At 43.8% G+C, this 576716-nt stretch overlaps 1 protein-coding gene across 5 annotated transcripts; it reads right to left on the bottom strand.

The window, feature by feature from the left end:
* Window positions 1-124482: 124482 nt before the first annotated feature.
* Window positions 124483-532824, bottom strand: FYB2 (FYN binding protein 2). Of its 5 annotated transcripts, none has more exons than XM_069232598.1 (16): window positions 532576-532824; window positions 441033-441573; window positions 419253-419414; window positions 377388-377418; window positions 329444-329538; window positions 288108-288198; window positions 287977-288014; window positions 278832-278904; window positions 255371-255463; window positions 245551-245579; window positions 205928-206003; window positions 194659-194751; window positions 170634-170700; window positions 149223-149385; window positions 149073-149106; window positions 124483-128054 (listed from the first exon to the last, which is right to left on the bottom strand). In XM_069232598.1, the coding sequence occupies exons 1-16, from the start codon at window positions 532582-532584 to the stop codon at window positions 128045-128047; spliced, it is 1605 nt and encodes a 534-aa protein (XP_069088699.1). In that variant the 5' UTR covers window positions 532585-532824; the 3' UTR covers window positions 124483-128044. The 5 variants fall into 5 exon arrangements, with proteins under 5 accessions (XP_069088699.1, XP_069088698.1, XP_069088697.1 ...); XM_069232597.1 differs by having other exon boundaries at window positions 124484-128054; window positions 149063-149106; window positions 288108-288222; window positions 532576-532822; XM_069232596.1 differs by having other exon boundaries at window positions 124484-128051; window positions 149063-149106; window positions 288108-288222; window positions 532576-532822.
* Between the last annotated feature and the right edge of the window lie 43892 nt (window positions 532825-576716).

The following is a 576716-nucleotide window of genomic DNA, read 5'->3' as shown; positions in this document are numbered from 1 at the left end:
GTCAGCCAACACTGAGGTTCGAAAACACAACTTTATTGCACACATTTTTCAATCCGCTATGTCTCTGTCTTAATGTGTATGCAATGCCTAGATATGTGTGACGCATTTAAAAATAATGCCATGTGGCCCCCGGAAATGGCGGCTGCCTGACCTGTAATGTGGGACAAGGGGATATGAGGTAACTGCGCTGGCGTTGTACACCGTCGCGGTAGGTGGTCGAACACTGCGGCGCTATCCTGCATTGGTTAACATTGGACCCCCTGGGTCCCAGGAGCCAATGACTATTTACGCCGGCGGTGACGGTACGCACCGCTGCAGATGTGACCGCCATTTTCTATCTGTTCACTCACTTGATACCTGATCTTCGACAGGAGAGGACCTACACTGCAAGTGCTGCTGTGACCTCAGTCTGGAAGAGACAATGGCTCATGTGTCTGGGGAAAGGGCCCCTGCCTTCACCACAGAAGAGTTGGAGAAACTAGTGGATGGGGTCCTCCCCCAGTACACACTACTCTACGGCCCTCCAGACAAACAGGTAAGTACACTGTGAGCATGCTGTATGGGCAATGACTGTGTGGAGTGGTGTGGATGGAAGATAGGGGGGAGAATGAGGCATGCATGAAACAACAGTGAGTGCATGTGCGTCATGGCAAGGGTAGGAACGCGAGCCAATGAGTGTGACGGTCCGGACGGTTATATCTTCTCCTTTTCCCCTGAACTATTCCCGTAGGTCAGCGCCCACCAGAAGAAGGATATTTGGTGTGCCATCGCCAAGGAAGTCCGGACCCTGGGGGTCCACCACAGACAGATCACCCACTGCCGGAAAAGATGGGAGGACATTCACCGCTGGAGCAAGAAGACGGCGGAGGCCCAGCTGGGGATGGCCTCCCAACATGGGAGGGGTGCCTGACCCCCCTGATTTTCCGGATCCTGGCGGTGGTGTATCCGGAGTTGGATGGGCGCTTGAGAGCATCACAGCAGTCACAAGGGGGTGAGTAAACTCTCATTCAGCTGAATCAGCGCGCATTACGAGGTGTCTGGGTGGGGGAGTTGGGCTGTAGGTTCCCCTAGGCCAGGGCGAGTTTAGTAGGCAAGGTCCCTTTGTAAGGCAAGCCATGTGGCACCCCACCCCACCAGTTTTCAGAACCAACTACACCTAGTCAGGCTCGTGTGACTTCCATGTGTACAGCAATCGGGCATAGGCCTTGTACCCCATGTCCCTGTGATTAATTAGGGAACACTAAGTGCACAGCGTAGTGCAGAGGTCTTCTGTGTCTGTAGTGTCTGCCAACGGTAGCGGTATTGCATGCACTCAACATGTCTTTCTTCTGTCTTTCCCCCCCTTTTTTTGGTCTCCCTGTTCTTGTGTGCAATAGCATCATCAGGCGGAGGAGCAGTGGCACCGGAGCAGGAGGGAGCTGCATCCCACATGGCCTTGGAGGGCGAGACAACGGAGTCTGAAGGCACCAGTGGGACGGAGGGCGAGGGGAGCTCCACGGCAGGGACAGGAGCTGAGACTAGCAACACAGACTCCTCCTCTGATGGGAGCTCCCTTGTTGTGGCAGGACCCTCTGTGCCCCCGCATCTACAGGTACAGCCACCACCCCCCCCCTACCAGCACCGCCCTCCCAGCAGCCCCTCAGCGTGTGCCCTGTCGCCGCTCACCCAGGAGGGTGGGCATCTCCTTCGCCCCAGGCACCTCAGCCCCTGCCAACCCTGCTGCCCTCAGTGAGGAGGCCATTGACCTCCTCAGATCCCTCACTGTTGGGCAGTCTCCCATTCTGAATGCCATCCAGGGTGTAGAGAGGCAGTTGCAACTGACCAATGCATACCTGGAGGGCATTCATTCTGGTCAGGCAGCCCAACAGCGAGCTTTTCAGACTCTGGCCTCAGCACTGATGGCAGCCATTGTCCCTGTGTCCAGCCTCCCCCCTCCAACTTCCTCCACCCAGACCCAAACCCCTGTACCTCAGCCTATCCCAAGCACACTATCAGACCAGCATGCACACACCTCTACACACAAGGGAAGCTCAGGCAAACATAAGCACCACACATCCCACAGGCACTCACATAAGTATCATACTCATGCAGACATACAAACAGCCACTGCCTCCACTGTGTCCCCCCTCCTCCTCCTCATCTCCCTCCTCCCTCCCTGTCACGTTTCCACTCACACCTGCATGCACTACATCTTCATCCACTACGTCCATCACCAGCACACCCATCACCACACACCGCTCACGTGCACTCACCACCCCCACTACCATTCACAAAATTCCTTGTGTCCTCTCCCAGTGTGTCTGTGAGCCCACCTCCCAAGGTACACAAACGCAGTCACACACCCACCCAACAGCCATCCACCTCACGACAGCCTCCAGCTCATGCACCTTCACCCAAAGTCAGCAAACGTACACCTCCTACAACCACTACCTCTTCCTCCACTCCCAAACCCCCTCCATCTACCCGTCCCAGTGTGTCTAAAAAAACTTTTCCTGTCCAAACTTCACCTCTTCCTCTCACCTCCCCACCCCTTCAGTCCTCTAGGGCACGCCTTTCCAGGTCCTAACCCAGCACCTCAGCCACAACATCAGCAGGAACAGTGGTGCCAGCAGTAACCGGCTTCTGGAGTGCGCCAAGCAGCAGGGCAGCCAGTGTGCCAAGGAGCCAGACCACGGACAGTCCCTCACCTCAGAAGCATAAGAAGTTGGCCACTGCCCAGAGGGAGAATGGCAAAACACCTGCCACCAAGGGCTCTCCCAGGACTACAGTTGGGAGTGAGAAGACAGCTGCGCCACCATCCAAGGTGGGGAAGGGGCACAGAAAGAAAGGGAAGTCGCCGCCAACCTGCACGGCGGACAAGACCGCCAACAGCACCGCTGCCAAGGTCACCCCCGCCACCATCACCGCTGCCCAGGACACCGCCGCCAGCAGCACTGCTGCCAAGGACACCACCGGCAGCAGCACGCTCACTGAGCCACCCACCTGCACCGCAGGCCAATGAGCGCCGCAAGCACTGCCGCTACTGAGGCCGCCACGAGCAGGATGAAGCCCTCTGGGCACAAAGCCCCCTCCGGAACCAGTGAAGAAAGTCATCCACTACCTCTGTCCTTGGCAGGATGAAGCACTCTGGGCAGAAAGCACCCCCCCAGAACCCATGGAGAACGGCGTCCACTACCTCTCTCCTTGGCAGGATGAAGCACTCTGGGCACAAAGCCCCCTCCAGAACCAGTGGAGAAAGGCGTCCACTACCTCTGTCCTTGGCAGGATGAAGCACTCTGGCCACAAAGCCCCCTCCAGAATCAGAGGAGAAAGGCATCCACTACCTCAGTCCTTAGCAGGATGAAGCACTCTGGGCACAAAGCCCACCTCCAGAACCAGTGGAGACTGTTATCCACTTGAGAGACTGTGGCTTTGTACACCCCAGAATAAAGCAGTGGGCAAACCACCCACTGGAGAGACTTGAGAGACTGTGGCTTTGCACTCCCCAGGATACAGCAGTGGGCATAGAGCCCCCTCATGGATCTGGCGTCCTGCACTCATCCGGCTGAGGTGCCCCCCCTTTCCTTCCCCCTGAGGTGCCTGTTGTATTTCTATCTGATGGCCCAGCAGTGTTCTCTCCGTTTTGATCGGGTATCTTGTGTGGGCTTCGCCCATGCATTTTGGGCCCAGTGGTCCACGGACTATAAATGGTGCAGTACCTGGAATTGTATTCTTGGTGTATATATTTGTTAATAGTGTATATATATTTTTGAGTACTGGATTTTTATTGATTACAATCGTTACAATAATTTCCTTTTGTCTTTGCATTCTTCCAGGGGGGTTGGGGCTGTAACTGTAATGTATCAACATGTATTTGTGTGTGTTGTATTGGGTGAGGGTGGGGGTGTTGTGTGTGTCACTCTCTTTTCCCTCCCCCCTCCCCTGTGTCGTAGGTGCAGTACTCACCATGGTCTTCGCCGCAGGAAGACAAAGGCAGGTAGAATATGGAGTTCTGGCTCCATGGCGTCCTCGTTCCTCGTGTGGTGTGTAGAGGTGAGCGTTTTCCCTTCCAAGTCCTGTTTCTGCCGTGTTTTTGTTCACGGTGAATCCACCCCGGAAAAAGTGGCGGATTGGCCTGTTGTAATACTGTGCCCGGTAAATTGTCTTCCGCCTGTTGGCGGTTACCGCTGCAGTGTTTGTTTGTACCGCCATGGCGGTCGGAGTGTTAAAGTGGCTGTCGATGTTGGCGGTTTCCGCCATGGTCATGATTCCTTTTTTTTTTTCGCCGGCCTGTTGACAGTTTTACCGCCGCTTTAACACCGACCGCCAGGGTTGTAATGAGGGCCTAAATCTAAAAAACAACTTTACCAAAAGATGTATTTTTAAATTGTGAGTGACACCAAACCCCAAAAGGAAACCACACTTTAAGGGTATTTAAAGGCAGCCCCCATGTTAACCTATGAGAGAGATAGGCATTGCAACAGTGAAAATTGAATTTGGCAGTATTTCACTGTTAGGACATGTAAAACACATCAGTACATGTCCAACCTTTAACATACACTGCACCGTGCCCACGGGGCTTCTTAGGTCCTACCTTAGGGGTGCCTTACATGTACAAAATGGGAAGGTTTGGGCCTGGCAAGTGGGAGCACTTGCCAGGTCGAATTGGCAGTTTAAAAAAAACTGCATACACAGACACTGCAGTGGCAGGTCTGAGCCATGCTTACAGGGCTACTAATGTGGGTGGCACAACCAGTGCTGCAGGCCCACTAATAGTATTTGATTTACAGGCCTTGGGCACCTCTAGGGCACTTTACGAGGGACTTAGTAGTAAATCAAATATGCCAATTATGGAAAAAGCCAATTACACATACACTTTACACAGGAGCACTTGCACTTGCACTTTAGCACTGGTCAGCAGTGGAAAAGTGCCCAGAGTACCAAAAACAGAGTCCAGCATATAGTCATAACATGGGAAGCAGAGGCAAAAAGGACAGGGGAGACCACACCAAGGATGTCAGGTCTAACACCTATTAATAATGGTATTTTAGAGTATGTAAGAAACAAATGTACTCCTCTATTACTCTTTTACATACTGTTACGTGTCTTTACATAATAGTCTCCAAAACCCAGAATCTGGGAATAAAATGGGAAAACTAAAGGAATATTCTTATGCAATTGGGGGCGTGGCCTGACCGCCGGGCAAGATGGCCGTCACTACGTGAGGCTCTGCCTGGCCCGGGGCCGTTTATCCGACTATTGCCTCATCCAACGGTGCTGGCGGGCGTGAGCCTGGCGCGCTCTGTTAAGAGGAGCCCCTGGGCTGCCTCCGGCGGCTCGGGAGCGGTGGAGCGACCGGAGCAGCCGTGAAGAGACGCGGGCGGGCCTGCTGACGGCCGCGCCCGTGCGTGTAGAGCGCAGAGCGGGCGGGCGAACGTGGAGGCCCGCTGCAGCTTCTGGAAGTGTGTGGCCGAGTGTGGAGCTACACAAGGTGCAGAGCGGGCGGGCGGACGTGAGGCCCGCGGCCGCTCACGGAGGTGTGTGACCGGGTACGGGGCTGCGCCTGGGGGCCACTCGGCGACGTGGTCGTGTCGCGGCCTTACAACACGCTTGGCTATGGTGGCGCTGACGCGGAGGAGGCACTGATAGGCTCCGTGGCTCTCTCTGGGTCCGGCGGCTTAAACGGGCGAGGAGGAGGCCCGTACGGAGACAAGCCGTTGAGGTGAAGCCTCGCAGGGGGCCTTTGAGGTTCGTAGCTGCTCTTGCTTGGCTTCTTGGGAGGAACCGACCGAAATATTTAGACGGGCCCTCCGGGCCGCTAATTCAAGGATACGAAGTGAGGCCCGGTGGAGGGCGGAGAAGGCTGTGATTGCGGTGGCCTGAGGAGGGTGTACGAGGGGCGACTATCCGGCTGGGCAGTGCAGGCCGATTGGACCTGTGAGGATAGGCTGATGTTCTGGGATCCCGCTCTTTGATGATCTCTTCTGCTGGAGTGGGGGCCCACGGTGAGTTCTGCGTTAATTGGGGGAGTCCCTGGAGTCTGGGCCCCCCTTTGCTTGGCTCTACTTACCTGGGCCTGGTCGGAGGTGTTGACGCAGAGTGAAACGATGGGTAAGGCTGATCAACGCCAGGCCAAACTTACCTTCGAGGGGGGGAAAAAAAAGAACGCTGCTGCCAGCTCCCAGCCCTGTGAGGAGCCGAATGGAGAGGATAGCCCTGAGGCATCGGTGAAGTCCATGTTTTTGGAACTTAAGGCCAGCCTGGCTGGCATTGACGCCAAGCTGGACCATGTCACTGAACAGCTTGATCGCATTAGGGCGCGTGTAGACGATCACGACACCAGGCTTGAGGCCCTGGAGTCACGCACATCTGAGATAGAGGACGCACGCCAGGGTGACAGAGATCAGATTGCACGTATGGACCGAATTCTTGAGGTCATACGTAACAAGAACGAGGACTTGGAACCAAGATCCCGCCACAATAACATTCGAATTGTGGGGCTGCCGGAGGCGACCGATATGGGTCGAATGGAAGACTTTATAGAGCAGATGTTATCTGATTTGTTCGCCGGTGAGCTCTCTCGGATGTTGGTGGTTGAGAGAGCTCACAGATCTTTGGGGCCCGACCCCCTCCGGGGACTCCCCCACGTCCAATTATTGCGCGTCTATTGAATTACCGTGATCGTGACGCTGTACTCCGTCTGGCAAGGGAGAGACGTCCGTTACTTTATAAGAACTCCAAAATAATTTTTTTCCCAGACTATACACTTGGTGTGCAGTCCCAGAGACGTGCCTTTCTGCCGGTTAAGCGACTGCTGTCTCAGGCGGGAGTGAGCTTTGCCCTGCTATACCCTGCTAGGCTGAGGGTGCGCCATGAGGGTAAGATGCACTACTTTACGGATCTGAAACAAGCAACCAAATTTGCTCGGCAGCTGCCTAAGAAGCGGGAGGCCGCAGAGTGCCGGGGCCGTGGCAGTGATGACGTTGCCCTGAGTGACAATGACTAATATGCTCCGATTGACCTGATACTCATTGTTGGAACTGCTTGGGCGCGCTGGCTGCTCCTTGCCTGGTCCCGTCTGCCTAGTGAATTGTAGTTGGCCCACGAGCTCCTCTCTCCCGATGTCAGCTGGGCGGAGAGATACTAGGCCGGTCATCGCCCCTGGGATGAGTCCTGTCATTTACTGTTCTTGTTCTCGAGGAGGGTTTTGGGGCCAAGATGGGTGGGTCATTGGTTGGGTCCGATTGGGGGGCCTGAGTGGGTGGGGGGTGGGGGGTTTCTCACATGTTTGTGGGGTATTGTCCCTTCTTTTATGTATGGATGTTTTATTTATTCCTTTGCTAAATTTAAGGCAGGTGGTGGCTGTCCTTTGCGTGCAATACTGGCTGATTGTGGATGGGGTCGAGGGGTGAGGAAGTGTCTGGGATCAGATGTTTGACTTGGAACGTGCGAGGGCTTAATGATAGTAGGAAAGCTCGACTTGTGGCTGCATATGTTAAGAGACATGCAATTGATGTCTGTATGCTTCAAGAGACGCACTTAGTGAGGTCCACAATACACAGACTAAAATCTGGGTGGGTGGGTGAGATGCATTGCTCCACATACTCGGGTTACTCCCGTGGAGTCGCAGTCCTTATTCGCAAGGGTCTGCAGTGGCGAACGAAAAAAGTTCTGGTTGATCCAAACGGCAGATACGTACTGATGAGTGGTGTGCTACTGGACAAGGCGTGCCTCCTAGTCGCTGTGTATGGGCCGAATGTTGATGATCCAGATTTCTTCCAGGAGCTGTGGCGCCTGGTGGAGTCGCTGGGGCCGGGTGCAGTGCTCTGGGGGGGTGATTTTAATGTCGTACTTGACGCCAAGATGGACAGGGAGAGCAAGGCCAGGATGCAGCATGTTGCGGCGGCTAAAGCCTTGGAGGCCGTGATTCGGGATGGTGCGCTGGTTGACCTGTGGCGGCAGCGGCACGGAGTGGCGAGAGAGGGTAAATGTTTGAATTATGTGCATGGTAGCTGGTCTCAAATTGACCGCTGGCTGGGCTCCAGGGATGTGCTAGCCTGGACTAGAGCGGTTGACCATCTCCCTCGTACGCTGTCAGATCACTCGCCGGTGTGTCTGGAATTGGAGATACCGACTGAACTTGGTAGATCTGTTATGTGGCGGCTGCCTAGGGGGGCGCTTCGGGATGCGGCCTTCCGTGAGGAATTGCGGGAGGCGATTAGACTGTACTTTGCAGAGAATCAGGGGTCGGTGAGGTCCCCAGGAACCCTTTGGGAGGCATTTAAAGTTGTTATCAGAGGGGTTTGTCTTTCAAAACAATACGGTATAGTTAAAACTTTAAGGCGAGAGATGGCTGAAATTGAGTCACGGCTTGCTGAGTTGGAAAGGCGACTGGAATCTAACTGGTCCAGTGAAGTTCTTGCGGAGATCCGACGAGTGGTATCGCTGTATGAGGAGGTCTCTCTTAGGGAAATTTGCTTCCTCGGGAGGGAGGCCCGCACGCGCCAGTATGGGGAGGGTGAAAGGGCTGGACGTACGTTAGCAGCTTTGCTTCGCAAACCTTGGGCCAGTGACTATGTCTCTGAGGTCGTGGATGGTGGGGGGGGGGGGAGTGTGTCGGGATCGGGTGGAATTATGCAGGTGTTCACTGAGTTCTACGCGGGGCTTTATGCGGCTCCGGCGGGAGCTGGTACGACTGATGCGCAGGTGCCCTTCGAGGATATTGCGCTAGTATGGTTTGATGAGGTGCACAGGAAATACTTAGACGAACCATTTTCAGTAGAGGAGGTGGCTGTGGCCATACGTGGCTTGCCCGGAGAGAAGTCTCCCGGTGTGGATGGCCTGACCTCTGCGTTCTATAAAGAGTATGTGGAGATATTAGCCCCTCGGCTGTTGGAGGTCTATGCAGAGGCCCTGGAGACTGGGTCGCTCCCGGCCTCGCTCCGGGAGGCACTGATAGTGACGATCCTGAAGCCTGGAAAGGATCCGACTCTGTGCGACTCGTACCGCCCGCTTTCCATGATAAATATTGACAACAAAATCCTAGCAAAGATGATTGCGGCGAGGCTGCAGCCTCTTCTCCCCAGTTTGGTGCTTCCGGATTAGTCGGGTTTTGTCCCGGGAAGGTCTACGGGCCACAATTTGCGCACCTTCTTCGCGGTGGCGGGAACACTAGTAGAGGATGACAATGCAGCAGCTGTTTTCCTGGACGCAGCTAAAGCGTTTGATTCCTTGACATGGGACTATATGTTCGCTCTGTTGGGTCGGGTGGGACTTAGCGCGCGCTTCCTCCGCTGGATTAAATTGCTGTATACATTGCCCACTGCTAGATTGCGCCTCAATGGGAACGTGTCTGCCCCGTTCCCTGTAGTGCGCGGCACGCGCCAGGGATGCCCGTTGTCCTCTCTCCTTTTTGCTGCGGCAATGGAGCCCCTGGCGGCCCGGCTCCGACAGAATTATAACAACAGAGGATTGCAATTCCGGCAGCGACCAATTTTGATATCTCTGTACGCAGATGATATTGCATTATATGTACAGAATCCTGGCCAGAATCTGGATATACTGCTAGATGAGATCGTGCGTTTTGGTACCTGTTCGGGTATTACTATTAATTGGTCTAAATCTGTGGTGCTGCCTTTGACCCCCATGGTGCAGCGGTATGACTCTCGATACCCTCTGGTGTGGGCGGATGGGCCGGTGCGGTATTTGGGTATACAGCTGAGTTGTGATGTGGAGGAGTTGTGGCTAGCTAACTATGGCGCTGCTCTGACGTGGCTGGAGGGGAAGGTAGAGACCTGGCGTGCCCTCCCGTTGTCATTGATAGGACGTATTGCTATTGCAAAGATGGTGGTTCTACTGAAGTTTTTGTACTTATTTGTGAATCTCCCTCTCCCGCTTCTGAGAAGCTACCTGCGCTGATCTGCCTGGTGTGGGCGGGCCGACGCGCGCGCATTTCATGGGAGAGGTTGACGTTCAAACTAGGTGGGCTCGCTGCGCCGGATATGGAGCTGTACTATCTATGCGCTCAGGCGCACTTTGCGTATTACTGGCTGAATCCCATCCGTTATCTGCCGCACTTGGCGCCTGAGAGCGACTCTGTGTGGCCAGACAACCTGGTGAGGGCATTTGGTGGACGTGTTCCGTCCCGGATGCGGGGGATTGATACGGTGGCATGTACGATGCGGGCGTGGGGTATGTTGATGCAGTGGTCCGGGGTTGCAGTCCCATGCGCTCCTTCTTTGCCGGTAATGGCGATAGCCGACGGACAGTTGTACCGTGACGGCGGAGTACGTGGGTTTCTCCGGGATGCTGGCCTAACCGAGATGAGAGATTGGATGGTGGATGGTCGCTTGCTTGATGTATCTGAGATACTGGCTGGTCGCGAGTGCATGGCGCTTCAGCGTATGTATGTGATCCGAGTTCGTTCTTTTTTGCGGAACCGCTTGTGGAGTTCTGATGAGGCCCGGTGGAGTTCCGCGCGCTGGAGGTCCTCTGCTGTGCGTGGTCGCCTAATAGGCTGGTCACCAAATTATATAACTGTAGACGAGTGAGTGATATAACCAAAGCAGCCCGGACTGAGTTACTGACCCCTCTGTATGTTGGCATCTACGCCAGGAAAGGTGAACGGTTGTTGATGTCTGGCTGTATTCCCCACCTGCCTCTTCCGTTTGTATCTGTTGATGTCCCTTATTCTGCTGTATGTTATCACTACTGTATTTCTGCCAGAAAGCTGCCCCGTGGTAATTTGGTACGGATCTCGTCCCCAATTAATGGATGGGAAATTTAGAAGGACAAATGGATTGTAATCATCAATGTGTACCTGTCTGATTTCTCCTGCACCAAATGTATGTTAATATTGCAGTGGGTGGCTATTGCTCTTTAGATGTGCTGCTTTGAAGGGACTGTTTTACTTTTATATGTTTGATATGCTAAAATCAATAAAATAAATAAATAAAAATATATATATATATAAAAATATATATATATTCTTATGCAATTAGAAGAAATACAAAGGATAGTGACCTCTTTTAATTTTTAGTATCCAGGACGCTTCACAAATGTATGTAAGAGTATTTACTAGGGGATTACAGCAGTACGTGTGTACACAAAATGCCTTTATGAATAAGCCCCAAAATCTCTAAAAGTACCATCTGTCACCAGTTACAGAACATATAAAATAGTTAATCACAGCTTTAAAAATGTCTAGTTAAATAATGGATCCATAGCTACAAATACCAGTGAAGTATCTAATCTTTCTGAGTGTTTGTGAGAAATGCCCTCTTTTTGACATGGCTAGCTCCCACTTTTTGCCTGATGTATGATGTAGCTTAAAAGTTGTAGTGCCCAGGGCCCCTACTAACCAGCTTCCCTGAGCCTGAGCTCTTTCCCTAAAATTGTTGTGATGCATTGGCACAATCCGATACACCCCTAGCTACCATTATAGGTCCTTAGTAAAAGGGTACTTAAGTACCCAGGGCATGGGGTACAATGGGTAGGCCTCTGAGGGCAGCAGCACTGATTGTGCCACCTTCTAGGGCCATGCATCCAGATGCCCCCAGCACTGCCATTGCAGGCTGGGTGTATTGGTGCAAACCTGCCTGTGTGCCCTGTCCACCATACACTACATATACTATTGGCAAGACACCCCTCTATCAGGCCCTACAGCCCTAAGGCAGGGTGCACCATATCATATTTGATAGCATAGCTGCATGAGCAATATGTCCCACTGTATACTTGCTAAACCTGGGACAGTGAGTGAACAGAGCAGCCATTTTAATACATGTATTGGACACTGGTCAACACAAGTTTGCCAGCTACATGATGGCCACTCGGAACCCTGGGCTTTATCAAACAACTCAGAATGATAAATCCAAATTGGTACCAGTATTAGATGTATCCCAAAATGTACCCAGGGGTCACCTTAGAGGTGCCTCCTGCAAATGCTAACTAGCCTGGCATGGTTGCTGACTGGTTCTGTCCAGCCTACCACCTCCAGACACTCAATCTACAAACCTTGGGGGAGAGCCCTATCTCTCTGGTCTGTAGAACAATGCCTTTCCTGGGTGGCAGTGCTAACACCCACCCCCACCGATCAGGAATGTGCACCGCCCTGGTGGCGAGCGTCAAAGGGCTTACCGCCTTTGAAACTTGACCCCCAGGCCTGCTGTTAGCAGCAGATGGTCAACCCCTTTGCAAACCCACACTTTTGGTGGGAACAGAGGTGGGAAACCACACAAAGAGTAGGTAGAGTGGGCTCATCTGGCATGCATCACCCCTAAGGTGTTGCCTACGAGGTGGGCACTCCATTTCATTTTCCTCCATCTTAGAAGGAAGGAAAATAGAAAATCAGGGATAGTGAGGTGACCCTTCCCACAGGAAGTTGTCACTGTATTGGGTGCAGCCGCCCAAAGGTACGTGCCCCATCGGACACTACCAGGTTCCCCCTAAAACACCCACTAAATCATTATTTAGTGGGCACCCCTAGACAAAATAATCAGATTTAAACGACACAAAGAAGACCAGCACCAAGAAAAGGCACCAAAACCTGCCTACTGCACCCAGGACCCGACAATGGCCATGGAGGTGAAGCTGGACACTGGACTGAACTCAAAAACAAAGACAAAACCATCAACCCAGTGAGGGTCACTTCATTGACTGGCCACTAACTCCTGAACCAGAAGTTGCAGCCAGACCTGATGGAACACCAACAACCACAAGGTCAAACCCTGCAAGTGTGCCAAGTTTGATGGCACTGTGCCTTCCAGTGGCCGAACCGTACCAATTTCCTGGGTACTGGTCAGCTGACATCGGACACCAGGAAAACCAGCTGCCCGGGCTGAAAAAGGACTAGGAGGAAGCCTCAGTCAAGGGACTTCAGGAACACCCTGGACCTCCCACTAGATTACCCCTGTTGTCCTGCAAACGATCCTTGAAGAGACTTACCTCCAGATCCAAAGGGCATATTTTATGCACGGCTCCTGGCTCACTGATTCACTCTGCACTCTACTGCCCTGTGCCCTGCAATAAAAGAACCTGCTGTTCCAGGGTCCCTTACCCCTTGCAACCTTGTCACTCCAAGGGGACCTCAAGGAACCACCTCTAAACTTACCTGCACAGACCTTTTCCAAGTGGTCCCCTGCAGTGGCCCTGCACCACCTTCAGAGACCTTTCACCGCTACTCTCGCCGGAACCAGGAGTTGCCTGAACGTCTTTAACTGGCACAGTGTGCACACCGCTGGCCTTGACCAGCTGGCTAAAGGAGAACCTGGTAAAGCAACTGAGTGATTTTATATGTATTTTTAAAAGTGACTTTACATTGATTCCTAAGGTGAGTAATTATGCACAAAGACTGTTTTTATAAAACTTAAAAAATCCATATCTAAAAAAGTAATTAACCAATTTTGATGATCTTGGTCTTAAAAATTATATAAAAATCGGAAGTATTTTTTATAAATTGTTTTCGCGTTATTCCTTCGAATGTGTGAGTTGCATGATTGATACTGTAAGTACAACAAATGCTTGGCACTTCTCCAAGATTGGCCTAACTGCTCGACAAAGCTACCTTAAAAATTAGAGCACTAAGCCTGGACCCCATGCACAGTGTGCCTAGTTTTTGACACTAGATAGAGAACCAGTCTCCTATAGTGGTCTTTTGAAAGGATAGTTGATTTGAAGGAACCTTAATACATTGTACACCCAGCAGAGCAGAGTTTCAATATGTCATCTGCGGTTCAAAGTTATAATTTAAGGTCAAAGATTTTAAATAGTACTTACCTTCAAGCAGTATGTCAGGACAAATACAGAACTAATAAGTGAGATTTTCTTTTTAGTAATTGCACAACCTGCAATATCCCATATTTCCTTGATTAATTTTCCAAGGTCAGTAAATTCTGTGCTAGCTAGAAATAAAAAATAAAAGTGTAACCATAGATAATAGACTAAACACATATGGTTGCAACACTGGTGCAGTAGAAGAAAAACTTAAATATTTAGACACTTACATTTCTTAACTTAAAAGCTGTGTAAGAATGAATACCCCATTGTTTGGTTTGTAATAATGCCCTTCAACCTCAATTAGATGAAACTGTTTAAGAGTATCCTTATTCAAGCTGTAATTTCAGATAAGGTTTAGTTCCAACAAGGAACATATTTCCCTTAAGACTAGATTTTTGGGAAGTGCCAAAAACACAAAAAACATCCTTTAACATCAAGGGTCCTAAATCCTATAATGCCATATTTCAAAACATATTTGTGACTTGTTCACTGTTTTGGGTAAAGACAAAGGGCCTGACTTAGACTTTGACAGAGGAGTTACTCTTCACAAATGTGACGGATATACCGTCCACCATATTACAAGTTCCATAGGCTATAATGGAATTGTAATACAGCGGACTGGATATCCATCGCGTTTGTGATGGAGAAACATCTTCCACCAAACTCTGAATAAGGCCCAAAACCTTTTGACAAGTACTGTAAAATAGGGTTTCAAAATTAAGATGCATTTGTCCTCGCATTCCCATAAAACTTTGCAAAAATCTGTGCCTCACCATCATGGAAAGTAATAAATCTATAACTTTTGGTTCTTGCTAACCCCTTTTTTCTTCAAGAGCAAGAATAATTCTGGATGAGAAAATAGTTTTGTACAATGTGAACAGTAAATCAAACCAAAATTCTCGTCTAATTTTAAATATATTCATCAGGAGTCCTTTTGGGCCACAAAGCTGAATTGGCTTAGTTGTTATCCAGCAACAATTTGTTTTTAGGGAGACTTGGAAATGCACAATTCACATTCTCATGGGCCGATGGAATCCCCTCAAATATTATTTTCAGATACTCATTCTATGAAGCTGAAGGCATTTAAAGCTATCACAAAGTTTTGGGTACCTCTTTTAAAATTAACAATTTCCCAGAACTCAATCATTTTTATCTTCATAGCTGTGTAGATATTTACCTATTTATTATCTTCATATCACAGTTTTGTTTGCCACATTGCTCATTTGTTACACTTCTTTATCTTCTTCAATTTTGAACTAGCAAGTGCACCTAATGGACCTTCGTAGAGAACTCTTAGTTACCTATGTGAATCTCTTTTCATTTCAGATCAATAATGTTCAAAACATTATTTCTTGTTTATTGCCTTTTTTTATTTATTTCTACAAAAGAACAATTATCCTTGGGTAGATGATTAAATTTTAATATAAACATAGGGGGTCATTCTGACCCTGGCGGCCGGTGACCGCCAGGGTCACCGACCACGGGAGCATCGCCAACAGGCTGGCGGTGCTCCCAAGGGCATTCTGACCGCGGCGGTTCAGCCGCGGTCAGAAAGGGTAAACCGGCGGTCTCCCGCCGGTTTACCGCTGCCCCATTGAATCCTCCATGGCGGCGGAGCGCGCTCCGCCGCCATGGGGATTCAGACACCCCCTACCGCCATCCTGTTCATGGCGGGAAACCCGCCATGAACAGGATGGCGGTAGGGGGTGCCGCGGGGCCCCTGGGGGCCCCTGCAGTGCCCATGCCAATGGCATGGGCACTGCAGGGGCCCCCGTAAGAGGGCCCCACAAAGTATTTCAGTGTCTGCTTTGCAGACACTGAAATACGCGACGGGTGCAACTGCACCCGTCACACCCCTGCAACTACGCCGGCTCAATTCTGAGCCGGCGTCCACGTTGCAGGGGCATTTCCGCTGGGCCGGCGGGCGCTCTTTTGGAGAGCGCCCGCCGGCACAGCGGAAATGTTTGAATGGCCGCCGAGTATTTTTATGAGATTTAGATCTCAAGGAAATAAAAGCTTTTATGAGTAATGATCAATTACAATCTATTTAAAATTTGGTAAAACATGAAAAATGAGCTTCTGGCACAGACGTATAATCTAAAGTAGCTGGTTCACACTGAGAGTGGTGAGTATATTGTTCCAGGAGTCCGTTTTCTGTCTTGCATTTAATTAATATAAGTTACTTTCATTGCATTGTTTATAAGAATACGGTATCTTTTTGTCAGTTGTTTGTAAATTATTGTTAGCTGGCAGCATATCTAAATATAGAAAAGCAGGAGAGGTCTCTTATTCTGTTTCACACATGTCTAAGAGATTAAGATTGAAGTCATTGTAACAAGTAGTATGCTCCCTCTAGCAATAAAGCAGTTCTGACAACTCATTTAAAAATCCTACAAATCATAGTTGTGATTTAAGAAATTCCTAGAACAAATGTTATGCAAATGTTATGGATTAAAAGTCCATGTTTACCATTATTGATATCACAATTCTCTTTGTATACTAGGACAATAGCTTTAGATAGATATATTGTCAACTAAAGTGACATTTATTTTCAGTGATGTAATTATTAATGTGACTATCACAGCACTGACTCCACCTTTTATGTTAGCCTGAACCTTTCTGTAATAGCATTTGAAATATGGTCATATATTAAAATAACCTATGTACCATGTTTCCTTGAAACAGTAAATCTGATGTGGCCTAATAAAAACTCTAAATCAAGGATTTTCTCCATGCTTCCTGTGTTCCATGATGTACAATGTATCATGGGTGAGACATGTAAGGTAGTGATATCATCTACTGAAAAATAGATAGATACTTAGTACAGGTGTTCTCTCTATCCACTTGTAGTCTGATCTTTCCAGGATAGTGGGCTCCCTATCATTATTACTTTTTAATAAGATAAACTTTTTTCTTCTCTAATCTATCATTTCAAAGTTATTTGTTCAGTTGTTTGAAGTCTTCTGTTGTTTTTTAAAAGGTGCACATAATTAAAAGCCTATTTTCTTTGAAATCACATTATAGATTCTAACTGAAAGGGAGCTGGATAGGCTATAGACTTTGGGCATTCAATCTCTATACCTCACTCTCTGAATATAGCTGCGATGTCTGAAAATAACAAAGGATCTGTTTCTCAAGACAAGTTACTCTTGTAAATGTCATTTAACAAAAGACAATTGATATAATATCCTCAGACTAAATGTGTTCCAAACTATTTGGTGTGCAAATGCACACATCCCAAACCTCTCCTTGCTACTATGATCTCCCAATTAACACTTCTGGATTCTTCCCTCCTCTATCCCTCCATTATTCTATTCAAACTAACTAAAAGACTCACATGTCCTCCGCTCAAAATAACCCATACCTCCCTAAACTAATACTAATACTGTACTCATATTTTGCTATACTAATCCACCTTCTGGGTTCCGGAGTAGCGTACTACTCTCCAAAAAGCACTTTGGAGAATCTTCCGTCGTATAAATACAATTACAATGATATTTCTCCTATTTAACCTATTTAATATAGCTTACCAAGTATATCAAGGAATACGATTAGTTACATAGTCGCGATCCTACCAAGCACTAGACTGGTCTCCCATCACTGTACAAATTGAATAAGATAGACGGATTGTGTTGTTGAGAATGTTAGTAGCAATATTTGCCAAAGGTAATCACAAAGCATAAGTGGTGTAACTTCTATATACTCATGACATTATTATGCCTCTTAGTATGGAGCCACGGGTAGACTACACTCATACAAAAGTCGCTTGAAATCATCTGTGTACTGCACTGTCCGTTTCCTGGGTTGTCTCTTTCTGTAAAAAGGTGACCAAGTACATCAAAGTATTACGAGGCAACAAACTGCAAGGCTTTTCACGGCTGTCACCCCGCCATGAAAACCAGGGTGGTAACTCACCTGGCAACAGGAATCCCCATTCCTGTCACCAGCACATGCACCCACACACTTCCACACACTTGCAGACACCCCCCCACCCAACCGCATGCATACATACAAACACCCCCACTCGCTCACACAAACACGCACCCCCACTCACTCGCACACGCACCCTCTCCGCATTCAAATACACACCCCTCACCACTTACATACACTTCCCCACTTCCACCCTCCGCATACATGCATACACACCCCCCTCCATGTATGTATACAATCACACATGCACACCCATTTCGACACACACACACACGCCCGCCCGCACACATACACGCACATACCATACACATGCATCTACCACTCACACACATACCCCCTTTCAGTCGGTCCACCTAACTGTCTGGGCCGCACATCAGCCCACGTCAAGTTGGTCGTCCAGGAGGGGGTGGATGACGGCGGTTCCACCGTCTATGGCGCAATGCCGTGCAAGGACCACCACACCATCTTACTTCTCGTAGTATGGCGGCGGAGTCCTTGCAGCATGGCGGTGCTGGAACTGCCTCTCACCCGTGAGAGAAGGCATCCAGAGAGGAGGGAAGGGAAGGAAGGGGAAAAAAAAGGAGAGTTGACCAATATAAGAAAAATATATGGGTAACACATATTATATATATATGTATATGGGTTACCCATATATTTTTCTTATATTGGTCAACTCTCCTCATATATATATATATATACACACATACCAGTGGCAGTCACCACTGGGTAGTTATAGCTAGGTTAGCTTTTTCATAGGCAAGGCGTTTTTTGTTTTGTTAACTTTTATGCAGTTTGACAAATCTTGACAAAACTTTCCAAAAACAAAAAAAGTGAATCCACTTACTAGAATGTTTTGGGTGATCCATTAAGCCAGAGCAGAGAAACCAGGATGGAGTCAAAAAAGGCAAATTTCCCCATGCACTTTCCATTGACTTCTTTAGGCCGGGCTAGGCAAATTTGAAAGGAAGGTAGATCATGGTCCGCAAATTGTGCTTTTGTGATTTGGTGTAAATCTGTTCAGTAGTTTTTGAAAAATGCAGGTATAAAAATATTTGTATATCTGGACCATTGGGTCTGAGGGACTCCTGTGAGAGTCTTGCAGGGTTGCCAGTTTAAAAATTGAGCTTTCTGATTGGCCCTGGGAGCTTTTTTCTCTGGGGCCATCTCAGAGTCAGACTCCTGCAGGTGCAAATGCTCTGATTGGCTGCTGGCAAAGTGAGAATAATTTAGCTGGCATTCATTACATGACTTGGGGACTTAGGGGCTGATTTAGATCTTGGCAGACAGGTTACTCTGTCACAAACGTGACGGTTATTCCGTCCGCTGTATTACAATTTCCATAGGATATAATGGAATCGTAATATGGAGGATGGGTTATCCATCACATTTGTGACAGAGTAACTCTGTCCTCCAAGATCTAAATCAGGCCTTTAGCCCCCTCCCTGAGGTAAAAGAAATGATGTAAGGGGGCAGGGTAGGGATGTATGCTCCTCTAAGACCCATGGAGAGACCCAGAAGGACGCTCTGTGGAGGCAAAAAAAATAGTGGTTTTCACCATGATATCATGCGAGTCCTGCTGGATCATGGCACAAAAAAAAAGAACAACCATTTTAATATCTATCTATCTATCTATCTAATCTACCTAATCACTAAAAAAAAAATGTTATAGGGACATTATAGTTAGGATGAGAATTTGCATGCACAAAACCATTGAAAGTCAGCAGTGAGAGTTATTTCAAGTAACTATAACTTGTCCCTGAAGGTAAGTAGAACTAGTGCCCCCTCACCATGCACAATTATCAGATCAATAATTTTACTGCAAATGGGGCAATGGTATTATAAATGATGTAAAAAAAGTTGCAATTACTGATATAATATGTGGGGATAATTAGCAGTGCATTGCGAGAATGCAAGCTATAGTTACCTTAGAGCGTGAGTTATAGTTACTTGAAATACTATAACAGATGAATTTCTATAGCTTTTCTCATGCACATTCTGATCTTAACTCTAATGTCCCAGTAACCTTTGTTTTTTTTTCAGTCAATTTCTATTTTTGTTTTTTACCTGCAGCCATGACCTGTGACCAACCCCTCCATGTACATCCAACCCCACGCCATGAGAAAAAAGCAAGGAGAAGGCACTCAACAATGTGGGGAAAATCTGTGAAAATTAGGAAAACAAACAGAGGGCAAAAAAAGTGGGGAAAAGCAAATCGAAAGCAGTGCATATATAGAAAAGCAAGGAGAAGGCACACAAAATACAGGGGGAAGAGCAAAGAGAAAGCAGTGAAAATGAGGGAAAAGCAATGAGAAGGCACACAAGAAACAGGGAGAAAAGAAAGGAGAAAACAGTGAAAAGTAGGGAAAGGCAAGGGCACACAAATCAGGCGGAAAAAAGCAAGGTAAAAGCACTGAGATTGTGGGAAAACAAGGAGAAAGTACACAAAAATCAGGGAAAAAGTGAGGAGAGAGAGCAGTGAAAATGAGGGAAAAGCAAGGAGAAGGCACACAGAAAATGGGGGAAAAGCAAGGACAAAGCAGAGTGAACCAGGGAAAAGCAAGGAGTAGGCACAAAAAATGGGGGGAAAGCAAGGAGGAAGCAGTGAGAATGAGGGAAAAGATGTATATATGTATATATCATATATATAATGTGTGTAAAAATAACTAATTCCTAGGTTTAGGTGGAGAGCAGCTCAGGTAAGGAGCACCCTGCAACAGCAGCGGCACTCTAGATTTATTTAAGCGTAGCTTTAGCACAGTGCTATCCATTCAAAGCTGGACAGGGACAAAGTCCTTTGTCATTTATACAGCAACATCTTTAAGCATAGGATTGACACAGTATTACAACTTTGGACTGGTAAAATACCATCCGAGCCAACCTGGAATGAGTGAAAGCAACCTCTGGCACGTGTTGGCAACTACCCAGAATTCTCTTTTCTTTTTTGTATAATGTATATGTCACGCTAACCCTGAAAGGGTTTTGTTTGGCCTTATACTGGGTGCTCCATTGTGTCTGGCCAAAGCTAAGCCCCTCTGAAGAGCTATAATGATAGCAAAACAAGTGTCAGGGTTTGCTTTTACTCCTTCCAGATTGGCTTGGATATTATTTTACCATTCCAAAGCTGTAATACTGTGCCAGGAGTGGTGAATAGCTGTTGTCATTTTACAGCACAGCTAGGATGGTACTGTGACAATCCTATGCTTAAAGATTTTGCTGTATAAATGGCAAAAGAATGGTAAAGCCACCCTTTACCAGCCCTAACACAAAAACAAAAAGGTGATTGAAGGAATGCATGAATTAATCTGAGGCACTGGTGAGCGTTTGGGCTGCATTCCACACCATACCTTTTCATCCACTGTGCCATTCTAGTCAGAGACCCTCCTTATGCAAATCAGTCTTGGTCCTTCTTCAATAGGAACAGTCCAGCCTGGGATTCCAGACTAGGGTCCCTCAAGATGAGAACACAAGCAATTCCACACTAGTTTTGACCTACTTAGGTCTCATCAATGAGGTATAGCTTGAGTCCTAAAGCACAATGAGCCCAGAGAAACTGCCAGTGGTTGATATTAATTAAAGTATTCCATCCATCACCTTGCTGTTGATGCAATTTATGTCCTAAGTGTGACTGGAATGCCGAGACGTGGGCTTCCTGCTCACTGTGCCATAGTACTCGAGTTATAACTCCCTGAGGAGATTCAAGTAGATTGAAACCAGTTTGGAATTGATCATGGTCCCATCTGGAAGGACCTCGCTTGGCAGTTTGGGATGGACTGTTCCCATGAGGAGAAGGGTCAGTACTGATTTGCATGCCTAAGGCAGGCTTTTTTCTAGAGTGGCATGATGGGCGAAAAACAATGGACTGGAACAAGGCCTGATCAATTGCCAGTGGCTGAAATAAATTTAAGAATTCCATCCATCAACCTATTGTTGCACTTTACTAACCCTAAAGCAAGGCACATAGGGGGTTATTCTAACTTTGGAGGAGGTGTTAATCCGTCCCAAAAGTGACGGAAAAGTGACGGATTTACCACCAGCCGTATTACGAGGCCATTATATCCTATGGAACTCGTAATACGGCTGGTGGTATATCCGTCACTTTACCGTCACTTTTGGGACGGATTAACACTCCTCCAAAGTTAGAATAACCCCCAAAGTACTTAAAAGGGACAAATGTAGAAATGTAACGTTGCACATTTCGTTATAGTTAAAGTTCCTCAAAACCTATTTTCCCTGTAGCAAGGCTGGCTGTGCAGTAGGAAAGCACTAGTTTACTTTATTCCATATAATGAAGCTACTTTTGATTAGGTAACAGCAAGGAAAATACTTCCAGGACTTCTTTCAATAGGCAAACAAAATTCAACTTGATGGTTGAGTCAAATTTCATTTAGCAATTTAAAAAAAAGATACAGTTATAATGTCACGTCTTATTCTATCTAGAGCCTCTAGAGGTCTTTCTGTTAAGTATTCAACTGTCATCTGACTGTTGATGGCAACCCTATAGTGAGGTGTGAATTGCTCCCAGGACAGGAACAATGGGACTTCGGTGTGGGGAAATGTTGTCCTTCTCTTGACAGGATCACATGAGGGCTGTGCCCAACACCTTGTATATCTTCAAACAATGCCTGCCCTGCCACTGGCAGATTCAGCTTACACCTAGGCTTGCCTCCCTTTTGTCTTACTTGTCAGTCTGGTTCCAAACCTAGTGGGGAGGAGGACCTGCCACAGAAATGGTTTAGAGTGACCTAAGGGAGGGTTTGACCATTTCCATAGCTGGACCTCTGGACGGGCACAGGGTGCTCTGCACAGGGGAAGAAAGATCCTGCCATGTTGGTCTTGGGTAAAGTGCTGCAGTATGGGATTGATTACTATCAGGCAAAAAAAACTGCTACAAAAGTGAGTAGGAATGCCCCTGAGAACTTTTACCCTAATGTTTAGGTGGAGGGTAGGAGTCACCCACAAGCTAGTGCAAGGCATAAATGTGGCACCCCGATGTGGCACCCTGAGTACTTTCTTCAGACTATCACTGGACCAACGGAAGACAGATGGACTGCAGCTTCTGTTGAAACCAGTAAGGAGACCTAAAAGTCTGGACCTGATCCCACTTGTTCATAGGGCTAAAAAGTTGAATCTAAGGGTCAGTTGGCTGACCAACCTTTAAGCTACAGGGACACAACCAACTACTAGAAACCCTTTTCCTGAAAGGCCCAGCTGACCAGCTCCAAGTGGACCTACCCTGGACCGTGCTGGTGGTTTCCGCTGGAGTGAGTCCTGACCCTCAAGTGCTTTTACTGAGCGCATCAAAACATACTCCTCCTAACATCCTGAATAACCTGGGACTTGAAAACATTTTGACTCCAAAGACTGCTAGAGAACCCAGACAACCCTGCCAAGTTAATCTGATGAATGTGCAATGCCGCTAAACCAAGGACTCAGGCTGTTCTCACTTAACCTTTTTTGCAGCACTGCATCCACTTCAGTGGTATTTCACTGAGGAGGTATCCAGTTATCCAGCCTTGTGGAGCCCTGTTTGGGTGCAGCTCTCAGCCTTGCCCTGCTGGAGGAATCTGACCTCCCAAAAAGTGACTATGTATGAAGGTAGAGATCGTCAACGGTCAAAGGTGCCAAATGTATCCGGCTGGCGCTGGGACCCTCACTGTGTGTGAATTTTGAATTTTCCTGCTTGGAGCTGTCCCGCAAAAGTTAACAGCTTCAGTGGGGTATTTGTCCGATGGCAATCTGGCTCACAGTCTGCTTCCTTGCCTCACTGAAGATTGTTTAATTTCATTTCAGAGAGTGAGTAAAATGGTAAAACTTCTAACCTGAATGAACCTAGTTTCAGTACCCGACCCGTGCAGCGCTTCATCACAATAGGCCTTAAATCATGCCTAGGTATGGGTGAAGTGCAACCAGGTGACCAAGGTTGGTGCTTAACACTTTTTGGCACTATTTTCATTTAAATATTTTTAAAAATCAGATTTCCAGATCCCTTAAAGAGTTAGCATTATTTCTGTGGAAATTTGCTACATAAAGTATAATTTTTTTTAAAATAGCATCTGGATTTTCATTGTGTTGTGTTTAAACTTTTTTGGTACTCCTAAAAACTTTACACATTTTCTTAAGCTGATCTGCTCTGTGTCATAGCTTATTTGAGGGAATAGGAATAACCAAGGACAGTTTAAAAAAAGAAGTATATATATATAGATATATATATATACATATATATATATACACATACATATACACACACACACACACTAACACTTAAGATGTGGAAATCAATTTTCACAAGTGTGCAAGTATATTTATTCAGTAAACAGAAACCAATGTGTGTTGGTAAAAAGACTGTTAATTAAAGTCCATTTACAGAATAAATTACCTACTCGATCAAGGGAGCACGCAGACACTCAGTCAAAAATCTTTTGTTGGAATATATATGTGTTTATATCTTTAGTTTCGACAAACTTGTCATACATTTGGGATTTGTTCCATGCCCAGGCATATCAAGTGAATGATACCTACCTACTTGTTCTTTTAATTTTTTGTCTCAATTTTACATTGTTTATAACCCCATCCACGTTCTTGACACCGTCAGGTGATTATACCTAGAAGGTGGAATAGCCCAAAAAACACTTTGCACCAAATAGTATGCATACATGCACAACCTGTGTTGGATCTCAGTCTTCAATGCGACTAAACTTGATTAGTGTGAGAAAACAAATCTGAGACCAAGTACTGCACCAAAAGTACATTCTTGGAGATCAAATATATTTGATCACTGAAAAGGACTGGCAAAATAGTTTTGATAGAGTTGTGCAGCTGATTAAAACTTCCCATAATGAACAAAGAGTCATCCTTTAATATCATGTGCATACAACTAATATTATTCAAATCTGTGAGAAGGCAGCTCTGTTGGAGGAACTCCCTGTGCAGTTCTTTGATTTGTATATTCCTGACCACTATCTCTAAGGTTATCAAAGATGCCCCTTCTAAATTCTTCCAGGGGTGAACTGCACATATTTCTAACAAAAGGCTATTAATGTAGCTCATAACTATATCTAACTATTCTGAATGTCAGTACCAAAGCATACGAGAAATTCCAAGTTGAAATATTACAGCACGGCATTAGGTCTATTGTGCCCCCATTGTAGCATGGATGATTTCAAGCAGAGGTGGAGAAAGAATATGACCAAACTTTGTAGAAGTTCGTATGGACTGTCATAGCCAGACATGTATTGGTCATACACTTATTTCGTGGGTCCAGGCTTTATACAAAGCCCCAGTGTTATGGGTGGGACTCCTCCTTGGTCCCTTGTTATGAACCTTCTTTAATAACCACAGTTTCATTAAATTATGAAACAAGAACATAACACACCAACTGATCGCCTAGAATCCTTGGGGAATTCCACAGCAGATGATGTTGAAATTAACTGTATAAAAGATACTATTTATGCCATAGTGAGCTCAGTTAACCAAACAGTTATACACATAAACATCAGTGGACCTTACCACTTTATAATGATGCCATTTGGCTTAGCCTCGCAGGCTCAGTATTTCAAAGAGCTGTGTGTCACATATTCAAGGATACTGAGATATATAAGATATTTTCAAAATTACATACTTATTTGCACTCTACCTGAAGAAGAACAGATGCAGCATTTGAGGGAGGGGCTTGAACATCTGTAAAGGTCATGGTTTGACATTGAAGAGTCAAAACTGTACATTGTTTCAAAATGAGGTCAAACATTTAGGACACAAATTGTCAGGAGAGGGAGTGGTACTTAAAGCCTTTTCACCTGAATCCATATGTAATGTGCCACCTCCTAACAATAACGAAAAACTCCTTTTGTTCATAGGACTTTGTGAGTACTATAGCAACTTTGTCAGTAACTTTGCAGAAAAAATGAAGCCAATAGGACTGTTATTGAGAAAGAATGCTGCTTTTGTTTAGCCAAAGAAACAACAAAAGGCATTTGAACAGATAAGAAAAAAACGTTGTTGAAGCACCACCCCTAAGGCCTTTTGGTGTTAAAATAGTGTACAATTACTTTGCATGCTAGCTTATATAGTGCAGGTGCAGTTCTGTTACAAAACGTAGAAGAAGTAGATTGTAGCATTCACCTCCACAACACTAAATAACAAATGGGGAAGGTTTGAAATTACCAAAAGATAGTTATTAGTGTGAATTTGGGCTTTAAAGTATTTTCAGGACTACATGTGAGGCAACCGTTTCCTTTTATGCACTGGCCATAAACCACTTGTGGGAGTCCAGTCTCTGTGTGGTAGGTGGAATGGCACTGCCCGAACAGCAAGACTGCTATCAAAATTACAAGAGTATTGCTTTAGTGTAGAATATGTACTAGGGAATAGTTACATGACAGCAGATTGTCTTACAAGATTACCCTTGGATGATACTAATGTGAGAAGGGAGCAGGTTAATAACAAGGATATGGAAATTGAACCAAGTTTGAGTGAGATTATATTTTGAGTAATCTACAGTGGTATCTGAAGAAAAGTGGAAGGGTGCTGAAAAGGAAGGTTCTGTGTGTTAAAAGGTCAAGAGATGGGAGTTAGTAGATTGCCCTGGAAAGAAAAAATGTTCTGGAAGAGGCATTAGCATGTTTCTATGTAGGTGATGAGTTAGAAGTGGAAGGGATGCTTTTGTTCAAGAATGTTGTGTTCCTTCGTGGGAAATCCATCATCAGAGTTTTAGAGTGGCCTAAAGATGTTCTATGCAAAGGAGTCTAAGGAAAACATTTTTGGTGGCCTGGATTGAGTAAGGTGTATAATATGTTTGAACGAGTGTGTCAGAAGTTTAATAAAAAAGATTGTATATTGAAGGTTAAACCGCACCTCTCACTCCTGTGTCCTAGCCAGGTCATTCATGTGAAAAAGTAGCATTTGACATATCAGGTCCTTCTCACTGTTTTCCAATAAATTCTTGTTGTGCACTTGCTTTAGTAGATTAGCATTCCATATGGCCAGAGGTAAAATTCATGGAGAAGGTTACTACTAACTCGTAATTTAATTTTTTTTTTTTGTGTTTTATTTTTTTATTATTAATTGCACCATATTACACAGTGTACAGAAAATATTCTATTATTCTATTCCAGTCCTATTTCTAATCGTATCTTCTCTTAGCGTAGGTGACAATCACAAATAGACATTCTGTGATTCAGTATTAATATACACGTTTGCTTTCTTTAAACATTGCGTATGGGTATTTACATTTTTAAATCTCACTTATCTTCATCCATGTCATTTGCCATAGCCGTGACAGTTTTCGTATAACAATGCAAATACAAACAAAAGTTCATTTGGCGATCCGTTAGAACAATCTTGTAAAAGAAAAAGAAAAAAAACAAAAGGACAAGAACCCATTCACTCCATGATGTTCTTGTTATATAGCTCTGTTATAGTAGCAGTCGAACTCAATACTAATCAGATGACCTAATTATCTTCTCCTCGAGTCTCTCAAAGATGTACTGCTAGTCATTGAGGAATATAAGTCGCAATGTTTCGCAATAAGAATGGGATACGGTCAGGGGTGGTAAGAGACCAATAGGAATTCACTGAGAAATATAAGGAAAGGCCATGGTTAGGATGGGGTGTAAGAATGAAAGGAGGAAGAGGGGGTGGGGGAGGTCTAAAGTATAAATCAGGAAAGGTATAAGAGAGAGAGTAATAAAATAAGACAGGGGAGGAAGAAAGAAAAACAAGAGAAGAAAAAAAATACATATGAATTGTATTAATATCTATGATAACAAATAGATAAAAGAACAATAATAAAATAGCAATAATAATAATAATAATAATAATAATAATAATAGTAATAATATTACTAATAATAGTAATAGTGACCGAGGGGGGGGTCATGCAGATTCAAAAGGAAAAATTATTATAATGGCTGTGTCAGCATGAGGAAAATAGGGCCAAGTTACAGGGCATTGTGGGGTAAGAGGGTGCGGGGGAGCGGTGCAGCGAAATAGACGATGGTAATATGTCGCTAAGGATCGGGATGTGAATGGGGTATGGGTTATAACGAAAGGCCAGTGGGTAATGGGTAATGGGTTTACAGTGAGTTATGTGGTAGCTTCCTATCGGGGAGCTCCTCTGAGTTCTGGAAGAAAGGTGTGGTAAATATGGGAGGGTGTGATTGCGTAGGCATGGAATCGGGAATGACATATTCCCACTGTGTGGTATGGTGTAAAGTTCTTTGAGGGGGATCTAATCCTAGTGTCCTGAGATGAAGGGTGACCAGGTCTGGATAAACACCTCTGTTCTGTCCTGTAAACTATAAATAAGTCGTTCATGTGTGGCTGCTTGGTACATTGCTACCAACCATTCATCATGGGAGGGAACGGTCGATGCACGCCAATGTCTAAGAATGCATAGTTTGGCGCGGTGTGTAGAAGTCTACTTTGTGTTCGTGTAACCTTATAGAGTTCTCCAGTATTGTGTAACAATAGGAGAGATGGGGTGAGAAGTGGTGGAAGAGGTAGAACTTCCCGGAGGGTATTTCCTACTGACTGCCAAAAAGGTTGTATGGCTGTGCAATTGTGTAGGATGTGGAGTAAGTCACAGTGCGTGTACGGGCATCTCCAGCAGTTTGCATGGGGGAGAAGTCTTGCCGTGTGTAATTTCTGTGGGATCCAGTACCAGTCATGTAGGGTCTTAAAGAGACAGAATTTTAGGCGAGCCTTGCGTGTTCCGCGGTCTCTGGCTTCGATCAGATCAGCCCAGTCCTCTAGGTCATATTTGGTCTGTAGGCGCGTCTGCCATTTATTCTTGAGGGAGGTCAGGAGTGGGAAAAGATGACGATTCAGCAATGCCTGAAGTCCCGATACCGCTCCTTTCAGTTGCCCCCAAGTTTCCAGATAATTTAATACAGGAGAACATGGGAGCTGTCAGGGATGGGCACCTAGTCTTTGTATAAGACTATGTCGGAGTTGAAGGTAGCGCCATGAGTGACATTCCGGGAGATTTAATTCCGCCTGGAGATCCCTGAATGTTTTCCAGGTATCACCTGATATAAGTTGGTCTACGCGCATGACACCTTGTTGGCACCAGTCCTTCCAGATAATAGTTTTCCCCCCAATCTGGAACCCTTTGTTGCCCCATAGTGGGGCTCTGTCATGTAGGTGAGGGTCTATTTTAAGGAGCCCCTGTACCCGTTGGCAGGTTTTCCTCATGGCTCCTATCATGGGGTTAGTGGTTCGGGGGGGCTTTTGGCCTGTGTCGTATAGTATCTGGAGGCCATAGGGGGCTCCTGTAAGAGCTCGTTCTACATCCACCCACAACGGTGGATGTCTTGCATTCGAAAGTAGGAGGACCATTTGTGAGAGGTGTAGTGCGTAAGCATAATGTTCGACCGAGTGGAGGTTTAGTCCGCCGCACTCACGTCAGGCTAATAGGGTGGTTCTGGGTAGTCGTGGGCGCAAGGATCCCCAGGCAAAGGCGTGGATACAGCGGTCTATCTCTCGTAACACAGGTAAAGGGACCTGCAGAGGGATCATACCTAGGACATATAGAAACCTTGGCAAGGTCACCATCTGCACCGCTTGTACCCTGCCCCACATGGAAAGGCCTAGCTGACCCCACTTTCTCAAAATCCTGTTTCATAGCACTGAGCAGTGGGTCTATATTGTCTGTTACTACATTAACCAGCCCTGTGTTTATATCAATACCTAGGTATCTTAGTCAGAGTGTTTCCATTTGATCAGTAGTCCTTGTATGGATGTGCTATCTGTGACAGGGGAAAGTGGTAGGGCTTCACTTTTATCCCAATTGATTTGGTATCCTGATATGTGTTCAAATTCCATTAGAATCTCTCTCAAAGCAGTAATGGAGTTGGGTAAGTCGGTGATGGTAAGTAGGATGTCGTCCGCGTATAGGTATATGTCAGAGTTTCCATCTGGTAGCGGAATCCCTGATATTAGGTTGGAACTACGGAAGACCGCTGCTAAGGGTTCCACCGCAAGCAGAAATAGGAGCGGGGACAAAGGACATCCCTGACGTGTCCCTCTACGAATCAGAAAAGTGTCCGATAGGAACCCTCCACAGTTTACCTGGGCCGTCGGGGAATCATATAAGAGACGCACTTTATTAATGAAACCGTCTCCTATCCCGAAACGTTTTAAGATTTCAAAGAGGTACCACCATTCTATTTGGTCGAATGCTTTCTCGGCATCCAACGAAAGGGCCAAGGCTTCCTCTCGTGTATCACGGGCTGTCCAGATAGCATGAAATAGTGTGCGGAGGTGATTCGTAGAGGAGCGGCCCAGTACAAAGCCTACTTGGGGGTGGTGGATTAGAGAGGGGATAACTTTTTTTGAGACTGGTAGCCAATATTCCACCTAGTATTTTAATATCTCCATTCAAGAGGGAGATAGGACGATAGCTTCTGCTGAGAAGTGGGTCTTTTCTGGGTTTTAGCAAGACTGTGATGGTAGCTTTATTAGATAAAGGGTGTAGGGAACCCTCTTCTCTGCCCCTTGGAACGCCTCGTATAAGGCATCCACTGTGTCGGTTCCCGTCCATTTATAGAATTCAGATGTGAGCCCATCTTCACCTGGTGCTTTGTGATATGATAGGTTGGCTATTGCCTGTTGTATCTCTACCTTACTAATGCCACCTTTTAAAAGTGCTCTGCCCTCATCTGCGAGGGGGGGTATGTGTGTCCTCTGCAGGAATGCGTCTAGGCGGGTAGTATCCTCAGATGTTTGATGAGTACAGGGTTTGGTAGTACCGACCAAATTCCTCCGCGATCGCCTGGGGGTGCATGATGAGCGTATTATCTTCGGTGTGCAGTGCCGGTATGGCTAGTGCTGTTTCTCGTTGACATAGTTGGGCAGCCAACAAGCGGCCTGCTTTCTCTCTGTGCTCATAGTGTCGTCCCTTCAACCTTTGTAGGGCATATTCTTCCTGCAAGGTATAAAGGGAATTAAACTCGATTTTGGCTTGTTCCAAGTAACGGCGGTTGGGGGGTTAGGTTGTCTTGTATATTTCTTTGTGGCCTGGGTTATTTTATCTTCTAGCATGCGCTGTTGAGCCCTTCTATGAACGTTGGAGATGGCTGCATCTCTCATTAGTTGCCCTCTGATAGTTGCTTTCGCCGCGGCCCAGAGAAGTTGCGGTGAGGTTACTGAGCCCCTGTTATCATTCAGGTATGTGGCAATAAGAGTCTTGAGTTGTTCCTTCCCTTTTGGGGATCGGTACCTGGGGTTAGGGAGGCGCCAGGGTTTGCAGCCGGGTGTAATCATCCCGAGGTCAAGGGTTATTAATACCGGGGAATGGTCTGATAGTGCGGCCACCAGTATTTCTGCTGACCTAATCGATTGTATCATTCTGTGATTAAATAAGATATAGTCTACCCGTGATTGAGTCCCGTGGGCCGAGGAGACAAAGGTATATTCCCTGTTGGAGGGATGAGAGAGGCGCCAGCAGTCTATTAGGCCATGATCTGAGAGGATGTCTTTTAGTACGGCTGTATCTGCGTTGTTGCCCGCATCAAGACCGCTTGATTGGTCTAGGATAGCATCTTGGACTATGTCCCAATCCCCCCCAAGAATATATTGTGAGGCGCCTATCTGTGTTAGTAGGTGATTAAGAGAGAGGAAGGAGCAGCGCTTGGAGCCGGTCGGGCGTATATTGAGCCTACACAAATTGTGGAGGATCCTACCACTAGCTTGGCTCGGATGCAGCGTCCCTCTGGGTCATGCCATGTCTTAATTAATCGGAATTGCAGTGAGTGACGCAGAGGTATTGCCACTCCACATCTCCTTCCTGTTCCCTGTGTACCTTCCAGTGTAAGTGGTGTTCCGCTGTACAATGCTTTTCCCACCCAGTCCTTGCGTAGCTTCTCTGATTCCGTCAGGGAGAGATGTGTTTCCTGTAGCAGGGCAATGTCGGCATGTTTGAAGTGGAGATAAGACAGTATCTTTTGTCGTTTAATATAGTGGGTCATACCGTGCACATTCCAGGACAGGACTGTGAGTGGGGTCGTTGCTCCCATGGATGCCGGGTGTGTCATGGTTTATGGTCTATTGGATGTGTTAAGGTCTGTGAGATAGGTCCAAGAAGTGGGTGATGGCAAGCCTGAGAAGTGAGCAACAAAGGTTTCTGTTTAAATAGGTCTTGGAAGGGGGTCGGAGAAGGGAGGTGGTGCAGAAATAATACTGAAAAGGGTCCCCTCGGTCACAAAGAGAGGAGTATTAAAGAAAAAAAGAGAAGGAGGATAGAAGGAAGTAGAGTAAGGTGTTTAGAAAAGCTAACAGTGATTACTACGCGGATGTAGGCGGATATAGGGATTGGAAGAAAGCGGGTCTAGGAACCTCACTAAAACAAGGGAGTAAATAATAATAATAATGAAAAAATTAATAAAGGAAATAGGAAAAGGGAATTGGTTGAGGTAAGTAAACACTCACTACTACTTAAAGCCTTCTAACCTGCGGGTCTTAACCTGTAAGGCCTGCGCGCCGGTAAGGTATTATATCATTGGGACGTAATGATGAGGCACATGCTTTGTTCATAGTTTTGTGAGACCTCCTAGGGGACCCCCAATCGTGTGGGCGTGTAGGTGGGTGTATAGAATGCTGAGGGGTCCGGGTATGGGCCCGGAGTAAACATTAGGGCCTAAAATTGGGGGGGGGGGGTGAGCCCGGGGCGGCGAGTCATGGGACATCTTGTAATACATATTCTGTGCTTGCTAATTGTTAAGTTATTGTAGAGTGTAGAAATTTGCAGTATATTATGATCTATTGTGCTGCGTTATGTGTGATCGTCCGTGAATACGTTCCGCTGGGCAGTCCCGGAGCCGCCGCAAACAGGGGTGCACGGGTGCGGGTCTGTGGGACTGTGTTAATCTCATTACTCCCTTCAAGATTGTTAATATGTGAGGGGGAATTAGCTGTGATGTCCAACGGGTGCGCCTTCAGTGGTTCGCCTTCAGTAGAGTTAGGGGCGTGATGCTATCTGTTAAAATCGTCTGCAGGCTCTCCTAGTGGGTGGGGGTGTTGGGGCTCGCCTGGAAGGTGCTATTAGCACTGATGTGCTTGGACTGCTTGGGCTGAGAGTACTGAATGTTCTGCCAGTCCTCTCTTGGCATGGGGAGGGGGGGGGCTGGGGGGGGGGGGCAGGAGACAGTAGCTGGCAGTAGAGTGACTTCCCCTATGAGTTGCCTGTCTGATAAATATATAGTATTCGAGACAATACGGTGTGGGGGGCGCAATGTATGTCTTCATGCTTGTGGGCACCCGCCTTAGGGGGGGCTCACAGATGGTTTGGTTATGGCTATGTTGGGAACCCCCCTGCCAGGGAGGTTGAGAATCATGTTGTGTGTTACCCAATGAGCCTGTTTCTATCTTTTCCTTGTTTTTGTTTCTATGAGAAATCTCCCCTCTGCTCTCCCCATCCTCTCCCTCCCCCCCCAGCCCTGCATCGGGATCCGAATTGACCTGACTACTGTGGTGGAGATGGCAGTCAGTGAGTGTGACTTTTCCTATACGTTACATTGCATTAAGCAGCATTTAGTGGGCGTGTTTCTGGCAGTTCCCCTCCCTCCTCCAAGCAATCAGCAGATAGAGTAGGTGAGCACGTCACTTAGCTGTCCAAAGGTAGAGGATAACTGGTCTAGGAGCAGGTTCGGATCCCCGTTTCATCTTTTCCACTGTGGTATTAGTGTTCAGCATGGTGGTCTTCTGGTGAGGGTTTCAAGGGGGAGCGGGATTTGTCTCTGCCCGCATCTTGGGTGTGATCAATTACTGCTTGGAGAATGTGTTCACGGGCATCTTGTGACTTTGGGGGTCGGTCATACATTCGGCCTCTCATTTGTGAGGAGGGGCGCTGAGGCTGAGGCCATGGAGATGGCGGGCAGAGAGCAGTCTCTGTATGTGGCGATGTAGATTCCAGATGTCCGGGGGTGGTGTCCATAGATTGCGAGGTCACGTTGTTCAAGTAAGCGCTGAGGTCCTCGGGGTCAGTGAAGTCTCTGGATGTGCCGTGGTGTGTGATCCACATACGTGCCGGCTCAAAAAGGCCGTACTTGATGTCCAAGGATCTTAGTTGTGGGCGGAAAGCAAGAAAAGCCCTCCTTCTATCATTCGTTAACCTCGAGAAGTCTGCCGCCACTCTGATTTCATGTCCATCCAGTGATACCGGTCTTTGCGTTTTGGCTGTAGAGATAACCTGGTGGGCTTGTTCATGGCGCAGGAAACATGCAATGATAGGGTGTGGTTTATTTGCAGACACTTTGTGCGGGGGACCAATTCTGTGCACCCTCTGGAATTCTGGAGGCCGCGTAAACTCTATGCCGAAGTGGTCAGTCAGAAGGAGCTAAGGAAGGCTTTGATATCGGATCCTTCTTTTTGTTCCGGAATACCGAAAAAGCGTACATTGTCTCTACGACTTCGGTACTCTAGGTCAGTGAGTTTCGCTCTGAGTGACCTTAGTTCCTCTTCCTGATCTGGGATTGCCGCTACATGGTCTTCCTCTGCCGATAGACGTTGGTCCAGGTTGGTTACTGTCTCTCTGAAGCCAGCTATGTCAGCGCGGATTGAGGAAGAGGCCAGAGTGAGATCTGTTATTTTTAGGTCCATTACCTCCAAGCGCCGTCTAACCGAGGCAATCTCTTGCAGTATGCGATCTGTGGCTTCAATCGAGGCTTGGTCTACCAGGGGTGATACGTGTCCCTGTGGAGCCGTTTGTGCCGCCATGGTTTTGGGTTGTGCAATGGCTTCCGAGAATAGCAATTGGTGAGAATGTTTGCCTACGGTCTTGTCGTTGGGCATTGCTCTCGTTGAGTGGAGGTTAGATAGAGACACTTTTAAGAAGCACACGCAAGCTTGTATGAGTCTGTTCAGACCCACGGGCGGTTTCCTTGTCTGCCAAGGATGGATTAATCGTTGGGTTGTAGGGTCCGTGGGTAAGGTTCCCACTCGGTTCTTTATCCTGTTGGGACCCACGAGGCCTCAGAGCGTGGGCTATTGAAGACAACCTATAATACGCTCAGCTTCCGAAAGTGGTGGGGGTTAAAGGGTTAAAGAGGGATCAGCGGGTTCGGGTAAGTTGCGGCGTGCACCATTGGGGAGCTTCTCATCTATGCTTTGTCTTGGATGAGTCCCCTGTATCATTGCCCAGTACGGTGATCTCTTTAGGGGCAACTGAGGTAGGTGCTGGGTTGGTTAGCGGAGAGAGTTCTGTTCGGGGTCCTGCTCCCCTCTTTTCTTGTTCTCTCCTACTCCCTCCTTCTTATTCCGACCTTCCTCCCCCCTCTTTTCTTCTTTGCCGTTTCTCATGTGTTTATCCCTCTTTTCTTCTTTTTCTCCCTCCATTTCTCTCCGTTGCCATTTTGCTGTCCCCCCCCTTTCTTCCTTTCCCTTCTCCCCCGCTCTCCCTCTGGGTGTCACTGATGTGTTGAGGGTCTTTTTCTTGGCTCCTTCCTCCGTGTGATAGATCAAGGAATCGGGGATCCTGGTGGATGCTCGCTCATAGCGGTGTTCTCTGGGCTAGTACTAAGGTAGGCCCCGGACCCTCAGTCTTCCGCGTTTTATAAAAACAAACTGTAATTTGAGGCTGAGTGTGTGGTCATTGTAACAAGTAGAGCTGGGGGGGCCGTTTAGGGGAGCAGGGGTGGGAGGGTGTGCCCCTTATATGTCACTGGAGGGTCTTCTTGCCGGGTATTACTGATTGGGAAATCTCACTTGTTTGGCTCTCCGCTTCTGTGTGCCGTTACCAGGCCCCAGTAGACGTGATTCAGTCTCCCACCGCAGGTCGCATCCTTGTCTTAGCAGTGTTGTAGAGGCCGCTTCAAGCTTTGACGCCTCGTCGCTTCTCAGGTTTGTTGTTTGTTTTAGTTTTTTTTTAACCTTTTTTTCTTTTCCCCCCCGGGGGACGAGGGGGTTCTGTGGTCCTTGTGGTATGGCGCCTCCTTGCCAATGCACCGGTTCTGTCGCTCCACCGAAGTCGTTTCGGGCCTCAGCGTCTTAGCGTCTCACCGGTCCCGGGGCCCGCCCCCCCTCCATATCTGAGGGGGCAGCGCAGGGTCTCAACACCCGGAGAACCGAGGTGGGAGAGGGCCGGCCCGAGCACTATACCGCGGCGCCCCCTCCACTCTCCAGGCGTGCTCCCGCTTCCGGGCGGCCCCGCACCTTAGTCCGCGGCTCCGAGGAGATCGGAAGGCCGCATCCACTCCGGCGCCCCCGGTCACAGCCGCTGCCGCTCGTGTCCCGCAAATCCGCCACCCCACAGGCCCATCCCCTTCACCATCCGGGAGGCCGTACTGGAGGTCAGGAACGCAGGGGAAGACCCTCTGTTTACCAGCGTGGCCTGTCCGGTGCTCGGAGCTCTCCTCTCAGGCGGCCATTTCCTTCGGCGGCCAGACCACACCCCCCGTAATTGAGATTTTTAAAGAGGTGTCTGGTGGAGAAGGCCAGCCCAAGTTTTTGATCACTGATGATGTTGTTCAACTTAAGTGACAAGAAATTTAAGAATACTTATTTAAGTGCAATATTAAGCACATCAGCACTGCATTATATGACCCTCATTGCAATGGTCAAGTTAAGAGGTTTAATCAGGTGCTCAAGGTTAGTGTGGTTTGGGCACACTTTTGGGGATGAGTGGAAAGAATTTATTTGCGATATATTGCGGTTTTACAGAGTTATGGCTCATACTCTCACTGAAATATGTCCATTCCGGTAACTGCAAGGTAGAGAACTAGTCACTAAATTGAGGCCCTGGTGATAAATTAATTGGTTCCATGAGTTATGATCCATAAGCAATGGTTAAAAGAATTGCAGAGAAACAAGAGCATGTTAAGGAGAAACATGATGTGGAAAAGCATTCAAGTATGCCACAGTTTTGTGTGGGAAATTGGATTAGAGCGTTAAATTAAAACCAGGTTGTTTTGATAGGGGAAATCCGAATATGGGAGACCAATCAAGATAGTGAAAGTTAACTCTCACATAGAGGTGACTCCACATGATCAGTTTTGGAATGTAAAATGTGTAGTGAAATGTGTGGGGGAAAAGGAACCTTTTTGACATTGAAGGAGGAACCTCCTTATTAAAGACTGAATCTCAAATAATTTTCAATAGAAGGGAGGAGAGGGCCTCACCTGTTGACACTTACCTGTTGAATTCAGGTTCCAGGTGTGATTTTGGCTTCGTTTCTGGTTCTTGCTCATTAGTAGTGGGTGCCAATGTTGAAGATTTGGATACTACAACGAACAGTGTCAGGAACCATGGGTGAATCAGGACCCCTTCTGTAAAACTGAGCTATTGTTAACCAAATTTAGAATATGGATACATTTATCTATTTATAACAAGATTTATAATATTCTTTGTTTTGTGCTCTTCCCTTTAGAGGTAAGCAATATAGAAGATATACTTCCTAGAAAACATCATATAACTTATCTCTCTTTCTCTTTAAAAGGAAGTATGACGGGACACAAAAAACAGAAACAGCACAAGGCTAAAGTTGTTAATTTTGTGTCTGGGTATTTTGTACTCGTCTGCTTACCATATGCTAGGCTTAGCACATGATATGTTTCGAATTTAAATAACACTGTTAGTGGATTTAAGCACTTGCTGAATAAAAATAAGATTCACCATATTTAGTCTCTGCATCTTACTTTTAACAATAGCACACAGGGTGTTTACTTTCACTGGGAGTGCCTGCTAGATTGTGTTTTCCCTCCTACAAGAGCGGGGCCTATGTAATATTAATCTAAGCCTTCATTTTCCAGAATTCTTACTTTGTATATTTTTTATTATTGGGTATTGGCCCTGTATCATGGCCTGGACATCATCCTCCAATTTCCTCGAATCCCAAACATGCTTGAAATCCTTCTTACCCTACTAATGAAAGTGAAGCAGTTCTTACCCTTTGGAGACTTTCGGATCAGTCTTCAGAAAGAACTGCTCCATCTAAAATTAATTGTGTTAAATGCTTCTCAGTGCACCCCCAGGTAACAGCAAACTGGACTGTTATTGAGCCTGGTCAGTTTGCTTTCAATAACAGGTGTTAACAACTAGCACAGCATAAATGCCAGCTATTTCTGTTTTACATTATGGGGCTGTGGAGTGGGATTATTTTTTCTGCAATTTGAAATGTCTACATTGGCATGCTGTCGGCCACATAGAGTTGACAGAACTGATCAGGATTAGGGAATATTTAGTTATTTTGCAGGAGCTGAAACCTGTTTAATCACCTGAGAATAGGCTGTTAGACTCAGGCAGTGGAGCAGCCTTAGTTGGAATACTGAAACCTTGTTCTCAGGTGAATAGCATTATTTCTTCCTTCAGATGTACTTTCAGTGGTTCCTCCATTTTCCCTCATTGTTTAGTGCTTCACTAGTCCCTGCTGCTCTTTTTGATACGCCCTTTCTCATTCATCTTCATTTATCAGATGATGTATTCTGGTTTTCCCCTTGTTATCATGCCTTGCTGCTTTGGCAAACATACCAAAGGTCAACAAAGTTCAAAGTCACTGAAAACGGTTTGGGTTTATGGAATAGATTGTCCAATGGCATCTCCATTGGGACAATTTCCCACGGTGACTCAGAAAAACTCTTCAGGAACACCAAAAATAGGGCCTGTTACAATGATTAAGAACTATTTAGCACAGAGAGTAAACAATTGGAACGGCAACTAATGTGAATCCTGATTGTATATCCTGTTGCTAAAATCTAAAATACATTGCTAGAAAATTTCTTCTGTTGAAAGCTTCTGCCTTAAACATAGGAAACATTGTCGCTATGAAGAAACAGATAGCAGTCATGTATGAAAATCTAACAGAAGGCCGCACATATTCAGCACAAACTTGCATCATATTATCACTCCACCTCATACAATAGAAGTCTAACTCGGAGTCCTCGTTCAGGCGTACCATAAGGCTTACAGAGGCTACAGGGCTCTAAACATGTAAAAAAATGGTGGGTGAGGTCATTTGGCACAGGTGCCCTGGGGGCCGTCCTACTTTGGCTCTGTAAACTGGGCCAAGTACACCCTTTCTGCACTTGACTGTCAAGGTGAAAAGAGTGAATAGCCAAAAGGTTCTCAGGAAGGCTTTGCAGGGGTCAAGTGCTCCGAACTCAAAAGTCAAGCAACAGGCACAATAGATGCATTGTCCAGCCTAGCGTTTATCTTAATAAGTAGAAAATACTTTATCACAGCAAAGCATAATATGACACTTCAGTGGGATTCTGCTGTAAATCCAACTATAATGCTTTGTTAAGCAACCTATTCACTATGGCGCCCTGCTTCCATTATAGGAGTTTTAATCTTCTACTCTGATCTAGCCATTGACATAGGTGCAATTTACTTGCACTCTACTCACTTACAGCTCCTCCTCTGAACTTACACAAGGGGGTCAGCAGCAGTGGCACCAAGCCCTAGTATTTCAGGATGATATACAGCACAGGATCACATCTTGGCTAGATTTCTATATATGATCCACTTGGGCGATACAATGGAAGGGTAGGAGACCTTTCATAACATACGTCAGCTCCACCCTTCACTGCCAAGGACAGCAAGCAACTCTGGGGTGCTCCTCGTGCTGAAAACACTGGTTGCTTTGTCTCCTGGACAGTAGCTTCTCTCGGCCACTCTCCTTACCTCTCTGAGCAGATAGGCTACTAGATGCAAGACAGCCCTCCATCCAGCAAGTTGTACAGACTTCAGTTGATGTCTCCTTTCTTCTGGGAGGCTGGTTGTCATGCAAATACAAGCAATGGTTACAGAGCAGCCCTTTGAATAATCTGCGGCACTGTCCCTTCTTTGGTCAAGAAGAACTTGGAACTGGAACTAAGTGGGTGGTCTGGATCCCAATTTTATACACATTTTCCAGACAGGGCAAGCAGCGCTGCTTCTAGGGATTTTGACTTCATTCTCTGCCAGCCTTTTCACGGTGGTAACATCGCCATGAAAAGGTCAGCAGAGAACAGGTGCAGGGGGGGCACTGCACTGCCCATGCATGGGCAGTGTAGGGGCCTCCCTGCGCAGCACGACTGCAGTGTTCACTGTCTGCTTTGCAGACAGTGAGCATTACGAGGGTGCTGGTGCACCCTGCGGCTACAGCATTGCCACTGGCTCGATTACATGCCAGAGACAATACTGTAGCCTGTTTACCGCTGGGCTGGCGGCGGAAACTGAGGTTTCTGCCCACTTGCCTAGTGAGAAACTCCTATGGGGGCCGGTGGGGAGGTAGCTTGTGTAGGGGCACCCTCCCTGTTGCAAGTTCGGCAGATGGTGAAAACCGTCCACCGAACTCATATTGACCGCCATAGTCTGAGTGGTTGACTCAAGTTACTAGGCCTTGGAACTTTAAAGTTTTGAACTCAAGTGCATGGTAGAGCCTGAAGTACAGTGGTTCCACTTTTTTTTTTTATAAACCAAGCTAAATACTAAACTATTATTATGACTTTTATGAAATTAATAAATAGGAATTAGTTTTAAAATCTCCTCGTTCTTAAAATTGTACAAAAAGCTCAATTGCAGGTTGATGAAGATCGGTTAATAGTGATGCTTTGGTCAGTTTGCCACACATTATACCTTTATCCCAAAAAATGAAAGGAGGAACATTGGCTCCAAGCCCATTAGAGTTACATGATGCAACTAAGAATATTCTGATGCAAATTTCACCAACAACAATTACTGAGACTGCACCTGTTGCACTTTTATCCCTAATGGCACAGAACTAGTGTGGATTAGAGGAAGATAATGGAATTGATTAGGTAAATTCATTACTACACCTGATGCCTATGGACTTCACTTTACCAGATATTGACCCAAACCTCCAATTCATCGCTCGTGGGGCAAAAAGAAAAATGGACTAAACTTCCCCACCATGTGAGACACTAACTCAATTTGAAAGTACCCATTTTCCATGGAGGACCTCTCTAATGACCCTGACTCTCCCCTAAAATTCATTGCTCATCCTCCGGGTATTTATGTTCACAGTTCTGAGGCTCTTCATGGCTAAAAGCCCGTTTTGGATTCTATATTAAAATTGCTAGAAAAGCAACACTTAACTCTGACCATATCTTGGATGCAATGTCCACAATCCTTCTCTCACTTACTTCAAAGGATATAGGTCTGAGCCATTCAAAAGACTCTCTGTCTGAAACTCCCCCTGACACAGACGCAGCAAATCATGTAATGCATTAAGAGATTTCAAGAGGATGAAACATATAGCCATCCAATTGGGAGAACCTTTAGTGCCAAAAATAGTGGAGAGAAAAAAAGAAGCCAAAAGAAAAAATATATTGTCTCCGCGACCTTCTCTTAAAAGAGCATAGTCTCTCAATTGATAAAACATAGGTATTTTGACTCTTTATCTGGTCTCTCAGATGCCATGCATCCACTATGTAACAGAAAACCAAAAATGACTATATTCATGGCCTTGCCCCAACCTGTTATCTATGATGATTTGGAGACACCTGTAGAGGAGAACTCACATCTTCAACCTGAAAATAAGAACACCATTATCTGGGAGCCCAACTTAGTAGTCATTTGAATCATTGCATTTTTTCCCTCCTACATATGATCAAATTCTCATGATCAAGTTTCATCTGCGATGGGACCTGATGAAATCCTGATTATAATGCTGAGAAGGATTACCAAACTATGGCCAAAAACTTTGAGGCATTTATTTGTAAATACTACAATACAGTCTCTGTCGCTGAATCAAGGAAAGAGTATTATTGTGCCACTCCACAAAAAGGGAAGTAAAAATATTACCAGTTGAATTGCTTTATTTAATGCAGTAGAAAATATTTACACAAAGATTGTCTTGGACCACATGGGCCTTTGAGGCAAGCTTTTTCCTCTTGGAGAGTTCAGGCATCAGACCCTATCACTCAGTGATGGACAGTATTAAAACTTTACAGACTATTTGATATAAATATATTATAAATATGTACATGCACCTTTTATTGATTTTTCAATTGCAGTTGATTGTTAAATGAGCTTACTTCATAATGGAAATTGGTGTAATTTGTTATTCTGACTAATTTATTATGTACTAATTATCTCTCTTCACTCAATGGCATGGTGTAAGGTTTTGATATGGGCACTAAACATCTCCCTCCTTGTGTTGACACGTACAATAGTCTTGAACAAGGTTTCTTGCTTGATCGACTCTTATTTTCTTTCTATTTGTGTGATTTTCCACAGCAATTTTGCATTTGATTTTCCACAAAAATTGGGATCTAAAACTTTGCACACTTTAATGTACGCTGATGATGCTATTTTATTTGATTTAACCCCTTTAGATCTTCAAAGAAATTTGAGGGAGTTGTGTATTAAGGGATCGATTTACCATATATTTTCTAAAATTTGCGCTTGAGAGATTTAGCTGTAATATGGAACACCTTCGGTCATGGTCCCCTAGGCTCCATCCATTAATTTTATAAACTCAGATTTCCCAGGTAAATATTTTTCAGGACATGGAGCATTGAAAGAAACTAAAAATGCATAACAGTTCTATATCTGATATGGCGTTTGGTCAGGATGAAAATATCTCTTCTATCAAATAGCCCATAAAGTAAGAAAATTAATAATGATTTGCTATAGCATATTCCTTCTCAGGATTATGCTTTGGAAGAGGTTGATAGATCTTTTCACCCAGCATAAGGGTGTGGAGAGAAGAGCATCACAACTTCACAGCAGTCAATTTAAAATTACAGTATGACCGTTGTGGCTACACAAAGAACTCTCTAGGTTAATGATCATAGTAACATAGATAATTCTCAAGAAAAGACTGTAAATGTACAAAATCATGATAGGTTGTCCAAAACTACTAACAAACAAACAGCAGAAAGATAAGACACTCAATCAATGCTACACCTAACAGCAATAAGAAAATGTGAAAAGGAGAAAACAAACGCTGTCTAATTCGGTTAATCATTTAGCAATTTAAATTCTCCAATTTAGTAACCTAAGCAGTGGCTAACCCTATGAATTAGCAAGTCCATGTTAACTTGTGTTGGGTTAAACACATGTGGGCAAAAGGGAAAAAAGCACAAAGAATTTCGAGAAAGGAAATCTGGGGAAATAGGTGGCTAACTAAGGTTGGCAAAAAGTAAGTAAAAAAGGAAGGCATCAGCATTTCAGAAGCTTGATCGAGAGTCTTCTTCGGAGGTCAGGGGAAAAATCTCTTAGTTTCAGCAAAGCATTTCAAAGGGACAACGCTAGAGAGGACTGTATCTCTGAGTCAAGGGGTTCAGCAAGCAGTGAAGAATGGGAAAGACTCCTCAAAGAAGGAGGATGCTGCTAATCTAGCTGGGGAATGGTACATTTAAGTTCATAGTGCATGAAGATTCGGCCATCCATCATTCCACATGACGTAAAGGGTGTAATTGTCTAATGGAAGGCAGGCATGCAATGGACTGCAACATCAGTGAAGATTCCACCATCGACATATGAGAAGCATCCATCTTAGCTCCTCCATGTGGGTTGAAATCAATATATACATAATACATTCCACAGTTCCTGAATTTACTGTGCTCAAGGTTAGCTTTACAGGCTCACTATGTGTAAAACAATAGAGCATCTATTTTCAAGCTAGCATTTTTATAAGAGCAAAGCCTGAAAGACCAGTACACGTCAGCAAGAATGACTAAACATTTTCTGCACAATCAGGAAACAGAGCCCACTTAGGCTAAGCAAAGTGAAGTAACATGGCACATTTATTAATGCAATTAGTACACATATAACATTCAAAATGACAAATTCAACCTCAAAAAGCTTTGCCAATATTCATGGTACAGTAGATCTAAAATAAAATAATTATGTTAACCCACTCATGTAACTATGGCACTAAACTACTTTATCTACATTTGCACGTTGGTTTTAAAATATTTCTTCCATGAAAATCATTATCATTTTAATGTAGACTGTTAATTAACATCATGAATTATAACAAAGAAATGAATTAATTATTCAAACGTGAAGTTTAAAGGATATACCACAACACGTTTGATTAATGACCTGCTGTGAAAGCACATTCATATGGCGCTCAGTGTGCCACTTTACAGAAATTCCTGCTACATCAGTCTCCCCTCTGATGACAAATCAAGCTATCACACCAAACCTCAATATCTCATTTTCAATGAAACAGCTCAAAATTTCCGATGTTGCTCCAGGAAAGATCTTCTGGACTCCTCTCTCTGCTTGATATCACTGTAACACAGGCATCATCAAGTCTCCATCTCAATTTCTTCTTCTCTTTCTCCTTGCTCTGATTTCTTTCAACTTCTTGTACAATATGTATAGACGAAAGGCACCTAAGATACTCAAAGCAACTATCAGTATCTGTCTCAGGATATTGACAACAAATCCTGCTTCGCCACTATCTACTGCGTCCCAGGCACCTGTCGCGTCTAACTCCTACAGGTCCTTTTTTCAAGTATGCCATATTCAAAATACACTTCCTCAGCTCCTTATTACTGTCAGTAATATAGGTGCAGCACTGTTGAACTTGTAACATTTTGCAAACTCCACCCAGCTTTGCAAGAAGGATGGCTAACTCAAAACGATTTCATAAATCCATTGATCTTAGGGCAACCATTCCTGTGTCTACTAACAAGAAGGCACCATCAGTATCTGTATAAAGCTTATCTACAATAATTGACAGCTTTTTTACCTTGTAATCATTCAGGATAACACCCACTGATGTACTTATGGCACCAAAAATATCACCTACTATCTCTGAAGCACTAACACCTCTTTTACTTCTGTTTGACTTCTCATCCCAAACAGGAACATTCAAATGCTCATCATGATAAATCTTTGGAAAGACTACTCCTAGATAACATGTACTATTCCAGCTTTTCAGCAGTTTTAAGAGGCGGTTTCCACAAATGAAACACCATGTATGGCTGGGTCTTGTCCTTTCAACATAAAAGACCAAACCATTTTAAACTAAACACAAGTCTGCATTCACTAGTCCCTACAAAAATTGTGTCAGTCTTTGATTTGGGTTTATATACAAATAATTTCCCTACATAAACAATCCTTGATGTCCAGCAAATGAGTGGGCTTTTTCTTTTTCCCAATTTGGTAGCCCTATTCCCTACTCTACTTTATACTTCATTGCTTTTATTCTGTCTTCAACTTGTCCAATAAACTCCTTTCCTACTGGGGTAAACATACAGTTCAGGTTCTTTCTGTGGGCAAAACCTGCTCCAAATGCCAATGTAGGTTCAAAGAAACCTCCCACTGGGTCAATGTTTTTCGCTTTAGCAATGCTGCTCAAATGTTACATGATAGGGACAATTGAGAAAACAAGGTCATAGGTTGTATAATAATATTGATAGTATTCCTGCTGATATAAAAGTGTCAGCAACAAGCTATAGGAAATTCTATAGGTTAAGGAGATTCAATGATAAGTGATTCCTTCGCTCGCTGATGAACACAACTTGGTGCACGCACAACTATCTCAAAATTCCATGGTTTCTACATATTCGTATAGTAACCTGTAATACACATTTGCAGACAGATCACCTCTGGATCCATCTGTATGTCATTCTTTTTCATTGCATAAGTGTTTTTTGTCATCCATGAGGCTTACAGAACTCAGGGAAATTGTGGATCTGACCAATGTTAGACCAAGAGTAAAACATCAAAAATGCAAATGTGGCTGCAAAATATCAGTTGTCCTTTTTATTTTTGAGCAAAGCAAATATCAAAAATAGCCTCATACAAAACGTTCCATGGTCTTCTAGAAAGTTCATCAAATGTTTTCTCAAGCAAATGTTCAAAAAGCCTCTAATAAAAGATCAAATGTCTCTAATAAAAGCACAGCTCATAGCCACTTATTATCATTTCCAAAATAGAATGTCTTTGTTCGTCAGGAAGTAAAGTTCAGCCCTACCGCAATCACAAACTCAAAAATGTTGAACTGAAGGTGTATTGTTAAAGAATGAGGTTGCAAATTCCTTCTCACATTCATTTGCTGCAAAGTATGTTAATTCAGGTGCTGAGTATTTTCAACTGGTACTCATCTTCTCAAAGATACTCAAACCTCAGCATCACTGTCACTTTGACCTGACTCCTCAGTTTCTTAAGCAATTGTTGGAGGCACTTGTACAGCTGGTGCAACTTGCTCACTTAGCAAATGTTCTCCTGGTGCAACATTTTCTTGTAGCAACATCCGGTCCTTCTTCAGCATCTGAGCTTCTAGGAACCAACTAATTCTGTCTCACCCCTTCTGTGCCAACCACTGTGTTGACTCGCTCAGACCCCCTTCAGACCACAATTGTGCTGTGTCTGCCACTTATCGATCCCCAACAGCATGACTAAACTGATCCCTCTGACTCACTGCAACCAACCCTTCAGGGACAGGTGCTGTATTGTCTAGGGGACCTGGAACTTTGTGAGTGTGGCTTGTGTGTCCTCAGTTAGCGAGACCAGCACACTTCACAGCTGTAGCTACGAATACTACCTGGTGAGGCCCCTTCCAACGTGGCTCCCAGCAGGATTTCCTTACATGCTCATTTACCATGAACCGGTCGCCTGGACACAGGTTATGTCAGAGCTCCTGCTGCAGTTGTACTGTAGGTTCTCCAACCTGATGAGACACAAAACAAACCACATCAGCTAGACCTTTGCAATAATCCAGAACCAGATCATCTGTAATATTTACAAGTGCATTTGCGGGCTCAGTTGGCAATCACATGGCTTTCCCCATGATGATTACATGAGGCGACAAACCAGACATCTTGTCAGGACTACTGTGCATGCTCATCAAAACAAGAGGCAAAGCGCCTGGCCATTTCAAAGTGGCAGATGCACATACTTTCGCCGGGCTGGACCTTAGAGTTCTGTTAATTTACTCCAACAATCCAGAAGCCTCATGTCTGTAACTGCAATGTAGTCTTTGCTTAACTTGTAATGCTGCACATAATAATTTTAGGACCTCACTGTTGAAGTGTGTCCCTCACTCTAACTCTAGAGAAGTCAGGAATCCAAAATGTGGAATCAACTCTCTAAGCAACAGCTTTGCTACTGTGAGATTATCATTCCTCCTTGTTGGGTAAGCTTCAACCCAGGGAGAGAAAACTCACACAACAGCCAAGATATATCTTAGTACATCGCATACGAGTAGCTCAATAAACTCCAATGGCATTCTGTTGAATGGTCCTCCTGATATACCTATGTGACTCAGTGTGACCACTGTATGTTTCCCTACATTCATCTGCTGACACGTGACACACAGCTACTGCTATCAATATGAATCTGGAATTAAACCATGTCTGCCTAAAAGTTATAATCATTTCATCATGATCTATGTGAGCCTGCCCTCGATAATTTCTTGCTATGGGTGGTAGCAGACTGTTCGGTAGCACAGTTCTTCCATCACTCGAAACTCAAATATCATCTTCATCTCTTTTGGAACACCCTGCTGTAATCCAATTCTGCTGTTCCTCCTCTGCCACTTATTCCTGCAATCGTTTAACTTCCTCCCATATATTGACAGTAGTTAAAGGAAAGTTTGACTTGTCTCATCACTTTATTCATTACACCACTCTCTAAAAAAGGAAGTGCAGCTTAGGGCACAGCATCTCGCCACTTCGTCTGCATACATATTTTCCAATATTACATAATCAGCAGCGATATGTAGCACACTTCACAAGTGCAACTCAAGCAGGCAGCTGTAATGCATTCAACAAATTGCTTTTCCCCATTCCTGATGGGTGATCCAGAAGAGGCCATAATACCCCTCTGGGACCACAACTGTCCAAAATTGTGAATAACACCAAAGCCATATTGACTATCAGTGAAAGTTGTCACTTTCAGCTGTTCGGAAACACAGCATTCGTTGTGACAGCAACTAATTCAGCTACTTGGGCAGAAAGGACGTCTTGAAACCAGGAGGATTTGATCACACCTGAGACTGTACAAACTGCATAATCAGCTCTCAGGGCACCGTTTGTCTTTTAAACAGGAGCCATCAACAAACATGACAATCATTTTCAGTAAGGGGAATGTCTTGAATGTCAGGTCTCGGCTTGGTGCATAGTTCAGCAACATAGAGACAGTCTTCCTCAGCCTCAACAATACAATCATTTACATTTTCAAGAGGAGCAGGTAATAGATTGTCTGGATTCAACACAGTGCAACACTTTAAATTAATTTTGGGGCGATGAGATGACCTGTTCATAAAGGGTCAAACGTGCACTTGTAAGATGTTGGGCTTTAGTGCGGGTTAACAAAATTTCCACTGAATGAGGCACCAAAACATTTAGGGGATGATCCATAACAATATCTTCACACTGATCTGTGCTGAAACCCACTGCAGAAATTGGCTTTAAACAGCCAGGCAATGCTGAAGCCACAGAATCAAGAGAGGCAGAAAAATAAGCCAAAGGAATTTTTGCATTTTCCATCCAACTGGGTCAAAACTGAGGGAGCACATGCCTCCCTCACTGCAGTACAAAAGAAAACATTTTTTTATAATCAGGCATTTCCAGAAAAGGGGCACTACAGAGATTTTCTCTCTGCTTTGTGAAGGCAGGTTTGCGGAGGTCATCCAGAGGTACTGGATCAGACACATCTTTGTGTGTCAGCCCCTGTAAAGGCTTGGCCAAAAGGGAAAAGTTAGGAATCCACTGACAACAGTAGCCAAACATTCCCAGGAACATTCTGACTTCTTTCTGAGTGGTAGGGAGATTCATTTTCAGAATTTCTAAGATTCTCTCTTGGGACACCTTCCTTGGATCTTTTTCAATGTGAGTAGCTAAGTACAAGACTTCTTTCTTACAATACTGCAATTATGTCATGGAAACTTTGTTAAGTCCCTCCTAAATGATTCAAAAGGGCAACTGTATCACTCTTACAGGTTTCTTGAGTGTCTGTTGCCGCTAACAGGTTATCCAGGTACCAGCCCAAGACTGAATGGTAGGGCATTTTAAGTGATTCCAGATTCTTGTTTGAGATCTGTTTGAAAATTGATGGACTCTCTGTATACCCCTGGGGAACTCAACAACATGGCAAAATGCGACTGCCAAACTGAACCCCGAAGAGAAACGGACTCTCCTCATGCAACAGTAGTACAAAGAATGCTTGGCACAGGTCAATCACAGTGATCATTCTTATTTACATGGAATTTGGAATAAAATGACTACTGGATTCGGTACCACAGGTCAACAATTTTGTTCACTTTTCTAAGGTCCTGGACTATGCAGGATTTTACATTGGGCTTCTGTAGTCCCATAATGTGAGAGTTATATGGACTTCCCATTATCTCTTACAGGATACCCTGCTCAATTAAACAATTTATCAGGGGAGTAATACCTAAAATTATCTTGGGTATCATGTTATACTGGGGAATTTGCATCTACACTGCATTTGGTTTCACTATTATTTTTACAGGTTCAACTCCTTTATTGAGTCCTGCCTCCTTTCCTGAAAAATTACAAACTTCAGGTGACACAGTGTTCATCAGGTCCTCAGGCAAATCATTAAATGTCAGCATTGAGTACAATGTGACTCCAGGACATTGATCTACAACTTTACATGGTACATCATCATCATTTGTTTGGATTTCTATTCAACGGGGTGTGCAGCTAATAACACAATTTCATTTACACAATAGGTCACACCCAAGCATCACAGGACATGAATCGCACATCACAAATTGATGCTCATCTTCAAATAAATCTATTTTTACGGGGACATAATCTGTTTCTGGGCTGGACAATTGTTTATTTGTGACTCCTACAACCTGACTTTTTCTTCCTGAAAGGGGTAAATTTGGTACTACTGCTGTCTTGAGAGTGAAGTGTGTAGCCCCAGTGTCAACCAGAAATGACACATGGTGAGCCATAGCATAAGTATCTATGTAGGGACCACGCTGAACATCTTCTAAGGAAGCATCTAATAAACAATCCTCACCATCTGAACAATCCAAATGAATGATTTCTGAAAAATCCTCCTAACCCAAAATGATCAGGGGATAAGGTGTGGTCAACAAATTTGTATCTACATTTTCAACCTGATTTAAATTCTGCCAGGACACATTTGTCTGCTGCAGAGCCATTGGAGCTTTTGGTACCTGCATCTGCTGTCCTTGGGGAACATTTGCATTTTGCAATCAGGGATTTTTAACTCTCTGAATTGGAACTTGATTGTTACCTTGTACCTGCATGACACTTTCATTCTGCATCTCATTATTATTCACATTAACAGGACACTCTCGCTTCCAATGTCCCAAATTTCTGCAAATGTAACACAGATTCGTTCTTTTCAAAGTATGGACATCAACAACTCGATTCTGGTCTGCCGGAACACCACATCATCTACCGCTGGCTGGAAAACCTTCTCTCCTTACTGTTGCACTCCTTGCTTACCACCAGTATTCACCACCAACTGCCGACTCGGACTAGCTTTCTGTGCAGCTTTTAATTGCAATACCATCACCACCTCTTTCAACTTTTTTCTGTTTCAATTCAAATTCATTGCTGCAGTGTTTTGCGTACTGCAGGATTTCATCCACTGGTTTATTCTTCCAACAATCAAATGCTTCTGAATTATGTTACTTATGTCTGGCTTTCAATTCTTGCATGATCCTGAACACAAAATGACCCGTATCTAGCTCCTGTGGTTTCAGTACAACAATATGGTAAGGATCTTTGAGGAAACCTCGCATCAGGAGTAAATCCAGTCTGGCTTGTCACTGAAGTTGGATCTGAAATCCGGGTAAGGGCCAGTGGTCTCAGAAGAGAATTAATTCTCTCCATCTCCGAGTTGTTGAACTTGCTGTGCACTATATGGTAACATCCCATTTGATATAACTGGAGTATTGAGAACAGTTGGGAAGTTTAATGAGTGAGCATCACTTCCAGACATACCTGGAGCGTACAAAGGTATAACTGGACCTATAGTTACAGGAACTGTTAATGCATCTAGACCAATATAATTAATCTGGTTCTGGGGAACTGTCATTCCTATACTTTGCACTGACAATGTAGTATTGAAACTTTTTCATGTTTGAGTTTGAGAAACATTTGGTATGGGCTGTTTTGGGCTGAACATTTCCACAGGTTGACTCAAATTAAAACTCTGTTCTGGCTGATTCACATAGGATATGGTTCATTTTAGAATTTGATACAATCTGAATCATATTCGTGCTCGGTACAGGCTGAATTGTGCTAAAGCTTTGAACTGGTTGATTCACACTAGGAGGTTGTCCTACTTAATTTGCAGGTGTACCTGGCTCTATCTGATTTGGGGTTTGTGCAACTGGAACAGTAGGCACACATTAGAGGTTACATCTCATCCAGCTTCACATGTTGCTCCTAAATCTACAGAATGGTATGGAGGCAAATGATTTAGCAATATCGGATTAATAAATTTGTCATCCAAATCACTAGCATAAGTCACTGTCTTTTTCTCTGCATCTGTTGTCTGTTCTGCTTTCTCTGTCCTGTTCTTATACTTTGGTTTAATGCTTTCTCCTTCTTCACTAAGAGCTGGATACGCTCTAGTTCTCTTAATAATGTCTCCTCTCTAAGCTTTACGCTGATCATCTCATCTTGCCTCTGCAAAAAATGTAATTCTCTCTGCATTCTAGCCTCATACTTGTCTTTCAGTTTCATTTTTTTTATTTATTCAAAGTTTAATGAAACATTCTTGACACAGTCAGCAGTACAATAGTGCAGCATATGGCATGACATTTGAAAATGGTGATATAGCGAGAATAGTCTTACAGTACACACAGATCTCAGGAAGATTCAAGGAGAAAAGTAGAAATTCAGCAAAGGGCACAATAATGCTCAGTATCGCAGCACATCGCTTAGGAACCATAGACAATCAAATACATGCAGCCAAAATAAGCAGATCAATACATTGCGTCATACCCAATGATACAGTAACAGTACAGAAACAACACTGCTAATAATCAGAATTGACTTTGACAAATGGGAGTATCGAGGGTCCAGAAATCACAGGGGTGAACAGGCAGCGGTAATGTTGCAGCACATGTCCCTGTCCAGTATTCACATACCGACATATCAATGAGCCAGTCCTGAAATTTGGGAGCATGCCTGCTACCCCACAACATTGCCACTCTACATTTACTGAAAAGCGGCATGTAACTGTGAATTCCTGGAACTGTTTAGGCACCTCCTTGACATAACCCAGCAGAACCATCAAAGGATCAGTTTGAAAAAAAACGTCTGTCATGTCAATTTTTGAGAGTATTAAAACCTTTGGGTTCACTGATGATGATTTCTCCCGAATTGTAGGCACCAGTGTAAATGCTGGATCAGAATCTCTTTTTTCTAGCAGTTTAAGTAATGACTGGTTAAAACTTCTCAATTTAAAGAAAAAAGCGCGTAGGATAGAGGCACACGCGGAGTTCCTTCTTGAATACCTAAGAGCAGGTACCATCCCCAATGGCCTGAGAGTAAGAAACATTCCAGGACTTTTTGTTGAGATCAAACAGTTCCTAGAGAAATGGTCCCTTATCTCGAATCGCTGTTCTCAAGATCATTTGTTGCTAATTATTGAGACAGCAAGGGAAATTCTGTGTACCCTCTGTAAAGAAATAGAGGAGCTCGAAATCAAACTTAAACAATCAGTAGCAGTGGAAGAAGCGAAGAAGAAACTGGAAGATATCAGTTACGAGCTTGAGTCATTCAATCAATATCTAATTAAGAGGAAAACTGACAAACTAAAAAAAGATATTAGATATTTAACTCGTGAAAAGACATACCCCTATTTAGCGGATCAATATTATAAGCAACCATCTGGCTATGAGGTAGAGAGACAAAATTGGACCTCCAATAAAGTGGTTAACTTCTCAGATACTTTGGAATCAGGGGGTGAGGATAGCTCTCATAGCTTTGACTCATTTGGCAATAGACAGGGCCAAGTTGATCAATTTCAAACAGGTTCCCGTTTTTTAGGCAACCGCAGACAGAATTTCAGAATCAGGTTTCGGCAGGGTCGAGGCAACAGATCGACAAATTCAGATCAATCTCCATTTCTCCTCCAAACAAGACGCAACCAATATTGGAGGGACTAAATGGTATTCCAGTATTTATCTTAGTTCTGTCCTTTTAGACAAGAACACTGAACGCCTGCTATCTAGAGGACTGTCTTTTGTTCCTTATTCTAAAATCAACAAATTCCAACTTATGAGAGATCTGCAGGCCTTTTTCAGGAGTATTAGGTTAAAAAAATATTTTCTTTCCACAGACACACTGGTGACACAACTTAATAGATCTGGGCTAAAACCCCCATCATCGTTTATTCCCAGTTTGGAAATATTATGACCCAAGGTGACTATTTTTCAAAAAACAGTGTTGGAAAAAATTGACAGAATGCTGAAACATATTCCGAAATCTAAATTTAATTTAGATGTCGATGAAATGTCTGCATTAGATAAACTGAAAAATAATGAAACTGTGACGATTAAACCGTGCGATAAGGGATGAGGGATTGCATTGTTAAACACTGCAGGTTACAAAGAAAAAATGTACACCATGCTACAATGTACTGAATTCTATAGACCTATATTAGGAAATCCGGAAGGAAAGATCAAGAAACACATCATAACCATGAGTACCAATGCCCTGGAAGGAGGTTTTATTTGCCAAAAAGAATTTGAATTTTTGACACCAGAATATACCAGATTTCCCATTGTATATGGTGTACAGAAGATACATAAAGAAGTGAATGATCCTCCCCTACGACCTATTGTATCCATGTGTGGGTCAGCTCTAGAGCCTCTATCAAAATACGTTGACACCTATCTGAAACCTTTAGTTACTCAATTGCCATTGCATATCCGAGACACAGGAGATTTTATTAAAAAGCTGGAAGGCTTACAATTCAACCCTGAACAGGAATTCCTAGTGACAATGGATATTGAGTCACTTTATACTAACATCCCGCAGATAGAGGCTTTAAACTGTGTTGAGAGATCGTTACAGAAAATGGGAGATGCCCCTCTCCACAGCTTAATTATGGACTATCTAGAGTTGATCATGTTTAACAACTTTTTTGAGTTTGATGGTAATATTTACCAACAGATCAAAGGTGTGAGTATGGGAGCAGCCTGCGCTCCCAGTGTAGCCAACTTATATGTTGGAACCTTTGAAGAAACTCATATATACAATGAGATTGCACCATTTTTCGAGAATATACACCTTTGGTGTAGGTATATCAATGATGTCTTTTTCATTTGGAAAGGAAATGAGATAGAACTCAACGAGTTCTTTGCTTGGGTAAATCTGTGTGATTGTAATTTAACATTTACTATCAAATATAATAACGAAATGGTAGAGTTCCTGGATGTATATGTGAAACATCTCAATGGGAATTTGGGGATGACTCTCTTCACGAAACCAACGGCAAGAAATACCCTCTTACATTTTAATAGTTTCCATCCTAGTAGCCAGAAAAAGGCTATTCCCTTTTCACAATTTCTGAGACTGAGAAGAAATTGCACAGAAACAAGTGAGTTTCTTAAACACGCAGATGTGCTATCAGTAAAATTGTGTCAGAGGGGCTATCCTAAAATAGTTATCAAGGACGCACTTAAAAGAGCGAGATACTACAACCGTGACGCTTTGTTTCAAACAAAAGAAGGTAAAAATATGAATAAGCTTGTCTTTGTGGTCCAACAATATCATCAACAACGAATGGCATATCCTTAATGAAGGTCTTGAAGACACACGTTTAGATAGACCTGTATTTGCCTTCAAAAGGAACAGGAACCTACGCAATATGTTGGTGAGAGCATCGGTTGTGTCGTCCCCTATTCAGATTCAAAGCTCCCTTTTTGGGGCAGATAAGATCAAAGGCAACTTTAAATGCGGTAGTTGCCATGCATGTGAGACTGCTCTGGTGACCAAAGAGTTTATGTATAATGGAAAGAACGTGTTAGTCACTGAAATGACTAACTGTAGATCTAAGAATTTGATCTATTTGATTTTGTGTCCATGCGGACTAGGCTATGTAGGAGAGACTGCGAGAGAGCTCAGAATTCACCTTTCAGAACAGAAATCATCCATTAGAACCCGTAAACCGAATGCAGCCCTAGTAATACATTGGGCACCCAAAAACCATCGGGAGAACGAAATGAGATGGGTGATTCTGGAAAGAATTAATACCAAGAATATACAGGATGCAGAAAAATTTAGAAAGAAAAATTAAGTCTTTTGGATTTTCTTGCTAGACACATATAAAAAGGGACTCAACGAAAAAATTCCGTGGCACAATGCCATATGAAATAATAGTCATCTGCAACAGGACCACTTTGAGGATTTCTCTGTTATAGGGTGTATTCCTATTTTTGTGGTATTAGTTGTATAGTTGTTTTTCAATTTTTTCCTTTATTTCTTGTATATTATTCTTGTTAAGACTTCTTTTATATTTTTTAGTTTTTGACATATTCTCTGTAAAGTTGTAGTTCTATGACCATGCAGACCACATGCCTTCTGCCATGTCTTTGATCCCTTCACATGCGATCTATCACTTCAAGATGGCCACCCTTTATCTGGACAATATCTTTTGTCCTCTTTTTCTTTCTATTAAACATTGGGCTCTCTGAATTCACTTGGCTGGATTCAATAAATCATCCACAGGATTTTCTTGGTGGATTTAAACATCTCAGAGGGCTGTCGCGGTATTTGGGAAATATTGTGGGCTTTTTTCTATTTCTGATTCATTACTGAGTCCGCAGGGCAAGATTTAATAAACTTCCTAACGCGATGCTCGCGTTCGGCCTTGACTAACCTAAGATGGCTGCCGTTTTAGGTTTAAATAGTTCCAATTTATTTCCGGTCCTTTTTTCTTGTCTATCCATGTTTCAAGCTGATCGCGTTTTTCTATCAGCTGAATATTATTACTAATGTGGGCAACGATTGTCTGGGAGTCGGCATTTTGGTAAACCCGGCAGCATCTTAGGAGAAATCTTGTATTCTGGTAAGTAGAATACTTAGGTGCCGCAGTACAAGTTTGAATTTATATTTATATGTAGGGAAGAGAGTCTAATGTTGCTTTATGTCTGCAGAACTCAGGTATCAAATTTATGACAGAGCAACAAGAAGCTACTCTAGTCATTGGGGCATGGTAGAGCCTTCAAGGAAAGCCTTGGCTGACATGTGCGTGGTCGGTAGTTAAGAATACGTTTTATTTTTATCCCTTTTCTGTGGATTCACGTGGTGATATTTTGGCCTTAGTCATTTTTGGGTTACTTTTTTGCACAGGTGCACTATTTGGGATGAGTGTGGAATAACTTTTGAACTTGTATTATTTGAGACTACATCCTCTTGATGTTTGTTACTTATATATATATATACATATATATATATTCTTTAATATTAGATTCTACTTGTATGAAGGAGACCCCATGAGTTTTGGAATTTCAAACGCCCTGAAGAAGGTGGAGTTAATCTAATTAAACACATTGTCGGTGTATTTCCACCGAAACGCGCGTCGGCGAACCTTTTTTCGTACACCTGACTGGATGAAATAATTTGGAGAATCTGTTTTGGGCATACCAGTCTGGATAAAAGGATGTCGGACTAGCAAAAACACAGGAAAACCTTGAATCATATTGTTGATTTTATGGACACTTAAGTTAGTAAGCAGATTGCTCCCTCACTCAGGAGTTATTAAAATAACTATTTATATATAGCTTAAAACCGTATGTACTTATTTTGATAGCATTTGTAAACATTTAATTTATTGTTAATAACGTGTCACTTTGTAGTTGTTTATTTGTTTCTTGGATCTTTCTGTCTTGACTTAAGTCATGTTGGATGTTTGTCTGTGTTGATGTTTGTTATCTATGTGGTCTTTCTCAGTGTGGTGTGTTCTTCTTATTTATTATGATTGTGTTACTTTCTATCTAGGGAGGTTTATTCTGTGAATTTTGAATTGACTGCTATGTTGTTTTTTTGATCAGAAGTGTGATATCATTTGTTGTAGTTTAAATAAATTAAATTGATGTTTTTGACAGTATTATCTCTAGTTTATCTGTTTGTGCATTTACTATTATGAAAGAGAGGGATGTCCTCATACCTCTGGTATACTACCCTTGATCTCTCTCTATTTTGACTTGGGGGCTCTGTTTTCTACTTGGTTATGTCAATTAAGGCTGCAAGCAGCTGAGACCAAAACCTGGCCACAGCCAGGCACGCTCATTCTAGGTGAAGTAATTCCGCCCCCAAACACCACATCTCCTGCATTTGGTATCATAATTGTGGTAGTAGCGGGCTAGATCTACAGGAGAAAGGTATGCACTTAACAGGAATTTGTAGTGGATTAGCTGATATCTACCATTAGGAGACACCTCCCGAGTTTGTTGACAACAAAATTGCCATTGTACATCTCAGATGCTATGTCCCAAATTACCCTCCCATACCGTGCGAGCTCTAGGGGCCTCTATGAGAACACCATCCATCACTGCAGCATACAATCATGTGATTAGTTGAAATGGTCGCTGGTTAGCGAGCAAGATCTCCAAAACTGGCCACACTGGGAGTTCCTCTGGAACAACTCACACTAATCTTGCTTGAGGAGTGTGGTTATAATGGACTTCCACATTGTCAAAGGCAATCGATCCATCTGGAAAACCTCTTCGTAGACAGCCAATAGTATGGCTGTCAGTTCCACGGCATATGTCTTATAGAATTTGGCAGAGAGACCGTCACTTCCTGGCGCCTTTCTGTTGTTCAAGTGTTCAATAACATTTTAGCTCAGCTTCAGTAAGGGGTTGACTGAGGAGTTATTTTTCCGCCAGATCCAACCACGCCAAATCACTATAGCTGAATAGGCTCAAAAAGCTGCAGGATCCACCTCCGACTGTGAGGTGTACAAACCTTGGTATAAAGGGACGAATTCTTGCATAATATCCACCGGCTCATACATCAGTTGGCCCCAGTAGTGTCTAGGTTATTAACATGGTTAGCCACCCATTTAGGTTTAAGCAGCATATCAAGGGTGCACCCCGGCCTGTCCCCTTCCCCATATTTACAAGCCTGAGAATGTTTCCCCAGGAACTTCACTTCTCTATTGGCCTCCTCTTGAAACTCTAGTAGGAGTGAACGCATGGGATCCAAGAGGCTATTGTCCCTAGTTTCCTCATATCGGGGCACAAAGGTCTTGCTGTAGCTTAAAAAGTATGCCTCTGATGGATTTTAGAATACTGTGTCCTTTGGCTATACATTCACCTATGATGACAACTTTCCGAGCTTCCCAGAAAGTACCAACTGAGTCTGGATAGCCTTTATTTAGTGCAACATAATCCCCAATAGAGGAACAAATCTCTTCCTTAAAGGCAAAATCTAGGAAGTTTTAGGGCTGGAGGCACCATAGTCGTGTGTGAGACCAGTCACTTGGCAGGTCAATTTGTAATAAAACAGGAGAGTGATCAAATAGAGTTCTTGGTAAGTGTTGGATTTCTTTCATCCATCCATTTACATCCCGCAATCCCACCCAAAAGTCAAGCAGTGAAGAGGTGTCATGGACAGTTGAATGGAAGGTGTTCGCACAAGTCGCACCATGGTGCGATGGCCAAAGGTCTATTAATTTGAGGTGAGCCATAAAAGTGAGAAAGGCTGCACAAGCCTTTGTGAGGCGACGCTTGTGGCAGTCTGAGCAATCTAATTCAATATCCAAAAAAAGACTGTGGTTTCCCCTCAAATAAAAGAATATGGGTCAGCTGCTGGGGAATGCTTGAAGATGAACTGAAAGAAAGTTGGGGTTGTCCACATTGGAACCATATGTATTTACTAAGATGACATGTGTATAGCCAATTAAGCCCTGCACTAATAAATATCGACCATCAGGGTCCATAAGAGTTGTGAGGTCATGAAAGGGTACCTATTTCCTAATCATGATGGCAACTTCTCTGGAATAGGAGGAGTGAGAGGCAAAGTATTTATAAGCCCCCCATTTAGTCAGTGACCTTGGTTCTCTTCCAGGTCATAAATGTGTCGCCTGTAAAAAAGAAAATGATATCCGCCTTGTGGCGATTGAGGTAAGCAAGAACCTGTCAGCATTTGTGAGGATTATTAATTCCTCGAACAATCTAAGTTATAAATTGTATGGAGAGATCACTGTGATTACGTGTGTGTGTGTGCAATAAAGCTTAGTGACAATAGGACTGCTATAGTAATGCAGAGTCATGACTAAATTTGTGCCAAAATGCTGTGTAGGCTTGGCACTATAACCAAACACCCTTACTCCGATACTAGGACCCAATCTCCCAGTGACAATCCCAAACATTGGATACAGCTAGATCTGAAAGAAACAGAATATAGCAGGTATCCTACACCACAAGGTAGAAAAAGTCCAAAGGCAGGGGGCGGCCACAGCACTGATGAGAGAATGGCAGACAGCCAATAAATCAAATAAGCACATAATCATTAATGATTAGCGGTAACGTGCATGAAGCTGCCAGAACGAGCTAGCTCAAGAAGGCATTCAACAAGAGACAAACAATGCCATTATAACCTTTGCCATGGTAGAGATCTCAAATGTATATAGTGAACATTAAAGAGAGAAACAATGCAGGCAATTACATCATGTATAGAAACAAGTGTGGACAGTCATTCCACCTCATCAAAAGGCGAGCCATTTTCAACATCATCATGGGGAGGTGATGTTCCCTGTGATGCCAGTGTTGCGGTGGGGTCCGTGAAAGCTTTGGCTTACCCTTCCAGTGCAACGTAGCTGGATATAGCATGGCATACATTGTGGCACACTCCTGCAGCTTCTTTTTAACCGGGAGGAGTTTACAATGAGCACCCTGCTCAGACTAAAGTCTGGAAAAAAGGTAAGGCGCATACCTTCATGATGCATCTCCTTTGCCTCGCAAGCCAAATGAAGCCCTAGTTAGGAACTTAACAATAAAGGGCCTAGGAGGTGTCCCAGGATAGGCCGAGGGGCTAATGAGTGATGTGCCCTCTCAACCACAAAAGATTGAGAGAAACAGTCTGTGCCAAACATAGTAAGGAGCTGCTTTTCTATTAAGTCTTCTGTGCACCCCATTGCAGTGGAATCGCTACTACCAAGAATGCATATTTTATTCCTCCTGGATCTTGCTTCCAAATTTTCATTCTTTAGCTGCACCTTATGTAGCTCTACCTTCATCTCCTCCAAGGTTTTGGCCTGCTGTGTGTGTACAACCTCAACATTAGAGCTGCACTTCTCAGAGTTAGTCAAGCATGTGTGTTTTTTGTTCATACAATCCTTCATATGATCCTCAGCTAGAGGGGAGTTGCTCCACATGCGTCCCCCACCACCCAGTGATTGTCATTGGGTGGTGCAGGTACTTTCAACTGCCACAGAGTCTCAAAAGTAAGGTGCTGTTGTTTTGCATCGGTTTTACCCATGATCTGACAGCAAATTGCCAGGCAGTTTACATGACTAGAGCAGAGGGGGGCGACAGGAGCAACCCAACAGGGTGGGCCCAGTAGCAGGTAAGCAGTGAGCAGAAGCAGGAGAATCAAGCCTCACCACTCAGGCCAGCACACAATACAAGCCAGGAGAGGGACAGGGCAGCAGGCATGCAGCTTGACTCAATAACAGCATTTATATGGCATGCACACACAGCTGCATACAGGTGTCACCAGCCATCCCAGGCAGACCCAGTCCTGGCAGTCTCCATCCATTAATACACTGCACATCATCTCTGCAAGCAAAGGCATAGAGAAGTGTCTCACCACAGGGCTGAGAACTGGAGATGGCACACCAGCAGCGCAGTCCCGGAACAAGTGCTCTTCCTCTGGTGTTCTCCTATTAGGCACTGCATCGGGCACCGGCCACATCAGTTGAATGCAGGGTTGCTGACAGGCTGTTCATATCCCGATGCTGCCAGTTATCAAGCAGCAGAGCGGGATTTACAGCAGGATGACTGCTCCGACCACCAGAGTTAAATTAGTTCCCTGCCATCTTGGTGCAGTGCTAAGCTATACCCCTGTCTTTCAGTTTCTGGCATGCTATGTGTTCCCAAAAATTAAGCATTTTGAACTGAGTGGTTTGTAGAGGGTTTTTTACCCACGTCAGGTTCTCAAGAATTCTTGTATTTGAAAGTTTCATAAAGGGGAAACGCTAATGCACCCTCTTTATTTGTAATTTTGTTCAAACTCCACTTGTTCCACTGTTCAAGCCACAAACATTTAAGAAGACCTTTTTGGACATAACATAATTGAGCTGGTGTACCTTCGGGTGGGGTTTCTATAACCTTTCTCAATGCACTTTTTGATGCTTTTAAGAGCTTCATTTTCAATTATAAAAATTAAAAAATTTAAAATAAACTTTTCGTTCAAATCAGAAATTAATTTCAAGCCCACAATCCTCCTCTAAGTTCTCAACCAATAGCAATGCAGCACTGTCCACCAATACCAGCACAGCTTCACACCAACCGACCTATACCAGCGCGACACACAATGACGTCAATTTTACTCCTCACAACAATCACCCTCTCTTAAAATTTCTCTAACTCAGTCACCTTTCATGTAAACCAAATGCAAATAATGTGGGCAAAAGCCAACAACCTCTAGGCTCACTACAGGATAGGGTAACCAAACACTTCAAAGCGAGATACGCTTTCCGACTATGACTTTCACAATTACACATTAATGAGGCTTGACCAGCAAGCTTCAATCCACTTGATACAGATCCTCCATGTGCACTCCTGATTCAGTTAATACCAACCACACCCAAACTCAAGGAAAAACTATTGGCATTGTCAATGACATCTCACAACAAGCACTTCACTGCAGGCAATAAATTATCCAAGTGTCTTCTACACTCGTGTATTATCCTGGGATGTATGATGACGACAAACCCATCAACAACAACAATTGACTCTTAGCATTAAGCGCCACATCTACAAAGTGCAAAAACTCTGCACAAAACACTTTACATCATCACACTTTACTGCAATCTCAGGACAAAATCAATGCAAACGCAAACACTATTAACACTCACATATCCATCTTTCACATTGGATGTTGCTGGAACTTCATCAAACCTCGGAATGAACCAGGGGACAGAATCTGGGCTGGGAGAATTTGGTGTGGGCAGGTCACATGGCAATAATCCTACCTCCCTAACACTTTGCCTAACTATGTCTCATCTTGGCCCTTGTGGGAGGAACCGTACTCTGTTCCCAGATTTGCTGAAGCATATTCCTTCTCAGGATTATGCTTTGGATAAGGTTGATAGGTCTTTTCCCCCAACCTAAGTGGGTGGAGACAAGAACATCACAACTTCTCCAGAGTCAATTTAAAATGACAGTGTGACAAATGTGGCCACACAAACAATACTCCAAGCTGAAATAAAGTCTGAGGGGTCTTATTACAGATTAAGGCTCAGAGTAACAGACAATCCTCAAGGCAAGACTGCAAAGATACAAAATGATGATAAGCTGTCCAAACCTCAAAGTTCAAATTAACTAACATCAGAAATACTAGACACACAACCAATGCTACACATAACAGCAATAAGAAAATTTGAAAAGGAGGAAACAAACGCTGTCTAAATCGGTTAATCATTTAGAAATGTAAATTCTTTAATTTAGTAACCTAAGCAAGGGATAACCCTACAAATTAGCAAGCCCATGTTAACATGTGTTGGGGTAAACACATGGACAAAAGGACAAAAAGGACAACAAGAATTTGGAGAAAATAAATCTCGAAAAACAAACGGCTAACTAAGGTTGGCAAAAATTAAGTAAAAAGGGAAGGTATCAGCATTTCAGAAGCTGGATCAAGAGTCTTCTTCTCTGAGTCAGGGGAAAAATCTCTTGGTCTCAGAAAAGCATTTCTAAGGTACAAGGGTAAAGAGGACAATACCGTTCAGAGTCCAATGGGTTCAACAAGCAGTGAAGAGTGGGAAAGTCTCATCAAGGACGAAGAATGTTGCTAATTCAGCTGGGGAACGGCATAGTAAAGTTCATATTGCAGGATTATTCATCCATTCATCACACCACATGACATAAAGGGTGTAATTGTCCAATGGAAGGCAGTAATGTGACATTGACTGCAACATCAGTGAAGATTCTCACCATCAACATATGAAAAGCATCCATCTTAGCTCATCCATGTGGGTTAAAACAAATATATACATAATACATTCTACAGTTCCTGAATGTACTGTGCTCAAGGTTAGTTTCTCTGGCTCATTATGTGTAGAACAATAGAGTATCTATTATCAAGAAAGCGAACAAATCCAGAAAGAACAGTAAACATTAGCAAGAATGACTTAACATTTTCTGCACAGTCAGGAAACAGGACCTAGCAGGCCTCACTTAGGCTAAGCAAATTGAAGTAAAACAGCACATTCATTAATGCAATAAATAAACATTTAACATTCATAATTACGAATTCAACATTAATAAGCTTTACAAAAATGTATGCTGTAGTAGATCTAAAATGAAATAAGTGCTAACCCATTCATGTAACTATGGCACAGAACTACTTTTTCTACATTTGCATGTTAGTTTTTAAATACTTCTTCCATGAAAATCATGATAGTTTTAGTGCAGACTGTTAATTAACATCATGAAATATAACATAGAAATGAATTAATTAATCAAACATGATGTTTAAAGCCTATCCCACAACACTTTCGACTAATGAGCTACAGTGAATGCACATTAATATGGTTCTCAGTGTGCCACCTCACAACAAAACTATTAGTACTTTGATTTAAATAAATTGCATAAATTGTCATGTGTAGGACATCACTGTGACATCAGGGGCAGTACTAAAAGGTCTGCTACATCAGAATCGTCAATGGAAACTCTTGCCCCTTAGTTTTTGACTGGGAGATGGAGGAGTTTCTCCTTGGAATCCTCTATCTGTAATCTTTGTAAGGCAGGAACTCAAGGTATGTTCCATGTGTAACATATTTGCCTAGCCTTCAAGTATTCCAAAATACAATATATAAATCCACCAATTGTTAAGTTTGAAAAAAAAAAAACTCACCATTAACTTATCTAATCATGCATCCTCCAAATGAAAAAGTCTGTTTTAAGGTGTTTCCATTTTTTAGATGCTTTTGCATGCAATGTACATCCATTGTCTAGGGAAGCCGTTCTCATCCTCCATCATGTGCCATGCCCCCTCATGGACATCCAAAATCAATCCTACTAGTCTCACTTCTCAGACACATACCACAAAGAGTCTTACTAACATACATGAGGTACACACTCACAGCACACACTTGCATCCCACACAGACAATGAATGTCAATGCAATGCCCTAGGCTTCACATACAAGCAGAAATTCCCAACATAGTGGTCAGCAGGCCACATTCTCTCCTGCCCAGAGAAAAAAGTCTGGTCACACTATCATTCACAAGACACAATATACTGCCACCACTGTGTTTTGTGATACACCCAGGGCAGAGACTGTAGTCTAGTGCCTACTATGAGGGCTCTTTTGGTGCACCCCTCTAGGTCAGAGAACCTTTTTGGGACCTTGCATTAGCAGGGAAGGGCCAATGCACTTGCACATATGCCAGATTAGTATGACACCATGACCAAAGTAAAAATCAAGATACCAGTTTCACAAGCAGTTGGCACTCAGCGCAGGGCTACGTGGCTGTTTACCCAGTAGTGGTCAACACCGCCAATAAAATGGGAAGTTGGATTTTATGGCAAGACCGGAGGCTAACATTATTGCAATCTTCTTTATTGCCACTACTCACAGCAACTCCTGTAAGGAATATAGAAACTTCAACAAATTCCACACTTCAACAAAAGCAAAAACATCCAGCCATCATTCTTCTTTTCTGCTGCTGCTCACAGAGATAAGTACTCTTCCATTACATACTTTATGTAAGATCAGAAAGTGATAAAGAGAGAAAATGTATTTCAATTAGGTGTCTGAAATGTTACTTTGTTATATATGTTTAAAACCTTATGGTCAATACCTTTGAATGAATATTCTTAATGTATACTGTTTTCTAAAATTCAATAGTTCAATTTGTTAAAATTCATCTCAGAATGTTCTATTTTGGGTACACATTTTCATCCACATAATTAGTGGAATTAAAGTTGTTTTCTTTAGGTGTTCAGGTTAATTTGCTTGTTCTTGTGGCCCATAGTTTATTTTTTAATTGGGGTTTATGTGCTGCATGGAGGCTGGTAGCGCCGAGTGCTGCATTCTTTGGCACAATTGGAGTTATTTAACGACATGCGTCATGCTCGCTCTCGATTTCAAAGCGAGCCGTGTTTAGATTCAGGCGTTAACCTTAATGTATTAGGACCATTAGGATGTATTCGAAGCCTTTTTTTCAGTTGTTAACTTAAACTGATTTTTCTCTCAGAGAAGGCTGCTGGAGGTCTGTGATGCAGTGTTTTTTCAGAAGGTGGTGATTTTTGAAATAATTTATTGAGTTTGTCTATTGAGAATAGATATTTTAGTCAAGATAAATTCCTAATATTACTATTTGAGGAATTTAAGTTTTGAAAATAAGGATTTTAACATGATGTTAGAATCCCAAAGTTTGGGAGAGATGGAGACTTCTTTGGAAGAGAAAATTTGTAATTTGCTACATATATTTTACTGCAGAGGTAGAAAATAAGTTGGAAAAAAAAGATTGATGATTTGCTTAAAGAAAAAGGCATGACGAGACAAGATGAGAGATTTTGATCTGCTGTTGAGGGTCCACTTGCAGTGGCGGTTCGTAGCACATTAAATTAGAGGGCCGCAAAACACACACACAAAAAACTACACACTTAACATACGCACCAATATAAATATATAAAAAAAAACTTACCTTACTCGATGTTCTGCGGCACATCCCCGGACCTCTGCAGCACGACCTTCGAGCTCGAAGTACACAGCCAACTCCCTCATCCAATCAAGGTGCTGTTTTCATGCTGCTAAAGCGGGATGGTTCCACGCTCGAAAAGGCACTGTATGCCTGGGCCTGCTCTACAGCCCAGATTTCCAAGACAGACAGGTTTGAGAGGTTTGAATTGCGCAAGTTGGATTGGCCGAAGAAAGATAGCCACCAAAACCTACATGTGCACTTCAAACTGAAGTGGCCACTCCTCACTGCTGCAGTAGTGCATTGGCCCCACCCTGCTTTCACACTCTGTTTGCTGGCAGAAAGCATCAAAATTAAATGGTAATATTTAATTTAATTTTTTATGCTTTCTGCACAGCGGTGTGGGGGGCGATGCTCCTGTACTCCCACAGAGAAACTGTCACTATCCCCTTGCAAATGACGGTAAGATGAGTAGAACATTTAGAGATGGATCAGAGTGTTACTAAGACACTTAAATCATCTGGGACAGATGTAGGATTGTGTTGCCGCACAAAACGTGGTTGTGTAGAGGACACACAAGGGGATTAGAGAAAGGGTCAAGAAAAAACAAAAAAAAAAGTTAAAGTGTACGTGAACATTCATCTGCCTTTGTGATGATTCATCAGGCAGTGCAGAAGTGGAATTAAGTTGTTCTTCAGCTTTTGACTCTGATGAGGGAGAGGTTGGTGGCTCTGTTCAACGTTCAAAGCAGGTTGAAGAGGTTTAAGGCACTGAGATGGGATCACTTATAGATCCTCTAGGAGGTTACATGTTTGATCCTATGCTGGTAAAGCATCCACTTTCCCCTGAGTGGACCCCAGCCCCGCATGTAGCGAACTATGTTGAAACATGGCTGCCAAAACCGATTCCTAAAGATGTTAGGATGAGATTGTGTTCAAAGTGTACTAGACCTTATTTGACAGTTCCAATATGAGAACCACATCAAAATGTCTGCAGTTCAGGAGGGCCAGCAAAATGTAGAAGTTCGTCTGTCTTCCTTTCGGGCTATCTTCCACCCCATGGTGTTTTACAAAGGTGCTTCGTCCTGTGGTGGGGTACTTCAGGAAACAAGGTGTGCATCTGATCATTTACTTGGACAACATTTTGATAATAGATCAGGACAGGTTAAGGGTGGAATATTATGTGAGAATGGCTGTGCGGTTGTTGGAGGATCTAGGTTTTGTAGTTAACAGACAGAAGCCATGTCTTACTCTGAATCAGGAAACACAGTTTATGGGATTTCTAGTAGAGTAGAAGGTCAGTTGAAAATACCCATGGAGAAGTTGAAAACAATAAGAAAAGAGATACAAAGAATTTTGAGTTTGGAGCTTATTTCATTGAGAATGTTAGTGAGAGTGGCAGGTCTGTTGTCATCCATGATTCAGACTATATTTCCAGGACCTTTAAACAATCGGACACTTAAGAGGTTGAAAGACAAATATTCGAGAAGTGGTCTGAGGTTTTTGGAACATATTGTGCTTTCAGAGGAACCAAAAGGGGAGCTGGTGTGGTGGATAAGGAATATTGGGACTTTGAACGGAACAACTATCTCTGAAGAGAGTCCAGAGATGATTACAGTCAGATGTGAGTTTGGCAGGTTGGAGAGCATGTTGTGGTACGATTTCAACTGGCTGTATCTGGACGGAGGAGGAAAAGAAGCTTCATATAAATTGTCTAGAACTCTTGGCGGGATCTTTTGTTATAAGGAGTTTCATGAATAGCAAGGTGCAGTGCTCGGTAATCATGAGGATTGACAATGTATCAGCAGCGTGGTATGTGAGCAAGATGGGGGGGTCTGCAATTGAAAGATTTGGCAGATTTAGCAAAGATCTTCTGGCATTATTGTTTGAGACAGAATGGTCAAGTACAGGCGGAATATTTTCAGGGATTAAGGAATGTGGAAGCTGATTAGTAGTCCCGAAATTACAGATACCCCAGTGACTGGACACTGAACAGGTTGGTTTTTCTGAGGCTGATGGAAATCTGGGGTCCTTGTCAGGTGGATCTGTTTGTGAACAGGTTGAATGCCCAGTTAAAGAAATTCTTCAGCTGGCTTCTAGATCAGGAATCAGCAGGAATAAATGCATTCAGACAGGACTGGAGGGGCCTCAAGCCATATACGTTTCCATTGTTCTCAATGATTACTCGTTTGAGTGTGGTAGTGCACAGGTTGAAGGAAATGCTGGTGTTGGTGACGACTCTTTGGAAGTCACAAGTGTGGTACGCAATTCTTTTAGAGATATCATTGAAATTTAAATTCTTTTGCCAGCACTCCAGGAGATTGAGTTAGGTCCATTAGGAGAAATTCACATCCTGGTAATCTCAGATCAGTTGAGGTTGGTAGTATGAACATTTTCAGGCATTTTTGGGAAGGGCCAGGACTTTCACAAGAAGTTTCAGACCTTAGAGAATCCTGGGCACCAGGCACATATACAGATTGGCATGGCATAAGTGGGTATGCTGGTGTGTGGAGAGGCATTCTGGTCCCGTTTAAGTGGATGCTGTAGAGGTAGTGAATTATTTGTCTAAGTTGTTTCAGTCGAATCGGTCTGTTGGACCATTATTGTTCATAGATCTGCAATTGCTGCAGGACATGCTTTATTAGATGATATTACTGCTGGACAGAATGTGTTGGTGAAACATGTGATGCGAAGTATAAGAGTATTGAGACCATCAGTCTCGAGATACAATTCTGTGTGGGACATTACTAAGGTGCCTAGTTATCTGGAGAGTTTGGGGGCCAATGCAGATTTGAGTTTGAGAGACCCGTCACAAAAGTTTACTATTTTACTTTATTTGCTCTCTTTCAGAAAGGTTTCTGATGTGAGCACATTGGAAATTAGTTATAGGGTTTTCAGTCCAGAAGAGGTATGTTTTTATTTGAATAAAAGTACTAAGACACATTCAGAAACCATTTTCACACTTATTTTGATGAATATGAGCGAATGTGTGTGGCTTGTTGCGATAAGGAGTTTGAAAGAAGAACATCTCAACTAAGATTGTCTGAGAAGCAGCTATTAACATCTTTTGGGCATCCGTATAAAGCGGTGTCTGCTTCTACTCTTGCTCGTTGGGTGAAAGAGATGATGAAGAACGTCAGTTTGTTTGGTGCACATTCAGTGAGAAGTGCTTCTGCATCAAGAGCGTTTATGTAGGGAGGTACATTGCAGGTTATTTTGAGATGTGCTGATTAGCCAAATAATGGAATTTTCAGGAGGTTTTATTTTAAGCCTGAGGTGAATGCTGCTTCTTGTTTATTAGAGAAGCTTTTAATTTTAACTTGTAATAATTTTAGCCTCTGGTCTTGCCATAAAATTTAGATTTTCCCAAGTTTAATGGTCATAAAAATTGAGATTTTATTAAAGACACGAAGGCTAATATTATACCTCCCTTTAACCTATCCCCTATAGTTAATTTTGTTGTGCTTTTTCCTTAGCCTGTGCCTAACATTGGAGGCGGAAAGAAGAATGAAGGAACAAAATGGGAAATAGTTCTGATGGATTCCAGAAGAAATTTTATTTGGATTTTAGTTTACTATTTTATGAAGTAATTTAAAAAATGTTTTTATAATGTGTCTGGCAGTACGCAAAAAAGGATGATGGCTGGGTGTTCTGGCCTTTTATTGAAGTTTGGAAATTGTTGAAGATTCTATATTCCTTAAAAGAGCAGCTGTGAGTAGTGGCAATAAAGTAGATTGCAGTAATATTAGCCTCTGTGTCTTCAATAAAATCCAGATATTCTGACCATCAAACTGGGGAAAATCTACATTGTTGCTGCACCACCATTGTGACACAAATCCATCAGAGTCTTCAGGGAGGTGAGAAAGCTCACCAAATGCAGTATGAATTTTTTTATTTATGCAAGTATCTGTCCCAGAAGAAGTTATTGATAGGAGGGATAAACTGTCTTAAGTCAGGTTTGCCACCAAACTTGGATAGTGGTGAAATTGGTAATACATATATTATTAGATTGTTACAGAACATACAATTTACCATATGTGCCCTGGTGTTACGAAAGACACATCCAGTACTGTAAACTAAAGCTGCAAGTCTGAAAAGGAAGAACTAGCATTGTACTGCATGAATATCCAAGTCGTTTATTGCTTCCTAAATATCAGCAAGTTGGTTTGAGACCATATACAAAAAGAGCACTTATTCTAGGCTTTGGTTGTCAGATCCATAAATCAGCCCTTCTGTCCCAGATCACACTTAAACTCAAGGAATTTATAGGAAGGAAGTTGAAGAAGAGAGTAAAATTTTTGATGGATCACAGAAATAAACTAGTTGGTAAATGAAGGCAGGTCCGGGATTATGAAGAGTCTTAAACCTGCTACAAAGACTCTAGAAAAGTACTTGTTTCTTGAAAAGCATCATTGTAATTAAAGTGATGTATACCCTGAGCACATCGAGTAAGCCTGAGATGAAGATGAGCTGCACAGTTTTGTATTGTTTGAAGATGCTGAATAGCATAGGCAGGAAAACCTAAATATGATGCTCAATAATAGTCCAATCATGCACCAGTCAACGCTGGTATGACCAGAAAGTGTAATGATTGTGGAACAAAATGTGGGGCTTTTTTGGAGCATGTGCTGTTTACTAATCTGAATTTGAAAGAGAGGTTCAATTTGAATACAGTTCTGAGATTTTTCACAACCTTAACTGGGATGGGCGAAGGACCCATAGATTCCAATCACTCTGCTCAGGATCAAAGAGAGGTATTCCCAAGAAACAGTACCTCCATCTTATGGGAATTTAATTTTAGGCAGCAGAGAGATATATACAGTCAGCCACCACTTTAAATTCAGAGTAGAAATCCGATATGGTCAGAGATCCTGCACCATCCAACTTTAGGATTATTTTGGTGTCATCAGTGTATTATAGACATTAATTAGTGCAACTAAGGAATGAGCTCTGTGGAAGTGCACAATGAATGTAGCTGGTGTGGGGATGAATGAAAAGTGGCCTTGAAAATAGATTGTCTTCTATTCTTCATAAATGCTTGAACCAAGACAGCGCTCAATTAAGGATTCCCAGTTCAGCACTCCCAGTAAATAGTATCATATGATATAGGGTATACAAGATGGCCAAAAGATATAAAGGGATCAAACCTGCCATGCTGCCTTGATCCAGAATCATACAGATTTCATTTAGAGCTGCAACCATTGCCACTTCAGAGCCAATATAAGGGTCAAAGCCTGCTTGGGTATATCAAAAATTAATTTGCAGCAATGTATTATGATAATTGACTGCTAACAAGACTTTCACTGAGCTTTGTGCAAAAGGCAACAGAAAAATAGGATGATAGCTACTCAACATGGCAAGGTGCAGAATAGCATTTTTCAACAAAGGGACCACACATGCCTATTGTCAATCTCCTGACATAATTCCTAAGTAGATTGATGTGTTTATATGCAACACTGCATTAGCAATTACAGAGATGTGAGTTCAAAATGTCAGTATCAGTAGCCAAGAAATAATGCGAAATAGTCTGAATTGTAATGACAAAATATTGTGCTTAGAAGTCACAAAATGTAACAAATAAAGGTATCTTAGTTTGCTAGTCACTGGATTGTGTAGGTCTTTTTCAAATTTTACAGGTTTCAATAGGAGTTGCTCTTTTGTGAGAATGTAAGTAAAATTTTGAGAATACTTGACTCAGTTTGAGATTACAGGCTTTAACCTTTACAGTGCGGCAGTCGGCCACTGCCCACATTACTTCCCTGGTGCGGGTCACAACCAGTGGCCGACACCAGGGAGGGGATTAAAAAATCCTCCGGTGCTTTGCACCGGAGAATTTCTTTTTTTTTTAAAACACCCTGGGAGACATGGAAGATCTTCTGTGTCTCCCCCCACCCTCTCACCTGCCCCTTTGTAAACGTCAGCACACCGCGAGGCGCACTGATGTCACTGTTTTGTTTTCCCCATTGGAGTTCCGATGGGGAAAATGGCCCCAAATGGCCTTCACAATGTTCGGGAAGGCCTTGTTTGAAAAGGGAGACTCTCCCCTTTCAAAGGAGGCCTTCCTGAACAATTTTCTACAGCTGCAATCGAGGGCCAGGAAACCCCAATAGACACCAGGGATTTCACTTGGGGGGTCGGCCCCCTCGGCAAACGGGCCTGACCCCCTGGGGGCATTATTTTTTTATAAAAAGGTAGGTGTCCCCTATGGGGGGGGGGCCTTTTGTGCCCCCCAAGGGGCAATTTTTGTTTTTAAGAAATTGACAGGGGATCGTCCGTGGGCAGAGCGACCCCCTGTGGGGCAACATTTTTTTTTTTAGTAGTTCTATGGTTTCCCTGGGGATGGCGAGATCCATAGCAAATCACTTGATATTGAGGGTGTCATTTGGAGCTGCTGTTAATGTTCAACAGAGGAAGAATGACATGGAAGAACCTTCTACCAGCCAGGGCGCTGATAGTTTTTTACAGATTTATGGACTGGAGGAAAAGGCTTTAGATTATGATGAATGGGAAGAAGCGGAGGAGGGTGAGATCGTGCAGGAGGTTGGCAGGAATGAGGACAAGGCTGGGGAGAGGTCAGGGCTTAATGGAGGCAAGAGAGTTGGTGTTTTTATGAAGGAGACGGCAAAGACGGTCCAGCGCGATCGCAGAGGTGGAGGAGAAGACACAGAATATTGTTCAAGTACCTAGAGGTGAGAGGAGAGGCAGGTTGGTTGAGCAGAAGGAGGTTAATTGTAGTGTTTCCGTTGCAGTTGGAAATAGCCCAGTGGTGAAGGCAAAGTTGGGTTGAAATCTTTGGGAAAGTTGGGTTGAAATCTCTCGGAAAAGACATGGGTATTCAGGCTGATGTGGAGGGAGACAGAATGGTTGGGGGGGTGGTTACGAAGATGGCTGAAGCAGGCATGGATGAAACTACAGGTAAGTCAGTCTCTGAACCTGGTAGGCACAGGACACGCCAGGTAAGTCAAAATGTGAGGCAGCTGGGGGTAGTGTTAAGAACAAGAAGCTACCATACATGGGAGTGTCAATGCCTTTGGGGGCGCATCTCACTCCGCATATGAAGGACAAGATTTACAAAAGAAAATTTGTGGATGTATTTAAATTACTTCACAGGGAGGCTGAAGCCAAGTAAGGATCAAAGGAAGAAGAATGGGATTTAGCGCATAGGCCTAAAGTACCAACGAGTATAGAAAATTCGACTTCAGCTTTTTTAATTTACGTAAGTGTTTATTGCGAACGTTATCCAGAGTGGTGTGTGGTTTAAATATATGGACATTGTCCGTAGAGCCCAAATGGATTATGCGGGATTATGTTGGTTTCAGTATGATAAGGAGTTCAGGGCTAGGATGGCTATTTATCCAGAAAAGGAGTGGGATGAGATTGACAATGCATTATGGATGCAATGGCTCCAGACAGCTAAGAATGCCCTGGTAGTGCATATGGCTAATGGTTTGCCTTTGCAATACAAGCCCTTTGAGGGCTGTCCCACACAATATGTGGTGGGGAATTCTACAAGGGGACAATTGCCTCAGAATGAAACATGTTGGTTGTTTAACAGCAGGTCATGTATAAGGCGGCAAAGCAAGTTCAGGCATGACTGTTCAAGATGCGGGGGAAGGCATTAGTTTTTCATTGTTTCGGGGGTATGCAGTGGGGATGGCAAGGCAATCCAGGAAAAGGCAGGGATAGGGGCAGGGGCCACATACAAGTGGTGGGTAAACAACCGTACTCCAATTAAATTTGAGATTCTGAACTATTGGTTTCAAATTTTCTCTATGGTAGTCCAATGCCAAATGTTTGTTCTGGGGTTTTTCTGAAGGTTTTTGTTTGTGTTACCAGGGCCCTAGGGTTCAGAGATGGGCAAGGAATTTAAGGTCTGTGATAGAGCAACCACAGGTGGTTTGGGCTAGGCTTAAAAAAAGAGCCGGAGTTACGTGGAATTGTGGGTCCTTTCGATGGCCATTTCCAAATTTGACCTTTTCACCATTGGGTGTGGTGCCTAAGAAGCAAGAAGGTGAAATTAGGCTTATACATCACCTTTCTTGACCTTTATGGGCATCCATCAATGATTTCATTGCCCAGGAGGATTCAATGGTTCATTATGCGTCAGTGGACGAGGCTATTCCATTGGAAAGAGATTGTGGTTTTGAGGCAGAGATGGCAAAGTCTGACATCCAGTCATCCTTTAGACTCCTTCCGGTTCATCCAGAAGATTTTTCTTTGTTGGGTTTACAGTGCAGGACTTCAATGGTGTGACTATGCTTTCTGATGATGATGAATGGTTTTGGCAGGTTAGCATTTTTTCTGATGCTTCTGGTGCGCAGCCTGGCACTGTATTGCCTTTTTGGATTTTTTTCTTTTGGTAGTTGCATTGTCACTATGGGGAAGGACACTGGCTAACGGGAAGGTAGTGTTTAATGTGGGTAACCAGACAGTGGTCAACTTGGTGAATCTCCAAAAGGCAAAGGATGAGAAGGTGTTGAAGTTGTTGTGAGTGTTTTTATTGAGTTGCTTGAAATGTATCATATTATTTAAAGCCAGGCATGTCCCGGGTGTGAAAAATGATATCGCCGATGCGCTCTCTCGTTCCCAGTGGCTGAAATTCCGTGGGCTGGCACCAGGAGCAGATGTGCAGAAGACTGCAGTTTCACAGGCCCTTTGGGAGCTAGGAATATGAGGATTTTGCAGTTAGGTCTGCTTTTCCATAAAACAGTTTTGTTTGCTAATAACTTTGACCCTGTTTGACCAATCTTCAGAAACAAAAAAGTTTGTCCGCCTCCCCTCCTTCCTGGAATGTTTTGGGCTGATCTATCAAGCGGGGCTAAGGCAAAGAAGGGGTCTCAAAATGCAACATCCCAATGCATTTTTGGAAAAAAACTAATGCAAAGAATTACACTGAATGTGTAGGGAGCTAGCTCTTAGTCCACAGATTATGCTTTTTGGGGATTTGGTGTAAATCCATTCAGTAGTTTTTGAGAAACATAGGGTAAAAAATAATTTTATATTTTGGCAGTTGGGTCTACATGAGAGTGCCAAATAATAGAGCATTCTGAATAGCCAAAAGAACTTTATTTCTCGTGGGCCACCTCGCTCCCTCAGGTGTCAGACTCCTGCAAGAGCGAACACTGCGATTTGTTACCATGATACAAATGTTACTGGCAGTCATTACAGGATGTGGGGACTTAGTCCCCTGTCCTGACTTTATAAAAAATAAAGATATATGGCAGCAGGGTAGGGATATCCTGACCTCCCAGGCCCCATGGGGAACCCAGAGGGACACCTCTGGGGGTCAAAAAAGAAAAATTCACAGCAAACTATGTGTCGCGGTTCTCAACGGTCTTACCCTCGCAGCGGAGAGGCGTAGGGGAACGGTCCTTGTTCCGACAGGTTCTGCTCTGGCCGAGGTAGGGGCGACCCCTTCCGGTAGCCACGGTGCTGTTTGGTATGAGCGAACCACTACAGTCCGTGCCCTCCAGAAGGAGTCCCAGAGGAAAAACCCCAGTAGGGTAAAAAACCTCCACAGGAACTCCCTGAAACGAAAAGGAGGACACCAGGGTATTAGGACCGCAGTTCAGGAAGGCAGGAAAATAAAGCAAATCAGGAACAGACAGGATTCGCAGAAGGATATCAAATAGGAGCGTGACTATCACCAAGGAGTGTTGCAACGCAATGAACAGGCAGTTGGAATCCCCTTAAATACCCCTGGACAGGAAACAGGAAGTAGAACACCGCCATCTTGGATTGGGGAAAAGAAAACAGTAATGAATTAGGTATGTGTGTTAAACAATGCATGCTGGGTAGAGAGGAAGTGGTAAGCATGCTGGGAAGAGGAAAAAAGGCAAGTATAAAGAACCCCCAGTGTAAGGGTTCGGTTTGTCCTAGGAACATCGGTAAGTGGTGGTGGGCAGGTGAATACATGCAAGAAAAATAAATGTTAAGCGCATAATGCGCTGTGTGCGGCCACGCCTGAAACCCCCTTGGGGTTTCAGGCTCTGCCGCGTCTGCCTTTAAGGCAGAACTTGAAAAAAGGGGAGCGGCGAGCGCCGTGACCCCCAGACCGGCTCCCTGGAGCCTTCATGGCTCTCGCCGGAGCCGCGGCGACCCCCGCGACCTGGGTGTCTGCCTCGGCGTCTACCGCGGCCCGGGCGTCGGCCGCGGCAAAATTAACGTGCCGCGCCGCAGCAACCTGAGCCCGCGGCCGCGGCGAGCGCCGCGGTGTAACAGTATGCCCCCTCCCCGAGGCCCCGGGTTTGTGAGGGAAGAGCCGAAAAAAGCGGCGGATTAAAAGAGGAGCATGGACTGAAGAGGCATCCTCCCAGGAACACTCACTCAAAGGGTATCCCTTCCAATGAATAAGGTATTGGAGGCGCCCATGGAAAAATCGAGAGTCACAGACCTCCTGCACTTCGTATTCAGGCACATTGTCAACCAACAAAGGAGGGGGACAGGGCAACTGCCTATGAAAGAGATCAGGACGGTAAGGTTTCAGTTGCGAGACATGGAATACTGGGTGGATCTTCCATGTCCGAGGTAGGCGAAGACGCATGGACACTGGGTTGATCTTCTTGAGAATGAGAAAGGGACCATAAAAGCGGGGTTTGAATTTGTTTTGGGTGAGTCGGAGAGGTAGGAATCTAGAGGAGAGCCAGACCTTATCATGGACTTGATATAGAGGAGCCGCACAGCGTCTCCTATCTGCTATTGTCTTCATGCAGGACTTGGTGGACACAAGGTTAGAATGGATAATTCGCTGTATACCCCGTAGCTGTCGAACGAAAGAGGAGATGGCGGGAAGGTTGGAGTTGTCTCTCAGGGGAGTTGGGAAGGCCCTGGGATGGAAACCATAGGAGCCATAGAAAGGAGAGACTTTAGAGGCACTGTGTAGAGAGTTATTATAGGAGAATTCTGCAAGCGGTAAGTAGGGAGACCAATTACTTTGTGTAGCGTTACAGAAGCTACGTAAGTACTGCTCGAGACCCTGATTGAGTCGTTCTGTTTGTCCATTGGTTTGAGGGTGGAACCCGGATGACAAGGCCACCTGGATCCCCAAGATCTTGCAGAATTGGTTCCAGAAACGGGAGATATATTGGGGACCTCTGTCTGATATAATAACTTGGGGTAGCCCATGTAGCCTGAAAATTTCTTGAGTAAAGACCTGACTTAACTCCTTTGCCGTGGGTAACTTTCTCAAGGCCGTGAAGTGGGCCATCTTGGTGAAGGAGTCCACAGTTACCATTATGACGTGGTTTCCCATTGAGGAAGGTAAGGCGCACATAAAATCGGTGGATATGGTAAGCCATGGGCCTGGGGGAACAGGTAATGGGCGGAGTAAGCCCACAGGTCTGGTTCGGGGTGTCTTGGCTTGAGCACATGTAGGACAGGATAACACATATGCCTCAGTGTCAGCCTTGAGAGTTGGCCACCAGAAAGAGCGAAGCAAAAGATCATGAGTCGCTTTCACTCCTCGATGACCCGCAATAGGAGAATCATGGCACATGTGTAAGGCTTCGATTTGCACTGTTTTAGTGGGTAAAAACAGGGCCTTATCATGATAATAGTAGTCATGATCTATGTGCAGCTGTGGACGTAACCTCTTTAGTTCTGTTTCGTGTAGACAGGCATATTCAGACTTAACTTGATCTAAAAAGGTCTGTGCTACCCCTATGATTTTATTGTTGTCGAATAAGTTTTGAACCGCGGAATCACCGCACCCAGGATAACGTCGGGACAGGGCATCCGCCAGGATGTTCTGAGAACCAGGGATGTAGGTGATATAGAAATCATACTGGCTGAAGAAGAAGGCCCATCGAGCTTGCCGGCTATTTTGGCACTGGAAATTTCTTAAACACTGTAGATTTCTATTATCGGTCCGGGCTTCGAAGGGCTCCTTTGATCCCATCAAAAAGTGTCTCCATTCAGTGCACGTGACCTTTAAGGCGAGTAATTCGCGTTCTAGCACGGAATAGTTTCGCTCAGAATCAGATAGAATGTGGGATAGATAGAATACAGGGTGTTCTATGTCATCATCGTCTTGTCTTTGTAACAAGGCAGCCCCAATGGCTCTTTCTGAGGCGTCTGTGACAACAATGAATTGTTTGCTAGTGTCTGGGTGTCGAAGAATAGGGGCTTGACTAAAGGCTTTCTTTAAGTCCTGAAAAGCTGACTCAGCGCCTGGTGTCCAACAAAAACCTTTCTTTAGGTGTTCCTTTTTGAGGGTTTGAGTAATGAAGCTGGTTCTCTGGGCAAAGTCTGCTATGAACTGCCGGTAGAAGTTGGCTAGTCCCAGAAAACATTGAGTCTCCTTGATGGAAGAAGGAGATGGCCAGTTCAATATAGCCTGTACTTTGTCTGAGTCCATGGCAATTCCGGTTTGGTCTATACAGTATCCCAAATATTTCACTTCTATCTGATCAAATTCGCATTTTTCAGGCTTACAGAACAAATGATGTTGTCGGAGTCTTTCTAAGACTTGGCGGACGTGTTTGGAATGTTCCTCTGGATGAACCGAATAAATTAGGATATCGTCAAGATACACTACCACTGTTTGTTGCAAAAGATCAGAAAAGATAGAATCCATGAATCTTTGAAAGATGGACGGGGCATTAGTGAGTCCGAAGGGCATTACTCTATATTCGTAGTGACCAAAAGGTGTTCTAAAGGCGGTCTTCCACTCATCACCTTCTCTGACTCTTAGCAGATGATAGGCTCCTCGGAGATCCAGCTTAGTGAACCTCTTGGCTCCTCTGACTGCTTCTAAGATGTCTTTGATGAGGGGTAGCGGATACCGGTCTTTGATAGTGATCCTGTTTAACCCTCTGAAGTCGATACAGGGACGCAGGTCTTTGGTTTTCTTTGGTACAAAGAAAAGAGGAGCCCCGGCGGGTGAAGAGGAGGGAGTTATTAACCCACTTTGTAGATTCTCATCTAGGTACTCCTTCAGAATTTGTTTCTCTGGTTCGGTGAGGGAGTACATCCGCCCAAAAGGAACTACAGTGTCTGGCTCTAAAGAAATGGCACAGTCGTATTCCCTGTGGGGTGGCAATTCAGGTCTTTCTGGCTTCTGGAATACATCGATATAGTCCTGATACTGTCTGGGAACTCCCTGTAGAACATTAATGGATCCTCCCACCTGGGCAGGTGCTGTTGAGAGACTTTTTGGGGACCAATAATCCCCGGCCGGATAGCAATGGTGTTGACAAAAATGGGAGGATAACGAAATGGTTTTTGTTTCCCAGTTGATGTAAGGATTGTGCTGTGTAAGCCATGGAATTCCCAGGATCATGACATGGTGTGGTGATGAGATTAAGTCAAACGAGAGAATTTCCTGATGTTTACCGAACTGTAAACAGAAAGTAGGGGTGGTGTATTGTACAGGTCCAGAGGCCAAGAGTGACCCATCAACAGTATGTACCTGTTCTGGTATTTCTTTGGGTATTTGTGTTATTTGTTGTTCTTTGGCCCAGGTTTCATCTAAATATAGGCCACTGGCTCCGCAATCCAATAAAGCCAAAGTTCTTGCTTCACGGCCATCAGTTAAATGGAGGGTAACTGGTAAGAGAAAAAGAGCAGTTCCTTCCTCCCTGGAAGAGCAAATAGAAGGTATATCACGATATCCCGTCCTCACCCTTCTTACTGGGGACGGGAGTTGGCGTTTCCCAAGGGCTTGGTTGGACGAATGGGGCAGGCGCGAATTAGGTGACCAGCTGCACCACAATATAGGCAAAGCCCCTTCCTTCGTCTATGTTCCCTTTCGCTGGCGGATAGAGGTCCGCGAGCTGTGTCAATCTGCATGGGCTCTTCCTCGGTATTCCCTTTGGATTCAGGGCGGGCTTCCTCGGAACGATGGGCGAAGGGACGAGATGGTACTGAGTGAAAAGGCAAACGACTCTTCTTTTTCTCCATTCGTCGTTCATTTAACCGATACTCTATAGTTAGTGCTTGGTCCATCAACCCTTTGAGGTTTTCTATCCTGGCAGAATGTACTAGTTCATCTTTGATGTCCTCTCTTAGACCTCTACGGAAGAGTGTCACCAAGGTACGTTCCACCCAGGTTGTTTCTGCAGCTAATTGTCTGAAACGGGTGATGTATTGTAATACATCCTGACTCCCTTGTTGGACTTCGCAAAGAGCCTCTTCTGCTGACGCCTCGAGTCCAGGGCGTTCAAACATCTGTTTAAAAGTAGTGATAAAGGTGGAATAATTAGATAGACAGGGATCGTTTCTGGTTACTAGAGGTGTGGCCCAGGCCAAGGCTGGTCCTGATAAGGCACTAATCAAATACCCCACCTTGGTCTTATCTTGTACAAATTGCGAGGGGCGAAAGGCAAAGTACACCGTTAAGGCATCCAGGAATTCTTTTAATGTGGTGGGATCCCCGGAAAATCGAGGTGTAGAGGCGGCTACTGCAGGGACATCTGTGGTCCTGGAGGCAAAGGCTTGTCGATAAACAGTATTCTCAGTACGTAATTGCTGGAGTTCTTGAGCCTGTTGTTGTATCGTCGCCAGTAGGTCCTGGTTAGTAGGTTCCGTGTTTACCACTGGGTTATCGATAGTTCCGGACTGCAACTGGAATTGTGGGCGTTGCAATCTGTCGCGGTTCTCAACGGTCTTACCCTCGCAGCGGAGAGGCGTAGGGGAACGGTCCTTGTTCCGACGGGTTCTGCTCTGGCCGAGGTAGGGGCGACCCCTTCCGGTAGCCACGGTGCTGTTTGGTATGAGCGAACCACTACAGTCCGTGCCCTCCAGAAGGAGTCCCAGAGGAAAAACCCCAGTAGGGTAAAAAACCTCCACAGGAACTCCCTGAAACGAAAAGGAGGACACCAGGGTATTAGGACCGCAGTTCAGGAAGGCAGGAAAACAAAGCAAATCAGGAACAGACAGGATTCGCAGAAGGATATCAAATAGGAGCGTGACTATCACCAAGGAGTGTTGCAACGCAATGAACAGGCAGTTGGAATCCCCTTAAATACCCCTGGACAGGAAACAGGAAACAGGAAGTAGAACACCGCCATCTTGGATTGGGGAAAAGAAAACAGTAATGAATTAGGTATGTGTGTTAAACAATGCATGCTGGGTAGAGAGGAAGTGGTAAGCATGCTGGGAAGAGGAAAAAAGGCAAGTATAAAGAACCCCCAGTGTAAGGGTTCGGTTTGTCCTAGGAACATCGGTAAGTGGTGGTGGGCAGGTGAATACATGCAAGAAAAATAAATGTTAAGCGCATAATGCGCTGTGTGCGGCCATGCCTGAAACCCCCTCGGGGTTTCAGGCTCTGCCGCGTCTGCCTTTAAGGCAGAACTTGAAAAAAGGGGAGCGGCGAGCACCGTGACCCCCAGACCGGCTCCCTGGAGCCTTCATGGCTCTCGCCGGAGCCGCGGCGACCCCCGCGACCTGGGTGTCTGCCTCGGCGTCTACCGCGGCCCGGGCGTCGGCCGCGGCAAAATTAACGTGCCGCGCCGCAGCAACCTGAGCCCGCGGCCGCGGCGAGCGCCGCGGTGTAACACTATGCAGTGATGCCACAAGACTCCCTCTGGATCAGAAATAAAAACCCAAAATGCCGGCTGGGCTGCATTTATTTACTATAAGCCCCAGGTAGCCCACCCCTGAGGCTGCGTTCATAAAGCTGAGGGTGACACCCCTCCCTGAGTCATCAGAGGTCCTGGGGACCCACCCCCTGGGATGAACATGTTATGTATGGGGAGGGTGGATGCATGGCCCCCCTCACTGAGCCATTAGAGGCCCCGGGCTGCCCAGCCCTGGGACTGAAATTATTAAAGAAGGGGTCTCTTCTCTCGGGGCTGGCTCAGATGCTGTGTCCCAGGGAGCCCATCCCTGGAACATAGCAGATTATCTGCCCACAGTAGCATGGGCAGGTAAACCTGTATTCCCTTTTACTTGGTGGGAGCACTTTCTAAACTCCCGCCAAGCAGGAAGAAACACCAAGTCTTCTCCCAGCGTTAGAAATGCTCCCTCCAGCTTGGAGCAGACATTTTTTCATCTGTTTCTCCACCCACAGTGATGTGGGCAGGGAAAGAGATGAAAATATTGCTCTCGGCTGCAGGAAGCTGCTCCCTGCGGGCAGGAGCAATGCCGGCTTCCGCTGTATGCAGGCAGGCGACCCGGACTGTGGGAACCTTGGGGCTCCCCTTTCAGCCCCCAGTGGCACTATGGTGGGTTCCCTGAGCGGACACGACAACACCCACCTTTTCGTCTAAGGTCCCAATGGTTAAAATCCAGGCAGTGAGGGGGAGGATGCATGATCTCCTTACCCTGCAAATATCACCTGGCTCTGGGGGATGAGGTCCCTGGGGCCAAAGGGGCTGCAGGCCACACTTTCCATAAAAATTATGTCAGATCCAGGGGGACTGGGTCCTTAGGGCTGAAACCGGCCCAAGGAGTGGGTGTCTTCCCTCTTCCCCTAAAACTTATGTCAGACCCCAAGTGATGGCTTCCTTTGGCTGAAATTAGCCCAGGTAGGACGGCCACACACTCCCCCATCCCCAAAAGAACATCAAGCCACAACAGATAGGGTCTCCGGGGTCGAAGTCAGCCTTGGGAGGGAGGCCTTATGTCTCCTTTCCCTCAAAAGAATGTCAGGCCCTGGGTGTTGGGGTCCCAAGGTCTGAAATTGACCCCGGTTTGCCACACGTACCACCCTCTCCTTTATACTTAGAAATAGCCCAGGGCCCAAAAATGCTCGGGGAGGGGGGCTGCACACCAATCTCCTGCAAACAGGCTAGGCCTTTGCAGCCAACCCCCGTCACGCACGGCCATAGGCCATGCACAGTGGGGATTATATTTACATTTGGTAATTTGGAATTACTTTGTTTTTAAAAAAACAAAATAAGCTGAAAAAACAAAGATTAAACTAATGTTGTAGTTAGGTGTGATAAAAAGATCTGCTTTCATTGAAGAAAAAAAAAAATAGAAAATCACTGAAAAAAACAAAGGTTAAAGTAACACTATAGTTAGGTGAATTTGTCAATGCCAACATTAGCTTTTTGAACTAAAAAAAAAAACACAGACATGCACCAGTTATAGTTAGCAGTAACCATATGATGATAAGCGACATATCAGAGTGAGGAAGAGAGCGGATGTCGGCTCTGATCACCATCTGGTGACTGCTCTTGTGAAGCTGAAGCTCAGTTAAACAGAACACATCACGACAACAGCTCTTCAATGTGGCAAAATTACAGGACCCCAAGACTGTTTAGGCATTCTTCTTGCCAACCAAAAATAGGTTCCAACTCCTGGCAGACACAGAAGATCACTCTGAGCCAGCTGAAGATGCAGTCAGCAAGAAATGGGTACAGTTCTCTTTAATATAAGCAGTGAAACATGTCTGGGGACTAAGACAAGCAAATGGAACGAATGGAGTAGACAAGGCACATGTCAGGCTAGGAGGGCAGCAAAAAAGAAAAGTATTGAGGCCAAACCTGAGAGGCTGTAGGAAAAGTACAAGCAATAGTAAATAGAAGCAAGCAGAGGCAGTCAAAAAATGTGAAGGCCCTGTAAAGAGATGTAGATGGGCAACCAAGGCGAGGAGGCAGCCTGTAGAGGAGAATATGGAAAGTCTTCACAAAAATAAAGATAGTCATTGGAAAATCTCATGTCACATACAACACTCCGACCATGGACAAGCTAGGCAGACTACTCAACAGAGAAAGAGCAGGAAGCACGCTGGGCAGAACACTTCAAAGAGGTCTTGAGCAGACCAGTGACAACAAGTGACGTGGACATTCATGTAGTAGAGACAGACTTGGATCTGAACACCACCGCACCAAATAAAAAACAAATCATCACTGCCATCCTATCTGACAAGAAAGGAAAAGCTCCTGGCCAAGACAATTTGTGTGCAGAAATATTCAAGGCAGACCCTAAAACATCAGTGAGAATCCTCTAACCAATGCCTTATCAATTCAGGAGGGAAAGAAAATACCAAATGGACTGGAACCAAGGCATTCATTGTCAAGATTCAAGAAGAATGTATTAACCAATTGTAACTGGTGTGAAATCACCCATCTTTCAATTGAAAGTAAAATCCTTGTACAATTATTTATACAGCACATTTCTGATGCAGTGGGCAAAGATAAGAAAAGAACAGGCTGGATTTCACAAGGGCAGAGGGTGAGTTGATCACATCATTACTCTACACAACATAGAGCAGTGCAAGGAGTGACGAAGACAACTATACATCAACTTCATTGAATGAGAGAAAGACTTTGACAGTATCCACTGTGACAGCTTATGGTGTAAACTGAGAGAAGAGCCTAGGGCATACCACAACAGATATTTCTCCTCATCAGAAGCTTCTATGATCATTTTACCTACAAGGTGGAAGACAGTGAGAATAGCTTCAAAGTCAATATAAGTGTGAGACAGAGATGCATGAGGATAGCATAGCTTTTCAACCTAGTCATTGACTGAGGAATGCAACGCACAACCGAAGACCAAGCCAAATGCATCAGATGGGCTTTAGTCTCTACACTGCAGGGCCTTGACTATGCAGATGACCTCGCCTTGCTCTCTCACAGACTAGCATATGCAGAAAAGATATCTTACCTCAACACCTTTGCATACCAATAGGGCCTGAAGATCATTTCATGCCAGTCTATATCCAAAATCCATCACCAATCAAGGTGTATGGACAGGACATAGCTATGACTGAAGAGTTCACCTACTTAGGAAGTACTATCATACATGATTGAGGGGCAGACAGTGATATCAACAGCAGACAGAACAAGAACAGGAATGCCTTTGGGTTGCTGACCAATGTGCGGAGGTCATCTCAGTACAGCACCAACATCAAACTCTGGCTTTACCAGTGCTGTGTTCTGTCAACACTCTTGTAATGGTTCAGAATGCTGGTCTATAATGAAAAGTGACATCACCAAACATTCAGCCTTCCACACCAGTAACCTCAGATGGTTACTGGTGTGGAAGGCTGTGAGTTATCTCCAACCAGGTACTGCTAACCACAAACAAGCAAGAGAGCATGGGCACCAATATTATGAGATGGATAGGACATACCATCAGGAGAGAACAGTTCTCCATTGGACTCAATAAGGCAAACGGAAGAGAGGCAGGCCAAAATACACCTGGAGGCAAACTGTGGAAACAGAAATGAAATGAAAACAAGACAACAATGAATTTAGAATGACCGCACATCCTTTTGTATCATCATTGAGGGTGCTCGTTACACTATGGTACATCTGTTGCCACCATGTGCAATCTGGTGGAACCGGTTAGAATAAATGGACAATACTACTGGAGCACTCAATATGTATGTATCAAAAAAAGAAACATTCCAAAACATTTACCCATAGAAACATTTGGGGAAGTGTGTTTTCAAAAGTCATAGTAAATATGCAAAAAAGATATAGGTAAATAGATGGAAGGCATATGGGTGTATAAATTCTAGTCCATCAAACAATAATGACTTTAATATTATTAAAACAACAAAAACATTTCCTGCTTTCACTGTGGAGAGTTTGACTTGTGATGGATTTATAATGGCTCTGGGGTTGGAAGCCCTTTCCCATTAGATGCCCTGAAGGTTTTTCTTCATCTGGACCGGTTCTTTTTCGGGCAGTGGTTGCTGAGGCCTTGATAGGAAAACAACTACGGTATGGTGGAATTAGAATCCTGAACTAATACAACCAAAGTTTCACAAGATTTTAAAAGATGACAATAGGTCACAAATATTGGCCTCCTTCCTAATAGTTCAGGCCCGTTGATATACCCCTGTAAAAAAATGGTTTCTAGAGATTTTCATTTTTGAGTTTTGTTTTTGTATCATTAGAAAAGCAATTTAGATTGGGTAGACATTGCTAATCTGGGCTGTTTTTTTCTGGACGACATTTTTAAAAATGGTGGATGTGTTGCAGTGATGATGTAATATTTCAGGAACCATGAGACTCATATACTTCATTTTGGTGTCAAAACATAGGTTTTGGGGGTCAAATAGTCTTATAGAGACAGAAAATAATTCCTCAGAGCAACCCTTCCCCCATTTTCCAAAATGGTGGCTATAATAGAGGAACAAGAGTCATATATAGAAATGAACAAATAATCCTGTTTTTCTGATCCTTTTATGTATACACCAAACAATGTTTATGATCTGAATATGAAAAAAAATAATGTGATCACTCCTGTTTTAGACTCATTTTCATAGTTCACTTTATTTGTTTTGGAAATGGCTTGTGGTACATTTGCAGAATGTTTAACATTTGATAAGAGCATATCAACAGGGATATCTTTTTGTAGCACAGGTTTTGCAAGTACATGTATGTGTAAGTTCTATGGGTAGACTTTATAAATGTTCTAGGTTTTAGCATACCATGAATATCTTCTCAACCAAATTCCCCCTGGATCTTTCTCTACATATGCAGGATCCAAAACATTGACACATTTTCTGATCAAGTCTATGCTTAGAATATGACATCACTGGAAGGTCACTTAGTGGGACTAATCTCTTGAACTCACTGTATCAAAGATCATCAAATGTGTGACAGAACTCCACACACACAAGGTATTTTTCTACGTTTTTAAAGTCACGTTTTTCTTCTGTCTCAGCAATTCGTTTTAGATACTTCACAGGTTCAGCAGTTAAAGCTCTAAGCTTTGCTCCAGTTTTGCCCATAGTGTCCTTCCCCGTAAGAGTATGTGCCTTGAAAAGAACACTGGGCAACTCTGGGTCAAGTTTCATGAAAAGATGTGGTGCATGTGGCAAACCGCTTCAAACAGGATTCTTCTATGAATAGGAAACCTGTGTTGTTGTTTCAATTGAGCAAATACTATTTATGCTGAAGTTTGGTCTAACTAGCTTAGTTTGCATGTGGGATCAGCAAACAAAAACTTGAGGGGGGTGGCCCAAATATTTTAGATTGCAGCTCTCAATGTGACCTTGAATAAATGCACTGATCACTATGAGAAAATGCCCTTTTTGGCTTGATCATACCCATGTTTGTTGATTCCTTGTTTTTTGACTCTGCTAATCAGGCCCCAGTGCGTGTGCTCTGACCCCTTAAATGTGCAGGGTAAAATATCACTTCAGGCATACCAGCATTGCCTGACTGTTGGATTTATAATAAATGTTTAAGGAAGGTATATTTTTTAAAGTTATGTTTTCCCTTGCTGAAGCTCCTGGAGGCTACTTTGCATTAATCTGACAGCAGCTGCCCAGCCAGGAGGCAGACTGTTCATCCACTGTTTGTGACCTATTAGGAGACCAAAAAGGCTGGACCTGCTCTCACTTATACCCAGGGCAATGAAGTAGTCTCCAAGGGTCAAGCTAGCTGACCTCCTGTGTGGCTTCAGGTATATGACAAGCTGCAAGAGGCCTTTTCATTGCAGTGTCCACATTACCAGTTAAAACTGGGCCAGGACTGGATCCTGCTTGTGGCCTCTGCTGGAGTCTTGTGCCCTAAGTGCTGCCTCAGAATCCATGGTGTAACTGGACTTCTCATACATTCACTGAAAATTTGGCACTTTGGTAACTTTTTTGGCATCCAGCTGCCAAATGACCAGAACGAGTCACCTGAGCTAACCTGACTAAGGTACAAATTTGTTGAAACAAAACCTGTTCCTCCTGCGAAGAGCTTCTCTGCAGCAGCAAATCTATTTCAGTGGGCCCTCCGAAAAGAAAATATCTGGCCTCTTTGAACTCATTGTTAGATATAGCCTGCAACCCTTCCCCGCTGTAGGATTCTGAACTCCAAAAGAGAGACTGAGCCCGAACACAGAAATCTAGACTGGACAAAAGTGCAAAAAGTATCTGGCTGAGAAGCAGACTTCCACTTTGAAAACTAAATCCTAAGGTAAAGTCTATGGCCAGGAAGAACTTGCTTCCTGTCATCCATGAATAGTGATAATAGCTTTGGGCTCTTTCATTTTTCTTGGGGCTTTTTCCTCCTTAATTTTTTTAAAATGTATGCAACTGGTTACTGGGTGTTTGCCGTTCATCTGTAATTTAGTTTATTACATTTTAGTCTAGTTTTTCTAAATTGGAAAGGTGATTTTTTTATTAAGTTGTGTTATTGATTATTTAACTGTTTTGCATCTTCTAAATGCTTTACACGTTTTGCCACATTAAGCCTGTCTGCTCTGTTCCATAGCTACCGGGGGTAAGGTCAGGTTTAAATTACTGAGACCTTTGACTGGACCTAACAGGTTTGTGACTTCATTACTTGGGGTGGAGTACCATCATACCCAAACAACAATTCACTTTCTTACATTCATTATATTCTTTTGGTAAAAGGTAAAAATTTGCTAACAGCTAGTAGTGGCTTCTAATAGGACAACTGTGTTTCTCACAGTCCTGGAAGGAGGTTTGTGTACCAATAGTGCTAGAAGTCGAGTCTCTGGTTGGCAGAGGTTTGCACTCTGTCCAAGTAGGGACCATAATTCCAGTGAGAGCAAGTAAGATACACACTAAACTTTCATCTGTGCTCATCATCTGGTAGCTTACCACAAAGCAGCCAGGCTAAACTAAAGAGGCAATGTGTAAAGTATTTGTGCACACACACACAGAAACACAGAGTAGACACCACAAAAGGACTCCACGCCAGTTTAGAATAATACCCAATATGTATCTGAGTCAAACAAGACCAAAACAACAAAAATCCAACAAACAAAAGTCAAGTTATGAATTTTTAAAGATTCCATCACAATGCAGTTTTTAGAAGACAATAGCTCCAACTGGAACTATCTGGTCGCAATGCACCGGGGCAAATTTAAAAGCGCAGTCTGAGCGTGATACAGTGTGGCTGAGTACAGGGGCTGCTGACAGTACTTTTGTTGCGTCGATTCTCGGTGACGATGCATTGATCCAGAGGAGAGGATGCGTAGCACTTGCAGGTGATGCGTTGTTTCCTGTTTGGGCAACATCGGTGATGCGCTGATGTCCAAAAACAATAAGTACTAGTTCCGATGAGTCAGTCAAGCCAGAGCTGTGCTGTAAGTTGGGATCATTGCGTTGCGCAGTCAGTGAGCGGTGTCCATGGCTTTGGTGCAAGCAGTGTCAAAGCAGCGCTTCTGCAGTGGGATGCGTTGGTTTCATGTGATGCGCTGGTGTCATTGCATCAGTTCTTGTGTTGCAGCACCACACTAGCCTCCAAGAGCAGGAATGGATTTGGCACCTCTTGGCAGAGTGAGACTCTCAGAAGAGGACTCCAGGTGCTGGTAGCAAGATACAGGTGAAGTCTTTGATGTCCCTGAGACTTCAGAAACAGGAGGCAAGCTCAGTCAGGCCCTTGAAGAAACTTTAAATTGGATGTAGAGGGTTTAGCCCAGTCCTCCTACTCCCAGGCAAGAAGTAGAAGGCAGCAGGCCAACACAGCAGAGCAAACAGCAAAGTGGCAGTTCCTCCTGACAATACCACGGTCCTTCTTCCTGGTAGAATGTCCTCTGTCCAGAAGTGTTCTAGTATATGGTGTCTGTGGCCCAGTACTTATACCCAAATGTGCCTTTGAAGTGGGGGAGACTTCAAAGAGTGGTTTTGAAGTGCCCTAGTTTTAATTCAGCCCAGTCCTGTCTACCAGAAGGTCTGTGGGGGGTTATCAGTCTGTTGTGTTGGGTCAGGCAACTACACTTTGGAGACCCATAAGTATGCAGATGGTATGCAGGGTCAGTTGAGTGTCCTATATTTATGACTGTCTGGATGGAATGCACAGGGGTAGCTCTCACCTAACCTTACACAGAACAGATGTAAATTGGAGGCAGTCAAAGGCACAGGGTGGGTAAAGCAAGAAAATGCCACCTTTCTAAAAGTGGCACTTTCAGACTTGCAATTTAAAAACCACCTTTACCAAAAGATGCTTTTAAATTGTGAGCTCATGGACACCAAACTCCATTTTTATGTCCTGTCTCAATTAGAATTTACCCTTAAAAGATGTTTTAAAGCAATACCTATCCTAGCCTCTGGGAGAGATAGTCTTTGCAACAGTAAAAAAACAAATTTAAGAGTTTTTCACTACCTGGACTTGTTAAACTTCAAAGTTCATGTCCAACTTTAGAATACACTATTTAGAATATTCCTTGGGGATAACCATGGCCTATCTTAGGGGAGTCTTACATTTCATAAAAAGGAAGGTTTGGGCCTGGAAAGTGGGTACACTTGCCAGGTCGAAATGGCAGTCTACACTGCACACATTGGTTCTACAATGGAAGGCCTAAGGCATGTTTGAAAGGTTACTGTAGTGGGTGGCACAACCAGTGCTGCAGGCCCACTAGTAGCATTTGACTTACAGACCCTGGGCACACGATGCACTTTACTAAGGACTTACATAGTAAATCAAAAATGCCAATCATGGAAAAGCGAATGTTACCATGTTTTTGGATACAGAGCACTTGCACTTTAGCACTGGATAGCAGTGTTAACGTGTGCACAGCCATAAAGATAGCAAAAACTAAGTTCAGCACACACTTCATACTGGAGGTCCGAAAGCTAAAAAAAAGTCAGGGGAAACCCTGCCAAATTATGTCAAGTCTAAGAAATAGTTTAAGCTCACAAGCTAAAATGTGACCTAGTTATCATCAAAGAGCTTTATTTCTAATAATTTCCCTTCATTCATAGCATATTGAATCTAAGAGATTCAACTCTCAAGCAAAACCTGCTTCCTTGGAAGGATCATAGGTAGCCGTTTACTCCCCCCTGTTTTTCAGCCTCTACATTTCAACTTTGCCAGACCTTCTGCATGATCTGGGGATATCCATTATCATGTATGCAGTTGATAAGCAGGTATTGGAAAACAGCATAGAGTGGATAGTGGGTGGCGAGTATCTTTCAGCAGTTATCATGGGTGTAAGAATACCTTATCTGTTAAGTTTAACTTTCTCAGAAGGATTACTGTGCATTTCTATAATACAAGAGTCAGGTTTGTAATGAAGCTCATAGTTGCATAGTGTGCAGAATAGCAAACATATTTGTGTACTCCACAATTTAAGCTATTCAGGGATTTTGATGTAATCTTCTTATGTGGACCATTCAATATTGTTATGTTGTCCAAGGTGGAGCATTTATGTCTACATCCAGGATGTGCAAATATATATATTTTCTCTCACTTGCCCAGGAATACATCTTGTCTAGAAGGATTTAGCATCTAATAATGTATTTAGACAACAACGGTTCGCTAAATCATATGAAGCACACTTATAAGTGTGTGTGTGTGTGTGTGTGTGGGTGGAGGAGGGTGTTGAGAAATTGATCCCTCCCAAGAATGGGAGATTATACAACATTAAATAGAGAGGTAAGCAGTGAGGCCCAGTGGACTGGAAGTTGTTTCATGATAAGGATAGGAATACAATTAGACCAAGAGATACAAGAAAGAAGGCTTCACAATACTGAATGTATTTTTATTAAAGGTTCATAAGTCATCATGGATGTAATGACTAAGTGCTTTCTTATCCTACGTTAAGTGTGAATACAAGAGATCCAAGAAAAGAACACACTATTATAATACAGCTCTTTTGGTAGCATAACTTGTGCCACACGAGGCCAAAACTGCCAGGAATCCTTCCAGTTTGAAGGAAGTTGAACCCATCTTGGATCAAAAACTAGATTTAGTTTTGTATTATTTTTCAACAATATAACATTTTCTCTCTAGATTCAGATGGTTTTTTTTTAGCTCCTAAACAGTCTTCAGTAGTGTTTTTTTAAGCTGGCAACTCCCCGCTTCATGAGACGGTAAGCTGTCTAATAAGACTTCACACAAACTACCTATAGAATCACTGTGTACCAAAGAAGCATGCCCTCAGCTTGTCAGCGTCTTTATCATAAAAAGGTCTAGAGGTGTATGCAAGATTGCCTAAAGAAGACAGTAAGGTTCAGTTCCTGAGTAGAGTACAAAAATGTCTTGGAGAATCCAAGGCTCTCGCAATGTGTTGCCTAAACTAGTAATGCATCATATACATTTGTTTCAAATTATTCCAAGTTAGTGCAAATTTGAGGCAAATAATGGTACAGTTTGTGATAAACAAATTTGTTGTGATTATTGATCACTGTCAGCCTGTACAGTAAAATGAAGTCTAAACGTAAAGAAAAGTTGCTTCTTCTGTGACAGGCGAGATATGAGCTGAAGTATCAGAGTTAAATCACCCATTGAGTGATTTTAACTGTAATTCATTTAGGAGGGTATATAAATGGAGTTTGTTGACATTTTCCCATTGAGACATGCCAAACTGCTCCGGTATCAAATAGCTCTGATCTTTGTCTGTGTCTAATCCTTGTTCAGTATTAATCAATAAAAAGTTTGAGGTAAATTCTTCTTTTACGAATATCAACTCAGTAACATCCTTCACAATATTAGATGACATCTTTGGTCTAAGAGGTCAGTGTGTTAGCTTTTTGTTGGCTGGCTGGGGGTCCTTTATATGGTCTGATAAAGGGTTTCTTCTGTTGATTTCTCAGATATTGTAAGAAACAATGCCTACAACAAACAAATCAATTCAGTCCTCAATACCTTTCAAAACATGTATACAGTGTGTTAGACTTTTCATCCTTGGCGTGGTCTCCCTTAACTTTTTGCCTCTGTTTCCCAGGTTGCTGATGTGTGCTGGACTCTGTTTTTGTTACTCTGGGCACTTTACCACTGCTAACCAGTGCTAAAGTGCAAGTGCTCCTTTACAAAATGTGTATGTAATTGGCTTATCCATGATTGGCATATTTGATTTACTAGTATGTCCCTAGTAAAATGCACTAGAGGTGCCAGGGCCTGTAAATCAAATGATACTAGCGGGCCTGCAGCACTGGTTGTGCCACCCACATAGTTAGCTCTGTAATCATGTCTCAGACCTGCCATTGCAGTGTCTGTGTGTGCAGTTTTAACTGTAAATAGGACTTGGCAAGTGTACCCACTTGCCAAGCCTAAACCTTCCCTTTTCTTACATGTAAGATACCCCTAAGGTAGGCCCTGGGTAGCCCCAAGGTTAGGGTGCAGTCTATGGTTAAGGTAGGACATATAGTTATGTTCTTTAAATGTCTTGACAGTGAAATATTGCTAAATGCGTTTTAAATTGTTGCACGGCCTGTCCCTCTCATAGGTTAACATGGGGCCTACCTTTAAATCTGATTAAAGTGTAGATTCCCTTTGGGAGTGGATAGACATGTGGAGTTTGGGGTCTCTGAGCTCACAATTTAAAAATACATCTTTTAGTAAAGTTGATTTTAAGATTGTGTGTTTGAAAATGCCACTTTTAGAAAGTGAGCATTTTTTTGCTTAATCCATTTCTGTGACTCTGCCTGTTTGTGGATTCCCTTTCAGGGTCAGTTTGACAGTTGGGCTGGTTCCACCTCTCACTAGACGGTGACACAAAGGGAGCTGGGGTGTAGTCTGCATTTCCTGATGAGCCATCTGTGCTAGGAGGGAGGGGAGGAGCGGTCACTCACACCTGAAAGGGCCGTGCCTGCCCTCACACAATGCAGTCTCCAACCCCCTGGCGTGTGTCTGGGGACTGGCCTGGTCAAGGCAGGATTTCACAATCAAGAGAGACTTTCCTTTGAAGTAGGCCTACTTCAACGGCCAAAATGGGTATAAGAAGGGCACCCAAAACCACAGACTTTAGAACACTTATGGAAACCAAGAGGAACCTCTGCCTGGAGAAGAGCTGAAGAGCTGAGGAAGAAGAGCTGCCCTGCCTATGACTGTGCTTTGTGGAGCCCTCCTGCAGTTACTGCTTCTGCTGGTGCTAGAGGACAAAGACTGGACTTTGTGTTGCCTTCCTTCTTGTGAAGAACTCTCCAAAGGCTTGATTTAGAGCTTTCCTCCTGTTGTTTGAAGTCTCAGGGACAGCAAAGACTTCTCTCTGCCTGCTTCTGGAGAGACTCCTACTCTGCCAAGTGGTGCCCATCCAGTTCCTGGAACCCTGAAAGGAGAGGCTGGCAGCCCAAGAGTGAGAAATCCTCACACCGACCGCCGTGCGGGGAAAAGATCGATGAGACTCAGATCTGCAGCTGAAAAATCGACGTGCCGTCGGCTTTGCGGCTGAAAATTGATTCTCGCCTGCAACGGGACTGGAAGATTGACACCCTTAGCTGGGGAAATGACACGCAACATCGCTGACGGAGGCCAATGAGATCCCAACCCGCGCTGCATGGTTTTCGGATCATTGTGCGGCTGGAAATCTGACTCAAACACCGTTGGGCATGTAAAAACTATGCAAGGCCGGCCCGAGAGTGCTGACCGGATTGACGCATCGCTCTCCTGCGGAGAGAAGAAACGAGGCACGCCGACCCGACCGAAGGAAAAACGATGCAAGGTCTCGTTCATGAGTGAAATCAACGCAAGCCCTTTTTGACACACCCTCACACGTGCAGGGTTATTTTTGACGCACCCAAGGTACATTTTCACGCTAACAGCATTAGCATTGTGTTTGAAATTACATGAAGACTCTTTTTATAACTTGACTTGTGTATTGTGGATTCTTGTCGTTTTGGTCTTGTTTTGTTTAGATAAATATTCTCTATTGTTCTTAACCTGTGTTGTTCATTTTGTAGTGTTTTCATTAAGTTACTGTGTGTGTTGGTACAAATACTTTACACCTAGCACTCTGAAGTTAAGCCTACTGCTCATGCCAAGCTACCAAGGGGGTAAGCAGAGGTTAGCTGATGGTTAATTTCTTTTACCCTGATTAGAGTGAGGGTCCTTACTTGGACAGGGGGTAACCTGACTGCCAACTAAAGACCCCATTTCTAACACAGTGTGTCCTTACAAGTTCAAAATTGACCAATTTGCACCCAATGGCCACTTTTTTAGCTATTTGATTCACTAATTAGGGACACTTTTGTTCTGGTGCCTCTGCTTATTTTCTTTCCCAGTCCAACCTAGCATATATGATGTTCACAAAGAAAGCTTTCCACATCTTAATGTTGCACAATCTGAATGAATTGGAGTGGGGTACATTGGAGTGGAGTAGGGAGGAGTGGATTGGAGTTGGGTAGATGAGGGTGGAGTAGGATAGAGTAGACTGAAGTGGGGTGGATTGAATTGGAGTGGGTTGGGGTGGAGTTGGGTAGATTGGGATGGAGGAGGGCAAAGTGGGGTGGAGTGGAGTGGGATAGATTGGAGTGAAGAGGAGTAGATTGGAGTGGAGTGGGGTAGATTGGAGTGGAGTGTTGTAGAGTGAGCTAGGGTAGATTGAGTGGGGTAGTTTAGAGTGGAGTAGATTGCAATCGAGTGGGGTAGACTGGAGTGCAGTGGATTTGGATAGAGTGGTGCCGGGTGGGCAGATTGGAATGGGGTGGAGTTGGAGTGAAGTGGGGTACCTCAGAGTGGAGTGGGGTAAGTGGTGTGACGGGGCATGTTGTGCAGTGAGTGGCATAGACTTGAGTGGCATGGAGTTGAGTGGCGTGTCATAGGGAGGGGTTTAGAGTGGAGTGGCGTAGAAAGGAGTGGCATAGTGTGGAGTGACGTAGGGTGTAGGAAGCATTGTTTGATTGTGCACTACCACTGCAGACAACACATTTTCAATCACAATGACCATGTTATGTGCCCCTAAATATTGTTTTACTGCACACAAGCAATAATGTTTTCAAATTACACCATTGAGGTTTTGATCATATTCAAATATCTGTTTCCACCACACTTCAAAATTACAAAAAAAAGTGGTTCATTTGTACTAATACTGATATATTCTGAAATAACAGCACATTTCATTTTTTTGTTGTGTGCTAGAATTCAAACATCCTACATCCTTTCCTCTCAGATGGGTAGTCAGCAGGATTGTCACAAGTTCTGTCACTTTGGAGCCAGAGAAAGAAAAGTAAACACCAAGCTCCCTCAAAAGACACAGTCTGACATTTGACCGCTGTCTTTGAATGCATAGCAAATGTGACAAGATAACAAGAAGATTTAAATGCCTGTTTACAAAATACAAGTGTGTGGATGAATACAGTAAACAAGGTTTGGGCAAAGGGAGGGACGAACACGAGCTGGACAGTGTAGAACAAATAAAGCCAGCAAATATAAAGACACAAAATGTGACTTACAAACCACAAAGCCATATGGCCAGCATTGTGCGGAATGCATTCCAAGAAAAAAACTTTCAGAATGTCCCCAAGATGTTGTTAGCAAACCAGACAGCTGTCCTTTCTGAGAGGCTTAGACCTAAGGGACTTTTAGCCTGCCCATTACATAGCATTTGTTGGCAGCATTTCAAGTCTTCTTTGCTGCCTTCTATTTCAGCAGTGTGTCCCAGGATTCTGATTCAGTGTCACTTCTGTTTCTTCGTGGGCGCATGGAGGAAGTACAAATTGATCTATCTTAATTAGTGTCACTCCATGCCTGTGCTGTGATTGAGATACTATTTATCTTTTTATGCATTTTATATAGTGCAGCATTGCCCTGTAGTGGTCGAATATGATTATTATAAACCAGACCTCAACTGCTGTCCACTGGACAACCACTAACTAACCCCCACAATTCACGTTCCTGCTTTCCGCAATGTTGCATATGTCCCCTCTTCCATTGTATCTTTATAGCCTCCTCCTTTGTCCCCTTGCTTGTTTAACAAAGTGATAAGGAGTGACAAGCTCCTGTATAAGTAATTGGGAAAATATCAAGTAAAGAGGATGTTGCATTACAGCCAGAGGTGCCGACTTGGGAGCTGGGGAACCAGGTTCGAGTCTCAGTGTCGCTCAACATCCTGTGATTTGGGGCAATTTACTTAATCTCCCTGCGCCAACCATAAATGAATGTTTCCTTGTGTAACATAACTGGAGCTCATGTAAAGCACTCCACTACCTTCAGGTCACGTTTGTGCTATATAAAACCGCAAAAAAAAGAAAATGTGTGACAGACACATGGCAAAGTTATGTAGTGTTCAAAATTTATTTTTTATAAAATAGTGCTTTAATACATATTTTACCCCAGGTAAAATACCGTAGCCTCACATTACCTTTTCAATGCAGTGTACCTTATTGAAAGACCTTCCCAGTCTATTTTCATTGCATTATTGCACTGCATTATGTTCAGCCAGCAGTACAGGGAAGAACAGAGCAACGGGGGGAGGGTGGGGGAGGAGAGAGTGTGCAACTAAGTGTGCATGTGTGTTTGGCCTTGCCATCTCAGGCTGGCCAAACATAAATACACACTGAGGTTTCTCCAGCCTGCCTGTGTTTAACAGCTGAGCTGGAGAAACTGCACAGACCCCTGGGCACTGAGTGGCAGTGACTGCAGCTCAAACCAATCCTGACGCTGCTTTCCTGCTATGTTTAGCATGAAAGAGGTGCCAGGATTGCTGGGGAACCTGTGCTGGTGTCCCAGCGAATGGTGGAACACCACATGGGGGAAGAGGAGTGTGAGGCAGCAAGCGACGGAGATGGTGGTAAGGTAAATTTACTTTATTTTTATATTTTTCCCCCTCCGTCTCCATCCCATCCACCCCACCCCGCCCCGCCCCTCCCCTTGAGATTTGTGGCAGCCACCATTGGGTTTTATATGCACATGCAGGGGCATAGCCTCAGGGGGAATGTTTGGGGTTACTCCCTCCTAGAAAATCAATTTTCTGATAAATAGTTAGATACAAGATGTTTCAGTCAAGTATGGTGAGGCGTCTGTCGGATATCAGCAAAACCTTTTACAGAAATGCAGACATATACGCACTCTCTCTCCCTCTGTTTTAAAGTCTTAAAAAATGTTGGTTATTTTTACAAAATTGTGTGTTTTCTCTGATATAGTAATGCTGCCAATCTGCATTCCTCTCCCTTTCCACTGACACTTAAGCCCTTAGCATGTGCCTTCCTTGTTGTATAATAAGGGCCAATGGAATTATGCAACAGGAGAGGGCCAAATTATGTGCCAATGTTCAGTAAATTATAAAAGCCAAATTATGTGGCACAATGCAGCACATTTTGTGATATTACTTTGCTATTTTGTCATTTTTACACGTGAAAACATCGACTGGGCATTGATTTCACCTCATTACTATTTTAATACCCAAATATAGCAATAAGCAACAAAAAGGTGACAAGTCCAGATTTTCAGATGGCCTTTAACCACGCGTTTTGTTTTTGTTAAAATCTGCAGATTATGGACAGATGCAGAAAATCTATAATTTGGTAAACTAATGTATGTTAACATTAAACACTAGCATGATTTTTGGAAAATGTGAAGTCCCCTGAACCCCCCCAACCTAACTGACCAAGCTACGCCTCCGCTCACATGGTAACAGGTTGGTTTAAGTTTATTTTTGTATGAAAATATTGCAGTCCTTTTTCCATTCAAACTATTAATTGGAGGTAATTTCTCAAAAGTAGATGACCCGAAAAAAACTAGGCTGGCATTCTAATGGGAAACAGCGCAGACGCAGGCCTTCTATAAGAAGTATATTGGTGCTACCTTTTGCAGCGGCAGTTGATTTATGTTGGTCAGAATATATGTAGAGAGGAAAAGCAGTTGTGAAAAGTTGACATGCCTAAATTTAGTAGCATTTGGCTTTAGTGGAGCCACCGTCCTCTTAAAACAATGGCATTACTTCTGCATTCCACAAAGACGCTCACTTTACTCAGTTGTGGCTCGCGGGTGTTACAAGGGGCCGAGCGGCGTGCGGGCAGGAGCGGAGGGGGGAGGGGTGGAAAATTTGAAAAAAATAACCTACCTGCACACTGTGCTCCTCTGCTGCTCCTCAGTCTTCTGCTGCAGACGCGGGCCCCCAGACTGTCCTGCGGCCAATCCTGACGCTGCTCAAAGCAGCATCAGGATTGGCTGGGAGCAGGCAGACTTGGGAGCCTGTGCAGGCTCTCTCCAGCCCAGCAACTGTGTCAAAGGAATTTTATGTCTAATCAATGGACATACTTTGTCTTGCATTAGTCTCTTCTCTGCCTTTGGTCATGGTTTAGCACAGATAAAATGTTTTTTCATGTATCATGAGGGTACCAGATTGTAGTTAACTGGCCACTCCAAGACACTTGGGGAAGCACAAAATACTAGCTGGAAACGTTATATGTATTAATAGTTTCCGTTTTTTTCCTTTTTGGTCATAAGTCGCTATACCCAGCAAGGGTACTGATGGTGATACTATTCTGAAACATGTGCTTGAAGTGTATGTTATGGTGAAGCATAAGCCAATGACCCGCCACAAAATGTCACAAGCCACGAGAGCGATTTTGTACACTTTATGATACTTCTGCAGAATATCACCTTTAGGCCCCGAATAAGCATTTGAATAAAGTGTTATATGATCATATTGACTTGGGTATACCCTTCCTGAGTCATGTAAACAAATCTTTTTGCATTAGGACTTCTGGTTTGCATGAAATTAAGATGAATCTGTTGGTCCTATAACTTTGAGTCTCTTTTGCAGCATAATTTAAGATGTTCGAATTATTCTATGTTTTGGACCACACAAATCACCATGCATCTTCTTCTAAAATGTTTAAGGAACACCCTCAAAATACTTGTACGAAATGTTCAACTTTTTTTTTTCGATAAGCCAGAGAATCCTACAGTAAACAAAAGGTAATGGACAGAATGCTTGAGTTACTCTCAGCCACTGGTAATTAGGCCGCATCCCAGACCATCGTTATTTTACACACCATGCCACCTTAGTTTTGAAATAGTTATATCCAAATCAGTCTTCACCCTGCTCCGTTTGTTTTTTGATGCCCAGAAAATACTCCTATACAAAGAAAACAAATCACTGCCCCTCACAGTCAGTGCTGACTGTGTCATAGCATTTTTCTTCCTAACCTTTACCTATGCTACACAGCAGCCGCGCTGTTAGACAATGTGGATAAAATAAATTGACAGCCAGTAGCTCTCTCCTACGCGAGACCTATTGGCTTTGCCATTGCTTGTTTGGAGAGGGTGAGTTACTTCCCTGTAGCAGTAACTCAGTCGAAGGACAGCGTTAGATTAATTAGATCAGAAAGTCTACTAGCATTGGCTGGGGTAAAAGACTGGACACACCATCTGTCAAGCATGGGTGTCAACTCACCAAAATGCCAGGGAGAGAGGACGTGACATCACATGCTGTGCCATTTAACCTTTACTTTGCCTCACACACACGCTTACACTTAGACACATATTCACACACTCACTTTCACATAAATACACTCTCACCAGTGAACATGCACACAACATACATTTAAAAGCACTTTTTTTTTTAATTACCTTAGGTACCAGATATGGTGATATCCCAGCTAATTATGCCACTATATGGGTCGTAAAAATAATTGACAGAGAACAAGGAAATTGGGGCCCCGACCGACGTCCATTGGGAGAGCTGCCCCTGTGTTCCAGGCACTCATTTGCCACATCAGCGGCCAAGGGTCGCAAAGGCAATGCCAGGGGTCGCAACCCCTAAATGACGTTCATGTGGCAAGCTAAGCACCTCTTCACGGGCATGAGAAAAGGAGGCTCAAGCGTTCTTCAAACGGTGAAGCAGTATGAAATAGGGAGTGGTTGAATTAAGTATGTTTTAATGCCTAATAAAACTTTTCTGTAGTTTTCAGATTAAAAACGTATAAAGGTCGAAACAGCCAGAATTTATTTAGTCGAACAAATCAGTTCCAAAAGAGATTTGTTCGTTTAAAACAGCTGATGGGAGGACTACACTTGGTGAACAACAGTTTTAAATAATCCCACCCAGTATGACGACACTATTAGCCAGAGTACAATTCTGACTAAATAAAGAGTCTTGAAACTCCAAACCACGAGCGAGGGGCTTTCAAGCAGGGCTTAGCTTCAAAGTGTTTCTTTCGCACGACATTAAATCACTCGGAATGTTACAACTCGATGTAGAATTTTTTTTAACAAGAGTCTAATACGTCACTAACAGACAACAGAGTGGCATGTACCTTTGGGAGTTTGTTAACCCATAACACACTATGCAATAAACCGAACGCTTCCCATTGAACAAAGAGAAAAGTGTTCTGACTGCGCAACTCACAGCACCACAAACTACAATGTTGGGTAAATCAGATATCTTTCCTTTCTAAAACATTTCAAAACCAGCTGTTGCTGGAAACATTTGATACCACAGTGTCCTCAAATGCTGCAACTGTAAACAATAAGAGGCCCTCTGCCATAGAAGACATTTTAAAAGCCACTGTACCTTTTCATACGCTGTCGGGGGATGGGATTTCACATGGGATGGTCAGAGCAGCATGATTAGCTGCGTGGCATCGAATCAAGGGTGATGGGCAGCCAGCAATCGACGAGATGTGCACCAAATGAGGCCTGGTTCTTGCGCATTTGGTGTTAAGGGAGAAACTGTGAGCATTTCTTCCATGTCACGCATGGGCAGCTCACCTAGCAGTGATTTATTCTTTGTATTCCTGCCATGACAAAGGGTCCACCGAAATATCTTCTGTCGTTTTTTAGCATGTGCCACGAGCAACTGATTTATTGTATAAAACAAAATATATTCTCCTGAAAGAAAGAAAAAAAAAACAGCCGCTATGTCGTTTCACGTCATTTAGTGGCTCTGCCATACAAACGGATTGTTTATTAATCAAGACAGGCAAGCGCTTTATAAATACATTTTACTACACGAACGCGGGTTCTCGGTCATAACCCCCCGTCGGCCCCTCTGTCCAACTGTATGGTTCTTACCTGCGATAATTTTGTCATCATGAATGCAGGCTACGCGTAGCAGATTAGAAAGAAAAAAAACCTATGTCACGCTAGACTCGGAGCAATTAAGCTGATTTTTTTTAGATACCAAACATTTTCAACCTTTCTCTGCAAAGCAACCAAGAGTTTTTTCTTCTCAAGGAACAAGAGGCTATTTGCGGGTTGGTACATTTTTACAATTTAATATTAGGAGAAGTGAAGATTGCGGGAATTGAACTATAGCGTATCTAGGTTTATCAATAAATTCAGAGTGTTACAGGGTACAACCACATACATACCAATAGTGAATAAACCTGTATGTGTGCGTTTTGCCTGAACATAGAAATGGCATTCGTTTACTGGTTTTAGGATTTACAATTGGCAGGTCCTCCGCGCGCCCCCACCCCCCCTAATGTGGCTTTATGACAGCCAAGAGCACGCAGCACTGCTTCAGCCAACACCGCGTTGCTCTGGCTCATCCTCCCCGTTTAAAATCGGTTCGCATTGATTTCTAGAAGACTTTTGACACCAGATTGGGCCTACTTCTTGACTGCTGCTCAGAGATGGCCTGGCCCCGTTTTCATGGTTTCATCCATATGGCCTATTCCAACCCCACTGCATGGGCCCAGATCAACGGTGTGATCTCCGATGTCTTTTTTATCAGGTGGGGAACTCAAGTTTATCCCCTATCTCCCCTCCTTTTCGCATTAGCAATTAAACCACGTGCACGCCCTTCTCCACTGTGATGCTCAGGTGCAAAGTTGGCAATGGGATGAGGGACGCGCTCTATGCAGATGATGTCCTTCTCTTCTTAGCGGATCTCAAATTAGGTAGCCTCTGAAGCCTTCGGATTATCCAGCTCTTTGGGAAAGCCTCAGGCCTCCATGTTAATCCAGCTAAAAAAAATTTTGTACCCCTGGCCCAAACTAGAGACTGTCCTGGTAAACTGGCATCCCCTTGCAACACCTTAGCTTTCGATATTTGGGTATATAGGTGGCACTCCACTTGGTCTCTTAACCTCAGACCCTTGACACGGAGAACCAGAGGATCTCAAGAAATGGCAATCCCTTTAGCTGAACATGATTGGTAGGATTTCCCTTTATTAATTGATGGTGCTGTCGAGGTTCCTTTATGCTTTTCAGAATCTCTTGATATTCCTGCCTCTTCAATGATTTAGGGACATGATATGTCAGCATCTTCGTTTTTCTGGCACAACTCCAGGCCCTGCTTGGCCTATAACCACAGCCAATGCACCCCTTACAATGGAGATGGCTAACCTTTACCTATAGTACCTAGCCTCACAACTTCTGGTGGTCAATGACAGGTTTAGTAGATAATGGTCTGACCCTGATTACCATGTGGAACTGGCATCCCTGGTGTTTCTTTGGATTATAGCGGTCTTATATGGCTCCCTAGTCTCCATCACTATCCCTGTGGTGACCTAGTGGTTTTCCTCTCCTAGAAAGTCACGCTCCGCCATGCTAAATAGGACACCAAACCCACTCCCCACACGGCACAGCACATGGCTGCGTGAGTTGGCGACACTGGAAAGCATTGGGGAATGGATCCTCATCAGTATAGCGCAACTGGGCGACGTATGGTCTGAGGCCCACATGTGCCCCTTCTAAGAGCTCCAAGACACCGACACACCCATCTCTTCACAATTTTATTAATACCTGCAAATACAACATGCTCCACATACCATGTGACACCTCTCTCCCTGAATTCAGCCCTCTGGAGTCTAAACTCCCCATGGGAACATTGGGTATGGAGAAGCATCTCCCAGATTTACCATATCCTAAACATCAATAAACCTGGCACACTAGACCATCTTAGAGCACGTTAGGAGGGATGGTTGGGCCCCCTTGACGATGACAACTGGCCCGATGCTATGATGGCATCCTGAGTCATAACAGTTTCCTCCAGGCTGTGCCTGGCTACTATCTCTATTATACCTACCTTCTTCTGGCCAGGCAACACCAAGCAGGCCTTCTTCCTGACCCTACCTGTCCCCATGCCCCTGCCATCTTCTACCATGTAGTATAGCTGTGCCCGGTGATTCAGGAATACTGTGCTGCCGTGGTGAGTGAACTGATGGATGTGCTGGGAGGTATAACTCATTTTTGCTGCTGCTGCTGGGGGGTCCTGGAAGGTTCCGGGTGTTCAAAAGCAGACGGGGTGACTACCATAACGGCGAAGCACAAGCCTGATGTAGAACCTTGCTAACCCCCTATGATGTCGCAGCGGTGGCTGGTAGTGGACAGCTGTGCACAGAAGGAGAGACGCCGTGTTTGAAGCCAGGGGGTGTCCCTCAAAGAATGAATGATTATGGGGGAAATGTCTGGGTCAGTTGCAATGAGCTTCCTATCTTTATTGTATTTTGTGATCATGTCTCCTATCTGGGTATTCGCCCTGCGGTACAACACAAATCTGCACGGTGCTCTACTTTATTTGCACCCCCTTCTGTCATCATTGTGCTAAAACTCAATAAAACTGTTTAATAAATAAATAAAAACAGAAAAAAATTACGTTTGGTGATCAGAGGTTGTTAACTTATGTTCAAAATGTCTGATGTTCAGTATTCGACAATTTCACTTATTTTCATTCTCCTGCTTTAAAATAAAGTGAAATACTTTACTGTGTCCAGCTTTTAAAAGCTTTCAGTAGCTTGTGTTCTTTGTAGCAGGCATCAGGATTCCCATGCAACAGACCCAAATGCCACAGAGGATAAGCAGAGCTGAGGAAAACAAATTAAATTTAATTGGACTACGCAGTGATACACGAAAAGGCTGGTAAATGAAATGCCTGGCTCCAAAATGTTTTCTGTGATGACAGACCAATTAGAGCGCCACCAATAAAAACATCAGATGATACATTATCATGCTACTTTGTGAGAGTCAATGGAAAATTTCCTGATAAAAATTAAAGAAAAGGTAGGACTTCAGCTTGGCCAACGCCTCAACTTTGGCATTAAGTAACGTTTTTGTGGCTGGATCGAAGGTAGAACGTGCAGCAATCAACGCTATTACGTATGGACGTAGAATTACTGTAGAGATAAACGCAAGTTCCCAGAACCTTTTGTAAACACCACTGTAAACAAGATACTCCTACTAGCCATGGAGCAATTTTAAGTCTATCTTGCTTTGCAGTGAGAGAGCGTAGATTATATAATCTATATTAACATGAAATTTTTATGAATTAATGTGTGATCATGCCACATAGAAACCGAAATAAGTGATTTTGCTTAAACATGCGCTTGAAATGTGCCCACGGGGAGTGGCCGCCAATATATACGTGGACTAATAATGATGACTAAAATGTTTATAAATGTTATACTGAATACGTTTTATACTAATTATTAATGATTACGCTATTGAATTTGTGCTGAAATCCTCGTAGGCCTTAAATTAGCATGAGCTGAAGCTTAGCTGCTTGGCTCTCCTATTAAATATATTTTTCCTATTTTACAGTGTGCTGACTCGCAAAAGGACATGAACTCTTGTTTTCTTCAAACTAGAAGCTGAACTGTAACCATGCTAGATCCGTTCTCATGAATTCTTCATTGCTTGTAGGGTGATATTAACAAAATGCAACAGTGTAGATTAATGTAATGTACAAGGTCATTCAAACCGGTGAAGACAATGGAGCTACTGACTAAAAGATGTGCAAAGAATTACAGAAAGATGAAATCATACCGGACGTGCCACCTCTGAAGACATCGAACAGGAGAACCAATGAGAGACTTTTAAAATAATATGGGGTGAAAGAATAATGACCTAATGTATTTAGGTTAAAGATAGTGGGGTATAACCACGGACCAATCAAATATTAGGGGAATGTACAACGAAAAAGGGATTTAAAAAAAAAAAAACACATGACACGGGGAGCCATTTAGAATTAGGTAGGGAATGCTATTGATTTTATCCAGAAACTTTGTCACTGTTTGGTGACTTGTTGGTTTACTTAAAACCATCCTCACCCTTAGATTTGCCCATATTATACTTTACCTCCTTATGAGGGAAGTGCCCCATTCTGCCCGGAGCTGAGTACTGACTGATGGCGAGTTGACTGATGCCCTGAAGACGAAGACTGAACCTGTGCGCTGACCTAAACTTTGGAAGGTAATTGTGACAATGCAATTGAAATTTGTCTGTTTGCTTTTCCTTTCTAGGTACCAACTGCTTACTTTTGACAGAGACCATAGTTAGATGTTTTCCAAATTGGTGTTCTGAACTGTTTTGCATGAAGCACAACATGTCAATGCCAATTAGCGGTTAGAACAGGTGTTCACTAGACTGATGCAAATAGACAAACGACAGAGTCTAAGCTTTATTGAGCTGACGCGTTATTGACACTCTGCTAAATTGATCTATGTTCACGCCGTGTTATGTTTTGATGTTTGTGATTCTCACCTTAATGAAATCTTATCAAAGTTGCCATATCGTGACTATGCAATTATGTTTCTTGGTTTTGAGATTAACGCATCTGCTTTTAGAATTGTGACCTATAGGGAATAAAACTTATAAAATTCTACTAAACTGGTGTGGTTATTCATGACTGCAAGGTCATGGTAGTAGTTTTGAATTGATTAATGACTTTGACTAAGGTGAAATATATTGTTGTGATAAATATTGATGACATTATAGACGTATTGACTGACATATTGATTAGCTATCTCGTCCTAAGGTGTCTCTCAACTGGGTCAAAAGATTCATTGACCTAAAACGAATCCTGATGTGTAATAAATTATCATAAAGGGACTCGTTTACAGCAGCAACAAGCTGTTAGTCAAGCAAAGACTTGGCCAAAAGCCAGAAAAGCTTTCCCTGCATTTTGTTAGCAGATGAATCAGAACATCTTCTGCACGTGTCTAGCATTACATTTCAAAATGACTAAGATTTGAATACAGGGTATCCCTGAAACAATCCCTAACTGTCCCACACGTGAAATGGCCTTTACAACATGGCTGGAGCCACGCAGGCCGTAAGCATGCAAGCGTTACTACGCTTGCCCTCAACCACGCATGTGCCTGAACTACACAAATGCGTGGTTAAGGCACCATACATTTGCATGGTTCAGGCACACAGGAGGAACAGCTGGAAGAGGAACACCTCCGGATAAGTGGGGCTGGGGCAGGTGGGTAGATTTTTAAGGACAGGGTGGGGAAGGATTTAGAGTCCAGGATGGGGGTGTCGGGGTAGTTTTTAGGACAGGGTGGGGTAGGTTTAAGGGTTCAGGGCAGGGGATCGAGGTAGTTTTTAGAACAGGGTGGAGTAGGGTGTAGGGTAGTCTTTAGGACAGGGTGGGGTAGTTTTTAGGAGAGGGTAGGTGTTAGGTAAGGTTGGGGTAGTTTTAAGGACAGGGCGGGGTAGATTTTAGAGTTTAAGGCGGGGCTGAGGTAGTTTTAAGGACAGGGTAGGTTTTAGGGCAGATTGGGGGGTTTGGGGTTGTTTTTAGGACAGGTCAGGGTAGGTTTTAGGGTGGGGGCAGGAGGTTGGGGTAGTTTTTAGAGCCGGGTGAGGGAGTTTTTAGGACCGGGTAGGTTTCAGGGTGAGGGTGTCAGGGTAGTTTTTAGGATAGGGTGGGGTAGTTTTTAGGAGAGGGTAGGTGTTAGGGTAAGGGTGGGGTGTTTTTTAGGACTGGGTGGGGGAGTTTTTAGGACAGGGTAGGTTTTAGGGTGGGGCAGGGAGGCCGAGGTAGTTTTTAGGACAGGGTAGGTTTTAGAGTTTAGGGCGGGTGGGGGTCAGGGTAGTTTGTAGGACAGGGCGGGGTAGATTTTAGGATTCAGGGCGGGGTGTTGGGGTTGTTTTTAGGACAGGACAAGGTATCGTTTAGGGCAGGGTGGGTTAGGTTTTAGGACAGGGTGGGGTAGTTTTTAGGACAGGGCATGGTAGCTTTTAGGGTTTAGTATGGGGTGGGGTTTGAGGGTAGTTTTTAGGACAGTGTAGGGTTTAGGGTGAGGAGGTCGGAGGGGGGGTTGTATCACACAACCATGCATGGCGTTAACAAAAATACCTTTACTAAGCATGCTTTCATAATGAAATTCGTTGTAAAGGGATGCATGGTAAAGGCATACATGGTTAAGACACTGTCGTGGTTTCGACTGCGTTGTTAAGCCTGGTGTGGTTCTGCCATGTGTGGTTCTGTCATACAACCGTCCCACACTATCCTTTACTCTAATGAAATATAATTGAAAACTCTGAGGTTTAACCTGCATGAATGAATACATTAGGATCAAGAGTGCTACATCACAGAATCAACAGCAACTTGCTGTAAAAACAACAGATCGCTAGATCTGGAGTCTACTAAGAGAAGTTGTAAAAAAAACTATGTTTTGAACTTTGTATAAACCCTGAATAACTGGATTCCCTTGTGAGTCTCAATTGTAGTAGATTTGAGGCTTTAGCTGCATGGCACAAAAATTATGGTCCTCCTCGTCTATTCCTAGGTACATGCACGTGTGGGGTATAAGTTCAATCAAGAGGTCTTCTTGGGACATTTTTCTGAAACCAGTTTCTCAGAAAAACTGTGTCTATGGTACATATTTGAAAAATACCCCCTACGTTCAGCTCCAATAGGAATCATCCAGCCAGAACGTCCAGGCGCCACACGAAGCATGGATAAAAATGCTTTTCATGCAACTGGTTTTTGTTTGAGGTTGCATGACGGGCAAAAAAACAATGGAATGGGGTATTTACCAGCTGCTAACTTCAATTGGAGCATTTCCCTCTATTGTTTTTTGCTATTTTCAGCTTTAATAGGAACATTTTAAAAATATTATTACTAGGCACTAAGTCTGATGAGACGGCTCATGAAAATTTCTTTTATATAGTGCTTGATAGACCTGGCCTCCATGGCGTGGCTTTCCCTTTAAATTTTTGCTGGTAACCCTCTTGTTTTCCAACATCGTTTTTACTGGCTTTAGGACTCTGCACACTTTACCACTGCTAAAGTGCTAGTTTCCCCCTTGAAACATGGTAAAGTTGGCTTACACCCAATTAGCATATTTAATTTACTTGTAGGGCCCTAGTAAAGTAGCACTACCGGTGTCCGGGGTAGGGTGACCACCCTTTGGGAATTAACACAGACTCTTAGTACATTAGCCTTAATGTCAGTTGTCCATGATTTATCTTTCACAGCACAGCAGTGTCCATAATTTTAACCTTTCAGCTAACTGACAAATGTAAATTCTGACAATTAAGACTCACCAGCTGATGTGAAGCGAGGAAGTCCCCGCATTGTGTTCCAGAGAGAGGGGCAGGCAGATAAACAAGAAAAAAGCCAAGGTGTCTGCTGCCAGAAAGAAAGGCTGATGTGTGCAATTGGTTAATCTGCAAATGTAAAGGGTTCTTTGGAGCCAGTATAGGCATTAATTGATGGAGTCACTGGACACCTTCTAATTACAAAGGTACTGTAAGGGTATTCCAAGATGAGCTGTAGATTATGTAAGGGTGTTCCAAAATGGGCTGTATATTACGTGCTTTTAATATTTCAACTAGGTACAGTCTGCATAGTACTAAAATCTATAATATGGAAGCACTTCTTATCTTTAACGGAAAGGTTGTGGTAGTCCACTCTAATCTGCACCAAAATACTGTATGGCTCTGCACCACTCTACTGCACTGAATGCCACTCTACTCCCCTGCACTCTACTCCAGTGCACTATTTGCCACTCTACCCCACTTGATGCCCCTATGCTCTAAAGCAGAGTTCTTCAAACATTTTGATGCCAAGACCCCCCCCCCCCACCCATTCAAAATGTTTTTAGCTGTAAGGACCTCCTCCTGACAAAAACTTCTAGAACCTAGTACCTCTCATCATCGACAACCATTAATGCCCTCAATTCCTACAGCAAATCATTTTTACGGAGAAGAAATAATATTAAAGAGTGTTTATCAAACCAAAGGTTTGTGGGTGACTCCTAGTCATGTTAGTTTGCTGCTGTTGTTGGCTTCAGTCATGTTTGGGTGGGGGGGCAGGCTGGAGGTCCTTGAGAGTCTGAGCATGGAGAACCATGTAATATCGCTTCCCAACCCGGTGGTATAATATCCTGTGTCCCCTTGCACCATAGGGCTTAATTAATGGGTGCACCTGCAACACACTGCTTTCTTTTTCTGATGCTGCCTGGGAATGAGAGCTGACCTGGGCGCAGGAGTGCACCATATGCTGAGGCAGGCACTCTCTGGGCGGGAGAGAATTTGTGGCAGTATCTAGCACAGTACTGTAGGACAGGGCATGTCTGCACCCTTAAATGTGAGGTGCCCTCACATTAAAAACAAAAAAAAAAAAAAACATATACAGGGTACAATTTAGCCCAAAATTAAGTCCGTGGTTGCACCTTGAGACCCTCACAGGTGAGTAGTCACACATTATAAGAACCCCAATTGATTGGGGTCATGCTCTTATAGCTGAATGAAGAGGGTCTGGATCAGCCTGTAGCCTACATCAGTAGGACATTGCTTCCCTGGGAAGAGAAGTGCAGTGCAACAGAAAGGGGTGCATTTGCAGTGGTCTGGGCAATACCTATTTGGTGCTCACTTCCATGTTCAGACAGACCACAGACCCCTTAGATGGCTAATGTAGATGAGAGCTGAGAATCCCAAAACTGATGAGAAGGTCCATCTTCCTACAGGGAATGGACTTTACTGTGAACTTTTAATGTGTTTTGTGGTAGTATATTTTATACTGTGTGTAATGCAAGTTTAAAATAATGACTTACATATTCACAGTGCTTTCTGTCGCAGGTTGTGACCTCGTAGCACTAAAAATACACAAGTCACTATTTTCCACGGCACCACCCAAGATTTAATTGTGTAGCTCTCCGGTTACACACAGACCAATGCGTTGCATTAACTAATAGAGGCTTCATAACCTACTATTGTGCATTTACCAACAACTTTTTGTATTTAATTTTCTTTTAAGCTGTGTGTTTTTCTATATTGCTACCAGATGATGAGACCTAAAAAAAACTTAAAGAATATTTTGTTTTTGGCCATACCTTTGATCCCACACCTAAACTCACTGACACTACTCCTATTGCATGCAGGATCTCAGTTCCCCTTTTATTTAATGTGTTTAACACACTTTGACAGCTGGCTAGCCTGGCTTGCCCATTCCTTTGCAGATGGTGGGAGGTTGACAAGAACTGGAGCACTGTATTGCTCACAGCACTGACGTGTCAGTGAGTATAATTCACTCATTACAATATAGCTTTCACTGGTAGCACTGGCCAGGGGGCTCAACTGCGCTGGCTGCAGCAGTCAGACCACAGCTGAGACTCACTCAGGCTGGGCGGCAAGTGGCAGTTATGTTTCTTTTTCACACTGCTGCCTGTGCCTCATTCAACCAACCAATTGGGGTTCTTATAATGTGTGACTACTCACCTGTGAGGGTCTCAAGGTGCAACCACTGACTTAATTTTGGGCTAAATTGTACCCTGTATGTGTTTTTTTGTTTTTAATGTGAGGGCACCTCACATTTAAGGGTGCAGACATGCCCTGTCCTACAGTACTGTGCTAGATACTGCCACAAATTCTCTCCCACCCAGAGAGTGCCTGCCTCAGCATATGGTGCACTCCTGCACTTAGGTCAGCTCTCATTCCCAGGCAGCATCAGAAAAAGAAAGCAGTGTGTTGCAGGTGCACCCATTAATTAAGCCCAATGGTGCAAGGGGACACAGGATATTATACCACCGGACCAAACTTCCGTTTTAATACAGTACATACAAATCACCTCTAGGGTAGGCCCTGGCAGCCCAGTGGGCCGAGTGTGGTGTATTTAAAAAGCTGAACATGCACTTTTTTATTATTACATGTCCTGGTAGTGAAAACTTTCTAAACATTTTTTTAACCGTTTTTTAAACAGCAGTGTTTTTCACTACTGCAAGACCTACCCCTCTCGTAGGCTAACATCGGAGTTACCTTGTCACATCTAATAAGTAATTATTTCCAAATGGGAACAGATAACTAGTTCATGTCTTTGGAACTACAAGAAACATTCCCTCTCATGGTGAAGTCTGAGTTTAAATTACAATTTTTGAAAATGCTACTTGGAGAAAGTTGGCATTTGCCTGCATTAACCATTTACTGCCTGCAGCCTGTTGCTGGGTCATATGACTGGGTGCAGTTAGGCTTTGTGTATTCCTCCCAGACAGCCACAAACAATAGAGAGCTCCAATGTGCCTAAATGGGCCATCACTGGCAGGATGGGAGGGCGGAGCTCAGTACAGACATACTTACTCTTGATTAGGCTGTTTACTACCTCCCAACAAAGAGCTGCATACCCCTTGCGAGTTAGTCCGGAGCCAGAACAGGTAAGATAGTATGTCTGTAGACTTCAAAGAGAAAACTCAAGAAGCGTATGCCACTTCAAAGGCCCAGGTATAAATATTGCACCCCAGATGCCAGCTCTTCCATACAATTCTGGATTTGTGGATACTCTGCAGGAAGAAAGACTGCTGTGCTGCTGTACCACTCTACTAGACTGAAGCTCTGAAGGAATTGTTGTCCTGCTGCCCTCTTTCCTTGGGAATACGTGAGGGACCTGCATCTGTTCAAACCCAGGACCACAGAGTAACTCCAAGCGTTAGCTGGCTGGCCTCCTGACTAGTCCCTCTGGAACAGAAGGCTTCAACATCCTTGGACCCACCACCTAGACTCTACCACCTGTAAGTTCTATCCTGCCAAGTGGTGCCACCTCAGTCCTGGATGCTTGGAAGTGGGCCTGAATGTGCTCTGCCAGCCCATCTGAGGACCCAGCAGGACCAACACATCTCCTCTGCTGTGCGGCACAACCGCGCAATCCCAATCAGAACCAACTTATTGCCTCTGCTGTGAGGGCTGCCCTGAAGCAAGGACCCCTCCATCTCCCAAAACAAGTAACAATTTCTTCGGTGCTCTCTATCACACTTCTGCTAAACTAAGCACACTAAAGGAAAATTGGGAAATGATCTGATAGCTGGTGGTGTACTTAAGGGACCAGTAATTATGTGCAGTCACATCATGCACCAGTGGTTCTGAATTGAGCTGACTATGAGGAAGAGCCAGTGGCTGATATGGTGGAGAGGATGTTAGGCTGGGGCTGTCTCAGTATGGAGGTTGGTAGGGCTGGGGACTGTGTCAGAAGTCAGACAGGGTCACCACTGGGCCTTCTGGCAGGGTTCATCAATGTTTTTTACATAATTAACAATGTGTAAGATGGGGGATTTAATTTTGATTATTATATGTACACACTAATATAATACTATTGCCTTTTGTTAGACATGGGGTCTATAGTTGGCAGTCGGTTTGCACCCTGTCTAAATAGGTACCCTCACTCTAGTCAGGGCAAGGGAGATTCCCAGCTCAGATAACACTTGTTCACCCCCTTGGTAGCTTGGCACAAGCAGTCAGGCTCATCTCAGAGGCAATGTGTAAAGCATTTGCACACTACACACAGTAATACAGTGAAAACAACACACTACAAAAGGTCAACACACCAGTTTTAGAAAAATAGCCAATATTAATCGGTGTAAAACAATACCAAAATGAGAAAAATCCAACATAAAATAATAAATATATGAATTTTGCAAGAATTAACTTAAAATACAGTTCCTTGAAGATGATAGCGCCATCTGGGACCACCACGGCATTGTGAACAACAAATCAAAATGTTCAGGCCAGCCGAGGCGTCACAGGCCAGCAAATGTGTCAGGAAGGCCCACAAACAGTACCTTGGAAATGCAGGGCATTGTGATCCTCAAAATGGGGTTAGCAGTGCGGCCGCACTTGTGTCACAGGCGTCATCGGGCCCTTGATGTCACACGGGTTGCAGATTGAACTCCAGGGTGATGATTAAGTCAGGAAAGCTAGTGTTGATGGCATTGGGGCTGCGGCGCAAAGCGGGACGGTGCGACATGCGTTTCTCACAGGTCATGGTGCAGGCAGTGGCATCGGTGAGATGAGGGCTGCAGTGTGAAGCGGGGCAGTGCACTGTGCAGTGTCTCCTGGTCATGGGGCATGCAGTGCCTTCATCGTTGCTGAAGCGGTGTCGTTGGTAGGCTCAAGGCAGCCCTGTGGTGTAGGGTGGGCTCTGTGAGCCGCCCACGAGTCGTGGTGCAGACCGGGGTGTCAGTTGACTATGCTGGAGTCGATGGCACTGGTGTCGGTGGACCTGGGCTGTGGTGCAGGATGAGACGGTGCGTCATGTACCTCATGAGCGGTATCCTCAGGCCACAGTGCAGGCGTTGGTGTCAGCGAGGAGCGTCGACATCTGGGATGCCAAGGCTGCGGTGAGAGCAAAGGGATGTAGAGTGCGGGGCCCACAGGTCACGGTGCAAGCAGCGGCTCAGTGACGGCATCAGGCAGCAGCATTGGTGAGACCAGGGTTGCGGTGTGATGTGGGGCACGGCTCAATGCGGTGGCAGCAGGTCACGGTGCAGTAAGCTGCGTCGCTGACGGCGTCACAGTGGTTTTACTTCTGTAGCAGCACAAAACACACAGTTCCAGTGCTCTCGGCAGATGAAGTTGATGTATTTGATATTTCTGAGACTTCCAACAGGAGGCAAGCTCTACTCCAAGCCCTTTGAGAAACTTCACAAGCAGGATACACAGCAAAGTCCAGTCTTTGCCCTCTAAGGCAGAAGCAGCAACTGCAGGCCAACCAAGCAAAACACACACAGCAAAGGGGCAGTACTCCTCCTCCAGCTCTTCTCCTTGGCAAAGGTTGCTCTTGATCCAGAAATTTTCTAAAAGACTAGCGATTTGGGTCCACTAGTTATACCAGTTCTGACCTTTGAAGTAAGCAAACTTCAAGGGAAAGTCTCTGTTGTTCACAAGATCCTGCCTTGCCCAGGCCTGGCTCCAGACACTCCACAGGGATGCAGACTGCATTGTGTGAGGCTAGGCACAGCCCTTTCAGGTGCAGTTGTCAGCTCCATCCTCCCCACTCTAGCCAAGGAGACTCATCAGGATATGCAGGTTACACCCCAGCTCCCTTTGTCTCACTGTCTAGAGGGAATTCTCAAACAGCCCAACTGTCAGTCTGACCCAGACGTGGATTCTACAGGCAGGCAGAGGCACAGAATGGTTAAGCAAGAAAATGTCTACTTTCTAAAAGTGGCATTTTCAAACAGACAATTAAAAAGACAACTCTACCAAAAGATGTATTTTTAAATTGAGAGTATCTGCTACATGCAATCCCTACGTTAACCTATGGGAGAGATAGGCCTTGCAATAGTGAAACCTGAATTTGGCAGTATTTCTCTATCAGGATATGTAACACACACCAGTACGTGTCCTACCTTTTAAATACACAGTACCCTGCCAATAGGGCTTCCCAGGTCTTACCTTAGGGGTGACCTACATGTAGTAAAAGGGAAGAATTGGTCGAATTGCTAGTGCAAGACTGCACATACAGACACTGCAGTGGCAGGTCTGAGACATGTTTACATGGCTACTCATGTGGGTGGCACAATCAGTGCTGCAGGCCCATTAGAAGCCTTTGATTTACAGGCCCTGGGCACAGATAGTGCACTTTACTGGGGACTTACCAGTAAATCAAACAAGCCTGTCATGGAAAACCAATTACCAATGCAATTTAGACAGAGAGCATATGCACTTAAGCACTGGTTAGCAGCGAGCCAGATGAGGTGAGCCAGATTCTTTCCATTGATACTAGGGATGCTGTCTGTTTCGCTATTGATTTTGCTGCTCACTTAGGGCTTAGAATAACCGATTTTGTGCTACCCTGTAATACCCTATTTGCTGATAGCCTTAATGGCAAAGAGTTTATGCGGACACTGTACCGGCAAAAAAATGCAAGGTGGGATGACAGAAGGAAGGCCTGTAGACAAGTACACATTTACAGAATGCTGCAAGTAAAAAAGAAAAAAATATCTAAGAAAAAGAGTGAGCAGCGTGGAAGGACACTGCATTGAACAAGCACTGGTCATGCACAAAGTATGAGTTCCATGCTCCAGGGCAGGGACAACCACCAAGAGGAAGTGAAGCCAAAATAATCTTACCAAAGAGAAGCAAGGAAAGAGTGATGATGAAGCCAACCAACAATTAACAATGGGCAGGTTCAAAGCCCCTTTAGTTAAAAAAAAAAAAAAAAGTCCTGCAACAGTGCATGCGCTGTCCCAGGAGAGACCTAGAAAAGAGTTCCAACACTGGAAATTACATAGGTTTCATACTAAAAGAAAATTAGCCACATTCAGTGGCTACTGCTCTAAATGGAATGGAATTCACTACCGATTAATGATGCTGTCTTGCATAATAGCACATGAATGCTATTTTATTAAGAGGTGCTTTAGACCTCACTGAATAAAATAGTTTGCATAACACATGTAATAATAAACTCGACAGAAAACAGATCTTGCAATACAAAGTGTCTTAGTGAGGGCATCCAAGACAGGTTTTAATATTTGTTTCCAGCTTCGGGCTTCTAGACATGTCAAGTCATATCAACCAATCCCACCAGAACCATACTCTACATGATGTATGTTTCAGATATTTTCCATATGGGAACTTACACTGTTCAGACTCAACTCCTGCTCTGAGAGCAGTGTCTGATCAAGGGCGCAGGGGACATTTCTTGGGGAGAAAAAGACAGCCAAGCTAAGAGGCAGGTTGGTTCTAGGAGCCAAAGCACCAGCTGAGACTTCAAAGTAAGTAAAACAGGCAACAAATGTCATGAAAAAATATAATAAACACAAAAAAAAGAAATAAAAAAAAAAAAAATCAACATTTTCCAGTGTCTCAGGTACATGTAATATAGGTCACTGAATTGAGTGACATTTATTGAAAGCAGCTTTTAAACCTGAAACATTCAATAATACAGTCATGCTTTGATGAGGCTGCCACAAGTCTCATGTTTTCTATTTATGTAGACTATATTGTTATTAACTGTGAAGCAATAGATAGTTCATATTAACCATATACAATTGAGGTCTTTGTAGAGAGCAGATCCTGTACTAAATTACTCCAATGTGTTCTCAAACGGTATGCTTAAGGAAATTGATACATAGTTATGTAAAGCAATAAGCTGTGGATCACACAATTTGGTTAAGTTGGGAAGCCGGAATTTGAGTCCTGGACTGCATATTGTGCAGATCAGAGACTCTAGGTTTATAACATTCTCTCTTATACTGAACACCAAAGGTCAGTGCTTTGTGTTTAGTTACTGATTTATTGTTACTCAATTAGTGTTAGTATGAGTAGTTCATTACATACACTCATCATACCAAACATCCTTTCCTGCATTCCCTTACTCTACTGGCTCATCTGTCTTGACAAACTGACTGATTTTAGGACTCAGTTCAACACCTGAAGGACAGCAATTAAATAGTTAACATGGCATGGCATACGTGAGCAAGAAAAATCAGTGTTGGCCCTCCTTTTTTATGGTAACCCTGGGAAACAAGAGTCATCAGCGGCTTGTTTCAAATAATGAAGTCAGCTAAGGCTCTACTGTCAAAAACAAAGGACCTCCCCCAACTCTAAATGTGAATGGGAATCACAAGAGTAGTGAAGCAGTACATCCAGAGGTTTATGGCTTTTATCCTAAATCCACCACACTCTAAATCAAGAATTAAGTCCAATACATCCACCTACCATGGGCTTTGCTTGGAGAACAAACCTGATACAGAAACAGTCCCCTTCCCAGAGATTAAGAATTGAAGGTTGATATGTTGCTGGCCTTTTCCCGGCCTACATTTAACTATGGGTTGAATCTGGTGCCACCAATGGTCATGGATACCTAACATAAAACTCCTGCCTGCTGTTGGTAACTTGATATTTCAGTAAGGATAAAATTTCAAAGTTAAAAAAAAAATGTGAAAAATACTGTTAACTTGCCATTTAGGTTTGAGTTGCGTACATGACTAGAAGAAAAGTCGATCAGAAAAGTAATTTCACTGCAAAGTCTGAGCAAGATACATAGATGACATGCATGCATTTTGAAGTACACCTACATTGTGGAGTATAAATTTGGGAATGTCTTGCATCATGTTTCTCATCTCCCTATTATTAACACACCTGTGTGCCCAGGAGGGTATGTTGCACTGCTAATTTGTCTCAATAGGAATAGATGTACGCTGCCTGAAGATGTTAATGTGCTCAAACAAAAAGCAGCTCTTTCTGCAATCCTCGGATAGAGAGGCACAATTACCTATAGTTAGGGATTCCTCAGTATGGTGGATACTTAATCCACCGCCAGATAGATCTGGTCTCTTATTAATCATCTTTTTTCTAGAATACCTAGTCTGCTAGTATTCACAAATTGGAAAATATTACAACAGAGTCTAAGTCCTGATGGAAGCCTGTTGATCTGTCTAGGGACATATTTTAGGGAAGAGATGTGTTGCCCTTATAACAGTGTCAAAGTGTTCCTCTGTTATTTTGAATCCTACACACTAGTCAGGAATAAAGATGTATGTCTATACGAAAGTATTGTAATCACTTTCTTTTCTCCTCTGTTCTCTTCAACAGGACACTACAATACAGTCATTCATAGAAACATTATAAGCTGCCCTGTGACCAAGGTAGTAGCTCACATTGGTACACACCCTGACCAATAAGAGAAGAAGCTCTATGATGACCATGGCACCCCAATGGATGAGTGAGTGCTATTATCTTATTAAAGATTTTCTTCATACTAAAACTCATTAAGGACAGAACAGACAGACACGTTGCTACATAATATCACACCAACAGTGTCTTTTTCATGTATGACACTGGCAATTTAGATGTTCTGGGGGCATACCAGTCAAACGATGAATGGACGAAGTGAGTGACTTCACATACACTATTTAGTTATGAACACTCTGGATCTTCACTGAACACTAGGAGTTAAACGGCTCATAAATGCAAACACTGACTATCTTTTAATACAGCTCCCTGAACATCTTGAGACCAATGTGAATTTGTCCTTTTTAGATTTACATTGTGCAGAGGTAATAATCTCTACGTTTATGTTGTCAAGGAGAGTGGGTGTGGAGGTCAAACTTCAGTAAAATATACTTCAGACTTTGTACATTTAAACTACTAGGTTGGATATTCTCCGAGGATCTTTTTACCAATAACCAAAAAGCGCAATTCCTTCTAAATTACTTTTAAAATGGTTTGTCTTAACTGAAAAGACATTATTGAAACACCCTCGGTAGCTTGCTTGATAAGTCATTGGTTTCATACCTATGATTCCTTTGTAGTTTCAGTCATCATTGAATAATATAGCAGTGGTGGCCTCAAAGGAAGAAGTCTTATTTACAAGGTTTGTGAAGATAAAATTACATCAGAAACTCCAAAAAAATGCACGCACCCTTACTTCTGTGATAAATCATACTATTATTGAAACGTGATTTATTATTCTAGTTTATCTGCCCGGAATCATCTTCCATATTGGAAGAGAATGATTAACAAATTATAATCAGACCTTTATTGATGAAATTCATGATGATTAAGATCGGTCAGCATTTTTATAACCTTTCTTCACTTGTTCCACAATACCCTACATCTGCTCAAGATCTTTATTTAAAAAAAAACACTTACCTTACAAATAAGGAGTTTTGTGGTCTATGAGTTTGTATACACATTTTCCACAGTTTTCCGGAATGTAATTACTCTGTTATATGTTTGATGTGTTTGCGATGACAGAGCAAAATAACTTATTTCAAAGGTACAGTGCTTAAGGAGGAAGGAAAGTAACATTTCTGATATAGTGAAGCGAGGTTCTCATAGTTTGAACAATCATGAGGCTAATGGCCAACACTATGATAGTGATGGAAACTTCAACTTAATATTCTTTTGGGACATGAACAACTGTTAAGGTTAACAAGTATTTTAGAAGCGTTAAAAATGCCAGTTAGTGCCGTAAAAGTGAAGAGACACAATTTAAGTACAACTTTATAAAATGCTGATATCGTAATAATAGAGATGTGGCTCAACACAAGCGCGCAAGCAGTCGATGAATAGTTTCACTGAACTGCAATGAGGTACAGTGACAGCAGTAACACTGTAGTCTGCCAAAACTAAACTGCATGTATGGGCTTGAAATATGTCTGTTTCTTTTCTGGGGACGCGCGCAGCAGGAGGAAGCGGCGGCAGGAATCTACATCAAAGGGCAGGAGCCCTTTAAATCCCGGGTAGCGCTCCCGCCTCGCGGGTCGCGCGCAGCAGGAGGCGGCGGCGGCAGGAATCTACATCAAAGGGCAGGAGCCCTTTAAATCCCGGGTAGCGCTCCCGCTTCGCGGGACGGGCGCAGCAAGAGGAGGCGGCGGCAGGAATCTAAATCAAAGGGCAGGAGCCCTTTAAATCCCGGGTAGCGCTCCCGCCTCGCCGGACGCACACAGCAGCAGGAGGAGGCGGCAGCAGGAATCTACATCAAAGGGCAGGAGCCCTTTAAATGCCGGGTAGCGCTCCCACCTCGTGGGACACGCGCAGGCGGCGCCCGGGCAAAGCCCAGGCCAAGGGTGGGCCCGTCAGCGACTGGCAGAGGCTGGGCTGGGCCACCCCCCTGAGAACTTCCTTGCGATCTCAGGACTTGGTTCTTAGGACTCCAAGCAGGTACTGCATCTTTCTCTCTTGATCCCCTGTGATTGTCCCTTCACAGCCTGTACCCCTCCCTCTCAGTTAAAAATCCTCAATTACTGTGAGGAATCCATTTACCCTTCCCTGTTTCCCTCTTCTCTATAAATAATCGCCTGCTACTATATCTCTTAAAAGAACTTTTGCCTCGCAGGCAATCACTAAAGAATTCTTTTTGGTCAAAGCAGTCAGTAAGAATGGGAAAAAGGAAGCAATCTAGTGCAAATGATATATCCTCTCGGAAAAATCATACGTCAATATTGAAATTTATCTCAGGAGCTATGGGGTAAATTGACAAACAGATTATTAATGTTGAAGGAAAAATACTTACCCAGAATGGGTTACTAGTCTCCCCCAACCCCCCTTCATTAGCAGTAACGCCTGATAATTTGGTAAAGCCTGTGGCTAGTGGAACCCAGCCTAGAGGTATAAATGGTTGCATTCAAGACACAACTGATTCCATCTCAGATGCTGACAAGCATCCACCCACACCAAAACGCAAAAGGAAACCCCAATTAGCAAAGAAGGATAAAGTATCTAGGCAACAGCCACTTGCTAACATTAGGCTTGGCTCCTTGGAAGTCCTATCTAATGTACCTACGCAAAACGTACAAACTGGTTCCCAAAATGTAAAACCTAACCACAAGAATAAATTTCACACGGCGAAAGGGAAAACTAGTCCAGCAGAATCTACGACTGCTTTAGAAAAATCAGTTAGCTCATGCTTTGATCAAGTAATAAAACGCCTAATCCAATTGGAGGGAAAAATGGATTATCTGCTTAAATCATTGAAGGCACAATCTACAAATCCATTGGCCTCAACTACCCAATATCCTGGCGACACTGACCCTAACGCTAGTTCCCCTCTAACACATCAGATTCTACCACCTATTTCCCAGGCCACCCAAAGACAAGTTGAACCTCGTGCCTTACCCGACAGAATTAATAACTCCCAATTTCATAAAATGGCGCTAAATAGGGAGGAACATGTAAATACTGCTAAACCTTACCGGGGCATTTCAGTAATAGGGAGAGGCACACTTGATCTCCCGCCTGCGGCAACCCCTTATGTGGCAATTCTTGCAAACGACCCCACCCTATCTGGAGTACAGGGGGAATCATGGGCAGCCTTGAGGAACAAATCCCTGAATTGGATTGCAACCTGTTTGAAACCTGGCTTGACAAATAAACTTTTTGAAGACATTAAGATGGTTAGAAGGGTGGATTGGGTGGGCAAAAATCATAAAACAATAAGGGGTGATTGTGTAGTTCTCTCATTCAAAACCACTACACTGGTCAAAGACATACTAAGAAATTTAACTCCACAACAGATTACTGATCATGGTATTGTCCTGCTTCCCTTGGGTTTCTTTTACACGACTACCATGGGCCATGATGGTCCTGGCCTCCATTTTGGGGAACAGATAAGCAGGCCTGAGACCCAATACACTATCCCCACTGCAAATAGATTCCGGGGGCTCAGCCTGGAAGACATAGATTGACTATCACCTGACAAGGAACTCCTTAGGTCCATGCATCCTATAGAAGCATTAGTCCCCATTCAACTGGGTGTTGACAGCCTGGTAGCAGATCCCGGAGAGGAACGGCTGGACATGGAACCCTTCCTTAGACAATTTGTCGAAGATGAATTGCTTCCAAGTGCCCCGTCAGAAATATCGCCTACCTGCGTATTGACTTCTCTTGCACGTAAAGAAAGCAACATCATTTCAGGGAAAATTGAGTCAACCGACAAGCTCCCCGTGGGGAAGGCCACAAAAACGCAGAGAGAGAATTTTTCACTTTTATTCTGGAACGTGGCAGGCCTTCGATCTAAAGTGGAGAATGAGATTTGGTCAGAATATATTCAGCATTTTCCCTGGGTGTGTCTTCAAGAGACCTGGTCTGTGAATCCGATTCACATAAATGGCTACAGGACATTACATACCCCTGCTATTCCTTCTGCACGGGGCAGGGCTAAGGGCGGCCTATGCACCTTTATTTCAAATAAGTGCGATATAATCAAGGACATTGTTTTAATTTCTAATACGTTTTATCAAGTGATTACATGTGATTTAAAAAATACTGCACAGTTGGTGATCATTAATTTCTATAATAACGTACCTCACCAGGACCTTCGATCAGTACTTAACCTCCTACAGGACGATCTAGATCGAGCTTGCAACTCTTCAAATAAACAGTCCTACATTGTGTGAGGTGGCAATTTTAATATACATTTGTGCCCTCGAACGATTAAGGGTCTCTGCCCTTACGACCCTGGCGGAGACGATGATCTACTACACTTTACACATAATAACTCAGGCAACTTGTTGAATGAAGCCTTATTTAGTTTTGACCTTATCCTGTACAATAGTCTGACCTATGGTAGACTACAAATGAAACCCACTTTCAATGGTAGACTTGCCAATACGACAATCGATTTTATTCTACTTTCTAATAATTTTCTTCCTTACGTATCCAATTATAATATTCAAGATACTATTCTCAGTGACCACAATCCTCAAATCTTAGGCCTCATACTTCCTCAACATACTCCCAAATATAGGGAACTGGAAGAGGTAGTAGAAAACATCGAATTGGGAGCAAGAAACTGCTATACAATCCGGTGATTAGAGATCGAACCCATAGGCTTTATGAAACGACTAATGAGTAATTATTCTAAAGAATTCAATATCTGTCTTTCAGACAACACAAGCCCATGAGATTGTATTGAAGCCTTTACCGTTATTACTGCTGGAATAAAACAGTCCCTTAAAGTAAGCTTTAGCAAACCGAGACCGCAGGTCAATAAAGGTTGGTTTGACACTGAATGCACACAAGCCTGCAAGAACTTAATATGTTATTTACATCTACAAAACCCTGATAAATGCGAATTAAGCCTAAGGAGGAAGGAGTACAAAAACGCCATAAAGAAAAGAAAACAGAACTTAAAAAATGAGGCATGGCAATCCCTTTACGACGCAAGCCTCCAGAATGATAATGTTAAGTTCTGGAAAATTGTGAATTCCCCCCTCCTATGTGATGGGAAGTCACCAAAAATTGAAATTGCCATCACGGAAGAGGATTGGGTTGCTTTCTTCTCTGCCATATATTCCTTAGAAAATCCGGCACGGGAATTAAATCTCCCTAGCTTAGACTCTCATTCTACCATCTCACCATTTAGTTTAAATGAGGTTATTAACACCATTAATGCAAGTAAAAGTGGAAAAGCTCCAGGCCCAGATGGAGTCCCAGCTGATATTTATAAAACCAACGTGTCACTCTGGGGCCCGTTATTGACGCAGGTGCTATGCGCCTGCTGTTCCACAGTTTTCATTTCGACCTGGGCCGAGTCTATAAGTATCCCAATCTACAAAAAGGGAGATCGCCAAAACCCCGCATGCTATCGCCCAATTTCTTTGCTCGATACACTTGCAAAGATTGCGGGACGAATCGTTTTAAATAGACTGCAAGACTGGGCAGAGGAAAACCATATCCTCTCAGATTTATAATATGGGTTTAGGGCTGGGATAGGGACGACAGAACATGCTCTCAACCTAGAGATTATACTTGGTAAATACACAAGGGCCAAGGCCGGAGCCCTATATCTCGTCTTTGTTGACCTGACCTCCGCATTTGACTGCGTGGTGCATTAAAAATTGTGGTCTATTTTATTGGACATGGGGGTTGACACTACCATAGTTCACTTTATTAGGGAACTGTATGCCGGAGCAAACACCAGGGTTCGCTACGGGCTCCAGGGGGAATGAACCTCATCTTTCCCTATCGTTTGAGGGGTGCGTCAAGGCTGTGTGCTAGCTCCCTTATTGTTCGCCTTATACATTAACAGGTTAGAGGGGGCCCTATCTGATGCCTGCAGCAATCTCCCACAAGTAGGCCCTCGAAAGATCCCGGCACTTCTGTATGCGGATGACGCTGCATTGATAGCCCATACCCCAGTGGCCTTGCAACGATTAACAACAACCTTTGATAATTGTATGGGTGCCCTGGGTCTTAGAATCAATCACACTAAAACCTTTTCAATGAGTATACTGCAGAAGTCGTACAAAGAATTGTCACATTGTGTTAAAAGGCACAAAATTAGCCGATACAGGGACATTCTCGTATTTGGGTATCATGTTCGATAACAAAGGCGCATGGACACAAGCTATAAAAGCAAGGAAGCTGCTACTTACAGAAACTATTATGGCCATAAAAAACTTTTCTAAAAAGGTTGGGAGAGTAACTCCTAAAGATATGATGACTCTCTATAACGTGAAATGCGTCCCAGTTGCAATGTATGGGGCAGGACTCTGGGGTTATCGGGACTGCAGTATCTTACAGCTAGCTGAAAATGCTCTTCTGAAGACGGTTTTAAGCGTCCCGAAATCAACCTCAACGTTAGTATGCCATTCAGAAATGGGAGTAACATACCTTACAGACCTTATTCGTGTCCAACCAATTTTACTTTGGAATAAAGTATGGACCTCTGATCCCGCGAGGTTGAACAGGGCCATTCTAGCAGATGCTCTAGCACTAACTCACTCGCTTAAAATCCCATGGTTAAACTACATAAAGAATTTTCTTGCCGACCTAGGCTATCCTGAGCTGTATTCTACCCCAGGCAAAATGAAAATCTCCAGGAAAGACTTGAAAAATATTTGCCTCACCCATCTGGCCGAATTGAGATGGGATATAGAGGCAAATAAATATAGTGTTAGGAGAAATCGTATGATACTGCAAACGAACGGCATGGAACCATACTTATGGAACGTTCTGAACCCAAGACACCGGTTTGTCCTTACGCGCTTAAGACTAGAGTCTTTTCATCGTCTTGTTAGTTTCCCTCTGATTAATGATTGGTCTCCACAATTGGAAAAATGTCCTTGTGACACAGTTTCTGACCAAAACACAATGCATACACTTCTTTTCTGTAAATTTTATTCAACCTCGAGGAAAACGTTTGTGATACCATTTTTAAAATCAATGCATTTTAAACAATGTCGGCCAGCTTTCCTGTATCTTTTGTCCCTTCCATCTATCATGGTTTGTAACGGATTAGCTTTATACCTGTGCGCAGTGATTAAGGCCAGATCACACCTTCAGGCAAAAGAGTGAGATCTTTTAAGCATTATACCTGAGAGTATCCTTCCTGTTTTAACTAAACCGTTTATTGATTCTTCTTGACATTTTTTATTCTTTTACTTGGTCATAGTTATATATATATATTTATAACTATTTTGTATTTGCCTTTTCCGAATATTGGTTTTATGTACAATGGCTTTTATGATTGTTAAATTCAATCAAATAAAGTATTTATGATGATGAACATATTTTTATTTTAGTTGTGCAAGTTTTATTAACATGTATGTAATATGCAAAGAAAAAATATACATTTCTAAAAGTCTTGATACATATAAATCTATTTGACAAAATGCTTTAGTGCTTAAACATTACAACTGAGCGGACTATACACAATGCTACAGAAGCAGATGATTCAATAACATTACAAATATAAAGTGCTTATGTTGAACATATCTTTACAAATTGCACCAAACTAATGGCATTTAACATTGTATAAATCTCACTTGGTGCACCACAGAAAAATTGATGACTGTGGCACATACATACATATTCCAAACATTTTGCGAAGCATTCAGTGTTATTCTATAACGAGCATGAATATTGGTTGTCTTTTCGCAAAAATGTGTGCAAAGTATTTAACTGGTGTCACTTGTAATTAGACCCTTCAGACAAAATCTTAAATTATTTAAACTGTTTCAAGAAAACATGAACACAAAAGTTTCTGAATTAACTTGACAATAAGATCATGGTTTATACAGCATGGGTATTTATACTGTTCTAAAACAAGTCTCTGCTTACTGATGGATATAGGTAATGCCAACCGTGTTCTCTCAATCCCCTTTAAATAATGATTTCAATAATTTAACTTCCAAATGGACATATTAGCAAATCGCAAATTAATCTCAATTTACAAATTTGAAGATTGTAAAAATGAAATGTACATATTTCAGAATTCAAATATTACATCAGCTAGAAGACATATGTTAGCATTGTTCTCCAGAATATATTTAGGAATAACTATGCAAATATTTTTAAAAAAGGAAGAACAAGTTTATTTTTCAATCACAGCTTATTTTTTTACACTGATTTTCATCAGCCTTGACATATGACTTTTTAATTTTCATAAACTTAATATAAGCATTATTTCAAACCCCTAGTAGAGCACGAACATCCTTTTATGTACAAAGCAGTTTTGCCGATTTCACTTATTTTAACCTGTCAATTAATACTCCAGGCAGATATTAATTTCTTTGCTTGCCCAAACATCAAGGCTTACGTCATTTTAGGGATTTTTCCACAACAATGTTAGCATTTTTACATTTCAAGTTCCAGGTTGGTGCTTTGCCTAATGAATTACAGATAGGAGAGCTGCTTTGCATAACTATGTTGGTCCTGAACTGGTTGAGCAGAACATGGTGGAACAAAGCATTACCTAAACTTGACTATTTTTCATCTACTTTAAAGGGTCCACTTGTGTACTTTTTGAACCTAACTACATTACTGAAATACAAAACAAATTTGGAAAGCCTTTCAGAAAAGTAAATTATCTGGTGTCTGCCAGCATCAAAATATCGGCCTAAAGAGTAAAGAATTTAAAATTACACATGAAATTAGCTCTAGCAAACACCACAAAAAAAGAATATTGGACGTGAACAAAAAAAAACAAGAATATTGGGAGCAGGCATCAATACTGGATTTAAAAACGCGGTGCCTTTATCATCACTTGTAAGTGCAGAAATGGGGTTTGTATTCTCCCTCTAATGTTATTGCTTCCAATAGCTCGGTTGCACATTGAAATGAAAATTCTTCCTTACAAAGTTCCCTTCTGGCAATGCTATTTTCAGCTATGCATCACAATACACTAAGTAAATGTTTTGCAGGAAGCTCTTTGTTCAAAGGCATAGAAGAAAGATGAGCCCGTCTGATTTTCAAGCATGTTGGTTGAGCGATTATATTAAACTTTGACATAATTTACAAGAAAGTGCAAATTTTAAATGCTGCACACACCCTGCACCATGTAGACCTTTGCACCCGCCCTTCACTCACTTGTGAACCTAACTTTGCATAGACTGTTTACGTGACTCCAACCCATGGTTTCAGTATTAGCAAAGCCACAAAAAAAGATGCAGGCATCAGGCATTATTTTGGCTTGAGAACGGCCAGCAAGTACTCTAGCACCTGCTAGACATCACAATACTGGTTGCATTCTCTAACACTTAAACATTATGTAAACAATCCTTTCCTCAAAATGCATTTCATCTAACTTGGACATATTTGTGAAAAAGCCCCAGGGTCCAATGCAAAATGAGTTCTAACAAATTGTGAACGTCACCACATGAGTTCGCACATGCATTCTGCTCGGTTTGGCTTTAATGACAGATTTCACAGGACAATCAGTCTGTCAAGATCTTACTAAAATAGCACTTTTCTCAGTAGTAGCTTTCCGGGGCATCCAAGGCATTTGGCTTCTCGGTTCTGTACCTGTGGAGACTAGCAAGCATATTTTAAGTTTAAACAAAATGGCCTACGGAAACACAGCGTGGTGTCAGGTGACGTTTTAACAATAGACTACGTGCGTGAATTGACTCAAACTCGCGCCATGAGGCCCCGAGAAAAATGTCGCTCTTCTTGACATTAGACAAGGAAGTAACATTTGTAAGGTGCGCCCTAATAATTACCATTCCAAAGATACGACATTTTCTGTACATTTATGGCACACGTCGTAAACCAACCTCTGCTGATGCCCAATGCATAGAACCCTATTTTAACATTTATTAATGACTTTTCTGGTTTCTTTTTTAATTGCTACGAGTAAAAGTGCAGTGTACAATTGATTGCCCCTATTCAAATATTATTAGATATGCTGTCTGGACCTTCCTTCTAAATACATTTGCATCGTGTTTAAAACAGAGTAGGAAAAAGAGACTTGCTTGGCTGCATAGTGTTTTTCAGACTTTAAGGAAATGTGCATATGGGATTCGTCGTTTTTTTCTTGGGACGTTTTGTGGTTTTCTATGCTCGCTGACAACAGAAGGGTGCAACCAGGCTCTGGATCGGGGAACAGCGATGTTTTCGGAGCGATGAGGAGCAGATACAGAAACCTGGAAGTCAACATCGAGAGGACGCTAAAAGAACAAAGACGTGCGGCAGCCAGCAGACCTCATAGGAAAAACAACAAAGATACTTGAAGTGTCAAGGATTGCGATAAAGTAGCTTACATAATGCCCATCTCGAAGGTAGAAAAAAAGAAAAAAAGGCAATGTTATTAAGGAATCAGGCAGTTTAAAGTTACCGCTATCTTTCCTTTTAATGCGAAACCCAATTAACATGTACTATCCATTTGCATCCATCGTTGTTTATCAACAGTTAAGTGTATAGGCACCGTTTCTGCTTCTCAGAGTGGTGGCTTCTTGAACGGTGTCTTCATTAACAGATTTTTAACTTCTGCTGAAAAAAAAAAAATGTAAAAGTTAAGTAATTTGCCACATACTTTGTTTAAACCTTCTCCAAAATCACTATATTCAAGAGCTATGTAGTTGGTAAACATATAAATAACTGCCTAGTACCGAACCAATGGAGTATATGTCACCCTGAAACAACCATGGATAATTATTTTTCATACAGTTGCCTCTAATTCCCTACTCTGTTTTTCAGTAATACTCAACATTCAGACCCACACATAGCAGCCACTAATAGCAAAATAGTGATCCACCATTTAAAGTCTATTTCCCACTACCTCAAATCTACTCTTATCTCACTGTCTGCGAACAGCAATGCAGCCACACATGCCAAATGAGGGCATTAAAATATTAATCAACACGGACATTAAATATCCTATTATGCCTTTCTTGAAAGCAATTACTTGCAAAGCACTGAATCGCCTACTATTGATCAACCAAAAATCAATATAAAAGTATTCCTATTTCACACCAGTATCCAAAATCGTTTGTCCTGTGGTGCGACCCCGAGCCTCAATGCATTTTTACAGGAGCAGTTCGGTCACCGCATTGAAGTTCATTTAAATAAAATAAGGCAGCAAAATAAATGTGTACAACGTTTAATCTTGATTAACTTGGAAGCTAATAGGTCTTTTTTTTTTTTTTTATTTAACCTGTAAAATAATATTGTGTGGAAGCTTTTAGCCTTTTCACCAACCTAGTGTTTTTTTGCATAATCTTCTGGTGCGGTGTAACTCATTAAGGTCGGAAGAGAGACGGCTGAATTCAATCAGCAGGACTTGAACTTCTTCCTACCAGGAGAGGAAGGCTACCCCTAATCTCGCACCCTCTTTCCCCACAAAGACTTCAGATCCTCAATGGAATTCTCTTCAATTTCGAGCACACTCTTCAGCCTTCATAAAGTCATTGTAAAGTAATTTGAAGCAGAGCTCAGGTTTCTATTTTTAACTTGTTTTTGCATTTATTTATTCATTTTGGAAAGAAATACAAGAACACAGTTGTCCCCGCATAGCAATAGCCAAGAAACAAATCGATACAAACAATGGACATATGTCGCTGCACATGTTCATTAACCAAATGCTGAGTGACAAGAAATAAACAACAGGGAATACTCATCGAGGAAAAAGTGCCAAAAAAGATGGGGGTTCGTGGGGGATAGGAGAAAAAGAAGGAATGGCGGAAAGAGGGGTGGGAGACCTCCATGTGGTGCGCACCGAAGAGGGTGGTGAAGCCCCGGGTTGATCTGCTAGTCAACAGTTGGGGCTAAAGGGGAGATGCATACGACGCAAGTGAGACAGAGGGGAATGTAGGAGGGTCGGAAGGGTCGGGGAGGAATGTAGTCGAGGCCTCTGTTTTGCTAATCAACACTCATATGTCACTATACAAGAAGGGCGACCATATGAGGAGGAATGCTTCTGCCTTATCTTTCGGATGAGTTGTAGGAGGCTGCTTGGTGCATTTCTATGAGCCATTCCTCAAGGGGGGTTGGATGCGTGAGGGGAACGTCAGCGAAGGGGGATGCAATCTTTGTCACCATCAGTGCCATATGTAGCAGCCTGCTTCATAGTGGGAAAAGGAAGATGTGTCCGCCGTGTCATGGAACATTACTGGGTTGCGGCAGTGAGGAGGGGACTGCTATCATAGCACTTAATGTAAAACTGACTACATCTCAGAGAGTGCGGATATCAGGAGAGTCCTGCAGAATACGCATAATGCTGTAGTGCGTATGGCCACAGGGTCAGCAAATTAATTATATAGCATCCCTGCCACTCAAAGTTTTGTTGGCGTCCAATGCCATTTCTGTAGCATTTTGAAGAGGAAAAATGTCATCCTAGCCTTTCTTGCACCTTGGTTCAGATCATAAGGAAAAGCGTCCCAGTCTTCTGCTACATTTTTGACCTGGAGACGATCCTGCCATCTAAATCGCAATCTCTCCACCTGCAGCTGAGAGGGCAGATGCTGGATCAAGAGATTATAAAGATCCAAAAACACTGTTGAATCACCCCCAGGTATTGAGATATGAGATCACTGGTGAGGACGGGATGACCCAGGGTGCAGTGCCTAAGCACCATATGAGACAGTCATATACTTGTTTACATCCCCACTGCTGCAGAGAGTAGCTGGAATTCCTCTGGTAGAAATGAAAAGTGTGAGCTAGGAGTTTACCTACTGCCAGACGAGGTCTCAACTTTCCCCACACAAAAGTCTTAATCCCTTTGTCTACAAGCTGCAGTGTCTTGAGAAGTATTAACAGTGCGAGCAATCCCAACACACAGGTGAACCTCTGGAGTGTCACCATTTTTACCATCTGTGTACTGCCCCATGTTAGACCTGACAGCCTTAGGGTGGTCACCCCTAACTTTTTGGCCTGCCTCCCTCCACTTTTTAGATACTGTTTCTGCTGGTTTTAAGACTTTGCGCACTTTACCACTGCTAACCAGTGCTAAAGTGCATATGCTCGCTCCCTTTAAACATGGTAACATTGGATCAAACCCAATTGGACTATTTAATTTACTTATAAGTCCCTAGTAGAGTGCACTATATGTGCCCAGGGCATGTAGATTAAATGCTACCAGTGGGCCTGCAGCACTGATTGTGCCACCCACTTAAGTAGCCCCTTAACCTTGTCTCAGGTCTGCCTTTGCAAGGCCTGTGTGTGCAGTTTCACTGCCAATTCGACTTGGCATTTAAAAGTACTTGCCAAGCCTAAAACTCCCCTTATTCTACATATAAGACACCCCTAAGGTATGCCCTAGGTAACCCATAGGGCAGGGCGCTGTGTAGGCAAAAGGCAGGACATGTAACTGTGTAGTTTACCTGTCCTGGTAGTGTAAAACTCCTAAATTCATTTTTACACTGCTGTGAGGACTGCTCCCTTCATAGGCTAACATTGGGGCTGCCCTCATACATTGTTTGTGTGGTAGCTGCTGATCTGAAAGGAGTAGAGTAGGAAGGTCATATTTAGTATGGCCAGAATGGCGATACAAAATCCTGCTGACTGGTGAAGTTGGATTTAATATTACTTTTTATTTTAGAAATGCTACTTTTAGAAAGTGAGCATTTCTCTGCACTTAAATCTTTCTGTACCTTACAATCCACATCTGGCTGGGTTTAGTTGACAGCTCCTTGTGCATTCACTCTGACACACCCCAAACGCAGGATGCTCAGCCTCACTTGCATACATCTGCATTTTGAATGGGTCTTCCTGGGTTGGGAGGGTGGAGGGTCTGCCCTCACACAAAGGACTACAACCCCTCTCCCCCCCACCCCCACTGGACCCTGGCAGACAGGATTTAAAGGGGACCTGGTACACTTCTAAGCCACTCTTTGAAGTCTCCCCCACTTTAAAGGCACATTTGGGTATATAAACAGGGCCTCTGCCCCTACCAACTCAGACACTTCCTGGAGAAGAAACTGGAACCAGAACCTGCATCCTGCCAAGAAGAACTGCCTGGCTGCCCAAAGGACTCACCTGTCTGCTTCCTGTGAAGGACTGCTGCCTTGCTGTTGCGCCCTGCTGCCTTGCAGCTTTCTGGCTGTGGTGAAGAAGTGCTCTCCAAGGGCTTGGATAGAGCTTGTCCCCTGAAGTCTCAGGACCAAAAAGACTTCACCTCTAGAAGAAGGACTCCTTGTGCGGCGAAATCCGACGCACAGCCTGGCAGAAACGCCACACACCCTGCACCGCTGTGAAAATTTCACCGCACGGCGATCTGGAACGACGCAGCCCGACCTCACATCGAGAAGATCGATGCAGTGCCAGTTTAGTGACTGGAAATTTAACGCACGGCCCACTGGAACGACGCATAGCCGAACCGAAACACAGCCCGACTTCCAGAGAGGAATCAACGCAGCGCCAGCTGTGCGGTTGAAAATGAGATGCAACAGCCACCAAATTGACCCAGCTCCTGTGACTTCATCCTGCCAGTGTAGGAAATCCACGCATCGTCCTCGGGGCGTCTGAAAAACCTGCAACCCGTAGAGGATCCACGACTGAGCGCCGGAAATCGAGACAGCCATCCCTGCGTGAAAACCAAATGACGCATCGCCATGCACAGCCCGAGAAATCGACGTACACCCCTTTGTTTGCACGCATCTCCTCCTCTGTGGTTCTTTGCGGAGATTTTTCACACGAAATAGGTACTTTGTGCTTGAAAGAGAATTTGTTTGCTTTTAAAAGACTTAAGACACTTCATATCACTTTTCAGTGGTACCCCAACATTTACTTATTGCATCTTCAATTGTTTTGACCTGCAATTATACAGATAAATATTATATATTTTTATAAACACTGTGTGGTGTATTTTTGTGGTGCTATATGGTGTTTTTGTATGATTTATTGCACAAATACTTTACACATTGCCTTCTAAGTTAAGCCTGACTTCTCAGTGCCAAACTACCAGAGGGTGGGCACAGGATTATTTGGATTGTGTGTGTGACTTACCCCTGACTAGAGTGATGGTCCTTGCTTGGACAGGGGGTTACCTGACTGCCAACCAAAGACCCCACTTCTAACACTCCTTTAATAAGAGGTTGATTTGCAACCACTTATAGTAAACAAGCCTTGCCCTATACAAGAGCGGCTCCAAGTTAGCCTCCACCATAGGATTAAATCTCAGATTTTTGTAGATTCACAGGTACTAAATACAGGAGGGCTTTCATTGAAAGCAGTAGCCGGCTATATCTATCTTTGTTGTTATCCGTGATAGTGGCAGTGCCTCACTCTTTTCCCAGTTTAAGTTGTACCTGGATGGCATCATGAAAGCAGAAATGGTGTCCAGGACTGTCGGGACTGAAATCATAATGGGCAGAGAGCACATGAGCAGAATGTCGTTCGCATATAGAGTCTTGACAAGCCTTCCAGGGTGGGGATTCCCACCTGCTCTGATTGGCATAGAGCTGCTGCCAGTGGTTCCATGACCAGGAGAAGTGCAACTGTGACAGCCGGCATCCAGGTCGTGTCCGTCTCTGGACCAGAAAGGGGTCAGAAAGAAAACCTCCACAATTGACCTGTGCCGAGGGAGAATCGGAAAACCAGTGGGCCTTGGAAATGAGATCCTCACGAGGCCAAATTAGTGGAGTGTCCTGAAAAGATCACCCAATTAATTTCTGTTGAACTCCATCTCGGTGTCGAGCGAGTGGGCCAGGACTTCTTCCGGTAGAATTTTGGCCAGCCACAGGGCATGGGCCAATGTATGTAGGTGGTAGTGTGCCAATTACCCTGAAACAAACCCCACTTGGGTGTAATGGACCAGCGAGAGGATGATCTTTTTTAGGCGGTCTGCTAGAATCCTGGCTAGGAGCTTAAATGTCTCCATTGAGGAGGTAAATAGGTCTGTAACTGCTACTAAAGGAGGGGGAGGCCTGTGATTAGGGCCCTGATGGAGAGAGGTCTGGGTCCCTGTTTATTCCACCTATCTGAAAAGGTAGTAAAGAAAATCCGTCACCCCCACCTTCGTCCATTTGTAGAACTCAGCCGGAAAACCATTCTCCCCTGCGGCCTTGCGGTAAGGAAGGTTGGAGATAGCCTGTGCTATTTCTTCCTTGGTGATTTCTCCCTGAAGCAGTTACCTGCCTATTGTGTTCAGGCTGAGTAAGCCAACTGTGGCAAAGAAGGAGTCTAGCTGTGTAGAGTGCAGAACCACTTGGGGAGTGTAGAGGGCTCGGTAGTAATTAGCGAATGCGTTCAGAATGTCCTGTTGGTAGCTGACGATGTGGCAGAATCAGTTTTAACGGCTGGTATAGCCATCCCCACTGCTCTCTGCTGCAACTGCGCTGCCAGCAGCCTGCCTGCCTGCCTCCCCCCTGCTTGTAGTGGCAACTTTTCAATTTTTATAGCGCATATTCTGCCTTAGAAGTAAAAAGCGTATTGAAGTTCATGCACACTTTCTCCAATTGGCGCCAGATGGCCGTGGAGGAGCAGGCCGTGTATTGGCATGTTTGTTCCTCTATTGCCCTCTCCAAGAAACACTGCTGTTCCGCCTTCCGTTTGTTAGTTATGGGGGCATTTTTCATCAAATGCTCCCTATTATTCGCCTTAGCTGATGCCCACTGCTGTGCTGAGGCCACCAAGCCTTTGTTGTGCCCTAGGTATATGCTAACATGAGATTTAAGCCACTCTTTGCCTTCGGGCTGCTTATAATGGGGAAAGGTTGATGCACCAGGTTTTGTGGATTAACATTACAAGCTCCAGATCTGCCAGGTCGGTTAGTGATCCAAGAAGTGCACCCTGAAGTATGAGCGTATTGCTCATCATGGTGACCACTGGCTGGGAGGTGTGAAAGTAATGAAATTGTGATTGGGTGCCATACACTGACGAGGTATAAGTGAACTCCCTATCTGTGAGGTGGTGAAGCCACCAGGCGTCCAAAAGACAGTGGTTCATGACAATGTCAGCCAGAAGGGTCCAGTTCGCATTACTGACAGCATCTATCGGGTCTGTATGATCTAGAACTATGTCCTGCCCCAGGTTTTAGTCACCCCCCCATGAGCTGGTGGGCGCCCATCTATGTCAGCAAACACTTAAGCCATAGTAGAAATTGGCTTTTCGGTTTAGACAGTGCATAGAAAGTACCGACACAGGGCATTCTGTGACATATTTGGATCTTGACAAATGCGTAGTATCCCTCTGCGTTGGTCTGCTTCTTAAGTGAAAGATGTTATGGATAACCCTGCCCACCCAGTTGTCCGCCTCAGTTCATATAAGGTGGATTTCCTGAAGCAAAGCTATGTCTGTCTGTTTAGAGTTAAGGTATGCAAGCACCTTCTTGCATTTTATTAAGTTAGTGAGGCCATTCACATTCCACGATAAAATATTCAGAGTCCTCAGCAGTGACGTGTCAATGTAAAGTGTCAAGAAGCAGCGGAGGATGGGCTAGGAAAAAGGTGTGGCTGTCTTGCTGAGCACAATAAGTGGGGACAGAGATCAAGTGGAGGCGATGGGGAGGAGGGCGCCCCTTCAGAAAGGGGTGCATGGGGGCCCAGGGTCACCTGGGTCAGTACTCACAAGCTCACTCAAGAGTCAGGGCAGGGGACACTGATATGGAGGGTAGTGGAAAAATGTGTGTTTAAGTGTAGGAGGGGGTAAGGAGACAAGCTGAGTAGGGCAAAGGCAACCCAAATGACCAAGCACCTGGAGCCAGGCAGTAACTTAAGCTTGTGGGCCCGCAAAGCTCAAAAGGTCTGCTAAAAGGAGGATGGGGAAGACAACCAGCGTGTGTCTACAATATGTTGCCTATGGCAGGTGAAGTAATTTTAATGAGGGACCCTCACCAGCGAGAAAACAGATGTGTCGGGGGACTAGCAGCATCTGTCCATGGTAGTCCACGGTGTAGGAGGCTGGCCTGGCTTGTAGCGGGTACCAGAGGTACTTACACCTTGTGCCAGGTTCAGTTATCCCTTATTAGTGTAGAAGAGGTGTTTCTAGCAGATTAGACTGATAGAAGGTAGCTATGGCAAAGCAGCTTAGGCTGAACTAGGAGACATGTAAAGCTCCTACGATACCACTTATATCATATGCACAATATCATAAGAAAACACAATACGCAGAGTTACTAAAAATAAAGGTACTTTATTTTTATGACAATATGCCAAAAGTATCTCAGTGAGTACCCTCAGTAAGAGGGTAATATATATACACAAGTTATATGTACACAAACCAAAATTAGATAAGTAATAGCAAGAAAAGTAATGCAGACAGTGTAGAATCACAATAGGTTGCAATAGGAACACATAGGTATAGGGGCAACACAAACCATATACTCCAAAAGTGGAATGCGAACCACAAATGGACCCCAGACCTATGTGAGCTTGTAGAGGGTCGCTGGGACTGTAAGAAAACAGTGAGGGTTAGAAAAATACCCAACCCCAAGACCCTGAAAAGTAGGAGTAAAGTGCACCTACTACCCCCAGTGAGCACAGAAGTCGAGATTGGGGGATTCTGCAGGAAGAACACACACCAGCAGTGCACGGACAACGGATTTCCAGACCTGAGTACCTGTAAGACAAGGGGACCAAGTCCAATAGTCGCGACAGTGTCGAGAGGGGGCAGGAGCCCAGGAAATGCCAGCTGAAGGTGCAAGGAAGCTACCACCGGTTGGAAGAAGCTTGGAGTTCTGCAAGAAAAGAAAGAGGACTAGGAACTACTTCTTTGGAAGGTGGACGTCACACGTCGCGATGAAGCTTGCAGAGGTGTTACCACGCAGAAAGACTGCAAACAAGCCTTGCTAGCTGCAAGGGTTGCAGTAGAGGTTTTTGGGTGCTGCAGGGGCCCAGGAGGGACCAGGATGTCACCACTTGGAGGAGGAGACAGAGGGGGCGCTCAGCAACTCAGAGAGCCCTCACATAAGCAGGCAGCAGCTGCAGAAGTACCCCAACAGGCACTTGGAAGTAAAGTGAACCAGAGTCCACGCGAAGTCACAAAAGGGAGTCCCATGACGCCAGAAGACAACTCAGAAGGTTGTGCACTGTAGGACGGAGTGCTGGGGACCCAGGCTTGGCTGTGCATGAAGGAAATCCTGTGAGAAGTGCACAGGAGTCGGAGCAGCTGCAAATCACGAGGTACACAGCTTTGCTGTCTAGCGTGGGGAGGCAAGGACTTACCTCCACCAAACTTGGACTGAAGAGTCACTGGACTGTGGGAGTCACTTGGACAGAGTTGCTGTGTTCCAGGGACCACGCTCGTCAGGATGAGAGGGGACCCAGAGGACCAGTGATGCAGTCTTTTGGTGCCTGCGTTAGCAGGGGGAAGATTCCGTCGACCCACTGGAGAGTTCTTCGGAGCTTCTGGTGCAGGGTGAAAGCAGGCTACCACCAGAGCATGCACCACCTGGTTAACAGTTGAGAAAGCCGGCAGGATTAGAAGCTACAGTGTTGCTGGTAGTCGTCTTGCTACTTTGTTGCGGTTTTGCAGGCGTCCTGGAGCAGTCAGCGGTCGATCCTTTGGTAGAAGGTGAAGGGGGAGATGTACAGGAACTATGGTGAGCTCTTGCATTCGTTATCTGAAGAATTCCCCAAAGCAGAGACTCTAAATAGCCAGAAAAGGAGGTTTGGCTACCAAGTTAGGAGGATTGGCTACCAAGAGAGGTAAGAGCTTATCAGAAGGAGCCTCTGATGTCACCTGATGGCACTGGCCACTCAGAGCAGTCCAGTGTGCCCCCAACACCTCTGTTTCCAAGATGGCAGAGGTCTGGGACACACTGGAGAAGCTCTGGGCACCTCTCCTGGGAGGTACTGGTCAGGGGAGTGGTCACTCCCCTTTCCTTTGTCCAGTTTCGCGCCAGAGCAGGGGTGGGGGATCCCTGAACCGGTGTAGACTGGCTTATGCAGAGATGGGCACCATCTGTGCCCATCAAAGCATTTCCAGAGGCTGGGGGAGGCTACTCCTCCCCAGCCCTTCACAACTATTTCCAAGGGAGAGGGTGTAACACCCTCTTCTCAGAGGAAATCCTTTGTTCTGCCTTCCTGGGCCAGGGCTGCCTGGGCCCCAGGAGGGCAGAAACCTGTCTGAGGGGTTGGCAGCAGCAGCAGCTCCAGTGGAAACCCCAGAAAGGCAGTTTGGCAGTACCCGGGTTCTGTGCTAGAGACCCGGGGGATCATGGAATTGTCCCCCCAATACCAGAATGGCATTGGGGTGACAATTCCATGATCTTAGACATGTTACATGGCCATGTTCGGAGTTACCATTGTGACGCTATACATAGGTAGTGATCTATGTATATTGCACGCGTGTAATGGTGTCCCCGCACTCACAAAGTCCGGGGAATTTGCCCTGAACGATGTGGGGGCACATTGGCTAGTGCCAGGGTGCCCACACACTAAGTAACTTTGCACCCAACCTTCACCAGGTGAAGGTTAGACATATAGGTGACGTATAAGTTACTTATATGCAGTGGTAAATGGCTGTGAAATAACATGGACGTTATTTTACGCAGGCTGCAGTGGCAGGCCTATGTAAGAATTGTCAGAGCTCCCTATGGGTGGCAAAAGAAATGCTGCAGCCCATAGGGATCTCCTGGAACCCCAATACCCTGGGTACCTCTGTACCATATACAAGGGAATTATATGGGTGTACCAGTATGCCAATGTGAATTGGAAAATGTAGTCACTAGCCTGTTAGTGACAAATTTGGAAAGCAGAGAGAGCATAACCACTTAGGTTCTGGTTAGCAGAGCTTCAGTGAGACAGTTAGGCACCACACAGGGAACACATATAGGCCACAAACTTATGAGCACTGGGGTCCCGGCTAGCAGGATCCCAGTGACACATAACAAACACACTGACAACATAGGGTTTTCACTATGAGCACTGGGCCCTGGCTAGCAGGATCCCAGTGAGACAGTGAAAACACCCTGACATATACAGGGAGTGCAGAATTATTAGACAAATGAGTATTTTGACCACATCATCCTCTTTATGCATGTTGTCTTACTCCAAGCTGTATAGGCTCGAAAGCCTACTACCAATTAAGCATATTAGGTGATGTGCATCTCTGTAATGAGAAGGGGTGTGGTCTAATGACATCAACACCCTATATCAGGTGTGCATAATTATTAGGCAACTTCCTTTCCTTTGGCAAAATGGGTCAAAAGAAGGACTTGACAGGCTCCGAAAAGTCAAAAATAGTGAGATATCTTGCAGAGGGATGCAGCACTCTTAAAATTGCAAAGCTTCTGAAGCGTGATCATCGAACAATCAAGCGTTTCATTCAAAATAGTCCACAGGGTCGCAAGAAGCGTGTGGAAAAACCAAGGCGCAAAATAACTGCCCATGAACTGAGAAAAGTCAAGCGTGCAGCTGCCACAATGCCACTTGCCACCAGTTTGGCCATATTTCAGAGCTGCAACATCACTGGAGTGCCCAAAAGCACAAGGTGTGCAATACTCAGAGACATGGCCAAGGTAAGAAAGGCTGAAAGACGACCACCACTGAACAAGACACACAAGCTGAAACGTCAAGACTGGGCCAAGAAATATCTCAAGACTGATTTTTCTAAGGTTTTATGGACTGATGAAATGAGAGTGAGTCTTGATGGGCCAGATGGATGGGCCCGTGGCTGGATTGGTAAAGGGCAGAGAGCTCCAGTCCGACTCAGACGCCAGCAAGGTGGAGGTGGAGTACTGGTTTGGGCTGGTATCATCAAAGATGAGCTTGTGGGGCCTTTTCGGGTTGAGGATGGAGTCAAGCTCAACTCCCAGTCCTACTGCCAGTTCCTGGAAGACACCTTCTTCAAGCAGTGGTACAGGAAGAAGTCTGCATCCTTCAAGAAAAACATGATTTTCATGCAGGACAATGCTCCATCACACGCGTCCAAGTACTCCACAGCGTGGCTGGCAAGAAAGGGTATAAAAGAAGGAAATCTAATGACATGGCCTCCTTGTTCACCTGATCTGAACCCCATTGAGAACCTGTGGTCCATCATCAAATGTGAGATTTACAAGGAGGGAAAACAGTACACCTCTCTGAACAGTGTCTGGGAGGCTGTGGTTGCTGCTGCACGCAATGTTGATGGTGAACAGATCAAAACACTGACAGAATCCATGGATGGCAGGCTTTTGAGTGTCCTTGCAAAGAAAGGTGGCTATATTGGTCACTGATTTGTTTTTGTTTTGTTTTTGAATGTCAGAAATGTATATTTGTGAATGTTGAGATGTTATATTGGTTTCACTGGTAATAATAAATAATTGAAATGGGTATATATTTTTTTTTTGTTAAGTTGCCTAATAATTATGCACAGTAATAGTCACCTGCACACACAGATATCCCCCTAACATAGCTAAAACTAAAAACAAACTAAAAACTACTTCCAAAAATATTCAGCTTTGATATTAATGAGTTTTTTGGGTTCATTGAGAACATGGTTGTTGTTCGATAATAAAATTAATCCTCAAAAATACAACTTGCCTAATAATTCTGCACTCCCTGTACTCACAAACAGGCCAAAAGTGGGGGTAACAAGGCTGGAAAGAGGCTACCTTCCTACACACAGCAATAGGTGGAGTGGGCTAAGATGAAAGGGATACGTACAGCGAAGTGCTGCCTGCATGCAAAGGTGCAGGATGCTGGGTGTAGGCAATGAGCAGGGGGAGATAGATGGAGTGCATTGGCTGCAGCTGTAATTGGTGCTGTGGACATCAGTTGTCTGACAAGGGCACCACGCAGCCTAGGGGAGGACCGAGTGAGAGATTTTGACACTTTGCCAGGCAGCATCTGTCTCAAGCCGCACTGCGAAAAAGGGGAGGTGGTTCCCTCATCAAGCCGACGGCACAGAGGCCTGTGGGTGGGAGGCCCCAAGCAAGGAGCCTGGAGTGGGCTGATGAGGAGTGTCTGCTTGCGAAGGCAGCACAGCTGGCCACAGTTGTGGTGCCAGTGCCGAAGGACACAATATGGAAACAGTCGGACTGGCCAGAGTGCTACACCCAAAGTGGTCAACTTTGACAGCAATCATTAAACATTAAGCAGCAAACAGTCAAACATGAGACAGACCGGTGATACTCATCTACCTTTCATGGGGATAGAGAGAGACAACATTCAACAGGTCGATTGGTCCAACGTCGGTCCTGTCTTCAATGGTGAGTGGGATTTGACACAGCCTCTATCTGTGTGAGCACCACCACCTCTGATTACTTTATCTCTTCTGCTCTGCGATCGGGCTGACCTGTCCTCTGGTTGTGGTCTACCTCTCAAATGAAGCAGCCCTCTGTCCCAGGGGGTGGGGGGAGGGAATGGGGATATGTTTATGGTCAGCACGGGTGTGTTTGACACATACACTGTGTCCATGTTCTGGTCCTGTATGTCTTCCAGAAAAGACTGCAGGTCCTCCAAATCATGAAAGTCTTTAGATTTGCCATCCATTGCGATCCACATGTATGCTTTTTTAAAGAGACCATATTTAATAAACCATTTGTGGTATTGAGGTCTGAGCAACAAGAAGACCTTTCGCTTGTCATTCGTCTCTCTGAGGAGTCTGCAGAAGTATGGAATTTGTGGCCATCACAGTCATACGGCTTGTGGGTCGTGAGCATTTATCAAATCTGCTCATGATGGAGGAAACAAGCTATGATGGGTCATGCTCTGTCTGAAGCAGTCAGTTTGTGATCAGATTTTGTGTGCCCTCTGGATCTCCAGTGAGTGGAAGAAGGCATTTTCTAGAAGGTGGGAAGGAGATTTCAGAGGAAGCCATGGACGTCAGTACCTTCTGCCCTCTACAGGAGGTCAAAGAAGTATACTTTATACCTGTGGCTCCTATCGTCAAGGTCTAGGACGTTGTTGAACAGGTGCCAGATTTCAGAGTCTCTATCCAGCATATGGTTTAGTCTCATTTCCACTGCTGTTAGACATTGCTTCAATCCCTTCACCTTGTGGTGGAAGCTGGCACTGTCCACCGAGAAAGACTTAGGCCCTCATTACGAACTCGGTGGGAAAACCTGCAGAGTTTGGTGTGGACAGTCAACAGAAGACTGCGCAGAACCCCCTGCCGGCCACTTAAAGAACATTCAGCTGGACCGGTGGGCAGAAACAGTGTTTCTGCCTGCCGGCCCAGCTGAATGCAGGGCCTGAACATTGACGCCGACTCTAGATAGAGCTGGCGTCAATGTAGCCATGCGGCGGGTGCAGCAGCACCCGTCGCGCATTTCACTGCCAGTAAATCGGTGTAAACCGCCAGGGAAAGGCTGGTGGAACCTGACTCGTTATCAGATGGGCAGCGCTGCTTGCAACAAAGCCCTGTCAGCTATGAAACTCCGCCACCGCCAGGCATGCCTGGTGGCAGAAGCCTGGCAGTGGCGGAGTTTCAAAAGTGGCTGTTCTGCCACTTTTATTATATGGCGGTCTGGACCGTCATGCCGGTGGCGGTAATTACTGCCACCGCCGGCATGGCAGCCTAGACCGCAGAGTTCATAATGAGGGCCTCAGTCTCTGCCGCAAGGTCTGTTATTTTAGCGTCCATGACCTGAAGTCTGTACTCCATGTAGGAAGCTGGCTCTGAATATTCTATATTAAAGTGAGATTTTGTGCACAGAGTCCAGGGGTTCCCCAGAGGCTTAACAAAGGATAATGTAGATAATACTAATGCTCTCTTTTGTGGTAGGGTGGTCGAGCATTTAGGCTTACCAGAGGGTATTGCAAAGCATTTGTTGTACTCAGACAATAGAAGAAGCACACACTCAATGACTTAACTCCAGACCAATGGTTTTTATATAGCAAAAATATATTTTCTTAATTTATTTCTAGAACCACAAGATTCAAGTTGCAGGTATGTACTTCAATAGATTCGTATTTCACCACACAGGTATCAACAGTACTTTGTTTGAAATTGATAGGTTATACAGTTTTTTAAATATTGTCAATAATCTTTTAAATCTTGACCGTGCAATTTTCAGAAATAGTTCCTGGGGGGAAAAAGGTTTGCTTGATTTGCAGGTAAGTACAACACTTACAGTTCCAGTCTCTGGGGGTTAGGAAGTCCACAAGATGGGGTTCAAGTTAAACCCAAACACCCACCACCAGCTACACGGGCCGGCCGGGTGCAGAGGTCAAAGTGCAGGCAAAATTAACAGGGACTCCAATTGAGAACTGCAGACACTCGGTTTCAGATCTACAGGCAGGTAAGTACCTGCGTCTTCAGAGGCCAGACCTGGGGGTTTAGAGGAGCACTAGAGGGTGCCACAAGAAGGCACAAAACATGCACCCTCAGTGGCGCTTGGGCAGCCGGGTGCAAACAGGATGTCTGACCTCCAATGATTCTCTATGAGAGGACCCTGGGGGTCACTCAGAGGCTGGAGGCGAGGTTCAGGAGGTCGTCTCTGGCAAATCACAGCCTAGACAGGGAGGAGGGCTGTCTGCTGAATTTTGCTGCACTGGAGGTCAGATTCTCCAAGGCTTGGGTGCTGCAGGTGCATTTTGTCTTTATGAGTAGGATATCTCCGTCAGGAGCTTCGCGGTCAGAGGGTCCTCAGGCTTCCCTCCGAAGGCGTAGTCTTGGAGGGGTGGAGAGGTCAACCTAGGATGGGCACTTGCTCAGAAGTGCCGGGGGATCCTCTTTAACTGGTTGGGCCACCTGGACGCGGGCGTCTGCTGCAGAGTGGTCAGGACTCACGCATTCAGAGTGAGGTTGGAGTCCTTAGTTGTTGTTTGTTCTTGGGCAGGGCCACTGTCCATGGGTGTTCTTGGTTCTTTCGAGTGCAGGGCAGACTTCTAGAGCTTAGGAGAGGTTGCTGGTTCCACTGGATGCACTGCTGTTCTTTTGCAGGTTCTTTGAGGGAGGAGTCAGGCCAGTCAGCACCCAGGTCTGTGGCCAAGTCAGTTGTCTTCCTTTTTCTCTGCTGGGGGTTTCAGTTATGCGGTCCTCCTTGTCAGGTCGCCAGGAATCTGATGAGCTGGTTTCAGGGAGGCCCTTAAATCCTGGATTTAGGGGTGTTACAGGAGTCAGAGGGCAGTAGCAAATGGCTACTGTCCCTGAGGGTGTCCACACCCTCCTTGTGTCCACTCCCTTTGGGGAGGGGGGCACAACCTTAATCCTATTGGTCCCTGTCCTCCAAACCAAGATGGAGGATTCTGCAGGGAGGGAGTCACCTCAGCTCTGGACACCTTAGGGGTGGTCATGGGTGTGGTGGTCACTCCTCCCTGTTTTCCCTAATTTGCCCACCAGACTTGCCGCCAAAAGTGGGGCTTTGTCCGGGGGCGGGCAATTTCACTAGCTGGAGTGCCCTGGGGCGCTGTAATCCGAGGCTTGAGCCTTTGAGGCTCACCACCAGGTGTTACAACAGTTCCTGTCGGGGGAGGTGTGACGCACCTCTACTCAGGACAGGCTTTGTTTCTGACCATAGAGTGCACAAAGGCTCTCATCCCATGTGGTCAGAAACTTGTCGGAAAGTGGCAGGTTGGCATAGACCGGTGAGTCCTACATTAGCAGTTTGGTTAACATATAAGAGACATTTCTAAGATGCCCTCTGGGTGCATTTTTCAATAAATTCCACACTGGCATCAGTGGGGGTTTATTGTGCTGAGAAGTCTGATACCAAACTTCCCAGTATTCAGTGAGGCTATTATGGAACTATGGAGTTCGTAATGACAAACTCCCAGACCATATACTTAATATGGCTACACTGAACTTACAATGTCTGAGAATGGACTTAGACACTGTAGGGGCATATTGTTCATGAAGCTATGCCCTCATCTGTGGTATAGTGCACCCTGCCTTAGGGCTGTAAGGCCTGCTAGAGGGGTGACTTACCTGTGCCACAGGCAGTGTTTTATGAGAGGGATGTCAAGTCAACTTTGTCTTTTTCGCCGCCCCCAGCACACAGAAGCTGTATAGGCAGTGTACATGTGCTTGGTGAGGCGTCCCCCAGGGTGGCATAATACATGCTACAGCCCTTGGGGACTTTCCCTGGCCACAGGGCCCTTGGTGCCATGGGTACCTTTTACAAGGGACTTAACTGTGTGCCAGGGGTGTGCCCATTGTGGAAATAAAGGCACAGATTTTGGGAAGAACACAGGTGCTGGGGCCTGGTTAGCAAGATCCCTGCACACTCTCAATCAAAGCTGGCATCAATACTCGGCAAAAAGTGGAGGGGTAACCATGCCAACAGTGGACCTTTCCTACACTCCACTACTGTGATTTCCTCGAGGATCAGGTCCAACTTGGGTTCGAAAGATATGGGTTTGGCTTATGAGACTACCTCTGAAAATTAACTGCAGGGATGGTTTCCCAGAGGCCACTGCAGTCTGCATGGTGGGTTGGTGGCTGTACAGCTTCTCCTATGGCATCAGCAGGGCCCTGAAGACTGGCCCATGGGGGTAGGCATGGAAGCGCAAGATGGTACAAGACGAGGCTTGGTGAACCCTACGAACTCAGCATCACACCCAAAGTAGCAGTCTTTCTGCCCCTCCGAGATGGGTTGTACTACAAAAAAAATGAAAAAAGAGGGTATCAGGTAGGCCATAGAAGGTGGAGGAAAAGGTTGTCCCTTCACTGCTCTCTGGCATAGGCAATGACCACTGGATAGAGTACAGTCACCAGCAAAGCAAACCATGTAGGTCAACCACGGTGCTGGTGCATATAACCCCTCGCCTGACCAACTGCATGAGGCGGGCAATGTGTGGAGAGAAAGGAGGCTGAGTAACGTCCTGATGCAGACCTGAGCATCTACAGTGCACTCCCCACGAGGCCCCCTAGACAGGCAGAGTTTTTAAGAAGTCCAGTAGGTAAAGTGGTTGAGGGCAGTGTGGCCCACCCTATGTGCCTGGCCTGTTTATGCTGTAGAGACTACAGCAGGGTAAGGGGCCTGATCTGAGGATTGGGGAGGCGCTGAGGGCACCTGGTGCCGTTCAGCGGGCCGTTTTCCCCACACCATCCCACTTTGTGCAAGTTGGAACTGTACTCTCGATGTCCGCTCCGGGTCATGCTGGCTAAGAAAGAATATAAAAAGGTCCGCTGGTAGAGCAACAATGTTTCTTGGAACCCCTTCTGCCCTGGTAGCATCTGGAGGGCGCTGTTTGCTGCTGTTGGGTCCCCAGAAGCCTCCAAGCTCCTCAGAGCCTCCAAGTAAGGTGCCCATCTTGTTCGACGGCCAGAGTTTGCCGTCTCCAAACTTATTTTTATTGATTTTCCATAAGACATACAATCAAAACAGATGAGCATACAAGATATTTGCAATTGTGTGTGTGCACGGTTCTCAACAGCATTTCATGGCGCCGAGGCTTCTTGACCCACGAGGATAGAAGCTTGTTATTTATGTGACTGCACTACTACTAAAATCAATTTTAACCTTCCCTGCCTCAAAATTAGCTTGATAAATTTTAGGGACATGCCAGATTGGAAGATTTCCTCTCCTGGGACTGCTGTAGTCTGCGTACTGTGAACACAGAAAGTAGAATAAAATCTCCAGATATGGCTCCAGATAGTAGCGTATTTACGACATCCGTGGTACTATGAACCCAATAAAAAGTACATTTTCTGCTGCATGGGTATAGAGGATAATGATAGTTTGTCCACTATGCTCATGTTTAGGAAATCTACCTTTTGCATAAAACTTACCTTTCTTTTACGCCCTATGTATTTTTGACTATGTGGGAGCTGAGTAGCAGCTTACATCAATTCTGAGACCTCGCTTATGTACTATGAATATGGTAAAGACTATGAAATGCAGCTCTAGTTGCATAGCAAGAGAAAGAAGTCTTATTTCTATGTTCATATAAAATAGACTGCCAGGAGGCCTAGAAAAAAAAACCGCACAATAAATGCAATTTTCTCTGATAAAATAGGTGTTAAAAATTTATAATATGAACTGTTCATTAAGGCCGCAGTCAGAACATTGTCACTAAATACCATGTCCATAATAAACATGCTGTTTGAGGACTCTGCCCAGCTACTTAAAAGACACCAGTTGTTACCCTGGAAAGCCATTATTAAAAAGAAGTTTAGATGCTGTTTAAGCTTTCTAGAGCATATTGAAACGTTACTAGTTTACTCCCATTTACCAGTCAATTGGCTTTCACAAATTTAGGTCAAACGTAATTTATGTGATGTGGCTTAAAATAAATCTTGAAAAGTTTATATAATAGGTTCACTCGTTTATTTATTAGTATTTATCAATTATTTGAACATAGATCCCTTAGCAAAATACATAGCCGTTCTTTTCAGAATACAATTAGTAGAGTGACTACACTGTACACTATTCATGTGTATAGTTACGTTGTGAAGCTTAAATGTTCAGTAGCTACATGCCATACATTGTTTATATTTGATGTATTTTACCATTTTACAGCATGCAACATCTAGCTCAGGTAAAGGTTGCTAGGGTGAGCAAGTATCTACTGTGGTATGCTGAGTGGGCATGTGGTGATTTAAAATACCTCTATCACTAAAAGCTATACATACGACTTCACTGCATACATTTAATGCATAGTTGTGAGTTGGTAATGTAGAAAAAGAGACCCAGAAAGTGCTAAAATCATGGCCCACTTCCAGAGCTTTCGTTTCATGCTATCAAAGCCATACATAAGGCTCACTTTAAAGTCCTCTATTTAATTCCTCAGCCACATTGTAGGTATAGTTAATGTATTCCAATTATGGGGTTGGTGAAATTCCCAGAATTTTTAGCGGGAAGAAAAAAAGTGAGGAGGTCTCTAAAAGGGGAACGCATAGGAAGCACAAGTAGGAATTCTTTCCAAGAGATGTAGCCTTTGTAATTTAGGGTGTGGCTTTAAAGCATGAAAACTGAAGCTTTGTGCCATCTGACCAGTATTTTGGTGTCCCTATATGAGCTCTGTCATTGCATCCAGACATATCAGGCAATAATAAACATGGACCTAAATTAGTTTAGTCAATGCTTGTTAGCAGTATCACACAAAGGAGTAACTATAATTTAGTTGTAAATAATTAAAAATGTTTAAAATCTGAAAGTAACAGTGAACTAAATATTATTAAAGTCTTCAGAATGTTAAATTCACCCTTACTGTCCAGTTCACACCACTTTCCTCTGTAGACTCTAAGACACTTCCTTTTCTCCCCACTTTTCCGAAATCCTCCATCAGTGTTTTCACACGTCAACTCTTTCCTCTTTTGCAACCTCTTTTCACAGTCTTGCATGCACTTCCTTGCATCTCCTTCACTTATCCATCCCCTACACACACAAACTATGCACCAAGTCAACCATCAGCACTAGATTTTCATTAACATTACAAATAATTTGACTCATGCGCACCTCTTTCACATATTTTGCCTAGAATCACAATCACAACTGGCATTCGTGACCACTGTTCTGTACGATCTGCAGAGAGGCAAAGATCTGGATGAGCATATATTCTGAACAATTTAATGCTCCACTGTGAGAAACTCGAATTGCCTTTAGCCTCAAATCCAGAGCTCTCAAACCCGACCAGAAACATATCTCCTGTCACTTACCTATGTATGCAGCTATGGCAAAAAAATAGTTTCACTGGTTTCTGTGAAATTCACTACAATTGTGTTATTGAACAAAGAAAACTCTAACAGTTAATAGAAGAACGTACCTGTCAGGTGCATGGAGTAAAATCTTGATGTGAAATTGACATGAATTTAATGCACTATAATATCAGTAAAATGTACAAGTAATTAGTAACACACAACACAACCTGTTCACACAGACACCTACAGACGATCCAGTTCACAGTGCATGCTACTAAAAGGTAATGTGCTCCAGGAAAAGAAAACTAAAGAAAATCAACATTCTAGAAAAAAACAAATGCTCTTAGGAAGTAAAATTACGTTAAATGTGTGAAATGTAAACAGAAGCGACCTCGCTGGCATGGGCTGTCTTAACGGTTTGTGTGGCAAATGTTCAGAAATCAATTGTTTTTCTCTGTACAGAGACGGGAGGAATATAGAGCCTAATAGGGGCCCGTTTCAATGTCCGCTTTTAACAATTAACTGCAGGTCGCGGACCCAGAGAGAGAGGCGCCACTTGAAGGTCAGGCTATTGAGCCGGTGCAGCTCAACATCATGCAGGTGCACACACAGACCGACAGCCTTTCCTTTTGCGCAAGGATAGGGTATTTGCCACGACCACAGTGGATCGGATAGGGAGAGCCAAGCATTAACAACTTCACTCTGCCTTAGTTATACTATTACATGGCTACCTTTAGCTAAACTCACAATGTCCAATTGTCCATTGTGAAATGATGCATGCAGGATATTTAGATTTTTCAAAATATCAATAGTTCAAATTAAGCTAGTGCAATGTGTGTTCAAAACAATATCCTATTTTCCATCATCTTCTATAAAAATAGCTAACTTGGCTTTGCAAAACATTAGAACCAATAAATGTTGCACTAAATAAGAATCGAAGTATTCACAGTAGATGAATTACAGAATGTACTTCTTCTATTCTACTGATGACATAATATAAACTTTTAGCCATGTTTGTATTTGGTTCGTTAAGCACAACATATTTGTAAGTTCACTAGAAACAGATGTATTTGCAAATATTTGATGTGAAAAAAAGAGTATAGATATTGTACCTCAACTTACTTGAAGTTCAAATTTTCCACCAACACATAACCATCTAAAGAAAAGAACAGAATACAACAATTTAGGAGTACGTTTTTCCAGGTGTACATCTTTCCTTTAACTATCACTAATTAAATGCTTAGAAGTTTAGATATGCATCACGCCACTTACATTTGCCTTCAGAATTCCGACAAATGATTACGTTTTCATCTGTTATATCAATAATATCCAACTCTTCTCCACGTGTGATAGTCAAGTCACGCTTCCCTAGTTTCCCAATATTGGCAGATGAATCGACAACAGCGGTGTTGATGACTTCGATCTCTTTAGTATACTGAAATAAAACATTGTTGGTCACTGCCCACTGCTCTCTCGATTTAAAGATCCCCATCCATGCAATCATTACTGTGATCCAAATCGACTCTCACGAGTTTGAGGCATGCAATATTTCTGTGATGTAAAATGTACAAGCAAACTATTCTATGTAAGACCAAAAATCACGGTGACTGGTGTCTTCTTATTCAGAAGGCATGCACACACTACCAAGATCATTAGTAAACATTTATTACAGTTGAAAATAAAATGTAAATGTTTTGTTTCATAACATACATTAAGATCAATCCAGTATTTGCTTCTGCTGCGTTTTATTATTGTACATTAAACTTCCCAGCATTATATTCACTGAATCGGTGTTGAGAACAATCGTACTCTGATGTCAGTGCACAAACACTTGAAAAGAATTTAAACAAAATAGTTGAATTAATGCCCAACCGCAACAGGGGTAGAATATACAATGAAGGTAACCGAACAACCTTAGCTTTCCCACCATTCACTGCACATACAAAACCACTTGACATCATCATAGATGACGTAATACAAAACAACAACCATTCTCTAATGCTCCGCAGCAATGTCTCTCTTGTTGCAAGCAGTATCTTTGAGAGAAAAATAAGGAGTATTGCCTGGGGTAGGTATCTGAGCACAAATGAGAGCAAGAGTGTGTAATGCATGCAGTAGTGTAATCGAGTGGGCTGGCTCTGAAGGACAAAGAAATGGGTTCGTGAGTGAAAACCCCATAAGTGCTATATGTCTTGAAGAGCTGTCCACAGAGTCACCAATTCACAATCACAGGCCCCAAAAGTGAAATTTTATGACAAGACCGGAGGCTCCTATTATGCGTTTCTCTTCTTGCTTTAATAAAATAGCAGTCAAGAAAAAAACTACACATCCCATGTGGCTAACACAGACAGCCAATGGGATTGAAAACGTAGTACAGAACATGTTAACCAATAGCAGTTCCCCCCATGCTATTGTGACGTCACTTGACTGCAAGCAGCCCTCTTTTCTTGCTGCTGCAGTCAAGATAAGTCACCTTTTTCTTTCCTCATATCGTTTATTAATAATAGTTAGTTTCGTTTTCATATATATGAGTATATTATATCATACCATGTAGTCGGCATGTTGCCGCATTCTATTCTTTAAGCGCTTACACGCGCTCGCGTTCGTGTTTTCCTGTCCTCGGTAGCACAAAGCGTGTGCTCCCGAGGTAGGAATTTCAAATATTCTATCTGCGCACTACGCGCGGCACGCGCGACGTTCCATCAAGGATTTCCCTCGCGTTCAGGAACAACCGTCACTCGGTTGCCTGACGTGAGGAGAGGAATCCCTGCGAAGCGCTCCCTGCAAAGTGCTCGCTCACCTCAAAATCCTTGTTCCTTCATCGGGTGTTCCTCCGGTTTGACGGCACCACTTTCCCTTGGCCCCGCCCTGGTGTAGGAGGGTTCTTCCTTGCTTCTCTGTGTCATATTATCCAGTTAATCCCCGGCTGCCCAGCAGAGATAGGAATTTCTGCTAGAATTAATTCCTTTTAATTCGGAGTCATTTTCTACCCAATTTTTTTTCCCTTTTCTTTATTAATTTTAATAATTAACATGGAAACCAATTCCTCTTCTGTGGAACAGGGTGTTCCCAGTGAAATTGAGGACATAAGAAACGAATTACGCAATTTTATCAAGAACTCTGTTCAACAGGCAATGGCGTCATCAATGCAGAAATTATCAAAGAATTTGGAGTCAAATTTTTCTATCCTTTTATCCAAATCTTCGGCCCAGTCTGCGGGGGAATTCAGTCAGCGCCTGCCTGCCAACCCTATGGTTCCGGCACAAACAGAGTGAGTTTACCTCACATATGACAGAGGACGCAGTTCCTCATAAGGCTCCTGCCAAGGAGTATAACAATATGGTTTCTAAACCCTCTTTGAAACGCAAAGCCAAACAACGTCACATTCCTCTTCCCACTCCCTATATCTCTACCCCAAATTCGGATGATGATATCCCGGATGCGGATATCTATGTCTCTGACAAGGACGACACCGATTCCTTTTCACCTCCTCCTCCTAAGAAACCCAAGTGTCCTTCTGTTTCCCCCCCTCTGTTTGACGCAGAAGGTTTTCCCATGTTTGACCCCTCCAACATACTTCGCCCCAATTCCACTGAATGGCTCCCAGCTGACCATGTGGGTCGTTACGTGGCTCAGAAATTATTTTCACCCCTAGATAAGCAGACCAGAGCCAAGCTCAAGTCCGAATGTCCACGCCCCGTCCTCCCACACAAGGCTACTTCCACTCCCACCATTGATGAACAGATGCTAACCTTTTTCACTAAACAGGGCAAGGACCCTCGTAAAGGAGTAGATAAGGCATGGTCGTCCTGTCAGGACAAGCTATTGGACGTCATAGGTCCACTTACAAGAATCTTTGACATGATTGAATCGGCCAGGCTGGATGGCAGCTTTCTAGATCCAGAAGAGCTATCTTTATGGGTTCAACGTTGTTTCTGCCTTCTGGGGAATGCTAACTCCTCTCTCATACATGAGAGACGGAAAGGCCTCCTGATCAAACTGGAACCTAAACTGATTAATTTGGCAACGGTCCAACCCCAAATTCATACGGAAGGACTCATTCATTAAAAATCTCAGCAAGTACGTTGCCACATTCACCTCATTAGACAAAGCACAACAGTCTATGTGGAAAATGTTCAATCAACGGGTTTTTGCCAGGGCCGGTAGAGGCAGGGGCCGCTTTACCGGCCGAGGTTGTGTCAACCAAGGCTCCAGAGGATACTACGGTTCCTATCAGCATGAATTTAGACCACAGTTCTATCCCCAGCGCGGCAGAGGCTATCGTTCCAGATCCTTTAGACACACTAAGGCCTCCAACCCTACAGGTAAGCCCTCAGCTTGGTTCTTTTCCAACTGGGGGTCGCATCTTCCATTTTCTTTCAAATTGGTTAACAATTACCGCGGATGTATGGGTTCTAAATACTGTGCAAGGTTACATAATAGACCTTTATTCCACCCCAGTTCAAACATTTTACACTCCTCCTCCCCAATTCTCCACAGAAATGACCCAGTTAATATCCCTAGAGGTAGATTCCCTCTTACAAAAGCAAGCAATTTCAGTCACCCAACCCCACCCTTTAGGGTTTACCAGCCCAATCTTTCTAGTTCAGAAGAACAACAAAAAGATGCGTCCTGTCATCAATTTAAAACACTTCAATCGATTTGTGGTATACAGACATTTCAAAATGGAAACAATTCTTCACCTCGGGGATATACTTCTTCAAAACGACTGGATGGTCAGACTGGATCTGCAGGACGCCTATTTAGTCGTCCCGATACATCTAGACTCCAGGGAATTCCTTCAGTTCCATTGGTTCGACCAAACTTATCACTTTACCTCTCTGCCCTTCGGTCTATCATCCGCACCCTGGTGCTTCACCAAGCTCCTGAAGCCCTTGGTAGCTTTCCTAAGGTCCCAGGGCGTAAGGCTCTTAATTTATTTAGACGATATCCTAATTTTAAGTCAATCTCCTCAAATTCTTCTACTCCACTTACAAACAGCCTGTTCTTTTCTAGAGAATCTAGGCTTCATAATAAACAGAGAAAAGTCTCTCCTAACTCCATCCCAAACCATAGAATTCTTAGGATTTCAAATCAATTCCATCTCAGCTACCCTACTTCTGCCTACGTCAAAAATAAGATCCATAAAGTCAGAAATCCTGCAGATCCTTCGCAGCTCTCTCATTTCTCTCAGGACATTAGCTCGAATAGTAGGCCTGCTGTCCTCTTTTTCCAGGCCCCCTTCATTACCGCTCCCTTCAAAGATTGAAGATTCAACACTTAAGGAAAGGTCTATCATATTCCGACCTCATTCCCTTAGACGTAGAGTCCCGAACAGAGCTTCAATGGTGGAAAGACCATTTGGACGCTTGGAACGGGAAAAGTATATTTCCATCAGCCCCAGATCTTGTCTTAGAATCCGATGCAAGTCGTCTGGGCTGGGGGGCCAGATGTGGTCCCATATCGACTGGAGGTACATGGTCTTCCGAGGAGTCCAAATTGCATATCAATTGTTTAGAGATGCTTGCCGGCTCCTTTGCAATCAGAAGCCTAGCAAAGCACAAAGTTCATTGCGCAATACTTCTCAGGATGGACAACATCTCTGCAGTCAGGTACATAAATCATCTTGGAGGCACAAAATCAAAACCTCTGGCGGATTTGGCCAAGAGTTTGGGGGAATTTTGCCTTTCAAACCATCTCTCGGTTCATGCAGAGTACCTTCCAGGAGCTCTCAATTCAGTCGCAGATTGGCATTCTCGTCATCTCCGAGACTCCAGCGATTGGAGAATTCATCCTTCAGTTTTCCACAAGATTCATTCCTTATGGGGTCCGTGTTCCATAGACCTGTTTGCATCCCGACTGAACACACAACTTCCCCAATTTTACAGTTGGCGTCCAGATCCATTAGCCTTGGCATCAGATGCTTTCTTACAAAATTGGTCTCGCTCCCTCAATTACGCCTTTCCCCCCCTTTATCATGATCAACAGGGTCTTAGCTCATGCCAGACGACAGAATGCCTCCCTTCTTCTCATCGTCCCGTTCTGGCAATCCCAAGTATGGTTTCCTACCCTATTAGAACTCTCAGTAGACTTTCCCTTGTTAATCCCATCCTTCCCAAACTTACTGTTGGACCCTTTTCAGCGTCCCCATCCCCTCATTGTAGACATTATCCTCACTCTGTCCGCCTGGAAGATCTCAGGAATCCCCAATCTAGCCCTGTCATTTCGTCAGAAGCTTCCCAATACATCTCAAATTCCTGGGCCCCTGGTACTAAGAAAGCCTACAAAGCAGCCTGGTCTTTATGGGATGGCTGGTGTTTGGGAAGGCAGGTTGATCCCTTTTCAGCAGATGTAATTTTTGTAGTTAATTCTTTAGCCGCAGAAGCCAGTAAAGGTAAGGCTTTCCGTACTATCAACCTTTATAGTTCGGCTATTTCTTCTAATCATATCCAGGCCAATGGGAAACCCATAGGCTAGCATCCGCTAGTATGCAGATTATTAAAGGGAGTAAAATTTTCCAAACCTCCTCTACCAAAATATAATCAATTATGGGATGTTAACGTTGTTTTAAAGTTTTTGATTTCATTACCGGACAACCCGTTGTTATCTCTGAAAATGTTATCTGCTAAGTTAACAATGTTATTATGTCTAGTTTCTATCAAACGTTTATCAGATGTAAAGGCACTAGACGTCTCCAACCGTCAGTTTACCCCTTCGGGGGTATTATTTTCGGTTGTCCGACGTACCAAAACCAATTTATCGTCAGTTTTTTATCCTTATTTCCCACAGCAACCAAAATTATGTGTGGGCCAATGTCTTAAGGTTTATGAACAAAAGACTGTAGATTTGAGAACATCCTCCTCCCAACTTCTTATTTCATTTAGGAAACCTTACCACCCGGTTTCGTCTGCCACCTTAGCTCGTTGGGTGAAATGGATTATGTCCTTAGCTGGTATCGATATTTCCAGATTTTGAGCTCATTCTGCCAGAGGGGCAATGGCCTCCAAAGCTTTCTGGGCGGGATCCCGTTTAGAGGATATTCTAAAATCTGCAGACTGGTCTAATGACAATACCTTTAGAGTCTTTTATTGCAAACCTGTTGATAATGTTTCACTGAATGTAATTAATATGCTTTAAACTTGCATAATAGGAGCCTCCGGTCTTGTCATAAAATGTAGATTTTCCTAGTTCATGACGGAAAGTCTTAATTTTATTAAAGACACGGAGGCGAGTATTATCCCACCACTGGTAATAAATGCTATTTTTTCTCCCTCCCTTTCTTCCAGCGCCAATTTCGGCTAATCCAGCAGCGTCCTAGTAGGATTTCCTCATCATGGGAACCCTTCGTTCATTGCAAGTTCAGGATCGTTTCCTCCTGATTTGATGGAATACGCCTTCATATGTAGAATTTTGGACTTTTCTTCTGATGTGTTTGCTTTCCTAATGGCGTTGTTTATTCTTTGTACTCTGTTCCCACTTTTATTCAGCAATTGACTTTATTTGCAAGAAAAGAGGGCTGCTTGCAGTCAAGTGACGTTACAATAGCATGGGGGGGAACTGCTATTGGTTGACATGTTCTGTACTACGTTTTCAATCCCATTGGCTGTCTGTGTTAGCCACATGGGATTCGTAGTTTTTTTCTTGACTACTATTTTATTAAAGCAAGAAGAGAAACGCATATTACTCGCCTCCGTGTCTTTAATAAAATTAAGACTTTCCGTCATGAACTAGGAAAATCTACATTATGTCCTGTTCAGCATCGGACCCAAAATGTTAGGTGTCTTCCCAGGGAACCGTTTACGTCTGGCTAGAGACAACAGAGCTTTTGTAAACACATCACAATAAACATATTAAAACGATAACGTAGAATATGTGAAGAAACTGATTTTGTGTCAGTCCTCTTCAACCAATGACTGACTGGCAATGGCAATCGTGTTTTATCACTAGCCACAGCACAGCCATTTTGCGAAAGTGTGAGCCTATTACATGAACAGATTTGGCTGTGTAGTAGGTGAGATTTGTCTAAGTGTGCAGGTCAAAAGGGCCTCCGGGCAAACATTTTGTTTTTTCTCCATTTTAATGGACATTTTGGGTCAGTTCAAGTGCTAGCAAGCAAAGTGCATTTCAGAACCAGTTCTTGATGCACAACTGTGGCAGGCAGGCAAGTGCTTGGCTGGCTGGCTTGCAAGCAATGCGGTCTACTGACTGAAATAAGAAACGAAAGCCAACACCACCCAACTCTTGACCAGAAGTAGAAATTGTCTTTTTTCAGGGAGCACCCTGGGTGAAACTAACTTTGGAGCCCTCTCCCACTCGTCCTTTTTAATTGTCTACGTATTGAAAATTTAAGAGGAGTGTGAGGACGGGGAGGGGGCAAGAGTAACGAGTGCTATGACAAGAAAAAACAGACATCAAGTATCTTAAAAGTCAAAAGGTCTGACTGTTGCCTGGCTATACTTTAATATTAGTTTACCACTCAAAGAAAGTAGCACCTCAGCAAACTAATGATAATCTATAACAAGCATTTGCAATGCAATGGGTCTCGCATATTTTGAACAAGTGAAGTCATTTTTGACAACAGGGCCCATGAGCAAAAACAAAAAACCCTGAGTGGATAAAGAGAAAAGATGACTTAACTAAATAAAGTAAAATAAAGTTCAAAAATAAAACTTTGCAATTTTGTCTGTCTGCTGGGCATACTTTTACCAGTCACAAGTCTTCTATTTGCAGGGCATTGGAAGTTAGAACAAAATAGTACCTCAATCACATTGGGAGCAGCGGACGGGCACTAATTAAGTTTAAATCAGTTAGCGCTTGATCTCTGCTCCACACAGAGGAACTGAAATGATGCCAGACATGCCTTGATGAATTGCGAGGCTGTAGAGAAGAGTGCCACACAAACCAACAAATTGTGAGCAACAGGCAGGCTCAAAGCCTTTTAGTGAGCACAAGAGCGTCTCGCAAGCACATGCACTCGCAGGCTCGACCCTAAAAAAACCCATTCTAGGATGGACTTTGTATAAGTGCATGCATAGACATGCACAGACAGTCATTTTAAAATGCTTTTTGTCAAAGCATAAAAAGCATTCCAAAATGGCTTTTCATGAATATGTATGTGCAGACATAAGCAGCCATCACCAAGTGTTTTTTTAAAATACTTTTTAATACCATTCAAAGATGGCTGTTCACATAATTCCTAATGCGGGATACTGCTTACTGCTAGTGGCTATCAGTGGTCAGGCAGCAAGGTGGAAGGAGGTCCTGGGCCCATGCAAAATAAATAAAATATTAATTGTAAAGTAATATTCTCAAAAAGAAAAATCATTGGACCACCATGTCTTGCACTAAAGGGGACAGTTGTTGAAAGTAAGTGCATAGGTAAATTGTCATCAATCACAGTAAGAGGAGACACTGGCTGAAGTAGAATGAAACAATGCACTATTCTCTACATTGTGGTGGGTAGAAGCACAAAATGAATTACAATTTAGAAGTCCAATGAATGAAGAATGCTGAACATCAGGCCCCATAAGTATGTTTAGTATAAATATATATATATATATATATATATATATACATATATATACACACACTGAAAAAAAACAAAGGTTACAGGGATGTTATAGTATGGTTCATGTTTAACACACAAAATCACAGAAATGTAGCAGTTATAGTTATACTCCTGTTAAGAAACTATAACTTGTGGCCTAATGTTACTTTCCGGCATGACTTACAGTTTCATCAGATAAGTATAACTATAAGTACAAAAATATCTTCTGAATTTCTTAGTTTTGTGAGACTAAAACATGAGCCTAACTAGAACGTCCCTGTAACCTTTGATTTTTTTTCAGTGAATATCTATTCTCTTTATAATGTAAAGTAATATATGAATAGCATAAGTCCATTGCAAATATACACTGGGGGTTACACCGTGTACCGCAGTGGATCCGTGGATAGGCCAAAAAAAAAAAAGGGACGTTCCTTGGAGACTCCTCCGTGTCCTATTGGATCAGGATACCTCTATCCTGACCTTATATGTGTGTGTTTTTTTAATGTATTTTTCCTGGGGCCCAGCCAAGAAACAAAATGATGGCCGCAACTTTCCTTTCAGGGTGCAGCCAGCCAATCAGGGCCTTGGTTTTTGCTCAGATCCGTGGGTACCCAAAGAGGATCAGGGTCCCTTTGGATCTATATTTTTATTCTTTATTAACTCCCAAACAACTGAACAGTTTTACACAAAATTACAAAAAGGGCTCTTTCTACAGCAAGATCTACATTTCTGCAAAATTTGGTGTAAATCCGCTGAGCGGTTCAAGCTATAGTTGTGTATAAAAATTGCAAAATCCCCATAGACATAGAATGGGGAAAAAGCATTTTGAGTCCTCTCCTTTTTTCTTGGCCTCCGCTTGAAATTTTCCAGACATCAGCTAAACTAACCTGCGTACTAGTTTAAAGGTTTTTGTGAGGATTCGTCAAACAGCGCCAAAGTTATTAGCAAAACAAAAAAGCTATGTCTATTGGAAAAGCTAGTCATAACTACAATTACCTACTGGCTACCACCAGTAGATAATTTATATATATATAGGGCCGCCCTGGAAGCAACTCTGCTGCCTTGGGTGGGACTCCATCCCCAGGCTTCCCTGACTCCCGCGCTTTTAAAAGCGCTTGTTAATCACGTGGCGCGGGATGCGCCCGGGCAAAGACTGGCCGGGTGGGCACCCCATTTTTAGAAGTATGTTTACTGGAGGTCCTTTTAGCTTATGTTGCTATTTTATTTACTATTTGATGTTACGATGGGGAAACACAAAGTTGTAGACATTCCTGCTCCATCAAGTGGCATAAAAAAACTAAAAAAAATGGTCAAGTAACCAAGCGAGCTCTTCAATACACAAAAGGAATAATCGTCTAGATGACATTGACATTTTGATCGAGGAGGTGGAGGCTATTTTGAAAAGTAATTCTAACCCACTATTGTCTACTAAAAACAGCACATCTGAGATAAAAGTTCCGGAAATATTTAAAAAGAAGTTGCAATCGTTTAAACCCCGAGCTGAGACTGTGTTAAAACAGAGTCTTCACCCCTGATGACTCGAACATCTGACAGTGACTTGGGTACTGTTCCCTGTGTGAGCAGTCATTCTCCTACGGGGAATGAGGCCTCAATCCCCCGTTAAGTCCAGTAACTGTGGTGACTCCTAATATTTTGTGCACAAATCGGTTTGGCCCCCTGGCGGAGGAAGAGGGACCCTCTGCTTGTGTTCGAGTCAGAATCTGTGTTGATGCTTAAAGCTTTAACCAATCTCCCCAATGACATTGACATTGATAGATTGCCACCATTCCATGGGGGAATTGATCTGGTCACTGTTCTTAGGAGGGTGGATGAAGCTAAGGGTCTGCTGCTTTTACTGATGGCTACCCTAAAGGGGGGACAGGCACAGAAGCCCGAGTGTAAGTGCCAGAGGCCACATGGGGGGTTAAATGGGGACAAGAGTACTATTCTGTGATCCAAGGTTGAGAGCAGATACCCCCTCCTTGGGGTCCAATATTACCCTCCCTCAAAAAAAGTGTCTATTTCTTATGTAGAGGGACCCCAGCTTACGCCTGCAATTATAAGGCAGAAGCACAGTATAACTTTTAGAAATAGGAACCTTTTGGGGTCCCAAAGGCCTGCTAAAGTTCAGGTGATTGATCCTGTTAAGGGCTCTTGGGGGGATGACGGTAATCAGGTCCCTGTTGAAGTTGCAAGTTCTCTTACACACTTTACGAGGGCCCCTAGGCTCACTACTGATGTGGCAGTTCAAGATAGCACTAAACGGCCAGTTTATATGGAACGGGCCATGGACTGAGGAGCAAAGGTGGCACAATTTACATGGCTGAGGTGTCCAAACTACCCTCTGGCTCATTGGAAACCCATGATTCCTTGATAAACAAGGTTATTTACTGGTTACATGCTCAGCGCAATTGTCTCTCAGTCATCCGTGCTGACATCCCGAAGTGGGCAGACACAGTCAACATGGTTCAAACTTTGACTGTATCTCTATTTGCTTTGTAGATAGGCTCCTGGTGGATACACTTATGGATTTTGAATCATGTACCAGCTATTGTAGGGATTTGAGAGGGGTTGGCATTAGACTTGTACCACACGCACCAGCTGCCGGTTCATCTTTACCCCTATATGGCTTAGTTTCTACTCAAAAGTGTGTCCTAGCTCCAGTAGCAAAATCCTTCCCTTTACCATCAGCATCTGATTGACTACATACTGACCCACATATAACAACGTCCCCGGAGACCAAACAGGGAGTACTCGATAAGGACACACATTGTTGGGAGTCTCGGTGTCCTGGGTTAAGAGATGAGGTAATTTGCTCGGAATTATCTATTATGTCCTGGAATTTAGCAGGGCTTAACAGGAAGTTGGGTGACCCTGAATGGGTCAACTATATTAATAATGAGGATATTTGTCTTTTTCAGGAGACTTGGGCTGAGGACCAAGTACATATAGACAGGTTTTTATCATATTGTATGAGGCTCAACCAGCTTAGGTTGCGCTATCGGGGGCCTATTGGTACTGTTAAACAAGAGACTACAGTGTGTCCATTCTGTGTTAAAAACTGACTCACCCAATTTAATGGGAGTACAACTTACTCTTGATCGAGATTTTAAGACTACTCTAATTAATGTTTATGCTCGATCTGTCCCAGGGGGAATAGAGTCTCAGACTTTGGTGCAGTTGTCTGAATTTTTGCATACCTTACACCATCTGACAAATTTAGTGATTGCTGGAGTCATGAATTGTACCTTCAAACCTTCCTGTTTAAATAGTGGTTCAATGGATGAAGAAGACAAACTTTGGGGTATTCCACAATTAATGGATAAACTGTGTATTCGTTCCTGTGCGGTTTCCCAGTTGATATCCCTGTGTCTCAAGCACGGTCTTATGGCTTGCAACGGCCGAACTCCCTCTGATTTGGGCATAACACCAACCTTTAAACGTGGCCTGTCCACCAGTGTAATTGATTATATGTTAGTGGATGTCAGGTTATTGCCTTTCCTAAAAGTTATGAAGGTGGACCCACGCTATGAGAGTGATCACAATCACTTGGCTTCTCACTATGCATAGCAATGTATTCAGGAGATCCCAGAATGACCACCGCACTGTGGTTCCAACACCACTGCTGGACAATAGATCCTTTCAGGTTTGCGGGCCTAAAGTGCTGTCCAATCCCCTCTTGATAAAAGGGATCTATCAGTTGTGTATTGATGTAACGGCTGTATATGAGAAGTATCAAATCAATGATATTCCTATTCTTAGCATTCATGGAGATTTACTGAAGAAACTCCAGACTTTTTTTTTTAAATAAAAAGACCAGAACCAAATATCCTGACTGTAATTGTAAAACCAATGTGTGGTTCAATAAGGATTGTTCTGAGGCAAAATTAGCACCAAAAACAGTTATTGCGACACATTCAGGGGGCAATTCAATCAGCTAGACTTACCTATAACAAGACCGTAATGCAAGTAAAGAAAAGCTGGGAAGATTCAGTTTGCCATAACCTGCTTAATGCAATTAAAATTAATGACAGCGTGACGTTCTGGAAGTTACCGTCTAATAGACAAAGAGGGGGCAAGAGCAATACGAGTAATTATATTCAACCTGAGAGCTGGATGAGTCACTTCTCTAAACTCTATGCCCTACCTTGTAATTTCCCAACTCACGAACCCTTCTCCACGCCGATGGCTAGAATGAATTTTTCTCTGGATAACCCAGGACCAGAATGTTCACATATGAAGATCCAATTATCTTCACCATGGATGAAACTATAGCAGCAATCAACTCCCTAAAATCTGCCAAAGCACCTGGATCGGACAAGATTCCGGGGGATTTATATTAATCTGAACCAATAGTATGGTCCTGGTATATAAACATGACCTCAAACAAAATCGCAGCAGGGGGCCCAATTCCGAATGTGTGGAAAGGGGCCGAAATAATTCCGATTTATAAAAAGGGCAACGTGAGCTCCCCAGAAAATTACAAACCTATCAGCCTTACTGACAATCTTCAAAATATTTTTGCCAAACAGCTTTTGGGAAGGCTATTAAGTTGGGTTCAAGACCATCAGGTGCTATCCCCACTACAGGCAGGTTTTCGCCCAAAGATGGTACGGTAGACCAGGTTTTCAGGTTGATGCTTTTATATTGGAAATACATAGTTCTTGCCAAGCAAAATGTATATGTTGTTTTTGTGGCCTTTGATATGGTCCCTAGAGAAAAACTATGGTAAGTGTTATATAGAATGGGTACTCCTAATGCATGTTAGACTTTTCATCCTTGGCGTGGTCTCCTTAACTTTTTGCCTCTGTTCCCCAGGTTATTGATGTGTGCTGGACTCTGATTTTGCTGTTTTTATTACTCTGGGCACTTTACCACTGCTAACCAGTGCTAAAGTGCAAGTGCTCATGTTTAAAATATGTATGTAATTGGTTCTCCGTGATTGGCATATTTGTTTTACTGTTAAGTCCCTAGTAAAGTGCACTAGAGGTGCCCAGGGCCTGTAAATCAAATGTTACTAGTGGGCCTGCAGCACTGGTTGTGCCACCCACACAAGTAACCCTGTAATCATGTCTCAGGCCTGCCACTGCAGTGTCTGTGTGTGTAAATGTGCACTGTAAATTCGACTTGGCAAGTGTACCCACTTGCCAGGCCTAAGCCTTCCCTTTTCTTACATGTGAGGCACCCCTAGGTAGCCCCAAGGGCAGGGTGCAGTGTATGGTTAAGGTAGGACATATAGTAATGTGTTTTATATGTCCTGACAGTGAAATATTGCTAACATGGGGGCTACCTTTAAATCTGATTAAAGTGTAGATTCCCTTTGGGGAGCGGATGGACATGTGGAGTTTGGGGCCTCTGAGCTCACAATTTAAAAATACATCTTTTAGTAAAGTTGATTTTAAGATTGTGCGTTTGAAAATGCCACTTTTAGAAAGTGAGCATTTTCTTGCTTATACCATTTCTGTGACTCTGCCTGTTTGTGGATTCCCTGTCTGGGTCAGTTTGACAGTTGGGCTGGTTGCACCTCACACTAGACAGTCACACAAAAGGAGCTGGGGTGTAGTCTGCATTTCCCGACGAGCCATCTGTGCTAGGAGGGAGGGGAGGAGTGGTCACTTACACCTGAAAGGGCTGTGCCTGTCCTCACACAATGCAGTCTCCGACCCCCTGGTGAGTGTCTGGGGCCTGGCCTGGGCAAGGCAGGATTTCACATTCAGAAGAGACTTTACTTTGAAGTAGGCCTACTTCAAAGGAGAAATTGGGTATAAGAAGGACACCCAAAACCACAGACTTTAGAAACACTTCTGGAACCAAGAGGAACCTCTGCCTGGAGAAGAGCTGAATAGCTGAGGAAGAAGTGCTGCCCTGCCTGTGACTGTGCTTTGTGGAGATTTCCTGCAGTGCTGCTTCTGCCAGAGTAAGAGGGCAAAGACTGGACTTTGTGTGCCTTCCATCTTGTGAAGAAATCTCCAAGGGTTTGATTTAGAGCTTGCCTCCTGTTGTTTGAAGTCTCAGGGACAGCAAAGACTTCTCTCTGCCAGCACCTGGAGTCTCCGGAGAGACTCCTGCTCTGACAAGTGGTGCCCTATCCAGTTCCTGGGCCCTTGAAAGGAAAGCTGGTGGAAATCGACTTCGGACCGCTGCTGAATCCGGTGACACCGACTGCACCCGACGCCGTGACCTTCGCTGGAACGTGACGCTCTTCGCAGGCCCGATGCTGCTGCAGCCTCGCTGAAGTTTGCGGCTCCGTGTAAGTCGCTGCACTACGTCGTGACCGACGCCGCTCAAAGTGCGCGGATTCAACGTTTCGCACAGACGCCGCGATCCCCGACTTCGTGCATCGGCTTGTTTTCACTCTTCACCAAAGGTTCTGTACTTGGGGGTCTACGCGACTCCGTGTCCGGTGCCGCTGGTGTCGGCTTGTTGGGAATTACTCCGTCACGACGCCGTGTTAACACCTCATCGAAGCATTTTTGTTTCTAAGCGCTGTTTTTGAGTTTAATCTTTAAAAATTCATAACTTGACTTGTGTATGTTGGATTTTTGTCATTTTGGTCTTGTTTTGTTTAGATAAATATTTCCTATTTTTCTAATCTGGTGTTGTGTCATTTTGTAGTGTTTTCATTAAGTTACTGTGTGTGTTGGTACAAATATTTTACACCTAGCACTCCGAAGTTAAGCCTACTGCTCTGCCAAGCTACCAAGGGAGTAAGCAGGGGTTAGCTGAGGGTGATTCTCTTTTACCCTGACTAGAGTGAGGGTCCTTGCTTGGACAGGGGGTAACCTGACTGTCAACCAAAGACCCCATTTCCAACAATGCATTACAATGGTTACATGAGAATACATATGCTCAGGTGAGATGGGGCAATCAGGAAGAATTAACAGAACATATCCCTATTCAGAATGGGGTTCGCCAAGGATGTGTTCTGGCTCCAAACCTATTTACATTGTTTATAAATGAGGTGGTACAAGTATTGTCTACTTGTCAGAATGATGCCCCCTCCTTAAGCTCACAGAAAATTCCTATTTTACTGTTTGCAGATGACTCTCTACTTATCTCTAAGACCCCTATGGGTCTTCAAATTCTTGTTGATAGGTTCAAATCATATTGTGCAGACTTTGGCCTGGAATTGAATGTTAGCAAAACTAAACTAATGGTGCTTAGCCCAGGCCCAACTAGGAAATGCACTATTATTCAAGATGGGACCCCCTTAAGTAAGGTTAGTTCAATAGACTACCTGGGAGTGAGGATTTCAAATAATCAACAATGGGGTGACCAGATCAGCAAAAGTGCGGCACTTCTTCAGCATAGGGCGGGCGCTATCCTGCGGTTTTACCAACGCTCTGTAACAAAAGAAGCATCTCCTGGCCATCAAGATCTATTTGGCCAAGGCGCAGGGCGCGGCTGCCTATGGTTCCGAGGTGTGGGGGTTTTACAATGGAACTAGATTGTCTGAGGGCATAAATAATTTCACTAGGGCCTTACTTGTGTGCCCTCATAGCACACCCTTGATCCTGGTTTATTTGCATCTCGTGTTCAATCGTATTGCTGATTTGATAGCCCTGAGACCCTTGCTTTTCTGGGTAAGGATTTGGACCACCTCTGAGCTTATTGTATACAGGGACTCCCTTCTTGACCTTTTGAGAAGACTGAAGGTAGTATCCATTCCATGGTTCAGGCATGTGTCAAAATGGTTTCGTATTTTGGGGTTTGGAAGCTATTGGGAAAATCCACAGAATTTAGGGAGAAACCATAAATCCACTCTGAAAGCTGCTTACTGGTTTTATGTAAAAAAAACAATCTTCTCTCTTGTACATCACACGGTTGGTTGACTGATCAATTTCTTGTTTTCAAGTGGTACCCACAATTTGAACCATATGTAGATCTCATACCTGATACACTGGGAAAGAGTCTGTATGCTCGTTTCCGTTTTGGATGTCTACCATTGTTGTCCTTAACAGGCAGATGGGGATTGTCTTCAACATGTGACCAACGTCCTGCCTGTTGTAATTGTACTGAATCTGTTGAACATTTTATGTTCTTTTGCCCGGCATACTCCAATCCTCGGCCTAAGTGGACTTGTACAATTTTCCGGAATTTGGGCATAAGACAATGTCATACTGCTTTAAGGAATTTCAAAAGTGATACTTCAACTATTTTAATCTCTGCGGTTAGCAAGTTCCTTGTGGCTTCTTGGTATATACGTATTCGTTTTCTTAAGAATTCTAAATCTTTGTAAATAAGTATGCTATGTATATGAAGAGGGAGTGATTATATTTTTATTGTAATTGTCAGATGCTTTTTAAATTTTCCCTATGTTCTTAATTATTTATGCTTTTTAAATTGTGCTTTTTATGGTTGCTTTGATGGTTATGTTGACCGAATAAATCTTGTGTTTACATATACATATGTATATTTTTTCACTGAAAAAGACAAAGGTTTTAGGGACATTATAGTTAGTCACAGCAAACAGCTAAGTCCCGGTGGTGGGCACCCTGGGACATAGCAGAAGCCGGCCTTGGGAACGTGGGGGGGTTGGGGCGGTCCCCTGGGCCATCAGTGGCCCCCTCCAACATGGACATTGCCCTGGGGAGGTGGTGGTCGTCGGGGCAGCAGGGAGGCTACACGGGCCCCCGCATAAATAACAAAGATGGCCCCGGGGAGGTGGTGGTCCCAAGGACTGTGGGGTGCCCTGAGGCCCCCCACATTTAAATTTATCAATACCCCCGTGACCTGGACATCCCAGGCACCGGCACTTTAAAAAACAATCTGCAGCAAATTCTTGAATTTTGTGATTTTGCGGCAAAAGTTTAAAAAAATGCTTTTTTGCTCGGGGTTGGGGGTGTCCATCTGGGACCCCATCGCCAGAGCTAAAGGGGCAGAGTGTTTTTTTTTTTTTTTTACCTTTTACTGGGTGTCTGCTCTAGCCGAGTCCCAAGATGGCTGCCACTTCATGGTTTGAAGTGTTGGCAGCCAATCAAAGCTGTGCATTGCCCTGCACGAGCTCATCTTTTTTTGTGAATACTTTGCAGCCATAGATTTACAAATTTGAATTTCCCTAAAGTCCTCAAAAGCTACTGAACAGATTTACACCAATTAAGCAAAAGATCAATCTGCATTCCGAAAGCTAGCTTTCTGACAGATCTGGTGTAATTTGGGCTGTAGACGTGTCTAAAGGTCCTATGGGAATAAACATGGGAAACACAACTTTTTTGACCCCGCCTTCCTTTTTCTTGTCCCTGCTTGACAGATCACCCTGAAACTTTTAGTACACAACAAGAATCACAGCAACACTTTTTTCAAACTTTTGTGAGGATTCGTCAAATGGTGCCATAAATATAGGCAAGTCCAAAACGCTTTTTCTATGGAAACATGGCCCCAACTATAACTACCTAGTGGCGACCACCACTAGAGTGTCTGTATAAATATATATTTTTTTTTTTCTAAAAAGTCAGAGCTGAAAATATGAAAATATTCACAACCTGAAAATGTCCACAACCTTTTAGAGGGTGGTGAGAGCGCCAGAGTCAAATACATTAGAGGTTACTTTGTGCAGTGTAATTAAAAATCTGGTACAAATCCTGTAACCACAGACATTTCTGCTAAAAGACGTGCAAGCTCAGGTTGACTGTTATGTGTAAAAAAGGAATGCAATTGGCGTAAAGAAATTGCATAGCTGGTCATGAGTGCCACTTTAAAGCAACATATAGGGACTATGCTCCCAAAGCTGTGCAGATGGTGAAAATATGTGGGCGTTCACCGGTTTTATACATTAAGTGAATAAAAGAAACGAAGACTGAAGTTAGGGAAGTTTCAGTTAATGTTGCCGGTTTTCTAAAAATAAGCACCAGATATCTAAGTGCTTATAGAATACTTCAGAAGAAAATAAGAAACAGATATCTAAGTGCTTATAGACTACTTCAGAAGGCTACTGAAACTCCGCCTGCAAAGTATATGTACAACAGCAGGATTGAGGCGGTAATGTTCATACCCTCGCAGAATCACAGGACAGCTGTTTTGGGGGTTTGCGGCGCTGCTGCACAGGAAACCGTCCCCACTGATCTCATGTGGTAGCTTGTGCCGCATACATTAATTTTACATCCTAAAAGTCCACACAAATTGCCGAAACGTGTGTGTTAGCAGTCCGTCCGTGGGCGATCTTCATGACAAGCGAGCGAGCTAACTGCTAAACTTTATAGAGCTTATTCCAGAATGAAGGTATGATAAGCAGAAATCGAGCAATGTCACTATCATGTTGATTGCCTAGTATAATGGTGTGAAACAGCATACATATATATTTTTTTGCAAAATCAGCACAGGAAAGGATAATTTGAGGGGAGTACAGTTCTAGAGTAGGTGAAGTAATTGATGCTTCAGAATTTAAAGCGTGCACAGAGAGTAAAAAAAAAAGTAGAACAGATTTCCGAAGGCACGATGTAGCTGCAGAACAGCAACACGAAATAAAGCTTTTGCTTCTTGTACTTGGAAGAGCGGTATTACAGTAACACGAGCAGGTTTATAGAGAAGGCTGGGTGACGCTAGGTTGCACATGTGATATCGGCTAGAGCGGACAATCACCATTATTCCTTAAAAAAAAAAAAAGTTTAATTAGTAAGACTGTCTACTAAAATGCTATGTTTCCCGCCGGGCGAGCGTGCGCTACTCCAAAGCGCAAAAACACACTGATGACAGACCAGACAGACGGGTGCTTTTGTATTCCTAATGAGCGGTGCAACAAACACGCGAGTACAGATGGCACGTGTGACCTACATCTGATGGGCCCCTGGCTAAAAAAATAAACACTGTCAAAGGCAAAAAACCTAGCACATATATAAAAAAGATATTGTCCCAGTTATCCTGACACGTAATTCAGTACTTTTTAGAGGCAATTGAGTAATGTGCACAGGGAATGCAGTCCTCTCAGAGAGCAGAGCCAGTGCCTTAAATGGGCCAAGCTTGTATCTCATGATGTGGTTCGAAGCTAAAGGAGAATTACAATTGAATAGACCAAATATTGACAAAAAGCCCATTTATTTGATTCTATTAAACAATCGTCTGGCAAGACAGGTAAGCAGCCTCAAAGGCCAGACCTAAAAAAGCATAGAAGGCACCAATAACCTGCTGAAAGTGCTTAGACACACTTTTCTTGGACCCAGATGGTAGGAAGACTGATGCAGGGAGCTCCATCACCCATCTGGAGGTAGGTGCTGGGGGTGAGTGTTTGAAAAAGTTTCAACACTCCATCCATCCTTTTATTTTGTGATGTTGCTATTTGCACCCTAAGTGGCTAGGGTATGCCTAGACATGGGTCGCTTGCTCGCTGCACCACTGGATTCAAGCTAGCCTGGCTGATGAGGGATGATATCCTGAAACCGGTCCCAGAATGCTTGTTTCCGGTCCAGGCAGGACCTGGGGCTTGGAAGTTCGGGCTGGATTGTTCCCATGGGGAGCAGGGTCAAGACTGATTTGCATATGGCTGTGTCCAAACTGGCATGACGTTGTAAGCAAAATAACAATGGATTGAACCCAGATCTGTGACTGGGGGTGAGTGTTTGAAAAGTTTCAATACTCCGTCCATCATTTTATTTTCGATGTTTCCCAGCTCACACATGCTAAAGGCTGGACCTGCCTGCAGGTACCGGAAATAGTTGAGGAACTTAAGTAGCAGTACAAGTCATCAATATTTTGACAAAGACAATGTGCAAAGAAGGGTGCACCTTTTACTAATCAGAGGCCACCGATAGTTGCACCAATATTCTCTTTTTCAGCTCAAGGAAACAGGCTATTACTCTTTGGAAAGCACAGTTTAAGAAATAAAAATTGCCAAAAACAGAATGTATTGTTCCACCTATCAATGATAAATGTTTGTGTATTGTGGGAGTTATTTTCTTTTTATGATTATATGTGATTTGAGTCATTTGCAATTGAAATAAAAAAACTTTGATGTACAGAACTATGTTTTTATGGTTTACAGTAGCTAGGCCTCAACTCCATTTTGAAATAACATGGCTACCATCTGATCATATTCTTCATGTTCATATTACTCATTGACAACGCACACATCGTTCTTTGTTTTGTAATGATGTTCTCGAAGAACTCTAGAGGAAGCCCTTAGATACCTTTAGGCTCACACATTGTATTGCATTCATTTTTTAATCTTTCCATTGATCATGTAACTAGTTTTGTTCTGACATCTCCAATGACGTACGGTCAGAAAGGGCAAATTATTATTTGGGAAGTTGACTAGTGGTAGGATGGTGATGTAACATGACGCTTTAGTATGCTGAAATGTTATTTATTGTTAAATCAATACATTTGTTCACCTCCCGCTCACTGTGCAATTTCTATTGCTTTCTATGGTGAAACTAGCAATGAAAACCCTTGCATTTGGGTGTGAGCCGAATCTTTTTGGGCCTCTTGTAGGAATGCCAGCCGGTTTCTCTATTGATTTGCTGCACATTTTGGATTTTGACTGTTTTTCAAATTTTGCTTAAAGCCGATTCTATTGAAACTCTGGAAGCCTTAATGGCAATTCATTTCTGTGTCCTTTGGCTGATTTACTGAGACTGCTGTATTTTTTTATTTTTCTTCATTGCACTTTAAATATTTAATAAACCTTAATGGTTTTTCAAAATTTACTGATCCCAAACTCTTTTTTAGTTAATCTTATGTATTGATTGTATTTTTAAATGCTGATTTGAATCTGATCTTTAAGGACACATTGCCTCATCCATGCTTTAGGACAACACCATCCCTGAACCCAACGAGGTGTGCTACGAGTATCAAGCAGATTTTCGAAGAGTGCCAACAGTATCCCAATTGTTAAAAAAGGAAAAACAAAAAAAAAAACAGTAGATACATGGATCATGGTACATCGATAGTCAACCTGATTATAGAATTCTTAGATGAGTTGTCACCTTAAGTCTTGAAAAAAATATTGCAGTTACTAGCGAAATCTGAACACTAATACAAATAAAATCAATGGAAGGAAAAGCATAAAACGGTAAAAACAATGACCATGTAAAAGTATTAAAACAATGAAAATGATGGTATTAGGATTCCATGTGAACAAATATGGAATGCGTCTTCAGGGCAGTTGGGCCGACAAGGCAGAATCATTTGAAAAAGGTATGCACCTGGAACCTTTCACGGAACAGTTTTTCTTCTTTTTCCTTTTTCTTGGATTTGCATTTCAAGACAGTCCTAAAAAGCAAAACAAAAAGCCTTTAGTATGTTTACTTGACTCATTGTATATAATAAGAAACTGGCACAGCATGCGAGTCTGGAGACCCGCGTGGATTTGTATCATGCGTTTTTAATTAAAGGATATAGCTAATTTTTAAAGTTAATAAAGTGCTGCACTGTGCCAGGTTTGTGGGTCCGACTACAGACAGGTGTAGCGGTCTGGAAAAATGTACTGTCAGCAAACAACATGAAAATATAGGACATACTCATGTACAGACAGGGGCTTTTGGTCATCCCAGTTCAACTAATGGTTTATTTGGCCATGCCCTCTTCAGGAACTGTCTCTTTCAGTTCTCCAAGAAACTGTGGGAAGACCTGATGACATATCTCGTGTACTTTTTGTACGGAGGCCAGTGCTCTCACCAACAACCCCGTCCATCCCACTGCTTTTTCGCCCCCCCTCAGTTTTTGTGTGTGGTGTAGCACAGTGACGCCAGACACCGCACAGGGCTGGACTGGCCATAGCAGGTGTCAGACATGTTCCTGGGAGGCTGGAAGTGTTAAGGACGGTTTCGCAGTGGTGGAGGATGGTTTTGTGATGGTGGGGGGGAGAGTCAGTATTGCAGAGGTGTTGCAATATTGGCCCCCAGTAACAAAAGTAGCAGTGCTTCACACTTGTACCCCACTCTCCCTCCTGCCATCCAGGGGCTGGTCTGACAAAATTGCCAGAGCTGCTTTGGGTTCCCAGTCCGGCCCTTACACAGCAGTGCACTGTCAATTGCGTACAGGAACATTCGAGTAGCATTTCTGGTGCTGGAAGCCAGAGCATCATTTCATCAGCTCTCCGGCAGCATCTATAGTTCCATGACTGCTTCTTCAGAATAATACCTTGTTTTAGTCTCCCAGGGGCGCTGACCCTGTTCTTCTAGATGACTGGAGGGAGTACAGTTTGTATCGCTACAACTCAAAGGCTTCTACTAAACTCCCACTGGCATATTTAGGCAAGCTTAAATACTTAGCCTCTATTCTACAAAACCTGAGGCAGCCTGAATAATAATCTCTGCCTGTGCCTCTATATAGCCGAGCAGTGTCAGGGCCACATATATGGTGCCACGACAGATTCATCATGCCAATACTTCTTAGGAACAGTGTTGGTGGCCCCTCCCCTCTAGTTCATGTGCCATTGATTAATTTGTCAGTGTTTGCAGATGGTCAGCACCAACACATGTTGCTTCAGGCACTTATTATCAGCTGAGATTGATGCAGTAAGAATATTCGTGGTGCAGTTGCCATTGCTGTGATGTCCCTGACCCTTATCCTCTAGCTTTACAGAGAACTGCACCTTGGAAATGTTTAGTGCAGAGGCAAAAATTATGACTTGTTACACATAGGAGAAGGCTACCCCCTAAAAGCAACCATTGGCAATGACAACAGGTCTGGCATATAATTCCAACTACTTGTGACTGGTGTTTTGGTGTTTGGTATTCAATTCAATTATTTTCCAGTCATGCATGCATGCATCTGCCCACTGACAGCCACCCACACAAACTCAACAAGCATAATAAAAAAATTACCCAAAAACGTTTTTAAGAAATGCCACCAAAGCGTGGTGGGCACATGCATGCAACAAAAAATAAAATTAAATATAGCTTCCAGTGGCCACTTTGCAATGGTAGGTGTTAGAAATGGGGTCTCTAGTTGGCAGAGGTATACACCCTTGTCCAAGTAGGGGCCACAATCCTAGTCAGGGTAAGTCACACATAATCCAAGTTATCCTGTGCCCACCCTCTGGTAGCTTGGCCCTGAGCAGTCAGGCTTAACTTAGAAGGCAATGTGTAAAGTATTTGTGCAATAAAGCATGCAATAACAGTGAAAACACCACACAAATACACCACAGAGGATTAGAAAAATCTAAGATATTTATTTGAGTGAACTAAGGTCAAAACAATCAAGATTTGATAAGTACGAGTTGAAATATCCTTTTGTAATGATAAGAAGAGTCTTAAGTCTTTAAAAATCAACTATTGTCTCTTGTAAGCACAAAGTACCTGGTATGCGTCAAAATTACATGCACGGAGACCGCAGAGGAGGAGATTCATGGAACATGACAGGTGTATGTTGGACTTCCTGGAGCACATAGACGATGCATCGATTCTTTTCCACACGTCAAGGACTTTGAGTTGAATTCTGTCGTGCAGGCTTGAACCCTCTTTGCAATGCGGGGTCTTTTGACGCCCAGGGATGATGCGTGGAAATCCTGGGCGTGCAGGATGAACTCTCAGGAGCTGCATCGATCCAGTGGGCGCTGTGTTGGAGTTTCTGTTGCCCGGGAGGCGCTGAGTCGATTTTCCCCACAGGAAGTCAGGCTGCGTCGTTCCAGCTCAGCGATGCGTTGATCCAGCGGTCTGTGCATCAAAGTTCCGGTCGCAATGCTGGCACTGCATCTATCTCCTCTCGGGGAGCCAGGCTGCGTTGTTCCAGGTCGGCAATGTGGTGATTCCGTCACCACTAGGCAGGCTGTGCGTTGATTTGGGCAGGCTGTACATCGATTTTCGGCACACAAGGAGCTCCTTTACAGAGGTGAAGTCATTTTGGCCCTGCGACTTCAGGAAACAAGAGGCAAGCTCAATCCAAACCCTTGGAGAGCACTTCTCAGAAGAGCCAGAGGCCAGCGGGCCAACAGCAAGGCAGCAGTCTTTTACAGCAAAGCAGTCTAGGTGAGTCCTTTGGGTAGCCAGGCAGCCCCTTTTGACAGGTTGCAGGATCTGGTTCAGAGTGTCTGTCCCAGGAAGCATTTAAGTTGGTAGGGTCAGGGACCCAGTTTATAAACACAAAAGTGCCTTTGAAGTGGGGGAGACCTCAAAGAGTGGTTTCGAAGTGTACAAGGTCCCCTTTCATTACAACCCTGTCTGCCAGGGTCCCAGTAGGGGGTTTGGCAGTCCACTGTGTGAGGGCAGGCCAGTGTCTTTTGAAATGTGTCAGCCCCCCCACCATTCTAGCCCAGGAAGATCCATTCAGTATGCAGAAGTGTGCAGGTGTGACTGAGCATCCTGTTTTTGTGGTTGTCTGGGGAAAAATGCACAAGAGCAGTCAACCAGCCCAGACGTGGATTGGAGACTGGCTGTAAGGCACAGAAGGATTTTAAGTGCAGAGAAAGGCTCACTTTCTAAAAGTGGCATTTCTTAAATAGTAATATAAAATTCAACCTCACCGGTCAGCAGGATTTTGTATTACCATTCTGGCCATACTGTGACCGGTCTACCCCTTTCTGATCACAACCTACCACTCGAACAGTATATGAGGGTAGCCCTAATGTTAGACTATGAAAAGGAGCAGGCCTCACAGCAGTGGAAATCAAATATGTCCTTCCTTTCACCTACATGGCACCCTGCCCTGTGGGTTACCCAGGGCCTACCTTACGGGTGACTTATGTGTAGAAAACGCAGAGTTTCAGACTTGGCAAATACTTTTAAATGCCAAGTTGAAGTGGCAGTGAAACTGCACACACAGGCCTTGCAATGGCAGGCCTGAGACATGGTTAAGGGGCTACTAATGTGGATGGCACAATCAGTGCTGCAGGCCCACTAGAAGCATTTAATTTACATGCCCTGTGCACTTACTAGGGACGTACAAATGAATTAAATATGCCAATTGGGTATGAGCAAATGTCATCATGTTTTAAGGGCGAGAGCATATGCACTTCAGCACTGTTCATCAGTGGTAAAGTGCTCAGAGTCCTAAAACCAGCAAAAACAGTGTCAAAAAGTGGAGGGAGGCAGGCAAAAAGTTGGGGGTGACCACCCTAAGGCTGTCAGGTCTAACGTTTCCCTCACAGCAGAAAGTGGGGAGAGCTATCCAACCCCTTGGGAGCTCTCATTGCTAAGGCGGAAGTATCTGGAGAGACCACCAGCACTGGTGTAGTCAGTCCCCGGGCGATGCTCCACCGTAAAGCCCGTCCCATGTAGGGAAATGGACCACCTCAAGAGTTTAGGATTCTCTCCCCTCATCTGCATATCTGCATGAGCCATATGAGGGTCGTGTGGTCTGTCTGAACCCGTAAGTGAGTCCCAAACAGGTATGGTCTCAGCTTCTTCAGTGCCTAGATCACAGCAAATGCTTCTCTTTCAATAGCACTCCACCTCTGTTCCTGTGGTAATAGTGTTCTGCTAATAAAGACTACCGGTTGGTCTAGGCCCTCCTCATTCAGCTGTGCTAGCGTCTGTCTGCACGATTAATTCTTTAGAGTAGTCAGGTGGCTTGAGCACAGGTGCAGTGCACATGGCTTTCTTCAGTGAGTCAAAGGCTTACTGACAAGCCTCTGTCCAATTCACCAACCTAGATTGCTTTTTGGATGTGAGTTCTGTTAAGTGGGCCACTATGGTGCCATAACCCTTAACACATCTGCAGTGATATCTGGTGAGACCTAAGAAGGCTCTCATCTCTGTCTGGGTTCTAGGTGGTTGACAGGCATTGATTGTTTCAATCTTGGCCTGGAGGGGCTGCACCTTGCCACCACCTACTAGGAACCCGGCCCAATCTGGCACTTACTGGCCTTAATGGTCAGGCCTGCCTGTTGCAGGGCCTGAAGCACCTCCTTGAGGTTGAGCAGGTGTTCCTCCCAGCTGGAACTATATACAGCAATGTCACTAGGTAAGCTGCGCAGAAGGCATCCTTGCCAGCTAGGACCCCATTAACCAACTGTTTGGAAGGTAGTAGGGGCATTTTTCAGTACTTTGAACTGATAATGGCCCTCAGGAGTAGAAAAAGCAGATCTCTCTTTTTGCCCCGTCAGTCAAGACGATCTGCCAGTACCGTGTCGTCAAAGGTACTGAGGAACTTAGCAGCGCCTAGCCTGTCTACAAGCTCATCAGCTCGGGGGATGGGATGAGCATCTGTCTTTGTGACAGAGTTACGATCCAGGTGGTCCACGCAGAACCTAAGCTCTGGCTTGGCACCGGGAGTGGCAGCCTTGGGAACCAACACCACTGGGCTGGACCAGGGACTGCTCGACTTCTCAATCACCCCAAGAGCTAGCATCTTGGCAACTTTCTCCTTGATGCTGGATCTCACCTTATCTGACACACTGTAAATTTTATTCTTTACGGGGGACTGTCTCCTGTGTCAATACCATGGACACACAAGTGTGTGAGCCAGGGGCGAGGAAAAACAGGGAAGAGAACTGCTCCTATAACTCGTAGCAGTCTCCACTGGTCTAGGGTCAGGGAGTCCATGAGACTGACACCCTCCACTGACCCATCACCTTCTTTGGCAGAGAGGAGGTCAGGGAGAGGCTCACTCTCCTCTTCCATACCATCATCTGTCACCAGAAGCATGCTGAATTCAGCCCTCTCAACATGAGGCTTCAGTCTGTTCTGATGGAGCACCCTTAGGTGGTTTCTACGGGACATGAGTTCCACTAAGTAAGTGGCCTCCCCCTTCCACTCCTTGATCTCGAATGGGCGTCTCCAGGTAGAAATTCTATCAGGGTGGCCTTCTGGTCATACCACTGCTTCATCACCTCTTGACTGGCCTTGAGATTGCTCTTGGCCTGTTTCCAGAAGTGTTGCATCTGGTTGCGGAGGGCCAGCATGTAACTGACCACATCCTGAAGTGGGGTTCCTGGGAGCTTTCTCCCACCCTTCTTTCACTATGCTTAGGGGCCCCCTGACAGGGTACGCATAGAGAAGTTCAAACGGGCTGAACCCCACCCCTATCTTGGGCACCTCTCTATAAGCAAAGAGAAGGCATGGCAAGAGGACGTTCCACTTATGCCTCATGTACGCCTGTGATCATGCCTATTAGGGTCTTGTTGAACCTTTCCACAAGCTCATTGGATTGGCAATAGTAAGGGTTGGTGAACCAGTAGGTCACCCCACACGCATCCCACATGGACTTCATGTACACAGACATGAAGTTTGTGCCTCTGTCAGACACAACCTCTTTTGGGAATCCCACATGGGTAAATATCCCCATCAAAGGTGGATAGGTGGAGGTATCTATCAAATTCAGTCTCTAAAACACTGTTTTAATATTGAATGTGTGTGCGCGAGTTGCAGTGAATGCACAGGTGTAGCTTCAGGGGGTATTTTGGGTGTTACATCCCCCTAATAAATGTATTTTCTGACAAATAGTTGGGTACAGGTCCTTTTAGTCGGGTGGTGAGAGATGCTGGTCGAATTTCACCAGGAATATTTGCATACACACAGACAAATGTTTTGACAGTCCTACAAAATATTGGTTATTTTCCAAAATATGGCGTTCTCTCGAAATACTTGATATCCATCAGCATTCCACTCACCTTCCACTGCCCTGTAGGCCTCTCAGGCACCCTGCTTCTCGTATAATGTATTTAAATATTATATGCCAGCATGGTTGCCGGAAAATATGAAGGTCACCCCCCTTCCACAAAAAAAAAACATATCTTACTGACAAAGCTACACCCCTGGGGTTTGTAAAGGCCGCTTACATTTATTAAGTTGCTTATTTAGAACTCTTGTTTGCTCTGGAAATGATTGCCACTTGTGCCACAGTGTTGTAACACCCATGACCCCATGCAAGGTAGAGGAAGTGTCCTTTTACCATTGCTTAGATGGGTGGAGGATGCGGTATTCTTTATAATTATCTTTCCCCAGTCGATCCAGTGTTTCTTAACATTATCTCAATGGAGGAAGTTATTATTGCATGAGCGTATGGAGGATGTAGCCTTGTCCTGGATGGTGAAAGGGAAGGGATTTCGCTGGGTATCCTTTCCCAGAAGGAGGGGAATACGAGCGCTGAGTGAAATTACATAGGTAACTATGAACAGCTGGTATGTGCAGAACACAGAAATTGCAGAAATACATCATTAAGATCTAAATAAACAAATGCTATTACTTTGATTATTATTGATGGCTGTTGATGTTATTTCTGGAGTTGCTTGACTCACTTTCAGGTCTGGTTGTGACTGCCAATCTTCTTATTGTACATCATCGCCAAAAGACTCTGCAGAAGTAAATAGGTCCCAAAGGCAAGACCTACTAGCTTTTCCAATGCTTTTTTACTAGCATCTCGAGGTCAGGGGAGTAACAAAAGGTCCATGCGGTGCGGGGGCCGAGTTCGAGAGGGGCTCCTCAGCACAGCACCTGGCCTGAGTCTGGAAGTGCCCTCCCTCCTCCATGTTGTGTGTAGGGGGCCCGCATACAGTTTTGTTACGCCATTGCTTGGGGTAACACAAACTAAGGCAGAGAGAGTATATCTAGGGTGCTGAATAGTTGTCTCCAGCCTTGTGGGAGTAAAACAATTTTTGCCTATACACTCATCCTCGGGCCAACATTTCTTCTGCAACACTTCGTCTCGAGCATGCTAACTACATTGGCTATACCACCGAATTGCGCATTTGTGATACTACAACACCCTATCCCTTCCCTCATCATACCATCCTTTTTCCACTGTGGTAGCTTTTGGGAAATCTTGGACCAACAAGCCCCGAAAGTCACTAAGCCACGCCCCTCATTTTAGTCATCAGTGTATTTAACCACTTGAGTACGACACCAGGGAGGGGGTTAAAAAATCCTTTGGTGCGTTGCACCCGAGGCTTCTATTTTTGTGTAAAAATACCTCGGGAGACGTGGAAGATCCCCCTGCGAAGATCCCCCTGCTCCCCTACCCACCCCTTTGTGACATCAGCGAGCTGCGCCGACATCACTATCGGTTTTCTCCATCGGAGCGGGAAGCGGCTTCCGATGGGGAAAACAGCCCCAAACGGCCTTCCTGGCTTTGGGAAGGCCTTGTTTGAAAGGGGAGATTTTCCCCTTTCGAACAAGGCCTTCCTGAACTGGTTTCCTGCCACCCCCCGGGCATATTTTTTATTAAAAAAGGAAGGTATATCCCTGGGGGGGGGCACGATTGCGTCCCCCAGGGATTAAAAAATATTTTTAAAAAAAGGTAAATAAAAAAAAACAAAAAAGAAATGGACAGGGGGGGTCGCCTGTGAGCAGGGGACACCCTGTGGGGGCAATCATTTTATTTTAATTGTTGTATGGTTTCCCTGGGGGGCACTATAAAAAAATATATAGATCTATACATATCGATATCTCTCTCTATATATATGTATATATATATATATATATATATATATATATATATATAGCGATCACTTTTGTCAATATGTGGGTGTGGTTTACCTGGGGGCTAAAATCGGCCCCAGGAAAACCACACCCACATATTAAAGTGATATATATATATATATATATATATATATATTTCGCCAACAGTTGCAGTTGCAACTTGCATCTTCAAAGTAATGCACATACTTCAACGGATGTGTTTCAACTGTAGCTTTTAGGCAGCAATTAAAAAAATGTCAAATAAGACTTGTGATTATGTTTCTGCTACAAAAGGATCAGACTTTTGTCTAGTGGCAGTTTTGATACCATAAAGTAGCAGAAGGTTTATATGCCTACTGTTACAAATGGGGTCTTTGGTTGACAGTCAGGTTAGCCCCTTTTCAAGCAAGGACCCTCATTCTAGTCAGGGTAAAAGAGAATCACCCTCAGCTAACCCCTGCTTACCCCATTGGTAGCTTGGCAGAGCAGTAGGCTTAACTTTAGAGCGCTAGGTGTAAAGTATTTGTGCCAACACACACATCAACTTAATGAAAACACTACAAAATGACAACACAGGTTTAGAAAAATAGGAAATATTTATCTAAACAAAGCAAGACTAAAATGACAAAAATCCACAATACATGAGGTCCAGTCTTTGCCCTCTTATTCTGGCAGAAGCAGCAACTGCAGGAGGGCTCCCCAAAGCACAGTCACAGACAGGGCAGCTCTTCGCCCTCAGCTCTTCTCCAGGCAGAGGTTCCTTTTGGTTTCCAGAAGTGTTCTAAAGTCTGTGGTTTTGGGTGCCCTTCTTATACCCAATTTCTCCTTTGAAATAGGCCTACTTCAAAGCAAAGTCTCTCTTGATTGTGAAATCCTGCTTTGCCCAGACACTCACCAGGGGGTTGGAGACTGCATTGTGTGAGGGCAGGCACAGCCCTTTCAGGTGTGAGTGACCACTCCTCCCCTCCCTCCTAGCACAGATGGCTCATCAGGAAATGCAGACTACACCTCAGCTCCCTTTGTGTCACTGTCTAGTGTGAGGTGCAACCAGCTCAACTGTCAAACTGACCCAGACAGGGAATCCACAAACAGGCAGAGTCACAGAAATGGTATAAGCAGGAAAATGCTCACTTTCTAAAAGTGGCATTTTCAAAAACACAATCTTAAAATCAACTTTACTAAAAGATGTATTTTCAAATTGTGAGCTCAGAGACCCCAAACTCCACATGTCCATCCGCTCCTAAAGGGAATCTACACTTTAATCAGATTTAAAGGTAGCCCTCATGTTAACCTATGAGAGGGACAGGCCTTGCAACAGTGAAAAACGAATTTAGCAATATTTCACTGTCAGGACACATAAAACACATTACTATATGTCCTACCTTAACCATACACTGCACTCTGCCCTTGGGGCTACCTAGGGCCTACCTTAGGGGTGTCTGACATGTAAGAACAGGGAAGGGTTAGGCCTGGCAAGTGGGTTCACTTGCCAAGTCGAATTTACAGTTAAAACTGCACACACAGACACTGCAGTGGCAGGTCTGAGACATGATTACAGAGCTACTTGTGTGGGTGGCACAGCCAGTGCTGCAGGCCCACTAGTAGCATTTGATTTACAGGCCCTGGGCACCTCTAGTGCGCTGTACTAGGGACTTACTAATAAATCAAATATGCCAATCATGGCTAAGCCAATTACATACACATTTTGTAAAGGAGCACTCACACTTTAGCACTGGTTAGCAGTGGTAAAGTGCCCAGAGTAACAAAAACAGCAAAATCAGAGTCCAGCACACATCAACAACCTGGGGAACAGAGGCAAAAAGTTAAGGGAGACCACGCCAAGGATGAAAAGTCTAACACCTACTGCAAAGATCAAATCTGTATTTTATGTAAATAGCTGAGTACATTAGTCAAGTCAGCCATTGCCTGCGCTATAGAACAAATGAAATTTATGTGCGGGGGTTATGGAGATATGAAGGGTACTTTTGCTGGGTGGTAGTGAGGAAATCCGAGGAGGAGATCATGGGAGTGGGAGCACCAATAATGATTTTTGGACTGGGAGCTAGAGGTGCTGAATACTGTGACAATTGGTATGTGACAAGGTGAAGTAAAAGTGTGTCTTTTTTTGAGTGTCTTGAAAGAACGTACTGATTGAGGGAAGAAGCGGAGGTAAGGTATCCTCTACTGTTGCACATATCAAACACACATCCACCTGCAATTTTGTGACTGTCTACGTAGGCTACTGTTTTAGAGCAACAGTTTAGCCAGTAGCAGAGACGGCATCTTGTTGGATGACTGAGACAGCAGATACTGAGACAGCACCTGGGGGATAGGACAATGGCACAGACTCTGGGAGTGATTTTTCAGTCTGAGGAGTCCCATTCGATAACTCATCTTCTAGTGATTATGAGGGAGGTTGTTGGACTTTTGCTTATGCAGGGTCATCCCCAGTCTTTTTGCCTCCTGCCTCCTATTTTTTCTGACCTGTTGCTGTTGGCTTTTCAACTCTGAGCACTTTACCACTGCTAACCAGTGCTAAAGTGCATATGCTCTCCGTGTAAATTGTATGTAATTGGTTTATCCATGATTGGCCTATTTGATTTACTAGTAAGTCCCTAGTAAGGTGGACTAGAGGTGCCAGGGCCTGTAAATCAAATGCTACTAGTGGGCCTGTAGCACTGGTTGTGCCACCCACATAAGTAGCTCTGTAATCATGTCTCAGACCTGCCACTGCAGTGTCTGTAAGTGTATTTTTACACTGTAAATTCGACTTGGCAAGTGTACCCACTTGCCAGGCCTAAACCTTCCCTTTTCTTACATGTAAGGCACCCCTAAGGTAGGCCCTAGGTAGCCCCAAGGGCAGGGTGCAGTGTATGGATAAGGTAGGACGTATAGTAATGTGGTTTATATGTCCTGACAGTGAAATACTGCCAATTTCGTTTTTCACTGTTGCAAGGCCTGTCTCTCTCATAGGATAATATGGGGGCTACCTTTAAATATGATTAAAGTGTAGATTCCCCTAGAGAGTAGATGGACATGTGGAGTTTGGGGTCCCTGAACTCACAATTAAAAAATACATCTTTTAGTAAAGTTGATTTTAAGATGGTGAGTTTGAAAATGCCACTTTTAGAAAGTGAGCATTTTCTTGCTTAAATCATTCTGTGACTCTGCCTTGTTTGTGGATTCCCTGTCTGGGTCAGTTTGACAGTTGGGTTGTTTTTCACCACGCACTAGACAGTGACACAAAGGGGGCTGGGGTGTAACCTGCATTTCCTGATTAGCCATCTCTGCTAGGAGGGAGGGGTGGAGTGGTCACTCTCATCTGAAAGGACTGTGCCTGCCTCTGACAATGCCGGCTCCAACCCCCTGATGTGCGTCTGAGGCCTTGCCTGGGCAATGCAGGATTTTACAAGTAGGTGTGAGTCCCCTTTGAAGAAAGGTGACTTCAAAGACTAAAATGGGTATAAGAAGGGCACCCAAATCTACAGACTTTAGAAACACTTCTGGAACCAAGAGGAACCTCTGCCTGGAGAAGAGCTGATAGCTGAGGAAGAAGTGCTGCCCTGCCTGTGACTGTGCTTTGTGGAGCTTTCCTGCAGTGCTGCTTCTGCCAGAGAAAGAGGGCAAAGACTGGACTTTGTGTGCCTTCCATCTTGTGAAGAAATCTCCAAGGGCTTGATTTAGAGCTTGCCTCCTGTTGTTTGAAGTCTCAGGGACAGCAAAGACTTCTCTCTGCCAGCACCTGGAGTCTCTGGAGAGACTCCTACCCCGACAAGTGGTGCCCTATCCAGTCCCTGGGCCCTTGAAAGGAAAGCTGGTGGAAATCCAAAGAAATAGACTTCGGACGACTCCGGATGACGGCGCTGCTGAATCCGGTAACGCCGCCTGCGCCTGACGCCGTGACCTTCGCTGGAACGCGACGCTCTTCGCAGGCCCGACGCCGCAGCAGCCCCGCTGAAGTCCGCGACTCCGTGGAAGTCGCCACACCACGTTGTGACCGACGCCGCTCGAAGTGCACGGATTCAACGTTTCGCACAGACGCCGTGACTCCCGACTTCGCGCATCGGCTTGGTTTCACTCTTCACCAAAGGTACTGTACTTGGGGGTCTACACGACTCCGTGTCCGGCGCCGCTGGTGTCGGCTTGTTGGGAACGACTCCGTCACGACGCCGTGTTAACATCTCATCGAAGCATTTTTGTTTCTAAGCGCTATTTTTTAGTTTAATCTTTAAAAATTCATAACTTTACTTGTGTATGTCGGATTTTTGTTGTTTTGGTCTTGTTTTGTTTAGATAAATATTTCCTATTTTTCTAAACTGGTGTTGTGTCATTTTGTAGTGTTGTTCATTAAGTTACTGTGTGTGTTGGTACAAATACTTTACACCTAGCACTCTGAGGTTAAGCCTACTGCTCTGCCAAGCTACCAAGGGGGTAAGCAGGGGTTAGCCGAGGGTGATTCTCTTTTACCCTGACTAGAGTGAGGGTCCTTGCTTGAACAGGGGGTAACCTGACTGTCAACCAATGACCCCATTTCTAACATTGGTGATCAGCGGTTGGGATTTGTACTTGTATTTGTACTTGACATACAGTAATTAAGTGTACATTACTGTTTGAGTTCAGACTACTACGTGACCACATACTGCTTGTCTTGAGATTTTTGCTTTTTCTCTTTTTGTGGATTTTTCCCTACGTCCACTTTGTTTTTCTTTGCTGATCTTTGATTGACTTTGAACTTCATTTGGGAACTTGTTTCTGCATTTAGAACTTTGCACTCTTTTAACCTTTCATCATGTCTCAACTTGGAGATGCATCAGTTGAAGCTGTTTTTGACCGGAAGCAATTGGATAGTTATAACAAGGCTCAGCCAAAGCAGTTTTGTAAAAATTTTGGTTGTCTCATTAAGAGCTCTTCCAAGAAGGATGAGCTGAAAAAGGCGCTAAGGGCCTGGGTGACAACCAGAAGCACTGGAGGGCACACTGAGGATGAGTAGGAGGATGAGGAGGGAGGGCAATCAGTACATAATGGTATAGTGGGGGGACCTGTTATTCCCAGGGAAAGAGTCTCTAGGGCAGGAAGCAGTGTATCCTCCAAAGGTCTGACGCCTGAAGAATTGCAGGACAGAAAGGCAGAGAGGGCATACCAATTGGAGCTACAGAAGCTCAATCTGGAGAAAGGAAGAGATGAGAGAAGAGCAGTCCTTGAGGAAAGGAGGATGATTTATGCTTACAAGCTTAAATTGAAAGAGCTGGAAGTCATGAGGGCTGAGTCCAGCTGGAATGGTGGCAGCAACAATTTTATATCCAGTGCTGCTGAAGAAGTGCACATGCCCAGAGATGTGGTGCCCTACTTGAAGGAGGGAGTTAACACACGCCAGGAGGTTCAGGGGTATGAGGTAGCTCCAGTGATGCATAGGGTCCTTGAGGTGGATTGGGGAACTGGCATGGGGAGTCATATTCCTACTGGGGGAGGGACACTCTATTGACTCTAGGTGAGAGTGACAGTGAGAGGGGTTCCCCCCAGGTAGAAGTCCTGGTTATGGAGTGTGAAGACATCCCAGAAGAGTGTGGGTTGAGTGTCAGGGACAGTCAGGTACTGTCTCACCAGTCTCAGGAGGGTGATGTGGGGTGCTTTTTCAAAGCAGAGTCACTGGATGGTTGGGTGAAGGGTACTTTGGTTAATTCATATAAGGGGCCGAGTGATGTAATTGCTGGAGAGCATATGTCTAGTCCTTATTTTCCAGAGCTACGCCAACACCAGGTGGAGTGTGAGTTCTCTGACCCCAGGGAGCTTACAATGGAGGCAGACCTCTTGGTGAGTACCAGAGAGTCTGAAGAGGCATTTGGGGGGGCTCCTGAGAGGAGTGGTCTAGGTATTTCCCAACCAGGTGAGGTAGGGAAGGATTGTAGTGTCCCAGTGTAGTGGGATGGATGAGGGACCCCATGTCCAGTCTCTGAGGAGAGGGAATGGGGATGGGCTGAGGTCCAAGGTGCACGAGATCCGGTCCCAGGTCCTGGAGGGTTCCATGAGGGAACACCAGGAGGGGAGCCTAGCCTGAGCCATCTGTTGAGGGAGATCCCACAGTGTCAGGAGAACTTGGGGGGGTGGCTGTAGCCAGCGTCCCACCAGTTCAGGTGTCTGGCAGTACCACTCCTAGTGAGGGGGTGCAGAAGTCCAGACAGAGGGTTGAGAGGGGGTTGCGGACCCCAGTGGAGAACCTGGAGGGTCAGGGGTCAGCTCTGAGAGCAGAGCCCCCCAGGAATGACCTTGGTGAGACCATTTCTGAGTTGGGGGGAATCCAGACTCTGTCAGATGGGCAGAGGTCAGGGGACCTGCGCCAGCCAGACTCTTGTGTGGCCCTTGGGGACAGTGTGTCCCTTGAGGGGGGTAAGTGTGCCCCCCTGGAAGTCCTGGTGTGCCAGGCAAAGGTTCAACCGCAGGGTGGTGACTCTGGGTTGGATGACCAGGTTCAGAGGGTAAACTCTGACGTGGTGGGGGGTAGGTATGCCCCCCAGGAAGTCCTGGGTTGCCAGGCAGTGGTCCAGTCTGGAGGTAAACCCTGACCTGAAGGGGTGGGTGGTTTGCCCAATCACCCCCCCGGTGTGATTTCAAGGGGTACGTCGTGCCCGACGCCGCTCGAAGTGCACGGATTCAACGTTTCGCACATACGCCGCGACTCCCGACTTCGCGCATCGGCTTGGTTTCACTCTTCACCAAAGGTACTGTACTGGGGGTCTACGCGACTCCGTGTCCGGCGCCGCTGGTGTCGGCTTGTTGGGAACGACTCCGTCACGACGCCGTGTTAACATCTCATCGAAGCATTTTTGTTTCTAAGCGCTATTTTTGAGTTTAATCTTTAAAAATTCATAGCTTGACTTGTGTATGTCGGATTTTTGTCGTTTTGGTCTTGTTTTGTTTAGATAAATATTTCCTATTTTTCTAAACTGGTGTTGTGTCATTTTGTAGTGTTTTTCATTAAGTTACTGTGTGTATTGGTACAAATACTTTACGCCCAGCACTCTGAGGTTAAGCCTACTGCTCTGCCAAGCTACCAAGGGGGTAAGCAGGGGTTAGCTGAGGGTGATTCTCTTTTACCCTGACTAGAGTGAGGGTCCTTGCTTGAACAGGGGGTAACCTGACTGTCAACCAAAGACCCCATTTCTAACAGAGGTGATGAGGACAGTCCTGCTGTCCCTTCGCAAGTACAGTCTGTGCAGTTGGACAGTAGCGGGTTAGCCCAAACCAGAGAGCAGGTGCATGCGGCGGCAAGCACAGAGAGAATGCTCTCTTGGGAGCTCCCCAATTTAGTTCAGCCCCAAATTCCACCGCCCAAATCGTATTGTGGAGACATCAAAATTATCTATCACAAAACAAACTGGTTTTGTAAGGCAGGCACCTGCGTTTTTGGTCCAGGGCTCGGCGGCCATATAGGGAAACATACCAAGCCCAGACATTTCTGGAAACTAGACATCTGGGGGAGTCCACAGAGGTATGACTTGGGTGGATTCACCGAAGTTTTCTAACCCAGAATACCCTGCAAAGCCGAAATGTTGAATAAATATTTTTATTCTTGCATTTCTGTCACACAAACTGCAGGAATATGCTGGGATCCACAGAATTCCTACCCAGTGTTTCCCCCCTGTCCTGATAAAAATATTACTCCACTTGAGTGCCTGTACCTAGTGCCTGCGTCAGGAATGAATCACTCCAGGGTCAACAGTTGCCCTTATGTAAGGGCCAACATTGACAGCTGTGTGATCTATTCCTGTCGCGGGCACTAGGCCTACCCACACAAGTGAGGTACAATTTTTATCGGGAGACTTGGGGGAACGCTGGGTGGAAGGAAATTTGTGGCTCCTCTCAGATTCCAGAACTTTCCGTCACCCAACTGGGAGGAAAAAGTGTTTTTTTGGTCAAAATTTGAGGTTTGCAAAGGATTCGGGGAAACAATCTGGTGAAAGCCCCACAAGTCACCCCATCTTGGATTCCCCTAGGTGTCTAGTTTTAAAAAATGCACAGGTTTGGTAGCTTTCCTTAGGTGCTGGCAGAGCTAGAGGCCAAAATCCACAGCTAGGAACTTTCCAAAAAACACGTCAGTTTTCAATGTAAAAATGTGATGTGTCCATGTTGTGTTTCCTGTCGCGGGAGTTACCATTTTTATTGGGAAACTTGGGGAAACACAGCATAGCAGAACAAGTGTTATTGCCCCCTGTCTTTCTCTACATTTTTTCCTTCCAAATGTAAGCCAGTGTGTAAAAAAGACGTCCATTTAAGAAATGTCCTGTAATTCACATGCTAGAATGGGCACCCCGGAATTCAGAGATATGCAAATAACCACTGCTTCTCAACACCTTATCTTGTGTTCATTTTGGAAATACAAAGGTTTTCTTGAAACCTATTTTTTTACTCTATATTTCAGCAAATGAATTGCTGTATGCCCAGTATAGAATGAAAACCTATTGCAAGGTGCAGCTCATTTATCTGTTCTTGGTACCTAGGGATATTGATGAGCCTACAAACCCCATATATCCCCGCAACCAGAAGAGTCCAGCAGATGTAACAGTATATTGCTTTCAAAAATCTGACATCGAAGGAGAAAGTTACAGACAAAACATGGAGAAAAATTGCATTTTTACCACCTTAATTTCAATATTGTTTTTAATTCAGCTGTTCTTTTCTGTAGGAAAACCTTGTAGGATCTACACAAATTACCCTTTGCTAAATTCAGAATTGTGTCTACTTTTTAGAAATGTTTAGCTTTTGGGGATCCAGCACTGGTTTCACACCCATTCCTGTCACTAACTGGAAGGAGACTGAAAGCACAAAAATAGTAAAAATGGGGTATGTCCCAGTAAAATGCCAAAATTGTGTTAAAAAATTTGGTTTTCTGATTCAAGTCTGCCTGTTCCTGAAAGCTGGGAAGATGGTGATTTTGTTGATGCCGTTTTTAGGGAAAAAAACACAAGCGTTTTTTGGCAGCCCTTTTTTCCATTAAAAATAATAATAATAATAACTGTATGTTGGCTAATTTCCTGGTTTCCTCCAGGGGAACCCACAAACTCTGGGTACCTTTAGAATCCCTAGGATGTTGGAAAAAAGGACAGAAATTTGGCATAGATAGCTTATGTGGACAAAACGTTATGAAGGCCTAAGTGCGAACTACCCCAAATAGCCAAAAAAGGACTCAGCACTGTGTGGGGTGGGGTGGGGGGGGGGGGGGGGGAGAGAGGGGGAAGTCCCAGCAGCTAAGGGGTTAAACCAACACCCAACTCATCTATACATAGCACTATATACACACATTTGTAAGTAGAAAAACAATCCCAGCATTTGTTTCTAAAATCATCGCGCTCTAAAAAGCAGCATGCAGTTAGGTTGCAAAGCAAGATTCGCTAGTTGAGAATTTTGTTTACATTTTCCCGATTTTTCCCATTAGGATTTGATTTGTTATGGATAGGCACGAGAACAGTAATACCTGGGTTCCTGCGTTTGGACATCGTCATACATGCCCTCTAGTGAAAGAAATGAGCAGAGAGTCTTAAAATGTCCCGAAGTAAGTTTAGTATATTCAACATTTCAGCATGCATGAATGTATTTATCTTGTTAAAACTCACCTGCACTGTATCCATTGAAACATAAAAAAAACAAAAACAATTGAGATTAGGATTTGCAGTTATATATTTGAAGTTATTTTCCACCTAAAATGTGTATGTTTTTTCTATACAAGTTACATTTCAAGAGTCCCTTATTTTTCTCCATCAGTAAATTCTATTCTGGATCCCATCTTACTTTACTTGTGAGATGCAGTGCACCAACAAACCTTAAAAGGCAATGCGCCAACACACCTTAAAAGGCCTTACCGAACATTATGTGCAATAAACCGTTCAAACGTGTCACGTTCACATCTTGTCACCAAGTTGTATTGAAAAAAAGCGCAGTGCAGGTATATCTGGATCAGCCACGCGGGGGGAGGTACATATTGTGTTTTCTATAACGTGCAATGATGTCTTATGGTCACTTTCGTACATAGACACACCAAGAACAATGGGTTCATGTAGAACAGTAAGATTAAGGTTAAACCAATCAAACAATTAGAATGAATCATAAATAACATTGTAGAAAGAAAAAAGTTTGACCCATATTAAAATTATGGATAGACCATGTACTATAAAGATCCTAAAAAATGAAAACGTGCTCTGTGCTCAAGAGATCACACCATGAAAAATACCAGAATAGTGTCCAACAGTCTGCCCAAACATGACAATGAAACAACTGCAAGCGATTGTGGTCAGAGCAATTCTCTGGTCTCTAAGTGCACACAGATCTTCAGGTATTATGTTCACATTACACGGTTGTTGACAAAACTGATTGATTTAGCCTTAAGTAATCCTACTGTGCGACTTAGAACCGCTGTTATTTGTGTTTGTATGCCCCCGTGTCAGGTGGTGGTTTGCTCCCCCTGTTCCTAATAGCCACTTTCGTACATAGCACACACAAATGTGGTAAGACAACGATGCACAGATAACTGCACATATGTCTGTAGATGTCATTGCAATTTAGCTGCTGAGAAGGGAAAAGCAGTTAGCTGTTTGATAATAATTACCTAGTTGAATGTGCTTATCAATGAATGCAGGCCTTGTTTTGGAAGACGTAACCCCATAGCTGTCATTACTGTGGTGATTCAGGTTATGTAAACAGTCATCCATTATATACTGAACTTTTGGTCTATTTCCCACTCATTAACTGCACACTACCACCTTTGCTATTACTAGTCTCTTCTGAACTCCATCTTATCTATTTTGTCATAAACTTAAACCATTAGACCTCTCATTGTATCTTCACCACTTTCTCACCTCTTCTATCAGCTGTTAGCCACTGGTACTTCCTCTCCAAACTTCAAGCTGACCATGGTCCAATCACTCTTGAAGAAACCAATGGCCGACCCCTCTTCACATTCTAACTGCTTCCCTGACTCCCAAATACAATTTTTCTCCAAACACAAATTGTAGACTTACTGCAGTGTAACGGGACCATGCTCTGCCATACCTGGATCCTCTCTAGTCAACTTTTTCTGTCACATAAAAAGAAACTGCTCCTTGCCAGGTACCAAACGTCAGTACATCTGCTCATCACAGTCACCTACCTTCTATTCAAATCCCTCATGAATATTTAAGCTGCCTTCAGTGCAATAGGGCAAAAAAACAAGGTAATGAATGGAATGCTTGAATTCATCTCAGTCACTGGCGATCACATGGGCCACATTCCAAACCACCGTTTTTTGCCCACTGTGCCATTCTATATAGAGAGCCGCCTTATGCAAATCAGTCTTGGTCCTGCCTCCACTAGAACAGTGTAACCCGAACTGCCAGGCCATGTTCCCTCCAGATCAGAACACAAGCAACTCCAGAGTGGTTTCAATCACATTAGGTCTCATCAGTGAGGTATGGCTTGAGTCCTATAGCACAGTGAGCATGAACCAACGTCTGGGCATAGATGTCGCACTTAGGGAGTCTACTGCAAAAACGAAGGCGATAGTACGGTAACTGAATTAATTTCAACCACTGGTGATAACTCAGGGACAAATTCCAAACCATAATTTTTCACTCTCTGCCATTCTAAACAAAGACATGGCTTATGCAAATCAGTCTTGGTCCTATTCAAATAGGAACAGTCCAGCCTGAACTTCCAGGCCGTGTCCCTTCAGATGGGAACAACTGCAGCCCTAGACCGGTTTCGACCTGATGGTGGGTCCCGTGCTCACTGTGCCCCTGGGACCAATATAAACCTGACTAATGAGCCCCAGTCAGGTCGAAATCAGTCTTGGGTTGCTTGTTCTTAAGTTCAGCGGGGAACCCGACTTGGGCGTTCATGCTGGACTGTTACTATTGGAAGAGGGTCAAGACTGATTTGCATATGGCTGGGTCCAAACTGAGGTGGTGTGGTAGGTAAAGGAATGATGGGTTGAAAAGCTACCTGAGCAAGTACCAATAATTAGACAATGCAAGCTTCCACCCATCATCTTTTTTTGTGTTTGATGTACCATTGATATACTGCTGGAGTAGGGTCAAGAGTGATTTGCATATGGCTGGGTCCAAACTTTAGGTGGCATGATGGGCAAAAGAACGATGGATTAGAATGCTATCTGAGAAATTGCCAGTGGTTACATTTATTGCAACCAAGCTAGAACTGACGGACGAACCCCAGTAAGGGCAAAGCTGGTCTTGGGTTGCTTGTGCTCTAGTTTAGGAGGGAACTGACCTGGCAGTTTGTGCTGTATCATTCCTATTGGAGCACAGTCAAGACTGATTTGCATACGACTGCATCCAAACTGAGGTGGCATGATGGGCAGAGGAATGATGGGTTGGAATGCTACCCAGAGAATTTGCCAGTGGTTAGACAAAGCACAAGCATTCCTACCCCCCACTCTTTGAGTGTCCGATTATTAAATTGTGGTTACTTATCCTATCCAAGAACATTTACAAAAGAAGAACTGCTTTACTCCGTATTGGTACAACAATTTATTTTCAGGTCTAGTTCTCAAAAGCCAAGCATCAATATTATCAAAATTGGACCATACAAAATCAGCTTTTGTTTTACTTCACAAAGTAGATGGTTTTGATAATCCTATTTATCATAGTTCCTTCTTGTCTTAATTAATTGTGAATGGTCAGTGTATTTAGAATATGACATAACATATTGCTTGGGAAAACACTGAGATATACAATTATGTTACAAAAAGATCAAACAAATGTTGAGAAATCCAATGCTGTACTGGACTGTCCTGTCTGGGAGTTATAAGTGATTTCATGCACACAACAGATAAATTGCGTTCATGAAACTAGGGTGTTCCCTACTCATTACGTGAAAAAAAAAAAAACACAATGGATCCAGGTGTCAAAGAGTTTCCTTAACAATTTCAGACATAGAATACTGGAGCAAAAGAGTGGCATGACCTGGGTATGGCTCGATTGGGCCTGTGCCCCATCTGCAGTCGTTCTGCTCCCCCCCCCCTTTGCCTAATTACCTCCCTCAACTGAGAATATTAAATTGATGTAGCAACCAGTACTTAAAAAAAAAAAATCTTTCAAGCTGGTCAGTCGAGCCTGCAGAATGGGGCATGGGGCCGTCAATGCTTGGCATGGCTGTCCAATGGAATTTAACTAAGACTTTTGTGTGGTAGGAATCCACAGAAGCCACCTGCCAAAACAATGAATATTGGAACATGGACCTGCAACAGTGTTCAATCCAGTTTTATGCTGCTTTGTTTATGTGCCCCAAGACTTCTGACTTGAAGACTGGCGAACGGGGAAATTGAGAAGATGGCAGACTGTTCCTGGGCATGTAGCGTTCCTCAATCTTGAAGTTTCGTGTCCTTGAGGCCCCCAGTTGACCTTCCTTCCATTACGACCTTGGGACATCATGGTGACTTAAGAGTTTCTTTCCTTTAAAGGGACATATTTCAATCACAAAGAGCACAGAGCTCTTTACGTGAATTTGAAAGTTGTTAACCAGATCTCTTAAGTCTGTTCTGACAGTAACTGTGCTCTTTGGTGGCATTCACTTAATAATTGTAATACTCAATTAAGTCTCCTTCTGAATGGTCTGTAAACCTACTAATTACTAGATAATTTATTTTTGACATTATGCATTCACTATTTGGCCCCACCACTTTTTGAAAAACAGACTCTCACTGACTCAGAGTATGGGGTGGGATTTATACCCCACTTGCCTTCAAGAAAAACAGAATCATCTCTAAACACTTGTGATTTAGTCAGACGAGGAAACCATGACATACAAAGATACACTGACTAGCACAGGATAACACAGTTTGGTGAAGAAAGCGCTGGGATTTACAGCCCCTGGTTGGCTCCACACCACCTGTGAGATTATGAAATGAAAAGTGAAGTGCAGATACTGGAAGTGAGAATGAAGAAAATGATGGCCTGATACCCAAATAATTGTATAAATCTTCCCCCAAAGGTTTATACTTATGTTCGGGATGCATGTATGATTTTTTGTTTCTATTCACAAGACATATACAGATTACTCATAGGAAATTTTAATAGTGTCCCACAGTGCTTAATTTGTGTAAAAAAAAAAAAAAAAGTAAGTGACAGGGTCCTGGTGAGGAGGCCACAGAAATGTGCACCACCAATTGCCGTTGCCAATGATAGTACCTAAACAACTACCAACAACTACACTCCTACAAGATTGGCAGTTCAGACTGTTTGAGGCTCCCTAAGCTATAAGAATGGCTTGGGTAGCAGGTATTAGTTGGTATTAAACGTATTTTGAATCCCACGCTCTGCCTGCTCAAAGATTTTCAAATGTATCACCATCAAGTCAAGGAGAACAGTCACCCAGGCGCTCGTCGGCAGCAAGTTGGACTACGGCAACGCACTCTATTCCGGCATCACTCAAAAGCTCCAAAAGGAACTGCAGAGAATCCAGAGCGCCTTGGCAAGACTCATTCTGGACATCCCTAGCTGCAGCCACATCACCGCTCACCTGAGACACCTTCACTGGCTCCCGATCAACAAATGAATCACCTTCAAGCTCCTCACGCATGCCTATAAGGCCCTCCACACCATCCAACCATCATACATCAACCACCGTCTGTCTTCCTACATGCCCACCAGACACCTCCGCTCTGCCCAACCAGCCCTTGCCACAACCCCAAGGATCCACACGAACTCGGATGGAGGAAGATCCTGCTCTTACCTTACTGTGCAGACCTGGAACGCTCTTATGCTACACATCAGGCAATCACCCTCACTACCTCAGTTCAAGAAGAACCTCAAGACTTGGCTATTTGACTGAACTGCTACTACTCCCACTCCCCCTTAGTGCCTCGAGACCCTTACAGGTGATTAGCTGTGCTTTACAAGAACCTGACCGATTGATCTCTAAATTAGACAAACGGCACCACCATGTGGCAGCTGTCATAAGTGCCGGTGTTAATTAAGTGCTGGTGCCAAGCACCAGAAACCACTGACTCAAATTAAGTACTGGTTTCCCAGCCACATATCTGGATATATTTTTTTATTTTTATTTGGGCTGTACCCTCCCAAGTTCCACAACCTTTAAATCACCTATCTAGTAATGCCACTGGCGCAAAATCAAGAAAGTATTTTAAGACATTATCATTATTCAGTATTTTATGGATTCAAAAGGATTAGCAAAAGTAGATATTAATCATTCACCTATGTAATTGTTGTGATCAACTCATTCTCTCTTATTTATTTCTATGTTCATATGAGCATAGACTTGAGCCCTACGTTTAGTGACGACAACACTGTACTGTACTCCATGACAAGAATACATATGTTTATCATCGTTATGCCACATAAATGCTAACTTTTAATGTAATCCAAGGGTGGGCAGTTGCAAACCCTGTGCTTTAAATTGACCTGGATAAGTTTACTGGGCTTTTAAGAAGGAAGGATTGCATATGTGGCAGGTGTAGTTACAACTATATATGGCAGGTATAGTTACAACTATAAATTACTCTTTTTGTGCACTGTAAAAACCTCATGATTGTGGCTATATTATACCATTTAGAAGCAGATTATTTTCAACGTGACAATACCCCTTTTTTCTTTCAATGCCTATTAGTAAGACATATGTGACCCTAAAAAACAAAGTAATATGTATACATCTTTAAGTAGAAAGCAGGTCATTAGAGCCTTCAGGAAAGAAAAAGTTTGGTAAAACTATATTGCTGAAGAAATAAGGTTAGAATAGATACTGCGCATTCTCTTGCATATAATTTAAAACATGATACATCTTTCTCGTTTGCCACACATACAATCTAAAACAAGATACGTTTTAGCCATTAAACAAATGAATATTCAAAAGTATATAAAAAATTATACAAGTCATGAAATTCCTAAATTACCTTCCAATCCAGTCCAAGCTTTTCCTCTTTTCTTTTCCTTCTTTACTTAACAGAAATTTTGGCATTCGTGTTTTTTGTTTATCATCTCCCTTTCTGATAGAAATAAAGATTATGATACATGAAAAAACAGTAGATCTACAAAAATAGGTACTTCTGACCACACACGATAGCAACCAATTGGGAAAACTTGAGGAAGTGTACCGGATGTGGGCATTGCAACAGGCAGTTTAGTTAAATGTACGCATCACCTGGTCACGAAAATCAGGAACCACATTGGAGCTTGATTTGGGAATTTTACATAATTGAGTTTTCTACACACATTTGTTGAGCTCTCACAATTACAATTTATTTCTGGGACACAAGTGCTATTTACCGATATTTTATTGGCTAATTGAGGGATCTAAGCTCTTCAGAAAGAAGAATAAATAGGTGCATATGATCCTGGGATCCTCCCCCTCCTGGTACCTCTTCCACCTCAAGTTTACTTTGGCAAATACCTTAACCAGAGCACACACACGGGGCACTGCTTTTCTTTCAAAATTTCAACTTATACTCAGGCTTTTTGATATTACGCTTACCAATGGGAACTCAATTTGTCCCTATTAATTGTGCTCATCCCCTGCTGTTTGACAAAAATTGCAAATGCTGTACTTTTTTTTCCCCCGTCAACCTTTAATCTTTGCTTTCATTCTGAAGAGTTATTTCCCAAAACTAATCAGATTTAGAATTTTGCAGTTGTTTATTTCCCCCCCTTAAGCTTCAAATTAGATTCAGCTGCCCAATATGAAGCATATCACAAACCATAAACCCTCCTTACTATGCACACATTTTCTAGTACTTCGAACAGGCAGCATTGTCACAGCTGTAATATTACAAATGTATACAAAAATACATTTCAATGGATGGAGCCTTCATATCAGATGAAGAAAAGGGTCGCGATGCTGCCTCTCCCTTTTTTAAAAATCAAATTTTTTGCACCCAAACTTCTGGAACGCATTACATTCAGCGGACATGATAATTGAGCAGCGACAGCTAGGATGGGCAGGAGTAACTCACCTCAGCATGACTGGTCTTATATCATAAGACTTCTGCTGCAAACTTAGCCCTCCATTGCCAACTGCAGGGGCACTGCCACGCGGCAAACATCACACAACCACTATGGAACTAGTGCAAAAGATTCTGTGCAAGCGTGCTGGGTGTTCCCTCTCTTTCGAGATGATTGGAGATGTTCTGAGCAACATTTGTGGTGCTTGAATCAGATGACCTCAAACATTTCTCTTAATTGTTTTGGACTTAAATAACTCAATGTACTGTCCATCCTTGAACGGCAGGCACCAAATATTTGCTGCTTTCAAGAATTCAAATATACAAACTTTAAAAGTCTCATTTAATTGTGGCTCGCAATCAGATTGAGCTGAATACTATCCTCATGGCATGACATTTACGCAAATACTCTGTATTTCTGTTCTTGCCTTCTGGGTTTACGTTCTGTAGTTCGTCTGGACAACTGGCATTTCAAATTGTATTCCAGTCGCACCTTGTGCCTAGATAGGAAGCATTTTCACAATTCAAATGAAAGAACAGATTATATTAATGTCATGAATACTAAGGGATAGTATGTTAACCTTGTTTTGGCACCTACTACCCTCTGTTTTTCTAAATGCCTGGTGAATGCAAGTCACTCTGTTCCATATTCACCTCCCTACATTCTTATACAATTGTCACATATCCCTAGACAATACTCAGGAGGCAAGCTACATTTTCTTAAACTTACAGCTGAATATCTAGTTGCAGTTATTACGTTCAAGGTAATTATTGGCCGTCTAGATCTCCTTTCTGTAAGCACGTTTTTAGTGTGCTTTATAGATCTGCCTGTTTTTAAAGGTTTCTGCACTAATAACAATCAAGGAAACATGCTAAACAAATGTCAGGGCACCAGCACATGAAGAAAAGCCTTATTCATAAGTTTTAATTCATGCAAAATTAAATTCTACACTTCCAGCAGCACAGGAAATTAGGGGAATGTGGGACATTCTGATGAGAACAAAATCCATTTCTACTCCCACCACTCCTTGAGCAAGGGGTGAAGCAAGCCACCCTGAGGGGAAGATAGAATCATGAGACCAATACAAGTTCACCCCTCCATCCCCCAGGATGATGGGCACATCCACATGTATACTTTTGAGTCCCTTACCGCAACATCACCCACCTTATAAAAAGCAGGTGGTGTTTCTTCGGCAAAAACCTATTGAAAATCAATGAATGTGGACACCCTATACACAGGGAATTTGAGATAGATTAAATGTAATGTTGGCAGAGGGAGGAGACACTTCGTGGTGCAGCCCAGTGTACAGTTCTGGGCGGCCAAACCTTCAAAGGAACAGATATATTTAATCAACAATATAATGCAAAACAACGAACGTCGAGAAAGGCCTTGTCTGCTTTTAGTAAAAGGTTGATAGGCAGATTTATGGTTTCAATAAGAATAGGATGCTTCTGTGGGAGTGCTGAATCCAGTATCTTCTTAAAAACATTCTAAAAACGATAACCCGGGTACACATACTGAATAAAATATAACAACTATTTTTATTTTAGAGTTTGGAGAAAGTAATACGAATTCCGAGAAACAAAATGAAAATCAGGCAGGATTTCCAATTAGTGAAGAAACATAGTGGATGTGTAAGGGAGTTGGGCAAAGTTTATGGGAGCGAGGCTGAGCATTGCCATTGAGAAATGATGGGAAGCTGTAAAGAAAGAGGACACCAGTTATTCCCATATCTTTATTCCTTAGCCACAATCCAGAGGTGTATGTGCAGTAAACTCAACACACAAGCATACAATAGCAAGACCACACCAGCGCAGAGACACAGATAGTCCTATCAGGTTTAGTGCAGTACTTGCCCACCACCCCTTAGTTCTACCTTCCATGTCTGGGAACTGCCTGTGCATCGTCGTCAAGGATGGCCATCAGAGATGCTCTATACCAGTGATCAGATGCTATTTAATAATTAAGGCAGACCTTGATGCTCATTTCGCCAAACTCAAAGAGAGCAACTTCAATAATGGAGCTTTAAGACACTCCTGAAAATAATATAAGGCTTGAACCAGTCAAATTAGCGGGGTACGGCGATTTGCACTAAATCTAAGCTTTTCTTACTTTCTTCCAACCTGTGTGGGCACAGGCAGTGTAGCAACATGCATATACTCCGTTGGCAAACACTACAAAACAGAGTTTCCTTCTTCTATGGAGTACTATGGATGTAGACTAACTCAGACATGCATTGCTTCACTCTGCTCCTGTCGCGTGGGCTCTCATTATTCTAAATGAGACTACTGGATTTCTAGGCAGCAGGATCGATAACGGTGTGGGGGACTGAGTCTGACCCACGTGTAAAGAACTCTGTCACCCTAAATCCGTTTTTTGCTCCGGCTAACTAGCAGTGCCTCATTTCTCCCATGTGGAAGGAATGATTCGGCAGCCGAGCGCATGACATCTTTGGAACTTCTCAGGGAAGTCGTGGTTACTCAGATCCAAACCAACTCTCTTATTTACAATATGATCTCATATACAAATGACAAAGACAGTATAAGTTTTATATAATGTTTTAATAAAACGACTGTATTTTAGATATTAAGGCGTGAACCGCAATAACCAGAACCATACAACACAGTAGGATTGAGATAGTCACCAGGAGAGTAAAACATAAGAACAAAGCTATCATATTTCCTAACAGTTTCTACTCTCCCTCTGCTTGTTCTATTTAGAGCACAGCATGTTAAGCTTCTAGCTTGCCTATTAGAATCACTGTGGAGACATCAGCCCTCATACCTGAGCAAAGACCTGTGATCTTGGTTCAGCATCTGCAACGAAGCAATCAGAGTCTAGTTGTGGTTCCCTGGTCGGAATCTCCCTCTTGCGTGTATTGGGACAAGGAAGTGATTTTATAACTAACATGTCATCGTGATCACAAAATGTCCCTACGCAGGAATGTCAAGTCTAAACCCCTACCACGTCTATCGGCAATGTACCAGACTGTTTCCTTGACCGAAGCACAGAGTAAATATGTTATGGAGAACTCCAGTGCTGAAGTAGGCAAAACAGTGTGATATGAATAAAAAACAACACCGTAGAACTGGCTATTTGAAAAGTGCACAGAGGCTCTAAGCTGTCAGCAAATGAATAAAATATATTCAGGGCAAAGTGCACAAAGGCCTAAAGCCTGAAGCTAAAGCGCAATGAATACGTAAAACTAACCACACTACACTCCTTTCGATGTTTACTGCTCTCACTGCGGATACACAGTGACCTCGTTTCGTCTTCCTTTCATGTCATAAGATGCTTGGCTCAACTCTCTATTCTATTTAGTTCTTCCTTCTAATTCATTGTGAAATAAATTTCTATTTGCAGCGTTAGTATTTTTTGATTTCTACAGGGCTACTAAGAGGCGGTAGGTGCAAATCCCTGGGACTCCCTCCCCGGCGAACGTCCGATTGAAGGAAACTGGACGGAATGACCCCCATAGACCTCTTGTGTTTCATTAAAGAACGGATGGCCCCCCAGCTGATAGAATAAACGTCTGGGAAAACCGCTAGACACACAGTAATATTGCTACTAAGGGACCAAACACAACGTGTTGTAGCCATAGTAGGCTGTAGAAATTTGAGAGAGAGAGCGAGATTGATCAACATAAAAGGGGCAAGCAAAGAAAAATAGTACCTAGTAGATAGGCTGAAACAGAGCCGATTCCATAACGGCGCAGAAATTAGCGGAAATAGGAACAGCCATTCGCAGTGCCAACAGGCGAGTGCGTAGTGTGGGGAAAGGTGGAGGCCGCCTGTCGTTCGCAGACACTGTGCCGTGGTTTAACTCCTATGCATCGCAAGTGACACGCCGCCGACGCTACAGCACTTAGCCCCCCGTGACAAAACTAATATAACACAACGCTGAATTCGGAGTTTGGCAATAACTTCAAACGTGTACCGTCTGATGGGAAAACCAAAGACCCCACGTGCTCCCCCAGGAACCATGGGCCCAACTAACCCACCTCTAGCACCCGGAGCCACAGACGCATACCAAACCCTTCAGAAAATGGAAGAGACATTGCAAACGCACTCAACACAATTCGAAAAAGTGCTGCAAGCCATACTGGAAACTAAAACAACTCTGGAAGCGAAAATTGGCTCAATCATGGAAGATGTTAACTTGCTTCGTACGGACCAGCAGGCGCTAGCAGAAAAGGTCGTTGAACTTGAAAAAGATACGTCCCACCTTAAACCATCTATTTTAGAAGTTAAATCCCAATTAAGCGCCATAACAGCAGAAGTTGAGACACTTAAGCGACGAGCAGAAGAAGCCGAAGGCAGGTCGCGACGAAACAACATTCGGTTTGTGGGATTTCCAGAGCGCGTCGAAGGCCCAAATACAGAACTCTTTATCGAAAAATGGCTGATTGAAACGGTGTTGAAAAATAACGTTCCAAAGTTCTTTTCAATAGAACGCGCCCACAGGATTCCGGGCAGACCCCCTCCACCAGGTGCCTACCCGCGTCCCCTCATAGCGAAACTATTGAATTATCGTGACAGAGACCTTATATTACAATTATTCCGAAAATTAAACCCAATACACTTTGAAAACACGCAAATAACCGCCTACCCAGACTTCACAGTGGAGGTACAAAAAAAACGAAACTCATTTTACCGGGTCAAAGAGCGTCTCAGAGAACACAATATTAAATATTCCTTGTTGTTCCCCGCTAAACTCCGAGTACAAGACGTCACTCGTACCCTATTCTTTACTACTCCTGAGGACGCATGGACATGGCTTCACGCAAAAGGACTAGCTGATCCTCCACCACTTAACGACAAAAGCCTACCCCGAGAAACAAGCGTAAACCTCGCAGTAAACAAGTCAACAAACCTTCCCCTGAACAATCACGAGTAGAAAGATCGCTACTACTACAGTCTGCGCAGCGTTTTGCCAATGTATCACCGACATCTCTCTCCGAGCAATCAGAAGCTGAACCTGAACTAGAGGTAAACTCTGACTCAACGGAAACTGAGCAGGGCCCAAACCTCACTCCGAGAACAACAGACGACATCTGTTAAATACTTGTTTCCACGTACAGGATACCATTTCTTCTGCTGTTACTACTTAGTCTCTGTCGTTGTTTACAATTGCATAAATACTTTCCCTGGCTTGTGTGTCCGGTCTGCCGCCGCTCGGTCCTGGCAATGAGATCAACATCCACAAAATAGGCCGGTTCTAAAACCACTACAACACCCGTAACCATGGATCACCCTCCACACTATATGGACTGTTATCCCAAGCAGACTAGTTTTATTATACCTCTGTTTTTATTTCATCTGCTACTGTCGTTAAACATAGCAGATTTTGTAGCTGTAGTTGAATGGAAAGTTTTGTTATTATGTATATTGACATGTACTAATTATAGAGCGTCACACCATAATGTAAACTTTAAAAACAAGGCACACACTTCAGTAGCCAGAAAGCTAGTTGTTGTGTATAGATACCAAATAGCAAAGAAAATTTGGGCTTACACAACCCCGAGCGGTATCCCCTCAGAATATCTTACTCAAACCCTATGGCATCGCAAAATAAACAATATACTACACAATATAAAACCCTAACATGGAATGTAAAGGGCATGGCTTCCGCAAGTAAAAGGCATCGGATTTACACATATCTTAGGAGGCACCAGATACACATAGCCATGCTACAGGAGACCCATTTAGATAAATCCTTGTTGGCACTAACTAAAACAAAGTGGAAAGGACAATTATATGGGATCACCTTTTCGTCATATGCCAGAGGAACTGTAATCTGGATAGCCCCCGGGGTTCCATACACTGTGTCCCAAAAACAGTGCGACTCAGACGGGCGGTATGTAGTTCTAGAGGGCACTTTAGATGGCGTCCCATTAGCCTTGATAACCTTATATGCTCCTAATACAAATCAACGCGACTTTCTAGGGACAACGGGCAGTAGCATGCTCAGCAATCCCGCAATAGATGCCATATGGGGTGGAGACTTTAACTGCGTTCTGGATATTTTAAAAGACCGTTCTATTCCCCCACTAGAACGCGCACCGGCTAAACGAGCATCGCTTGATCTGATAGAATGGGCTGCTAATAACATGCTTACTGAAATATGGAGAACTTCCCACCCCACATTACGCGAGTACTCGTTTTATTCACCAGTACACAAACTTTATACTAGACTAGACATGTTCTTCGCTACACCTAACATAATCCCAAAGGTAACTACATCTGGCTACCTAGCCTGCACTATATCAGACCATAATCCACACTATTTCATGCTGCTGTGGGGATACATTCATGCCCGCATTCCAACATGGCGCCTACAGCCAGACGCCTTAACTGACCCCCCCTTTAACACTGAACTGACCACATGCCTATCAACCTATTTTTCTCTAAATAAAAATTCAACATCAACCCGAGCTACCGAATGGGATGCCCATAAAGTAGTAGTTAGAGGGCACTGCCTGGCAGCATCGGTGGGCATTAAGAAAATGCTGTCCTCAGAATTACTAAAATTGGAAGCCAAAATACATAGTGCAGAGATTGAAACCTCAACAAACAATACACCACCAGAAACACTTATTGTATAGCACTGAGGGCAAAATATAGAGAAACGGACGTCAGCCTCGGTAAACACAATTATAGACATTTTAAAATGAGACAACATGCTGAGGGGGATAGATCGGGCAAACTATTGGCGTGGCTAGTGCGCCAATCACCGCAATCATCGCCAATAGGAGCTATCAAATTACAAACAGGAACAGTGGTCAACACCCAAACTGACATTAACAAGGCCTTTTACACATATTATCACACGTTATACCAATCTTCTACACCTCCCACAGAACAGCAACTTGGCGAATTCCTAACTCAGATTCCCCAAAACTCGAGCATCGTCAACAACGCAGATATCCTAGACGGCCCCATCACTATCGAAGAACTCCGCTTGGCCCTCTCTCAGATGGCACGAGGCAAGACCCCTGGCACAGACGGTTTACCGCCAGAATATTATAACTCGCAAAGTACTCACCTGTTGCAACCCCTGTTAGAGGTGTTTAATGAAGCGCGCAACAGAAAACAACTACCAGACTCCATGAGGGAAGCACTAATAGTGGTCCTACCAAAACCTGGACGGGACCCGTTGGATGTCAGATCATACAGACCACTCTCTTTGCTGAACACCGATTGCAAACTTCTTGGGAAAATTCTAGCAAATAGATTACTCCCCTATCTACCTGACTTGATACATCCAGATCAGTCGGGATTTATCCCGGGTAGAAACACTTTCATTAATATAAGGCGCCTAATTCGTATCATGCACCACACTACTGACCCAGAAAGCGTGACTGTGTCACTAGACATCGAGAAGGCGTTTGATACGCTAGGCTGGGAATATCTATTTAACACTTTTAAGATGTTCGGATTCAAGAGCGGCTTCATTAATTGGATCACAACACTATATTCCAAACCAACAGCCCGAGTTAAAACCGGCCAGATGGTATCGGAAGCCTTTCCTGTGTGCAGAGGAACAAGACAGGGCTGCCCACTATCACCATTGCTATTCGCAATAGCTATGGAACCACTTGCAATTAAGATCAGGAGGTACGCACATAAATGGGGAATAAGGGAGTTTGAAGCATACCATATAATTTCTTTGTATGCAGATGATGCCCTGGTATATTTACGCAACCACTCTGACTCCCTGCCCCAGATAATGCATATATTGGATAGCTTCGCTCTGGTGTCTGGCTTACGTGTGAACTAGTCTAAATCCTGTATCTTTCCCCTCACTGGTTTGCCCTCTGAACAACAAACATCATCCTCCACACATCAATTAACATGGTCGTACCAAACCTTCAAATACCTGGGTGTCCAAGTGTACCATTCTATGGCAGATCTAAGAGAAGGTAACCTAGATAGGCTTCTCCGCTCCACCCGTGGCTCCTTGGCATTTTGGAGTTCCTTGCCCCTTTCGCCCATGGGCCGGATAGCAATAGTCAAGATGCTAATATTACCGAGATTTTTATATTATTTCTCGGCACTCCCGTTGGCCTTACCGCGCTCGTTTTTCCATAAAGCGCATTCACTACTAACTGACTTACTCTGGGGAAGAGACAGACGCAGAGTAGCTTTAAACACCACGCAATACCCGCAAGAGGAAGGTGGTTTAGGTATGCCGAACCTTGAGCTATATTATGCAGCAGCCCAACTTCAATGGGTCACCAAATGGCTCAATGAGCCGTCCAACACAGAGGTCGCAGCAATAATGGACTACATAACCCCTACACAGATATTGGCATGGTTATTAACAGGGCTCCCTCATCTACGACATAATACTCCCCTGCTTAGTTCGGCCAGGCATTGCTGGAAAAGATATGTACAAGGCAAAATGCCATCACTCCCCTATTCTCCCTTGATCCCAATACCACAGATCCCGGGCTTCCATGCCTTATCCTCCCATCATGACTTACGAACGGTTAATACCCTCTACACAGGTGACCTATATACCGAATCCAGAGCAGTCAAGTTTGTAGACTTGACGGCTGCGGGGGCAATGCAGCCACGAGCCTTTCTGACATTCAACGCCATCAATAATCTCCTACGCAATACATGGGGCTGTGGTCAAAGTGAACCAAACGAATCTCTCCTATTTACTGCAATACTCTCTATGGGAGAGGCAAAACACACTGTTACCAAATTATACAAAATACTCCTATCAAGAAGCTGTAAAGCTCTAACCCAGGTCAAACTTCGCTGGGACTCCGCTCTTCCTACACCAATAGCACAAAAATCCTGGGACACAGCCCTCACTTCGATTAAGTCCGTATCACGCAACTTTAGATTAAGATACACGCAATTCAATTATTTGCATCAGGCCTACCTCTCCCCAGCTCATATTCATAAAATATATCCAGGAGCTAACTCCATATGTCCAAGATGCGCTGCCCCAGCGGCGACCTTTTACCATATGGTCTGGGAATGTCGCACGATCAACACTGGCTGGAACCAAATCGTCAACACAACCATAGACCTATCAGGCCAACCGCTTATCCAGACTCCAGAATCCTGTCTACTTAATATACGACACTGGAAAAAAAAAGATAAGCACACCCACAAGTTTGTAGATTTAGCATTCGTGACATATAAACGTCTGATAGCCACACATTGGAAGGCCCCAAATGCCCCCCCCACATTCTATCTGGCTGCGTGACTTGCACAATTACACATTGGCGGAAGCTCAAACTCTGAGGCTCTCACAGAACAGAGGTCAGACACAAAGTGGGATTGAAAATTGGGATCTCTTTGTAGTTAGAATTGAATCTAGAGATGACAAATACCCCCCATAAACTACACCCTTTAATAAACTCAAAACACGCTATCCCTAGATCTACTCAAAATAACTGAAGCTTTCAAGAATAGATCCAAATTACTGCATCACTAGGCCTAGCCCGCATCACATTTACCCAACGACTGACCCAGGATACAACTATCCCCCTATACCATAGAACACACACAGCAGTGTAGCTCTCGGAGCCAGTACAACTTCACGCTCCCACTATCATAATGGACGCCAAAAGACATACTTAAGAATATTATTTATCATGTCAAATGTTATTGGTTATAGAATGTTCATGGAAAGCCAGTACATTGAAATGTATCAATACTGTGTAACGTATAAAAGTTAGAAGATAGGTGACTTTTCGCCTAAATATATGTAATGTACTGCTATGTCCAGACCTTGTTTAACTTTAAGTTTAATAAACAGATTAAAAAAAAAAAAAAAAAAGTATTTTTTGATTTCTTTATTTATAGTTAGAGTTTTGACCTTTGCTTTCTTGTGCCCGCCAGCAGGTCAAAGTGGCAGCGTATCAAAGAGTCAACACCAAGACCTTGACACAACCAAGGACGTAAGCAGACACCCACAATCAGGATTACCCTTTGTGTGTTATACTGAACGCCATAATTGACAGACCACAGAATGTAGAATACACTGTTATGCATTCTCTTCGAATTTAGAGTCGTTGGGGATTCAAAATAGTGGAATGAAAATAATCTTGTGATATTTGAATACACGTTCAATGTAAAGTCAGGTACAAGGCTGGTTAGGGCTAGAGATAATTAGATGCCAGGTAAATATGATCTCTAGCACAATGTGACATTGTTTTGTATGCATTTTTAGAAATGTTGTAAAGAATGAATGAATGCTTACTTTACAAAACTTGGTGGTGTTCCATTCTCAACATCGTTATACACCGCATCAAAGTCCAGATCTCCATCCACGGCTTCTACGAGAACACATCGGGGGAGCAGCAAACAACAGTTAGCGAACGGGCCACTCGTGATTGTACACATTAAAGACATCAACACTACCATAACAAGCAAAATATGTATATAGCAAAAAAGTCAATGTAGAAAGTCATTATCAGATGTTTGTAGGATTACAGGTATCCTAATCGACAACACAATGGTCAAAGGCTAAACCCTACATTGTACAGGAGTGAGCCAGATGAAGACTGGATGCTAAGCACGAGACCACTAGAATATCTGGGACCCATGAGGTGAAAACTGCATTTTGTCAAGCTAATCATGTAACGTTTAGCAGCCATTTTTTTCCAGGCCTCAGTAATGTATTAACTGGAAGCCCTCGCCGCCTCTCAGCAAGATGCAGGCTGCATTTGGCATGCAATGCACGGAATTTCAAACATTACTGGGCCTGCAGAACGATGGGAAGCTAGGCTTCATTTGCAGAGCTATACGTTTCACAGCTTCTCATGATCTCACTCACTGCTTCCTAGAATGACAATACATATAATTATGTGACACTACTGTGTATGCTTCTAGCGTTTGATTAAAAAACAGCGAGGAGCCTCGAGGAGCTCATCAACTTGGCAGTTGCCGGGAAAGCCCTGCCCAAGCTATCTATGATCAGTTTTTTTTAAGAGGAAAGCCCTGCCCAAGCTATCTATGATCAGTTTTTTAAAGAAATACATTTTTAACACTCATGGCAAATGGTACATACTGATTTTTTTTTTCAACAATAAGCACTGGCAATGTTGTTCTCACAGTGCTGGATGACCTCGGGATGAAGGCGCATATTAGCCCTCTGATTTCATTAGATCCTTCAGCATCATTTACCTCCATTACGTATACTCTAATAACAATAAGCAATAGGGTTTTCAATTTGGCAAGGGGGTTCTATTACCAACCAAATAAATCTACTCTTGGTAGGTCAAACCCAGTTGTGAGCGAATCTCAGCTCAGCCTCTGATGGCCATGGCACTATCAGTGGGCAGTCTCCAGAGACATGCATGCTAAGTTCAAGCAGTACCAACAATTTCAAAGTAAAGAAAAACAACATAATAAAATTATCAAATCAATAGAGAAAAATAAAGACACATTAAATGAGTGAAAAGACAGCAAGATCATCAAAATGGAATGAGAGTAACCAGAGAGATGACTTTTTAAAGTTTTACAGCAAAAAGCACCTAGAAAAAAATCAATCACTATGAAAAGATAACAACAGTTTGTGTCTAATGGGGACCTCTGTGCAATATCAGGCTGACAGCAATGAAGTGGGGGCTGGATACACCAAGTGGATTCTCCCGGTCAAAGATTTTACCTTCACACTTAGGCGGTCATTACGAGTCTGGCGGTCTCTTGACAGCCAGACTCGCAGTGATGTTCAGATTGCCACCAATGCAGCAGTCCGAATGCCACAATAGGACTACGGCGGTCATACTGCCAGAAGCGGCCGGATTAGTCATCCCAGTGGTCCTAATCCTCCAGGGCAGCACTGCAAGCAGCAGCAGCCTTTAAACTGTTAAGTCGATGTGGCAAAATAACCTTTTTCCAAGTTCAAACCTTCCTTTTTAATATTTGTAAGCTCCCCCCCAAGGTATGCCTTAAAAGCCCATAAGACAGGGTGCAAAATATTAACAAAAAAAGGATGTCTCTTTTATGCTGTACATGACCTGACAGTCAAACTCGTTTTCAGTACAGCAAGACTAGTAGTTTCATTGGCTAACAATGGGTTACACTGGTATTGGAGCGTAAAATTTAGTAATGTTTTTAGTGTACCAAACGTCACAATTTGGTGATATTGATATACATGTTTGAAGCCGAACTTAGAGAAAATATCACTGACACGTATTCTGAAAGTGTCCCCGTTTAGAAAGTGGGCATTGTGCCTACTAGAACTGACAATGTGCTAACATGAGTTAAATTCAAGTATAATCAACTAGAGTAACTGTTCCTAGAGAAATGATTCGATTTATAATGTTTAATGATTTATTACTATAGAATTGCGTGCGCAGAAGAATAAATTGCACAAGATTGCAGCTAATAATGAAATGTTTTACATGTTTTAGCAAGACATTTAATAATACAGAATTTATTGGTTTGCATAATGTATGTTTTATTAATGACGATATTCTAATCCAATGTTATTTCCCTTGATCTGTTTTCCTCAATAGAAGTTAGCATGCTGACACTTGCATATTTTTTCTTAGTTAATTTAGTTAGCCAAGGTAGATTATTTTCCAAATTATTTTTGTTTTATGTTATTGTTTTGTCCGCATGTGTTAGCCTATTCCCACATGTGCATGACCTAATGTGGTTAGCTGTATGGAGAACCTATGTCCTAAATCCTGATTCCCAAAACTTTGAAGTTCAATTTGATTAATGTATTCGCAATCTGTCTCAAAGTATGTTATCTATCAGTCAAGTGATTTCATATTTAATGTGCGTTATTCTTCTTGAATGTCTAATGGTATCCATGTTGAGTAGATTAAACTTGTTTCATAGATTTGGTCAGAGAGTGAACCTGTACAATTTGATCCTGCTCACTATTTATGTGACTTTGGCTTTGTGATTGTGAAAATGAAGCTTTGAAACTTTATTCAGATTAGAGTTTTCCTTCTGTGACCACATTGGTCATGGTGTCTAAATTGCTGATTACACCAACATGACAAATTGTGTTTATAGTTCATCACACTCTACTGGGTCAAAAGATCTTTTGATCTAAGTGAAGCAGTTTTAGTCCTGCGAAGGATGAAATCGCGTCAGCAGATTTGGCAGCATAAGAATGGTTACATTCAATAAGCAGGATAACCATGTAGTAGGTTGATGGTAGGGGATTAAGTTCCAGATTTGGTGTCAGAGGAACAGTTTAATCCCATAAATGAAGGACTGGGAGTTGGAATTAGAATCTGATGGCAGAGTTATTCTATGGCTAGTTGAGAGGCTGATGAAATTGTACAGTGTGTGTACAAGAAGGGCTTGCAATGCTTTTTGCTATGAATTGCGGTGAAGTGTGATGTTGTGAGATGTTTGTGGAGTCGTCGTACTCAAAGTGGCGGTGGCGCTTTTGGCTCAAAATTGTCCATATGGTTGTTGTTGATGGGTCAGTCATGGCCTAAGAATACTGAGTAAAGCTGAAGTGTCTGCGGCACACTTGCTTAATTTATTATCTGCAGTGGGATATTGGTCATTGGACATAGTGACAGTATCAGTAGTTTTTCCTTGAGTGTATGTAAGTTGCTGGTTGGTATTAAGTGAATTCTCAAGGGCCCCGAGTAGGATCTGTATCAACCGGGTGAGAACTGCTGGTCATGTCCTACTTGTGTAATTGCAAAAGCCACAGTCTGAAGTGTAGCCCATACAGCTTTCAAAATGTTTGAATCCTAACCGTAGATTGTGCAAAGGGTTTTGTGTTTTTGGTATTTGCTCACAATAATTTTGCATTTCATGTACATGTGAGTGATTGTGTGAGAGACAGTTGCAAAGTGACTTGAAGCTGTGGAGTGTAGTAAGTGTGACGTTGTTGTAACACGCTGGAATAGGTTGGTTAGTGAGAAGCTGTGCACGTATTAGTGGACAATACTGCGTAGCCATTGGTTGAGGACACCTCGCAAAAGGAATTGTGGGACTGAATTTACTTCCTACTCTCATCAAAATGTGTAGTGTCAATTGAAGCTAGTGCAAAAATGTCATTTTTCAAAGCTTTAAGAAGTGCACTGAGAGGAGATGTGTTTATTCCAGTTAGGGAGGGTGAACAGACAGCACCAACATTTAACACAGCATATGAAGTGGCAGATTTAAATGGAGTTTCTGCATGCATTTGGGTTGAACAGTGGAATAAGATCACTGAGAAAGAGGGTTCATTGTCTTTTCCATGTTACAGAACTTTTAATTTGAGAATGCTAGAAAATATGAGGAGAATATTGTGTGAATTAAAGCCTCCTCCTAGACCCACACAATTTGAAGCTCCTTCTGTTTGGGAACTTGTTGCTAGACTAATGGAAAAAGTTCAGAACAGAACGAGGAGAGCAGAAAAGACTAGCAGAGAATAGATGGCATGAGGAACAGAAAATGTGGATAAGAGCAGTGTTAGACGTGGTGAGAATATATCCAGTTAATACAGAGGAACATGATGGGAGTAGTAAGTCTAAAATAAAACAGAAGCAGACTGAAAGACAGAGCAGACAGCAGATGAGGTTAAAAAGGCAGTTACTGATGAGTGACTTAGAAGATGAATTTATAAATCAGCTTTTAATCCATTGTTCCCCAACTTATCATTCAGAGTGTAGTTCAGAATGTGGTCCAGAGTGTGCCCACAGCTCCTATTTCACAAAGCCCATTCAGGAAGCTCTAAGTACACATTAGTTCAGGAATACTGGTGTCCACAATTTATCCACCAGTTCCAGTTGTTAGTACAGCACAGGTCAATTTGAGTCCAGTTACGAACCAGAGTATGACGAGTCCCATTGAGAGTCAGACGGTACCCACATCTTACATGAATCAGTCAGTTCCAGTTTGTGTTGAGAACCAGACTATGCCCATGTATACTCCAGTACAGACAAATCAAATTATTACCCAAATCAATCAGGGCAGGCTTTCATACTGTTTTAACAGGTCAAGGTGCTGGGATATCAATTCCTCAGAGTCAGATGAATTTGACAGGACCAGACGCATGTTAGTTCCTGTAACCATAGGTCCGGTTGTTCCATGTATGTTTCAGGTAATCTTACTATACTGAAAAATAAGTGGTATGAAGTAGGAAAAGATACACAAATATTAGAAATCACAGTGAAGACCTTAATTGATCACCGGAAAAGATTTTTAATTCTGGCACTCACACTGTGTGCATAAATTTATACTTGTCTCACTTTCTCTTGCTCCTCCTAAGTAAACACATATAATATATAGTGTTGACACACTACACAGCACAGAAACACTCACACACACATATATATATATACATATATATATATATATATATACACACACACATTGCATCACAACAAAATAATATACATCACAATTTCCAGACAAAAGGTACTGAGTGCATTGACACTCCAAAACTTCCAACGCTATTTAGAAAGGTGGGCCGTCAAACACTTTTTCCAAGGACAGTCCTCTATACCAGATAGTGATGATCCTTACCGTCACTGTTAGAAAACTGTTCGTACTAAATATATGCAGTAGATGGAGGGCTGAAACGCGTCAACCAACATCCTGAGGAGTGCTATGAATTTATGAACTGAAAGATTAACATAGAATATTATACCGCACATATTTAGTATGAACAATTTTCTAACAGTGACGGTATAGATCATCACTATCTTGTATAGAGTTATATATTTGTGGATCTTTACCTACTCCATACCACTTATTTTTCAGTATTATTAGAAAGCCCAGTTATAGTGGGGTTACTAGGGCCTACCCCCATGGTTACAGATATTTTCAGGTTATTCTGGAAGCCATGCTCAGTCGATGAAAGGTTCAGTAGTTCCAGAAATCCCAGTTGCATCAGCAGAGATATCACCACTTGACATGCAGAAGTTGGCATTTTCAAGCAATTCAGAGATGAAGAGATTAGCGTCTTTGTTTCAACCTTTGACACATACAAGCATTGCAGATGCTAACCAGATGTTAAATCAAGCAGGACCAGTTCATGATGCAAGGTTTCAACAGGGAATCCCACTTCCTGACATTCTCATACCAGATCAGATTGCTAGTGTGCCTTGCAGTACTTCACAAAATATGACACAAAGGTGTAATATTAGTTTGCAAGGGTTTTCAAGAGTTAACTGAGTGGTTGGACAGTTTACGTCAGAAAGGAGTAACAGGTACAGTAAACAGTAGTGTCAGAACAGAAAAAATCTCAGAAAGAGACAAGACAGTGAATGTGCCAGATCAAAATTTGAATTAAATGGAGGAACACTCAAGTTGGAAAGATTGGATACATATAATGAAGAATTGTGCTTTATGTGCACTTTTCAGGGAAAGATATTGGACGAATAAAAAGAGTTGAGCCAGTTCAGATCACTGTGAAGCCAAATGCAGTGTATTCAAGGATACCACTTTATAATATGACCCAAGAAGTAATTGCAGGAATTTCTCCCATAATTGAGATTTTTGTTGAGCAAGGTGTCCTCAAGGAGGTTATGGGAAGTCCCTGTAATTCCCCTATTTTAGGACTGCGGAAGCCCAATGGAAAATACAGCATACTCCAGGATTTGAGAAAAGTGAACAAACTTGTTGTCCCATGTTACCGATTCCTGCAGTGATTTTGTTTCAGTTCCTGTGTGAAGCTGAAAGGTTTACAGTCATTGATTTGTGTCAGGCTTTCTTTTCTGTTGCCTTACATGAAGATAGTCAATTTTTATTTTCCTTCAAATTTGGAAGCCCTGTCTATTTCGTGGTGTCATACTCCACAGGGGTATATGAAGTCACCATCCATTTTTAATCAGATCCTGAAAAAGAATTTTGAATTCCTGAGCATGCCTTTTCATTCAGTTTTGGTTCAGTACATTGATGATTTAATGGTTGCATCAAACATGCGTGAAGCCTGTAGGAGAAAACCAATTGCTCTGTTTAATTACCTACGAGAGAATGGACATATATTGTGCCCAGAAAAATTACAGTATTGTCAGAAAGAAGCAAAGTACTTAGGTCATCACATTGAGAAAGGTGCAAGGAAAGTGTTCCAAGAAGGAATTTCAGTAATAACACAAATGAACCAATCAGTAACACAGAGGGATGTCAGAATGTTTTTGGGAATGGTTGCCTACTGCCATCAATCGATTCTGAATTCTTCCCTTTTGTCAAAGCCTTTACTGAGGCAGACACAGAAAGATGTGTCTGATCCGGTACCATTTGATGGCAAGTGCATGCGTGCTTTCACTGAGCTGAGAGTAAGTCTGTGCCGAGACCCAGCTCTGGGAATGCCTGATTACAGAAAAAAAAAATTCCTTGTTTTGTTGTGAAAGAGATGGCTGTGCACTTTGTTTCGACCCAGTTGAATGGAAATGCAAACAAGCCTGTGGCTTATTTTTCTGCCACATTGGATCCTGCAGCATCTCCTGGCTGTTTAAAAGCTGTAGCAGCAATGAGTGTCAGCATTTTGCAGTGCAAGAGCATTGTCATGGGTCACCCCCTGAATTTGTATGTTCTGCACTCAGTTGAGCTTCTTTTGACCCCTACCAAAACCCAACATCTGACCCAATGTGAGCAGTCTAGCCTTGGTTTGTCCAACGTTAACATCAAGAGTTGTAATGCTTGAATGTGACTACGCTCAGGCCAAATCCTGTTGAAAATGCATCAGACTGTGAAGAAGATGTAGAGCATGACTGTCTCTATGTGACTGAACTGCTTTTTTTTTTTTTTTTTTAAATCTGTTTATTCAACTTAATTCAAAACAAGGCACAAAAGTAGCAGTACATTACATATGACTTGGTGAGAGAATACCCAGCTTCCCTCCGTGTGCTTTTCTTAACGTTTTTACATTTCTCTGTACATCACAGCTGTATTTTAGTGTACTGGCATTCAATAAACTTTATATATAACTATTAACACTTGACATGATGGTTATTATTCTTAAATATATGTGTTGGCCTCAGATATAATAGTGGAAGCATTCGTCTATACAGGCACTAAGGGCTTTGTTTCTATGTGTGCGTTTTGGTGTGGAGGAATAACAGTATCAGGGAGGGGCTGGCGATTAGATAACTTATGGGCTTGGCATGGCAGTACGGTTGAGTGGATCTGCTTTTAACAAACTCTACTACTTTGGGTAATTTTAATAATAGCATGTCCCAAGAGTGCTAAAGGGCTATCTCATGGTGGGTACTTGTCTCTGGATTAAATTCTAACTACAAAAAGGTCCCAGCTTTCAGTCCCGCCTTGTATATGACCCTTATGTTGTAATTGCCTTAATGTTTGAGACTCTGCCAATGTGTAATCGTGTAGGTCTCGCAACCAGAGGGAGTGGGGAGGGGTGTTTGGGGCCTGCCAGTGTGTAGCTATCAGGCGTTTATATGTCACGAATGCCAAATCTACAAACTTGTGAGTGTGTTTATCGCCTTTTGTGCGGTGGCGTATATTAAGCAGGCAGGATTCTGGAGTAGGAGTCAACAATTGGTCTATCGCGTCTGCAGTTGTGTCAACGACGCGGTTCCAGCCAGTGTTAATTAAGTGACTGAACTGTGCACCAAACCAAGACCCGATATTCAAGATACCCCATTTGATGAAGACTGCCATATTTGTTGAAGGCTCCCATTTAAGAGATACTAATAGAAATCTGAGATTCGGTTCGAAGCTTCATGGCTTCAAGGAGTCTTTTCTGCCCAAGTAGCTAAACTGATTGCTCTTACTAGAGCATGCTGTGTTTTTGAACAACTTAAAGTGACCGTTTTTACTGATAGCCAGTATAGATTTGGTGTTGTTCATGACTTCAGACAGTTACGGTCCCAGAGAGGTTTCATGATCTCTTGTGGATCATCTATCTGAAATAGCAACCAAGTTTATCAATTGTTAAAAGCATTACAGTTACCTTTGAAAATTGCTTTTGTCAAATGTGCAGCACATCAAAAGTCAAATGATTGCACTGCATTAGGCAATGCCTATGTGACCAAGAGGCATGATGCAGTGCTCTTCATGGCACATCCTTTAATGAAGAATGGAGCTATGGAAATAGCACCAATGAAACAAATCAAGACTCCTTTATGACAGCATTTGACACCTGGGAGGAAGGGAAAAGGTTGCAAGATGAAGCGCCATAGGAAGAACGCAGAGGTTGGAGTAGAACATGTTGCGTTCAGAGAGGTGAGGATGAGGTATGAGTCTCAAACAAAGGAAAAGCAGTGTTGCCAAATAGTTTGTCATCTCTGATGGCAAGGTTTTTAGGGATGCAATGATTAGATTGTTCAGACAGACACGGTACAATCTTACATTTAGACTGGTTGCGGAACCAATGTGTCACAGATATGTAACATGTCAACAAATTAACATAGGGAAACACATTGCAGTTTACCTGAATCATACAGGTCGATTGGGAGGTCCTTTCAACAGAATGCAACTTGATTTCATTGAAATGTCTGTGTGTAATGGACTGAGATATGTTTTGGTCATACTATGTGTTTTTTCACATTGGATTGAGGCTAGTCCCACACGTAGGAATGATAGTCTCAGTTGCAAAGCTGCATTTGAAGGAACTGATACCTTGATTTGGCTTTCCGGGTTTTTGGAATCAGACTGAGGATCTCATTTTAATAATGAGATCATAGAATTGTGTGCTGCATTACAAATTGAGCAAAGATTGAACTGCAGATGCACACCACAAGCTTCTGGATTGGTTGAGCAGATTAATAGAATTTTGTAGTCCAAACTGGCGAAAGCATGTTCGTCCATAACGTTGAAATGGGTAGATACATTGCCTCTTGTCCTGATGAGCATGCGCAGCACACCAGACTGACTTGTCCCCACATAAAATCCTTATGGGGCGAGCTATGAGATTGCCTGTTGTGCCTGTAAATGCACTTGTGAACATTACAGATGACTTAGTGCTGGATTATTGCAAAGGACTAGCTGATGTGGTTTGTTCTTTATCTCACCAGGTTGAAGAAGCAACTGTTCAGCCAGCACAAGAGCAGGGTCACGACCTGTGTCGTGGACATTGGGTGTTAGTGAAAAATCATGTAAGAATGTCATGCTTAGAACCACATTAGAAAGGGACTTATCAAGTTGTTCTTGTGACTACAACAGCTGTGAAGTGTGCTGGTCTTCCGAGCTGGATACATACGAGCCACACGCACACACAAAGATTCAAGTCCTCTTGCAGATACCGTGCCTGTTCTTCCAGGGTTGAAATCGAGTGAGGGAGTCAAGGTTGGAAAAACTGTGAGGACTGGACAAGCGGCTGTCGCAGAACTTTCACAGACTGGTGAAAATCTGAGCATGTCAAAAGCAATCAAAGTTGCAGGAGGGTCAATTTACAGTCCGTCGATTCCTGTTATCTCAGAAAATGTTGAAAACCCAGTTGTGCATGAAACAAGAACTGTAAGAGGAGACCAATGACCCACGAAAAGTCTAAACCCAGTAACAGACGTGCTTCCAAGTATAGCAGAAGCGACTTAAGAATCTGATTAAAGTGACAACAAAGTTTGTGCAGTAAGGAGATCAAAGAGAAAAAGAGAGCCAAGCTGTAGGTACTCTGTCCTGAAAGGATGAATGGGAAAAGGAGTTTGCTGCCTTTTGTGTAAACTTTAGCTGAACCTTTTGGAGACTGAAATTGCTTTGGAATTGAAATTTGAAATTCACTTGCCGCTTGATGAACAGAGACATTATTTGGTGGAAGTACTCATAAATGGATCTCAGATGGTTTACTATTAAAGACACTTGAACTTTAGTAGGGACTTGAACATTTGCAATTTTAGAACAATCTTGGTGAACTTTATGAAAGATCAAGAACTGCGGAAATAAGTGCCAAAAATTTTACAAGACTGATTTTTGATTTTCGCTTTGCTCACTTAAAAAGAAAATAAAAAAAAGAGAAAGGAATAAAAAAAAGAAAGCCTGTAAATAATTGAAGGCAGTTTTCATTTAATATTTTTGAATTTTTATACTGTGGTTTGAGTCTAGACAAGTCATGAAATCCTATCAAGGTAAAGTGAGCTAATGGAAGTATGTGTGTGTGGAATTGCCAACAGTATGCATGCTTGGAAGTATTTTATTGATAGTTTGATTAAGTATGCCTGTGAAAGATAAGAGTGAGAACACAGTTTTATCAACATTAGGAGATTCAATTGCAGATCGAGATCCTGAACATGAGGATGAGATTGCTACACATTGTTAGAAATTAGTTCTCTGGTTGGCAGTCAGTTTGCACTCTGTCCACGCAGGGACCCTCACTCTAGTCAGGGCAAAGGATATACACACTTAAATAACCCCTTCTCACCGTCTTGCTAGTTTGGCACAAGCAGTCAGGTTTATCTCAATGGCAATGTGTAAAGTATTTGTACCAGCACACACAGTAATACAGTGAAAACACTATAAAATGGACGCCACGCTAGTTTAGAAAAATAGGCATTATTTATCTAAATCAAACACGACCAAAATGATAAAAATCCAACATACACAAGTAAAGTTATGAATCTTAAAATAATAAGAGTCTTACTCCATAGAAAACAATGGAAACGTTGTTACACAAAGTACCTGGTTTGCATCAAACAAAGCGGCAGGGGTGAGCGTGAGTCGGAAGAGTCAGTGATGCGTCAATTCCTTACTCGCAATTGAGGCCATGTGCCATTTCTTCTCCAGTCGGGGACAGCGATGAGTCGATTTCCGGACAGGGCAACTCTGATCCGTGCAGGTTCACGATGACTGACGCCCAGTGACAAAACATGAGAAATCCGGCCGTACAGTGATGGAAAACTGCACTTTGTGGGGTTTGCGTAGTTTTCAGCAGCGACAAGTGGGTGTTGCATCGTTTCTCCAGCCGCAATGCAGGTGATGCAACGATTTTCCAGCCACAATGCAGGTGGTGCATCGATTTCCGCTGCAAGGCAGGTGGTGCATCATTTTTACAGCTGTGTTGCAGATGATGCGTCAAAACTTTCCCAGCAAGGCTCTCTCTGCATGGATTTCAGTCCTTGTTGTACCAGCTTCATCTTTCAAGGGTCCCATACAATTTTCACAGGGAGCACTTGCACTTACTTTAGCACTGGTCAGCAGTGGTAAAGTGCCCAGAGTACCAAAAACAGCATCCAGCTCACAGTCAACACATGGAAAGCAGAGGCAAAAAAAGACAGGGGAGACCATGCCAAGGATGCCTGGTCTAACACACACTGACAGTTTGAAAGGAGATTTGACATTGAATGTGTATTATAAGTTGTTGTATGAGTTTAACACTATGGAGGTGCATGATAGTTATGTGTGCATAAAGATTCCTTTTTCAGTTCAAGAATGGAATACTAAGTAACATATGAAATTTCTAGCTGTCTATTACTAATCCTATTCTATCAGGATGAGCATTTTCAGTATTTTATTCAAACTTTGATGTAGTGTTTTCTTTTGTGCCTGTAAATCAGAGCTCAAGTAGTGTAGTTAAAGCTAAAAATATTGACATGGTCGGAGGTTTCTTTGAGCCGACCCTGACTTTTGGAACCTCATATGCACACAGAAATAATTTAACATGCATTCTTACACAAGTAGAAAAAGACTTAATTAGACAAGTGGATGACCAGAGAAGAGCAATGAAAACAAAATTAGAAAGGGAAACGTTTTACAAGATTGGCAGAAAGACACTGCACATGCTTCAAGCAGTGCTATTCATTTATGTTGAATGGAGAAGACCCAACCATGCCTGGTGATCACTTCATCTGTGGACCGAATGCCTATTTCAAGCTGCTGAAAGGTTGGTATGGTACATGCTACCTGGGAGCACTGCTTCTAAAGATTTAGCATGAGGAAAATTTTGACAATCCTGTCAAAAACCGAATTCCAGAGTTAAGCGAGAAGGTAGTGCCGCAGAGATTACAGGAGATATTCCTGGTGCCATTATTCCACTGGTAGGAGTGATCTTAAATGATATCAAGATTAGAAAGTTGTCAACAGTAGTAGATAAGCTATCTACAGACACAGCAGGTGCATTTTTATTAGTGGACACAGATGGTTGCTATGAGATCAATGGTTTTGCAAAATCATCTTGTGTTAGATATTCTGCTGGCAAAGAAATCTGGAGTCTGTAAAGCTTTACATGTGCAACAATGTTTCAAGTATGTACCAGATAATAGTAAGAAGCTAAGGAAATTTATCTCTACATCACTGATCTGAAAAATGACCTGAAAGAGCTAAAAGCCACCTCTCTGTGGGTATCAATCGGAAATGTTTTTTCAGCCAATGGAAAGTGGTTTGGAAGCCTAGGAAAAGGAATAGTGGAATGATAATAAGATCAGTGTTGATTGAGGCTTTGTGAACCTTAGTTGCACTTGGAGTTTACAAGTTATACCAGATATGGAAAGAAAAAAGAGATACGAATAAAGAGAGGAGGGAAGAGAGAGGGAAGAGACAAATGTAGAAAGTGAGGAATGCTTAATTCAAGAACCTGAGGACAGTTGAGAGTTTCAGTAGACCAAGGCCTACACGAGATAAGACATCGGACATTTGAGTAGTCTCATTGAAATGATATGTTTTTTGCTAAGGATGAAATCGGATTAGCACTGGCACAGCCACTAAGTGCTAATTTCCTTTTAGGACCACTAAAAACAGAACCTGAAGGTAACAAATTCATTGTTAAATTAAATTTGAAATATTGCTAAAGTCAGATTTAAGTAACTCTTAATATAAAGGTGACTTTAGAAAGTAATTGCTTCACAGCTTACAGCTCTAGTAGCTACTGCTGATTAACTTCAGCAATTGACACCTATGAAAGCCTGCTACCTTCCTGCAAGGAGGTGTGAATGGCTCCCAGGAATAAGGAACAAAAGGCCTGTTTTTGGGAGTAGGTGTAACCATCTCCTGACAGGATGGTCAGAGGGTTGTGGCTGCAGATGGCCAAGTCACATTTTAACCTGCCCTCTCTTTTGTCTAGGTAGATAGATGGATATCTCTTGCAGGGTGAGGGGAAACCAGTCTACAGACATTAATAGACCCCCCTCAGGACTCTGGGCCCAAGTGCACTGCACCTGTTGCACCAATTGCAGCTACGCCAATGGCCTAATCCAAGCTGCAGAGGACCCTGCTGACGGCCCGACGCTGAGTAAAAAGAGGCTGAAAATGTTCAAAGTGCCAAGGTAAAAGTCTGATCGGGGCCAACATGGCCCCTGCACCCTGAGTGGACCTTGCATGCAAACAAGGTACACCTGATAAGATGGCCCAGTCATCTACGACGGGTGGTGGCCTCATCTGAACAGGCAGCCTGTGGGTGTAGGGGCCACCACAGGGAGACTGCAGCCCTGTGAACCTTGTCCTGGAGACTGTCCTTTCCAAAAGGAGAATTAGGTCAGACGAGGAAGACAGAATGTTTCAGCTGGATGGGTCTTGCCCTCCCTAGCAGCAGGTGGGGTGGTTCACCAGGCAGATAAAGTGGAAATTGGCCACATTTCAGGCTCTGCCTCAGTGATGCTCGTAGGGCCCCTCATTGGATAGAGTGACATAATCAAACAATATGTGAGGGGATTACTAACTCAGCTAAAGACTCCTTGGCCTGCCCCACCTGGTTGTGATGGGAAAACCACAACTGGCAGCGACTGCCCAGCAAAACAAAAGAACAGATACACAAAGACCACAGCAAAAATGCAGGAAGAAGCTAAGACCTGGGGAAGCTGCAGAGACATGTTACACCAGAGTGGATCTTCTGTGCCGTATGTGATCTGCACACCTACATGGAACAACAGATTGAAGGGATTGGAGTGGAGGTTAGACTACTTTACCAAGACCTGACATCAATTGTAGAATGAGTTGCAGATACAGAACAACAAATCTCTGATGGGGAAGACCCCATACAGACGTTGTCTGCAGAAGTAATTTGCCAAAAGGAAAAAGTGGGCTACATAGAAAACAGGTTGGAGGACAAGTAGAGCAGAACCTGTAGAAACAACCACCTATTTTTAGGGGTCCCTGAAAAGGCAGAAGGATTGAACCTGGAGTCCTACCTAGCCACAAGGCTGAGTTTGTGGATGCCTGCAAAGGCCTTGTCCTCATGCTTTGTCATCGAAAGGGCCTACAGATTCTTGTTAGCATGCCCTCTCCCGGGGGGTGCCCCTGTGATCAATGATAGCCCACTTCATAAGTTATACACACGGAGATAGTGTCCTACGCCAGGCCTGACTTCATGCAGACATTTCCAGACTGAACACGAATCAGTATCTATCCTGACTACAGGTACAGCAGAGGTGGTGGAACTGACCTACATTCCCTGTGGAAATGAAAGTCATAATGAAGGTAGAACACACTTATTTTGAATCCCCCAATCGGTATGGGACTGGCTAGAAACATGGAGGCCTGGACAGCAGGGCCTGCTCCCAAAGGACTGAGGGGGAACACAGGAGGAACCTGCGCTCCACAGAGAGGACCAGAAGGAGAGGGGCTCTCCATGAAGTTTGCGGTTGCAGAAAAATGCAGAGGAAGCATGGACAAACCAGCAAACCAGCTCTAACAATGGGACTGTTAAGTACAAATTCTGGCCACAAAGGGGAAGTATAAACCTAGACTCCCACGGTAAACAAATTATGATTCTATTCAATATTGTATTTTAAGCTGCTATACATTTTATTTCTTTATAACATCCAATATGACCTTTTATTATAGAGGAACTTGAAAATAATTTCTAGGTGCTCTAAAAATAATAACACAGTGAAAGTGAATATTGTGATACATAAAGTGCTAGTGTTATGTACAATATATACAGAAATGTGGTTAAAAAGACAAACAGTGAACTTCAAAAGGATTCCTTCAATCCAGGAGTCTTGAAGTCACTATATTATTTATACAGTAATCCACTTTGATCATTTTTGTTGACGTTTTGACCCTTATTAAGACAAATCAGAAATTGGTCATCATCAGGACTGGGGATTCCTCTGAATTAGTAGCACCTATATTGTTCAAGGTCATCTAATGTAATAATTCCAGTATGTTTCTTATGTGAGGTTATCAGCAATATTTATCCTTTTCACCAATCCAAGATTTGAAAAACATTATTCTTTTCTTAGGGGTGCCCATGAAAGAACATGAGATGTTCTGATTAGCATCAAATTGTCTACCTTACACTTTGCTGCTGTGACAAAGTGTAACTTTAAGGCTTAGATTAATTCCTTTCCTATACGCTGCAGGACACTGATTAATGTTCAAACTAACAAACTAACTAACAGAGACTAGCAGCACTGGCAGAGGCCCCGCAACGGATATGATCTTCATAGTAAATGTTGGAAATGGCCATTTTCGCAGGGTTATCCCCAAACTTTTTGCCTCTGACCTCCTGTTGTTGACTTTCTGCTGCATTTCATTTTTGCTCATTTTAGGGCTCTGGGCACTTTAACAAAGCAGGCCAGTACTAAAGTGGAAGTGCTCCTCCTTGTTTAAATTGTATCAGTGATTGATTTATTCATTATTGGCATATGAGATTTACTGTTAAGTCCCTAGTAAAATGAACTATGTGTACCCAGGGCCTCTAAATCAAATGCTACTAGTGGGCCTGTGGCACTGGTTTTGCCACCCACATGAGTAGCCATGTAAACCTGTCTCAGACCTGCCACTACATTGCAGTGTGTGTGTGCAGTTTTAAGCTGCAATTTAGACCTGGCAAGTGCACCCACTTGCCAGACCCAAACCTTCTCTCTTACTACATATAAGGCACCTGTAAAGTAGGAGGCCTAAGGCAGCCCTTTGGGCAGGGTGCAGTGTATTTGAAAGGTAGGACATGAACGGGTGTGCTTTACATGTCCTGACAGTGAAATACTGCTAAACTCGTTTTTCACTATTTCAAAGCATATCTCTCCCATGGGGATTGTCTTGAGATGTCTTTTAAGTGAAATTTCCCATTGGGAGCAGATGGAGTTTGGGGTCTCTGGACTCACAATTAAAAAATTCATATTTTGGTGAACAGTGAGTTTGAAAATGCCACTTTTATAAAGTGTGTATTTTCTTGCTTAACCATTCTGTGCCTCTGCCTGTCTGCTGAATACACATATGGGTCACGATGACAGTTGGCCTGCTTGTGCATTCACTCTTGATAGTCACACAAAGGAAAGCTGAGGGGTGTCCTGCATATCCTGATGGACCATCACCAGGTTGATGGGTCTTCCTGAGCTCGAGTGGTGGGAGGAGCTGACACTTGCACCTGAATAGGGCTGTTCCTGGCCTCACACAGAGCAGTCTCCAAACACCTGGAATGTCTTGAGCCTGAGCAGGTAAAAGCAAGGTCTTGTGAACTGCAAAGACTTCTCTCTGAAGTTTGCCTACTTCATAGACCGAAATGGGTATAAGTACTGGACCTTTGACAACACACAGTTAGAATACTTCTGGACTGAGGAAATTCTGCCTGGAAGAAGAGCTAGATGCTATAGGAGGGACAGCCACTCTGCCTGTTGCTTTGTTGTGCTGGCCTGCTGCTTGCTTCTTCTGTCCTGGGGATGAAAGGACTGCACTTTGTTTTCTACAACCTGCTTCCAAAGGTTCATCTAAGGGCTTGGACTGAGCTTACCTCCTGTTAAGAAGTCCCAGGGACACCAAAGATTTAATCTGCCAGTGTCTGGGCTCTTCTGCTAAGAGTCCTAACTTGCCACGTGGTGACAACTCCAGTCCCTGGGCCCTCGCATGTGCAAGCTGGTGATCTGAAGGACAAAATCCACGCATCAATGTGTCACACCAGAAGAATCAATGCAGCATCTGTCTCATGGCTGAAGAATGGACGCAGCACCTGCCCTGTGGCCTGAGAATCGATTTAGTGCTTGTCTCACAGCTGCAGAATCGGGGAAACGCCTGTTTCACCACGGTTCCATCAACACAGAGCATCTGGATTTTCCACGCATCGTCCCTGGGTGCTAATGTGTCCATCGACCTCGTACTGCAGAAAGGAACAGACGCCCCATGTCTGGAAATCAAAACATCGCCTTTCCTCTGAGGAAAGCTCCCCTGCTAGTAAGGAATCGATGCACTGCTTTGCTTTTTTGACACCCCACCTCCCCTGCATCCCACATTGTCTTTGTTTTTGAGCATCCCAGGTGCTTTGTGCTAAAGAGATACATCCATTGATTCATATGGAGTAAGACTTGCTTAAACGTTTAAAAAGAGATATTTTGACTTGTGTATGTTGGATTTATGAAGTTTTGGGCTTGTTTTATTAAAATAAATAGTTTGTCCAAACTGGTATGGAGTCCTTCGGCAGTGTTTTCATTGTGTTATTGTGTGCGTACAAATACTTTACACACTGCCTCTGAGATCAGCTAGACTGCTCGTGCCAAGATACCAAGGGGGAGACAGCAGGGGTTATTTTGGCTTATCCTGACTAGAGTAAGGGTCCCTAATTGGATAGGGTGCAAACCACTGTCAACTAGAGCCCCCATTTTTAACAGTGAACTTCTGAATACTCAAAAACTGGGTGCTTACTGAACTCACTACCTTTCCCACAATGGTACCATTTATGGGTATGTTTTATTCTGAAGTGGGTGGGCAACTTTGTTGCATGCTCCGGATGTGCAAACAAAAATGGGCCAATAATGTCAGTTGGGTCAGCTGTGCAGAGACATATGTTAATACCTATGTAGAAGCTCAGAGAGATGCACTCCCCCATGACAAAGGTTTAGTTAGCTGAGAAGGGGCAATGGATGCTTCACGTTTATAGGTGTATGGGGGGAGGGGGATGTTGGTGTTTATTTTAGTTTAGTTAGTTGTAGTCTTTGTTTTCTTTCGAGCTTACCATACCATCATACAGGTGGTCTCCACAAAACTCACTGTGATCTACAAACCTCATGACTAACACACCAGATACCTTCATAATACTTTCATGGAATGTTAACAAAATGAACAATATGTAATTCTGAAGTATAATAGAAACAAAGATTTTAATAGGATCAAAAAAATCAGGACACTAGCTGGTGGTGCACAAGTGAAATATTCACTGACATTTTCACTGAAACTTGATTTCCACACATTATAATTTTTGGGCAAAATAGTTTTATAAGTAAAACTATATGTGTAAATGTAGTGGCCATTTCATTAGAAAATATGCTGTCTTGAAGTGATAATGCGCTACCACTTGATGCTTTAGTGGCATCCACACGATGCTTGAGTTGCATTAAAAAAATCTCTGGCCTCACGTCCATTAAAGCTAGGTGGGTCGCGAAAGTTTGTTGTTCTAAGAATTGGGTTGTGGTTATAAAAAGTTTAGGGAGAACTAATCTAGTTTACTGCACCAAGTTACCATGAAACAAACTAGATGATAGAAATGCAAGATTTCACTGTACTAGAAACTGTTCTTCAAGGACAGAAACACATCTGGTTTGTTTATTACACTAGTGCTTTTAAACCCCTTGGCAGCCAAGGACGTAACTGTTACGTCCTTGGCTGCGGCACTGAGGTGCCAAGGACTTAACAGTTACATCCTGGTACCGGCTCACGGAAATGCCCACTAGATACCAGGGATTTTTTTTTGTTGTGATTGACATGAGGGGAGCAGCCCCTTGGGCAAGGGCCGCTCCCCAGGGGGCCAAATTATTTTTAGGCCATTTCTGCCGACGCCTGGGGGCAGATCGGTCTGATACAATTAGGCTGTCCTGCCCCCCCCCCCAGAGGGGGCAGAAACACCCTAGACACCAGGTATATATATATATTTTTTTGTTTATTTTTTATATGTGACGAGCGACCCCTTAGGCAAGGGTCGCTCCTCGGGGGGCAAAATTTATTTTAGGCCATTTCTGCCCCCCTTGGGGGCAGAAACCACTAGACTCTGGGGATTTTTGTTTATTTTTTTGTTTTTGAAATGAGGGGGCAAATAATTTTTAGGTCAAATCTAACCCCCTTGGGGGCAGATCGGCCTATTTTTATTAGGCCGATCTGACCGGGGGAGGGGGGGTGGGGGGGAGGGGGCAAAAATCCCCTAGAAACCAGGGATAATTTTTTTTGTTTTTATTTATTTTTTATATGTGGGGAGCAACCCCCTAAGCAAGGGTCGCCCCCCCCCCCCCCAGAGGGGCAAAATTAATTTTAGGCCATTTCTGCCTAGGGGGGCAGAAACCAGTAGACACCAGGGAAACTTTTTTTTGTTTTTGTTATTGCCATGAGGGGAGCGACCCCTTGGGCTAGGGCCATGCCCCGCAGGGGGAGGGATATTTTTAGGCCTTTTCTGCCCCCCCCCCCACAACCACCACCCCCCACCACTCCCTCCCAGGGCATATCAGCCTATTATATGGTCAGAAACCCCTAGACTCCAGGAACATATATTTTTTTATGTTTACTTTTGTTTTTATATATAGGGAGCAACCCCTTAGGCAAGGGTCGCTCACCTGGGAGTAAATTGTATTTGGCCATTTCTGGCCCCCTTTGGGCCAGCTAGGCCTATTTTTGTTAGGCCAATCTGCCCCCAAGGGGAGCAGAAAACACTAGACACCAGGGATTTTTATTTTTTTGCGTCAATTTCAAGCAAAGGGAGCGACCCCTTAGGCAAGGGTTGTTCCCCTGGGGGGAAAATTTATCTTAGGCCATGGGGGGGGGGGGGGGGGGGTGGCGGAAACCACTTAGGCACCAGGGATTGGTGTGTGTGTATGTTTGTTTTGTTTGGGCAAGGGTCGCACCCCATGGAGGCACATTACTGTTGGCCATATATGCCCCCCCTTGGATGCAGATCGGCCTATTTTTGGAAAGCCCATCCGCCCCCAAGGGGGGCATAAAGCCCACTATAGACCAGGGATTTTTTTTTTTCCTAAATAAGAGGGTGGGGGTATAGCCATACCCCCACCCCACCCCAAATAAATGGGGCCAAGGTTCTTCTGCTCACCAGTGGGCAGATCGGACATTTACCCCCAACCCACACCCGGGGGGGGGGGGGGGAGGGGGGGTCAGAAAGTCTACTAGATGCCAGGGAATAAAAAATAAAAAAAATAATGGGGTGGTGGCTACCAACCAGTATGAGCCTGGTTATGCCCCAACCCCAACTGAAGGGGGTAACAGTCTTTCAGCTCTCCCCCCGCACACTAAAACATCTTATCCCACGGCAGGCAAGAGAACATTTGATTATTTTGGGTTTTGGTTTTACTTTTGGGCCTTGAGAGCTTGGCTATCTCTCAAAATCGTCCGACTTGGAATGGTGAGGGCTGCACTTTTTGGACTTTGGGACGCTGCTACGTAGAAAAATCCACAAGACCTAGACACATCTGAAAACTAAACATCTGGGTGAGTCCAGGGTGGTGTACGTCACATGCACCCAGCACCATTTTTTTTTTAACCACAATGCCCTGCAAACCTCCAACTTTGCTGGAAATCACACATTTTTCCCAAATTTTTGTGATGAAAATTCCTACCACCCAGCAATGTCTCCTCTATACCGATAGAAATTCTGCTGCACTTGTCAGCCTAAAAATGTTTTTTTTCAAACTGCCCTTTTGGACCCGCTTTGGTTCCCCTCAATTTTGACATGTTTTTGGCTTTTCCCTGTCACAGGTACTTGGGCCCACCTACACAAGTGAGGTATCATTTTTACCGGGAGACTAAGGGGAACGTTGGATGGTAGGAAATGTGTCCCAGTGCAGTGATCCGTCACAGAAATGTGGGAAAAATCAGATTTTTTAGCTAAATTTGAGGTTTCCTAAGGATTCTGGGTAAGAAAACACTGGGGGATCTACGCAAGTCACACCTCCCTGGACTCCCTCGTGTGTCTAGTTTACAGAAATGTCTGGGTTTGGTAGGTGTCCCTAGATGGCTGCTGAGCCCAGGACCAAAAACGCAGGTGCCTCCACCCCCTGCAAAAACAGGTAGTTTTGTATTTGATAATTTTGATGTGTCCAGATCGTGTTTTGGGGCATTTCCTTTTGCTGGCATTAGGCCTACCCTCACAAGTGAGGTACCATTTTTATCGGGAGACTTCGGAGAACGATGGGTGGAAGGAAATTTGTGGCTCCTCTCAGATTCCAGAACTTTCATAAAAATGTGAGTAAAGTGTTTTTTTGGCCAAACTTTGAGGTTTGCAAAGGATTCTGGGTAACAGAACCTGGTGACAGCCCCACAGGTCACCCCATATTGGATTCCCCTACGCGCAGGTTTGGTAGGTTTCCCTAGGTGCCGGCTGAGCTATAGGCCAAAATCTACAGCTAGGCACTTTGCAAAAAACACGTCAGATTTCAATGTAAAAATGGGATGTGTTCATGCTGCGTTTGCTGTTGTGAGCATTAGGCTTACCCATGCAAGTGAGGTACCATTTTTATCGGGAGCCTTGGGGGAACACAGAATAGCAAAACAAGTGTTATTAGCCCTTGTCGGTCTCTACATTTTTTCCTTCAAAATGTAAGACAGTGTGTAAAAAAGACGTCTATTTGAGAAATGCCCTGTAATTCACATGCTAGTATGGGCACCCCGGAATTCAGAGATGTACAAATAACCACTGCTTCTCAACACCTTATCTTGTGCCCATTTTGGAAATACAAAGGTTTTCTTGCTACCTATTTTAACTCTTTATATTTCAGCAAATGAATTGCTGCATACCCGTTATACAATGAAAACCCATTGCAAGGTGCAGCTCATTTATTGGCTCTGGGTACCTAGGGATCTTGATGAACCTACAAGCCCTATATATCCTTGCAACCAGAAGAGTCCAGCAGACTTAACGGTATATTGCTTTCAAAAATCTGACATTGCAGGAAAAAGTTACAGAGTAAAATGTGGAGAAAAATTGCTGTTTTTTTCACCTCAATTTCAATATTTATTTATTTCAGATGTTATTTTCTGTTGAAAATCCTTGTAGGATCTACACAAATTACCCCTTGCTGAATTCAGAATTTTGTTTACCTTTCAGAAATGTTTAGATGTCTGGGATCCAGCATTGGTTTCGCAACCATTTCTGTCACTAACTGGAAGGAGTCTGAAAGCGCAAAAAAGTAGTAAAAATGGGGTATGTCCCAGTAAAATGCCAAAATTGTGTTAAAAAATGTGGGTTTCTGATTCAAGTCTGCCTGTTCCTGAAAGCTGGGAAGATGGTAATTTTAGCACCGCAAAACCTTCGCTGATGCCATTTTCAGGGGAAAAAACACAAGCCTTCTTCTGCATCCCTTTTTTCCCCATTTTTTTTTTTTTAAACAAAATATTCGCTGTATTCTGGCTAATTTCTTGGTTTCCTTCTGTGAAACCTACAAAGTCTGGGTACTTCTAGAATCCCTAGGATGTTGAAAAAAAAGGACGCAAATTTAGCGTGGGTAGCTTAAGTGGACAAAATGTTATGAGGGCTAAGTACGAACTGCTCCAAATAGCCAAAAAAAGGCTTGGCACCTGAGGGGGGGGAAGACCTGGCATTGAAGGGGTTAAAGATAATGAGACTGCTAAAGTAAACACGATGCACTTCATATTGGGGCAGGGGGGCTGGAGAGCACTTGTTAAGGGAAGACTTTTTTCGCCACAGTTCTGGAGAATAAAAATGCAACAGAAGCTGTACAAGACAGCCTACACGTGTTACAATGAAGGGGGACATAAATGTCCGTAATATATGTATTTTTCTTGAGCAAACATTTTTTACAACTCTATTAAGGTATACAAGGGAATACGTTGGGTATTTATCACTTCGTAGCCCAAAAGTGATCTGAATTATGAAAATCAGCAGTTGTTGTACTAGTCTTGTTTAGAATAAACTCAGCCTTCAGAGTAATGTTGTGAAAACAGTTCACAAAGAGGTGAAACCAGTATGAGACAAAAAGGCTCTTGTCACAATACTTGTTTTGAGTACTGAAGGAGGTTTTGGCTCTGGTTTAGATGCAAGTTGACCAAACATCAGGACAAGCAGAACATTCTTTCGGCGTCACCCTTCTTTATCTAATGGGCTGGTCTGGTTAATGTCACACAAATTATAAACACCTAGCAAAAAAAAGATTCCTACACTAAATACATACCTTAAAGAGCTCAAGGATGGCCATGAATACTTCCCCAGAGGAAGCGAGCTTGCGAATGTTTTTTTGAAGTTAATTTAAAGGCTTAGATAGTTCCTCATTTGTAAAAATACGACTAAAAGGAACTTCAGTACCACTTTAAGTTTGTCTATTCAAAGCTCTAGATATCTGCCAGAACAATACAGGAGCCTGCAGAGGAGGATGTGATGTGTATATTTAAGCGATACTTATCACACCAGATAAAATCTGACACCTGCAGGGGTCGGAACTTATTTGGTTCCGCAAATCAACTCCATTACAAGTTTTCCTCTGAAAATGGGGCATACAATGGGCACTTTAGCGCTTACCGCACCAAAATCGTCATGTCCCACTAACTACTAGGCCTTTCTACTCTCAAAAGTTTGGGTGATTTTACCTGCTAAAAATGAATAAGTGCTGTGCACTTTATTATTCCGAGTTTGATAAACAACCACCACTCAAGTCTGACCTGGCAGGAACATGTGTTTGCTCGAAAGTATCCATTCCACATATGACAGCCACTGAGTAGCTTTAGTTCAGCATCCTAGAGCCAATGATTGCTTTGGCTAGACCCTTTAGTTGCTGCTTTGAGACTGTTTCCAGCAAATTTTGGACCATATTACAGGAGTTTTTCCTCTTTACGGTCATTCGACAATTATACTGGCCATTAAGTGGATCAATCCAACGAATGTGTGCTCCATATTATAGTGCGTGGAAAGTGTGAAGAGTCCATGCGTTTCAATGGAGGAACATTGTTTCCTGGAGGAGCCATTCAATGCCCACACATTTGGCAAGCACCGGATTTCCATTCTCTTCGTGACTCTAACAAGGCCTTTACCTGCTGTCTGGTGAGGAGGTTCTCAGGAGACCCCAGTGCAAGGAAAGGCACAACATGGGTTAGGGGGGTCACCCGCTCTGCACTATCTGGAGAGCGGTGTCAGTAAAAAATAGATACATTACAGCAGTAAGTCAGTTTCAAGTGACAATTTTCAGCTACCTCAGCAGACGGGGGAGTGTAAGAAATTGGGTTACTGGCTAAGGGAGGGTGAAATCCTACTCAAGCAGCAACCACAATCCCGGTCAGGATGAAATCGCAAACAAACTCCAAAATTAACCTGTGCCCACCTCTCAGGCAGCTTGGCAAACAGCAGTCAGGCTTAACTTAGCGGCGATGTGTAAAGTATTTTTGCAACACTTCCAACATTAATAATATGAAAGAACAGCAGAAGAATAATCCCCCATTCAAACAGAAAAAATAAAGTAAATTTTATAAATAAAACAAGAAGAAAATGATACCTCAATCAGTGGAACCGGAGATACGCAAGTTTAAAGATTTTAGTAAAAATAACACCAAAAAGCACAAAGCACCAACTGTGGTTATATGGTAGCGTAGGACCTACGCTCAGGGATGGCTACAGGGACCCACGTGGGCCTACTGAACACAATACCTTAATCCTAGTTGTGGAGAGATGTGGAGTCCAGTGTTGAAGATGTGTCACATAGCAGAGGCAATGTGAGGTCTGTACAAAGAGACGAGCTGCTCAGCGGCGGTTGTCGGAAATTGTGAAATGCAAAGTGATTTACTGGCATGGAGATGCAGCACGCAGCAGTGATTCCCATGGGCTGTGTTGGGTGAGGTGATGTACTTGGCGTGGAGATGAGTCACCACAGAAATGGTTCCAATTGAGTGCACTGGGTGAGGTGATTTCCTAGTGTGGAGATGTGCCGGGCAGCAGCAGTTCTGATGGGCTACAATGGAGATGTGATGTCCTTGTGCGAAGATGCTTCATAGAGAAGAGGTTCCGATGTGCTGTGATGTGCGATACAAGGTCTTTGTGATGGAAGAGGTATTGGTTCTGCTGAATCTACAGGTGAGTTGCCAGACTACCTTCAGGTCCACTTGCAAGAGTCCCAGACTGGGGTGGCATCACTTGGGAGGGCAGAACTCACAGATGGCAGAGTCCAGGTGCTGAGTTCAAGGTTGTTGGAAGCCTGCTCTATCCCTGAGGCTCCTAATCAGGTGGCCAGTCACACTGGGGTACTGGATCTAGAGTTGCAGGTACAGTTCTTCCTGCTTAGGCAAGCATAGTAAGGCAGCAGTTCAGCAAAATGGAGTCCACATGTCTAGAATTGTACTGAAGAGTTGCGGTCTAGGGGTCCAATATCTATACCTGGTGCTCACTTTGAAGTAAAGGAAGCTTCTAGATGTTTCTACCCCATGATACGTCAGGCGCCCCGCCCCCTTCCTGCTCAGAGATTTTGTGATGTGCAAGCATGTTAGGTGACAGCTCCTCCCCCTTATTAACTGAGACTGGCCCATCCTGCCAACATCCATCCTCCCCTTGTCTCCCTGCTTAGGAGCAATATACCAGAACAAACTGCTAGGGACATGCCAGTCATGTGGCCAAGGCTGCAGGCACCAAATGGTTAGGTCAAGAAAATGGCTACTTTCTGAAAGTGGCATTATCAGAATTTTGACTCCAAATCCGAATTTGACATTAAAGAGGGCTTTTAATTACAAACACGACCTGTATACTAGCTACCACTTGAACATTATCACTTATTAAATGTAAGAAGGTAACCCAATGTTATCTAATGTTACAGGTAGGCGTTAAAGCAGTGTAAAACAAATTCAGGAGTTTTTCACTACCAAGATATGTAAAACTTCAGAGGGCATGTCCTACATTTTAAATACACCGCACCTTGACCTCTAGACTGTTCAGGCGCTACCATAAGGGTGATTTATATGCATTAAAAAAAGAACGTTTGGGCCAGGCAAAAGGTTTGTATTGCAAGGTAAAAATGGCAGTTTAAAACTGCACAAACAGGTTGCAATGGCAGGCCTGAAAAAGGTTTAAAGGGCTACCCAATTGGGTGGCACAAGTGCTGCAGGACCACTAATAGCATTAAATTTAAAGGTCCTTTATACATGCAGTACCACTTCACTAGGGATTTACAAGTAAACTAAATGGGCCAATTGGGTTTAAGCCAATTTTACCATCATAAAAGGAGAGAGCACAAGCACTTTACCACTTTTTAGCAGTGGCAAAGGGCGTAGATTCTTAAAGCCAACACAAACTGGTTCAGAAAACAGGAGGAAGGGCAAAACGTTTGGGGATGACCCATCTGGCAGAGGAAATTCCCAGGTACCCTCGCTGTAAGGAAAAGCGTTCTATGCATGAGAGTGAACCACAACCATCACGGATTCTCTCCTCACACTGAGCATGATCAAGGAGCACATCTCATCAGGCAGGATAGTACCACTGCATTTTGCACTTCCATTGGTTCAACCTACATGTTAAGTTAAGCCTCAGAGACACCAAAAGCATAGTGGGATCTCTGCCCAATAAGCATAATGGAAGATTGGGGTTACCTCCATCACTTAACTCAAAATATACCCAAATCCCAAGTCTATTGAAGAGTGGGCCTCATTACACTTGTACTCCACAATGGCTGTGCAGGACAGTGGCTCAGCACCATTGCAATGGGTACAACTCCTCAAAAGTTGGATTTGGAAACATTTGCCACGCAACACTATGTTAATCTGCTTTTGCAGTGTGGATCTGCAGGGGAACTACCAAGAAAGCGAGGGCAAGAATACCTGAAACACAGCAGTCCTCAGTATACTGGTACTCCCAACAGGCTGGCAAGTAGAATATTCCCATAAAAGTTGTGGTTTACTGTTTAGGAACCAATGATGTAACTGAAGATAATTAAATGCATCAGTTAGTACTGCTCTGACAACTGCGGTCTTTGGGACCCATGGCCCCCTTCAGCTTGAAAGTATGCCCAGACTAGTATTTCATGCAACTGATTAAGCAATATAAATGTGTTAGAAAAGGTTTTTTTGGTTGGCAGCCAAGTTACCCATGTACAAGCAAGGACCCTCACTCTAGTCAGGGCAAGGGAGAAACACCTGGTTAACCCCTATTCACCCCCTTGGTAGCTTGGAACGAGCAGGCAGGCTTAACTTCAGAGTCTAGTTGTACAGTATTTGTACCAACACACACAGTAATACAGTGAAAACACTGCAAAATGGACACCACACCAGTTTAGAAAAATAGGCAATATTTATCTGAAGCAAACAAGACCAAAACAACAAACCACCAACATACACAAGTCAAGATATGAATTTTCAAAAGAATAAGAGTCTTACTCAATAGAAAACAATGGAAATGTTGATTTTGCACAAAGTACCTGGTTAGCATAAAAAATAAAGCTGCACGGGCGGGCGTGCGTTGAAAAAGGCAGCGATGCATCAATTCCTTCCTCGCAAGGGAGGCTGTGCATCCTTTCTTCTACGGTTGAGTCAGCGATGCATCATTTTTCTCCCTCGCAAAAGACTGATGTGTCCATTTACGGAGGGGGCACCTCAAATCCATGCAGTGTCAGGATGGCTGACACACATGAACGATGCGTGGAAAATTCGGTCGCATGGTGTTAGAAAACCACACTGTGTGGGGTTTGTGTCACTATCAGCAGCCGCAAGCGGATATTGCGTGTTGTTTCTTCAGCCCGATACACCGATCTCCCACCCACAATGCAGGTAGAGCATCTATCTCAGCCGCAAAGCCAGCGGCGCGTCGCTTATCAGCCTCCCTGCAGATGGTGCATTGAAAATGTCCCCACACAGCGTTCTGTGATTGGATTTTAAGCTCTTGTTCTGCCAACTTCAGCTTTCAAGGGCCCAGTGACTCAATAGGTCACCACTTGGAAGGGCAGGAGTGTCAGCAGAAAGTCCAGACACTGGCAGAGGAAGTCTTTGATGGCCCAGAGACTTCAAAACAGGAGGCAAGCTCAGTTCAAGCCCTTGAAGATTCTTCACAAGCAGGAATACTTTGTCCCCTTTCACAGGCAGAAGCAGCAACTGCAGGATAGCCCAATAAAGCACAGTCACAGGCAGAGATTCTTCTTGAATCCAGAAGTGATCTAATTTTCAGGGGTTTTGGGTCCAATACTTATACCCTTTTCTGCCTTTGAAGTAGGCATACTTCAAAGGAAAGTCTTTGTTGTTCCTGCCTTGCCCAGGCCAGGCCTCAGGCACGCACCAGGGAGTTGGAGACTACATTGTGAGAGGTCAGGCACAGCCCACTCAGGTGTAAGAGATCACTCCTCCCTCCACTCTAGCTCAGATGGCTCATCAGAATATGCAGGCTACACCCCAGCTCCCTTTGTCTCACTGTCTAGAGGGGATTCACAAACAGCACAACTGACAAACTGACCCAGACAGGGAATCCACTAACAGGCAGAGTCACGGAATGGTTGAAGAAGAGGCCCCAAAGCCCCTGAAATTCAGATTACTTCTGGAACCAAGAGTGATCTCTGCCCAGGAGAAGCTGGAGGAGGAGTACTACCCCTTTGCCCGTGACTGTGCTTTGCTGGGTTGGCCTGTAGAAGCTTCTTCTGCCTGAGAGAGGACAACGACTGACTTTTGGGTGACTTCTGACTGATGAATAATCTCCAAGGGCTTGAACTGAGCTTACCTCCTGTTATTTAAGTCTCAGGGACAACACAGACTTCTCTCTGCCAGCACTCGGGCTTTCTGCTGAGAGTCCTACCTGCCAAGTGGTGCCCTGACCTGTCTCTGGGCCCTTGAAAGGTGCAGCTGGTGGAAAAAGACAGAAATCGATGCAAAGACCGCCGTGCAGGGAAACTTTAGATGCACCACCCGCCCGCGGCTGATAAATGACGCGCCGCCGGCCTCATGGCTAAAATAGATGGCTCCACCTGCAGCGCAGCTGGGAGATCAACGCAACACGGCTGGAGAAATGACACGCAACACCCGCAGCCTGCTGTTAACTACGCAAGCCCCCACGCAGCGCGGTTTCTTGACACCATGCAACCGGATTTCAATGCAACATTACTGGGTGCAGAAAATCAATGCACGCCCTGCCCGGACTCAAGGTGCCTGTTCGGAATCGACGCATCATTCTCTTGCGGGAGAGAAGAAACTATGCCCGCCAACCTGACCGGAGGAGGAACGACACACTGTGTCTCTTGCCAGTGAGAAATCGATGCATCACTGGCCTTTTTCAACACACTCACCTGTGCTGCTTTATTTTGATACTACCCAGGTATTTTTGTGCCATAACAGCGTTCTCACTGCTTTCTAAGGATTAATACTCTTAAAATTCATATCTTGACCATTGCATGTTGGATTTTTTTTATTTTGTTCTTGTGTTGTTTAGATAAATATGACCTTTTTTTCTAAACCTGTGTTGGGTCACTTTGTAGTGTTTTCAATGGGTTACTGTGTGTGTTGATACAAATACTTCACACATTGCTTCAAAGTTAAGCCTGCCTGCTTGGGCCAAGCTACCAAGGGGTGAGCGGGGGGGGGGTTGTAACTGAGGGTAATTCTCCTTTACCCTGACTAGAGTCAGGGTCCTTGGACAGGGGGATAACATGACTGCCAACCAAAGACCCCATTTCTAACACTTGGGCTATATTCCTGTCAGTGGATCAATAAGGTATAGCGCAGAGAGACCCAGCCCTTAGGTATGGTCTGTGTCATGCTGGCGATAACAGGGTCTTTGCATCCAGGGTGGGTGGCAATTCCCAGTCTCTAATGTCAGCCTGGATAGAGCACATGTAGAGCATCTGTTGGGCATTTGACCGGCAATGCCAAAAAGTCTGATGCTCTCCTCCCAGTCTTCAGCTCTTCACTGGATGGACTTACCTACTCAAATGTTGCACTCACACACTCCAAATCAGAAACACCCCTAACCCCCAACTACCCCTTCCCCTGCAAATTAAGCAATTACCTCTCTGGCTCTTGTATCATTCATCCTTCCTTGAAGAGACACACTGACCGATTCTCCCAGTACTTCAAATATGTGGCTTGCCTGGTGCATAGCAAGCAAGATACCTGCTCACCCACACATACATGTGACTTGAATTCTCATTGGACTCTTATGTTAGTGAGGTGTCATTGACTCTAGCTGGACTACAGAGACAGAGGTCTATGTAAGCAAGAATGATGGGCCATGGATAAATCAGCATTCAATTTAAGTGATGTCAGTGTTTGGAAAATAAATCAAGGGGCATAACTAGTGGTAGACTGATCTTTTATGCATTAGCCCCTAAATCACAAGTATCAAATGTATGGAGAACTATTGAAAATAATAAAAAATCGCTCAGTGTGCTTTGGAGCATTGTGCAGTTGATACGAAGGATTTTCAGTTTAAGTGAACATTTGCCTACAGGTAAAAAGACACTGCTTGACAACTGGTATGTCAAGTTTGACCATAAACATGCCAGGCAGATCTATGTAGAAAGGGATGTTACATGTTTTGACAATGATGGATTATCTTCTGCTTGGTGCCACAACAGATATCGATGGGTTTTTAAGTAGTCCATCTTCACATTTTACAACATTCATAATGAACCTCAAGGGATGAACATGCTATGGATTATGGACAACTGTATTATTATGTCTTTCAGTGGAAGGCCTGAGGGAAATATTGCAGATGGGAATCTAACATCTGTTTATTTACTTCTCACAGGTGATGCATTACTGCCTTCAGGAAAGATCAGAGATGCTCAACACATTAGGGGCATCAAGTTTAATTTGACTAATGCACTGAATGGTCTTAAAAAATCTGTGGCCATGGAGAAAACATTATTAATTGGGATATGAATAGCCAGAGACTGTTTTGAACTCTTTAGACACATTTGTCATTCGGTTTGTGGATTTAAAGGCTGAGTCACTTTATGGTAAAAGGAAAAGGTGCATTGGTGAAGAGTTCATTAAGTGGAGAGAGAGGGGCAGTGTACCATTAACAAAGATCACATACTTGTAGCAGCTAACGATTGCTGGGTGCTTTCCAACTGGACATTAAAAGACCAAAATATTGTTTGATCTAACAGGAGTGTAAGAGCTTTCTGAAATGAAAAAATAGCCAAAAGCAAACATAGAACTGGAAAAACATGACCCAGAGATAAGCAAAGGAATATATAATTTGCATTTACATGTTGATAGGTGAAAAGCTGTGGGTTCACTTTCTATGGACGTGGAGAATTATGAGGGAGAATGGTGCAGAAGATTATATTACTGTACAATTCAAATACGGGCAATTTTTATTTTACCTAGAGCATCAGTTAGTTCCCCGCAATCATTTTTCCATTCTCTCTCCTTGTCCAATATTTAAAAAAGAAATAACCAGAAATCCCACCTAATTACTGCCTAATCGTATTACGTAAACAAGCATTTGCAATGTAATAGGTCTTGCATTTGTGAGAGTTAAAGCTATTGATGTTGTAAATAACAAAGGTGGTCAAGGTAAACGTGACTGTCCCACCACCAAAAGGCTGGCGGTGCAGACCGCAACATTATGAGTGTGGCGGGTTGGCCTCTGCCAACTCGCCACTTCCACACTCATACTGCCGACCCAGTGGTCCACAGCAGCCTGCCGGTAGTATTACGAGCTGGCCTTCCAACATGATTTCCACGGCCGTAGCACCACCACGAAAACCATGGCGGAAAGGCTACCGGTGACAGGGAAATTCTTCCCTGTCACTGGTAGACGGCTCCCCCACCAAGCACTAGACCCCTCCACACCCCTCCAACCAAAGCGCTGCGCTGCCCCCATACATGAACACAGACACCAACACACCACGCATACACCAATTCACCTACACTTACATACATGCATTCACTCACACGCATCCATACACACATTCACAACATTCATACACGTATTCAAGCATGCATCCATACAAGCATTCAAGAATACATCACACCCATTCAAGCACGCATCCTCACACCCATTCAAGCACGCAACCTCACACCCATTCAAGCACGCAACCTCACTCATCCAAACAGGCATACTCACACCCATCCAAACAGGCATACTCACACCCATCCAAACAGGCATACTCACACCCATCCAAACAGGCATACTCACACCCATCCAAACAGGCATACTCACACCCATCCAAACAGGCATACTCACACCCATCCAAACAGGCATACTCACACCCATCCAAACAGGCATACTCACACCCATCCAAACAGGCATACTCACACCCATCCAAACAGGCATACTCACACCCATCCAAACAGGCATACTCACACCCATCCAAACAGGCATACTCACACCCATCCAAACACGCATACTCACACCCACCCAAACAGGCATACTCACACCCACCCAAACAGGCATACTCACACCCATCCAAACAGGCATACTCACACCCATCCAAACAGGCATACTCACACCCATCCAAACAGGCATACTCACACCCATCCAAACAGGCATACTCACACCCATCCAAACAGGCATACTCACACCCATCCAAACAGGCATACTCACACCCATCCAAACAGGCATACTCACACCCACCCAAACACGCATACTCACACCCATCCAAACATGCATTTACACTTACATGCAGACACGCACTCCAACATTAATTCAGACAAGCATACAACTACACAGTCAAAAAATTCATGCACACACGCTGACACCACACATTCATACACACACACACACAACACCGCCCACACCCTCCGACCCCTCTCCCCTGTCGGACAATCACCTTAACTGTTACAGGAAGAAGGTCTTCTGCCAGGGAACAGGAAGGGGCGCTTCCACCGCCGGCAGCGCCCCCCCCAGCAGGACACCATCAGGCCATATTATGGCCCATAATATGGTGGGCAGTGTTCTACTGGCGGGCCGGTGGTGGAACAGCCAGAGCGCCTCTGCCCGCCAGCACGACTACTACTGGATTTCCACGCAGAGGGTGGTGGAAATCCGTCAATACCTGTGATATGGTGGGCGGGAGACCACCAGCACTCGTGGTCTCCTGGTGCCCCCGGCTTTGGTGGTCTTCACTGAAGACCACCATAGTCGTAATGAGGGCCAGTGTCTTTTACCTATGTGTTTTGGTTTGGAATGTAGTGGATGTATGCCAGGTGCCACAGCAACGTTCCCAGACCTGTCGCTGCAGGACAGAGGACACAGCAAGGCCACCATCTTCGGAGTGTTTTTGCCTCATTCCTACAGACTGGCTGTGTTACCCTAGAGATGCAACCCTTTGTAGTGTGTTTACCTAAACTTTTATAGCACCAAACAAGCCACAAAGAGGCACCTTTGAAGCATTTAACCCTGAAAATGAGGGGGTCAAAAGAGTTAGGGACAAATAAAAAGGGCATCCATATATTTCTGTGTGTTAAACTTTTAAGGAAATGATTGCTCTACAATGACAATACCAGCCTAACTTTTAAAAACACTGAATGTATACAAAGAGAATAGCAGAAGCAGAGCTTAAAGGAACAGGAGGCTTCAAATGTGTGAAGATTGGTGAAACAGAGCTTCAGTGGTAGATAGGTTCCAAGGGTGTGACATCTGTGACCTTGGGTCAGTGCTTTAAATGGAAATACAGAAGGGCTGGTACTCTGTATTTATTTAAAGCACTGCCTTTGGTTAATAGTCTTATGACAGCCTCAGCTCAAGACTGGATTCAGTAGAACAGATAAGTAGTGAACCTGAATCTCTTGGGCCTCGACGGTCCCTTTTCGGTGCATACATTTGTGCACTGGCTGATGGTTTTGAGTCAGAATTATCTCTGTTGGGGTGGCTACTCAAAATTTGAAGTTTTGGCCTGCCATCTGGGCCACTCAGAGTAGAGCGGGAAGTCTGGGTTTGGATGATAGAGTGTTTTTTCGCCTAGGCCAGTGGTGCCCAGTGAGGGTCCGACAGGGCTGGTTCATTGGCATTTTTTGGGCTATGAAAAGGATTCAAAGATATTTCTTTTGGGAATCCAAGGTAGGTCCAGAACCATGTCAGAGTTTCTCGATACCCACAAAAGTTAAATTACATAAAAATAATTAATATGGAACTTATTTACACAGTGGTTACCCTGCAAGATTGGCATGGATCCTGCCTATTTGTTACCTTATACAAAAAAGACTTCAGTTAAAATTACACATTTGGGTTACATAAATACAAGCAGTGGCTGGTCCTGGTTCACCATAGTTGCTGAAACAACAGTTCTCCTGTCTAAAACATCTCCAGCCCATGGAGTCTTTACTGTTACTCTCCAGGATTGACTTTGTGATGTAGCCTTGGAGTGTTTACCCATATAAACAAACACAAGTATATATCTATAGACATGGGAAGGCAACATGGAACACAGAGAGTAACACCAGTAGAAGCAGGAGTGAGAAAAGGGCCACTTGATGGAGTCAGAAAGATATTTTCTTGGCATGTTTTCCATGTACTTGGTAATCACAGCAATCAGAACTAATGCATAGAGTTTACATCAAATGATGCATGGGAACTTAGTGGAGTGGTATTTGAAGCCTGGGGTTGGAAGAGAGGAGAGCAGGTTAAACATTACTGGACTGTGACAGATGATGCGTTGATCATTATACACAGGCATCCAGAGGGTGATGGGGAAGTGCTCTGCGCCTGTGACAGCGGCTGTGGGGGGTATTCGAGGTGGTGCTTCTTCAAACAGGAAGCAGTGCTATTTGAGTGCTGTTTTAGACAGCGCTTCTGGAAGTGGCAGCTGCAAGGTCACAATAGCTGTGAGGGGACTGTCATCAAAGCCATGACACCAGTGAATTCTGAGAGAAGGAAGTGATGGAGTTCGTTCCACTTTTGTGCCCTATGATACGCTGCCCCGGTCACTGTGGCACCCTTGTGTTAGCTTCCTTGAGCTACAGGTTTAGAAAAATGGCTGCCTCTACTAACTGAACTCTACTTGAAGAGGCCCAATTTACATCCAAAGGCTAGATGTTTTTTGCTATCAAACTTGAGGCCATGAAGTGCTTGGTCTGGAGTCATGACTCATTTTCCACCATTTTGGAGACAACACCTTTTGTCATCTTCTTACCTAGAACTAACCTATGTGCTTGGTTGGTGACACTCCTGAGGTTATCAAGAGCATGTGCTATCACCTAGTGTTAAGCTCTAATCAAGTTTGTTTATGCACCCACTGCAGAGGTCCTGACAGAACAAGAAAGTAACAGATTACAATCCAGACACAGCTTCTTCACCTCCATTTCTGCTAAGTCAATGCAAATTAATTATAGCGATTTTGTTAAGAATGGCACCTGCTTTGAAGTGCTATGAAATGGCAGTATTACCAAGCACTATCTATTCCCAGACTGCCCAACACGCACCAGACAAAGACTCCAGGGGACAGGATGTGGCGTAAGGGCCAGAACTGCCAACTTTGGAGCTGGGTAACAAGGTTCAAGTCTTGCGGCCCGCTCAGCATCCTGTGATTCTAGGCAAATCACTTAATCTCCCCTTGCTACCAAAAATGAACGTGCTTTTGTGTAATGTAACTGGTGCTCACGTAAAGCGCTGTAATAGCTTTGGATCGTGTTTGCTCTATATAAAACAACAAAAATGAAAATAAAGCGCTCCAATATTTTAGTGTCGAGCTCGTGCTACATAAGACTGCAAAATTGTATATATATATATATATATATATATATATATATATATATATATATAAAAAGACCCTGCAGACATCGCAAAGAAACAGCAAGATTCCCCGAAACAACATACCACCATGAGCGTGAAGCGACAAGGCAAAAGAAAATAAAGTATGGAGCAAGCGGCCATGGTGGCAAACAAGCTAACAAGCAACAGCAGGAGGAGGTGGACTGAGTGGCAGGACAAGCAAGAATGTGGTGTGGGGCTACAAAGAGATATTACTATACATATCCTGTTTGAATGTGGTATGCACCTGTTGAAAAACAAAAAGGTTTATAAAAAAAAAATATATATATGGAGTGGGGGAGTGCGGCTTAAGTGCTATGGACGAAGCAGTAGGGGGCGTGTACAGTGCCTTTGAACTCAGCATTGTAAGCATATTGACTCTCAAGACCAGGAAACCAAGGAAAACAAAAGTCCCCTGCTTTCCCCCCCCCCCCCCAGACTTATCAAAGAGTCCTGTGATAAAGTGGCAGTGTAAACCAATTTTCAGAAACTATTTTGTAACGATAAACTCTGGCTTTCTCTTTAGAATATAAATGTGGCGTTTTAATATATGTATTTTTTTATTTCAAAGGATTGTTACATTGTGAAGATTGATGAGTATGCTGGTATTCCGATTACACACGTTTATATATATTTTGCAAAATCAAGTCTCGAAGCACAAAGGATTGAAACCGAAAGAAAGTGGGAATAAGTTAAAGATTGAGTAAAACAAAATATAATATGTGACAACTAAGAGAGAGAGGAAAGAAAAAATATACAAGCAGGAGAAAGCAAAAACTAGAAGAAAAAAAGACACAAAGACTGAATGAAATAAAGAGAAAAAGAAAAACTGTAGAGAATGAAAGGAAAAGAAATAAAGGATAAAATAATAGTGAAAGTAGAGCAGCCATAGAGAGATTAGGGCAGTCATGCAGAGAGATGTGATGCTTTAATACATTTTTAATGCACACTGATCGTTACATTGCAACGCTTACGAGTGCATGCTGGTATTCTGATTATACACATTTATCTGGCTTTTGCAAAGTCACCCCTCTAAGCATGAAGGATTGGAATCGAGATAAAAAGGGAATAAGTTTAAGACTGAGAAAAAGGAAAAAATTGACAACAACTGAAGGAGGTAGGAAAGCCAGGGGTAAGGCAGGAAGGATATTAGACCAAGCAGGATAACGAAAAACCTAGAAGAAAAGAGAGAAAGCTTGAATGAAATAAAGAGAATAACACGGAAAGAGAACCCATAGAGAATGAAAGATAAAGAGAAAGGATGAATTGACAGCAAAAGTATAGCACCCATAGAGAGATTAGGGCAGCCATGCAGAGGGAGGTGCAGCCACTCAAGGACAGCAGCGGTCGTGTATAAAAAGAGGAGTCATCGCAGAGAAAGAGAGATAGGGAGGGTGACCAGACGAAGAAGGCGGAGCGCCATACAGAGAAGTGTGGGTATTGTGGTCAGACAGAGAAAGTTGGCCCGGCAGAGAAGGTGGGGTAGGGTGTTTTGACAGAAAAAAGGGGTGATGGGGACCCAAGAGAGAGAGGGGTGAAGCGGTAGTGTTGGTGTAGTTTTTATAATCAAAATTAACATGAAAAGTTTGCGGATTAATGCATAATGATGCCGCACAGAAAACTGTATTGCTGTGTTTTACTAAACGTGTGTTTGAAATGTGCCCACGGGGAGTGGCCATCAATGTATACAGTGATTAATGAAACTGACTAGTAATGAATTATTAATGTACTAATGTATGATTTTGTATTAGTATTAAGAGTTATATGTTAAGGTTTTGCTAATTAATCACTAGGCCTTAGTTAGCATGAGTCGGGGCCTAGCTGCCCGTTTTCATATTAAATGTGTTTTTCTAACGTGCAATGTGGTGACTTGCTGAATGACATATAGATGTACTTTTCCAGAAGCTAGAAGATGCGTGTAACCGTAGCAAATTCTTTCTCGACTTGCTCAAGGAGACATTCTTGCTGAATGCAACAGTGTAGACTTGCAACAGGTACAAGGTTGCCTGAACTGGTATAGGCAATGGAACTACTGACTGGGACTGTGAGAGGACCGCAAGAACATGAAATTGTACCTGACATTCTACCCGTTGGAGACATCAATTACAGAAGCCAATAAACTACGTGAGAACTGTTCTAAGGTGATAATCTTAATGAGGTGACAAATAAATCACTGGATGGAGATAATGGTGCACCAAAACCTGCCCTATTGGAAATTAGGGGACTGTACAACAAGTTTGATATAATCATATGACACGAGGAGAAATCAGCCATTCCGAGCTTTTTTTTTGCTACAGCCATTACGTGCCTTTTGCCATTACTTAGACACTTTGTCACTCAGTCTTAAAGACTTTGCGGTTTATCTCTTCGAACCATCCTTATTTTGCCTTGCCTGATTCATACTTATCCTCCTTATGAGGGAAGTCTCCCTTACTACCTGTCTTGCTGAACTTTACCGTGTTTCCTGGCGGATGGCGAATCAATTGATGTCCTGAGGACGAAGACTGACTCTGTATGCTGACCCATTATGGAGGGTAACTATATGATAATGAAACTGTAATTGTCTGTTTGCCTTTTGTTTCTAGGTACCAACTGCAATCTTTTGATAGAGACCACAGTTAGATGTTTTCTAAATTTGTGTTGCTAAATTGTTTTGCATGAAGCCCAACATGCTCATTCGAAGCTAGTTAAGGAGTTCACTGAACGGACGCAAATAGACAAATGACTGAATCTATGCTTTGTTGAATAATGCGCTAGTGATACTCTGCTAAAATTAATCCATGTTGACATCGTGCTTTGTTCTAATGGTTATGATCTTTGCTTTGATGAAATCTTTTTTGAGTTGCCATATTACAACAGTGCAGATGTGTTTCATGGTTTTGAGACTAATAAATCTGCTAGTAGAGTGTAATCAATAGGGAATAAAATATCATAAATCTTACGAACTTTGTGTGGGTATTCATGACTGAAGGGTCCTGGTGTGTTTTGATTCTTACCTATGCCATTATCCAAGTTGAATCGATTTGTTATAGTGAATATTGAAGATGTTATCGATCTATTGATTGCTATGTTGATAAATTGCCTCGTTCTAAGGTGTCTTCAATCAGGGTCAAAAGATTCATTGGCCTAAAACGAGTCCCAGACTAATTAAATTACCTAAGACGGGACGCGTTATCAGTAGCAAGAGAGAGGAAGAGAAGTGAGGTGAGCCAAGACAGAGGGAGAGAAGGGTGTGTGCAGCAAAAAAGAGGGGATGGATTGTAAAACAGGGTGGGCAGCAATACCGAGAGGGGAAGGGTCGCGAGACAGAGAAGGGCGGGGCAACAGGACCGAGAATGGAAGGTTGGCAAGAGAGGAGAGGGCAGCAAAACATGAACTTGTCATCAAAAACACACATTAATTTGTCATCAAAAAATAAACCAGTTATTAGTTTTATAGATAACTCAGTGGATCAAGTACTGATTTTTGTATTCATAGTAAAGAAATGTACTTACTTAAGTTTGGGACAGAAATTGCCTTAAAACTGGTAATGGAGAAAAACAAAGAATGAGGATAAAGGCAGAATTAAAGACATTCGTAAGGCAACTGATAGCAGACAAGTCAGATGCACGAGAAAGAGGAAATTAAGTTTACTCAACAAGGCCTATACATACAAAAAAACAAATATAAATGTAGGTTTGTTGCACAAATTCTAGGGGCTATGCACCTTATTGATGCTCCAAGTTCCAGTGTGTATCAAAGTACATGGTACCAACAGGACCTTAATGTCTTTTCATACTATTTCTCTACCATTCAACCAATGAAAATTTCACCTTCAGACTGTCATCCATACAGCATACATTAAAAAATTGAAGCAAAGGTATTTTGCAGAGGGTGTGGGATGGCAATGGAGGCTGTGATGCTTACGTCTATGAACATTAATTTAATGGTAGACAGGTGGGAGGAACACGCATTGGATACCTTGTGGAGACCATAAATGATTAAACACACAAGCTTTGCTCTTGGAATTCATACTTTTATTTTCATGTGCCATAGGCAAAGTGTTGTCTTGAGCATGGTGAGTGATAGGAGCTTGGGTGCCTGTCATATCATAGCAGGTGAACTTAAAAGATTTATTAGTGTGTGTTCACTGAACGATACCTAACCAGTGCTTAATTTGTAAACAAAAACGTGCTGGTGCGCTAAGCCCTCCTCTTAAACCTGCGGCTTCTTTAATTAAATGAGCGAACACGGATTAGTGAGGCAGCATAATCCTGAAGCCACCTCTGGCCTCTTCAATCCATTGAAAGCCACTCCCTGCCCCTTCAGCTCACTCTTGCAGCTTTCTCCCATTGTGACGCTTTTTCGTTTTTCTCTTCCTCAGTCTTTCCCATATGTGTCTTTTGCTCGCAGTAAATGCTTGAGGCAGAAAAATAAGTGTCGGCCCTCAAAAATAAGTGCCAGTGCTCTGCACCGGAAACAATAAGCACACATTAAGCACTGTACGTAACATTTAACTACGCTCTTTCCAGTGAATTTCTGGAACTTTTTTCATGATGAATATGCACTGTGAACAACTTTTGGACATGCATAGCAGGGACTTGCTGCAGGGCCTTTCCACCGATCAATGGAGTGTTGGTTCTCCATAAATTGAAGGCACGGCCTTTTTTTTTTTTTTATAATGATTTGGTGGAAAAAAATTGCTTGTGGTTCCTAGGACTAGGTTCATGTAACTTAAAGCATTTCTAAGTTGCAAATAAGGTTACTTGGTATGCAAACAGTGTTTTTCTTAACTAAACCCTAGTGTAGGCCATTCAGGTCCTGCACCCAATCCCTGTTGCGCATACCCAAAGGCTAAAAGACCTGGCCTTTTGCCAGACCCTGCACATCGCCTGATGCAGATGAAAACCCATCACAGCACACAGCCTTTAGCAGGAGATTCTGGCCACACGCTAATGCTCATGGACCCTCAGATATGTATTAATCTACTTAATTCCATCAAATAAGGCTCACATTTCGACACTCTTCTGCCCTCGAATTTTGGCAAACTGCATCCTCAGATTTTGGCAACAACGACTACTTCTGAACTCCTCGCTTGTAGAAGGCAGAGTTCCTCAAGCGTGGAAACATGCAGCGGTACTGCCATTGTTAAATTAAAAAAATGAATATTGACTTTCTTAATTGGTCTAATTATAGGACAATTTCACTTTTGCCAAGATTTGCCAAACTTTTTGATAAACGTGAATCAGAAAATATTGGCTTATTGAATCTAGCACTCTTCTACACCTCTCTCAACTGGGTTTTAGAGCCGGTCACAGAACCAACTCTGCTTTACTTGGAATCACTGAACAGCTAAGGCCCCAGTCAGACAGAGGTGGAACCGCAGTCTTGACCCTACTTGGCATCAGTGCCCTTAGTTACGCACAGTAAATCATAACATACTTCTCCAAAGACTAGAGAATATGTTTAATCGAGGCAGGGCCTTGACTTGCCAAGTTCATTTCTTCAAGACCGTTCTTTTCAGGTCTACACCAAAACTCAGAGTTCCAATCCTCTCCCATCATCACTTCGTGTACCACAAGGTTCTGCTCTCAGTCTGACCCTTTTCAATATTTACGTACGTCCATTGGCGGATGTTATGGACAGCAGCAGCCTTTTTCTTTTTTCCTATGCCGATGCCACTTAGATCATTGTCTCTCTATCAATCGTGGTTTTGACGCTTTAAATATCTGCCTTCTGAAAGTGGCAGTCTGAATGAATAACAGTTCCCATAAACTGAATGGGAACAAGACTGAGGTTATATTGGTGGACAACCAACCTCATCACTGGGGACACATCTGTGGCCTGAAGTTCTTGGAACCTCTCCGACCCCAGTCTCCACAGTCAAGAATCTCCACTTTTAGCATGATGAAAGGCTCTCAATGAACCATCAGATCACTACAGTAGCTTCTACCAGCTTCAGTGTTCTGAGATGGTTAAAGAAAATCCTCTGGTGACTCCCTGTTTTCGCCCAAAGAACAATTATATGAACACTGATTATCTCCAGATTGGATTTCAGCAACATTCGTTACCTGGGGGTCCCTAAGATCCTATAAGGAGACTCTACATAGTCCAGAACGTGGCAGCAAGATTCTTATTTCATCTTCCTAAATATGTCTCCACTTCAACGCTCTTTCAAGATCTTCATTGACCCCAGGTCAAAAAGTAAATTCAATTTAAAGCTCTACGATATATGCATGCAATCTTGTTGAATACACACCCATGCTATTTGAGATCACTGCTGACGTCTTACCATCCTAAACACCTTTTTCCATCATGCAATACCAATGTCTCCAGTTCCACAGTGAGGAGAACCGGCAACGGGGGACAATCTTTCTCCTACCCAGGCCCTATGCTGATTAATGCTCTGCCTGTCTCCTTCAGATCCTGCCGATTTTTCTCGGTTTTCCAAAAGCTTTTGAAGACCTGGCTGCTCTGAGCTGCCTTGCTGCTTAGACCTGGATGAAATACTACTAAGAGCTCAGTGCTAGGAAACCATGATAGGGTAGCTATGCGCTTTACAAACCCAAATAATTTATCAGAAACTATTCAATGGATTGACAATAAACAAAAGTTCTTACTTGAGTAAAGTTCTACATTAATGGCAATTCTTTTTTTGCCGCTGCTTGAGGACGATTCTTCAGAAAACTTCGAGAATAGAAAGTGAATTAATTTTTACAGGAAATGTTAGTGTATTAATGTGGAGCCACGTCAAAGTTATTAGCAAAACAAGAGGCCTTGCATAGGAAAGTCTGACATAACCATTACTACGCAGGCGCTATTGTTGCATGTGGGATATAATTATATATATTTAGATATATATCTGTATAGCAAGAGAGGGATTCTAGTAGAGGTGAGTTTTTTTTTTTTGTTTAAATCAGAATTTCCAAAATGTCTGACTATCCTCCGCAATAATATACTTCATAGCAACCAAACATGAGAAAATGAAAAGGCTTTTGTGCACACCTCTAGAGCCAGCACTTGGTCAAAACATAGGGCTGATTTAATATGTCAATAAGTAGACCGACTAGAGCTTGGTATAAGCTCAGTAAGCCCCCAAATGGTCTGGGCCCTGCTTTGGCTAAGTCACTTGACCCTAAGAATTCCACTGAGGTCAATTATGATATTCTTGAGGAAGAAATAACTAAGAGGCTTGATGAAGTGATTCTGCTTACGCATCAGAGACCAAGGACTCACCCTTCTGCCCCTTGGGATAATGATGTTTTAAGAGCTACCAAGTTATCTTGTAGGCAGTAACAAAGGAAATGGTGCCGGTACTACGCATAAGAGGATAAACTAGAACTGAAGAAGGCTCTGAATAGTTATAAAAAGGAGATTAGAAAAGCTAAGGATAAATTCTATACCAATTCAATTTTTAGCTTTTTCACGCAGCGCAAACAAAATCTTTGAGATTTTTAATGACCTGTCTAACCCTCACTGTTTCAAACAAGAAATTCTCCCAGCACAGAAATTATGCGACGACTTGTAGGGATTCTTTGAAAACAAGATAATAAACAGTCTTGAGGACATTGATGGTTCTTCCGTGAAGGGATTGCCTTCCCTTTTTGAAGATACCCTTGCAGTGAAATCCATGCAATATGGTAAGACTGCTTTGGAGACAGAACATGACCTGTACAGGAAAACAAATTGTAGGATCGATTGTTTTGACCCTATACCAGAAGAATCCTTTAGTGGTATAGCACTGTCCACTATGTCGGGCTGACCAATAGATCCCCTCCTGGCGACTCAGTGGAAAAAAATTGGCTTTTGAGCTTTTGCATTGTATAAGGTTTCTTTGTAATCAAACAGGTGCCATGCAAGTGGAAGGTGGCCATAGTCTCAACCCTTCTAAAAAAAACAGAAGAAAAAACCTGCTGCTGATCCTGTAGTATTAGGTAACTACAGACCTTTCTCTCTTCTTCCTTTTCCTGTTAAGATATTGGAATGTTATGTTAGCAGTGCCATCTTCAATATCTAGAACGGTATTCACTGCTTGAGGAGGAAAAATGTGGGTTCAGGCCTGGTCACAGCACTGAGACAGCCCTCCTGAGTGCATTGGATGAGCTGGGCTGAATGGTTGATAACGACCGATGCATGGTATTGATTCGGCTGGATCTATCAGCAGATTTTGCCATGGCAAGCCGCAACACCCTACTCGATGCGATTAGGATTATTGGGTGTTGGTGGTACTGTGTTAAAATGGATAGGATCATACCTACAGGACCGTGCCAGGCGGTGGCTCTGCAGCCCTTTTGTTCAGACTTTGGATACATCCAACATGGAGAACCTCAAGAGTCTGCACTTAGACCGGTTTTATTTAATATCTATATGCATCCTCTGATCTCCATGATCGAAGTGCACAACATTTAGCTGATCAACTATGCAGATGATAAGCAGTTGATTTTATCCTGTAGTAAGAATCAGCAAGATGTGATATCCTCCTTCCAGGGGCGCATAACCAATATTGTAAAATGGATTAACGTAAACTCCCTTAAACCGAATGGAGATAAAATCTGTCTGGCCTCTTCCAACAGAAGTGGTGCGTAACCTGAGTGGCAGATTTGATGCTCGGCTCTCTCTTGAGTAGCACGTAGATAAAGCGACCGGTATATCCTTTGCCTTACTGCGTGGCCTCAGGAACTTTTTCCAGTGTTGTCATTACACGCCAAATCTCCAACTTCACGTGGCATGGTGCTTAGCCGGCTTGACTGCTGTAATGACATCCTTCTTAGAGCTCCCAATTTTCTAATGAAGAGATTTTAAAGGGTGCAGACAGTTGCTGCAAAATTAGTGCTGGATCGGTCTAGAAGATCTTCTGCCTTCCATGCTCTTAGGAAACTTAATTGGCTCCAGGTGGAACTGAGGATTCATTTGAAGGATCTGTGCGTTGTGTTTAGCGCTTTACAAGGAAAGGGTCCTGTTCTATTAAAGCGTTGACTGAAACAATATGTTCGCTAGAGACACCTACAGTCTGCCATGGCCAACCTTGTGCAGGTACTCAAAACTCGACAAGGAGGCAGAACATTCTCTACTGCTGCTGCTCAATTATGGAATAAGCTTCCAGCCACATTGAGGTTGCATACAGATTTGCTTAAATTTAGAGAAACCCTGAAAACTTGGCTTTTTACTGGTGACTCTTTACTGGTGACTCTTCCCATATTGAAATGGCTTTGCGTTAGTGCCAGAATTGGTCACAGTGTGCTTTATAACTGCTATACATAAATAAGGTGCTTGGTAGAAGAAACCAGAAAATGATTAGAAGTTTAGACCACCTCTTTATCATATGACTTGAGGGGGATCATTTCAATTTTTTAGCTAAATATGGAGAGGATTCTCTACCTGAGGGCCAAGGAGCCTGTAATTCAGAAAATAAAGGCATAAAACGCTATTCTTCGGCATGCTGCTCATTTTCTAAGGCCAGAGCTGTTACGATGCTTACTCATGTCCAAAACCCTTACAACTGTGGCTTAAAATCAAAATACAGAACACTTCGTAGCCAAAAACAGTTTGCAATGTATCTTTCCCAACAGTCCAGTTAAAACATCTACAGCATACAACAATAAGCAGAAGGAATGAAAATACTTACCAGGGACTGGAAGGCATTGTTGGCAACATGATTTCCTAGCATAGGAACCAGAATGGTCAGTGAACTATCCTTCTAAAGAGCAAATTTTGCAAAAGATCTTAGGACGATGTTATCTCGTGTCCCTTCATTCTGACCTCATCAAGTCCTATACAACCGTAATCTGCATAGCTTAAAATCAGAAGGATATCTGCTTTGATGGAAAAGTGTAGAACCCTGTATAATACTTTAAGCTGGAAGCCCCAAATATGCGGCAAAATATTTCATGACTATCAGAAGGGCCTCCCTAGCCAATAAACAACCTTTAAGGTCATGTTTTGCTGGTGTTTGATTTTCCACCTCCTATTCTGGTGATGACCATGAACATGGAGAGGCAAGGACAACAAAAAAGGGATGAGCATGGAGAGACAAGGACAAAAATGAAAGACTCAAGTAGATGTTCTAAGACACACTTAATGATGTCACCTTCACTTGCTCCAGAAACATCTATGCCACAGTCTCTCTAATCAGCTCCATTAGCCCAACTTTAGACATCTTTTCAGGTATAAACTAGATTTTGACTTACTGTGTTATGAGCTATCACAGCCCACCCTAGCTGCAGGCAAATAACCTCCACTTCACCAAGAAAAAACAGTCTCTATCTCTTTGATTAGCGTTTTCAGGCTTACATACCACTGTTACCTCAGTAGTAGCACATATTGTTTTGTCAACAAAGCAAGGGCTGGTATACTGCTATTATTGGGATAGCACTTTCCTGTATCTGCTATATATTTCAAGTGAGAATCACATACCAAGCTTGCCATCATTCTGCCAAAAGGACAATTCCACAGCCACCTGTCTGCATCATTTCAAAATAAACAAGCCCAATCTAAGAAGTTCTTTTTTATCATGTCTCCATCTCGCAGAGAGCTCCTCATCCACCTATTGATAGTAGGATCTGGAGTTTCCATCAGACATGGCTGTACATTTTAAGGAATCATTCACCAGAGAAACCAACACTAGCAAGGCCAGCTGATGACCACTAGAAGACAACATGAAGCACATTTACATTGAAGCAAGCCTTTCTTGCCCAGGCTAAATGGAACACACCAAAGTGGATCATCAGATATGACCTCCTCATCTGCTTTCTTGTCCAAGCCCCTTACACTATGGGGTGGCAGTAGCCACACTAACGGGCATTCCAACACCAATCCATTAGCCATTTTCCATTTCTTTTCCCCACCAGTTGCTGAAGCGTCTCCTTTACAGTCCATCCAACCCGAGGAGAGGCAATAAAAAACGATACATACTAAACAATTCCTGTTTGTTATCCAGCTGGGTGCACAAGTTTACTATGCCACAATGAATCAGAACCACATGTCTGTTTTTACATTTTGTTAAGGATGGTCCAGAACCCTGTTGTTAGTAAACAGTGCAACAATGAAAATCAGGCCCTAGGGATTTTGAGGGGCTTGGACCTTAGGTAAGTAGTGATGATTGGATCTTGTTACATATGGTGAGGTTGAATGGCAGCAGTACTGAGAAGGTGAGCTTGGTTGCAAAGTGTACCAGGGCCCGGTGAACTGAAGGTCACCGTTTGAATTTCAGCTGCCACATACTGTGCTGTCCGTCCTGAGGTATTGTAAAGCTGGATACTGTGCAAGGACTTTGTTCTGCATGTGTAAATAAAGCGAGAAAGTCCATACTGATAACAGAATAACACAGAATGAACAGCTTGAACAAGAGCAGTTAAGAGGCACAACCCATGATGTGTTCATGAACTGAGGGAATTTTGTCGGAATGACAGAAGGCCTCAGCTCCCAAAGTTGTTACCGCAGAGTATTAATATCAGACGATACGTCTTCCACTCACACGCATCAATGAAGCAAAGGTTTTGAGACGCATTAGAGAATACAGGAATGTACATGACTTTGAAGCAGAATTTATTTCATATTCATGAAATGAGGAATTTAGTGTGAACACAAGGAGAGGCCAGACATCGCTAGGTTCTTATCAATGGTCTTTTCTATGACAGAGGGCAATTCAACTTTGATAAAAAAAGTAACCTTATTGTTGTTTTGCAGGCACCATGCTTGTTCTGAAGGTGCCTTGTCTATATTCCCTTTAGTTTATAAAAAAGTGCTGTTGCACATTGTCAAAGAGTGACGTGAATGGGCTGAAACTGATCCTTGGGATCAGGTGGAAGCCAAGCTACTACAGAACATCGTGAGAGGGTAAAGCACTGGAACCAGACGGGTATAAGGAGGTAATGCTTGAATAACTGTGCCTCAACCCAGATACAAGTTCTTAAAGTAGTCTCTCTCCTGGAGATAAGTTACTCAGTCACCGAGTACTTGATGGGTATAAAGAATGGCACGGAGTGGGCTATTTGAATGAGGCCTCCACGAGGAGGGGAAACAAGGGAAAGGTACACAAACAAGGGGGGCATGCCACTTACAGGATCATTGTAGGTTACGCATTCCACCTCGGTGTAAAATACAGAGACAAGGAAAGGTGAATAACCATTGCTTGATGCTTTTAATAGCATAAACACCACGTTTCAACGTTGTACACGCAAACATAATGTGGTGTACCTTTCACTCACAAGGTTCTAAGGAACAAAGGGAAAAGATGGGCAACTTATGTGCTTGGGTACAAAATCCGTATCTTCAAGTTCATTTCTAAATAGCTTGTGAGCATGAGGTAAGACAGGCAGGGGAACGGTATTTTGAGCATACTGTAGTGGCCCAAATAATAAAATGATGGTAAACCATGCTTAAATTAAGAGAGGGAATCCCGGAAATTATGTAAACTACACAGATGGGAACAATGAGGAGTTCCTTGAATCCACACTGGTGTAATAAAAACATTACACGCCCCATCTGGGAATGCCATAAAAGCAGGGCTCCCAGTGAAGAAGTGTAAGGGGCCAATGATGCATACTCTGGACGCAACATCTCGGATTTGGAAGGTTGCTGCCCCCTTGCAGGAGAACTCTGAGAATCTTTAATGTGCTACTGTTCTCTCCTTTTTTCTCCCTGTGGGATCGAGCTAGAATATTTACAGCAATGAACAGGTACGTTCCATTGTGTGCCTCCTAATGGAGCCCTGTATAGCGCATGTTCTATTGCATGAAAAAGTGCAGGTTAAAAATAAGATTACGTACACCACTGAATGCCGTACTCCGAGGCTCATTATTTTTACCTTCATATACACAAGCATCGAGTGTCCACACATCAGATGGGTAGAATTCAATATTCTAAGGATAATACCACCAGAATCCGCTTAAAGAACGTGTCCATCCCCACCTTGATGTGAAAACTCCTAGGCAAATGTTGTGGAATAATGACACCGTCCGCGAGAGTAACAAACACTACGCTTAATACTGCCTCGGGAACCTGAACCGTGACTGGTTGGTCCAAAGGAACACTGCCATAGGAACACAATGTGTGTTGACCAGGGGCCCTATTACCTTGCACACGTGATACTAGGTAAGTGGTACGAATTTACCCATGTAAGGTGATCATATAAGCTTTAAGCATTTCAAGTATTCTCGTTAGCTACAAAGTAATCGTGCTTAAAAAAATATGTGCCCAGCTGCAAAATTATAAGGGGTTGTGTTAAATGTAGGCCGTCAGCATACTCACTTGTGTTCAGAAAGATCCACACAGGAGTTTTGAACCAGCTAGCAGCCGTGGCGAACGAAGCTAGCCATTAGAAAATGTAACACTTACATTCCATTTTGCTTTGATTTGGCATTTTTCTGCATCATTTTGTCCTTGTTCTTTTTAAATATCCGTCCAAGTCCCTTTAATTTTACCTCCTTTCTAGAAAATAAATACAATCGTTGTTTATTGAGTCAAGCAAACCCTACTTTTATGACTCAGATCAAACCTTTACACATTGCTCACAAGATTAAAATATTAACCAGGTATTTCAAATATTAACTAAATTAGTTAAGGCGTTAAGAACACACTGCTCAGTCATAAGAAAATAAACTCTGCGACCACAGATAGTTTTAGCTGCCTGCCGCAGCTCATGTCATCAACAGCAAAAACATACAGAGAGAGAAGCGCTGGATCAGTCCCCCTTTGACAGTGGTTGGTTTGTATCTGATCTCTTCTGTCTTAATGTGAAGAAAGGGAAGAATTAATAACGTGTGTTATGTCACTGGTGTATTAAACGTTCACCATTAGCTATGGGCGATTAGTTGTGTCTGCCCACCTGACGAAGGAGTGCCTCCTCTTGCAGTCCATGGACCGTATAGAGAAACATCTATCCTCTGCACTGGATGTGAATGTGTGTTATCATATGTGTTTACACACTCCTGCTGATGCTGCCCTAATAGTATAACTTTGCACCTACATTTGGCTCTGCTTTTAAATGTGATTTGTGCCCAGAAAGGTGATTCCACACTCCTGCTGAAGCTGCACCTAGTGTAGTTTTTACAGATACATGTGACTTTATTGCTAAATATGGTACCGAAACGCTTCTAATATTGCACACAGTGATTTTACACCTAAAAGTGATTTTACAGTTTGACACCTACATTTGTTCTTGGCTCCTATAAGCTTCCACAATCATGCTAACGTTTCACCAAGGGTGATTTTACACTTCAATGTGCTGTCAACTAACTGTGATGTCATACTGGTGCACGCTCTTAACACCGGACTCCCATCATTACCCACACGCTCCTCAGGGAAAGTAACCAGACAGCATAATATCACAATAAATCAAACCGTCTGGACCGCCATCCGTAATAAAGCTACTCCAACACTGATACAGACTAAACACTACCAAAGACCAGCCCCACAGTCCTCCCACTAGCTACAACTGTGCCTGGAAACAACCTTGATCTGTCAACCAGACTGTCCACATTAGCATGATTCAGATGAAGTGTGGTTACTTTCCCCATACTTGATTAGAGCCACTTACTACTGATAAGGACACAGATCTCATACCTGTTGCACAAAATTAACTGCTTGAAATCACACTGAAGCGTTAGAAATGCTACTTACGTTTCTATCCTCATCCAAAATTTTGATAATGCTATTGCACTCAAGAAAACCTGGTTCTTCCAATCCTCTATGCCAGTAACTTATGGCTAGAACAAGATCCTCAATGTCCATAGAGCAGAAGAAAGAGTGGAGTTGCAGAGTTTTACCAAGGCAAGTTCCTCAAATGCAAAATGATAGTCTCAAACTCCTCCTTGCTCCAGTAACATAAGTATGAAGATTGAAAAAACAGCATCTAAACCACAAAGGATGAACATGGTATACACCTGACAATTTCACTGAAAGATTTGACACCACTGATCAACTCATCACTCCTTGTTACCAGATTTTCTTGCAATATTTCAACTGCTGGTGGAAAAACAGATGAAGGCTCTCACACATCCTTCTTCAAATCCTTCCTGTCGGACAACAATGCACAATAATGTTACGCCTTTCCAATCCAAAAACGGCTCTAAACCTGTACCTACTTTTCAATACTTTGCCATCTTTGTCAGGCCATATGTGCTTCATGTCATTTAAATGTATTGATTGCTGTGGCAGCCTCAGTCTGGAACTAAAGGTCCATCGCATTGCAGCCTGAAGATGAATTTGTATCAGAAATTTGCAGGGTGTAAAAGTGCTATCAGAACTGTGTGGAGAAGCTGCAATTGTTCACTAGAGTGTTGATGGGCAGTTTGCTGCTGGAAACACATAGGTCACTCTGCATGTCAATGTTTTAGTGATATGGATGAGGAGGACATTTGACAACTCATAAAAAGTCTGATTTGAGCATTCTGGAGCACTAACGATAATTTATTTGACAAAAACAAACCCTTAATGTTTTCATTTACAACAGTACCCTCTGTAGGAAATGCTTTCAGTTTTGCACCTTCAATTCCATTGGAATGGCATTCAGGTGTGCCACACTTTTGTCAAATACAGAGTGTAAGCTCTTGAGAGTTTCATTAGACCATTTTTTATGAAATTGCGTAGAACACTGGGAAACCCACTGACAGACCACTGCAGGTGTTGGGAGCACATGCTTTAATCAGAACATCAGACTTTTTTTTTCCTCATGAGGCCGAGGAAGACAGTGTGGGCTTAAAGAAAACATGTTCTCATTTTAGATTTTGGAGTACTGTCCTTAGCCTCTAGGAGAAAACCAGGAGAGAAAACAGTTTTTTCACAAACATGGTTTATCAAATCCCAGCAGAAAATAGGCATTTTTCACAAGGTAAAATTATCTTAGAAAAACACATCACAATTCCCAAAATTAGTATAGCACAACCAACAAACGATTTATCTTGTGACTAAAATGTATGATCTCCCTTCACATTTGTTCCTTTTTGTAACCATTGAAAACAGGCTTTCATTACACATAATGTCAAAGGGGACAATGTCTCCGAGCCCACTACCACCTGCAACAACAGATTGTTCATGCTGTGGCCAGCCAATCAGGATTGACCAACCACCTTTAAATGTTATGTTAAGTGTATTTTAGGGTGTGCATGTCACCAAGGGAGCTATCCTGGTGCCAGGAGACATGCCAGGTCCTGACCTGAACCTTGTTAAAGAGGCAGGTTTTGAGTCTCTTGTAAAACTCAGAGGCGGCGATAGTTACTTTAATGTGCAAGGGGAAGTCGTTCCAAGCTTTCTGAGCTAAATGCAAGAAGGCTTGGCTGCTGATTGTAGCTCTGCAGATGCATGGGGAGTGAGCCAGCAGGAGCCTGGCCGAGACGATGATTCTGGATGGTGTCGAAGTTGATGCAGTTTACAGGTAGGTAGCGCAAAGACTGTGTTGTGCCTTGTATGTTAGAGTGAGAAGCTTGAAGAGAACATGTTTGTGAACTGGGAACCAGTGTCGTTATTTTGAGGTGGTATGTGATGTGGGTGGGGAGAAGAGTCCGAGCACAAGTCTGGCTTCTGTATTCTGGATGACCTGGAGATGTTTAGTTAAGTGGGCGGGTATGCCTTTGCAGAGAGCAGTGCATGCTTGTCTAAGTTCAGCTGGCCACCAGGCCAGAGTCCATAGAGGGTGTCCTTTCTGTAAAGGAGAACTTCTGTTTTGTTGGAGTTGACCTTCAACCAGTTGGCAACTTCTAACATGCATGTGGCAAAGGTGGTACAGGTGTTCAGCATGCTGTTGGGAGACGGAGAGGATGAGCTGGGTGTTGTCAGTATGAGAGATGTGTTGATTCCATAGGATCTCAGGATGTCATTGAGCGGAGTCATGAATATGTTGGAAGAGGGTAGGGCTAATTGAGGATCCATGGTGGACTTCTTAGATCACGTTGGTGGTGGTAGAGGTGTAAGGTACTAAGATGACTGATCATCCTGTGAAGAAGAAGCAGATCACTTGAAGCGCAGGTTGCCCTATTCCACAGTCATGAAGGCGCTGGATGAGGATGGGGTGGGAGAGTGTCAAATGCAGTGGAAAGGTTGGACAGGAAAAGTGCTGCTGTGTCTCCTCTGCCCAGGATTATACAAATATTGCTGATGACCGCGATTAGGGCAGTTTTGGTTCTGCACCTGACTCTGAAGCACGATTGAGAGAGTTCAAGGTGGTGGTTGTCACTGAGATAGTCCAAACGTTGTATGTTGCCAACCAGACCACAGTTGGACACCAATAGTCCAGATATCACTAATATTTTCTAGAAGCTAACCCCTTCATGCCCAACCTGTTTAAAGGCAAGTTTACTCAAATAATTGAGCAACCTTTCTGCGTACGGTTACAACTTTGTGCCAATTTGTTTGTACTTGCGTTGAGACATTTTTTCTGTATCAGATAACCTTTCCATTGGAATTAAAATGGGAAATTGAGGTTTTGGATCCCCAGCCCCTTTTCCTAGTCCCCCGTGATGGACCAGCACAGACTTTCCAAAAAGAAGCTGAAGTCCAACCTTTTTTGGAACATTTCATGCAGATTCATCAGATAGTGCCAAAGTTTTTAAGTTGACAAAAAAAACTTTTCCTATGAAAACTCTGATCTCACTGTAACTACTCTGGTGCCATCACCACCAAACATACATCTTGATTATTATTTTCTGTGTTAGACTTGGCATCCTTGGCGTGGTCTCCCCTAACTTTTTGCCTCTGTTTCCCAGGTTGTTGTGTGCAGGTACTCCTATGTAAAATGTATGTGTTATTGGATTCCCATGATTGGCATATTTGATTTACTGGTAGTCCCTAGTACAGTGCACTAAAGGTGCCCAGGGCCTGCACAAAAATGCTACTAGTGGGCCTGCAGCACCGGTTGTGCCACCCACATTAGTAGCCCTGTAAACATGGCTCATACCTGCCACTGCAGTGTCTGCGTGTGCAGATTTTAACTGACAATTACTGTACCCACTTGTCAGGCCTAAACCTTCCCTTTTCTTACATGTAAGACACCCCTAAGGTAGGCCCTAGGTAGCCCCATGGGCAGGGTGCAGTGTGTGTTTAAGGCAGGTCTTATACTAATGTGTTTTGTATGTCCTGACAGTGAAATACTGCCAAATTCGGTTTTCACTGTTGCAAGGCCTATCTCTCTCATAGGTTAACATGGGGGCTACCTTTAAATATGATTAAAGCGAGGATTCCCTTTGAGGGCAGATAGACATGTGGAGTTTGGGGTCTCTGAGCTCACAATTTAAAAATACATCTATTAGTAAAGTTGGTTTTGAGATTGTGTGTTTGAAAATGCCACTTTCAGAAAGTGGGCATTTTCTTGCTTAAACCATTCTGTGACTGTTTGTGGATTCCCTGTATGGGTCAGGTTTAGAGTTGGGCTGTTTGCACCTATCTCTAGACAGTGACACAAGGGGAGCTGGGGTGTAGCCTGCATATCCTGATGAGCCATCTGCGCTAGGAGGGAGGGAAGGAGTGGTCACTTACACCTGAAAGGGCTGTACCTGCTCTCACACAATACAGTTTCCAACCCCCTGGTGTGTGTCTGGGGCCTGGCCTGGGCAAGGCAGGATTTCACAAACAAGAGAGACTTTCCTTTGAAGTAAGTCTACTTCAAAGGCCCAAATGGGTATAAGAAGAGCGCCCAAAACCACAGACTTTAGATCACTTCTGGACATCAAGAGGAACCTATGCCAGCTGAAGAGAAGTGCTGCCCTGTCTGTGACTGTGCTTTGTGGAGCTATGCTGCAGTTGCTGCTTCTGCCTGTGCAAGGGGACAAAGACTGGACTTTGTTGTGCATTCCTGCTTGTGAAGAAATCTCCAAGGGCTTGTCCTGAGAGGCCTCCTGTTGCTGAAGTCTTAGGGCTATCAAAGACTTCCCCCTGCAAGCACCTGGACTCTCTGCTGAAACTCCTGCCCTGCCAAGTGGTGCCCTATCCAATTCCTGGGGCCTTAACAGGTGAAGCTGGCAGACCAAGATTGAAAATCCACACACAGACCGCTATGTGGGGAAAATATCGATGCACCTACTGAGACGCAACTGAAAAGACGCGCCGCAGGCTTCGCGGCAGAAATCAACACTTCACCAGTATCGCGGCTGGAAGATTGACGCACGCAGCTGGAGAAACAACACGCAACACCCTCTAATGGAGGCTGATAACGTCGCAACCCACATAACCTGGTTTTGCTGATAATGTGTGGAAGGATTTTTGATGCAAACCTCCGTGGGCGCAGAAAAACAATGCAAGGTCTGCCCGGACCCGAGTGCCTGCCCAGATTGATACATCTCTCCCCTGCAGAGAGGAAAAACGACACACGCCGACCCGACCGGAGAAGGAGAAATGACGTACGGTCTCGCTTGTGGGAGAGAAATCGATGCATCGCGAACCTTTTCTGAGGCACACTCACCCGTGCATGTTATTTTGACGCAACCCAGGTGCTTTTCAACGCTAACAGTGTTATTATTGTTTTCTCAAAGATTTAAGACTATTTTTCTTTTAAAATTTATTACTTGTGTATGTTGGATTTTTTGTCATTTTGGTCTTGTTTTGTTTAGATAAATATTTCCTATTTTTCTAAACCTGTGTTGTGTCATTTTGTAGTGTTTTCACTGAGTTACTGTGTGTGTTGGTACAAATACTTTACACCTAGACTCTGAAGTTAAGCCTGACTGCTTGTGCCAAGCTACCAAGGGGGGAGTGGGGGTTAACTGAGGGTGATTCTCCTTTACTCTGACTAGAGTGAGGGTCCTTTCTTGGACAGGGGGTAACCTGACTGCCAACCAAAGACCCCATTTCTAACAGTCTGCATCATGAAATAAGCAACACGTCAGAGCTCTGGTGTGGCTTATTAATGATGTAAAGAGTGGAAGATGCACATACACATATAAGTTACTTACCCTGTAGCCAACTGTTTATAGTGTATAATAATACCACAGATTCACATGATGGGCATAGGCTTCCCATGAAGTGTTGGGTTTGGACATTTGAAACATATGTTTTCTTCTGATAAGTTTTAATCAAAAGAATAGTTATGACTCTACCCTTGGTCCACAATGCACCAGGACACCAGTAAGTCCTTGGTAAGATGAAACTGTTTATAGATCAACGATAAACACTTTCTGTGTTGCATATTCATGTGCAAAACAACTTCAGGAGCTGGTAGGTGATATTCTCCAATAACGGCTAAAATATGCCAGTAATATGATTTTGCCGTTTTATGAGACAAGGTTGGAATGTTTTGCCACATTACAATATTTAAGTTATTTATTTCAGCTGTGTATAATCACGAAGTAATTCAGTAAGTTGACATTGCTAATGGCACTTAAAGTAGGGAGGCCAAACCAAGTCTAACTCTGCAGTGAGGTGTTGACAGTCTGAAAGCTAAGAAAATTAGTTTTTATAAATAGTTTTTCTAAGCTTTATATCATCAAACTGTTGTAACTAAATAACAAACCTGGTAATATCTTAATAGATACACTGGTAATCGTGGGATCAATAGTACCACCTCCATATCTACTGACAAACTGCTTTCTGCCTAAGCATATTGGCTACCTTCTAGCAGTTAAGTTAACTGTATATGATCTATAGTTTATCTTATAGTCAAACATAATCCATTGGTAGGATTATATCATGTCAATCACAACTGTGATCTTGTTTAGTGACCATTTGAAGTTTGGATCAGATGAAGTGAAAAACAAGATTTTTGTTTTTGAGTAATAGATGTTCAGGGGCCATATAAGGAATACTGCACACTTTCCTTGTTTGCGCCATGGCGCACCTTACAAAAAGGTGCCGGATGGAAACAGGAACAGTGCACCACATTACGAAATGAGCTGCCCCTGTGTCTACCGCGGAATGGCCAGGCTCAGGGGGCAGTGCATTCAAGTGAAATGCAACAGAGAAGCATAGAACTGGCTAACGCCCCTGCATAAAAGGGCCTTCGACCATGTTCTATCACCTCAGCAGGGACGTCAATCAGGATATTGATTAGTATTAATTAGTCTACTCTGGCTTTTGGCTGGAGAGAGTGGTGGTTATGATAAACTTGGCCCTTTCTGCAAGGTCATCACAAACTTTTTTGCCTCCATTCTTCTGAGTTCTGAACCAGTTTTTGTAGGCTTTTAGGCGTTTGCACACTTTACCATGGCTAACCAGTCCTAAAATTCTTCCGCTCTTTCTGAACATGGTACAACTGGCTTATACACCATTAGCGCATTAACTTTACTTATAAGTCCAAAGTCACGAGGTTCTATGTGTACCCAGGGTCTGTAAATTAAATGCCAATTGTGGGCCTGCAGTACTGATTGTGCCACCCACCTGAGTAGCCCTTTAAACATGTATCAAACCTACCATTACAGCCTGTGTGCAGCATTAAACTGTGATTTCAACCTGTCAAAAGAAACCTTTTGTGAGGCCCAATCTTTAATTTTTAATAGATATAAGTTACATGTAGGGTAGGACCTGGACAGCCTGGAGGGCAGGGTGCAGTGCATTTAAAAAGTTGGACATGTTATTTTAAGATTTACACGTCCTGGTAGTAAAAAACTCTTACATTTATTTTTCGCTACTGCAAGGCTTACCTCTCCTATAGGATAACACTGGTGTTACCTTATTACATTTAATAAGCTGTAATTTTCAAGGGAAAACAAATAACCAGTTCATGTTTGGTGTTTTTGGAACTGTAATGAAAAATCCTCTTATGGTAAAGTCAGATTTTAAATTACAATTTTGAAAATGCATAGTTAGAAATTTGGCATGTTCCTCCCTTAGCCACGTAGTGCATGCAGCCTCCCTCTGGGTACCTGATATAATTAGTGGAGCTTAGACACCAACTTTCAGTCCACTTCTAGACCTGTAGAGGCTCTGCCAGGAAGGACTGCTGTGCTGCTGAAAGGACTGCCACTCAGCTGGTCTGCTGCCTGCTACCCTCTGTTACGGACTCTGCACAGCCCCAAATGGGCCAACTGGTGCCAAAACCGTGTCACTCACACTGCCTGCCTATGTGAAGTTCAGTCAACCTGACCCTTCGTGCTAAAGCATCAACCGCTCATGGGGTGCACCACTGCAGAGCTCCAGCCCGACCATTTGCGACAACTACAACAACAACAGGATGTTTGCGATACAACAATGACTATCTGTGATGCCAGGCCTGCTTGTCATGATACAATGGCGACATCCACTATGCTCTGCTTTCTGCGCCCCCTCCACCATGAACAGGACTTTTTTGCATTGGACTCCGAAGGAAATTTTCAGCGGGACTAACCTGGTTCTTGGGTCTGGTCTGTGCCCCACCACAGTCAGACTGAATTTGTGGCAAATGGGGTTTTCATTATCATTCTTACGTACGGACATTTGGTAAGTTCTAAGCTTCTCTGAACTCAGTGGGATCCCTCTGTCTATACTATACTGAGCCACTGGACTCGCCCATGGAGAACCCATCTGTAAAGAATCCAACCTTACGATGCTCACAGATGCATCTCAGTAGGCAGACAGCACCGCCATGGCCAACAAATTAACATGGTCCGTTTCACTTGTGACTCCCAGTCTTGGAGGACCAGATAACCACGAGTGGCACTTAAGGCTTTTTGGCACTATTTTCACTTAAATCTTTAAAACAATATGTCTCTGGTTCTACTGATTCGATTTGTGTCATTTTTATTGTGATGTGTTATACTTTGCTCTACTTTTCTACATTAGTGTGGGATTTGTCCTGTGTTGTGTTTTCACTTTATTACTGTTTGTAGTGTTGCATGAATAGTTTACATATTGCTTCTAAGTTAAGCCTGATTGCTATGTGCCACGCTACCAGAGGGTTGAGCACAGGTTAATCTGGGGTTTGCTTATGACTTCACCCTGACAAGGATTGTGTTTTCGGCTTGAGAAGGGTTTCATCCCCACCTATACCAGTAACTAGTTTCCTACAGGTTACTATTAACTCAATCATATTCTACTGAATGATCTACAAAACTAGCACATAGCTGTTGTCGCCAGTGATTATCTTTCTTGCCCTAGGGGCACTAGGTTATGAACTGCAGAGCACTGGCCTCTAAACCCAGTTTGAAAATGTTTAGTAAGGTCATTGTCAGTTGCCCGATTTTGTAGTTAATTTAAAAAGATGTTTCACAAACAATTTGCCATCTGCATGGAGTAAAGGGATTAGGCGATAACAGCCAGGATCAGATTTGACCCACATTTGTAAACTGAATGGATAACAGTTGTAGAGATATGCTTTTAAGGAAAGAACAGAATGTGAATGGCATGTGCATTCTTGTTAGGCCATTTGGAAGGTTGGGGGACAGAATGCTGGAGACTGGGGAATGAAGAGGAAGCTGGGAGTTATTGATGCTGTACAAGAAGATATATTTCTGGAATAAAAGATTTCCTAACCCCTACCAGCTTGCGCAATTACTACATAACTGGCGACGAGGAGAGGATTTGAACCCATGCGTGCATAGCACAATGGATTAGCAATCCATTTCCAGGATGGTGAAATTTGACTAGTCACGGAAATTTCAGTAAGTAAGAATGATAATGAGAACTTCTCTTGTGGGAACCTTGCTTCATTAAGGCTACTGATATATCGTGATGGCAGCCCAGGTACGGATTGGTTTAGAGCCAAACGATTAATGCTTTTTTTTTTTTTTTTATCGTACCAGGCTTCAGTGAAGTAAATTTGACAACGTTTCAAGAGCTTGCTGGATTCTCATACAATTTAGTAATATTGATCTTACAAGGGGGATACAGGATATTATAGTCATACTTAGAGATACTTCACCTGCAAGCATCACAAATATTCATCTACTCATGGAATGAGTGGACTTGTATAATTCGTCTTATAAATCCTGCCTCTTTGTTCACATAATTGCATGCATGTTCTTCCTTAGCTTTTCAAGTTGCCGGATGTCATTAAACTGAACAAAAGGATTCAACATGTCAATTTTTTCCTATATCTTCTTTTTTTCTTATGCACTAGAATGTCATTTTTGCTGTCAAAATGTTAATTTAAATGTTAATAAAAAGGTACTGTATTTGAGATAAGAAATTAAAGATGTTTTGAAGTAGTATTTCCCAAGATGTTATTAATCCAAAAGTAAGAACTTTTGCCTAAAATTCATGAATTAAATTTTGGGACTAAAACTAATTTTTTTTAGGTCGAGCGCACAAGCGCTTTGACCTGTATTAAGTATTGTGGGCTTTTGACCACACCCTTAACACAGACATCACTTTCACTCATTCATCGCCTTGCCTTTCAAAAATCACTTGAAGTCATTGGTAAATTCTTCACGTTTGTCATGCCTTGAGGCTGTTTTTGTCATGCCTTGCAGACTGCTCCTGTTCCATGGATTATTGCACGATTGCCGATATACTTCAGCGTGAGTGAACTACTTTTTTTTGCCTTTCATGCTGCATGGCGGCCATGGTGTTCACAGTGTGAACAAGCACAACAGTGTGAACTCGATCAGCGGTATTGGAGCCTGGTCACATTGTTCAGAGTAACCTAATCAGAGTTATGTCTTGTCTCTCTTCCCTTAAAACACTTGAAATTGGTAAATATTTTACATAAAACAGAAATCCACAAAGCAAAAGCGGCGCTCCCGGCACTGTGGGAGAGATGATACTACAATATTCACTGCACTCTGGATACTCGCCCCATAATGCTTCATAGGGCATTTCTTTTATAAAACAGTTTTGCCCATCGTTCACCGTATTGTGGTCCTAGGACAATGGGACCACCACCAAAACTTTCAGCATGATGTGCTCTGTCGAGGTCATCTCTGGGTTGCCACACCAGGTTATAGGGGACCCCAAATTAATAACCTATCCCACCATTCAGTGTCTTTTTAAGCAGTCTCATGGCTGGAATGTTTGTTTTACAGCTGGGAATAGCTTGTGTTTTAAGAGTCTTGTTTGCAATATTATTGCTTTAGGTCTCATACTCCTAAAAATATGTAAAGCCCTGTACTCTCTAGGGGCTAAATATATGATTACACTGTATTATTTATTGCCATTTTCTTTTTGTGTGGTTATGCTCTCTAGGGGCTAACTATATAGTTACACAACTGTGTTTCTTACAAATGCTATTTTCATTGTGGTGTCCTGTAGGGGCTGTTCTAAGCATTACAGTCATATCAATATATTAAAATATTTATTGTTCAGAAATGCTTTGCAGGGCATTACTTTAAAAAAACATTTTTGCTCATATCTCAGCCTGTGTGGTCCTAGGACAATGGAACCACCTTCAAAACATTGACAACATGCTCTTTCTGTCTACATCATCTCACAGTTAGTGGGACACCAAAATAACCCCTACCACCATTCATTATTTTTTTATGCTCTCTCATGGCTGGGCCATTTGTTTTACTGCTGGGAGAAGTTATGTTTATAAGCCTTGTTTGTAATATCATTCCAATAGGTCTGCTGGACTTGAAAATGTGTAATGTACTACCCCCTCTAGGGGCTAAATATATGGTTTCACTGTATTACTGTCTCATTCTTTTTTCATGTGGTTTTGCTCTTTAAGGGCTGACTGTATGGTTATATGACCATGTTTCTTCCAAAAGCTATTTTTATTGTGGCATCTTCTATGGGCTGTTCTGAGCATTACAGTCAACATACGCTATGATTTGCAGCACAAAACACACCCCATAATGCTTTGCAGGACATTACCTTTACACAGCGTTGTGCACATAACTCAGCCTGTTGTGGTCCTGGGACAATGGAACCACCTTCAAAACATTGTCAACATAATTTTTGCGTCCCCACACTAGGTTAGTGGGGACCCCAAAATAATAAACCCTTCCACAGTTCTGTGTTTTTTTTAAGCTTTGCCGTGGCTAGAACGTTTGTTTTACAGCTGGGGGAAGTTCTGTTATAAATGCCTTGTTTGTAATATCAGTGCAGTAGGCCAACTAGTCCTAAAAACACCCTCCAGGGGCTAAGTATATGGTTACACTGCATTACTTTCTCCTGTTTTTTTTTTTTCCATGGAGTCATGCCCTCCAGAGGCTAACAATATGGTTACATTACCATATTTCTTACAAATGATATTTTTGTTATGGTGCCTTCTAGGGGATGTTTTGAGCATTGAAGTCATAAAGCCAAAAATGTATTTCTGATAAAGGCTTATATGATAATTGTACCTGTTTTAATAACCTCTCCTTATTACTATTATTACCATAATTCAGGCCAAATTAACATTTTTATTACACTATGACCGTTTGAACACTCTTGATATGTTTGGCTGATCCTTCTAGTTTGATTCTCCTCTGTGGCTGTCTTGTGTCGTTTTTTGGAAATTGTGTTAGCAAGCCAGAAACTCTGATGGTGGGGGGGTGAAAGTGGTATTCTATTGGAATAAGCATGGCGGTTTGAAATTAGGATGCTAAATTACAACATTTTCATTTTTTGCTGCAGATAGAGGAAGAAGGTAAATGGAAGTGCTTTAGTTATATGCAGAACCATTGGAATTATATGTCAGGAAAAGACAAAATTATGAAGCAGAGTAGACCACTTTATGTGGCAGGAAAAGTACAGTTATGAATGTAAAATGCCAATAGCTCTAACTCAGGCAAATGCGAGACCTACTGCATTGAAATGCTTGTTGTTTTATAAGGTGATGTCCCATAATGTTTTTTAAACCAATTATGTCTGCTGTGTTAAGATGTTTTTCCTTCATTAATTTGTTGATAGGCTCATGATAATTTGAGATTTTGAGGCTAGTAGAAACTTTCTCTTCTACTGATGACTCTAAAAGGCTTACAAAGTGAGGTATCTCTTGCGTCAACAAAGGTATAAAAAATACTAGAGCCAACATGTTGAGTTATGATGTGTTTTGGTGGGGTGGCCACTTTTTCTCCTGTAAATGAGACAATAACCAGACAATGATAAGCAATCATGACGCAATAGATCTTCCTGTGGTTTTATTTCATTGTGCTAAGCGTATGTAGTGGGCATGGGATAATGTATATATAATCAAGGGAATCATCTGACAAAAAAAGATTTCAAATTTAGTAATTTGGAGCTGAAATCCCCTGTTACAATTATAGTTGCTTCTGAAAAGGTGTCTACCACGTTTTCAATCACCTCTGTCAATGTTGTTATTAATGAAGTATTTATGATGCACCAGGGATATATATAAATGATAATAAGAAGGTACCTTTTATTTATGAATTTATTGAATACTGCCAAACATGACCATTAAGATGAGAACTTCAGAGTTTAGGAAATTAACTATTTTTAAGTAGGGGTTTGCACAGGAAGCAAAAAGTTGATTGGACTCATGAAAAGACCTGATTTAGGCTTGGAAGAGGCAAATACTCTGTCACAAATGTGACAGATATCCCATCTGCCGTATTATGATCTCATTACATCCTATGGAGATCAAAATACAGCGACCAGGAGAGCCATCACGTTTGTGCCGAAGTATTCCATCTGCCAAGATCTAAATCAGGCCCCTTAGTTCTATCAATCTAATACAGGAGTGCCTGCTTAATATCTATGGCGTAAAAAGCCTTTTTCACTATGATCTCTAGTTGCGGAAAAGTGTCAGAAGTCCACTGAGGGTTGCACCACTCCCTGGGCCAGCCAAACGTTGACACAGAAAACCCAGCAGGTTGGCTTACACTGTTTACCACACTGTCTGGTTTTAGGTGGTAAGGCAAAGTGTAAACACCATGGGTTCTCCCAGTCCAAGCAACAACTTGTGGAGTCCATCTTTTGCACAAGATACCATTGTGGCTTTAAACATCACAGAGGGTGGTTGAGTTTCAACACTGCCCTGGAGCAGGGATAGTACCTGTGATAGTTCCCAGTGAGGGAACTAGGAAATTCTCAAAGCACCAACCAACACAGACAGAGAGACATCACCCAGAGCGGCTTGCAGCAAGGCTTTTAGTCACCACCAGGGTAAGGTGCTATTTGTTTTTCAAGACACTTTTGGATGCAAGGTGTGGAGTCATGAACAATTTTGAAAAGTCACAACAAATGCCACTAGGGCTGCTGAAAACAAGGCAAGCATTTCGGTGTCAAACCACTGACTAGTAAGACTGCACATATAACATTCATTCAGATTACAGATCCCAATTTTAAGGTGTATGCAAGTGTGTGACCAAGAGAGCGGATGAGGGTGTGCGCGCTCAGGCTCAGAATGAGAGTAGGTTGATGTGTGAAGCTTGAACAAGTTGTTGGTTACTCTGCAATCTCATTACTAGGATTCAGCACATCCAAATTCATCCTCCATCAGGTTGTGGAGTAAACTCCTAGTGGGTTTCAATTGTTCAAACACAGGATGTTCAGGCTGAAGTTACCTTGCTGCATACTATCACTGTCAACTCTTGGGTTAAAGCTCTTCAATTACCATCTTCACTATTCACAAGATCTACTCCCTGGCACCTCCTTTCAAATGTCTTCACCTCCCACATTATGCAGTGGTTCGTCATTTCGGCTTGGCCGGTGGCTACCACTTTAAGGTCAGGGTGACGTGAAGTTATAACTGCTCTTGCATGAATGTCAGTGTACCTACAGAAGACGGGCAGCTCAGCAGTTTGGTTCATGTTGAAAGTTAAGCATTTGGAAGAAACCTATGGTTAGTTCAAAGGGAAACCCTGTCCTTGTGAACCTGAAAGCATGGATCTAGTGCTGTAAGAGCTCGAGGCTCGCTAGTACATCAAAGGGAGGTGACAGCAACCAAAAAACACATCTTCTGAGACAACAATTCTAGGTCGCAGGAGTCTAGGGATTAAAAAGGTGGACCAGTGAGTAGTGTGAGAAAGACATTGAAATTTCACACATAACCAGGGGGTGTTTTGGGAGATATTACCCTGTTATGGCCTTCCATTAAAGTATTATTGACAGGAACATAGAAAAGTAAGAGCTGTTTTACCCTAGGTCGATACTGTAAGTCTGAGGGTCCTGGACACATGCCTCATCTTAACTATGTAAGGGATGATGGGGGAGAGGAAGAAAAGTGCAAATATTACTAAACTCATCCATAGTGCACTGTGCATGGATTGTGGAAGCGAGTGCCTGGAGGCCAACGTTTGATGGTAAGTGTTCCCGGCCACTTAAAGTAATTAGTAAAGGATCTATGAGTGGAGTTTCCACTCATTTTCAGCAGGCCAACAAAGTTGTCCTACAATCCAGCCAAATGCTCAGCCAGTAGATGAATGATGTTGTGCACTGTCCAGTACTAAAACTTCTGACCAGTGCTGCGAGCTGGGGGAGGGGGCAGTGGGTAGCCCTGCTTCTTGATTTAGTGTGTGGCTTCATGCTTATGAGGAGTCTCTTGCCTCAAATGAGTATGTTAGACGGAATGCTATCCGTTCTAGGTGAATGGTGTGCTGCCCATGGTACTGAGGATTCCAGGTGTCCTGCAGGATCATGTTGCTGAGGTGAGCACTCCAACTCAACCCAAAAGAGACAAGTTGGTCGTAATGGTTGTCTGTGGAATAGGTTGATGCGGTTCCACCATAGTAGAGAGTGCTGAGACTTGGTAATTACCATTGCTAGACCTTCGTAAATACCCTTCTAATTGCACTCACTGCTTCACAAGGCACTCCTCAAATGGTCGCATTTGCAACTTGTTGTGTGGCATTATGATACATAAGGCTATTATCCCCAAGAGTTTCATCACAGTTCGCTCAGTGAGAGGACATTGTGTCTGAAAATGAAGCAGCAGCTGTTGGAATGCTGTCATCCATTGTTCGTTGAGGTATGCTTTCTGTATGACAGCATTTACTAAGTAGGCCAAGAAGGGCTTGAACTACTGCAGCTTAAGGTGTGATTTTGTTCTTTACATTAATGGTGCACCCTAACCTGCTGCTGCTCTTGTTCGGTCATGGAAAGTTGTATAAGGCATTGCTGGACAATTGTACTGCTTTTACCACTAGACTCTCTGTGAACACCACTGGAGCCCAGAGTTACTCTACTTATCTGCATCTATGCGCTTTGACACCTTATCAGGGGGAGTCCGACAAATAAGACCTGAAATTCAGTTGATTATCCCCGTCTTTAATGTATCCCTAAAAATTTTACTTATTAGTGCCTTCACTCAGGCAACTTAGAAGTCCTCAGATACTCCTCCTGCTAAAATAATTGTTTATTTACAGGAATACTGCAGTGCTAATGTTGCTTGGCACTCTCAAAGATTATCTCATGTTTCAGCTGTAAATGATTCTGTTAGACATGTCAACCCTAAATGGTCTTCCCCCAATCATTTTGCCTGTTTGCCTCACATTTCTGTGGTTTGCTTTTGTTGGCCGTAGGACTCTGAGCACTTTACCACTGCTGCTCAGTGTGAAAGTGCACGTGCTTCTCGCCTAAACATGGAAACATTGGTGTATACAAACTTGGCAGTGTTAATTTACTTACACGTCCCTTGTAAAATGGAATACCATATATCCAGGGCCTGTAAATGAAATGCTACTAATGGGACTGCAGCACTGATTGTGCTACCCACTTCCTTAGCCCTTGAATATGTCTCAGGCCTGCCACTGCATAGCCTATGTGCGCCATTTAACTACGACTTCGACTTGACATTTAAAACCCCTTGCCAAGCCTTAAACTCCCCTTTTATTACACATAGGTCACCCATAAGGTATGCTCTTGGTAGCCCCTAGGCCAGGGCGCTATTTAGGTGGAGCACTTTACCACTGCTGCCCTGTGCTATGTAAGTAAAAGGTAGGACATGTACTTTTAAGTTTTACACGTCCTGGTAGTAAAAAACTCACAAAGTCATTTTTCACTATTGCAAGGCCTACTACTATCACAAGTCAGCAGTGGGAATTCCTTAATGCACTTTTAATCTGTAATTTATGATCAGAAATGAGTAGTTTTGCCATGAATCATATCTTAGGAATGGTAATTGTTAGAAATGGGGTCTTCGTTTGGCAGTCAGGACCCCCTGTCCAAGCAAGGACCCTCAATCTAGTCAGGGAAAAGGAGAAACACACCTGGTTAACCCCCAAACCATCCCCTTGGTAGCTTGGCACGAGCAGACAGGCTTAAATCAGAAGCAATGTGTAAAGTATTTGTACCAAAACACACAGTAATACAGGGAAAACACTACAAAATGGAAACCACACCAGTTTAGAAAAATAGGCAATATTTATCTAAATCAAACAAGACCAAAACAACACAAAATCCAATATACATAAGTTAAAATATGAATTTTCAAAAGAATAAGATTCTTACTCCATAGAAAACAATGGAAACGTTGATTATGCACAAAGTACCTGGTTAGCGTCAAAAACAAAGGCGCACAGGTGAGCATGCATCGGAAAAGGCAGCGATGGGTCGATTCCTTCCTAGCAAGGGAGGCTGTGCATCGTTTCTTCTACGGTCGGGTCAGCGATGTCTCATTTTTCTCCCTTGCAAGAGAGTGATGCGTCGATATCCAGACAGGGCACAGAGTCGGGTTGACTTTGACACCCAGGGACGATGTGCGGAAAATCCGATTGCGCAGTGTTAGAAAACCGTGCTGCGCTGAGTTTGCGTCGTTGTCAGCAGTCGCAAAGCGGGTGTTGCGTGTCGTTTCTCCAGCCACGATGCGTTGATCTCCCAGCTGTGAGGCAGGTGGAGCATCTATTTTAGACGCAAAGCAGGCAGCGTGTCATTTATCAGCCACGTTGCAGATGGCGCATTGAAAATGTTTCCCGCACCGCGTTCTGTGCTGGGATTTTCAGCTCTTGTTCTGCCAACTTTACCTTTCAAGGGCCCAGAGACTGGAAAGGGCACCACCTGGCAGGACAGGGGTCTCAGCAGAGAGTCCGGGTGCTGGCAGAGGAAGTCTTTGACGGGCCTGATACATCAAAACAGGAGGCAAGCTCAATTCAAGCCCTTGGAGATTCTTCACAAGCAGGAATATACCACACAATCCAGTCTGTCTCATTTCACAAGCAGAAGCAGCAACTGCAGGATAGCCCAACAAAGCACAGTCATAGGCAAAGGCAGCACTTCTCTTCAGCTCTTTTCCTTGGCAGAGGTTCCTCTGGTTCCACAAGTGAACTAATTTTCAGGGGTTTTGGGTCCACCACTGTTCCCCCTTTCTGCCTTTGAAATAGGCAAACGTCAAAGGAGAGTCTCTGTTGTTCACAAGATCCTGCCTTGCCCAGGCCCCAGACACACACCAGGGGGTTAGAGAGTGCATTGTGAGAGGGCAGGCATAGCCCATTCAGGTGTAAGTGAACACTCCTCCCTCCACTCTAGCTAAGATGGCTCATTAGGATCAGAAGGCTACACTGCAGCTCCCTTTGTTCACTGTCTAGAGGGGATTCACAAACAGCCCAACTGTCAAACTACCCAGACAGGGAATTCACAAACAGGCAGAGTCACAGCATGGTTTAAGCAAGAAAAGGTCTACTTTCTAAAAGTGGCATTTTCAAACTAACAATCTAAAAAACAACTTCACCAAAAGATGTATTTTAAAATTTTGAGTTCAGAGACCCCAAACTCTGTATTTCTATCTGCTCTCAAAGGGAATCTGCACTTTAATGTTTAGAGGCAACCCCCATGTTAACCTATGAGAGAAACAGGCCTTGCAACGGTAAAAACAGAATTTAGCAGTAATTCACTGCTGGACATGTAGAACACACCAGTACATGTCCCACCTTTAACATACACTGCACCCTGCCCATGGGGCTACCTGAGGCCTACCTTTGGGGTGCCTTACATGTATAAAAAGAGAAATGTTTAGGCCTGACAAGTGGGTACACTTGCCAAGTCAAATTGGCAGTTTAAAACTGCACACACAGGCACTGCAGTGGCAGGTGAGACATGTTTACAGGGCTAGTAATGTGGGTGGCACAACCAGTGCTATAGGCCCACTAGTAGCATTTGATTTACAGGCCCAGGGCACCTTTAGTGCACTTTACTAGGAAATCAAATATGCCAATCATGGATATACCAATCAACAATACAACTTACACAGAAAGCATAGGCACTTTAGCATTGGTTAGCAGTGGTAAGGTGCCCAGAGTCCTAAAGCTAACAAAAAACTGGTTAGAAAACATAGGAGGAAGGAGGCAAAAAGATTGTGGATGACCCTGCAAAAAGCAGTCAGGTCCAACAGTAATGATACATCTTTTTTACTGGAAAAGTTGCATTTAATATTAAAATTTTAGAAATGCCACTTTTTGAAAGTGAGCATTTCTCTACTCTTACTGCTCTGTGTGCCTTGCAGCCTGTCTCCAATACACACTGGGGGTAGGCGAAAGCTATACTTTATGCATTCCCTCTAGACACCCACAAACACAGGAAGGGTGGGTGTGACATACAACTCATCTACATTCGGATAGTCCTTCCTGGGCAAGAAGAGGGAGGGGAAGCTTATATTTACACTTCAATAGGCAGCGTCCTCTGTCCTACACAAAGGCCTGTTTACCCTCTACTGATAGTCGGCAGCTGGACTGGGATGAAAGGGTACCTGTGCACTTCAAAGAGCCGGTCTGAAGTCACCCTCACTTAAAATGCACATACATGTGGGTATAAATATTGGGGCTCTACCCTAACAAGACTGTACACTACTTGAACTGTGAAGAACTCTGTCAGGAATAAGGAATGTTGTGCTACAAGGATTGCCACTGTGCTTGACTGACTGCTCTGAGGAACTGTTTCACTGCTTTGCTGAGCTGCCCCTGCTGATCTCGGCCCTGTCGAGGACAAGGACTGGACCCATCTCACTTGAACCCAGAATTACTCCAAGGTCGTGCTGGCTTGCCTACCATTTCTGAAGTCTCGGGCCATCAAAAACTTCCTACAAACTCTGCATCTGCTGTTGGACTCAGTGAGTCCTCCCTTGCCTGAGGTGCCAATCCAGTCCTGGGTCTAAGAAATTGGTTTTGCAGCTGTTTTTCTGCAAGAATCTAGGCATTCTGGCCATTTTGCTGCTTGGAATCGATGCAGTGCCAATTTGGTGACGATGTGGGACCCGATTGCCAGGTTTAACAATGACGCAGCAACGATCCGAGGACATCGGTGTGATGCTCGACTGACATCTACCTAACAGTATGTATTGGAACTGACAGAGTCTTCGACGCCAACATGCTCCATTTAAGGTAATAGTTCATCAAGCTCTTCATGAGTCCTGTAGTTGGCCTGAACTTTGGATTTACCCTTGTCTAGCGCGACCTCAAGTAACCTTTCAGCACTATTGACTTCTAAGCACTATTTTTTTTATTTATTCTTTAAAAATTCAAATCTCAAGTTCTAATGGTTGGATTGTTGTCATTTTGATTTTTTTTCACTCAGATAAATCTACTCTATTTTATTTTTCTAAACCTGTGTGGAGTCTTTTTGTGGTGTTTTGATTGTGTTACTGCACAGGTTAATTTACAGTGTGTATCTGACTTACCCTTACTAGAGTGGTGGCTTCTGCTTGTACAGGGTGCATACCCTGACAACCAGAAACCCAATTTCTAACAGATTCATAAAAAGAGCAAGACAAGACTTCTTGTGCAATAAAACTGTTTTAGAAGTTCCAATTACAAACACCATCCAGCAGCTGCTGTGTCAGTCAAGAATATCCACCCTTATTTTCTGCCCCTATATTCAATGGATGTGTTTAATTCTCTCTACCAGTTCATATAATTAGGGAGCATTGGGATTATGCATGTAAAGAAGTTAAAATGTTGGATGTCATATTTCCCCTCAAATTTGAATGTGGGTGAAAATGTCAGTGCTGCTGTACCTCACACAGGTGTGCTATCTCCAAGGATTGTTACATTTTTGCTGAAAGATAGGCAGAGGTACCACAGATTCTATATTTACTTAAGTTTAAAATTATGGTAGGATGGTATGTATTGAATAACTCAACAGTGATGTTTGAGCCACTTGTTGCAATACTTAACAGTACATAACTAAACTAAGATGTTGCTGTTTTCCAAAATAGCAAAACAAGTAACTAATACAAATTAAGTGAACAATAGCACATGGAGCTGCACACATGAACTATTCTCTGGTTGCTATTAATATTTTCAAGAAAGTTGTCACTTATGACCTTTCGACACTTATGTGGAGGACAGGCTCAAAGTCAGTTACAACTAACGCTGAAACAGGACACCATTGTGTGTTTTTTTTTCTCTCTCTCTCTGTATATATATATATATATATATATATATATATATATATATATATATATATATATATATATATATATATCTTTCTGTATCTATCTATATATTTAAATATCTTTTCTTCCAATGCGGTCTTTGGAAATATGCTCTGTAACTGGTGCGGGGCTGACCACTCGCCTAATAATAGGAGTAACAAAAGAATTTGCTGCACTCCGTAAATGGTCTTTTTTTTAAGAGTTCACTTCCAGAGCATCACAATCACACCTAGATGCAATTGTGATGCTCTGGAAATAAACTCTTAATACTAAGAGTGGAGTGCGGTGAATTATTTTGTCAAACAAGGGCCAAGAAAAAAAGGGGGGGGGGTGAGAAAAGGAGCATTTCCAATGGTAATTCCCATAGGGATTTTGAACATAGCGCAGAGACCACTGGGCAGAATGACATTAAAGGCAGAAAGGTAGCGCTTGGTCCAGAAATAACTTTTTTTTTAATTTGGTGTAAATCTGTTCAGTAGTTTTTGAGAAATTTAAGAAAATCCAAATTTGTATCTCTAGGGAAGCAAAGGATTCACGACCCTTCCCTGTCTCGTGCAGAGATCTGATTGGCTGACAAAACATCAACAAGGAAGTGTTGGCAGACATCTTGGGACTCTGCTTCAGCTGAGAAACAGAACACAATATTTAAAAATGAGTGACGAGGCCAGGGTAAGGCCATCCTGACCCCTTAGCTCTGGTGCTAGGGTCCTAGAAGGACCCCAGCCAGGACAAAAAAAGCACTTTAAAAAAATTGTTTTAAAAAAATCAAACGCAATCTCCAGCACTAGTTTTACTAAAGTCCCCTGGTGGGCCAGGTCCCGGGGGCATGTAAAAATAAAGGAGGGTGTGCACAAAGTGTAGTGTCTGCCGCGCGTGTACAATTAAACTACACGCGCAGCAGAGCCGCTTGCACGAGCCGGTTTCTCTGCGTTCCCGACGAGCGTGTGGGGGCGCGAGGGACCGAGGACGTGGAGAAAACGGCAGTTGGCAGACGAGAGTGGGAGCGATCTGCGGCGCGGCGCTGGGGTGATTTGTTGGATATATTGAATTTATTTCTGTGGCTGAAACTGGAGAATAAACGACGTTTTGTTCACTTACGTCTTGTTTTCAAGCTGGTTTCTCACATGCAGCATACTTTACAAAGAAATTCAGCAGTTATAATTAGAGTTCTTTCAAGTAACTATAACTTGTGCGCCTTAATGTAATTATCACTCGCACCCTCGCTATGCACTGCTGATTACCCCACAAATTACAGCACTCATGACATCTTTAGTAACATCATTGATAATGTCACTGCAACATCTGAAGTAAAATTACTGATCAGATTACTGTGCATGGCAAGGGCACAAGTTATAGTTACCTTAGGGTGCTAGTTATAGTTGCTTGAAAGAACTCTATGGTTTTGTATAAGTAAATTCAGAACATAACTATAATGTCCCTGTAACATTTATTTTTTTCAAGAAACTTTCTAAGGTTTTTTTTATTTCTATTTCCTAACACACACACACAAAATCCAGATTTCGATTTTAAATCAATGGTGAACTAACAGAATAAACAAACATAAGTTAGTGGACATATTAATCAGTTGCATCTAGAGCAAAACATTAATTTAAAAAAAACAAAAAACACATGGATGACAACTGAAATTAATGGTAATGAATGTAATACAACAATATTAGATCTGAAATTAGCAAAAACATCAATACTCACCCTGATTTGACTGAACAACTGTCCTCATTCACATTATGGATGTCATCATATACTTCACTTGAATTTTCTGAAACTAAAAAAAAACAATTTACATTTTTTAAAATCAAAAAGGTTTATCAGGAAAATGTTAGCGCAACAACAATCAAGCCCCAAAGGACTCCTTCAGTAGTCGCTTCCAGACAGACCAGAAGATGCTGCTTTGGATTCCTCCAAACTCCTGTGCCACAAGGCAGCACCTTACTCGTCTTTTCAGACAGGAAAACGCAACAGTAGCAAATCGACGTATAGTAAGTCAAACATAAATAATCATACAAAACAATTCATTATGTTATTGATTTCTCTTGAAAAACACATTCGAAGTTTCGTCCATTCCTCTGCCGCATTGTAATTGCTCTTCCCTGAAATGGTAAACTAATAACAATTTATGGGACAGTTTGAAAGTACTGTTAAAAAACAAAATCTGGCTAGGTTTATTCCATGATCTCTGAGGATGTCCTACTAATCAGCCAATTAGAGTTGGTGTGCAATACAAATACTGCAGAAGCCCTGCTCCTGCTACTCCTCTGACCGTTTCTACTTCGTACTCTAAGTTTACCAATTTCATGATTTATTCTTAGATCTTTGCTTCAAAATACGATCCTAACAAGAACTTAAGCACAATAGCCTCATAGGAATGAACTTTAAAATTAATACTGAAAATTTCGTGCTTTCAATTTGCCAGCCTCGGTTATATTTTCAGTAGACTATTCTGTTGAGGTATGAAACCACGGAAATAAGTGACCAAACAATACTCTGATGAGAGGCTCATCAGAAAATGCTTAAACGAAAGCTTCAAAGAAAGTACATCATTTTTATAACGAGGAAAAGTAATATACTTCACTAAGTAACTGGAAGGTGAGAGGTAAAAATCTATGTGCTTCATTACTATAATTGAGTGGCTCCTTTGTAAATATGTAAATTGTCAATCTAGTGTACATATGCAAGTCAGTTTTTTTTTGGGTGGGGGAATTCGAAAAACATACAACTTAAACATAACTCTATTCTCCGATAAAACACCACAATAGAAGAACATGACCCGTAAGAGAAACTTCAGATCCAGCAAGCAGATGTTCTCTTGTACAATGTGATCAGTCAGTTATGCAGGGTTGGCCTTCAAAGTAACTTGGTATACCAAATATACATATATATATAAATATATATTTATACATAAATTAACTGAAAAAAATAAATATTAAAAGTATGTTAAAATTAGGTCGCGTTTTAAACAAAACTACTGAAATTCTCCAGTTGTAGTTGACCAAATAATTATAATTTGTTTCCTAAATTAATTATAACTTGGACCCTTGCCGTGTTATCAATGATGTAATTTCAGATGCCATTAGGGATGTTATCAATGCATTGATTGAACATGTTTTGAGTGATGTAATCTGTCATGGGACAAGCAGTGCATGGCGAGGGCGCGAGTTGTAGTTACTTTAGGTCATGAGTTATAGTTCCTTGAATTAACTATAGCTGGTGAATTTCAGGGGTCCAGTTTTCTTTTATTTTCTATTACTCGGGGACTGTGCTCCTGCATGCTAAGATAGAGGCTGAAATACATCCTTCAGATGGAGGTCAGCCAATCACAGTGCACACTGGAACTTGCAGATCCACCATGGGGTGGAAAAGCAGCACAAAATATACATACATTTTTAGCTTTAATTGCTCAAAAATTACTGAACAGATTTACACCAAATCTCCAAAATCATACTTTATGGATCAAGATCTAACTTTTTGCCAATTCAGGGTTATTCCGTCCAGCTATTTTGGCTGTAGCTGTGTGTAAAGTTCCTAAAGAGAACTGGATGGGGAAAGCATGTTTTAACACCCACCCCCACCACTCCCAACAGCCCCCCTTTTCCCAGTCCCTGCTTTACATATTACTCCTAAACGTTCCAGGAAGAATCTGAGGAGGATGTGCCTTAAAAGTTTTGGGAAGATTTGTCAAAGAACGTAAAAGTTATTAGCAAACCAGAATCTCCTATGAAAACATGGTCCTAACTATAGCTACCCACCGGTGATCACTGCTGGGTTATATATAATATACATTAGATATATATGGAATAGGGGCTGATGCTGAGGTACAGACATGGTAATTTCTAGTTGTGGTGACATTGTGCTGTTTTATCATTCAATGCCCACTCAATGGTTATGTACCAAATTTAACGAAAGCTCATCTTTAGTGAAAGGTGCAGTTCTAGTGGTTTAATGGTCCTCATCTAAATAAGCACAGTTGATATTTTCCACAATAAGTGCTAGTAACTGGAAGTGTGTAAGTGTGCATTAATCTACGTTCTTTAACTTTTTTTGTCATGTTGGTGAAGGGACAGGCTTGGAAGCCCTCGAGGGCACAGGGCCAAAACACAACCTACCATAAGGGATGGGTGAATCTACGTTGCTTGCAGGAAACAAGAGTGCATTTGTTCTTGACCTCCCAGTATGACCACAGCAAAGACCAGATACTGCACAGAGTGGGTATAGTGCTTGGGCGTGAAAGGTGTTAATGCTGAGTTTTAATGAAAATATTGATGAATATTCATGAAATCTGAGTGTTGAATTTTCATAGAAAACGTAATAACTTGAAGCTGCATTTCCTAAGCATTTAATAAAATGTCTGCTTAGAGAATTAAATTGTGATTTTCCACTGTACTGTCCATGTGCTCATAGCTGAAGTTACCTTCTCTGCTTGCTAGAAGATGCCGTATTAGCTAATGCATCATTCTTTTATGTGATGTGTATAAAACTGACTGTCTCAGAAGAATACAATGGAGACTCTGACTTGAGTATAAGCTGCAACAATATTGTTACCTGACGAGCCATATGACGGGAGCAGGACCATAGGAGCCAGTCATCGACATTTGAACCATGTACTAGTTGAAATGTCGATTTGAAGTTTTAGTTTTATTCAACAAAGTTATGTTAGAAAATCTAACTTAGCCAGACTGCACAGAGAAGAGATACCGCTATTATTTTCTTGACTGTCTTGAGAAGAGACGTGCTTAACTTTACTGCTTAAAGACGTTGCCTTTTCTGAACTTTGATGCTAAATCCTGATGCTTTGCTGACAGAACTGATGTCCTGAGGATCAAGACTGTCACAGCTTGCTGATCCAAACTGAGGATAGGTTTATTGACTATGATACTGTTTGACATGTCTATTTGTTTTTGTTTCTAAGTACCAACCGCGCTATTTTGACAGACCCATAGTTAGATGTTTTTCAAGTTGGTGCTGATTAAATTGTTTTGCATGGAGCCCAAACATGGTAATTCTAATCTGGTGTTAGGGTTCTTACTGATGATGTTCACAATATGAAATAACAGCTGATGTCTTTTTTTTTTTTTTTGCTGAACCTAAATGTATGTAATTTTATTTGTGCAGTTATTTTTGGTATTAATTTGCACTGTAATTCTAAAAGATGTACTAGCTCAAGCCTTGATTACATTGTGTTTCTTTCACCACTTTGGACAGCCAGTGTTTCTGTATGTTTATCAATTGATTGTGAGATTAACCTACATTAACTTAGCATTGTTAATATAGGGAAATAAATATTCTAACTTTTACACTGATTGCAAGGTCATGGTGTGTGATAATTATTGACTCTTATTGATTATTAATGTTATTGATTGTTACTGATGATCGATCTGCATGTACGGGATATGTGGTGGGAACATCTTATGCGTAGTCAAAAGGTTCAGCGATCTATTCATGTCCCCTTGAAAGTTTACTTATTAAGGTCAGACGTGCTAACAGAGATGGTAGCAGCTTGATGGTTTCTCTCCTTAAGAACCCATCTTACAGTCCAGAAAGAGAGAAATGACAGGTGTCCCCATAGATGGTAGTAGGGTAAGGATTAATATCCACAAAGAACAAAATAATTCGTAGATTTGGTGAAATTGGTAAAGATTTTGATTTATTTTTTCAATGATACGAATTGGAGAGAAAACATGCCCCTAAGTACCTGAAATGACTTTCCGAGAATCTTGGAGCTTGCCAATGATTGTTTGAGGATGTTCTCTGCATTCTAGTGATAGTGTGAATGACGTAGGGTCTTGCGCTTGCACAGCTTATGCAAATCACATTTGTGATTTTTGTGAGGGTTTGTGGAGTTTGCCTACTCCAAATGAAGTTGTAGGAGTGTGCGTACTCTGCAGTGTGAGAGTGGGGAAGTCGTTGAATTTCATGCGTCTGATGCTTTGTGCTAAACAATTGTCTACATGGTTGTTGATGTACGAACCCTGCATGGTCTAAGACTCCGGAGTACACTGAAAAGTGTATGAGATACTTGGTTTTTGTTGTAATTTTTCTGGTTTAATTTGTCGATCGGGCATGGTCGATAAGTCAGAGTGTGAGTCAAAGTGAGTGAAATAATTTTTCGACTGAGATCTGGCGAGTTCTATGTGCACCAGGACAGAACCACTGATCAGTTGAGGGTGAAATTTGAGGGTCGAATTTTGCTTGCGAATCACGGAAACTCAGAAAGAAGGAGTAGCTGCAAGAGCTGTCAGTGAAAAATCTGTGAAGTTTCTGAAGCGATTGTGTTACCCTACCTGTAGTAAACAGACAAACTGGGTTTTGATTTTGTTTAGTGCTCGCAATAATTTTGCATTAGTTGTGTGTGAATCTGAGTTTAAAGTGGACAAGCCGCAAGACTTTGTCAGCCGTAGTACGTGTGAGTGTGACGTCATTGGAGCCGCGCTGGGATAGGTTGTGCACATGGATTGGCAGCTGTCCGTGAAGCACAATTGGTTGAGAAGGTGGGTGAAGAGAATTCTGTGATTAAAAGTCACTTCCTGATTTGAGAACAAAGTAAAGGTCGCAGAAATGAAATTTTTCAAAGCTCTAAAGAGTGCTTTAAAGGGAGATACGTACATTGCAACGAGTATAGGGGGCATTGCATCACCAGAAGGTACACCAGCTTACATTGCAATTGAAGGGTGTCGCGCCATGTCTTTGGCTAAAGCAATGGTGCAAAGTGACAGAGAAGGATGGGAGTTTAGCATTTCCTGCCCACTGAACCTTTAATTTGAGGAGCTTCTAGTATTTGAGGAGGGAGTGTATGACCGGAAACCCCCTCCAAGACCAGCCCAGTTCGAGGCATTGGTGATCTGGGAGTTAGTAGCCAGACAACAACAGCAATAGAAATTTGAAAGGAGAATGAGAAAGACACTAGCGGAGGCTAGGTGGGATCATGCTCAAAAGTTTTGGAGAACTGAGACTTTTCAGGGCATTAAGTTATTCCCAGCGATCACTCAAGACAGCGAGAGAGAAGGCAGGAAAGCTACCAATAATTAAATAGGAGCCCTTCCGAGAGAAGGGAGGGGAGACAAAAAGAGTCTAGAGGATCAATGACATTTGAGGAAGAGTCAGACGATGATGTTTATTTTACAGTTATTATGAAATAGTCCACCACCACATGCAGTACATGAGTGGTCCGAGTACCAGTGCAGATCCTTCAGCTCGGACACAGGTTAATGGGGCAATGAGCCTGGTGCAGGTTAATCCTCGCCCGACAGAGAGGCCGATGCAGAGCAGTCTTAATGCACCTCCTACTCCAGTAGTACAAAATCAGGTGCCACAGTCTAATGGCCAGAGAATTCACCCTGATGTGCCCATTGTGCAAAGTGCCACAAACTTAATAGTGCTGACAGGACAGGCTTTCCCGAGACCGATGTTGGGTCAGACAGAGCCAACTCCACTTATATTGCTGCAAGTGCAGCCACAAGTAATGCCGAAATATACTCAGATAACAGGGACCCAGACACATATGTCTGTACTGATGAGCCAGAATATAGGGACTACGCAACCACAGAACTTAAGTGTTAGACCAAGTCCAGATGCTGTATCTGTGCCTGTTACCATTGGTTCGATTGTGCCTTTGTTTGCACAAGAGAAGACCAGCGCAGATGGACAGGGAGTCCTGAGTCAGAATTCAATGAAAGGAGGACTTAATGAAAATGTTCGAGTAGTCTCTCCTGTGGGAAAGACATTTGACGGATCTGGATCTTTGCTAGACCTTAGTTCATTCGGAGTCCCTCAGGATATTGTCATAGGGTTGAATGTTGGTTAGAGCATGAAATTACTGACACCGCAGACTACGAATACAGTCGTGTAACAGGCACCACCTGTCCAGGCCAGCAACATTTCCTTGCAAGGTTTGACTGCCCAGCAATTGACTGAATGGTTAGACAAGCTGAATACCCTGCGGAGGGCTCCTAAGGGAGAGAAGTACTTGAACTACACGAGACTAGGAATGGAAGTGAGTGACCTCATTGAGGGGACTATGGGTGTAAACAGATTGGAGTCCTCACAGAAGCAGGGTTGAGATATCTGTGCCCAAAGATTATGAGGGAAGTGAGCAATGTGCATCAAAAGCTAGCAGACCTTGCAGAGAAGTATGGCATACAAATACAGAAAACAAAACATTGGCAAAGGAGCTACAGGTTAGATTTTGAGAGTAAAGATTTTGAACACAAGATGTTCCAGCATGAAGGCACACCTTAGGGAGTTGCTTCAAAGTGCCCAGACTTGGGGAGCATTAAACAAAAGGGAAGGCAGATGGGTAAACAAAAGAGATAAGAGGAAAAGGTATTCCACAGACCTGACTGCAAATGTGCAGCAGGACAAGGATCCAGTGAACATTTTACCAATGAGGGAGATTCCAGGAGGGACTATTGTTCACGTCCCTTGGAGCAGAAGTGACATTCTGTCCTTTACAAATGATTACCCCAGGCTGAGAGAGAAGCCAGTAGAATGGTATCAGCAGACAGACAGGTTTGTGAAACTTGCAAAGTGCCTGTGGGAGGACCTGAACACTCTATTAGAGATAGCAGCTGATTTGTGGATGGAATGTAAGAGGAGTATAGATTGGTTGACAAAAGGACCAGAGAGAGACCAGGTTACAGGTGCGCCATTTTCTGAGGTAATGAAATACTACTATTAAGTGAATTAATTCCTGATGATTAGAATTTCACCCAAGAACATCTACTGGCTGAGGACAGACAGGACAGCTCATGAAGCGGAAGAGTCAATACATGTGCATTATGAGAGATTGTTGCAGGCGTTCAAGCATTACAGTGGTACGGAAACAACTGAGCCGAAAGACGATTCATTTTGTGTGTCAGATTTGTGGAAGGATTCAGACCTGAAATTAGCCAGAAGACTAAGAGTCATTTGATTTGATGGCAGGCAAAGCCAATTGATGAGGTGTTGCAGTATGCAAACTACTGTAGTGATGAGACTGAATTGAAGCAGAGAAAGTTGAAAGAGAAAGCGATGATGATGCAGATTAAAGCTGCACAAACAGGGATGCAGGGAAACTTTCCACTGCAACAGCAGCAGGGAAACATGGTATTTCAAAATCAGATGAGAGGTAGAGGTCGCAGAGGTAATGTGAATCGAAGTCCTGATTTGAATACTGTAGTGGTTCAGAATGATGTAAAGGGAATGAAGAAATTGTTGCCTTGTCACTAGCGGTCAGACATTGGAAACAGGAGTGTCTGATGATGGTGCAGGAAGGTGTCTTTCAGCAAACAAATTACATCAATTTGTTCCAAAACAGGAGAGGGCCGAGAATGAGAGATCATAATCCGAATTTTCTGAATAATGTCAATCAGATGCAGAATTTTCAACCCATGCAGCAGGTGCAAATGCTGCGTGTACAAATGACAGTTGCAGCCGATGTAATAGCAGGTTCAGCTTGTACCTGGACAGCAAATCCAAATACCTCAAGCCCCAATGGAACGGCAACAGGTGATGCTTCCATAGCAGGTCAGAGATCTAACCAAAGTAATAACACAGTAAACGAATTCCTGTTACACAATGAGAATGAAATAAACAATGATTGGGTGAGTGAGAGCTCGGATGAGGAGGAATGTCTCCTTGCAGCTTCCTCAAAAGTAGATCAGAAAGGTCCCTACGTGAAGGGAAAAGTCATGGGTCACAGAGTTTCATTCTTGGTTGACACAGGAGCTACACGCTCTACAGTGAGAACTGCAGTTTCCAAATTTGCCCCTTTCAGGAAAGGCAGTCCAGATTGTATGAGTAGCAAATCAGTATTTGACTAACCCGATTACCAAACCAGTTCAGGTTAAAATTGGCAACTTCCAGGGATTGCACAAATTTGTAGTGTGTGATTCAAGTCTAGCATCCCTACTGGGAAGAGACTTGCTGTGTAAAACCAGATGCTTGATTACTTGCTCAAATGATGGAATCAAGATACAGACAAATAGTGATGATGAGGATAACCCAGCTCGGGAGACTGAGGGTGAGACAATAAATGAGGAGTACCCCCTGATTAACTTCTTCCCAGTGTTCACAATGAAGGAGCTTCCTCCTGATTTACAGGAAACGGTCAAAGAGAAAGTGTGGGACTTGACAGGTAAAGAAGTAAGTCTGATAAAGGGAGTTGAGCCAGTTAAAGTTCCTGTAAAGCCGGATGCAATCTTTCCTCAGATTCCCCAGTATCACATGCCACAGGATATCCTTATAGAGGTTGCCCAAAAAATTGCAGAATTTGTGAAACAAGGGATTTTGAAAGGAGTGTTGAGCAGGCCATGTAATTTACCGATAAAGGGTTTGAAGAAGCCCTGTGGGGAGGTTCGAATTGTCCAAGATTTGAGAAAAATAAATGACATTGTGATCAAATGTTGCCCCGTGGAACCCAATCCAGCTGTGATGTTGCAGATTCCATGTGATGCAGAATGGTTCACTGTCAGACTTGAGATAGAGCAAATGGATTGTACAATGGGTGAATACATTGGTGGAGAAATTAATGGGATGTGTTCACAAGGTTTGCACAGCCTGGGGGACATGGCTTGTGATCAATGGAGTAAGATGCAAGGGTCCTGTGTTGTTCAATCCTTCACACAATCTTGCAATCTGCAACCCATAAGATTAACTTGCATATAATTGGCAGCACATGCAAATGGATGCCAACATTATACCTCAATGGTACACCATTTGCTTTATTCTATTTTTCATACATATTGCATACTCATTTCTAAACCCCTTAACCTTTTCAAGTTAACACATATGTGAACAATTATTCTGTTCAGTATTTGTGAACTTAAAGACAAAACGAACTGATCAAACCAGGATTGATACTTACAACTATCTGAAGTAAAAGTGGAGGACTCCATCTGGTTTCTGGAAAATAAGCGAACATACAGAAGATTATTAAGAATGTTGTACTCTATAATAATGTATTACTAGCAAATATACTGGCAAGCTGTTACTCACAGTTCACTATTTATGCCGTCCACGTCATAATATAAGTCTTCCAGCGCTTCATTTTGCAGGTTTTTACTGTTTACAGATTTTAACTCGTTATCTGGAATTAAAGATACATAGTCACCTGAAAAACAGAAGCACACCAACAAATAATAGTACACCAACTGCTCAGTGGATTTGTCGTTCTTTAAACTGTTCAGCATAAACCCCTATCGCCATTTAGATGCAATTGCTATCTCTGCCAACAGGCGAGTTTCTGTTTTTGTTATATTGACCTATGTCTGCCAAACCTATATATATATATATATATATATATATATATATATATATATATATATATATATATATATATAGAGAGAGAGAGAGAGAGAGTGAGTGTGTGAGAGTGTGTGTGAGAGTGTGTGTGAGAGTGTGTGAGAGAGTGTGTGAGAGAGTGTGTGAGAGTGAGTGTGTGAGAGTGTGTGTGAGTGTGTGTGAGTGTGAGAGTGTGTGAGAGAGTGTGTGTGAGAGTGTGTGTGTGAGAGTGTGTGTGTGAGAGTGTGTGTGTGAGAGTGTGTGTGAGAGTGTGTGTGAGAGTGTGTGTGAGAGTGTGTAAAAGAGAACATGTGTAAGTAGGCCTAAAAAGAATTGGTGGTGTAGGGTGAGGAGCTATGTCAAAGACAGTGCAAATTTGATTTTATCATCAAGAGTATTTTAAGTGTGTGTAATACCACTGCTTAAGGACAGTGAAATGTTTAAATACACGCATGGAGGTTTCTAATCAATGTGAGATGGTAAAACCTACAAAACGTTTAACAATGTGATGATTTTCTTTGCTTATTGGCCTCTTAACGATATGTTTACAAACTGCTGCGGGTGGGTAAACGTGTCCTGACCACCAAAGGTTTTGTGCCCCAAAATGGATTTTCGTGAACACATTTTTTTCTCCATTCAAGTAGTGGTCTGAAATCAATTTTTCTATGAAACAAACTCTTTATGCAATCCTCCTGTCTAAATGACACTCTGAAGGGAGACTCGAGGGGAGAATCTGATGGGCATCTTTTCCAGGGCAAAATCAAGGAGCCCTTAAGACGTAGTACTCTTGGTGCTCTTGCACCACCACACATAGGTATTTTTTTATTATTTTATAAACCACATGCATATAATCATTCAACAGTCATCTGGGCGCTACAGAATATGAAACATCGCGGTTATCCACTAAAAAGGTGTGCTTTATGTTCTTGTTGTTTAATAGCATAAGCAAGCTATGTCCCCTGGCAGTTCATTCCACAAAGAACATGCCACAAAAAAAAAGACAACCTCCAGAATCAGATGGAGCCCAAGCTGGTATATGCAGTAGGAAAGTGGTGAATCCCTCCCTGTATAACTGCCAGTAAGAATCTACAGAGTAAACCTGAAATAAGTGTCTCTCAAATAGTTACGTGTGCCTTCGAAAAGGCGGCGAGGTATTGGTATCTCCGGGGTGGGGAAAATCAGGGACATTACATGTTGGACGCCGAAGGTTCAATTAGAAACGATGGGTAACATTTCCTTGGTCATTCCTCATTTTCCCTGGATTGTCAAAAGGAGATTCCGCAGCTTTCAACAGCTGGAGTCTCCATGTGAAAATAAACTGATCTGCAGAAACACCACAGATTTTATAATTTCAATCCCACCCTACCACCCGTCCCGACGGAATTAAGAGGCTGTTTATAACGAGAACTCCGCATATGTATCAGCTCACAGAATATCCACTTTCTGAAGAGAGGCAGCGACACCAAAATCTTGAAACAAGCACGAGGCCTGTGTTTTTAGAGAGAAGAGCTGTTTATTCAGTCTTTCCATTCCCAGACACCTGTTTTCCACTGGGAAGACTGTGCTTATTGTGGCAAAAATTGTTCGCGAGTCCATTCATTAGTCTCCTTGGAAAGTTTGTAATCTGCATCCCTCCACTCTTTTAGGGTTGCGACAGGCTCAATGCGATATGAACTCAATTTTAATCCTCTTCAGAAAATGGCCCACGCTATTGGAATTATTCAGGGTGACCTTACAGTCGCTAGAAAAGAAAGGACTTTTTTTTAATTGACCACTATAACAGAACATATAGCGCAATGCGAATCACCGTCAGCGTCTCCTAATTTTGACACCAAAGCAAGACACTAGACCTCAGTTTCCATTGTTGGGCATTAAAATCCTGTGGATAGAAGTACTCTTGCTACAGCTATGGTTATGGCTGCTGTGGAGAAGCATGCCAGAAATAACCCAAAGGCATTTATGGCACGATGGCAGTTCTCCTTTTTAAAGCAACCCTTGGCATTTCAAAGATGTCTGTCATTCATTTTTATTTGACCAAGAAATACTTGACCTGGGCTATTTTTTTGATTAGCAATAATAATCTTGAACTCAGCAATTTACAAAGATTATGTTTTCTATTGAAGATCTTCAACAATAAGCAGACTACACAGGCTGGCCATATCAGCCTAACATCAGTGCAATAGAGAAATTATGTTACTTAAGTTATTTACAAGTACTTAATTTGTAAAAGAATGAGTGCTTGGGCCCAAAGCTCTGTTCAGAAGCCCGCGGTCAGTGCAATTAAACGTCAGTGTGTTAAATACCAAGGCTGTGTCATCTTAAATCCATCTCATGGCTCTATTACCCACTACCAGATCCTCCTTGCCCCCTTACCTCAATTTTGCTGGCTCCTGCTCTTTCCCTTTGGGACAGTTTTTGAAACATATTCCTCCACCCTCCTCCTGTGTTTGTTTGCCTGTCTCCTGCTCTCAGTCAGTATCTGATGAGGAAACAATAAGTGCCTGTCCCCTATAAATGAGTGAAGATGGGCTCTACCAGCAACTGGTTCAAATTAAGCACTGTTTACAACATCTCCAAATTAAGGCTAATTGGACTGATGAGGCAACAGCTGCTGCTTTCTTTAATGGCATGCATGATGGATTTTAAGATGTCCCCTCATTGGTAGTGAAGTGACCCACTGAGTTAATGAATGTGGCATTACAAGTTGAACCTTAGCAGTGCTCTTGGCGCACTGAGAAGAGTTGGGGTTCTCAACAGGTTTTACCTGCATATACACGGGGATATAAAAAAATAAAAAAAAGTGAAAAAAACTTGATATGGAGATTGGGTCCATATTAAAGACTTTCTAAGAAAAATGAAAGTTGAAGACAAGATGGACTATGCTTGCACTGTGAAAAGGGGTACCACTTTGTGTTTTGTGAGAAACTGTTCCTCGCTGAAGGAAAACTAAAGAGCTTACTTGTGAAAATTTAACCCCATGTGAGCTTTCCTAGGAAAAAATGTTTACAACCATGGGGACCCACTTCCAGAGTAGAAGATGGTTGAACTTTCAGGTTCTCGATCGCTCCTTTTTCTCAAATAGTTTTAAGAGCCTTTGGGGAGTACCGCAGGGCTCTTCGTTAAGCCCTACGCTTTTTAATATTTACATGATTCCACTGGCAAGAATAGTTGAACCCTTAGGTCTTTCGCTAGTGTCCTATGCTGACGACACCCAGCTTTTAGTCTCCTCCTCCTCCTCTCATGATTCCTTTAAATCTAAGCTTGCCCTCTGCTTACGGGCGGTCTCCAATTGGATGGCGGAGTGTAAGCTCAAGCTGAATGGAGAAAAAACGGAGGTACTGATCATGGAATATCATTCACTCCCATCTCAAGTATCACTTATCCTGGACCTATTAGGAGATCTTCCACCCCCCAAGGACCACATCAAGAGCCTGGGTGTATGGTTAGACCCATGGCTCACCATGGACTATCAGGCAAAAAAATCTATCTTTTACCTGCGTCGGGTTACTCAGACTCCTTGGGAAATTTTCAAAGTCCTCCCATTTATCGCAAAGAGGCTCATTGTACAAGCACTTATCACCTCACGACTAGACTACAGAAATGCCCTGTTTTTAGGCTCACCAAACTATGTGAAAAAGAAGCTGCAGGTGCTCCGGAACATGGCGGCGCACCTTCTCTTTAATCTGCCCAGACATCATTCGGCTAAATCTGCCCTCACGGCTCTTCAGTGCTTCCTATCAAGCAACGATTGAAGTTTAAGATGCTCTGTTATATTTACAGAGCTCTCTATACCAAGGGTCCCCTCGCTTCTACACTCCCTAGCTACTTTTTAATGAGCCAACTAGACACCTTAGATCTTCTTCAGCAGCACTAGCAGTGATACCGCCTAAAAAAAAAAAAAAAAAATCAAATAGGGAGCTAAGCTCTGGAATTCACTGCCTCTTTCCCTTCAGCAGACCAGACATCAATTATCATTCCGTCGTCTTTTAAAAACCTGGCTGTTCTAACACCTGCGCCTTATGCCTAACTGATGGAGATTTCTGCCGCAAAGCGCTGTGAAGCCTGAGGTCAGCTATGCGCTATATAAATCTAACATAATATAACATAGTCCAGATTTTGGCGCATTACCAGATTTACCAAGACAAGTAAACCTGGGAATGCGTCAAAATCATACGCCTTCCGGTTACAGAAGCTTGACGCAGACGCAGACAACCGCCATATTAAAGTGTAGAACATGTGGTTACATTATTGACAATGCATTTGGTTTGCTAAAAAAAAACCTTCTTCAGGAAAAGACTTGTGTCCATTTTTGGCACTGGTGGAATTCCTTTGGTTTCAATTGATGTGCAATGGGAAGCTAAACCAGTGATATCACTCTTGAACAATAGGCATAGTAAATCACTTACTTTCATTAGATGCCATTGATTCTGCAATGTTTCTTTTTTATATATGGGAATAATGTGGCTATGAAACACAATCAAATGATCAAGCATGGCGGATGAATAATTAAACCACAGATCTAATTATTGTCAGAAATGGTGGCTCCGACCTGAGGGATATTTTTGCCAACCATTAACTTGCTTTGCCCTGCAAGAAAAGAATACCTAGTTTTCCACAAACCGATCAAGAATTTTGAGTTGTCTTTTGGTAAGAAGGGGTAATGCCTTGCCACAGCATCATATTTATGAATGTTATTGATCTGCACTGCAAGCTACAGGGAGCCTACACTCAGATGAGACTTAAATAAGGGAATACATGGAAATGGCCTTTAAAACCAAATATAGGCATTATGAATATCAGGTTATTTTCCAATGTTTCCTAAATAATATGTTCCACTATATACTGGATATGTTAGTGTCGTATATCCGGATGATATCTTAGTATTGTCAGACCAACTGGAACACCACCAAGATCTGAAGAGAGAAGTTCTCTAATTCTGGAACAGATTTTTATTTGTCCAGTCAGAAAACTGCAAACTGGTAAAATTCTTAACCCTGCATGCAAAGTTTCTCACAGGCTGCTTATGATTTTCCAATAACTTTTTTTTGGATCTGTTTAGGTGTGACTGTGAAGGCACAGTCTGACAAAGAAGGTGCACAGAGTCTTACTCATACTTCAACCTCAGTGACAACAATTTCTTATAGTACCTAACAAATTTGTCACTTCATCGTGATCTCATTATAGAAAATGGTTTGCAACACACTGTCTTTGCTCCTTCTAATAAGTTCCCTCTGGATTACCCAAGACTAGACCTCGAAGGAAGAATGTGATGAAGATGGTCAGCGAGGGTTGTGTACCTCATAATTTTAATAACATTTGTTATTAAGCATTTTTCTATTACTTTAGTAAAGTTACTTGCACTTTATATCTTAATGAATTTAAATCTTACAACACTTTATAGGGATTTTATACCCACAACAGTTTTAATAGATTCATGTAAAGTGTTAAGTATATGTGTCGAAAGCCTGCAGGGTTGACTCTTATTTTGTAGTTTGAAGAATCTCATGTATTTTCTTTTCTTTTCCTTTCCCCCCTTCCTTTTGTTACGATTTTAATTAAATCATGCAAATAAAGGTATTTGGCTTACAGTCAGAAAATTGGATTTTTGAGACCAATCAGCTATTTTTCCAGGGAAATCTAATTTCAGATTAAGGAATTCAGATGTGTCCCGAGAAAAATCAATGCTGTTTTAAGATGGCTGACATCGCCGAAAGGTTAACAGATTCAGACATTGTATGGTTTAGCATACTTTCACAGCCCACTCATTGAGAACGTTTTCCAAATAGTAAAATCTATTATGGAGTTAACCAATATGGATAAACCTTTTAACTGGCAAACAGACCAAAAACTGGCGCTCCATTCATTAAAGCTGAAATGTATCTCTCCTCCAATATCGCTTCATTGTTATTTCTCACGTCCTTTTATCGTGGAAACCAATGCTTCATTGTTTGAAAAAAGGGACGTTTTTCATCACAGCGACATCCAGTTACCCAGCAGATCTATCCAGTGGCATGCTATTCAAGAACATTATTCGTTTCAGAGAAAAGCATCACTATTTTTCATCAACAGTTGTTCACAAATAAGGAGGCTTTTTGTTCATTAGGGGCATTTTTTTAGAAGGTTCTGAGAAACCATAGGACAATGTTGACAGCCCACATGAAACTTGAGTTTCTTGAGCTCAATGAAGAGGGAAAATGCTAGACGCACAAGCTGGTCCTTGTTTTTCACGTTTTACATACCATATCAGGTATTAAAAAGGTGCTGAACAGGTTGCTACATTACTTAGGGAAGGTAATAGATCCAAAAGAACCTCCTCTGACGATCATGCCCATACAGTGGTCCTCAAACACATCCAGCAGGCCTTGAGTCATGTGAACCCATAAACGTTGATACAGCAAAATCTTGTATTAAGAAAAAAGTGTCAAAAACTGTTCTCTTCAAATCAATTGGGTATACACCACAGACACACACTTGCTAAATGCCCTTTACAACTACGTCAAGACAGCCCCTGTTGAGAATATCCTAGTCAACAGAAAACAGAAGATTTATTCACTAAAACCTCTCAGTGCCCAAATGTAGGAAATTTCAAGAGCTCCGCTGCCATGCGGTTTCTCATATTCCTGCTGCTGCCGGTTTCCTCACTGATTCCCAATGTGTAAATCCGGTTCTCCAGAGATTGGGGTGGTCTCCTCATACAACCTAGTGTCATTAACAGCTGAGTTCTTCGGACTTTCAGGTAAGATCATTTTAGAATAAACAGACAAGGGGAAGGGAGAGGCACTGTCATTATTACAGAACGCCTCTGGCGTCGGAGATAAGTGCTTTGCATCCAGTGTCTTTCTCTTTTTCCCCGTCTTCAAACTCCCATTTTACCCTACTTTAAATGTGTAGACTGTAGAGAGAAATGTTGAAGAGCCCTGTTCACCAGTCTCTCCAGAAAGGAGAACTGGAGAAGTATCAGTGGAGATCCTGTGAGGTGACCACTTTCCATCGCGATCCTGGGCTGAGACACTTGTGTAGAATGAAATACACAGATCAGGGCGGATGGAGAAGCTAGGGAGGTCTGTAGGAGGCACAGAGGCAGATTAGCTCAAGAAATCTTGTCAAGTAAAAGTAATTATAGTTGATGTGGCTGCAGTCTGTTTCGATGCAGTGTAAAAACACTGTGCAACTCATTATGAATATAGAAGAGGGTGCGAGGTCTAAATCTGAGATCATTTCCACGCCGGAGGTTATGTCTCGGGTAGCATTTTGAAGCTGTGAGTTGATGTTTGGAACGGGATCAAGCGAAAGAGTGAAACTACAATTTTGTAAAGTGCGGGTTCGATAATACATTGCAATTGCATAATGGTCAGTACCGCAGGAAAACAAAGAGATAGGAACACATTCGATAACATTTCCCGTGGTCATAAACTGCTCAGTAATATCACTAACACGATGCTTGGTGGCAGTTTCAGTTCTGAAAATGTATACAGGTGGGTATATAAAATAGATAAGACAAAATATAATGATTACATATATTGATTTTCTTTTTTTTTGTGATAGAATCATCAAGGAAGATATATAAACACTATTTAAATTAAAAGATAACCTATTTGGTTGGAAACTTTTAGTATATTATTAGGAGGTCAGCTACATTGGAGTGGAACTATTTTAGTTTCAACAGAAATCTTTAATGACACTCTAGGTTTGAAGTAGATCATCTAAAGTCAGTTCCAGGTTAGATATGATGTATCGGACAGCATATTGCAATTGTAAGGCGTTTCATACTGAAGAAAATTAGAGATGGCACCGGAAAGATAAAATATTCAATGTTCAAAAATCCCAGACTAATATCATAATCAGTGCATATACAATGTTTGATGGCAGTTCCAGTTCTCAATATGTACACTGTTGGATAGATAAAGAATAATGATAGGACATATTACAAAGGTTGCATATAATGATTTACTCTGCACAGGGCTATCCGTTTCTCATCAAGACTTGGACTGTCACAAATTCTTCCTTTTATAATATTAACCATCTCAATTGTATTCAGCCTTATCAACCTCTGTAGGAGTTATGCTCATCACCATAGTCCACACTTGGTCCTGTGACCTCCATTATATATACCTATAGATTGAAGAGGAACATCAACACCCTGTTAAGTTGGCTCTCATTGTACCAATGGATTTGTGCGGTAGTATCACCTCAATTGCGGGGAACAGAGTCCAATCCCATGCCATGTGACAACTGTCAGCCTAATCAGTTTCCGGCCAGTTAGCAGCAACTCATCTCTGCCCAAGAGTAGGGATGATTTGTAGCAACCGGGTGCATTACATTACGATTTATAAGGCAAAACCGTGGTGGATCAGATCTCATCCTTTTCTCTCAGTTACATTAGTCTCACACATACAAAGACAAACCGAGACAGAGAAATGGTTCAATAAGATTTATTGAATTAGCTACGTCTTAGATAAAATGGCATGAAATGCAATAATTAGTATGAATAAACACACTAGAAGCAAAATGGTGACAAGGAAAGAGAAACATGGGAAAGGTCCCACCATACTGTCACTATGCACAATATATGCAATTCCTACCTAAGCTATGTTAAAGCTCAGAAGAATAAGCCCTTATCCGCCCGTTAGGATTTCACCCTGGGAGGACATCATCCCCATACCCAAGTATGACAATAGTGAAGAAGCCTGTTATAAATCGTGACAGCATTCCCATGTGAACCACAGAACCGGCGGTCTCAGCACGCGGCTGTAACGAAGTCAGAAGCATGCAGTTGTGGTCATATGGCTGGAACCTCACTCTAAAATGCATGGGACAGGGAAATGTTTTTACAATAAAACACCTGATGTTGTGAGAAAATGTCCCCACGTAAAAATACGTGTGTTGCCATGAATGTGAGAAACGCAGTGTACCACTTGTGCCAACAACCCTATCTCGCTGCAGCCTTGAGGAAAGCACACAGTGAAAAAATGTTGTGCTAAGAAATGTAGTGCTTTCCTATATGAAAGGACAACTAGATAAAGAAAATAAAACACCACCAGGAATGTGGCTATTCTAAAATAATAAAATGAAGCAGAATAAAATGTTACTAGGCAAAGGGCACATTCAGCATGCCTAGTAGATAAAATAACATCCCCAGAGACATCACTAAACATCACTCTACAAAAACCCCACAATACCTTACTGAAGAGATCACATGCTGCACTTTTATATTTAATGTATACTTTGCAACAGCTCTTACTCCCATAAAATGCATGTTCTGAAGTGGTTTCTATCTTCTGAAGATTCAGAGCTTGGAAACTTTCACACTCTAAGAGCAAACCTCAAATGGAGACTTAGAATATATGAAGAGCAGCAAATCACCATAAAGAACTGAGTGTATTTAGGACGAAGAGGCGCTATGAAAAGATTTTAGTATTAGCCAAGATATGCATCTCTATTGCCCAAGGCCACTTATACTCCTAGGCCAAATCGCAGCTATTATTAGTTGGCAAAGCTGACAATTCTAATTTTCGCTCACTTTCCAACAGTGTTTAGCAGTGGCTTGAATTGTTTCATTGTAACAAGATCTATAATAGATATGTCCAAATATGTGAACCTACCTAAAAGTAAACTACGGATACCTTATTTGCTAAAACGCAACACTACCTTGATTGTTTTAAAAAAAACACGTGCATCAATATTTAGCCAAACACTCTACACACTTTCACTGAATGTATTTCTATTTACTGTGTATAATCAAAGTGGAACACAAATGATCTGTCACCATATAAACCTTTCTGCACAAACTGCAAAACAAGAGATTATGTACTTCTGTATTAAGAGACTATACTTCAGGTTGGTTAGTGGTGTAACTGTTTGGCAAAAGAGTACTGGCTAACAAAGAAAATCATTCCACAACGGACTACGAATATATTTTATTTACAAAACATACTTATTTGTTTTGATTACCAGGGTAACATCCTAGTTCTAGAACAGTTATGGAGTCAATGCACAATACCTGTTTTGAGTTTCCTGGTTAATTATTTTGGCCCAATTCCAACTGAAAAAAATATTGGTGAATAAATTATATATTATTCACTATTAGTGTAATAAAAATGGAGTCCAATTAGGGGGAATATGCCCTTCCATGGCAGCTGAGCTAAGTAAAAAAAATGCTTTTAGATGTATGCTGTGTGCACCCTTGTGAGTAAAAGTGTGTTTATGAAATACAGTGTAAGTGTTAATTTGTATGTATGTGTAAGTGAAAGTGAAGGTCAAAGGGAGTGTCCTGTCACTTCTGCTACCCTTGGCTTTCTGGTGAATTGAAGTCTATGATCTGGTGCCTGTCTGGGTCACATGACTAAATGCTGCCAGTCAGTGAGACAAATGAAAGATAGACCACCACGAGTTAATTAGGTGGAAGAGTTACCACTTACAACAACTTGCACGTCACAAAAGCTCTGCCTGGGCGCGCACACAAAGGGCTTGACACTAATCTTTTGTGATCTCAAGATAAGCTGGGAATAAAGGCAGGAAATTCCAAATACCTCTGGGGGTGGAAATCTTCAGAACGTTCTCCTACTTCAAAGCTAGCACCAGGTATAAATATTGGACCCTCAGACCCAACTCTTCAGTATCGTTCTGGACCTGTTGATTGTGCCAGTAAGAAGGACTGCTGTGCTGATGAAAGGATTTCCCCTCTGCTTCTGTGAAACACTGCTGGCCTGCTATGCTAACCTGCTGTCCTTTTGCCTGGGTGAGAAGGACTCAAGAAATCTGTTGAACCCAGGACCCCAGAGTGACGCCAAGGGCTAGTTGGCTGGCCCCCTGACTAAACCCACAGGGACAGAAGCCTCAAATAACCTAGAACCCAGCACCTGGACCCTGCCAGCTGTGAGTCCTACCCTGCTAAGTGTTGGCACCCCAGATCTGGACCCGTGAAAGTGGGCCTGAAGGTTCTCTGCCATCCGATATGTGGCTCTAGCAGAACTGACACAACAGTCCTGCCGAACGGTGAAATCCTGAGCTGAACTAACATCGCCTCTGCTGCATGGATTTTGCCCAGTGCATAGACCACGCATTGCAGTCTCATCTGAACCATCACTGCATGACGCATCCTCGATGTAGGTCTTGTCGATGGCAACTTTGACCACGCTGCAATACTTCCCACCGCAATTCCTGCAACCTCTTCAGAACCAGCCGGTGAGAGAGACATCGCAACATTATTTCAGATCGCAAGCCCTCCCAGTCAACGGCATCCTTGACAATGACGCAGGACCCCACATCGTAGCCATGCTGCCTCTTTGGAACCGGTGCTGTGTGATGCATCTCCGACCCAAACATCATATTGCCTTGCTTGCACAACGCATCCTCTACGTGGGAGTCCAGAGCTCTTCACAACCAGGATTTATAGTACTCTTGTTCAGTATGTCTAAACGAGTCCCTTGTAGTGGGGCCACACTCCATCACGGTCAGCCTGAACTTGTCACTTTGTCCCTGTCTAGCGCAATATCTACAATTGGCACTTTGTTATTTTTTGGTGTTATATTCTCCTAAATCTTTACATTTTAATATCTCCAGTTGATTTTTGTTATTTTGGTCTGTTGATTTATTTATTAAAATGTACTCTATTTTCCTAAACTGGTGTGGGCTTTTTCTTATGTTGTGTTTTCACTTTATCACTGTTTGGAAAGCTGCATAAATACTTTAAGCAAAAATGGATCAAGTACAGTGCAGAGGCCTAGGTCTGCCTCCCACTCTGCACTACTCATGAGTGGAATTAATGTGCTTCCACTCATGAATAGCATTTGATTCAGGATTTTGGGAAATGGGTAGTGTACTTTGTCTCAGTCATTTGCAACACATAGACATCTGGATTGGATAGGATTCCTTTTGGCTGGAGCGGGAGTTAGACCTGGGTCTCTACAACAGAGTTGGCCAATTTTTGTATCAGAATGATTGCCATCTAGCAAACCATGATGTTATATTTGTTGTCATATGTCCTGGCACATAAAACATATTAGGGATATTCTGTGTCATGTACCACGTTTTGCTGCAATGTACCATGAATAATTATTTAGAATGCATTGCCTTTCTTGGGAAAGTTGGGGGGCATAGTAAGCATTGGTCTGAATACATTTTTACATAATGTGTATCTGAGTTTGTCTAAATTACAAGAAATTGAGCAATTATGTAATTGCGCTAAGTATGTCAGAGATCTTGGCACATCAAGTTTACATTGTTGATGTTAGGACTCTCATCCTAGCTATAATCTGCTTAGTTACTACAGTGCTGTACAGCAGGTTTCATTGTAGGTACCCCCCCTTGTAACCTATCTTCAAAGTGACAGCCAGAGGATGGTGCAGGTTTATTTGGCTGGCCCTGAAGACAGAGGGGGTTATTACAACTTTGGAGGAGGTGTTAATCCGTCCCAAAAGTGACGGTAAAGTGACGGATATACCACCAGCCGTATTACGAGTTCCATAGGATATAATGGACTCGTAATACGGCTGGTGGTATATCCGTCACTTTTGGGACGGATTAACACCTCCTCCAAAGTTGTAATAACCCCCAGAGTGTGTGGGCTGGCTAATATTATAGTGCGAGATGGGTGAGATTTCTACTTATTGGGCCACTGACCAACATATTTAAACTAGGTGCGCATCTTTCTTTTCCTTTAATAACTGCAGTGTTTTTGGCATATTGTATATCTGACTATTTAGGAAATCTTGACGCATGCCACCTGACAGTATTAGTAATATTAAGATCCTCCATGGCAAGCAGAGCAGTTGTTGTTTGTTTGGGTTGTTGTTTGGATTGATCCCATTTGGCTTCAGTTTGTGGTTTTCCAGAGTGTATTTCCACTCCTGGTTGTCTTGTTGGCCAATCTATACTCCCCTTACACACTATCCACAGATCAGCTGGGACTACTATCTCTAATAAGGAGTTCAAATCCTCCAACAGGCACTTTGCAAGTTTCACAAACCTATCTGTCTGCTAGTACCACTCTACTGGCTTCTCTCTCAATTTTGGATAATCATTTGTAAACAATAGAATATCACTTCTGCTCCAAGGGACATGAACAAAATTCCCTCCTGGAATTTCTCGCATTGGTAAAATCTTCATCGGATCTTGGCCTTACTGCACATTTGCAGTCAGCTCCACAGAATCCCTTTTCCTTTTGTCTCTTCTTTACTCATCTGCCTTCCCATTTGTCTAATGCTCCCCAAGTCTGGGCACTTTGAAGTAATTCCCTAAGGTGTGCCTTCTTTCCAGCAGATCTCATGTGTTCAAAATCTTTAGTCTCAAAATCGAATCTATAACTCCTTTTCAAATGCTTTGTTTTCTCTATTTCTATGCTGTACTTCTCTGCCAGGTCTGCTAGCTTCTGATGTACATTACTCACTTCCCTTGTAATCTTCGGGCACAGATATCTCAACTCTGCTTCGGTGTAGGAATCCAACCTGTTCACACCCCTAGTTCCCTCAATGAGCTCAGCCGCTTCCATGCTTAGTCTAGCGTAATTCAAGTACTCCCCTCCCTTCGGAGCACTCTGCATGGTATTCAGCTTATCTAACCATTCAGTCAACTGCTGAGCAGTCAAACCTTGCAACAAGAGGTTGTTGGCTTTGACAGATGATACCTGCTGTGCAACTGCATTTGGGGTCTGCGGTGACAGCAAGTTCAAGCTCTGGCTAATGTATGACCCCACCATAGTATCTGGAAGTACACCAAATGGACTAAGGTCTAACAAGGACCTTGATCCATCAAAAGTCTGTCCAACAGGAGAGACTACTTGAGTGTTCTCATTATGTCCTCCCCATATTTCATTCTGTGTCATGACACCCTGTTCACATATACTAGGTTTCTTTTGTGAGACTATGGGTATGGCTGGACAAACAGTAATAGGTAAAGATATAGCATCTGGGGTTGGTCTGGTACTTAAGTTCCGTGGGAGAGTAACTCCCACGTTCTGATTCATCATTGAAGACATATCTGACTGTGTCCCTGTTACTGGAGTGAATCTCGACATTACTTGTAGCTGCACTTGGGGCAGTAAAAGTGAAGCTGGTTTCTGTCTGAACTAACATCGGTCTCAGGAAAACCTGTTCCATAGGCACCATTGAGTTTGTGGCAGTTTCCACAATAGCCACATCAGGGTAAATTCTCTGAACATCTGGTGGTTGCACCTGATTTTATACCACTGGAATAGTAGGTGCGTTAAGATTATTCTGCATCAGACTCTGTGTCAGGCTAGTATTAACCTGCACCAGACTCACTGTCCCATTAACCCATGTCGGAGCAGAAGGATCAGCACTGGTTCTTGGACCACTCATGTGGTGCATATCTTGGTGGACGATTTCTCAATAACTGTAAAATAAATATATCATCATCATCTGATTCTTCCTCCACTGTTGAAGACTTTCTAGCCTCCCTACTTTCAGACAGGATTCTGTTACACTTTCTAGTAGCTTTCCTTCCTTCTTTCTCATTGTCCTGTGTAATTGCTGGAAACAACTTGATTCTGTGCAAAGTCTCATTTCTCCAAATTCTCTGAACACTGTTCCAGCTAGCCTCTGTTAATGTCTTTTCTGCCGTTCTCATTCTCCTCTCGAATTTCTGTTGCTGTCTGGCTACTAGCTCACAGATCGCTAATGCCTCAAACTGTGCTGGTCTCGGAAGGGGCTTTGATTCATATAGCACCATCCTTAAATGTTCTAAAACCCTAAAGTTGAACGTTCCACTTGTAGGAAATGCTAAGTTTCCATCGTTCTCTGTCACTTTGCACCACTGCTTTAGTCAAAGACGTGGCACGACACCCTTCTCTTCCATCACAATGTAAGCTGGTGTACCTTCTGGTGGCATAGCCTCAACTATACTCGTTATGTACGTATCTCTCCTTAAAGCACTCTTTAAAGCTTTGAAAAATCTAATCTTTTTGACCGGTATGTGATTCAAAATCAGATCAGGAAGTGACTTTTAATCCCAGAATTCTCTTCACCCACCTTCTCCAATTGTGCCTCAGGGACGGCTGCCAATCCGTGAGTGCCTCTTCTTACAAACCAACCTATCCCAGCACGGCTCCAACGACGTCACACTCACACGTACTGCGGCTGACAAAGTCTCACGGCTTGCCCTCTCAAACTTCGATTCACACTAATTCAATCTAATGCAAAAATTGCAAGCACTAACCCAAAATCAAAAAACAAATCTCCTGGTTTACTACAGGAAAGGTAACACAATCACTTCAGAAACTTTACAAATGTTTCACTGTCTGCTCTTCCGGCTTTTACAGCTTCTCCTTTCTCTGTTTCCCTGATTCGCAAGCAAAATTCAACCCGCAAATTTTACTCTCAACTGATCAGTGGGTCTGTCTTGATGCACGTAGGTCAGATCTCAGTCGAAATTCTCTTTCACTCACTTTGACTCACACTCTGACTTGTCGACCAAGCTCGATCGACCTATTAAACAAGACAAATTACAACATAAAGCAAGTGTCTCATACACTTTTCAATATACTCCGGAGTCTTAGACCACGCAGGGTCCGTACATCAACAACCACTTGGACAATTTTTGAGCACAAAGCGCCACACACGTGAAGCTCGACGACTTCCCTACTCTCAACTGTGGAGTACGCACACTCCTTCTACAACTACATTTGGAGTACGCAAACTCCCCAAACCCTCACAAATCACCTGTGATTTGCATAAGCTGTGCAAGCGCAAAACCTACTTCACTCACACTATCACTTAGAACGCCGAGAACATCCTCAAACAACCATTGGCAAGATCCGAGATTCTGGGAAAGTCATTTCATGACTTAAGGGAACATTTTCTTTCCAATTTGTACCATTGAAAAAATAAATCCAAAACCTATACCGGCCATCTATGATGAGCTCTTAAGGAGATGAACCATTAGTCTGCTACCACATCTGTAAGCGTGTCAGACCTTAATAAGTAAACTTACAGGGGGACGCGAACTGGTCGATTAACCTTTTGACTCGCATTTAAGATGTTCCCACCATAGATTCAGTACATGCAGATCAATAATCAACAATTAATCAGTAACATTCGAAATCAATTGGTAATTATCACACAATATGACCTTCCAGTCGTGAATAACCACACCTTTTAGTAAAAGTTTGAATATTTATTTCCCTATATTAACAATGCTATTGTCACGTAATAATCTCAAAATCAAATGATAAACATACGAGGACATCACTGGCTGTTCAAATCTGCAAAAGAAACGTAATCTAATCAAAGCTTTAACAATTACACATTCTAAGGTTAGGGTGCAAAATAATAACAAGAACAATTGCGCAAACGATATCACATACATTTATTCAGCAAAGGAAAGACATTGAATGTTACTCCATATAGTGAACTTTCATTAATGAGGATCATTATCTAACACCAGATTAGCATTAGCATGTTGGGCCTCATGCAAAACAATTTAGTCAACACAAATTTAGAAAACATCTAACTATGGCTCTATCAAAATAGTGCGGTTGGTACCTAGAAAGAAAAAGCAAATAGGCACAACAAAACACATGCGTAACAGTATACCTCTCCTCAATCGGACCGGCAAGCTAAAATAGTCTTCGTCATCAGGACATCAGTTTGGTCAGAAAGGCATCAGGATTCAGCATCAAAGTTCAGGAAAAACGCAAAGTCTTTAAGCATTTAAAGTTAGATTTCCTAAAATTACTTCCCAAGCCCTTATTGGTCAAGGGATTGCATGTTCGCACTTTGTCCAATGAAACCAAAATATAAAATCTATAATTTCTACTAGTACTCTGTTCACATGTCGCTGATTGGCTCCTTTTGTCCTTCCTGTTATCATCCAGCTCGTCAGTTAAAAATATTGTGGCAGCTTGTACCCCAGTCAGTGTCTCTATTGTTCTGCTCATGAGAAAGTCAGCCTTACCCACATTACACTTACAATGTTACATTTTACAAGAACAGCATCTTCTAGCAAGCGGTTCTCATGAGAAAGGCTTTCAGCTACCAGCACAGTTAGTCAGCACCCTGGAATATCACAATTTAATTCTTTAAGCAAACATTTTATTAATCAGTTTAGAAATACTGCTAGACATGAGGCCGTGCAACTAGGTCAAGACCTCCGCTAACTTAAGGCTTACAATTAATAAAGCTACTACATAATGCTTAACCCTCAATATGATGTACTACTACATTAATCAAACATAAGTTCCATTTTTCATATTAATAAGCCATTACGGAGCCTGGCGGCCAGTCACATGGACACACTTCCAAATGCGTGCATTATTTTTCTCTATATTATTACATTTCCTATGCAAATCCATTACTCAGAATACTTGAATATTCATTAATATTTTTATTGAAACACCTGCTCTAGCACATCTGTCAGGATGAACAGTTTCGGTTACAATCTTTAACATGATCAGTTTAACAGTTTTTGTCTGCAAATGCATTTTTTTGGGATTTATGAATGCTCAGTATATATTGGTGCTCTGCAAGCGCATTATTTCACAACTATACTCAAAAAGATATTTTTCAAATCAGAATAGTTTATACTCTCTCATATGCAGCACAGATTTAAACAACGTCTCCTTTATACAGATCCTGCCTTTTAAAATCCAATTCTTCATGAAAAGCATCCCATAAAACAATTTGTTTGATAATCCAGATGTGGTGTTGTTGCCAAGCCAGACACTAAGTACTCCAGGCCAAGAGGGAGTAAACAAGGTCTTAATTGCTACCCCTGTCAAAGACATTTGTCAACTTAAACGCCGTTTCAAGCTACTATCAGAATGATTCACTTAGGGGATTAATCTACCAGGTATAAATGTTTCCAGTGCTTGATTTATACAGCTCTTTAATATCTATTATTTTCATTATTTATTCCTCTGTCCAAGGTATGTTGGATAATGTACTGTTAACATCTCCAGTGTATTTCCCATAAACTAGCAACGTGCTTCCAATATGACAACAGGAACATATTGGTCTATTCCATTAAGTTTCTAATAATGGACTTTCAGATGGAAACGCAGGAACTTTATGTATTTTGGTCCCATATTAAAGAAGAGCTCCGTCATTTTAGGGGTACTGCGATATTTACTATATTATACATCAAACAGTCCATCGTCCTGTCCGGATTATTTTTCTTTTCATGACTTCCACTTTTTTTCATCATCCCTTATTTAGTCTTGTGATTCAACAACAACTACATTGCCTCCTTTTTCTTGTTTTTGAATTGTGTGCAACAGAATAATTTTTAGGCTCATGATGGACTGTCTTCAAACAGAGTCAAGTCCTATAGCTAGGACTTCAGTTACTTGACAGAAGCATACCTTCTAATTATTAGAGTATCTTTTAAAAAACACATTGCAAAATCATCTATATAAATTGCAGTCAGATTTGGAATGCGGTGTTGAACTACTCTACTTACTTGTCAAAGTTTCAAATTCCTTTTCTTTACAAATAGACTTAAAGACCTATGAACTTCAATGTGCATTTCTTAAAACTATGGTGTGACAATCTCATCTGCTCATATTATTTTCTGCATTCAGGCAGAGCTTCTCAGGATTGTGTCTCTTCGAGAACAGCACTGGTATTGGCATAAGTGCCCTACATAAACTTGCCTTTACTTTCTTTCCAAGCCTGAGAACTCTTCTTACATAGTAAGACCACCATCAACTGGGAAAGCTCTCATTTTCACTCCTCCCCATATAGGACATTTGATTCAATTGAAGCAAATTCTTATCCTATAGGGCAAAGTCAATTACCATGAAGAATAAAAAACTGATTTTCTATCCAGCTGTCTACCTTCCAGTTGACTAGCTATCAAGACCTACGTTCCCAGGATGAAAGGTATTTTCTCACACATGTTCAGAAAATCTAACTTGCAGAACTTAACACATTTAAAGGCACCGCTGATCAGACCCCTATAATGTTTTTCAAGGGCTTTACTGACCTGCAAACTCTGTAGCTGACATAATTTACAATGAAAGCATGTTTTAATCCTTCAAAATGTAAGGAGATGCAGTCCCGAAAAAATATTTAGCATTATGAATATATATATAGAAGTCTACACGTAGGCAGGATTAGCAAAAATGAACAAATTACCTAAAAACTATTAAATTTTGAGTGCACTGTTTATGATGTACAGAAAATGAAAATGAGGTTGTGCTCGCTGAACCCAGGTATCTAACTGAACATGTTTAGAGCAAAAAGTAAACCCAAAAATGAGTCTGTGTGGTAAAAGTATGTGTGCATTGTAGGCAACTGAGTCATTCCCACACCAGCTGGAAGCTGTCAGCCCAACCCTCCTGGCTCACTAGCAGCACCTCACCAAAATCCAGCCGGTAAAAGTGATTTGTGGCAGCCCTGCATGGAACTCTGAAAACCCCTCAGGGAAAATCGTGGTGAAAAACAAGTCTTTCCCTTTTCTCTCCACATGCAAGAGACAGACAGACAGACAGACAGACAGACAGACAGACACACACACACACACACACACAGGCAAGACAAGATGTAGGACAATTTTCAATACATCTATTGGAAAGACTGCAATCTATGATAAAATGCATGAGCTGCAATGATTAGAATTATGAAGAGTAACAAAATCAGGATTGTGAAAATTCTCAAATACTTCCCACTAACAATTTCACACATTTCTCTTTTGGGATGAGGGCTATCCAGAGGGGCAAACACAAACTTGGGGAATGAAAATGTACATCTTCCCCCAGCAAATAAAATAACATCCAAATACATCAATGCATGTGAAATGTTGTGATTTATTTCCGAGTGGGTCCAGATGTGTACAGTAACACATATGGGAGGTAACAAGTCTGAGACACCCATATTGCCCAGACCCCTTCCTAAGCAAATTGCTACACAGGTTCCCATATTTGTTGTACAGAATTTAACATTAACTATATTTTGGGATATCTAGCGAGCAGGTGTTCACATACTTATACCAGACAAAGGGGTTATTTTTTGTAACCTGCATACCCACTAATCTGGCAGTGTTTTTACAATATGGTCAAAATGTTGTTTATCTAGATCAATTAATTTGATTTATGACAAAACAGCAAGCTTTCAAACTAGGACAGCGTTAAAAATGGCCCTCTCTACAGAGTCACCCCCAAACTTTTTGCATTCCTCCTACTTTTTGCTGGAATTTTGCTTGTTGGCTTTAGGACTCTGTGCAATTTACCACTGCTAACCAGTGCTGAAGTGCTTGTGCTCACTCCCCTAAACATGGTTTGATTGGCATATACCAGATTGTCATATTTAACTTACATTTAAGTCCCTTGTAGAGTGGTTTACCATATACAAAGGGCTTGTTAATTAAATACTACCAGTGAGCCTGTAACACTTACTTGCCACCTACTTATGTAGCACCTTAAAAATTGTCCCAGGCCTGCCATTGCCGCCTGAACACAGAATGTCCCACTACCATGTCAACTTGGCATTTAAACATCTTGCCAAGCCTTAAACTCCCCTTTTATTTCATACGTCACCCCTAAGGTAGGCCCTAGGTAGCCCATAGGGCAGGGTGCTGTGTAATTAAAAGGTAGGGCATGTAATTTACATTTTTGCATGTCCAAGTAGAGAAAAACTCCTAAATGTGTTTTCTCGCTGCAGAGAGGCCTACCCCCCTCCTATAGGGTAACATTGGGATTCCTTATTAAAATGAATAAGTTGCAGTTCCTAAACCAGAGGTAGTTGATATGCCATGTTTGGTATCTATGAACTTGTCATAATAAATCGTTTTTAATGGTAAAGTTGGATTTATTATCACAAGTTTGAAAATATAATTTTTAGAAAGGTGGCATTTTCCTGCCCTTAGCCCTCTGAGCCTGTAAACTGCCTTAGGTCACATGACTGGGTGTAACTGACAATTCTGACTTTGTGAATTCACTCCATACAGTCACACAATAAGGGGATTAGCAAAGCCTGAATGGGCAATAAACTGACTTGATGGGGCGGTGCAGCTAAGTACAGCCCCACTTGCAATAGGCTTAACGACCCTGTATTGTCAGTGCAGCGATTTAGAAGACAGGGCAGGGAAGGCAGGAAAATCTTGGAACTTCAGAGAACTTTTCTGGAAATCTCACCGAACTTCTAGGAGCAGGGCACCTGGGTATAGAAATAGGGCTCTCAGACCTGCTCCTCAGTTCACTATTGAACCTGTGGAACGACTCTCAGAGGACTGCCTGCTGCTGTGATCTGCTGTGCACTCTGCCATACTGCAGCCGTACCAAGAAGAACTGCTTTGCTGCCTAGAGCCTGCTTGGACCTTTCAGAGGCCAGCTTTGCATCACCACCTGCACCCGGGACTCCAGAAGTCACTCCAAAGGCTAGTTTAGCTGGTCTCCTTTTCTGAGCCAAAGGGACATAACAGGCTTCCACAAGTTTAAACCTGCACCTGGACCCAGCCTGAGTGGGTCTTGAACCCTCAAGAGGTCTCCATCCATTCGTGGAACCCTTGTTTGTGCCCAGGTGTTCCAAAATTGAGGACTTGCTATTTTGAACCTTAAACTTTAAAAATTCATACTTCTGGTTTTACTAATTGGATTTTGATGGTTTTGGTGTCAAATATTTTATTAAAATGTTCTCTATTTTTTAAATTGGTTTGGGATTTTCATTGTGTTGTGTTTTCACTGTGTTGCTGTTTGTGTACTGCATAAACACTTAACACATTGCCTCGAAGTTTAACCTGACTGCTTTTGTACCAAACTACCCAGAGTTAAGCACAAGTTTAATCAGTGAATTTTTGCGGTTCACCCGGTGTTAGAATTTTCATTCTTGTTGTGGTCTCCCTTAACTTTTTGCCTCTGTTCCCCAGGTTGTTGATGTGTGCTGGACTCTGATTTTGCTGTTTTTGTGGCTCTGGGCACTTTACCAGTGCTAAAGTGCAAGTGCTCCTTTACAAAATGTGTATGTGATTGGTTTATCTATGATTGGCATATTTGATTTACTAGTAAGTCCCTAGTAAAGTGCACTAGAGGTGCCAGGGCCTGTAAATCAAATGCTACTAGTGGGCCTGCAGCACTGGTTGTGCCACCCACATAAGTAGCTCTGTAATCATGACTCACACCTGCCATTGCAGTGTCTGTATGTACAGTTTTACCTGTAAATTCGACTTGGCAAGTTTACCCACTTGCCAGGCCTAAACCTTCCCCTTTCCTACATGTGAGACACCCCTAAGGTAGGCCCTAGGTAGCACCAAGGGCAGGGTGCAGTGTATGGTTAAGGTAGGACATATAGTAATGTGTTTTATATGTCCTGACAGTGAAATATTGCTAAATTCGTTTTTCGCTGTTGCAAGGCCTGTCCCTCTCATAGGTTAACATGGGGGCTACCTTTACATCCGATTAAAGAGTAGATTCCCTTTGGGAGCGGATGGGCAGGAGGAGGTTAGTAAAGTTGATTTTAAGATTGTGCGCTTGAAAACGCCACTTTTAGAAAGTGAGCATTTTCTTGCTTATACCATTTCTGTGACTGCCTGTTTGCGGATTCCCTGTCTGGGTCAGTTTGACAGTTGGGCTGGTTGCACCTCACACTAGACAGTGACACAAAGGGAGCTGGGGTGTAGCCTGCATATCCTGATGAGCCCTCTGTGCTAGGAGGGAGTAGAGGAGTGGTCACTCGCACCTGAAAGGGCTGTGCCTGCCCTCACACAATGCAGTCTCCAACCCCCCTGGTGAGTGTCTGGGGCCTGGCATGGGCAAATGTGTCACATTCCAAAGAGACTTTACTTTGAAGTAGGCCTACTTCAAAGGAGAAACTGGGTAAAAGAGCTGAAGAACTGAGGAAAAGTGCTGCCCTGCCTGTGACTGTGCTTTGTGGAGCTATCCTGCAGTTGCTGCTTCTACCAGAGTAAGAGGGCAAAGACTGGACTTTGTGTGCCTTCCATCTTGTGAAGAAATCTCCAAGGGCTTGAGTTAGAGCTTGCCTCCTGTTGTTTGAAGTCTCAGGGACAGCAAAGACTTCTCTCTGCCAGCACCTGGAGACTCCTGCTCTGACAAGTGGTGCCCTATCCAGTCCCTGGGCCCTTGAAAGGAAAGCTGGTGGAAATCCAAGGAAATCGACTTCAGACGACTCCGGACCGCCGCCGCTGCTGAATCCGGGGACGCCGCCTGCCCCCGACGCCGTGACCTTCGCTGGAACGCGACGCTCTTCGCAGGCCCGACGCCACTGCAGCCCCGCTGAAGTCCGAGACTCCGTGGAAGTTGCCGCACCACGTCGTGACCGACGCTGCTCGAAGTGCGAGGATTCAACGTTTCGCACAGATGCCGCGATCCCCGACTTTGCGCATCGGCTTGTTTTCACTCTTTCCCAAAGGTACTGTACTTGGGGGTCTATGCGACTCCGTGTCCGGCGCCGCTGGGTCGGCTTGTTGGGAACGACTCCGTCACGACGCCGTGTTAACATCTCATCGAAGCATTTTTGTTTCTAAGCGCTATTTTTTAGTTTAATCTTTAAAAATTCATAACTTGACTTGTGTATGTTGGATTTTTGTCGTTTTGGTCTTGTTTTGTTTAGATACATATTTCCCATTGTTCTAAACTGGTGTTGTCATTTTGTAGTGTTTTCATTAAGTTACTGTGTGTGTTGGTACAAATACTTTACACTTAGCACTCTGAAATTAAGCCTACTGCTCTGCCAAGCTACCAAGGGGGTGAGCAGGGGGTTAGCTGAGGGTGATTCTCTTTTACCCTGACTAGAGTGAGGGTCCTTGCTTGAACAGGGGGTAACCTGCCTGTCAACCAAAGACCCCATTTCTAACACCCAGCAAGAGATTGTGGCTGTTGCTTGACCAGGTTCACGCTGCATCCAATTTCTTACAATCAAAGACTGACTGATCTTTTTTTATTTTTTATTATAACCGCATCTTAAGACCATTCAATAAATATTACGAGAATCCTGGTCTTTTGTTATCATCTGCTTGTTTAATAATCATTTCAATATTTTTCTTCACACATGCAATTGCCTAACCTTCCTTATACCATTCCTTCTTGTTAAACAATCAGCAGAATCACCAAAGATTTTTTTAAAGAAGTAAGGTTGGATTGGTTATTCAAGAATGTGGATAATTTCTAATCTATGTCTTTAATAACTATTTTGCTGTCTTTACTTTAATACAATAAAACGCTTGTCACTAAAAGCAGGGCATGCATCTTGGCAGCTGAAGATGTGGAAGTCACACACTTTAGACCCAGAATGGCTAAAGGGCAAATTTTGAAAGATATTTGTAAAGAAAAATTAGGTTACATAGTTTGGGGGACAGTAGACAAAAAAAATTGTATTGTAATATTTGCGCTACAATGGCTTGACTGTTGATTTAATTCAGGACTTTTCATCTATCAGTATCATGCATGCTGCAATGTGCTGAGGAGTTTCCTCCAGGCATTAAGGCCTGCAAAGGGACTACGCAAAGGATCCATGCTGGTAACCTGAAGAGAGGAAAAAAACTTGCATCAATCAAGTAGAGGGGTTACGTATTCAGTTTCTAGCATTCTGCATGGGGAAACTTCAAAATGATCTTTGAAATGGCAAACAGGGAATCCCACAGGTGCCAAAATGTATTAAGGCAGCAGAGTATTTTCAAGATAACCTTACCGGTCAATAGTGTAAAAATCAAATGGTCCTTCTTTCTTCTACACTTCTGCTGGGATAAGGTAACCGAAGCAGGAATTCCTGAAGAAACTGACCCCTGAACGTAGAAGAGGCATTAAGCTTTCTTGTACATTCTTGGCAGTCTTTATTACACTGTAGACACAAATATCTTAGGGTAAATAGGGAGTCATTATTGCATGCTTATAGCACTAGAAATGCAAATTGGACATTCACCTTTCCCTTGGATTATTTTAAGGGAAAAGAAAGAAGGGACGAATTCTAGAGGGGAACACTGATGGTTTCTACCAATTCAAACATCTCCCACTGACAAGGGAGTAAAGAGGACTTGCAGGGCATGACAGTGGTATTCATGTCTTGCTTAAGTTCAGAATATAGGAATTAATTATTTAGAAGCTGGAAATGAGGAAACTATGTTTGTAGTAAGACATACTTACTATTGCTAAATGTGGTCATTTGACAATGCTTCAGGACAGTCCTTTATAAATCAACATGGGCAAATGATGCAATTGTTTGATGGCACTTAGGTGCTGTGTAAAAGACGATTACATTAAGTTTGTTTAGTGAATAAATGCCGGTGTGTTAAAGTATATGCAGGCAATCTGATTAAAGAAATTATATGGGGACCCAAAGTGTACATATGTCTATTAGTTTATAACTATCCTTTTTCAAGTGCAGTCCTATCCACATGGATAGTGCCGTGCATTACAACAACATTAGGAGGAATAAAAGAGTGTAAAGAAATTGTTGAAGTGTGAGGCAAATTGTGACAAGAACAGTAGGCTGTTGATACCCTTTGTTAGAAATGGGGTCTTTGGCTTAACTTCAGAGTGCTAGGTGTAAAGTATTTGTACCAACACACACAGTAACTTAATGAAATCACTACAGAATGACACAACACAGGTTTAGAAAAATAGAGAATATTTATCTAAACAAAACGGGACCAAAACAACAAAAATCCACAATACACAAGTCAAGCTATCAATTAAAAACCAAAAAGAGTCTCCATGTAATTTTAAACACACACTAACACCATTAGCGTACAAATGTACCTTAGGTGCGTAAAAAATAACCCCGCACGGGTGAGTTTGCATCAAAAACGGCTTGCGATGCGTCGATTTCACTCACAAGCGAGACCTTGCGTTGTTTCTCCTTACGTCAGGTCAGGTGCGTCGTTTCTTCCCTCCGCAGGAGAGCGATGAGTCGATCCGGTCAGAACTCTCGGTTTCCGGGCAGGCCTTGCATTGTTTTTACATGTCCAGCGGTGCTTGCGTCGGAAATCCAGCCGCATGATGATTTGAAAACCACGCAGTGTGGGTTGCTATCTCCCAGCCTCCATCAGGTGCAGCAGCCTTTGAGACCAATAGTAATGCCCAAGGACTGCTGGAGTGCTCAATAATCCCTAGGGTTAGCATCTTGGATGCCTCATCCTTAATGAATGCCCTGACCCCGTCAGTCACCCTGAAAACTTTTTGTTTAATGAGTGTACCCAGTGTCCATATCATGTGTACACAAGTGTGTGACTCCTGGGATCAGGGAAAACAGTGAGGCAAACTGTTCCAGCACGTGGCGACAGTCACCCTGCTGCTCCTCAGTCAGGGAGGGAGAGAGGATCACTCCCTCCACAGACCCATCTTTTTCTCCTGCAGACAGGAGGTCAGGAAAAGGCTCACTCTCCTCCTCCACCCCATCATCTGTTGCAAGGAGCATGGACAGTTCAGTCAGCTCAAAGTGAGGTTTGAGGCGGTTGACATGCAGGACCCTTAAAGGGTTCCTTGGAGACTGCAACTCCACCAGGTAGGTGACATCACTCTTGCGCTCCACCACCTCAAATGGCCCAGTCCACTTATCCTGGAGCGCCCTCGGCTCCACTGGTGCCATCACCCACACTTTCTGACCAGGTTGAAACTTTACCAGAGTGGCATTCCGGTCATACCACCATTTCATATCCTCCTAGCTTGCTTCCAGGTTCTACTGAATGAGACTCCTGAAGTGGGCAGTCTGGTTTCTCAAAGCCAGCATGCAGCTAAATACATCCTGGGGGGGTTTACTAGGAGCTTTCTCCAAAGCCTCCTTCACCAGACTCAAAGTTCCCCTCACCGGATGGCCATGGATCAGCACAAAGGGACTAAACTAAAGTCCCTTTTGAGGCACCTCCCTGTAGGCGAACAGAAGGCATGCAAGAGGACGTTCCACTTCCACCTCAAGGGCTCTGACAGGCCCATGATCATGCCTTTCAAGGTGCGGTTGAATCTCTCGACCAGACCATTACTTTAGGGGTGGTAAGGTGTGGGGAACTTGTAGGTCACCACACACACACTTTCCACAGAGACTTCATATACGTGGATATGAAGTTGGTACCCCCTATCAGATACCACTTCCTTGGGGAACCCTATGCGGGTAAAAACCCCCATCAGTGCACGACCCACCACAGGGGAAGTGACTGACCTCACAGGAACGGCTTCTGGGCACCTGAAGCACTGGGGTACCACTAGCACACGAGCTGACCCAGGCTCAGGAACCTTAGGCTCGCTGTACAGGAGGTCCTCCTCCCAATAAATCAGGCGTGATCCTGGCTCCTTGCCAGCCACCTGGTCTGCACCCTGCTGCCGAAAAAAGTAGGGCATGTCTTCTGTGCTGCACAGAATGCTTCCCTGGTAGGCCCCCCTTCCCGCTGCCACTGTGACCTCCCCCAGTTCAGCCACTTGTTCCCCTGTAGGCTCCGGGGCATCACCCTCAGGCTCTGCCACCTCCTGGAGCATGGGAACTTCTGGTGGCCGGTTTCCCGCGCCCCCTTCCCTTCTTCTTCTTGGTGGTCCCCGTGGCCACTGTTTCAGGCTCCAGGGGCTCTTGACTACCCTGTCAGGCTGCCATTGACCGGGTGGATACGTATACCCACCCAGGCAGACCCAACATCTCCAAGTGAGACCTGTGTTCCACCTCCTTCCAAGGGGAATCCTCCAGGTCATTGTGTGTCAATTTTTCAGCCGCAGATCGGAGTTGCATCGTTCTTTTCCCTGCACTGCATTTTGTACGTGGATTTGTTCCTCTTAGGCTGTCAGCTTCTTCTTTCAAGGTCTCAGGAACTGGATTGGCACCACAAGGCCCCAGGTTCTGGCAGAGAGAAGTCTTTGCTGTCCATGAGACTTCAAACAACAGGAGGCAAGCTCTAAATCAAGACCTTGGAGCTCTTCTCAAGATGGAAGGCAACGAAAGTCCAGTCTTTGCCCTCTTACTCTGGCAAAAGCAGCAACTGCAGGATAGCTCCACTTTTCAGGAATCCCCTAGATGCCTCCTGCTTTATCTGTCAGCATCCCCAGGGATTAGGGTTAATCATATCTCCGTTCTTGGTTAAACCTTCATGTTTCTAAGTAAACATAATGTGCTGTGTTACACAATTGGTTTTATCAATGCTTGTTTTACCAATGCTTGTTTGCTAATGTGAGCAGGTGAAGACATGTGCTTCTAATTGGGCGTGGTGACTCATCTCAACTGCTTTCCTGATTGGCTATAAATAGCAGAGTGAAGCATGACTTCCCGCTTGGCTTTGTTTTGCTTCCTGATCTCAGCATCTGACTTGGCAGTCCAGCCCCTGCTGTCATCCTCGTATTCAGGACTTTTGAGGCAATTCTTTTCTTCATTCCTGTACCAGCTGACACCAGGCATTCCTCCAGCACACCAGAAAAGACTGCAGCTAAGTGACTAATATTGTTCTTTGAGCGCTGCGCTTTTCTAGAAGAGCTGGTGTATTTCAGACCTCGTATTTTGGAGTGCTTATCTTGAAGAGACAAATGCATTTCTGAACATTCTACATTATTATTGTAGTTACTTGCCTAAATGTGCTTCAGGAAATCTGCTTGAGCTTAAGTACTATAAAAAGTGGCAGTGCAATTTTAAAAGAGCATTTACGTGACTTTTCTTTCTCTAATAGCATAACCCTTGGATTTAAATTGTGTCATTCATGCCTGTGTTTCAGGTTTGAGGATGTTTCCTTTTTGAAGGGTTTTTCACACACAGAGTGAAACCAAACCAAACTGTGCCACCCTAACAGTTTGAACCCAGAGTGGACATTTGTATTTCTTCCTTTTAGTTTAACCCTATGCATGCAGGAAAGTTATATGTGATATAATTAATGCCCTTGTTTGTCTTTCTTGTGCATAAGTGCAACCACAGTTCTAACTGTAGTGTGCAACAGTGAATCTCTGTGAAGTCAGCCCTAGTGTTGCAGTACTTATTGTTATGGTACTCAGTTTGGGTTTTTGGCAATGCAGTGTTAGTAATTGTGCCAACAGTTATCATTATCCAAGAAAAGTGCTGGAGCATCCCCGTGTTCTTCTACCGCTCCTGTGCCCATATCAGAAAGAGAGATTCAGTTTCAAGGAAGTTGAGTGCACTGACTCTACTATCACTCTGTCAACAACGACCTGCCCCCCGAAGATACAGGGTGCCTGGCTGTGCCGGCAAGACGTGGCAGTGTTTTGTCACTTTCTTTTCCACACCCCCTTTCCTTTTGGAACACCTGCCTGGTTTTCTGTGTCCACCAGGAAGTGCCGAGAGGTGTTCCAGGAGGTCGGGGGGGGGGGGCATACCATCACCCCTGCAGACATCCTGCTTTTCAGGTGAGTGGCCCAGTCTCGACACACAAAGCAGTCACAGACTGGACAACTTTTCTTCCTCAGCTCTTCACCAGGTAGAGGTTCCTCTTCGTTTCCATAAGTGTTCTAAAGTCTGTGGTTCTGGGTGCCCTTCTTTTACCCAATTTCTCCTTTGAAGTGGGCCTACTTCAAAGCAAAGTCTCTCTTGTTTGTGAAATCCTGCCTTGCCTAGGCCAGGTCCCAGACACTCACCAGGGGGTTGGAGACTGCATTGTGTGAGGGCAGGCACAGCCCATTCAGGTGTGAGTGACCACTCCTCCCATCCCTCCTAGCACAGATTTCTCATTAGGAAATGCAGACTACACCACAACTCCCTTTGTGCCACTGTCTAGTGGGAGGTGCAACCAGCACAACTGTCAGACTTACCCAGACAGGGAATCCACAAACAGGCAGAGTCACAGAAATCGTATAAGCAAGAAAATGCCCACTTTCTAAAAGTGGCATTTTCAACCACTCAATCTTAAAATCAACTCTACTAAAATATGTATTTTTAAATTGTGAGCTCAGAGACCCCAAACTCCGCTCCCAAAAGGAATCTACACTTTAATTAGACTTAAAGGTAGCCCCCATGTTAACCTATGAGAGGGACAGGCCTTGCAACAGTGAAAAACCAATTTAGCAATATTTCACTATCGGGTCATATGAAACACATTACTATGGGGGTCATTCTGACGCCACCGACCACGGGAGCACGGCCAACTGGCTGGCGGTGCTCCCACGAGGATTCTGACCGCGGCGGTTCAGCCGCGGTCAGAAGCGGAAAGTCAGCGGTCTCCCGCCGACTTTCCGCTGCTCGGGGGAATCCTCCATGGCTGCGGAGCGCGCTCCGCAGCCATGGGGATTCTGACACCCCCTACCGCCATCCTGTTCCTGGCGGGTCTCCCGCCAGGAACAGGATGGCGGTAGGGGGTGCCGCAGGGGCCCCCGTAAGAGGGCCCCGCAAAGTATTTCAGTGTCTGCCATGCAGACACTGAAATACGCGACGGGTGCAACTGCACCCGTCGCACCCCTGCAACTACGCCGGCTCAATTCTGAGCCGGCGTCCTCGTTGCAGGGGCATTTCCTCTGGGCCGGCGGGCGCTCTTTTGGAGAGCGCCCGCCGGCCCAGAGGAAATGTTAGAATGGCCGCCACGGTCTTGTGACCGCGGTGCGGTCATTTGGCGGCGGAACCTTGGCGGACGGCCTCTGCCGTCCGCCAAGGTTAGAATCAGGCCCTATATGTCCTACCTTAACCATACACTGCACCCTGCCCTTGGGGCTACCTAGGGCCTACCTTAGGGGTGCCTTACATGTAAGAAAAGGGAAGGTTTAGGCCTGGCAAGTGGGTAAACTTGCCAAGTCGAATTTACAGTTAAAACTGCACACACAGACACTGCAGTGGCAGGTCAGAGACATGATTACAGAGCTACTTATGTGGGTGGCACAACCAGTGCTGCAGGTCCACTAGTAGCATTTGATTTACAGGCCCTGGGCACCTCTAGTGCACTGTACTAGGGACTTACTAATAAATTAAATATGCCAATCATGGTTAAGCGAATCACAAACACATTTTGCAAAGGAGCACTTGCACTTTAGCACTGATTAGCAGTGGTAAAGTGCCCAGAGTAACAAAAGCAGCAAAATCGGAGTCCAGCACACATCAACAACCTGGGAAACAGGCAAAAAGTTAAGGGAGTCCATGCCAAGGATGAAAAGTCTAACACCCTTGTAAAGGTTAGGGCACTTGGGGTGATAAGTATACCATACAGGTATTAGGGCCCAAGTTCATTCCCCAAAACATGAGAAGCGTATTCTGTGTGTTAGAATTTCTTTGTGCAAGGGATTTCTAGTGTGATTTGATATTGGCTTCCACTGTGCCCAGCTGTGATCAGGTTGTCCTTAAAATAAGAGGACGGTTTTATATGCAGCATATTTTTAGTTTTTTGAGCCTCCATGAGAAATTAATGTGAGCCAATCGCTCAATGGGTAATATGATAGAGACCACTTTTAGAAAGCAAGGCAAAGACTGCTTGGGTGATATGTTCGCCATCGATATTAGAGTGCAGCATAGCTTATAAACCGATCTGATCAGGTTACCTTACATTGTAGCTGTGTAGCTACCTGTGGCATTTGTAGGATGACATCTCATACCACATTTTTTTTGTACTTATTTGAATTATTTAAATCATTCTCCAAAGGCAAAAAAAGTGTGTTTGTGTCACGGTTTCGGGCAGGGCTGATCAGGACTTTGGTTGGGACACCCCTTGAGGTCACCGAAGATCCTAAAGAGGTAGTACACTGGGGCAGAGGAGCAGCTAAAGGCATACACAGAAAGGACAGCTATGGATAGGCACAGGAAACAGGAAAGTAAAAGCAGAGCAACCCTTGTGCGAACAAACAGGAAACAGATTACCAGTGGACAAACACGCTGGGGTGTACACAGAGTAAGGCGCAGAACCTCCCACAGTGACAGGGAATCTCAATGCCTCTGTGCAGTTTGCTCTTACAGATAGTCACCCTGCCAGCCCCATAGAAAGGAGGCAGCAGAAGTGATTCTGTCTCTGGACCCTAGAGCACAAACAAGGATAGTACTTACATACACAGGACACGCTCTTGTGGGTCCAGCTCGAAACACAGTGGCGATTCCTGAGAAAACAGCAATAGCACACTGTCACTGTTAGGCACGAAATACAACGTATAACACTGGACAAGGATAGGGGCTGGAATTGCCTCCTGGAAACCAGGAGCCAACCCCAGTACACAGGAGGACACGTATACACTGGTGAAGACTGATAGAACACTTACCAGACACAAAGAACCAAGAAGAAACAGAAACAGAAGGGAACAAACAAAGAGGCAGAGGCAAGAACTAGGAACAGGCTCAGGCTGAAGCAAAGGCGGGTCTAGGACTTGAAAACAGGGCGCAAACTTCTGGCTGGGACAGACAGAGACAGGACTGGGAAACTGAGAACAGGCTCTGGCTGGAACAGGCAAGGACAGGACTGGAATACAGGGAGTAGGAAATGAGCAGTAAACAGGACTGGGAAACAGAGAGAAGGTTCAGGCTGAAACAAGGCAGGAGCAGGGCAGAGAAACAGGGAGCAGGCTTTGGAAGAAACAAACAGGTACAAGGCTAAGAAGCAGGGAGCAGACTCTGGCTGGAACAATCAGGAGCAGGGCAGAGAAACAAGAAACAGGAAACAGGATCAGGCTGGAACAGAACAGGAACAAAACTGGAACACCATCCGACAAGGGGTCTGTAACACCAAGGAATTGAAGTCCGATGCACGACGGGGAGCTTGAGGAAATGGCTGCTTATAAGCAGTTCCAAGCTGGGCTGCACAGGAGAGGTTTCAGGTGTGTGTGGTTTTGGACACTTGCAAGTCCTGGAGGAGAGGATCCAGTGAAAAGGAGCAACTGGATTTCTCCCATTGAAAACAATGGGAAACAGAATCCGGGTTTTCCTGACTACCAAGCTATGCATTATGGGATTTGCAGTACCAAGAAGCAAATGTAGTCCTACACAAGTGTAACATGGAGAAAAGAGAAACAAACAGGAGTCAGCTAGGGACTCTAGATAGGTGTTCAAGGTGATTCCCAGGCTTCTGACAGTCCCCTTACAGCGCCCCCTGGAAATGGGACGACCGAGTCGTAACAGTTTGACGGTGGGGGAGGAGGGGCCACCAAATCTTTATGATAGTTACATAAATATATCTACCTGCTCACACTGCCTTCCATATTAACCTTGAGTTTGCAAGCTCCAGCAATACTGTTTTGTAAATGGGCCAACACTCATATCACTTATCTGCTGCTACATAAATTGTGATATCAGTCCCAATCCCTTTCTGTCTGGAAAACCAAAACAGAGTGATTTGTCAGTACAGTTTGTAATGCCCATTTGCCAAACTTTTCCACTTTCCTCTTGTTAGGCTAACTGCCAGTCTCAACAAGTATTCAATTAAATAAATCTCCTTAAAAACATCTGTCTCTTTGCTTCCAGAATTTTGAAACATTTGATTCCATTAGTGTTGCTTCTCATCAGTCCACTTGTGATGAGCCCTTTGGTTATCCCCTTCTCAATCATTTTTAAAATGTAAAGTTTTTTTGTTACTGTGTACTACTGCTCCTTTCTGAGCTCAGTCTAGGCTTTATATTGTTGCATGTACCAATGAATCACACCAAGCTATGTTGTTATCTTAATGGCTGGAATCCTAATTTCTGATAACCAGTTCTTAAATTGTCCACATGAACAGAGCCTCTGTCACACATACTGTTTAAAAAAATTGCCCATCACCGTGATTCAAGAGCGTTCCTCCAAAACAGCTGCAGGTTAAATTAATACTCTATAAAGTATCTTGGAAACTGATATTGTAAGCCCACGCGTCCCATACCGAAGCCACAGATCATAAGTATCATTAAACGTCAAATGACGGACATACAACTGTAAAAAATAAAAATTCTGCAAAACACTTAAGATTTTTGTAAAGAAACAGAACATCCAGATGAGGAAGAAACTTCTTTATTTAAGTCCAGCATATATACCCCAGGCTGTACACAATCCTTCCCCTGCTCCTCAAACTCCCCTCAAGCTCAAATCACAACATTCTCAGGCACTGGAACCCCTAACCCAGTAACATTACTATGAACCTTACATATGGAAGATATCACACATCTCCCTCCCATTAACAAAATAGAGAATAAAGCAACCCAGCATAGGTCAGGATACAAAGTATCACAAAAAAAGTACTGAAAGGAACGCCAAAGTTACACCAACAAACACTATAAATATACACAAAGTGAAGATGTAAATATATCTTATATCTATATAAAAAAGTATTACTTTGGCAAAACAAGAGTTAGGTGGGTAACACACAGTACATTAGAGGAAGCAATCATAATCCCTCAAATAACTCTGTTTCTTACAACATAGCCTACATTTTCTCACACCATCAACCCCATTAAACCCTTTACTATTTACATCACTTACAACCCTTTCCTTAGTAACCACCACACTCAGTAGCTTTACCACTCTACTGAGATATTATGATATTCTGTTCTGACAGCATTATTGAATACTTTAATCACTTTTATCGGCGACACAAATTTGGACTGCATCAGAGTAGACTCATTCCGAGGATATCTTATTCTTACCATGTCACCCACTTGTGCGTGTCTTCTTCACCACTTTGCAAATATCAAATCTCCTCTTTCCCCACGAGAACTCTTTTTTAAAATTCATTTGTATCCTTCTTGTGCCCTTCATGCTCAACACTCACACCACAATTAGTCCTGTCATACACCTATGAAGGGCACACCAATGTACTAGCTCTACTTTTCTGAAACAACTCAAAAGGTCTTAAACCAGTCATCATATGCAGCGTCACTCTGTAGTTCTTGATTTTGTTGTACAATTCCTTCCTCCAACACAATTGACCCAATACAGCTCTTTTTCTGGCTTTCTTCAAAACCCTGTTGACCTCTGCACCAATCTGTTAGTCCCTGGATGATATAACAGTCTTTTATGCTTAATTTCTTCACCACACAGAAACTTCTCCATCTCCTTGGACACAAACTGAACTCCATTGTCCAGACAAAATAGCAGTGGAAAAGCCTTTGCTTTCGAAAATCGGTTCATAGTAATTAATCACATAATTTGTCTCATTGGAATTTGTTATTTCAAAATCGGCCCATCTTGAGTACATATCAGTTAGAGTAATAACATATTTGTCAACACTAGAAACCTTAACAGGACCTAAAATGTCCAAAACATCAACCTCCCAAGGTCCTTTGGGCAACTTTCTTAAAACCATGGTTGGCATGCTATACTTAGTTTTGTCACACTGCAGGCACTCCATACACTTCCTCACGGATCTTTCAGCTTGTATGATCATATCAGGCCACCAGTACATTTGTCTTAATAACTTCTTTGTTTAATTGTTTAAATGCCAGGAATCAATTTCATCTCCCTCTTTGATACACAAGTTCACTCCTGTCTTTTCAATATCCCTTCAACAAGTCCTTCAACTTTGCTTGTTCATTCCAATCCTCTTTAATACATTTAACCCTTGCTGCAACTCCACATCCTAGCTCACTTCATTCACTTGTCCTCTTATTATGCGGTCTCTGATCAGGCACACCACAAAATCATTCTTTTGATTGTTACTCATTCCTTGTTGGGGTGTGTGAAGGGGATTAGTTGTAATCTGGTAAGTTGTTCTTCACACCAGGCACATATGTAATATTGAATCAGAATTCTTGCAATGACGCTACACATTTTCTTATCCTCACTGAGATAGTATCAATACCTTTCTATTTGATATTTCTTTCTGAGGTTTACGATCTATTTTGATTGTGAAACTACAACCCCAACAGTTTCTCTCAGTTTATGCACCACTCAATGGCCAGTGCCTCCTATTCGCTTACGGGGTAATTTAATTCCTTTTTAGATAAATTCAAAGCTAGGTTTCCTACTGGTAATATTTAAAAATCCTGTCAGTGTTATGTAAATGAAAATGCAAACAATACAATTAAAATCTCAGCTTTCCTTGCCTTATTAAGAAGGAAGCGGAATGTATTTCGATGATTTGCCAAGAAGCTCCCGAACTGACCGTCAAATCCAAAATGATTTTAAAATTATTAATAATACCTATCGGAAGCAAATTTAGGAATAGAAGGCAAGGAAAAAACACAATCTTTGGGTAAAGACCTGATTTTTAAGTAAAAAAAAGTAACTCACAGGGGTTTTGGAAAATGGTAAACAACCTAAATAAAGCCCCCATGATCTTAAAAGTTCTGACATTTTGGGATCATGTTGGACCGACTTTAACTCAGCATTTTAATCAAAATGAAGAAATTAAAAAAGATGTGTTCAATATGGGAGGCATAGTGGACAATTTGCGCCCAGGAGCGGGTATTAATAAGGCCCATGAATGTCAAAAGGGAGCTACAGAACTAACATTCTCTGTGACTCAGGTCACTTGACTGATTAATAGGAGTAGGCAGGCAGGGGCTCCAGATCCAAACAGGATCCCAAATGATCTATACAAAACAGATGCAGGATTTTTGGCAGAGAGGCTGGTGGCGGTTTTTAACAAATCCTTAGAGCTTGAAATAATCCCAAGTTTTTGGAAGGGCGCAATAATGCATCCAATTTTTAAAGGGGGAAATCCCTCCTCCCCGGAGAATTACCACTTAATTACTTTGACAGACTCGGAGGCAAAATATTATGCGGGTTCACTTCTAGAGGACCTTCAGAGCTGGGCAACTGATAATCATATTATCCCTGCAATTCAGTCAGGTTTCATTAAAGGGCCAGGAACTGCAGTTAATATCCTACCTCTCTCTATTATTATGGACAAAGGTAAGCAAAAAAAATCAACCCCTGTTTTTGTGCTTTTAAACAGGTACAGCATAGTAATTTGTGGGTAAAGATGGCCTCCTGGGGTATTCCTGCCTTGTTACTAAAAGTCATACAGATGTTACACTGATACTTAGGTTAGAGTGAAGGTAGGGGATGGCTCCTCTCTTTCTATCAAGGAAAATTGAGATAAAACAAGGTCTCAAGCCGGGCTGCATGCCTGCACCATATCTTTTTAATCTTTTTTTTTTTAAATCAGATTTGACCGTTAAGTTAAACAAGATGAATGCGCATCCTCCAAAGATTGGAGACTTGTTTATCTCAAACTTGCTTTATACAGATGACGTAATCCTTTTAAGTCAAACCAAAGTAGGGTTATGGCGACTTATTGCTAACCTAGCCGAAATTGCTGAAGCGAATGGAATGATAATAAATGAGAGGAAAACTAAAGGTATGGAAGTAATCAACAGAGTACAAGTGGCACCTTCAAAGGCAAGAACTAGAACAAGTAAAATCATATAGATATTTGGGCATATTATTTGATGAGAGGGGATCCTTTATTCCCCAAAATTGGATTTACAGCAGAAAGGAAACACACTGTTGCTTGCTCTCCGCATGTTGCAAAGATCGCAAGACGGCCCCAGTTATCAAACTCTGCCACAAGTAATTGCTGCTAAATTAACACCAGGCATTAGCTATGGAAGTGAAGCTCTACAAGGAAGAGATATTGACATTTTGAATGGGATAGTTGGAAAAGTATTCAGGTTCCTGTTCTATCTTCCAGGGAATTCCTCTCAGATCAGGCTAGGGTTCGGAAACCTGAACCAAACTGTAGAAAAGAAGGGTAACTATATTAAGATTTGAAAAAAAATTACAACAAACAAAGGGGAATCAATTGTGTCAGGCACTTTAGAAGGAGATGAGTCTGAATTCTCTGGCTCCATCCCGGCAATATTTAAATGAGGCCCTGGATGACTTGGGAGCTCGGTCATTATGGGATGAAAGTTTCCCTTATGATGCAGTTAAAAAAAATCATAAACCTCACAATGAAGATCAAATCTTTAATTACGGACAAGGGTCTTCTTGTGGGCAGATCCCACTCGTGGATGATAGTAAATGAGTATAAAACCCTGAAATACCAGTTATATCTTGAGTTGGGATGGTCAAAAAAGATAAAGATTTATTTATTAAATATAGTTTCGACCATCTCCCAGGTTGTGCTAACACAGTCCCTTGGGAACGTTCTGTTTTAAATTCCGCATGTATCCTGTGTGGTTGCTTGTGGGAAAACCTCACCCACCAGGTTTGTCTATGTAGGGGGTTACTGAACAAACGTAGAAGGCTTTTGAAGGACGCCTTTAGTCAGAGAGGTATACGAACGTGTAGGCAAGCGGTGATCACCCGTTTTAAATCATCGGATATTACTCTGAATGCAAGATTAACAAAATGTTTATGCCTGACATCAAAGAAATTGTATGCACAAAGTAAGATGAATTTAAATGAGGCAGTCAAATGAGTCCCTTTATATTATGTAATTTGCATTTTTTTTCTTTCTTTTTTTTAGTGTTTAAAACTGCTACTTTCTTTCATTTTTCAAAATCCCAGAAAGCAAAGTGTACACTAGGTATAGTCTAAGCACTGGTACACTTTAAAATCACTTACCTTGTTATGATAGGCTATATGGTTTTAAGGGGAACGTTTCTTGCCTGTTAAATATCTTTTTAGTGAGACTAACAAAATTTTTATGCCAGACATCAAATAAGTATGCACAAAGCAAGATGAACTTGAACAAGGCAGTTGAGTGAATCCTTTTAAAGTATGTCAATTGTATCCTTTAAAAGTGTTTGAAATTACTACTACTTATTGTTTTTCAAAATCCCTAAAACCAAAGTATTTACGATGTACAGTCTAAGCACTGGTGAACTTTAAAATCACTTACCTTGTTGTTATAGGCTACATGGTTTTAGGAGAACGTTTTTAGTTGTAATATATCCTTTTTGTACCTAGTTTTATGTAGTGTATTTAATTTTTAATGATTTTATGGGTCCACATTATAAATGTATTTATGAGTAGCACTGTTTTACTTGGATGGTGTATTGTTTTTGATTAATTATGCACTTTAATAAAATACATTGAAAATTAAATCTAATTCTGTGTCCTGCAAACTCCGGGAAATAAATAGAATGGTATATTCTACGTCTTCATACTGTTGTAACAGAATACCCCCTAAACCCTTTGAACAGGCACCCGTCATAACTGTGTCATGATCTGGTTCAAAACTTTGTAAAGAAGAGGCTTTGGACAGACATGATTTAATTTGATTAAATTCTCTCTCACACTTACCATTCAATGAAAACACTGAACCCCTTTTCAACAAAAACCTCATATTTAGTGTCTTCTCTGCAAATTTGGAAACGGACTTACTGTAATGTCCCGACAGTCCCAAAAATGTAATAACCTCTTTACAGACAGGAGTGGTCATGTTGTTGATTGTATCGACCAACTCACTTCTAGGTTCAATACCAGAGGATGTGATTTTGTGGCCTAAGTAATCAAACTCTTTGAGGTTGGATTTACAACTCTTAGCCTTTACTATTAAACCATTCTCTCTTAACCTTCCGAAAACATCATGCAGACATTGATTATGCTCTTCACCATCACACCCAAATACCAAAACATTGTCTGGAAATGTTTGCACCACACACACCTTTCAATGTATTTTCCATCTTTCTTTGAAAGACAGCTGTAGCTGAAGTCAGCCCAAAAGGCATCCTCAGAAACTTGAAAGTTCCAAATGGTGTGATAAATGCTGTCAAGTCATGTGAGTCTTGATGTACCTTCACCTGATGGTATGCCAAGGCAAGATCGATGGAAAATAATTTTTTTCATCCCTTCAGCATTGACAACAGTTTGGTGAAGATGGACAAAGGTTAATGATCAACTAGAACACCCTTGTTAAGTTCAAATAAGTTCACACACAATCTCACTTCCTCATTGAGCATACGTGCCATGACCAATAGGTGCAAGCCATTCAGTGGCCTCAACTTCCTCTATAATTCCATTCTCCTTCAACTTTTTTAACTCCTCATACATCTTCTCTCTAACCATTACAAGTACAAACCTCACCCAGTAATATTCTTTGGAAGCTTACATAATGAAAGATACCACAATATTTCAACCAATGTATTTGCCTTTCGACCAATTACAAAAGTGAGATTTTTTACATATGGGTCTGTTAAAAGTTGTAAGGATGAAATGTCTTCATGTTTATAACGGTTGATGGAAAAGTAAATACTCCATGATAAACTGGATACAAATGGTGCATACATATCTGTACACATATTGAAGTCTGAAGTAACAACTTTATTTAAAATAAGTGACAAGGAGATTGACGTGAATTTACTAGTCTGAGAGAATCAAAAACACCCGTCAAGCTTGCATCTGGTGTCTTGCATTTAGAAGGCTAATTTGATTTGCATGTTTCATCTTCTCAAGTAGTGTACTGATCCTGTCAGGAGGACAAAGAATGGACTGTCTGTGCCAATAACTTAACCAGAGTCATTGCCTGATGAGTGGTTCTCTTTGCTACTGGGCTTCAAATTTCATTGATAAGTGAGATTTTATTATGCATTTAGACTTCTATCTTGTAATGTTCACATATCTTTCAGTTTCGTTATTTCCTCTTCACTGGATGAGAGTACAATCCACGGAATATTAGAAATACCCAAACTAGATATGAATTTAAACATTGTCAATTCTTGCAGGAAATGTACTCTGTTTCTCCAACACGAGACATCCAAGAGGGACAAAAGGTACAAATTATATGCCCATTTTCATAACTAACGGAGCCATTGCCATCCTGGCAACAAAACAATTTGTTAATTTCTCCACGCAGACTTCTAAATAGGTTTGGGCATTGCGAACAGAAAACATTTCTCAATATCTTTGTAAATTACTCTTGCAGCCTTTTAAAAGGTGTACGTTTGTGTTCCTTTCCCTGCTTTAAATATCCAGGACAAATGGATATTTGTCCTCCAAAAACAAAAAAAATACAACAAAAAAAAAAAATCATATTCAAAACAGACTTTATGTTCGACACATCAACATTCAACATTACATCTATATAGAAAAATAACTTTATACATGACATGCATAAACATAGTGCCATTCAATAGCCTTGGCTAAATCTTCAGATAGATCAAAATGTAGAAAGCAGTTGATTTTTTTTCCGTACACTGTAAAAATTAAGCTACAAAGTAAGACTAGACAAATCAGTTTCAGTGAAACTCTAAATTTTATTTGTTGACATTCATGTGTGCACTATTTGTGTGAGGCTGTCCTAAATTTCAAATGCCACCACTATTATACAAGATGTACTTATAATCTGAATAAAGTGCACTAGTGACTTTATCATATTCCTTTATTAATAGTCAGATAGGCAGCACTCACTGTGATAGTTTTCTGTCGAACTTCTGTCCAGGGTGTTTAAGGCTGCCTTTACATTTAAGACATCATCATACAGTTCTGGTTCTTCAGAGTCAATTCTGCGAAATCAAGGCGATGCAAGCATTACAAAAACATTGCTGCTGGAATATTTATAGCTATGGTTTTACTGTATCAAAATCAATTCAAGATAATGCAACCACTTTGTTTATCTAAATTTATGGGTTTCGGTCATCACTGTTTGTTGTGGAAGTTGAATGTAAATGAAAGTGAGTTGAAAGTTACCAATACTCTGCAATATAGGACCACATATTGCACAATCAGGAGACCCTTGCCCGACACAAGACAACAAATACAATACACTGATAGAAATTACCACCATAATACTGAAGCGGTTACTTAGAAGATGAAGTTGTGAGCCCCTTCAGCATAAAATAAGAATATGAGACAAATATTGAAAAATTATGTTTGAAATGAGACAGTGGTCACTGAACCTCTACAACAGGAAGTGAGCCTATCATTTATACTTGAATGACCCAGGAAAGGACTGGACAGCATCCCCATATATACCAAAATAAGTTTTCTTTGTTTAAGCACAGACCGTTTCACTCATGCAGGCTTTCTCAAGACAAAACCATAAAACAGATCCTGAAACTAACCCAGTCCAGAATGTTGCAGCTTAAAATGTAATTTAAATATTTCAAAAATAGAGGCTTTTGTTTAAGTCCTAAGAACAGTTTTGACTTTTACGATTCAATTTCATGATTTTCTGTTGCCCTGCAGGTCTATTAACTAAGACCATTTCCAGTCTCAGTGTTGCTTATCACAAGATTTCTTGCTACCACTTTTGTTTTTGTGTTAAACATTAAGTTCCCTTGTTTCAGAGAAACAAGACACTGGAAAGAAATGCGGACTGCAATGGTTGTCAAAAAGAGTGAATTGTGGCTACAAAGGATCATATGCCCACAAGGCATACCTGGAGTGCAGGTACTCTGCAGGAGGCCTTAATGAAGAATGACCCGGTGCCCAGAAACCGGCTCCGAGTACTTGAAAGATGTAGAAATGAGAAGGGCCATTTTTCCCAGCACCAACAACTGATTGACAGAGAATGACTTGGACAAATTGCTGAGACTTCCCCAGGGAGGGTGCACCCTCAGCAATCAAGACATCCAGGTTTGTTTGGATTGGAGATTATGTCATGAAGAAAAAGGCTTCAGAGGGACCTAGTGTAAAAGGTATCTAGCCTTGAAGAGCCCTACAGCTTCCAAGCCTAACCACGAATAAGGATCTTGAGAATGAAAAAACTGAATAAGTCCAAAGGTCTTCTACAGAGGCAAGGCAGTAAATATACCCAGAGATGAATGCACCCTAGTAACTATGAAATCCTGATTTGTCCTGTTAGATCTATAGGCACTACAACTGATATCATCAATGGGGACTTGACAATCCGCTTCCTCAAAGTCTTCCCACTAAAGGTCTTAGAGCTCCAAAAATCTTTTAAGACACAAGGTAAGCATGTTGACTGCTGTGATCCACTTGACATACCTCAACTTCCCTCCACAGCAATTTCTATCAAAATAAAGCCAGGTAGTGGTCAACAGAGAACTGTGACTTTCAATTGCAGCTTTTTATTTTCTTGGTGCTTTTGCCCTAAAACGTTAACACTCTTATCTCAGTTTCCTCATCAAATTTTGGTGTTTATTTGCATTTTTATATTTTTCTCAACTGTTTTGGGAAATGTATTCTATTTTTTTGTTTGTTAATGTCAGAACCCTTTTCAAATGGGCATGATGCAAGCAGGAGCTACTGGGCACCAACGTAGAGGCTGAGGCATTTTACTCCTGATAACTAGGGGCCTGTCCTACTATTGGTCTTGAGCAACTAGGTCAAGTACCCCTTCAACACTCTCCATGGCAGCCTGAATCGAGGTGGGACCCAGGCCTCTTGGATTGGTAGGGAGGTGGATGAAAGCAGATAATTAGCACCAACAAATGATTGCCCAGTCAAATAGTTGCTTTTATGAAAAAAGTAGTCTTTTTATATGAAGATCAAGTGCAATACAGCATGCAGCATCATTCACACATCTCCCAAGGTCAGTACTCTAGTGTAAGCTAAGCAGGTCAGAGTCCCACTTAACCTTCAATTGCTATCTATTATTTCCCATTCCCGATAGGTGACATCCAGGTTAGGCCCAAATAGAAGTCTGAATTTTAGTAGTCCCAATCTGACTCTTCCAAAGTCAAAAGTGTAAAAGTGCCTATAGTGCTACGAGGCCAAACAAGTTCCCCGGGCCCAGCAAACAGTCTTGTCAACAGTTGGTCTACTGGAGTCCCTGAGAGCATTCCTCACTCATACACTTGAGGTCTCTAGCAGCTGGTGGTAGTGAGTTGCACTCTCTGCCTTGCAGGGACAGCAGTTCGTTGTCCACAGTGCTCCCTCTGAAATCACTGTAATTTCCTCTGATCCCTCTCACAAGCAAGGGGCAATTGTACGTTTTCCAATGCTTCAGTTTGGGCTTGGCCACTCTCAGGTCACCACAGTGGCCTTCAATCTCCACATCAGCAAAACCAGATCACCACTTTGTTCTTCACGGTTCACCCTCTTGCATACGGGGCTGCCAACTTTACGCTGCCCAAGGGATGGACCAATCAACACAGCAGCAGCAGTCTCTTCACTGTAGCCCTCTCTGGCATATGGGGTTGCAGACCTTACTACACTTAAGGGCTACACCTCAATCCACATGGCAGTAAAGCAATAATGGTCACTTCACAGCAACCCTCTCTAGCAGGTGGTTGCTGACTAGAGTCCACACCCTGTGACTACTTGATTGGTACAACAGCTGTTTACTTACATGTCAGTTTGGGGGTCCCCAAACTGGAAGTTATTTCCTCCAAGCGCTCACTGGTCTTGAAAAGCAGGCAAGTTATGGTGCTCCAGGTTTCAGGAGAGGTGGTCTTGGATTTCCCTGGGTGATGTCCCTTCACCCAGCTGGGAGAATAATACACCTTAGTCCCCAGTCCTGGTAGAAATTAGAAACCTTGCAGACCTCCCTCTCCTTGAACTACAGCTTGATTGGCTGCTTGACAGCTGACAACTTTGGGGTTCTCCAGCTCCCCTTCTTATAGACCATTTCCAGGAACCAAATGTGATTTAGGGTCTGAGTCTTTGAAGTCTGTGTTCGGACGGCTGCTTCCTTTTGGCGTGCCCCATGCTCTGTCCTGTCCTTCCTCCTGCAAGGGGTCCGTCACAGCAGGGCTGACTAAAGATCTGACAGTCCCTTAACGCAAGCCATGGGAGGGTGTAGACAGCCACAGTGATATGTGTATCAGGAGATTACCCCACGGCCTCATCCCTACTCTTTAACTGACTTGTTAAATAAAATGCTGTTTTATGCACATTTGTTTAAAGTATAAGTCGGACACAGCGTAAGTGAAACGAGAAATGGGGACTATGAAGACATAATTACCTGCCACATAAGATGGAGTGCACCAGGGCTAAGCCAAGGGCCCTAATGAGTATGAAGGACATTTATTTCATTATAGTGCCAGCCTCCCATGTAACACTAGGAGGACACGCAACTACAATTTTGGAGGGTAAAACATGCTTTGAATTTTCTGTCCCTCCTGCAATGCTATTTGTTACACACTGACAGCCCGTGCTGAAGCTGTGCACGGGGAGGGCTGAGGAACCAAAAGCAGCCCTGGCAAAAATGCTCAAACCAGCTCCCCTCTCTTAGTCTTTGTGTAAGCTCTCTTTCCAGCCATCTATATATTCTTTCTCTGTCTGTCCTCTTTCTCTTTCATCTCTGATCGCTTTCTCTCTACCTTTCCCCTCCCTCATCTTCTCTCTCTGGAAGACTCCCCGTGCCTACAGCAACTGATCTAAGGGACCTGGGGAAAGGAAACAGGGACCATGAGCGGCCCAGGGCTTTGGAAACCAGGCTCCAAAGGCCCCATCCTACCAGGGAAATGCCAGGTGGAATAAAATGCTAGTCCGGCCCTGGCTGCACACACCCTTCTAAACTGTCTTCAGTAGCAGAGAAATACTAGAACCAAAGTTGCTTTCACTTTTTTTGTTAAATTGGCTCTTTTCACCGTAGATCAGTGCCTTAAGACACTCATGGGTGAGTAGTGAGCTCTACAAATGCTTTCATTGACTGACTGATTAGTTGTTTTGCTATCAAGGAAAAACTAAGAATTTAACACAAATCATCTGCAGTCCACTCAGTTTGCATTAATTTGATTTCGTCCAGGTTAAATCCATGAATGACTTTCTTCTCAGTTTCACTCTCCACTCTTCCAGATGCAGATTTCTCATCTGGTGTCCCTCGGAAAAGAAACGGGGAGCACCGGTAAGTGTAATGAGCAACTTGTATTGTTCATCAACTATCTTTTCTTCCCTTCTTGGAAGTAAGTCTGTGCGTCTTCGTGTCTCTTTTTTTATACCTTTCCTCAATTGTCTCTCTTTATGGTTTTATAGGGACCTTATGTACATTCCCCTCTTTCAATTCCTTTGTAGTACTCTCTCTCCCCTTTTAGGTTAAGTCGAGTGCCAGAATACTATCTCTTGCACTCAAAACGCTGGACCCATTCCAAGGGAAACTGGCAAAAAAAAAAAAATCTGATTTAACAAAACACCATTTCAAAACTCTCCTGTTTTAACTTAGTACTTATCCCCTCGTAACTGGTGTCTATTGTCCCTAAACTTCTGCTTCAACTAGACCAATATTTCCGGCAAACAAAAAAATAACAAAGATTTTACTTTGGTAAAATTCTCTTTTGCTTTAAGGTAGTTACTGCTCTGTGGGACCGCAGACAGTCTACCACCCCCTACCCCAAGCATTATACTGTGCAAGCCACGGCACTTCAGAAAGCGTGGTTTCACCATTGCTCATTGCACATCTTCTGCCCCTTCTTAACCATACCTCCTCTTTTATGTTCTTCTTCCCTTTTTGTACATGTCTGTTCATCCTGGTGGGTAAACAAAAGTCCTTTGTAGGCCGAGCATGCAGGCCCACCGCACACCCATCACTATCACTCGTTCATGGGCTTGCCTTTCAAAAATCCTTTGTTATCTTTGGTAAATGCTTTATGTTTGCCTCTCCTTGAGGCGGTTTTGTTACTGCCGTGGCTATCGACCCCGTTACATGGATAATTGCACATTTGCCAATATGTTTGACTTCTATTTTCCTTTTGTGTCTCTCCTTCGCGCTCATGCTCATGGCGGCCGTGGCGCTTGGAATTGACTTGTTTTATCTTGTTTTGCCTTTTTTATTTTTTTTCTCTTCGCTGTGTTGATTTCTCTTTCAGGTGTCTGTGGAGCAGTATTCCAGCAAGGAAACTCAGGTAAGCCTCGGTTGCACTATGCCTATTCTGTCCCCTTGCGAAAGATCTATATAGTCATGCTAAGGAACTCCTGTTTAATTAATGCTTGCATTTCCGAAGAACAGAAAAAAAACAATCCAGTCATACTGGGAATTTATGGACTGGAGGTCTTCCCTGGCCAAGACTATATTTACTCTCGATGCAGGATTCTAGAGCATTTAGATGGGTTCCAGGCCCAAATTGCAATCAATACTTGGCTGCAGTCAAGGGGTAGTCAATATATTGGATGCTGTCTGGATGTACTTGTTAAAGGAAAGGCTCTATCCCTTTTCCCCCCTGTAATTTTGGCTCTATCACTGCAGGTTCATCACCAGATATACTCCGCCATTCCACAGTCAGCTAATTTTATTTTCTGGACCAGGGATGGAAGCTAAACTGAGGGTGGTCAGTGAGGAGCCCTGTGGCACGTTTTAGGTCATGCTCAGTTTACCAATATTCTAGACTCTCACTGCTATAAATTAAATCTCAAAACCTCACTTCCCAGAATTCAATTATATGGTTTTCCTCACTATCCTTACTCCTTGCCATCCATGATCCCTTACCCATCTGTTGAGTTCAACCTCAGCATACTAAAATGCCATTAGGACAGGAAAAGCTATGTACAAAGAACCAAAATAATGTATCTTAACACTCACCCAGCCGATAATCAAATGTGAAAATATTGTGCTGCAAATTTGTAAGGCACTTAATATAATATCTAGAGACCACACAACTATGACTGCTCTGTTTGGTGAAGGGGTATTTCACGGTCATCGTGCTTATTGGGAAAGTTGTTTGGCACTAAATGATAGCATGTATACAAGATGGTGCAAACAGTGTTGCATAAAGGATGATGATGCTACACATTGTGTTTCGTGCTTGCAGCATTCCAAGTATTGTGTTATAGTCACCTGCATGCAATTGGAGAGAATGGTATATACTGAAAACACATGACAGTCATGGTACTGATTCTTCTCTGGATTTGTCTACTTCCTTGAGTTCTCTATTCTTGTTTCAAATGCTCCCCCTTAATTCTCCATCTAACCGTTGTCTGTCCTCTTGAAAGCTGGCCAATCTCTTTCAGGATATCACAGTGCCCTTTCTAGTTAGTCTTAAGGCAAGTGCTCCTCTCTCTGTGTCCTCCTCACCAAAATGTCTGCTGCTCATTCAGATGTACCCACACCTCATACCTGCCCTTCAAAAATCTCTCTTACGGTTTGCATTGCTCTTGCACTACGTTGTGTGGTGCGAGAGAGTCACAAACAGCCTCATATATATAGACCCCTTATTCTATAGCCTACCAGGGTCAGCTCCCAGCTTTATTTCTTCTTTTGCAGAATTCCTAACTACACTTCTTCTAGGTTTCTTATGTTGCGTAATAGTAAGAGACATCAAGTTTGAGCTACGGTCCACACTAGGGGCCAGTCATTTTCTCAATTCCTGCTCTGTCTTGGGCCTTTTCCAAATAGCAGTCAGACAACATGCCCCCAGGCCAACGCTCAACCTATTTCTATCTCCAGGTGACCAGCTTCCTTTTCGCCATGCTCTTCTATAGGCACAGACGAATCACTGTGATAGTTTGTGACTGGTATCTCCCCTTCTGCTCCAGTTTCACATTCTGCAACAGCAAAATGGCACTAGTATACACTTACTCCATCAGATTTTGAAGTCTCTCTTCGTAGTTACAAACACTCTCTCTGACTTCCTTCATAGAAGATCTGAAAGCTGGTAAGCACTTTGATCATCAATTTTTTTGACTTACTTGGTCTACTCCTGAACTTAAACATTCCAAACACCACTGTACAGAAAAAGCCTGAATCAGAGATTATTCCTCTGCCACGCACAATCTTCATCTCCTTATCCGCAAGGAACACAAGAGACTCACTATTTGCTAGGATTCTCACTATGCCTAGAACATTACCACCACTTCTAACAATGCTAAAGACATCTTAAAATTAGTAATTTGTCTTACCAATCCCACTTGCTGTACTAGATCCACTTCCCCGTTTCAATCACAATGCACTCTTGGGTTATTTCCATGATAACCTTGTCAATATCTGCCGTTTTCTTTTTTTTTTTCTACCAGGACTTTTTGTATCACCCCAGACAAACACTACCTTCCTCAGCTCACCGTACTTTAACTTAATTCTTTGTACTCCACATTGCATCACATTTATAACAATCCTCTCTCCCCTCTGGACCATTGTCCCAATACCCTTCTTACTTCTATTCCCAACATATTTGGACTAGTTTTACAAGAGCTAGGACACATTTCCTTATACTTCACAGTAACAGCAGAAGGAAACATGCACGTATTTCCTCTTCATATCAAGATTTTTTTTAAAGAATAACAAATATCCAGCCATGAAAATATTTAGAAAAGAACAACGTTCTCAATTCCCATCAATAGGGTTTTCATCCTCTTCGCACAGTATGGAATAGGCCATGATGGGCACCCTGGATGATCTCAGGATGAAGGCTGAACATGGTAGTATTGCTGCCCCGATACTCAGATTTGTCTGCTGCTTATGGCACAGTATCTTATGACATCTTACTCTTTCATTTCATGGATATTGGCAGTGCAGATAGCACTGTATCCTGGATTTGTTTCTGTTTGAATGCTCACACTCTTGCCATCCATCTTCCTTCCAACAGATGCTGTTTTAGCCAATCATGCACAGCGAGCTCAACCCTGCCTGATCTATACGTTATCTCTTTTGACCAACCTTATTCATTCTTATGGCCTGCTCTGACGAGATTTATCAGCAGCTATCTCTCTGGTAAACTTTTTTCTCGCTTGCTAGAGGTTGTTAAATGGCTGAAGTGTAATTTCCTCAATATTAACACAGAGCTTCTTATACTAGGCAAGGACTCTTCCTTCTGGCCACCACAACTGATGGCCTGCAAATGCAAGACATGCCCCTACTCTGGTACCCGAAGTCCGGTATTTAGGCTTCTACTTCGGCCATTTACTCAATTTCTCCTCTCAAATAAGCACAGTCTACTCCTACTGTTTCCACAATTCATCTGCTAATCTCACTTCTTCCCTAAGCTGTGCCTCAAACTGTGGTCACCATAGTTATTGTCTCACACATGGACTACTCTAATGCTCTATTTGGTTCTACCATTCTCTGCTATAACTAGAATGCCCAGATTTGAAATTGCAACTATTCGAATCATGTTCCAATTTCTTCACTGTTCTCATTACTACACTTACAGGGTCTCTGCCACTGTTTGCTTATCCCCAGCCACATTAAGTTTAAAGCTGCGCATTAGCCTGTTGGCAGTCAGGACTTAGGCCACAGAAGTCCGTGTGCCACGAATGAGCCAGAGGAGGAGGGTTCCGCTTCCTGCTGGAGCTTTACCTAGTGCAATTGTTTATCCCATGGCACGGAACACATGCGGGTCTTGCCCGGGCAAAGCCCAGGCCAAGAGCAGCACCATCATCACCCAGCATATCCCAGAAGAGACAGGGCTGGGCCACCTCTCTTGGCCCTCGACTTTGAGGATTTATTTTCCCTCTCAGATACGAGTGGATGGAAGGTATTACCCGTCGTGTTTTGGTGCGTTTGTGACTTAACTTGGACCAAACGTTTCTCATTGTCTTCACTAGGAAACTCACTGCTGTATTCTGTTTTACAACCGGACATATAGTGATAGTATGGTGAAGAGAAACTCCAAAGTACCATATGGGTGCTCCAGCAAGATGTTTATGTAAAGCTTACAGAATGTTTTGACTCAGTGCTCAGAGGGGGAATCTATCAATTCTGTTTTGGATGTGACTGCAGGTAAGCTTAGGGACTTAGTGGAAGGCCTGTGAAGTTGTTTGCCCTATGTTCAACCTAAACTGTATACCTATTGCCCCCATCCCGAGGAAAACTCCATATCTCAGGATAACTCATCTCCATGCAATAGTGAATCCCAGGTGGCAGCCAAGAGTCCTAATATCCAGTGCCATCAAGGGGCCTATAGTCACAAGGGATAATATTGATAAACTATCGAAACCGATCTGAGGGGTAGGATCAACATATGTTCACACCGCCAAATTAAGCTCCCCCTTAAATGTTGCTTTTGTTTTGTCTTATGTTTCCCCTTTACCACTAACCACAGAAGAAGCCACAGATCAGCTCAAAAAGTTACTTATTGCTTATCCAAGAATACAAACCTCTCTCTAATTTTCACCCGAAAAGTAAACCGGATCAGCCCTAGTGCCAAACAAATTGGGGGTGACTCTGCAGTCAATACTTTCAAGTATTCACATCTGGCACATAAACTAGTCTCGAACAATCAATCCAACAGCAATTTTCACAGCAACATCACTTTTTTTTATTTTTTATATAGACACCTTATACCTGGCTGTATTCCTCCATCTCTTCCTGCAGTTAAAGGGTCTACCAAACAGAATCTGTAGATATCAACATTTCAAATCTTTTTCCCCTTTTGCTAACCCGGATGAGTTAGATTATAACACTTTTAGGAATAAGGGGTGTACACCGATCTCGGAAGCTAAACTGTTGTAGGCCAGCTCAACCTCTCCGATGGAGACATGATTAAAGAACCTGCTCTGTTGGAATATTTCTGGCTTTAAGTCCAAGCAACTAAATAATGAGCGGTCAATAGTTTCAAAAAAAAAATATGACACTGCTACAGTGCAGGAAACCTGGCCTACTGAATACATTGTTTGGGATGAATACCAAAGTTTGAGCATCCGCACAATGCTCTTTACTAGTGACCAAGCTTGGCTAGGGGTAGGGGCGTGTCTGATTAGTTTGGTTAGAAACTTGGGGGCGTTCAAGGTTAAACCAATCTCATTAACCCATACGGGTATTAAAGTTGTCTGTGTTATAATCCCCAGTAGTTTTATTTTTTATTTGAATGATTTTATAATTCAGTCAATATGCAGAGCATGGAGGGAGACGTTGATACACTTTGTTTTCGGTTTTAAAGAAAAGAGCTCTCGACGTCTATAACAATTTTAATGTCATTGCTATGGCGGGAGTTTAAAGCTAAACATTGGGCTAATGTTACTTAACATAACCCCTTTTTAATCTGGGAAAGGGTGGGCAACACCTCTAGAGCCGACAGCAGGGGTACGAAGTTATATAGGTCTCTACTAATAAAATCCAATGGCTAACGTATTTTAAGAGCAATATGGTATTCCTGGGAAGAACTAACGGTTTACTTTCCCACATGTGATTGTCAATGGCGAAGACAAAAGGGTTTGAAAATTATTCCTGTCTTTTTTTCAGGGCACGTCGGGAAGGAAAGGTACTTAAAAAGCCTACTGTTAGGGACTAAACCATGATCCAAACTTGTGATGGCGCGGAACCATACTTCGATTTTGTTAGAGACATATGGTAATGGTCACCGTTAACCAAATTTTGGTTAGGCACCATTAAGAGCCACTTGTGTTTTCCCCTTAGCCAATATAACTCTGCAACTATTCTAATCTATCCTTGTGATGAGGTTTCCACCCACAGCCTGATGCATTCTGTTGTCTTTTGTAAATATTGTGTTCCGTTCGCGTACATTTTTATTGTCAATTCACAAAAATCACTTGGCTTTCATCAGCACAAACCAACACGTTATTTCTTACGCATGCCCCGTGAAACTGGTGGCTGTTTAAAAAAATGCTATTCCTGCAAGAACTTCAAAAAAGTAATTTGGTTGTTTTTAATCCCCATTTTCTTCTCTTAAATAATGTAATGCATTGTGTTTTGAACGTGTTTTTATGATTGCCATAAACCAAATTAGTAAGCTTACTGATTGATTGATTGAAGTGTAAAGCTTTGTGTATTATACACTGTGACTTTCCCTGCTCAGGTTAAACTTTTCTTCAACGGAGAGCTGTACACCACCTCGTGCTGTCTTAGATCATCTAATCACCTTTTGATTATCCCAATGATGAATCACTGCCGAGTTGGGGACCATTTTTGGGTGGAGACTTTTCCGACGTCTTGGTATCTATGTGGACTTATAACCACGCCCACCCGGCCCCCATCACTGTCACTCGTTCATAGGCCTGCCTTTCAAAAATCCTTTGTTATCATTGGTCAATGCTTTATGTTTGTCCCTCCTTAGAGCGGTTTTGTTACGGCCTTGGGGGCCAACCCTGTTACATGGATAACTGCACGTTTGCAGACATGTTTGAATGAGAGCAAACTTTTTTCCTTTTGTGTCTCCTTCGCGAACACACTCATGGCGGCCATGGTGCTTTGAATCGGCTTGCTTATGTCAACTCTGTATTACTTTCCATTTTTCCTTTTGTGTCTCCTTTTGATTTGCCAGACTGTAAACATTGTGCTTTTTGTAAGCTTCATTAAGGTATTCACATTTCATTGGCCATCTAAAACGGTAAACACTGCATATGTTTCATAGTGTAGTCAAGCAAGTTGTAAATAGTGCTGTCTGTCTATCTCATGGTTAGTGATGTAAGACAGCACGAGGGGAACCGCTGCCTGTTTGTACAGTGTGTTTAGTTTGGGATGCCACATCACAGGCAAAGACACTGGACTACTGTATGGTGCTTAGTGTAGGCAGAGAGCGTGTAAACACTGGGATGAGACAGAGAGGAAAAAGCACTGACCACAAGCTCTCCACTGCTTGTATCGTGTGCTTAGTACAGACAGACACGCAGAAACGGAGGATACAATGCACTGTTTGCACCATGTCCTTAACGTGGACAGACGCAATGAAAAGCATCATAGGTTGCATAGCTTGCACCGTATTGCTTAGGGCGGATAGGCACACATGGAGGAAACACTGCACTATGGCGCAGTAAGTTATTATTGGCAGGTAAAATGAACCAAAGAAGGCAGTGGACAGGTTACACCATGGGCTTAGTCAGAAAGGCACACAGGGAGGAGACAGTACTGTGTGCACAAAGCTGTTATCTGCAGATATAATGGACCGAAGGAGGCAGTGCAGAGGTTGCACCATGGGCTTAGTCAGACAGGCACACTAGGAGAAGATAGTAGACTGTGCTGAGTGCTATTGATTGGCATCTATAAGAGACTGAGGTTTTTAATTTGTGCATAGTGTAGGCAGACAGGAGAGATTGCACTGTTTGTAACATGTGGGAAGGCACTCATGCACTGCATGTGACAGTCACCTCTCACTGTACTTAAACTTTGGAGAAGTGCTGAATGTTATGTATCAAGCAGAGACTTGTAACATGCTCTTGGATCCTGGGAAGATGGAGTACCTGCTTTGGAGATCCTACACTGAATCAATTCTGTTTTCTTAGCCTCCGCACCACTCTCACTTCCCTTCCTTGGCTCTATCATTCTCCTCTCTCATACTGAATTTCCACTAACAATAGTTTTCCATCTTTTTCTCCCAAACCTTACCCTTTTATATCATCCCTTCAGGCTTTCTCCACCCCTTTCCTTGCTTAACAGTTACTTTTCTTTCTCTGCTGCGCCTCACCTGTTTTCCCAGTGTGTTTCTTTTGTTGCTCTTTTCCTTTCTCCCTATAATTAGTCTTCTCTTTCTGTGTCACCGTCCACCTCTCTCTGCTCCTTTCTCTTTCTGCCCTTTTCTGTCCCCTACATCCTTGTTGCTAAAGTCTTTATCCATTTTTAGGTCGAGCGCTCAAGCACTTTGACCTGTTGTAAGTATTGTGGGCTTTTAACCAGGCCTAGCTCACACCCATCACTTTCATTCGTTCGTGGGCTTGCCTTTCAAAATTCCTTTGTTATCATCGTTAAATGCTTTACTTTTGTCACTCCTTGGGGAGGTTTTGTTACCGCCTTGCAGAGTAACCCTGTTACATTGATAATTGCACGACTGATAATATGTTTGACAGTGAGCAAACTTCTTTTTTCCTTTTGTGTGTCTACTTCGCGCTCACAGCAGCCATGGTGCTTTGAATCGGTTCGCTTTTGTCAACTAATGTTTTACTTTTACTTTTCAATTTATTTGGCAAGAAAATCCAGTTAGGAATTCACAACGCCAATAGCTCTAACTGGAGCAAATGCAAGACCGACTGCATTGCAAATGCTTGCTTCTTTTTGAAAGCAAAGGCACAGAACTGCCCTCCTCTCCACTTCAGTTTAAATGATAATCATTTGGCCATTTGTAAGGTTTTAAGGCAAATCTTTGTTTTCTTTTCGCTAGCCTTCTTATTCGCTTTACTATGTGCTGCGCAATCACCACTGTCCCAGCTCCAGGACGCCCTTAAGAGCGACAGTGCACTTTACAAGAAATCTGTGGTAAATAACCCACATTAACACAGAAGCTTTCTTCACAAAGTGTAGTTTATTCGACCTACACAAGCGGTGCGGTGCCCACAGCTTCGTCTTTTTTCCAACCGTCTTTTTTTTCCGTTCGCGAGCACGTTCGGAACTCGAGTAACGCTCGAGCTCCCTTCACGCGCCCGCACTTATATTACACATCCCCCTTCGTCATCATAATTTTTTTTAACAAGAACACAACAATATTAACCACATATTCAAAAAATCATAAACTGTTCAAATTAAACAAGAACATAAAAAGAATTAACCAATAGCTCGACTAAAGCTAAGAGAAATACATTTCAAGCAAGATTAATTTTTTTTTTTTTTTTTTAAACATAAAAATTAACTAACTCAAGAGAGGAATACATTTCAGGCAATATAAACAAAATCAAAAGTCTTCAATTCAATTTCTCGCCATCTCTCACGTAGTCATTCAGATACGCAAAGAGGTCTTCTCACTCTACCACTTCCCTTCGTATATTCTGTCTTACTTTCTTCATTCTCCACACTAGTTTGTCCCTCCAAACCCTCCATGCTATTCTCATCCTCATGTGAAGTGTCAGCATCCGGTGAATCCGCTTTCTCACCACCTCCCCCAGATAACATAAACCCACTGCAACCTCCATCTCCATTAGTAACGATAATATTTCCTGCACTTCCACCACTTCTCTCATATAAGGCCACCCTCCTTTTGTTCCATATAGTGCCATTCGCCAAAACAACACTGAAATTTCCTACGTGTTTAACCTCAAAAGGACCGCGAAACTTTGTCCAACCTGCACCCACTCGTCCATCCTTGACTTTCACCCAATCACCAACTTGTATACCAGAGTAACCTCCTGTCAGTGACGTCTCCCTTTGACTTCCTGGTTTGATTCGATCACCCTTCAACCAACCAGGCACTAACTTTGATCTGGCCTTACGCCCTCTCATGAACTCAAATGGTGTTCTACCCTTATCTCTCAGCTGCGTGGTGCGATGAGCCCATATCGCCTCTTGCACAACAGAACTAACACTTTGGTTTCCTCGCACAGCCAACTGAATTGTACCCTTGACCATACGATTCATGCGTTCCACAATGCCATTGGCTTGCGGATTGTAGAGTGCAGTACGTTTATGGGTGATACCATGGGTTAACAGAAACTCTTTCATCTCCAAGGAGATTAACTGTGTACCATTGTCAGTAATGAGTGTATGGGGACACCCTTCTCTTTGAAAAAAACCCTTTAATACTGAAATAGTACTTCTTGTCGACACTTCCCTCATAAACTCAACCTCCAACCACTTAGAAAACACATCCACCAGGACTAAAGCAAATAATTTTTCGTGGCCCAAACCAGGCAATGGCCCAACAAAATCCATACAAATAGTGTGCCATGCTTCCCCTGGATCCCCAATATGTCCCATCCAAGTTCTTTTCCCCAGCTTTAACCTTTTTTCACTTTCCTTACACTGAACACACTCTTCCACCCATTGAGCAGTTTGCAAATCGACCCCTGGCCACCAAAAGTTTTCCTTAACCCTTCTTTGAGTCAGTGTTTGTCCCAAATGCCCTTCATGTGCCAAATGTATGATTTTCCTCCGTAACTTTTCCGGAGGTACAAATCTGTCACCCCTCATTATTACACCCCCATCCCCCAACGACAACTCATCTAGAACCTTGATGTAGGGCCTTACAGATACTGCCACAGTACTCTCTCTTCTTCCTCCCTCAACAATCATTTTACTCACGCACTGCATTACCGAGTCATCCCTCAATCCTTGCAACCATTCTTCTTTAGAGAAAGCTGCCACACCATGTTGTAACAATTCCTCCACCAACGCCACCGCTCCTTCTTCTCCCTTCAAGAATTGTGCCTCCCCATCAACCAACTTCCAATCCACAGCCATGCGTGAGAGAGCGTCAGCTTGTATGTTCCTCCAACCCTGAATGTATTCCACGTTGTATACATACTCCTGCAATCGAGCTGCCAATCTGGCCAATCTCGCAGAACCCTTACCCGCACCACCAGCTGATAAAACCTTGACCAAAGGTTTGTGATCAGTTCTTAACTTAAAAAAAACACCCCACAAAAATGTTCTAAAATAGTCTACAGCCCATGCAGCTGCTAAAGCCTCCCGCTCAATCACAGAGTAGTTCCTCTCACTCTCAGTGAGAGAGCGTGAAGCAAAAGCTACCGTCCTCTCTTCACCGCAGTGAACTTGAGACAGAACTGCACCTATACCAGACACACTAGCATCGACAGTCAGTATAGTGGGAGAAGAAGTCTCAAAGGGTACTAAAATCTTTGCAGTACACACCTCTTGCTTAATGTTGTCGAAACATTCTTGCTGCACTTTTGACCACACAAAATTACAACCTTTGCGCAACAATATTCTCAACCCCTCCGTTTTGTCAGCAAAATTGGGAACAAATTTGGCGTAATATTCAATGAGACCCATAAAGGACCTCAACTCATCCTTGTTCTTTGGTGACGGAGCGAGTTTGATTGCCACCAACAAATCTTTCTTTGGTTTCACTCCTTCACCCGAAATGGTGTGTCCCAAATATTCAATCTCTTTGGTCAAGAAAACACACTTCTCTTTTCTTAACGTTAAACCCACCTCCAAAAGTTTCTTTAATACCTTCCTCAAAATTAGGTTATGTTCGTCAATAGTTGACGCAAAAATTAAAATGTCATCCTGAAAAAATAATACATTAGTGAAACCCTCAAAAACATTTGTCATCATACGCTGAAAAACACTTGCAGCTGAAGATAATCCAAAGGGCATTCTGACAAAACGGAAAGTACCATCCATGGTGATAAATGCTGTAACATCACGTGAATTGTGGTGTAGTCGTATCTGATGATAGGCGCTTTTGAGGTCTAATTTTGAAAAAATAACTCCTCCATTTAGCAACATAATGAGTTCATTGATGTTCGGTAGAGGAAAGTTGTCTGTCACAATGTTTTGATTGACACTGCGTAGGTCCACACAAAATCTCAATTGCCCATTAGATTTCCTCGTAATGACCACTGGCGAAGTCCATTCTGGAGATTCAACCGGTTCAATGACTCCGTCCTTCAACATATCTTTCAACATCTTGCTCACCTCTTCCCTAACAACAATAGGTACTTTCCTCACTTTGTGTTTCACAGCAACGGTACCTTGTTTCATACGAATCTTATGAACATAACCCTTTAATTCTCCCAACTCCTCTCGAAACACCTCCCCCACTTCCTCCAGAATCGCATTGACATCTCCATCATCCACTACCAAGATTTGTTCCTTACCTCTGGGATTCACAATTATATTCAAGTCATATTGATGCATCCAACCCAAAATTGGTGGCCCAGACTCAGCCACATACACTTTGCCGAAGGTTTCTCTTGATTTGAAGCCTATGGCAGTCGAAAAGAAACCCAAGATCTCAATTTCCTCCCCTTGGTATCCCCCAGGACATATGTCTTTAGGCTTCAATACAATCTGAGGCCAGTTCTTCATGAAGATATCTTTGGGAACTATTGTGTATTTTGATCCAGTATCCACCATCAGCTCAACCCTCACCTTTCCAACAGTGAACCATGCTTTGGGCCTCCTTTCTCTCTTACCGCAGTAACCTTTATCAACCTCGCCTAGGCTAAGAATGCGGTCCACCACCTCATCTCTCTCCTCACACACCGCCACTCCTTTTGACTTTGACCACTCAACGCACACATGCGCATAATGACCTTTACGCCCACACTTTCTACATTCCTTCCCCACTGCAAAACACCCCTTAAAATCACTACTGTGTAAACTACTGCCACATCTGTTACATTTCTTCTTATTCGCATACATTTTCTGGGTTTTCAGAACATCTTGTGTTTTCTTCTCTACCAAAGCCACACTGTTACTTTTGTTTCCCACATCTCCCACAATCTCCTGGAAGACTTGTTGCTCCCTACCCCCATTGCCATATCTTCCCATCTCCTTCATGCAAAGTTCAGACTCTTCCACAACTTTTGCCATGTCAACAGCATCTTTTAAAGAAGGATTCTTAGCAGCCCACAACCTTTCTTGAATCTTTCTGCTCTTACATTGAACCATTAATTGATCCCTAATCATCTCGTCGCACATCTCCCCAAAATGACATTTAACTGACAACTCCCTTAATCTGGATACAAATTCTTCAATAAACTCTCCCACTCTCTGTGGTTGTGTATAAAACTTGTATCTTGACAAAACCACATTGGTTTCTTTAGCAAACCTATTGCTCAATGTTAATCTAGCCTCCCTAAACTCATCTGGAATACGTGCCCCATTGTCTGTAGCCATTGGCATAAATTTGAACAACCTTTGCGCCTCTGACCCTATACAGTTCAATAAAATCGCTTTTTTACGTGCAGGAGAAAATTCTTCACTGTCCAACGCCAACAAATAGTTGTCAAACATGTCTATCCAGTCCTCCCACTGGATTGTTGGCGTACCTGGATGTGTAAGAAAACAAGGTGGTGCAGTAATTGAGACGTGCTCCATTGCTCACAAAAACAAAAAAACAAAAAAAATGAGCCCAGACGAGATCTTTGCAATACTGTGAAGCGTAAGACACTTATCCACGTCGATGACTCCAACAATCCACCGCTAAAATCAAGTCACATAACAAAAAATACACGGAAATTCTCACCGCCAACAATAACAGTTTTAAAGATGACTTCTTCCTTAAATTTAAGGAAACCAGCAGGAAAAACTACCAATTTCTAGGGTGGCTTCCCCCTAAACTTCTTGCTGGTAACTGGTCACTTTTCCTTTAAAATCACCAGCAGCCACTCGTAGTTCCAGGAGTGCCTTCACCTTTAAAACACTCCCCTTTAATAAATCCACAGCAGCTCTTTCCAGGAGTAACTTCACCTTTAAAACACTCCCCTTTAAGCAGCTCTTTACAAAACGCCACGCCTCTTTCTCCTGAAAGAGGGCGTTGTTCCTGAAAGGCATTCGTCAGACATCAGCCTGCCTGAAAAACATCGCTCGGTAGGTCGATAACTTCGTAATCCTCGTCGCCAAAAGAATGTGGTAAATAACCCACATTAACACAGAAGCTTTCTTCACAAAGTGTAGTTTATTCGACCTACACAAGCGGTGCGGTGCCCACAGCTTCGTCTTTTTTCCAACCGTCTTTTTTTTCCGTTCGCGAGCGCGTTCGGAACTCGAGTAACGCTCGAGCTCCCTTCACGCGCCCGCACTTATATTACAAAATCATTCTTAGCCAATATTAATATTACCCCCGAAAGTTTCACTGTTTTACTACTTTTCGTTTTTTTGGGCACAACTTGCTTTAAAAACATATCTACACATCTGCACACAAGATCAAAAACAACAATAGAAGGCCTAAACACGGGGTTTCCCCGAAATATCAAAAAATACATTTATTTTCACATTTTTAACAGTCAAGAGCATGACACAATTTAGTCTGTTAAGACAGACATTACAATTGCAGGTACATCTTCAATATCTACCTGCTGTATTCTCTGTATTAACTAAGAACTAAGTAACTAAAAACTGTCTTGACAGCCTTACATGAAAGTACATTTGTACTGTTGCTTCTTCTATAGTGTTGGATTAGGATGTATTGCAGGATCGCAAAGTTAAATATTCTGAGTGATCTGATTCAAGAGGCCGACACATTTATTCATTCAGTAGCGACAGAAAGGAGACAAATCTGATCTATTCAATTTTAATGTGGGGTTAAAAAGCTGTATTTACAGAGCTACAGTAAGTAGAAATTCAGATATTCCAGGGAAATTTGTTAAACTGCCTTATTAGTTTTTGGGATCAAAGGCAGAATAATTATGAAACCTCTCTTGTGGCAGACTGGTGAGCAGCACTAGAATACAAATGCTGTGTTTGACATCCTTCCATATCGATCATCATTTGCACTTTTTCTAAATATGAAGGATTGAAACTAGACAATCTAATTGGAATCAATTCTCAATTCCCGTTTCTCACCCAAGGAGGATTGCTGAAGGGACCGCTTTTACCAGAAATGTGTTTTAACAAGTCATAACTGTAGTACAGGGCAGTCTCATTCTGCTGAAGACAAACATTGTGGAGAGGGGACAAATTGCGTTCTGCAAATACTGAAGACCATCTTAAAAACCCAGCAAGCTCTAATGCAGAGCCAGCACCGACAGAACAATTCTGGCATGATGTGGCCCTAGCAGCCCATGTCTGAAACAATCCAGGCACTGGATACTGTCCCACATTTATAGGGATAAGAAGGCTTTCTTAGAGCATAATCAAAAGTAGAATTTGCAGTAGAGGTATTATTAGCTTGACACATTGAATGTGCATTATTCAGTATGTCTTTATAAGATCTAGTGATGAAGCGGACATGGAGCACTTCAAACTAAACCGATGTGCAGATTCAGGTGTAGCTTTATGCTTGTAAGAAAGTGGGACCCACTAGTGAAACATGCTAGTTTGTTTGATATCGAACCTTTGCTGTGACAAGTGTCACACCTAACAGAGCCACAGCCACTACAATAATTAATGATAAATTAATTTGTTTAGTAACCTCTAGTGACGTATTTTTTAAAAATAGATTTAGCTGAGGGAAGAGGTCCTGGGCTAGTTGCTTGACATGCAAGCACATGGTTGTGCACATCTGTCAGCTGAGAGATATGGACCGTTGCCTAACTCAGTTTAGCATCTGTGAGAAGGGAACGATGAGAGGAGACTAAGACCCACAGGCACTGTAGCATTTCAGACTGGTAAAGTGTAACAAATAAACCTTTACTATGCACTACATGCGTAAAATGGGGTTTAATGTATGTGCAGATTACCGTACTGCACGCAGGTCAGCATTGCTGCAGTGTATGAAAATTAGTGGATCTGGAATCTAAATATGAGATATGTTTTGACATATATGTAATGATTTCAAACACTTTATAATCTGGCATATTTCTCTGAGCGAGCTCGTAATGACATAATGCTTTAAGTTGCCTTGATGTATAACTCTGCTGCATCAGCCGACATAATAGGCCAATTCCAGGTGGATTAAGCATTTCCTGTTGGTGGAAGGGTGTATCATGGATTCTGCAGAACGATTTTGCTACATGTATTTGCTAATCTAGAAGTGAGTTACTCAGGCCGCTCAACGGGAAGGGCCAAATTTATGTCTCTGCTTTTTAGAATTGGCTCTCTTTAAAGAGATTGGCAAGAAAAAGGCAGGTCCAGTGTGAGTGGAGACTGGATTAGAGGAACCTGTGCCACCGGGTTTAAGTAAGCTACCATCTTTAGTCCTACCCGAGTGCAATACATAAGCAGGCCGACAGTAGGCTTCTACCTGTGGTAGTGACACAATGCCGTGGGTGGAATGATGTGGCACCACAGTGTTGGGTGAGTGCTTCCCCAATCGTTAAAAACTCCATCTTACTTTTTAAGTCATTGCAGTCTCAAAAAGTGGGGAAGGAGCCTGCAAGAACACACTAAAGATCGTCCTGGCTAATGGACCCCCGTCAGAAGTGCAACAACCCCTGGCTTGCACTCTGGATCTTGTGGGCTCTCTCCTAATTGGTCGCACCAGCTCCCTGATGCCTTCTCAGAAGCAATAGAGGATGAACTTACTGCAGACTCTCATAGAGGGGCTGCACTGGAATTCTGATGGACTAGTTCCATTTTAGGTGCACGAGGATCAGGTATTACAGACTCTTGCACACAAATACCCTATAAGTGGCAGAAGTTATGGGTGGCTGTGTAGTTCTGCCGAGGAGGGTAGTCTGTTATGGAGTACATTAGGGCTATTGTCTAAAAGACCTTTTGTTCAGGAAATAACCAGCGCTAGACAGGATGCAAGTCCAGGCCCCTGCAAATAAGCCACCACTAAATATAACAAAGCAGCAGTGCTGAGGATGATGCAAAGATGATGGAACTTAGAGGCCAATGGTCTTCCACCGCTTGAGTGTGTTCTTGGTGGCTGACGAATGCCACCAGGAGCCAAAACACTGTTGCAAACGGTACAGAGGCGCTTGGGACAGACTGATGCTAAAAAGCTAGTTATGTTCTGCATTGTTGGAGTTGCTGTGGGTGACTGGCTGTGGGGACACCAAACCCACAGGAAAACCCAAAACACAGCTGAATTAGGCCTCCAAGGAACATGTTTTACGTTGGGTCACTTGGGGACAATGGTACAAGGCTGAGCTCTTTAAAAGAATTATACAAAAGAAACAAGAGCCAACACTGTAGTTAACTTGGAAGAAGTTATTATTTACAATGAGAAGGCAAAACCAATTACTTCTCCCTAGCATTAATACATACCATTTATCCAGAACAATTTGAAATGAAATACATTTAACGCACGCAGAAAAACAAATATAAAAATGAGCAATTACCTCTAATAAAAAACTGGCACTGCACAAACATTACTTACATCAAAAACATTTGACAATAATACACATTCAAGAACAAACAATAACACATCACATTGAATAATCAAATTAAAATTCAGGTTCTGCACCAATTTGAAAAAGAGGGAGCTCGAGACTAACTAATTCGCAAAATTTTAAGGCTCCTGCTTAAAGAGCAAAATAGCACTGAGGCGCCAATTGTAAGTCTTTGTAGTAGCTCAAACAGGAATGATGTGCATTACAAGATTATAATTTGAATTCCCCCTGAAGGTCTAATCTTCTTTGTCGACGCATTTCAAACGGACTGGATTCAAAGGTTCTCTTCAGGACACAGAACACCAAAACACAACTGTTAACAAAAAACGAAAATCACATATACTACTAGAAGAAAAAGTGCCAACAGATCTCATCACTGTGCCCTTAACACATTCCATTATAAATACCTGGCCAGGAGAAACTGCCATCTTGTGAATGGTTTACCACCAAAGCAGGGGTCTAAGGATTCTGTGAAAGAAAATGAATGGCCTCACTGTTACACATTGCAGCACAATACTAATACTGCAGCCAACCATGTGTGTTTTGAAAATAATTCACCAATATAAACACGATTGAAAACACCAATTCAAAACAAAACTTGCTAAAATGTCACCAGTTTCATGTAAAATCCATTTACAACTAATCCAATACCAAAGCCACAATGATAAAATTAACAGTGATAACAAATTACGCTAAGGAGCATTAAAGGCAGTATTTCAAAACTAGCTGGATGAAAACGAAATCGCAAACAGATGTCACTTGCCACAAATGAAACAACTAAACCCATAATAATAATCCAGCCTGGAAAGCAAAAGAAAATTCATTTAAAAATGCATGCCTTTTGCTGATAAACATGTAGCTTCAATCTACTTTACCGAGTACAGCAGTAGAGGAGAAACACTCCTGGACTTGCTGCACTGAAGTACAAATCACTTTAATTGCTTGTCCTGAAACAGGCAGATTAAAAAAGCACATCAGAATAAAGCAACCTTGGAATCTCAAAGACAAATGGAACACCACCATCTGGCAATGCCAGACATTACCTTCTGCTTACTCACATGCATTCAGACCCATGTTAATCCAGCAACACCTTTAGTTTGGGGGAGGGTTAAATAGTGTGAACATGACTCATGACTTCTGCGCCTTACTTCCCACTAAAGAAAGTTTCAATAGAAATAATAACCACAATGACTCCAGCCTCAAATTGCATGAATGTTCATGACCAAAGAAAAATTACTCTACTGAAAAAAATCTAAGTGCATTTTTCAATTCAGACCAGACCTTTCCCTAAACAAATTAAGTGGTTCTGGGAACTGAAGTCCAATTACTCAACATTACTCTTTACTGCAAAAGTAAAACAAAATAAACATTATTGAAAAACACATTCACTACGCTGTACTGGTAAACACTGTAAACCACCAAAATACAGGATTGTGAGATCTGGAAACCATTTAACCAACATCTGCCCATCCCACACAACTCTCCATAGGTACACTACACAACTTCATACTTGACAACAAACAATTTAGCCACAGAGAAATAGAAAATCATAAAGTCTTCTGTGCAACCCAAAGAGACCAGAGATCATCACCCCCACTCCAGGATAGCTCCAGGCCTCATCCTTTCTGCATAGTGGTGGGGCGGTCTTATCTCTTGGTGCCAGGGGTGTAATTTTGTCAAAGAGTTGGTGTAATCGGCTTCTAAGCAAGGAGGAGTTTGGAATGCTGCATGCTCTTCCGCTCCACGGTGAAAAGGCATGCCAGAGAGAGAAGAAGTGGACAGTGACCCTACCCGGAACTGGAGAGTGAGTGCAAATTGGCAAGAGAATATGGAGGCATGTGGGCAGACACACTCAAGTGGTTAATGTGCGTATGGTCCAGAGTCTAAAAAAAAAATACAAACAACTACATTTTTTTTGGGGGGGGGGGAGAAGAGATGGGTAGTGCCTGAACCAAGTTTTCCAGAAGGGAGAGTTGAATGCCTAGAAATGGCAAGGCACTGAAGGCCTTGGTGAAGCTGAGCCACTCCTCTACTTCCCTCCCCACCCACCTCCATAGTGATTGCTAGAAAATCTGTGTGAAAACAGTGTAATAATTTCTACGTGTACCATACTTATAAAGAAAAGTGCAAGCAAAGTAAAAGCCAATAGGCTGTTTTGCATGGTGAAATGGAGATGTTTTCTAATACACGTTCAGGGTTTGTGGCTGTTTTGGGGTCGGCACAAATTACACACGGTAACTTGCAAACTGCAGAAAAAGACCTATTATAGGGGGGTTAGTTGCCTAATGTAACATTAGTTCCACCATCAGTCTTATGCACAGTGTTGTGTGTGTAATGAAGTACTTTTTCATTTTTTTTTTTAAAGCATTGACTATTTAGCAAGAGTTATTTTTCCCTGAGTCAGTCTTTAACTGCTCCGATTCACTCCTACAATAGCAATGTGCTCAAAGGAGCACCTGTTCCCCAATTTGAGGATACGCAGGGCTAAGTTCATAGGAAATAGAAGGTAAAACACCCTCATTAACAGAACAGAGTGCAAGTAACTTTCAGTTAGTGCTGAAACATCCATCTCTCAATCGTCATCAGGCTGACAACGCAAAAAGTGCCTAAGAAAAAATGAAAACCTTCCCCATAATGCTTTCAGAAATGTAACTGTGCCCTTTTTTGCATTTCTGGCTGTTGGAAATGGGGTCTTTGGTTTGCAGTCAGGTTACCCCCCTCTCCAAGCAAGTACCCTCACTCTAGTCAGGTTTAGGAAAATCACACAAAGATAACCCTCACTCACCCCCTTTGTAGCTTGGCACGAGCAGGCTGGCTTAACTCAGATACGATGTGTTAAGTATTTGTACAAACACACACAGTAATACAGTGAACCACTACAAAATTACATAACAGGTTTAGAAAAATAGTAAATATTTTATCTAAATAAACAAGACCAAATACGATAAAAATCCACAATACACAGTTAAAAATATGAATTTAGCACTTAAAAGCAAGAAAACAGTGCCTTGAGGTACAAATACTGCAAGTTGGTATTATGTCGCGACGTCAATGCAGCCATTTACAGAGCTGTTCGACCCCCAGGTACAGTACCTTAAGAAACAAGTAGAAAACAGGCCAGTGCACGGAGTCAGGGAGAGCGGCCTAGCTGGGTCAGACCTGGTGTCTCTTCCGGTGCCACAGGGCAGAAGGACTGCGGCGTCGGGTCCTCACTACAGGGCAGTGGAGGTCAAGCAGCATAAGTCGGTCCCTCAGTTCCAGCAGATGCATAGTCCAGTGGACTCACAATGCTGGGTGGCAACCTCATTGGGTAGCGATGACTGGGCCGCAGGCGCTGTGATGGTGTCGGGTTGTCACAGATTGTTGGACTTACAACACTCTGGTGTCAACGAAGTTGGGCGGGATCAGCGGCTGCAGCAACGTGAGGCCTACAGGGCCGTCGGACTTCTATGAGGTCCATGGCCTCGGGGCAGGTGGAGTTGCGGTTCCCAGGTAGCGGTGTCAGCTCACAGGGTCGTCTGATTCGTCGCACTCAGTGAGGTCCACAGCCTTTGGGTAATCGGTGTCGTGGTCCCGGGCAGCGTCATCCGACGGGGTTAGACTGTTTTTTTTCTCCTGGAATACACTTACAGGGGTCTAGGAACTGAAATGGCACCCTCTGGCAAGCTAGAGTCCACAGCAAGTAGACTCAGGTCTGGTTGGTGATGCTTTTGCTGTCCCTGAGGCTTCAAAACAGGAGGCAAGCTTTAATCCAAGCCCTTGGAGTCACTTCTCAAGCAGGAATGCAACAAAGTCCAGTCTTTTTTTCCTAGCACAGGCAGAAGCGGCAACTGCAGGATAGCCCAACACAGCACAGTCACAGGCGAGGGTAGCACTTCTCCTCAGCTCTTCTCCAGGCAGAGGTGCCTCTTGAATTCTTGAAGTAATCTAAAGTCTGGGGTTTTGGGTCCTCTTCTTATTCCCCTTTCTGCCTTTGAAGTGACAAAAATCTCCGGATCCAGTCTGAAGCCTGGGGAGACTCAGAGGTAAGGAATCTGCAAAGGTAAGGAATCTGAAACTAGATATTGCCTCTACAAGATAAGGCATTACCGAAGGTAAGTAACTTGTTCATCTGATCGAGACATCCAGTTGCAGGTTCCTCACCTTGTGTATCAATAACCAAGCAATACCATCCCCGGAGGTGGGTCTGCGAATCAAGATCATACTAGAAAGTCCTGCAGGACTGAATGTGCAAAGTACCCGTCCCTATGGACCTCACTGTCCAGGCAGTAATGTTTGGTAAACATGTGCAGGGATGCCAACATTGCCGCCTGACAGATGTCAAGGACTGGACCTCCACCTGCTAAAGCAGTGGTCGTGGCAGTAGCTCTGGTAGAATGAGTACGCAAACCTTCAGGGTTTTGCTTCTTGGCCAGTGCGAGGCAGATCTTAAAGCAGAGTATGACCCATCTGGAGATGGTCCACTTCTACACTGTCTGACCTTTATTCGCACCCACATAAACAACAAAGAGTTGATCATCCACCCGGCACTCTTATGTATGACAACACTCTTTTTGGGTCCAAGCGGTGGAGTCTCTCCTCTTCCTTAGAAGGATATGGGGGTGCGTACTAAGTAGCCAATGAAATGAATTAGCCTACATGAAGGCGCAAAACCACTTTTGGCAGAAAGGAGGCCCCAGTGGAAAGCACTACTTTGTCAAGGTAGATGGAACGGTAGGGAGGATTAGATGAAAATGCCTCCATCTCACTCGCCCTGCGGGCAGATGTAATGGCCACCAGGAAGACTGTTTTCAAAGTAAGAAGCCTGAGAGGATGATTCTGGAGAGGCTAAAAAGCTGCACACATCAGAAAGATCAAACCCGAATTGAAATTCCATTGGAGCATTATGATTGGGGAAAGAGAAAAGAGATTTTTAAGACCTATATGAAACATTAAAAATAGGAGACTTAAAAAATAAAAAAAAGTTTATCAGGCAACCTCAAAAACCCAGAAGTAGACAAATAACCTTTTATACTGCTCATAGCAGAACCGTGCTGGGCCAGAGAAAGGATAAACAATAGGACTCAGAAAGAGGGTCAACAGACTTGTCTGATCACTATGCCACAAATTTCTCCAAAGACAGGGGTATACTATTTTGCTAGACGGATGCCTGGCTGCCAAGATTATGTTACAGACTTTGGGTGGAAGGTCAACTGCTGTCAACTGTCCAGCGGTGGTTTCTGGGTGTGGGCGGAGGGGCTAAGCCCAATGCAGTTAAAAGTGACGGATGGTAATTGCAAAAAGCAATTACCATCAGATCTTTTCAAGCTATGGTAAAAATATTCACAGCTGTGACCTGCCTAGCCCTTATTCTGCAAAACGGACGTCAGGCAGTCAGGCAGTTTTAGTTAGACACCTGAACCAGTGCGCAGTTGCCAGTTAACAGCTGGGAAAGTTAAGAAAGCAGAAGGGCTAACAAGCTGTCAGCCCGATTCTGCTATAATGGGGTCCTCCTTGATTGCCCACAAATGACGCTTAAAAGCGTCACATTCTGAAGCAGCACCTGGTTTTTAAATTATCAGACCTGTACTCCTAGGGCTGCTTGTCTGTTACAAGCTGCTTTTTACCACTTCTCTCTCTTCAAGCCATCACATGGTGATGACTTGAAAAGAGAGGGGTTGCAGCATTAGCAAGATGGCCTGATGTTGATCACCATGTGCTCTAAACAATTACACTGCACCTCGTGTATTCTGTTTAGAGCTTTCCAGCAGAGGTGATTTTAGGAGCTGCTACTGGGCCTTGCTGGAAGCACGTAGACTGTTACTGGAACACCGGATGGAATACAAGAGTACTTGGTATGAGTGGTGTTCTCTCCTTTGCTTTCGGGTTTACTTTCCCTCCCTTTAACTCCTTCCAATCTTTCTCTTTTCCTTCATTCATTTCCCACTGTCCTAGGTCTGCCGCTCTTCCCTTACCTGCTATTTTCTCTCCTGTGTCCTTCATTAATTATAACATGTTAAATTAAATTCTTCACTTTTCAAGTCTCATTCAATGAGTCTCCTGAGCTGTGAAACTGAGGGGGCAAGGAGCGGACAGCTAATCAAGCACTCCTGCAAGGGTGCTGCTGCCTGAAAATGTGTATTTGAGTTAATGTGCAAATGTTAAGGGTAATCTGTAAATATAAAGGATGATTGGGAGTGTGTACTGGCTTTAATTGATGGAATCACTTGACAAAGATTTATTATTTTTCAGTGGTAGTGCAAAGAATAAACTGAGCTGTGAACTGTGTGCTTTTAATTGTGACTATTTATATAGCACTCACTACCCCTGATGAGGTATTGAAGGGACAGTAAATTCAATTAAGTACAGTCTTGGTATTACCAAAATAATTATTTTGGAAGCACCATTTTCTCTGAAAAACGTTTGCATATTTTGTAGCAGTCTATCTTATAATGTGTGTAATTCAAGTTTAAAATATTGACTTCCATATTCACAGTGTTTTCTGTCGTAGGCAGTGACCTTGCAGCACTGAAAATACACATCACTATTCTTCATTGCACCAACCAAGATTTAATTTTGTAGCTCTCTGGTTATATGCAAACTTCTGCAGTGAATTAACTAGTAGACTTTCAAAACGTGTTATATATTCTAGTGCCATTGCCACTTAGTACTACCGTTTTTTTAAATTGTTTGTTAAGTTGTGTGCTATTTTATATGTAGCTACCGGAAGGTGAAACTTACAGAATATTATGTGTTTTTTTTTTTTTGCAACACCTTTTGTACAACTGATATTCTGAACTCACATATTTGAAAGTGCTTTCGTACATGATAATAAAGAAAACTGAGTTTTCGTGAAATAAAGTATTTGCCCAAGATCACACAATTTAAGTAGGGAAGCCATGATTTATCAATATTTTCTTGTTTTACTTTGTACCAATCAGCCACTAAATGAGCATCTATTGTCTTTTCATACTTTTTGTATAAAGTATTTTAGCTTGCGCTCACTCAACCCAAAGTATTTTAAGCACTTTCATAAGCATCAATTACATTACACATTGTCACTTTAAATTTTTTATAGACATGTGAGATTAAGTGATTTGCCCAGAATCACAGTATGAGAATTCCCCAGTTCCTAATTCAGCAGTGCTGGCTGTAATACCACATCCTGGGTAGAGGGAGGGTGGCAGGATAAAGCCAGTATAGGAACTATGTTTTTTTATCCATTTATCACTGAAATATGGTTGAATATTGCACTGAAACCCACCAATTTTCAGTACTTTTCTCGGGGGAGAACCCCTCGAACATTCCTCTCCCCACCAATAAACACTGGCCTCACTCACGCAACAATTGATTCACTGGTTTTACCAGCCCCTTCCACTTTCAAATTTCACCAGCCGCCACTGCAACAGTCACCACTCAGTCTCTATGAAAAAAGGTGGAGAGTTGACAGGTTTAGGTGCAGAACCCTCCTGCTGCTGCGACAGAAGATCAGTCTGATCAGAGTATCGATGGACATGCTCAGCAGCTTGGAATAGCAGCCTCTGTGCCCCGTCCGAAGCCACAATGAATACTTGGGCTCGGTCGTTCTTGATCTTCTTGAGAACTCTGGGCAGAAGTGGTATGGGCTGAAAGGCATAGAGGAGGCCAGAGTTACATTCAAGACCAAAAGCGTCTGAGCGACTTCCACCTTGGAAATTCCAAAGCGTGAAACTGCTGACATTGCGCATTCTCTGCAGAGTCAAACAGTTATAACCAAGGCTCTCCTCACTGCTGAAAGAGACCCTGCGCCACATACGGATGGATTGGTGATCCAGTAGGCATTTTCAACTGAGCTGGTCTGCTCTAGCATTAAGAAAGCCTGCCAGATGTTGAACCACTAGGGATGTGCCCTGCTATTCCAGCCACGTCCACAGGTGCAAAGCCGCCTGACAAAGGGTCCATGACCCCACCCTGCCCTGCTTGTTGCAGTACCACATGGCGGTAGTGTTGTCAGTGAACACCTGCACCATCTTCCCCTTCATAGAGGGAAGAAATGCCTGTAATTATAGTCGGATTGCACAGAGCTCCAACAGGTTGATGTGGAGTCCGCATTCCGCTGGAGACCAGATGCCTCTGATCTCCACCTCCCCCCCAGATGGCCGCCACATCCCAGGAGTGACACATATGTCACTACTGTCAGATCTGGTTGGAGAGGGGAGAAGGATCTGCCTTTGACCCAATCACGGTTCGTAATCACCATAGAAGATCTTGCACAGTTCACTCCGAGATCTGGACCCTGTCAGAGAGAGTCTCCTGATGCTGCACCCACTGTAACTTTAGGTCCCACTGCAGAGCCCGCATATGCCATCTGGCATGTGTCATCAGCAGGATGCAGGAGGCCATGACGCCCAGCAGCCTCAGAGTCATCCTCACCAAAATCCAGTATAGAGGCTGAGACATCAGTATCATCGCTTGAATATCCTGGACTTGCCACTCGGGAGGATAAGCCCAAAACTGCGCCATGTCCAGAACAGCTCTGATGAAAGGGAGAGTCTGAGAGGGAGTCCGGTGTGACTTCAGCACATTTATAGTGAACTCTAGCAAATGTAGGAGGTCTGCCGTAGTCTAAATGTGGGAGACGACAGCCTGGGGCGAGCTCACCTTCAACAGCTAGTCTTCGAGATAGGGAAAGACTGAAACCCCTGATCTGCACAGATGAGCTGCGACAACCACCGTCACCTTGGTGAACACGCAAGGGCTGGAAATGCCAAAGAGGAGCACAGTGAATTGAAAGTGATTTTGGCCTACTATGAACAGCAAGTAATGTACGTGGGCAGGCAGGACAGGAATAGGGAAATAAGTATCCTGCAAGTCCAACGCTACGGAGTGAGGAAGAGACTGAGGGATCAAGGGTCTAGGACAGGGCGGATGCCTATGTCCTTTTTGGGTACCAGAAAGTAGCAGGAATAGCAACAACTACCTACTTCTGGAACTGAAGTCCTCTGTATGGCAAGAGAGCTGCAACTTTCTCATGTAGAAGAGTTAAGGAATCCTCCGTCATGCGATCGTAGGATGGTGGCATGGATGTAGGGGTACTCTCAAAACCCACCTCTCTGACGTGATGGATTACCAGCAGAGCACCCACCTATCTGACATGATGGATTACCAGCAGAGCACCCACATGTCTGACGTGATGGATTACCAGCAGAGCAGGTGATGGGGGAACCTGCCTCCAACTGATCTTTGGTGGAGAGTCAGACTACAAAGGCTTAGATCAGTGGTTCCCAACCTGTTTTCCAGGGACCCCTGGGAGTCCGCGAAGCCTCCTCAGCGGGTCCGCGACTGCCTAAAAAATTAAATAATATTAACAGATTAGATCCCCATTTCCAGTAATGACCCCCGGATTCCAATAAAGATTCAGCGGGATTCCCCGGGCTCCAGTAAGGATAAAGTGGGGGTCCACAGAAGTCAAAAGGTTGGGAACCACTGGCTTAGAGCCTGCTGCAGAGGGGGACTGATGGTGGACTGGTCTGAGCTCTAACTCCTTGATCCATGAGGTCAGTAGATCCCACACCCTCAGCCACGTGGAGGCTCAGCAGCATTCGTGGCACGGTGGCTGGCCAGGCATGGACACTGTTGGAGGCCCCACCCGTATCCGCAAAAAGGGTGAAAGGCAGACAGAGGGGGAGACAAGAGGTCACATTCAGGTCCAAGGACGTGGATGTATTTCAAGAAGCCTTCAAGAGCTCGCATGTCGAGTCTGCCTTGTCTCCAAAGAGACAGGCGCCATCAAAGAGCATGTCCATCAAGTAGCTTAGACATCCCATGAAAAGCCGGATGTCCTCAACAAGGCATGGCATCTAAGAGGCCCCTGTCGACAAACCCGCTCTAAATAGAGAGTCGGTTGAGTTAAGTCTGCAACAGATGGTGAACTTTGCTGCATCTCTCCCATCTGCAACTGATGAAAGAAGAGATAACAGCCGGGCCTCCTCCGGGACCTGTGACAGCACTTGTGCAATCGTAACCCACAACGTGTGGGAGTAACAGCCCAAAGGGCATGTGGTGATCATAGACCACAACACAAGGCTGGTGGAATACAAAAAAACTTCTTCCCAAATGTGCCCATACTTTTGGATTCCCCATCTGGAGGGGTGGGAAAGTGAACGCCCTCTGGGAAGTGGAGGCTTGGATAACCAAGCTTTCAGGGGTGGGGGAGCAGGGTGATAGTGGTGGGTACTTGTCCTATTCACAGGAGCACTTGTGCTGGATTTCCACCAGATACCCAGTAGGACATCCGTGAGGGCTTCATTAAAGGGGAGCATGGGTTCTGAGGAGGAAGCTTATCACAGAGCAGGGCTATGGGCTGCTTCCCCATAAATCACTATTTACCTCTATAAACCCCCAGGTCTGTCACAGAAAGAAAGAAAAGAGAACAAATTGGAGAAAGGTGGCAGGGTCTAGCTACAAAGAAGGCATCCTTTTTAAAAGACGAATTCCCTCATCCACCCAAAGGTGACATGCTTCATCATAGGGAACCTCCTTGCACCGTAATATCTAGTCACAGTGAGGGCTACAACCACCTCACTAAGAGGGAGGAGGCTCTGCAGATGTTTTAGAGGTATGATCAGCCTAAAAAGAAGGCAGAGTGTAAACAAAAAAGAAAGTGAAAATAAAACTGACTCCAGAGTATGCTAGTAGCTTTATTGGTGTATGGTTAAGGTAGGACATATAGTAATGTGTTTTATATGTCCTGACAGTGAAATATTGCTAAATTCGTTTTTCACTGTTGCAAGGCCTGTCTCTCTCATAGGTTAACATGGGGGGGCTACCTTTACATCGGATTAAAGTGTAGATTCCCTTTGGGAGCGGATTGACATGGAGTTTGGGTTCTCTGAGCTCACAATTTAGAAATACATCTTTTAGTAAAGTTGATTTTAAGATTGTGTGTTTGTAAATGCCACTTTTGGAAAATGAGCATTTTCTTGCTTATACCATTTCTGTGACTCTGCCTGTTTGTGGATTCCCTCTCTGGGTCAGTTTGACAGTTGGGCGGGTTGCACCTCACACTAGATAGTGACACAAAGGGAGCTGGGGTGTAGTCTGCATTTCCTGATGAGCCATCTGTGCTAGGAGGGAGGAGAGGAGTGGTCACTTAAACCTAAAAGGACTGTGCCTGTCCTCACACAATGCAGTCTCCGACCCCCTGGTGAGTGTCTGGGGCCTGGCCTGGGCAAGGCAGGATTTCACAATCCAAAGAGACTTTACTTTGAAGTAGGCCCAGTTCAAAGGAGAAATTGAGTATAAGAAGGGCAACCAAAACCACAGACTTTAGAACACTTCTGGAAACAAGAGGAACCTCTGCCTGGAGAAGAGCTGAGGAGAAGTGCTGCCCTGCCTGTGACTGTGCTTTGTGGAGCTATCCTGCAGTTGCTGCTTCTGCCAGAGTAAGAGGGCAAAGACTGGACTTTGTGTGCCTTCCATCTTGTGAAAAAATCTCCAAGGTCTTGCCTCCTGTTGTTTCAAGTCTCAGGGGCAGCAAAGACTTCTCTCTGCCAGCACCTGGAGTCTCTGGAGAGACTCCTACTCTGACAAGTGGTGCCCTATCCAGTCCCTGGGTCCTTGAAAGGAAAGCTGGTGGAAATCCAAGGAAATCGACTTCGGACGACTTCAGACCACTGCCGATGCTGATCCAGTGACGCCGCCTGCAACCGACTCCGTGATCTTCGCTGGAACGCGACGACCTTCGCAGGCCCAACGCCACTGCAGCCCAGCTGAAGTGGGCAACTCCGTGGAAGTCGCCGCACCACGTCGTGACCGACGCCGCTCGAAGTGCACGGATTCAACATTTCGCACAGACACCGCGATCCCAGACTTCACGCATCGACGTGTTTTCACTCTTCACCAAAGGTAGTGTACTTGGGGGTCTACGCGACTCCGTGTCCGGCGCCGCTGGTGTTGGCTTGTTGGGAACGACTCCGTCACGATGCCGTGTTAACACCTCATCGAAGCATTTTGTGTTTCTAAGCGCTATATTTGAGTTTAATCTTTAAAAAGTCATAACTTGACTTGTGTATGTCGGATGTTTGTTGTTTTGGTCTTGTTGTGCTTAGATAAATATTTCCTATTTTCCCAAACTGGTGTTGTGTCATTTTGTAGTGTTTTCATTAAGTTACTGTCTGTGTTGGTACAAATACTTTACACCTAGCACTCTGAAGTTAAGCCTACTGCTCTGCCAAGCTACCAAGGGGGTAAGCAGGGGTTAGCTGAGGGTCATTCTCTTTTACCCTGACTAGAGTGAGGGTCCTTGCTTGAACAGGGGGTAACCTGACTGTCAACCAAGACCCCATTTCTAACAACAACACATAGGTCAAATACCCATATTCCTTAGTACAGATTGCACCAGAATTGATGTGACACTACTAGCAGCATCAAAGGTAAAGGGTGCCAGTGTTTTCATTATGTTTTGGAACCCCCTGGGGGGGGGGCAGGTTTTATGTATTCTTATGTCTAAATCTAAGGATGGGTAGTCCCTATCCTACATGTGCACAGAATGCCAGTGAATGTTGCATCTGTGCAGGGTCGGCTTTAGCACTAGTGGCGTCTGGTGCGACAATCTTTGTTGGTGCCCCCCCATCCCATCACTTCCTCCTCAGAGTCCCTCACTACCACCTGGCAGAAGTGCCCCTATCCCTTCATAGCCCCTCACATATATAGTTCATTTGTTTTAAAGCGCTTGTAAAGCTAGCTTTAGTAATCCACTTAGCTATCCACATAAAATACTGATCTGTGCTTGCTGCCGGCATATTAACCCTCTGCGCTACTTTATGGCGAGTCATAACTGCCCCTAGACAAAAGTACAATGTCTCGCTCTAGCAAGAACATTAATCACAGGAGGAATTCTTGACATTTTAATTGCTTCCTGAAGGCTGGACGCATAAGGGACTTTTCACAGGTGCTTTTAAATTGCAAGTTCTGTAAGTTATTGCTAAACACAGAACCTCCCCTCCCCTGTCAGAGCCCCCCCCCCCAATCCAGGTCTGCACCTGGTGCAGCCGCACCAGTTGCACCACCCTAAAGCTGGCCCCGCGTCAGTGGACAAAAGTTGTGGAAACCCTGGGTACAGATGTTGTGCTTTCAAAATGTGGGGAGTGCCTATCCTATCTATGTGGTGTACAGAGGGTCCAGACCCCTATGTCTTCAAGAGGCACAACTGTGTGTCTCTATTATCTTTTAAGGCCCCCAGAAAAAAGAACGCCTCTGCAGTAAAGTCATCAACAGCATCCACTTCAGTGCACCTACCAGGCTCAAGGGATAGATAGCCATGGGATCTCATCATTCAGCCCATTCCTGTCACTATGTAAGTGATAAACCCATCTTTGTTCTTTAACAAACAAGAGTGGTGTGATGTTTGAGGGTATATCAGGTTTATCTAGGACTGTCCAGCACAACTATCTGCTGAGTCTCCCTTCTCCAGAAAGCGAGTCGCCAATTTCGCTGTCTGTCTTCTGCATCTTATTTTGCTCTTATGCTCAGCGATGCAGGTCTTCACCTTGCATGTCGTCATCATGACATATCGCAAACCACAAAGGCATTAGATCAGGTCTGGTAAGGAAGCTCCAGGTTGAAGCACCTCTTTATGGCAGTTAGTCCTGAAAGCCAACGGAGGCAACTCAATGTCCCGTACTTCAGCTGCTCTTCTCACCACCAGGGAATAGGAAGCTCCCTCCTCCGCAGCCACAGTAGGGGGCGAAAGAATGCCAGTATCCAGTCTGACACTTGGGGGAAATTCAAAGGTAAGGAATCTGCAAAGGCAAGAAATCTGCAACTAGAAGTCTCTATTAGATGTACACATTTTTTTTATTTATATATATATATTTTTTTTTTAACTGTAAACGAGACTCACAGAATGGCTAAACCACGTAGGCCAGACATAAAAACTTGGGAAAGAGAACTATATATTACAAACCAGAACATTTGTTCTTCATGTGACTATAGTAGGCTATTAAATCGCTTCGGTCGTGCCTCTGAATCAAAACACAAAATGCCAAAAAATTAACCCTCACTGTGCTACTATTATTGTGGAGGTGGGTCACAATTCTAAACTTTCGACGTACAGCTATCAGTGAACTCTACTGTTTTTTTTTTTTTTTTTTTTTATCACAGACACTTGCCACTTATTCGTATACTTAAGTACTGTAAGCTTTATAGAACGCCTTTAGAAGAATTTATAGAGCGCCTATCAAACAAATGGTCTGTACAAAATCACAAACAATATGGTTATGGTTGTCCCAGCCTGGAACACAAGCTTCTGATAAAACACCCAACATGTTCACAAACTTCACCAGTCAATTAAAATAAACCTGTAAGTGAAAAACAGTCACTATTTTATTTTAATCAAGTTTTATTTGAGAACACATCTGAATACGTCCCTACAATTGGCCGAAAACCAGCAGCAAGGTAACCTGGATCGACCATTTGCACGTCATGCATGCACTAGTTGTAGAGTACAAAAGTGTGATTCTGACATATTCGACAATGGTAATTTAAGTAGCAAACCACTCATTTCAGAGTTTCGTGCAATTAAAAATCCCTTCATCTCGCCACCTGCTGTAACTATTTGCTCAATTATAGTCAATGTTTAAAATAAATTCAGCCTCAAACATTAAGAGCACCATGACCTTGAAGCTATCTGTGTCAAATTACAAACACTAAACGCACATCCATAAAACCAATATTAACACAAAGAACAGAGGAACAAGAGTGCAAAGACTGTTCCGACTTGAGCTCAGAGTTATGCATTTGTACATAGTCCAAAGTCTTCACAAGGAACACTTTGTTCAGAACTGGAGATCTACTTGAAAACTGAAGTCTTACTATTTTTATACGTTTACTTGCTTTGATCTTGTTGGAGAGTTTCACATTTCACAGCGTGCACTCAAATTCATAAATTATAATTTACGCCCCTCAAAGTATATGTTACTGGAAGAAAGCACTAAAAAAATGGAAAGGCATTAAAAGGGAAAGGTATGAATAAATGACATCCAGATTACCCTTCTCTATATCTTATGCGCTATCAACTCTACAAGCCCACCGAATTCCTATGAGGAAATTCACCTTATACGCAAGTTCAGCAAGACAGGGAGTCAGTAAAATGAAAATTGAAAAAAAAAAAAATAATAATTAAAAAAAAATAATAATCAAACAACATTGCATCCTTTAAATTTGTGTCTGTTATCCCGTACTGCAAGTGACACTGTACGTGGACATAGAGCAAGTAGGATTTGTTGTTATAATCATGGAATACGAGCTAATAAAAGTGACCTACTCTCTGTGTCTTATGTATAAAGAACTTGCTGATAAAGAAAGATTAAGAACTATTGGAGTTAGAGTGGCTGAAGACGAGGAGATTGGGAGATCGCTTATTGGAGTTAGAATGGCTGATGACAGGGTGATCCCTTGGCAACCACATGTAAATATCACAACCTAGAGAAGCACATAAGGTTGTCATCACAACCGATAGGGTGTTGAAAGAAACATCAGTACACTCATACCAATAGCATTTAGGGAAGTACTTAACTCAAATAAATGCACTGAAAACTCCTAACAGTCAGCAGGTAATAAATAATCTGTGATGAGGCTTTCAAAGAAAAAGCTTCCTTAGAGATATTGATAACTATAACTATGTGTGACAATCTGGGTTACTTGGTGACTGGAATTTGAGCCCTGGTCAAGCAGCAGCCACAATCATTCTTAGGGATGGCACAAGCAAACCCCAAACTAACCCATGCTCATCCCCCTTGTAGTTTGGCCTAGAGATGTCAGTCTCAACTTAGAGGCAATGTGTAAAGTATTTGTCAACACTTCAGACAGTAAATTGTGAAAACACCACATAAATTTAATTTAATACACAGAACAAGACCAAAACAACAAAAATCTAATCGGCAAAAATGAAGTCATGACTTTTTAAAGATTTTAGCGAAAATAGACTCTACCTTCACAGGTATAGGAGGTTTTTAGCTTGCAAGATTATTAAGAAATGGGTCATCCCTAAAATTTGTTAGGGGTAATATTAATACTGCCAGAAACATGGTTGATGGATACCTTCCAGTTTCTTCTTTTAAAAACATGTTTCAATGATACAGTTGAGGAAACTCTGGAAAATTGTGCATGTTAATATCGCTGAACTTATTAAATTATATATCCTGTTGTTTAATGGCCTGAATGTTGACTGGCATTATAGCTGTAACTCTATGCAGTACAGTAATTCAAGTTAGTTTACAAAGTAAACCATCCATGCATGACAGCATATAACACCCCCATAGATTCAAGAACATTCTGCCACAGAAAAACGACAACACTTGAATGTGTTTCTTTTTTTTTTTTCTTCAAAAAATGTTATGTTTAGCAGGGCATTATGGGCCAGAGACCGTGTCAAAGCAAGCCACACCACCCTGGACTGTCCACTGCCTCTAGTTTTCATAATTGTTTGGGGTTGTTAGGTATTTATGGGTAACTCTAAGCCCAAATAAGACTGAAAATGTCTTCACTTCAAAATAATATTTTCCTCACATCCTACCAGTGTGTTTGGACTAATCCTGCACTGTATGATATGCCTACATACATGTAGGAAGTTTTCCCTTTTTGACCTGTTCAACTCAACTTTTTGCTTGGTATTTGATGCAATTTTGACTGAAGTGCATTGGATTCCTGCAAACAGGTCCCAAGTGTCAGATCTCTTGCCCTAAAACTGAACAAATGTTCTCCAATTGGCAATATCTTTAGCACCCTGAAAGTCCCTAGGCTGCCGCATGGATTGAGCCACCCCTCACCACACTCATGAAAACTGCCATTGCAGGCTGCATGACATGGTGCAGATATAATTGAAAACATGAAATGGCACACATCCTGTGTGCCATGCCTGTATACACGGCATGTAATATATGCAAGTCACCCCTAAAGCAGGCCTTATAGCCGTAAGGCAGGGTGCATTATACTACATGTGTGGAGTGGACATATCTGCACGAGCAAATGTGCCCCTGTGATATTTAAGTAAATTCTTAGACATTGCAAATGAATAGAGAAGCCATCGTAAGGTATGTACTGGGAACTGGTCAACACGAGTTTTACCAGCTACATAATGGCTTTACTGAAACCTATGGTGTCTGGTATGAAACACCTTGTATTATTAAACCCACACTGATTCCAGTGATAGATTTAATAAAATATGCAACCAAAGGGTACCTTAGAGGTACCCCCTGTAGCCCACTAGTCCTCTAGTGTGCTCTCTGACTGGTACAGTGCAGCCTGCCACCAGAGGCAGGTTTCTGACCCCCTGCAGGTGAGAGCCCATGCTCTTGGTTGCCAGAAAGAAGGCCTGCTCTGGAGGAACTAGTTTACACCTCCTCCAGCAGGATGGCTAGTGAATTAGCATACCAAGGCCAGCGTCTTCAAAGGGACTTTCAACCTCAGCAACCCCAGAGTGTCACCATACAAGAACTGAAGACTTCAGTGGACTTTTGACGCCAAAACCGGTCTGCCGCACCGAAACTCGACAATTGCAAAAACCCTACTTGCCCTGTAGCTGTGCATTCTCCACAAGCCCCGGAGGGTTGCCAGCACTTTGCCAAACAGCTAGCATCTCCCTTGGAGTAGAAGAGCTACTCCCCTGGAGCCACCGATTGCGAGGTTCCGTTTAAAGAAGCTGCTGACCACTGGATCCACCGAGCAGTAGCTACCCAGGAGAAGGTCAGCACACTCCTAGAGGTCAGATCCATCTTGCGAAGCCTGAAGACACCAGAACCTCCACAAGCCCGTCTGCACCAATACCCGGTGTACCGGATCCTTGCCGTGACCAAAGCTTGTTCAAAGTCCAGCCCGGCCTAAAACAACTTGACTGATGACCAGCCGATGAGGGAAGTCAGCACCGAAGAGGCCAGCTTAGAGAGTGGCCCAGCAGTGCTCTTTCTGTCCCCCTTGCGGGTCCTGACCGACAACAGTGAGCTCCTTGATGCACAAGAGTCAGCCAACAACAAACGCACTGCACTGAGCCACATGGCCCGGGTCCAGGGAAACCAACTACTTCCCTGTGCTCCCAGGACCCTCAGAACCCAAGCATCCCTATTGGGAGTTCCCAGACTGGTACCAAAGTCCTTCTTTCAAACTAACTCCAGGTGCCCCCCTGCCTTTCTTTCTACTGCACAGCGCGCAAAGCTACCAACCCTTCTAGCATCTCTGCACCCGACTCACCAGGGCAGGTATGACCGATCTGCTGGTGGAACTTTGGTACTTGTCCCCCCCTTACCATCTCATGACCAAAAGGGGTTCCAGAGAAATGCCTCACAAGTATACAAATGCAGTGAATGTTCTTCCTCCTAAAGGAAAGTATTGTGTGTAAAAACGCACTGTTGGTTAACATTGCAAAAACTGTAAAAAGTCTGTTTCAAAAAAAGTACTTACCGGTTTACGAACTTCTTGGTTTCAAAACATATATAAAAATATATTTGATTTTTTCTAAATTGGTCTGGATTTCTTTATTGAGTGTGTGCATCATTCCATGACTGTGTGTGTGTGCAACAAATGTCCGACACTCCTCTCTAATAAGCTAAAGGCTGCTCGACCACGTTACCCTTGATAGAGCACTTTGGGATCGCTAGAGCAAGCCCGTCCACTTATAAGGGACACCTGGACTCTTTACACAGCATACCTCTTTTTGATGTCAGCTTACTACAGTACACAGGGGTGGTGTGTTATTTCAACAAAAAGTGGAAACACAAGACGGTAAGCCATTTGGTATATCAGTTGAAATGCTCTATATTGTACTTCCTATTTTAAGTCGGTCTGCAAAAGACACGTTTCATAAAATACCCTCAAAGTCACTCAGGATTATGGATACTGAAAAAAATCAGAATGACACAAATAACACCTATCAGAAAATTCAGTTTCTGGGGTACATTTAAACAATGCAAAGCTGTCCTCTATACCCACGTTTTATTCATTAGGTTTTTTATCACAAGGTGATGAGTGGTAGGTATAGATTAAGAAATCATCATAAACCATGGCTCTTTGTTTCGGTCTTAATACTGCAGGTTTTCGGATTCCCTTCAAATACTTTATAGATCTGTTGTCTGAAGAGTGTGGTGTACGTAATAGTATATTACTACTATAGGTTGAAAACCTTGAGCAACCTACCCAAATTAGCCCTTCCTGCATTCAGAATTGTATCTGCTTTTCGGAAACGCATAGTATTCGCGGCTGAACAGGTGGACTGTACACCAGCTGCTCCAACCTACAGTTCATAGGTAAATATAGAAATTAATACAAATACTGACCACCACTCAGAAAACTGAGACAACGCTAATGTAAAATCTTTTTTTCCATCTCTGCTATTTTAGAAATCTGGTTAGAGGGTAATCTTAGCATACCCTTTTGTATAAAAATAAAACCTTTTTCAGGAGTAACTTTTATTCAAATTAAAATAAATAGTAAAGCTGGCACATTCTTGGCTAATTTCTCCGGCCACTCCTGGGTAATTCACAAACCTGGGTGCATCTATAGACCCAAACACATAGGGATAAAAGCACACGAACTAGCCCAGGTTTAAGTGCGAACTGCTCCAAGTTTCTAAAAAAAAAAACATTAGTGTTGAAGAGGGAAAAGGCTGAATAAATAAGTAGTTAACGATGTATGTGTGATTTTAGATTATTGACGCTAGACAAAATTTTTTAAACTGCAGAGATGATTTTGCTTTACCCATGTTACTATTACATCTTGATTCCAAATGTGCTCAAATGGCAATCCACCTTAGGATGATTTTCTGTTTTTGCACTGCCCCCTGAACGTCTCCTCTCAAAAGCATGTTATCTTGGATAGATGCCAGGCTACACCGTTACTGCACCTGCCGATTTTATAGTGATGTCATTCTCCTGGTCTGTTCACAAAATAATGGGCAAACAATATTAGAAGATTAAATGACTGTCAAAATATTAAAGCATTTGCCATGCTCAGCGTTTACACAATAAATAACTCTCGCCTTGATTTTCAAAAGGCACCTATTAGACTTGAGCAGTTGGAATGTACCTTGCTTTCCCACCACGAGGTAGCAGAATGGCGAGTTCGCGTTAATCCTCACCATGACCTCAAGACTCAGCTAAATAAGCTGTGCCCAGGCAGGCTTTAGGGCAAGGCATTTATAGGCATAGGCAGCAAAAGTCTGCAGAGAAACGTGAAAATCTGAGGAAAATTTCTAAACTTTCTTCTGGAAAACAGTGTAAATTAAAATGTGTAGAATCCCTCAATCGGAAGAGGTGAAGCATGGTACAATCCGTTATTTTATATAAACAGCATATTAGACATAATAAAGCTTCTGTTTTTAATCAGGTGTCTACTATAAATAAACACAACTAGCATTATTGACAACATCTCTCAAATCCCTTGAGCTGTAATCAAATTGAGCACGAAAGCAAAACATATTTCTGCTTTGGGAAGTAGATTGTGGCAACGCATTTCTTCAATGTGAGGGATTGTACCCCCCCCCCCCCCCCCCATCTGCTTATTTATTTCCCACCAGGCCGTCCTATACTACTCAAATGCACAGCTCATTAAGGTCCATCTTCGAGGCAGCTTACAAACCATTGCATTACAATTAAATTAAAAATATAGTTCTGAGACTTAGCATCCTCTAGCTAGCACTCATTCCAATACACCATTTTCGAACGGTTCTTTAAAGAAAATAGGAAGTGTAGTCCAATGTTTGGTTGATTGGAGTTTGCAGCTTGGGGTGAAATATAAACGTGTTTCAGCTTTCATCTCAGGGCTAATCAATATCTTTATAAAGGTGTGTAGTGAATCCAAGTTCGTTTTAATGGGATAACAGGAGTTAGCTTAGCCTCTGGCTTGTAGACTCGTGCCCCCGTCACCTAGTGACTTTTAACCTACTTAGCTTGCTCTGTCTTAGCCCATTTAATTATTTATTTCTTTTAAGAGGGCTGCCTTGTTTATAGTTAGGGCATTTGTTTATCAGTGTCACCGCCCCAAGGCGTCAGGGATCAAGCACCAAAGACAAACAAACAGTAGAGGTTCACACTTAGGGATTTTCCCTCTCTATACTTTCGAGGGATTGTTGATATTAATTGCCGTCCCAAGCATGCCTGTTATCTATTGTTTTGGAATACACCTACGTCAGGGGACCTTGTAGATCTGTATAAATACATCACACTTTTAGAAAGATAATCAGAGGGATTCCGACCAGAGGGCATCGCCACCATCGCTGATACCGATGCTGCAGTCATCTTGACGCTGACCCATTCTTCGTGTCCCTGCGGAGTCTGAGATAGAGACTTCATTCCAAGGTAACAAGGGTTGGGGGCTACTCTCATGGACACGGCTTTGGCAGATTAGGTTTAGCAAACCCAGCTCTCCTTTAGGTAGGAGGTTAGGCCTATTCTCATTAGGGTATTAGGGCATATTCCATCATATATATATATATATATATATCTTTCATGTATTGCAAAATGGTGGCGGTCTTCATAACGATGACTCTCTTCTTCACAATACTGTTACTTGCTATATTCATTATCCTAATCATTGCAGTTCATGCAACCTATCGCAAATTGCATTTATGTTAAATAAAAAATATTATAACTTCACTGCATCTGTGTTATTGCCTTTGTTTGTATGAGACATAATATATCTTGTGAGAAAAGGGTAATCTCCGTTTAACCACGACATTCCCTGAGATCTCTTATTTTGAGTCCATGCGTAAACGACTGCCATAAATCACCTTTTACTATAGTGTTTCTGGTGAGGTGCTGCTAGTGAGCCGGTAAGGTTGGGACAACAGTTGCGACTTGTTGTAGGAAAGACTCAGTCACCTACAAACAAAAGTACTGTCATCCGTAAACCAGCAGTCTTGCCCAGAGCAAGAGTCCAAACTACGACAGGTGTTTCTGTTTCCCTCACCTATAGTTTAGGAGTCCCAAAGGTCTCCATCTTCTGCACACACTTCCTTCCACACACCTCAGCAGCCTCTACGTGTCTAGTTGAAAGGGTAATATTCCATCCTACTCCATCTCTCTTTCAAATTTTCAATCCACACTAAATGGATGCAAAACTGCAGGTAACTGTGCCATATCCGCCTGCCTCATATTACAAAAAGAAAGGGATGCAGGTGAAATGTCCTGCAAAACAAGTCGTTGTTCAACTCGGTGGGGAATGCACAGAACGAGACATTCGTGTGCTGACCAGCACCGTGAAAGGCTGAACATTCTACTTACCTTAATGCTCTCTACATTATGTAAGTTACAATGACCAGGCCCCGACAGTGTTCTTTCAAAACAACAGGGTGAGAAGGCCACAAGGGTTTCTCAGGCTACAACTATACAAGTATGTTGATCAAGGGTACGGACCACAAATGCTCACTGCTTAGGCCGCCTGGATCTCACCTGACGGCCAATTAAAATTAAGAGCAGCCTAGCTAGTTCTAACAGTGTTGTTTACGCCAGTAGCTACCACTGAGGTTTTGCCTCCTCCATCCCAGTCTTTCCTCCCTTCATTTCTAGAATTTCAACAAACTTTCTGACTGGAAATACCAGTCAGAGAACATCTGCAGGTAAATAATTTTAAGGGAGCTAATAAATCTAAGCTTTCTGGAAAAATATGCACTACACTCGGGTATAGACTGCCCCTAATAATATAGACTGTCTAGAATGACAAGTGCAGACCCATTACTAGGGCATCACACATCACTTTCAAAAATGTCCCAAACAATTGTCAATGCACTGAAAACATAATGCCTAAATTTGAGTCAATGTCCTATCATCATCAGAAAGGCTGTTAGCTCGGTCAGCCTGTCTTCCCCTAGAATTTTTTGCCAGACCTATTTTGTTGGCCTTAGGACTCTGAGCACTTTACCACTGCTAACCAGTGGTAAAGTGCATGTGCTCACTCTTTAAAACATGGTAATATTAGCTTATCCACAATTGACATATTTAATGTACTTGTGAGTGCCTAGTAAAGTAAAACTACACATGTCCAGGACTGTAAATTAAATGCTACCAGTGGACCTGCAGCACGGATTGTGGCACCCTTTGAAGTAGCCCTTTAAACATATCTCTGACCTGCCACTGCCATGTCGACCTGGCAAAACAAACTTTTTGCCAGGCACAGACGTTCATCTTTAATACAGATAAGTCACCCTTAGGGTATGCCCTAGACCGCCCAGGGTGAAATGTATTCAAAGAGTAGGACCTGTATCTCCAATTTGTACATACCCTGTTAGTGAAAACCTGTGAAGTATGTTCATCACTACTGCAAGGCCTTTCTCTCCCATAGGATAACATTGGAGCTGCGTTATTAGATTTTAAAGGTGTGGCTTTCAAATGGGAAGAGATGACCCCTTCATGTCTCTGGAATCACAATTCAAAAATCATAATTTATGGGGAAGTTGGATTTTAAATTGCAATTCTGAAAATGCCACATTTAGAAAGTTATAATAACATGCAGCAATGTCACAATGGGTATTACTGTATTTATTAAAAAAATAAAACAATCTGAAGGAAGGACAGTAGGTGACAAACTACAAATAATGTAAATTGCATTGTCAATTTGTACATAAGTAAAAGACTGCATTATAATCTTTGTGAATTGTGTAAAAATTCAAAGAGTGAACATATAGTACTCGTGCAGAGGGGAACGTGTGAAAGTAGACCAACGTACACAGCAAAACAGGAGAATAATTCTGAAGGTATTAGGCATGAAATTAAGATGAATGGTCTCAAAACATCATGTCTTAAGCCAAATTAAGAAACTGGTGCATGTTATTAATGTCTACCCAGGTCTCAACTGGGTCTGTGGTTTTCCTCCTGCTGTATTTATAACTTTTAGAAAGTTGGCGCTGTCTTGCCTTGGTCATTTAGTGCCCGCAGCCAGTCTCTGGTCACATGACTGCGTGTAGTTGGGCTGTGTGTATTCCTCCTTGACAGCCATTCACATTGGGGGCGATTCAATAGGTCATACTGTGTAGGATGGGAGGGACGCGTACATCTGAATAATCTGTGTTCTGTCTACACACAAAGGGCTTAACAAGCCAGTATTGTCACTCCAGCCAAATTTGAGGCAGGGGAGTAAAGACATTTCTTGCACTTCAAAGTCACTGTCTAGAAGGTTCTCCCACCTTCCAGAACCAGGGCACCAAATTAAAAATTCTGGACCTCAGACACCACCACTTTAGTACATTTCTAGACCTGTGGAGGCAGTGCAAGGAAGAGGGCCTGCTGTGCTGTTGAAGGCCTGCCACTCTGCTGGACTGCTGTTTTGTTGGATTTCTGCTCTGTGGTGCCAACCTGTGCCTGCTGCCCTCTTGCCTGGGAGTGAGAATGATTGGACCTATATCTCTCCAACCCATAGTGACTCCAAGGGATAGTCGGCTGGCCTCCTGATCTGAAGTTTCAGGGATATGAATGACTTCCAACCACCCTTCTTCGGGACTCTGCCATCTGTGAGTATGCCCTGCCAAGTGGTGCCGTCCCAGTCCTTGACCCTTGGAGGTGCGCCTAAAGTACTAGCTCCAGGGAAACCGATGCATCCCCTGTTGCAGGAGCAGAACCAATGAATCGTAGCTCTTACATGGTACAGAAATGGCGCATCGCCACTACCGCATGGGTCTGAACTGACAGACTAGCATCCCCGTATCTTGGGACCAGCGCATTTCCTTCAGAACTTTCTCTGTGCAAAGCTTTCCCCGGCGCAAGCTCCTCGCATCCCTTGTTGACAACAGCCTCAACAACAATGCCGAAAATCAACACAGTGTTCTAGCAATAAAGCATTTACATGAAAGGGTCTAAAAGATTATAGAAGCCAGCTCATTTATTTAAACCAAAAAATAAAGTAAGAAACAAATTGGGCTCCCTTGTATCCTACAACATCCATAGGACTTTGGTATTCACGGTTTATAGGCTACATGCAGAGATGCCGAGAGTAAGACTGAATTGTAGATATAAAATCAGCTGAGACTAATGTGTTGTGTTTGGTTTAAATTATGGATCAAATAAAATTAGAAGCAATGTTATATCGGTTAGGACAGTTATCCTGCAACAAGTAAAATAAAAATGGTTAAATGTGCATCTCCTGGGACCATACCAATCAATCTGTAAAATAATATAAATTACATTTGCTTCATTGTTGTGCTGCTGCGACTGTGGAAAAACAATTTATACTCGCTTGAAATCTATGTAATATGGTCTATGGTATTTTGCTCAATACAGACCTCTTTTTGAAACTAGTTTAAAATATTTATATGATACCTTATTTCAATATTTTTCTCTTTAAGAACATTTCACAGCTATTAAACACAGGCAGCACTGTAGTAGAGATAGTATGGCAGCATACTCGCAGCGCATGGATATTTCCCAGGACGAAACATGTGTTGGCTGACCTGAGACTGATTTGAAACCGATTAAAACTGGCTGAACTGCACTGCACGACTGGAGTTTCAATCTGTGACATGCCAAATCAAATCAAGCCAATTGGAGTTTGGATTTGAAGCTTGAGTGCCACCTGATAAATGAACATTACTTTATATATGAACTATCCACAATATGAGTGAATAACGTCTTGGGATTGCTTATAGGTGTGTGCCTTAAATGTAGATTTCTTGTTTATGACGGTGTTTGATTGTCCAAATTTGGGGGTTGCGGGTATGTTTTTTCCCTCTTTCAGTGCACCGCCTTTTGGAGATTAGGAGGGACTTTGAGGATTAGGTATTTGCGAGTGCCAATTCCCCTAAAAAACCACCACCCTTGTATCTTTAGCACTGAAGTAGGGGCCAGATGTAGCAAAGGTTTTTACCCATTCTGTGTCTATGGGAAAAAGTGTTCGTACATATGGCCCTAGAGTCTTAAGAAAAGAATTGTGCATGTGCTTTAAAAAAACATTAAACTGCTGCAGAGCACAGGAAAGTATTGGAATAGGTGGAGCAAACATTTGTAATACTTACGATTCAGGAGAAGGACAACGGTCATCTGTGTCTACAAAAACAAGAAGAGAAGGGTTTAAAACTGAATTATAAATAGTAAATAAAAAAATCCATTCATTTGTGCATGATTAGGGCCTAATGTATGGGTGCTGTGCAATTTAAAGGTGCTCAAATGTGTCCAGTGTTAATAAACAGGAAATTTCCTTCACTATAAAAAACAGGTAATATTCCATAAAGTTGAAGAAACCTCACGGATAAAATGATAAACACGTACAACCTTATAAAAGTTAGTTCTCTCAAACAAAAAGTTAACATCATTTGACCAGGTTAAGTTTTGACAAAAGCTTGTATATCTTAGCTGTTCACTCCTTTCACACCATTTATGACTACTATCTTGAACACTACATCTTTTTAATTTATACATATGCGTTATTATTGCACCCATATGTTTTACTGGGTGTAGTGGTACAAGTTTGCAATGCCCACGACTTCATGTTTTGTACGTTTTATTACTCATACAATCTTGTGTGAAAAATAACATATTTTTCCAAATCTTTGAACTTCAACAATCCTATTTACTGCTGAGCACATAGCCACTAGTGGTGAAAAAAGTGTTGCAAGCCCGAAACAAACTTTGTAGAAACGTAAGTTGAAAGTACTAAGTACTTTTACCTCTAGTGACATTAGGAATTGAAATGTTTAATAGTGGATGTTTCCAAAGAGTTGACATATAGGACTGTGAGAATGCTGTGGTATAAGATTATATGTTTACAACCAAAATTGCATCCTTCCTTATTCTTCATGTGTGGATACCAGGGCCACAAACAAACTAAACTGACTCCATCTTGTTTGAGTCACATGAACACATTGCTGTAGCACTAATACATGCCCAAGCTTCAATTACGGTTATTTTGCAGAGCACAGCTGCGGATGGCATCGGAAGTCAAGGGCGTAAGATGAGATGTTTTCATTCTGGCATTAGCCAGAGCTTCTAAAGGATACATCAGCGGTGGGGAATGTGCACTGTTTAACTAATGTTTTCAACGTACCTGGAAGGACTGGTTACACGTATAATGAGTGCTCATCTGTTTGTCTTGCCTGAGAACTGAACTGTTGGGTAAATTGCCATTGCCAGATGAGGGCTTAACTACCTGTTCCTAGAGTTTGTTGGCAAACATCTTGCTGGAACAAGCTCTCATGGCATTCATGATCCTGCTTATAAATGTTATTTAAAGTTCAGGTGATGACCACAGGCTTGCAATCAGCATTTATTGTTCTGATCGGAAAATACACAACAGCTGTGTTGCACTGACCCATGCAGATGGGAAAGGCTTTCCAAACAGAGGGTTAGTCCCCTAATATTCTGACATTAACCCATGGGTCTGACTTGGCTTCATTCACAAGTGGTACATGAGTAACCTTAGTGGTTCTTTGTGACGGGCAGGGGCAGAGGAGTGATAGAGCGGTCCGTACTAATAATTTTACCTGTTTTCGGACGCTCTTTAGGCCGATGAATCTTTTGACTAAGTGGGACTCTCCGTACTCTTAATCGATCGATTGCATCAAATCAATAATCAATAACGAACATAAGCAATACCTTGATCAACATAACACTTAACAATTAATCCAGAATACATTTCGGCGAACCCTGACCTTTCAGTCAGGAATAACCACACCAGTTTATTCAAAGTTAGTGAATTTTATTTCCCTTTATTAACAAAGCTAGCACAATGTAGATGTGTCTCAACACTAAATGATAAACATATATGAACATTAATAGCTGTCCATAACGGCGAAACAAGTGCAATCTATGTAGCATTTGAATCACAAGGCATTCGATAATAGCAATGCAAATCACTAATACGATAATCTGTAATGAACTAATTGCATACATTTAGTCAGCATAACAAGATCTCAAATTGCATCGTGCGACATATGGAGTCCTCGTCTAACCTCAAATTAGCATCGGCATGTGGGATTTCATGCAAAAACAATTTAGCAACATTAATTTAGAAAAAAACTCCTAACTAAGGATCTTGTCAAAAATCAGCAGTTGGTTACCTAAAGGAAACACAATGCAATTTTACAATTTCCTTTCATATTTACCAATTACGATCAGCATACAAGGAAGTCTTCGTCTCACAGGTACCGTTTCTCGATCAGCATGGGTACCGTTTCGATCAGCATAGGACGGGCAAAGGGGCAGGGGTGGACGGGGCAATTGCCTCACGGCGGCAAGGTAAAACTACTACTTCATGCAAGGGATCAAAGTTAAAGTCTCTAGGGCCAGAATCATTAAAGTCTCTTTCTCTCGATTAGAGAAAGCATCAAAGTCTCTTTCAAAATGGCGTCGCAGCAAAGTGGGCCATAATAGCTACGAAGTCTGCAAAATGGCGGGTATCGAGCTGGTAATGGCTGCAAAAGGCCCCCTTTTTCTCGTGCACCTGGGTTTTATAGACAACAGTTCAAGTCCAGTAGGGTCTTCCATTGGAGGGTTCATAGGTTAGCTTCAAATTGCCCAATCAAAAACGACAGTTCTCAAGCTTTTACTTAAGCATACATTATCCTTGGAGATGGGTACGCAAGTTGCAACATTTTATATCAATTAGCTCACTTTCAGAGCTTCCATTGTCCGCACCTGCAAATTGACCTTGGAGTAAAGAGAAAATATACCAGGCTGGCACGAAACCTTAAGATAAGCATGTGAACGGTCTCAGTGGAAAAGTACAGCTTCAAGCAAAAATACACGTTTAATGGCACATTGGAAAAATACGAGCATCTAAACCGTGAGACCAGGCCACTAGGCCGAAGCCTCCGCTAAAGTTATGCTAAGCTAGAACATTTCAAACAAGCAAATCATAGCACACGTTTATAATTATGTCGGATTAGTGCAATTCTAATACATCACGTTATATAAAGCACGCTTATAATTGTTGGCAAACTACTCTGAGGGCACATTTTGTCCCCGTACAATCTTTATTAGTTCGGTTAAAGTCACACATGATTATTTCACACTACGTTTACGCGTTAATAAATGTAAAACCTTCATTTTCTGCTTCATCAATCCCTCCTCTGATGACTACTAGTCATCACACCAAACCACGCCCACAAATTTTATTCCATTAAAATTCTGTCAGTTCTCTTTTCCTTTTAGTTCCCCTAGTTTGCGCTTTGTATTCTTCTGCCATTCTTTTCATAATTTTCTCTTCTTTTCTTCTTTTAATTCTTTCCATAATCATTATTATTCCCCTTTTTATTCCCCAGATTCCAAATATACAAATTATCACTATTAATATCCCCTCTATTATTTTTAGCAATATTCCATTCCAAATTCCCCCAATCCAATGTCCCACTGAAGCAAGTCCTTTTCCAACCTTCTCCCACACTCCTGGTTCTTTCAATTCCTTCAAATCTGCACTCTCTTTTGTTAGATTAGCAAGCATAGTTTTAATTTTCACACTATTGTCAGGAATATATGTACAACAGTGTCGTGTACCAAGCATTTTGCAAACACCACCATCCTTTGCTAAAAGAATGTCTAAAGCAAGCCTATTTTGAAGAGTCATAGCTCTTTCCGCTGCAAGTTCAGCATCTATCAGGATTATAGCACCTGAAAACTTTGTCAACATGTTATCCACAATGGTAGACAACTTTCTTATTTTGATGGAATTCAACACGACTCCCAACGAAGGAATCATGGCTCCAAATATATCTCCTACCACAGCAGCTGCGGTCTCTCTTTTCTGGATACGATGGGATCCAGATGTCTTTTGAATCATCGATGGGTCATCCAGTTGATAAACCTTTGGGAACACTATACCCAAATAACATCTCCCCCACCATCCCTTTGGAAGACGATAATAGGCATTATACCCACAAATGTAATATACACCTGGAATGACAGGGTCAAGTCCGTTCATCATGAATGTCCATTTGGCCTTAAAAATAAACGTGTGTTTACACTCACTCGCTCCTACAAAAATGTTATCATAATAAGATTCACCTCGATATATACAAAATTTCCCTACATGCCAAGCATCTAAAGCTATTTTCCCTTGTGTTTTTATTGCAGCAAAATCATAATTATCCACTGAAGTCCTCTTATGTAGCTCCTTTTCTAATTTCGCCTTCATTTGTGCCCTTCTATCATCTGTGCGATCTAAAAAGCTTATTTCTACTGCAGAGAGCGAGCAGGTAAGGTTTTCCCTATGAGCGTGAGCCGTTTCAAAAGGTTGCATTGGCTCGAAAAATTCCCTCATTATTTTAGCATCCCAATCTTTAGCAATTTGGCTTAGCTGCGCTATTATAGGAACATATGCAAAGGTAACATCATAATTCGAGTAAAAATACTGTATGTTAGTTTGACCATAAAATCTAGACATTACTATACTACATGTAATCCCGTATGTAAGAGGCATGAGGTGATATGTCACCCCTTCCTTCACTGATGTCGGTATCTGTGTACACACATAACAATCTTTTGCATCCATAGTCTCAACATATTCTCTTAACAAGCGATAGAAAACGTTATACGAAAGCTCTTTCTTATCGTGCAAGAGTCTCTCATCCAATGCTAGTCTTTTCAATGCGGTTAGTTCAGTGACAGTAACAGGAGCAAGAGTAGAAGCATCAATTCTCTCATTCTCAGTCTTACCATGTATTCCAAGCACAATTGCCATTATTATTAGTACACATGCAATTATCAAGCCTATACACACATATTTACAATATCTCTTTCTATTGTTTTGCGTCATGATCTGTATAGAATCAGAGAGCTGGAAGCACCTGTAAAAGAAACTATTTAGCAATTCAGTTGAGCGAGCACAATGTTCACACCGTCTTCCTCAGGAGGCCAGTCACTTATCGGTTAGCAGCATTTGTCTCAATTCGGCAATAACTCAGTCTTTATCGGTTTAGCAAATGTCTCATCCGGTTTAGCAATGTCTCAGCTGGTTGTTTGTTTCACGTTATATTGTAGCAAGCAATATCATTTATTGCCCTTTCAATCGACAGAGTCCATAAAACTTTTCTTTTCTATTGGTATCTCTTCTTCTTCTTCGTTCTCGATGCTTAGAGATACAAACTCGTCAGTCCAATCGTCATTGACTGCATATGCCCATTCAGGACCGGAATATCTCCTGTTTGGTATCCTTTTCCTTTTCAATTTTGCTTCTCTTTTTGATTCTGCTTCGCTGGTACTTTCCTCTTTTGTCAAGTCTTTTTCTTCACTTGAGGATTGTTCCACAACAGTCACTTCCTTTCTTTTCTCTTTCACTTTTGGCCTTTCTCCGTCGTTCAAACTTTCTTTAGTCCTTTCTTTTATTGGTGATATACTAAATCTCCTCTTTGCACCGTGTCCATTTGATGGACCTACGATCTTTTCTGAGGAAGCTTGAACTTTTTCGTTCTGTTCTGCCTTGTCCCCTCCTTCTGGGGAATCAATCATGTTCTCTTTTTCCTTTTCTGTATCGTCTGCTTCTGGGAAAGCACTCCTCTGATCAGGCTCTCCTGCTTTTTCACCTTTTTCGAGCCCTTCGTCACCGTTACTTTCGTCAGGCTCTTTATCACTTTCAGCTGCTTCAGGTGCTTTGTCACCTTCAGCTGCTTCAGGCTCTTTGCTACCGTCAGCTGCTTCAGGTTCTTTGTCACCTTCAGCTGCTTCGTCACTGTCTGAACTTTCTCCTTGGTCTCCCCCAAGCAAGTTGGTCTCTTCGTCGTCAGAGAATATCTCTCTCTCCCGTTTCTGCCTGTTCGCTTTCAGTTCGGTTTTGCTCTGTCTCAGCACTGCTTTGTCAGGCACTGGTAGTTTCAGCGCTTCAATTTCCTCATCTGTGGGACACAACACCTTCTTTGTGTGACTGGCGTGAATCCAGTTGGGAACCCCCGCACACTTCACAGCGGTAGTTGTCGTCAGGATCACTTGGAAAGGGCCTTTCCAACGGGGTTCCAGACACGACTTTCTCACGTGCTTCTTTACCACGACCCAGTCACCTGCTTTCAGTGCGTGTCCTGGACCTTGGATCGGTGGCAAGGTGGTCGCTTCCACCTGGTGAGAGAAAGAGCGAACCACGTCAGCCAGACCCTTGCAGTAGTCTAACACCATATCATCTGTAATATTCAAAAGCGCGTTTGCGGGAACTGCAGGAAGTCTCATAGCCCTGCCCATGAGGATTTCGTGCGGAGACAATCCAGTCTTTCTATCAGGGGTGTTTCTCATTGACATTAGCACTAAGGGCAATGCGTCAGGCCATTTCAAATTTGTCGATGCACATATTTTCGCCATTCTTGATTTCAGTGTACCATTCATCTGCTCCACCAGTCCTGAGGCTTCAGGGCGATAGCTACAGTGCAGCTTTTGCTCAATGTTCAGCGCTTCGCAAAGTAACTTTATCACCTCGTTATTGAAGTGACTTCCCCTATCTGATTCTAAAGAGATCGGGAATCCGAAACGTGGTATTAACTCTCTCAACAATAGCTTTGCAACTGTAAGGCTGTCATTTCTACGTGTGGGGTATGCCTCAATCCAGTGACTAAAAATGCACACAATCACCAACACATACTTTAGACCTCCATGCACAGGCATCTCAATGAAGTCCATCTGCATACGACTAAAAGGCCCGCTTGCCCTACCAATGTGGCTCGCGTTCACAACTGTTCCCTTTCCTGGGTTCATCTGCTGGCAAGTGACACATCGATGGCAAACTGCTTCTGCAGCTTGACGAAATCTGGGGTTAAACCAATCAGTTTTGAACAATCTTATCATGGCATCTCTCCCTAGGTGAGCTTGCCCATGATAGAACCGCGCAAGCTGTGATAAGAGACTGTTTGGCAAAACAAATTTTCCCTCATTTGAAACCCATAACTCGTCTGGTCTTTTTATACATTGTGATTTAATCCAGGAATCTCTTTCATCCTCTCTGACGCTATTCTGTAATGCTTTTAATTCATCTATTGTATCTACGACTTTCAGGGCAAATGCTTCAGCTGGTTCGAGTTCTGGCTCACTTATCGAATTCCAATCATCCCTGAGTAATATACAGTTCAAGGCACAAAATCTTGCGACTTGATCCGCATATGCATTTCCCAGAGAAACATAGTCCTGTCCTTTCGTGTGAGCACTGCACTTTACCACTGCAACTTCGGCTGGCACTTGAATGGCGTGCAACAATTCCCTTATCCTCTCCCCGTTCTTCACTGGGGATCCTGAAGAAGTCAGGAAACCTCTCTGGGACCATAGTTGTCCAAAGTCATGCACAATCCCAAACCCGTATTGACTATCAGTGTAAATGGTGACTTTCATCAATGCAGACAATTGACATGCTCTGGTAAGGGCTACAAGTTCTGCTACCTGTGCAGAATAGACTCCTTGAAGCCATCCCTCTTCCAAGACCCCTGTTACAGTACATACAGCATATCCTGCTTTCAAAATCCCCATCCCGTCTCTTAGACATGAACCATCAACAAAAAGAATTTGGTCATTTTCATCAAGCTTAGTATCCTTAATGTCCGGTCGAGGTTTTGTGCAAAATTCAGTCACCTGAAGGCAGTCATGCTCGACGTCTTCAGCGTTCTCAATTTCGGCATTTTCTCCAGGGAGCAAGGTTGCTAGATTCAACGTAGTGCACCTTTTCAGCTGCACATTCGGTGAGCCCAGAATTATCGTTTCATACCTTGTGAGTCTTGCTCCGGTCATGTGCTGCGTTCGGGAGCGGGTCAAAAGTATCTCAACTGAGTGAGGGACCATGACTTTTACTGGGTGTCCCATCACTATTCCTTCACTCTGAGTGAGGCTGATACCAACTGCTGCTACGGCGCGCAAACACCCTGGGAGTGCTGCTGCGACCGGATCCAAAGTAGCTGAAAAATACGCTACTGGTCTGTTTACGCCACCATGGGCTTGAGTCAAGACAGACAAAGAACATGCATCACGTTCATGACAAAACAATGTGAAAGGCTTCGTGTAGTCAGGCATACCTTAAACTGGAGCCCTGCACATGCATTCTTTCAGTTCAACAAAAGCATCCATCTCATCTCCCTTCAGCTCAATTTGATCCAAGGCATCCTTCTGGGTCAATTTCAGTAAGGGCTTTGCTAGAGTCGAGAAGTTGGGAATCCACTGGCGACAATAACCCACCATTCCCAAAAACTTCCTCACCTCCTTCCTTGTCTTTGGTGGGCTCATTTGAAGTATACTCGTTATTCTTTCCTTCATAATTCTCCTTGACCCTTTCTCTATCTGGTGACCCAAGTATTTCACTTTCTTCTGACAGAACTGCAATTTGGAAGGAGACACTTTATGTCCATTCCTTCCCAAATGATTCAACAGAGCAATGGTATCGGCTGTGCAGCCACTTTCTGTCTTTGATGCAACCAGTAAGTCATCAATGTACTGTACTAGGATTGACTCGAATGGCAATTCCAATGCTTCCAAGTCTTTCTTTAGAATCTGATTGAAGATTGACGGTGACTCAGAAAACCCTTGAGGAATTCGACACCAACTGTACACTCTGTCTAAGAATTTGAAACAGAAGAGAAATTGGCTGTCCTCATGAAGAGGCACTGAGAAGAATGCTTGTGACAAATCGATGACTGAGAACCACTCAGCATCGCAAGGGACCTGGAACATTATCACAGCTGGATTCGGTACTACTGGGCAGCATTTGACTATGATGTCATTTATTTTCCTCAAGTCCTGCACGAGTCGGACCTTTCCACTCGGCTTTATTAGTCCCATTATTGGTGAATTACATGGACTGCTTAACACTTCTTTCAGTACTCCCTGTTTTACAAATTCGTCAATAAGTTGAGCAACTTTCATGAGGGTGTCTTGTGCCATGTGGTATTGTGGGGTCTGGGGAAAGATTGCATTGGGCTTTACAGTCACTTTCACTGGTTCCACTCCTTTCATCAATCCCACCTCTTTCCCTGTCATGTCCCACACTTCCTTTCCGACTGTTTCCCGTAACTCGGCTGGAATATCCTCTTCAGTCATCATCGGGAAAAGACAAATCAGAGGATACTCTTCATCCACAGTTTCCATCTCGTCCCCCTCTACACTGTCCTCTTCTTCCCCATCACTGCTCGTCTGTATTGTTATTCCTTCATTCGAACACATGATCGAACAACCCAATTTGCACAATAGGTCTCTCCCTAATAGTGCTATCGGGCTTGAGTCACATACCACAAACTGATGTACCCCTTGATAGTTACCGATGCTGACTGGTACCGGATCTGTTATTGGGTTCGTCAGATGTCTGTTTGCTACTCCCACCACTTGAACTGTCCTCCCTGAGAGTGGCAAATTTGGTACTTCACTGCTCTTAACAGTTGAACGTGTGGCCCCTGTGTCAACCAAGAATGAAACACGATGACCCATTACACTTCCCTCTACGTACGGACCCTTTTGATCAACTTCCAAGGATGCTGCAAGCACACAATCTCCTTCTTCTTCTGAGCTTTCACTCTCCCATACATTGTTTATTCCACTCTCACTGTGTAGTGGGAACTGTTGTACGGTGCCATTTGTACTCATTACCTGACCCGAGACCTGTGGAGGAACCATCACTTGCTGCTGACTCATTGGTGCCAAGGGTATTTGCATTTGCTGATTAGGTACCATGGGTAACTGCTGTTGCATTGGCTGCATTTGCGTCATCTGCATACGAGGCATCTGCATCTGCTGCGGCTGCATAGGTTGCAATCCCTGCAACTGATTTATGGTCTGAAAATTTGGGTTTGGACCTCTTATTTTCGGTCCCTTCATTGTCTGAAATGCATTGACATCATTGTTTTGCTGACCAACACCTACACCTGCACCTGCACCTTCCTGCACCACCATCGGGCACTCGCGTTTCCAATGACCTACGATTCCGCACACGTGACACGGCATCACCTTCTTCATTGCCTGCACACCCGTCACAACAGTGTTCAAATCCGGACCATTATTCACAAAACCTCCTCTGCCTCTGCCTCTGGCTTGTGGCTGAAACGCCACGTTTCCCTGCAACTGCGGCTGCGGTTGCGGTACCTGCTGTTGGAACCCTTGCATCCCTTGCAAACCTGTCTGAGCTGCCTTAAGCTGCATCATCATCACCTTCTCTTTCAGCTTCTTCTGTTTCACTTCAATTTCGTCGCTACAGTATTTCGCATAATTCAACACTTCGTCAATCGGTTTAGACTGCCAGCAAATCAAATGCGACTTTATCATCTGACTTATCTCTGGTCTCAGCCCTTCCACAAATCTGAACACAAAATGAAGCATGTCCTTCGCCTCTATTGTTTCCGTGCCACTGTAATTCTTGAACGCCTTCAACAACCTCTCATAGTAACTGTGAATCGATTCCTTAGCCTCTTGGGCAGTTCGATCAATCTTCTGCCAATCCACATTTTTCGCGGGTACCTTCGTCTTCAAATGCCCAATCACCTTATAGTACAAGCTCATCACCATGGGTGATGGTGCACCCGTCTCCCTGTCTCTCTCTGGTTCACTTGTCGGCCAACCTACCGCTCTTTTGCAATCCTCCCACAAATCTGCCGGAACCACAATCTCAAAGAGAGTATTCAGGTCTTCCCAGAGACATTTTGCAAGCTTCACAAACCTGTCAGTCTGCTGATACCATTCAATCGGCTTCTCCCTCAGTTTGGGAAAATCGTCCGTAAAAGACTGAATGTCACTTCTGTGCCATGGTACATGTATTAATTTTCCCCCTGCTGTCTCCCTCATTGGTAACATGGTTACTGTCTCGCTGCTTTGTGGTCTTTTCTCATTGTGCTCTGTAGCGCTGTCCCTCCTCTTTTCCTTTCTCTTTACCCACCTGCTTTCCCACTTGTCCAAACACCTCCACACTTGTGCACTCTGCAACAATTCTCTAAGGTGCGCCTTCATGCCTGCTGACCTCATGTGTTCAAAATCTGTGGCCCCAAAATCCAACCTGTAGCTTCTGCTCAAGTGTTTTGTCTTGTCTATGTCAACCCCGTTTTTGTCAGCTATTTCCTGCAAGCTTTTATGTACCTTGTTCACTTCCTTCGTAATCTTTGGACATAGATACCTCAGCTCCTCTTCCGAGTAGGACTCTAACCTATTCACACCCATAGTCCCTTCCACCAATTCTTGTGCCTCCATGTTCAGCCTCATCCTGTTCATATAATCTTCTCCCTTCCCACTAGCTGAGCTTTGTGTGGAATTCAGACTGTTGAACCACTGTGTCAGCTGTTGCGCATTCAACCCCATAAGTGTAGCGTTCACATCGACTGCCATTGATGGTTGCGGCAACTTTTCAGTGTTCGATGTTAGAGGTATTATCAGTGGGGGGCTCGACCTCACCAGTGTTGACTGAGCACATATGGGACTAAACTCCATCAAGGACCCAGATCCATTTGGCTGAGCCGCTATCGGAGTTATCCCTGGAGTGTTTTCTATGCACCTCCTTTCGGTCCCATTCTGCAGCATTGATCCCTGACCGCTCATACCTAAGTTAGGCTGACTATACAAAGGTACCGGTGGACCTACAGTAATGGGTAGTGAGATCGCATCTGAGTTTTGTCCATTTCCCATGTTCTGAGGCATGTTCATTCCCACACCATGGGTCATCATTGTCGGCATGCCCATCTGACTCCCCGTCATCTGAGCATGTGCTGTTCCCCCCTGCATCTGCTTTTGGGGCATCAAAAACTGGGTTGATTCGGCTTGTGTCAATGTTGGGTTGTGACCATTCTGTCCTCCCCTTACGGTTGGATGTAGAATCATTCCTGCACTGTTATCACTGCTGTAGTACCCTGGCATCTGTGGCTGATAATTTTCTGCTGGTTTCAACATGGGCACATCTGGATATATTCTCCTAACCTGCGGTATCTGCGGGGTGAACAATAAACTCGGGTCCTTAGATCCCGATGACGCTCCTGAACTCTCGGTTTCACTGTTCTGTACCGGTGCCGGAGGGGCAGAACTGGTACTTGGACCTTGTCCATTCTCCGCATAAGGTGGTGGACGGTCGTTCAGCAATTGCATTATTAACTCCTCATCCTCTAACTCCTCTTCTCAACTTTTCCTCGTCCTCTCTATCCTTGGAACACTTCCTGTCCGTCTTACATGTATCTTTCTTACCTGCCTCCCCTTCTTCCTTAGTAATTGCAGGAAACAATTTTATCCCCTGCAATACATCTGACCTCCACACCTTCTGTGCATTATCCCACCTAGCATCCGCTAGTGTCTTTTCTACCTTCCTCATTCTGGTCTCGAACTTCTTTTGCTGTTGCTGTCTAGCCATTAGTTCCCAAATTGCTAGAGCCTCAAACTGGGCTGGCCTTGGAGGCACCTTCATGTCGTACATCGTGAATCTCAAATTCTCTAGGATCCTTATATTGAATGTCCCATGTATTGGGAACGCTACGCTCCCATGTTTCTCTGTCAGTTTGTGCCATTGCTTTAGCCAAAGACACGGAGCTACCCCCTTCTCTTCCATTACAATGTAAGCTGGTGTACCCTCGGGCGGCGTTTCCTCTCCTACGCTCGCTTTAATGTAAGACTCCCCCTTCATCGCGCTCCTGAATGCTTTAAAGAATTTCATTTTCTCGTCTTTTATTTCACAAAGTTTGTAATCAATAGGTGACTTTAATTCCCGGAATACTCTTCGCTTGCCTTTCCCCTTCCAATCGAGTCCCACGGACTGCGTCCAATCCGTGCGCGACCCTTCTCTGCAACCAACCTATCCCAGCGCGGCTCCTAGTGACGTCACACTCACACACACTGCGGCTGACAAAGCCTCGCGGCTAGTCTTCCTTCACTCACCTCCTCTCGTAACAACTTCTTGCATGTATCGCGAGCTACCAAAAAAAAAAAAAAAAAAACAGATCTGTCGGTTTACTACAGGAAGGGTAACACAATCGCTTCAGGACCTTAGGGACTTTTCACTAGCCTCGGCAGTTATTCCGTCTTTCTCGGTCCCCACGTTCGCAAGCAAATCTGACCCGCAGACCTACTCTCAACTTGTCAATGATCTGTTCTAGTGCACTTAGAATCTTGTCAAAGCCCGAAGTCGAAGTTTCTTTCACTCCCTAACACACGTACCGACTCGTTGACCACGCCCGATCAACCTACTAAACCGCCCAGACCACAACATAGATCAACATACTCCGGAGTCTCTTGACCTTGCAGGGCCCGTCTCAACAACAACAACCACGTGGACCTTTTTATGCACAAAGCGCCACACGCACATGAAGTTCGACGACTTCCCTACTCTCACACTCGGAGTCGCACCTCCGCTATCTCTATGAAGTTCGACGACTTCACTACTTCTACACTCGGAGTCGCACCTCCGCTATCCTCTAAAAAAAGAAAAATCCTCGCAACCTTTTCACACACCCTGCGGCAATAAGCTGTGCAAGCGCAAAACCCTAACTTCACTCATACCATCACTAGTACCGCCAACGCCGGTTCCACACCTCCATTCTCTCCATTCGCAAGTTCCGCGATCCCGGGAAAGTCGCGGTTGACCTAGCCCATCATCATTCTGTCAATCTATTTTACCCAAGAAAAATCTAATTCAACTTCTCGAATGGGGTCTCAAAATGCGTGACCGTTAATTCAACACCATGTACTTTAAGAGTACAGGGTCCCAAAAGACGAAACCATCCTCTGCTACCATCTACTGATAGAGCGGTCCGTACTAATAATTTTACCTGTTTTCGGACGCTCTTTAGGCCGATGAATCTTTTGACTAAGTGGGACTCTCCGTACTCTTAATCGATCGATTGCATCAAATCAATAATCAATAACGAACATAAGCAATACCTTGATCAACATAACACTTAACAATTAATCCAGAATACATTTCGGCGAACCCTGACCTTTCAGTCAGGAATAACCACACCAGTTTATTCAAAGTTAGTGAATTTTATTTCCCTATATTAACAAAGCTAGCACAATGTAGATGTGTCTCAACACTAAATGATAAACATATATGAACATTAATAGCTGTCCATAACGGCGAAACAAGTGCAATCTATGTAGCATTTGAATCACAAGGCATTCGATAATAGCAATGCAAATCACTAATACGATAATCTGTAATGAACTAATTGCATACATTTAGTCAGCATAACAAGATCTCAAATTGCATTGTGCGACATATGGAGTCCTCGTCTAACCTCAAATTAGCATCGGCATGTGGGATTTCATGCAAAAACAATTTAGCAACATTAATTTAGAAAAAACTCCTAACTAAGGATCTTGTCAAAAATCAGCAGTTGGTTACCTAAAAGAAACACAATGCAATTTTACAATTTCCTTTCATATTTACCAATTACGATCAGCATACAAGGAAGTCTTCGTCTCACAGGTACCGTTTCTCGATCAGCATGGGTACCGTTTCGATCAGCATAGGACGGGCAAAGGGGCAGGGGTGGATGGGGCAATTGCCCCACGGCGGCAAGGTAAAACTACTACTTCATGCAAGGGATCAAAGTTAAAGTCTCTAGGGCCAGAATCATTAAAGTCTCTTTCTCTCGATTAGAGAAAGCATCAAAGTCTCTTTCAAAATGGCGTCGCAGCAAAGTGGGCCATAATAGCTACGAAGTCTGCAAAATGGCGGGTATCGAGCTGGTAATGGCTGCAAAAGGCCCCCTTTTTCTCGTGCACCTGGGTTTTATAGACAACAGTTCAAGTCCAGTAGGGTCTTCCATTGGAGGGTTCATAGGTTAGCTTCAAATTGCCCAATCAAAAACGACAGTTCTCAAGATTTTACTTAAGCATACATTATCCTTGGAGATGGGTACGCAAGTTGCAACATTTTATATCAATTAGCTCACTTTCAGAGCTTCCATTGTCCGCACCTGCAAATCGACCTTGGAGTAAAGAGAAAATATGCCAGGCTGGCACGAAACCTTAAGATAAGCATGTGAACGGTCTCAGTGGAAAAGTACAGCTTCAAGCAAAAATACACAATGCGTTTAATGGCACATTGGAAAAATACGAGCATCTAAACCGTGAGACCAGGCCACTAGGCCGAAGCCTCCGCTAAAGTTATGCTAAGCTAGAACATTTCAAACAAGCAAATCATAGCACACGTTTATAATTATGTCGGATTAGTGCAATTCTAATACATCACGTTATATAAAGCACGCTTATAATTGTTGGCAAACTACTCTGAGGGCACATTTTGTCCCCGTACAATCTTTATTAGTTCGGTTAAAGTCACACATGATTATTTCACACTACGTTTACGCGTTAATAAATGTAAAACCTTCATTTTCTGCTTCATCAGGAGTAAAAAGCAAACTAAGGTGTGATAGACAGTCTGCACTGTGAGGTTGCCTGTGAAAGATGATAGGAAGACCAGGTTTTCCTCCCTTTTCCATGACCACAGAGTGAATGAAAAGAGAGCAGACTGGTGGAGGAAAAGTATGTGTGTTCTCTTTCTGGGAAGGGGTGGTTTACTTCCAGATATATGAGTAACTCTGCCGAAGGATCAGGGCCTATGGAGTACAAATGTCTAACAGAAGTTGTAGATGGATGTATTTGTAAACTTTACCTTTGCCCAGGCAATCTCACAGGTGGAGGAGATAAACTATCTGTGCCAGATTTCTCATTTAGAGATTGTGAATGTGAAAGTACATTAGAAGGAGTGGTTTCTCTCTGGGCTTGAATGTGGAATTTTTTTTAGGTGAGACAGATCTCCTCCAGGTATATGAGTGGTAAATTTCCCACCCAACATCATGGGTGTTAGAAATGGGGTCTTTGGTTCGCAGTCAGGTTACCCTCTGTCCAAGCAAAGACCCTCACTCTAGTCAGGGTAAGTCACACACAATCCAAATTATCCTGTGCCCACCCTCTGGTAGCTTGGCACTGAGCAGTCAGGCTTAACTTAGAAGGCAATGTGTAAAGTATTTGTGCAATAAGTCATGCATAACACAGTAGAACACCACAAAAATACACCACACCGTGTTTAGAAAAATATATAATATTTATCTGGTAAGATGAAGGTCAAAACGATTAAGATGCAATAAGTATATTTTGAAATATACCTGTAAAAATTATATAATGTGTCTTTAGTCTCTTAAAAGCAACAAATGTCTCATGCCAGCACAAAGTATCTGGTTTGCGTGCAAAATCTCCGCAAGGAACCAAAGAAGAGGAGAGGTGTGGAAAACAGGGAGGTGTGCGTTGATTTCTCAGGCGGCACACGGCGATACGTCATTCGTTTTTCACGCAGGGAAGGCTTTGCGTCGATTTTCGGCACTCGGACTTGGATCCTCTTTGGGTTGTGGGGTTTTCGGACGCCCTAGGGACGATGCGTCGAAATTCGGCGTTGGCAGGGCAAAGTCCCAGGGGCTGTATTGATCTGGTGGGCGTTGCATGGAAAATTCTAACGCACGGCAGCCACTGCGCCGATTCCTATCAGGGAGTCGGGCTGCGTAGTTCCGGCTCAGCTGTGCTTTGATCCAGTGGACTGTGCGTCAAATTTCCAGTCACTATGCTGGCGCTTAGTTGATCTTCTCCTTGTGTAGTTGGGCTGCATCGTTCCGGTTCGGCGTACAGTGATTTTCTCACCGCAATGCAGGCTGTGCTTCGTTTCTGGCAGGCAGTGCATCGATTTTTGCCGCACCAGGATTTCTTCTTGCAGGAATGAAGTCTTTTTGGTCATGAGACTTCAGGGAACAGGAGGCTAGCTCTATCCAAGCCGTTGGAGAGCACTTCTCAGCACAGCCAGAGAGCAGCAAGGCAGCAGGGCAACAGCAAGGAAGCAGTACTTCTCAGAAAGCAGTCAAGTGAGTTCTTTGGGCAGCCAGGCAGTTCTTCTTGGCAGGATGCAGGTTCTGGATCAGGTTCTTCTCCACGAAGTGTCTGTGACAAGAGTGTCTGGTCAAGAAGTGTCTGAGTTGGTAGTGTCAGAGACCCTGCTTTAATACCCAAATGTGCCTTTGAAGTGGGGGAGACTTCAAAGAGTGGCTTAGAAGTGCACAAGGTCCCCTTTCAGTTCCATCCTGTCTGCTAGGGTCCCAGTAGGGTGTATGGCAGTCCTTTGTGTGAGGGCAGGCTATTGTCCTTTGACATGTAAGTGGCAAGCCCTCCCACCCTTCCAGCCCAGGAAGACCCATTCAATATGCAGATATGTGCAAGTGTGACTGAGCATCCTGTGTTTGGAGTGTGTCTGAGTGAATGCACAAGGGAGCTGTCTACTAAACCTAGCCAGACGTGGATTGGAAGGAACAGAAGGATTTAAGTGTAGAGAAATGCTCACTTTCTAAAAGTAGCATTTCTAAAATAGTTATATAAAATCCATCTTCACCATTAAGCAGGATTTTGTATCACCATTCTGTCCATACTAAATATGACCTGGCTACTCCTTTCAGATCAGGATCTACCACTCAAACAGTATAAGGGTAGCCCTAATGTTAGTCTATGAAAGGAGCAAGCCTCACAGCAGTGCAAAACAAATTTAGGAGTTTTACACTACCAGGACATGTAAACTACACAGGTATATGTCCTGCCTTTTGCCTACACAGCACCGGCCCTAGGGGTGACATATGTAGAAAAAGGGGAGTTTTAGGTTTGGCAAGTACTTTCAAATGCCAAGTCGAATTGGCAGTGAAACTGCACACACAGGCCGTGCAATGGCAGACCTGGGACATGGTTAAGGGACTACTTAAGTGGGTGGCACAAGCAGTGCTGTAGGCCCACTAGTAGCATTTAATCTACAGGCCCTGGGCATATATAGTGCACTGTAGTAGGGACTTATAAGTACATTAAATAAGCCAATTGGGTATGATCCAATGTCATCATGTTTTAAGGGAAAGAGCATATGTAGTTTGGCACTGGTTAGCAGTGGTAAAGTCCTAAAAACAGCAAAAACAATGTCCAAAAAGTGGAGGGAGGCAGGCAAAATGTCAGGGGTGACCACTCTAAGGCTGTCAGGTCTAACAATGGGTAAGTCTAACAGTAAGGGCAGGTTAGACATGGCTTAGAAGCTTATCCCCTTCTCACCCCCCCCTAGACCCCACCACCCCAAAAAGAGCATCACCAGTACACAAACACTTGTTAAAGGTCAACATGCATACCCGTTTATGGTTGAGAAAATGGCCCAAGCTCACAAAGAAATATAAGAAATTGCAATTTCTTGTGATAATGCATGATTGAATGGAAGAAGCGACCTCAATGAGCAGAGAAAGAGGAGCTCAATAAATGGGAACAGCAAAAGGCTAAAACCCAAAGGGAGCACAGAAAATGGACAGGTGTACAAGGTGGTGAGTGGCATGAAAAGATATGCACTGCACAAGCAGAAAAAGTGCTGTAAGTGGTGCAAGAATGTTGTGGAAGAGACTGAATTGTACCCCTCTTATGTGGTGCCTTCAGTTCCTGAGGGACCAGAGGAAGAGGAAGATTTCCGTTTTGAACAAGTGTTGAAAGTTGGGCCACCATCTGTATCAAAAAGGGTGCCGGAGACCCAACCCGAGGAGAAGAGGCCATTCGAATATTATGCTAAATACTCAAAGAGGAGGCTAGGGTGTGAAGGGTTAAGTGGCGATGAAATGTTCAGTTGGTAGTTCATGCCAGTAGTCGAATGAAAGAGGCACATCAACAACTGTTTTATAATAGCTGGGAAGTAGGAAGTGGAGTTAGGCACAAAGAAATTACATCAGACAAACATGTTGAATTTGAGAGGGGAGGAAGTGAAAAAAACGGAAATTGGTGACGTTGCAGCATTGATTTGGGGATCTTTTGTAAAAGATAATAAAGTGGGTGGACGTGAAGGTTTTGAAAGAGTGAAGTAAGGAGTTGCAAAGAAAGAAAGTGGCGGGGTTGATGATGATCTTCCAGAAATACATTTACTTGAATGGACAGTGGACTACCCATTGAGAGAATTCCGAGATCAGTACACATTCATGTACCTTGGACCAGGTATGATCTGTGATCATTTACTAAGGACTTTCCAAATTTACATGAAACAAACTGAGAAACAGTACAGGTAGTAGAAAAATTAACTAAGTTGTCAAAAACATTGTGGACTGATTTGGATGCATTGTTTTTTATCGCAATGCCTAAAGATTTGTAGGTCAGTGGTAAAGTGTATGAAATGGATGGAGGCAGAACTTCATTGTGTAGGTCTGAAATTCAAACCTTTGTCAGTAGTGATAGCTCTGAGCGACCTCTGACCTGTTTTAGGTCCTGAGCTCGCCCCCCACGTCCGCAGCACCAACCTGCTGTCTCCTGCCTCTGACCCCCGCTGCTGCTAGCGTGTTCGGGGCTTCACTTGACCCGTGTGCCGTTTTTCCGCCGTCCTGTAAGTGTTTTTCTATTTTCAGCGCCTTGCCTCTTGCGCTTCTGCCCCCGCCGTGCCCCTTCTGATTGTGCCACTTTTCGCCGCCCTGTTGTGCGTTTTTACGGTTTTTCAAGCGCCTCGCCTCCTGCGCTTCTGCCCCCGTTGTGCCCCTCTGATTGCTGTTTCCCCGATTGTATACTGTGCCATTAGTGTATTTCTCTGATTGTTTTCATATTGTGACTGTATTTTGCTCGACTTTTTGTGCCTTCGTGTTTTCGCCCCTTGTGCGCTCCCCTTGCTCTCCGCTCCCTGCCACTGCCTCCCTGCGGCCCCGCCCCCCTCGCGCCCCCATACGCCGCTCCCTCCCGCCTCCCAGCTGCTCCTCCCTCCCCCCTCCCTTCTTAATGGCTGGCGCTGCGCGTCGCGAGTGAGCGACCTCTGACCTGTTTTAGGTCCTGAGCTCGCCCCCCACGTCCGCAGCACCAACCTGCTGTCTCCTGCCTCTGACCCCCGCCCACGCTGCTGCTAGTGTGTTCGAGGCTTCACTTGACCCGTGTGCTGTTTTTCCGCCGTCCTGTAAGTGTTTTTCTATTTTCAGCGCCTTGCCTCTTGCGCTTCTGCCCCCGCCGTGCCCCTTCTGATTGTGCCACTTTTCGCCGCCCTGTAGTGCGTTTTCACTGTTTTTCAAGCGCCTCACCTCTTGCGCTTCTGCCCCCGTTGTGCCCCTCTGATTGCTGTTTCCCCGATTGTATACTGTGCCATTAGTGTATTTCTCTGATTGTTTTCATATTGTGACTGTATTTTGCTCGACTTTTTGTGCCTTCGTGTTTTCGCCCCTTGTGCGCTCCCCCTTGCTCTCCGCTCCCTGCCGCTGCCTCCCTGCGGCCCCGCCCCCATTCACCGCTCCCTCCCGCCTCCCGCCTGCTCCTCCCTCCCCCTTCCCCCCTCCCCCCTCCCCTCCTAATGGCTGGCGCTGCGCGTCCGCGCCGCTGGCGCGCCAGAGGCGCGCCAGACGCAAGCCCGTCTGCGCCCGTCCGCACCTGGACCACACCCAGCGCCACCCCCCCTGGTCCTCACGTCCCCCGCAACTCCTGCCTCCGATACTCGGCCCACGAACTCCTCGCCCTCAACCCTGGCCCCTCCACAGAGTGCTTCCTGGCCACCCCGAAGCACACCAAAGGACCTTTTTCCTGCCGCACCTGAAACTTCTCCCGCAACAGAACAACGAAGCCAGCAACAACCAACACAAACCACCTGCACTGCATCCTCCTCAACACACGCTCCGCACGAAAACACGCCATCGAGCTCTGGGACTTGCTCGACACCACCGCCCCAGACGTGGCCTTCCTGACCGAAACCTGGTGGAACGACTCTTCGGCCCCTGACATCGCCATCGCCATACCTGACGGATACAAGATCACCAGAAGAGATTGCACCAACGGAATCGGCGGAGGGATAGCCATCGCCCACAAATCTACCCTCAAGATCCACACCCACACGGACGACACCCTCAAGACAGCTGAACACCTCCACTTCCAGATTCACATGGACCCCAACACTACCCTCAGAGGAACCCTCATATACCGCCCTCCAGGACCAAGAGCCCCCTTCAGCGACACCGTCTCCGACCTCGCAAGCACCCACGCCCTCGCCTCTCCAGACTACATCCTCCTGGGAGATCTAAACTTCCACCTGGAAAACAACAACGACGCCAACACCGCATCACTGACCACCAACCTCCTCAACCTCGGACTCCGTCAACTGGTCAACACCCCCACCCACATCGCCGGACACACGCTTGACCCACTCTTCACCTCAAGCAACCACATCTCTTTCAGCCACACCTCCGAACTCCACTGGACCGACCATCACTGCGTCCACTTCACCTTCAAGAAAAACACCGAACACCACCGCATCCCTCTACCACCTCACCACCGCTGGGGAAAAGTAACCGAAGACCAACTAACCCGCACACTCGCCAAATACCCACCACCCGAACCCACCGACCCGAGCACCGCCGCCATCAACCTCCATCAATGGGTCCTCAACTGCACCAACACCTTAGCCCCACTCAAGAAACCCACCGCCAACCAAGAAAAGAAAAAACTAGCCTGGTTCACAGACGAACTGACCACCTCCAAACGCACCTGCCAGAAACTCAAGAAGAAATGGATCCTCGAGCGCACACCCGACAACCTTGCTACCCTCAAGGACGCCAACCGTGAACACCACCAACGGATCCGACTCGCCAAGCGCGCCCACTTCACAGAACGCCTCAACAACAACGCCCACGACTGCAAAGAACTCTTCTGCATCGTGAAGGAACTCTCCAACGCCAACGTCAACGACGTCCCTCCCTCCCAGAAACTCTGCGACGATCTCTCCACCTTCTTCCACCAGAAAATCGCAGCCATCCACGACAGCTTCAACACCGCACCTCTGCCAGACCCCACCCCCGACGACTCCTCCCACGCCTGCCGCCTCACCACCTGAACCCAAGTAGACGCCGCCGAAACCCTAACAACCATGAATTCCATCCACTCAGGCTCTCCCACGGACCCGTGCCCACATCACGTATTCAACAAAGCCGACGCTACCATCGCCCCCAAACTCCGCAAGATCATCAACCTCTCCTTCAACACCGCCACCTTCCCGGACAGCTGGAAGCACGCAGAAATCCAACTCCTCCTCAAGAAACCCAAGGCTGACCCCAACGATCTCAAAAACATCCGACTGATCTCTCTCCTCCCTTATCCAGCGAAGGTCATCGAGAAGATCGTCAACGCACAGCTCGCCCACTTCCTAGAAGACAACTCCATCCTAGACCCCTCACAATCTGGATTCAGACGAAACCACAGCACTGAGACCGCACTCCTCGCCGCCACAGATGACATCAGACAACAAATGGACAACGGCGAAACCTCAGCCCTCATCCTCCTCGACCTATCAGCCGCTTTCGACACAGTCTGCCACCGCACCCTGCTAACCCGTCTCCACGAAGCCGGCATCCAAGACAAAGCCCTCAACTGGATCTCATCCTTCCTCTCCGACAGAACCCAGAGTCCCCGACTCTCACCCTTCCGCTCCAAAGCCACCAACCTCATCTGCGGCGTCCCCCAAGGCTCCTCTCTTAGCCCAACGTTGTTCAACGTCTACATGGCCCCCCTCGCACAACTGGCCCGTCATCACAACCTCAGCATCATCTCCTACGCCGACGACACCCAGCTCGTCCTCTCCCTGACCAAAGATCCGCTCACCGCCAAAACCAACCTCCACGAAGGACTAAAATCCATTGCCGAGTGGATGAGCAACAGCCGCCTGAAGCTCAACTCCGACAAGACGGAAGTCCTCATCCTCGGGCGCACCCCCTCGGCCTGGAACGACTCCTGGTGGCCCACCGCCCTCGGACTCCCACCCACCCCAGCACGAAACCTCGGCTTCGTCCTCGACTCTGCTCTCACCATGTCCAAACAGATCAACGCCGTCTCCTCTTCTTGTTTCAACACCCTCCGCATGCTCCGCAGGATCTTCAAGTGGATTCCAACAGGAACCAGGAAGACGGTGACTCAAGCCCTCGTCAGTAGCAGACTTGACTACGGCAACGCACTCTACACAGGCATCCCAACGAAAGACGTCAAACGACTCCAACGCATCCAGAACGCATCTGCCCGCCTGATCCTCGACATACCCCGCCGATGTCACATCTCCCCCCACCTGAAGGACCTCCACTGGCTCCCTGTGGATAAAAGGATCACCTTCAAACTCCTCACCCACGCACACAAGGCACTACACAACACCGGACCCACCTACCTGAACACCAGACTCAACTTCTACGTCCCCACACGTCAACTCCGCTCTGCCAACCTCGCCCACGCCATCGTCCCCCGAATCCAGTGCAAGACCTCTGGCGGCAGATCCTTCTCCTTCCTCGCCGCCAAGACCTGGAACTCTCTCCCCACCTCACTACGCCAGACCCAGGACCTCCTCACCTTCAGGAGACTCCTCAAGACATGGCTCTTCGAACGCTAGCAGAGCATCCCCCCCCAGCGCCTCGAAACCCTGTCGGGTACATAGCGCGCTTTATAAATTCACTGATTGATTGATTGCTAAGTACCAGAGGAGGTGATCCAACATTTGAAATAAAGGGTGCCACCACAATGTGTAGATTGGAAATTAACATATTTTGATGTAATTTCCTCAGATGTTTGCCTTCATTAGCCGAATTGTTTGCTTAATCAGTTTTTGTTGGCACACTGGTCCTAGTTTGTCTGGGTGCAAAAAAAGGCTAGTGTAGGGAAGCAAGAAAGTCCATAAACTTGTTGTTGGCGGGGGTGAGGGGGTCTCCAGAAGTTTTACACTTCAAAGCTGGCACCTAGCATAAAAATATGACCCTCAGATCCACTCATCAGTTTACTTATCAACCTGCAGAATGACTCCTAGAGAATTGTCCTACCCCCTGTGTCCTGCTGTATACTTCAGAGGACTGCCCTGCTGCACCAAGAGGAATGCCATTCTGCCTGAAGTATGTCTTGTGCCCTCAGAAAACTGCCCTGCAGCTTTCTGCTTTCCTGATTGAACCCAAGACCTTCAGAATGACTCCAAGAGCTAATTGTCAGGCATCCTGATCAGAGCCTGAGGTAGAGAAAAAGCAACAATAATCTTGAACCCGCACCTGGACCCAGTCTGAGTGAGTCCTAACATCCCCCATCAAGTGGTGCCCCTCAAGTCCTGGACTCTTGAAAGTGGTGCTAAAAGTGCTGAGGTTTTTTGGCAAACAGCTTGCTGGAGCTCCAGGAGCTGATGTCATCCAGCTGAATAAACTTTGTTCTCAAATAACGATCCTGCTTATGAATTTCATTTACATGTGTGTGTTACACATGTATATCTTGGCATACATGTTTGCCCATGCTTTTTTGCTGTAATTTTTTGCTGCAACAATATAGAGTACCATCAGGTAATGGTTAGTAGTACCCTATTTTTTATATAAATAAAAAGAGAGCACTATGTAAATGAATTAGTAAATTCAAATTATGGCATTTCTTCAACCTGCTGATTTAACGTCCTATTTGCTGGAAGCTCATGCATGCCTATAAGTGGCACCATGTGGCTCCTTGTGACTTCATTCCACCCCAGGAGTGATGGAGGTAAGTCACTTATAAGCGTCACCCATGTGCTGAGGTCAGTTTCTTTCTTTCTGCACCCTTCACTGCAGATCCAGACCTCCGCTCCAAGCTTTCTCGGCTTTCTGCAATGTCAAAAAATACCAGAGGGAATAATGTGCAATGGAATAAGAAAGATAACAGATTGACAAGACTACACTACTCCGACACATGCCTTCTATTGATCAGGATGCTTGCAGGATATAATGGATATTCTAGCAATATCTCTATGTAACTTTTTTGTAATTTGATGTGGAACATATCATTGCTAAAACCTCACGCTTCTCTGCTATGAACATTTGTAGGAAATTAACAATAGCTTCTACTCGAAATCTGTAGCACTTATGGATGACATTCATTTAAGCATGTGCAACGCAGTGCAGTCTGGGATTTCTTCCTGTTCCTGTTCTGCCACATAAAACTCCTATGATGTGTAATAAGCACCAGTCTTAGAAATGTTCATTGAAATGTTTAAGAAATAGATCACACTTTGTTTTTTATCAACACAACTTTCTGAATATTCTCTGTATTCCCAAAGTCTATCAGTACAAATGGATAGGAAGCAGTAGGTGCAGGCAAGATAATGTGAGATCCATATAGTGAGGTCCTGTTTGCAGCAACTCTGCATCATGATTGTCTAGAATAGATGTATTGGGGCCACGATGGAAGTTGTACCCAGATATCCAAGATGGCCACCTCTCTCCAGAATAATCAATAGTTCATGGCCGGTTACGAAGTCTAGTTCATTTTCAGAATACTGCTGGCGTAGCACATTCTCCATACGGGGTGCAGCCGCAGTCCAGACAACCCAGACACCATAGTGACCGCCAGCCTTTACTTTTTAATGAAAGAATTCTTAATAAAAAATGGATTTGAAGTGTCGTTCCCCATGTTCAACCTACATTTCCTGCCCCTTCTTCACAGTTACCACAGCGATAATAACAATGAGAATGTCCAGCAAAAGCTGTAAAGAAGCACATGAATATTCAATCAAAACTATGTTTACATTCACGCTGTAAGAATAACCATACCCACAACAGAAATGCAACAAGATGCAGTGTAAAACGAGGGCCCCTGGCAATAAACTCCATAGTTAGCAATCACTAAAAGATCAAGAACATCGACACATATTTGTAAAGAAAAACACAACACAATTGCGATTACTAAACGTTTCACCAGTGTAAGGAAGGATCACAAAGGTGTGCTGGTTGAGATAGCTAACTGGTCACCATTACTTACATAGAGGAGTGCAGCCCTCTCACCAAAATTGAGCTACATTTGAGTACAACTTTACTATTCATGATCCTAACATTCACCAACCCCTGAAAACAAGCCGACAAATAGAAACAGACAATATTGTGCATTAGTAACCAGCAAACAAAGGAATTGATTCTCAAAGTCTGGGAAAGAATGATGCTGTAGATGAGGCTGAACACCACTTTATAATTTGGTATTGTGGTCCCTTAAACTAGGGTCACATTATGGCAGCCCTTATGGATTCCAGTCAACATCTTTTCACTGGGCCCTGAGCCACAACAATGGGTGAAAGCCCAAAGGCAGATATGGCTTGCTCTGATCATTGTCAATCCTGCTACCTCATAAGCTAAACGGGTGAATACATCTGATAAAAAGCAAGGTAACCAAAGAAGAGAATACCCAGAAGAGGTGCACCATGGGAGGGATTGCCAAGCAGGTGCCAATGAGTTCACCTGCACTGGTAGCAATTGTTTCTTGGCACAGGCATCCAGTCTCGAAGATGAGGTAGAGTGCATCAAGACATTAATTTCGCATATTTGTACCCCATGGGATGGCTGGGGGCTTCAACTCAAAGTCTGCAGCACCTGGAGCAGAACAGCACTTCTGAAATGCAGTAGGGCTTTGAGGCTTATTACTAGCCAGAAGGGAATGCACATGACTCGGAAGCACTTTTTGGGAGTAACAAAACCAGCAGGTCTAGGTCTAAAACATCATACAGTATGCTAGGCAGAAACTGCAGCTACATATCGATGTCATGAAAGGTGGGTGGCAGTCCACTACGGCAGCTTTTGTAATATGTTAACATTTATAATTTAGCAACTTAGGTTGGACCAAAGTTTCCATCCTGAGAGAATCTTTTGGGAAGAGAACCGAAGCGAATCTACCTTTTCTGAATGGTCACCCCATATCCATATTTTCATCTTTTTCTGCACTCTGTATTTCCTGGGCTGAAGGACTCTGTGCACTTTACGACTGCTAAACAGTAGCAAAGTGCCTGTACCCCCCCCCCCCTAAAACATGTGCTATACATTGGAACTCCCTATGTGGCCTATTTAACTTCCACACAAGTTCTTTGTAAATGAGGGCTAAAGTGCAAAATAGCATAGAATAACAAGTTACTTGTCTTCAGTAACAAATTATCTGGTAGAGACATATTCTAGTTGCAAATTCCTTACCTTAGAATCTCCCCCAGACATCACTCTGGATCTGGAAATTTTTCTTAAACAGTATCCCTGCGTGCCGTCTGTCGACTGTGCATCCATCGTCTGTGTCGTGTTTGCTGGATAGGACGTTGTGGGTTCCAAACAGACACCAGCCTGGGGCGCTGACATCAGTTTCTTTTCACGACTTTCCATGCCAGAAGCGCAGAGCCATGAATAACACTGACCCTGGTGCGTCAGAACTAGGGCCCTGAAGGGGAAGTCCTTGTTCCTAGAAATCAGTTTTCAGAGCAGGGAGGATGGGTGGGTCAGTAAGGAATCTGCAACTAGAATATGTCTCTACCAGATAATTCATTTCTGAAGGTAAGTAACTTGTTCATCTGATAGAGACTTCTAATTGAGGATCCTTTACCTTACAATAGATACCCAAGCAATACCATTCCTAGAGGTGGGTCTGCCAAACAAGATCACATTAGGAAGTCCTGCAGGACTGAAGGGCAAAGTGCCCATCTCTTTGGACCAGACTGTTCAGGCAGTAGTGTTTGCTGAACATGTGTAATGATGTCCACGTTACTGCCTGGCAGACGCCCAGGACTGGAACTCCGCATGATAACGCAGTGGTTGCAGCTGTCGCTCTGTTGGAGTGAGCACACAAACTCTCCTGGGGTGGATTCTAAGCCGATGCATAGCAAATTTTAATGCATAGAAGAGCCCATTTGGAGATGGTCCTTTTCTGCACTGCCAAACCTTTTGTCACAGCCACATAACCCAAAAAGAGTTGATCATCCACAAGAAACTCTTTGGTACGATCACAATAGAATGCCAATGCTCTTTTTGGGTCCAGGTGGTGGAATCTCTCCTCTTCCTTAGAAGGATGGGGGGGCATGTAAAAACTAGGCAAGGTGATGGATTGGCCTACATGAAAGGGCAAGAACACTTTTGGTAACAATGAAGCCCTGGTATGAAGCACCACCTTGTCAAAATGGATGGAAATTAAGGGTGGCTTTGCTGAAAGAGCCTGCAGCTCACTGTCCCTGTGGGCAGAAGTGATGACTACAAGGAAGGAAGTTTTAAAGTAAGAAGCCTAAGTGGACAGTTATGAAGTGGCATGAAAGAAGCACACATCAAAAAAGTAAGAACCTGGTTCAAATACCATTGGAGCATTTTGACCATTAAAGGAGGAAACATATGGGTAACACCCATCAGGAATCTAACAACAATAGGATAATTAAATAAGGAGGTTTGGTCAGGTAATTTCAGGGAAGCAGAGACAGCAGACAAGTAACACTTTAGATTGCCCAAAGCAGAGCCCTGCTGGGCTAGAGAAAGAACAAGCAAGAGGACCTCTCACAGTGGAGCAGAGAGTACGTCAGACTTGTCTGTGCACCATGCCACAAATTTGCTCCAAAAACAGATGTATACCATTTTGATGGAGGGATGCCTGGCTGCCAAGATAACGTTACAGACTTCGGGAGGAAGGTCAAAAGCTGTCAACTGACACCGCTCAATCTCCATGCAAGAAGGCAGAGACTGGACAGGTATGAGTGGAGAACCATCCCCTGCTGCTACAACAGAAGTTCCTCCTGAAGAGGAAGTTTGATTGGAGGATTAATGGCCATGCTCAAGAGCTTAGGATACCAGACTCTTGGTGCCCAGTCCAGTGCCACAAAAATTACTTGGGGTTTGTTATTCTGGACAGAAGTGGTATCGGCTGAAAGGCAGAAATGAGCCCAGAGTTCCACTCAAGACTAAAACAGTCATCAAGCTATTTCTGCCTTGGAAACTCCAACACGCAAAACAGCAGAGATTGAGCGTTCTCCAAGGAGGCGAAGAGATCTAACCAAGGCTCTCCCCACTGCTGAAACAGACCTTGTGCCACCTCCGGATGGAGACACCATTCGTGATCAACCAGGCATTGACGGCTGAGGTTGTCCACTCTGGCATTCAGAGAACCTGCCAGATGTTGAACCGCCAGGGATATGCCTTGATGTTCTAGCCATGTCCAAAACTGTAAAACTTAAACTGTAAACTTTGCACTTGTATAGCGCACTACTCACCCGTTCGTGTCTCAAGGTGCTGTACACATACCACTGTGGAACCCCTCCGGGCTTTTCCCTGTGAGGTGCCCACTCCTGGACAGCCCCAGGGTGAAGCTAAGCATCCAAGTGCTGTGAGGGCCGTTGTGGAGATTAAGCAAGCTATTGCCCAGAGTTACACATTGGGACCCATTAATTAGATTAGGCACTGAGGCAAGAATTATCTGGTCCAAGGGAATTGAGCCCAAGACCGGCCGAGGTGGGAATTGAACCCTGGTCCCGGACCAGATCTCTGCATCAGGGTCTGCCACTCTAACCATTGTGCCACACTTGTCCAGAGGTTCAGAGGTACAGAACCTCCTGTCAAAGGGTCCAACACCCCACCCTGCCCTGCTTGTTGCATTACCACATGTCGGTGGTGTCGTCCGTGAATACATTCAACGCCTTCCCTTTGAGAGAGGTAAGAAATGCTTTCAATGCTAGCCTGATTGCCCTGAGCTCTAAAAGATTGATATGGAGCCCGGAGACCAGACGATTCTGATCTCTGCCCCTCCCATGTGGACACCCCAACCCAGGAATTGTGCATCCGTCACTACTGTCAAATCTGTTTGGGGAAGGGAGAAGGATCTGCCTCCGAAACAATCGCAGTTTAAAAGCCACCACTGCAGATCTTGCACTGTTCTGTCTGAGATCTGGCCCAAGTCGGAGAGACTCCCCTGATGCTGTGCCTATTGGAACTTCAGGTCCCACTGCAAAGCCTGCAGATGACACCTGGCATGATTTACTAGCAGGATGCAGGAGGCCGCCAGACCCAGCAGCCTCAGAGTCATTCTCACCGAAATACAGGATAGAGGCTGAAACATCGGTTGCATAGCCTGAAAATCCTGGACTCACTGCTCGTGAGGATAAGCCTGAAACTGCATGGTGTGCAGAACAGCTTCGATGATGTCTGAGAGGGAGTCAGGTGTGACTTCGGCACGTTTATAATGAACCCCAGCAAATGCAAGAGGTTCACCTTAGTCTGGAGGCGGGAGACAACAGCCTGGGATGAGCCTGCCTTCAACAGTCAGTCGTCGAGGTAGGGGAAGACTAAAATCCCTGACCTGCGCAGATGAGCTGTGACCACTACCACCCGAAGGAAGCTAGTAAGGCCAAAGGGGAGCACAGTAACCTGAAAATGGTTGCGTTCTACTGTGAAACACATGTAACGTCTGTGGGTAGGCAGGACGGGAATAATTAAATACGCGTCCTGCAAGTCCAACAATACCTTTCAGTCCCCTGGGTCTAGGGCAGATAGGACTTGAGCCAGAGTGAGCATTTTGAACTTTTCTTTCCTGAGGAGGAAAGTGAGGGCCCAGGTCTAGGATAGGGCAGAGGCCTTTATCCTTTTTTGGCACCAGAATGTAGCAATCTAATGACCTATTTCTGGCACAGGGACCCTTCTCTATAGCTCCCTTTGCCAAGAGAGCCATAACCTCCTCACAGAGAAATGCCATGTGATCCTCCATCATCCGATTGTAGGATGGTGGCATAAATGGAGGGGAAGTCTTGAAAGGGGGGGGGGGAGTAAACCCCTCTGACCATTGGCAAAACCCACCTGTCTGACATGATGGATTGCCAGTGGGGCAGGTGAGGGTGAATCCTGCCTCCAACTAGTCCCTGATGGGGAAGTGTCAAACTAGGAAGATTTGGAGGCTGCAGCAAGCGGGTGGTGGACTGGGCAGACCGTTGACTCCCTGATCCACAAGGATATTGGATCCCATGTCCCCAGCCATGCAAAGGCTGGCCAGCATGCACAGCACGCTGGGTGGAGGGAAAAGTATGAGGTTTGATGCCCCTTTCGTGGCTAGACTGAGGGGGGCGAGGAGCAGCTGCGAGGCCAAGGACCGGGCCACAGCCCGGGACTCCTTAAAGCACCAGAGCGCAGAGTCTTTGTCTCCAAATAGACAGATGCCTTCAAAGGGTATCAAATCAAATCAAATCATAAATATTTATAAAGTGCGCTACTCACCCGTGCGGGTCTCACCCGTGCGGGTCTCAAGGCGCTAGGGGGAAGGGGTTACTGCTGCTCGAAGAGCCAGGTCTTGAGTAGTCTCCGGAAAACGGAGTGGTCCTGACGATGGTGGGGAGGGAGTTCCATGTCTTGGCCGCCAGGTAGGAGAAGGACCTCCCACCCGCCGTGGTGCGGCGGATGCGAGGGACGGCGGCGAGAGCGAGGTTGGAGGAGCGAAGAGGATGGGTGGGTGTGTAGAAGCTGAGGCGGCGGTTGAGGTATTCGGGTCCCTTGTTGTGGAGGGCTTTGTGTGCGTGGGTGAGGAGACGGAAGGTGATTCTTTTGTTGACGGGAAGCCAGTGCAGGTGTCTCAGGTGGGCGGAGATGTGGCTGTTGCGGGGTACGTTGAGGATGAGGCGGGCGGAGGCGTTTTGAATTTGTTGCAGACGTTTCTGGAGTTTAGCGGTGGTTCCTGCGTATAGGGTGTTGCTGTAGTCCAGGCAGCTTGTGACAAGGGCGTGGGTCACGGTCTTTCTGGTGTCGGCGGGGATCCAACGGAAGATCTTTCGGAGCATGCGGAGGGTGAGGAAGCAGGAGGATGATACGGCGTTGACTTGTTTGGTTATGGTGAGAAGTGGGTCAAAGATGAAACCGAGGTTGCGTGCGTGGTCTGAGGGGGTCGGTGCGGTGCCAAGGGCCGTGGGCCACCAGGAGTCGTCCCAGGCTGTCGGGGTGTTTCCGAGGATGAGGACTTCCGTTTTGTCTGAATTCAGTTTCAGACGGCTGAGTTTCATCCAATCTGCGACGTCTTTCATTCCATCTTGCAGGTTGGTCTTGGCGCTGGTGGGGTCCTTGGTGAGGGAAAGTATCAGTTGAGTGTCGTCGGCGTAGGAGGTGATGATGATGCTGTGTTTGTGTACGATGTCGGTGAGGGGGCTCATGTAGACATTGAAGAGTGTCGGGCTGAGCGAGGAGCCTTGTGGGACGCCGCAGATGATCTCGGTGGGGTCTGAGCGAAAAGGTGGGAGGTAGACTCTTTGGGAGCCGTTGGAGACGAAGGAGGTGATCCAGTCCAGGGCCTGTCCTTGGATCCCGGTGGAGCGGAGGCGGGTTATTAGGGTGCAGTGACAGACGGTGTCGAAGGCAGCCGAGAGGTCGAGGAGGATGAGGGCGAATGTTTCTCCGTTGTCCATCAGGGTTCTGATGTCGTCTGTGACTGAGATGAGGGCGGTTTCTGTGCTGTGATTGGCTCGGAATCCGGACTGAGAGGGGTCGAGTAGGCTGTTGTCTTCAAGGAAGTTGGTAAGTTGCTTGTTGACTGCCTTCTCTATGACTTTGGCAGGGAATGGGAGGAGCGAGATGGGGCGGAAGTTCTTCAGGTCGCTTGGGTCCGCCGTAGGTTTTTTCAGTAGGGTGTTGACTTCAGCGTGTTTCCAGCTCTCGGGGAAGGTGGCAGACGAAAACGAGCTGTTGATGATGGTCTGGAGATGCGGGGCGATGATGTCGTTGGCTCTGTTGAAGATGAAGTGTGGGCAGGGGTCCGAGGGGGCACCGGAGTGGATGGAGTTCATGGTGGCTTTGGTCTCTTCCGTGTTGATGTGAGTCCAGGCGTTGAGGGTGATGGCTGGGGTTGTAGGTTCTGTGGTGGTTGGCTTGGTCTGGTGTCCGAAGCGGTTGTGTAGGTCGGTGATCTTACGATGGAAGAAGGTGGCGAGGAAGTTGCAGAGGTCTTGAGAAGGCGTGATGGCGTTGGCGTTAGGGTTGGAGAGCTCTTTGACGATGTTGAAGAGTTCTCTGCTGTTGTGGCTGTTTTTGTCCAGTCTGTCTGTGAAGAAATTTCTTTTGGCGGCACAGATCAGTTGGTGGTGTTCGCGGGTAGCGTTCTTGAGGGCAGTCATGTTATCTGCGGTGTGGTCCTTGCGCCGGGCTTTCTCGAGGGTGCGGCAGGTTTTCTTTGATTCCCTAAGGGTGTCTGTGAACCAGAGAGGTTTTTTGGTGTTGGTCGGTCTTGGGAGGCGTCTGAGGGGAGCGAGGTTGTCTGCGCAGTTGGTGATCCAATTCGTGAGGCTGAGGGCTGCGTCGTTGGGGTCGGAGAAGGTGGGTTGGTTGTTGTTGAGAGTAGAGAGAAGCTGTTCCTCAGGGATTTTGTTTCACTGTCGACGTGGGATGGGTTGTGTGCGGAGATGGCGAGTCTCGCGTCGGAAGGTGAAGTGGACACATCTGTGGTCGGTCCATGTATAGCTGAAGAGTGGCTGAAGGATACGTGGTTGCTGGCGGAGAAGATGGGGTCTAGCGTGTGTCCGGCGATGTGGGTGGGGGTGTTCACCAGTTGCTTGAGGCCGAGGTTGGCGAGGTTGTTGAGCAGGGCGGTGGTGTTGGGGTCGTTGTTCTGTTCCAGGTGGAAGTTGAGGTCACCGAGGAGGATGTAGTCCGGCGAGGCAAGGGCGTGCGGGGAGATGAAGTCAGTGATGGAGTCGCTGAAGAGGGCGCGTGGTCCAGGGGGTCGGTAGATGAGAGTTCCTCTGAGTGTGGTCCTGGGGTCGGTGTGGATCTGGAAGTGCAGGTGTTCGGCGACGAGGGGGGTGTCTTCGGTGGAGGTGGTGACGTTGATGGAGTCCTTGAAGACGATGGCGATTCCTCCCCCTACTTGGTTGGTGCGGTCTCTCCTTGAAATCTTGTAGCCGTCGGGGATGGCTATGGCGATGTCGGGGGCCGAGGAGGCGTTCATCCAGGTCTTAGTGATGAAGGCGACGTCCGGTGGAGTCCAGGAGGTCCCATAGTTCAACGGCGTGCTTGTGGACGGAGCGTGCATTGATCAGGATGCATTTGAGGTGGTTGTTGGCGCGTGGGCTGGCGGGCGTGGTGTTTTTGCGGTGGAAGGTGAGTTTGCAGGTGTGACATACGAAGGGTCCGTGGGTGCGTTTCGGGTTGGCTTGGAAGCAGGTGCTGGAGCGCCCCGGGTTGAGGGCGTGGAGGGTGACGGGGTCGTAGCGGTGCTGCGGGGTTTGGGAGTGCTGGTGGCCAGGGGTCGTGGCGCTGGGCGTGGTCCAGGCGCGGACGGGCGCAGATGGGCTTGCCTTTGGTGCGCCAGCAGCGCGGCCACGCAGTGGCCGCCATAAGAGGGAGGAGGGGTCAGCTGGGGGCGGGAGTGGGGTGATGAATGGGAGCAGGGGGGCGGGGCGGGGCGAGCAGGTGGTGGCGGCGGGAAAGCGGAGGGTGGGGGGGGTCAGGTAGAGGGGAGAAAAGATAGGGGAGGGGGGGGGTTAAAGGTATGTCCAAAAGCACAACTTGGACATCCCTCAAAAAGCCAGACGTCCTCAACCAAGCGTGGTGCCTCAAGGCCACGGTCGATGCAACCAATCTACCTGGTAAGTCAATCGTATCCAGCCCACATCACATTGTGAACATTGCTGCATCCCTCCCGTCAGCAACAGCTTGAGCGAGAATGGCCTAGGGGTCCTTGGGTATCTGTGGCAGTACCTGCACAACCGTGTCCCATAAAGTATTGGTGTAACAGCCCAAAAGAATTGCAGTGTTCATGGACAGCAAAGCCAGACTGGAGAAAGAAAACATCCTCTTCCCAAGCTGATCCATTCTTCTGGATTCCCTATCCAGAGGTGCAGATGGGAATGCACCTGGGGATTCAGAGGCCTGGCCAACCAAGCTCTCAGGGGTAGGATGTTGTATCTGGAATGCCGGGACATTAGGCACTGGCCTATGGCAGTGGGCGACTGTTATATTAACAGGAGTCCCTGTGCTGGGTTTGGACTAAGTACCCGGCAGAACATCGATGAGGGCCTCATTAAAAGGCAAAAGGGGTTCTGAAGAAGAAGTCCCAGGCTGAAGCACCTCCATCAGTAGGTTAGTTCAGACGGCCCAGGATCTAGAAACAGACCCCTGAGTGCCCACCAAAGCTGCCAGCACAGAACCCGAGGGCACCCCTATGGGGCCCAAAGGCTCTGTGGCAGGGTCAGGCTGCCCAAAGATGAGGCGGATGATCTCGTAGAATTCACACAAAAGGACAGATGTGACTCAGACCTCTGGAAACTCAGGGAGACATGGAGACAACCCAGAAGTAGGCTTAGAGGATGTGGCATATAGCAACGATGCTCCTTTTTCCACGTCGTGTCATCTGACCGACGGGGTGAAGCCGAAAAAAGCTTGCTCTTCGCTGACTTCTTGTGTTTGTCTGAACGTCCCAAGGACTAAGAGTGCAATGACGAAGAATGTGGGCTCCGCGAGCGGTCTCAAGACCTTCCTCTCAACCAGGAGTGATGTGGAGCCGAGCACCGGGCTACAAGTCGTTTTAAAGGACTGCTCTCTCAAAGCCTTTGGATTCAGGGCCTGGCACTCAGAGCACAACTTTGTGTCATGGTCACGCTCGAAACATGAGACACGCGACGTGTGGACCAGAATGTCAAAAAGCTTCAACAAAAGTCAAAAGGTCTCGTCAAAAAGTGACTGCAGGGTTAGCTCTTTTTCTGATGTGCGCGTAGGGTGGCGCGGAAAGAAAAGAAGTGACGTCATCACACCGGGGACACCTATATAGGACCCACAACGTCATATCTGGTGAACCCGATGACGGACACAGAGTCGAATGACGCCACCAAACAGCGAGCAAGGGTACTGCTCGAGAAAGATCTCCAGATCCAGACTGACACCTGGGGAAATTCTAAGGTAAGGAATCTAAAACTAGAGGTCCCCAAGTGTGGGCTGCAGTACTTATTTACACCACCCGCATACATGAAAAAATGTGTCTGCCAGGAGCACGTCTGCTCTGGTTGGGCTGCAGTTTAAACACACTGCAGTGAAACGGTGCAGGGAAATATGGCTTCATCAAAGAGGATAAAGCTATTTAATAAATTCATATGTCATTCCTGAAGAGCCGCTGTAAGCCCCCAAATCCGGGTGGTAATACATAAAATGGGGCACAGTACCTGCTATGGTTAGTGTGCCCTCACAGTGAAATAATAGCCAAAAGCCATTTCACTGTGTAGGTCTTGCTAGGCTTGTCCCTCAAGTAAACTAGAATGGGATTAGAGTCTCAATTCCCTTTCTCCCCCTAATAAAATGCTAGAATTATGCTTCAAATGTACTTCCTACTCAGTTTTTTAAATCTGTAGTAATGGGGAAATCAGATTTTTGATAGCTCAAGCACAAAAATAACTTTATAAAAATGCTCTTTAGTCTGCCTCAGCCAGAAATGTCTTGAAGCCAGAGCTGCTGAATAATTACACCTTCAGAGCTAAAAAACACATTCTTGACTAGGAGACCTATTAAGTGTCACAGAGAGAACAGTGACCTGCCTTTGAGCCTAGGAAGGACCAATGGGTGTTAACTGCTGACCACGTAGTAGGTATTAGCATATGGGATTAGACGGAAATAGTTGGCAGAACAAAAAGCTACCTCATCTGACATGGGGATGCTACGTATGGCTTCACCTGTTTCTTCCCAGGATGCACCTAGACATTGAGGCTACAGTCACGGTAGGTGGAAAAATCAGTTTTGGCCCTGTCAGGTATAGGAACAGCTTAGGTCAACAGGGGAGCAGTTTAGGAGCTGAAAAGCGGCCTGTCTGGTAGCATCTAGGCTTTGCTTTCTTGACACAGAGGCTCCTGAGTAATTTTACATTAGGGCAAAGTGGAAGGTGTGCAAAAGAAAGCGAAGGCTGTGAGAAAATAGTTTGGATTTATGGCAGAATTTCTCAAATCACTGGCTAGTGTGCATGATATACCTGGCACCACTACTTCCTCAATACATTCCTGGACCTTGGAAGATGCCATCTGATAAAGGCAGCCATGCTGAAAAAGACTCCTGGCTTCTGCTGTAAGGTCAGGACTCAGGCGAGGACTCTTTACAGGCACCCAAGAACTGGGACTGCTCTCCAAAGGTCTGTCTTCCTGCTTCAGGGGCACAAACAGCAGAAGGACTCCAGATCATTGTAGTGCTCATCTGACCACTGAGGACTGGACAGAGCCAGAGACCAGAGGCCTGGTACCTATGAACCTGCCCTGAGAAACTGGGGGCTGCATAATTGATCAGAAGGAACATTCCAAGAACTTTAAAAAAGTTGAGACTTCGTGATTGATTACATCTTTTGACAACTAGGATAAGGTGGTCAGGAGGTTGCCCCGAAGGAAATTCAGGGTTGTCACACTTTTTGTTAAGATGAAAACTGGTTCAGCAGGACAGTATGGCACCCTATAGCTTCCACCATTGCTCTCCTGGAAGATTTTGACTTTAAAAAACGTGACTAAGTCCTAAGGTTAAACCTTTGACCAAGGAAGGGAAGCAAATCCATTTGACTGATGAAGCACCCTCAAAATTCGAGTCTGCCCCACACAAAGCTTTTGGAACAAAAAAAGGAAAAGCAGTGGGAGCACTAAGATGACTTACTGGACGTCAAGGGACCATCACCAGCCACACACTGGGCCCTGTTTCCACTGGGAGATTTGGAATTCCATTAAAAAAAAAAAAAAAAGACGGACTCCGAAGGTAAAAGCTTTGACTAGGTCACCCCTCTTGGTGTATCAGATCCCACTCCAATATGGTCAGCCTGAAACTGTACCTAGGTCCCATTCAGCTGTAAAAAATGACTTTGGATTGAGCTTTAGTTTTTCTAGCTGCCTTTTGGCCCAACATTTAGAAATTCCTGCCTTCAGATCCCCTTATGGTATTTGGATGACCTTGGTGTCTTTTTGTTAATTACATTTGTCTCTCTCTTTCTAGATTAATTTGGGAATTTTGTTGTGTTTTTAACTTTAAAATTTTGCTTGTACGTAGCTTGTACTTCTCTGGAGACTTGTTGTTGCTTGTTTCAAAGCTACTAGTGCTTGACTTTTTGCTGCTTGTGAACAGAGATTCTCTCACAACTGTATTTTGAAAAGCAGAATAAGCATATTGGGTTGGTAGGGAGAACCCCTCCCATTTTGGATGGGAAGCCATTTTCTTTTCCCAGGCTGTACTGGAGCTGTCACTCTCCATTTTCAAATGGATAGTGACCCCCTCCAATAGCTGGTGGTGGATGAAAGCCTATTTTATGCAGATAACCTTATAAAGCAGAGAAGAGAGTAAAGAAAGTGGGGTGGCTTGGTCTTCACTGTCCTCTATGGGCAGCATCCTCTCTCTGTCTTGCAACCATCGTTTTTAACAGCTAAGAGGAACCCTACTAACAAGTTTACCTCTAATGGGCACAAACCATTTACCAGATGCACATGTTCCTATGTTTGTATTTAATACTATATTTAAGCCACTGGACTTAATTTACACTGGTGAAGGAAGGCCAGAAATTAGCTTCTTGTATCCAGCTATTGAACCCCATAAAATGCAGAAAACAAGGCATATGCATATTTTATTTATGTTTTATAGTTCTTTAGCATGAGACTGCCTCTGAGAGTATCCTTAAGCTGTAACCGGAGATCAAAAATGAGTGCCTCTAGCTCAGCGAGAATAAAAATAAAGGTTGACTTCTTTTCCTAAAGACAAAATAGTCCTTTGCTTCGCAAAGGTCAGGAAGGCAAGGTGTTCCAAATGTTAGCTACTTAATAGGATTAGGCTCAACTCTTCTGTTGTTACTTTTTATCTGGTGATCAAGAGAAGATGAACCGCAAAAAGTATGAGCAAGAACTATGTTAGAAGCTGTTGTGTAAAGGAAGGGATTGAATCAAGGGGGGGACGGGAGGGGTATATAAAGTCCCTGAGACCACAAGGAGGTGATGCCAGTGGAAGGTCCGCCCATCTCCGGATGTTAGGATGGGTCTCAGGATTATGAAAACCAGAAATATTTTCCAAAAAACAAAAAGACACAGGATCTAAATGTCTAAAGGAAAACTGGCGGTGACTGTACACCTGCATAAGCAGCCGAGCTTTCGTTTTTATGCATACCTAAGACATGAGATGAATGCCAAGACCACAAATTATTGCCATGGCAAACCTCTGAGGCCCCTCTTTCACACAACACTAGAATTATGTACTGTTGAAATACTGCTCGCAAAGCGTCTCATGGAACTGCAATATCTGCTACTGAATTCATCTCTCACTGGGAGATAGTGGAAATTAATTCACATTTTAGGCTGGAATGCCTAATAAATTGCTCTCCATATTTAGATCTAAGGCACCAATGGTAAACAAAAATCAACTCTCAGTTTCACAAATGCACTAAGGGTTATCTCAAATGCATTAGGTATGATACAATAATCTACACATTTAAGAAGAAGATGATGCATGAGGAAGGACTTATGTAATATGCAAAATGTCAGAGGGGCACGGTAGATAAGATGTGGTCCACATTCTATGGGCCTCTCTAGGCTGGAAACATGCATGTGGAAAATTCAAGAGAGTTTTGTAAGAAACTTTAAGAAGATTATGCAAAACCACGATTTATTGCAAAGGCATGGACTATCTGATGAGAGCCAAGTACGAATGTAGGAAACAGACAAGGTAGCCTGAAAGGAATGAATGATTTGTAGAATGGCTGGTGCATAAAGCACAATTATTGTTAATGTGGGGCCTGTTTATATATGCTCTTCTTCTAAATGGACACTCAAGTAACAGGTTTGCATATAAAATGGCACCGACTCACTGTATTGTTCTGGGGAAAACGCCTGAGAGAATTTATGGGACGGATACAGAATTACCCTTATTATTAATGCCACTAAGCTCTTCTTATAGTGTATTTCTTCTTTTAGTTTGGAGGCTATTTTAATATATAGTAATGTTATCAAGAACAAATAGGATAAAAATGATGATAATCTGCTCAAATACGAACTTGTCTCAGGAGTTTATTTGGCAGTATTAAAGATCATAAGAAAAATACACTTATGAGTCAAGTGTTTACAGTGAATTGATTGATCATTGTTAAGAGCATTTATGTTCCTGAGATCCTTTTTAAGAAAATGTGTTATTATTGCACATTAATATATAAACATTAGAGTAACAGTAATTGTGTGACTTGGTGTACATCTGCAATGTGAATTAAGGTTCTTTAAAACATGTCTTAAAATAAACCTTAAAGAAATAAAACTCATAAAACAGAAAATAATTTATGTTGAAACGCTGAAGGTCAACTTCACCCCTTAAGAATTCCCACATAGAGGAACTGTAATTGTTGTTAAGAATTAAATCATATTTTAATTTAGCTACAACTTTAATGACGTACTTTGGTATTTTACAAAACAGCCTGTTTCCATTCTATAAACATATATCATAACTTTTTCAAGTTTAAGCAGGCTGGAGCAGTTGCTGAAATAAGTCTGCACTTAAGGGACATTTCATGAAGGGCTAATTTACAAAGGACGTGACTCTTACAAGTATATAGAAATAGATTCCCATTTGCTTATGCCCAAATTTTCTGCAATGTCTTGGAAATCACAGAAAATCTTAGGCGTACTCCAGGCAATTTGCTTATCCACAACAGAAGTTTTAGACTTGTTTGTGAATTCCAGTTCACTTGCACATGAAAACAATTTTCCATGTAGACAATGGCTAATTTTTCAAGTGTTTCCTCCATTGGGCAACATAAATTTTGCCCAAATATAAGTTCGTCCCTAACAGCTTCTTCAATTTTGGAGATGTTCGCTTAACAATTATAATCTGGAAGGGATATACCCCAGCCCTTTGCAGGCATACATATAGCACCACATCCAGAGAGGCAACGTGCCTAGCAGAGTGTGAGGTTCCCACAGACTGTGACTGCTCCTTTACTTTTGGAGGCTTTGCCACCATTGATGGCTTACAATATCTTCGGTGGACCATACAAATGTACTATTGTAGTGAGCAAATATATTTGCAAGTTCACACTTGCTGAAATAAAAATGTGTCCTTTAACTTGTCGATGAAGGTACTGGCTTTCATTAGATGAAGTAATATATCTGCTGATATGGTAAAAAGAAGTAGAATTTAAATGCACAATAATGATCTGCAGTCAAGCATTTCCCAAAAACATAAAATAAAAATGTCTGCCCACAGATCAGATATACTATAACAGTCAACCACTTTCCCGGACTGCACATTCAAATACATCACTGAGCAGAGATATGGATAGACTATCTGCCCAGTAATAGTTAATGAGAAAACTGAAAAACCTATCGGTATTCTTGGCTGCCTAGCTGTCCCAGGTGAGTGAAATTTGGTTTAGAATAATTCTGTGAACTTTCGAAAACAAATATGCAAAATTCAAAATCAGCACTTAGGCTGTATTTTAGTGGTAAGAGTGCTCGTGTGCCCATTTTTGATGCAAGCATTCATTTAATGCAAAAAAATAAAAACAAATTCCATGAACGTCCATCGCTGGCATACAAGTCATTCACGTTGTTCCAGTGCTAAAAGTTTGATACAGACAGACCATAATTACACCAGGCAGAGTAATGGTGTAGTTTTGTATAACAAGCATACTGCAAAATTATTGAAAGAAAGTGACATTATAGAAGATGACACAGTGTGAGTAATCAAGATCCAGAAACTTGTGACACGTTCTAGCCAGCCAGTTACTGATTGGCACTTAGGATGCTTGGATTATTGTGCCTCTTCTTGCAATGTTGAAGTCAAACCACATTTTCGAGAATGCAAAATATTTCAGGCAAAAAAAAAAAAGCAAGACTTAATGAAGATCCCATGCATGATCTGAGGGAACTTGGCAGGTATGCTGCATTTTGCAGCTCATTTCCCATCTTGGAAAATTAGAATATTACTAATTTAAAAGGGAGCTGTAAATGCCTTTCAACGGTGGAAAATAAAGTTAACACAATAAGTCTATGATAGATGACCCAGTTAGAAAAAAAAGATACTGAAAGAAAAATTAGCTATTCAATATTTTCACAATTTATAGACCAGTATGTTTTCTGCTACACAGAAAATGCACTGGAATATGCAAGAAGGACGAAAACTATAACTGCAAAACCAGGAAGACCCCTCGATTTTGCCATGTAATCAGGTGTTGCTGAAACATTTATATAGAAAGAAAATTTAAATGGCCTCCGTAGTGTTATTGCAAAAGCATGTCACTTCACATATGTCTATCACACTCACCTTTGTTGTAGTCCACTTGAGATAACGATGATAAAAAGACTCTAAAATCCACCACTGGAGGCCTCTCAGGTTTTCTTGGTGGAGGGCCAAGCAGTTCAACAGGTGGAAGAGGTCTAATTCGTGGGAAAATTGTTTCATGGTCTTTAGAGATGCTTTTGCGTTCTAGAAAATTAAAAACATTAGTTTCGGCTGATGTAGTAAGCAATCAAGTTCAAGGTAGTTAGCTAACAGTTCACACAAATTCTTACCAATACAGTTTAAGATATAATTCACCAAGAGATGTACATTACATGAAACCAGGCAGAAGCAACAAAACAAATGTACAAAGCAGTTGATATTAAACTGGTAATGCTGTAATAAATAGCCAGACGACTGCTCGTTATTAACTTGGTTACAAAACAGTTTTAATATTTCCTTTGCACTGTAGAAGCAAATCTTCTATAGAAAGGATGGAAATGTGTTTATTTATTTTTTCTTAAACAAATAAAGCCTAGCCCTAAGATTGCAGTTGTATAGAACACATTGGTATAAGGCCATAGTAAAACACAACTGACCACTTCATTCAGTCTAGATAAACAAAACAACTGGATTAAAACATTGCACTACAATCTGCGGCCTTAGGAACTTGATAGGAGAGACCTACAGGATTCTTCACAGAGATATTCTCTGACTTGTGAGATTGGATATTATTCAAATTAAACTTATCTAGTCATAGGCAGATATGTGAATCTTTTGTGGCCTGAAGTGTTGGTGTGGGGTATCAAAAACAGGAAGGGAGAAGTACTCAGAAATTGGCTCTGCTCGCTTTGTTTCCTTGCACAATATCTTTCCATTTGCTAAAGTTTTCAATAAAAACATGAATTAATATGAAATTACTAAACAAGAGAATGAAGCAGCCTGGGCCTAGCAGCACTTGCTTGTTGTACTCACAAACCTGTTTTTAAACTCTGTGTGACCTAGTCTGCTTGACTTGCTGAAGCAAAACTGCTAATGTTAACACATTTCTTTGCAAAGCAATTGCTTCGATTCTAACCTTTGCAGGGCTATGCATGTTACAAAACTTCATCCACCTTAAACAATGGAAGCAGTATTATGTATACCTTTTGCTTGCTAACCTGCTTTGGAATGGGTTGACTTGCACATAATATATATATATTAAATTGCTTCTTTTATGAATGGACCTGCAGTGTGGAAGATATGGGAAGGGAGACGATGAATGTATTTGTGCAGGTTCTTTATTCTTTCAGAAGCAAACTGTACATGGGAAACAATACCGATGTTTCAATTCTTCTCGGAATGTGAACCGAACAAATGTTTTACAAGTTTCAACACATGAAGAATACAATTACATTTATGTTAAACTGTTAATGATTATAGCTATTAATTTGTTATAAAAGTTGTCAGAGGGAAAGAGTAGGGGGCACCCAATGCAGAGCGAGGCAGAGATGAGAGGGTGCTACTTAGGTTCCTGGTGCTTGGACATCCCATCTCATCCTATTTAGTCATTTTAGCTAATTTACTTCTCCACAGAGCAGATTTGTGACTATTTCTAGGAAGGAGGAGGGAGCTGGATTGACTGTTGCAGAATAACGTGATAGCCAAGGATTATTGGAGTTGATAGCTGTGAGAACTAAATAAAGACAAATAAAGAATTACATTTGAAAATTCTTAACTGTATTTTCCCAGGCTTCTTCAATGCAATTAGACCAAATTGCAACTGTATTCTTCATGAGCACAGGGAGATTTTTGTCTATTAGACTAAGACGAATGTAACAGGGACAGATTCAAGAAACAAAACATGCAATTGTTCTGTAAACTATATTGACTAATAAAACTTATTACTCTATCTTAAACTCTCAGTATTGTCTCCTACACGGTTAACTTGTGTTCAACAAAAGTTTATGCTGCAGCTTATTATTATATCTAACATCCCCTCAAAGATCCAAAGACCAATAGTCGTCTCAGCAGTAGGGCAGATACGCTGCCCCATTTAGTTTGGTTGCAGAGGGATGGTTACAAGTGCTAGGGAAATATAACCTCCATAGACGATAGGGAGTAATGAAAAAAATTAAAAGTTGTGTGTCCAAAGCCCGGAGCCTGATTGCGAAGATTGATGAGGCGCGGTTTCCGAAACATTTGCGCTGGCAGTCGCATAGTTGGTAAACAAATTTGAAGGGTGTGAGTATTAATAAGGTTGATGCACTGACAGATATGTGGTGACCGTAATACTTTTCTTGTATGTCAAATTTTGAATTGTTGGGAGATATTACTTGTTGTTGAGTAGATAAAGAGGTTATCAGACTAAGAAGTAGTCTAATATCCCAGGATAGATAAATACAGATAAGAAAAGTTGCCTGCTAGGTCAAGAAATGGCAACATTACACAAAGAAAGGGACAGATAGACTTTCGCTGTGACTGTACTAATGATAAATTCGCGATTAGGGAACCTGATGTGCAAGTTTGAAGCATCACTAATTAGGTGATTTCCTGCAGGTCGAGAACTCATCCGAGTGAGTAGTGGATTCTTGTATGATTAGGAATTGGAAAAGTTTTCAAAACCCAGTTCTGATAGTTGAGTGTACCTTTAGATTTCTTTATAAGAAGTAGAAAAGAATTGAGTACTTTTGTATTGTTAATAGTAAGAACTTTTTGTTCAGTGTCGAAAAAGGAGAACATTGTAAAGGAGGGTGAACTGCTGCAAGGAGTGATTTGTGGCCTGATAGTGTGCCCTGCTGCAATTAGTCAGTAGGTGTGAGAATACGCTGTGATTGGTTAAAATTAAGTAAAAGATATGTAGCCGTTGGTGGATTGTTTTTCTGAACTATATTGCGATTTGACAAATGGGAGGTCAGGGCTTTGACGTATATGGAACAGATTCTAAACACCAAGATATATAAAGATTTGTATATAAAAAGCCAAAAACATGAAATTCCAAAATGCTATTAGGAGAATACTGAGAAGCTATGTAGTGATTCTAGTTCTAGAGAAGGTGAGGAGACGCCTCCAGAGGGTAGGCCAGCATACCACATGATGGTCGAGTCATGTGCCTGGCTTCGTGAATGGTTTACAGTCACTGAAAAGGAGGAGGCACTGAGATTCCCAAGGTGGGCAACATTTATTTGGGAATTCTTAGAAAATTTAGAGATGGTTTAAGTGAAATGAAACCGCCTCCTAGACCTACACAATTTGAGGCATTATGTGAATGGAAAAGGCTGGCATTAAAATAGGACAAGGAGATGTACTAAAAAAGCTTTAAGTAATTACTTGATTTGGGATGATAGAGTACAGGAGGAAAGATATAGCTGAGGGCACTAGATTGTATCCATTATATACGAACAAAGAAACCGATTGGACAAAAGATTGTGAAAGGTCACCCAGAAAGAAATTTAAGGGGGAGAGTGAACCAAAGGACAAACAAAATATAGATACTTATTCAGATTCTAGAGATGATATACTGGAAGAGATGTTATCAACACATCCACCACTGTATGTATTACCTACAAAGTTTGGTATCTGAGGTAACGTAGTTATTGCCACAGCTCCTGAGATTTCACAGATTACTAGCCAGATGCAATCAATAATGCCTCTAAAGATACAACCTGTATTGACCCAGTAAATTAGAACATAGCGAGTGATAGTTCAGCCGATTACTGCACAGCCTGTTATTGAGCAGCCTGTAATCCAAAAAACAGTTACTAGTGCTCCTGCACACATAGAACGTCTCAGATGATATCTCCAGCTAATGTAACAGTTGACCTGGACAAAGTGGCCCAGACAACTGGATTAGCTACTCAGTTCAGGTTACACCGGCAGCAGTGATTCTGCAAACAACTGGGGATACTCTAGTAACTAGGTTTGTCCCGGCTTCATGGTTTGTTGTGTGGACAAAATATTCAGGCATTAGGGAAAGGGTAGGTATTTTGTCTTTACAACAGACTACACCAGCTGAAGGAAATGCAAGAGAAGGGTGTGTTTCTCCTTGGATTGAAGAGGTTATTAAGAACTGTACATGAGTGGAGGATGCAGAAAGACCAAATACTAGCACAAGTGTAGAGACTAGTCTAGTTATCCAAGAGGAAAGGCTAGTAAATGTGCCACAACTGAAGGTTGAATTAGAGGCAACTTTGAGTGGATGTTTAAATCTTGAGCACACAGAACAATACCAAGAAGAGGAGTTGATTTATGTAAGAAAATTATGAGAAAGGCTGCTGTGATGCATGATCAATTAACTGAATTAACAAATAAGTATGATGTAGACATTTCCAAAAGTGTACTATTGCAGAGAAGCTTCAGAGAGCAACTTGATGATAAGTCCATTGAAAACATGCATCCGCCAAGTTTGAGAATTCACTTCACAGAATTAAGTATGTGCGCAAATGGAGTGAGATGGAGAAATAAAAACTAAGTGGGCACAAAAGCAGGACAGAAAAATAAACAAGCCGACGAGGCTGAGCAGAAAGGAAATCAGAAAGAGCAGCTAGAGTAAAAAGATACAGTTACAGCATACCCATTGAAAGAAATGGCACGCGGAGGATATGCACATGTTCGGTGGAGTAGGGGAGATCTTTTATCGTTTACAAATAACCTTTCAAGATTGGAGAACAATCCAATGCAAAATATACAAAAAAGTTCAGGGTTTGTGATATTGTCTAAAGTGCTGTGGGTTGATTTAGATACCTTCTTTGACATTGTGACTTGTGGGCAGAATGTAATATTGCTGTTCTGTGGCCAAATGCGGAGACTCTAAGAGATCCTGTTGATAATGCATCATCAGCAGTAGTTATGACCAAGTACAATGATATTTCTGAAAGGTAGAATTCAATTCAACCTAAAAACTTGAATTATTGGAAGTTAAATAGAATGTAGCAGGAAGTTAAGGAAGCAGTGCACAAGTTATATGAGCAATTGGTGAAGGCTTTCCACAACACAGAAGGCAAACACACCTAGATCTCAGAGATATGGGGTCTCATTACCACATTTGTGCTCGACTTGAGGCCGGATATTTGTCAGCATATTCAGCAGAATGTGATCTGTTGGCAGAAAAAGACTTTAGGTGATATCCTAAAGTATGCATAGCACTGTAGTGATGAGCAAGAGATGAAGCAGCAGAAAATTAAGGAGAAAGTCAAGTTGGCTCAGACAAGGTTTGCGCAACAGGGTTTTGAAAATGTGTTGGGTACTGAGAATGTTGGTGCAATTCAGAATATGAAAGGAGTGTCATCGAGTGGAATTTAGACTGGAGTACAGGAGCTGCCAGGAAGAGGAGGGGTGTTCCCATCAATCCAGGTACAGGTGTTGATGTTGCGATACTGAAGAAAATGATCACCAGTCACATGTGCAATACGATGAGGCATTAGAAGCATGAATGTAGGTTTAATCCAGACAGAAAACAAAATAATCAGATGCATGATGTAAATAAAGTTCATATGTCAAATGTTCCAGTACAGCAAATACAAGCCCCGGTACAAAATCGAAATCAAATTATACTTATGTCCCAAGTCCCTGTGATTCGGCCTATTATGAATGTAGTACGTTTAAATCAGAACCAACTGCCTAGAATGAATCAAAATTTGGTGCTGGATCAAAATCCCAATGTACTTCAACATTCCCAATGATTGATCAAATCGGGATGCTAAACTCTGGCACCCTGGTGCCTGAGGGGTGGGGAGGCAGATTGCATGCTTGGTGCAATGTTAGCGGTAGACCACCAATTGTCATTTCTTATTGACACTGGAGATACCCATTCCACTGAAAGAACAGTGGAAGTGCCAGACCTATCCCTCTCGGGAGGAGAATTGGAAGTTGTGGGATTTGCTAATGAACAAGTTACCAACCCAATTTCAGAGAAGGTAGTGTACAAATATGTTCATTTAAAGAAAAAAGTCAGTTTGTAGTATGTGATTCGAGTCCTGTTAACTTATTAGGAAGGAATTTGCTGAATATGTACTCCAAATGGAATTGAGTTTCAAACACATAGAAGATAAGTTTAATTGAAATTCAACCCAGGGGAAGCAGCAGAGTTCTATTCCAGGTTAGTATTAAATGACTTGTCCAATGAGTTAATTAGAAAGGTTAAACCTGAAATGTGGAATGTGACAGGAATAGATACCGGATTGGCTAAAGGAGTTGACCAGTCTGAATAAAGCCAAATGCAGCTTTTCCGAGAACATCACCTTACCCAATAACTCCAGAAATTATATATGTTTTGAGGGATTACATCTTTGATTAATGAAATGCTAGAGAAAGGCATTTTGAGGGAATTAATTGGAAGACCATGTAACTCACCTGTTCTGGGTTTACAGAAGCCCAGTGGCAAGGTCAGGGTAGTGTAAGATTAGAGGAGAACAAATAAGATTGTATTCCCATGTTGTCCTGTGCGAGTCCGAGCCACCATATTTCATCAGATTCTATGTACAGCTAATTGGTTCATGCCGATTGATTTGTGCCAGGCCTTCTTTGTAATACCTTATCACCAAGACAGTCAACTTCTATTCTCCTTCGTGTTCAGAGAGAAGGTATTGACGTGGTGCCATGAACCGGAAGGGTATACATAGAGTCCATCTCTTTTTAATCAGATACTGAAAAAGAACCTAGAGTCCTTAACACTACCCTGATCTTCAGTTCTGATTCAGGATATTGATGGCCTACAGGATGCATCAATACTAGGGAAAATTGTCAAATGGATTCCATAGCTTTGTTAAACCATTTGCTAAGAATGAACACAAAGTACTGCCTAACTAATTGCAATACTGTCAGAGAGAAGTACAATTACCTGGGACACAGTATTGTAAAGGATGTGAGGAAAGTTCCAAGAAAAAAAGTTGAGGTGATTTTGAATATGAATCCTCCAAAAACACAAAAGGAAGACAATGTTTCTTGGAATTATTAAATACTATAGACAATGGATACCCAACCTTTCTTTGGTGGCAAAACCTCTACTGAGTATGACTCACAAAGATGTAACTGATCCGATTCCACGGGACAACAAATGCATTAAAGTGTTCCTAGAGGTATGAGAAAGTCTATGTGGTATCCAGCACAGGGAATGTGAGATTATACAAAATAATACATCCTGTTTTGCAGTGAGAAAGTAGGCTGCACTCTCTCAGCGCTAACCCAAATTCACAGAGGTTACAAAAGGCCCATTGCCTACTTTGCTCTGACTCTAGATCCTGTGACGGCTGCTTTGCCGGGTTGCCTGAAAGTGGTGGCTGCATTGAGCGTGAGTCTTGAAAAGTGTGAAAACATTGTGATGGGGTTTCCTTTGACCGTCAAGGTCCTGCATTCAGTCGAGGTGTTAGTAACAAAGACTAAAACACAGCACCTAACGAATTTGAGATTTACCAAGACTGAGCAACAGATATTATCTGGAAACAAGGTTGTGCTGAGGAGATGTCAAGTTCTAAAACCTTGTTACACGATGCTGCCCATACCTGGAGAAAATGAAATTGATTACTTTGAACATGATTGCCTTGATGTCACAGATTTATGCACCCAGACCATATATAAAAGATGATCATTTGGATAATCCAGATTATGTCCTATTTGTAGATGGTTCATGTTTAACAGCAGATGAGGAATGCTTAAGATCAGCATATGCAGTATGCACCATTCAGGAAATTATTGAGGCTTCATGGCTTTAAGGTATTTCCTCAAAGCAAGTTGCAGAACTGATTACCCTTAACTAAAGCTTGCACCTTGATGACCAAAATGAGAGTGACTATATTCACAGGTCACTGATATGGGTTTGGTGTTGTCCATGACTACGGGCAATTATGGTCACAGTGAGGTTTCATGACCGCTGCTGGTATGCCCATCAGAAATGGGCAACAGTTAAAAGAATTATTCGTAGCTTTGCAGGAATCTACTGAAATTGCTGTTGTAAAATATGCAGCACGTAGTAGCAATTGTAGCTACGTCACAGTTTGAAACAGGTATGCCAATGAAGTGGCAAGCTATTGTGCAACTATATCATGCATTTACAATGGATTATACATGACACAAAACCATGAGGAAAGCCTTCTTGCTATGATTTTGAGAACAGCTGACAATTGGGTGGAGTTGAGACAAATGTAAGAAAATGTGCCTGTGTGAGAGAAACCAGCTTGGATCAGGATAGGTTGCAGAATCGATAACAACAATGTGTGGGTGTCAATGGATGGGAGAACAATGTTACCAGACAGTCTATTTGTCCTAATGACCCCGACATCTTCATAGGCAAGCACATATAGGCAGGGATGCCATGGTTAGGACCTTCAGACAGTTTAGGTACAATCCTAAATTCAAAGCACATGCAGAAGTGGTATGTCACAGGTGTATTACATGGCAGCAAATTAATACTGGCAAATAAAACTTGTCACTTCGAGTGACGTGGGAGGATCCAGCGGTCCTTGTAACCAGATGCAGAAGGTTTTCATAGAGATGCCGTTTGCAGTGGTTTAAGGTATGTTCTGGTGATTATTTACATTTTCTCCCAATGGTTGGAAGCCTACCTAACCAGAAGAAATGATTGCCTCACTTTAGCAAAGTACCCTCCAAAGGAGTTAATACCCAGGTACGGTATTGCCTGTCTCTCTGGAATCAGATCGAGGTACTCACTTCAGCAGTGACATTAAATTATGTGAAGCATTATGAATTGAACAAAAGCTACATTACAGTTATCGTCCAGAAGCTTCAGGCATTGTGGACCAGTTGAACTGCACCATTACTAGCAAACGTTTGTGCTACCACTTCGTTAAAATGGCCTGGCACTTTACCCTTGGTGTTGATGAGTATGTGAAGTACACCTGATAAAATAACGGGTCTATCTCCTCATGAGAGTCTGATGGGGAAGACAATGAGACTGCCTGCACTTCCAGCAAATGCACCTGTGAATATTTCAGATGGCATGGTACTAGACTATTGCAAGGAATGACTGATGTGGTGCATTCTGTCTCTCAACAGGCTGAAGTTGTGACTGAAATTCCAAGCCAGGACCAGTGTCAGAACTTAAACCCTGGTGACTGGGTACTAATCAAAAAACATGTGAGAAAGTTCTGTTTAGGGCCCCACTGGAAAGGCCACTACCAGTTGCATCTGATCACAAATACTGCAGTCAAGTGTGTTGGGGTTCCAAATTGGGTGCATGGATTGCACATCCAAAGAATGAGGAATCCTCAAGAAGAAATAGTGCTATATAAGGCAGGAGAACTAAGAGCACCGGTGTATGTACAACTGTCCTTTGTACAAGAAAACATTCCAGGAGAATCAGATTGTGATCAGGGACAGTAAGAGAAAGTTGGGGGTGAACAAATGTAAACAGGTGAAGTTGTCCAGTTAACAGATATCTCACAAGGTGATAATGGAGAAACACTAACTGTAATTGTTGGTAATGAGTATCCTGAAACAGTGACAGAGCAAGAGGGACAACCTCAGGACCCAGGAGAGGGTACACATTCTGGAACCAGTACAGGGAGAAATTTACATGATGAGAGTTGGCCTGAAAGTGTAAAAAAAGAAACAAAAATGGGCGTTGAATACCAAATCAGTACCACTAAAACCAAATCAAAGAAGAAGAAGAATGAAGAGGTACCAGTGATACAGAAGGAGAATTGAAAAAAGTAAAAATGAGACTGTCAAACGACATTCATCACTTGCCTTGACATATTATCTGACCCACATCCTGAATATTCCAATCTCTGACACACTTGACTGGAGCAAGGAGCTGCCATAGCCTCCTTGAGAGACTAAGATGTCAAAAATAATTTGAAAAGAGACATTGAGAAGAAACATACTTAACAGACATTGAAATGAGATATTGAATAAACCGTACAGAAAAAAAAGAATTGCTTGAAGATCAACTTACCCCCTAGATTAAGAAGAATGCAAATTAGGGATAACCTTCTAGAAGAACACGAAGTAGAGTTAAGGATTGTCTAACAAAGACTGTGGTTACTAGACATTGAAAATACGAATAACTAGGTAATTCAGGAAAAAAATATTTAAACCATTCTACTGCTACATTGCTGTCACTAATGAGTTACCTGTAGTAGACCTGCTTGTAGAGACAACATGTATACTGTAAGCAGAACTAGAGTAAAAGTATTTTAGAGAACTCTACTAACACTGATAGTATTAATAGGGATAGCAATGGTTTTAGTAATACATTTTACACTAGATGCAGAGAAAACAATTTTTGATTTTGTAACCATAACACAGAAACCAATGCATGATGAAGACAAGTTAAAGACATCATTTGTAGACTATTCTATGAATTTACATTGTAGATTAGTACAAGAATATACTAAAGCTTTAGAGATTAAGGACTGTTAGGTTTGCGCTCACATGATATTTTCAGCTGATGAACAATTTTTATCACATTCCTCTTTCTTATGCTACTTCTTGTAGCATACTTCTTAGTCTAGTATATAGGCAGCAACACTTTGAATAGTATATTTCAAATATGGCGCTTTAGAAACTTCCATTAATGAAAAGCATAAATTTACATCCACAAGCTAAAAATATGGTGACAGCTTTATATTACTTTAGGCCATTTCTTCCTCTAAATATGGTTAAGGCACATGAGAAAAAAATATATCCTATTTATTGAGTTCACAAGACAAGACATTTATATAAATGTTAGAAGAGAGAAATGAGAAACTTCCAAAGACTGAACACAGGAGATAATATGTGCAGAGGAAAGTGTGGAAAAGAGGAAGGTGAATTTAGGAGGAAGATAGCAGGTACCTAGACTGAAATTAGAAGAAAGAATTAAAGGGAAACTGTGCATATTTAGAAGAATAATCAGTGGGAATGAAGTACCTGTGAACATACATTTGAATTATGTGAAAGAGAACGGCAGATTTGACAAGAGGATGATCCAACGCTACCAAGAGTGTATGTTACATGGAGGAGATTTACATACTTTAGGTTGCCTACATTCTGGGAGGAAATATGTTATTTCGGTTTGTTGTTTCTGAAAATGTATCATTTACAGACTTCAGAGGCATTAAAAATGACACCAGCAGACAGGAGATGCACACGAAGTGTGAATGAAGGAACACAAATGGTGGGAGATATATTTGAAGCTATAATATCTGCAGTGGGTGCGATATTAAATGACGGAACAATTAGAAGGTTGTAAACTGTCTGATAAGTAGGTAACAAGCACATCTGGAGCTATATTATTACAACACAGAGCTTGTAGCTATTAAATCCAGATTTGCTGCAGTCACATACCAGATGAGAGCAAATAAATACAATAATATCAAAGAACATAACTGACTTAAGGCTTGATCTTAAACTTTGGAAACTCCTAGTATAGCTCAAAGCTTTTCCAAAGGGGTTGCAACAGTAGCAATCTGGTTCAAAGGTCTGGGAGGAGGAATCCTTGAAACTGTATTAGTACCCATGTTAGTATTAATAGTCTGCCTTCTGACTACACTGGACATATATAAGGCTATTAAAATGATTCTGATAAAGAAAAGCACAAGAGAAATCAACAAAAGAATGAATAAAGATTTGGAACTGAGTGACAGGGTGAATGAAGAATAGAAGAAATAAAAGAAACTCTAAAGAGAAAAAGACAAATGTCTGGCAATGATGAAAAAGAAAGTTCATTATGACAAATACATTTGTTGAAGTGAGGTCATGATGGTTACAAACTATCAGGAGGGAGACAACTGCTAAAGCGTTCAATAAAAACATAAATCAATATGAAATTACTAAGCGAGAGAATGAATCTAGGCCTAACAGCACTTGCTTTTCATAGTTATAAACTTGTTTTAAACTCTGACCTATGCTTCCTGATTTGCTAAAGAAAAAACTGTTAACGCTAACAAATTTCTTTGTACAGTAAAAGTTTTAATTCTAATATTTGCATGGCCGATGCGTGTTACAAAACCTCTTCAGTTTTACACAATGAAAGCAGTATTATGTAAACTTGTTGCTTGCCAACCAGCTTTGGAATACACAGACTTGCACAAAGTATATTCTAAATTGCGTTTTGTTTTTTTATGAATGGATGTATAATGTGGAAGGTATGGGAAGGGAGATGACTATTGTAGTCATGCATGTTCTTTATTCTTTCTGAAGTAAGCTATACTTGGGAAACTGCAAAGTGTAAACTTACAATTATGATAAATTGTTAATGATGGTATCTATTAATTTGTTATAAAAGGTGACCAAAGGAAAGATTAAGGGGCACCCAATGCAGAGCAAGGCAGATACGAGAGGGCTCTCATCCTATTTAATAATTTTTGCTAATTTGCTTCTCCACAGAGCAGATTTCCGACTATTGCTATGGGGAGAAGCAGGGAGATGGACAGACTGTTGGAGATTAATGTGATAGCTGAAGCTTAATGAGTTGATAGCTGTGAGAACTGTGTTAGAGACAGAATAAAGAATTACATTCTAAAATTCTTAACTGTATTTTCCCAGAATTCTTCAGTGCAACTAGACCAAATTGCAACTGTATTCCTTATGACCACAGGGAGCTTTTTGCCAAATAGAGACACAACTAGAACAGGGATAGATTCAGAACACACTACATGCAATAGTTTTATAAACTGTATTGACTAATAAAAACTATTACTCGATTTTTTAATACATTCTTTAAGCTATGTTAAACTCTCAGTATTGTCTCCTATAGAGTTAAAGTCTGATTAACAAACGTTTATGTTGCACCTTAATATTATACCTAACAGCCACCCCAAAGATTAAATGATCAATAGTGGGCTCGGTAGTAGGTCAGCGTAATGATGTGAGTAAATGTTTAGTAAGGATATACTGCCCAACATTCACCAATTTTCTCTGCTGTATCGCACAGTTTTCTCTCTACCTTTCCCTATGCTCCCTCTCTTTTTCTCTCTCTTAAAGCCTCATGTCTACTGCAGGTAACCTGGGAGAGTTGTGGAAAGTGAGCCAAGAGACAGCCTTGGGCTTTCAAAGACAGCCAAGGGATACCAGGGAACTACCTGATGAAATAAAAGACCTGTCCAGCCCTGCCTGATCAAACAAGAAGCCACTCTTTACTCACATCTAGGGCTCCTGTTAACCCCAGGGCATGTACATCTCAGCGTTTTTGCTAGCAAACCACATTGATTCTGTTATAATACTCATGTGTTCCTCAGTTACAATTCAACCAATTAACTAAATAAGCTTCCAATGGGCTTTTTAAAAGCGAGGAGTCTGGAAGGTCAGTCAATAGGCCGAACTGTATGTCCGCATAGACAAATAATTAGCTAACGGGCTCCAATGTACATGTTCCCCTAAACACACTAATATAGTAAAGAGCCTTTACAGTGCAGGCATGTCCACGCAATAACTTGACTATGCATGAGAAGTATATTTAAGTTAAGTGTGTATGTAAGTATGTCTATATATTACTCAGGTTGGGTCAATGTTTCCATAGAAATTGACTTTTCTACTTTACCAATAACTTGGGCACCGCCTGCCAAATCTTCACAACTTGCTACATTTTACCTAGATTGTGCAAAGAAAATTTTGGAGTGATACATCAAGCAGGGGCCAAGAAAAAAGTGGGGGTCCCAAAACACAAGATCTCCAAGCATTTTCCATAGTTATTTTTTACCAGTGCTATTGAAAAAACTGCTGAAGAGATTTACATTAAAGTTGGAGGGAAGCTCTCGCAAGAGTCCCTCAAATCCAATTAAAAAAAAAAATAAAGTGTTCTGGTTGGCCTAGGGGGCTTTTTACTCCTGGGCCAATTAGCTCCCACAGGAGAGAGACTTCTGCAGGAGTTAGTCCTCTGATTGGCTGCCAGCAACATGAAGAAAAATGCTACTGGCAGCCACTACAGAACCTAGTCTACTGTCCTGCACATTTTAAAAAAATATATAAGGGCGGAGGGTAGGGATACTCTGCCCCCATAGCCTTTGTGGGGTGGTCCCAGAGCCAAGTTCCCTGTAGGCTGTGCACACAGCTTTGCTCCTTTCTCGGCACTCTCAGAACCAAAAGATATAACAAAAGGGAGGAGTGGAAACTCCCCCTTTCTCTTTTTGTGTGTGATAGGCAGCGCTTCAGGAGGCCAAGGACATCCAAAGATGAAGGGGCTGCTGCTTCTGAATGTTTCATGAGGCGGAGCCCAGGCAGTGTGAAATAAACACACCTGTGATTGTATTTCAGACTGCAATAAGAAGGTAAGGATGTGGCATTAAGCCAGAGCTGCGGACATTGGAACTGGGGTAACAGGTTGTAGTGTTGGCGTTCCAATTCTTTCCGGTTAAAACAGCAAAAAATAATTTACATTCTTTCTGCTGAAATATCTGTGCTTTAAGATTGCACAAATACGTTTTCACTGATCTTCCTTTTGTTCATCATTACATATGAAGGCACCTTCAAATACTGAGTTCTAGGCTGTGAGCTATACAAAATATCTTGTGTTTGATTTACTACCCTATAAAGTTGCTCCATCTATAATTACAAGGAAGGCCACATAGAGGGTACATATGACCCCAGACTCGCCGTTTAGTTCACAAATAGCATTGTCATCAGAGGGAAGGCAGGAACATTCCTCAGTTCATGTTTAAAAACGCCCACTTTTAATAAATACTTCACACATAATCTGATGTACTGAAGTGAAAAGCTTCTGAGTGTTAATTTGAATTTTGAAAACACCTTACCAGATTTTAAAACAATCTTTGCCGCATGATTGACATGGCACACATTTTCAGGGCTCGGCACTCGAATGGGCTCTTAAGAGCCAGAGACGACCCTTGGCTCAGCCTTCCCCGTTAATTTGTTTGCTGGCCCACCACTATCTTGCACCATAATAAGGGCCAATGGTATTATACAGCAAAACAGAATCAAATAACGTGGCAGGGATGGCTTATGTTGAAAGAAAATAATTTATTGGCGTAATTTGCATGTTTGATATCATCTCTTTATATTTTTTCATTTTTACACATTTGACACGGTCTGGGTAAATTTCTCACCTCACTATTACTAATTTAACTCCCAAATACAGCAATTAGCAACAGAAATGTATACGGTCAACATTTGTGAAAGGCCTTCCACGCAATATGTTGCAATCTGTGGATTACATATCAGATAATGGATTATGTGGCACATGCAGCAATCCAGAGTTACGCAGAAAAAGCCACTACCTCAAAATTAAATATTTTAAGTGGCGTGACCATAGTACAAGATGTGAGCATTGTGTAAAACATAGGTTTTGTACAGGAAGGGTATCCTTCCAGTACCAAAGCTATCCTTTAAGACTTTCCACATTGTATGTCTGCTAAACTGTACAACACACACGCAAGGTTTGAAACAGATGGAGTCTTTTAAAAGTTGGGCCACTGTCATGCCTATCTCGAGGAGACATAATATTTTTGCTCAAATCCCTGCTTTTAAATGTTAATAGCTAGGGATTGGCCTTGCACCCTAGGTTGGTTGCATGGGAACGGCCATGTACCCCTCCATGCTACTACCCCTGGATGCAAAGTAGTGCAATGTACAGCATAGAGCTACTTTGTGTTAATGTGGGCAACTTTACTTTATTGTTTATGTATGCTATTTTACAATGCTGAGACTAACGAAGGTATGCCCTGTACCGGAGAGTGTTTGGATATATTGTTAAAAGAAAAAAAAAAGCTTAATTAAGTGTGTTTAAAAATAAATAAATACTGGGGCCAACTTTTCCACACAAATCATGCTTTGTCCTGGTAAGTAAATTCCAGCATAACACTGTGTGCTGGGTTTGTGTCACTTTTGTGATGCTAACTCAGTGTATAGTGTTAGTAAATCCAGGTCAGAATCTTTACACAGGTACTTGCCAATGTTATTAGGAGGATTTGTGTTCTTTCTGCTAGATACTGCAAGGTTACCAAGTGACCAATGCAGAGCTAGCATTACTATACTGTGTGAAATCAGAATGCAACGAAGAAGCTAAAGAGAAAGGCCCTAAACCGTGAGAGAAAAAGGGTTTGTGTCTGGCATTGAGCCTGCCAGATTACTGTAGACACGTTCCAGTTTGTGAAGGAGGTTTAGACCCTCCCTTAACGGCTATTATGCATTTATTTACGAATACCTACAATTTCAGAGGGGGCTGAAAATGTAGCTGTGCTAATTCACTTAACTGCACATTAGTGTTTTTTTTCCCCACATATTAGGTCAATTTCCTCTCTCTTCAGCACTTCATACTTATCTGCAGTGCTGTACACATGCTTGAGTCATGTCTTTGAACTTCATGCGGCTCACCAAACACCCCCCCGTAAGGCCCATCCGATATTCAATGTTCTTATCAACCCATGCAGTCCAAAAAGGTGTCCAGAATCAAAATGCAAATCAGAATACATCACAGCTTTGCCCAGAGTATTGAGCACTATAAAAATACATGAGGACCAAAAATAAAACATGAGGTGTTCCTATTGCCCTTACAAGTGATGAGCTGTGGATGCAGGCCTCTTAGTGGCAGCAAAGATGCTGACACATGGCCTGGCCAAGGCCTGCCCCTTTACCTTGTGAGGATTCTAGAATAAGTTGGAAAAGTTGGGCAGAAGAGATGGAGAGTCACACTCTATAATGTGACTTTAACCAGATTTTGATCAGGAGCATGGCTATTTTTGCTTCAGCCAGTACAAAGGCACCATGGCCCAGATAAGAAAGAGGTGCAGTCTTCTCTGCACTGGCATTTAACACCGAACACACAAAAGGTGATGGCAGGAACACTTGCAATAAGTCTAACCACTGGCAATTGTTCAAGACCGCATTCCAGCTCACTGTTCTTTTGCCCACCCTTCCAACTCAGTTTGGACCCAGACATATCCAAAACAATCTTGACCCTGCTCAGACGATAACAGTCCCACCCGAACTGCCATTTTTTGCATGTATTCATATTTTTTTTTGCTCACTGACAAAAAGTTGCACCTAGTATATTTCCACATGTATTATTAAAGCAATAAACACATACTGACACCATTGGGCCTACTGGGTTTTGGTGTCAAAATGCAATGTGCTTCTTAAAGACAAACCCTCAGCTAGTGTCAAAATCACAAAAGTAATGTTGCACATGCTCAGATTCTAAAATAAAACAGAGTTAACACATGGCTGTCTTCAGGAAGCACGTTTACCCAAATTAGATAGTAAAGCAATGTGGAAGGCACACATTGTGGGGCAACTTCATGAGCAGTGGCAGGCTCAAAGAGAGGTGTATCCTTCACTTACTAAGGGGTGTATGTACTTCACCAAAAACACAGACTTTAAAATCCGCTGAGCCATGTAGCACTTTACAGCTGACTGGCAAAGGGGAAGGCGCAACAGACAAAGTGATAACCACTTCCTTGGTGGACATTCAACATGCCACACATCACCGTTCATGTAGTGTATGAGCAATGCTGTACTTGGTTTAATTTCTCCTCATTGACCATGGGCTGAAACACTCCCCCCTACCCCAACAAATCTAAATGACAAGCTGGGGAACTAAATTCCCCAGGTCTGTCCCTTCTCATCCAAGCAGCTCATGGGAGCAAATGTATATTAACATTATTGTGAATCGAAGACTGTGGTGCAGTTACGCTTTGTGAATCAGCATCTGCAGGCCGGGAACATGGTCAGAGCTATCATTTCTGCATCAGGTTCGGAATCCAGAGGGGCCCATTAAACACGGATATATATATATATTTTACTTCCACAACAGCAGTCAAAGGGCGGGGGAGGGGGGGCGTGTTGCAACAATTATGGAAATGCCTAGATCTGTGTCAAGGGTTTCTGTTTGCAGTGTGAGGGAGATGCTCAGGGATGTGATTTTCTATTTACAAGGAAAAAGTGGCATTTTGAGATTGGTAGTAAATCTTGCATTCTCCCTACTTTCCGTGGAGTTTCAGTACCAGATGTGAAATATCTGGGTTTCAGAACTTCATTTATATTATTCTTTTCATTTAAAGTGCACGTCAAAAACATTATGACAGCCACTAGACAAACTACAGCCAGCCCACCACAGTTGTATGCTTTCAAATCAATGCCTTCCTAGGTCCAGAAAACAAACTACATTCTCTAAAGTACTCATCTACATACATAAACAGTAAGCAACAACATTTATAGAATCATCCATTCCATTCAAAATTGTAATTTTTACTACATCTGTAGGTGACCTCTTGGGAATAAACGCAAAGCACTGTATTTTGCTAACAGTAATCATCATCAAGTCATCATCATGCACCACCTTCTTAGGTTCCTTTATGTAATATCTACCAAACTCCTATCCAGTGACTTTTAGGCACAGGATTCTATAGGGGATAAGGTACCCCTTGTTAGAAATGGGGTTTTTGGTTGGCAGTCAGGTTACACCCTGTCCAAGCAAAAGCCCTCACTCTAGTCAGGGTAAGTCACACACAATCCAAAATTATCCTGTGCCCACCCTCTGGTAGCTTGGCACAAGCAGTCAGGCTTAACTTAGAAGGCAATGTGTAAAGTATTTGTGCAATAAATCATGCAATAACACAATATAGCACCACAAAAATACACCACACAGTGTTTAGAAAAATATATAATATTTATCTGGATATTTGCAGGTCAAAACGATTAAAGATGCAATGTGAAATTGCAGAGATATCACTGAAAAGTGATATGAAGTGTCTTAAGTCTTTAAAAAGCAAACAAAGTCTCTTTCAAGCACAAAGTACCTGGTTTAAAGTGGAAAATCTCTGCAAAGGGCCGCAGAAGAAGAGATACGTGGAAAAATGGTGTGTGCGTCGATTTCTCCCTTGCACACACGGACTTGCGTCGTTATTTTTCACGTGGGGAAGTCATGCGTCGTTTTCCGGCATGCGGACAGTCTCTTTCTGTGGTCCGCGGGATTACCAGATGTCCCGGGGTCTGTGCGCAGATTCTTCGGCTTGTTTTCCGGCTGCACGTCGTTCCGGGAGGCTGTGTGTCGAAGTTTCGTTCTCACAGCAGGCGTTGCGTCGATTTCCCCTCTGGAAGTCGGGCGGTGTTGTTCTTGCGAGGCTGTGCATCGAAGTTCCGGTTGCCCCGAAGGCGTCACGTCGATCAGCGTTGGTGTGCGGCGATTTACTCACCACGGAGAAAGCTGTGCGGCGAAATTTTCGGCGCACTAAGAGTCCAAATGAAAAAGAGAAGTCTTTTTGGTCCTGAGACTTCAGGGAACAGGAGGCAAGCTCTATCCAAGCCCTTGGAGAGCACATTTACAGCCAGACAAGAGTTCAGCAAGGCAGCAGGCCAACAGCAAGGCAGCAGTCCTTTGTAGAAAGCAGACAGGTGAGTCCTTTGAGCAGCCAGGCAGTTTTTCTTGGCAGGATGTAGTTTCTGGTTCAGGTTTCTTCTCCAGCAAGTGTCTGATGAGGTAGGGCAGAGGCCCTGTTTTATACCCAAATGTGCCTTTGAAGTGGGGGAGACTTCAAAGAGTGGCTAAGAAGTGCACCAGGTCCCCTTTCAGTTCAATCCTGTCTGCCAGGGTCCCAGTAGGGCGTGTGGCAGTCCTTTGTGTCAGAGCAGGCCCTCCACCCTCGCAGCCCAGGAAGACCCATTCAAAATGCAGATGTATGCAAGTGAGGCTGAGTACCCTGTGTTTGGGGTGAGTCTGAGTGAATTCACAAGGAGCTGTCAACTAAACCTAGCCAGACATGGATTGTAAGGCACAGAAAGATTTAAGTGCAGAGAAATGCTCTCTTTCTAAAAGTGGCATTTCTAAAATAGTAATATTAAGTCCAACTTCACCAGTCAGCAGGATTTTGTATTACCATTCTGGCCATACTAAATATGACCTTCCTACTCCCTTCAGATCAGCAGCTGCCACTTCAACAATGTATGAGGGCAGCACCAATGTTAGCCTATGAAGGGAGCAGGCCTCACAGTAGTGTAAAAACGAATTTAGGAGCTTTACACTACCAGGACATGTAACCACACAGGTACATGTCCTGCCTTTTACCCACACAGCACCCTGCTCTTGGGGTTACCTAGGGCACACATTAGAGGTGACTTATGTGTAGAAAAAGGGGAGCTTGAGGCTTGGTAAGTACTTTTAAATGCCAAGTCGAAGTGGCAGTGAAACTGCACACACAGGCCTTGCAATGGCAGGCCTGGGACAAGGTAAAGGGGCTACTTGAGTGGGTGACACAACCAGTGCTGCAGGCCCACTAGTAGCATTTAATCTACAGACCCTAGGCACATCCAGTGCACATTTCTAGGGACTTATAAGTAGATTAAATAGTCCAATTGGGTATGATCCAAGGTTACCATGTTTAAAGGGAGAGAGCATATGCACTTTAGCACTGGTTAAAAGTGGTAAAGTGCGCAGAGTCTAAGAGCCAACAAAAACAGTGTCCAAAAAGTGGAGGGAGGCAGGCAAAAAGTTAGGGGTGACCACCCTAAAGCATGTCAGGTCTAACACCCCTGTTATACAGTATAAGGATATTACAAGTCACCAAGGAGTTACACGATCATAGAGAGGAATGAGGCTGAAAGCTGAATTCCTTTATATGATCAGGGAACTCCTAGGTGACTTGTAATATTCGTACCTTGTACGTCAGGGGGGTACTTTATCCCACTACATGGTCACCATCACCTTTCCCACAAACCAATTGAAACATTTGTGCATAGACATTTCATATGAAACAGTGAGCATGTTTAAAAACATGAAGAATAAAAATAAAACCTGTACTGCACAATTAAACACATCAAAAACCCGTTATTTGTTGCAAACAGATTTTAGAAATAGTTCAAATCAAGTAATTAAAAAAAAAAAAGGTGCACTACTTCCAATGTGTTGGAACATGCAGAAAGATTCTAGCTTTTCTCGAACTGTCTAAATAGTACATAAAATTAACATTCTCTCTGCTTGTCAGTGTAAGCTTAAAAGAAATAGAGAAGCAGAAAGAAAAGCAATGTTTGTTTTCTTTGCCCTAAACAGCTGCTTCAATTATGCTCCGTAACTTGACATGCATTTCACCTGGTCTGCTGGCTTTGGCAACAGGAATTGTGAAATTGACCGTAATAACTTATAATAGTTGAGTTCTGACATCTTTTCTGTATAAACGGCGACAGAGTGAGACAAGTAGCCCATTATAAAGACTGGTGTTTATAGAGGGATGACAGAATCCCATGTATTATATAAAGAAGTACAGATGGGTAACAGTGAATCATGGGATTCTTTTTCACTGAGGGATTCTGAGTTATGTCAGATAGACAAAGAGAGTGAAGCTCGAGTTATCTATTATGTCACTCAGAACCCGGAGTTTAAAAACATCCCCATAATATTAGAGATGAGTAAAAAGTGAATTATGTCAAGTATGGCTTCCAAAATCATCCGCCCCTACCTTCAACAACTGTGCAGGGTAGAGAATAATGGGAGAGCTTTACTCAACATGATCTCCCTGACACAAATGTGAAAAATAAATATCTTACCTGCTGTCCTTGACCAAAACTCACTTCCTTTCCTGCCCTACTTCCCCCTCCTGCAGGTGAGCTTTCTGCTGTCACTCAAAGCAGACAAGCAAAGCTGCACTGACAGGCTCTCAGAAAGCTGTCACCTGACCTGGACGGCCTTTATGATATCACAACTCTTGATAACCAATTTTGTTATCAACTGCTGTGATGTCTTAGTAAGGAGTTATGACTTTCAGAAACTGAAATACACAACAAAGTCTCTCTATATGATACATAATAAAATTCATTATATATCTCCACAGTGACCAAAAGTGAAGTTTGAACAGATATTTTTAGCAACGTATTCCACTTTTTAACAAACTCACAATAATTGAAATAATTTAAATGTTGTAATGTCAGTTGTGCTTAAGTGTGCAGAGGGCAAGCATTATTTACCTTCAAGATACTGCAAGGGCACCTTTTCCAGATCAACTTCTGCTGACGTAGTGCACTGATTAACACATTCAAGATGCAAGTCCTTTTTCCTTTCTATTGTGTGAGATGACGCGTTCTCCCAAATAAGCAGGGTATGTCTAAATTGTTTTTTATCAATCATAGTCTCTGGATTGATATGGTCAATTACTTGATGCCCCACAGTTGTGTCAATTCTGGAACACGTCTGTGTATCAACCACCGGAGAAGTACTTTCACCCATCGACAACAGTAGTTTGTTGACTCTTGGTTCTTCTGATTTGGTTTCTGTGGCTGGTCCACCAAATTTCACACGGGGCAATGCAAACGATTTTGGCACCAATATCGGTTTTCCTAAATAGCTATGTTCATTAGAGAGGCTTTTTTGATTAAGTGCCCTAACTTGAGGATATCCATGTCCTTTTGTGCTGGCTACCTGATGACTGGGTGCAGGTTGAGGGGTGCTTGCAGCCTTTGACATCTGTTGAAACATTGCTCGGCGTGCTCTAAAGTCTGGAACTTCCTCCTAGAAAAACATTAGAAAAGTAATTATAAATTCTGGACATACAAACAGTCATGGAGAGCTAACAGGTTAGGAACACAGATCTCTGGGCTTATTAAATGATGTATAGGGAAAGCACTACTACTTACAAAAGTTGAATAATGCTCTGTCTAGCATTTGAAATAGCTTGGGATAGTCAGTGATTTATGTGCATTTCTTTATTCAATAACATATGTTTACTAATGGTGTCACAGGGTTTTTGGCACCGTTGCACTGATGAGGGGGACCTTGTACGGTGTGGGTAAGGACTTTACAAAACATAGTGCGATTTAGGAATCAAGGTTAATCTACGGGGCAATGGGGGTTTGTAAATCAGATTCACGTTAACATAAGATAATAGTACTCAAAGCCCTTTCCCTGTCAGAGCGAGAACATTAAAATAGTTTAGGTTTTCATTTATATGTCATATGCGGAATAACAAAGAGACCGAAAACTGAAATGAAGCAAAGAGATCGCAGTTTTATGTTGTGCACTTGGTAGAACATTAAATTGCAGAGTAACAAGAAAGTCTTTCAAACAATGTTATCCCACACAAGAACGGTCACAGTCAGTATCCTGATATCAGCCTTGTAACTATGGCTTGGCTGACAAATCCAATCAATAAAACGAAGTTGCCAAACAGAGTACTTTAAATATGCTAAATATACGCCTCCTACGCCTTCATTTTTCAGCACCGTTTAGGCAACAGTGGAAACAACTAAGATGGTTTAAGCCCAGGCAGTTTAGAATCTGTAAAAACAAAAATAAAATAAAATAAAATAAAAAACACAAAAAAACCATAGAAACGCACTCATTTTGAATACTGCAAAGTACCACACAAACTATGATTTCCATTAAGAGAAAAAATGAGGCCTTTTAGGTGCTAGACAACAGGGGTGTGTGTCCACTTACTGAGGACACAGAGGGAGCTATATGGAGTCAAATTGAAAACAGTTACTCTTCTAACTAGTCTCAAGCTTTCTAATTTTTTGTACTTCAAAGTCTGCAAAGTTTTTAAGAACACAGCAGCAGAAAATAACAAAAGGTGGGCTTCCAGAGAAAATCCATGCATAAAACTCCATCCCTGGTAGGATAATTCGTTCTCAAAAAATATCTGCAGATAGTTATTCTACAGAAACCTACTCTGCCAGACTTTGAACTGAAGTAAGTCATGTGAAGTTGAGAAACATGCCATATTTCACAAAGTGATGAGTGCCACACTCTCAAAACTTTTTGTGGGAAGGTGATAACGCGTCCAGCCCTTATAATTTACCTGTACCTGGACACGTTGGAGTCGGTGAACCTTTTAGCCAAGTTGGGCTCTCCTCATCCTAGAATAGTCGGATCACTTAAATCAATAACCAATAACTATTGTAATCGATACTCAATACTCAATTAATAGATCGAAATAACACATTAGTAATCAAGAACAGTTGGTATTTCGACGCACCATGACCTTTCAGTCATGAATAACCACACCGGTTTATTAAAAGTTAATGAGTTTATTTCCCTATATTAACAAAGCTAACACAATATATATGAGTCTCAAAATCAAATGATATATGTATACGAACATTACAAGCTGTCCATAACAGCGGAAGAAACGCAATCTACGCAAAATCTGAATTATAATGCACTCGGTTATAGCAATGCAAATCACTAATATAAGCAATTGAACTTGACTAACTGCATACATCGGTCAGCATTACAAGATTTCATTTTAGCATGGTGCATCAAGTGAATACCTCAACTAACCTCTAATTAGCATTGGCATGTGGGGCTTCATGCAAAACGAATTTAGTCAACACAAATTTGGAAAACTTCTAGCTTGGGCCCTATCAAAATAGCAGTTGGTACCTAAAAGGAAAAACACAATGCATAATACAATTATCCTTTCATAATTACCAAATACAATCAGCATTCAAGAAAGTCTTCGTCCTTCAGGTACCGGTTCGATCAGCATGGGGCGGATTTCAAAGGGGCAAAGTTAGGGCAAGTTTCCTTGCGACAGCAAGGAGAATGGGGCAAAGTTACTGCATAGGCAAGACGGGGCAGGTTTAAAGTTAAAGTCTCTAGGGTGAGAATTCTTAAAGTCTCTTTCTCTGGAATAGAGAAAAGGGCATCAAGATGTCATCTAAGATGGCGTCTGGCATTTGGCTTCAAAGATGGCATCAAGGAAAATGGCTGACTTCTCTTTGTCCGGTGGGTTTAAGTAAGAAACATTCCAAATTCTTCAGGGTCTTCCATTGGAGGGTTCATAGGGTGGCTTCAATTTGACCAATGAAAAGTGTCTTTCTCCTAGTACTCATTTATGCATACATTGTCCTTGGAGCCTTGGAACACAAGTTGCAACAAAGTTTTCCAATTAATTTTATCTTAAGGCCTTTATTGTCTGCACCTGCAGGAGCGGACCTTGTATCAAAGGGGATGAAACCGGCCTAGCACGAAACCTTGGAGGTAAGTGTATTAGTCATCTCTACTGGAAAAATACAGAATAATGTATTTTTGTTAATAAAAGTGAAAACCACTCAGTTAAATTTGAGGCCAGGCGACTAGGCCAAAGCCTCTACTAAATTTAAGCTAAGCATAAAACAGTTTCAACAAGGAATCATAGAATACATTTGCAATTATGACGGATTACTACATTTTTCAATTCTTCATGATTAATTAAGCTCATTTATAATAATGGCGAACTACTCCGAGGGCACAATTTCCCACGTGCATTATTTTTCTTTGCTAAAATCACACTACCTTATACAATTTTGGTTACATGATATATGAATATATGTTGGTCCTTCTTTTGCTGCGTCATCAAAGTAGAAAATTGCGAACTTCTTATCTCTTCAGCAATCCCCAAGGACTAGGTGTATGCGGTGTGTTTTATGCAATTTATGGTTAGTCAATTTACATAAATACACAGCTCACTACTCCTAAACGTGATTTATAAGGAGGTTGAAGGCACCAGACTCGAGTCTAGCATTTGTTGTGATAAACAGCAATGTATTTTCGTTCCAAAGTGTTTTTGTGACAGAGAATATGTATTTCGTACATGGCAAACAACATTCTGCATGGGTTCCGTCCTCAGCTGTAATACAACTAAATACATAGAAAGAAAAAAGGTTTATGATAGTCAAACAGTGTATATCAAAATATCTTTCCTGCATCGACCAAAATGGCCAAAAGTCTGTAATTTAGGTCCACAACAGCAATCAACTTGCACTCTGATCTGTTATTGTCAAAAAACATCGACCCTCCATAAACCACAGAACCACGATAAAAGGACTCTTACAATAGGTAGTGCATTTAACAAAATGCTACAACTAGATTGTTACAGTGCAGGCTTATGGTGAAGGACAAGTTACTTACCTTCGGTAACGCATTATCTGGTAGAGACACATTCTAATTGCAGAATCCTTACCTTAGAATTTCCCCCAGACATCAGTCTGGAACCAGAGATTTTTCTCGAATAGTAACCGTGACGGCTGTTAGGTGGCGTCAGTTGGCTCTGCATCCGTCATTGGCATTGTGTGCTCCTAATATGATGTTGCAGTTTCTTTTTACGACTTTTGCAGAGCCATGAAGAACACTGACCACTGGTGCGTCAGATCTATTTCCCTGAAAGGGAAGTCACTGTCCCTAGAAATCAGTTTGCAGAGCAGGTAGGATGGGTGGGTCAGTAAGGAATCTGCAACTAGAATATGTTTCTACCAGATAATCTGTTACCAAAAGGTAAGTAGCTTGTTCTTTTGATAGAGACTTCTAGTTCCAGATTCCTTACTTTAGAATAGATGCTCAAGCAATACCATCACCGGAGGATGGTCTGCTAATCAAGATCATATTAGAAAGTCCTGCAGGACCGAATGGGCAAAATACCCATCCCTTCAGAGCAGACTGTCCAGGCAGTAGTGTTTGGTAAGCGTGTGCAATCCCTCCCACGTTGCTGTCTGACAGATGTCCAGGACTGACACTCTGCAAGATAATGCACTGGTTGCAGTTGTTGTTCTGGTAGAATGAGCATGCAAACCCTCTGGGGGTTGCTTTGTAGCCAACGCATAGCACATTTAAATTCAGATAACGACCCATCTGGAGATGGCCCTCTTCTGCACTGCCCGACCTTTCTTCGCACCCACATAATCCACAAAGAGTTGGTCATCCACCCGAAACTCTTTGGTATAATCAAGGTAGAATGCCAACGCTTTGTTTGGGGCCAGGAGGTGGAGTCTCTCTTCTTCCTTAGAAGGATGAGGGGGCATGTGAAAAGTCGGCAAGGTGATAGATTGGCCTACATGAAAGGGCATGACCACCCTGGTACGAAGCACCAACTTTTCAGGATAGATGGAAAGGAAGGGTGGCTTCGAAGAAAGGGCCTGCAGCTTACCCTGCGGGCAGAGGTGACGGCCACAGTTGAAGCAGACAGTTATGAAGTGGCTCAAAAGCAGTACACATTTGATCAGAAAGAAGCACATTCAAATCCCATTGGAGCATGATGAACGGTGAAGGAGGAAAAAAAATAGTTAATACCTTTTAGGAATCTCCTAACACGAGGAGATTTAAACAAGGAGGGCTGGTTATGTAATCCCAGGAAAGCAGAGACAGCAGACAAATAACCTTTGAGGATGCCCAAAGCAGAGCCCTGCTGTGCTAAATAAAGCATAAACAAGAGGATCTCAGATACAGGGTCAGAGAGGGGATCAAAAGCCATGCCTGTGAACCATGCCACAAATATGTTCCATAGGCAGGCACATACCGTTTTTGTGGAGGGACGCCTTGGTGCCCAGAGAACGTTACAGACTTTGGGTGGAAGAACAAAAGCTGACAACTGCTGCTCCCCAATATCCATGCAAGAAGGCAGACACTGGACAGGTTTAGAGTGGAGAACCTTCCCCTGCTGCTGCAACAGAAGATCCTCCCGAAGGGGCAGTCTGATCGGAGGATCGTTGGCCATGCTCAATAGATTGGGATACCAAACTCTTCGTGCCCAGTCTGGAGCCACCAGGATTGCTTGGGCACGGTCGTTCTTGATCTTCTTGAGAAATCTGGCAGAAGTGGTATGGGCGGTAAGTCCTACAGGAGGCCCAAGTTCCTCTCGAGACAAAAAGTATCACTGAGCGAGTACCACCTTGGGAACTACAACACGCAAAACAGCTGACCGCACGTTCTCTGCGGAGGTGGACAGATATAACTAAGGCTCTCCCCACTGCTGAAAGAGACCTTGAAGCACCTCCAGATGGAGACACCATTTGTGGTGTACCAGGCATTGACGGTTGAGTTTGTCTGCTCTGGTGTTCAGAGAGTCCGCCAGGTATTGAACCATCAGGGAAATGCCCTGCTGTGCTAGCCATGCCCAGAGGCGCAGAGCCTCCTGACAAAGGATCCATGACCCTACCTGCCATACTATTTGCAGTACCACATGGCTGTGGTGTTGTCCGTGAACAACTGCACCACTTTCCCTTTGAGAGAGGGAATGAATGCCTTCAATGCTAGCTTGATCACCCTGAGCTCCAAAAGACTGATGTGGAGCCAGGCCTCGGCTGGGGGCCAGACACCTCTGATCTCTGCCTCTCTTATATGGCCACCATCCCAGGAGTGATCCATCTGTCACTACAGCCAGATCTAGTTGGGGAAGGGAGAGGGAGCCACCTCTGACCCAATCAAGGTTCATGAGCACCACAGCAGATCTTGTGCAGTTCCCTCTGAGATCTAGACCATGTCAGAGAGATTCCCCTAATGTTGCGCCCAATGGAACTACAGGTCCCACTGCGGAGCCTGCACGTGCCATCTGGCATGAGGCACTAGCAGGATGCAGGAGGCCATGAGGCCCAGCAGCCTCAGAGTCACTCTCATAGAAATCCACAATAGAGACTGAAACATCTGTATCATAGCCCGAATATCCTGGACTCGCTGCTCAGGAGGATAGGTTTGAAACAGCACTATGTCCAGAACAGCTCCGATGAAAGGGACCAACTGAGAGGCAGTTAGGTGTCACTTTGCATGCTGATAGTGAATCCCAGTGAATGCAGGAGGTCCGCCATAGTCTGGAGGTGGGAGACGACAGCTGGGGGTGGGCCCACTCTTAACAGCCAGTCGTCGAGGTAGGGGAAGACTGAAAACCCCAAACTGCACAGGTGAGCTGTGACCACCACCATCACTTTGGTGAACACCCGAGGGGCACTGTAAGGCCAAGGAGGAGCACAGGTAACTGAAAATGCTTGTGGCGTACTGTAAACCACAGGTAACGTCTGTGGGCCAATGGGAATATGAAAATATGTGTCCTGCAAGTTCAACTCTATTATCCAGTCTCTTGGGTCCATGGTGGTTAGGAATAGAGCCAGAGTGAGCATCCTGAACTAATTCTTGCTGAGGAAGAGATTGAGGGACCGGAGGCCATTGTCCTTTTTGGGCACTAGAAAGTAGCAGGAATAACCACAACCTACTTCTGGCACAGGGACCCTCTTCTATGGCTCCCTTGGCCAAGAGAGCCATAATCTTTTCACAGAGAAGTTGGAAAGAAAATAACTGACATGAGCACTGTGGTGGCGCTATCATATTTGACACGCATGATGCGGACGATGGATGTTAAGCCAACTGACGCCACCTAATGGCGCATAGGGGTACCACTTGAGAAAAATGTCCGGATCCAGACTGAAACCTTAGTAAATTCTAAGGTAAGGAATCTGCAACTAAAAACGAAAAAAAAAAAAAAGCAATAAGTGTTGTTAAATGGGACTTAAGCAATGAAAATCGACATGTATGCACTTCAATCACAAAAATAAAGAGGCATGGGCAGAGCAGACAAATTCAACTGTCAAATTGTTCATCATTCCAAATACACCTCAATGTCGCCTTAACGGAAACATTTGAGAGATGACTGTGGTTAATGACAGACCTGGCAGCATCACTGTTCCTTCCTACCAGCATTTCAGATACTTGGCCCTCAAGCCTAGATCTGTAGTGCTCATTTCTGCTGATTGTTCCATGTCAGACCAAAGGCCATCCACCAGAAGTCCCATGACAACCACATCAAGGTATAGATCAGTGCTTTGCAGACTGGGATGTCAAACTGAGCTTGGTCTCACTTGACTAAGGTGAGCATTTGGTGGTGCCAAGTAGAGGCCAACATTAAGATGCCTCATGGTCAACATATGAAGTGAGAGAAAAGGAAATAGGAGCAATGCATAAGAATCTTAGTGACCGCTGAGCAATAAATCTTCATTATCCCATACAAAAGTCCATGTCTTACAAGAGGCACTGGGTGACAGAATGGGTACTGGTGTGGGCCCTTCAGCAACCTTGTGGCATCTGGGATGGAGTGCCCACATGAGCAAGAGAGCAACAAGCTCAAAGAGTGAGTGAGCGAGCAGAACATTCCTGACTTGGAAGAAAGTAAAGGCATTGCTTTTCTAAGCAAAGCACAGGATAAGAATATACAAAAAGATACAAGAAACTGAACTTTGACATATCTCTTACTGAGCAGGAGATAGCAATACGGCCAGGGACCCAAAGAACTACAAAGCTATGTCTTTGAAAACTGACAGATGTCTGTCACTGAGGATGTAAACATCACTTAGCAATTACAAAGTCAAAACTGGGCAACTCTTTACTTATAGGGCATCTCACATGCATGAACCCATGACATTAAGAAAAGGATCTTATCTCACATTCATGTAAGGAGTAAAATTTGCAGTTTCAGGCAAGTGGGAACCTGCAGAAACATTGGACAATGAGGGAGTTGTTTATTTTCAGTATTAAATCTGAACCTTGACCATCGGCGCACATCTATAATGTTGAGGAGCATTCCTTAACTCACCTAGAATACGGTGAAGAGTTTAAACAAACACAAAGTACAAAATTAACTTGATTAATAAATGAGCCTGCACCTACAAAACACTTATCGTGGATATAAAGCCTTAGCTCTGTACCTGCCCAGGACAATGTCCCTAAATGAAATTGCTTATCTGCCTGGCATCTGTTCTCTCTTTTAAAGAAAGTCAAACCATTTTGTTCCAAATACAACTTCAGATATGCTGTTCAAGCCCTCATATTCTCATACATGGATCATAGTAATGTCCTACTCTATGGCCCCCCAGGTGCCACACTGGCATCCCTTAGAGGAATCCTACATGGTGCAACACATCTCACCCAGGGTCTGAATAAATGCAATCACATCACACCCATCCTAATGGAACTCCATTGAATCCCCTTCCTGGTCTGCACCATCCACAAAAAGATCTGAATCATTTACAAAGCTATCCGGACCAGCACTTTACAGGCTAACTTACCATCTCTGGTCTATCACAGCACACCCGCAGCCAGGTCACCATCAGAATACCCACTAAGAAGTGTAAAAACGATAAAAAAATAAATAAAACAAAAGACAGCAGGCCTACTCCATCTATGCACCCAGTATCTGGAACAAATCTACATTTCTATCTGGACTGCCTTAGCACTGCACCAATTCAGGAAAGAGTTGAAGACTCACCTCTTTAAAGAATACTACATACTACATCACAATGCATTAGCTGCCCTCAACCTAGGTCCACCTCCTCTCACTCATGGACTACATGCTCATTTTGGCCATATACAGTGCTCTGTGCTGTGGTTTGGATATATTTATGCTAAAGAAATACCATATACATGTACCCTCACATCTGCCCCCCCCAATACTAGGTAAATGATGACTGATATACCGGACCATTAGCAGCCTTGTGATCAGCTGAGAGGGGCTTACAGTGACAAATACATTCAGTATGATAACAAAAGAGCCTCTTGTTAATGACTTTAGAATCAGAATACGCAGAAAACAACAAAGACAAAGAACAGCTCAAAGACATTATTCATGGTGTCCTGCAGCAATTTCTCAAAGAAGTGAAGCTGCAAATAGGAACGCAACAAATGGACTTCAAACGTGGTCTCAATGAGTTCAAGAGTAGATTATCTTGAAAGAACTAAATTAAATATCAGAAGAACAAAAGATGTGAAGAATCATCCAGATACCACAAGAACATATGAAGTATTGTAACTCAAACACGAAGACCTTGTAAGCAGGCTATAGAGAAACAATATCTGTTTTAGAGTATTTTTGCTAGGAGAAACATGTCAGGGCATACAGAGATATATGGAGGAGTTGTTGCACATCTTAAGGGGCAGACTCAATGACTCCTCACCCCCGTAAAATCAGACTGCAGTCAAAGTTAGTGTGGGAGGACCAGCAGAGGGAAGCACCCCTTCCCCACAATATACGCAGAAGCTAGTTCTCACCTACTATCACTCTGGGTATACCGGACGGCTATAGCCTTATCCACCATGACAGCCCACTTTGTTATGGAGGAGGTGCTATCATCATTTCCCACTCACAGTATACCTGCTCATTCATACAACCAAACTCGGTTTCCTGAAGCAGAATGGACTCTCTTCTCCATCAAGCAACTCTTCCTGTAGCCTAATGGGGACTCTTATCTGTCACCTTTCTGGGGCCACTTTTGCAGAAAACATTGATGACCTTATTACTCTTCATGTTATTAGACATGCCAGCTTCTGTGTGTTTGGAAGAGGCTTTAATCATACCTATAGTCCAAATAAAACTGGTAATTTTGCCATTCTATTTGCTGAAGCTCTGAAGACTGTAAATCGTGCACAGTTGAGTAAGCAGCCCAAGCATAAAGCAGGTAAAACTTTAGACCTCTAGTTCTATACCTGTTCAGCAACTCATAGCCATCCACCATTAATTTCACTTACTTGAAGTGATTGTGCTGCAATTCCTTTTGAATTTGATTTCACTCCTGCAGACCCCCTATAATTGGCTTATCCAAACCCTCAAGAGTATGAATAAAGTCACTGCTGACAATTTTAATCACACCCTGACTCTGTCTCTCCAACTGGCATCATATTCACAGATGATATAAATTTCAATTAATGGATCTCACAAGCCCTAGATAAGTTATCTTGCTTAAAAGAGAGTGAAAGTTAAAAGTAAAAGAGTTCTCTCCCAGTGCAACGTATTTTAACAGTAAACGAAATAATGACAAACGTAATAGACATCTATATTGTCTATGCCGACAAAACTACATCAATGCTGCTGTTATTGTACATATTATATATATATATGAATGAAAGACATTGAGAGAATACCATAAGCTAAGTAGAGAAGCTTTCTTTCTTCTACCCATAACTCACATACAGTATTTTTTTGCATTAGTGAAAGTGTTTCTTCAGCCTCGTGTTAGTAGCTAGTAACCACAGGATAGCCATGTCAAAAGATCTGTGATTGTTTTTTTTAGGCAAATTCATGTCATTTTATGTAGACCTTTCTGATCAAATAAATCCAAGTTAGGACACTGTCTAAGGTGCTGAATAGAGTCTCTCTGTCCAGGTTTCAATCTACTGGCAGAAGAACAGCCTGATGGGATCTGTAACTGCAAGTTGGGCTCACTCAATGCCCCCACTCCATCTTTCTGAAGGGCATGAAAACCATCTGTTGTATTCTCCGGTAACTTATGAAGTCATCAATCACATCATCATCATCATCATCAATAATACCCTTCCCCATTTGGAAACTGGTCCACGTGCTCCTGCTTCTAAAGAATCCTTTTGTAGATGCTGCCATTTTATCCAACTACAGGCCTATCTCCCTGCTGCTGCCATCATGTAAGATGTTGTAAAAAGAAATAAATAAGCAGTTGTTTATATTTTGAATCTAATTTGTTGCAGGAAGATATGTAATCTGGACTCCTTTAACCCTATACCACGGAAATTGCCCGTCAGTGGCGACAGAATTTATCTGTGCACCCCCAGACGAGGGCTACACCACGCTTGTTTCTCTTTAAACCTCATAGTACCTTTGATGTGCACTCTCATGCCATCCGATTGTACTGCTTATCCAGTTTAAGGATTTGTGGTACTGCCCTTGACTGTTTCTTTATTTCTCATCGAACTGCTCTCAAAGGGTATCCTTTTATCGGTTTCAGTCTCCCAGTACACAATTTCCACACAGAATAACTCGGGGCTCTGCCTTTAGTCCCATGCTATTTAACAAGTATATAGCCCTCCTTGTCAATCTTGTTGAATCTTTTGGCATCGAAATGCTGTCTTATGTGGGTAATACACAGCTGACAAGACAACTTCAAGGACTGTCTCTCCTCAGTTGCTAACTGAATTAATTGCAGCTGCCTCAAATGTAATTCTGGCAAAAAAATTATATTTATCAGCTACCTTCTGGCTCCCATATTAACAGCAAGAAATCTAGATATCAGGGTGGACACTAATCTCACTTTCGCCTCACAGATCACCTGTCACTTGTTTTTTCTTACTACAAACCCTCAGAAAGGTCTCTGAGCTTACCCTGTCGTCAACTCGCAAAACACTATTTAACTCACTCAAAATAACCTTGGGACAGGACTATTGAAAAGCTCTTTTGGAAGGCACTCTAAAATACCCGATTCACTGTTGTCAGGTCCCGCAAAATGCTGCTACAAAACTGATTCAAAACATTCCTAAGCACCATTACATTTCTTCCTCACTAAAACGTCTGAATTGGCTATCCATTTCGAGGGGACCCCCATTCATGGCTCTTACCCTCAAATTTAGAGTAAGCAAATGCCCTAAATACCTACAGAACATGCTATCAGGGTATGCCCCTGCTAAGATCAGCTCGAGAGATAATTCTCACTATTCCCAGATTTTGCAGATCCTGCAATTGGGATTGTTTATTTGCATACAGAGCTGCTAAACTCAAATTCCTTACCTTTTCCTAATCACCTTTCCACCTCTGAAACCACCTTTCACAAACTTATTAAAATCCCATTCTTTAGTCTCAACTAATTCTTATATTTATGATTCATCTTGATAGGGCCCAGTCCAAGTGCCTGCGATGTCCAGTTGCAAGCAGGTGAACACACTAGAAATGTATTTATTCATTAATTCAAGAGAACACTTTTTCAAAGAAAATATGAGTTTATAGCCTGGTTTGAGAAAGGGGTAGAAAACATTGGGATTTCACAGATGAGACTTCCTCTGGTCACCTAATACCCCCTACCAATGACAACCTCCCTTCTGAAAATCTATATGTGGTATGGGAAACAACTGATTGCCAGATCAATCAAGGGTGCCCAGAAATGTGTACATTTAGAAGCTGGCCCCACAGAAGACAACCTGATCACAGATGGCTCTCACCTGGGACAGAGTGGAGCTGCAATGGATATGAGGGGAAACAATTCCAGATGACATAGCAGCAGTGAAAGTAGATGACCTTCAATGTATGAAAGCATTTTAGTTAACACAGAGCTCTCCACATGATTCTTGGAAATCACAGTCAGATCCAAAGGATGAAGATGCTTTCCTTTGAACTTGCTGGAACTCTAGTAAGGCCTGACTATTGAGTTCCCAAAGCAGTAGGCAGGGATGGGTGGAGGCAGCCTACCGAATGTTGCACATTGAAAAGGAACAGTACTCTGAGGGAGGTGGGAACCCCACATTTTATACACTTATTGTCTCTCCTGATAGATATATTATTGAGCTGTACCATTTTTTTTTTTTTTTTACATTTTGGGTTTAATGGTGTTAGGAGAGATTACCCCCAATGTAGAAAATAAGGTTTAGATACTCATACAGGAACAAGGACAACCATCACAATACAATACTCTGCTCTTTGGTCCATCACTAGCACACACACCATGCATACACAAAAGCAGAGTAAGGGGCCGCGCCTTCTCGTACCTGGCTCCTAAAGCCTGGAATGACCGCCCACGACTCATCAGAGCCTCCTTCTCTCTTCTCGAATTTGGCAAGAAGCTGGATACCTGACCTTTCAAGTAAGCCCTCACACACTTGCTACTGAGTGCCTGGATACCTTCACAGGTGATTAATGAGCTATAAAACCTCTAACATAATTCAAGAATAACACCTCGCCGATGTTAGACTAGCAGTGTTTCAAATATTGTACAAATCAAAAGGAAGATATTTATTTTGTTCAGGAAATGCATTTGCTTAAGAAGGAAAGGGGACTGATATTAATCTAAATGGTTTCCCATGTAATATTTCTTTTCTAGACAGCCAATAAAGGGGGAAGTAACAGTACTCATTGTCATGGATTCTGCCATGAGGTTTTAGAGATAATTCTGGATGAAAGTGTCAGATTGCTAATTCTATTGCTTAAAATACATATTTACTGCAGTCAAAGTTTACATTTCTAATGCTGGCAAGGAGAGATGTCTTAAGGAAGTTATTGTCACAATTTTACAGTCTATGGGAGGAGGCAAAGTTGTAGGAGATCTTAAAGTGGTGATGCATAAGGTCAGTGGTAAATTCTTCATAAAAGTGGGACAGGCAAGCCCTCTTGAAGTAAGGATGAGAAGGGTGACATTGCTTGGTGCAGTCAACATCCAAAAATAGGCTACACATTCCTCTCCGTGGTCCATAGAATTTATTTTATTTAAGTTGATCCATTTCCAAGAGTACTCTGCCATGCCTACCCACACACCTAATAAAGATATTGCCCATGTTGCCTTCTCCAATCACAACCATGTTTCCGTAGTATTTCCCACCCTTTGCATACACACACCAATAGATACTGAAGATTAAAGGAGAGTTTACTACCTTTTAAAAGTTAAGGTAAACATACAAAAACACTTTATTATAAGTGGCTAAGAATGATAACGGGGGTACTTGTTGGTGTCTTATGGAACATCTTGAAAGCTGAGGTAGGAGGGTACTTCATCTCTGTTGTGTATATCAAGACCAGAAGGCAAGCAAGGAAATGCCCAGTGCCCCAACTCAGAGAAACTGAAGAGATTCAGGAATGGTCTTGATCCATTAGTGTTAGAGCACTTAGAGCACCTCAGGCACAAGTTAGGGTTATAGGTAATGAAACTTTGGAACAAAGCTGACTAAGATGAAGCAACAATATTACGAAGTGAGCAACAAAGTAGAGTGGAGAAATTAAAAAAATATGTTGAAAAAGTGTAGGCTAGAAGACAGGTGGGTCATTTAAGTGGAATGATTCAGAATAGATAAAACCTTCAACAAATTTTAAAGTAAATTATAATCAGACAGAAGAGCTATTTCCAAATTATATGAACACATTCTTGGAGGGCTTGTGGGTACAGAAAATCCTGCCACACAGGCAGGAACAATTATAGCTCCCTATTAATATACAGAACTGATTTCCAGTAGAGGTAAATTTAAGTTTGTTGAATCACAACACCCAGTCGGCTTTACACCACTGTTAGAAATGCCTTTCTGCAGGGTCATCGCCAAACTTTGTGCCTTCATCCTCCTATTCTTCTGGTGTTTTGTTGGCTTTAGGTCTCTGGGTACTTTACGACTGCTATCCAGTGCTAAAGTGCATGCGCTCTCTCCCCTAAAACTTGGTATGATTGATGTACATCTGTTTGGCATATTTAATTTACCTTTACGTCCCTTGTAAATTGATATTCCATATACCCAGGGCCTGTAAATTGAATGCTACTAGTAGGCTATTGGCGCTGATTGCACCACCCACAAGAGAAATGGTTCCTCTAATTTATTTCCTTTATGTGCGGCAATAAAGGTGCTTTGTGCCCCACAGTCAAGGGGGCGTACACTGAAGGCAAGCAACAACTTAATATACAAGTATATGCTGCGTGCAAGCTACTAAATTCAGTGGCACAGCAAGGGAACCATTGGCCCTAACTTAAAACCAGAAAAATTGGCCTCCCCTCGCCCTCGAGTTGGTATTAAAGGAGACCGATGACAGGGGTGCAGTGAGCTCCTTGCACCTCTGAGCCCCAATGACACTAAATCTTGTGCCCTTATCAATCTACGTATCATTACTGTCACTTCACTTTTGTCATGAATCTCTTATCTCTTCTTCGCACCTTTTCTTATCCCTATCCGCTTCCCCTCTCTCTTGCTTGGCCTTATCTTGTTCCTCCCTTTTTAAAGTTTTTGTCTTTCCTTTTTATGCCTCCTTCCCCGCTTTCCACTCTCCTTCTCTTCTTACTCATCCTGCCTCCTCTCTTCAATCTACATCCTACCATTCTGTCATCCCCAAACTCTCTCTAGCCTCCCTGTCCTCTCTCTCATTCTACCTTTCCTCTATCAAATCTATATCTTGACTATGCTTCCCTGCTACTAGTCTCGTTCCTTCTCTTTGACCTCCTTGGTTGTCACCTTTTTCTAGCTATGCCCCTTTTTTTTTTCTTAATCTGTTTTATTCAAGTCATCAATTTGTTACATTGGAAGAACACAACTAAAAAACAACACCCCCCCACTCAGATGACAGCTCTTATGCAGCAATCATGTGCCAAACCACGCAAGTGCTGTACTAATGACTTTGGTAACCTAGGAGATTAACCTACTGAACTACTACAGCTGGTGTTGCCCTGATAGTAGTCTTGACCTTGTGCTGTTCAATACTTTTTCCTCCCCTCTTGATACCTATCGGCTTTTGTTGTTTCTTATCGTCCTTCCTTCTTTCCTTTCTTTTTCTCTCCTTTGTATGTTAACACACCTTTTTCTTTTCTTCAGCATTTCTTGCTTATTCACTTCTTCCTTTTCATGGTCTCACTCCAATAGTTTGTCTCCATGCATGCCTTCTTTTCCCCTCTACACTCAAACCCCCCCTTTTCCTCATCCTCTCCACCAAATCTTCTCCCCTCTCCATCTTTCTATTATTTCTGTCCTTCCTTTCATCCTGCTTTTCTATCCTGCACCTTTTCTTTCTTTCCAGTCCCTGTTTTATCGTTTCTCCTTTTCTCTACTCTCCCATCTTTTTCATTCTGTCTTTCCAATATCCTTTGTCCATTTTCTAATGATGTACTCCACTGTCTTTATTCTCTCTACTTCATACCCCATTGTCGCCTATCTCTTAACATCCCTCCTTTATTTCCTTCCTCAAAATCACTCATCCATAGTTGCCCACTCCTCTTGCCAACATCTTTCTATTCAGCTCTATTGCGTTCCAACCTTCTGTTTTCCTTTTTTTCGTTGCCTTTTCACACCATTTATCAACTTCCACACGGTCTCCTTATCCTCTTTTCTACCTCATGACAAGCTCCTCCACAAACCCAGTGAATGAACGTTTGGCCAGTGCAGTCGGAACGAGAACCCTTGTTACTGATGACCTCCCCCTGTCTGAGTAATCTCTGGCTCTTATGCAGCGTGTCCCAGGCTCTTGCACCTCTTGACCCACATTGCCGGCTTCCAACCATTGTAGGTATATGGGGCCTAGGTTGGAATCCGGCTCCTGCTAGCCACAACACATCTGCGGGCAACCTCAGAACATGCCAGGCCTCGGAAGGTACATTTACCCGAGTAAACCTTACTGTTGGCTTATGCATTCCCTTCATTTCACAAGACGAAATACATGAAAGGCAATGTGTAGGAGAACAAATCAACCTTCAAAACCTATATGCTGAGTTCCCCCTCTTCACAGAGATGTAACTCCATCTAACGGTGCTAAGGTTTCTTCACTGGGCCCTGAGAGTCCAGTGCTGATGTCCCCATTCACTCTGAGTTTTCCACAGTACTGACCTGCTTCTTCTGTGCAATCCAATTTTCAAGTCCTTCATCCCCCTACCCCTGTGCTGACATGCCCAACTCTGAGCCTTACCTTTCAAACTCTACCTCTAGTGCTGAAAAAGGCCCACTAGTGAGAGCAGACTGATTCTCAGAACTCTAATTAACATGGGTAAGGATTATTATATGCCGGGCTACTCATTCTCATTTTCCCTAACAGAAGCGTACAGCCAAATTTTATACCACGAGGAACTGTTACCCAACACATTGGTGCGCAGTCTATGGACCTCGGATGAAAGGTTTACTTTACAAACCAAGTCCAAAATTCTCCTTAATCCATCTCACTGTTTCAAGAACAGAGCTCTCCCCAACCTTCTCTCTGTGGGTCTGGTACTGCCACACAACAATGAAACTCCTTCCACAACCACACACATGCGTCCTCTCCCTGCCCCCTTTATGATGCCTTTAAGTATGACAGACTCAGAGGAGTGGAGGGAAGACAGAGCATGAGAGTGTTTTGCTTTCACTAATGACCGAACTGACAAAAATCTCTGGAATGCACTTCTCAGTTCAAAGAAGACATATATTATTTCACCACGAGGTTAGGTCGAAAGTACAAGTTTAAAAATAGTCACAGCAATTGAAGGAAAATATACCCAAAGTGATTCTCAACTGCAATGTACACAGCAAATATATGTGATGATATTATAGCATAATTGCAAAGCAAAGAGTAAAGTAAAAATTCATTATTGTAGGGCCTGCCAAGCTCTTCATCTTTCTCATGCCAGCATGAAGATGATCCCGTTCAACTGCGAGAAAGAGATATCCACCCACACGGGACAAATGTGTCCGGCATTTGACGTCTAATCCTGACCAACGTCTTGGCCACCTTTTTATATCTTAAAGAACCGAAAGGGCTTTCTGGAGAAAAACCCTCCCATGAACGAGAAATATTCAAACATGCTGGCTACTGTAGGTCAGAGTTGAAAGGAAAGCGTTGAGAACTGGCCAACATCTCAAGACATTTCTCCCAAGGCCAAACAGTTCCCTGCACTGAAAAAATATGTCTGGTACATTCTTATTATCCTGACTGACTAACTGTTCGGTGATAATATGTCCTAGCTCTTTGGTGAGAAAGAATACGAAAAACAAGCACAGTTTACCATATGGAAAAACACAGATGCATTTAAAAAGGTCTCAACTGCAATGTCTAACACTACGATAAAGTCAATAGGCAGCTAAACTGAATACAAAATGTAATCTGCAATTGGTGAACACTGAACAAGGAATCCAGATGCAAAGTGGTACAACACAAAGTCAGTGGTCAAAACTACGTATCTCCCTACAAAGCAAGATGCTGCTGGCAGAAGATAAAAGGGGTAACAGGGTGAGGCATGGGAAGGGCTGAGTTGAGGGCACACTTGAGAGAAGCTGGGAATGGAGCCTGAGCAGAGGATTAGACATAACAGGGGTGGTCTAAGCTGGGCCTCCCTTATCAGACCAACTCAAATACTGCTGTGGGGCCTTTAACACCGGGCAGCTGTCTTTATTTGACCTTCAGTGATATCAGCTAAAAGTAGGACTACAGCAGAAATCTTAAGATCTTAATTGACTTGGACTAGACTCTTGTTCGTCTGGTCAACTGCTTTGGGAACCACAATCTAGTTTTGATCCAAAGCCCTTAATTTTCAGCACTGACTGATCAAACCTCTCCGTCCCCTTCCCAACAGAGGCACACAGCAAAAACAAATCTTGGAGCTGTACTTTTTCAGCTCTAGCTGCGTCTGCCGGCAGAATTGCATCAGATCAACACTGAGTACAATGATGATATTACATTAAGGTAAAAGCAGTTTTTCAATTTTAAATAAAAAAATGATATATTTTCTTTAATAAAATCATATAGACAAACTAAGAATTCACATTTCAATTAAGGGGGCACTATTAAACCCTTTGGAAATTGTTTAAGTACATTTTAAATAGAAAACAAAGAAAAAAAACAACCGACAAAGGAATGAGACAAGTACAAACCTTTAAAATGCAGTACTACCAAACATTGAGCTCACGGTATATATGGTATGTCTTGACTATGATCAAAACATTACTTTCATCGAGCCTGTGGTGGTGCATAAGCAACAATAGTTTTATCTCAACCCCCCCCCCCATGGCCTCATGCTCCATGAGTTCCCTCATTACCACCCTCCAACAGTGTCCTCCATCTCTCAAGCTTCCCTCACACACTTTTCATTTGCTGTATAGTACTACTCATAACGGTGTAGGGTGTTAGGGTACTTTACATCATACGCACACACATTATACAGAGACAATGAATCGTACATATGTAAATCAGTCTATAGGAAATGTTACATAAGAAAATGTGGATTAAAAGATATATGAATCACATGTCATTGAAGCTAGCAGGCAATATATTTCAAGAATGTTTGGTTTGGAGAAGCACAAGTTCTGGATTTGAAAGTACCCCAGTGGTTGGGGCTAGCGTTGATAATAAGACTATTTCCACCCTAACAAACCATTTTTAGCAAAATTAGGATACTTACAAAACAAGGGAAAACAAGGATCTAACCTATACCATGCAATCTGCTCTTTGATAACAATTCATAGGTCAATGTGCTACAGTAGGATTGCAATTTATGAATCACAAGTAACAAAAGGATCTCTTTACAAAAGCAGTAACCTACTGAGCTATCCACATAAATACAGTTCTGTTTGCATGGTGCACGTACTTTGCTGGAGGTATCCTAACTCTGCGCTACCTTACAGGAGTTAAAACTGCCACTAGACAAAGATCCACCTCTCTCCAGCAGGAACAATAATGACCAGAGTTATCTTGGTATTTTTACTGTTGCCTGAAAACTAGCCCCGCTCTGTAGGCATCTTGAACTCACGTATTTGAAGGAGCTCTAGTATGTGCTAATGAACGAAAAAGAGGCTTGGTAAAAAAAAAAAAGAATTATAATTATAATATTATTATTATTATTAACAACACCAACACCAACACCAACACCAACAACACCAACCGAGTTCTACGTGTTTGTTTCACACTGCCCCAGATCGTCCTCCTGAAATGCTCCACTCTTAAATTGAAGGAAGCAGCAGCCCCTTTGTCTTTGGTGCATGTCCTGGGTCTCCTGCAGCACAGACTGCCACATATAAAGAGTACTTATCACACTTGCCGCGTCAGCGAAATGTCCTTTTATTATCCCTTTTGGTCCTGGGAGTGGCCAGGGTGCTCCCAGAGACAGTCTGGGTGGAGGAAGAGGCAAGGCTGCACCTGTGCAACCAAAAGGGAACATAATCACAGAAGAAACCTTTCAAACTTGTCTCAGGCCTGCCACTGCAGTGTTTGCATGTGCAGTTTACTGCCACATTGACTTGACAATTCAAACTAATTGCCAAGGCCTAAACTCCCTTTTACTATGACAAAGTCACCGCTAATTTAGACCCTAGGTAGCCCTTTGGCAGAGTGCTGTGTATGTCAAAGGTAGGAAATGTATTTATATGTTTTACATGTCCTAGCAGTGATAAACAGCCTATTTCATTTTTACTACGTAGAGGGCTGCTTCTCTCATAGGTTAGCATTGGAAATTCCTTTATTTATGTTTAGGTGGTAATTTCTGATCTGGAAGTAGTAGTGTGGGCATGTTTGGTATGATTGAAATGTAAGTGAGAAATCCTGCATACTAGTATATTTGGATTTACATTACTATTTTAGAAATGGCACTTTTAGGAAGTGGGCATTTCTCTGTGCTTATAACTAGTTTTTTGCAGCCCGACTCCAATCCATGTTTGGTGCATACTTTCCAGACAACCACAACACAGGAGTGGCTAGGTGTGACACGAGAGGCATCTGCATACTTACAGTCTTCCTGCACTGGGAGAGAGGGAGACGGGGCACACTTACATTTGTATAGGCTGTGGTCCTGCCTCACACAATGGGCTGATTTACCCCCTACTGATGTCTGGAGCCAGGGATGGGTTGAAAGGAGTTCTGTTTCACTTGAAAGGGTCCCTTTGTAATCAACCCCCGAACAAAGACAGCTTTGAGTACAAGTACAGGGGCTCTGACCCCCTGATTTTTAGAGCACTTTTGGAACTGGGACCGAACCTCTGTCAGAAGGACGGTTGCGCTGCTCCCTGACTTTGGCTCCATAAGCCACTGCGGTATTGTGAGGAGAAACCGCCATTTGAATCACTGCTTCATTTTCTGCTGGCCTGCCTGTTGCATCCCTGGTACCCCCCTCTAAGTGTTCTCCCAGGGACTGGTGGTGGTACCCCTTCTCTTTGTGCATGTAGGCACCCCTTCTCAGAAAAAGTTCTCCCTTAGCGCATAAGAAGTGCTTTCATCTTTATTACGGAAACACATATTGGGCACTTCATACCGTCACGTCATCTTTGGAGAGGAGCGCACGGCAAGTGCTGTATTGCTGTATTTTAACCCAAAGTTGGCAGTGTGTGCCCGGAAGGTCCGAGGGGGCAGGATACTGATGACTGGATTGCCCCCCAATCACCTCTACTACCCCCCACTCCAACACCCATCGTGGTGAGGAGTGCAAAGTAGATTACAGGGCCATTTGCGGGTTCCTGTGTGCAGCTGCTCAGCACCATCCTCGATAAGTGGTGGCAGGCGCCTTGGTCAGGGAGCGTGCAGGCTGCAGTGACTTCGCTGAGGATCCTCTTGCCTGTTTCACTGGTCTACGCATGCCCAGCTGGCCCCCTACCCCATCTTCAGCAAGGCACGGTTCAACATGACACCAGTGCAGCGGCCCGGTGGGCGGGGCCTGGAGAGGGCTTCTCACTTAACTTGTGATGTGCGTGCCCCAGGCAGGCCACACCTTGTTGCCTCCCTTCCATCCTTCTCTTCTTCCAACAGAGGCCCCCCTCTCCTCTAAGCCCTGGGGGTGCAGGAGCTCTGCACCGTAGGAATCACCATAATCAGCCTAAGAGGTGCACATATCACCCCTGGCCGGCACCTTAGGTGATACAAACCCTTCTCCCTTTATTGCAACCCATCGTATTCAATCTAATAGGAGTGCTGGGTCCCAGCACCTAGAATTGTACAAGGGGGTGATTTGCCAATTTTATGTGCTAGGTAATTCTATTATTCACACCTTATGTTGTCCTGAGTCACGGGTACTCCCCAAATAAGGATGCTATGGACTAAGTAAACATGGCTCACAAATAATGGGTAAAGTATTTCTGATATACGTCATTCTGGGTCTTCTAATGTCCAAGATCACGGATCCTACATCAGTAATAGCCTAATCTGCACAGTATTTATGGTTCATGTTGAGGTGTTGCATAATGTATACCAGTTCAGTTCTTATCTTCTGGGTATTATGATGCCCACAAAATATAAACCATATTTTTATATAATCCTGTGGGGAGTCTCTTGTTGCATTTATTGTGACGCTGGTGCAAATTGTTGCGCAAAAGCTTTACACATGACCTCTGAGGATAAGCCGGACTTGCTCTGTGCCAGGCTTCTAGGAGGGTGAGCACAGGCTATTTTGGTGAGCAACTGACTTGCCCCGACTACAGTGGTGGGTTCTGCATGGCTTAGGTGTAGACCCTAGACAACCAGAAACCACATTTCTAACAACCATTGTTCTATAAATCCATTTGAAACACTCTTGCCTATGTTTTGACACAATTATGCAACTCCTTTACATACACTGGCTCAATAAATCCAAAGACAGACTTCATGGTTAGTCATTCCTAAGCCAGACAAAGCCCTCATTCTTTGTGGCTCCTGCAGGACCATTTTCCCTTTTGAATATCAATACCAAATACTTCACAGGCATTCTAGTGACTGACTGGGATCTATACTCCCAGCACTGATTGATCCAGACCGACTGGGAGAAATTGTAGACAACAACTTTACAAATTACAGAGACAGTTTTGAACCAGACAATAAACCAAGTCACTGTAATGCTCTCTTAGCTCGTCACTGTGCCAGGTAGCTTATGATCAAGCCATAAACCGAATCAGTGATGAGACGTATGAGACTCACTACAATTTGAAGAACTTAGCAAGAAATACACTCTGTAACAAATCGTGTTAGTGGTTGAGGGGAATGAAACCATATGCGGACAGGAATCACAATTCTTGTCAGGATGAAGTCACAAGCAAACCCTAAATTAACCTGCGTTCAACCCTCAGGCTTAACCTGCACTCAACCCACAGAGCAATCAGGCTGAACTCAGAGGCAATGTGTAAAGTATTTGTGCAGCACTTCAAACAGTAATACAGTGAACACACAGCACAAAATGATCCCACACCAGGTTAGAGAAACAGAGGGATTGTTAATAAATACAATAAAACAAAAAAGATAAACATCCAATCAGTAGAACCAAAGATATGCAATTTTAACGATTTCAGTGAAAATAGTGCCAAAAAGCACACAGCACCAACTGAGGGTGCCTGGTCGCGCTGAACTAGGACAAAGTCATAAGTTCAGACCAACCATGATGAAGCACAGGCCACCTACAGGGATCCAGTTAGGCCTGCTAAACAAGAGTACGTTAAATCAGAGTTGTAGAGCGGTGTAATGTCCTGTGTCATCGCCGGGGATCCCGTCGATGAGGGCATGCAATGAAAAGTCTAGAATTGAGGATGCCACACGTAGTTGAGGCGATGCACCAGTTTCAAAGAGTTGCAAGGCTGCGATGCAAGAACCTGCGCTGTTGAGGCTGCCGACACAAAGACATTTGCGATGCAAGGGCCTGCGTCAGTGAAACTTTGCACAGCAGTGGTTCCGATGCAGGCTGCAAGGCTGATGTGAAGTTCTTGCGTCGAGAGAGACTTCGCAGCAGAGGCATTGGGTCAGTTCTGCCACACAGCAGAAGATATGCGTCAGTTCTTCTGGATCCACAGATCACCTTCAGGCCTACATTCAAGAGGTTATTGGAACCTTCTGTCCCTGAGGCTGTAGTAAGGAAGCCAGCCAACTAGCCCTGGGAGTCACTTCGGGGTCCTGCATTCAACAGATGCTGGTCCAGTCCTCCTGACCCAGGCAAGAGGGCCACAGGTCGGCACATCAGCACTCCAGCAGAGTGACAGCCCTGTCAAAAGCACAGTAATCCTTCGTCCTGGCAGTGTATCCACACGTCATGAAGTGTGTGAAGTGTTGGTGCCTGAGGTACAAATTTTATACTTGAGCCTCCCTTTGAAGTGGAGAGAAGCTACTATAGGTTTACCTAATAAGTCCACAGGCATCCTGTCTTGCCTGCCCCAAACTAACTGCAGGGGGTATGCAGCCCTTTGTGTGGAGTCAGGACACCACCTATTCAAGTCTAAGTAGGTCTGTGCCCAGCTCCTCCCTCCCATCCTGCCAGCGATGGCCAAACCAGTCCCACCTAATTTCTCTACTCAATGTGGCTATCTAGGAGGAATACACAAAGCCCAACTGTCAGCTACACACAGTCATGTGACCCAGAGAAAAGCTACAGGCACTAAATGGCACTAAATGGCTAAAGCAGGAAAATGCCAAGTAGCATTTTCAAAATTGTAATTTAAAATCTGATTTCACCAAACAAAGGTTTTTTTCATGACAATTCCAAAGACAAAAAACATGAACTAGTTACCTGGTCACCAGCTCCCACTTGGAAATATGACTTATAAATGTAATGAGGTAACTCCAAAGTTATCCTACGACAGAAGTAGGCTTAGCAGCAGTGAAAAACAAATGTAAGAGTATTTTCACAACCAGGACAAGTAATCCCTAAAATTACATGTTTCGGGCCCATCCTAAGGGTTACATATATAAAGAAAGGTTTGGGTCTGGCAAAGGGTTTATTTTGCCATTTCAAAACGGATGGGTGAAACTATACACACAGACTGCAATGGCAGGCCTGAGACATGTTTAAAGTGCTACTTAAATGTGTGGCACAATCAAATGCTGGACACCCACTAGTAGCATTTTTTACAGGCCCTGGATACATATAGTGCCACTTTACGAGGGACCTTTTTACTAGGGAATTCTACCACCTTTTGAGGAGAGGGCACAGGCACTTTAGCACTGGTTAGCAGTGGTAAAGTGCACAGAGTCCTAAGGACAGCAAAACGAATTCAGCATAAAGGGGATGATAAAGGCATAAAGTATGTGGGTGACCCTGCAGAGAGGGCTAGGTCCAACAACGTTAACTTAGAGAAAAATAAAAGTATTAAGAATGTCATGCCAGACACTGATATTGGACAAATTTAACAAATATCATTCTAAACAAGGTCAACATAAAACAACTGGCCAATGGGAAATAAAGAACTCAAAAAATGTTTATCACACAAGGTCTTGCTGTCACGGGATGGTGGAAAAGCGTAATGACCAATGGGAGATGGGAATTAGCGGACTAGTGACAATAGGCTGGTTCAGCTGGACAAAAATAACATGTTTAGAGCTTTAAGTGATGAAATCCTCCAAGCTCCTGTAGTGTCCAACAGATGAAAATTGATTTCCTGCTAGGTGAATCAGCAGTTTGTATTTTTCCTAAGCAGAGCCAAAACAGTACTGACTATTTAATTCATACAGAATTTGGCAGTTATTTTGTTCAATTTGTGTATGCCAGGACACATTTTTCTTAAAAATTTTTGTACAAAAGGCTATAATGGCTGGATATGCGCTGTAATGAAGCACTTAAAGATTTCACCATCACTTTCACGGTCGCTGAGTGAGGTGCAACTATCACTAATATAGAAAGTATAACAATAAAAAGGGTCTAGAACATATAGCCCCAAAACTAGCATGTGTAAAATTAATTAAAATGTATTAATGAATTATTACTGAACATATACAAAAAGTTAAAACTGGGAAAGTAACTAAAACTAGCATCCTTTTCAATGGAAACAAATGGGGCACAACAAATTTGTGGAATAAGGCAACCACCAGAAAATTCCTGAAATGTTTTTTGTTTATTGCGGATTTGAAATTGGCAAAATCCAGCAGATGGGTTTGAAGTGAGTGGTCTAAGCTATCAAGGTTTTAAGACTAAAACCTGGTAAAAATGTTTGCTTTTAGACAATTTCTCGTGGAAAACCTGAACTCCTTAAAAACTAAGTAGACAAGTCCAATAAGGTTTCCATTATGCCCGATAAGCAGTGCTTAATTTGTATATAAAAAGGTGCCTGGGTTCAAAGCTCTCCTCTTAAACACATGGCCTCTTCAATCCATTTACAGCCACTCCCTGCCCCTTCAGTTCACTCTTGCAGCTTCCTGCTTTTCACCTTTCTGAAGCTTTTTCGTTTTTCTCTTCCTCCGCCTTTCCCACGTGTCTTTTGCTCACAGTAAATGCTTGAGACAGAAAACTAAGTGCCGGTGCTCCGCACAGGAAACAACAAGCACAAATTAAGCACTGCCAATAAGCATAGTCAGAAGCTGCAGAAGAGAACCTTTATGAGAAAAATTTGGGAGCGTAGTAGAAGCCTCTTACTAAGCTGATCAAGTCATCAGATTGCTACAGATAATCAATGACTTCTCTTACTAATTGTTCAATTTGCCAAGCTTACACGTCTTGGATATCTTCAGCTAGTGGTTACTGCGAATGATGAGCTAATATAGCAGATCAGACTTATGCAGGTCTTATTAAAGAGCTTTTGAACCAGAGAGAGAGAGAGAGAAAAAAAAAAAAAATAAAAATAATAAAATTCATAGAACAGGATGACAACTGAGGCCGATGATGGCAAGTCATCTTTTCATTAAGGAAGGAGTTGGTTGTCAGTGGTCGAGATTAAATCAAGCACGCCATCCATCACTTTGTATTTGATGCCCAAAGTGTGACAAATATGCTCAGACGTGGGCCCTGTTGCTCACTGTGCCACTGGAAACAAGATATACCTGGCTGATTTAGCCCTACCAAGGGTAGTAGGTTGCTTGTGTTCCGGTCCAGGGAATACCTGGCCTGGCAGTTTGGGCTGGATTGATCCCATTGCAGCAGAATGCTAGGTATGTTGTATGCACAGACACGCAAAAGCTATTAATTCATAAAATCAACAGGAGATATTTTATTGACAAGTGGCCATGGATCTGGAAGATGTTCAAGACCTAAGGGATTTCCAAATTATCTCCTACAGGAGTCTTGGGCAGAGCAATTGGTGCCCCTTTGGGGTACCTTGAAAAAAATAGGATTGTATCAAGAACAGTTAAATTACTCAGAGAAATGGCTCCAAGCTGTAAAAATTGAAAACTGGGCCAAAGGCGCAAAATACCTACGTACGTTAATCAACATATAAATGAATCATGCTTTCAGGGAAAAGTCAGCAGCAATAACAAAACTAAAAACAATTTTAAACAAAATGCTAACAGATCATGATGCACAACATATAAAAATCTCAGGGGGCTTCAAGTCAAATCTGTTGAATTCACAAAAGTACGATGAAAACATAACAGCCCAAAACATAGTTTGGAATATTCCAAAACAGGTAGTCTTGACTATAAGCTGCAAGACACCCAAGGCACCTCAAGTCCCTGTTAGCAGCCTCAGTACTACAAATACTGAACGGAAGATTCTCAGGGAATAGGCCCCGGGCGTGAGCAAATTGTTCACAAAACAGCTGACATCTTAATATCACATTCAAATAAAGAAAACCTGAGGGGGAGTTTGGCCAGGCGCTGCAAGATCACGTTGGGCTTTAGAAAGGCTATGAATGGGAACCAGTCATTTGACTAGACCCACTGCAACCTGCATTATACAGGGTACAACACCACAGGCTCTGTGATCAGGAAAGGCAGCAGCATTGACTGAGCCATGAATTGTGCAGATTGGTGCCCATTGACCTGACCCAGGCCAGAAGGCCGCACACGGATCGCAGGTCTATGGTGTGGCACGGGCCTGAGTTGGGCTCCCTCTCACCAAGACCGGAGGGACAACACTGTGGAGAGAGGCAGTCCTGGCATCCCCGGATGTGCCAGGGTGGCCACAGGAATGGGTACAGCTGGTCCCACAGACTCAACAGTGACCGTGGTGGCTCCGGCAGCGTGAGCCGGGGCCATGAGTGGAGAATCCTGGAAGCTGGGAGCACGAGTGGATGCACAGGGACTGATTGTGGTGAGCAGGGGGACAGGGGGACAGGCGGTCAGTGCGTTGACCTCCGCCCCTTTTCCTCCTAGGCCGGCGGCCAAATTGAACTGCGACCGACTGGTGCAGTGCCCACACTAGGACCTCATATGGCCTTCCCTCTATTACTTTAAGGACCTCCTCACACGGACCTTGATACACAGGGTGGAGGTGGAGCGGGACCCCTCCAGCTAGACTCGATCAGACCTTGTCAGCCTACAGGGACAGCATTGTGCACTTGGTCCTGTGATGTGCTACTGCACGGTCTGGTCCTTAATGTGGAGAGCACCATCTGTCAGGAGGGGGCACTGACTAAATGGGACTGACCTGGTGATTGGAGACTGTAGATTGGATTAGGACCTTCCTCCTTCCCCATACCCCCTTCTTTCAACCTCCAGCTGTTCTGGTGGTGCCGTGGCCTGGGGAACCTTCTTATAGCTTGATGGACGCTCCTGTGGGGCACTGTCTGGTGTCCCCCACTATGCTGATGCCTGTATCCTACTGATGGTGTGGTAACTCTTCCAGCGGTGGAGTCGGTCATAGCAGAGCTGAGGTGTGGTATGGAGGAGTCAACCCCGGGACTGCTCGTGCCAGTGGCTCATATGTCCGGAGGGCTGGAGTGATTATCCTTGTCTGAGACGCTGCTCTGAGATGGACTGCTGGGCCCCACCTACAGTGACAATGGGGAGAGGGACAGAGCGCGCCCGCTACTGCCTTTAGGTCCCTCCCTGGTGATACTGCCCATGCAGCCCTGTGGTCTATTGAGCAGGGGAATCAGCAGTTTCACACAAGTCCTTCATCATTTTCCAATACTCTGGCTCACTAAGACTGAGCGTGCCCGTCAGAGGGTCCACTTCGCGCCATGGGGCGAAGAGGGTGCATAGGGACTAAAAGCCAGCAGGATAGACACCATGCTGGTCCGGGGGTTACGACTGATACTCCAGCGGTGCCCCCGGCCGAGCCCTACACCGATGTTCAGTTGGACAGAATTCTGGCTGCCATAGTGGACACTCGCCAGGATCTGCTCACCAGGGTGGATGCAGTGGCAATCGAACTTGGACTAGTCCGAGAAGACCAACAAAAACTGGCTGAGCGAGTAACTTACACTGAACAAAAGCTTTCATATATGCATCTTACGATGAAGGAGCTAGTGGGACAGATGGGCTTCCCTTACCATGAAGGTGAAGGAATTAGAGGGCGGGAGGAGGACTTAGAGGAACACTCCTTCTACAACAATCTCCACTTCATGGGTGCCCCAGAAGGAGTGGAGGGCTCTGACCCTATTCAGCTTTTTGAAACTTGGCTCTCACAGAAAGTGGGACCTGGTTGGCTCGCCGCTCATTTTCTGATCAAACTTACTCAAAGGATCCCGGCACAGTGCCCCCCTGGTGGGGGCTCGCCATGCCATATAGTGACCGGAATAATGAACTACAGGGATAATGAAGCGATCCTTCAAGTATCTTGAGAACGTTCTCCACTGCGATATGACAACGCAAAAGTATTCATCTTCCCAGACTATACTGACATGGTTCCACACCAAAGGGTCTCTTTTCTGGGAATGAAACAAGCTGCAAAATGCTGGGCTCCAATACTTGCTGCTTTTCCCGGCCAAGTTAAACAGTCAATTACGCAGTCAAACATATCTGCAAACGTGCAATTATCCATGTAACAAGGTAAATAACCAGGGATGTAACAAAACTGCCTCAAGGAGGGACAAATGTAAAGCATTTATAAATGATAACAAAGGATTTTTGAAAGGCAAGCCCGAGAAGGAGTGATAGGCGTGCAGTGGGTGTGGTTAAAAGACCACAGATTGATTACAACACGTCAGAGTGCTTGTGTGCGTGACCTAAAAAATAATAAATTATTTTGACAGCAAGAGAAAAAACAGATCTGCAGAGAAAAACAGTACATGTCAAACCATTTGTAAAAACCTGGGTTATCAGATGTGAAGGATGTGAGTCCTTTAAAAGCAATAAGTCCCAAACTGATTCTTTACTGGGAACCAAGTACCCTATTGTAGCACTTGACTAGCTCAGGGTAGTGAAACAGAGCAGCAGCAGTCCAAGGCTTACTCAGGAGAAGGGGTCTGGGCTAGTAACCCCTGCTCTCTGGTACACATCCTTACATCATTATGAGGTAAAGACATAAGCCCCGACTCCATTTTAAGTAGGCTGCAGCTCTATTTTTTGTAGTGTTGCAAAATCATTAACATGTCTGCCTTTGATACCAATGTCATCTGTCTTTATCTTTCCAACAACTTTGAAAGTGTCAAGTCATTTAGATTGAGGCATCAATAATACACCTTAAACATCATCATGCTGGAACAAGCGACTTGTTACCTCAATTTCAAGGTCCAACCAAGAACAATAGTCAAAATAGTGCAGTGTGAATTGTCATACTTTTACCTTACATCTATAAGTGAATAAATCTGCAACTAGCAATTGGATGCTTATTGTTTTAATCACACATTGCTAAAGTGACATTGCAAATTCCATCTCACGTAAGATTACAGTGCATAAGGACTCCAACTTGAGCACTTGTCGGGGGAGGTCGTTCGCCCAGGTTATCAAGCGCAAGAAACTGTCAGACCAGAAGAGGATCCTGCCTGCCAGAGATGCTGCCACTGTATTTCACTTTTTACTGAAAGCGGATGCTGAGCTTGAGCCTAAGAGGAGTTGATGCTGAAGACATGTTTGGCTTTCGCAGGGAACACATCCTCCCAGACTCCTGCTAATTTATAGCATTCTACTATAAACAAGGTATGCAGTGCACTCATCCTCCCTAGAAAAATCAAGATTACATTTATTCTACTCTCCGTGCTCTCCCGGCGTAGCGCATAGAAATAGGTTTTAGGGTGTTAGGTTTTTAAATTACATTTTAACTATGTCAGGATTATAACTCAGCACAACTGTTGGTACCTTTTAGGGCTTATCAAGATTAGGAAATCCTTTTGAGCTACCAAGAATACCAGAGCTTGTTTCCTGGCAAATTGACATGCACAGGAATGTCAGCCTTGGACCCCTGAGCAAAGCATGGGACACGTGGCTAGTCATGGGTGGCTACACGCCCATTCCTCGTCCTGAAGCAGAGGTGGTAGGGATTTTAAATTACATAGCTGTCTCCTACAGGAGACTTTTATAGTTAGAATTACATACCTTGAGTCTACACCTGCTTTCGCAGCAGGACTGGCACCTCTACACCGATAGTCCACAGACACCATATCACAGGAAAAGCTCATGGAAGCATCACAAGATTGCCTTCTGGGTTGCTGTGAAACCAACCAGTTAGAAGCCATTTATCCAATTTACAACACTCAAAGACAAATATAAAATACTGTGTGTCTCCGTAAATGAATGGTGTCACCAGATTAGGATTTTAACAACTGGGGAAGCATATTTGCATGCATTTTCACCAGCACACATGGCACGCCTTTATTGGCAGTTCTCCCTGAGGTTCACCTGCTCTGTACTTGGGAACAAAATTTAAGGGGAGTTTTTCTACAGTTTCTTTTATCATCCTGAACAACATTAAAAGAGAAGCTGTGGTTATGGCGATGCACAGAAACTTGAAGCAGTTTCAGTTCATGAATGGAAACTACCTAAAAAAATTGTGAAAGCATACACCTCCATGGACCGCAAGTGATTAAGCCACATTTAAAACCTAAAAGTGACACTGAGGCTTTTCATTAAAAGAGAAATCTGTAATAGAAACCAGAAAGAAGAATCTGGCACAGGTTGTTATAATTTAAATATCACTAGAAAATGTAAAGAGAAAACAGGATGGTATCAGTCTTGATATCCGATCTCCATGTTCTTGAGTGGACTGACTGTAGATGAGCAGAGAGGGGGAGTTAATCCGTGTTCCGAAAGAAGGAGGAATATAGCACAAAAGGTGACACAGGACAGCAGCCTGAACTCAGCGTGAAGAGGCAAGAGAAAGGACTGGACTCTAAGGCTCCTGTTAAGAAGAAGAAAGTAGCAGGACTTTTTGAAAAATACCAATCCAACTATGGATTCTCCTTTGAATCAGGACTTGGGAGATAGCACCCATAGACAGCGCGGCAGAAGTCACAATAGTACATAATTGATGATATCTATCTTACAGATGATGATTTGGACGTACACCTAACTAGGGTGGAATAAGTTGTAACACTATCAACATCACATGGTTACAGAATTAACTCAAAAAAAAAAAAAAATTAAGATTGCCTACCTTACATTGACCTTCCTTGGAGAAGAGTTAACAAACAAGGGCAAGGATCTGGCTTCTGATTTCCTTCTAAAGTGTACTGACTTATGCTTTGTCAAACACTGAAGTTGCAACCCCTGCTGGGATTCCTTTGCTTCGCCAAACTTAGTTGCTGCATTACGCTGAGAGACTGAAGCCCTTGTATGACTTGGTCGCTCCCTTTTTTTTTTTTGTTTAAATCAAAACAATGGACAAGCAGGCACCCTGATATCTAACATGCTTTGAAAACAGACATGCTTGAGAGAAAATATTTACAAATTAGGGACAGTAAAAAAAATAGTTCTTTGAGCCATAACAAATCACTCCTGTTACATTTATGTAATCTACAATGGGGACAGACCGTTCCTATGGCATACAAGTCTTATTTGTTTTCTCCAGTGGAAGCACATTTTGCTTCTATTGAAAACTTTCTTACAGCTGTGCAAACAGCATTCTTGAAAGAGTGCTGTTTAATGCTTGACAAGGGAAAACTAATGATTGTAGTTTGTCTTACCAGCACAAGAGACAGCCAAGAAGGCAAGCATCCCTAATACATGTGCTATACACCCAATATGAGTGCAGCGGGCCTCTTCTTTATGGGCAAAGAATGTAAAGCTTCAGTATGATCTTACTCTTCGTACACAGACTCTTCTCCAATATTAACAACATATTCCTCTTACTTCACAAGCCTTACCCATTGAGTATTACAGAGCATATACTACAGGAATGACTCTGCTCAACCTGCCGTAGGAAAAAAAGACAACCACTCCGAAGCCTATGCGGCAGTACAAGGTGCAGTGAAAGATGGTAAATTCCATCAGCAGTGCACCTACACTAAGATCATAGGTGACAACACTGCGCAACATGCAGAACTTCATGCCCTGTTACTTGCATTACAAAAGGTCAATCCATTAAATCCCATACTCAGCGCCTGATTAATACATCTGTGCGCAAAGGGTACAATGTTGATTTGCAACATTGGTGATTGAATGGATTCAAGAAATGAAAGGGAAAACAAATTAAAAATAAACAACTGAGGAACTGGAACTGTCTTACAAGATATGCTGCCATTAGCCCATGTGAGACACACTTTGGGTCAGTAGTGTGATGGATGTTTTGCTAAAGGGACGTGTGCAGCTGACTTAGCTGCAATTCAAACTGTTAGAGTAGCTGCCTTAACCACATCTCATTCCATTAAACAAGGAAGAAGGCCTCTCAAGGGCCTTCCCTCTAAATAGTCCTACATCCTTAATTCAGATCATATTTCTATAGTCACACTACCAGAAACGGAAGACAGGATAATACCCAACAACCTAGCTAGCCTAGATTTAATCAAAGAAGCTCATGAGGGATTAGAATCCGCCCATGCTGAGATTATGCAACTGTGGCAATGCTACAGCAGTATTATTGGTGCCCTTGTATATATAAACAGACTAGAGACTATGTCAGGAGGTATGACATGTGGCAGAAGATTAAACGATCTACTGTTAAAATACCCCTGTCACTTCCCCTTGGAGTCTCCAACACCCCTTTCTGGGTAATTTATTTTGATCACATCAGCACAATAAATTCTGTCAATCGATATAAGTACATATTAGTATCTACTGATCCATGTTTCCCATTAGGGTGGCCATGGAAAAATGCCTGTGCCTCAGCAGTTGTAAAGGATGTACAGTGTTTGGTAGCAATGGTGGCAATTCATTCTTTTCATTCCGATAGTGGTCCGGTGTTCGCCTCCAAGGCTTACTGGGATACCATGCCCATACTGAGAGTTTATCTGCATTTCAGGGACCCATTAGAGCAGAATCCAACAGGTTAGTTGAGAGGGCTAACTGCATGACTACCAAGCCTTGACCACTAAGGTACTAGGTTCAGCTCTTAGTAGGCACCATAATCTGTGCCTGGACGAGTATTAGGAGGGAAGCACTCCGTAGAAGGTTCCCTTCTCCATAGTGGTAAGCCTGAACTTGTGACCTAATCCCAGTCAAGCATAACTATATATCCACAGTTGGCCTTTTGTGCTTGTATGTGCTAGTTTCACTTAAATAATTAAAATTGAATATCTCCAGTTATACTGATTGGATTTTTGTCTTTTTGATCTGGTTTGATGTATTCAAATTTACTCTCGTTTTCTAAACTGGTGTGGGACTTGCATTGCGTTTTTACTTTATTACTGTCTGAAGTGCTATATAAATGCTTTAGACAGCCTAGACGTTAAGCCTTACTGCTCTGTGCCAAGCTACCAGAGGGCTGAGCACAGGTTAAATTGGGATTTGCTTGTGACTTCACCCTGACAAGAATTGTGGTTCTTGTCCGAATACGAAAATCGCCCCTCAACCAGTAACCCATACATCATGCTTCTATGTTTCATTTATATATATGCTTTATGCTTCATTATATATGTGTGTGTGTGTGTGTGCGTGTGCGCGTGCGTGTGTGCGTGTGTGTGTGCGCGTGTGTGCGTGCGTGTGTTAGAAAAGGAGCCTTTGGTTGGCAGTCAGTCCAAGCAAGGACCCTCACTCTAGTCAGGGTAAAGGAGACTCACCCTCAGCTAACCCCCGCTCACCCCCTTGGTAGCTTGGCACAAGCAGGCAGGTTTAACTTCAGAGTGCAAGGTGTAAAGTATTTGTACCAACACACACAGTAACTCAATGGAAACACTACAAAATGACAACACAAGTTTAGAAAAAGAGAGAATATTTATCTAAACAAAATAAGACCAAAACAACAAAAAACCACAATACACAAGTCCAGTTATCAATTAAAAACCAAAAAGAGTCTTCATGTAATTTTAAACACAACGCTAACGCTGTTAGCGTGGAAATATACCTAGGTGCATCAAAAATAACCCCGCACGGGTGAGTGTGCATCGCAAGGGGCTTACGATGCCTCGATATCACTCACGAGCGAGACCGTGCGTAGTTTCTCAGTCAGTCGAGTCGGCGTGTGTCATTTCTTCTCTCCGCAGGAGAGCGATGCATCGATTTGAACCGCACTCTCGGGTCTGGTCAGGCCTTGCATCGTTTTTACACACCCAGCAATGTTTGCATCGGAAATCCTGCCGCATGACGATTTGAAAACCACACAGCACGGGTTGCGATCTCACCAGCCTCCGTCAGCAATGCTATGCGTCGTTTCTTCAGACGCGTGCGTCAATCTTCGAGTCGCACAGCAGGTGAGTGTCTATTTTCAGTCGTGAAGCCGGAGGTGCGTCGATTTTTCAGCCACGTCTTGGAGTTGCATCGATCCTTTCCCCGCACGGCGGTCTGTGCGTGGATTTCTCACTCTTGTCCTGCCAGCTTCTCCTTTCAGGGTCCCAGGAACTGGATGGGCACCACTTGGCAGGGTAGGAGTCTCAGCAGAGGCTCCAGGTGCTGGCAGAGAGAAGTCTTTGCTGTCCCTGAGACGTAAACAACAGGAGGCAAGCTCTAATTCAAGCCCTTGGAGAGATCTTCACAAGGAGGAGGGCAACACAAAGTCCAGACTTTGTCCTCTTGCACAGGCAGAAGCAGCAACTGCAGGATAGTTGCACAAAGCACAGTCAGAGGCAGGGCAGCTCTTCTTCCTCAGCTCTTCAGCTCTTCTCCAGGCAGAGGTTCCTCTTGGTTTCCAGAAGTGATCTAAAGTCTGTGGTTTTGGGTGCCCTTCTTATATCCATTTTGCTCTTTGAAGTAGGCTTACTTCAAAGAAAAGTCTCTCCTGTTTGTGAAATCCTGCCTTGCCCAGGCCAGGTCCCAGACACACACCAGGGGGTTGGAGACTGCATTGTGTGAGGGCAGGCCCAGCCCTTTCAGGTATGAATGACCACTCCTCCCCTCCCTCCTAGCAAAGATGGCTCATCAGGAAATGCAGACTACACCCCAGCTCCCTTTGTGTCACTGTCCAGAGAGAGGTGCAAATAGCCCAACTGTCAAACTGACCCAGTCAGAGAATCCACAAACGGGAGTCACAGAAATGGTTTAAGCAAAAAAATGCTCACTTTCTAAAAGTGGCATTTTCAAACACACAATCTTAAAACCAACTTTACTAAAAGATGTATTTTTAAATTGTGAGCTCAGAAACCCCAAACTCCACGTCTATCTGCTCCCAAAGGGGGATTAGCGATATATGGGGATTAGCGCAATCCCCATATATCGCTCTACACTTTAATCCTATTTAAAGGTAGCCCCCATGTTAACCTACGAGAGGGACAGGCCTTGCAACAGTGAAAAACGAATTTAGCAGTATTTCACTGTCAGGACATATAGAACACATTACTATATGTCCCACCTTTAACATACACTGCACGCTGCCCATGGGGCTACCTAGGGCCTACCAAAAAACAAAAACAAAAAAACAAAAGGGAAGGTTTAGGCCTGGCAAGTGGGTACAATTGCCAAGTCGAATTGGCAGGTTAAAACTGCCCACACATACACTGCAGTGGCAGGTCTGAGCCATGTTTACAGAGCTACTAATGTGGGTGGCACAACCAGTGCTGCAGGCCCACTAGTAGCATTTGATTTACAAGCCCTGGGCACCTCTAGTGCACTGTTCTAGGGACTTACCAGTAAATCAAATATGCCAATCATGGATAAACCAATTACATACACATTGTACATAGTGGCACTTGCACTTTAGCACTGGTTAGCAGTGGTAAAGTGCCCAGAGTAACAAAATCAGAGTCCAGCCCACAACAACCTGGGAAACAGAGGCAAACAGTTAAGGGAGACCACACCAAGGATGAAAAGTCTAACAATGTGTGTATTCTTTTTATTACAAAGTGTATTGTATGAGATTAGCTAAGTACAGAGGTTCATATCTCAATGTTCTGAAAGCATGGATTTTCTTATTAGTCTAATCCCCATATATCGCTCTTCCAATATGTTACAATTCCAACGTACAAGCCATGTTGATGAGTTTGCATGAGTTTGTCTTTTCTTTTCAGTTATTGCATACTCTCCGGGATACTACACATTGAATGACAAATCTATATTTTCATGTAGATAAAAGTGCCTTTGGTGACAACTAACAGCTTAGGTGGGTCCGGAACCTTATAACTGTAATATTGCCCACCTACACTAGATGCAACATCACAATATAAGGTGGTGTCATTAGAAATAAGACAGGCGTATTGGCTTTGTCGGGATGTCACCACATGAGTAACAGCAGCCACATGTAACAATCAACTTTGCACCACCTTTTAAATCAACTGAAACAGTACCAATGTTCAAAAGGATTCATTATAATTGAAAACACTGCATTTTCAACTTCAACATAACAATGAAATGTCATATATGTCAGTCTTCATTTCACTTTTATCAATTGCTACTGCAATTACAGCAACAGCCACAAAAAAGTCCTTGCATTACAGAATCTAGCAGCAAAAGCTTAACAAGTTATTTAAAAAGACTAATCTTTCGCAGGGTCAGGGATTACATTTAGAGTGAGAGGTAGGCTTAGTGTATAAAAATACGCTCTGTGGACTGCAGCCATTCTTGCAGCACCCCACATTCTCAAAGCACATTGGTGGTACCTTTGCACTTCTTGGCGCTCAACAAAGCACAAAATATAAATTCAAGGCATGTCCCAGGGGTGCAGGGAAAGCACATTCTCTGGAGCATAAATATTTCATTGGCAGTCTGTTTTCCCCAGGGCCTTTTAGGTTGTTGCCTTGCACAATGGTCTTTCTGGTGCTAAGTGCTGGTGCCCAATGGGTCATCCTGATGGCAGTGTTCTTTGGGGCTGCAGGTGGGAGTCTCACAGCACACTTACCCCCGGTGGGCTGGCCACACACTGCCTCTACGGAGTGCAGGAGCTGGCACATCTGTTATTCTGTTCACATCAGGCGGAAGCAGTTCATCTTCTATTCCTGTTCCAGGTTGGGAGTGGTGCACTACCCCTACCAATGAAGCGTAGTAGAGGATGGTGGGCTACGCTCCCCTGACACAGACACAGTGGGTGGACAATTTGCAAGGTCTTGGGATCATCTGAATCCTAGGGGATGGGTTCTCCAGGCAATCCTTCTTGCGCAGGACCCTAGGGAATTGGGTCCCTGGGGTCAAAATTTGACTCCGGGAGGGGGACCCACACATACCCTGCACCACACTCCCCCCAATGAAAATTAATACAATCATGACCCCCTGCATCTTGCCCCTCCCTGTTCGAAATTGGGTCTCTACTTGGCAGGGGTGTGCACCCTGTCCTTGTAGGGACCACAATCCTAGTCAGGGTAAGTCAGATATGCAACCTAAATTAACCTGTGCTCACCCTCTGGTAGCTTGGCACAGAGCAAGCAGGCTTACCTTAAGAGGCTATGTGTAAAGTATTTGTGCAACACATTTAAAATACACTAACTCAAAGAAAAACACCACAAAACGACTCCACACTGGTTAAGAAAAAAAGAGAATATTTGAGTAAAACAAGAACAAAATAACAAAAAAACTAAAGGAAAAGCAGAGCTACGAATTTTTAAATATTAAATGTGACATAGTGCTTAGAAGTCACTAACGGTCAAAAGGTTATTTGAGTTCGTGAGGGACCGGTGCAAATCCAAATTTCAGGCCAACCACGAAGGAGGTTAGGCTGACTACAGAACCCAAGCTAGGTCCACTGATTAAATACCCTGGATGGAGCTTTGTCAACATTGAGAGTCCACTGCATCATCATTGAGCTGCGCAATGGGGGTCCCACATCGCCAGCAAACTCTGTTGAAGTCAATGCAATACATTGTCAAGCCATGCCGAGTGTCATCATCAAGCCGCACAGGCTGTGGATCCAATCTCATCGAGCAGCCTCTGCATCAGTGTCGAAGGGCTATGTAGTGGAATTTCACCCACATTTGAGGTGATGCATCAGGGTTGCAGAAATAAGCTACAGAACCTACTTCTGAGGCCCAGGACTGGAGGGGAAACCTCAGACAAGGATAGGATTCACAGATGGCAGAGTCCAGCAGCACCAGGAGAGTAGCATGCAGTGTTTGATGTCCCTGAGATAGCAGAAGAACGGGGGCAAGTCAACAAGCCCTTGGAGAATCTTGGGTTCAAGAATGTACAGAACAGGTCCAGTCCTTCACAGTCCAGGCACGAAGCAGCAGTTCAAAAGAGCAAAGCAAGTAGCGAAGTGGCAGTCCACCTACAGCACCCCACACAGAGAGCAGTAGGTCAAAACAGCAATGCAGTTGCGGAGTGGTAGTCTCGCCTGGCAGCCCAGCAGTAATTCTTCCTGACAAAACGCCCTTGGTACAGTAGAGCTATGATTTTGTGGGATTTGTGGTCCAGTACTTTTACCCAAATGAGCCTTTGAAGTGGGGGAGACTTCAAAGAGGTCTTTGAAGGTCACAAGGACCCTACACTTCCTTCTCTGGCTCATGGCAGTCTACTTGGGGTATGCAGCCCTTAGTGTGAGGCGAAGGACTATTCAGTTTAAGTGAGGCAGTGCTAAGTTCCGCCCCCCCCCCCATCAAGCTAGGTAATGGCCCATCAACCTGGCGATGGCCATCAGAATGCACGTCACATTCCAGCTCCCTTTGTTTGCGACTGTCTAGGGGGACAAAAATCAGACGCAAGTCAACCTCAGATGTTGAAAAAGGGTGTACCTCAAGGGAAAACACAAGCATTAGAAAAACAAGAATTAGTCCTCCCTTTAAGGCCTGTTGGCTGAGCGAATGACTTTTTTTAATGTATGGTACAGCATTTGCAAAAATGCTTATGCTGCACAGCAGGAACAGAAGGTAAAAAAGATGCAAGAACGAGCTGCATCATTTTGAAAAAGATGCCCACTAAGAAGAGGATAATACAGGGAGAATGGAAAAGTACTCTGTTGCGAGCAACACAGACCATGGAGGGGAGAGAAGCTTATGTGCGACATAGAACAACATGGAGCACAGGCATGGAAATAACAGCATGAGGGAGACAACTGGAAAACACATGGAGTGCTTAACAGAAACAAAAACATATAGGTCCCTAAAAGTGACAGGGGAAGAACACAAGTAAAGAATCTATGCACCAAGCGAGGGACAAAGACGAGATGAACAAGAGAAGCCACTGAATAAGAAGCAAGCAAATATAAGTAACAATAAAGCCAACCAATTTGGAGGCTTTAAGCCCACTGCAAGTTCTTGGTAAGCTGGCAATAAGTCATTTACAACCAAAACAGAGCAAGCTGTCCGATAGGCTCAACTTTAATATGTAGCATAGTAGGGAAAGGAGTTACTCCCACTTGAATATTGACTAATACAGAGCCAGATTAAGTACTAATACAGCACATTTTACGCACATGTATACTATATACGTACTACAAAATTGTGTTACTGTTACAATCAAGTACGAACAAACATTGGCAAAATTCAAGAGTGACGATCACTGTGAAAGTCCATTGCACATACAACGACAGTAACGTTCGTTTTCACCTATAAGAACAAAAATCAAGAGCTTATGCTCAACATTTCCTAGTGGTGGCGATGAGTTAATTGGCTTTATTTACACAAAGAGGCTATGCTTATTTTCTCATTAAACAATTAGTCTTAAAGGGGTGATACAATCTCAAAGACAAAGCTTTCGTAGTTACTTATTAACACTGGCCTTCCCTCCGATAAAGCAGGTAGCTAGTATAAGGCTCTGTCTGCTTCATTTCCTTCAGCGCCATCACAGGCAGAGTGGAAGTACCACTATGTTTGTTTGGTGTTTCGGCTGGGACGCAATACATGCATTTATTAAATGTGAAAGTATTTCTGAAAGTTAATTGGCAATAGAGGATTTGGCAATTAAAATGTCTAATTAGAATTATTTAGGTCACGTTTTGTTTCCACAAGTATACCATGTGTCAAATGGTCGCCCAGTGTGGTGAATACAACCCTGTTCCTCTAAGTAATAGAACAATACATTTTATGGCAAACGTGCATCCGAGTCTTAATAGGTAATCTCCATTGAATTGCTACTACAATGTTAAGATATTTACAGCCAACAGTACTCTGCTTTCATAAAGGAAGACATTAAAGGGTGAAGAGTGTTTAGGCATCGTTCTCTTACATTGTGGCAGAATGCCAGGTTACTTATTACGATGGGTCAAATGTAAATACCTTCATCGATACTTACTATGTGATTTATTCTATGGAAATCATATCATGTCTGAGAACATATCACAGAACAATAATGTAATCTGAATGAATTAATTTGAAAAATAATGTCAACAGCAAAAATGCCAAAGAAAAAAAAAAAACACACTTCAAATTATGTTTTTTTTCAGACGACATAATGCAAAGCATGCAGAGACCCAACACTGGCCAGCATCGGATGCGTCTCTATCTCAAGCCTACGTTAATCGTCCCCCGACCAAACGAAAAAATAAATAAAATACAAAAAACTGTCAAAATATAAACCAATCTCAAAGTTCCCCTGGTATTGAAAAGTAAAGCACATTACTTTACTTGTTCTTAGAAATTATGATAAAATATTCCCCATTTGTAAAGAAAATACATGTTCACTTAATAATCTATTGGAACGTGTAAAACTGCAGAATCATTTGTGAAAATAGAGTATTGGTAAAGCACTTTATTTCGGATAACGTAACTACTGATTTACTCACTCGCAATATTCTTATGACCACATATTTTATTGGAAATAATTTCTCCATACAGTTTTTACTCGTGTTGGAGTGTGACTTTTATAATCAATATTAACATGAAAAGCTTACAATATAATGTCTAATGAAGCCGCATAGAATATGTGTTAATGTAGTACTAATGTGCGCGTTTGAAATGTGCCCACAGGGAATGGCCACCAATGTATAAGATGATTAATGAAACTGACTAATAATGAATTAACAATGTACTAATGTATGACTTTGTATTAGTATTAAGAGTTATGTATTAGGGTTATGCTAAATTACTCACTAGGCTTTAGTTAGCAAGGGTCTGGGCCTAGCTGCCTGGTCTCATATTAACTGTGTTTTTCTAACGTGCAATGTGCTGCTTTCCTGAAGCTGTACTTTTCCAGAAGCTAGAGATATGTGTGTAGCCGTAGTAAATCCTTTCTCATGGGACCCGACTTGCTCAAGGAGACATTCTTGCCGAATGCAACAGTGTAATTCGCAACAGGTGCAAGGTCGCCTGGACTAGGAGATGAAAATGGAACTACTGACTGGAGCCACAAGTGTAACTTTTCTTACCTGACATTCCACCCGTTGAAGACGTCAATCACAGGAGCCAATCAATTGCATGAGAACTGTCTTAGGTGAAAATTCTAGTAAGGTGTGTGACGAATTATTGGACAGAGATAACGATGCACTAAATATTGCCCAATGGGAAATTGGAGACTTGTTCGACAACTTTGATATAACGGTGTGACCCGAAGAGAAATCAGCCATTATCGAGCCATTCTTCACCATTCTTCATCACCCCTTGCCATTCTAAGAGACTGTCTTTAGCTTTCTGATACTTTAAACCATCCTCATCACACCCCTTGCCTAATATGCACTTCTCCTCCTTGCTATGCCCTACTGAGACTTACCGGTTCTATCCTGGCTGATGGCGAATCGACTGATGTCCTGAGGACGAAGACTGATCCTGCATGCTGACTCATTCGGAAGGGTAACTATCTGATGATAAATTGTAATTGTCTGTTTGCCTTTTCTTTCTAGGTACCAACTGCTCTTTTGATAGAGGCCATAGTTAGATGTTTTCCAAATTCATGTTGCTAAATTGTTTTTGCATGAAGCCCAACATGCTGATGTTAATTCGAGGTTAGTTAAGAAGTTCACTAATATCGGATGCAAATAGACAAATGACTGAATTCTTGCTTTGCTAAATAATGTACTAATGATACTCTGCTAAAGTTGATTCATGCGAACGTCGTGCTTTGATCTAATGTTCATGACTTATGCTTTGATAGTCTTACTCGAGTTGCCAAGTTATAGTAGTATTGATGTGCTTATTGATATTGCGACTAATAAAAATGATGTTAGAGTGTAACTAATAGGGAATAAATATCTTAAATCTTACTAGGTCTATGTGGTTATTCATGGCTGAAAGGTCATGGTGGGTTTGATTCTTATTAAATGTTATTGATTAATTCGATTGATTAGTCATTGTGAATATTGATGGGGTTATTGATCTATTGATTGAAATGCTTAACGGATATCTCATTCTGGGAAGTCACCAAACATAGTCAAAAGATTCATTGGCCTAAAACGAGTCCCCTTGTAAGTTAAATTATCAAGGTTCAGGCGCGTTATCACTAGATGGTCGTGAACTTAGTCTTAATCTGCAACAAATTCTCCATAGTTGCAGCATTTCTTCCTCAGAACTAAAGATCCAAGAGAATAGGTGAACTACCACAATATCAAAACAAGCTACACTTGGCATTGTTCAACAGGTCTAAACTAGCTTTTGTAATCCCAAAACCGGTATCTCTCAAAGTAGCAGATCCTTTACGTTTAGCAATGCAGTTGTAAAGCGGGCATTCCTCATTGTAGTTATTAAAAGCCACATCCTAATATCTGTAGGGCAGAAAGTCTAAATACCTGGGTGAGACTTTCTTTTCAGCTGAATATTACAAGTGGATACTTTCCTATAATTTTCAAATTCATAAACGAGAGTAATTAGGCGGTCTGTCATGTACACGAGGAAAGGAAATAATAATATATTGACAAATTGACATTTTATTTAATCAGCACCAAAAACGGAAACGACCTGTGCGTAAATCCAAGGTTTACTTAAATACACATTGTTACGTATAACCATCCCTTTTAAGTATTCACATTTCCAAGATTACAAAGAACATCCTCACAGTAAAAGCTGTGAAGTCTAAATTCCAAATTACAAATGGCATGTGCAAATTAGAGTAATGCAACCCTCATTGCTCAACTCACGGCTCACATTTTGGAGTTGTGGTCCATCCCAAATGCCACCCTTTTTACCCATAATTAATCTTGTGTGCTCCTGCCCTTCTGATAACTGCTCCCAATTGAAGCAATCACAAGAGGAGGGAACACCAGTCAATTTCCCTTGTTCTTTTTGTTTAGCTTCGAACAGATGACTGGACATGAGCCTGGCTAGGCTGAGCCAATCTCAAAGGTAACTCATGAAAATCCCTTCCATTGTAGGTCATTCACAGGTGCTCATATTTAATTTTTAGTCTAGCTTCATCTGACCTGTGGTACCACAACAGAGTAAGTACAGGAAATAGTCACTGCTTCATTTTTACGCCTCTCCAGTAAGTCCCTTGGTGGTGTGCAGACTACTGAGCATGAGCAGAATTCTGGGGCTGGCTGTCATCACTGTCACCTCCTCCACGTCCTCCTCTTCTAAGTGAAGGTATGACCGTATTGACCATAACCCCAGTGCAGAACGGATGACTTGTAGGAATGGAGCAGCAGGAGAGGCTACTGATCTTGTTCAACTCTCCCCTCTGCTTGTGTCACTTCCACAACATACCTCCATGGACCACACAGGACTAATCAGATACTGTAGACATTTTTTAAAGTCTAATTGGTCATCTTTGGGCCTTGAACTCATCGATGAAGCATGAAGGCTTCCTCCTGCACTTGTTCACGTGTTTTTTTCTAGTTTTACACAATAAAACTTTTGATTTCGTACATCACATTTGCGACTGGCACTTTTTAGACAATCAATTTAATGTATACAAATTCGTCAGGCAGGTGTACAGTTTCAGTGTGTTTCTTAGAGCAGGCTGTGATTCCTGTGATCAGGAGCCATAACAATTCTATGTGAAAGTGATGAAGATCCTTCCCAAGGAGTAATGTAGAGAAGAACAGCAAAAGGTTCCTCCAAGTGTTCCTTGGGATCTAAGGGAACTATATGCAAGGTCTTACAACGTAAGAAGGTGGATCATTGTCAGGCTGAACCCCAGAAGTCACTAAATTAACCTCAGCTCAATCTTGGGTAGCTGTGGCACAGAGCAGACAGGCTTGAGGCTTAGGACAGTGAGACAAGTGCAGTACCAAAACAGTGGTAAGGACAAAAGAGCAAACAATAAAAATCTCAAATAAAACAAAAAAACATGGTAAATTTAAATTTAAAAAACAAAATGACATCAGAATGACAAAGGCAATAAGGGGAGCAAAGACATAGATTTTTAAAGATTTAAGTGGGGAAAAGTGCCAAAAAACACTAAGGGCCAGTGATCATCTATGAATGTGGAAGACGGGGACCTAGGCACAATTTCAGGATGACCGTGGTGAAATGCAGGTCCTTTACTACACAGGTTCTTCTCAGTTAAAGATTTTACATGCTGGCATAGACTTATTTATGGATCTCAAAATCTGTTGGCATGGCCAGCCTGAAACGTTATCAGATTAATCTGCATCAAAATCAAATACCTTTGCTCTGAGGTCCAGCTGATGCTCTGAAGGTCTTGAAAGTCCACAAATGTTCAAAATTTCACCTCTTCAGAGTTTCTGAAGCAGTTTGTTGTGGTCAATTTTAAGGTTCTCAGGACTGCAGGGACTCCACTAAGGGAACTGGAACTCACTCAAACAGAGGCCATCAGCAGGGACACATCCAGGTAATACTTGGCAACGGGTCTCTTCAGGGAAAAAGGCCCCTGGAAGCTTGTAGTGTCCTTGTAGCTACACAGGAGGGGAGTCCACTGACCCTTTAAGTCTGCATCTTTGTCCAGAGTACAAAGGGGAGCAGGGCCAGTATTTCATGTCTCTACACAGGTCGCATACTGAAGACCTAGTCCACTTCAGATCTTCCACAGGTCCAGAAAGTTTTATAAGGAAGGCTTTTTGGGGTGTCACATTTATGGTTTGCACTAGCCAGGGTTGAGAGCAACTCCTAGCCCTCCGTAATCAATAGAGTGAAAGCTCACAAGATTAACCCTACCCACTTTTTTCAGTAGTTCCTCCTGCCCTTCTACAATCAATATCACAGTGTACCATAGTCCTAAAATCCAATATAGGAGACGCCAGAGCCCTTGTATCCAGATAGATATGTGGCTAGGGAAATGTGCCATGTTCTTCCCTGTGTCCAATACAAACTGGTTCTGGGAGTAGCTTCCCTCCCACAGGGTTGAGAGCCAGCCTGGCTGGTGTGGGTGTTGGTAACTAAGGCTTTCCTTTCCTCAGGTTTTCTCTTAAAACCAACTTATGAATGGTCAGGCTTCAACACTGTCCCTTTCAAGTTAATCAGGCTCCTGGGGCAATCCCAGCTGTCCTACCTGAGATGATAGGGATTTAAGATAACTGGGAACCTGGAAGGAATCAAGCCTACAAGACAGTAAAATTGTCTATTGATTGTTTGCACTGTGTTATCTGAATATTGAAAACCCAATAAAAACTTTGGAAAAAATAATTTTACAAATGAATTGCTTTTAAATAAATATGTAAATTTTACTTTTAGCTGGTTACTCTCAAAAACTACAAATTTAAGTTTATAATCTCTAATTTGACACTTTCTAGGATCCAGCTACAGCCTTGCCAGTGTAAATAGCTTTTGGGGGATGGTCACTGGAGTAACATGCCAACTTTAATGTCACACATGTTCCAAAGTGTACTTAGGTGTGACATTAATATTTAAAAGCAGGGTTTCCCACCTGCCAAGACGGGGCACTTTGACAGGTCTGACAGCAGGTTATTAGGTTGGTGCAGTCCGGCTACATGTTGTAGGCATGAAGCCATATTTCAAAGGCCCACTCTGTGGATGGCACAAGGTGGGATGCAGTATACAGGTGGCATTTAATTTCCAAGAGCTAAGTGCATTTTTTTAATCATATACTAGGGATTTGTATGCACATTAAATATGTAAAATAGGAATAAGTCAATTGAACTGTGTTTAAAGGGTGGGCAGAGGCCAGGGTAAAATTCATAGAGTTCAAAGACAAGCAGGATAATAAAGAGAGGAGGTGGGGGGGGGAAATCATGCCAAAGATGGGCATTTCTTACAACTATACCTACAGCACTCTAGAACTCCATGCAGGGGCTAGGAGAATTAGAGCTAGAGCTTTTTGCCTTTTTTTAACATTTTGGGGCACAGAGATAGGGTTCCGGAATTTTTCTTCCAGGAATCAGCTGCTTTCATTTGGGTAACCGGTTTTGATTTTGTTTCCTTCAGATTTTTATATATTCCATTAAATTATTTTGGGTTTTACAACTTTTTGGTGAATTATGATTAGGCTGTTTGCGTAGATATTTTCACAGCATTTCTTCAGGTAAGGCATGAATCTTGCAATAGCAAATCTAGATCGTTCATGTTGCTCTGCCTACAGGCAGTCGTTTCTCACAGCATCTAATCTGGTGTGATGAAACATTGGTCTATCATTATTTTGCCTTTTCTGGTGCTGGTATAAATGTATTGGAAATGGTTTTGAATAAATTTTGGATAAGTATTCTTTATGTTTCTTGGGATGTTGGAGCTTTGTGGTATACTAGCACTTTTTGTGTGCTGATTTCCAATATTCTGTTACCTTTATTTTGATCGCATGTAACAGCAATGAAAGAAGTATTATTATGAAAATGTTTCTATCACTAGGGCTTATTCCCTTATCTTGGTCTACTTACATGTTTCACCCTTCATTATTCTTCCTAGTGTCAATGTATTATTTTCTTCCATTTGCTCAGTGATTTAAATCAAATCATCTAATGGGATAAATTTTGAGCCAGTATACTAAGTCTTGTTATCTTGAAAGTCTATTAGTTGTTCTGTCATTTTACTCTGTCCCCTACTTCTTTTCAGTGTTTAATTTTTTGTGCTTTCAATGCAGATTCTTAGTCTTAGTTCTTTCTTATTTTTCTGTTCCTCTATTTTTATTTTGTTCTTTGGTTCTATATATTTTTATTTGCTTTTGTGTTAGCTCAGCTATGGTCTTATTTCTGTACCACTTTTTTTTGCAGTTGTGATCTTTTCCATCTGTTAAAATTTACTTTACTTCATTCATGTATTTGCTTGATGCAACTTTTTTGGGTAGTATTTCTACTTCTTTCAAACATTAATGGGCTATATTTGTGTATGTTGATATGCTTCTACTTTTATATGCATGCTAACTCATTGGCTTTGCCCCAGATAGAAGACACATTGTGCATCATGACTGTAGCTTGTTCTGTCCTATCAGTGCTTCACACTACTGATTGGCACCTGCCCTCTGCTTCCTTAAGTTACGGTCCCTAAATTCTTCTACATAAAAATGGACACAATTCAAAATTCCTGATGTGCTTTCAGGTCAGACACTTTCCTACTTTTCTATTTGGAATCCATCCATAACACATCTCGCCCTTCATTGCATATTTTACGTCCCAACACCACTGCCTGATTATTTTTCTATTATTACCATAGAAAGAAGTGGTTAGCAGAAGTTAAGGTTTCTCAGTTTGTACACCTGCCCCACTTTATGTAATGAGGCTCACTCTTGTAACTCTTATAACTCCAGTCTGTGTCCAAACTGTACACGGTTTCTCCTTTTGCATATGGTGGTGTAGGTTATCTGCAGAACAACGTGCAACAACTCCTGTCTCCCTGCTACTGACTCCAACATTTAGTGAAGGCACCGAACATAGGAGCTGGCATCCTACAGTGTGCCGTGATCAATTTGGTCTTGCTAAACTATGCAAAGGCAGGTTGGAATTGACTTTGGACTATATGCCTCTCAATGTGTGCTGTCTCCCATGCTAACTTCACATGGCTCAGGGATGTGGAATTCCTATTTGTTTGGGGTCAAGGGCAACAAGTTTTTATGTTTACTTTGTCCTTGGGACAAGTAGGCCCAACCCTCTGCAGCCCAAACCCTTTGGCTGCCTGTTTACAGAGAGTGGAACTCTCTGCAGTTGAGGTAATGTGTTTCCAAAAGATAAGGCTGTTCGAACTTGTATTTATGGTTCATTATTTGAAAGTCTTCATTATTAGGGTGAGTGCTGTAAATAAATGTTTTAAGGTCAGGCTTCACTACTGACGTTGGTTCCAGTACAAAAAAAAAAAAAAAGTGTATACACATGTTTGAAAAGTTTAGGCTATGAGGCTAAGTATAATGCTCCCAGAATGCTCTCTGATTAGATGCAAATGAAGTGTCATTTAGTAAAATGTGTAGATGCATGCTAGTATTTCCCAAAAATATTTCTAATGGGAAATCAGTGTAACCATTTTCAACACGATTATGGGAAGCATGAAAATAAACAAACACTGACAGAGCCAACTGATCTGACATATTTTTATAAGTCTTTTAGTTTCATCAATGCGTGTCTTGTTTTGACATGGCTTTTGTAACACTTTATTGTTTTGGGATCTACCAGGCCCTCAACATTGTAACAAACACTGGTAAAAAAAAAAAAAAAGGTTTTTGAACTCTAAAAGCACACGTTGCCACCAGTGGCATAACAAAGGCCCCACAGCCGCCCTCCAGGGGCCCCCTTCAGCACAGCACCTGCCCTGAGTGAGTCTGGAGAGGGGGCTCCTCCATGTTCTTTGCAAAGGGGCACCCTCCAGTTTCGTTACGTCACTGATTGCCACTGAAGTTCCTGACACTGAAAAAAACTACTTTGTGTGCCAATATGCTCCTTGTGGAAGAGCAGAATGCGACCACTCACAGTAAAGCCAGCCGAAAGAGAGAGAAATAGAAGTTTAATAAAAACAAAATGTCTTTGTTAACACCAGACCTAATTAGGGACCAAGACCCACATGTAGGTAGCTTTTTGCATGTCGCAAACAGCGACTTTCGCTGTTTGCGACGTGCAAAAAGCACATTGCGATGCACAAACCCAGTTTTGCGATTCGGTAACCTGGTTACCGAATCGCAAAACAGGTTTGCGACTCGCAATTAGGAAGGGGTGTTCCCTTTCTAATTGCGACTCACAGTGCAATGTAGGATTGTTTTGTGACAGCGAACGCAGGCGCAAACCAATCGCAGTTTGCACCCATTTCAAATGGGTGCTAACACTTTCGCAAAAGGGAAGGGGTCCCCATGGGACCCCTTCCCCATTGTGAATGTCACAGTAAAAAAAAAATTCAGAGCAGGCAGTGGTCCTGGGGACCACTGCCTGCTCTGAAAAAATGAAACGAAAACGTTTCATTTTTGTAATGCATCTCGTTTTCCTTTAAGGAAAACTGGCTGCATTACAAAAAAAAACTGCTTTATTGAAAAGCAGTCACAAACATGGTGGTCTGCTGTCTGCAGCAGGCCACCATCCCTGCGAGGGCCGCCATTCACCAGGGGGTCGCAAATTGCGACCCACCTCATGATTATTCATGAGGTGGGCATTTTTGAAGCCCTTGCAAATCACAGATGGTGTCAGGGACACCATCCTACATTCGTATTTGCGACTCGCAAATTGCGAGTCGCTCTGATTCGCAATTTGCGGGTCGAAAATCTGAATCTACCTACATGTGGCCCCAAATTCTTAAAGAAAGTCACAAAAGTGCACCCATGGTATATGTCTTACCCCTATAAAATATTTGTGAACTGTATTTTAGCGTATTTTAGCGTGGGTAAATACGCATGTGTAGATTTTCTCATGTGAAAATCTATTGAGCATTTGCAAGTTCATTTTCCCTCCAGCCACTTTCTTCCCAACCCTGGAAGAAGTTCTAATTCTGCCATTGTCAGGAGTAAATGTCCAACCTTTCTTATTATGGGAAAATATTAGAGAGAAGCTGGTGAAAATCTTTAAAACATGCAGATTAGTAGGTTTGCAGACTCAAGGGCATTACAGCCCTGGAACTATTGCTTACTGCTTCCTCCAGCCCCAGTATGCAGATCTGCAGAAAGGTGGCAAAATAAGGAAATTGCTACCGTAGGGATTGAAACTGCAAGAATTCAAGCCCTACTATGGTAGTAGCCCTGGCATAATCAGAGAGGCTATTATCAGAGCTCTTACATAATGAGATTGCTGCCATAATTTGTCGCCACACTACATGGCACCAAAGGGACAAGTAGATCTTTTTACAGGACAAGTAGATCTGAGAAGCAACCTGTCGCCTGGACAAGTAGAGATTTTAATAAATGCCACACCCCTGTGGCTGCTGCCGTCTTGGTTGAACTATTAGGTTAGTTTTGCTGGGCTGTAACCGCACTGTGAGACCACTGTGCTGGTGAGAAGGATTACTACTTAATCATTTTAGTTCCTCCCAGTTGCCTCACTAGTAGTGATCTCTATGCTATGAGGAGAGCAGACATGCTGGCTGCCAGAGTGGGCACCACATTTTAGTATGCTGTAAGATGCCAAATTGTTTTGTTTAGAGAAAACAAAACACCTAGTGTGGAGTTTGTTCTGTATAAACAAAACACAAATGTCCCCAACGCAAAGAAAGTTCTCTCTCTCTAATGCATGCTGCAATTTCATTGCCTAGGTCTGCCATGCACTATATGACAGACGTACAGAGAAAATAACACTTATGACTCCTTCAATAGGAGGGGAGCACGGTCAAAGTGTCCTGTTACCCCTTGGATACAGTGGAGGCTATCCCAGTATAAATCCAATCCTTACCTTAACTATAAATAGAGGAGGGATAATGGTGTTTCCAGTAAAGCAACCTCCATTTGAGAACCTACATTTTCTGATGTTCGTAATTAGACAATATTTGGAGCATACATTCTACATTCCGTAGGTGCCCTACTGGAGACGGAAGTTGTTGTGAAGATACTTTCTTAAATACAAACTCCTGCCATATTGGAATTCAGTTAGAGTCCAGGTGCAGAACGCCTCAAACAAACTACTAGAATTTAATAAAGATAATTTGTAATTGCAATAGCAATTTATCATCTTAAGAAGAAAACTTGCACCATTAGGAATAGATCTCTTCATGCTCTTGGCAAACAGAAGCTGGAGCCTGACATTGCAGATATTATTCCTTGGAGATGAAAAGCATGATATCAAGTTTTACTCTTTAAAAAAATATTTTTCATTTTCATGCAAAGGTGTCAGCACACAGATAAACTATATCATGTATAATAATTTAGAGAATGCATTAAAATATTACAGCTGTCTACATTTACAGTAATCTAGCAAAACATGTTCTTACTGATCTCTAGAACGTCAGTGTAGAGCCTGAAGTCGAAATACATTTCTATTTCCCCTCACTCCATATTAAGGTCACACTTTACAGTCTGAAGGTGCTCTGTCATTTTCCTACCACCAAGACCTCACAATAACATCTTACTTAAACTCGGATTGCTGCGTGGTGCCAAACATGAGTGAAAAAGATCTTCTCAACATTTCTTTTAGCTATTTAATAAACAAAGTCAGGATAAACTTGGCTTCCTGGTTTAAGATTATGAGGGAGGCCTTAACAGGCCTGCTTTTATCAGGCAAAGCTCCTCTCCCTGCCAACTTACAGGAAACAACTTGAGTGATCATGGATGTCAAATCGATGTGGGGCAACAAGGCTGGTACATCCCAAGACTTCTTAGAGAACTGGTTCTTTGCTTTCAGCAGATACAGAGATTCTGCCTCTTCAAAGGCTCAATAGATGGGTTTTAAAAAATGAAAAGCTTAGGTATAAACTTCTATGGAACCACAAGACAATATGCAAGAAGGGCTTGCCACAGCTAATTTACCCCATGTGATGACCATGGTTATCAAAGGATGGTGAGATGTCTAGGACTCTAATCCTTGAACTGAAGAAAATATGGCTTCCATGAACTAGATACTCTCACAGTAAATGATCAGCATAGTTAACAATGAGCCTGAGGTGAACCATATCTAGGGATTGTTCTATTTTCAGTTACAAGTGGAAACACTGGAGAATGCACTGAGAAGTATATAGCTCAGGTTTTAGGAAAGCCAACCAGAAGCTTGCACAGACAAACAGAGCAATGCAGTAATTTCTAGAAAAGGCACTACTGGGACCCAATTGTCCTGTAGAACGTAGGTTCTCAAAGGAACAGTATTACCCATGAAGAGCCCACCGTTCTGCGAGTAAAGTCAGCCAATCAGATTGTGGAGAAATACAGAAGCTAGGTCAGAGACCTCATTACAAAAGCAGCTCCTCTGTTGCTATTCTGAGTTAACCCCTTCTGTGCCTTGGACGAGATGATCTCGTCCAAGGCTACAGTTCCCCTGTGCCTTGGACGAGATCATCTCGTCCTAGGCACAGGGGAACTTGGGGGTGCGCTAGCGTGCCCCCCCGTGCACCCCACTTGCCCCCCAGGCGGGGATGGAAGGGGAAGACCTTCCCCTTCCACCCCCCCCCCCCCACGGCAATCCGATGACGTCAGCGCGCACGCAGCGCGCTGACGTCATCTAGTGTTGACGGCGCGCTGGAAGCCATTTGCTTCCAGCGCGTCTTCGGAGCAGGAGCTCACAGGTGAGTCCTCTCCGTTTTTGGGGGGCGGGGGGGTTGAGAAAACAGACATGGGGGGAAAGGAAAGGGTTTTTCCTTTCCCCCTGTGTCTGTTTTCTCAAGATTCCTGCTCCACGATCGCGGGCAGGGCCCGCGATCGTGGAGCAGGAATCTCCACTAGCCACCAGGGATTTTCTTTGTGCCTAAATTTGGGGGCGACCCCTTGGGCAAGGGTCGCCCCCCCTCGGGGGCAATTTTTTTGGGATTTCGCCCCCCCCCCCGGGGGCAGATCCGCCGATTTTTCGGCGGATCTGCCGCCAGGGGGTGGCGAAAACCACTAGACACCAGGGATATATTTTTTTATGTTTGTTTTTGGGGGCGACCCCTTGGGCAAGGGTCGCCCCCCTCCGGGGCAATTTTTATTTGTATTTCGCCCCCCCCCTGGGGGCAGATCTGCTGATTTTTCGGCGGATCTGCCCCCAGGGGGGGGCGAAAACCACTAGACACCAGGGATATCTTTGTTTATGTGTGTTTTTGGGGGCGACCCCTTGGGCAAGGGTCGCCCCCCCTGGGGGCAATTTTTATTTGTATTTTGCCCCCCCCCCTGGGGCAGATCAGCCGATTTTTGGGCTGATCTGCCCCCGGGGGGGGGGGGCGAAAACCACTAGACACCAGGGATTTTGTTTTTATTGTTTATTTTGGGAGCAACTCCTGTGGCAAGGGTCGCTTCCCTGGGGAGCTTTTTTTTTTCTGTTTTGCCCCCCCCCGATGGCAGACCAGCCATTTTTTGGACGATCTGGCCCCGGGGGGGCTGGAAGCACACTAGGTGCCAGGGATTGTGTTTGGTGTGTGTTTGGGGGCACCCCTTGGGCAACGGTCGCCCCCCTAAGGTGGGGAAAAATTTTATTGCCCATCTCTGCCCGTAATTTTGTAGGGCCATCTGCCCCCAAGGAGGGCAGAGACCACCAATACGGCAGGGATTTTTTTGTTTTGTGTTGTGCTGGGGGTGCCCCCTTGGGGAAGGGTCGCCCCCTGAAAGGGGGCACAGAGGTGTTGCCCATTTCTGCCCCCCTTGGGGTCAGATTGGCCAATTCTTTTACGCCCATCTACCCCGAGGGGGGCAGGATCCACTTAGGTACCAGGGACAACTTCTAAGTTCTTGGTGGTGGGGTGTTTGTCAACTGGCAAAGTATTTGTATTTGTGATTATAACAATTTATTTCTTCTTTTTCTTCTAGTTCAACGCTTTTGCTGCCTTTGCTGTGGATCTTTGCGGTTTTGGCAGTAGTTGTCCTGTGGTTTGCATAGTTGCATGTTTTAGGTAAGTGAACGCAATTTACTCCAAAGGAGTATTGTTGACATGTTTGTAGGTGGTGTACTAAATGCAGTATTGTGTGTTTGACATTGTCCTTAGATTTGAGCACAGTGGTGTTTGTGTTGTCATATGTCTAAATTGCTTTTTTCTTTTTAGTGGGATATCATTGGTGATTGCAGAGTAGTTGCTTGGTGAGTAGCTATTTCAGGCAACTGTGTGGTATAGTTTTTTGTAGTACATAACTCTTTGTGATAAAGCTACACTTTGTTTATTACTTATTTTAGTGCTAGTTGTTGTTGGCAATCCATTTGTTGTTAGGATCATGGCTAGCCGCAAAGTGACCGCTCAGCAGGTTGTTCGCATGCTCTTTGAGTCGTCTTCAGAGCTCTGAAATTTTCAGACAGGAGGGGTGTGTACATGCTATCGACCATCCATGATGAGAGTACTTCCCCTGTGGCTGTTTGGGGTCAGGTTGCGGAAGTGCGCAAACCTGCGTGCATTTTGGACTACAATAGGCACATGGGTGGTGTTGATAGAGTAGATCAGAGGTTAGAACCTTACACTGCTCTTCGTAAGTCATATGTGTGGTATAAAAAGTTGGCCCTACATTTATTTCATTTGGCAACTTTTAATGCCTTTATTGTATACAAGGATTGTTCACCCGAGTCAAGGATGACATTTGTTAAATTTCAGGAGTCGGTGATAGAAAGCCTTATTGTGGTGGAACCGGCAAGAGTTCCTAGAGTAGAAGTGGTGGAGGATGTGGCTAGATTGAAAGATCGGCACTTTCCAGATCACATTCCTCCCACTCCCAAAAAAGACATGCCCACAAAGAAATGTAGAGTATGTGCCCAGAGATTAATCCGGAGGGAGAGCCGGATGTACTGCCCCGAATGCCCTTCAAAGCCTGGCCTGTGTGTTCCCGGCTGTTACAGAAGTTACCATACCCCAAAAAAATTCTGGGAAATACCTTGAGCGTAAGCTGTCTGTTTTATATTTTCATATGTTTCACGGTTGGCATCTGTTGTGTATTTAGTTAGAGCTTTTGTGTTTGTAGTTTTGTGCTTATTTTATAATTAGTAGTTTCTTTGTTGTTTATAAATAAAAAAAAGTGATTGCGGTGTTCGTGGGGTGGCACTTGGCTGGCGGTGTGCGTGGGGTGGCGCTTGGCTGGCGGTGTGCGTGGGGTGGCGCTTGGCTGGCGGTGTGCGTGGGGTGGCGCTTGGCTGGCGGTGCCAGCCGAACGGCAGTCCACACTCTCATCAGCTGGTGTGATTCTTGTATCAGGCATGTGGGCGAATGTAAGTGATGGGCCCTTGAGTGGCGTGGTCTGTCGATGTGAGTGTTGTAATGTGCTGGGCCCGTGGCTGGCGGTGTGAATGGTCTTGTGCGTGTCATGTATGAAAGGTGTGTGAATGACCTGTAAAGCGGTTGGTGCCTTGTCGCGGCTTTACAGCTCACGAGCTGTGAGTCATTGGTTCACTTTTTTGCCTTTCAGTTATTAGCAGTGCATTTCATTTTTGTGAAATCTCTTGTTAATAAAATTTGATCCACTGAACCATCACTCACCCTCGTGCCAAATCCAACCAGTATGTGTTGTAAAAAAAGACAAAACCTGCTCCGCTGTAATCAGGCGTCGCAGCACACCTGTGACACGCTAGGTGCCTCGGGTGGGACCCCGATGATGAAGCATGCCACCAACTTGGTTGGTGGGTGAGGGGTCTTCTTCACATAACCTAAGTGTGTTTCTTTTCACAATTTTAGTGTTTGGCACATCACGGATGTATGTGCACACATCAAAGTGATATATTTAAAAAATGCCTGTGTTTGGGGGGGGAGGGCCCACCTATGTTTTTGGTCCAGGGTGCGGCTGTCATGTAGGGAAACCTACAAAACCCAGAAATTTTTTAAAAATAGGCACCCCAAGGAGTCCAGGGAGGTGTGGCTTGCGTGGCTCCCCCAACTATCCCTTCTATCCCTTCAGGTTTTGGGCCTTATTCTGTTGCAGGCACCTGGCCCACCCACACAAGTGAGGTATCATTTTTATCGGGAGACTTGGGGGAACGCTGGGTGGAAGGAAATTTGTAGCTCCTCTCAGATTCCAGAACTTTCTGCCACAGAAATGTGAGGAACATGTGTTTTTTTAGCCAAATTTTGAGGTTTGCAAAGGATTCTGGGTAACAGAACCTGGTCCGAGCCCCGCAAGTCACCCCTCCTTGGATTACCCTAGGTCTCTAATTTGCAGAAATGCACAGGTTTGGTGGGGTTCCCTAGGTGCCGGCTGAGCTAGAGGCCAAAATCTACAGGTAGGCACTTCGCAAAAAAACACCTCTGTTTTCTCCCAAAATTTTGGATGTGTCCACGTTGCGCTTTGGGGCGTTTCCTGTCGCGGGCGCTAGGCCTACCCACACAAGTGAGGTATCATTTTTATCGGGAGACTTGGGGGAACATAGATTAGCAAAACAAGTGCTATTGCCCCTTGTCTTTCTCTACATTTTTTCCTTCCAAATATAGGAGAGTGTGTAAAAAAGACATCTATTTGAGAAATTCCCTATAATTCACATGCTTGTATGGTCACCCCGGAATTCAGAGATGTGCAAATAACCACTGCTCCTCAGCACCTTATCTTGTGCCCTTTTTGGAAATGCAAAGGTTTTCTTGATAGCAATTTTTTACTCTTTATATTTCAGCAAATGAATTGCTGTATACCCGGTATAGAATGAAAACGCACTGCAGGGTGCAGCTCATTTATTGGCTCTGGGTTCCTCGGGTTCTTGATGAACCTACAAGCCCTATATATCCCCGCAACCGGAGGAGTCCAGCAGACGTAACGGTATATTGCTTTCCATAATCTGACATTGCAGGGAAAAGTTACAGAGTAAAACGTAGAGAAAAATTGATGTTTTTTTCACCTCAATTTCAATATTTTTCTTTTTCAGCTGTTATTTTCTGTAGGAAACCCTTGTAGGATCTACACAAATGACCCCTTGCTGAAATCAGAATTTTGTCTACTTTTCAGAAATGGTTAGGTTTCTGGGATCCAGCATTGGTTTCATGCCCATTCCTGTCACTGACTGGAAGGAGGCTGAAAGCACAAAAAATTGCAAAAATGGGGTATGCCCCAGTAAAATGCCAAAATTGTGTTGAAAAATTGGGTTTTCTGATTCAAGTCTGCCTGTTCCTGAAAGCTAGGAAGCTGCTGAGTTTAGCACTACAAACCCTTCGTTGATGCCATTTTCAGGGGGAAATCCACAAGCCTTCTTCTGCAGCCACTTTTTCCATTTGTTTAAAAAAAAACAAAATTTTCACTGTATTTTGGCCAATTTATTGGCCTCCTTCAAGGGAACCCACAAAGTCTGGGTACCTCTAGAATCCCTAGGATGTTGGGAAAAAAAGGACGCAAATTTGGCTTGGTTAGCTTATGTGGACAAAAAGTTATGAGGGCCTAAGCGCGAACTGCCCCAAATAGGCAAAAAAAGGCCTGGCACAGGAGGGGGAAAAGGCCTGGCAACAAAGGGGTTAATGTGTTCCAATGCACACTAGTGAGGATGCAAGCTCTCCAGGAATGTTAAAAAAAATAAAAGTTGCTGTTCAGACCATAGGAAGTCTTGCTGTGGTTCCCAAAAAGGCAGGGATTAACGTGTGAGGAGAAGGTCTACCATTTCATCCAGCCTGAAGCCAGCAGAGTTTTAAAAAGGCATAACCTGGGTGGGGAGGATGGGACACGAGATGGTCTGTAATTAAGTGACCTCCTTTAATGTTTCTTGCACGAGATTGTAGTTGCAACGTTTCTCTGGAGCAAATTCTTAATCTTAGCATAGAGGGGCTGTTCTTGGGTAAATATTTTTTGGTGCCAGATTGTACTGTACGCCTGTGTGTTTACTATAGTTTTGAAACAACACACTATTCCTGAGGACAATGTTGAATGGTGTTTCTGATAGGTTGCTATATTATAAAATGTTCCCTGAATGAAACTAGAGGACAGCTTGATACCATTATTATGAGGCATCTTCTTGTGTCCACGAGAAGGGCTGAATTATAATAGTGCTCGGCAAGTTCTTTTTTCACATTCAAAGAAATCATTTTAACATAAATGTTACAGAACATAACTTGGCTGTCCCGTTTTGCTTCTCTTGGAAGAGGAGTAATGAAGCATTTAATTTCACATATAATGTGAAAAACTATATATCCATGTGAACGTGGCACATTAAAGACCGTGACATTACAGTGCCTTTATGAGTAAAAATAAGTGTTATATGAAAACTGCCTTAACATTTGTACCTTAGCATTTTAACAAATTATATATTTTATAATCACTCTTCGTTTATTGTGTTTAAGAGAACTGAATGTGTTAGAGTATTACTAAAATGTGTACTTCCTTTCTGTTGTTTAGGCTAGAGTTAAGGCCTACATGATTCCCGTGTTTAATTTTGACATGAAGCTTGCATTCTTTGTGCATTATTTTTCTTTCCTATGCAAGTGATAGGCAAGGAAGCACGAGTTGGGTTGCCAAAGATGAGAATCGGTAGAAAGTAGCTGTCAGAGCAGCTCCCCTTTCGAATTCCTGATTATGGATTTAATTTAAGGTTGAGCAGATGTGTTCAGAAGAGGATAAAAGTTAATTGGATATAATTCACAATGGTGTCTTGTCAGTGAGAATTTCCTTGGTAGTGATGTCAGCTACTGCAAGGTGCTGAGGTTGATTAAACTGTTGTTTAGTTAGAGATTTAGATTCCCTTTGCCCCTTCACTAGAGCAGACCCTTAAGGAAGTGACAGATCTCTTTTCCTTTGTTAGAATAAGTGGATTTATGCTACTCACATCTCTTAGAGCTACTAGCGAGGTTTTCTGTGATGCTGTCACTTTCCTCTGAATTCATTTTAGTTTATTAGAATAGTTAGAAACTTTGATTCAGTGGTTAGGCAGGTAAATCTGGATTCAAAGCACCATATGCTTTCCCTTTTTTTCTGTGTTATCGCTCTTGAGTTATTGGTCCTGTGTTTGTTAGTGAAATTTAATATTGTGAGATTTGATTCTCCTTTGGTAATTCTGTATATATTATATATATAGCATTTCTGAGACTCATCAATGTAAGTTTGACTTTGAGTCTGTAATAAATCCCTTTCTAAGCTTCCAGTTCATCTATGAGATTTAATGTGTAACCAAATGGGTTACACTGTTATTTAATGAAGTGAGTGAATGTGATTCTCCTGGCCCCTCAGGACTCCTAAAAGATTGCTCAGACCTAGAAAGAGTTAGAAAGGACGGCCCTGGATCAAACGTCTGCATTTATCTTTAAAACACACAATGTCGCAGAACTTTAAAAGCACCATGTGTCTGTCTAATCGTGCTCTTCCTAGCCTCTAAACAACTACAGTGTAGATCCGAAGGCATAGAAGCATGCATGGCCTCAGCAAGCTGGGTGTTGGTGTGTGTGAGACAGTGAGTGAAAGAGACTCCATTTTCCCCCCGAAAATCATCAGATTTAATACACAACTTCATTTTTCTGACATCCCTGGGCCCACTGCCAGCCCTTGAAAGGCACCTTAAGCCTATGAATGTCATCTAGGGGGGTCACAGCTGCGACCCCTGGCTTGCCCCTTGCAACCCCTGGCACCGCCTTTACTACCACCAGCCGTCGAGGCTTAGATGCTGCTGCCCACTCCTTGTTTTCTGCAAATTTTACATTACAGTAATAGTGAAAAATGCATTATTCACTATTAGTGTAATAAAAGTGGAGTACAATTAGCTGGAACAGGTTCTTTGGTGCCATCTGAGGTAAGTAAAAAACTGTGTATATAATGGCATTGTCTTCCAGTTAGGCCAGTGGTTGTTAGTTTGGTAGGGTTATGTTTCATTGCATAACTGACTTTATATTTGCAATATTTGTATATCATATGTTGCACTAGGTTTGCCTTCTTTGCTATGGTCAGTGTTGTACACTAAATAATACTTCACCATTTTTAAAGAATGCATGTTGTCACTTTTTAATGCCTTTGTCATTTAAATCCAACTTCTGAACCATCTGGGAGGCCTGCAAGTTGGTAACACTGCCAATCCATGAAATGTTTCATAATAATGTTTGTGTTTACCTCTATCGGTTTGAGTTGTATATTGCCATTGTCTTCAGGCTTGGCCGGTGGGAGTTAGTTAAGTAAGTAAGTTTCACCATCTTCCTTTTCATTCAGAAAAAGAATAACTCCGTAAAATGCACGTTTCAATCTAAGATCTTGCAGCTCGAAATAATGTAATGGGGTTCGAGTCTTAGTAGTTCATGCTCTCTCATTTTAATGGTCCTTGTTCCTGGTTTGGTTCGTGGACTTTAACACAGTAGTGTTGTTACAGGTTTGGTGATAGCCATTTGCCATGCATGAGTAACAGCAGAGAGTCACTCCAATGAACCCACGTTTGTTCCTGGATATTCCACTTTCCTTCTACTTTGCTCAGTCTCTCTCAACCTTCATTCAGTACCAAACTTGTCCTGTTCCATCCATGCATTTAATTGTAATGCTACGATTCTGTTCACTGTTCTGCACCATTCTCCTCCCCCATTGTAGCCATCTCTCTGGTTTCATCATACTTATCTTTCTGCATCCTTCACATATGCCCTACTAGCCACATTGTCTCAGTGGAATTTTTTCCATCCAACCCAACTATCAGTCACTGTACCTACACCTTCTCACTTATCTAGCACCTTTCCTTATTGATGTTAATGCTTCTCACTGCAGAGAAGGCACATATGTGCTGATGAGCACAAATCCATATTTTTTTTTCCTAGTTATATGCTGTAGGGCTACACCTATAAAGGCAAGCACTACAATTGCAATAGAATAGTTTTCTAAAACACTAATTAGGCACGCTTGTTTTATCTGTATAGTACAAAGCTAATTTTTACATGTTTTAAAGGGAGTCCCTTAGCAGGTATGCAGCTAATGTTTCTCAGATTCTAATTCTGTACCGGAGATCACATTTGATTTAATTTTCGAATGGCTTCTTTTTCCTCTATCTAAATATTTTGTGTGTGCTGTTAGGTTACAAATAATTCTGAGACTGTTTTCCAGCCTAAAGTTAAAGTCAATTGGCTACTGTCAGAAATGTAGCCTTAGAAATGTGGTTATTTCATTTTAGAAATATGAGTGAAATCCTCTTAGCACTGTAGCAAAGGATTCATAGGTTAACACTGAGCTTGTAGATAAAAGACTGACAAGGTTATGTCTTGCATTTGTCCCTTAAATGTTTGCCTTCATGGTATTCGATTAAGGATAGTCTTGAAAACCCATGAAACCACAGATCTGGTCTTTGATACCCCTAGCACTGACACACCCTGTCAATGTCTAACCCTCCCCACATACCTTAGAATAAAGTTGTCCAGTTACAACATTATTTTCTTTCCTCTACATTGATAAACCCTGCATATTTTTAAATAGCCTTATAAACTTTCCACCGCCAAAGTTTTTGTTGCACCAGATGTAAATCATTCATCAGCAAATCCTAAAGCAGTAGGGCCATTGAGAATGTAATGGGATGGGAGTGCCTTCTTCCAGAAAGTAGTCATGCGAAGGAATTACGACTTCACACCTTATCGCGATTTGAGTTTGTATGGTCTCAAAATCCAGGGATTTGTGAAATAGACTGGAGGTCAAACTAGCCTGGAATTGAATACTGAGAGAGGAGAGGCTACACCAGTAACACAACAGATTCTTCATCTGAAACAGCAAGCCCTCACACAGAGAAATGCCAAACAACTGTAAATTACTCAAATAAACCATTGAGGCAAAACAAATTACATTTAAATCTTTTAATTCGGTCACAGCTTGGCCACAGGAAAGGAATCACTAGAACCTTGCTCCAATTTGGAATGGGTGGGATGCCATCATAGAAATAATTCTAACAGCTCGTACCAATACATTTCCAGAATTGCTCTGCAAAAGAATATTCACCTTTTGCAATAAAAAAGAATCTACCTTTCATGGGGCTTCAAGAGGTACGATTGTAGGCAGAGTCACTGTAATTACACAGTAATTGACATCTTCAGAGACAGCTACACTTATGTGGGAATTGTTTTCATTTATGGGCCATGGAAAGAGTTTTCTGTGCCAGTTGTGCTCTAAGATCAACTGTTATCCTGCTAACAAAATGAACAATATTGACATTCAGGAAAGTTTCTTGCCGCTAATAAAGAACAATACATTGTGCTTTCTGGTATTTAGTTAGTTTAGGTGAATTGCTTTTAGTTCCATCTATACTTAAAATTATTATGACTGACACAACAAGACTAGTTAGAAAGAAAGACATAGTAACCAATAATCAATCATTTTTATGGCAGCAACAAAACCATCTACTTCTGGAAAGTATGATCTATAGGCATTTCTGGCAAGATAACAGCAGAGAATGGTGTGCATTCTCCAACTACTTCCTTATTTTACATAGTTCCACATTTCTTTATTCCTCTTTCATTGTTCTTCATCTACAACGTATGCAGATACATGCGGTTGATTGCAGATAACACTGGAGACAGAAACTACAGGAATGCCTACAAAGCTCATACATCTAAGCATCTCATACTTCAAGAGCAGGGCTGTGAAAGGCAAAACAATTCTAGTAATCAAATCCACTCTGCAAACAAGTCATATTTTTATTTGTTTTCTGTATTGTTACAAAAGAAACTTAACACGTTTGTTAAATCAGATTCCACATAGTGCCCTATTGGTGGAGGTTAACAAAGAAAATATATGGAAAAAGATTGGTGAAAGACAGACATTGAAAATAATTCAAAATGAGTACACTGTTCCTATTGAAGACAATAAAACATTGAAAATAAACAGCCTTACCATCACCTTTTAACTGAGGCAGGGGATGGCCCGTAATATACTATGTGCATGAGAGTTCAACCAAACGATTGTATACATTTGGGAAGACTATTCAAGACAGGGGTGGTGGTGTTTAAGGGCTATTTTGAAATGCGCAAGGATAGTAGCAGTTTTTTTGGTCGAGGGTGGGTGCGTGCCAACGGATGGGACTCATTAAAGAAAGAGACGCCACTCTTCAGCCGCATTAAAAAAAATAAAAATAAAAAAATGTTATAGGAATTATCAATTAAAAGACCAAAGGTCATTAAAAATGTTTTATTACAAAAAAAACTGTGGCTGAAGAGTATTGTTTTAATAAGATAACTTATTAAATTTGCAAGTGCTTTGTCAAAATTATTTTCATTCACTTTATCTAAATCTGATGAATTTGTACAGCCTCAAATACAAGTGTACCCCTTGAAAGCAGTGCCTCGATTTACAGTTCTTAACAAAATAAAAATGAAGGAATATTTTGTTTATTTATAAAATGGCATCACAGTAGTATGGGTTGAATTGCCTTCAATGAGGATGAAAACGTCAAATAGAAAGACCACTGCCTGACCTTGAACACCACAGAGTTAACATTTTCCCACAGTATGCCCCTATTAAGGGCCTGGAACTTATACGCTCTATTTCCTAAAAGGAAAGCTTTTATTCTCAGCCATAGGTGGGGAGACTACTTGCTTAGGGTACATCTCAAAAACGCTTTTGAGGAGCTAAAACCTTACTTGAATGTAAAAAACAACGGAAATTCCTTATTCCGAATTCCCCACCTAGCCAAATTGCCATACCAAAGGCCTTACTTCTTTTAACCTTTTGCCTCCAGTCAACTCTGCAAAATCACAAACATCCTATTGGTTGGTGACAAACATAAACCTGCTAGCTGAACTGGGAAAGTACTCCTTTCCTCACATCACAGTTGCCTTTTCATCAGAAACCCTCCTTGTTCAGGACCTTCCGCTCATAGGGCTTGAATATTCAATCTCCCTTTATCTTGAACGTCCTACAGCCCAATCAAGAAAGCTTCAAACTATTAAAAATAAAGACATGAGCAGCTTTTTAATATGAAATCACACAACGCTAATATCAGTTCATTTAAAAGAGATAAAACAGCTGTTTGTAAAGGGGCATGTAGAATTAATTTCTTCTGCATCACACACAGCAGCCTCTTGAGACAGTCCTCTCATACCTGAAGGCCAAAATTACTGAATTATTCCAGTGATCGAAAAGCACCATACCAGAAGTCTCAATAATCTACTGGCTGTAACATATTTTAAATGGATTTTAGGGTAATATTTCCAACTGCATGAATGAATTTGAAATTGTCCATAGTGATTAAGCGAGAATGAGTCATTTTGCTGTTAAAATTAAAACCAAGGTTGTGGGCTGAGGGACAACGGCAGGGTGGATTTCACAACAGGTGGAGAGCAGGAAAAGGATAGTTATGTGCACTTGTTTTCCATATTTACAGAATCCCTGTTAGGCAATGCTTATTCAATGCCTTTGTACTTCTCCAAGCATTTGTGTGATTCTGCCATGCTCACAAAGACTGCTGATGTGATAGGTTGCTACATAAAGTGATGCTCTTCAGTGGTATTAGTGAATCTCTCCAAAGCACACAAACACAGCATAAACCAGTGACAGAGTGGATAACCATTAGAAGTTGAATATCTCAGCTAGATAGGACAGATACCCTAAACTATGTATTACCCATAAATGGAGGAGTTGTTCCGGTATCATATTAAGTGAAAGCAAAGCATAGGAACGGTCCTAAAATTAGCTTGAATTGTCAAGGTGAAAAATTGTCCAATAGTCCCAAGTAAAATAGATCATGACAAGCACCATCTTCACTCCAAGACTGCTCTGCCTTTAGAGATACTGAACAGTAATCCAATTCACACCACATTCTAGGTTCCTTTTCCCCTCAAGTTCTTATTGCAATTCCAACTCTTGAGAATCCAGCAGCTTTTGCCCCATTAAGTATTTTGCTTGTCGCACTATTCAACTTATTGCAGTGCTCCTTTTATCTAGGTTTCTTCAGCAGTCCTTCAATTATAAACCTACCTTTTGGATCTTGAACAACTTAAATTAAGGCTTATTTAGCAATGACTTGTCCCCACGAAGTGATTGAAACATTCACCCCCGCCCCCCCTACCACCCTGACTCATACATTACTATTAATCAAGGCTCCAGACATCTTTCTCTATTCAGGCTCCTTCCTGACAAACTCACTCCAGGCTCCTGGAGCACTGCCAACATTTAGACTTCTGCATCAGCCCCAGCTAGGATCATGTAGACAAATTTTTATTTTGCATTAGTGTCACGTGATGTCTGGCATGTACCATGCTTGCTTTTAACATTAATGCATTCCACATGATGTGAATGCACCAAACAAAAAGAAAATTTTTTGGTCAACAAAGGTGAAAAATCGACAGTTGTTAATGCCTGAAGCCATACAGAGAGTAAATCGTGGTTAGAAATGACAGTTTTAGAAGTAGGGATCAAACTAGATACAAGGCATTAGATTAGCCAATTGTAGGTAGAAAATGGACTCTAAACTTAATGGCTCAGAGAGAATCTCTATGAAAGATCTGTATTTCTGGAAAAGGTGAAAAAGGGCCTTTTTCTACATGCAGTTACTGACTGATCAAGTTCTTCCAGATTCTGCTTGGCCAAGTAACAATTTCCTCGAGGAAGAGTTTACATCCTTTCACTAGATAACTACCCTTGGTCCATTCGTTATTCAGAGACACAGGATTAAGCATGGTCTAATCTTTGTTGCAGGTTACACAAATCTCACCTGATAAATCAGTGATAAATTTCTGGTAAACCTCACTTCCTGAGCTGTGCTCAGATCATGCCACAATTCCAAGCCATTCTACTCCACACAATTATATGCCACACAATTCGACTTCACATAATTCCACACATCTACACAGTTCCATGCCCCCACAATTCCATGCCACTCCTCACAATTTCACTCCTACTGTACACAATTCCACTCTACATCATTCCACACCACCCAACAACAGTTCAACTCCATGCCACTCAATTCCACTCCAAACTATTCTATTGCATTCCACACAATTCCAGTCTATGCCACAAAGCTCAACGCAAAACAATTCCAAGGGATTCAACATGGTTTTCTCTTTGTTACAGGTTACATAAATCTCACCTGATAAATCAATGATACATTTATGATTAACCTCACCTCACCTTCCATCCCTCACAATTTCACCCCACACAATTCTATGCCACATCACCCGACACTCCATGTCACACAATTCCACCCCACACAATTTAAATCCACACTACACAATTCCACTTCACGTAATTCTACTCCACACAACTCCACTCTAGGTCATACAGTTCCACAGTACACCACACAATTTGCAACACTCAATACTTCCAATTTTGTAGGGGGCGGCCCCTCCGCTATGGCAGAGAAGCGTCGCCTCACTGACGAACAGCATAAAAATAAAGGGATAATATAAGTGTTTCATTATCCCTTTATTTTTCCACCTTCGTAGCCGGGGCCAGCCTCCTCCACGTCAAGTGGAAGAGGAGGGGTATGTGCTCTTATCAGTGGCATGTCAATGCTCACTTAGAAACTATCCACCTGGCTGTATTTTACAGCTAGGAGGAGACCAAGCACAGTGCCCCACCCTCCCCTAGAGCAGCATTTCTGCCTGTTCAGGACCAATTGCAGCACTTCTTTCATGCTGTGCAACAGCATGAAAGAAACAGCATGATTGGTTATGGAGAGAAGAGGCGGCTGAAGCGAAGGGGCACATCACAGAGGGGCAGGTACGTTTTTTTCTTATTATTTAACTGCCCCTCCCCTAAGACCACCCCCCCCCCACATCACTCGCTCCCCCCACCCCTTCCTGGTAGGAGCTGTTACTGGCAATTTGTCTAATCACTGGCAATCGCTATGGGTAGTATCCCAACCCATTGAGTTCTTTTGCTCACCATGCCACCTCAGTTTGGACCCAGACTTATGAAAGTAAGTCTTGAACCTTGTCTAATAGGAATAGTTCAGCCTGAACTGCCTGGCCAGGTCCTCCCTGAACCAGAGCATAAGCAACCCAAGACCGGTTTTCGCCCAGATTAGTTCCCATCAGTCGGATATATCTTTGCCCTAGAGGTACAGTGAGCAAAGGAACATGTCTAGACATACCCTTGCCACTTGAGACCTTAAAGCAAAGACACAAAATGTGATGGGAGGATGCTTGCAATTTGTCTAACCATTGGCAATCACTTGGAATTGCATCCCAACCCATCATTCTTTTTCCCACTATACCCACCTCAGTTTGGACCCACCTGTATGCAACTCAGTCTCCACTCTGCTCCAATCAGAACCATTCCAGCTTGAACTGTCAGGCCACGCACTTGACAGAGTGCAAATAAAATTTATTGGGCTTTTGTTTTTCTGGCATAACCTTACTTATTAAAAAATCATAGGTGGGGGGCGTGGCTGATCGGGCCAACATGGCGGACGCTTAGTATCAGAGCTCCGTTGAGGCCTTAATTAATCCTGAGTAAATCAACATCCTCCAGGGTGCTAAGAGTGCGATCCTGAAGCTGTGGAGCTGGGTTGGCAGTTGGGACAACCGGGTCGAGAGGAAGAGCCGCAAGATGAACCCATACGACCGGGACCCAACGCGAGTGTGATCCAGAGCTGGGCCGTGCCAGGGTTACGAAGCGTTGGGCAGAGGCGAGGAGAGCCGGACCCCGGTGGATGACCCCGGGTGAGTCTTAGGCTATGTGTTACTTGCTGCAGATGAGACGCGGGGCTCCCTTGGCGGCTCCCGGGGGAGCGACGACCCGGCTGCTGAGACCTGCGGAGGGAGGCCGGTGGGATCCAATAAAACTCAGCATCTTCCCGGAGCCGGGGATACGATCTTGAAAGTGCAGAGCCAGGCTGGCCGCCGAGACCACCGGGCCGAATGGAAGAACTGCAGTGACGAATCCGGGTGACCTGGACCCGGCGAGCGAGTGGGCCCGGACTGGGCCGGTCCGGGGTTATGAAGCGCGAGCAGCGCTGGGCAGAGAAGAGGAGAGCCGGGCGACAATGAGTGACCCCGAGTGCGGCTAAGGCGGAGGCTACGTGCTGCTTTATGCGGCTGGGGCAGGGAACTCCCCTGGTTGCCTCCGGGGGAGCGACGACCCGGCCGCCGAGACTGGTGGAGGGAAGCCAGCCAGGAAGGCCCCGGCCGGGCCGGACCAGAGTTACGAAGCACGAACAGCGCTGGGCAGAGGTGAGGAGAGCTGAACACCGGTGAGTGACTCCAGGTGAGGCTGAGGCTACGTGCTGCTTGCTGCAGCGTGGAACTCCCCTGGTTGCCTCCGGGGGAGCGACGACCAGGCTGCCGAGACCGGTGGAGGGAAGCCGGCCAGGAGGCTCCGGCTGGGCCGGACCGGAGTTACGAAGCACGAGCAGAGTTGGGCAGAGGTGAGGAGAGCTGAGCGCCAGTGAGTGACTCCGGGTGAGACTGAAGCTGCGTGCAGCTAGCTGCAGATGAGACGTGGAACTCCTCTGATGGCCCCCGGGGGGAGCGACGACTCGACTGGCGGGGTCCAATACCAGTGCCGCAGGGAGAGGAGGCATGATGAGGGGCGCCGCGAACGAGCACAGATATGGTACCGCCGCTGGAAGGCCCTGCTGGCCTGGGCCGTGAGGACCCACCTCTCCGAGACAACTTGATTGGAACCAGGCTTGCATATCCTGTCAACCGGTCCACAGGGCCGCAGATCAGACCAATTGGGTCCGACAAGAGAATGAATACACCCATCCCCAGCCGGTGAGTGGGTCACCACCCTGTTCTACATCTAGCCCACAGCAACACGAGTCCCGAATGTCTTCCAAGGGTGAGACCAGAAGCAAGACATTGTATTGTAATCCTATAAAGTACACAACAGAAAGAAACCATGGGGGACTTCGCGCAACCAACGGTCCAGGCAACCCTGGAGAAGATCCTGGGGCCCATTGAAGACACAAAAATAACTTTACGACAAGACATTAACCAAGTGGCAGAGGAGCTAGGGTTGCTGAGGGCAGATCACACCAAACTGGCAGGCAGAGTAAAAGCTACAGAGACAGACATAGCAGAGCTCACTCCGAAGCACGAAAACCTTGCAGCCTCAGTTCTACAGCTGACAGACCGGGTACACCGCCTTGAACGCCGCGTGGAAGATGCAGAAGGCAGGAACCGCAGGAACAACATTCGGGTGGTGGGCCTTCCGGAGGAAGTGGAAGGTTCCAACATGGTGGAATTCCTCAAAGGATGGCTACGCACAGTCGTGACACCGGATCACCTTACGGCCTTTTCCTCCCTGGAGAGAGCACATCGAGTCCCCTCGAGACCTTTGGCGCCGGGGAGGCCACCGCAGGTGGTGGTAGCGAAGTTAATGCATTATAGGGACAGGGACTGTCTGCTCCTTAGAGCCAGAGAAGCGGGCCGTTTGAAGTTGAAAACGGCGCAGTGACGCTATTCCCGGACTTCACCTTGGAAGTCCAGTTGAAACGTGCCTCGTTCTTGTCCGTGAAAAAAGCCCTCCGCAAGGAGGGGATCCAGTACTCACTCCTCTTCCCGGCCAAACTACGAGTGGTCCTGGATGGCAAAACGGTGTTTCTACAATCGCCAGAGGAAGCATGGGAATGGTTGGAGTCGAGGGGCCGGACGGCAGGCCGCCACGAACAGCCCGGACGAGCCGCCCGCAGAGGTAAGAAGAGACAGCGCAACAGGGATCGGCTGCCCGCGGGGCCAACCAGGGCCCAGAGAGAGTCAGCGAAGATAGAGGCCCTGGATGCGGTGGCCCTCGCAGGTCAATAGTGCAAAAGACTCGGACGCTGCGCCGGTCTCTTCAGAAGGAGGCTCCAGCTACCTCGGCGACGCCCCTAGAGTGACCCCCCAAACATCGGATGAACTGGCATAAGTGTCTTCCCGACTGGCACTGGAGGATAACAATACTTTATTGAAGAGGCCTCGATGACCTCGCAGCCACCCCCTCAACCGGTTTCTCGGCCATTCAATCGGAATGGCGAGAACTCAAACTGACTTGTTATTACTGCACTGTTGCAATGTTAACTGGGCAACCTACAGTTTGAGAGGTACCCTGGGGTTGGGGCGTTGGGGCTTACAATTTAGTTCCTTGATTGTGGCACTGAGGTTACAATTTACTCACATTAAACTTAACGAGGAGGGTAGGGAACTAAGGCACGGGAAGGAAGGGGGGAACAATGCGGTTCACCACACACCGACATGGCTAGTTATTCAATCTTGACCTGGAATGTCAGGGGACTGGGTTCGCCCTCTAAGAGACATTGTGTACTCTCGTACTTGAAACAGAGGGGGGTACATGTCGGCCTGCTGCAAGAAACCCACCTCACAGCTAATGAGATTGATAAATTGAAGCGCAGATGGAGGGGTCAGATCTTCGCTACTAAATACTACGCCAGGGGAGCATTAGTGTGGATAAGGGCGGGGGTTCCTTTTGAGGTTACATCCACCAAAATGGACCACGAAGGTAGGTTTGTGATGGTGGGGGGCCTCCTACACGGTGTACCAACTACCCTATGCAGCATTTACGCCCCCAATCAGGACCAAATCCCCTTTTTACAGCAATTGTCTAGACATCTTACACGTAGAAACAGGGAGGAATTATTCATCGTCGGAGATTTCAACAGTGTGGTAGATGTGGACATGGACCGCTCCACCCCGCCACTTAAGGGGGCGATAACACATAAAATAGCCAGCCATTCCAAAGACTGGATGCTGAGTTGGGGACTGATAGACGCTTGGCGTGCCCAACACCCGACAGACAGGGACTACTCATACTATTCTAGCTTATACCGCCTACACACTAGGATAGATAGGATCCTATGCTCTGCACAGGCTACACAAAATGTAACTCACACGGAATACCTAGGTCGCACCCTGTCCGATCATAGGGGTTATTACTGGTATGGAAGGCAACTGAGGATAGGCCCCCCATTCCGTTGTGGAGATTACGTCCGTCGGCCCTGGAGGACCAGTCATAGAGAGAGTCACTCCGCTCCCACATAACAGATCATGTTACCCTTAATGCCAGATCAGCTACATCTAGGGGCATAGAATGGGAAACCCTCAAGGTAGCAGAGAGAGGCCAATGCATGAGCCAGACGGCTGGAATCCAGCGCACACTAGAGAGGGAGCTAGTTAAGCTAGAAAAGACCATCCATGAAGTAGAAAGGAACAGTACCGGTACAGAAACAGAGGAAGACAGATTAAAAGAAGCTAGGTCCTCGCATTCCTGAATTGAACAGTTAAGATTACATAGCGCACGAAGATACTGGGCCTTGGTACAAGCAGAAGAGGGTAGATCTGGGAGAATGCTGGCCTGGCTAGTGAGACCGGGAAGCAAAGGGGCACCTATAGTAAATGTGCGTGACATGAAGGGGAGGACTCACCACACACCTAGAGAAGTCAATGAGGCTTTCCTAGAGTACTATACCTTTTTATACAGGCAGCCAGAACCAATCGAACAAGAGCAGGTCCATGCATACTTACACCCGTTACCAACACCCACACTGACAGATAGCGACAGGGATGTCTTGGGGGGCCCGGTGTCCCTGGAAGAAGTACAAGAAGCCATATCACAGTTAGCAGCTGGGAAAACCCCAGGTACTGATGGGCTGCCGATGGACTTCTATAAAAAGTACTCTTCACTGCTAGCTCCCAGACTGGTAGAAACATTCACAGAGGCATTCCAACGGGGTATACTTCCCGGCTCTATGAGGGAGGCACTGGTAATCCCCCTGCCTAAGCGAGACACAGGCGAATTATCGGTGACCGACTTCCGCCCACTGTCAATGCTAAATTGTGACTTCAAAATCCTCAGTAAGCTTATGGCCAATCGGATCCTTCAACATATCCCTAATCTGATATACCAGGATCAAAATGGTTTTATTCCAGCACGGAACACATCCCTAAATCTGAGGCGCCTGTTCTCCATTTTACACATGCCACACACTGAGAAGCCCCCGGGTGCAACCCTGCTGGCAATAGACTTCGAGAAGGCATTGGACTCCCTAAGATGGGATTTTCTACGGACAGTGATGCTCAGAATGGGGCTGGGGACCAACTGGGTGTGCTGGGTAGACCTATTATATGCATCCCCCCTTGCGAGAGTGAAGACCAGAAAATCGGTCTCAGAGGCATATCCAGTTTACAGGGGCACTAGGCAGGGATGTCCTCTGTCCCCTCTGTTGTTCGTCCTGGCTATTGAGCCCCTGGCCGCCCAGTTCCACTCCACCGGCTTGGGCAAGGGTATAATGCTAGGACAAACTGAAAATATTCTCACTTTACGCAGATGATGTCCTAATATATTTGCGGGAGGGCGAGACAGGCCTGCCCTGGGCACTAGAGGAGCTAGATAATTTCGGAGCCCTTTCAGGACTCCCATTAAATAGAAGTAATAGAAGTAAGACCTTTGTCTTCCCAATGGAATCAGGCGGAGTACGCCCATCGACGTGCCCTCCAGATGTTGTGTGGGCCCCACGCACCTTTAAATATCTGGGCATCCAGGTGTTCCACGACCTAAGAGACTTACGCGAGGGTAACATAGGTAAGGCAGTCCGAGCGCTCCGCTCCTCAGTGGGATTTTGGAGATCTCTGAAACTGACCATATCAGCTAGGATATCCCTATCAAAAATTATAATGCTCCTACGCCTCCTGTATTTCTTTACTAATCTGCCAGTAGTGATTCCCTCAACTTGGTTCCACGAGTTAAACACCCTACTCAGAGAGCTTATATGGGATGGAGGCCGCAGACGCGCCTCGCTCCCTGTCCTCTGTAGGCCGGTGATCGTGGGGGGCCTCGGGTGCCAGATTTTGAATCCTATTATTTGGCCTGTCAGTTGCAGTGGGTGGCCGGATGGCTGGCGGGGAGAGGATGCACGGAGGAGCTCACCGCAGGCGGGGGGAGTGGCGGAAATCGGATGCTGGCGTTCATGCTAGCCCGAACAGTGAAGTGCAAAGTAGAGAGTACATTACTGAAAAGAGATGCTCACGCAGAACGGGAATAGGTACACCATATTCCCCGGCCCTTCCATTACAGTGGCTGGTGCTTGACCCATTGGACGGATAGAGGACTTGCAGTGGACTAGGGATATGGGCGAGTAAAGGGGTTGGAACTCTTGGAGACTTCTTTCAGGGAGGAATACTGAGATCATTCACGGATCTGGTCGAAAGAAATCAAATACCGACTGGGCAGTTCTTAACCTACCAACACATCAAATACAACAAAGCAAGGCAATACTGATAGATTAAGAGACAAGATAAGGTACAGAAAACATAAATCAATTTTGGGCGCTACAGTCCGTCAGCAGCCTGGGGAAATATGATAGTATGGCGAGGGGTTTTCCAGCCGTTGATGATGTAGGCGAAAAGGCTTGAAGATAGGTCCTTAAAGGTTGCCAGATATCCTTGGGCGAGAAGCAGGAGATTGAAGAGAGGCATATAGTTCCCTGTTATTATCACAAAGGATGAAATCCCTAATCCAGGCCGCTTCTGTAGGTTGAGCGGCGCTGCCCCAGTGTTGGGCAATCCGTCATTTGGCAACCAACAGCACCAACGCAGCGTAGCGCCGAGTGGATTTTGATACTGTCTTTCCATATCCCAGTAGAGCCTGGAGTGGATCGGGTCGAGTTCCTGATCTATCAAGTGGGACAGAGCAGAATAAATTATGTCCCAATATGTAGAGACCACTGGGCACGTCCAAGTCAAACGGATGAAATCGGCCTGATTTGCATTACATTTAGGACATTGACGAGGCCATGAGGGGTCAAGTATAACAAGAGCTGGAGGAGTGGTATATGCACGGTGTATAAATTTGAAATGTAAAATTTTGTGACTGTAGTTATTAGATACAAATCTGACCTGTGTGCAGCAGTAATACCTTATCTGGCAAACAGCAACCAAGGTCCCTCTTCCAGGCCACTCTATGGTGCATGATCTTTAATATTAGGACATGAGCCAACGAAAATAAGGATTTTCTAGTTCATACCAATTATCTTATTCGTGGAGAAAAGGCATAAAACAAGCATAGATGTATGTATGTCTGTATAGTGAACCAAGTAAATAAGGCAGCTTAGCAATGCACAGGTCAACAAGCGATAGGAGATGTAGCTGGTAATTGAATTGTTAATGCAAAGCGATGTACTTGTCTTTATAGAGGTGCCTTCAAGTCTTTACTAAATTGAAGCACCGTTGGGGCTGTCAGTATGGTATGGTAGATGTTGCTCTAGATAGATGTGTATCAGCAATAGACACAAATGGCTACAAAACGCAAAATCAGAGGGTCTCTCTCAGACTTACTGAATGCTAGATGAAAAAGCCAAAATTGCCTTTTTATACAACACTTTTGTGAGAGAAAAAAAAAACTTAGACAGGTGGCAAAAGTTTGTTACTGCTGTTAAGCGTTATTCACAAAAGTTGAGAGAAAAAATATCAAATCATCAACATGAGGATAATCTCTTCGCTCTTCTCTCTACACTAGGACCTTATTCATACCGTGCATTACATTAAATCGTAAAGCTTTAAATTAAACATTTTCTGGTTTTCCAATAAATACTGTGCCAATAGTAAGGCTATTCATCATCTTTACTGCAAATTATAAAGTTACTTTTCTCTGCCGTCTACGTAGGTCAGCTATGTATAAGAAGCCATAAACTCTGGATGGACATTATATTTTCAGACTTCATTTGAATGACGTGTACAAAGCATGCAGTCATCAACGGTTTTGATCGTGATTTCCAAAGTCATTTTAATTACTTCTCGGATCCATGGTTCTCAGGATCCGATACTTTCAACCTTCGATGTATATATAAATAACATAGTATTTAACCCAGGTAACTCAGCTACAGCAAGGAATGATTGAGAAGCCAGGCAAAAACGCATCTCTGCCTCTGTCACGTCAGGACATTGCAAAGGGAATTGCAGTAAAAGGCTTTACAGGTCCCTCCTCCCCCGTGAAGCCTCTAAGGACATTATCAAAGGTGTAGTCAATTGTTCAGTAAAAAATAAAAAATAAAACACTCAATACATTTTTGATAGGTCAACTATTCACAAGCTAAACATGAAGGTAACCACATTTTCATCAATTAAAACAGTACAAGTTACTGCATTATTTACAGCTGTGCAATCAACACTAACATTAAACTAGCTGACTTCTCACTGGATAATCAATGTGACTTAAGGACTGGAATGTCCGTCTGTCCACTGGAGTTGATGATGTCAATACAGGTTTTCAAGAAATGCTAGCTGAATGTCCCAAATGGCTGCAGACAGTGTCACTGGTGGTAATTAGGATAGCCCTAACAGTTGGTAGCCAATGGGGTATGCGAATTAGAAGAGCACATAACTTAGAAACAACTAGTTGCCGTCATGCTTTTCTGGTATCACAGTGACAAACGGCACCAACTGGACATTGTTCTATACTTTGCCAAAGGAGAAACCTTGTATTTGGTTACGGTCACCAGATCACCCTTAGGTGCAGTTCTTGGAGTAATAGGTTACCATGTTATAGAATTGAGCTTGACCACATCCATATGATGGAAAGCATACCATGGGGTCCTGTTTACCATGGGGTATTACTAGATGTGAGTAATAGGAACTCCAGTAAGTCTAAAGAGGTTAAAGTTACCAGGCTCATTGATGAAGTAGAGGTCTCTATCTACACATTAAGACGCTATAGTCCTGTACACAGAAGAAGCGTCGGTGAAAAAACTAGGTAGAAGCGGGGCCAACAGGCAGAAGCTGTTGTCAAGAACCGCATCTCCACTCCTCGAACTTCTTGTGGTGCTGATTGTCCATTGGTTCCCCTACTGTACCAGCCAAGCTGGATCCCAGACACTCACGGTCCTCGGACAAGCTCTCTCCTCAAATCAGTCTTCCACACACTCCCCAGTCCCTGGAGGCTGGGGTCTCTCCTCTCGCTCAGGGCAGCGCCTCTTCTCTCAGGGAAGTCCAGCTCAGTCTAAATCGGACTTCTGAGCATTGCAGAGCAGCATATTGAAGTACAAAGTGACTGCAAAGCGTGGCTGCAATGAGCTGAAACTGCTTGAAGCCGGCGCCCAGAGGGGTTCCAAGAGAATACTCAAAGTGAGCCACTTTCAAAATGAAACTGTCCTCCCAACCAGAGCAGGGGTAAGTTTCCCAGACATTTTCCTAGGCTTTCAGTGCGGAAGGAGTGTGGGGGCAGTGGATGGTCAGTGTGATGTGCCCTAGAAAGCAAATATGAAACTGCAACAGCTTGGCAGAAAAGTGTGTGCTCTACACACAGAATGAATAAGGTCTCCCCAGGCGCTGCTGCTTAAAATATCCTAAAATAGGGGTCCATTCCAATCCAAGGATAACTGGAGTCAGGCGGTTCTTTGCACTCATTTAAGAAACGGCTATTTTGTGCTACAGTCACTACGCTCTAGAATAGAATGACATTCACGCACTAGGAGGATTTGCAAACACATCGCCCAGGCCGTATAAAGTGAGTAAATGTTTTAGGAAAAGGGAGGGAACCTAGTTGTAGATGACAGAATGCATTTTCACAGAGAATCAGTAGACCCGTCTCCTAAGGTTACAGGAAAAAGTTATTCGACAATTATCAAACTCCCCCCTAGCCTGGAAACAACATCCTCTAAGGTTGGGGGTAGCCCTTGGGCGCACCTTGAGTCGAGAAGAACGTGCTAATCTGCTTTGGGAGTATATTTTACTGGCACAACTGTCATAACCAAGGAGATAAAGCAAAGGATCAGAAAAATAAAGAGATAGGATAGCAAAGCTGAGCACACAATGCCGAAAAGCGTCAGACACACGTCCCGACTGCTTTTAATTTTACTCTGCACTTGAGCTCCTCAATTTAGCTATTCTCCGGTTATACCAAATATTTCCATTTTTTTGAAACCATAAACCTTATTCCCACCCAATTTTTATGTAAAGCAATTCTTCCCCTTCCCAAAAAATGCATTTGGCTAGGAGTACTTTCATTACGCAGTTCTCGACAATGCACCATTCAGCTCCCCCCAAGCCTTCTCGTGTGTTTCAGGGTCGAACTTATCAATGATGTTCTGGATGTACTGTGAGTGTAGAATTGATGTCTTTCGCTCAAGATGGAAGCATAAACAACCTTGTGCGTATGGCCATGGACGAAGAAGGTTAGAAAAACTGCGGCAAAAGGGACATCGAGCAAGGATCGGGCAAATCCTAACTAGATGCCGGTGGAGCAAAATACTTCTCACAAAGTCAAATGAAAAAACACTTCACACATTGGCAAGCTGAGCAAAGGCTCACGAGTGGATTTTACCCCCCAATCTCATCCTCACTTTCAGAAGCTTTGTACTCCGTGAAACTTTAAAAAAATAAAAATAACGCTCCGCACCGTTCAAGTTTGCCCATTTCACAACTTCATACTGCCCTATTTCTAACCAAAAGTTTAGTGTTGCATTATTACAATACTAAATAAACGGCAAAAAGAATGGCAAAATATCGGGAAATAATAATTTACGAAAGAAAGTTTTTCTAAATGTAATATGTTTGACCTCTTGATCACTCCAAAAGCAGAACAGTGGCAAAGATTTATCCACACTGGATTTCGGAGACAGTGTTACCAAAGCATGTGCTCTCGTAGAATGTTCAGGTATGTTCCGAAGCTGTTGTGAGTTTGTACCATGTGTCCATGTCTCCAGGCAGTAATGAGCATAAATATTTTCAGAAAGCTATGCGTCATGTACAAGCATACATGGCCCGATAATAACGTGCATCAGTGGTCACAGAGAGGGCATCAGTGGTCCTAAATAGTATATCTCTCAATTGTACCAGGTATTAAAGGTCTCAATGCATCACTGTCCCACACTGTAGCAAGCCACCATTTGCTGCAAACATTGGCATGCATTAACAGCCCCACGCAGGAACCACCTTCATATGACCCCAACGAAGGATTCACCTTGATAGAACTCTTGCCCACGAACCACCTTCATACGAACCACGCCCACGAATCAGCTTCGCAAGCCCCGCCCAAACCAGATTCGCAACCCATACAAAGTATCGCAGAAATCACTACCTAGGTTATAATATGGATGAGTTTGATCGTGAAACATCTTACTGCTGCTCCATATTTATTAAAACCACTCTTGAGAAGGATGTGTTCTTTTCATTGTATTTATTGGTTTATCAAACTGACTTGCTGATCTTCAAAGTTTAATGAGGATACCTCTACTGTCAGATAGATGGTTACATACCGCCTACATCAGGCACGCTTAAAAGACATATTAAAATAAATAGGCATGAATCTTTATGCACACCAGTAATTGACTTTCAGTTCTTCCACATATTACATGACCGCTGCCCTTCTTTTTAATCATCATCTTATTTTCAATCCGTATTTAATGGCTTCATGAAGCTAGAAGTTTCATTAAAAAAAACACAAAAAAAACCCACCGCAAACCACCACAAAGAGCCTCTCACAGAGGCATTCATTGACCTCAGTGTATGTGGGATGACAACTTTGGGTAAAGAAAAAACCCAGATGGGCTGGCAGGGTGGTATGACTATCTGTGGGAGAGAGGTAGCAAGCAAAGGCAGTACTTAATTTGAGCTGGTGGTTTCCGGTACGGGCAACAGCGCTTATTTTTGAGGGCTGGTACTTATTCTTCTGCCTCAAGCATTTCCTGCAAGCAAAAGACACATAAGGGAAAGACGCAGAAATAGAATAACTAAAAAGCGTCACAAAGGGAGAAAGCAGAAAGCTGAAAAAATGAGCAGGAAGTGGCTGTAAAGGAATTGAAGAGGCCCAAGATGGCTTCAGGGATACGCTGCCTCCGTATTCCAGCCACGAGTTTCAGAGGAGGGCTTTGGTCACTGGCATGATTTATTTACAAATTAAGCATCCTATAGGATACAAGCTAAAACACAGTGTGCATGGTTACTATTGAATCTTTCTCTGACTTAGCGAAAAAAGATCACCTAACATGCTGGCAGTGGCAGAAATGGAATACCCATAAATTTGAAAGCCTCAACCTGCACTCTAGGGATCCCCTTACCTGTACGTCCCTGGGGTCTTAATCATTGGAGCAAGTTGCCAGTTCCAGCACCGGGCTGTGCTCCCAAACGCCCATGCTGCCTTGGAAGATCGGCAAAGGACTCACAGTTGGGAGGGAGGGGTAACAGTAAGCACTACTTCACCAGCCCTAAATACAATGACTGGGTGGAGAGGATAGACTACCTCCAACTTAAATTACAGGCCACAGTCTAACCTGTGAGAGACTTGAGAGGAGAGTGTAGGAGGGAAAAAGGAAAAAGAAGAAAAAAAAAAAAATCACCTTTTATGAAGTGGGTATTATTAAGCCACTGATTCGGATGAGTATTCTCTGCCATTAGTCTATATTTGCATCATAAAATGCATAGGGGTTGTGAGAAGTACATTAGTTTGAGTGCTCTCTAGGGACAGGGATGGACAGTTAGATGCACACCACAAAGTGCACTCCAAGGGCCCGATTAAGGGGGAACTGTATAGGTAGGTCACAGCTGCAAGTGGATTATTTATTGGGCCTGCCTGAGGGTGCCCCTCTGGTCCATGGTTACACTCCACTGAATGTCAGCTTTGCAGCAACTCCTCATGACACTGGTGGAGGTTGTTTTTCCCCTCTTTTTTTCCATGCCGCAAACTCCGCAGAATTATTTTCTATGCATGCAATGATGGTAGAAATGTTTTCTGTTTTCTCTTCCACATGTAGACAACACTACTTTGTTTCCCCTAGCAACTACTACCTGGGTCAGCCATAAGGCTCGTTAGAAGACATATCAGAGGAGACAAATCGATTAAGGTATTTTGGATACATTTTGGAAATGGACACAGAATGCTGCTGGAAGGACTCACCAGGAACCGCCATGGACTGCTGCTGTGCTGACCTGTGACCTGCTGGGTCACTAGGAGGAACTGTCACGAACTGCAACCCTTTGTGCTGGCCTGTTGCTGGGCCCTACCGCCCTGTGCTCCACCTTTTGTGTCACCAGGTGCTGGTGCTGTGGATGAAACCCCTGCCACTGTCCGCTCGAAGCACATGAGGAGCGCTTCATTTCAGTTACATAGCACCTTGAAAGCTCCTTCTTGTTCTTTTTTTGAAGAGCTTGGATAGCGCTTTCCTCTCATCAAGTCTAGTGCCGTTGAGAAGTGCTCTAACTGTTGCCCTGGTGCCTTGAGAGTGCCTTCTTTTGCAAATATTGCACCTTGAGAACACGTCGCCGACAAAATCACCAACACGACCTGGGCATTTGTTGATCTCGAAGTGTATAAAAAGCGTGCTCCTGGAAGTTACTTTGGGCCACCTGGACGTGAGGAATGGAGTGAGCGCGCTCCTAACTGTACCCCCGGGGCAAAGCATGCTCCGAGGAGCGCCCCAGGGACACCAGCTGACATCTATTCTGGGATCAAGGTCACTGCTGAGGCCTGGTTGGAAATTCATACACCACGCCATGTGCGAGCATCTCTGGAGGGAGGGTGAAGCCTCATCTGAGGCCCCCCCATACCGCTGGGCCCCTTCCTGAGTGCCCCCTCTTGTTGTGCCTTCCCCCCCCCCCCCGAGGGCCAGTTGTAGTCTGGGGGGGCCAGAAATCATGACATAAAACCCGGAGGGGGTGAGTGCCACCTCCCTCCCCCTAACATCAGACCACTGTCCCCGTTTTGCACAGTGGAGCACTGGGGGCCCCCTTATTTTACATCATGGGACTGGACCGGAAGTGCCCTCATCAAAAAACAGGTACTCTTTTGGGGAAACACAATTTCTAATTGTCCTGGCATGGACATTGACTGGTGTGCTAACCTGTTTCCTATATGATGCGACATATATGTGCTGATGTTCCTTTTGTCGGCATGACAGACAAATACGTTTTTATGGCTTGCTATATGTTTTATAATGTTCCTGGGATGGGCATTTATGATATTTTTATGACAAGTGCATTTCTTTAGTGATGCGATTCCTGACTACTGCTTATTTTGCAGAATAATAAGTAACCTGTGTGTAATGTGTGACTACTGCTGGTTTCTGCAGAGTAACTATTGTGTAAGTTTAGACAACTGTTCGAGTAGCAGGGTATTACTGGCATGCTATGTTTGGTCTAATTACGCTGTGTACAATGCAGTTTATTTTTATATAACTTGGTGTTGTGTTTCCTTTGTGGGGGGGGGGGGGAATAGTGTGTCATGTGTGTTGTGTGTGTTGTGCAAACGCTTTACGCATTGCCTCTGGGATAGGCCTGACTGCTCGTGCCAACCTACCAAGGGGGTGAGTAGGGGTTATCTTGGACATGTAACTCCCTTGCCCTGACTAGTGTGGGTGGGTTTTGCCTGGCTTAGGTGCTTACCCTGTCCAACCAGAAACCCCATTTCTAACACAGGTTATTTCTATACTGACATAAAGATGCTGTAGGTATTGGCTGAGTAGGGCATGATTGACACAAATGAGGGTAAAGAACAGCATCATGCTTTCGGGCTGAGATAGTTAAGGGCATATGAAGCAGTTCATCTTGAGCTCTGCCCTTATGTCATTCCAAAACTGTTAACACTAGGAGTCTCGAAAATCTGCAGATACCTGGCTGTCACTATTAAAGGAATAACAGAGAGCAGTAGAGAGATACCAAATCGAAGGATGCATCAATATATTTATGTTGTACTGGAGAATTTGGGTTTGAGTGATTTTTCCTCTCAATACAAACTGTCCAGATGCACTCTGATTACATCATGTGCAGTATCCTCATAAGAGAATTCTATCTACATATGTCAAATAATTCATCTAAACACCATAGAGTTGTTGTCTAGTATAAGAACATCCTATACCAGCGGTTCTTAACCATTTGACTTCTGTGGAGCCCCACTGACTGATTACTGGAATCTGGAGATCCTCAGTGAGGGAATTGGAAGCCAGGGATCCCCGGCTACAGCAGTTCCTGAATTGAACCTCAAAGCAATACACCAAACAAATGCTCAAATACTGAAATATTTTGATTAATTCACAATCAAGTATAAAAAAGGTTTTCACAGTTTCCATTTGTATTCTTTATTTATACATTTAAATAATTTGTATTTGTGAATCCCCTGAGAAGGCCTCGCGGACACCCAGGAGTCCCAGCCCACAGGTTAAGATCCACTGTAATATGATGTATAGATTAGTTATGCTACCATTCCATGACATGAGTGGTGCATAACACAAGTAAAAAACACAGTGGCTGTGACAGCTTTACCAGGTAGATTGGGGTAAAATCAGCACCCCCTATTATTTTGGAGTGATGTTTGTTATAGGTGAAACAACAATTTACGAAAACATTATTTGCTCGAATTGTAATTTTTAGTGGTGGGTGGGGACATACAGCATACTGTTAGTATTATTCAACTTAATTTGGAAGATAGCAATGATAGTTCACAATAAACTTTATACTTAAATTTGGCTTTAGGAAACATGTTGAATGTGGTAGTATCTACTTTATTAAATATTATAGTAATAGTTATTTAGCGAACATTTTAGTTTGAAGGATTTATGTTAATCAATATGTGCAAATAATGACACGGCCTTCATATGGTTTTATAAACTATGTATAAACGATAAACTTGGCAATTTTAATACACAGAATTCGGTGGTATAAAGGCCGAAATCTCACATGGATCCAATAAATATAGAAATATTTAATGGGCTCCTATGAAATATCGGTTTCATCATCATAACTTTTATCTGAAGCCACTCTACTGATTTACCACTTGCCATTATTTAATCAAAAATCTGTTCATGAAAGGTAAACAAAATCATGAATAATCCAGTTACAACGTTTCTGCATTATAGTCCAAGCAACAAGAAACCCTTTTTAGGTTAATTGTCACTCTCTATACATTTTTCAGTTTTAGTTCATTCCACATGTCCCCACTATTAAGAGACTCCTTGCAGAGAACACCATCAACAATCTCCCCCTTCTATAGAAAGAATGGGTAAAACAAACCAAGGTGCACTTTTGTACACAGACACACACACACACACACACACACACACGACAATATTTCACTTACTATTTTCAATAAAAGGTGCTTGTTTAAACAACAAACACTTTTTAATCTAGCTGCTCCAAAATAATTACAGATTCTAAAAATACAGAATAGCTAATATATATAATATGATCCTAGATTGCCAAGAAGGCGTTCTGATGATATTTATAAACCACTCAGATGTTGGTTGTTTTGTTTCGTAATTGCATTTATATGGCATTTACTATCATTAACACAAATGCTGAAGTGTCTTACGGTGAGAAGCACGTAATCCAAAATTAGGGCAAATCCAGGGGTTACAAGTTATTGTTGTTAATTTGTTTGCGATTGTGTTAGTATTGAACACTAATGAAACAGAAGCACTGCACCCAGTTTCTAGTGGTGGAATCAATTGATAAGAGATTTGAGAATCATAGAAGTGGAAACATGAGACAAGTAATTAGCGGGTCTCAGAATAGATATGGTGGTTTTGCAGGGATGGATTACACAGAATAATTTGAGATGAGTATGTAGGCTACACAAAGGGTAGGTATTGCTGGAATGGTTACTCCGAAGGAGAGCTTATGATCTGTAACAGGAGTATGGTAAGTTTGCTGTAGTATAATAGAGAGTCAGGCAGACAGGCATGTGCTAGGAAAGATGGAAGGTACACTTAGAGGCACTATGACAGGTAAAGAATGGAGTGTACGAAATGTATAGTTCAGATAGAAAGGTAAGATAGAAAACAATCTGTAGCTATAAATTAGGGTAATTTCCACGCAGGATTTTAGGAATAATGAGGTAATATGCAATCTGGGGGAAGTTTAAAGAGTAGATAGAAAGGATGAAATTTGATTACCTGAGGGTGGGTGATATATGTTGCTTGTTTCCATCTTTGGTTGTTCCATTTGGCTGAATATTGTATTAATATAGCCTGCCGATATTGAACATTACTGAAATAGTTTGACTCTGTACCTGTTTTCTTTTTATGATTTCAGAGTTATGAACTGTTTCTGGATAACATGGGTCCTTTAGGTGTCTCTGGTAGGATTTTTGAGTAGTGGACAATCTCTGGGATTTGCAATTGATCATTTTGTTAAGCATTTGTTTGAGACAGAAGTATCTGTGATATCTTTCTGGAGGGGGGTGTTTTATGTTAGAAATGGTGTCTCTAGTTGGCAGTGCTTTGCACCATGTCGAAGTAGGGACGCTCACTCTAGTCAGGGCAAAGGAGTCACACATTTAAGATAACCCCTGCTCACCCCTTTGATAGCTTGGCGCGAGCAGTCTGGCTTATCTCAAACACAATGCGTAAAGTATTTGTACACACACACACACACTAACAGTGAAAACATTACAAAATGACTCCACACCAGTTTTTAAAAAAATAGCCAATATTTATCTGAATTAAACAAAACAACACAATTCCAGCATACACAAGTAAAGATATCACTTTTTGAGAGTGGAAATGAGTCTTAATCCATAGGAATTAACAATTGTATCTTTTTAGCACAAAGTACCTGGAATGCGTCAAAAACAAAGATGATGCGGGCCGGAGGCAAGACATCGAAAAGCAAAGCAATGCGTTGGTTCCTTACTGCACAGGGCAGGTGACGCGTCGATTCTTTCCTCACAGGAGAGGTGATGCGTCGGTTCCTTACTTGGATGGGGGGAGATATGTTAATTCTTACCTCGCAGTAAAGTCCAGGGGTGTGGAATATTGTTTGGTGTCAAGAACAACAAGTTTTCATGTTTATTTTGTCCTTGGGACAAGTGGGCCCAATGTCCTGCAGTGCAAACTCCTTGGCTGCCAGTTTACAGGGAAGTGAAGTGTCAGCAGTTAAGGTAATATTTGTGTCCATATATGAATGCCATTCAAACTTGTATTTATGGCTCATTAATGCAAAGCCATTATTATTAGGGTGAACACTCTAAATAAATATTGTAAAGGTCACACTGCACTACTGAAAGTGATTCTAGCACAAAGGAATGTGCACACATTTGAAAAGCTTAACAATATGAGGCTATGTATTATGGTTCCAGAATACTCTCTGATTAGATGCATATTTTTGCAGAAGCTTGTAAGCGAGAGTGATGGTTCTTTGCTTTTAAAATAAAATGTTCAGAAAAAAAGCAAGTAGGAAAAAAAAGCTTTTCGCTAAATTACTGTGAAATTTTAGGTACTATTTCTTTGAAGCATCATTTAGTAAAATGTGCTGATGTATGCTAGTATTTCCCAATAATATTCATAATGAAAAAAATCAGTGTAGCCATTTTCAACAAGATTATGGGACACATGAAAAAAAAAAGAAGCATTGGCAAAGCCAACCAATCCGACATTGGTTGTTAGTCTTTGGTTTTTTAGATGTGTGTCTTGTTTTGACATAGCTTTTGTAATGCTTTGGCCATCATTACGAGGCTGGCGGTCATCATACCGCCAGCCTCACTGTGGGGGTCTCACCGCCGCGGACCTGGTGGTAAAGACTCCCACATTACAAGTTGTGGGGTTTGGCAGAAGCCAAACCTCCACAATGCCACCTGGCCTGCTGGTGCGGTTGCACCAACGTGGATGGCGGTGAACAAGTCCAGCCCGGCAGCAAGGCTCATCCAGCCGGCTGGATTTTAAGGCTGCAGACTGCCAGGCTTTCCTCACCCCGCCACGAAAACCCTGGCAGTAACACACCCGGTGACAGGAATCCCCATTCCGGTCACCGGCACACGCACCCACATGTCCACACTCTTACAAACATGCACCCCACTCACCCACGCACTTGCTACATACACCCCATTTACTCAGAGACACACACTCAAACACACTTACACGCACTCAGGCACACCCATGCAAAGCACACATGAACACCCCCATTCATGCACACACAAACATTCACAATCAATCGCATAGATGCATGCATTCACAACCCCCTCAGCATACTCACACCCGCAAACACCCTCCAACCCCCGCATTCAAACTACCACACAAGCACTCACATGTAGACACCCCCATCCCCTGCATTCAAACTACCACACTCACACTTACACACACAGACAGCCCCCCACTCCTCTCCCTTTCAGACAATCTCTTACCATCTCCATTGCAGAGGTCATCCGGGAGGGGATGGGTCCGGGCAGTTTTGCGCTGCCAGGACCACCACGCCAGCAAAATTCCACCAAGCCATATTACGGCTCATAATACGGCGGGCAGAGTCTCGCTGTTGTGACGGTGATGGCGATGCAACCAGCTCTTAAGTGGGCAGAAGTCCTCCAATGACTCCTAATATGGCTGTCAGCACGCACGGTCTATTGGCTGCAGCGACTTTGGCGGTCTTACAAAAAAGAACGCCAAAGCCGTAATAAGGGCCTTTATTGTTTTGGGAGCTGCCAGACGCTGACCTTTTTAACAAACATTGGCAAAAAACAAAGCAAAGTTTTTTTGTCTCAAAAAGCACTCGGTGCTACAGTAGTTCCTGGCACTGAATAAAACTACTTTGTGTGCCAAAACCCTCAATGAAGAATTTTAATAAAAAACAAAATGTCTTGGTTAAAGCGGATACCTAATTGAGGGCCCATTCTTAAAGAAAGTCACAAAGGTATACCTATGGTATAGGTCTTTGCATTAGTGGCTTTCATGAATTCACAAGAATTTGGAGAAGTAGACCAGGAAATTGTAATCCTACAAAATATTTGTGAACTGTATTTTAGCATGAGCAAATGTGCATGTGTAGATTTGCTCATGTGAAAATCTATTAAGCGTTTACAAGTTTAATCTCAATCCAACCATTTTTTTCCAGACCCTGGAAGAACTTCTACTTCTGCCCTATCAGGAGTAAATTTCCAACCTTTCTCAGTATGTGAAAAGATTTGAGAAGAGCTGGTGAAAATCCTTAAGACATACAGGTTAGTAGATTTGCACAGACAAAGGCATTCCAGTCCTGGAACTGTTGCTTCCTGCTTCTCCCAGCCCCAGTATGTAGATTTGTGGAAAGGTGGCAAAATAAGGAAATTGCTATGGTAGGGCATGAAAATGCTAGTTTTCAAACCCTACTATATAAGGCCTGGCATAATCACAGAGCCATTTTCAGAGCTCTTACATAAAGAGATTTCTGCCATAATTTGACTCCACCCTAAAGGGCACCAGAGGGACAATTACATTTTTAAACAGGACAAGTAGATTTAAGAAGCAACCGGTCCCATGGACAAGTAGATATTTTATTAAATTCCAAACCCCTGAAAGGCGATGCATTGATTTCCGGACATGCAGCCTTGGTTTCTTACTACAGAGTGGGGTCAACGAGAAATTGATGCCCCAGGGACAATGTGTAGAAAATCAAGACTTGCTGTGTTGATGGAGCCATGGTGAAACAGCTGCTGCATCGATTATGCCGCTGCGAGACAGGTGCTGCGACAATTCTTCTGCCACGGGACAGGCGCTGCGTAATTTTTTCAGGTGCAGTACAGGCGCTGCATCAAGTTTTCTGCCGCAGGATAGGTGCTGCGTGGATTTTCTTTATCAGGTCACCAACTTACACTTCCAAGGGCCCAGGGAGTTAAGTTGGCATCACTTGGCAAGTCAGGACTCTCAGCAGAAGAGCCCAGGCACTGGCAGATGAAGTCTTTGATGTCCCTGAGACTTCCAACAGGAGGAAAGCTCACTTCAAGCCCTTGTAGAACCTTGGAAAGCAGGATGTAGAAAGCAAAGTCCAGTCCTTTCCCTCACAGGACAGAAGCAGCAGGCCAGCATAACAAAGCAACAGGCGGAGAAGGTGTCCCTCCTACGGAATCCAGCTCTTATTCCTGGCAGAATGTCTTCAGTCCAGAAGTGTTCTAACTATGTGGGTCAGAGGTTCTTTACTCATACCCATTTCTGCCTTTTGAGTAGGCAAACTTCAAAGAAAAGTCTTGGGCACAAGACCCTGCCTCTCCTGCCCTGGCCCTAGTCACACTCCAGGGGGTTGGAGACTGCTTTGTGTAAGGACAGGCACAGCCCTATTCAGGTGCAAGTGTTAGCTCCTCCCACCACTCTAGCTTAGAAAGACCCATCAGGATATACAGGCACACCTCAGCTCCCTTTGTGTGACTGTCCAGAGTGAATTCACAAACAGCCCAGCTGTCATTCTGACCCAGACGTGTATTCCACGGACAGGCAGAGGAACAGTTGGTTAAACAAAAAAATGGCCACTTTCTCAAAGTGGCATTTTCAAACTTACAATTCAAAAACCAACTTCACCAAAAGTTGTATTTTTAAATTGTGAGATCAAAGACCCCAAACTCCACATTTCTAATAATGGGAAATTACACTTAAAGATATTTCAAAGCAATCCCCATGCTACCCTTTGGGAGAGATAGTGCTTGCAATAGTGAAAAACGAATTTAGCAGTACTTCGCTATCAGGACATGTAAAACACACCAGTACATGTTCTACCTTTTAAATGTACTGCACCCTGCCCATTGACCTGCCTTGGGCCTACCTTAGAGGTGACTGACATGTAGTAAAAGGGAATGTTTGGGCCTGGCAAGTGGGTGCACTTGCCAGGCCGAACTGGCAGTTTAGAGCTGCCCACACAGGCACTGCAATGGCAGGTCTGATACATGTTTACAGGGCTAGTCATGTGGGTGGCACAATCAGTGCTGCAGGCCCACTAGTAACATTTGATTCATAGGCCCTAGGAATACATGGGGCACTATACTAGGAACTTACTAGTAAATCAAAACTTGCCAATCATGGATAGACCAATCACCAATACTATTTAGAAAGAAAGCACTTGCACTTTAGCAATGGTCAGCAGTGGTAAAGTGCCCAGGGTTCTAAAGCCAAGATGTTGACCCAGGCATACAAAGCCCTGCACAATGAAGCATACATCAACAAACACATGACCTTCCACCAACCCACCAGTCACTAACGATCCACCTCTTGCTTTCTCGCAGACACCCACGGATCCGCCGAGCCAACAGTGGGACACTCCTTCTCACAGCTTGTGGCCAAAGCCTGGAAGTACCTTCCGCTGTACCTCAGGGCCACCCCATCAATTAAGCAATTCAGGAAAGGGCTAAAGATCTGTCTGTTTAAATGAATAGATCATCACGAAGCACTCCGCAACCCCAGTACCTTGAGGCCCTCACAGGTGATATGGTGTGCTTTATAAATGATTGATTGAGATACCTTTGGGTGTCAATTTATCACTGCAAAACCACTAGTTCTTAGTATCACACATTATTGTTAAATATAAGTACAGCTTTCATAAGCCTCGTATACGACAAGTAGTACCAACGTTGTGTAGGAGGAGAAACGAGGTAGATGGCTCAGTGATTTAAACACTTAAACCTGGCAAGGTCATCTTAGCCTTCCATATTTCCAAGTGTACTAAATTGAAGTCCATTCAATAGGGTTATAACAGAATGTTTCAATGTTCAGAAAATATATCAACATAGTATGAACTGATAGAGAACAATTTGCAATAACTGTGGAATACAAATACACATCGACTTCCCTCAATCAAAAGTAATCATTGAAAGTCAATTTTTTCAAGGTGAAGCATGGTTATTTTCTAAGGGTACACAATTTTGGTCCTTAGGCGCCAGCCAGATTTTAAGGATAGCCACTGACTACTTCATTCCACTTTCGAGTCAATCTATGCAAATATACCCTATGATGATGTCTTGAAATTATGGTACAACTCCATTCCATGGTACAGTGACCTAGGTCCATAGCCAATGACAATAAACAGTCTATGATCATATTGGCAAAACCAGATACAGCCAAGGCGTGCCAGGTCATGGCCCGAGATAGTTGACAAATACAAAAAAAATACAGTTATTTTTGGCTTTTTGCCAAATGGACTTTCAATTATTTGATATGCAATTTATTTACAATGGGAGACGCGAACTACAAAAACTAGCGTGCAAAGTGTCATCGGTTAAAAAGACAGGTCAGGACTAGCTGAATGGTGAAGCATAGTATTGCCAAAGCCCATTCACACTTGGCTGCTACGATATTCTAAAATTACAAGTTGATTGCCATTCGACTACAAAAGACAACGTGTTTTCTGACAAACACTACTTCGATTAAAAACTGATGAAATGTGTCTGAGCCTGAAGACCAAAAAAGTCCATTGTGTTAGAATTACCAGAAAGAAAGATACCTAGTAGCTCTTCAAATCAAATATCAAATACACTCCGGACCCCCAAATATAAAATAAAATGTCCCGTGAGCCTCACATTCAACTTGTCACAAGATCCACAACAAACCCAAAAGCTTTCAACTCCAGACCGCTTTCCATCTCGGCCACGCCGAGGATTAAAATTATTACTCACCGAAAGACGTTCGGGAGTTAAAAATGTTCAGCAACGTTTGTTTATACGGGTAAAGGAACCCGTATCTCGCAAAGGCAATACTGTCGCGCAGGTAACCCGCTGTGCAAGCTTTCAAAGTTAAGCCAGCGTTGTAACTAACGACCCCGTCCATTAATCTGAAGTTAAAAGACCTGCCAGAGCATTATACAGTCACTATTTGCGGACCGCACAAAACAGTTTAAAAAAGCAGACATTACTGTAAGTACCAAAAAAGGTACTTTTTCAGATTATGTCTCAATTATTAGTTTTCTTGCTTGAAATGCAAGCACAGGTGTGTCTTCAACCCGGCGGTTTAAACTCTGTTTATGTTCGACTTGCTAAACTCTGCGTCAAGCCCCGACAACCAAAGGGATTTAAATTAATTTGCAATGAAGAAATAATCAGTTAATTTAAATAAACACTTTCTCCACAAAGCCAGACACAAACAACAAATGATCTCTGCTCCATACCGTGTCCATGGCTGTCTGTGGCAGGCTGAGGCCAGCGGGACCAGGAGAGCGCCCACTTTACCCCGTGCAGCTCGAGCAGGAAACATTCAAACCGGCCGCAATCCCGACTGCGTCCTCAAGTGTGCTGAGACTTTTTCACTAAATTACTTCCTCCTGAGGACGATTCAGTCCCACAGGCTGCCCGAGGGTGGGACATCGGACCTCCCCCATTGGCCTCTTTGCCTGTGTATGATTGGCATGCGAACCGCTCTTTACACATAAACTCTTCCCGCAGCTTCTGCTGAGCTAGTTAGAACGTTATTAGTCAAATTCATTTTTGCCACAAATTATTTTACTGCTCAATTTTTGTGAGAAAATGTTTACATTTTAGATTTGCAATTCGAATCCACGATATTATGTTTCCGCTCCGCGATTGGTCCCCATTGTTCACTAGTCGCAACTGCGAAGCTTTAAAATGCATAAGAGGAAATAAGGTAAACAAAGAATGCAGCCAGAAGAGGGACAAGGTGAAATAGAGCAGGAGGGAGAGGGGGAAGGCGGGGAGTGAGAGAAGGGCGGGGAAGGTGATAGCGTGCGTTCGAGAATGTCAGAGACAGAGACAGGCAGACGCATACATGAACCATTTCTTAAAACGATCATCCGGTGAGAATAAAAAACCTAAGGGCATATTTACAGAGTTCATGCAACGCAGCGCAACAAGTAAAGTTGCTGTGCTGCTTTTCAACAACGGGGCAGAGCAAAACTGCGCCATATCTACCTACCAGTGGTGCATTTCTGCTCTCTGCCTACACTAGCTTTCTTGTGGCTGCTGTGCAACAACGCAGGAACACTTGCGCCATAATGCCAAGGTGTCTGTTGTACACAGCGTAGTTTTGTGCAGGAAGGCGTCTTTTACTGCACAAAACTACCCTTTAAATTCTTTCCCACTATGTATGTGTGCTGTGCAATGCAACACACGTCATGCTAAGAGGAAGATCAGGGAGAAATCAGCACATTTCTCCTCGTTACGCCCGCCTCAGGGAAGAGCATGAATTTGTGGCAAATCCTGGTCTAAAAGTTTTGTGTTCTTTTGTCAAAACGCATGGGTGGTTGGATGGGACCGACCATGCACCATTCATGGAACTCCCCATGAAGCAAAGTAACGCAAAGCAGCACATTGTGCTGCATTGCAATACTTTAGGCTACAAACCAATGCAAATTGTGACTTGCATTGGTTTGTAAATATCAGCAGAAGACTTTGGGGGTCATTACAACATTGGTGGTAAAAGCCGCTTACCGCCGTGCAGAAGACTGCCAACACACCGCTGCGGCCGCGGAATTCCGCCACCGCCATTATGATCCACAGCTCGGAATCCGCCAAAATCTAGACACCCACACAAGTCCACCACACCAAAGGTCAGTGATAAACTGGCGATAACAAAACCTCCACCGTCACGCCAACAGGAATACGCCCACACTGTCACGACCCACGAATCCACGCAGCGGTCTTTCAACCGCGGTATTCCAATGGCGGTACACACCGCCGCGCTCAAAATACACACGCATTTACAAAACACATCCACATTGGACAAATCGTAATACACACACCTGATACACATACACACACCACTCCCACACACCCAATACAATATAAAACACACACTCACATCACCCACAACCCCCTACGACAACAATTGCGACAGAAGGCCAGAGAGAGACACCACCAGAAACAACAATAGCATCCACAGGCACTCAACACTATCACTCACACAACATCCACGCACCTCACACAACACACCTCTAAATTTCACCCCACACATCACAACACACATCACCCACACCACCCCATGGCACCGCAAAGAAACCCCAGATTTTCTGAGGAGGAGCTCAGGGCCATGTTGGAGGAAATCATCCGGGTAGAGCCACAGCTATTCGGATCACAGGTGCAGCACACCACCATAGCTAGGAAGATGGAGCTATGGGGAAGAAATGTGGACAGGGTCAACGCAGTGGGACAGCACCCAAGAACTAGGGATGACATCAGGAAGAGGTGGAACGACCTCCTCCCCCAGAACTTACAACATGGGAGGAGCAGGTCTTGGCTATACTGCATCCTGAGGGCCTTGCAGGAGTAGCTGGAGGAATGGACTCTGGTAAGTCAAACCTTAAACTACCATATCCACCACCCTACCTGCATGCTATCACCTACTCCCACCCTTGCCCTCACCCCCATCACTCCAACTCCTCACACATGTCCCACTATCACAAACCACACATCCCAAACCCAAGCCCTGCATGCAACACCAAAGCATGGACACCCATCACCAAATCATGTCCACTGCACATACCCATGCACCCCCCTAAACCATTATCACAGAAGGTCCCACACAAGAATGCAAGCACTGGGGTAGAGGGTCACCCACCCATTGCACACCATGGCACATACAGATGCAATAATCATGCCTTTACACCCCTGCAGGACCCCTACCCAACGTCACCGGACAGGAGGGTCCAGACATGTCCACTCCACCCACAGAAGAGGCCCACAGTGATGACCGCAGCTCTGTCCAACTGGATCTAGATGACCAGCCCGGCCCACCTAGGACCTCAGGACAGTCGGTTCCCCTCACACTGGCACAGGCCACTACAGAGCTTCACCCCTCTGGAAACACCAGCACAGCACCCACCCAGCGGGTCCATACCTCTGTCCCCAGGACACGTCAAGCAGCAGTGTGTCCACCACTACAGGGAACCCAGGCTAACCCACCACCCCAACAACACCAGGGACCTGGGGGCAGTGGTAGTGGGCACACGGTTCAGGGGACAGAGGCCCAGGAAAACAGGGGAACTGGGAGGGCTGCTGTGCGACAGGGGGAGGACAGGCCCTGGGAACCCACTCTCCACGAGGCCCTCTCCAACATCAGGGGAGCCTACCACCATTCCCAGGAGACGATGGCAACGGTACTGGCCAAGTTTCAGGAGACCCAGCGGCTGCAGGAGGAACAGTAGTTGGGGTTCAGGGAGGAACTCAAATCCATCAATTCCACCCTGGGCACCATTGTAGGGGTGCTGAAGGAACTCGTAAACACCAGGAGGGACACTGTGGCACAACAAGATGCCCCTGACACTAGCCTGGATGATGAACTGCCCACCACCTCCGCCGGCGCTAGTGGACAGGAGGCACCTCCACAGGACCACAACACCAGCACCCCACCCCCTGCAGATGGAGAACCACCCTGCAAGCGGTCCCTGAGATCCAGGACAAAGACAGACAACAATGCCAAGACCCCGCCAAGAAATGAGACCACCCTGATAGTCCTTCTGTCCCACTTTGTCACCCTGTCCATACTTAAACTGCCCTAGCTCCACTTCCTATGCCCCTTTGGACAATGCACCTGTGAGACCAATAGACTGGACTCTGCCATGGACATTCCTCCACCATCACCCCTGACCATTTTACAACCCCCTCCACTATTTGGCACTTAAATAAACACCTGTAAATCACAAAACAATCTGGAGTCAGTCTGTGCTTTCGGAAATGTGTATTTGCAATAACTGTGGAAAAATGCTATATCCAATGTAATGTCAACATACCTATGTCACACAGCTCTAGTCCATGCGGAAACAATGCAGAGGTCACACAGTGGGACCCACATCTGTGAAATCGAAAGGGAAAGTGACAACTCAGTGTCCATACACTGGGTGAAAATGACAGACAGATGAGAGGTAGAAGAATTAAATCAGATGTAGCAGGCAGTGTTGTCTTCTTACCTGTGTCTCACTGGAAGTATTGTTGGATCACTGTGTTCCTGTTGTCTATGTCCTCTTCTTCTGCTTCCTCGTCTTCACTGTCCACAGGCTCCACAGCTGCCACAACACCTCCATCTGGACCATCCTCCTGTAGAAAAGGCACCTGTCATCACAAAGCCAAGTTGTGAAGCATACAGCTGGCCACGATGATCTGGCACACCTTCTTTGGTGAGTAGATTAGGGAACCACCTGTCATATGGAGGCACTGGAACCTGGCCTTCAGGAGGCCGAAGGTCCTCTCTATAATCCTCCTAGTTCACCCATGGGCCTCATTGTAGCGTTCCTCTGCCCTTGTCCTGGGATTCCTCACTGGGGTCAGTAGCCATGACAGGTTGGGGTAACCAGAGTCACCCGCAAAGGTCGAGGGACAACTGTTAGACACACACTAACTCTTAGGGACATCCCCAGACCCAGACACCTAGTAACACTGTATTGGGTCCATGTCCTCACCTAATAGCCACACATGGTGCCTCTGGAGTTGCCCCATCACATAAGGGATGCTGCTATTCCGCAGAATGTAAGCGTCATGCACTGATCCAGGAAACTTGGCATTTCCATGGGAGATGTACTGGTCGGCCAAACACACCATCTGCACATTCATAGAATGGTAACTCTTCCGGTTTCTGTACACCTGTTCACTACTGCGTGGGGGGACCAAGACCACATATGTCCCATCAATGGCACCTATGATGTTGGGGATATGTCCCAGGACATAGAAGTCACCTTTCACTGTAGGCAAATCCTCCACCTGAGGGAAAACGATGCAGCTGCGCATGGTTTCAGCAGGGCAGACAACACTCTGGACAACACGTTGGAGAACATAGGCTGGGACATCCCTGATGCAATGGCCACTGTTGTTTGAAAATACCCACTTGCTAGCAAATGGAGTACTGACAGCACCTGCACTAGAGGGGGGATTCGCGTGGGATGGCGGATAGCTGAAATCAGGTCTGGCTCCAACTGGGCACACAGTTCCAGGATTGTGGTACGATCAAGTCTGTAGGTGACTATTACATGTCGCTCCTCCATTGTCGACAGGTCCACCAGGGGTCTGTACACCAGAGGATGCCGCCATCTCCTCACCTGCCCCAGCGGACGTGCTCTATGGAGGAGAACAGCGATCAGAGGGTCAGCCAACACTAAGGTACATAAACACAACTTAATAGGAAAATGTTGGAAAATCAACATATGGATGTATTAGTGTTTAAGCAAGGCCTAGATATGTGTGACACAGTCAAAATTAATGCCATGTGGCCCCCTGAAATGGCGGCTGCCTGACCTGTAATGTGGGACAAGGGGATATGAGGTAACTGCGCTGGCGTTGTACACCGTCGCGGTAGGCGGTCGAAGACCATGGCGCAATCCTGCATTGGTTAACATTGGACCCTATGGGTCCCAGGAGCCAATGACGACGTACGCCGGCGGTGACGGTACGCACCGCCACGGACGTCACTGCCATTTTCTGTCTGTTCAATCACTTGATACCTGATCTTCGACAGGAGAGGACCTACACTGCAAGTGCTGCTGTGACCTTAGTCTGGAAGAGACAATGGCTCGTGTGTCTGGGGAAAGGGTCCCTGCCTTCAGCATGGAGGAGTTGGAGAAACTAGTGGATGGGGTCCTCCCCCAGTACACGCTACTCAACGTCGTCCAGACAAACAGGTGAGCACACTGTGAGCATGCTGTATGGGCCTGCTTGGATTGGTGTTGATGTAAGATGGGGGGGGGGAGAATGAGGCGTGCATGATATGACGGTGAGTGCATGTGCGTCATGGCAAGGGTAGGGATGCGGGCCAATGACGATGCGGACAGATATATCTTCTCCTTTTCCCCTCTACTATTCCTATAGGTCAGCGGCCACCAGAAGAAGGATATTTGGCGTGCCATCGCCAAGGAAGTCCGGACCCTGGGGGTCCACCACAGACGGAGCACCCACTGCCGTAACAGATGGGAGGACATTCGCCGCTGAAGCAAGAAGATGGCGGAGGCCCAGCTGGGGATGGCCTCCCAATGTGGGAGGGGTACCCGTCGCACCATGACCCCCTGATGTTCCGGATCCTGGCGGTGGTGTATCCGGAGTTGGATGGGCGCTTGAGGGCATCACAGCAGTCACAAGGGGGTGAGTACACTCTCATTCTGCTGATTCAGCGTGCATTGTAGGTGTCTTGGTGGGGGAGGTGGGCTGTGGGTTCCCCTAGGCCAGGGCGAGTTTAGTAGGCAAGATCCCTTCTTAAGGCAGGCCCTGTGGCACCCCACCCCACCTGTGCTCAGAGCCAACTACACCTAGTCAGGCTCCTGTGACTTCCATGTGTGCAGCAATCGGGCATAGGCCTTGTACCCCATGTCCCAGTGATTAAGTGCACGGCGTAGTGCAGGGGGCTTCTGTGTCTGTAGTGTCCGCCAATGGTAGCGGTATTGGATGCACTCAACATGTCTTTCTTCTGTCTTCCCCCCCTTTTTGTGGTCTCCCTGTTCTTGTGTGCATTAGCATCATCAGGCGGAGGAGGAGTGCCACCGGAGCAGGAGGGAGCTGCATCCCACATGGCCCTGGAGGGGGACACAACAGAGTCAGAAGCCACAAGTGGGACGGAGGGTGAGGGGAGCTCCACGGAGGGGACAGGAGCTGGGACCAGTGAGACGGACTCCTCCTCTGGTGGGAGCTCCGTTGCGGTGGCAGGCCCCTCTGTGCCCCCGCATCAACAGGTACAGCCACCACGCCCCCTACCAGCACTGCCCTCCCAGCAGCCCCTCAGCGTGTGCCCCGTGGCCGCTCACCCAGGAGGGTGGGCATCTCCTTCGCCCCAGGCACCTCAGCCCCTGCCCCAGTCAGCCCTCTACCCTCAGTGAGGAGGCCATTGACCTCCTCAGGTCCCTCACTGTTGGGCAGTCTACCATTTTGAATGCCATCTAGGGTGTAGAGAGGCAGTTGCAACAGACCAATGCATACCTGGAGGGCATTCATTCTGGTCAGGCAGCTCAACAGCAAGCTTTTCAGACTCTGGCCTCAGCACTGATGGCAGGCATTTTCCCTGTCTCTAGCCTCCCCCCTCCAACTTCCTCCACCCAGACCCAAACCCCTGTACCTCAGCCTATCCCAAGCATACCATCAGGACAGCATGCACACACGTCAACACACAAGGGAAGCTCAGGCAAACATAAGCACCACACACCCACAGCACTCACGCAAGCATCAGACACATGCAGACATACCAACAGCCACTGCCTCCACTGTGTCCCCCTCCTCCCTCCCAGTCTTGTCTCCATTCACACCTGCAAGCACTACATCTTCAGCTACTACACCCATCACCAGCACACCCACCACCACACCCCACTCACGTGCAGTCACCACCCCCACTACCATTCACACATCCCCTGTGTCCTCTCCCAGTGTGTCTGTGAGCCCACCTCGCAAGGTACACAAACGCAGCCACACACCCACTCAAAAGCCATCCACCTCACGACAGCCTCCAGCCCATGCACCTTCACCCAAAGTCAGCAAACGTACACCTCCTACAACCACTACCTCTTCCTCCTCTCCCAAACCCCCTCCATCTACCCGTCCCAGTATGTCCCAAAAACTTTTCCAGTCCAACCTTGACCTCTTCCCCTCACCTCCCCCACCCCTTCAGTCTCCAAAGGCCCACCTTTCCAGGTCCCAACTCAGCACCTCAGCCACAACATCTGCGGGAACACTGGTGCCAGTAGTAACCGGCTTCTGGAGTGCGCCAGGCAGCAGGGCAGCCAGTGTGCCAAGGAGCCAGACCACGGACAGTCCCCCACCTCAAAAGCACAAAAAGTTGGCCAGTGCCTGGCGGGAAAGAGGCAAAACATCTACCACCAAAGCTTCTCCCAGTGGTACAGTTGGGAGTGTGAAGACAGCTGCGCCACCATCCATGGTGGGGAAGGGGCACAGAAAAATAGGAAAGTCTGCGAAAACCTGCACGGCGGACAAGACCGCCACCAGCACTGCTGAACAGGACACCGCCGCCACAAGCACCGCTGCCAAGGACACCGCCGCCACAAGCACTGCTGAACAGGACACCGCCGCCACAAGCACCGCTGCCAAGGACACCGCCGCCACAAGCACCAAGGACACCACCGCCACCAGCCCCGCTGAACAGGTCACTGCCGCCACAAGCACCGCTGCCAAGGACTCCGCCGCCACCAGCAACGCTGAACAGGACACTGCCACCACATGCACTGCTGCCAAGGACACCACCGCCACAAGCACCGCTGAACAGGACACCGCCGCCACCAGCACCGCAGGCCAATGAGCGCCAAAGCTTCCGATGCTACTAAGGCCACCACAAGCAGGATGAATCACTCTGGGCACAAGGCCCCCTCCAGAACCAGTGGAGTAAGGCATCAACTACCTCTGTCCTTGGCAGGATAAGGCACTCTGGGCGCAAAGCCCCCTCCAGAACCAGTGGAGATTTACATCCACTACCTCTGTCCTTGGCAGGATGAAGCACTCTGGGCACAAAGCCCCCTCCAGAACCAGTGGAGTAATGCATCCACTACCTCTGTCCTTGGCAGGATGAAGGACTCTGGGCACAAAGCCCCCTCCAGAACCAGTGGAGTAAGGCATCCACTACCCCTGTCCTTGGCAGGATGAAGCACTCTGGCCACAAAGCCCCCTCCAGAACCAGTGGAGGCTGTTATCCACTTGAGAGACTGTGGCTTTGCACTCCCCAGGATGCAGCAGTGGGCAACCCACCCACTGGAAAGACTTGTGAAACTGTGGTTTTGCACTCCCCAGGATGCAGCAGTGGGCAACCCACCCACTGGAAAGACTTGTGAGACTGTGGCTTTGTACTTCCCAGGATACAGCAGTGGGCATGGAGCCCCCTCGTGGATCTGGCGTCGTGCACTCATCCGGCTGAGGTGCCTCCCCTTTCCTTCCCTCTGAGGTGCCTGTTGTATTTCTATCTGATGCCCCAGCAGTGTTCTCTCTGTTTTGATCAGGTATTGAGTGAGGGCCTCGCCCATGCATTTTGGGCTAAGTGGTCCACAGACTATGATGGTGGAATACTTTGGACTTGTATTCTTGGTGTATCACTCTTTTTTTCCTCCCCCCTCCCTGTGTCGTAGGTACAGTACTCACCGTGGTCTTCACCGCCATCTTTGTTGTTCCTGGTAGAGGAGCAGGAAGATAAAGGCTGGGAGGATCTGCAGCTTGGGTTCCATGGGGTCCTGGTCCCTCGTGGGGTGTGTAGAGGTGAGCGTTTTCCCTTCCAAGTCCTGTTTCCGCCGTGTTTTTTTTAGCGGTGAATCTGCCCCGGAAAAGGTGGCGGATTGGACTGTTGTAATACAGTGGGCAGAACCTTGTCTTCCGCCTGTCTGTTGGCGGTTACCGCAGCGGTGTTTGTTTGTACCGCTGTGGCGGTCTGAGTGTTAAAGTGGCTGTCTATGTTGGCGGTTTCCGCCACAGTCGTGATTCCATTTTTTTTACCGCCGGCCTGTTGGCGGTTTTACCGCCGCTTTAACACTGATTTGTTAGAAGACGTTTGCTGAAGTTTTGAGATGTAGTCTGGCATCATTCATGATGTGGCCCTTTTAATTTACATGTAGGTGAGATCATATGCAAATTAGAAAATATTTTTAAAATACCCGCTATGATAGTGTCGGGTGAACTGTCTTGGTGTGGGGTAGCAATGTAATTGACATTCATGAAATCATGGTTGGTTGCAAAATAAAACAATTCATTTGGAGAAAGTGCACTACAGGTGGAAAGGGTGTATCATATTGCTGATCTTGGAGCACTAGGAAAAAGGCCCTTGAATGACATGCTGTAAGGAAATGCCTCCTTGGCATGGTTGCCCCCTGACTTTTTGCCTTTGCTGATGCTATGTTTACAATTGAAAGTGTGCTGAGGCCTGCTAACCAGGCCCCAGCACCAGTGTTCTTTCCCTAACCTGTACTTTTGTATCCACAATTGGCAGACCCTGGCATCCAGATAAGTCCCTTGTAACTGGTACTTCTAGTACCAAGGGCCCTGATGCCAAGGAAGGTCTCTAAGGGATGCAGCATGTCTTATGCCACCCTGGAGACCTCTCACTCAGCACAGACACACCGCTTGCCAGCTTGTGTGTGCTAGTGAGGACAAAACGAGTAAGTCGACATGGCACTCCCCTCAGGGTGCCATGCCAGCCTCTCACTGCCTATGCAGTATAGGTAAGACACCCCTCTAGCAGGCCTTACAGCCCTAAGGCAGGGTGCACTATACCATAGGTGAGGGTACCAGTGCATGAGCATGGTACCCCTACAGTGTCTAAACAAAACCTTAGACATTGTAAGTGCAGGGTAGCCATAAGAGTATATGGTCTGGGAGTCTGTCAAACACGAACTCCACAGCACCATAATGGCTACACTGAAAACTGGGAAGTTTGGTATCAAACTTCTCAGCACAATAAATGCACACTGATGCCAGTGTACATTTTATTGTAAAATACACCACAGAGGGCACCTTAGAGGTGCCCCCTGAAACTTAACCGACTATCTGTGTAGGCTGACTAGTTCTAGCAGCCTGCCACAAACCGAGACATGTTGCTGGCCCCATGGGGAGAGTGCCTTTGTCACTCTGAGGCCAGTAACAAAGCCTGCACTGGGTGGAGATGCTAACACCTCTCCCAGGCAGGAATTGTCACACCTGGCGGTGAGCCTCAAAGGCTCACCTCCTTTGTGCCAACCCAGCAGGACACTCCAGCTAGTGGAGTTGCCCGCCCCCTCCGGCCAGGCCCCACTTTTGGCGGCAAGGCCGGAGAAAATAATGAGAATAACAAGGAGGAGTCACTGGCCAGTCAGGACAGCCCCTAAGGTGTCCTGAGCTGAGGTGACTCTAACTTTTAGAAATCCTCCATCTTGCAGATGGAGGATTCCCCCAATAGGGTTAGGATTGTGACCCCCTCCCCTTGGGAGGAGGCACAAGGAGGGTGTACCCACCCTCAGGGCTAGTAGCCATTGGCTACTAACCCCCCAGACCTAAACACGCCCTTAAATTTAGTATTTAAGGGCTACCCTGAACCCTAGAAAATTAGATTCCTGCAACTACAAGAAGAAGGACTGCCCAGCTGAAAAACCCCTGCAGCGGAAGACCAGAAGACGACAACTGCCTTGGCTCCAGAAACTCACCGGCCTGTCTCCTGCCTTCCAAAGATCCTGCTCCAGCGACGCCTTCCAAAGGGACCAGCGACCTCGACATCCTCTGAGGACTGCCCCTGCTTCGAAAAGACAAGAAACTCCCGAGGACAGCGGACCTGCTCCAAGAAAAGCTGCAACTTTGTTTCCAGCAGCTTTAAAGAACCCTGCAAGCTCCCCGCAAGAAGCGTGAGACTTGCAATACTGCACCCGGCGACCCCGACTCGGCTGGTGGCGATCCAACACCTCAGGAGGGACCCCAGGACTACTCTGATACTGTGAGTACCAAAACCTGTCCCCCCTGAGCCCCCACAGCGCCGCCTGCAGAGGGAATCCCGAGGCTTCCCCTGACCGCGACTCTTTGAACCTAAAGTCCCGACGCCTGGGAGAGACCCTGCACCCGCAGCCCCCAGGACCTGAAGGACCGGACTTTCACTGGAGAAGTGACCCCCAGGAGTCCCTCTCCCTTGCCCAAGTGGAGGTTTCCCCGAGGAATCCCCCCCTTGCCTGCCTGCAGCGCTGAAGAGATCCCGAGATCTCTCATAGACTAACATTGAAAACCCGATGCTTGTTTCTACACTGCACCCGGCCGCCCCCGCGCTGCTGAGGGTGAAATTTCTGTGTGGACTTGTGTCCCCCCCGGTGCCCTACAAAACCCCCCTGGTCTGCCCTCCGAAGACGCGGGTACTCACCTGCAAGCAGACCGGAACCGGGGCACCCCCCTTCTCTCCATTCTAGCCTATGTGTTTTGGGCACCACTTTGAACTCTGCACCTGACCGGCCCTGAGCTGCTGGTGTGGTGACTTTGGGGTTGCTCTGAACCCCCAACGGTGGGCTACCTTGGACCAAGAACTGAACCCTGTAAGTGTCTTACTTACCTGGTAAAACTAACAAAAACTTACCTCCCCCAGGAACTGTGAAAATTGCACTAAGTGTCCACTTTTAAAACAGCTATTTGTCAATAACTTGAAAAGTATACATGCAATTTTGATGATTTGAAGTTCCTAAAGTACTTACCTGCAATACCTTTCGAATGAGCTATTACATGTAGAATTTGAACCTGTGGTTCTTAAAATAAACTAAGAAAAGATATTTTTCTATACAAAAACCTATTGGCTGGATTTGTCTCTGAGTGTGTGTACCTCATTTATTGTCTATGTGTATGTACAACAAATGCTTAACACTACTCCTTGGATAAGCCTACTGCTCGACCACACTACCACAAAATGGAGCATTAGTATTATCTATTTTTACCACTATTTTACCTCTAAGGGGAACCCTTGGACTCTGTGCATGCTATTCCTTACTTTGAAATAGCACATACAGAGCCAACTTCCTACATTGGTGGATCAGCGGTGGGGTACAAGACTTTGCATTTGCTGGACTACTCAGCCAATACCTGATCACACGACAAATTCCAAAATTGTCATTAGAAATTGATTTTTGCAATTTGAAAAGTTTTCTAAATTCTTAAAAGACCTGCTAGGGCCTTGTGTTAGATCCTGTTTAGCATTTCTTTTAGAGTTTAAAAGTTTGTTAAAAGTTTGAATTAGATTCTAGAATCAGTTTTAGTTTCTTAAAAAGTATTCCAACTTTTAGAAGCATAATGTCTAGCACAGATGTGAATGTGGTGGAACTCGACACCACACCTTACCTCCATCTACAGATGAGAGAGCTAAGGTCACTCTGTAAACTAAAGAAAATAACAATGGGCCCCAAACCTACCAAAATACAGCTCCAGGAGCTTTTGGCAGAGTTTGAAAAGGCCAACCCCTCTGAGGGTGGCAACTCAGAGGAAGAGGATAGTGACTTGGAGGACAATTCCCCCCTACCAGTCCTATCTAGGGAGAACAGGGTCCCTCAAACCCTGACTCCTAAAATAATAGTCAGAGATGCTGGTTCCCTCACAGGAGAGACCAACACCTCTGAAATCACTGAGGATAGCCCCAGTGAAGAGGACATCCAGTTAGCCAGGATGGCCAAAAGATTGGCTTTGGAAAGACAGATCCTAGCCATAGAGAGGGAAAGACAAGAGATGGGCCTAGGACCCATCAATGGTGGCAGCAACATAACTAGGGTCAGAGATTCTCCTGACATGTTGAAAATCCCTAAAGGGATTGTAACTAAATATGAAGATGGTGATGACATCACCAAATGGTTCACAGCTTTTGAGAGGGCTTGTGTAACCAGAAAAGTGAACAGATCTCACTGGGGTGCTCTCCTTTGGGAAATGTTCACAGGAAAGTGTAGGGATAGACTCCTCACACTCTCTGGACAAGATGCAGAATCTTATGACCTCATGAAGGGTACCCTGATTGAGGGCTTTGGATTCTCCACTGAGGAGTACAGGATTAGGTTCAGGGGGGCTCAAAAATCCTCGAGCCAGACCTGGGTTGACTTTGTTGACTACTCAGTGAAAACACTAGATGGTTGGATTCAAGGCAGTGGTGTAAGTAATTATGATGGGCTGTACAATTTATTTGTGAAAGAACACCTGTTAAGTAATTGTTTCAATGATAAACTGCATCAGCATCTGGTAGACCTAGGACCAATTTCTCCCCAAGAATTGGGAAAGAAGGCGGACCATTGGGTCAAGACAAGGGTGTCCAAGACTTCAACAGGGGGTGACCAAAAGAAAGGGGTCACAAAGACTCCCCAGCAGAAGGGTGATGAGACAACCAAAACTAAAAATAGTAAAGAGTCTTCTACAGGCCCCCAAAAACCTGCACAGGAGGGTGGGCCCAGAGCCTCTTCACAAAACAATGGGTACAAGGGTAAAAACTTTGATCCCAAAAAGGCCTGGTGTCATAGCTGTAAACAGCATGGACACCAAACTGGAGACAAGGCCTGTCCCAAGAAAGGTTCCACTCCAAACTCCCATCCAGGTAACACTGGTATGGCTAGTCTCCAAGTGGGATCAACAGTGTGCCCAGAGCAAATCAGGGTCCACACTGAAGCTACTCTAGTTTCTGAGGGTGGGGTGGATTTAGCCACACTAGCTGTCTGGCCGCCTAACATGCAAAAATACAGACAGCAACTCTTAATTAATGGGACTAGAATAGAGGGCCTGAGGGATACAGGTGCCAGTGTCACCATGGTGACAGAGAAACTGGTTTCCCCTGGCCAATACCTGACTGGAAAAACTTACACAGTCACCAACGCTGACAATCAGAGAAAAGTACATCCCATGGCAATGGTTACTTTAGAATGGGGAGGGGTCAATGGCCTGAAACAGGTGGTGGTCTCCTCAAATATCCCAGTGGACTGTCTGCTTGGAAATGACCTGGAGTCCTCAGCATGGGCTGAGGTAGAGCTAAAAACCCATGCAGCAATGCTGGGTATCCCTGAACTGGTGTGTGTGAAAACAAGAGCACAACGCAAGGCACAGGGTGAAAAAGTAGAGCTGGAGTCTGGAAAAATGGCCCAGCCTACCAAGAGAACAGGAAAGTCAGTTGGGAAACCAACTGCAACACAGCAAAAGAAAGGGAACCTCTCTTCTCAGGAAGAAGTTCTGCCCTCTGAGGGAACTGAGCCTTTGGAGCTTGAACCTTATCAGGTTGAGCTCTTAGGCCCAGGGGGACCCTCAAGGGAAGAGCTGTGTAAGGGACAAGAAACCTGTCCCTCTCTTGAAGGCCTTAGGCAGCAAGCTGCTGAAGAGTCCAAAGGCAAGAAAAATGGAACACATAGGGTCTATTGGGAAGATGGGCTCCTGTACACTGAGGCCAGAGACCCCAAACCTGGTGCCACTAGGAGAGTGGTAGTGCCTCAGCTGTTCAGAGAGTTCATCCTAACATTGGCCCATGACATTCCCCTTGCTGGACATTTGGGACAAACCAAGACGTGGGAGAGGTTAGTCAACCACTTCTACTGGCCCAATATGTCCAACATGGTTAAGGAGTTTTGCCTCTCCTGCCCCACCTGTCAAGCCAGTGGTAAGACAGGTGGGCATCCAAAGGCCCCCCTCATTCCACTTCCAGTGGTGGGGGTGCCCTTTGAAAGAGTGGGTGTGGACATAGTTGGTCCACTGGAACCTCCCACAGCCTCAGGAAATATGTATATCCTGGTAGTAGTGGATCATGCTACCAGGTATCCTGAAGCTATTCCCCTTAGGTCGACTACTGCCCCTGCAGTAGCCAAGGCCCTCATTGGTATCTTTACCAGAGTGGGTTTCCCTAAGGAGGTGGTGTCTGACAGAGGTACCAACTTCATGTCAGCATACCTAAAGCACATGTGGAATGAGTGTGGAGTGACTTATAAATTCACTACACCTTACCATCCACAAACTAATGGCTTAGTTGAGAGATTCAACAAGACATTAAAGGGCATGATCATGGGGCTCCCAGAAAAACTCAAAAGGAGATGGGATGTCCTCCTGCCATGTCTGCTTTTCGCTTACAGGGAGGTACCACAGAAGGGAGTAGGGTTCTCACCCTTTGAACTTCTGTTTGGTCATCCTGTAAGGGGACCACTTGCCCTTGTTAAAGAAGGCTGGGAGAGACCTCTCCATGAGCCTAAACAGGACATAGTGGACTATGTACTTGGCCTTCGCTCTAGAATGGCAGAGTACATGGAAAAGGCAACCAAAAACCTTGAGGCCAGCCAACAGCTCCAGAAGTTTTGGTATGACCAAAAGGCTGCACTGGTTGAGTTCCAACCAGGGCAGAAGGTCTGGGTTCTGGAGCCTGTGGCTCCCAGGGCACTCCAGGACAAATGGAGTGGCCCTTACCCAGTACTAGAGAGGAAGAGTCAGGTCACCTACTTGGTGGACCTGGGCACAAGCAGGAGCCCCAAAAGGGTGATCCATGTAAGCCGCCTTAAGCTCTTCCACGACAGGGCTGATGTCAATCTGTTGATGGTAACAGATGAGGATCAGGAGGCAGAGAGTGAACCTCTCCCTGATCTTCTGTCATCAGACCCAAAAGATGGTACAGTAGATGGAGTGATCTACTCAGACACCCTCTCTGGCCAACAGCAAGCTGATTGTAGGAGAGTCCTACAACAGTTTCCTGAACTCTTCTCCTTAACCCCTGGTCAGACACACCTGTGTACCCATGATGTGGACACAGGAGACAGCATGCCTGTCAAGAACAAAATCTTTAGACAATCTGACCATGTTAAAGAAAGCATCAAGGTGGAAGTCCACAAGATGCTGGAATTGGGAGTCATTGAGCGCTCTGACAGCCCCTGGGCTAGCCCAGTGGTCTTAGTCCCCAAACCTCACACCAAAGATGGAAAGAAAGAGATGAGGTTTTGTGTGGACTACAGAGGGCTCAATTCTGTCACCAAGACAGATGCCCATCCAATTCCAAGAGCTGATGAGCTCATTGATAAATTAGGTGCTGCCAAATTTCTAAGTACCTTTGACTTGACAGCAGGGTACTGGCAAATAAAAATGGCACCTGGAGCAAAAGAAAAGACAGCATTCTCCACACCTGATGGGCATTATCAGTTTACTGTTATGCCCTTTGGTTTAAAGAATGCCCCTGCCACCTTCCAAAGGTTGGTGAATCAAGTCCTTGCTGGCTTGGAGTCCTTTAGCACAGCTTATCTTGATGATATTGCTGTCTTTAGCTCCACCTGGCGGGATCACCTGGTCCACCTGAGGAAGGTTTTGAAGGCTCTGCAATCTGCAGGCCTCTCTATCAAGGCATCCAAATGCCAGATAGGGCAGGGAACTGTGGTTTACTTGGGACACCTTGTAGGTGGAGGCCAAGTTCAGCCACTCCAACCCAAGATCCAGACTATTCTGGACTGGGTAGCTCCAAAAACCCAGACTCAAGTCAGGGCATTCCTTGGCTTGACTGGGTATTACAGGAGGTTTGTGAAGGGATATGGATCCATTGTGACAGCCCTCACTGAACTCACCTCCAAGAAAATGCCCAAGAAAGTAAACTGGACTGTGGACTGCCAACAGGCCTTTGACACCCTGAAACAGGCAATGTGCTCAGCACCAGTTCTCAAAGCTCCAGATTATTCTAAGCAGTTCATTGTGCAGACTGATGCCTCTGAACATGGGATAGGGGCAGTTTTGTCCCAAACAAATGATGATGGCCTTGACCAGCCTGTTGCTTTCATTAGCAGGAGGTTACTCCCCAGGGAGCAGCGTTGGAGTGCCATTGAGAGGGAGGCCTTTGCTGTGGTTTGGTCCCTGAAGAAGCTGAGACCATACCTCTTTGGGACTCACTTCCTAGTTCAAACCGACCACAGACCTCTCAAATGGCTGATGCAAATGAAAGGTGAAAATCCTAAACTGTTGAGGTGGTCCATCTCCCTACAGGGAATGGACTTTATAGTGGAACACAGACCTGGGACTGCCCATGCCAATGCAGATGGCCTTTCCAGGTTCTTCCACTTAGAAAATGAAGACTCTCTTGGGAAAGGTTAGTCTCATCCTCTTTCGTTTGGGGGGGGGTTGTGTAAGGAAATGCCTCCTTGGCATGGTTGCCCCCTGACTTTTTGCCTTTGCTGATGCTATGTTTACAATTGAAAGTGTGCTAAGGCCTGCTAACCAGGCCCCAGCACCAGTGTTCTTTCCCTAACCTGTACTTTTGTATCCACAATTGGCAGACCCTGGCATCCAGATAAGTCCCTTGTAACTGGTACTTCTAGTACCAAGGGCCCTGATGCCAAGGAAGGTCTCTAAGGGATGCAGCATGTCTTATGCCACCCTGGAGACCTCTCACTCAGCACAGACACACCGCTTGCCAGCTTGTGTGTGCTAGTGAGGACAAAACGAGTAAGTCGACATGGCACTCCCCTCAGGGTGCCATGCCAGCCTCTCACTGCCTATGCAGTATAGGTAAGACACCCCTCTAGCAGGCCTTACAGCCCTAAGGCAGGGTGCACTATACCATAGGTGAGGGTACCAGTGCATGAGCATGGTACCCCTACAGTGTCTAAACAAAACCTTAGACATTGTAAGTGCAGGGTAGCCATAAGAGTATATGGTCTGGGAGTCTGTCAAACACGAACTCCACAGCACCATAATGGCTACACTGAAAACTGGGAAGTTTGGTATCAAACTTCTCAGCACAATAAATGCACACTGATGCCAGTGTACATTTTATTGTAAAATACACCACAGAGGGCACCTTAGAGGTGCCCCCTGAAACTTAACCGACTATCTGTGTAGGCTGACTAGTTCTAGCAGCCTGCCACAAACCGAGACATGTTGCTGGCCCCATGGGGAGAGTGCCTTTGTCACTCTGAGGCCAGTAACAAAGCCTGCACTGGGTGGAGATGCTAACACCTCTCCCAGGCAGGAATTGTCACACCTGGCGGTGAGCCTCAAAGGCTCACCTCCTTTGTGCCAACCCAGCAGGACACTCCAGCTAGTGGAGTTGCCCGCCCCCTCCGGCCAGGCCCCACTTTTGGCGGCAAGGCCGGAGAAAATAATGAGAATAACAAGGAGGAGTCACTGGCCAGTCAGGACAGCCCCTAAGGTGTCCTGAGCTGAGGTGACTCTAACTTTTAGAAATCCTCCATCTTGCAGATGGAGGATTCCCCCAATAGGGTTAGGATTGTGACCCCCTCCCCTTGGGAGGAGGCACAAGGAGGGTGTACCCACCCTCAGGGCTAGTAGCCATTGGCTACTAACCCCCCAGACCTAAACACGCCCTTAAATTTAGTATTTAAGGGCTACCCTGAACCCTAGAAAATTAGATTCCTGCAACTACAAGAAGAAGGACTGCCCAGCTGAAAAACCCCTGCAGCGGAAGACCAGAAGACGACAACTGCCTTGGCTCCAGAAACTCACCGGCCTGTCTCCTGCCTTCCAAAGATCCTGCTCCAGCGACGCCTTCCAAAGGGACCAGCGACCTCGACATCCTCTGAGGACTGCCCCTGCTTCGAAAAGACAAGAAACTCCCGAGGACAGCGGACCTGCTCCAAGAAAAGCTGCAACTTTGTTTCCAGCAGCTTTAAAGAACCCTGCAAGCTCCCCGCAAGAAGCGTGAGACTTGCAATACTGCACCCGGCGACCCCGACTCGGCTGGTGGCGATCCAACACCTCAGGAGGGACCCCAGGACTACTCTGATACTGTGAGTACCAAAACCTGTCCCCCCTGAGCCCCCACAGCGCCGCCTGCAGAGGGAATCCCGAGGCTTCCCCTGACCGCGACTCTTTGAACCTAAAGTCCCGACGCCTGGGAGAGACCCTGCACCCGCAGCCCCCAGGACCTGAAGGACCGGACTTTCACTGGAGAAGTGACCCCCAGGAGTCCCTCTCCCTTGCCCAAGTGGAGGTTTCCCCGAGGAATCCCCCCCTTGCCTGCCTGCAGCGCTGAAGAGATCCCGAGATCTCTCATAGACTAACATTGAAAACCCGACGCTTGTTTCTACACTGCACCCGGCCGCCCCCGCGCTGCTGAGGGTGAAATTTCTGTGTGGACTTGTGTCCCCCCCGGTGCCCTACAAAACCCCCCTGGTCTGCCCTCCGAAGACGCGGGTACTCACCTGCAAGCAGACCGGAACCGGGGCACCCCCCTTCTCTCCATTCTAGCCTATGTGTTTTGGGCACCACTTTGAACTCTGCACCTGACCGGCCCTGAGCTGCTGGTGTGGTGACTTTGGGGTTGCTCTGAACCCCCAACGGTGGGCTACCTTGGACCAAGAACTGAACCCTGTAAGTGTCTTACTTACCTGGTAAAACTAACAAAAACTTACCTCCCCCAGGAACTGTGAAAATTGCACTAAGTGTCCACTTTTAAAACAGCTATTTGTCAATAACTTGAAAAGTATACATGCAATTTTGATGATTTGAAGTTCCTAAAGTACTTACCTGCAATACCTTTCGAATGAGCTATTACATGTAGAATTTGAACCTGTGGTTCTTAAAATAAACTAAGAAAAGATATTTTTCTATACAAAAACCTATTGGCTGGATTTGTCTCTGAGTGTGTGTACCTCATTTATTGTCTATGTGTATGTACAACAAATGCTTAACACTACTCCTTGGATAAGCCTACTGCTCGACCACACTACCACAAAATGGAGCATTAGTATTATCTATTTTTACCACTATTTTACCTCTAAGGGGAACCCTTGGACTCTGTGCATGCTATTCCTTACTTTGAAATAGCACATACAGAGCCAACTTCCTACACATGCTAAGTGCGCCACCCTGGAGATGATGTACAGTTAATGCATCCCCTTAAGGTGGTGTTTGAGATAGCAGTAATAGTTGTGGGGATTTTTCAGCTGCTTTGTCCCCTTCTGGAGTAGGGTGGACATAAATGAACTTGAAATCATGAGGAGTACTCTCCGTCCTTTGAGCCAGGGACATCCTCTTGCCATGACTTTTGTTTGCTTTCAGGGAAGTGCCTCCTAAGGGACTTGGGTTTAGTGCATTTGAGCTAATCTATGGCCACCGTTTGAGTCTGGTGATGGAGGCTTTGGAGAAAGCTCATAGGAAACCCCCAGGATGTCTTTAGCTACATGCTGGCTTTGAGAAACCAGACTGCCTGCTTCAGGAGTCTCACACAGGAGAACCTAGAAGCAAGCCAAGAGGATATGAAACGATGGTATGACCGGAATGCCACTCTGGTCGAGTTTCAACCTGGACTGAAAGTGTGGGTGATGGCACCAGTGGAGCCTGGGGTGCTCCAGGATAAGTGGACTCGGCCATTTGAGGTGGTGGAGCGTAAGAGTGAAGTCACCTACCTGGTGGACTTGTAGTCTCCAAGGAACCCTTGGGTCCTGCATGTCAACCGCCTCAAACTTCCCTTTGAGCAGACTGAACTGTCCATGCTCCTTGCAACAGATGATGGGGTAGAGGAGGAGAGTGAGTCTCTTCCTGATCTCCTGTCTGCAGGCGAAAAAGATGGGTCTGTGGAGGGAATGATCCTCTCCCCCTCCCTGACTGAAGAGCAGCAGAGGGATTGTCGCCAGGTGTTGAGACAGTTCGCCTCACTGTTTTCCCTGATCCCAGGGGTCACACACTTGTGCACACATGATATGGACACTGGGGATAGTACACCCATTAAACATAACATGCACAGGGTGACTGACAGGGTCAGGGCTTGCGTTAAGGATGAAGTATCCAAAATGCTAACCCTATGGGTTATTGAGCACTCCAGCAGTCCTTGGGCCAGCCCAGTGGTATTGGTCCCAAAGGCTGCTGCACCTGGTGCCACTCCAGAACTCAGGTTCTGTGTGGACTACCGTGAACTCAATGCGGTCAGCAAGACTGATGCACACCCCATCCCCCGAGCTGATGAGCTCATTGACCAGTTGGGAGCTGCCAAGTACCTCAGTACGTTTGTCTTAACATCTGGGTACTGGCAGATTGCCTTAACTGAGGGGGCTAAGGTGAGGCCAGCGTTTTCTACCCCAGATGGACACTTTCAATTTAAAGTGATGCCATTTGGGATGAAGAATGCCCCTGCCACCTTTCAGAGGTTGGTCAACCAGGTGTTGGCTGGGCTGGATGAGTTCAGTGCCGCCACCTGGATAACATTGCTGTGTTTAGTTCCACATGGGAGGAACACCTCTGGAGAGTGTTAGAGGCCCTGCAGAAGGCAGGCCTCACTATTAAGGCAAGCAAGTGCCAAATAGGCCAGGGTTCTGTGGTGTACTTGGGACACCAGGCGGGGAGTGGCCAGGTGGCACCCCTACAGCCAAAGATTGATACCATTCTGGCTTGGGAGCCTCCCAAGACCCAGACTGAAGTGAGATCCTTCTTAGGTCTCACAGGATACTACAGGAGGTTTGTCAAGGGGTATGGTACCATTGTTACCCCTTGACTGAGTTGACTTCTAAGAAGCAACCCAGGAAAGTGATCTGGACAGAGGCTTGCCAGGACGCTTTTGATACCCTGAAGGCTGCCATGTGCACAGCACCTGTGCTGAAGGCACCTGACTACTCCAAGGAGTTTGTTGTGCAAACAGACGCCCCAGAGCATGGTATTGGAGCAGTACTCTCAATAATAATACTCCTCATCAGGTTGAACCTAAAAAATCATTATATCAGCCCAGGCTCAACTCTTGGCAGCTTGACAGGCTTAATTTAGGGTAGTGTGTAAAATATTTATTGGGTATTAAAACAGTGATAAAGTCAAAAACCAAACAATCAAAATCGCAAGTAGAAAAGTAGATTAAAATTTAAATAAACAAAATGGCACCAGAGATGTGAATCTTTAAGATTTTAACTAAAATGAGCTCCACAAAGCACTAAGCACCAATGACTTTTTATAGAAGCGGTAGCCTGGACCGAGACATGATTTCAGACCTATTGCGACTGAACCTGGTGGGAATATGCCAAATGGTCTAGTCCCTTTGAATGTTTGGAAGTCAAAAACTTTGAATTCAGAAAGGTGCTTTGTCACTTTTTTGAAGAAAAGCACTGAAATGTATTCTAAGTCACAATGCAAAATGGGACTTTCTCACTAATTGAGAAGTTAAGAAAAATCTCTCCAAGCGAGACACCACTGAGAATGTAGTCACCATTTTGGAACTGAAGGCTGGATACCTGGAGAAGTTTGGTCCCACTGGCACTTTGGAGATTTGTTGCTGAAATGTTTTAGGTCCCAAGGGACATTGACACTTTTTCAGAGGTGCAGAATTTTTGAGTTGGATGAAGCTGACTTCCAGTCTGCCATTGGAACTGCCAGATACTTTCTTCTGGCGGGCCCCAGCTAAAAGTGTGGAGGTAAAGTTCTCAAAGATGCCAAACTTTTGTCTAGTGTCCAAACACCAGAGGAGTCCCGTTTTAAGGTCATCAGGACCTCTTGGGAAGGCATTAAGAGACTCTCAGGGTGTTGAGTAGAGACCAACAGCAAAATCAAGTCCAGAAACAGTTGCCAGTGGTCATCTGGACACTTCAAGGACAAGGCCTCTTGCACCTTATTGTATCCCTGTAACCACATAGAAGGTGAGCCAACTGAACTTTGAAGTCCATTTTTTTGTCCTGGTCTTGATTTCTTCCATCTTCCACCCTCATTTCTCCACAACTATTTAAAATTCCTTGTGGCACTGAGGGTGAACCCACCTTGAAAGAACCGGTGAGGCCCAGCAGCTTGCAGATATTCTTCAATGAGGCAGAGGTATGTGGTTTGCCTTCTCAGTTGAAAACTATGTTAAACTGATGGTGCCATCAATATGTTATGTCTTTTGACTTCAGGAATTCTGTGACTGATTTGAAAGCTCTGCATTCTGTAGGTATAAAGGATGAGAGACATTGATACATTTGTATCATTGCTCAATTGAAGAAATGGGTCCACCATTTCGAGACCTGAGCATATGTTTTTTAAAACCATTTTTATTGGGGTTTTTATATACATACAATTATAGCATCACATGTTGCTTGTATTATTCTGAAACTGTGCATCATTACAGCTTGAATAATAGCTAATCAGTGGCATACATTTTAGTCTGCGACTTAAGTGAGACAGCCTCTGGAACTTCTCTGTAGGGGATAAGTGGTGGTGTGCTACGTGTTGATACGTCTGCCCAGCAACCTGTGATGGATCTAGGAAAAGCGACTGGCAATTCAAATTCAATGATATGTTGGTCTGTATTTGTTCACCTGTGGGGTTGAGGGCTAGGCTGGTAGACTGCAATTCTAGGACAGAGTTAGGAATGATTATGTGTTGTGGGAGGTCCGGTGGTGTTCAGGCACCAGTAGGAGCTAATGAGATACATTAGTGTTGCTTTGGCCTGACCTTCCTGGGGAGGATTGGTAGATGCGTTGTGCTGCCAGGCATGCTGGGTTCATAGGGGCAAATCATCATTGCAGTTGAGTTTCTGGAATTGGTTGAGGATAGTAACCCAGACCACAGAGATCGATCTCTCACAGTGGTGCCAGGCTTCCTCATCATGCAGGGCCTCTTCCTCTGCATTACCCCATTTTCCCACATCACTCCATGCCATGAAACCACTGATGTGGCCTGTACTGCTCTATCCATGGTAGAGTAAGGGCACTTTTAGAGAACAGAAAAGCCATACTGACAAATCACGTTTTCACCCTGTGATGCTTCCTCCCTCTCGTGTTTTATCGTCTCTGATTTCAGTGACCTCCTGATGCAGACTATGGAGCCTTGAGACTAATTACCTCTTTTTCTTGTTAAAAAGTGCAGTAATCTCAGCGCATCTGGCTGCAGGTCCCCATGTCTAGGAGTTTGGCAATTATTATGACTTCTGTCCAGTTTTAGGGGCTGGTATTTTCTAGGATGGTCTTGTATCAGTTCAGTACATAATACTGTAATCCTTTTTATGGAATATCAGGAGGGCATCCCTGAGGCAGATGTTACTCCACCTGGAAGAGTTTTTGAGATCTTCATAGATCTTTCTGTGCTTGTTGGTTCTTAAAGCATTAGCATCCACTTCTGTAGGTGATCTCGTTTATCAGCTTGTTCGCCTAGTTCACTTTCTAAGATATCCTCTCAGGAATTTGATATTGTTCTTCATTTCATTGAGCTTCTGCAGGAGGTCTGTTTTGTGTCTGTGTTTCATTCTTGAGATTGCAAAGGCTTGCATTTGAAATTCTTTAGTGATTGAATGGTCTGGCCCACCTTGGGGTGGGGGGTGAAAGTCTCCATAGTCTCGTATTTCTGTTTGTTGTGTCACTGATTGCTCTACAAAGCCTGCTAAATTGAAATTGATTTTAAATGTTATATTCTTTCTTCCTGCTCCTCTTGGTGTGATGTTACAGTTGTGAGGTTTGGTGCTCCAAATGGTGGAGTCAATTCCCACCCCTTGTCAAGTTATTTGAGATAGGACACAGGTGTGGTGTTTTTTTTATCTCTGTTACAATTCCTAGATTCACTGTGTAGGGATCGCCCAGTGCCTTGGTATTAAACTGTTAGTGGCAGTTACACTCTGCTGTTTGGACGCCCTGAGGGCCTGGCATCAGACATATTCTTAAATACTGGACCCATTACAGTAGTAACAGGATGGCAAAGGCTCCGAGTTGAACTTGATCACTCGTGCAGGCCCATAGCCTTTGTAGCTCAGTGTAGGTCTACCCTTTCATAGGGGTCCTGGAATCATGGCTGCACACAGTGAGTGGGCCTCTCACATCCTCATGGCATTCAGTTGAAACAAGCATGGTTTAAAGTAAAGACATGAAGATGTTCATGGGGCCATGTAATTTCATATAATCTGGGAGGTTGCTCCGTGTCACTGCCCATCTTTCCCTGACACTGCATCGCAGAACCCTGCCACCCAGGCCAGCCCTCGGTGGGTCACAGAAAAAATGCCTCCAACCCATTCCTATTAGCATTTTCATCGGACTCGGGGCGGCTCCCACATACCTGCAGAATTGCACCTCTTTATTTTTCCCAGGGATAGAAGGTTTCAAATGTTCCAGGACTGATCAGTGTGCCAGATTCTCACCACTCACATCTCAATGTTGCCTCTAGTTCAGAGGGCGATTTTTGCTCCGCACAGCTTACTGTTGCATTCAGAATCTGTGTGGGGATGGGTTCCACTCCTTTCATGGTCACCTGCATCCCAGGGTTCACCAAGCCAGGCTGTCGTAGGCTGAGCAGGACAATCTCCAGAATTGTAGGATACTTGCATTCACTATCCCCAAACTTTTATACTCAGCTTCTTGTGGTGGACAATCCGCTCATTTGAGAAGCCCAGTGGAGGGGCATCCTTTGTCAATGCCAGGATCGGTTGTGGCCTCAACGAATGATAACTGTTGGACTTTTTGCCTTACGCAGGGTCATCCCCAGTCTTTTTGCCTCCTTCCTCCTGGTTTTTCTGACCTCTCGCTGTTGGCTCTAGGACTCTGAGCACTTTATCACTGCTGACCAGTGCTAAAGTGCCGGTGCTCTCCCATCTAAAGTTGGTATGATTGGCTTATACCTAATTGGCATATTTAATTTACCTATAAGTCCCTTGTACAGTGGTATCTCTATACCCAGGGCCTGTAAATTAAATACTACTAGTGGGCCTGCAGCGCTGCATGCGCCACCTACTGAAGTAGACTTTCAAACCTGTCTCAGGTCTGCTAGCGCAGGGCCTGTGTGCGCAGTTTTCTGCCACAGGGACCTGGCATCTAAACTTACTTGCCAGGCCCAGAACTCCCCTTTTACTACATGTAAGTCACCCCTAAGGTACGCCCTAGCTAGCCCTATGGGCAGGGTGCCATGTATGTAGAAAGGCAGGACATGTGCCAAGTTGCGTGGCCTGTCCTGGTAGTGACAAACAGCCTAACTGGTGTCTCACTGCTGTGAGTGCTGCCTTCTCATAGGATTGCATTAGAAATGCCCTGCCTTATGTGTAAGGGATACTGTCTGATTTATGAGGGGTAGCGTAGGCATGTTTGGTATGGTTGTGATGGTGATAATAAATGCTGTTTACTGGTGTGGGTGTATTTTTTATTACTATCACAGAAATGCCACTTCTCGAAAGTGCACATTTATCTGTGTTTATGACTCTGGTGTTTTGCAGCTCGACTCCAATCCACTTCTGGGCAGAGTGACAGTTGGGGCTTTGTGCATACTTTTCAGACAGGCTGTACACAGGGAGGGTGGAGGTGTCACAGAGGTGGATCTGCATACTGAATAGTCTTCCTGGGCTTAGAGAAGGGAGAGGCGGGGCACACCTACATTTGTAAGGGCTGTGCCCTGGCCTCACACAATAGGGTCGTTAACCCCCCACTGATGTTTGGAGCCTGTGCTGAAAGGAGAGAGGGGGCACTCCCAGAACCAGTTGTAACTGGCTGGAACCTCCTCTCCCTACCATTGTAAAACACTGTAACAACTGACTATAAGTACAAGGGAATTTTCCCCACAATTTGGAGACTCTTGAAACATCTTGAAACTGGACACAGAAATGCTGGAAGAACTCACCAGGAACCACCATGGACTAATGCTGCTGGGCTGACCTGTGACCTGCTTGCTCACTGCAGAGGACTTTCCACTTGCTGCACATTCCTTGAGCTGGCCTGTTGTTGGGCCCTCCACCTGTGGGCCTTTTCTGGTGGGCTTGGCTCCCCAGGGGCAGGGTGCTGAGGCCCCTGACCTCTGCATTTTCACCCTGAGGCACAGGGGTGCTCCTCAGGGGATTTCCTTTGCGCTGGGGTGCACTTTCCCCTTGCTGGGGCCTCGTGCTGCTGACGGTGTGTTTTTTTTTTTTTTTTTGCCAGAGGGGGATCACCGCCGTAGCCGGGCCCCGTGGGTCACTGAAGCGCGTTGGAGCGCGTTGCAGTTTTGGCCTCAGGGCTTGCCGACAGACAGAGGAGCTGGCACGCTCCTCCTCGTGCCCCCGGGGCACCTGAAGTATCTTTGTTTCGTGACTCGGAGCACACGTGCTCCTGTCATGCCCCCGGGGAGAAACGCGCTCCGTGGAGCGCCCCCGGGGCACTGGCAGGCACCAACTTTGGTGCCTGCCTCTTCTTCGACGGCCGGACGGGCCGCACCTCCAACTGGACGCCGGGCGGGGGGAAGGAAACCTCATCGGAGGTTCCCTCCGGCCCCAACGAGGCTGTCCTGCTGTTTCCTGTGCCGCTGGTGGAGTGGGAGCCTTACCAGAGGCCCACTGTGCCGCCGGTCCTTGGTGTGGCCCTTGTGTGGGCCAGCTTGGATCTTTTTGGTGCCCCCCTTCGTGGAGGGCCAGTCAAGGCCCAGGGGGGGCCCTACAAGGTTTGCTGGTCCCAGGAGGGGCCCGCCCTCGAATTGGAGGGTGTGCGTGGCGCCCCCCTCCTCCATAAAAAGTAGTGGGTGACCTTGGCCACCCTTGTGAGGGCCGGTGGAGGCCCAGGGGGGCCCCCAGTGTTTACGGTCCCCAAAGGGGCCAGTTCATGGACAAGAGGAGGTGCATGTCGCCCTCCTTTGACCCCAGGAGATCAGGGAGGCCCCTGTTTTGCGCAGAGGAGCGCTGGGGGCCCCATTGTTCGTTCTAGGCACTGGAAGTGCCTCTTCATCTCTCACAGGTATTCCCTAAAGGACCAGTATATAGAACCTAAGTTCTTACTATAGACTTTGCGCATTTATATATTGCCTACCTGCGTTTGATGTTTTTACATATGTGTATGCAAATGTTCCTGTTATGGGCATGACATGCTAATATGTTTTTTTAACTTGCCATATGTTTTCTAATGTTCCTACTATGGGCGTCTTATGATATTCTTATGACAAGTGTTCTAATGTGATAACGTGTTTCCTGACTACTGCTTATGTTGCAGAATACTGAGTAACCTGTGCGTTATGTGTGACTACTGCTAGTCTGCAGAGTAACTAATGTGTAACGTTCTGACAACTGCTAAGGTAACAGGATAGTACTAATATGTGATGTTTTGTCTGATAATTGTGTTGTGTACAATACAGTATATTTTCATATAATCTGGTGTTGTGTTTCCTTTGTGGTGGGGATATTGCATCACATGTGTTGTGTGTGTTGTGCAAACGCTTTACACATTGCCTCCGGGTTAAGCCTGACTGCTCGTGCCAAGCTACCAAGGGGGTGAGCAGGGGTTATCTTGGACGTGTAACTCCCTTGCCCTGACTAGAGTGGGTAAGTTCTGCCTGGCTGAGGTGCATACCCTAGCCAACCAGAAACCCCATTTCTAACATTGGTCGTCAGCGGTGAGGATAGGACTTGTGCTTGCACAATACCATTGTGACTAATTATTTCACTACAAGGATTGCGTTTAGATCATCACATGTTTGGCTTCTCTTAACTTTCTCTCTTTGGTCATTTTTCCTGTTTTCAGTTCTCACGCTTGGGTATTGTGGTTGTCACATTTGAGTTATTTGTACCTTTTCAAGATGGGGCTTACCTTTGATTTAGAGGACCTGCCGTTTTACATGCAGGAGGAATTAGAGGGGTTCTGTAGAGAGAGGGGGCTACCTGTAGAAGGGGACCTCAGGAGATCTCTGAATTTCTTTGAAAGGTTTGTGACACATACCCAGGGAGGGAGTGTACTTAGGGGGTATCCAGAGGATCCTGAGTGTAGTGAGGGTTCCCAATGGGAGGGCTCCCAGACCTCATCCCTAGAGAGCGGTAGAGAGACTGATCAGGAGGGTGAGAATGACCGGGTGGGGACCCCAGTTGACAGGGAAGGCCCCAGTGATAGGGTGTCCCTTGCTGGGTCCAGTGTAAGAAGCAGGGCTACCTCTCATTCCTTGACGCCTGATGACCTAAGAGATAGGCGGGAAGAGAGGGACCCGAAGTTGCAGTTAGCGCGCCTAGCTGTTGAGGAGAGAAGGGCTGAGATAGAGAAGGCCTTAGTACAGGAGAGGATGGCAGAGGCAGAGAGGGCCTTTGCCAGAGAAAGACTCGCTCTAGAGCGCAGTCTGAAGGTTCTGGACTCACCAGCGCTGCAGGTGGAGTCCAGTGGTGGCAGCAATGTAAAGTGATGTAGCAAAGATGTTCCTCACATACCCATAGATCTGGTACCTAGGTTCCAAGAGGGGGGTGACATACGTCAGTGGTTAAGGGAATATGAGAGGGCTCTGGTAGAGCGCAGGATCCCTGAAAAGGATTGGGGAACTGGCCTAGGGAGCTTTATTTCTGAGGAGGGGAGGGATGCCCTACTGACTCTAGAAGAGGGGGACTCCGCTGTATAGAATGCACTGATTGTGAAGTATGGATTTTCCCCTGAGGAATACAGAAAAATGTTTAGGGGTGGTAAGAAACTGTCCCACCAGTCTTGGGAGGAGTTTGTGGAGGATTGCTGCATTGCACTAGATGGATGGGTGAAGGGTAGCACAGTAAACAATTCTGAAGGGCTGTTTAATCTTTCTGTCAGAGAGCACCTGCTTCGTTGTTGTTTTTCAGAGTTACACCAACACTTCTCAGTGTGTGAGCTCACTGACCCCAGGGAGCTTGCAAAGGAAGCAGACTTCTGGTTGCGTACCAGCGGGTCTGGTGTGGCATTAGGGGGTGTTCCTAATGAGAGTGGTCTAGGTGTTTCCCAACCAGGTGGGGTGGGAAAGGAATGGAGTGTCCCAGGTAGGTCCCAGTGGACTGGGGTGGGTGAGGGACCCCATGTCCCATCTCAGAGGAGAGGGAATGGGGCTAGGCTGAGGCCCAAGGTGCCCGAGATCCCGTCCCAGGTCCTGGAAGGTTCCATGAGGGAACGCCAGGAGAGGACCCCAGCCTGTGCCGTAGGGCCAGCTGTTCAGAAGGATCCCATTGTGTCAGTAGGACTTAGGCGGGTGGCTGGTGATAGTGTCGTGCCGGTTCTGTTGTCTGGTGGTCTCACTCCAGAGTGGAGGAGGCGGAAATCCAGGTGTAGCGTAGAGAAGGGGCTGCGGGCCCCAGAGGAGAACCTGGAGGGTCAGGGGTCAGCTCTGAGCGCAGAGCCCCCCAGGAATGAACTTGGTGAGACCATTTCTGGGCTGGGGGAATCCAGACTCTGTCAGATGGGCAGAGGTCAGGAGACTTGCGCCAGCCAGACTCTTGTGTGGCCCTTGGGGAAGGTGTTTCCCTGGTGGGGGGTAGGTGTGCCCCCCAGGAAGTCCTGGTGCACCAGGCAGTGGTTCAACCGCAGGGTAGTGACTCTGGGTAGAATTGCCAGATTCAGGGGGTAAGCTCTGATCTGGTAGGGGGTAGGTGTGCTCCCAAGGAAGTCCTGTTTCGCTGGGCAATGGTCCAGTCTAAGGGTGTCGTCCCTGGACTAGATAGACAGGTTCAGGGGGTAAACTCTGACCTGGTTGGGGGGGCAGTTAGTGTGCTCACCTCCCCGTGTGAAACTTCTGGTGGCTTCTTCCGAGGTGGGGAGACGCAGGACTCTGGAAGTGGGGTTCAGGGAGGGGGAAGCCCGCCCCGGACCCCGGTGCAACCCAACGGTGTCGTCCCTAGGTTGGGTGGTCAGTCGCCAGGCAGTGATCCTGGGCTGGCGAGAGAGTTGTGCAGGGCTGCTGTGCCCAGCACCCTGGCAAGTGGGGATTCTGGTGATACCCCTCCTCAGAGAGGAGGGCGGGATCCTAGAAGGAGGGGTAAAGGGAGGAGAGCTTCGCCTCTAGCCCCTGTAGAACCTATGGGTGTGGACCCTAGGTTGGTGGATCAGTGGCAGGGTAGAGCCCCTGAACTGATTGGAAATGGAGTGGAGACAGGTTGCTTCGCACCTGGGGCTACCGCCCCCCACTCGTTATGGTTTCATAGACCAGAAGCTCCTAGATGGCCTTGAGCCTGGTTCTGGCCATTGGCAGCTAGAGAACCCCTGTGGGTTGGTCTAGGCTGCCTGGGAAGCATTGACAGAGAGATCCAAGTGGAGTCAGGAAGGCATAGAACTGGAACATGCCCCTGCTGTTGTGGGCCTGGGTCCTTGTTCTATCGCCCCAATCAGGGAAGTACATCAAGGTATTGATTGTTCTCCCCTGGCTTTTGGCTGGTAGGGGGTTGTGTTGGACTTTTTGCCTTACGCAGGGTCATCCCCAGTCTTTTTGCCTCCTTCCTCCTGGTTTTTCTGATCTCTCGCTGTTGGCTCTAGGACTCTGAGCACTTTATCACTGCTGACCAGTGCTAAAGTGCAGGTGCTCTCCCATCTAAAGTTGTTATGATTGGCTTATACCTAATTGGCATATTTAATTTACCTATAAGTCCCTTGTACGGTGATATCTTTATACCCAGGGCCTGTAAATTAAATACTACTAGTGGGCCTGCAGCGCTGCTTGCGCCACCCACTGAAGTAGACTTTCAAACCTGTCTCAGGCCTGCTAGCGCAGGGCCTGTGTGCACAGTTTTCTGCCACAGGGACCTGGCATCTAAACTTACTTGCCAGGCCCAGAACTCCCCTTTTACTACATGTAAGTCACCCCTAAGGTATGCCCTAGCTAGCCCTATGGGCAGGGTGCCAGGTATGTAGAAAGGCAGGACATGTGCCAAGTTGCGTGGCCTGTCCTGGTAGTGACAAACAGCCTAACTGGTGTCTCACTGCTGTGAGTGCTGCCTTCTCATAGGATTGCATTAGAAATGCCCTGCCTTATGTGTAAGGGGTATTTTCTGATTTATGAGGGGTAGCGTAGGCGTGTCTGGTATGGTTGTGATGGTGATAATAAATGCTGCTTACTGGTGTGGGTGTATTTTTTACTACTATCACAGAAATGCCACTTCTCGAAAGTGCACATTTATCTGTGCTTATGATTCTGGTGTTTTGCAGCTTGACTCCAATCCACGTTTGGGCAGAGTGACAGTTGGGGCTTTGTGCATACTTTTCAGACAGCCTGTACACAGGGAGGGTGGAGGTGTCACAGAGGTGCATCTGCATACTGAATAGTCTTCCTGGGCTGAGAGAAGGGAGAGGCGGGGCACACCTACATTTGTAAAGGCTGTGTCCTGGCCTCACACAATAGGGTCGTTAACCCCCACTGATGTTTGGAGCCTGTGCTGAAAGGAGAGAGGGGGCACTCCCAGAACCAGTTGTAACTGGCTGGAACCCCCTCTCCCTACCATTGTAAAACACTGTAAGAACTGAATATAAGTACAGGGGAATTTTCCCCACAATTTGGAGACTCTTGAAACATCTTGAAACTGGGCACAGAAATGCTGGAAGAACTCACCAGGAACCACCATGGACTAATGCTGCTTGGCTGACCTGTGACCTGCTTGGTCACTGCAGAGGACTTTCCACTTGCTGCACATTCCTTGAGCTGGCCTGTTGTTGGGCCCTCCACCTGTGGGCCTTTTCTGGTGGGCTTCGCTCCCCCGGGGCAGGGTGCTGTGGCCCCTGACCCCTGCATTTTCCCCCTGAGGCACGGGGGTGCTCCTCAGGGGATTTCCTTGGCGCTGGAGCGCGCTTTCCCCTTGATGGGGCTTCGTGCTGCTGACCGTGTGTTTTTCTTTTTGTTTTTGCCACAGGGGGATCACCGCCGCAGCCGGGCCCCGTGGGTCACTGAAGCGCGTGGAGCGTGCTGCAGTTTCAGCCTCAGGGCTTGCCGATAGACAGAGGAGCTGGCACGCTCCTCCTCGTGCCCCCTGGGCACCCGAAGTATCTTTGTTTCGTGACTCGGAGCACACATGCTCCTGTTGTGCCCCCGGGACACTGGGAGGCACCGACTTTGGTGCCTGCCTCTTCTTCGACGGCCGGACGGGCCGCACCTACAACTGGATGCCGGGCGGGGGGAAGGAAACCACATCGGAGGTTCCCTTCGGCCCCAACGAGGGCGTCCTGCTGTTTCCTGGGCCGCTGGTGGGGCGGGAGCCCTACCAGAGGCCCCCTCTGCAGCCGGTCCTTGGCGTGGCCCTTGTGTGGGCCAGTTTGGATCTTTTTGGTGCCCCCCTTCGTGGAGGGCCAGTCAAGGCCCAGGGGGGCCCTACAAGGTTTGTGGGTCCCAGGAGTGGCCCGCCCTCGAATCGGAGGGGGTGCGTGGCACCCCCTCCTCCATAAAAAGTAGTGGGCGACCTTTGTCCCCCTCGTGAGGGCTGGTGGAGGCCCAGGGGGGCCCCCATTGTTTACGGTCCCCAGAGGGGCCCGTTCATGGACAAGAGGAGGTGCATGTCGCCCTCCTCTGACCCCAGGTGATCAGGGAGGCCCCCGTTTTGCGCAGAGGAGCGCCGGAGGCCCCATTGTTCGTTCTAGGCACTGGAAGTGCCTCTTCATCTCTCACAGGTATTCCCTAAAGGAACAGTATATAGAACCTAAGTTCTTACTATAGACTTTGCGCATTTATATATTGCCTACCTGCGTTTGATATTTTTACATATGTGTCTGCAACTGTTCCTGTTATGGGCATGACATGCTAAAATGTTTTTCTAACTTGCCATATGTTTTCTAATGTTCCTACTATGGGCGTTTTATGATATTCTTATGACAAGTGTTCTAATGTGATAACGTGTTTCCTGACTACTGCTTATGTTGCAGAATACTGAGTAACCTGTGTGTTATTTGTGACTAATGCTAGTCTGCAGAGTAACTAATGTGTAACGTTCTGACAACTGCTAAGGTAGCAGGATAGTACTAATATGTGATGTTTGGTCTGATAATTGCGTTGTGTACAATACAGTATATTTTCATATAATCTGGTGTTGTGTTTCCTTTGTGGTGGGGATATTGTGTCACATGTGTTGTGTGTGTTGTGCAAACGCTTCACACATTGCCTCCGGGTTAAGCCTGACTGCTTGTGCCAAGCTACCAAGGGGGTGAGCAGGGGTTATCTTGGACGTGTAACTCCCTTGCCCTGACTAGAGTGGGTAAGTTCTGCCTGGCTGAGGTGCATACCCTAGCCAACCAGAAACCCCATTTCTAACAATAACCTTAATCAGGTAGCGTCCCAGAAGGGAGGAGAGGTGGGGTAAAATAACAAAAGAGAGAGTGACTTGCATCTCTGATGTGGTGTCTGATCCACTAGTCTGTCTGAAAGGGATCAAGTGCCTCCAACTTCCGATGTGCATCTTTTATAGTGCCACACAAGGTAACTACGAAAAAGGAGTACAAGAATATTTTAACATTAGCATTCACCTACTACTGTTACCTTTACTGATTGAACGACTGGTTCTTGCAGGCACAAGAATAATTAACAGGAGGATAATTACTGGAACACTTGGCATAAAGCAACCGTTGCTACACACCTACTAAAACACGAGGCTAACAGTTCTTTTATCAACATGATGATAACAGTTTTCTACAAGACGTACATATATTAACCCTTGGAACATCATACATGCAAAAGAACAGATTGATACCAAACGGATTAGGGAATAACAGTCAGCCTATCGAGTATCCGCCAGAGGAATGGCAAGATGGTTTATGGTGTGGTATTCTGAGGCACATATGATGCATGTTTGTGCACTGGAACCTGTGATCATGGCACTCAGTGCGTAACTTGCTAACAGTCTGTCACATTTGATGAATATTCATCAAACAGCATCAAAATTAGGAGCAAATAAAAATTGTATTGACCCTTCTTTAATGTTGCCTCCTCCTTGATGAATTAGTAAGAAATTGACATACCAATATAAATCTAATCCTTTAAAGCTTCTGCTAATTTATTTGTAGATGTGCCACACAGTGCCAAACCTATTAGCACTTTTTTTAGATCTGTTTTTAAATCTCTAAAGATCTGCGCAGATTTAAAAATATAAAAGGAAACTCAGCCTACTATTACACATTTGATTCATATTCCTCTGACATTGGCAAAGGTATAAACAGATTAGCAATTGTCTTTTCAACTCACAAGGAAAAGTACGGAAAAGTGTTTACCCTTTCAAGCTGACTTTGCACCTTTTTCAAACATTAACATCTGAGAAATTACTGAATGGTTTGACACCGAACCAACAAAATCATACTTTTTGAGTAAAGTTCTACTCTCGCATTGCATTTAGTGTAAATAAGTTCAGTACTTTTGGCACTAGGTGCCAGCCAAATCTTCTAAGGAAGCTAATATGGGAAAACACGTCATCTTTTACCTCTCTTGCCCTTTTCCTACTCCATGGAACTGCATGAAATTTGACATGCTGTACTTTAGTTGACTATGTTAGCAGAGAGCCACATTTGAGGAAGATTCTTCAGTGGGGTCCAGACCTATAGTCAAGTAAAAAAATAGCTCTTCCATGGAGAGTGTTGCTGAACAATCACTGCAGAATGGCAGCTGCTGCACTGCGCATGGCCAAAGGGCAGTTCTTGGGGGGCAACCTCCGCCACTCACAGCTAAAGGCCATCTTTTGTGGAGTTTGGTTGCTCACAGCGGATGAAGCAAAAGGCTTTCCTGGAATCCAGGCAATCAGTTGTGACAATCCTTCTGGCAGGCAAAAGGACATGTACAGTGGGGGTTGGCCACCCGTGGTGAGTTGAATCCTGCAGTCAGCCCTACTGTGATTGGTGGCACACAGCATGTTGGGTTCAGGGGTTGGCTGGAGGTCAGGCACTAGATACAATTTCCTTTATCCATGCATTGCGGGGCTGAGTATCTGCAGTAGGTTGGCTTCAGGATGTGGTTGGAAGCCAGGTTTTTCAGGCACCTCACGTTGCTTATGGAAAAAGGCCATGCATAGTTGGGATTGACAGCCTATGACTGGCTGGGTTGAGGGCATAGCTATGGTACCTTGCAGTGGGTTAAGCTGAGGGTATGGCTGTGGGCCAGAGTCTAAACCTAAACCATGATATGTAAACCCTTTCGCTCAGTACCTCATGTTCCAACACTTTGTCACTCACTCTCTCATGCATTCGTTCACGCACAAATCTCTCCTAATGTCCATCACTTGCACTAATTATAATTTGGTCTCACTCAGTTACAAAACAGCATACATTTTCATCTATTTTTTAAGCTTTAAAATTGGTTATGAAAAAAAACGTTTCATTTTTTCAAAACTCCTTCTTATTTGACTATTTGTTGATCTACATCTGCTTGAGAAATACTCGATTTCTCAACACGCTCTCACTTTGCTTTCCACAAGGGATGATGTTGCCACACACTAAGCAATGCAGGTCAATAGTTAGTAGACTCTTAGATTTGTTTTTTTACTAGAGCAAGGCCTACCTTTCCCATACAATCACATTGGAGTTACCATACAATATTTAGTAAGCTGTAAATTCCAACCAGGAACAGGTAATCAGTTCATATTTGGTGTCTATGGACCTGTAATGAAAAATCCTAATTGGTGGTGAAGTTGGATTATTTTAAATTACAATTTTTAAAATGGCACTAAGCTGGCGTTTTCATTACTTAGCAATTAAGTTCCTCTAGCCTGTCCCTGAGTCACATGGCTGGGTGTAGCTGACAGTTGGGCTGTGTGTATTCCTCCCAGACAGCAATACAAAATGCAGAGTATAGGTGTACATGGATAGGCCATCACTGGCAAAATGAGAGGGCAGAGCTGGACCCAGCCCAACTTAGACTTGAATAGGCTAATCCTGCCCCTACACAGAGGGCAGAATACCCCCTGTAGTTAGTCTGAAGCCAGGACAGGGAAAACAGGATGCCTGGAGACTTGAAAAGGAATTTCTAGAACTTCTTTCACCTTCCAGAGGAAGGGTACCAGGGATAACTATTGGACCAAGGACATCACTTCTTCAGGACACTTCTGGACCTGTGGATACGCTGCCAGGAAGAAGGACTGTTGTGCTGCTGAAAGGACTACCACTCTGCTGGACTGCTGCCCTGAAGGAATGTTGCCCTGCTGTGCTGACCTACTGCATGCTGCCCTCCTGCCTGGGTGAGAAGGACTGGGCCTACATCTGTTGAACCCAGGAACTCAAAGTGACTCCAATGGCTGACCTCTTAACTAGAGCCTCAGGGACAGAAGGCTCCAATAACCTTGAATCCAGCCCCTGGACTCTACCATCTGTCAGTTTACACTTCCAAATGGTGTCACCACAGCCATGTACCTTTGGAAGTGGTCCTAAGGGGCTGTGCCAGCCTCTGTGGATCCAGCAGAACCAAAACATCTCCTCTGCTGCATGCTGCAATGCAGAATCAGAACTGACGCATCACTGCTGCATGGATCTTCAATGCAGGCCCTTGCATTGCTCGCTGATGGTAGCCTCTTTGCATCTAGGAAGAGACGCATCGCTTCGGCTTAGTAACATATCTTTGCGCGGATACTAACAGCACTCCACAAACCAGGATTTAAGGTACTCTGTTCAGCAGGCTTAACTGGGTCCCTGTTGCTGGCCCACACTCCACTGCAGTCAGCCTGAACATTTACCTTTGTTCTGCTCTGGCGCAACCAGATATCCTCAGTTGGCTCTGTTTCTGCTAAAACCTTTCAAATTGAATATCTCCGGTTCTACTGATTGGATGTTTGTCATTTTGCTCTTGTTTTATTTATTAAAAGCTAGTCTATTTCCAGAAACCTGTTGTGGGATCCTTTTATAGTGTGTTCTTACTGTATTACTGTTTGAAGTGTTGCACAAATACTTTACATATTAACTCTGAGTTAAGCCTGACTGCTCTGTGCCAACCTACAAGAAGGTTGAGCACAGGTAAATTTAGAGCTTCCTTGTGGCTTCACCCTGAGGAGAATTGTGATTGCTGCTTGAGGGGTGTGTATCACTACAAAGTTTCACTTAGGAAACCCTTACCATCACAGAATGTAAAACAATACATCTTCTTACCAAACATAACAGGGTTTGTGACAATCATTTTGGGTTCACATTACTCAGGAAATAGGTCACGATCATCTCTAAGCTGCAGAAAATGGTTTTCAGCACCCTAGCACTGTTTCTGTTGGAGGAGCCACGGAGGATCCACAAATCCGGGAACAGAAAAAAACAAGAAGTAGAATATGTTTGGTTAACTTGCCAAACTGTGCAAAAAATCATGTCAGCAGCCTTTATTAAAAATCCTATGGAAGACACTATTTTCAATGTGCTCCCTGAGAGTGAGAGGGAAACTTCTGTGATCTAATTGTCAACAAAACAAATTGAAGTTATTAGCCTAAACTCCATTGCAAAACATCATTAACAACAATTGGATTGCGCTTGTACAGTTACCTTTATTCACTGTATGAACATTTTCTTACAATGCAAGATAATTGATAATTAATGTAATGTAGTTGCTATAGGTCCACTAATGTGGTTGCTGACATTTCAACCCAAAAGATAATATTTAGAAATAGGTCATCATCAGGACAAAGAAACAAGTGGGAGCAACCCATGTTGGTTGATGAAACATGTAGACAACGTGATTTTAAGTTGGTCCCTAAAGACTCAGGAAGGTATAAGGCTCTATCCATCAATGAAACATATGCCACCAAGGGCTGAAAACCTTCTCTGTCAAATGATCAGAATCATGCAGGCACAGTTTGCTTGGTAAAGCATTCACCTAATCATTATAACGGATGCTGCCAAGGACTGGAAAACCCCTACCATGAAATGATAGGTATCACAAAGCCCACACTGAATGTGGGCCATGAGGTAGATGCAAGGAGAAATATCTTCCTCCTCAGGAACCATTGTTCTTTGTGTCACTGATCTGCCCAGGTTCCGAGGAACACAGGGTTACCACTTACTAGTGTATGTGTTTAAACACAATGGACTGGACAAAGCCAGGAAGCAGCAGGACACTGTCAAGGACAGTCTTCTAAGGAGATACATCAAGAAGCTGTTAAAGTTGCAACGGCTTCAAAGGCTCAGGGGTACTGATCAGCCTGGATGAGCATCCATAAAGTGGAAATTTATCACTAATGCCAGAGGGGAGAAGAAAGTGAACACCTGAAAGGTGACATGATCCTGCAGCATGTACATCCCAAGATATACTTGTTTGCGGCATGTGGCATGATCAAACATGGATGAGCTGTGCACTGAATGAGTACTCATGAGCACAAATGCAAAAGCAATGCAGGAGGAAGGGAGAAATTCTCTTGGTAGTATTGCAAGCAGTGGAAGAGAAACAAGGCCCAAAATTGCTGATGTTCTCCACGTACTACAATAAATGCAAAAGATCATTTATTTTGGGGTAATTAGCAAAAATGTAATCTTGGGGGCTATGAAACAGCAGGAAAAAAGTACCAAAAGGAGGGCTCCCAAAGTGTAAAGAAGAGTACAAAAATAGTTGAAGAAAATATTTCACCCAAAAAGGTTAAGAGCTAAAAAACTATAAGGTTTCACACAAAAAACAACTACCATGGAGAGGGTTCCACTTTAAGATATGTATTTCAAAAAGAAAAAAACTACAAAAAATGAGTTTTTTGCCCCGAGTTGGTCAGAGGTCAGGTCATTTGTTCAACCATAGTTGCACACAACTGAACACGATGTGCAGCAGGGTTTGCACCCTGCCATGAGTGGAGTGCTGGGCATGGGCTGTCAGCTTGCATAGCGTTTGGAGAAGGACCTAGCTGCAGGCCCTGTGGGCAAACTCCATTGCATGTGGCAGAAATCTGACCACAGTGCGAGTTGGCCTCCGACTGTCAGGCCTGGTTGGAGGTTAGCAACTGTATTCAACCCCCACTTTACACAGCCTGAGGTCATGCTCAGTGGGGGTTAGCTGTCTGCAGTGCATTTCTTGCATTGCCTGGCAGCAGAGAAGGTTGTGCATGCCCCACCCTCAATTATGTCACTTGTTAGGTATCAAAGATTCCATGTGTGTTGTCATACACTGCACAAGGAGATTGGCAGAGTTATGGTTTGGAACCAAACCATAAGTGGCAGATTTCTGAATTGTAAGGAACTGTTATTTGTCAGTGAAAATACATACCTTATCTAGGAAAGATACATATATATAAAATATATATATATACATATATATAAAAATTACCTACTGCCAGTAGGTAGATATAGTTAGAACCTAGTTTCCATAGAAAAAGTGGTTTTTGATCTACCTTTATCTTGGGCACGGTTTGACGAATCTTTATGAAATTTCCTAAAAGTGTCAAGTTGGGTCTTGTTGTACATGGAAAGTTTCTGGATGATCCGTCAAGCAGGGGTGAGAAAATGAGGGGTAAAAAAAGTGTGTTTCCCATTTTAATTTCCGTAGACTTTTTAGACAATCCTGCAGCCCGAACCGCTGGATGGAATTGCACCAAATTTGGCAAAAAGGTAGTTTTTGGTCACAGATCACCCTTTTCTTTATTTGGTGTAAATCTGTTCAGTAGTTTTTGAGATATCAAAGGAATAAAAATTGTATATCTAGGGTTACGGATCCAGGGAGATCTTCTACTGAGATCTGATTGGCTGCCAACACTTCAAACAAGAAGTGTTGACAGCCATTTTGTGACTCTGCTTCAGCCGAGTAACAAAAAAATACATAAGAAAATGAAAAGGGGGCAGTGTATGTAGAGCCTAACCCCCTAGCTTTGGTCCAGGGGTCCAGCTAGAATCCCCACAGGGCTTAAAAGTATTAGCTTGTTGAAATCACAGAGAAATCCATAGCTGGATCTGTGGATCTGTGGATTTCGCTGTGATTTAAAAAAATATATAAAACGTGGTCTCCCCTGTTTCTAACTAAATTCCCCCCTAGATGGACCAGGTCCCAGGGGAATTTTTGCTTTATGCATTTGCTTTTGGCTGAGTAACAGTGTGCCTTAAAGTAACTGGGTAAGGTGGGCTCTGACATGTAATGGTACAGTTAGGATATCTGCCAGCACGCATCGGAGTAACAGTGAGAACTAAAGCATCTGGGGGGCTCTGATACGTAATAGTACACCAAGGATACAAAGGTGGGGCTTTGGCTTTTTACGCAACAGCTAGAACAGCCTGACATTCGCAGAGTAACGGGGACCACTAGAGTATCCTGAAGATTACTTTGGCAGTTACTGTACATCCAGGAGAGTCCATCTCTCTTCACAAGTCTAACACCATTATAAGGGAATGTACTGAGGCAAGGGTTTGGGGAGGATAGGAAGGGGCATTCATCAGCAGTTGCTAACATGAATCCTCTCATCTCCCCGTACTCTGCCAGTTACTGACTGTGCACAGTTTGAAGGGACATGCACCAGATGAACAGGGCTGACTGTGATTGCTGTATCCATAAGTGGAGAGAGTAATGAGGCACTGGCTGGAGATGTCAGGTTTAGACTGGTCAGGGTGTCACAGAAGAGAGGGCTTGTAGTGTTATTAGTACTGGAGTACCCAGAGTCACCCGAGGGGGGGTGCTTCAAGCTGAGTACCCGATGAGCCACTGTGACACTTGACGCAGGTAGAAGGCTACACCAGAGCAAGTGCTGCTGAGTAACTGGACACTGCAGTGGGATAAATGAAAGAGTGGTGCCCTCTGTGACTACATGGGAGAGAGGTGGGCTCATGTTTCAGTGAAGAAGGGATAGACAGCCCACACTCACAAGAGTAACAGCAGAGGACATGAAGAAGCATGCAAGTTTTTTTGTTTTCAAAGTGCAAGGTGATATGCAAGGCATGAATACACGCCACTGAAGTCATGCAGCCTCACTTGAAAAACACAGATGGCATTGTAGCAGCGAGGGGCATGGGAGAAAATTAGAAGTAAATACTCTTTGTTGCTGCAGGAAAGGGGGCTCAGAGAGTGTAACCTGGCTATGCCATTAAGGTCCTCAATACAACCGTGGCGGTAAATGCTGCCTGCTGCCATGCTGACGGCTGCCAACATACCGTGACCACTGCGGTATTCCGCTACAGATATTATGACCCACACCAAGAAATCCGCCACTATACAGACACCCACACAAGTTTGCCACACCAAAGGTCAGTGATAAACTGGCAATAGCAAAACCCACACCATTACGCCAACAGGAATACGCCCACAGTATCATGACCCATGAATCACCGCAGCGGTCTTTCAACCGCGGTAAACCATTGGTGGTACACACGCCACGCTCAAAATACACACACACTTACAAAACGACACCACATTGGACAATTAAAAATACACCACCTGACACACATACACACACCACACCCACACACCCACACCACTACAAAATACCCACCCACATTACCCACAACCCCTTACAGCGAAAAAAAAGATAGCAAGCAGAGAGAGAGAGAGAGACAAGCCAGGAGCACCCACTCAATCAGAGGCACAACACATCATCACTCATACACCATCCACACACCTCACAACACAACACCTCACATATCACCCCACACATCCTCACACATACCACTCACACCATATCCATGGCACCCCAAAGACACCCCAGGTTTTCAGAAGAGGAGCTAAGAGTCATGGTGGAGGAAATCATCCGGGTAGAGCCACAGCTATTCGGATCACTGATGCAGCAGACGTCCGTTGCAAGGAAGATGGAACTATGGCGGAGGATGGTGAACAGGGTCAATGTCGTGGAACAGCACCCAAGAACTAGGGATGACATCAGGAAGAGGTAGAACGACCTACGGGGGAAGGTGCGTTCCCTGGTTGCAAGACACCAGGCACCCGTACAGAGGACTGGCGGTGGACCCCCACCTCCTCCTCCACATCTAACAACATGGGAGGACAAGTCTTGGCAATAATGCATCCTAAAGGCCTCACAGGAGTAGCAGGAGGACTGGACTCTGGTAAGTCACATATTTACTACTTTATTCCCCCCACCCTACCTACATGCCATCACAAACTCCTACCCCTACCCTCACCCCATCACTCCACCACCTCACACACCCCACTTTCACAACACACCCATCCCAATACCAAGCCCTGCATGTAACACCAATGCATGGACCCCCATCACAGACCTGCATGGACACCCATCACCACAGCATGCCCCGTAGAGAGACTCACCCAGCCCACAAAAGTACCACGAACACAAGGCAAAGCTGACAGGGAAATCACAATCATACAGGGAAACACACCCATGCACAAGATGGCACACGCAGATACACTAACACTGCATTTGCATCCCCACAGGACCCCTACTCAACGTCACCGGAGAGGAGGTGCCAGCTACATCCAGTCCCCCCAGAAGAGGCCCACAGTCACGACAGCAGCTCTGCACGCCTGGATCAGGATGACCAACCTGGCCCATCAGGGATCTCTAAAAAGTTGGTTACCCTGCCACAGTCCCAACCCACCACTGAGCCTCCCCCCTCAGGAAACACCACCACAGCACCCACCCAGTGGGCCCATGCCACTGCCCCCGGACACGTCAATCAGGAGTGTGTCCACCACTACAGGGAGCCCAGGCAACTCCACAAACCCAAGACAATCAGGGACCTGGGGTCAGTGGCAGTGGGCACACGGTTCAGGGGACAGAGGCACAGGACAACAGGGAAGCTGGAAGGACTGCTGTGCGACAGGGGGAGGACAGGCCCAGGGAACCCACTCTCCAGGAGGCACTCACCAACATCCTGGGAGCAAACCACCATTCCCAGGAGACCATGGGCCAGATACCTGCCAAGTTGCAGGAGACCCAGCGGCTGCAGAAGGGACAGTACCTGGGGATCAGGGAGGACCTCAAACACATCTACACCATCCTGGTCACCATTGCAGAGGTGCTGGCTGACATGGCCAACACCATGAGGGAGGCAGTGGCACACCAACGGGCTCCTGACACTAGCCAAACCGATGAACAGCCTTCCACCTCCGCCGGCGCTAGTGGACAGGAAGCTGTGCCACAGGAACAAAAGGCCACCAGCATCCCCCCCTGCAGAAGGAGAATCACCCCGCAAATGGTCCCTGCGATCCAAGCAGAAGCCAGAGAACATTGCCAAGACCCCCGCCAGGAAATAAGACTCTCCTGATTGTCACCCTTGTGTCCCACTGTGTCACCCTGTCCACCTTGAACTGCCATTACTCCCCTTCCTATGCCCCATTGGACAATGAACCTGTGATACCAAGAGACTGGACTCTAACTGGTCATTCCTCCGCAATCACCCTAGCCCATTGCACATCCCCCTCTACTTATGAGCACATAAATAAACACCCTTGGAACAAATACAAATCTGGAATCTGTCAAATGATTCAAATACGTATTAGTTCA

This window comes from Pleurodeles waltl, chromosome 4_2 (genome assembly GCF_031143425.1).
Source record: "Pleurodeles waltl isolate 20211129_DDA chromosome 4_2, aPleWal1.hap1.20221129, whole genome shotgun sequence".
In the NCBI taxonomy this organism is placed as follows: Eukaryota; Metazoa; Chordata; class Amphibia; order Caudata; family Salamandridae; genus Pleurodeles; species Pleurodeles waltl.
The sequence above is the reverse complement of the archived record's forward strand: the minus strand, read 5'-3'. Positions and strand labels throughout refer to the sequence as shown.

Coding starts and splice junctions, on each gene's coding strand:
- FYB2 (XM_069232594.1), bottom strand. Junction 149,386..170,633: donor TGTTCCGTGAAAGGTTCCAG/GTGCATACCTTT, acceptor GTTTTATTTCAG/TATACTAAAGAGATCGAAGT. Junction 149,107..149,222: donor TCGGAATTCTGAAGGCAAAT/GTAAGTGGCGTG, acceptor TCTTTTCTTTAG/ATGGTTATGTGTTGGTGGAA.